General features: G+C 43.8%; 7 protein-coding genes, 3 long non-coding RNA genes, 1 other non-coding gene and 3 pseudogenes across 29 annotated transcripts; 5 read left to right on the forward strand and 9 right to left on the reverse strand.

The window, feature by feature from the left end:
• Positions 1 to 772: 772 nt before the first annotated feature.
• Positions 773 to 57,653, forward strand: KCNE1 (potassium voltage-gated channel subfamily E regulatory subunit 1). 3 transcript variants are annotated; one of them, XM_015446621.4, is made up of 3 exons: positions 773 to 961; positions 45,220 to 45,302; positions 54,653 to 57,653. In XM_015446621.4, the coding sequence occupies exon 3, from the start codon at positions 54,694 to 54,696 to the stop codon at positions 55,090 to 55,092; it is 399 nt and encodes a 132-aa protein (XP_015302107.1). In that variant the 5' UTR covers positions 773 to 961; positions 45,220 to 45,302; positions 54,653 to 54,693; the 3' UTR covers positions 55,093 to 57,653. The 3 variants fall into 3 exon arrangements, with proteins under 3 accessions (XP_015302107.1, XP_065397468.1, XP_015302105.1); XM_065541396.2 differs by lacking the exon at positions 773 to 961 and adding an exon at positions 44,362 to 44,581; XM_015446619.3 differs by lacking the exon at positions 773 to 961 and adding an exon at positions 44,362 to 44,430.
• On the forward strand, positions 47,746 to 47,873 carry LOC123572662 (small nucleolar RNA SNORA11). Its single transcript, XR_006697214.1, has one exon. It is a non-coding gene; the product is annotated as a small nucleolar RNA SNORA11 (small nucleolar RNA).
• Positions 57,654 to 79,978: 22,325 nt separating the features above from the next.
• Positions 79,979 to 89,240, forward strand: SMIM34 (small integral membrane protein 34). Its single transcript, XM_005548756.5, has 2 exons — positions 79,979 to 80,099; positions 84,186 to 89,240. Exons 1-2 carry the CDS (start codon positions 80,093 to 80,095, stop codon positions 84,596 to 84,598), a joined length of 420 nt encoding a protein of 139 aa, XP_005548813.3. The 5' UTR covers positions 79,979 to 80,092; the 3' UTR covers positions 84,599 to 89,240.
• A 13,859-nt stretch (positions 89,241 to 103,099) lies between these two features.
• Positions 103,100 to 129,153, reverse strand: SMIM11 (small integral membrane protein 11). 8 transcript variants are annotated; one of them, XR_010585388.1, is made up of 5 exons: positions 129,076 to 129,153; positions 125,123 to 125,233; positions 118,726 to 118,892; positions 116,502 to 116,643; positions 115,270 to 115,559 (listed from the first exon to the last, which is right to left on the reverse strand). XR_010585388.1 is itself a non-coding variant. In XM_005548758.4 (4 exons), the coding sequence occupies exons 2-3, from the start codon at positions 125,132 to 125,134 to the stop codon at positions 118,728 to 118,730; spliced, it is 177 nt and encodes a 58-aa protein (XP_005548815.1). In that variant the 5' UTR covers positions 125,135 to 125,233; positions 129,076 to 129,153; the 3' UTR covers positions 103,100 to 103,447; positions 118,726 to 118,727. The 8 variants fall into 8 exon arrangements, 7 of the variants coding, with proteins under 7 accessions (XP_005548815.1, XP_005548816.1, XP_015302359.1 ...); XM_005548758.4 differs by lacking the exons at positions 115,270 to 115,559; positions 116,502 to 116,643 and adding an exon at positions 103,100 to 103,447; XM_005548759.5 differs by lacking the exons at positions 115,270 to 115,559; positions 116,502 to 116,643 and adding an exon at positions 103,100 to 106,151.
• C3H21orf140 (chromosome 3 C21orf140 homolog) lies at positions 104,788 to 105,747 on the forward strand. Its single transcript, XM_005548761.5, has one exon. The coding sequence runs from the start codon at positions 104,788 to 104,790 to the stop codon at positions 105,541 to 105,543; it is 756 nt and encodes a 251-aa protein (XP_005548818.1). The 3' UTR covers positions 105,544 to 105,747.
• Positions 129,154 to 133,506: 4,353 nt separating the features above from the next.
• KCNE2 (potassium voltage-gated channel subfamily E regulatory subunit 2) lies at positions 133,507 to 432,365 on the reverse strand. 6 transcript variants are annotated; one of them, XM_074034063.1, is made up of 5 exons: positions 432,303 to 432,365; positions 381,809 to 381,948; positions 222,492 to 222,588; positions 214,096 to 214,171; positions 133,507 to 134,176 (listed from the first exon to the last, which is right to left on the reverse strand). In XM_074034063.1, exons 4-5 carry the CDS (start codon positions 214,096 to 214,098, stop codon positions 133,763 to 133,765), a joined length of 417 nt encoding a protein of 138 aa, XP_073890164.1. In that variant the 5' UTR covers positions 214,099 to 214,171; positions 222,492 to 222,588; positions 381,809 to 381,948; positions 432,303 to 432,365; the 3' UTR covers positions 133,507 to 133,762. The 6 variants fall into 6 exon arrangements, with proteins under 6 accessions (XP_073890164.1, XP_073890163.1, XP_065397470.1 ...); XM_074034062.1 differs by lacking the exons at positions 381,809 to 381,948; positions 432,303 to 432,365 and adding exons at positions 324,481 to 324,825; positions 326,815 to 326,958; XM_065541398.2 differs by lacking the exon at positions 214,096 to 214,171.
• Positions 279,222 to 324,470, reverse strand: LOC135970014 (uncharacterized). 3 transcript variants are annotated; one of them, XR_010585389.1, is made up of 2 exons: positions 317,746 to 324,470; positions 279,222 to 288,848 (listed from the first exon to the last, which is right to left on the reverse strand). It is a non-coding gene; the product is annotated as an uncharacterized lncRNA (long non-coding RNA). The 3 variants fall into 3 exon arrangements; XR_012432032.1 differs by having other exon boundaries at positions 317,710 to 324,470; XR_012432031.1 differs by having other exon boundaries at positions 314,246 to 324,470.
• MRPS6 (mitochondrial ribosomal protein S6) lies at positions 364,578 to 431,994 on the reverse strand. The gene is made up of 3 exons (XM_045389277.3): positions 431,827 to 431,994; positions 381,809 to 381,948; positions 364,578 to 365,193 (listed from the first exon to the last, which is right to left on the reverse strand). The coding sequence occupies exons 1-3, from the start codon at positions 431,869 to 431,871 to the stop codon at positions 365,001 to 365,003; spliced, it is 378 nt and encodes a 125-aa protein (XP_045245212.1). The 5' UTR covers positions 431,872 to 431,994; the 3' UTR covers positions 364,578 to 365,000.
• On the forward strand, positions 370,178 to 371,171 carry LOC102132131 (small ribosomal subunit protein uS7-like; annotated as a pseudogene).
• LOC135970013 (small ribosomal subunit protein eS4, X isoform-like) lies at positions 372,113 to 373,020 on the reverse strand (annotated as a pseudogene).
• On the reverse strand, positions 399,555 to 432,365 carry SLC5A3 (solute carrier family 5 member 3). 3 transcript variants are annotated; one of them, XM_045389275.3, is made up of 3 exons: positions 431,827 to 431,994; positions 430,926 to 431,214; positions 399,555 to 410,861 (listed from the first exon to the last, which is right to left on the reverse strand). In XM_045389275.3, exon 3 carries the CDS (start codon positions 410,527 to 410,529, stop codon positions 408,373 to 408,375), a length of 2,157 nt encoding a protein of 718 aa, XP_045245210.1. In that variant the 5' UTR covers positions 410,530 to 410,861; positions 430,926 to 431,214; positions 431,827 to 431,994; the 3' UTR covers positions 399,555 to 408,372. The 3 variants fall into 3 exon arrangements, with proteins under 3 accessions (XP_045245210.1, XP_045245211.1, XP_065397469.1); XM_045389276.3 differs by lacking the exons at positions 430,926 to 431,214; positions 431,827 to 431,994 and adding an exon at positions 432,303 to 432,365; XM_065541397.2 differs by lacking the exon at positions 430,926 to 431,214.
• A 49,160-nt stretch (positions 432,366 to 481,525) lies between these two features.
• LOC102126351 (peptidyl-prolyl cis-trans isomerase A pseudogene) lies at positions 481,526 to 482,293 on the reverse strand (annotated as a pseudogene).
• A 40,969-nt stretch (positions 482,294 to 523,262) lies between these two features.
• Positions 523,263 to 524,614, reverse strand: LOC135969809 (uncharacterized). The gene is made up of 2 exons (XR_010585216.2): positions 524,403 to 524,614; positions 523,263 to 524,226 (listed from the first exon to the last, which is right to left on the reverse strand). It is a non-coding gene; the product is annotated as an uncharacterized lncRNA (long non-coding RNA).
• Positions 524,615 to 530,553: 5,939 nt separating this feature from the next.
• LOC102126977 (uncharacterized) lies at positions 530,554 to 538,309 on the reverse strand. The gene is made up of 2 exons (XR_006696958.3): positions 537,741 to 538,309; positions 530,554 to 531,823 (listed from the first exon to the last, which is right to left on the reverse strand). It is a non-coding gene; the product is annotated as an uncharacterized lncRNA (long non-coding RNA).
• Between the last annotated feature and the right edge of the window lie 38,407 nt (positions 538,310 to 576,716).

Here is a 576,716-nt window from a genome sequence, read left to right on the forward strand (position 1 = left end):
AGCAGAGTCCCTGAGTCCTTTGATGCAAGGGTCCAGGTGAGTTCGAAGGAGAGCCGTACAAGGCCGGGCAGACAGACCCATGGTGATGGCTGTCCACGCTGTTCAAGGGAATTCTAGATTCAGGCCATGTGGCAAGGTCACCTTGAGGGACATGCTTTGCTGTAAGCGCAGCTCAAGTGTATCTGAACCCTCCTCACTTCTTCCAACTGCAGAAGCACATGGAGAAGGGGGAGAAAGGGTTTTCCGCCTCCTAAAATGAGGGCAGCGTGGTGAAGAGCCTCATCATGCCCCACCCAGGTCCCGTGTGCAGGGCAGGGCAGTGCCTGTTTAGCAGGCCAGACCTCAAACTGCTGCTCTGTAAGATGTCAGGGCCTCACACGCAGGCTCCTATCAGCTGGCTGTCTTGGCAAGAGGGCCCTGATACAGCACTGTCTTCATCAGAGAAAATCACACCCTGCATAATTTGTAACAGACAGAAATGCATTTGGCTCATGGTTCTGGAGACTGGGAAGCCCAGGATTAAGGGGCCACATCTGGCAAAGGCCTTCTTGCCACGACAGGGTGGACAGCATCACATGGTTGTGGAAGGAGGGGTTGGGGGAGAGGGAAGAGAGAGAGAGAGAGAGAGAGAGAGAACAAGAGAGAGAGAATCCATTCATAAGGGTGGAGCCCTTATGACTAAACATGTCCCATTAGGTCCCACCTCCCAACACTGTTGCTTTGGGGATTAAGTTTCCAACAGGTTTTTTTCAAACCTTAGCAACCACCAAACAGACAAACCCTTCGGCCTGTCCTGGAGGGCGTTGAGTGGCATGGCCCGGAGCTCACCCAGGGGAACCATGCTCAGGAGGAGGAGACCAGAAGTTCTGAGAAGTTCCTAAGACCACCTGAAGAGAAGGAGCCTGCTGCTAATGGTGTGGACACCGCAGTGTGCTTGAGGAGCCTTCAGAAACGAGAACGGGTAGGAAAAGGGGGTTGCACAGACCCTTTCCTCAGTTAGGCACCCTCTGCTCCCACTCTCATGCCCACCCTGACATCAGGCTAAAGGGGAGGCACTCATCCACTGACAGGCGCCAGGCTGTCCTGGGCCTGGCACACCCTGGCCTTGTACACCCACTCTCCACACCTCTGCCCCCACCCTCCCAGGGGCAGGGCAGGGCTCCCCTGCAGAGACACAGGGCAAAGAGGGAGAGAGAAGGCCTCAGGCCAGGGCATGGCCTAGTGCCTCCCAGCGCCAGGTCCTGACAGCCCGAGAGAGCTGGAATCAAGGAAGGCGATCCTGGGCCCCAGACAGACATGGGTGAGCTTCAGCCTCTGGTGGCTGCATACCAGCCAGGGCAGCAGCGCCCCCTCCTGCCTGTGTTGAGCTGTGTGGGCTGCAGGAGGACTAAGGAGAGTTTAAAGGAGGCAGGCAGTGAGGGAGGAAGTGTCCCAGGTAGAGGCTGAAGCTTTAAGGAGGATGGGAGGGGAGGCTTCACCCGGAAGGAGCTTGTGGAGCAAGGGCCTGAAGGAAACTGGGGAGAGAGCCTGAGTATCTTTGGTAACTGGGAAGAGAGCATTCCAGGCAAAGGGAAAAGAAGAGAGGCTCTCGGGTGAGTGTGCACCCACCATGTCTGGCCACATAGAGGAGGACCCTGGGGCTGGAGGGGAGGAAGGAGGGGAGAATGGAAAGTGAGGCCAGAGGTGACCTGGCCAGGACCTTCGGGGCCGTGTGGGAGAAGGTGAGGGGCTCAGCGGGTGGGTGTCATGGGTGTGAAGAGGTAAGTCCCTCGTCACCAGTCAGCAGAGCGTTCCCTGGGCTCAGCTGAAGTCCTGCTGGAGTGTGTGCCCCCTGGGCCTGAGGGGACAGGATTGGTGGGAATAAAGTTGTGAGTTTGGGGTTGTGGTGAGCAGAGCGCTAAGTGAGCCCCCAGCACTCCCACTTCCACACGAGGGGTGAACTGGCCCTGCACATGCTCTCCTTGAGTGTGGGCAGGACAACCCTCTCTGCCTACTACAGGTCAGCACTCGTACTACAATGGGACAGTGCTTCTGTGATTACATTCCTTTATAGGAGAAATTGATTTTGCAGATGTAGGTAAGATCCGGACTTGTTTGACTTTGAGTTTATCAAGAAGGAAGATTAACAGACACAGGGGCTACTTGAGAGTGGATGGTGGAAGGAGGAAGAGGATCAGAAAAAATAACTACTGAGTACTAAGTTTAGTACCTGGGTGACGAAATAATCTGTACAACAACCCCTGTGACACAAGTTTACCTATGTAACAAACCTGCACATGTACGCCTGAACATAAAATAAAAGTTAAAAAAGGGGTGGGGTGTGGTGGCTCACGCCTGTAATCCCAGCACTTTGGGAGGCCAAGGTGGGCGGATCACGAGGTCAGGAGATTGAGACCATCCTGGCTAACACGGTGAAACCCCATCTCTACTGAAAATACAAAAAACTAGCCGGGCGTGGTGGGCACCTGTAGTCCCAGCTACTTAGGAGGCTGAGGCAGGAGAACGGCGTGAACCCGGGAGGTGGAGCTTGCAGTGAGCCGAGATTGGGCCACGACAGTCCGGCCTGGGTGACAGAGTGAGACTCCATCTCAAAAAAAAAAAAAAAAAAGTTAAAAAAAAAAGAAGAAAGATTATCCTGGTGGGCCTGACTGAATCAGGTGAGCCCTGAGAGGACACTGGAGGCAACAGTGGCACCCCCTGCTGGCCTGGAGCTGCCACAAGGTGAGGGAGGGGGCCATGTGGCCAGGACTTGAGAACAGCCTCTAGAAACTGAGGATGGCCAGCAAGGAAGAGGGTACCTCCGTCCTACAACCACAAGGAAATGGATTCTTCTAACACTACATGTATTCTGGTGAGTTCTGCATTAGTTCAGATGAGACCACAGCTCTGGCTGCCACCTTGATTTCAACCTGGTGAGACCCTGAGCAGAGGACCTAGCTAACCCACACCTGCACTTCTGACCCACAGAAACCGAGATGATGAATTTGGGCTGTTCTGACCCACAGAAACCAAGGTGATGAATTTGTGTTGTTTTAAACCTCCACAAAGTAGTGTGAGAAAATACACAGTAGTTGTTTTATACCACTACATTTTTAGGTGGTTTGTTATCACAGTGGATAATTGAAACACCAATTTAAATCTTTTCTCAGCTAATTTTGTACCATTAGTGAAGCATAAACACTCCAAACCATAGTACTATAGTCAAGAAAACCACCTGCTTCTATGCGTGAGAAGAACACTTGGGTGAACACATCAATAAAAAGGGTGAAGAAGGAACTCTAGCTGTATTGCATTTTGCATCATTTATATTCACTTCTACGACTATTTTTATAATACTATCCAATGACTGTGTTCTCTCTTTTTGCATGCTTTCTATTAAAAAAATTAAAATTAAAATTAAAAAAACCCAGGCCAGGCACAGTGGCTCACACCTGTAATCCCAGCACTTTGGGAGGCCGAGGCAGGCGGATCACCTGAGGTCAGGAGTCCAAGACCTGCCTGGCCAACATGGCAAAACCCTGTCTCTACTAAAAATACACAAATTAGCCGGGTGTGATGGCGTGCACCTGTAATCCCAGCTACTCAGGAAGCTGAAACAGGAGAATTGCTTGAATCCAGGAGGCGGAGTTTGCAGTGAGCTGAGATGGTGCATTGCACTCCAGCCTGGGTGACAGAGCAAGACTCAGTCTAAATAAATAAATAAATAATAAATAAAGTAAAATAAAATAAAATCCAGCCAGTGCAGTGGCTCATGCTTGTAATCCCAGCACTTTGGAAAGCCGAGGCAGGCAGATTGCTTGAGCCCAGGAGTTTGAGACCAGCCTCGACAACATGGTGAAACCCTGCCTCTACAAAAAAAAAAAAAAAAAAAGCTAGGTGTGGTGGCACACACCTATAGTCCCAGCTACTCTGGAGGCTGAGGGCTGAAGTGGGAGAATTGCTTGAGCCCAGGAGGCAGAGGCTGTGATGAGCAGAGATTGCACCACTGCACTCCAGCCTGGACGACAGAGCAAGACCCTGTCTCAAAAAAAAGAACCCAAAAGCAACAAACCATCTTGATTGTTCTGAAGCCTTTCAAGAGCAATCACCTCATACATGTTCTTCCAGAAACACCAGCAGCATGCATGAAACAAAGTAGCTGACCTAGACCTAAGGTGATGTGTGAAGCTCCTCGTGTGCCTCTGAAGAAAGACGGTGTATAATTCCAGGTAGTGGTGTCGGTATGCACGGTATTTGCTCTAGAAAGCATTCTAAAAGCCAGAGTAGAGGTCTTTGAAATGTTTTCAGAAGCATGCCATAGTTGCTAAGTCACTGGGACCTTCTCACCTCTCATATAAACTCCATTCTTATAATGCAGGGGAGCGTTTAAGGCAAAGGCTCTGCACTAAGCTGAATGTGACCTGCTGAAAAAATCGTCTCTCTTCTCTAGGCCCTCTCCTGTGCAAGGGACATTCTGGGGTACCCCATCCCTCAGCCATCATTTAATCCCCCAGGCAAGATATTTGAGGCTGACTCGCAGGTTTGTGGTTATTTCTGTCATCATTAGAGATGTGCTTTATTTCTTTCAGAAAGAAGTCTTGATGAGCTTACGGGACCTAGCCCCTTGTTTGTTTCATTTGTCTCTTAGGAACTTCAGAATTGCGTATGAGCATTTTCCCCTCCAAGCTTTCTGGTCTCAATGACGAGCACTCCTGTCCACATAGTGACTCAAGCTACAGCCACAGAAGGTGTCCCCTGTCTCCCTGTACCCCACTTCAACCATTCTCAAGTCCTGGTCTTTCTCTCATCTATCTTTAGGACATACCCTCATGCTCCACCCCCAGAGCCATTCTCTTAATTCAGCCCCCATCATTTCTCACTTTATTATAAGCAAAGCCTCCCCCATCCCTTCTCTACGCTACTGTCAGAGCGAGCTTTTGAAAGCATCAAGTCTTCAAGCCTATGTCTGATCATCTCCAAAGACCAGTCTCAGCCTCCTAACATGCATCCATGTACCCTGGGAATTCTTTCTCACCTCCCGTAAAGACTGCAGGCATGACAGGGCGTCTGCACGTCTCTGGATGTGCCATGCTTCCCCCACCTCTATGCCTTTACATTCAATGCTTTCCTCTGACTTTCCAGCTTCGAATCATTCTTCAGGACCCTTCTTGAACATCGCGTCCTTATGGAAGCTTTGCCTGACATCGGCCCAGTCCCACCAAGCAGAACTACATGTCTCTGCTCCCGGCTCCTGCAAAGCCATTGCATTCCTCAGCACAACTTTCACCACACTGAACCGACTACAACAGTTGGCTTCCCTGCCCATGTCCCCAGCTAGTTTGCCAATAAGTTCAATGTATTTGTTTCTGATTTCTCAGCACCTAGCAGAATGCTTGGAATGAAATAGTCACTCAATAAATATTTATTGGATGTTTTGCTTATAACTCAATTCAATTCCTTTTTCTTTAACTCTTTGTAGATGCAGATCTCCCCTGGAAGTGCTAAGCCTGGTGCTATTGAGCAATGCCAGGTCTGTCTCTTAGGTAATGGAACCTAAGGCAAAGTGGGTGACACATATAAATGTTTCACAGGGGTTGTTTTCTTGGTGGAGACAATGTAATGCGTTCACATATGGAAACCTGGGCCTGGCTTTCCCCACGTGCTGCCAGGATTGTCAGGATAGGCTGGTTCTCATCCTCCATGCCCCCTGGCTGTGTTCAAATTGTGAGCTGCCTGATCTATGGGGCCAGTGGGGTTAAGCTGAAGCAAGAAACCACAGAGTGACAAGAAGACATTTCAAAGACGTGATTGGTCTAGAAACCCAGCAATTTTCCAAAAATGTGTCCCCGTGGGATCTGTAGGGCCCAATTTGAAGAGCTGGGACAGAGGGGACATTCCTGGGTTCCCAGCCTGCAATATGGAACTGCTATAGCCACACGATTCTGAATGCACAATAGCACTTCATTCCCAAGGAATTCTCTGTAGAAAACTCCAGAACAAAATAATCTCCTAACGTAGAACATGTAACATACAAGCGCTTTTACACATCACCTGACAGTAGATGTCGAAGTAATTTCAAAATAATATTCTGTTTTTAAAATCCTGTAGTTAAAAAACTTTTCCCCGCAGAGTCTACGGCCTTGCTGTGTCATATAAGCAGCACGATACACTTAGAAAGTTGCAGCAACTTGGAGGCAGGACCTTTGCTTGTCCTGGGAGGTGGGATGACTCTAGAAGATGGCCCACGCCAGGTCTTCTTTAGGATCTAGTCTGGCCTCATTTGAGCTACAGTAACGCATAAGGGTGTTTGTACTCACTTTATCTCCTTTTATTTCAAGCGAGGAGTTCAGATGTAGAAATCTGCTTGGGCCACTCAGGACACACCCGCAAGGCAATCACAGGAGGTGAGCAGCTTATAGGGATTGCAGTGAGGATAAGAGGACATTTGTTTGTAGCCTGTGTCAGCTGGGCCTGCTCAGGTCTCTAAGATCTGGGTAAGATGGCTTCAAACCCCAGTCCCAAAGCTTTGGGGATGCCCTAAGCCTGGCATCTCAGTGAAGGCATTAAGAACTAAACAAACACTAAGAACACAGATCTTCTTTCTTTCCTATTCATTTATTTATTTTGAGACAGGGTCTCGCTCTGTCACCCAGGCTGGAGTGCAATGGCGCGATCTTGGCTCACTGCAACCTGTGCCTCTTGGGTTGAAGCAATTCTCCTGCCTCAGCCTCCCAAGTAGCTAGTATTACAGGCACCCAACACCACGCCTGGCTAATCTCTTGTATTTTTAGTAGAGATGGGGTTTCACCATGCTGGCCAGGCTGGTCTGGAACTCCTGACCTCAGGTGATCCACTTGCCTCGGCCTCCCAAAGAGCTGGGATTACAGGCGTGAGCCACCACGCCTGACCACCTTGACCACCTTTTTTTTTTGGAAATCAATGAGGGAGCAACACTTTGTTACCTGGGAATTGTGGAGGCAGAGGCCGGAGGGAGAGTGTGAGGCAGGGATCAGTGGTCATCATGCCAGGCTTATATATGTATGTTATACAAACATGTTTTTAGGAAACATAATTTTCTTTGAAGGGGAAGATAGATACAATCATTAAATAAAATAAGGTTAAATAATAATTTAGTAATGTTAAATTTAAATTAGAAATATCAGTGTCTTTGGGAAACTTGAGCCCAGGAGTTCAAGACCAACCTGGGCAACATAGTGAGACCTTGTCTCTATAAAAAATAAAAATAAATTGCCTTGTCTCCTATCTGTCATCTTCCTCTTAAAACCTGGCAATTTATTTTTATTTTTTATAGAGACAAGGTCTCACTATGAATGAAAACTTCTCCAGATAAATAGATATTATAAAGAAAAAACAATCATAATTTCTGGAAATGGAAGACACACTTAGAGAAAGATAAAATGCGCTGGAAAGTGTCAACAATAGATTAGAACAAGTAGAAGAAAGAACTTCAGAGCTTGAAGACAAGACTTTTGAATGAACCCAATCAGATAAAAACGAAAATAAGAAAAAAAAAAGAATTTAAAAACTGAATAAAGCCCCCAAGAAATGTGGGATTATGTTAAACCGCCAAACCTAAGAATAACTGGTGTTCTTGAGAAAAAAAGAGAAATCTAAAAGTGTGGAACTTATTTGAGGGAACAATTGCAGAAAACTTCCCTGGCCTTGCTAGAGACCTAGACGTCAAAGAAGCTCAAAGAATACCTGGGAAATTCATTGCAAATAGATCATCACCTAGGCATGTAGTCATCAGATTATCTAAAGTCAAGATGAAGGAAAGATTCTTAAGAGCTGTGAGGCAAAAGCATCAAGTAACCTATGAAGGAAAACCTATCAGATTAACAGCAGATTTCTCAGCAGAAACCCTATAAGCAAGAAGGAAATGGGGTCCTATCTTTAACCTCCTCAAACAAAATAATTGTTAGCCAAGAATTTTGTATCCAGGAAAACCAAGTTTCATAAATGAAGGAGAGATAAAGTCTTTTTCAGACAAATAAGTGCTGAGATAATTTGCCACTCTCAAGCCAGCACCACAAAGAAATGCTAAAAGGAGTTCTAAATCTTTAAGTGAAACCTCAAAATACACCAAAATAGAATGTCCTTAACGCATAAATCTCGCAGGGCCTATAAAACAATACAAGTAGAAAAAAAAAGTTATTCAGGCAACAACTAGCACAATGAATAGAACAGTATCTCACATCTCAATACTAAAGTTGAATGTAAATGGCTTAAATGCCCCACTTAAAAGATACAGAATGGAAGAATAGATAAAAATCCACCAGCCAAGTGTTTGCTCTCTTCAGGACTCACCTAACACATAAGGACTCACATAAACTTAAGGTAAAGGAATGGAAAAAGATATTCCATGCAAATGGACACCAAAAGCAAGCAGGAGCAACTATTCTTACATCAGACAAAACAGACTTTAAAGCAACAACAGTTTAAAAAGACAAAGGGGGACATTATATAATGATAAAAGGATTGGTGCAACAGGAAAATATTACAATCCTAAATGTATATGCACCCAACACTGGAGCTCTCAAATTTCTAAAACAATTATTACCAGACCTAAGAAATTAGATAGATGGCAACATGATAATAGTGGGGGACTTCTATACTCCACTGACAGCACTAGATGGATCATCAAGACAGGAAGTCAACAAAGAAACAATGAACTTAAACTATACCCTAGAACAAATAGACTTAACAGATATTTACAGAACATTCTACCCAACAACTGCAGAATATACGTTCTTTTCTTCAGCACATGGAATATTCTCCAAGATAGACCATATGATAGGCCACAAAAAAAGTCTCAATAAATTTAAGAAAATGGAAATTATACCAAGTACCCTTTCAGACCACGTGGAATAAAACGGGAAATGAACTCCAAAAGGAATCCTCAAAACTACATAAATACATGGAAATTAAGTCATCTGCTCCTGAATGACCTTTGGGCCAATCATGAAATCAAGATGGAAATTTAAAAAGTATTTGAACTGAACCTCTGGGATACAGAAAAAGCAGTGCAGAGAGAAAGTTCATAGCATTAAATGCCAACATGAAAATGTCTGAAAAAGCACAAATAGACAATCTAAGGTCACACCTCAAGGAACTAGAGAAACAAGAACAAATTAAACCCAAACCCAGCAGAAGAAAAGAAATAACAAAGATCATAGCAGAACTAAATGAAATAGAAACAACAACAACAAAAAGATAAGTGAAACAAAAAGATTATTCTTTGGAAAGATAAACAAAATTGATAGCCCATTAGTGAGATTAACCAAGAAAAGGAGAGAGAAGATCCAAATAAGCTCAATTAGCAACAAAACAGGAGATATTACAACTGACACCACAGAAATACAAAAGATCATTCAAGGCTACTATGAACACCTTTACACACACAAACTAGAAAATCCAGAAGAAAGGATAAATTCCTGCAAATATACAACCTTCCTATATTAAATCAGGAATAAACAGAAACTCTGAACAGACCAATAACAAGTAGCAAGATAAAAACAGTAATACAAAAATTCCCAACAAAAAAAAAGTCCAGGACCAGATGGATTCACAGCTAAATTCTATCAGACATTCAAAGAAGAATTGGTACCAATCTTACTGAAACTATTCCAAAAGATAGAGAAAGAGGAACTCATCCTTAAATCACTTTTTGAAACCAGTATCATCCTAATGCCAAAACTAGGAAAGGATATAACAAAAAGAAAAACTACAGAGTGATATCCCTGATGAACATAGACGTAAAAATCCTCAACAAAATATTAGCTAACTGAATCCAACAGCATATCAAAAAAGATAATACACCATGATCAAGTAGTGTACTAAGATATAAAGATATATCATCATGTATAAAGATAAACACCATGATCAAGTGGGTTTCATACAAGGGATGCAAGGATGGTTTAACATACACAAGTCAATAAATGTGATACATCACATAAACAGAATTAAAAACTAAAATCATGTGATCATCTCAATAGATGCAAGAAAAGCATTTGACAAAATCTAGCATTGCTTTATGATTAAAACTCTCAGCAAAATCGGCATAGATAGGACATACACTAAGGGAATAAAAGCCATCTATGACAAACCCACAGCCAACATTATACTGAACAGGGAAAAGTTAAAAGCATTCCCCCTGAGAACTGGAACAAGACAAGGATGCCCACTTTCACCACTTCTATTCAACATAGTACTGGAAGTCCCAGCCAGAGCAATAAGACAAGAGAAAGAAATAAAGGGCATCTAAATCAATAAAGAGGAAGTCAAACTGCTGTTCACCAATGATAAGATTGTATACCTTGAAAACTCTAAAGACTCATCCAGAAAGCTTCTAGATCTGATAAATGAATTCAATAAAGTTTTGGGATACAAAATCAATGTACACAAATCAGTAGCACTGCTACATACCAACAATGACCAAGCTGAGAAGCAAATCAAGAACTCAATGCCTTTTACAAAAGCTGCAATAATAATAATAAAATACTTAGGAATATACCTAACCAAGGAGGTAAAAGATCTCTACAAGGAAAACTAAAAACACTGCTGAAAGAAATTATAGACAACACAGACAAATGAAAACACATCTCATGCTGATGGATGGGTAGAATCAATATTGTGCAAATGACCAAATTGCCAAAAGCAATATACAAATTCAATGCAATTCCCATCAAAAGACCATCATCATTCTTCACAGAACTAGAAAAAAAATCCCAAAATTCATATGGAACAAAAAAAGAGCCCACACAGCTGAAACAAGACTAAGCAAAAAGAACAAATCTAGAGGCATCATATTACCTGACTTCAAACTATACTATAAGGGTATAGTTATCAAAACAGCATGGTACTGGTATAAAAATAGTCACATAGACCAGTAGAACAGAATAGAGAACCCAGAAATAAAGTCAAATATTTACAGCCTATGGATCTTCGACAAAGGAAACAAAAACATAAAGTGGGGAAATGACACTCTGTTCAACAAATGGTGCTGGGATAATTGGCAAGCCACATGTAAAAGAATGAAACTGGACCTTCATCTCTCACCTTATACAAAAATCACCTCAAGATGCATCAAGGACTTAAACCTAAGACCTGAAACCATAACAATTCTAGAAGATAACGTTGGAAAAACTCTTCTAGACATTGGCTTAGGCAAAGTGTTCATGACCAAGAACCCAAAAGCAAATGTAACAAAGACAAAGATAAATATATGGGACTGAATTAAACTAAATAGCTTATGCACGGCAAAAGAAACAATCAGCAGAGTAAACAGACAACACATAGAGGGGGAGAAAATCTTCGTAAACTATGCATCTAACAAAGGACTAATATCTAGAATCTACAAGGAACTCAAATCAGCAACAAAACAAAACAAAACAAAAAATAATACCATCAAAAAGTGGGCAAAGGAAATGAATACACAATTCTCAAAAGAAGAAATATAAATGGCCAACAAACATATAAAAAATGCTTAACTAATTATCAGAGAAATGCAAATCAAAACCACAATGAGATACCACCTTACTCCTGCAAGAATGACCATAATTAAAAAATAAAAAAATAATAGATGTTGTCATAGATGTGGTGAAAAGGAACACTTACACTGCTGGTAGGAATGTAAACTACTACAACCACTATGGAAAACAGTGTGGAAATTCCTTTAAAAACTAAAAGTAAAACTATCATTTGATCCAACAGTTCCACTACTGGGTACCTACCCAGAGGAAAAGAAGTCATTATGCGAAAAAGACACTTACAAATGTATGTTTATAGCAGCAAAATTCACAATTACAAAAATATGGAACCAGCCTAAATGCCCATCAACCAATGAGTGGACAAAGAAAATGTGGCATATATACACCATGGAATGCCACTCAACCTTAAAAAGGAACAAAATAATGTCATTCACAGCAACAGCAACCTGGATGGAGTTGGAGACCATTATTCAAAGTGAAGTAACTCAAGAATAGAAAAACCAAACATTGTATGTTCTCACTTATAAGTGGGAACTAAGCTATGAGGATGCAAAGGCATAAGAATGATATAATGGAATTTGGGGACTCAGGGGGAAGGATGGGAGGGGTTTGAGGGAAAAAAAGACTACACATTGGGTACAGTGTACACTGCTTGGGTGACAGGTTCACCAAAACATCAGAAATCACCACTAAAGAACTTATCCATGTAACCAAACATGACCCATTCCCCAAAAACTATTGAAATAAAAAAAAAGACAAGAAATGTCAGTGTGAATTCATAAGTACAGGTATGTATGTGTGTGTCTGTAATTAATTTCAGTCAAAGAGCCTTGAAGTCATAACATTGTAAGAGCAATGGGCACACTTCATGCCTTGAATTTGGTATCTAAGTACCATTCTCCAGGAAAGGGGACCAGGGATCCTCATTGAACTGGCTGATTCCAAGTCAAAAGCAGTTAAAGTACAAGTTGAGCCTAGGATACCTTATTGTATCAGAAAATAAGGAAATACTCACGGACTAATGGAATCATGTCAAATGAACAGCAGAGGCAGCTTGAAGAGGGTCCCATTGGCCAAACTGAGATTAATTTAAGTATCAGAAATAGTAATGATGGCAGTTGACATTGAGTCATAAAGAAATCCATGAATCCACAGTGATACTCAAAAAAAAGAAAAAAGAAAAAAGGAACAGAGAGAGAAGAGAGAACTCTTCTTTAGGGAACACTTCCTCTAATAAATGTAGAAAAAAAAAGATATACTTTTATTGCAACCCTCAAAGAAGAAATAGATTCAGGGAAGCACCATCAGTGGATGCTAAACCTTATTGGGTGAAAGGTTGTGGAGGAACAGGATGTCAAAGTATAATTCAACAAATTACAGTATTTACTAATTTTGAGGAGGAAAATGCACCTTAACTATGAAAGATATGGTGATTGTCACCTTCCCTAAATGATCAAAGTGAGCAACGCCAGCAGGGATGGGCTGTCATCACATGTCCCGATGGGATCCATCTGTTGTATTAGGGCTCTCTAGAGGGGCAGAACTAATGGAATGAATATATGTGTGTGTGTGTGTGTGTGTGTGTGTGTGTGTGTGTGTGTGTGTGTATATATATATATGAGTTTATTAAGTATTAACTCACACCATCACAAGGTCCCACAATAAGCTATCTGCAGGCTGAGGAGCAAGGAGAGCCCATCTCTGAGAGCAAGGAGATCCAAACTGAAGAACTTGGAGTCCGATGTTTGAGGGCAGGAAGCATCCGGCACGAGAGAAAGATATAAGCTGGGAGGCTGGGACGGTGTCTCTTTTCACATTTTTCTGCCTGCTTATATTCTAGCTGCGCTAGCAGCTAATTAGATGGTGCCCATTCAGATTAAGGGTGGATCTGCCTTTCCCACCCTTCTGACTCAGAGGTTAATCTCCTTTTTCAACAACCTCACAGACACACCCAGGATCAATACTTTGTAACCTTCAATCCAATCGGGTTGACACTCAGTATTAAACATCACACTTGTGAAGGATTCTTTTCATGAGTCCAGTCCAGCCTCTCGACTCACATCCAGTTACAGGAAATACAGAGGAGAGAAGGACAAGTCAAGGAGGCCCTGATGAAGCTGTCTGACAAAGCTAGAATGAGGCATGTTCAACAAGACAGTTGAGCCAAACTCCAAAAAGTCATCGCAAATTCAAAACAAAACTAAACTTAAAACCTCTGTAGGGTCATCTGATCGGAGGGCCTCACATGAAATTGCAAAGGACGCTCTCTTCTCTTTGCTAGTTGAAACCAATCCTACATGTGCCTCTCCATACTGTTCTAGACCAGTGTTTATTATGTTTCACAGCCTCTCTTGGTCCTGATGATGGAGATCCCCACTCCTCTCCACTATGGTCATCAAGCAATTTGATGTTCTCTTGAAGGGTAGAAAGGCCCTAACAGAGACTGTTGGCTCTTGTTTAGGGGTGCTTTTTTTTTTTTTTTTTTTTTTTTTTTTAGATGGAGTCTTGCACTGTTGCCCAGGCGGGAGTACAGTGGCACAATCTCGGCTCACTGCAACCTCCGCCTCCCAGGTTCAAGCAATTTGCCTGCTTCCGCCTCCCAAGTAGCTGGGATTACAGGTTCCTGCCACCACGCCCAGCTAAGTTTTGTTTTTGTGTTTTTAACAGAGATGGGGTTTCACTATGTTGGCCAGGCTGGTCTTGGACTCCGGACCTTGTGATCTGCCTACCTCAGCCTCCCAAAGTGCAGGGATTACAGGTGTGAACCACCACGCCTGGCCATTTAGGGGTGCTTTTATATTGGAGAAGCAGCCTGGTTGCACATAAATTTAAAACAACCAAGGCAAGCACCCATATGTAATGAGAATCTCCACTTCTCCCTGTCCAAAGGCTGAGTGCACCAGAATACTTCAATCTGAGAAAGAAAGAAAACTTTTATCTAAGGAATGTGAGCCCTTTAAATCATCAGACCCAGAAAGGTACTTAAAATGTGACCACAATCAGGTCTCACTTTCCCTGGAACTAAATAATGACCTCTTGAAGCCACTTGCTATGTGGACTCTAGATGAATGCCAAGTTGTAACAATGTATAGCCAATCACTAACCAATGTTATTTCTGTAAACTAGTAAGAATTCCTGATGAACAGCTTTTGTAATTGCTTCTCTAATGATTTGTCCTTTTTTCTTTAAAAACTTGAGGCTCTTCTTTGTCCTCCGGAGCACTCCCCAAGGCAACTTGGAAGTTTGTCCATGGCTGCAGCTCTCAACCTTGGCCCAAATAAACTCTCTATATTAATTCTGCCTCTGCTTCTTCCTTTTAGGTTGACATTTCCATCTCTAGAGATTGGATACTCTCCCTCCTGACAGGTGCATGATGACTCTCTTGTATTTAGAAGTGGCCCTTCGTGTCTCTGGCATATTTCCTCCCCAAGGGTGGGGTGTTGCTGGGATGATGCTGAGGTGTGCTAGGACTTGCTGCTGTTGGGGAAATTTGAAGTAAAATCTGCCAATCTAGAAAACCCGTCCAAAAATATAGGAAATGAAAAAAAAGTGTTATTATTACGTATGCATTAAACCAGATTGCAACACATATCAAAAGCAATCCACTAAAGAAATTGCAAAGACAGAAAAAAATGTATCACCCTCTTACATAGCCAGGCAGATAGAATCTATTACATATGTGTTAATTGCACTCATCCAAAGGAAGAAGAAAACTCTCATATGCTACAACTTGTAGCCAGACTCCTAGGCAAAGCTCCCAGAGAGACAGGAGATAGGGCACCATTCATCTGAATATTCACATTTCAAAGAGATGGCTCCGAGGCCCTCGAGAAGCACATTCCTGGGAAGCCAAAGTGGCAAAGGGCTTTTTTTTTTAGCTTTCAGAAAGGTTTACGTACCTCCCAAAGAGACAGAGAAAGGATTATAAAGGAAACACTCTAAGAAAAGGGAGGTAGGGACTTCTCTTTGCCTTTTGGCACCAGGGAAAATTCCGTTTCTTTTTACTTGTACTTACCATTATACTGCCTAGGAAATTAAGGAGAAGTTGAGGGTCCACTGAGTGGCAGGGCTGCCAGAGAATGGTTTCCCAGCCCAGTGCTGGAAGAGCTCCTATCTCCCAGGCAACCTGGCCCTCCCTTTCCCTGCCACTGACTCTTCCTCCTCCTGAGCTACTGGCCAGCCCTGGAGTTGTTGTCTCATAAGCTCTCACAAATGAGATGGAGCAGGGACCCCTCTTAGGGGCCTGGGTTCTCCCCAGCACCAAACAAAGACATTTAAAAATCTTGAGTTTCTTAAAGGGAAATTCCAGGCACCTAGCTAAACCTGAGAAGTAAATGAGCAACTTGATAAGCAAGAGAGTAATAGTAGCTTAAAACAATAATCATGGAAGTGAGGGACATTTGGCTCCCTGTAAAAACTAAAGATAACATCTTTCTCTCTTTCTCTCTCTCTTTTTTTTTTTTTTTTTTGAAACAGGGTCTCACTCTGTTGCCCAGGCTGGAGTGCAGTGGTGCAATCATGACTCACTGCCACCTTGACCTGAGGGCTCAAGCAATTCTCCCATCTCAGCTCCGCCAGTAGTTGGGACCACAGGCACATGCCACTACACCCTGTTAATTTCCGTTTTTTTGTTTTGTTTTGTTTTGTTTTTTTTGGTAGAGGTAGGGTTTCATCATGTTACCCAGGCTGGTCAAACTACTAGGCTCAAGCAATCTGCCTGCCTCTGTCTCCCAAAGTATTGAGATTACAGTCGTAAGCCACCACACCCAGCCAAAGACAGCATCTTAAAGATAGCAGCAGGAGGCAGACAAATTCCCAGGCAGATCGGGGTGGGTCCCCTATGAAACCCAAGCTCCACACCAAAGACAGCCTGAAGCCTGAAAACCAGGCTGTCAGATCTGGATGGAGTCTGTGACCAGAGTGAGAACTTCTATTTTCATGTGCCTGCTCTTTCCCAATTGGTTCTTTCTGAATAATGCTTTTTAACCAATCAAGTGTTGCCTTTTCCAAGGCTACCTATAGCTGACACCTCCCCCATTCTGAGCCTATAAAAACCGGAGACTCAGCCACACATTGAGACTACCTACCTTCAGGTCCCCTCTCTGCTGAGAGCTGTTTTGTTGCTCAATAAAACTCTTCTCTGCCTTGCTCACTCTTGCTCAATTGTCAGTGTAATCTCATTCTTCATAGGCATGGGACAAGAACCCAGGACCCACCAAACACTGGGTGCAAAAGGAGCTGCTGTAACACTGTAGCCCTCCCACCCTCTGCCAGTGCTGGACATCCATCCCACGTGATGGGAAATGGCAGCAGGGCTAGGCCCTCCCAGGAGTCTCAGGCTGGATCAGGGCAGCGGGACTGAACGAGCTCTTAACATACCCCCATTTCCTGCACTGTGAGTGGCAGGGAGGAGAAAAGAACTGCGACCCTCCTGGACACCTAGACCTCAGGGCTCCTGGAGCCAGTGCTGTGACATGACGTAACACTCCCTTTGGGGCTCCATGGATGCTGGCATCTCCAAGTTTTTGGGAGCTACTGTGTTCCCCAAGTCTGGACGCCAGCGCCTGGAGCTGCTTATTCCACTGCAGCAGCTGACACACCTGGCTATGCACAGTAACTGGACCCTGCAAACTTGCCACTCCACACCTAGCTCACCTGTGGTGGCTGGTAGGGTGAGCTGAGTGCAAGCTGCTGGGACAAGTGGATGGAGCAAGCCCAGCGGCCAGCCCAGAGCTGAGTGAGGCCCAGGCAGGGGTGCAGCCAGCTGCAGAGGTCTCTGGCTGGTGAAGTGGCACCCCAAAAATGTCCTGTGCCATTAACATATATCCCAGAGTCGTTTCAGAAACCTGGACCCCCACCAATGGATCCACTAAATGGATCCACTGGCACGTAGACTTCAGATAAAGAGGAACTGAGGGCTGAATTCTGACCACCATTCTTTGTTCTAAATTTCTCCCTGGGGAGCCTGGAGGAAGTCACACCTATGAGCCAGAGCTGACATTCTTTTCTACTGATCCCAAATTTTTAGACAAAGCTTTGCCTCACCTATGACCTGTGGGTTTGGGGCTTCTGTATAGGGGAGGCAACTTATGAGAAGTTAACCAGGAAAGGGATGGTAAACAAGAGGTGTTTAATAAGATGTATTGTGCAGATTTCAGTCTGCCCTTTCTCCTCTGATGAGTAGTTAAGAGTCTTCTTCCTGGGAGAAGGAGACACCTCTACAATCCTTTACAAAAGGAAGACTTAGACCCTGTTTTAGAGCTTTCCTGCATCTGCTGGTTCTCAATAGCCTTCAGCTCAAAATAGTCATATGCCAAAGAGCATATTTAGGGTGTCATATTCTAGTACACTTAGCAAGCAACTTCCTGGACTCAGGTTTCCACATTTTTCTTTCCCCGTCTCCACTCACATCGCTCCCTCTGAAACCTAGCGTATGCACTATGGACCCCAGCCTTGGAAACACAATAGGCCGTCTTATTTTTGACCCTGAAATGCAAAAGACTGACTACCACCAGTGGAGAGTAGAAGGAGAAAGAATTCAAGCCTCAAGGCAAGTTCCTACATCTCTCCTTAGATCTGATGAGATTAGAACACAGCTTACTCTTGGACAGGGGTTCAGGAATCTGCAAATAGTTCAAGGAGTCACCAGGTCCTGGGAAACAAAACTAAAACTCTAGACACCTGGGACCCAGCCCAGACTGACTAAACCAGAGCAGGGCAGTTTTTAAAGCTTCCCAGGATCCTAAAGTGTGGCCAAGGTTGAGAGCCACCAGCCAGAGGCAGAACATGAGAGGAATTTTTTATGTGTTGCTAAGGAGTCCAGACTGGAAGCCTCTGAAGCTTTGTAGGGGAGAGGAATAGCAAGATTAATGATTTTGAAAGATCCTCTGGCAGCTGGCCATGTGGAGGGTGCATAGGAAAGGAGCAAAGAGAGGAGATGGGTTCGGAGATGGTTAGGTTAATGCAGGTGAGAGCCATCTGGGCTTGAGCTAAGGTAGGGGTCGGAGGAGTAGGAAGATGGGAATAAATCTGAGAAAGACCTGAGGCAGGAGAATGGTGTGAACCTGGGAGGTGGAGCTTGCAGTGAGCCGAGATCACGCCACTGCACTTCAGTCTGGGCAGCAGAGCGAGACTCCGTCTCAAAAAAAAAAAAAAAAAATCTGAAGTGGGGATTCAACTTCACCATCATGAAAGGTTATGCTTTCCACTTTTTTTTTTTTTTTTTTTTTTTGAGAAGGAGTTTTGCTCTTGTTGCCCAAGCTGGAGTGCAGTGGCACGATCTGGGCTCACTGCAACCTCAGCCTTCCAGGTTCAAGCGATTCTCCTGCCTCAGCCTCCCAAGTAGCTGGGATTACAGCCACCCGCCACCACGCCTGGCTAATGTTTGTATTTTTAGTAGAGATAGGGTTTCACCATGTTGGCCAGGCTGGTCTCGAACTCCTGACCTCGTGATCCACCTGCCTTGGCCTCCTGAAGTGCTGGGATTACAGGCGTGAGCCACTGTGCTTGGCCACTTTCCACTTGTCTCTGCTCTTCAGTTTCTGCTGTCTTTAAGGCAGCTTCCAGAAGAACTGGAGTTTACGTTCCCATCAAGCAGAGCAGCAGAGTCTCCTCATCTTTGAGGGCCAGAGACATCGGCTTGCATCACTCAGCAAAGGCGACTATCAGTGCTAAGTAATTCTAACAGGGCTATGTTAGGGTACAGAGTTTCTGGGCACTTTTTAAAAACAATTTTAATTTTTAATTTTTGTGGGTACATAATAGGTGTATATATTTGTGGGGAACCTGAGATGTTTTGATACAGGCCTGCAATGTGAAATAAGCTCATCATAAGAATGGGGTATCCACCCCCTTAAGCATTTATCCTTTGTGTTACAAACAATCCAAGTATACTCTTTTAGGTATTTTAAATGTACAATTAAGTGATTATTGACTATAGGCACCCTATTGTGTTCTCAAACAGTAGGTCTTATTCATTCTTTCTAATTATTTTGTGTATGCATTAACCATCCCCATCTTCCCCCACCCACCAGCCCCCCACTAGCTTTCACAGCCTCTGGTAACTATCCTTCTACCTCTATGTCCATGTGTTCAATTATTTTGATTCTTAGATCTCACAAATAAGTGAGAACACGCAATATTTGTCTTTCTGTGCCTGGCTTATTTCTCTTAATATGATGTCTTCCATGTCCATCCACGTTGTTGCAAATGACGGGATCTCTTTCTTTTTAAGGGGTGAATAGTACTCCACTGTGTGTATGTACCACATTTTCTTTATCCATTCATCTGTTGATGGACACTTAGGTTGCTGCCAAATCTTAACTACTGTAAACAGTGATACAAAAAACATGGAAGTACAGTATCTCCTCAAGATATTGATTTCCTTTATTTTGGGTATATGTCCAAAAGTAGGACTGCTGGATCATATGATGAGCACTTTTATCTATTCTCAACTTTATAAATGTTTTTCACTTAGTAAATGTTTACTAAAGTAAAAGAAAAGCAAATTTATGATAATCTGATTATCAAACAATTTCTGGTCATGGTTAATATTCTTGTGGTTAACTTAAAGTTTCTGGGAAGAAATACTGGAGATTAAACTCAGGGATTGATTTTTTTTTTTTCCCCGTTTTTGTCCCTCTTTCCTAACAGTCTTCAAAGGAGAACGACCCATTTCCCAATTTACTTGTTAGGAGTCCCTAAACTCGGAGCATCGCGTGTGAGGCTTTGGAGATGCAGGTGCCTAAGCTTGGGTTTCAGGTTAATTGTGGTCTCAGATGCTGCCATCTAACCAATCTAAGAATCCCATGTTGGGCTGGAAAATGCGTCTGCAGAGTAGGGGATGGTATTTGCTGCTCAGTTCTTAGGTATGATATGCTGTGCCCCCCTAGCGGCACTCAGAGTTTCTCTTCCTAACTGACCGTGTTGGTTCCTATTTCACCATTGCCTGAAGCCACAGGGAAATGTTTCCTGTGTTTGAGAATTCAGTAACAATGATGGCTATGTCTCTTTTTCACCTGAAAAAGCTTCACCTACTTTGACATCCTCATCTTATCAGACATTTTAACAGCATTTGCTTCAGTGAACCACCCCTTTCTTGTTGGGATTTTATCTTCCTAAGCTCTCACTAGCTGCTCCTTTCAGTCTCCTGTTCGGCTTTTTTCTCCCAAGAGACTAAATATACAAATGAACAATGGCCACATGATATATAAATAGAACTGTGACTCACAGCTTGCAGCTACCTGCCAGGAACCCAACCCCTTTATCTACAACAAACAACCCAGGAAACCAGCCTGCTATAAGTCAGACCCATAGAAAGCCAGATTGCTATCTCTAGTAACAATTCAGGAAGTTAAACAACAATATCCGTAACAATTGGTCCACAATGACCAGGACTTGATTAATAACTGACAGCTCCCCTAATTTTTGTCTTCACTTTAATTTTAGGACCAACCAGAGAAAACCAAATATGCATCCCTAGCCAATTCCATGGGACACCCTGCCCCTAATTAGCTCACCTAGGGCTTCGCTGTGCCAACAGACTCCCATCAGGGTGCACCTGAAGCCTTCACTTTCTTTCCACTGTGAAAGAAAACAAAATTGCAGGACCCTAAACTCACTATGCCAAAGCGAAAGTTAAGCTTGGGAACTGAGTCATGCAATACTGCCTTTCTTTTGTTCTCAAATAGCTGTAATTTCAAAGCTCTGTGTCATAACCTCATCCATAAGCCAAGTTCCCACAACGATAGGAGGCCACATATCTCCCCAGCTGGCCTCCTTCACAAATTGCTCACAAGGAAATTCTGTGTAAGCCCCTAAATCTTACAGGATACATATCCCCCCTATAAGCTAGCCCTGAAACTGAGTTCTGTTCAATCTCACCCTGAAAATGTCCATTACAAGCTTACCTTCACAGGTAAGAGGACAAGGACAAGACCAGAAATCATCCCTTCATCCACCCTGAGATAAATGCATCATTGAGTTTTCCCCATACTCCCTCTTTTCACGTGTTTGCTTTATCTTATGTAAAATGTAGATTTACTGAGTGTTAATCAGAACCTCACAATAATGTTACCATTTGCCTCACTGCCCACCCTCCCTCCCTTTTATCCCTCCTGTCTGTTCTTTCCCTTTTAAATACTGAATTCCCAAAACCCTCTTTGGAAAGCACAGGTCATAGATGTTCCTGTGACTTGAGTTTTTCCCAGGCACATTCTCGGCCTTGGTGAAATAAACCTCTATCAATCAAGACACCTGCCTCTGTCAGTTTTTGGTTAACATCACTATCAAAATTTCCCACTCCTGCCTTGGAGTCTCTACCAAAATGCAAGTGATGGTGGCGACTCCCTTGTTACACTACACCCTGAATAAATAGCTTTTGTTTTCCTTATGTGGTTGGCCTTTATTATTTATGTTCCTGCTCCTCTGTGAAACTCTAACCATCCCAGGACTTGATCCTCAGACCTCTCTTCTCTAACTACCCTTCCTCCAGGGTGGGAGGTCCCATTGGGTCCCATGGCATGAAGCAACATCGATATGCTCGTGACACCCAAGTGTGTATCTTTCCATTCTGACTCCTCTTTGAGCTCCAGATTCAACATACCCGGTCGCAGTTAGACTTGGATTTTGTTTTGTTGTTGTTGTTGTTGTTGTTGTTGTTTTGAAATAAGGTCTTGCTCTGTCATCATGGCTTGAGTGCAGTGGCATAATCATAGCTTGCTGCAGCCTCAACCTCCCAGGCTCAAGCCATCCTCCTACCTCAGCCTCCCAAGCAGCTGGGACTACAGGCATTTGCCACTACAGCCAGCTAATTTTAAAAATTTTTTTGTGGAGATGAGGTCCCACTATGATGCCCAGGCTGGTCTTAAATTCTTGGGCTGATGCGATCCTCTCATCTCAACCTCCCAAAGTGCTGGCATTACAGGCATGAGCCACCTCACTAGGCCTAGACTTGGATTTTGAAAGGCATCTCAACCATGACACAGTCAAAAGACAAACTTCTTGATTTAACCCGCAACTTTGCTTTGTCAGCCCGGTTTCTCCACCATGCTTTCTACCCTAGTTAATGTTGCCAGCCTTCACACAGCTGCTCTCACCAACCCTGGCTGTTGTTGATTCCTCTTCTGGCCTCTTGGACTCCACCATGTTATTCAGAGCCATTTGGTGACTTCTGACAGCTCTGCCTCAAAATGCTTCTCAGATCTGTTTCTCTCCTTCTTTCCCCTCTACAGCCAGACTGGTTCAAGCCCCATCACATCTCACGTGGACCATGTGGGTGCTCAGTGCATGCTATGGAGTGAATCAGCAGTGGGATTGTTTTCTCAATGACCTCCGATATCTGACTGTTCTCAGTGGTTCTAAAGAGTCCTGTCAGCAAATGTAATTTATCTTCAAGGAAACTTGGGGATTACATGTCATGAAAGACACGAGATTAACAAAGGGGACTGGTGAAATGCAAAGGTCATTAGTCTTCGAGTTAGAACCACTCTTAAAAGAAGCCAATGGTTTCCATTCTGCAAAGGATCTGTGGATTCATTCATCCTCAGCAACACATAGGACAAATATTGATGGCAAAATGCTTGTTAATTCTCCTAGGCTGTTATTGCACTATACAATATTAATTATGTGTTCTTATAGAGCACACACTGGTGTGTGTGTGTGTGTACATATATATGTATTTCAAAACCAGAAACAGTTATAGAGAAATGTCATGGTTCCCCTTGTAGCTGAACCCAACTGTATCACAACTTAACATTTTGCAATATGTGTTTTGGATTTTTAAATATATATACATGAAACAGTATAGGCAGAAGTAGGTCAAGTGCGGTGGCTCACACCTATAATCCCAGCGCTTGGGGAAGCCACAGCAGGTGGATCACCTGAGGTCAGGAGTTCGAGACCAGCCTAGCCAACATGGCGAAGCTCCATCTCTACAAAAAAATACAGGTGTGGTGGTGTATGCCTATATTCTGAGCCACTCAGGAGGCTGAGGCAGGAGAATCACCTGAACCCAGGAGGCAGAGGTTGCAGTGAGTCGTGATCACATGACTGCACTCCAGCCTGGGCAACAGAGTGAGACTCTGTCTAAAAAAAAAAAGAAAAGAAAAGAAAAAAGTGAGTCCCCCTCCTCAATTCCATTTTCTTTCCTCTCTTTGCAGAGATAACTGCTATCTTGAATTTGGTATTTATAATCTCAAGTGTGTTTTGATACTTAGGCTAAATTTTGTAAGGTCATAAATAAGAATATAGTTTGTTTTACAGAAGGTACACATTAAAAAGTAGTATATTTTAGTTATTATTTGACAAATTACTTTTTTAACATTCAACATTGCTTTATTTATTTTGAGATGGAGTCTTACTCTGTCACCCAGGCTGGGTGCAATGGCATGATCTCGGCTCACTGCAACCTCCGCCTCCTGGGTTCAAGCGATTCTCCTGCCTCAGCCTCCCGAGTAGCTGGGATTACAGGCACCCACCACCATGCCCAGCTAATTTTTGTGTGTGTGTGTATATATATATATATATATATATATATATATATATATATATATATATTTTTTTTTTTTTTTTTTTTTTTTTTTTTGAGACAGAGTCTTACTCTGTTGCCCACAGCTGAAGTGCAGTGGTGAGATCTTGGCTCACTGCAACCTCTGCCTCCTGGGTTCAAGCAATTCTCCTGCCTCAGCCTCCCAAGTAACTGGGATTACAGGCCCATGCCACCATGCCCGGCTAATTTTTGTATTTTTGGTAGAGATGGGGTTTCACCATGTTGGCCAGGCTGGTCTCAAACTCCTGACTGTGATCCACCTGCCTTGGCCTCCCAAAGTGCTGGGATTATAGGCATGATAATTTTTGTGTTTTTTAGTAGAGATGGGGTTTCACCATGTTGGTCAGGCTGGTCTCAAACTCCTGACCTCCGGTGATCCACCCACCCTGGCCTCCCAAAGTGCTGGGATTACAGGCATAAGCCACTGTGCCTGACCCTATTTTTTAATTTTTAAAATCAACATTGCTTTTTAGATTCATTCATGTTGATATACACAGTTCTGATTCATTCTTGTTTTTATCATTGAAGTTTACTGAATTGTACAGAAAAGTGCACAAGTGTCATTTCAATTAATTTTCATAAGTTAATACTTATTAATTTAAGGAAACAAAAATACAACCACCAATTGGATTTGAGATCAAATGTTAATAGTACCCCAGAAGCCCCCCACGTGACATTATCCAGTCAATGTCTATTCCACTTCCCCAAACGAAATAATTTCCTAAGCTCTCACAGCATCGCTGCCAGTTTACAAACTCTCTGTGAATGGAGTTGGAGCTTGCAGGCTGTGTCTGGCTTCTTCTGCTCATTTTTATACTGAAGAGACTCTGCTTTTTTTATGTAGTAGTGAGCAGTTTGCTTATTTAAACTGTTTAAAATAGATTTTATTTGCTACAACAGTTTCAGATTTTTAGAAACATTAAGAAGATGGCACAGAGAGTTTCAGTATACTTCACATCCAGTTTGCCCTATTATTGATATCTTACATTTGTGTGTTACATTTGTTACAATGAAACAAATAATGATACATTATTAACAAAAGTTCATAATTTTGTTTTTCTTAAGTCTTTACTTAATGTCTTTTCCTTCTGTTCCAGAATCCCACATTAGATTTAGTTGTCATGTCTCTTTAGGCACCTACTGTCTGTGGCAGTTTCTCCGACTTTCCTTCTTCAGATACATTGAGGGTTCCTAGGACTGCTTAGTTACTTTGTAGAGTGTCCCATTAATGGAATTTGCCTGATGTTTTTCTCATGAGAACACTGGGGTTGTAGGTTATTGGGAGGAAAATCGCAGAGGTGAAATGCTGTTTTCATCCCGTGATATCAAGCATACCTACTGTCGGCATGATTTATGAGTTAGCCTTGGTCGCCTGCCTGAGTGGCGCTTGTCAGGCTCCTCCAGTGTAAATTTCCTCTTTTTCTCCCCTGTTCTATATTGTACACTTTGGGAGGAAGTCACTATGTACAGCTCACACTGAAGGAGTGAGGAGTTTGATCCTCTCTTCTTGAAGACAGAGTATCTATGTAAAATATATGGAATTCTTCTGTATGAGAGATTTGTCTCTGCTTCCTCATTTATTAATATATTTAATCGCTTATTTATATCATGCATATTTACTTTATACTGTAGGTTATAATCCAATACTCACTTTGTTACCACAAAGTGTTCCAGCTTTGGCCACTGGGAACTCTTTCAGGTGGCATCTGTGCTCCTTTGACTAACCCCGTTGATGTTTTGTTTGGTTCTGTTTTGTTTTTGAGCACCTCCTTACTTTCTGGCACTAGCAGATGCTCTAGGCTCATCTTGGATACTTCCTGTCCCAGTCCTAGAATCAGCCATTTCTCCAAGGAGTCCTGGTTCCTTTAAGTGGAGAATAGTATTAGAAACCAAGGGCCGGGCGCGGTGGCTCACGCTTGTAATCCCAGCACTTTGGGAGGCTGAGGCGGGAGGATCATGAGGTCAGGAGATCAAGACCACGGTGAAACCCCGACTCTACTAAAAATACAAAAAATTAGCCCAGCGTGGTGGCGGGCGCCTGTAGTCCCAGCTACTCGGAGAGGCTGAGGCAGGAGAATGGCGTGAACCCAGGAGGCGGAGCTTGCAGTGAGCCGAGATCGCACCACTGCACTCCAGCCTGGGCACAGAGTGAGACTCCGTCTCAAAAACAGAAAAAAAAAAAAAGAAACCAAGATGCGGTGCTGTGCACATTTGCTGTTACTGGGATGTCATTTCTTTCAGGCCCTCTCAGGGACAGAGCAAGAATATACAAGTTTATACTAAATTATGAATATATGTGTATCTATAAATACTTCTATAGATAAACATCAGACTCTCTATTGTGCTAAATCTGAGTTCACACTACTATCTCCAACTCAAATCCGTCACCGCATGAATCATTCTTTCTCCTCCTGCTTCTTGATAAACGGCCACTCTGGTGGTGAGAAACCTGGCTTCTACCATCTGCCGTCCATTCATGTAATTGTTCCAATCCAGTATACATACATGGCAATATCAGAATTGTTAACTGGTACCCCTGTGGGAAACAATTTTATCAACTAGAGTACAGTGCTCACATGCAGTTCCCTTTGCCTTTAGTCTTATAGACTGCACTCATTTCCAAAATACTTTGGTCAATATCTCTTCCCCTCCCTGACCCATCCCTTTAGTGAGACTGTTTCCTACGTTTGTAATACAGTTAAATTCTCTGGTGATGGTCTGCATTGTCTCTTGGGATCCCCCAACCTTTTAAATGATTTTTCCAAATTTGCATTCATTAAGGTTCACGCTTTGTTCCATAGGTAATGCAACCCAATATCTTATATCCATCATTTTAATAATTCTACCGCCTTAAAATTTTACATTACAATAATCTTACTGCCCTAAAAATCCCCTGCACTTCACCTATTCATCCTCTACCCTCCACCTTAACCCTGTAACTCACTGATCACTTTACAGTATTTACAGTTTTGCATTTTCCATACTATTATATAATTGGAATCATATAATATGTAGCCTTTGCATACTGACCTCTTTCACTTAGCAGTATGCTTTTAGGATTCCTCCATATCTTTTCACAGCTCAATACTCATTTCTTTTTGTTGCAGAATTATATTCCACATTCCACTGTATAGATGTACCACAGCTTGTTTATTCATTTAGCTGTTGAACAGAATCTTAGATGCTTCCAGTTTTTGGCAATTATGAATAAATCTGCTTTAAACATTTACATGCAGATTTTTTAATGTGAACCTAAGTTTTCAAATCAATTGGATAAGTATCTAGGAGCACAACACATGAATTCTGTAGTAAGACTATATTTAGTTCTGTAAGAGGCAGCCAAACTGTCTTTCAAAGTGGCTGCACCATTCTGCATTCCCACAAGCAATGAACGAGAGTTCCCATTGCTCTGCATCTCTGCCATCATTTGGTATTGTCAGGTGTTTGGATTTTAACCATTATTATAGGTGTGTAGTGGCATCTTGCTATTGTTTTAAGTTGGAACTCTCTAATGACAAATTAATTATTTATTCATTTGTTTATTTATTTTAAAGATGAGGTCTCACTATGTTGTCCAGTCTGGAGTGCAGTGGCAATTCACAGGCACATCATAGCCTACAATAGCTTCGAACTCCTGGTTTCAAGGAGCCCTCCTGCCTCAGCCTTCTGAGCAGCTGGTGCTGCTGTGCCCAGCCATAAATTATGATGGACATCTTTTTATCTGCCATTCTATGAATCTTCCTTGGTGATGTGTCTCTTCAGATTTTTCCCCCATTTTAAAATTGCATTACTTGCTTTCTTGTTGTTTTAAGAGTTGTGTATTGTGGATGCAAGTCCTGTATCACATAGGTGGTTTGCAAATATTTTCTCCCAGTCTGTGGCTTGTCTTTTGATTCTCTTAACAGTATTTTTCACAGAACATAATATTTTAATTTTAATCAAGTGTAACATAATTTTTTTTTCATGAATCATGCTTTTTGGCATTGTATTTTAAAACTCATCACTAAATCCAAGGTTACATTGATTTTCTGCTTTTTTCTTTCTTCTGGAAGTCTTAAAGTATTGTATTTTACATTGAGATCCATGATCTATTTCAGTTAGTTTTTGTGAAAGGTGTAAGATCTGTGTCTAGATTTGTTTTCTTGCACATGGCTGTCCAATTGTTACAGCACTGTTTGTTGAAAAGACTGCCCTCACTCCGTTGAATTGTCTTCGGTTCTTTATCAAAGATAGTTGACTATAATACAGTTGTGTGAGTCCTTTTCTGGACTGTCTATCCTGTTCCACTGACCTAAGTGTGTATTCTTTCACCAGTACTGTGCTGTCTTTCTTGCTGGAGCTTTATATTAAGTCTTGAAGTCAGTAGTGTTAGCCTTCAACTCTGTTCTTCAATATTGTATTGGCTATTTTATGTCTTTTGCTTTTTCATATAAACTTTAGAATCAGTTTGTTGATATGCACAAGCTTGCTGAATTTGGGGAGATTATGTTGAATCTATAGATCAAGTTACAGCAAATTGTCTCTTAAACAGCATTGAGTCTTCTAATTCATGGACATGAAATATCTCTCCATTTATTTTCTTTTGATTTGATTTCTTTCATCAGAGTTTCATAGTTTTCTGCATATAGATCCTGTATGTGTTTTTGTAGATTTGTACCTGAGAATTAATGTCTTTCTTTGGGACTATTGTAAATGATATTGTGTTTTTAAATTTGTATTTCTTATTGTTCATTGATAGTATATAAGAAAGCTATTGGCTTTCCTATACCAACCTTGTATTCTGCAAACTTGCTATGATATAATCACTATTATGGACTGAATTTGTCCCTCCACAAATTTCATGTGTTGAAACCCTAATCTCCGGTACCCTAGAATGTGACTGTATTGGAGATAGGGACTTAAAAAAGGTAATTAAGTTAAAATGAGGCCTCTAGGGTGGACCCTAATTCAATCTGACTGGTGTCCCTCTAAGAAGATGGGACAAACACAGAGAGACACCAGGGATTTTCACACACAGAGAAAAGGCCATGTGAGGACACAGCAGAAATGTGACCATCTGCAAGAGGAGGAGAGAGACCTCAGACAAATCAAACCTGCTGACACCCCGCCCTTGAACTTCTAGCCTCCAAAACTATGAGAAAATAAATTTAAAGTAATTTAACTCACCTAGTCTGTTGTATTTTGTTATTGGCAGTTCTAGCAAACTAATAAAATCACTTACTAATTCCAAGAAATTTTAGTTAATTCTTGGGATTTTCTAAAGAGACAAACATGTCATTTATGGAAAAGACAGTTTTATTTTTTCCTTCCCAACTTGTATGTCTTTTATTTCCTTTTCTTGTTTTTAACACAAGCTAGAACTTCCTGTATAATGTTGAATAGGAGTTGTGAGAGGGGACATCTTGGTCTAATTCCTGATCTTAAGGAGAAAACATTCAGTTTCTCACCATCAAGAATGATGTTAGCTGTAGGTTTTTGTAGATGTGCTTTATGAAGCTGAATTCCTAGTTTGCTGAGAGTTTTCATCATGAATAGGTTTGGATTTTGTCATATGCTTTTTCTTCATCAATTGATATGATCATATGATTATTTGTCTTCAGCCTGTTGATGTGGTGGGTTCCATTAACCGATTCTCAAATGTTAAACCAGGCTTCCATACCTGAAATAAATCTCACTCGTTTGTGATGTATAATTCTTTATATACATTATTGTATTTGATTTGTTAATATTTTGTTGTGGATTTTTGCATCTGCATTCATTAGAGACATTAGTCTGTATTTTGTCTTTATTGTAATGTCTGCTCTTGGTATTAGGATAATGTTAACCTCATATAATGAATTAGAAAGTGTTTCCTCTGCTTCTATTTTCTGAAAGGGACTACAGGGAACTAATATCGTTTATTTTAAAGGTGTTAGAATTTACCAGGGAAGCCATGTTAGCTTGGTGATTTCTTTTTGGAAGGCTATTAATTATTGATTCAGTTTATCTACTAAATATGGGCCTATTCAGATCTATTTTTCCTTGTGTGAGTTTTGGCAGTTTGGGTCTTTCAAAGAATTGGTCCATTTCATCAAGATTCTTCAAAATTGTGGGCATAATGTTATTTTCAGTATTTTTAAATGATAATTTTGATATTCATGTAATCAGTAGTGATGACTCTCTTTCATATCTAATATTGGTAATTTGTGTCTCCTGTTTTTTGTTCTTAGCCTAACTAGAAGTTTGTCAATTTTATTGATATTTTCAAAGAACCAGCTTTTGGATTTGTCGATTTTCTTCACTTATTTCCTATTTTTAATTAATTTTCTTACTTCTTTTTTTTTTCTATTTGCTTTAGGTTTAAGTTGTTCTTCTTTCTCCAGTTTTCCATGCTGAAAGCTGATTGTTAATTTTAGAACTTTTCTCATTTCTAACATCTGCATTTAATGCTACAACTTTTCCTCTAAATACTGCTTTTGCTGCATCTCACAAATTTTGACAAGATATATTTTTATTTTCATTTAGTTTAAAATATTTTAAAATTTACCTTGAGATTTCTTCTTTGGCTTATGTATTATTAGGTGTATTGTTTAACCTCCAAGTACTTGGGGATTTTTCCTGCTATCTTTCTGTCACTGATTTCTAGTTTTCATTCCATTGTGGTCTGAGGGCAGACATAGGGTGATTTTGATTCTTCTAAATTTGCCAAGTATATTTTATGATGCAGAATGTGGTCTGTCTTGGTGAGTGTTCCATGTGAGCTTGAGAAGAATGTGTATTCTGCTGTTGTTGGATGAAGTTTTAGATGAATTAGATCCAGTTGATTGATGGTGCTACTGAATTCAACTATGTTTGCACTGATTTTTAGCGTGCTGTATCTGTTTCTGTTAAATTGTGTTGAATGGTGGATTCATCTATTTCTCCTCATAGTTCTACCAACTCTGTAATGTTTCTATTTGTTACACTTGTCTATGTACCTATTATTTCTTATCCTTTTTAGATTAATGAAGTATTTTTCTTTGTTTCATATTTTCCCATTATTAATTATTTATACATTCTGTCATTATTTTAGTTAAAACATTAGGGATTACAGAATGCTCCTTGAATTATTAGAGTCTTCATTTTGCCTTCATTTTTAAACGATATTTTCATTAGGTATAGAGTTCTAGGTGGGTGGTTATTTTCTTTCAGCACTTTAAAGACGTCATTCAATTTTCTGTAGTATTCAATCTTTCTTTTGAGAAATGAGGTACAGTATCTATCTTACTGGTGATTCCTATATATCTTTTTCCTCTCTGCCTGATTTTAAGATTTTCTCTTTATTTTTTGTTTTCAACATTTTAATATGATGCACCTAAGAAAGTTTGATTTTTCTTAAAGTAATTTTGCTTGAAATTTTAAATACTTCTTTCACCCGTGGCTTCATTTTTAAAAATCAGTTTTGGAAAATTCTCAGTACCTATCTTGTCAAATATCACTTATGCTCTGTTCACTTTCTTCTGTACTTCTCAGCCTCTAACTGCACTTGTCTTAATCTTTTTCCTTACATCTCTTATACTCTTTTTTTTTTTTTGTATTTTTCGTTATTTTTTCTCTCGTGTTTCACCCTGAATATTTTTAACTGACTTACATTCTAATTCATAAATAATTTCTTCAGCTGTGTCTAATATGTTAGTAAATCCATCTATTGAACTGATACTTTTTACAGATTCCAGTTTTATGATGAAGCTCTATTTATTCATAAATTGACTTTGGAAGTTTATATTTTTTTCTGGAAAAATGTACATCTCATTTAAATGTTCAAACTGTGTTCCTTGAGTAGCTTTTCATCTAGTAGCTCTTCTCTCCTTTTTCATTTTCATTTTTGCTAATTTTGTTTTTAAAATTTTGTTTAATCTACTTTCTTTAGTTTATTTCATATGTCTCCTTTGTTTTTTGAGTTAAACTTATTTTCTATCATTTTTCTTTTCAAAAATTCATTTAATGCTATCAATTTACCTCTAAGAACCATGTTAGCTGCATCCCAGAAACTTTCATATATAGTATTTTCTATGGCATTTAGTATTTTATGTTTCTAAAATGTTTTCTTCTCTAACCAATGGGTTAAGTAGACATGTACTTGCTTGTTGGTTTTCAGATATGTGAAGATTTATTGACCATAAATTTATTGCTGATTTATAACCTAACTGCATTTTGATCATAGAGTCAAGCGTGTATGTAAAACTAATATTTAAAATGTTGTTGAGACTTATTTCATGACCTAGTACATGACCAAACTGTAAAAAATGTTCCATGAACACTTGCTAAAAAAATGTATATTGTCTATTGGTTGGGTGTAGTGTTCTCTCTATATATATATTTAATGAACTTTGTTAATTTCATTACTGAAATATTCTATATGCTTACTATGTTGGGGCAGGCAGATCTATCAGTTGCTGAGAGAAACGTGTTAAACGTCTCCCTACAACTCAGTTCCCCTTAAGGGAATTGATAAGATAGATAAATATATCAATGTCTTATAAATCTGCCCAGATTGTTTTATATTTGTTGAGTCTGTATAGTTAATTACATACCCATAATTGTAATATCTTCCTAGCAGATTGTTTCCTTTTATTAAATTGAGTGATCTTTGTATACTATTAATCAACTGAATTTTTACTTTGTCTTATGTTAATATTGTTACCTTAGATTTCTGTGGGTTAGCCTTTGCTTAGTATTTTTTAACAACTTAATTTTCAACTTTTCAATTTGGTTTTATTTCAAATGTATATCTTGTAAGCAGCATATAATTAGATTTTATTTTGTTATTCAGTGTAGTCATTCTAGTCTTTTGTGTACTTACTCTATTTAAAGATATTATGATTATTGATGTACTGGCATATATTTTTATCATGTTACATTTTGATTTCTATTTAACAACTTTTTCTCTTAAAGTATTTTCCTTCCTATTTCTCATTGGTGTAAGAAAACATTCTACATTCCCTTTTATTTACATCAAAGAAAATAACTTTGCTGCTTTGCAACTTGTAGATTACTTATATCCTTTTTGTAATTATCTAAAATTTTAGCATACTTAGTAAACTGAATTTCATACAAAATCTCTAGTTGTTAAATATTTCTGTCTTCTTCCCAATCACATCAAGGACTCAGAAAACTGTCTTAATCTATTGAACTTTCAACCATTTAACTCATCTTATTCTTTAAAAAATTCCAAAACTAATTATTATTTTTTTGTGAATTTAATGGCTATTAAAATGTTAACATTATTTATCAGTTTCAGTGATTATTATTCTTTCAAATTTTTAATTTTATTTTTAATTGACTATCATTTAATACTGATTTTCACACATTCCCTTCTGTCCTCTTTCCTTATGGCTGAAGTACAACCATTAGTATTAATAGGATACATTTTAGCAAATGTGAATTGTCTTTATCTATGAAATTCTGAAAATCTCTTTAGTTTGCCTTTTTATTTTGAAATGGTGGCTTAACTTGTAATATTCTAAGCTTAATTTAGTGAGAAAGATTAGGCTTGTCAACAAATGGTACTGAAACAACTGATTTCTATATAAAAACATAATCCTAATCTTTCCTTTATCTTTTATAAAAAATTCAACTTGAATTGGATCATAAATTACAGGTACATTTGGTTACAAAATGCACAGATCAACCCATCATGTAGGTATTAAGCCCAGCATCCATTAGCTATTCTTTCTGATGCTGTCTCTCCCTGCTCCTTGACAGACCCCAGTATGTGTTATTCCCCATCATGTGGCCATGTGTTCTCATCATTCAGCTCCCACTTATAAATGAGAGCATGCAGTGTTTGGTTTTCTGTTCCTGCATTAGTTTGCTGAGGATAACGGCTTCCAGCTCCATCCATGTCCCTGCAAAGGACATAATCTCTTTTCTTTTTATGGCTGCATAGTATTCCATGGTGCATATGAACCACATTTTCTTTATCCAGTCTAGCATTTAGGTTGATTTCATGTCTTTGCTATTATGAATAGTGCTGCAATGAACATATGCATGTATCTTTAGAACAGAATGATTTGTATTCCTATTATATATATATAATAGAATGCTATATATACCCAGTAATGGGATTGCTGGACCTAATGGTATTTCTGCCTCTAGATCTTTGAGAAATTGCCACACTGTCCTCCATAATGGTTGAACTAATTTGTACTCCCACCAATAGTGTAAAAGCATTCATTTTTATCTGCAACCTCACCAGCATCTGTTGTTTCTTGATTTTTTAATAATAACCATTCTGATGGGAGTGAGATGGTATCTCACTGTGGTTTTCATTTGCATTTCTCTAATGATGGGTAATGTTGAGCTTTTTTTCATTTGTTTGTTGGCTGCATGAATGTCTTCTTTTGAGAAGTATCTGTTCATGTCATTTCCCCACTTTTTAATGTTACAAAATGCTTCTTTAGCTCAGCGAAGTTCATTATTACCCACCTTCTGAAGCCTACTTCTGTCATTTCAGCCATCTCAGCCTCAGCCCAGTTCTGTGCCCTTAATGGAGAGGTGTTGCAGTCATTTGGAGGAGAAGAGGCACTCTGGCTTTTTGAGTTTTCATCGTTTTTGTATTGATTCTGATCTTTGCGGGCTTATCAACCTTTGATTTTTGAGGTTGCTCACCTTCAAATGAGGTTTTCCTTGTTGATGTTACTGGTGGTGCTTTCTGTTTGTTTGTTTTTCTTTTATCGGTCAGGTCACTCTTCCATAGGGCTGCTGTGGTTTGCTCAGGGTCTGCTCCAGACTCTAGTTGCCTTGGTTTTTCCCATACCTGAAGGTATCACCAGTGAAGTCTGCAAAACAGCAAGATGGCAGCCTGCTCCTTTTTCTGTGAGCTCCATCCCAAGGATGTACTGATGTGTTGCCTGCCTGGTCTCTCCTGTAGGAGGTGTCTGGAGACCCCTATCGGGAGGTCTCACTCAGTCAGGAGAAACGGGATCAGGGGCCCACTTAAAGAAGCAGTCTAGCTGCTTTTTGGTAGAGCAGGTGTAGCGGGTGTGCTGCGTCGAGGGAACCCTTCCTCCTTCAGACCGCCTGAACTCTCCAGAGCCAGCAGGCTGGAAAGACTGAGTGCACTGGACTGCAGCGACGTTGGCCACCCCTTCCCATGGGGGTCCCCGTCCCAGGAGAGAGCAGAGTTTTGTCCACATAACCCTGGCTGAAGCTGCTGAAATTCCCACAGGGAGGCCCCACCCAGTGAGGAGGATTGGATCTGGGTCCCACTTAAAGAAGCAGTGTGGCCACGATCTGGCACAGCGCCTGTGCTAGGTTGTGGGAGACTCCTCCTCTACTGGACTGCCTGGACTCCCCGGAGCTGGAAGGCGAGAATGGCTGAGTCAACTGAACTGCAGAGATGGTGGCTGCCTCTACCCACGAGAGCTCGGTCCATCTCAGGCTGACTCCAGGCTGTCACCACTGACTGGCAGAAATTCCAGTGGGCCTTAACTTGTGAAGTGCTGTGTAAACGGGGCCTGGAGATCAATGCTGTTTGGCTCCCTGGATTCAGCAGTCTTCCTAGGGGAATATATGAGTGGATCCCCTGCCTTGCTGGGATTCCTTGGGCTGGAGTATGTAAAACTCCAGGGCCTTTGTGTGTGCCTGAGTAGCGGCTCTGCCGTGACTCTGCACAGCTCTGTGTGTCTGACCCAAGGCCCTGGTGGCACGGGCTCATGACGGGATCTCCCGATCTGCGGGTTGCAGAGATCCATGGGAGAAGCATGGTTTTCCAGGTGGTGTCGCACAGTCACTCACCACTTCCCTTTGCTGGGGTTGGGGGTTCCTTTGGCTCCGTGTCGCTCTCGGGTGGACCGTTTTCCCAGTCTGCTTTTCTTCATTCTCCATAGGTCTAGTTGTCTGCCTAGTCAGTCCGAGTGGGACTGAGAATCTGGATATTTTAGTAGAAGGTGCTGAATTCACTGGCAGTTTTCATTCCTCTCCATGAGCGCCGCGGACTGCAGCTGCATCTAATCGGCCATCTTGGCCCCTCAACCTTATTTTTCTAAAAGCTTGGTCTCTAGGCAGCAGTGAGGCGCTATGACTTTCTTTCGGGGCCCCACCCTAGTTCCTGACTTTAAGCAAGTACTTGGTTCCTGTCTGCCATCTTGGGCAGGACGTCTTGGGATTGCCCAGCAGAGGCCAAACTCCCTGCTGATTTTAGACAAAGAGCCCAGTAGGTCAGACGCTTCTGGCAGTGTCTCTTCTGCTTCTGTTAATCCAGACATCCCTTTTTAGCTTTCTATTTTTATACCTGCCTGTCATGGCTTTGTGTTCAAGAGCTGAGAGATGGATCAAAGCATGAACTCATTGAGCTGTCTTGCCCAGAATGTTCTTCCCTATCTTTCTTATTTTCAATTCACTGCCTTGTTGCAGAGGGATTTAAAGAAGCTATTTTACTTCATCACACTGACACTGAGTCAAACAGAGCGGGCATTCTTCTCATCTGAGTGACAAATGAGATAAACAAGAAATAAAGAGCTCAAAGTACTTCAGCTCAGGTTTAGTAGATGGAAGGCTAGCTGCAAACCCCCATCTCAGTTTAGTCTTTGGGTCACTCTTCTTTCCAAGAGAAATGGGACACTGAGCAATCATGGCATTTATCAAAGATAATTCCCTTGCCTCGTTACCCATTGCTTATGATTCTTTGGGCATCTTGTGATTTCTAGAAGGACAAATCAGAGGAGAAAAGGTCTGATCTTTCATGGCAACAGATTTTAATTTAGATACTGTCATTCACACTTATTCCTCCTGCTTACCTTCCTAGTCCAAATTTCCAGGCCCCAACATTCCACTAAATTCAATTAGACTGATGAAATGTTCACTTAGCTCTGTTGTGCTCAGGCACCCCCAGGTGGTACAATGTGGTTTACAATTAGTCCAGGAAGTGGGGGATCCCCCAAATCATGCATAGATGAGTAACCTGGCTAACACAGTGAAACCCCGTCTCTACTAAAAAATACAAAAAACTAGCCAGGCGAGGTGGCGGCGCCTGTAGTCCCAGCTACTCGGAGGCTGAGGCAGGAGAATGGCGTAAACCCGGCAGGCGGAGCTTGCAGTGAGCCGAGATCCGGCCACTGCACTCGAGCCTGGGCGACAGAGCGAGACTCCGTCTCAAAAAAAAAAAAAAAAAAAGAAAAGATGAGTAACCAGTTATCCACATGAGAAATACCTGTGAACCCCTTTTTATGTACCAGGCAACTTTCTGGTCACAGTAGAGAGCTGAAAGGCCAATCATTTGATAGAACCTGTTCCTTGGGAGCTTATAGCATAGAAGAGCTGATGTGGTCATCAATGGCCAACATGTGAGGTGGAAAATGAAGTAGAAAATGGACCACCCAAAGACAGATGGAAGAGGGTCTGACTAGGTTAGGAAATCAGCCTGGAAATGTGTCAGATTCCTAGAAAAAAAATTGATCCAGGCTGAGCTTTGGTGGGGGCCTCAGGGATGAAAAAAGAGGAATAGTTCTAAGAGCAATGTGGATCCCAAGGCAGTAGTCAGAGGGGCCACCTTGCTGCTGTTGGAGTCTATACATCTGTCCCAGCAGGCAGAGATCACTTCTGCCGGGAAGTCTTTGGAGATATGGGTGGGGTGGGGGGTGTGTTGGTGAGAGGAGGGGTGTTAGGCATTTCAGCTCTGCTCTGCATTGTGGGCAATTCTGGACATGCATTTGATTCATGCCCTATACCCTATCCATATAGGGACTCAGTAAATACTGAATTGAACTGACTAGACATCAAAGGCTTATTGAGAAAAAACTTAAGAAAAGGGGTCTAAGTTCAGATTAGATCATTACTTAGAATAAGGATTCAATTTGAAAATCATGGTTGTCATCAAAATATTTTATACTTAAGCATTTTTTTTGAAATTTGCTTTTCTAAAAATTTCATTTGAATATGTTTCCTCTCATCCTTCTTTGAGTCATGCCAGACACCACCTCTGTTATATCCATTTATTCATTTAATGCCCATAGAGGACCATGCCAACCCACATCCATCCAGACTTCCAGGCCTAAGGTTCTGGTTGAAATGACGCAGAAACCATGGCAATGGCTATGGACCGTCCTGTTTCTAGAAAGTGACCTTCACACACATTCCCACAAAGGCTGCCTGTGCTTGTTTTAAATTCAGGGTTACCAATGTCCTTCCATTTCAGGGACTTCAGTCACAAGAGTGCTTCTATGTTATCAGGAATTGGAGGTACACCAAAATAATATCAAATATGCAAGGAACTAAAGAGATGCTAATCTCATTCCTGCATCTCCTGGTTCTCTGACTGGGTAAAACACTCAGCATATTGTTACCTTTGCAATTTAAAAATCCACAGCATTTAAAAGGATTATACCTATGTCTGCGTAAACTAGGTTGATTGAGGTTTAAAAAAAACATAAAGGCAATGTTTATCTTTAAATGTCAAATATTGTGCGAGAAGATTTAGTGTTTTTTCCTACCCATGAATAACATTCCAGACTGTAATTAATTTATCCATGTTCCTATCAGCACAGCATTATTCTGGGACAAAAAGCAGGTGGGGAGTGACAGAGGGGGTGGGAACATTGTTATTTCTTTCGGAAAAGCTTTCTTAATTGGATTTGTGCTCTTTTCATAACAATGTGAAGGTTGTGGTTATTTGTCAACTGCAAGGGCAGTTGTAATGCCCGAACCTGTGGGTCTATAGCCAACTGCATCTCATCTTCCCTGGGTGACTTGAGGGTGCTGTGAATTAGTGCCAATGACCCCAAGACCTGGGCAGAGGCAGCCTAAATGACCACATTAATTGACAGTCTTACTATCCACCAGTCAGGCAGCATTCAGTGGCATTTTTTGGGTACAGTGCACAGTAGAGACCCATGAAATTGATGCTACGCAGTTGAGTTTGTCTAATGGAAAAAACAGTCCTTCCCCTAAATCAGGGGTTCCTAATGTGGCAGCCACCAATTGCCAACATATCAGGGGTCTAGAGAGCTCTTGAATTGTAGAACAAATGTTGCACATATGTGCATTGGGGTGGGCAGGGGCAGGATGGTGGAGGAGAACCATAGTTTTTCCTCAAATTCCCAAGAAGAATCTGAAAAAATTAATAACCATTGCTCTAAAATGATAAACAGAACATACATAGCTGACATAGCCAAAAAGCACTTGCAACACAACTAATTAGCAAGGTCAAAGCAATTCAATGAGGAAAGGAGTTCTCAGGTATGCCAAGGGAAGAAACAGCCGGGTAAGGCGCTTTGCGGAAAGTGGGTCCTGGAACAGAGTGACAAACGCTACACCTACAGAACCAGGCAGGCCGTTCAGCACAGGAGCCTGCTGAGTGTCCTTGTGGAGGAGAATGTGGAGTAGCGGGGCCTGTGGTAAACTCTGGTTTGCATTTTGTATAGGAAGCTGACAGCGTCAGCATCAGTTTCTGCCAGTTGGCTACTCTGCCAAAAGTGGGCATGATGTTTCTAGATCCCCTGAATTTTGTTGAATATGAGAGCTCTCAATTCTTAAATCTTAAAAGTGAATTCAAAATTAAAGTAAACAAATAGACCCTATGCCTAGAGGCTCAGAGTTGGTCAGGGTGCCCATTCTCAGACCTTTGCTGGGGGCTGAGGTTTGAAAAAGTCCTGGGTCCCATTCAGTGGCAGGCATCAGCCTGTGCTGTGTAAAGCTGGAAACAGAGGCTAGACCCATGAAGAAGGGTCTGGAAGGGGGAAAGGTGAGTCATGTACAACGAATGGAGGCACCTTGGTTGCCGGTCTAGAAGCTCCACTAGAGGGGCAGAGTAGTGGGGAATGAAGTTGGTGAGCTGGAACATCCTGCAGGGCTCCAAACAGGCTGTGGCTGGTTTCTTTTTGGAACCAGAGCAATCCTCTAGGAAGTCTTAGGAGAATGCCAGGAGGCTGCACGCAGCACTTGGGAGGGACGCTTCTCACATATAGCACTTATTCCCAGGCAAAGAGAGTCCTGGGAGGAAACTGACACAGGCCACCTATGACCAAGCAAATCAGACAGGGAAATGTTGGTCAAAGAAGGGGGACAGAAGAGACTGGGGAGCAACAAATGGCTCTCATAAGATATGGATGTGGTAAGCCACCGTGTGGGACGGGGACTGACCTATGGACAGCACTGGGTGAGGGGGTTGATACACCAGGTAGCTGGATGGGGTCTCTTTCGTCATTCCGTTCCCCATCACCTGTCACTGGGGGGGCAGGATGGGGACTTCAGGGCCCTTGCTCCCCTTAGACTTTCTCATGGGGGGGAAATATTTTGCCTTTATCATAACAGCACTCAGTTTATGCTCTGCTGCTGCTAAAGATTGTTTGCCTTTAGGGGTGTGTCTTGCTGAAGATCCAGAAGCCCCAGGGAAATGAGAGTTGTCCCTGAGGATAGTAGAAACCATAGGGTAAAGGACTGAAAAAACAACAAAGGGCAAGGCACAATGGCTCATGCCCATAGCCCCGACACTTTGGGAGGCCAAGGCAGGAGGATCACTGGAGGCCAGAAGTTCGAGACCAGCCTGAGACTCCCGTCTCTACAAAAAAATGTTTTTATTAGCCAAGGCATGGTGATGCACAACTGTAGTTCCAGCTACTCAGGAGGCTGAACTGGAAGAATGTCTTGAGCCAGGAGTTCGAGGTTGCAATGAGCAATGAACGCACCACTGCACTCCAGCCTGGGCAGCGAGTTAGACCTTGTCTAAGGAAAAAGAAAAATGCAACAAAAGAGGGGCCAAAGGGCAAGGAATATCCCCAGGCTAACACAGGGGCATCTGGACACCAACTGAAGGGCAGTCAGAGGGAAGAGTAAAGAACTGTGCACATGACCCTGCATACTAGATGGGTTACACTGCAGATCTGTCCTTTCTGGTAACAGGCTGAGCTTTTCTTCCTCCGTTATCCCATGAGCAGAGTTAGGAACAAAAGCAGGACATTCAGCTTTCAAGTTAAGACTTGAGATTTTCCTAAGAAAGGATGAGAAGTGGCTGGAGCTTTGGCTTTGATGTCACATGCACTGAGGTGGAAGCTCATGGAAAATGAAGATAAACCCACTGAGAGGGGCAGGGAGCCATGCTCACCACCCCTCTAGCAAAGGGACCAAGAGAAAAAGAGGAAGGAAGAAAGAGAAATAGAGACAGAAGTGACCCAAGGACTATATAGGCTATGGTTCTGTTATCATTATTTCAAGATCAATCATACCTATAAAATGGAGAGAGGCGAGAATGAAAGAGTGAAGGGAGAAGGAAGAAGAAAAAAGGGAAAAAAAGAGGAAACCGTTTCAAGTTCATCAAGGATTACAAAATACACTCTTTCTCATCTGTAATCATGTCTTATCGTTTCAAAAAGAAAATAACAACCACAGCATGATAATAATAAAATAATTCATCATATGTGGGATAGAGAGGAAGAGGAGACATAAGAACAGCATCACTTACATAAGCCTTTAGTTTCTGGCAGTGCTTCCATTCATACTGTCTTCACCATAACCAGGTGACAGGTGGGCAGGCATTGCTCCACATTCCGATGGGAATAATGCTCCCTCCAGCTGATCTGGGCTGCTCCACACATTTACCTGGTCTATAAATTGTTACTAAGAGGGTTACACATCAATGCTTGGTGGGACAAGCCTTTTGCTTCAATCCATTATCCATTTGGAGAGGTAGGCAGGAGGATACTGTATATGTACAGCATGACCTTGAGGCGAAAAATCCAGGGAATTTTCACATAAAGTTTATGTAATTTTTCTTAAATATTAAAGTACATAGAGTTTGATATGGTTTGGCTGTGTCCTCACCCAAATCTCATCTTGAATTGTAATCCAAATTGTAATCCCCACGTGTTACAGGAGGGACTTTGTGGGAAGTGATTGGATCATGGAGGCGGTTCTTCCATGCCATTCTCATGATAGTGAGTGAGTTCTCACGAGATCTGATGGTTTTATAAGGGGCTTTTCCTTCCACTTTGCTCTGCACTTCTCTGTCCTGCTGCCGTGTAAAGAAGGACATGTTTGCTTCGCTTTCGGCCATGATTGTAAGTTCCTGAGGCCTCCTCAGCCATGCTGAACTGTGAATCAATTAAACCTTTTTTCTTTATAAACTACCCAGTTTCAGGCAGTTCTTTGTGACAGTGTGAGAACAGACTAATACAGAGTTGTTGCAAAACAAAAAAGGAAGGAAAACATGAAGTAGCATAAATAAGATAATAAATCCCCGATAGGCCTACCACTAATAGACAATGTTAACATGGTGGCGTGCTTCCTTATAGACTTTTGAAATATTGCCTGGCATCTCATATTTACAATTTAGGGCCTTGGGTTTTGTGGGGGGTTTTGTTTTGTTTTCTGTTTTTGTATTTTTCACTTAGCATGATAATATAAAGATCTTCCCCGTTGGTTTTTTGTTTGTTTGTTTTGAGTCAGAGTTTCACTCTTGTCACCCAGGCTGGAGTGCAATGGCATGACCTTGGCTCACTGCAACCTCTGCCTCCTGGGTTCAAGTGATTCTCTTGCCTCAGCCTCCCAAGTACTTGGAATTACAGGTGCCCACCATCATGCCCAATTAAATTTTTGTGTTTTTAGTAGAGACAGGTTTCACCATGTTGGCCAGGCTGGTCTTGAACTACTAACCTCAGGTGACCTACCCGCCTTGGCCTCCCAAAGTGCTGGGATTACAGGTGTGAGCCACCATGCCCAGCCCCATGTTGTTATAAATTATTTGTAAACATTATTTTAAGGACTCCATATACTATTCTACTATGTAGAATAATATCATATGTACTATAATTACCTTTTTTTCTATTTTTACATGTTTAGATTCTAGTTATTGTAAGTAAAAATACAAAGAACTTTTACATGCATAAGGATTTTTTTACAGCTCTGATCCTTAGAATAAATAGATTTCAGTCTGGATTTCAGTCTGGATTTCGCCTGTAATCCCAGCACTTTGGGAGGCCTAGGCGAGTGGATCATCTGAAGTCAGGAGCTCGAGACCAGCCTGGCCAATATAGCAAAACTCCATCTTTACTAAAAATAACAAAAATTAGCGGGGCATGGTAGTGGGCGCCTGTAATCCCAGCAACTCGGGAGGCTGAGGCAGGAGAATCGCTTGAATCTGGGAGGTGGAGATTGCAGTGAGCCGAGATTGCGCCATTGCACTCCAGCTGGGGTGACAGGGCGAGACTCCGTCTCAAAAAAAAAAAAAAAAAAAAAAAAAAAAAAAAAAAGAATAAATAGATTTCACACAGTGCAATTTCATGTCATAGGCTATGAATATTTCAGGACTTTACAACGTGGCTGTGTGGGTTCATTTTGCACCCAGACTGCAGGGCAATGCTGGTTCTGCCTGGTGCACAGGATACATCGGTACACCCCTCAGAGAGCCTCCAATCACCCTCGTCCCCATGAGAACACCGAGGTCGAAGCCCAGGGAGAAGTGATCTGCCAAGGAAGACCATGGAGGCAGTGACGCTAGAGAATATCTTCTAGCCCTAGGTCAGGCACCTGCTTCTGCGACCCACCTGCAGAGTAGGAACCTGGAGCCTGGACGCCATTCCCCAGAAGGTTCATGGGATTGTCTCTTGGGGACTGCCCCTTCTCACTCTTGCCTGCCAAACCCGTGAGCTACAGCTATGAAATTTGCTGGGAAGTCACCTGGATCATTGCACGGTTTGCTCCCTGGAAAAGGACGGCACAGACTGAAAAGCCCCAAGGACGTTAGGGTGTGCGCGCCAAGGCTCGGGTGTCTCCAGCTACTGCCTGCCACTCCGGTCCCCCTCCTGTCTAGTCCACAGCTGCACCCCCAGCTCAGGGCTGCACATTCAGTAAGTAGGTGCTTCATAAATGTTTGCCGAATAGATGTGTGGCCACAGCTGAGGTGCGGGACGAGGCTGAAAAGAGTGGTGAGGGGCAGAGGTTGAGCCGTCTTTGGAGTGATTATGTTCAGAGACATTTGAAGGCTGTCACGTCCGAGGGTGGGGCGTCTCCCAGACGGCCTTTCTTCTGGCTGCAGTAGCTTCCTCCCTGGCAACCTCAAACTCCCGCAGGAAGGTAGGTAGATCTGTCGGTGGGTCGGCTTTCTCGATCCTAATGCAGACATTCTGCCGGCCTTGAGCCTCTCCAACAGGATCCAAAGCGCTTCCTCACAAGCGGAGGCGCTGGTCTGGGGTGCAGGGTGCGGAGGATCCGGCTGGGCCGGGGCTGGTCTGGGGTGGTCCCGGGGGACCCTGGGCTGGGCCGTGAGTGTAGGCGGAGTGGGGCGGGACGCCTGGCGGCTCTGGGAGGCCCCGCCTGTCCCCGCTCCTCGCGCAGCGCTCAGGCCCTTAGAAGGTGCCGCCCCGGGGCTGGGCTGTCGGTGGCCTCAGCGCTCGGCAGGCGCACGCTCAGCTCCACACCCGGCTCTCCGCATCTCAGACCCGGGTAAGTCAGGGGCTCCCACCTCTGCGGCCCTCTCCCGGGGCGCAAGTGGCCTAGTCGGGCAACTCCGGGGGCCCCTGGAACCTGCGTCTCCGGACGCGCAGCGGGCGCGCTCCAGGCTGGAAGCACCGAGACTCCCGGAGTGGGAGACGGGGTAGGATGATCAGCCTCTTCCCTCCTTTCCTTCTGCCGTTCTCATTTATTTACAACAAACGCATAGGAAAGCATCTCACCAACATAGAATAACGAAAACATTCCTCCATTATTAAGTTATGGACCTTCTTGTATAATATTTGGAAAACACTGACATGCAACTTTCAAAAGAAAAGAAAGTCAAAACCACTCACGGGGCCTGAGTCCCCATTGTTTTTCAAAGACCTTCAGCTTTTTGGGGGGACCAGCTCTTGGGCCTTGACATCTCCCTGCGGAAAGGGCATGGGACGCGGAGAACATTACTGATATCTGATCTTGATTGTGGTCATGGGAAAAGTGGGAAACTTTAGAAGAAAGTTGACTAGGTAGCAGAGACATGCGCATGTGCCCAAATCTATTGCATAATACTTTGCCCCCCGGATTTGTCCATTGCTCTATGTGAATTGACCGTTCATTTGAGTCCACATTTAGATTAAGAAGGAGGTTCCAACTCCATTAAAGAAGGATCTTGTCAATAACCATAGCTATCATTTATGGTCCAGGTGGTGGGGACTTTGCTGAGTTCACAAAGTTGCTTAAATTCAGCCGTGACTCGTATTTACAATGACCCGGCAAAACCCCTCTGCTTTCTCTGGCCAGTTTCACCCAATCATCAGGTGAGCCGAGGATCCACTGGAGGACGGCATTATCTGTATCCAGAGGAAATAGTCAAGGATATTCAGGTAGGACCTGCTTTTGACAGGTTATTGGAAAAATGAATTGTTTTGAAATAAAGCTCACTTAGAGGGCATCAGAGGGCCTCATTGCTGTCGTCTTAAATCTCTGAGGGTGAGACAGCTTCTGTGTGGTTTCGGGCTTTCTGGTAGCTGAAAGGAACACTTATTATTCATGTGTTCATGCATGGCTGCCTGCATTCACTGAATGTTTATTGCGCTCCTACCATATGCCAGACTCTGTTCTAGCTGCTTGGGATGCAGTGAAGAACAACCCACGCAAAGATCCCTGCCTGCAATAGCTTGCATTTTGGTGGGAAAGACAAACGTTGAACAATCAACATCATAATTAAGAAAACTTTATTTTATTGGAAGGTGATAAGGACTATGGAAAAGGAGGAGAGAAAAAAGGTTAAGAGTTACCGGGAGTGTGGTAAGGAGGGAAGAAAATTGTGCTCTACTATTAACGATCACTGACTGCCCAAATTTTTTTAGAAATAAGGTGGGTTGCAGATATATATATATATATATGAATACTGTAAATCTTAATATACAAAATGAATAACAAAAATACATTAATAATATAAATATAAATAATATAAAATTTAATATATAAAAACATACTATATTGCAAGAGGTTTTGCTTTGATTACTCAATAATCTATTTCCAGAGCATAGTATACTTTATCAATTCTTCACTCACTTTCCCATTGTAGTGGTATTGAATCTAATACTTTGCATTCCCACTTAATTCAGGAAAACCTTACTGAAATATTCTGGGTGCTGGAGTGGGAACAAAGGTGAGCAAGATGGTCTCTGTCCTTTGGGACCTCCTGGGAGAAAATGCCCAGACAAGTCTACAAATGATTAGAAGTTAGAATATGACCGGCACTGTAGGAGAGATATATACAAGGAGTCAAAGAAGGGGAGGGGATTCTGGATCAGGGTCAGATACAGTGTGGATATGAGCTGGCATTTGAAGGACCAGTAGAATTTTAAGAAGGGAATATGATGAGAATGCCTCACCTACAGAGAGAACAGCAAACATAAAACAAGAGGCCAGGCACAGTGACTTACACCTGTAATCCTAGCACTTTGGGAGGCCAAGGTGGGCAGATCACTTCAGCACAGTCATGCTGAGCCTGGGCAACATGGCGAAGCCCTGTCTCTACTAAATATACAAAAAGTAGCCAGGCATGGTGCCATGCACCTGTAAACCCAAACTACTCAGGAGGCTGAGGCATGAGAATCACTTAAACCCAGGAGGCGGAGGAGGTTGTAGTAAGTCAAGATCGCGCCACTGCACTCCAGCCTGAGCAATAGAGCGAGACTTGGTCTCTAAAATAATAAAATAAAATAAAATAAAATAAAATAAAATAAAATAAAGCAAGAGCTAGGAAGGCCAGGGGCTGATTCCATGCTGCGCAAAGACCTCGGATATATACTCAAGGTAGATTCCATCATTCCCACTGTTCAGGTGAGGAAACTGAGGCTCCCCGGATTTATGTCATTTGCTGAAGATGAGAGTCCTTCCTTCCCTCCTGATGTGTGACTTCAGCTGTCATTCATTATCCATCCCCAAACGCCAGCCCATGTTGATGGAGTCTCCTCACCAGCTTGCTGGCCCGACTCCCTGAGTATTCAGTGTTTATATTTCCATTCTTCACACCCCAGACTCTCTCTCTATCACCCATAGAGAGGTCTAGGAAGCTCCTCGTGAAAGCACCAGACTCAAGCCACACCCTATGTCCTGCTGGGAGGTGGCAGGAAACAATTTTCTGATCAGTGAGGAGTCTGATTCTGGGCCTCTGGACGGTTTTATCCTGATTCCTTGAGAGACCCTGGCCACCTTAGTGCCCACTGACGCTGGGGAGAGGGGAAGGATAGAAGACCAGGCAGAGCCGGCCAAGTGCCTGGAAGCATCTGGTGGCCCTGGGTGGCTTCTTTTCAGCTAGGAGGGAGATATGTTTGATATGTTTCCAGAATCTGGACATAGTGCTGTGATAAAGATGAAAACAATAGACAGTTGGTTCCAAGGACAATTGACTCAGAATTCTTGGCTCAATAAGATCATGTTCACCAAAATGAGGCTCATCCATCATTGCTTTTATGCTGATTCTGCTTCTTAAAACAAATGAGACCAAATGATGATGTTAAGACTGGATGCTCTTTTGAAGAAATGCTTAAGGAGTCCTGTCAAGCGTGATAAAAATACCCATAGTCAACCTAGGGAAGTAAGTTAAGGAGCCCTGTAGTTTATCTAGGATTGACCTGGAACCCAGATTTCTGAGCTCTGACTCCGACCTTCCTGTCTCCCCTACTCACCCCTAGAATCTATTCCTTTTAGAAGAAAGCTTGGAGTCAGCCACAAGAACCTTACCCAGTCACTTAATGCTTAAGAAAGAATGATCAGGAACTGGGAGAATTTGCTAATAATAATAAAAGAATGAGAGGGGTGCACTCAGGGCAGGGGGCTTGAAGAACGGCTCCTCTGTTTACAACACACTCAACAGGGGTCTGAGGTCACAGTGATGAGAGGCCCAAACTTGTGGCCTCCCCATGAACAAATGCCCTACTCATGTCCCCTGCAGGATCAGTGGGACAGGGCTCAATATTGGGAGGAAGGCTGCAGTATTTACTGGGGAAGCCTGCTGTCTACAGCCTGCCCAGTTTATGCACGGGCAGGCCACAATTGGTCTTAGAAATAAAGGCTTTGGAAAATTAAAAAAAGAAAGAAAGAATGAGAGTTTCCCATGATGGGAAAGCTTCTGTTCTGAAAGCTTCCAGGCTGTCATCAGTGCTGATAGGCGACACAGCCAGAGCACGTGGGAGAAGTCAGAAGAGGTGGTGTGTGCCCGGAGGAGGAGCCACCCACTGCCCTCTTCTCCCCTGGGTTCAGCTGGGGGCCTTATGGAACTTCAGGGTGCTGGAGGCCCCGTTGGTCTCCATTTGCAGGTGTCTCGCTCAGCGCAGCTGCCCAGAGCCCTGTGTCCTGAGTGATTTCCAGTAGACCAGCAGCTCTGGGTCTGAGCTTTTAAGGAAAAAAAAAAAAAAGCACTACCCTTGATTAGGGGCAGCATTCATATCTCACATCGAGGTAGCAGCAGAAATGACTAGGAATCCACCCCACTTTCTGGGCCCAATGAGACCACCGTTTGAGAATATTCAGCACAGGCCGAGCATCAGATGGATTTTGAACATCTCTGGCTCCTACCATTTCTGCCTCCCCCATTCCTTTACTGACTGTGCAAGCTACAAAAAGCTGAGGGGACAGGAACAGGGATGACTTCTGATGGCATGCTCAGGTGAGAAGCCAACCCCCATTTGGCTGGATCCAATGCTACCTGATGAAAGTGGCCTATTCCTCAGCTATTTTGAGCCTGCTTCCTCTGTACAAGGTCCTGGGAATTGCTCTTTTCTATACTAATAAAATGTGAGTCAATAGCTAAGAGATGACATTTTAGATGATTTTTGGTTGGTTGTTTTAGTTTGTATTTATTTATTTATTTATTTATTTTTATTTTTATTTTTTTTTTTGAGACGGAGTCTCGCTCTGCCGCCCAGGCTGGAGTGCAGTGGCCGGATCTCAGCTCACTGCAAGCTCCGCCTCCCGGGTTCACGCCATTCTCCTGCCTCAGCCTCCCGAGTAGTTGGGACTACAGGCGCCCGCCACCGCGCCCGGCTAGTTTTTTGTATTTTTTAGTAGAGACGGGGTTTCACCGTGTTAACCAGGATGGTCTCGATCTCCTGACCTCGTGATCCGCCCGTCTCGGCCTCCCAAAGTGCTGGGATTACAGGCTTGAGCCACCGCGCCCGGCCTGTATTTATTTTTTTAAGTTCCAGGGTACAAGTGCAGGATGTGCAGGTTTGTTACAGACATAAACACGTGCCACGATGGTTTGTGGCACCTGTCAACCCATCACCTGGGTATCTAGCCCAGCACACATTAGTTCTTTTCCCTATTGCTCTTCCCCACCCACCTTCCCCCAACAAGCCCCAGTGAGTGTTGTTCCCCTCCCTCTGTCCATGTGTTCTCATTGTTCAGCTCCCACTTAATTTAAGTGAGAATATGCGGTGTTTGGTTTTCTGCTCCTGCGTTAATTTGCTGAGGATATGTATTTCTGATAGGAGAGATTGCTTTTGGCAAGCCATCTCATCTCTAAGGAGCCCCGTTTTCTGAAAATTAAGATTGTTGGATCAGTTGCTCTCTCACTCTGTTTGAGTCCAACCATCTGAAAGTGCAGCCACAGGGCATGTAGGTGCTTCGGCATCATGTATAATAGAACTGAACCTAGAGAATCTGATATAAAATCCCAAATGACATGCAGATCCAGACTGTCATTTACACCATGCCGACTATTAAGAAGACATTGCCCAACTCATTTTGAGACTCATTGCACAAAAATACCCTGGCGACCCAGCCTGCAGGCATTGGGGGTATGGAGGACATTTAGCAAAAGCAATGCAATAAATTACATGTAAAGTTTTTAAAAATTCTTTAAAAATATAGGGTTGTTATTTGAAAGGCAGTTAATTAGCTTGACTTAAGCTCTGACAGGTGAATTGTAATTGAAGGCACCAGCGTGCGAGAGAGTGGGGACAGCTGAGGTTACACTGAAGACTGGAGAGTTTCTGCCATTTCTCTTCAGACTGTATCAGAGGCAAACGATGCCAAAAAAAAAAAAAAAAAAAAAAAAAAAGAAAATGTAAAAAACAAACAAGGTTTGAAAATTAGTCAGTGAAATCATATTTTTACATCCTTGCAAAATTCTTCCAGGTACCCAGCAGCACAAAAAGTTGATTTGTCAGTTTCCTAGGGTCCCACACCACAGCCCAGTGGTTCTCAATCTTGGCTACAAATTAGGGTCATTTGGGAGGTTTCTAAAAAGTCTCTGAAGCAGGCAGGAACCCAGACCAATGACATTAACATCTCTGGAGGTGAGATCCAGGAACCATATTTTCTAAAGGTTCTAAAGGCTCCCCCAGTGATTCCAATAGATCACCAAGCAAGGCCTCCAGACCAGAAGCATTAGCACCACGTAGGCATGTGTTAGGAATGCAGATTCCCAGGCCTGCTCCAGTTCTACTGAATCATAAACTCTGTAAGTAAAGCCCAGCAATCTGCATTTTTTTTTTGAGACGGAGTCTCACTCTGTCACCCAGGCAGGAGTGCAATGGCACAATCTTGGCTCACTGCAACCTCCGCCTCCTGGGTTCGAGTGATTCTCCTGCCTCAGCCTCCCAAGTAGCTGGAAGTACAGGTGCCCACCACCACGCCTGGCTTATTTTTGTAGTTTTAGTAGAGACGGGGTTTTACCATGTTGGCCAGGCTGGTCTCAAACTCCTGACATCAAGTGATCCACCTGCTTTGGCCTCCCAAAGTGCTGGGATTACAGGAGCAATCTGCATTTTAACAAGGTCATTCTAAAGCATTCTAAAGAACAAGGCTGAGGATGGTTTGGGCTTGGGAGTTTTTCAAAGCAGATGTTTCCAGTTGTTTCTTTGGCCATAGGAAAGTCCGTCTGGTTCTAAGTAACAAGCCTTCTCGGTGAACTCATTATTATGAATTAATTGCAGACATTACTCTTACTTTGCTATATGGATTTATCAGTTTTAAGCCAATTAACATGTGGATCTTCAAATGTTGCCTGCCACAATTCTACCCTCACATGGTCATGAAGTGGTAAAGACTCTCTAACAGTAATTGGTGGCAGAATTATTTGCCAGTTGTGATCACTCTGGGTTTTTGGAAATTACAGCTTAGTATCAGGTCCAGGTCTGTCTGTTTTCTGGGGCAGGGTTTTACGCATTTGTAAGTGGTTTCGGGTCATTTAAAAAGAAGTGGTTGAGCGTTGAGTTCGGATCTGTTACCAAACAATTCCTGCCTACCCCGATGATTAGGATGGGGCTAAATGCTAGTTTTGTACAAGAACAAGTACCTGAGTCCCTTGAGCCCAGGCAGCTTGACTCCTGACAGATCTCTGAACAGACTCAAAAGCCTAGAAACCAGGAAAGGCCACAAACAATCTTTGATTCTCATTCATGTCTGATCTCTCCACAAAGTAGGGAAGAGAGCCGCCATGGTCAGCCACAGGAAAGCCAAGTCTAAACCCTCAAAGTCCCAAATCCTTGGGCTGCAATTTCTTAACAAGGTAGAAAAACCAATAAACTCCTACCCAGGACCACTGAGTGTGCACCTGCCACATGTCACATGCTGTCAGCCACTCTACACACCTGCTCAGTGGTTCAACAGCCTGCATATGTTAGCGGTATTTCTCGCTACTTTGGAAAGAAAAAAAAAACTTGACTGAGCAATTCTAAGGAACCTATCCAGGATCGTGTGGCCGGGAAGTAGCAAAGCTAGAATCCAAACCTGGGGTAGCAATGGAATCCCCAAATCTGAGCTGTTTCCGCTCCTCACTCCTGCCTTCTGAGACTGTAGTTCAGGGTAGAAGATGACTGCCCTTCTGGAAAAGGGAGTCAGTTAAAGCTTTGGAGCCAGCTCATTGGCATTTGTTCACTGGAGTAAGCAGGTTATAAAGAGTCAAGCCCCACTGGTCAAAAGGTATTAAGTTCTGGTGGCATCTATTTGATAAACACTCAGGGGAGCTCCTGTATTGCTGTGTGCCCAGCACCGGGCTGGATGGGCAGGGCAGGCATGGGATAAGGGGCCTGGAGATCCTGACCATGATGAGGTTAGCAGGGGTCATGGTGTGCACAGTGATGACCCAGCTCCATGCATCAGAGCAGGCTTCAGGAAGGAGGTGAGAGCTGGGCTGAATTTTAAGCATGAGTAGGCATTGCTGAGAAGTTTCATGGGCCAAGAAGAAGGTGCAGTCTGAGCTGGAGATGCACAATGTGTGGAGGCTCTGGGGCCAGCAGGGACTATAGAGCATAGGGTCTGGGCACAGTGGCAACTGTGAGAGGGATGCAGAGACTCTCAAATTTAGGGCCTGTATCCAGGCAGACCAGGAGTTTCACCTTGAAGGCGGGGAGGAGCCGAGGAAGGCCTTCAAGATGGGAAGTGCTGTGATGAGATTGCCGTCATCAGTGAGAGGGATGCAGGTTTAGGGGTGACTGGTGTTGCCACTCAACTTACTGAGGAAGGGGCCAGTCTCTGACAGGACAGGGTGGGGTGTTAACTTTAAGGAGCCTGGGGATGGCCAAAGGGAGCCGTCTCCTTAACAGGTCTTTGGACACATGGCTCTGGAGCTTAAAGAGAGCCCTGGGTCATGGCCATGAAGGTGAGCCTGGAGCAGGTGCGGTCACCCCGGAACAGAGGAGAGTGGGAAGAGAAGAGAGCAGGTAACAGAACTCTGAGACACAGCCACAGTTCAGAGACGGGTAGAGGAAGAGGGACCTGGGAAAGGTACCAGATATCTTCACCTGGTGCTGGGTTCAGGGTATGTTTTACAATTAAGCCAATTCAATGAAGAAATAGCTCTGGGTCTAAGCTGGAGAGAAGCCAGGTTTCTGAGGTTATTTGTCCTACACAAGATGATGTTCGATGTCGCAGTCCCCATTCTGGCTGGGAAAGACAGAATCATCCTGGCAAGTGTTGGAATTTGTCTTTCCATAGTGATTCTGGCCATAAACTGTCTTCCCAAACACACCCACATCCGTCACCTGTAGTCACAACAGTACCCCCGAGGCCATGTTCTACTCCAGGCCATGTTCTACTTAGCTACTTTAAGCTCCTAAGAAGTGAGTAGGGGACAGGCAGGGTGGCTCATGCCTATAATCCCAGCAATTTGGGAGGCTGAGGTGGGCAGATCCTGTAAGCTCAGGAGTTCAAGACCAGCCTTGGCAACATAGGGCAGCCTCACCTCTGCAAAAAATACAAAAGTTAGCCAGGCATGGTGGTGCATACCTATAGTCCCATCTACTCTGGAGGGCGAGGTAGGAGGATCATCTGAGCCCAGGAGGTTGAGGCTGCAGTGAGCTGAGATCATGCCACTGCACTCCAGCCTGGGTGACAGAGTGAGACCCTGTCTCAACAAAACAGAAAAAGAAAGAACTGAGTGGGAGCACGTACGTGTGATAAGCTCCCAGCTGCCCCCTCCGGCTCGAGTTTGGAGTGTGACATCAACAACTTGGCCTCTGGGCTTTTGTTGCCCAGCAGGAACGGGAGGTAGAAGCCGGCATTTGCTCAAACCTAAATAAACAGACAAACAAACAAATAAATAACTGACCTGTTTTTTAGCTTACCAATGATCTCAAGGTCACCTAGATGGGGTTTCCACAGCAAACCAAACCCCTGACAGAATCTCACAGCTACTTGGAGACAATTTTTCCAATTCCCAGGCCCACTCTGAATATACAAGGACAGTGATATCAAGATTAAATGATAGGGAAAATGTCACTTTCTGCATAGCCAGCAAGTGGTGAATGGAAATAAAAGGCAATCCATGTACCATTGCTCAATCAAGAGAGGGCATCGTGTAGACCCAAGACGGCACACACCATGGACTAGAGAGCACGTCAGCTCACCTCTCTCACCTGAGGTTTTAAGATTGTGTACGTGTGTGCGTATGTGTGGGCAGGGAGGGAAAAATATAGCACAAGTTGCAACACTGGCCTCTTTGAGGGGAGCTCTCTGTGAAATCTCCCTAGACATTCCGAAGTCCACCATGTGATAGCGTGGATTTTTCATTCAGATGAATGTAACTGTTCGTAGAGAGATGCTCCGTGGTGAAACAGAACACTTATTGCATGGTATCTCCAAGGGCGCCCTGGCAGCGCCCCAGCCTGACTGGTCATGCATAAGCCCTCATGAACTAGTTGTATGAGATGCGTGATTTTTTTTAGGTGCACAGAAGGTCAAGGATGGGGATGTTTGTCTCCCCCTTGTTTATGGAGTTAGCAGCCACAGCAGTGTCCATCTCTAGGGGAGAAGGCAGAGAAAAGAAGTGGGTGTTCACAATGGGTTGTATACAACCATTGGAAGTAAAGGAATGCACACACCCAGTGCCACAAGTGAGCCACAAAAACACAGTCGTGATGAAAAGGAAGGAGACTGAATTAGTTGGATGACCAGATACCATTTAGGTAAACCAAAATGCACATGTGACCCCATATGCCACAATATGCAGCAATGCATGTTAAAGAAGCCCCTTCTGATGGTCACCTATAGGGGTGGAGATTGGGGGTGGTAGATGGAAATAGAAGGGAATCAATGTATCCATTCATCAATTAAGAGAAGGAATTGCACAGACCCAAGATGGCACGCACCATGGGCTGGGGAGCGTATCAGCTCACCCCTCTCACCTGAGATTTTAAAATTGTGTACATGTGTGTGCGTAAGTGTGGGTTTTGGCCAATGCGTACTTTTTGATTTGGGGTTGCATTTTTCCTTTAAGAGGTGTGCCTGGGAAGTTGGAGCTCCAGCAGCGGAACCTTAATGCCCAGGATGATCTTGTCTAACACCACAGCGGTGACGCCCTTTCTGACCAAGCTGTGGCAGGAGACAGTTCAGCAGGGCAGCAACATGTCGGGCCTGGCCCGCAGGTCCCCCCGCAGTGATGACGGCAAGCTGGAGGCCCTCTACGTCCTCATGGTGCTGGGGTTTTTCGGCTTCTTCACCCTGGGTATCATGCTGAGCTACATCCGCTCCAAGAAGCTGGAACACTCTAACGACCCATTCAACGTCTACATCGAGTCCGACGCCTGGCAAAAGAAGGACAAGGCCTACGTCCAGTCCCGGGTCTTGGAGAGCTATAGAGCATGCTATGTCGTTGAAAACCATCTGGCCGTAGAACAACCCAATACACAACTTCCTGAGACAAAGCCTTCCCCATGAACACCATCACTGGCTCAAACTGGACACATCCTTCCTGGCAACCTGATTTTCTAATCACATTCCTCTCATACTCTTTATTGTGGCAGATACCACTGGATTTCTCTTTGGTTATTGTAAGGCATGAGGGGTGGGTTAATGACACAGTTTCACTGTTTCTCTAAAATCACATTCTTCTGTGATAGACTGTCAGTGGTTCCCCCATATCTGTCCCTGCCTTGCTAAATTTAGCAGAATCCCTGAGGACATGGCCTCTGAGAATAGCAGCTGCATTTCCCAGACTCCCTTGCAGCTAGCAAGGTTGTGTGACTAAGCCCTGGCCAGTAGGCATGGAAGTGAAGACTGCAATGTCCAAGTAATCCTTGGAAAGAAAAGAACATACTCTTCACTTCCCTTGTCCTGCTTCCCAGTGGCTGGATGTGGAGGAGGTGGAGAGCAGCTCTGAGTCTAGGAAAGAATGGGGCACTCAAAGAGCCATACACATCTGGGCCTGGGTGATGTAAATCCTCCTTACCACCCACCAGGCCAGATGTACAGGAGAGAGAAATCCACTCCACTCTTCCTTAAGCCACTGTTATTCTGATCTCTGTTAAGATCGCAGAATCAGTGCCCTTACTGATACACCTGCCTTATAGGACTGAACCTAAAGGGATGACATTCCCATACTTGTCACAAGCACACACCAATTCTGCCCTTGTCACTTCTGTGCTCACTCCTGTGGCTCTATCTTCCTCCTTCCCGTCTGCCTCCCACTCCTCCCTTGCACCCACCCTGCACACGTCTCCCCAAAAACACACAGACACATACACTCATATACATAGATACACACACACACGCACACACCTCAATCTAGAAAGAACTTGCTTCCTACAGGCCTGAGATGGAGGAGAAAAAAATGCCTCCTTCAGAATGCATACCAAGGGGAAGGTGCTCGGTCACTGTGGGAGTGGGGAGAGGTGTCCCCACTCCCCGAGAGCCAGGGGAAGGAGCGGCTGTGGGCAGAGAGGGATACATGGCGCTGGGGTGGTAGGCCCTTTTGAGGTGATGGGCTGGTTTTGTGAGTTGAATTGTACCCCCAAAAAGACAGGTACCTTCGATGTGACCTAATTGGGAAATAGGGTCTTTGCGGATGATCTAGTTGAGGTGAGGTCATTGGGGTGCGCCCTCATCCGATATGACTGGAGTCCTTATTAGAAGAGGGAAATTCGGACACAGACGCATAGGGAGGACACCATGCCGTGACAGAGGCAGAGGGTGCGGTGACACAGCCGCAAACCAAGGAAGGCCAAGGATGGATGCACATTCCCATCCCAAGAAGCCAGGAAGAAGCCACGAAGGCTCCTCCCCAACAGGTTTCGGAGGAGGAGGCACAGCCCTGCTTGAATTCAGACTTCTGGCCTCCAGAACTATGAGTCAGTGAGTATCTGTTGTTGAAGCCACCCAGCTTGGGATACTCTGGCAGCCTACTGCCATACAGTATTGGAATACTATAGTGAGCTCATGCAGCACCTCTCACCCACCCAGAGACGGAGCTGCTCTGCTTTCCAGCGGGGCACCTGGAGGGGCCGCCGCAGCAGATAGAGAGGGACTCCGTTCTGCCACCTGCCTTGAGAGGGTCTCCAGCTGCCATCTGTAGCATCGGAGTCCTCTGCAATGTGACATCCTGAAAGCTCAGCTGCCTGGGCATTCCTGAAGAGTATGGAATATTTAAAGGAAACTTTTTTTTTTTTTAATCTGCACATAAGATAAAAGCAGCACGTGTGCATCTTTGGCCATCCTCAAATGGACAGACTTGGTCTTGTGAGGTTCTAGTCCTTGTTTCACATAATGAACACTGGCATGGCTCAGCCCCTGAGTTACCACAGTCTTTGAGATGAGTGGTTCTTTGGGTCTGAAAGTCCAGAGAGCGCTGTGATCTTTGCCCCACCCGAATAATGCATATGGACACTACATCTTGCCTACCGTGTCCAGGGTTCATGACCAGTGGCAGCCGGACTGCCTGCTGTGTCTCACGGCCCCTGTGTGAGCCAGACCCTTCTTAGGCAGTTGTATATTTCCGGACTGAGGCAGGGCAGGTTTGCAGAGAGAGACCCAGAGTGCACGTGACCTGCAGTGTGATCCCTGGCGTGCACTGACTTGGATATTCCAGGCACACGGACTGGCTTTTTATCACCACTTCATTTTCCCCACTAAGATTCCTGTGCCTTTTAAGGCAGAGGGAGATCCCTGTGGCTTTAGTCTTCCCAGGTCTTAAAGGGCCCTTGTCTTCACTCACAAACCTCTTATCTCTTCCTCCCTCCCCTTCCACTTCATTTTAAAGGGGGAGAGGGAAAAGTAACCGGGAGACAAATTGAACCACATATTTTCAGACACTTGTTACCATATTTTAAAATTCAGCTTCGCATACACAGTCTTTGCTATGCACCGTGTGCTGTTCTAAGCTCTTTAAAAATAGAATCTCAATTATTATTTTGCAAGCAATACTCTATGCATTCATTAGCTAGGACAACAATGCTTTCTGCAGTATTGAGATTTCATTAAAAAATTAAAGCCGTTTACTATGATCTGTGATGTGTGTTCTTAATATCACTATGATACTTCTGGAAGACGGTTATCAGTCTTGCAATGCTTTGATAAGGCAGCCCCATGGACTTGGGAATAAGGAAAGTAAGATTGCATATGGATAATTAAACTCTGCCATCAACACACAGCATGTCAGAACAGAGAGATGTGGGTCCCTCTGATGCCTGCAGTTAGAAAGCAAGTGAAGCCCTAGGGGGAGACAATGGCGAACTGTAGCACCCTCCTGCCTTGTAAAGGGGAGGCTGCTGTCAACTCCTGGCATTTGCAGCCAGCAGTGAATGTGGGCACAATCCAGATGGAGCAGGGAATGTGGGCACCATCCGGACGGAGCAGGGAATGTGGGCATCGTCCAGACAGAGCAGGGAATGTGGCCACCGTCTAGACAGAGCAGGGAATGTGGGCACCATCCAGACACAGCAGGGAATGTGGGCACCATCTGGGCACCATCTAGACAGAGCAGGGAATGTGGGCACCGTCTAGACACAGCGGGGAATGTGGGCACCGTCTAGACACAGCAGGGACTGTGGGCATCATCTAGATGGAGCAGGGAATGTGGGCACCATCTGGACGAACTTCTCGATGTTGTTGGAAAAGCTTTGAACTCTTATAAAGTTTGCACGTTGTCAACTAATTTACTTTTTAAAACTTGAGTGGGTCAAACAAAATATAACCTTGAGCTGGATTCTGCTCAGAGACCACTGATTAACTGCCTGTGCTTTACAGAGGAAGAATAGCCCCCAGGCAGGCCCACGCCACACCTGAGAGACCCGTAAACATACTCAGGGGTCGGGCGTGGTGGCTCACCCTTGTAATCCCAACACTTTGGGAGGCTGAGGTGGGCGGATCACCTGAGGTCAGGAGTTTGAGACCAGCCTGGCCAACATGGCGAAACCCCGTTTCTACTAAAAATACAAAAATTAGCTAGCTGTGGTGGCGGGCACCTGTAATCCCAGCTACTCGGGAGCCTGAGGTGGGAGAATCGCTTGAACCTGGGAGGCAGAGGTTGTAGTGAGCCAAGAGTGTGCCACTGCACTCCAGCCTGGGCAACAGAGCGAGACTCCATCTAAAAAAAAGAAAGGAAAGAAGGAAGGAAGGAAGGAAGGAAAGAAGGAAGGAAGGAAGGAAAGAAGGAGGGAAGGAAGGAAGGAAGGAGGGAAGGAGGGAGGGAAGGAAGGAAGGAAGGAAGGAAGGAAGGAAGGAAGGAGGGAAAGAAGGAAGGAAGGAAGGAAGGAAGGAAGGAAGGAAGGAAGGAAGGAAGGGGAACTCTGCCCAGCCATGGTGCAGGAACAGGCATGTCCTCGAGTGTGGTCCTGGGGCCAAGGGACCCAGAGGTCTCAGCCTCATGATGAAAGACTGTATCAGGCTGTCCTCACCTGACCCGGTGAGAACATCCCATTCATCTGACCCTCTCATTCAGATTCTGGATTCCATAATCTTTGCATCTCCAGGCCAGGCTGTGTGAGCACAGAATAATGCATGTGGCTGTCTTGAGAGTGTGCCCTGTCTAAAATCCACATCGGTGTATGACTTCTCTGTGGGCGCAAATGAGATGTTTACACTAGATCAGGCGAGGAGAGATAAGTAAAGGCTACCAGTGCTTGAAGACAGAAGAAATGGACATAAAGCTATCAATGGGTAGATAGGGACTGGTACTTTTCTTTTTCTTTTTCTTTTTTTTTTTTTTTTGAGGTAGGATCTGGCTCTGTTACCCAGGCTGGAGTACAGTGGTGCAATCATAGCTCAGTGCATCCTAGACCTCCCAGACTCAAGCCATCCTCCCACCTCAGCCTCCTGAGTAGCTGGGACTACAGACACAAACCACCATGCCTGGCTAATTTTTTTGTGGGGGGGACCGAGTTTTACTCTGTGGCCCAGGCTGGAGTGCAGTGGCGCAATCTCGGCTCGCTGCAACCTCTGCCTCCCAGATTCAACCAATCCTCCTGTCTCAGCCTCCCGAGTAGCTGGGATTACAGGTGCCCGCCGCCACGCCCAGCTCATTTTTGTATTTTTAGTAGAAACAGGGTTTCACCCTGCTGGCCAGGCTGGTCTCAAACCCCTGTCCTCAGGTGATCCATCTGCCTCAGCCTCCCAAAGTTCTGGGATGACAGGCCTGAGCCACCATGCCCGGCGCCCAGCTAATTTTTAAATTTTTTTGTAGAGATGGGGTCTCACTATGTTGCCCAGGCTGGTCTCCAGCGTCTGGGCTCCAACGATCCTCTCACCTTGGCCTCCCAAAGCGCTGGGGTTACAGGCATGAGCCACTGCACCCGGCTTCTGGTAAAGTCTTTGAGTAAACAGAATCATTGGACACATAAAGCCAATCTTCATACAAAAAACGAGTCAGGAGATTTAAAGCAGTTGGCCCCTCAAGCACATTGGTCTGTCTGTTTACCTGAGGTCAGTCAAGCGGTCGCCAAGTATCCCAGATATGCCCCCACAGTACTGGAATTTGTTGATCTGCTGGTGCAGTGGAAGACAGTCTGGGTGCTGCTGTCCCCTGGTGGTCATTTTGAGGATGTTGCTCAAGGCGCGGGGAACCCTGAGGACCGGGCAGCCTGAGGACCGCGCAGCCAGGCAGGTCCCTGTTGGGGCTGGGTGGGGGACTCTGAGTGCCTTTAGATGCCCTTGGGAGGTTACACTTCCATTCAGCCATCAAGTTCAGGGTGACGGGACCCATTGTGGGCACAACTATGACATGGGAGGATGGATGCTGAGAAAGGGATACATTCTTCTAGAAGTTCCTTGCAAGGCAGCTCCTCTGAACAAAGGCCCTGGAGTCACAGCTCTGAATCTCTGAGAAGTTGCTAGGACCCCCTTCTCCCTTCCTTTGGGCAGGAACCTGCTTAGCCCCCTCCCCTATTCCAGGAATAACTGTACCCTCCTTTCAGCCCCTGGAAAATAATCTCTCCCCCAGACCTAAGTCCCTTCTGGTTTCAGGCCTGCGATCACTCATGCTATGCATGGAGAAGGGATTCCACCCCCTAGGTATCCCTGGACTCAGACCTTTTTATCACCTTCTGTTCACCCCATTGGTGAGGGAAGGAGTCCCACTCTAGGGCTGGGACTCACAACACCCAAGCCTGGATAGGTGAGACCAATGGCAATGTGTCAGTCACATATACTCATAGCCCAGGGAAGGGCCACTGCAGGCCATGCAGGGCCACATGGGGTGGTGCTCAAGAGCTGAGTGAACAGCAGGGGTGGTGGACAGCAGGCTTGGTAGTAACAAGAGTGATATGATTTGGCCATGACCCCACCCACATCTCATCTTGAATTGTGATTCCCATAGTCCCCACGACTCGTGGGAAGGACCCAGTGGGAGGTGATTGAATCATGTGGGGGTTACCTCCATGCTGTTCTTGTGATAGTGAGTGAGTTCTCACGAAATCTGATGGTTTTATAAGGGGCTTTTCCCCCTTTTGCTCAGCACTTCTCCTTCCTGCCGCCATGTGAAGAAGGACATGTTTGCTTCCCCTTCCACCATGATTGTAAGTTTTCTCAGGCCTCCCCAGCCACATGGAACTGTGAATCAATTAAACTTCTTTTCTTTATAAATTACCCAGTCTTGGGTATGTCTTTATTAGCAGTGTGAGAACAGACTAATACAGAGGGTGGAGTGGCCCCTGGTTTCTGCAGGAGGTTGTTAAATAATTCCGTAGACTGGTAGGGAACTGAAGCCTGCTACTTGGGAATAAACAAGGGTGGTATCTGGTCCCTGGGATAAGAAGGGTTGCCCAACAGGGAGACTCTATTTATGGGAGCAGAGGCGGGAGGGGAGTTTGCAGTTAGGCCACTTGAGGTCCTCCACATTTTACCACATGTCAAGGCAGCACATAACATTGGTTTTGATTTTAGGCCTTATGCCACTGCTGGAGATGGCTAGGCAGGTTCTGCACTGAGTCCAGCACTGGGCTTAGGGGGGTGAGCAGGGGATGAAACCCAGCCCCGCTTCCCTAGCTGAGCCAGGGGCCCTGGAGTGGGGCAGTGGCTGCCCGGTAGGAGGAATGCCTCTCCAGTTAGCTGGAAGGATACCATCTGGGCTCTTGGGCCTCTGCAGCCAGCTTGAACTCCCACATCCTTTCCTCCTCCAGCACCTGCCTCTGAAGGTGGATGAGGTCACCACTGGGGCCTCCCCAGGAGTGGGGAGAAAGGGACAATTAGGGGAATCAGTGGAGCAATTGACGCCTTCTGATGGCCTCGCACATCCCGAAAGGGGGTGAGAACAAGGCAGCGGGAGCAGGAGGGACTCCACCTTGGATGGGATTAAAAATCTAAGCTGCTTTTCTTCCGAGGCTCAGCGAATTAGGGTAGTAAGTTGAGTGTCCCAGTTCCTGTGTTCTCATAGAGAGAAGGAATGAGAGAAGTTGCTGCTTGTCTCAGGCTTCCACAGAATGGAAGGCCAGGTTCCTGTCACGGCCCCCTCATGCCCCGGCCTGCTCATTCACTCCTCTCTCCCCACGTGGTGTCTCTCCCCTCACACCAGACAATCCTCAGACACAGGCCCCCTCATGCAGTTTCACATCAAGGAGATGAGTAGGTCCACTTCCAGTGGGTCAGGAAGGCTCCCCCAGCACCCGGGAAGGCGGGGCTCAGGGTCACTTGGCAATGAAAGGCCTGAGTTAATGTGAGGAATGGAGAGTCCACAAGCTTTGAGAGAAACCTGGGAGATGCAGAGAGAGGAACCCAGGCTTCAAGAGGACTTTCAAAACACAGCTTTCCTAGGAAAATTAAGTGGGTGATTATCTTATTTCCTGTGGCTGCCATAACCAATGACCACAAAAATCAGTGGCTGAAAACAACGGAAATGTAACCTCTTGTGGTTCTGGAGGCTGGAAGTCCAAAATCAAGGTACCAACAGGGACAGGCTCCCTCCTAGGCTCCATGCCTTCTGAGGATCCTTCCTGCCTCTCCCAACTGCAGGTGGCCCCTCACATCCCTTGGCTTGTGGCTGTATCACTGTTGCCTCCACTGCCATCTTCACGTGGCCTCCTCTCCTGTGTGTCTGTTTGCCCTTTCATGTCTCTTATAAAACATTCATCATTAGATTTAGCACCAACTCTAATCCAGATCATCTCATCTCCATCCTTACCCTCATGACATCTGCAATGACCCCATCTCCAAATAAGGCCACATGCTTGGGTGACAGGAATTTGGAAAGAAAAATGACACCACAGCCCTACTATACCTACAGTGGTTGTAGGCCAAGGGTTTGGAAGAGTGCCTTGGGCATACCAAGCTCTTGACACAAGGTCAGGATCATTTGCTATCACCAAATCAAAGCTACTATCAGAAACCCAACTGTGACGTTTCTCAAGTGAAGTTTTGGCTGCATATTCTTATCCCTGACACAAACATGCCTCATCACTTATTTTATAGTTGATCAGTCAGGCTCCAGTGAGGAAAACAGAAATTCCATCATTTATTCTAGCAGAGAAAGTAACAAGAAGAGTTGATTAAACATGTGTGTAAAAACCAAAGAACCCTAACTGGGAACATTAAGAAAACACAGAGCTGCAGACTGCAGCAAGCCACCAGCCACAGGAACAAAGGAAAAGGTGTGATCTTGCCACCTGGTCACTGCTTCACAGCCTATTGCCTTACAAATCTTTACATGGACTCCCTTAAGTGGGGAATGAGAAGCAGAATTATGTATTTAGGGATGAAGTGTAAACTAAACCACATGGGCTATTCCTTAGAGTTTAGAGACACCTCCTAAGGCTGATTGCTGAACACACACCAGATCCAAGCTTTCTGCCTACTTTGCCTTAAAGTGTTGTCTTTCTAATACCTTTGGTTTAAACAGAGAGAGAAGAGAGAAATCTCCAAAGTTTTAGCTATTAAGCAAGTCCTCAAGAGCTAGCAGGACTGAACCCCTCCCAGACAGGAATTTATGAATTGATGGAGAAGCTGAGGTCATGCACTCAAAGGCTGATGCTGCATGAGAAGCGAAATAGGAAAGGAGGAAAAGAAAGGTGCCTTAGTCCATTCCAGCTGCTGTAACAAACTACCATAGACTGAGCAGCTTATAAACAACAGACATTTATTTCTCACAGTCCTGGGGACCGGGAAGTCCAAGATCAAGGTGCTGGCAGATTCAGCGTCTGATGAGGGCTCCCTCTCTAGTCCCTGGTTCATAGATGGCCATCTTCTCGCTGTGTCCTCACATGGTGGAAGAGGGCAAGGCAGCTCTCTGGGGTCCCTTTTATAAGGGCTCTGTTCCCATCCATGAAAGCTCCACCCTCATGGCCTGATTACCTCCCACAGCCCTCACCTCCTAATCCCATCACCTTGGAGGTTGGGATCTCAGCACAGGAATCTCAAGGGAGCACACTCAGTCCACAGCAAAACGCACCACCAGATAGGGCAAAGGGAGGCAGGAGACCCTCGTGGAGTCATAGAGGAAAGGAGGCAGAAGGTGTATTTTCTTTGTACACATGTGTTCACAGGATGTGGGGAGAACTTGAAGCAGACATGGAAATTTTGTGCATTTTGATGCAGCCATGTGTTTTGATGAGGATGGCAACAGTTGACAACAATTTTTTTTTTTTTTTGAGACAGAGTCTCACTCTGTCGCTCAGGCTGGAGGGCAGCAGCATAATCTCAGCTCACTGCAGCCTCCGCCTCCTGGGTTCAAGCAATTCTCCTGCTTCAGTCTTCCAAGTAGCAGGCTCCCAAGATTACAGCTGTATGCCACAAGCCTGGCTAATTTTGGTATTTTTAGTAGAGACGGGATTTCACCACGTTGACCAGACTGGTCTCGAACTCCTGAACTCAAGTGATCTGCCTGCCTCAGCCTCCCAAAGTACTGGGATTACAGGCGTGAGCCATTGGCCTGGCCAGATGACTGTATTAGTTGAGTGAATTTCTAGGATCAAGGACTTTGGGGCCTTCTACAGTACAGCACCAAAGGATTCAATGTGTCAGCTCTCAGCCTATCCTGCCCCACAGCTCATAGAGGTCATACTTATGTGTATTTATGCCGCGAGACGCCTGGACACTAACTACGCAAACATTAGCCAATGACCATGCACGTCCCTCTGCTGAGCTGCTTTCAGTTTCTGGGGCAGAGACTGGAAAACGTCACACATTTTCAACGAGATACAGCATCACTGAGTCTCAGAGACAGGAATGAACATTCTAGACCAGGGGTTGGCCAACTATAGCCTGCAGGACAAATCAGGCCTGCCATCTGGTTTTTCATTGGTTTATTTTTGTTTTTTTCATGAAGACTTAATTTTTTAGAGTAGTTTTAGGTTCACAGAAAAATCGAATGGAAAGTACAGAGATTTCCCATAAACCCCCTTTCCCCACACATCCACAACATCCCCCAACCACAGTGGTACATTTGCTATACTCCATGAACCTACATTAACACGTCACTGTCACCCAGAGTCCATGGTTTACCTTCGTGTTCATTCTCGGTGTTGTACAGTAAGTTCTCACTTCGCGTCATCAATAGGTTCTTGCAACATGAAGCAAAATGACATATAAAGAAACTTCCCAGAACTTTGGGAGGCCGAGACGGGCGGATCACAAGGTCAGGAGATCGAGACCATCCTGGCTAACCCGGTGAAACCCCGTCTCTACTAAAAAATACAAAAAACTAGCCGGGCGAGGTGGCGGGCGCCTGTAATCCCAGCTACTCGGGAGGCTGAGGCAGGAGAATGGCATAAACCCAGGAGGCAGAGCTTGCAGTGAGCTGAGATCCGGCCACTGCACTCCAGCCTGGGTGACAGAGCAAGACTCCATCTCAAAAAAAAAAAAAAAAAGAAACTAATTTTACCATAAGCTAATTAATATAAACAAGAGTTAAGTTGCTATGGCCTGTTTCTGGTCACAAAAACATCACCAAACTTATAAAGACCTCAAACACTTCTAATACTAAATATCGAAATGAATGTTTAGTTGATTTGAATTCATCGAAAGAATTTCCTAAATGAATACATTTAGGAAAGATTAATACAAACAGGTGAAAGCTGGGCGCAGTGGCTCACGCCTGTAATCCCAGCACTTTGGGAGGCCGAGGCAGGCAGATCACCTGAGGTCAAGAGTTCGAGACCAGCCTGACCAACATGGCGAAACCCCGTCTCTACTAAAAATACAAAAATTAGCTGGGCGTGGTGGCGCGTGCCTGTAGTCCCAGCTACTCAGGAGGCTGAGGCACAAGAATCACTTGAACCCTGAGGTGGAGGTTGCAGTGAGCTGAATTTGTGCCACTGCACTTTAGCCTGGGCAACAGAGTGAGACTCTGTCTCGAAAACAAACAACAACAACAACAAAAAATACAAGCGAGAGTATTATTGACTGGCTTATTCCACTTCAGAGCCGTGGATGGCAAAGCCCATCCCAGAGGCACAGGGTCAAGGCAGACACCAGCCCTGGACAGGGTCCTCCTCCATCACAGGGCACGCTCACCCACTCCCACACTCGCTCACACTAGGACTATGCAGACATGCCAGTTCACCTACTGGGCATAGCTTTGGGATGTGGGAGGAAACTGGAGGACCCAGAGGAAACCCACACAGACCTGGGGAGAATGCACACCCTCTACAGAGACAGTGGCCTGGCTAGGAATAGACTTTTTTTCTCATCAACTTTATAGCAAAATGATGTTGAGCGAGATGGTGTCATCCAAGGACCTGCTGTATAATGACATGTATCCACCACCGTAGTAACATACAGAGCATTTTCGCTGCCCTAAAAGTCCTCTGTGCTCTACCTGGTTATCCTCCCCACACCTGTCTCAACCGCTGGCAACCACTGATGTTTTTACCATAGTTTTGTCTTTTTCAGAATGTCGCATAATTGGAGTCATACAGTATGTAGCTTTTCATATTAGCTTCTTTCACTTAGTCATAGTCATTTCAGTTTCCTCCATGTCTTTTCATGTCTTGATAGCTCATTTCTTTTTAGCACTGAATAATATTCTATTGTGTGGATGCACCACAGTTTATCCATTCACCTACTGGTAAACATCCTGTTTGCTTCCAAGTTTGGGCAATAATAAATAAAGCTTGCTATGAGCATCTGTGTGCAAGTTTTTGTGTGGACGCAAGTTTTCAACTCCTTTGGGTAAATACCTAGGAATATGATTGCTGGATCGTATGGTAAGAGGACATGTCGTTTTGTAAGGAGCTGCCAAACTGTGTTCCAAACTGGCTGCACCACTTTGCATTACCACCAGCAATGAATGGGGATACAAAACGCCACATCCTCACCAGCATTTGGGGTTGTCAGTGTTCTGGGTTTGGGCCATTCTAAAAGGCGTGTAGCCCACTGTATTCATCAGGATTCTCTAGAGGGACAGAACTAATGGAGTGAATATATATATATTCCATTATATGTGTGTGTGTGTATATATATATATACACACATAATATAAACAGGAGTTTATGAAGTATTAACTTACACGATCACAAGGTCCCACAATAGGCCGTCTGCAAGCTGCAAAGCAAGGAAGCCAGTCTGAGTTCCAAAACTGAAGAACTTGGAGTCCAGTGTTCGAAGGCAGGAAGCATCCAGCACAGGAGAAAGATGGAGGCTAGAAAGCTAGGCCAGTCTCTCCTTTTCACATTTTTCTGCCTGCTTCTATGCTGGCCGAGCTGGCAGCTGATTAGAGGGTGCCCACCCCGATGAAAGGTGGGTCTGCCTTTCCAGGCCAATGACTCAAATGTTAATCTCCTTTGGCAACACCCTCACAGACACACCCAGGAACAATACTTTGTATCCAATCAAGTTGGCACTCAGTATTAACCATCACACCCACCACCTGTTTTAGTAAATAAAGTTTTATTGGAACACAGACACACTCTTGGTTTCTATGTTAATATTATTCATGGGTGCATTCACGCTGCAAAGGCCGAGTTGGGTCCTTGTGATAGAGAACGTATGGACCACACATCCAAAAATATTTAGTACCTGTCCCTCTGCAGAAAAGAGTGTGCTGACCTCTGTTCTAGAATCATCCCGAACTTTTAGACTACGTGGCCACATGTGGCCCCTTTGGTCCTCTATGGCCTTACGGATGCACTTTCTGGGGCACCCAAGCACAGGAGCCACGGGTTCCCACGCACCGTGGGAACTCCCTCAGTCAGACTGAGGCAGGCCCTAGCTCAGCAGATGCCACGGTTCTTCGGGAGAAGTTTGTCTAAATATAAAATACCAGAATTTGTTTTTTGTTTGTTTGTTTGTTTAAAAAGCTAACCAGTAACTATTACTAAGCCCAGAATTAAGCACTTACGTGTTTGATTGCTTTCGTATGTGCATGTGTCAAATCCACATATCTGACTGTTAGTTACGCTTTCTAGCATACATAGCTCCCATTCTGTCCATAGCTCCCGGCTGCCTCATTGGCGCCCTCTATTGAGAACCCTTGGCCTAGACACCCGGGGAATCCGTCTGTGGGGGGCTCCTTGGCTGTGGCCCCATTGTTATGGCAGCTTCTTGCCACAGGGGGGCAGAGCATCCATGGGTACCACGTAGCCTTGCTGTGCAAGAATCCCGCAGGTCCCAGAGTGACTTCGGATAGTGCTTCCAGAGCCTATGGGTCTACACCAACAATGTCGCGGGGTGCTTACTCAGAGGGAGACGGAATCACTGAATTTCACAAGGCTTTTTGGGTTAAAGTCAGGACAATTTGCACACGCAGTTTACTTAGCTGTCTGATGTGAACCAGCATGTTTCTTTTTTTTCTTTTATTTTTTCTTCTAAAAAACTTTTCTTTTTAAAATTATTATTATTATTATTTTACAACCTTGTGTTGAGAGCTGACTTTCAATAGATCACAGCGAGGGAGAGCTTGTTTCTCTTATACAGGGGAACATTCCTGCAAGATGCAAATCAGGCACATCAGGCAGACAGATGGAAGTTCAAACCAATTTAATAAGATGTTTGAAGCGAGAATTGCAAACATACTCTCATAGAAACAGCTGATTACCTGAAAGAGTTAATATGTTTGTTGTAAACTCTTGACACTTAAAAAAAAATCTACCTTTTCAATAGATAATAGACATATAGTAAAAATAAACAAACCATTTTTTAAAATACTGCCTACAGGTAATGTCTCCTTTCAGAAATATTTTATGCACATACAAGAATATCTAGCTTTTATATACAAATGATGGCATACGCACACACCAATGGGCCCCGTACTTATTTTCCCCCTATTTAGCAATATATGGAAGATTGTTCTTTTGTTTTTTGAGACGAGGTCACGCTCTGTTGCCCAGGCTGGAGTGTAGTGCAGTGGGGTGATATGGCTCACTGTGACCTCAAACTCCTGGCTCAAGGCCTCCTCCCCTCTCAGCCTCTCAAGTAGCTGGGACTACAGGTGTGCACCACCATGCCTTTCTTTCTCTTTCCTTCCTTCCTCCCTTCCTTCCTTCCTTCCTTCCTTCCTTCCTTCCTTCCTTCCTTCCTTCCTTCCTTCCTTCCTTCCTCCCTCCCTCCCTCCCTCCCTCCCTCCCTCCCTTCTCTTTCTTTCTTTCTTTCTTTCTTTCTTTCTTTCTTTCTTTCTTTCTTTCTTTCTTTCTTTCTTTCTTTCTTTCTTTCTTTCTTTCTTTCTTTCTTTCTTCTTTTTTTTTTCCCAAGTCTCACTCTGCTGCCCAGGCTGGAGTGCAGTGGTACAATTTCGGCTCACTGCAACCTCTGCCTCATGGGTTAAAGTGAGTCTCCTGCCTCAGCCTCCTGAGTAGCTGGGACTACAGGCCCCTCACCGTCACCACACCCTGCTAATTTTTTTTATTTTTAGTAGAGACTGGGTTTCACCATGTTGGCCAGGCTGGTCTCGAACTCCTGACCTCAGGTGATCCACCCACCTCAGCCTCCTAAAGTGCTGGGATTACAGGTGTGAGCCACTGAGCCCAGCCATTTCCTATTTCTTTCAATGCTTGCACAGGAGCCCATTGCATGGATCTTCATACTGTTTTTAATCAGTTCTCTGTCAATGGGCATTTATGTAGTTTCCAATCTTTTGCAGTTACAAACAATGAAGACAATGGGTCAATGACTATGTCTGTGCCTATATCCTTTAAACAGGCTCATACCTAAGCCCCCCAAATTCCTAGAAGATGAATGACTGAACAGAAGGTATATATGGTATACATCTCAATAATGCCAATTATCCTTAAGCATGCCAATAATAATAACTGACCTCTATGAGCTTCACCTGTCAGACACCATTCTGACTGCCTTAGATACGTGAACTAAACTGTGGAGAAGACTTTGCAAGTAGCCCCATTTTACAAATGATCTTACTCATCTACTGGTAGTTTAATGAAATCTCTTGATAATTTTAATTTGCATGTATATGATTACGAGTGGGGATGAGCATGTTTTTATCTATTTAAAAGACATTTGTGGCAGGGCACGGTGGTTCACACCTGTAATCCAGCACTTTGGGAAGCAGAGGTGGGTGGATCACCTGAGGTCAGGAGTTCGAGACCAGCCTGGCCAGCGTGGTGAAACCCCCATCTCTACTAAAAACACAAAAATTAGCTGGGTATGGTGGCGGGTGCCTGTATTTCCAGCTACTCAGGAGGCTGAGGCAGGAGAATTGCTTGAACCCAGGAGGTGGAGGTTGCAGTGAGCCAAGATCACACAACTGCACTCCAGCCTGGGTGACGAGAGCAAGACTCTGTCTCAAAAAAAAAAAAAAAAAAAAAAAAAAAGAGACATTTGTATATCCTTTTCTGTGACTAGTTAGTTGTTCATGTCTTTTATCTTTCTGCTGAGTTGCTGGTCTGTATTTTTTTCTTTCTTTTTTTTTCTTTTTTTTTTTTTTTTTTTTTTTTTTTTTTTTTTGAGATGGAGTCCGCTTTGTCACCCAGGCTGGAGTACAGTGGCACGATCTCTGCTCACTGACCCTCCACCTCCCGGGTTCAAGCGATTCTCGAATCTCAGCCTCCCAAGTAGCTGGGATTACAGGTGTGCGCCACCATGCCTGGCTAATTTTTGTATTTTCGGTAGAGACGGGATTTCGCCACGTTGGCCAGGCTGGTCTTGAACTCCTGACTTCAAGTGATGCCCCAGCCTCGAGTCACCATGCCCAGTCAGCTGGTCTGTTTCCTAATGTTAAAGTCTTTGACTATAAAAAAATTGGACAGTTTATTGTATGTGTTACAAATGTTTACCCCATTATCATTGATCTCTCGACTTTTTGATAGCATTTTTTGCCATAAAGAAATGTCCAACTTTGTGTAGTTGGATTTATCAGTCTTGTTTTTTAATGATTTCTGACTTTTGTACCACACTTGGAAAGACTGCCACAATCTGGGATTATAGAAATAAATCTCTCATCTTTGCTCTAGTTCTTTCATGGCTTTATTTAAACATATATATATAATCTTAACTTCATCTGGAATGTATTTCGGTGTGTGTAGAGCTCCAGTTTTACTCTTTCCCAGTCTACTCAGTTGTCCCACTCATTTCTGAGGTAACTAATCTTTTCTCCATTGATTCGAAACGTCCGCTTTATTTTATACTGTTTTCCTGAATGTTTTGAGTCTATTTCTGGATTTTATTCGTTCCACTGATCTGTCTGTCTGTTTATTTATTTATTTATTTATTTTAATTTTGAGGTAGAGTCTTGCTCTGTCGCCCAGGCTGGAGTGCAGTGGTACAATCTCATCTCACTGCAACCTCTGCTTCCCAGGGTCCAGCGATTCTCCTGCCTCAGCCTGCCAAGTAGCTGGGATTACAGGCGCGTGCCATCACGCCTGGCTAATTTTTATATTTTTAATAGAGACAGGGTTTCACCATGTTTGTCAGGCTGGTCTCAAACTCCTGACCTCGTGTGATCTACCAGCCTTGGCCTCCCAAAGTGCCAGGATTACAGGTGTGAGTCACCATGCCCAGCCCCCGTCTGCCTGTTTATATGCCAGGATCAAACACTTTTAGTTTCTGTGGCTTTCCAATATGTTTTAACATCTTGTGGTGATATTTTTGTTCATTACTTTTTCCCTGGAATTTCCTTGGCTATTTTTGCACGTTCAATTTTCCATAAAAATATTAGCATCAGCTTGTCTCTGTTAATTTCAGTGAGGCAAAACCCTCAAGCTCTTTGTTTAAATAAGAAATCTAACATATTTGTTTATCCCCTGACTCCTGTGAGAGAAGAGAGAAACCAAAGAAAGTTCGCAAAGGCTTATACCTTTGAGGAAACAGAGATATCAATTTAAATACATCTGCCAGAGCCAATCAGTCTGAATTTTAGCCTTTGGGGAAATTAGGGTTGCTTTTCATGGGCATAGCATCAACCTCTGAAATCCAGGGGATTTACTTACTCCTTTGTTAAAATGACATAGGCAGGGATAGGTGTTTGTTTGTTTGTTTGTTTGTTTGTTTTGAGATAGAGTCTCACTCTTTTCACCCAGGCTGGAGTGCAATGGCACGATCTCGGCTCACTGCAACCTCTACATCCTGGGTTCAAATGATTCTCCTGCCTCAGCCTCCCGAGTATCTGGGATTACAAGCACCTGCCACCACCCAGCTAATTTTTGTACTTTTAGTAGAGAGGGGGTTTCACCACGTTGGCCAGGCTGGTCTCGAACTCCTGACCTCAGGTGATCTGCCCGCCTTGGCCTCCCAAGGTGCTGAGATTACAGGCGTGAGCCACCGCGCCCAGCCAAGAATAGGTGTGTATCATGCAGGATATCTGCCACTCTCTGCAGCTGCAGGGGGAAAAGGAACACTTTTTCCTTTTAATTTTGCTGCAACTTTGCTGTGATTTTTCAAGCCTTAAAGCTGGAACTTTATTCATTGGTACTGAGAGAAAGAAAGGTGGGTCTGAAAAGCGAAAAATATGTCATTGGAAAGGAAAAAGGAAGAACAAAATCATTAAATGGAATATTTGGCATTCAGTGTAGTCTGGAAAACAAAACAACAATAGCACAACAACATAACAAAGGAAATTTCCATTGGAATTATACTAAATTTATAGATTAATTCAGGGAGGATTGTCATCTTTATACAATGAGTCTTTCTACCCAAGATTAGGAAATATATTTGCTTTTAGTCAAATCTTCCATTTTGTCCCTCTGTCAGTTAGATTTTCTTTGTGTAAATTTTGTGCACTTATTATATTCTTGGTGTTCTATCTCTGGGGGTTCCTATTGTAAATGGACCCTTTTATTGACTTTTTATCGAGGCTTTTGCCCTCTCTGAGGTAAATGATATTTTCTGGTTCTTAAAATCTCTTTGGGGGTCAGTTTTGGTAATTTATATCTTCCTAGAAAATCATCCATTTGGTCGAGATTTTCAATCTATTTGCAGAGAGATTGAGGAGTCACTCATTTGATTTCCTCTGTGTCTACGATTATTTCATTCACAATTCTCATTTTGTATATTTGTTCTTTCTCCTTTGTTTCTTTATTAGGACAGTTAGTAATTTATTCATCTTCTTTCTTTTTTTCAAGGAACCAACAACTGGTGTTTTATTGATGTTATTTTTTCATTATTTTTCTCTCATCCTTTCCAATTGCTTTGTTTTCCTGCTTTCTTTGGGTTTGTTTTGTTATTCTTTTCTTAACATCATTAGGTGCTTAATTTCACATTTTAAAGCAGAGTTCCTGGGATGAAATTTACATACCATTGTAAGGGTATAGTCTGATAATTTTTAATTAGTTTATACAGTTGTGAACCATTACCACAATCCAGCGTAAGAACATTTGCATCAGCCCAGAAAGCAACCTCCCGCCTGCTTGTATCAATCCTTGCCCCCGTCTCCAGCCACTGGCAGCCACTGATCTGCTGTCTTTACAGTTTTGCTTTCTCTAGAAATGTCAAATAAATACAGTCCTACACCTTGTGGTCTTCTGTGTCTGGTTTCTTTCACTCAGAATAATGTTTCTAAGGTTCATGCATGTTTATTGCTGAATTATTTGTAAGAATGTTGGTTTTCCATTCACAGTTAATGGACTTTTGGATTCCTTCCAATTTGGGGCTATTACAAATAGTGCTGATATGAACATTATGTACAAGGTCCGCTGTAATATAGGATGATCTCACCTCAAGATTCTCACCTCACTTACCTCTGCAAGAGCCCTTATTCCAAATAAAGTCATATGCAGAGGTTCCAGTTGGACATATCTTTTAAGGAGACACCACTCAATCCACCGCAGCAACTAATTAAGTTCTGCACATTCCACCTTCTAAAAATCTCTTGTATCCATCGACTTCTCTCCAGACTTGCTCCCACTCCTTCTTTCAAATACTGTCATCTCCTGCCTGGATTATGCCTGCAGCTGCCTAACTTGTTTCTCTGCCTCCAGTTCTGTCCCTGTTCAATCCACACTCTGTGATGCAGCTGGAGTGATCTAAAACAGACAACTTTTGTCTTTTGCTGAGCATGTGCTGCAGACCAGCTCCATCGCTGGCCCCCATCTTAATGCTACAGCGATTGCCCACAACAGGTTCCTGACAGTCAGGCTGGTCGGAGCCATGCCCTGGGATTTTCCTGGCTGAATAGGCAGGAAAGTGCCTCTCCGCCTTCTACTGGTAGAACTGTTGAGGTGTGAATCTGAGCACCAAATGCCACAGCTTGTGTGCTTCTCTGTAGTCGGGGGAAATTAGGCCAACCTGCAGAGAGAGGCAGAGATGGAAGACAGGAGGGGGACAGAGAACCCTGGGGGACCCTCCTCCTGGCATCAAGCCCCTTGGCTAGCCCTCCCCTTCCTCTCTCTTCCTCACATGAACTGGTAAACTCTCCCTTGTTGTTAACTCTGGTTGAGATGTGGCTGTGCACTCTGGAGCATCCCGACTGTAACTATCATCCTTACAGACAAGATTCATGGGACCTGATAACCACACAGCTTTATTTCTGCCTCCACTGTTTCCTTAAATCTCTTCTGTGGGCCCCACATATACTGGAGTTTGATCTTGCCCTGCCCCTATAGTCATGTTAGGTTGGAAAATACAGTCTTAATTCAGTAATTAAGATGTGCAGTCTCATGTCATAAGCAAAATTCTGAATTTGATATAAGGTTGGTGCTCCTCCCTCTCTCAGCTAGGACCTGCTGTGGGCAGGAGAACTGCAACTGGGAGAGTGGGCAGCTCAGCTGGCATCTTTCACTGGGACTCTTCTGTTTCTACACCCATGCCCCAAACCCCCCAGATTTGTAAACTGTGGCTTCTTGCTGGGTGTGGTGGCTTACACCTGTAATCCCAGAACTTTGGGAGGCTGAGGTGGGCTGATCACCTGAGGTCAGGAGTTCAAGATCAGCCTGGCCAACATGGTGAAACCCCAACTCTACTAAAAATGCAAAAATTAGCTGGGTGTGGTGGCAGGCACCAGTAGTCCCAGCTACTCGGGAGGTTGAGGCAGGAGAATCGCTTGAATCTGGGAGATGGAGGTTGCAGTGAGCCAAGATCATACCACTGAACTCCAGATTGGGCAACAGGGCAAGACTCCAACAAGATAAAAAACAAAAACAAAAAAACAAAAAACAAACTGTAGCTTCTGAACTCCCCAGGACTGAAGCCAGAAAAAGGAGAGAGCTGAGGGAGCAGAATAGTCTTGTCTGTCTGTTCTGTGATGTAAACTAGTAGAGGCAAGTGCTTAGAGCTAATGTCTTCCCTGTGGGCACATTCTTGAAGTCTTAGAAGACCCTGAAGCATCATCTGGCCAACTGCACCAGGCCAGTGTTCAACAGCGGCCCCATGTGGCAGCTAGAAGCAACAGCGCAGAGGAGTGCTCAGATGCTAGTCCTCTCTGATGAGCTGAGGAGGCCAAGCCAACCACTCTCCTCATTCTGGACAAAGCCACTGGGAGTCCTGGCCAACCCGGGAGGCTTTAAGAGGGAGGCGAATATAGGTTGTCTCGCCAGCCAGGCAGCTGAGGATGCAAGTAATTAACTGAGAGAAGAAATGAGCTGTGACAATATTTGCCCTCTTGTGCTTGACATTCCACAAATGTCATCATTTTTATTCCTTTTTTTTTTTTTTTAACGGCAGAGGGATGAGGTGACTTGGCTGCAATCCCGCAATTAGTAAATGATCAAGTCCCGACTGGAACATGGTTCTTCCAGTTCTAAAGGCCGTGAGCTTTCCTTTGAACCTCCCTAGAGATGAGTCCCTAAATGCTAGAGAAGAGAAAAATGAAGTTAGAAGGAAGGACAAAGGTGACATATAAATTAAAGATTTTAAACATATGCGATGCCTCTTTAACCTCCAGCAGAGGGAAAGGCCTCTGGAGTCTGTGCTCTTAGCCGGGAGGGGATGCAGGGGTCCTTTATCTGGAGAAGCAGGGCAAGGAAGAGACTCAGTTGTTCTCTACCGGGGTCCTTCTCCATCATTTTTAATGTCTTTTTGCACTGCAGGGCATCGGAGCTGACCGATGAGGTCTGCCTCCTCTAGAAAATTCTCCTTGGAAAGAATGTCAAGTGTGGATATGAACATTTATTTGTTGACATTTTTTAAATGCCAATCCTGACCCCCTGAAATGCAAAGGCATTTGTTTCTTTTCTCTTTAAAATTTCTTTTGGAGTCAAGTCCACATCATTGCCACCTTTGCTCCCAATTTAGACACCTTTCTTTGAAGCTGACTGGCTCCTCAGTGGACAAAAAAAGCCATTGCCCTCTGGGAGAGTTGGGTCTTTGACGTCAAGGGTACTGCAGGATATTGGAATTCATTCTCCCAGAACTGTAGCTCACACAAATATTTACCAGGTGAGTGGCTTTGCTTGGTTGCGTTCAGAGCAATATTTGTCTAGACTGAACCAGAGGCCTAAGCAAGGAGGTATCCACAAGTCAGAAGAAAATTCTTGGCCCTCGTGCTGATACAGGTTGTTCCATTTCACTGTTATGTAAGCACTGGAGAATGACAGGAGGTGGGCGTCATCCACACAGCAGAGGGAAGCAGGCAGCTGCAGGCCCTACCCTGACCATGATCTCGACCACTCCCCGCCAAGGGACGGGAACACTCTTCATGTGATGACACCATGTGGCCAGATATAGAGTCCTTTAAAAATAATATTTGTTTTTTTCCATGAATACTTTAAACTTTGTTTTCCCACCATCTATCAGGGTTTTCTGCATTAAAGAAACAACAGGGAAGCTGGGTGTGGTGGCGCTCCCCTGTAATCCCAGCTACTCAGGAGGCTGAGGCAGGAGAATTGCTTGAACCTGGGAGGTGGAGGCTGCAGTGAGCTGAGATCACGTCACTGCGCTCCAGCCTGGGTGACTGAGCAAGACAAGAAGAGAAAAGAAAGAAAAGAGAAGAAAAGAAGAGAAGAGAAAAAGAAAACAACAACAACAAGACAACAGGGAGAGGTTTATATTGAAGCAGGCGATGCATACAAAAAAGTGCCTTTTCACAAGGCTACAGTTCTACAAAGTGTCTCAAATTGAACACACCTGTAAAACAGAATATGACTGGCACCCAGTGTCCCCCTCATGCCCTCGTCATTTACCCTTCCCTGAAAAGTATCCACTATCTTGCCTTTTAACATCAGAGATTGGTTTTGCCCAACAGGGAGAGCTTAAGGTCGTGGATGTGCCTTGGCAGTGAGAGTTTATGATTCAACCTTTGGGGAAGTGATTGAGACAGTTCACCACACAGGATCCCGGGTCTGGCGTGAAGGTGACCGGTTCACCACACAGGATCCTGGGTCTGGCGTGAAGGTCACCGGTTCACCACACAGGATCCTGGGTCTGGTGTGAAGGTGACCATTCAGGGTATGGAAGGAGAATGACTTTGGTCTGGATGACCCACCTCTGGCACCTTTGAGCTATGGGACATTGGGCCAGTCACTTCCCTGAGCCTGAGTGTCCTCTCTTTAAATGGGGATAATACTCCTGCCTCGCAGGATTCTGGGAGGTGTGGGAAGCACTTGACACAGATCTATTCGCTAACGTCAGTGCCCCTCGACACACGGACTAGGCAGGACTCTCCGTGGAGCAGAATGGCTGCTCCACAAAAGGCCATCTTTCCTTCCTTCTCACGATTGTTTTGGAGCTTATGATTCCCCACATCTCACGCTGACGTCCTGCTGAGCGGAATGTTAAATCTGTTCACTTCACAAATGACATGCTCTCCAAAGCCTCCATCTCTGGCACATCGGCTGCCTGGTGCGCTCTCCCTCGTCTACTCAGATACCTCCCCAGAGAGTGGCTCTTCCCACACGGAGCGCTAGGCTTCTCTCCTGCCTTCTCGGGACCAAGGACATAAGACCCTGCTCATCCTTCACCACCTTTACCTTGCAGATGAGAAAACTGAGGCTCACAAAGATGAGGGGGCTGGCCCAGGGTCATGCAGCAAGGTTGTGGCTGGGGCCAGAGCCCTGACTCCCAGACCTCGTCACTGCCACCTGCCCCTTATTATTGCGGGTCAGGTGCTCTCACCTCCCACCTCACCGGCAGGGTCCAAACCCCTTGCCTGTGTGGCAGAGGGGGAATGCCATGGTCCATCCCATAGCCAGAGACAGCAGGAGCCAAATGAAACTTCAACAAAGACATCTAACAAATGGATGCATTTATTATTGAATAGGTAATACACATATGGTTAAAAATATTTAAAGCATAAAAATATTTAGTGAGAGCTTTCCCTCCCACACCTGCCATATATCTACCTGGTTCTCTCCTCCACTAGGTAACTCCTCTTCTTAATTTCTTGGACATTCCGCTGGTGTTTTAAATGCTTACAGTGGCAAAATCAGATATATATGTGTGTGTGCATGTGTGTGTGTGTGTGTGTGTGTGTGTATGCTTCCTCTCAATTTTTTGATACATGATAATATGATCTCTTCTTTACCTTTTTCATTTAACAACACACCTTAGAGAGCTTTATACATCAGTACATAAATAACTTCCTCATTCTTTTTCACAGCTGTGTAATACTCATCGTATATGTATATGTATATACATCGTATATGTATACGTATATGTATATACATATATAAATATGTATATTTTTAACAGTTTTATTGAAATATAATTCATATACCATGAAATACATCCATTTAAAGTATACATTCAATTTCTTTGTATATTCACATATATTTGTGTACAGCCAGCACCACAATTTTAGAATAGTTTTATTACCCCTCCAAAAATGCTATATACCCTTAGTTATCACCCCCAATCCCTCCCGCTAGTCAGCCACTAACCTACTTTCTATCTTTGTAAATTTGCCTATTCTTGGCATTTCATATAAATGAAATCCTACAATATATAATCCTTTGTGACTGACTTCTTTTATTTAGCACAATGTTTGCAAGGTTCATCCATGTTATAGCATATATCAGTACTTCATTCCTGTTTATTGCTGAATAACATTCCGTTGTATGGATAAACAACATTTTATTTATTCATTCATCAGTTGATGGACATTTGGGTTGTTTCCATTTTTTGCTATTACAGATAATGCTGCTTTGAACATGTGGGTTCAAATTTTTGTGTGAACTTATGTTTTTATTTCTCCTGGGAAGATACCCAGGAGTGGAATTGCTGGATCATATGGCTTATTTTATAACTTACTTACCCAGTACCCCATTGATGGAAATTTCATCAAATTGTATCTTAAAAACCAACCATCACAAATGTGGCAGGTTGGACTCCTAGAGTGAGGATTAGGAAGAAATGGAGCTGGAAACAATGGCTGGATGATTGAACTTGCCAGTCTTCCAACTTTTCCTTCCCTGTTCCTAGGGAAACTTTACCCCCAGACACTTAACCTAGCACCTTCCAGTTAAGCCTACCTCAACTCCAATGCAGTCTGTGACTCTGGGAAAGAGAAGAGCCGTTTCTCACCACCTGGCGCGGGAGCCCACTGCCCACTGACCCCTCAGGGAAAGCCGGGAAAGCCCGAGGCCCCTCAGGTGTGTCACCCTGGGGGTGTCACTCCCTTCCTGTCTGGGTTTCCTCATCTGGGAGACTGTCCAGAGGAAGCTGGTGACTCTTGACCATGGAGTTTCCTGGCCCTATGATGACAGATCTCTGCCACACCTGGCCATCTACCACACCTGCAACAGGTGCAGAACGCAGGGGAATTCAATAGCCATCCAAGCTCTAAGCTGAAAGCCAGCCTCAGGGAGAGCTTCTGGCCACCTCAGCTCATGATGGGACCTGGGAGAGCTGGAGATTCCTTAATACCAGCATGTTTTAAAAAATTGTTTTGATTTAGAACTTCTTAACAAGTCAAAGCTGGGAAGTGCTTTCTGTTCTGATGCAACAGAAGACACAGCAAATCGGATCTTCTGATTAATTGCATGAGAGCAAAGTCATCCACTTACTAAATTTCTGTTTGGTGCTGCCCTGAGATTGTTGGAAGATCATATTACTTCCTGCTCTGGAAACTCAGTGCAGCCCAACTGCGGTAGGACTGATCCCTCCCTAGGAGAAGGAGTTCTCCTTTCATCATCTTCCCCTTCTGTGCATGGCAGCCGCTTGAACTTGCCCCTCCAAGAGTCAAGGACAAGACCATCCCATGGAATGTGAGTACTCAGCTACAATGCAAGGTTGGGCAGTTTGAGATTTACTTACATATTTAACATCATTAAATTACAAGTACCAAATGGCACGGAGGAAAAAGTTTCTCTCTTCTACAGGATATGTTTGTCCATTAAGATACAACCTAACTTACTTTTACCTTTGTAAAAAAGGTAAAATGTAATGTATTGCAATAATTAATATAGTGAGTTTCTTTCATGTAGAAAATGGACTGGTTTTTAAATAATTTAATGTTCTATATGTCGTCCTTAGTTGGGAATATTTTATTTGTATTTGAATATATGGCATCGTTCTATGACAATTTCCAGAAAGTTCTATGAGTTTGTACATGTGTTCTGAGTTTCAATAAGTTCTCTTGCCCTAATATAAGAATACTGTGTTCTTGTTGGGTTGATTTGCTGTTTGTTGTAATAATTACGGGAATTTTTCACCTTCCTTACTTTAATGTCTCAAACCGTTCCACCAAACAATGGCGTAAAATTTATTCTTGTGGTGGTGTTTCTTGTGAGTGACTAATTTTATGTAATTAAATCTGTTCATTTGTCCTGGGCTTTGTCACGTGTAGTTTGAAAAGTAATTTTTAAATAGTTTATTACTTCGTCTATCAGTAATAAGCCTAGTCACTCATTCTGGAAACTAACTATAATAAAAAATACTGGCCTCTCTGAGTCTTGCATTAGCAAAATGAATTAGCAACAAACATACAGCTATCAAATGGGAAGCGTTTTGGAGCACCTTTGGTCTACCCAGTGGCCTACGAGATTGATCCTATGACGTGTTTTAAAATACATTTGTGTTCATACAGAGCAAGAAATGGGGGTTTGAGCCAGTAAAGCCCCACTGGGAAACGTCTCACAGGATTGCACCCTACATCTCTAGTTTTCATTGTTTCATTTTCTCCACTGACTCTCCAAGTAGAGAAAACAGTTTTGAATTAAACAGCAATTGAGATCTTAATCTTCTGGTCTTACAAGGGCACACAACGTCTTTACCCAGGGGCACTTCACCAGGGAGACCAGAAAAGTACCAACTTGTACACTCTTTCTTTTCAAAAATAAGTACACACAGTACTAAGTGTACAAAAGGGCATACCGTGAAAAATATATCTTCTTCCCCCAGGTCTCTCGCCAAGAGGCAATTGACGATACTAATTTCTTATGCATTCTTCCAGAGATGTTCTATACATACAAAAACTACAAGCAAATGACATATAACCTCCCCCTTTTTTACAAGTGGTGTTGCATAGCATATCACCATTAGATTATTTTTTCACTTATTAACATTCAGTACCATAAAAACTCCTTATTATTTTTTATGACTGCATAGTATTCCACTGCATGAAGGTTCCAAATGCATTTCGCCATTTCTCAGTTGGTGCTATTCAAGCTGCTCCCAAGCATTCGTCATCACAAGCAGGACTGCGATGACTAACCTGCAGCATATATTGTTTCTAGATGTTCTGGAGCATCTTTAGGATAGATTCCTAGAGATAGAATTACTGGGTCAAAGGTAAGTGCATTTGTAATGCTCATAGATCTTGTCCGTGTGCCCTCCATATTGGTTGTATGAATTTACCAGCAATTATACAATTAAAATTCTCCTTGGAAAAAATGTCAAGTGTGGATGTGAACATTTATTTGTTGACATTTTTAAAATGCCAATCCTGACCCCCTGAAATGCAGAGGCACTTGTTTCTTTTCTTTTACAAGGTTTTTTCTTTTGGAGTCAAGTCCACATCATTGCCACCTTTGCTCCCAATTTAGACACCTTTCTTCTAAGCTGGACAAAAGAACAAAAAAAGCCAATTTTTTTTGTTAGTTTATTCTGAAACATCATGAATTTGCAAATCCAATAGGTGACAAAATGATTTCTAGTTATTATCTTTATTTGCATTTTTCTTACATGAGTGATATTGAGAAGCTCTTCTTATGTTGAATGTTCATTTTTTCCCTATGAACTATTTGTCCATATCTTTTGCACATTTTTCTACCGCAGTTTTAAACTTTTTCTTACAGAACTGAAGGCTATTTAGAAAATCAGTAATATAAATTGCACTCTGTCATCTGCCTCTTGGTTTTATGGTATGAAATAGCTTAAATTTTTTTATGTTGTTTTATTTGATTTATAGTTCTTCTTTTTTTCTTCTGAATTTTTGTTATGCTTAAAAGAATATGCCACTCTGAGACGATAAAGAAAAAATCTGCCATGCTGTACTCTAGTACTATGAATTGTTTCACTTTTTATGTTAAAATATTTGGTTTATCTGGGCTGTTTTTTTTTAATTTGGACCGATTTATCTGGTCATGTGGTGGAGAGATGTGGATCTAATGCTACTTTCCCCAATGCTACATATTGAATAATCCATCTTTTCCCACCGATCAGAAATGCTCCTTTATTAGCTAGTTGTCAAATTCTAATTCCTAGCTATTGATGCTGTTTTTACTCTGTTTCATTGGTCTGCTTGCCTGTGTTTTCGGCATCACACTATTTTAGCTGTCGTAGTTTTATTTTATTTATTTTTTATTTTTTAAGACGGAGTCTTGCTCAGTTGCCCAGGCTGGAGTGCAGTGGCCCAATCTTGGCTCACTGCAGCCTCTGCCTCCTGGATTCAAGCGATTCTCCTGCCTCAACCTCCCTAGTAGTTGGAACTACAGGCGTGTGCCACCATGCCCGGTTAATTTTTGTATTTTTAGTAGAGACGGAATTTCACCATTTTGGCCAGGATGGTCTCGAACTCCTGACCTCAGGTGATCTGCCTGCCTCAACCTCCCAAAGTGCTGGGATTACAGGTGTGAGCCACCGTGCCCAGTGCTGTTGTAGTTTTATAGGGAGAGTTGTACCTGGTTCTGAAGAACACCCAACCCACACACTCTGCAAAGCCCAGCAAGTCCCAGCTGGGCTGTGTGCATATAAAGCATTAATTCATTGAAAAAAATGTAAATTAGTTTTGCTGGCTGGCTGATTTAAAATTTGTGGCTAGGCTAATTCATTAATCATTCTTTTTATTCAGATTTTTTTTTTCTAATTAGCCTTGACAGTTGATTTTTCTTTTTCTTTTTCTTTCTTTCTTTTTCTGTTTTCTGTTTTTTTGGTTTTTTTTTTTAATGGGGTCCCACGCTGGAATGTAACGGTGTGAACACAGCTCACTGCAGCCTCAACCTCCTGAGCTCAAGTGATCCTCCGGCCTCAGCCTCCTGAGTAGTTGGGACCACAGGCCTGCATACCACACATGGCTAATTTTTTTTATTTCTTGTAGAAACAGGGTCTTGTCATGTTGGCCAGGCTGGTCTCAACCTCCTGGGCTCAAGCAATCTTCCCACCTTAGCCTCCCAAAGTGCTGGGATTACAGGCATGAGACATCATGCCCGGCCAACAGTTGATTTTTCTAAATGAATAGTGCATTGATTTCACAAATAAATCCTGTTGTTGTTTGCATTGCAATTATGTTTGTGGTATAAATTATTTGGGGGATAACTGACATCTTTATGATGTTGTGTCTCCTATTCAAGAACTTAGTGTTTTTCTGGGCACAGTGGCTCATGCCTGTAATCCCAGTGCTTGGGAGGCTAAGGTGAGAAGAGCTCTTGAGACCAGGAATTCAAAACCAGCCTGGTCAACATGGTGAGACCCCATCTCTACAAAAAACAAAAAAAAGAGAAAAAAGAAAAAAATAGCCTGGCATGGTGCTGCATGTCTATAGTTCCAGCTATTTGTGAGGCTGAGGTGGGAGGATCGATTGAGCCCAGGAGTTCGAGGCTGTAGTGAGCTGTGATCATGCCACTGCACTCCAGCCTGAGTGACAGAGTGAGACTCTGTCTCTCTAGCAAAAAACAAAAAGCAAAATAAACAACAAAACAACAACAACAACAACAAAAACATAGTGTTTTGGACTCCTTTGATTTTTAAAAATATATTGACATACCTGTCGTTACACTCCTGCTCGTGCCTCAGAGAAGGCCTCTTGAGCAGCGCCACATTTTCATGGACACCAGGGCTCCATTCTCCTTGGTGTGGCCAGGCAGCCCTCAGCCCAGGACGCTGGGTCTCATCTGGTCCTTTCTGTTTCTCAGGGGCCAAGTGGACTCCCCATGAAGCCTCCAACCAGACCCAGGCCAGCACCCTCCTGAGGCTCCTACTGGATGACCACACGAAGGGGAGGAATGACACCAACTCCACCAGGGCTCTGAAGGTGCCAGATGGAACTAGTGCCGCCTGGTATATCCTCACCATCATCGGCATCTACGCGGTGATTTTCGTCTTCCGGCTGGCCAGCAACATTCTCAGAAAGAATGACAAGTCCTTAGAAGATGTTTATTACTCAAATCTGACCTCTGAACTCAAAATGAAAGGACTCCAGGGCAAGGTCGCCAAGTGTTCCTCACTGACCATTAGCAACAGAGCTGTGCTGCAGCCCTGCCAGGCCCACCTGGGGGCAAAGGGCGGGAGCAGCAGGCCCCAAACCGCAACCCCAGAGACTCCCTGAGAGTCAAGGCCAGGAGGCCTTCCCCAGGATGGCCCCAGACTTCTTGGAGGGGAGCAGCTTTGGTTTTACTTGGAGCCCTTGAGTGGGGCTGCGGGTGCATCGCTGACCAGGGGTGGGGTTGCGGGTGGATCAGGCTGCTAGTTTGTGACCAGAGCCAGCCACCCAGTTCCTCCTCAGGCTTCCAGGTGCTTCGAGAAGAGAGAGCAGGGCAGCGGTTTCTAGCCAAATTCAATCTTCACTGGCAAAGCCCGTGCTCTGGGGAAGGGCACTGTTCCACTGTTCTCGGAGGAATCCGGAGACTCCTGGGGTCATACAAAGAGGTGGCTCCTTGTCATGGAAAGAAGAGTGAATTTGGAGTCGAATGTCCTGGGTTAAAATTCAACTTCTGGGGCGTCACATAAACTGAGCAGCTAGTTCCTCACTTGGAACATCTAGGGTTTGGGGACAGATGGTTTTAAAAGGCTATTTTATTTGAAAGACTCTGGCTTGAATATAGGACCAAAGTTGTTAATGTCAGAAGTTGGAAATTCTTCATTTTCATTGAAAGAATTAGGTACGTCAAAAAAAAAGCACTGGAGCTGGGTGTAGTGGCTCATGCCTGTAATCCCAGTGTTTAGGGACCCTGAGGCAGTAGGATCCCTTGAGCCTAGAAGATTGAGTGCAGCCTGGGCAACCTAGACAGACCCTGTTTTTTTGAGACGGAGTTTTGCTCTTGTTGCCAGGCTGGAGTGCAAAGGCACAATCTCAGCTCACTGCAACCTCTGCCTCCTGGATTCAAGCAATTCTCCTACCTCAGCCTCCTGAGTAGCTGGGACTACAGGCATGTGCCACCACGCCTGGCTAATTGTTTTGTATTTTTAGTAGAGACGAGGTTTCACCATTTTGGCCAGTCTGGTCTTGATCTCCTGACCTTGTGATCCACCCGTCTTGGCCTCCCAAAGTGCTGGGATGACAGGCATGATCCACCGCACCCGGGCATGTGCCTGTGGTCCCAGGTACTTGAGAGACTGAGGTGGGAGGATTGCTTGAACTTAGGAAGTTGAGGTTGCAGTAAGCTGTGATCATGCCACTGCACTCGAGCTTGGGTGACAGAGTGAGACCCTGTCTCAAAAAATAATAATAATAATAATTTTTTTAAAGAAAAAAAGCATTAATTTTGGAGTCAGAAGAACCAAACTCTAGTCTGGGTTTGATTATCAACCACTTCAGTGTCCTTTCACGCATCACTTCGCTTCTCTAGAACTCAGTTTCCGTACAGATAAAATGAGGCTAATGATGTCAGATCTGCCAACCTTACCAAGTAGATGAGATCTAATGAAACCATGCATGTGAATGAATTTTGAAAAGTAAAACAAGTATATAAATATAAACCTTGTTGTGGTGAGTGGTGATGGTGGTGACTGGTGGTGCTAGGCGATGCCAATGGTTTTGGTGGTGGCGATGGTTTATGTTGATGGCGGTGTTGGTGTTGGTGATGTTATTGGTGGTGGTTATGATGTTGATAATGGTGATTGATGTTGGCATTGAAGGTGGTGGTCATGATGCTATTCTGAAACAGGAAATGACTAACTCATTGACAATTAGTCTCTAAGCAATGGCTGTGTTGTTTTGTTCTACAAGAGAATTCCATCTGCATGTCAGTTGATGACCTGTGCTATCAATTGAATCCATGAGATTTCCCATGTGGACATTCTTAGATTTCCTTACATTACATACCATATGCTTCACTCAAATGTTTTACAAATACTTGTTACTTAGATACTTTTCTTTGTCTAAAAAAGAAATAAGATCTTGTCTAGATGACTGATTAACTTAGGGAGATTCTGATTAACAGAATTTCTACAAGTGGCTTTCAGCAGGCAAAGAGAAAATTATATTTTGTACCAATTTATATAAAGTTCATCTAGTTCAGCTTCTGGAGATGTCCCTGGGGCTAGAGATGAAATATCTTTTTCCTGTCCACAGACAGTGGTCTGCAGTTCACCCCATGAACTCATCATGGTTGGAATTAAACTCCGAGCTTTGTTTATGGAGGGTGAGATATATTTCCAAGTATTTCTTTTTCTTTTCACATTTTCCACATCATTACCACCATCATTGTCGTTGTCACCATTGTCATCATCCTACAGGTTGAAAACAGAAGCGTTAGTTTATTTATATAGTTTATATAGTCTTTATGCATATGTTTGAGATGCTTACAGGGCAGGGCAAAACAGGAGACACAAGGGTAGACAAAAATGTAATCCACAGTCATAGGAATGCAGAATGCATTCAAATCGGGCTGAATGGCCAGAACTTAGGTGAATCTGAGGATAGGAAGAGTGAATTGGCACAATCCCCCCTTGTTGGTTGGCCCTGCAGCATGCATTTCCCCCTCCTCTAATCCAGCTGCCCCGAATTTTCATTTGAGGACCCATACAGCTCTAGGGAAGTTGAAACCACCCCCAGTTCAAGAATTGGAATAAGTTTCAACATGAGAAAGCTGACTGAAAATAATTTTTTAAAAATAATAAGAATAAGTGTTTTAAGAAGTGAGAATAAGAGGCCTAGATGATCCAGTCATTGCATCCCATCTCCTGGCCTCATTGCTTGGGACCAGGATGGACACCTGACCTAAGAGACACAACCCAATAAGAATGACCAGAAGAACTTTAATGCGGAATTCTGGAACAAAAAGGCTTTCTCTTGCTCTGGATGCTGTTAAAAGCAGATCTGAACCTGGAATTGTTACGGGAATGGGATCCTGATCCAGACCCCAAGGGAGGGTTCTTGAATCTTGCACAAGAAAAAATTCAGGGCAAGTCCATAAAGTAAAGTGAAAGCAAGTTTATTAAGAAAGTAAAGAAACAAAAGACTGGCTGCTCCATAGGCAGAGCAGCAGTAGGGGCTGCCTGACTGAGTACATTGTGGTTATTTCTTGATTGTATGCTAAACAAGGGGTGGATTATTCATAGATTTTCCAGGAAAGGGCCAGGGATTTCTCAGAACCCTCAGTTCTTTTAGATTATATAGGGTCTCCTTTTAGACTGTATAGGGTAACTTCTGGACATTGCCATGGCATTTGTAAGCTGTTATGGCACTAGTAGAAGTGTCTTTTACCACGCTAATGCATTATAATTAGCATATAATGAGCAGTGAGGACAACCAGAGGTCACTTTTATCACCTCTGATAAAGATTTTGGCTGACTTCTTTATTGCATCCTGTTTTATCAGCAGGGTCTTTGTGGCCTGTATCTTGTGATGCCAGTCCTGCTGGCCTCCTGTCTCACCCTGTGACTAAGAATGCCTACCCTCCTGGAATGCCGCCCAGCAGGTCTCATCCTCATTTTACACAGCCTTTAATTAAGATGGAGTCGCTCTGGTTCGAAAACCTCTGACAGAATTGCTGGATTCATTTTGCCACCATGAAGAAATCCAACTTGAAGGCAAAAAAACCAAAAACACACACACACACAAAAAAAAACAGCATCTAGAGGGGAGCAGAATGAGGAAATTACACAGACCAGAGCCTGTACGAACTGTACCCAGAGCCTTCATTTACCACCGGAGTTTTTCAGTTTGTGAACCCATGAGTTCTTTTTATTAAGTCTGTTGGAGCTTGGCTTTTGTTCCTCACAACCAAAAATATCCTAAATGATACCATTGGATAAATGATTTCCTGAAGGAAGTGGGCCTTGGAGTCAAATTTGAAAAGAGAAGATGTGTGATGTGCTGTGTGGGAGGCTGGGATCACTTTTTTTCACCAAGATTTTTATATTTATAGGCTTTTATATTTATAGGGGAAAAAACAGATTCAGTACACTTCTTACTGTAGCTCAATGATCATTTGTAGGACTTCTCATTGTTTGACCTCTCAAAGAGCACTCAGTGAGACTCTATACTATTTAATCCTCACCGCTGACTGTCAGTAGACTGCCATGGAAACTCCAAGGATGCCTGCCCTGTTAGACATGTGGTCAGAGACTGGCTCCAAAGGTATCTCCCAAAGAGCAAAAGCCACCGTCTTCCTGTTGGTGCCCAAACACAGGTGCATGAGCTCCAAGGACGACTTCCTAGGCCACCTCTCTGCTGCCTGATCTAAACTCTCTCCCTTTCTGGGAGCTGGTCTGAGAGTCTGCCTTGGAGATGTGTTGGATGGGAACTATGGGTGTGTAGGCTCCATTGTGAGCAATACTGATGAGAAATAGTCCCAAGTAGTATGGATATTTTGCGTAAAGCCCCTGAAATCTGACATGCTCAGGGTCAGAACCATGAACCACTGTCTTGACAAACCCCATGTACGTGGACTAATAGGGAAGGTGTGGGCACCATGGCGTTAGTATTCAACCGGAGAGTGGGAAAGAGATTTGCATGTGCCACCAGCCTTGAAGGAGACAGTAACAGAACACACTGATTCTCAACATTCCAGACACCTACTGTCTTTGTCCCTGTGTAAGTTTCCCCTCAAGACTTAGGGGATCAGGTCAGATAAAGGCCTTCCTCTGAAATGGAAATTATTGAAAATCGATAAGGAAGTCATCCAGGAATGACTTCCTCCGGGGATCTGTGGTTGACGGTACCAGGGTTTGTACTAAACCAAATCAAGGTAACTAGAGCTTCCCCAGGTGATTGTAACCCACTTCCTAAATAAAACTTGCATCAACTTGGTTGCATTACAATTTGATTTTTCCTGTGTGATATACTCATCACATTTCTAAAAAATGATTTAAAGAAAGAATTTAGAGACTACATTCTTGGTATTTATGCATCTCTTCCTGGAGTCACAGGTGGGCTCTGATTCTCATAACCAATTACCTTGATTTCTACCAGAGCATAAGAATGCCAGCTTATTCTTCAAATACAGTTAGTGTTCTGTTGGCAATTACAGAAAAGAGCTCTACCTAGCCTATGCAAGTGTGTGTGTGTGTGTGATTTTGGGGAAGGCAACTGAGGTAGCTCACAGAATTAGAAGGACAGCAGCTCCTCCCAGCCTCAGGAAGGGGAGGGGTTAGTCTGCCATGAGGCCTTCACTTGGTGGCGCCAGTTGGAGAACCTTCTCACTAGGATTCTCCCAAAAGACAACTCAGCTCCCATGTCTGCCTCTTGTTTCAGATCTCAGGGTGAGGACATTGCAGTGGATCAGGGAAGAGCAGGTGTGTAGGTGGCCCAGGGAATGGAGTGATCTGATTGGCTGAGGCTGAGTCATGGGCCCCCTCCTACAGGGCATCAAAGTCTTTGAAGAAAATGCCAATTAAAAGCACTGTTGGCTGGGCACAGTGGCTCACGCCTGTAATCCCAGCACTTTGGGAGGCCAAGGTGGGCAGATCACTTGAGGTCAGGAATTCGAGACCAGTCTGACCAACATAGTGAAACCCTGTCTCTACTAAAAATGCAAAAATTAGCTGGGTATGGTGGCAGGCGCCTGTAATCCCAACCACTCAGGAGGCTGAGGCAGGAGAATCACTTGAACCTGAGAGGCGGAGGTTGCAGTGAGCCAAGATTGCGCCACTGCACTCCAGCCTGGGCGACAGAGCGAGACTCCATCTCAAAAGCAAAAACAAAAACAAAAACAAAAAGCACTGTTGCTCAGATATCACCCCCTCTGTGAAATCTTCTTGATCCCTAAGGCAGAACTGCTTGTTCCTCCAGGGCTTCTGTAGCACTTTGTAAACATTTGGATGGATCAAAGAGAGAAAATTTTATTCAACAGAATTTTTCCAAGGACGGGACATTTGTTTGCCAAGTGTTTGGTACAGGAAGTGAGACCTGCACAGTTTTGGTACAGGAAGGGCCCATGAATGTGGGCGGAACTATTCCACGGGAGACAAGGAGAAGCTGTTCTCTGGAGGGAGGGAAAGGCGAGGGAGAGGTGGTTTAGGGATCTGCAGGATGGCAGAATACATCCAGAAATGTCTTTCGTATCATTTCCCTACCACTGCCTCAAACCCTGATCTTCTACAATTTTATGAAACTCATGGGATAAACGCTTGAAATGAGTGGGCTAGAAGCCAGCAAAGGGACGCAGGGATGTGCCCAGACACATACAGGTGGAGTGGAAGCAACAGGCAGACGGGGGGTGTCAGGAACAGAAATGCTTTCCTGGGGTAACCTAGTTAGGTTTAGTTTAAGCTAATCAGGAAGTAATCAGAGTCATGGGGAGGCTGTAAAACTGAGGCAGGGACCAGATTTCACCGAATCATTGTAGAATGAGGACAAGGATGAAGGAGGGGTGGAGGTAGGTGCTTGCTGGCGGCACCTTGGTATGGTTTGGCTGTGTCCCTACTCAAATCTCATCTTGAACTGTAGTTCTCATAATCCCCACGTGTTGTGGGAGGGACCTGGTGGGAGGTAATTACCTCCATGCTGTTCTCGTGATAGTGAGTGAGTTCTCACAAGATCTGATGGTTTTATAAGGGGCTTTCCCCCCTTTGCTCTTCAATTCTCCTTCCTGCCATCATGCGAAGAAGGATATGTTTGCTTCCTTTTCCGCCATGATTGTAAGTCTCCTGAGCCTCCTCAGTCATGAGGAACTGTGAGTCGACTAAGCCTCTTTCCTTCATAAATTATAAAAAAGTCTCAGGATGTCTTTATTGACAGCATGAGAACAGACTAATACACACCCGAAAAGGAGAACACTTATCACGTAACACTGCAAATACAGGTCGGCAGTGTGTTCCCCACTGAACCAGAAGAATATGACTTTTAAGAATAAAAGGTATCTTATTGATCAATTGATCAACAATATCTTATTGATCTTGACCCACTTATTGCAAAACACACAATAAATATTTGCAACTGTTCTTTTAAAAATAGCAATACCCATTTAAAAATAATGAAATCCAGGCTTGGTGTGTACCAGGCACTAAGTGCGCTGCATGCGTCTCCCCGCTTGCCAGTTGCCCATCCCCTGCACCCCCGTGGTCCTTGCTTGCCTCTCTTTTGGCACCCAAAAACGAAGCTGGAGGCAGAAACCATACGGTCACTTGAACAGAGGAAGTTTCCTGTAAAGAAATGATTAAGCTTGGTGAGAAAGAAACTATAAAGATACAAAGAGAACTCTCAAGGGTTCCCTAGGGCTCAGTACCCAAGGAAGGACCAACTCGGCTCCCCAAGGCTAGGCTTCAGACATCTTTAGAGAAGATGTGATTGCAGCCACTGGCCAGAGAGAAGGTTCACGGGTGGCCGGGGCCACAGTTGGCCCACAGTCCCCAGGCAGCTGGTCCTCTAGTGCACAGGAGCAACAAGACTGGTAGATGGGTGACTAGAGAGAGCCAGGGTGCCGGGAACTCATTCGCTGATGGGGTGGCCGGGAGGTTGCTGTGCGCCTCGCCCATGGTACACAGGGCCCATGGCACACAGGGCCCATGGCACACCCCTCCAGGACAGAGCCCCGGCGAGGCTGTGGTGTGGCACTTGCAGGAGTCAGGGCACTGGGCATGTGCCATGGACTGAATGCTTTTGTCCTTTGTCCCCCGAAATCCACATGTTAAAGCCTTAATCCCCAATGTGATAGTATGGAGGTGAGATTTAGATGAGGTTTCGGGAGGTTTAGATGAGGTGGCAATGGCGGGGCCCCCATAATGGGATCAGTGCCCTTCCAGGAAGAGACACGAGACCCCCCATCTCTCTGCACCATGTGAGGGCACAGCACGAAGTGTCCTTCTCGTGAACCGGGAAGCAGGTCCTCACCGGGTCCTGAATCTGCCAACACCTTGATCTCAGACTTTCAGCTTCCAGAACTGTGAGAGAGAAATGTATGTTGCCTAAGCCATTTGTTCTAACAGCCCAAACTGACTAAGACACTCACCAAAGAAAAAGCAGCGCTGGACATGTGTTACAGGCAGCAAGACTGGTGCCCTCAGACTGCTGCAGCAGCGGGAGAGATTCCAGTACCGACCAAGCTCAATCCCAACTGAGAAAACGGTGACCGAGGTCTTCAAAGAGAGAACAGAAAGGGATCAAAAAGGGACTTGAGGGGAAATGAAAAACGGAACACGGGGGCCATGTGGAAATGGAAAGTTCCAGAAGGGTGAGAGGAGAACTACTGAAAATGGTTTAGCAGGGTGAGCTGGACGAGGTGCATTTTGTGGTTTGGCTGCATTGCAAAGTCTTGAGCCAAGGGTCAACCAGGGCTGGGGTCGCCTTTGGGGACGCAGCTTAGTGCAGGCGGAAGCCAGGCTACAGTTTGGTGAAGCCTCTCAGCACAGTGTTGGGGTGAGTCATTGTGCTCTGTGGAGTTCCCAGTTCACTGGCGGCTCAGTGGCAGGGCAAGTGTGGTCTGAGGGTGCACTGTCCATGTCAAGCAGGCATGGAGGGAAGCCGGGGCGCACAGCCTGCTGGGGGCAGGGCAGTGGGTGGCCTGGGGTGCCTTGGGTCCCCTCAGCAGGGTCATGGGAAACAGCCTCCAGGCTGCACAGTGGTGGACAGCAGTGCTGGCTCCCCCTGTACCTGCCCACCAGCCTTGGCCCTCCTAGGCCCTGACGGGTCATTTCCTGCTGCCCGGTGACTGCACAACAGCCCTGGCCCAGGAAACCCTATAAACTTCTTCAGCTATTTCTCCAGGAGAAGACAGAGTGCCAATGGACTACTACAGTGCAGGGCAATTGAGCAAACGTGGAGGTGAACTGGGGTCCCACGGGAGCAGGGAGGAGGGGCCAGGGACCTCTGGCCAGAAATAGGAAAGCAGTAATGGAAGGGAGGGCTCAGGAGAGGGAGTGCCTATCTCAGAGCCTTTCAGGAACCTGGCATTTAATAAATGCCTCCTATGGAGGGAAGGATTCAGGGCAGATCACTTCTAGAAGGGGTCACGGCCTCTCTAGGTTCTGCATGGGCCACAGCATATGTACAGTCCCCACAAGCTAGACTCCTCCTCCCAGGCCTGGTATGGAGGGAACATAAGTGTGTGACGGAGGAGAGTCTTCCACAGGCTATGAACTCTTTATAGAAAGAAACCAACAAACAAAACAAAACAAACAAAAAAACAGCATGCATGAGATGTTGGGGGCTTAGGACAGTATCTTACCACAGAACTGAAACATTGGTGGATAAAGCTCAGCACAGGCAGGAAAAGAGCTGTAGCTCATCCACCATCAGCATTAGCAATGTAATTAGACACAGTGGAAAATCAATGAAGTAAAACCAACCAGCAGGATTATGTTGTTGAGCCTCCAGTAAAAGCCTTAAGTGTCCAATAAAGCCATATCGTTTTGATGACATGAATTTCTGTGTTGCTTTTCTGTTTGTTCAAAATCCTGAAATTCTTTGGAGAGTATTATCAATGTCATTATTCTTTGCCAGGGAGATGCTGAGCTGTCTTCCCTGAAGCAGTGTTCTTCCTGGGTTGTTTGAAACCCTGATTGTCACGTGCCTTCTGTCCTAAGCTGCCACCAAGGCCCAGACAAGCACTGCCATGCATGTGTCTCTTTATTAATACATAGTACAGCAGGGAGCTGCCCCTCTCCCAGTCAGGCAGGGCCGCTTATCCCACACCCCCTGCCTTGCAAGCACACTTAGCGTGGAGTATATTAGGAAGTTTAATTAGCAGAAAATAAATAAAGTAGGGATCCCAGCTTGAGCCCAGGCTGTCCCCTGCTGGGGTGGGACATGTCTGAACAGTGTTGATGAGAATTTTATGAAGGACGCATCTCCTAGAGGAAAGGACATGGAGAGAAGTAAGTTTGATTCCCTCTCAGAGGAACCTGAGTGCCTAGAAGTCCAAGCAAGAATCTTGAGATGTATCTGGGGGTGGGGGTGCTTAGGTCACGAGCACACTCCTGAACCCTGGCAATGGGGCAGAGCATGGAATGTGCCAACTGGCTTAAGCCTGGAGCAGGACTTGAAGTGGCTTCCTCCAAAAGAACCTGAGTTCCGTGGAAGATGGATGAACATCTGAACGACTCAGGGCACTGCTGGGGAAATGGAAGCTGACAGGCAGTGCTTACCATTTGAGGTGCAATATGGAGAGAGGATAACCAATGTTTAACAAGCTCTATCAAATACTGGGTGTGTCAACACGTGCCAGCCCCAGGATGCTCTTAGAAACTCTATGAGGGGAGTATAATTAGAGGACTGAGGCTCAGAGAGGTTAAGAAATGTGTGTATTGTCACACAGCTAGCAAGAAGTTCAGGAAGCTAGGTCTAACAGATTCCAAGCCCCATGTGATGTTTCCATTAGGTATTTGTCCAAAAAACACTTTGCCTTCAAGGTAAGGAGTGGAAAGGCTACTCGTATGGGGGCGTGGTGTCCTCGCAGCCCACAGCTCAAGGCCAGACTGTGAGTAAGAAGACCAATGTGTGTCCCGTCTCTGCCACCTCCTATCTGTGTGGCCTCAAGACCCTCCACTAGAAGGGTGGCCGAAGTATCACTCCAGGCCTGGTGTCCTGATTCTTGAACAGCTGTCTACGGTGTGCAAGCCAGCACCTCCCCTTTTCTACTCCCTCGATAGATGGATGTAGCTAGACTCTTGCTTTGTGAGAACAGAGGCACCCAAGAGCCTCATTCTCCATCTATATAACTCAAACACTTTGTATAAGTCAGGGTGAGCTGGTTTCGTCATGAAAAACAACCACCCCAGACTGTCAGTGGCTACAGACAGAAGGAAAGCTGGCTTTCTTTCCCCCACCACATGTGTGCAGCAGGTCCTCTGGGGGCTGTGCTCTGAGATCAGGTTGCTCCCGCAGACCCTCGGGAAACATTGCCATTCTCTGCGCTGGAGGGACGAGTCCCTGAGTATCTCACCTGGACAATGAAATGCTCCAGCCTGGAAGAGGCATGCATCACGTCCGTCCACCACTCATTGGCTAGAATAAGCCCACGGCTCCTCTCAACCGTGAGGGGCAGGGACGTCCCATCCCACCGGCGCCTGGAAGGCTGACAGCCAAAAGTTGGGGGAACAGTACTCATCGCTCATCACAGAGTGGAACCAGTTCCGAGACTCTCAAACCATTTTTTGAGAGCAAGGGGAAGCCTAATCTCATTCCCTATTTTCTATCTTTTTTACTTATATAAACCCAAACCTCTCTTTATTGAAACATCTCTCTCTATATGTCTATTTTAAAACGTCTCCTCTGTATGTCTATGTGAGAAAAAAAAAAATGTGTTATATTCCTTTCAAAACCAACCCCGAGGCTCTGGGAGCACTAATGTTCTCCACCCACAGCTCCCCACCAGCCCCTGGTTCTAGGACAGGGGTTCTCACCTTGGCTTCCCCATAGAATCACCTGGAAGCTTGTAAAAATCCCATGGATGCCAGGCCTCACCCCAGGCCAATTCTGTCAGAACCATTGAGCTGCTGCCAGGCAGAAGCAGCTGCGTGAAGCTCCCAGGTGATGCCTGGATGGGCCCAGGTTGAGTGAGTCTGCTGTTCTGGGCGAGCCCTGAAGCAGCTTCCGGCTCCGGGGTTGCCTCTTTCTTTCCCAGGTGAGGGCCCAGGAGAAGCCAGAGATGGGGGTTTGGCTCAACAAACCAGGAGCTGAGGAAGGTCGAAGAGAATTGGGTGATTATCCTGACTCATGATTCCAGCTCCTTCCCAGTGATGGGAGCTGGGAATGCCGTGGGAAGTAGGTGTGGGAGGGGTGCCCGGGGGGAGGGGTGCCCGGGTGTGCTGTCACTCGTTGCCAGACCAGAGCTCGGCTGCTGAGGAAACAGGAAGTGCATCAGGAGCTGAGTTTTGCTCAAGTCCCGGATATTCACAATTCACACGGACACATGCACACATTTACACATGCATTTGCACATCCCCATAAGCATACACACAGACACACATACTTAGTTGGGCATGATGGCTCACGCCTCTCATCCCAGCACTTTGAGAGGTCGAGGCAGGTGGATCACCTGAGGTCAGGAGTTCAAGACCAGCCTGGCCAATATGGTGAAACCCAGTCTCAACTCAAAATACAAAAAATTAGCCAGGTGTGGTGGGTGCCTGTAATATCAGTGACTTAGAGGACTGAGGCAGGAGAATCGCTTGAACCCGGGAGGTGGAGGTTACAGTGAGCCAAGATCGTGCCACTGTACTCCAGCCTGGGTGACAGAGCGAGACTCCGTCTCAAAAAACAAACACACACATTCATACACACAACCTCCCACACACATACACACGCTCCCATGGGTAATACACCCCACACATACACAGGCACACACATACTTTGCCACACCTATGCACACTCCACACACACGTGCTTACATGCACAATCACACACCTTTCTAGTTTCACAAGAAAGAGAAAGGCCAGACGTTAGGGCGAATGAACCTCAGCCTTTGCCTGGTCCAGTTCTCTCATTTTCCATGTGAGGAAAAGGAGGCCTGGAGAGAGGTCAAGAAAGCTGAAGAAGACCCCTTGGTCCTGGTCAGGTCTCCTTAGTTCCATAAAGTGTTACTGAAACACCAGGGGTTTGGTCTAAGTCTTGCTGCTCGCTGCACAGAAAGTCAATCACTGGGAGGCCTAGTGTGGTGGCTCACGTCTGTAATCCCACCGCTTTGGGAGGCCAAGGCAGGTGGATCACTTGAGGTCAGGAGTTTGAGACCAGCCTGGCCAATATGGTGAAACCCCATCTCTATTAAAAAAAAAAAAAAAAAATTAGCCAGCTGTGGTGGCAGGTGCCTATAATCCCAGCTACTCAGGAGGCTAAGGCAGGAGAAGTGCTTGAATCTGGGAGGCAGAGGTTGCAGTGAGCCAAGATAGAGCCACTGTGCTCCAGCCTGGGTGACAGAGTGAGACTCTATCTAAAAAAAAAAAAAGAAAGAAAGAAAGAGAGAGAGAGACAGAGAGAGAGAAAGAAAGAAAGAAAGAACGAAAGAAAGAGAAAGAAAGAAAGAAAGAAAGAAAAAGAAAAGAAAAGAAAAGAAAACAAGCCAATCACTGAGACAATAAATATTGCCAGGGAAGAAGGTTTTAATTGAGTGATGCTGCCCAGGAGATGGAGCTCAGTCTCAAATCCATCTTCTGGACCGACTAAAATTAGGAGTTTATATAGCAGGGTAGAGATGTAACAGGAACTCGGGAGGGGTAAGGAAGCAGTCATGATGAATGCAGGGCCCGACAGCTCATTGTCTAGACAAGATGATCTGGTGAGTGTCAGTTCTCTGATACTTTTTGAGAGGACTTGGGCTCCTTTCCTGAGGAAGGAACTCAGATAAAACAAATTTAAGTTTCAAGCTTTAAGACCAGAAGGGTCAATATCCAAAACAAAAACAAAAACTGTCTATGGGATTATTGGGTTGGTTTCATTCTTTTTTTTTTTCCAGATTTTTTTTTTTCCATGAAAAAAATGTTTTTAAAAGAATCTCTTTCATAGGAAAAAAAGCAACTGGGGATCTTCTCCTGTTTGGTGAGGAGATAAGGGGCTGTGGCCCTCTCCTCCCGAGCAGCTTGTCTGGCAAATGGGGAGATGATGTTGGTCTCAATTCCAAGGATGGCAACAAGAATGAACTAAGACATGACATGTAAAGGGGTCAGGGCTACTCCCCACACTAGGTGCTCCAAAATATTCTTACTTACCCCAGGTGCTGAACAGAGTGGGGGCTTTGTGACCTCATGTGGCTGGCTCAGTTCACTGGTAGCATTATTCTGAAACCAAGTTTGGAGACTATGGGAAAGTCTGACACACACATGCTCATACACAGACGGTGGCAGCATCGTCTGCTGAGATGCACAGCAGGCATAATTTGGCTGGTTGCCTGTGGGCTTGTTCTCTGCGGGTTTGTTATCTGTGGGTCTGTTGTCTATAGGTTTGTTCTCTGTGGGTTTGTTGTCTGTGGGTGTGTTATCTATAGGTTTGTTCTCTGCGGGTTTGTTGTCTGTGGGTGTGTTATCTATAGGTTTGTTCTCTGCGGGTTTGTTGTCTGCGGGTTTGTTCTCTGTGGGTTTGTTGTCTGCGGGTTTGTTGTCTGTGGGTTTGTTATCTATAGGTTTGTTCTCTGTGGGTTTGTTGTCTGTGGGTGTGTTATCTATAGGTTTGTTCTCTGTGGGTTTGTTGTCTGTGAGTGTGTTATCTATAAATTTGTTCTCTGTGGGCTTGTAGTCTGTGGGTTTGTTCTCTGTGGGTTTGTTCTCTGTGGGTTTGTTGTCTGCGGGTTTGTTCTCTGTGGGTTTGTTGTCTGCGGGTTTGTTGTCTGTGGGTTTGTTCTCTGTGGGCTTGTTCTCTGTGGGCTTGTAGTCTGTGGGTTTGTTTTCTGTGGGCTTGTTCTCTGTCGGTTTGTTGTCTGTGGGTTTGTTGTCTGTGAGATTGTTCTCTGTGGGTTTGTTCTCTGCGGGCTTATTGTCTGTGAGATTGTTCTCTGTGGGTTTATTCTCTGTGGGTTTGTTCTCTGCGAGCTTATTGTCTGTGGGCTGGTAGTCTGTGGGTTTGTTGTCTGTGGGCTTGTAGTCCGTGAGATTGTTCTCTGTGGGTTTCTTCTCTGTGGGTTTGTTCTCTGCGGGCTTATTGTCTGTGGGCTTGTAGTCTGTGGGTTTCTTCTCTGTGGGTTTGTTCTCTGTGGGTTTGTTGTCTGTGGGTTTGTTGTCTGTGGGCTTGTAGTCTGTGGGATTGTTCTCTGTGGGTTTGTTCTCTGTGGGTTTGTTCTCTGTGGGTTTCTTCTCTGTGGGTTTGTTCTCTGTGGGTTTGTTCTCTGTGGGTTTGTTGTCTGCGGGTTTGTTGTCTGTGGGTTTGTTGTCTATAGGTTTGTTCTCTGCGGGTTTGTTCTCTGTGGGTTTGTTCTCTGTGGGTTTGTTGTCTGCGGGTTTGTTGTCTGTGGGTTTGTTGTCTGTGGGTTTGTTCTCTGTGGGTTTGTTCTCTGTGGGTTTGTTGTCTGCGGGTTTGTTGTTTGTGGGTTTGTTGTCTATGGGTTTGTTGTCTGTGGGTTTGTTGTCTGTGGGTTTGTTGTCTATAGGTTTGTTCTCTGTGGGTTTGTTCTCTGTGGGTTTGTTGTCTGTGGGTTTGTTGTCTGTGGGTTTGTTCTCTGTGGGTTTGTTCTCTGTGGGTTTGTTGTCTGCGGGTTTGTTGTTTGTGGGTTTGTTGTCTATGGGTTTGTTGTCTGTGGGTTTGTTGTCTGTGGGTTTGTTGTCTATAGGTTTGTTCTCTGTGGGTTTGTTGTCTGTGGGTTTGTTGCCTGTGGGTTTGTTGTCTGTGGGTTTTTCTCTAAGGATTTGTTGTCTGTGAGTTTGTTGTCTATGTGTCTTTTCTTTGGTCTCTGTGGGTTTGTAGTCTGTGGGTTTGTTTTCTGTGGATTTCTTCTTTGTGGGTCTGTTGTCTGCGGGTTTGTTCTCTGTGGGTTTGTTCTCTGTGTTTCCCTTCCGCCCAGCTTTTCACAGGAGAATGTCAGGCCCTCTGTGGCCTGTTGCCTGGGAGGAGATTCAAGATGCCAGGCCAAAAACCTGAGGGCTGGCCCTTTCCCTGTGTGTGGTGGGGAGGTTGTGGTACTTGTTCAAGAGAGGGATGGGACAGGGACCGTGACACTGAGGGGAGAGAAGAAGAGGCAGAGTTGTCCACAAGCCTAGGGTTAAACGGAGGCTCTTGAGGCAGGGAACTGAGGCTCATGGCTCTTGTTCTCATGAAGATGACTGGGCCACCTGGGAGAGTGACTTCGGGTTTACCTAAATGGGCTGGATCCCGGCTTTGAAATTCTTAACCTCAGCAAAGATGCCAGTGCCCACATGATGGGACCACAAAGGCTTGGGTCTGGGCACTTAGACCCAAGGGTGACCTCAAGGCCCTGCCTGTGCGCTGGCCTTGGGAAGTGGGGTGGGGTAAGAACCTCCAACCATGCCCGAGTCCAATATGACTTGATTTAAATAAATAAATGTGATGTTTCCCACAAAACTGAATTTGTGGATAAGGTTCATACCAGCCACATGTATACACACATCTATTTACAGTAGCAACTTCTCTGGGCTTTTTTTGTTTGTTTGTTTCTTTTTTTGTTGTTGTTTGTTTTTGGTGATTTGGTGTTTTTTGTTGTTTTGGTTTTCTTTTGTTTGTTTGTTTTGCTTTGTTTTTGTACTGCCAGTTTCTAAATATTCCCTCTTCTTGGATGAAGAATATGATCTATGGCAGGTGGAAAATGGCCCAACAGCCCTGCAGCAACACTCACGCATTGAGTTGAGGGACCCACCCCTGTCCTGAGAGTTCAAGTTAAGACTTTGTCTTGCAACTGAACAATCTTGATCTCCCAATTACATGAAATCAATTTAAATGAATTAAACAAATTACAGTGCCCCATGTGAGAATATCAGGTACCTGGAGAGTGGAGAAGAATTAAAAGTAAAGAAGTGCCTTCTAGGAAAGCAGATAGTAGTGACTCGGGGTGGAGGGAGAAGCTCCCGTGGGAAAGGTGTGTGGAGGGCTCCTGTCCTGCGAGGTCTCTGCAAAGGAGTCTGCCTGACCAGTCCTATGGAGACCTGTCCACACTGCCCCCTGGTGGTCACTCCATCACCTTCTGAACACTCCAAAGTCAGGGAGGTGGCCCCAGGAAGCCCACTTCTCTCTCCCAGGCCGTTGACAGCCCCTGCTGGAGCTGGCAGCGGGGAGGGGAAACCCCAGGAGGCTGGAGATTCCTGAGGAAGGGAGGAGAAGCAGCCTCAGGTGGAGGGAGGGGAGTCCTAGGAGCTGACTGCTTGGCTTGGCGGAGGCTACAGAGGAAGTGAGAGAGTATGTTAACAAGCGCAGGAAGGTTCTCTGAGTTTCTCTGGCCATCCGTGGTGCAATGCTTTGTGTGAGTCCAGGCCCCCACTTACTGGGGCAAACTACTTCTGGCTCCTTGTGCAAAAGCAGTTCCTGGCCAGACGCTAGTCTCTGCAGAGAACCCCCTGTTGGTGCCTCTTAGGCTCTGGGACCACACACCCAGTCCATGTGTCCCACCTTGTGCCCCTAAGCTGAGGCCTGGCAGGTGCTCCTGTCAGAACCGGCCTGAGTCTGGGCTCCAAGTGAACCCCAGTCAAAAGCTCCAGGATCCCATGAGTCCTCCTTTGGCTGGTTTTCTCCACACCCAGCCCCCACCGCCAGCGCTGCCCTCACTTCATGCTGCCTCTAAAATGATCTTCGAGGACGTCTGATTTTGTGCATTTTGTATCAAATTATTCTTGTCATTGTTTTCCTAATATATTGCCAGATTTACTAATAATTAACGAAGTTAAAACAATGAAATGATCTTTTTGTCTATCAGATTGATAAAGGTTAAAAATCACTGGCCGGATGCAGTGGCTTGCGCCTGTAATCCCAGCACTTTGGAAGGCTGAGGCAGGCGGATCACCTAAAGTCAGAAGTTTGAGACCTGCCTGGCCAACATGACGAAACCCCATCTCTACTAAAAACACAAAAATTAGCCAGGTGTGGTGGTGCACGCCTGTAATCCCAGCTACTTGGGAGGCTGAAGCAGAAGAATCGCTTGAACCCAGGAGGTAGAGGTTGCAGTGAGCTGAGAACATGCCACTGCACTCCAGCCTGGGTGACAGAGCAAAATTCCATCTCAAAAAAAAAAAAAAAAATTAGTATCAAGTGGTAGCTGAGAAATGGACATGAGTTTCAAAATAATAACACCAGCATCATTATTAACAATAAAACTACCGGGTACCATCTAAGATTTCATGTGTTTTTCTTTGTCCTTAGCTTATACCCTACTGGAGAATATATGATCAAAATACTGTGTTGTAGGGTCATTCGAAAGCAATTAGTCTCTGTGTGATTTTGGAACTGACACGATACGCAGCTGGGTTCATCAGTTACTGTTTGTGTTGTTTAGAGATCACTTTGTTTCATTTTCCTTTTTGATTTGCCTTTGTTTTTTGTTTTTGTATAAATTTAATGTGTACAAGTGCAGGTGTGTAGTTTTGTCAAATGGATTGGTTGCTCAGTGGTGATGTCTGGGCTTTGAGTGTAGTAGTGTACATTGTACCCATTAAGTAATTTCTCATCCCTCGCCCTCCTCCTCCTTTTTTTTTTTTTTTTTTTGTTGACAGAGTCTTGCTCTGTTACCCAGGCTGGAGTGCAGCGGTGCAATCTCAGCTCATGATTCTCGTGCCTCACCCTCCCAAGTAGCTGGGATTACAGGCATGCACCACCATGCCCAGTTAATTTTTTTGTATTTTTAGTAGAGATGGGGTTTCACCATGTTGGCCAGGCTGGTCTCGAACTCCTGACCTCAAGTGATCCACCCACTTTGGCCTCCCAAACTGCTGACATTACAGGTGTCAGCCACCATGTCCGGCTAATTTGTTTGCATTTTTAGTAGAGAAGGAGTTTCACCATGTTGGCCAGGCTTGTCTCAAATTCCTGGCCTCAAATGGTCCTCCTGCCTCAACCTCCCTTTCAAAGTCTATTATTTTACATTCTGTCCCCATGTGTACACATTATTTAGCTCCCACTTAAAAGTGAGAACATGTGGTATCTAACTTTCTGTTTCTGAATTATTTCACTTAGAATAATGGCAGCCAGTTCTGTCCATGTTGCTGCAAGAGACGTGATTTCATTCTTTTTTATGGCTGAGTAATATTTTTTAATGTAAAAATGTTGACATTTTCCAAATTGAAAACTATAAAACAAGATACATTTGGAGAAGTCTAGAGTGTTTGCTTTATTCATGTTGTTTATGCGTTAAAATATAAGCACATTGTATACATATGCATATTTACACACATATCTAAAAGATAACATATTATATATACTTTTCCATACTTCTGAACAAGTGTCTCATCTCCATAACTAAAAATTAGATGAGAGAGGCAAAGAACTCTTGTCTTAGAATTGACTTCATTGCACTATATAGCATTTCACACTGCAGTTCCAGGCCACAGAGTCCCTTGGGGTAGGGGGAGACAAAGGGTGTGGCTGACAGGGGGATCAATTCAACCACAGCAGCCATACTTCTGTTCCACATAGTTGGCATCCAAATTTGATCTGAAAAACAGTTTCCACTACTAAAAGAAAAATCCTAAGAGAAAATGACCACAAGCCAATTATCCACCCAAACCTGCTGATCCTGGCCTCCGGGAGAGGCTGTCTGGAGACCACATATTTCTTATTAACTTTACCATGATGAGATTATCTTACTGTCTGGGGTTGTCCAAACTTGAGCTCCAAGAAAACCCCTGTGTGTGTTAGGGGGAAAAATCCTCCTCCATTCAACAGTAGAGCAAAGGACCTCACCAATCATTTTGTCTACATCTTCATTTGAGGGAATCCTTCATGCCCATTTTATGAAACGTCTTTAGCTCTGATTAAAGAGGCAAGAAAATACAAAGGAAACTGAAGAGACTGTTAGATATTGAAGCAAACTGTCATTTTGCCTGAGTATATAAAATTAAAAGTGCTTTCAAGATGAGGTATTGAATTAGCTCAATAAGTGCAAGCTCTTGGTGGGCACGGTGGCTCACGCCTGTAATCCCAGCACTTTGGGAGGCTAAGGCGGGCAGATCATGAGGTCAGGAGATTGAGACCATCCTGGCTAACATGGTAAAACCCCATCTCTACTAAAAATACAAATAATTAGCCAGGCATGGTGGTGGGCGCCTATAATCCCAGCTACGTGGGAGGCTGAGGCAGGAGAATCACTTGAACCTGGGAGGTGGAGGTTGCAGTGAGCTGAGATTGCCCCACTACATTCCAGCCTGGGCAACAGAGAGAGACTCCTTCTCAGGAAAAAAAAAAAAAAAAAGTAATAATAACACCTGCAAGCTCCAGTGGAAGCTAGGTGTGCAGACTGACTTTATTTTGCTATTTGCCATACCTTCCTTCTGCCACCTGGAAAAAATCACTCTTAGTTGTGCAAATGGAAAGGCAGTTGGCACAAATTCTATGCATACACAGACACACAACATGTAAGTCCAGGACTCCCTAGGTGTGTCATGACCATACCCCTGGCGTCTGGCACAATGCCTGGTATATAGCAGGTAGGCAGTACATATTTTTGAAATGGATAAATGAATGTAAACATTTCTCCCCATCTTAAGCCAAATGGGTAGGCTCATCACTATTAAAAGATTGCTAACTTCTGTCTCAGACCTTTTGCAGAAGTGATGTCAAAGTAGCATTTTTTATGGGTAGCATCTGCAATTTCCATATTTTATGGGTCAGAAGGCAGTTGTTCTGAGTATTTATTCCATGATGCTTTGAAACCTGAAGTGTATCTGTAGGACTGGCACCGCTGTAAGAAAGCCCTTTATGAGGTCATCATCCCCACTTGCCATCTCTCCCCAGATGCAGACATGCAAGCTTTTAAAAACAGTTGAGAAGCCACCATGCCTCGCTTTGCAAGCCCTCTTTTAAGAAACGTCATTATCAGAAGTCAATTTGATGGCATCAAGAGGAAGCAATGCCTCCAGTATCTGAAAACACTGAGAACCCTGCAGTATGATGGATTTAAGACTGTATATTTTGGGGAAACCAATATCTCAGAAAGTCTAGTAACTGGGGAAGATATTAGTGATGGATATTTCATACAAACTCCAACTTGGTGTATTGTGCACGCTGCGGGTAGTCAAGGATGGGTGCCTTGGAAATATCGGATGTTCCTAAGAGATGAGCTGTGTATCAAACAAGAAGACAGCCTCTTCTCTGAGTTCTGTGATGTGGTGAGGAAGGCCTATGGAAAGTGTGTCATCGTGGTCAAAGAGAGAAGACAGCAGGAAGAGCAGAGGCCAAAGGAAGACAGAGAGGCTGAGGGCCAGTTCTATATCCCTACAGTCATTAACTTAGCAAGCATTGCGTGTTGCCCAGAGGTGGCTAAGTCCTATGGCCACGAACTACTCTCTCTGCCTTCCCCTTGTAATTATTTGAACCCTTTAGACTCAGCCTGGTCTTCTCTGAAATGGTTTATCATCAATAACAGAAAAGAGTTTTGTTTGCAGTCCATTGACAGTGTCTATTCTTACGAATGTATACTTTTCAGCAGTTTAATTAGCAAAGGAATTGAAAGGATAAACCCAAGCAAGTGGAGAACATTAACTAGCAAAGTACGGAGATGGGAAAACTACTATCTTGGGAAATTTTCCTAAGGGCGATTCCTCCGACAAGCAGTGAGGCTGCTACATGTCTGGTCTTTACTGTCAACTCTGTTGAGATGGATTCTACACCACTGCAGCCAAAGATACTTCAACAGCGACCCCACAGGGGTGCTGCGAGAACTTAACTTATTCCTAAGGATGTTGGCAAGCACTTTGAGTTTACTAGAAGTTTCACTAAAATGTATTGGTAAGATAGGGGTCTCGACTCTTATCTTGTGAAGGCTGCTTTGAAGGCTTTGTCAAGGGGAGGATTAGTCTAACCCAGCCCAAAGGAGGATGGCGGTAAGCAGGGGTGAGCACGCTGATAGGTTGTGTGGTCAAAATTTAGGTCTGAGAAAAAAAGAGAACCAGTGTGCAGTCATCCCACAAAAAGCCCAAATTAAATAGCGTGCCAACCAGTTTCCACCCACCAAAGTCACCCACAGGCATCCAGCTTGCCATGTGTGAGGTATTGTCCAGATGGTCACCAAGCAAGACTCCCTCCTGCCGATTATCCTTCCTTCCTTGTTGGCAAAGTGGTGGAGGATGAGTGAGAGGCATCCGCGGAGGGGAGACTCCATCCGGACCCTCCAAGGGGAGTAGGTGGTCCCAATTAGGACCTGGAAAGTTATGACAGTGGTGGGTTCAAGTGGGCTATGGTGGGCAAAGGGGTGGCATGCATGGGGGTCTGCAGAGACCACTTATTCAGCCAATCTCCCCACCAACTCCAAGAAGCCCAGCAGGTCATTAGACTGTGCCGTGGAATTTCATCTCGAAACCCTGTAGCTGAGCCACTTGCAGCTGGGACAACACCCCCCATGTAGGTTTGGGGCTGCTGCCGATGTCTGTTGTAAGAATTTGTCGTTGTCTTTTTCACTTTTATAGAAAAAGTCTTGACCTCCATTAAACATATCATAAAATTCACTCTTGGTTATGTATATTCGGACAGTAATTTTAGAGGTAATCATTCTGAGGCGTGTAAAAAGAATAATTTATGGCTGGGCACAATAGCTCGCACTTGTAATCCCAGCACTTTGGGAGGCCGAGGCAGGAGGACTGCTTGAGGTCACAAGTTCAAGACCAGCCTGGGCAACATAGCAAGACCTCATCTCTACAAAAATACTTAAAAATAGCTGGGCTAAGTGGCATGCATCTATCGTCCTAGCTACTTGGGAGGCTGAGGGAAGAGGATCACTTGAGCCAGAAGTTGGAGACTACAGTGACCTATGTTTGTCTACTGCACTCCAGCCTGGGTGACAAAGTGAAACTCTGTCTCTAAAAGAAAAGAAAAAAAAACCTTGTAAACTTATATGGGATGCTGATAGCGGTGGTGGGTGGTGGGGCACCCACTCAATTCAATCAATTCTGCATGAATCCAAAAAATGGCTGTAAAAAATAAGATCTTTGAAAAAAAATTATGAACATTTCTGGACTGGGCACAGTGGCTTATGCCTGTAATCCTAGCAATTTGGGAGCCCAAAGTGAAAGAATTACTTGAGCTCAGAAGTTTGAGGCCAGCAACATGGCGAAACCTCATCTCCACAAAAAATACCAAAATTCGCTGGGCATGGTGGTGCACACCTATGGTCCCAGTTGCTCAGGAGACTGAGGTGGGAGAATCACTTGAGCCCTGGGAGGCGGAGGTTGCACTGAGCAGAGATCGCGCCACTGCACTCCAACCTGGGTCAGACCCTGTCTCAAAAAGAAAAGAAAAGAAAAGAGAGAGAGAGAGAGAGAGAAAGAGAGAGAGAGAGAAAGAATTTCTACCCAGAATTTCCTGACAGCCAAGTGCAGAAGGCATCCCATTCTTTGCTTGCCTTCTTTCCCTCCTGAATCTCCCTGTATTATTCAGAAAGGCTTTGTCAGATGAAGGCGAATGTTCAGTGCTTTTCAGCAACTAAGTGGTGGACTTCCGCAGCATTTTGTCATGGTTACACAGGGAATCCTGGTAACATTTTTCCTGGAGATTAATCACACCTCAAACAGCTGACCACTCAGAACTACAAAGTTTCCACTGCTGCAGGCCTCACTTGACAGTCAACAGTGCTATATTAGTTTGTCGTGGCTGTTGAAACAAATTACCACAGGCTTGGTGACTTAAAACAACAGAAATTAAACCAGGTATAGTGGCTGTGGTTGCAGCTGCTCAGGAGGCTGAGGCAGGAGGATCGCTTGCGCCTAGAAGTTGGAGGCTACAGTGAGCTCTGATCACACCACTGCACTCCAGCCTGGGTGATAGAGGGAGACCCTGTCTCAGAAAGAAAGAGAGAGGGAGAAGGGAGAAAGGAGGGGGGCGAAGGAGGAGGGGGAGGGGAGAGAGAGAAAGAAGAAAGAGAGAAGAAGGAAAGAAAGGAAGGAGAGAAGAGGAGGAGAGGGAAGGGGGAGGGGAATGGAGGGGAGAGGAGGGGGAAGGGGAGAGGAGGGGGGAGTGGAGAGGAGGGAAGGGAAGGATAGAAGGGAGGGAGGGGAGAGAAGGGGAGGGAAGGGAGGGGAGGGGAGGGGGAGGCAGGAGAGGGGAGGGAAGTGGGCCAGGCACGGTGGCTGGGTGGCTCATGCCTGTAATCCTAGCACTTTGGGAGCCCAAGGTTGGAGAAGCACTTGAGGTCAGGAGTTGGAGACCTGCCTGGCCAACATGGTGAAACTCCATCTCTTTTTTTTTTTTTTTTTTTTTGAGACAGAGTCTTGCTCTGTCGCCCAGGCTGGAGTGCAGTGGCCGGATCTCAGCTCACTGCAAGCTCCGCCTCCCAGGTTCACACCATTCTCCTGCCTCAGCCTCCCGAGTAGCTGGGACTACAGGCGCCGCCACCACTCCCGGCTAATTTTTTGTATTTTTAGTAGAGACGGGGTTTCACTGTGTTAGCCAGGATGGTCTCGATCTCCTGACCTTGTGATCTGCCCGCTCGGCCTCCCAAAGTGCTGGGATTACAGGCGTGAGCCACCGTGCCTGGCATGAAACTCCATCTCTACTAAAAATACAAAAATTCGCCGGGTGTGGTGGTGGGCGCCTGTAATCCCAGCTATTTGGGAGACTGAGGAAGGAAAATCACTTGAACCCAGGAGGCAGAGGTTGCAGTGAACCAAGATCACACCACCACATTCCTGCCCAGGCAACAAAGCAAGACTCCATCTCAAAAAAAAAAAAAAAAAAAATAGAGAGAGAGAAAGAAAATAAAAAGCATAGGACAGGACAGACAAGACAGCCAAAGGCAAGCTGTTGGCAGGGCAGCACTCTCTCCAGAGGCTCCAGGGAGGACCTGTTTCTTGCCTCTTTCAGCTTTTGGTGGCCACTGGCATTCCTGGGCTTGTGGCCACACCACTTTCTCATCCTGTGTCAAATCCCCCTCTGCCTCCCTGTTACAAGGACACCTGAGATTGCATTTAGGGCCCACCTGAGTAATCTAAAACCATCTCCACATCTCAAAATCCTTGACTTGGTTACATATGCAGACCTTTTTCCATATAAAGAGCAACATTCATAGGTTCCAGGGAACAGAACCTTGATATCTTTGGTGGCCACTATTCAGCAAGCCACAGGTGCTAAAGGAAGTCTTGCTCCGTCAATAGAAATATTGCATTTCTCATTGGCAATTAACCTGGTGAAACAGCTCCTATTGTGTAGTATATTTGTGAGGTCTTTTTCCCTCAGGATTTCATGTACATTTTAGGATTTAAGTTCCTTGAGAGCAAACCATGGTACTCAAACTTCCCTGGTCACTTCAATGTGCTCTCATTGTGCCAGCCCATGTGTGGGTGGCCTGAGTTTTGGGAGATGAGTGGGTTTTGCCCTACATCCCATTTTATGCCACGCCTCCCGGGGTTCTGGAATAATAGGCACCAACAGCTACACTCGGTGTGTAGCACCAACAGTGCTGGGCGCAGTGGCTCACTCCTGTAATCCCAGCACTTTGGGAGGCCGAGGTGGGCGGATCATTTGAGGTAAGGGGTTTGAGACCAGCCTGACCAACATGGTGAAACCCCATCTCTACTAAAATACAAAAATTAGCCAAGTGTGATGGCGAGCACCTGTAATCTCAGCTACTCAGGGGGCTGAGGCAGGAGAATCACTTGAACCCTGGAGGTGGACGTTGCAGTGAGCCAAGATTGTGCCACTGCACTCCAGCCTGGGCGACAGAGCAAGACTCCCTCTCAAAAAAAAAAAAAAAAAAAAAAAAAAGATGTGGAAAACTGAGGCACAGAGAGAATCAACCCAGAATTCACACTTAGAGCCATTATTCATGCTGCCTCGCCACTAACACACAACTATTATAATTTAATTTAATTCTCTTAATCCTGTCAGTTGTTTTACAAATAAGGAAACTAGGCGCTGGCAAGGCACCAGGGCTGTGAGATTCTGAAGCCTGTGCTCCTCACCACCGTGAGTTAAAGCTCAGTTATTGAAGCTGAGCTTTTCCTTTTTCACCCCCATCATTTCTACGTTGCAAGGCTCACCTCTGACCTCAGATGAGACAGCAGTCGCCAAAATGGCCAACTCCCCCTGGACACCAGAAAATTTTATTTCAACATAATATTAAAGAGGAGACAGAATATCTTTTAAATACACAATATTTTGCAGCGATTAAAAAAGGAATGTGTTTAGGTTAACAGCTAAAGATAAACCAACAGGAGCTATTTTTGTTTGAAAACTAAAGCAATTTAATAAAACAGATTTAGAGTTCTATTCCTTTGAGGCCTTGTAAAACTATTAGAAAAGAGGAAAGAAGGATCAAAAGGACTACGCTTTAATGTGCAATTTTGTTACATAAGATTGTATTCATAATTAAGAAATGTTGCTTTATACTAAACCTGAAAACTTCCCATAGAAAGTAACAGAAAATTCACCGGGCTTTTGGAATTGGATGGACCTAGTTGGAATCTTGAGTTTCTAGCTTGGTAGCTATATGTTCTGGATAAGTTGCTTTACTTCCTTGAGGCTCAATCAACTCCTTAATAAAATACAGTGGGACTTTAAAAATCACATAACCTGGCCGGGTGCAGTGGCTCACACCTGTAATCCCAACACTTTAGGAGGCCAAGGTGGGCAGATCACTTGAGGTTGGGAGTGCGAGACCAGCCTGGCCAACATGGCAAAAACCCATCTCTACTAAAAATACAAAAATTAGCCTGGCATGGTGGCACATGCCTGTAATCCCAGCTACTCAGGAGGCTGAGGCAGAAGAATTGCTTGAACCCAGGAGGCAGAGGTTGCAGTGAGCCGAGATCGTGCCACTGCACTCCAGCCTGGATGACAGAGCAAGACTCTGTCTCAAACAAACAAACAAACAAACAAAACAAAACATCACATAACCTGCGCCAAGCCACTGCATCATGTCTGGCACCCACTGAGTGAGTGGTCCATGCTAAGGTCGAAGCAAACATATCCACAATTAGACCTATCATCACTGATCTCATTTCTTTTACATTCTTTGAGAAAAACTTTTGTTCCTTTTTATCACTGGCATCTAATGAGAGTAGACACATCTTAAGATACTTTGATCAGAGGAAACTTTGTTCTCTGGCATTTCCTTTAAGACCATCTGCAATATCTGCAATTGGTTAGGGAATTAATAATAAGAAGAGGTTTCTTCTGGTGGGAGTGGGACAGGACGGCTGGGGAGGACAGCCCACAGTCTCTTTGGGAGCAACCGTATTTAGAGCACTGTATTTAGTCAAGAGCGGGTGACCACAAGCAGCAACGCTGAGCTGAGCCACGTATCTCTAGACATGTCCACTAGAAGAGAGCTCCTGATGTTGGTGGCGCTATTCTCCTTCTGAGTGGTTGGCTGATGGAACATCCCATCCTCTCTGACCTTTCCCATCACTAACACCCACAGCCCCTCTCCCTCCCACGGACCAAGGTGGAGGTACATTAGGAAACAGTGCTGTCCCTAGAGGGAGCCAAGAGGTAAATTAGCAAATGGGGTTCGTTGGCCATTGGCTCAATCCAATTGGGTTGGATGGAGCCCCTGCCTGGCCAACTGGTGGCTGAGTTGCCCACCCAGGCAGTATACACCCTTCCATTTGTGATTGTGCTGCCACGTGCAAACCATCTTTACATGCTTGACCTCATTCAGTTCAGATGAACACTGTACAGTAGGGAGGGCAGTGATCATTGAGCTCATTTTACAAAGGCCAGGCTGGGGTCTAACCTGTACCTAACCACGTACATAACAGTAGTAACAGGAGGGTCAGGACCAGAATCCAAGTCTTCCTATCAGGAAGCCCTTGAGCCCATCTCTATCTGGCTCCATGTTTCAGCTAAAACTGGTGAATTATGAATAGATCACAGAGATGCCAACGAAATAGAAGCTACACCACCACCACCACCACCAAAAATAAGAAGTATCAAGGTATCAGTTCAGGGGTGAAATAATGGATCCATAGTCATTGAGAGCCCAGGATCCTATCTTTTTACTCCATTGTCCTAGACTTGGTTCAGGTCTCAGACACCTCTGAGTCCAAAGTGGCTGTGGAACAAGCCATTGCATTAGTATTCCAGCAGCCAAAAAGGAGAAAGGGAGGAAGAAGGGCCCATCCTGTCCCTTTTAAGGATCCTTCCAGCAATGCTGGCCTCTGTCACCATCATGTCACTGACGCTGACGTCTTGACGTCTTGAAGATTTTATGTCCCAGACTTCGAAGTACAAGAACTCTCGCTAGTCGTCTCTTTACTTGGCTCAGACTCGACAGCACAGCTGTGAAAAGTCCAGTCTCAGTGAGACCATGAGGGCTGGTTCCTGTCTCTGCCTCCCACCAGCTGGGTGACCTTAGGCAGGGCCTCTCTGCCTCAGTTTCCTTATCTGCGAAAAGGGGATAATGAAACCATTACCCTCCGTGGAGGCTGCTGTGAGTTCTTGGGGAGTAAGGGCTGAAGGATTTGCTGCCGCACACACTCTCTCGTGCCCCTCCTCCCGCCTACCCCCATGGCTCCTTCCCAGGCCGGGCTCCTGCTGCCTCTCCATCTACCCACCCTTTACAGCGTAGGTCTCAAAAGGAGGGTCAAGAATTGCCTGGGGATGTTCGTATTACAAATTCCTGGTCCTTCTCCCGTAGGTTCTGATGCACTGGACCTGGAATCCAGCCCAGGAGTCTGCATTTTATTTTTAGTTTTTAGTTTTTTTTGTTTTGACACAAAGTCTCACTCTTTTACCCAGGCTGGGGTGCAGTGGTGCGATCTCGGCTCACTGCAACCTCCACCTCCCAGGTTCAAGCAATTCTCCTGCCTCAGCCTCCCGAGTAGCTGGGATTACAAGCACGCACCACCACGCCCAGCAAATTTTTTTTTTTTTTTTTTAGTAGAGACAAGGTTTCACCATGTTGACCAGGCTGGTCTCAAACTCCTCACCTCAGGTGATCCTCCTGCCTCGGCCTCCCAAAGTGCTGGGATTACAGGCATGAGCCACCACACCAGGCCAGGGTCTGCATTTTAAACGGCCTCTCCTGCTTGCTCATGTTTGAGAATCCATCCTCCTTTCTCTTCTCCTGGACTCTCCGCCGTCCATCCTCTGGCGTCACTCTGACACAGATGAGGCCTGCACGGGGGAGCTCCCTCACGGTGTGATGGTGGGTGTGTTTCCGGCAGTGGCGCAGGAGCTCTCCAATGTCAGGCCTGGGTACCTGCCACCTCTGCCTGTGGGGCCCGGCACAGAGCAGGGCACTAAGCAAACCTCCAGGAACATTTGTGTACTCAGCTCAGGGTGAGGGAGGGAACTCTAAAGATCCAGGCATCTGGAAGGCTTCGGGAATGAGACATTGACAGCTATGTTTCCCTATAGACAGAATTTGAAGAAAGCTTGGACAGAGGCAACCCTTTGAAAGAATCCCAGACTCTTTGATTTATTTGGTTTCTGAGATTCCTCATGTACGTCTGGGTTATGCATGTACTTGTTAAACAGACTGTGAAATGGCTGAACCTCTTCGTCATGCCTGAGGTCATCACGAGCATAACATCATCACATGCGGCATCCCATGTGGGACGCTGTGGCTGCTGCAGTGTCTGGCACATGAAGAGCACACGGTGAGTTCTCAAGTCTGCTTCTCAAAGACCGTCCCTCTTGCTCAAAGGTATTTCTGCTGCTGACAGTCTTTCTTCCTTCCTGTTTCTAGTATGTTGTAAGCGTGAAAACCAAACAAATGTGTTCGGAATGTGTGAATGTGTGTAATATGATCAAGCAGGATGTGCATGAGGGACTCTGGGGCTCTCCGTGGGTGGAGAATGCGGATGTCGGCTTCTGGCCTTGCAACACATCTCAGGTCCTTTGTGTTTGTTCTCGGTCATGGTCCAGAGGGTTGCGGGATCGCTGTGGTCCAGGTGGGGTCCTGCTAGTGGGCTTTACCAGTCTCTACAACCAGCGGTGCATGCATCTGGCCAATAATTTAACATCAAACTACACATCTACCGACTTCATGTACCTAAGAAGTGGAATGATAGCAAGAACTCCGCCTTGAAAACCCCTAACCTCTGAGCCTTCAGAGACCGATTTGAATAATAAGTCCATCTCCTGCGTGGCCTGCCTTACTTCAGTTAAACTCCTTCTTTATTGAAAAAAAAACAAACAAAAAAACTCAGAACAGAAAAAACGAACAAAATCCCTTCAATTAGTGATTAATCATCTCCCCCTAGTGGCCGAAGAGTGTATAGGAAAAGTATCAAAGCAAAAACAAAACTCCCAAATGCTCTTCACAAAAAACCTACACCCAGCCTGGGCAGTGCAGCGTGACGCTTGTCTCAACTAAAAATAAAAAAATTAGCAGGGCCTAGTCCCAGCTCCTCGGGAGGCTGAGGTGGGAAGATAGCTTGAGCTCAGGAGTTCGAGGCTGCAGTGAGCTATGATTGTACCGTTGCACTCCAACCTGGGGGACACAGCAAGACCTCATCTCCAAAAAAACAAAAACAAACTACAGAAAAGCCGTGGGCACCGCTGGCATGATCAGTGGTTTAGTCCAGCCCTTATGTCATCTTCTACCTAATTTTCCAAGATGGCCAGATCTTCCACAAATTCCAAAGTGTAGCTTTAAATCCCAAAGCCTAGAAGAGCACTTGTGTTTAGCACATGAGTGCCTACTGGTCAGCAGATCCCCCGCCTTGGACTTCTGAGGCACACAGGTGGGCTCCCACAACTCCCCACAGGGCCAGCTCACCTGGATGCACACAGCCTCCCTCCACCCTAACAATGAAAACACTCTGAAACACTCTCACAGGGGTCTGGCACCTGTAGGAGGAAAAGAGGAGAAAGGAGGGTACGGAGGGCAGCCTATGAGGGGGCCCGGGGTCGGGGGTAGCTGGCCGAGGCACCCAGTGCTGGGGACCCCACCTCCACAGCAGATGTTTCTGCACCACCTTGTCCTCTGTGGAAGCCACTCACCTGGGAACCCCCAGCTTGAGATGGCAGGGGAGCTGTGGGTTTACAAACCACCCCCCTTTACAACATGGGGTGGAGGGTGCTGTGTAAGAGAAAGAGAAAGAGATATACAATTTGACTTATTCCAAAGGCCACGACACCTTTTTTTACAAAGGCATTTTATTTTAGTAAACAAAATACTGGTTCTTTTATTTATTTTTCTAATTTCAATTTTAATTTTTTTTTTTTTGAGACAGAGTCTTGCTTTGTTGCCCAGACTGGAGTGCAGTGGTGCAATCTAGGCTCACAGCAACCTCCACCTCCCGGGTTCAAGCAGAGAATTCCTGCCTCAGCCTCCCGAGTAGCTGGGATTACAGACGTGCACCACTACACCCGGCTAATTTTTGTATTTTTAGTAGAGATAGGGTTTTACCATGTTGGCCAGGCTGGTCTCAGACTCCCGACCTCAGGCGATCCACTTGCCTTGGCCTCCCTAAGTGCTGGGGTTTCAGGTAAGAGCCAGCATACCCTGCCAGGACTGGTTCTTTTAAAAACATGGACAAATTCACACTATTGTAAGTGTAAGGTCTAGGTTGGGAGTTTATCCTCTGACAATGTATTCAATAATTAAGTATTTCTTCTCTTTCTTCTCAGCTGGAGTCCACTCAAGCTGACATTTACATGGCAGAATCTAGAAGGGAAAACCAAAGGGATGAGTAGGAAATGTTTGATAAGAGTATACCTGAGGTTTACTGCTCAGCATAAAGACCTCTGCTCAGCCATTTAAACTTAACAAGCGGACACCACTCAAGTCGATTGCTCAAGTCTATTTATTAACGAATGTATCACAGTTTCCCTTCCATCTGAAACACCCCACCCCCCTTTTTTTACTTTTTTTGAAACAGAGTCTCTGTCGCCCAGGCTGGAGTGCAGTGGCGCAATCTTGGCTCACTGCAACCTCTGCTTCCCAGGTTCAAGTGATTCTCACGCCTCGGCCTCCTGAGTAACTGGGATTACCGGTGCGTGCCAGCATGCCCAGCTAATTTTTATATTTTTAGTATAGACAGGGTTTCGCCATGTTGGCCAGACTGGTCTCGAACTCCTGACCTCAAGTGATCCACCCGCCTCGGCCTCCCAAAGTGCTGGGATTACAGGCATGAGCCACCGCACCCAGCCTGAAAACCCTTTTAGTTTGAAGGAAGTCTCTAGTCTTTAAGAAGCTGCCAGCCTACAGAGGAAGACCAGCTCCCTGAGCTGCTTCTAAGCCATCCAGCCCTGACTTAACTGCAGGTCTCTGGTGATGCTTGTGGGAGGGACAACGCCTTTATGATCTTCCATCTCATCTTTTCTTCCTTTGATCAGTTTAGCACACAAAATGGGGATTGTCAGGAATATAAATTCAATCAGCAACATTTTAATCTAAACTGCCTTCCCTCACCCTTTTTAATTTCTCTCCTCCCCATCGTAATGCCTACTCCTAAATTTCAGTCAATAAAACACCTTAAAAAAAAAAAAGAAAGTAAGTAACTTCTTCTATCTAGCAAAAGCCTACAGTTCACTGAGGACCAGCAAGTGCGCAGATGCCGGAAGGGGTGAGTAACAGAGAGCGAAGCATCCCTGTGAGCTCACTTGCCTGTATTCGGGAAGGTAGTGCAGCTTGGGCTTGGCCGTGCTGATTGAATGCATTTGACCTGGGATCGATTTCTGGTTCTGTTCTTCACCATGTAGAGTGAGCCATTCTTTCAATCTGAACATGCCTCACAGAGTCATCAGGGCTGAATAACACGGTTGTGCATGAAATGCTTAGCAAAGTCCCCAGCACAGAATAACCACTCAGTAGGTGTTGCTACTATTCCTCATCAGTAGGCCTTTAGCCTCAACAAGCCTGACGGCACTGCAAAGGTATTCCTACTGACAGAAGCGTGGAATCTCAGAGTGGGCTGGGTTTGGGAGGCCACTTAGCCCAGTGGTTCCTACCTGTTGCTGAGAAGACAACCTAAGGATTATCTAATGGGTTTTCAAAAGAGCAGAGGCTGGGCACAGTGGCTCACGCCTGTAACCTCAGCACTTCAGGAGGCTGCGGTGAAAGTATTGCTTGAGCCCAGGAGCACAAGACCAGCCTGGGCAACACAGCAAGACCCCTTCTCTACTAAAAATTGTTTTAAAAACCTCGCCGGCATGGTGGCATGCTCTTGTAGTCCTGGCTACTTGGGAGGCTGAGGTGGGAGGGCTGCCTGAGCCCAGGAGGATGAGGCTGCAGTGAGCCGAGATTGTGCCACTGCACCTCTCTAGCCTAGCTGACAGAGTAGGATCCCATATCCTAAAAACAACAACAAAAAACCCAGATACCCAAACCTAACCAGAGCCATTATGGAATCTCTCTGGGCTGAAGCCTGGGAATCTTCATTTAAACAAACACCTGGGCAATTCTGATCATTAGCCAGGTTTGGGAACCACTGACCTAGAACCCCACCACCACCACATTTGAATCCTTTTTTTTTAAAGACAGGGTCTCGCTCTGTCACTTAGGCTGGAGTCCAGTGGTGTGATCATGGCTCACTGCAGCCTTGAACTCCTGGGCTCAAGCCATCCTCCACCTCAGTCTCCCGAGTAGCTGAGACTACAGGCATGTGCCACCACACCCAATAAGCGTGAGGCTAAGCCTTTTTTTTTTTTTTTTAAGTTTTTGTAGAGATGGGGGTCTCACTATGTTGCCCAGGCTGGTCTTGAACTCATGGGCTCAAATGATCCTCCCACCTCTGCCTCCCAAAGCACTGGGATTACAGGCATGAGTCACCACACCTTGCTGAATCCTCTGATTTTTAAAGTACAGCACTCAACCTGCAAAGTGAAGAAACGGCATCAACACACTGGAATCAAGGTAATTGTGAATTGTCATGTGTTAAATCTGTAACAGGGGCTTACCAGTAACTTTCTGGTGCTTTGATGTACTGTAACTCCCCAAGTATGTTCTAAGCCCGCCAGTGTGTACTGTGATAGGCACTGGGTGACAAAGATGACTGCACCCTCAAGCCTGGTGAGGAGGTCCTTGGGAAGAACCTAATAAGCAAGGCCAAAGGCCATGGTGGCAGAGGAATGGCCTGTAGGGGGATGGGGAGTGGAGAGAAGTGGCAAATGAGGTCTGGGTTAAGACCAGACTGGGAAGGGATTTATTTGTCATACCATGGAGTCAGACTTTATCTTAAAGATAACAGGGTTTCTTAATCTTGGAATTTCAAATGACCTTTAAGATATGGGATGCTACTCTGTCACCTAGGCTAGAGTGGGGCAGTGGCACAATCTCGGCTCACTGCAGCCTCAGCCTCCTGGGCTCAATAAATCCTCCCACCCCAGCCTCCCGAGTAGCCAGGACTACAAAAGCATGCCACCACATTGGCTAGATTTGTAAAACAATGTTTAGTAGAGAAAGGGTCTTGCTGTGTTGCCCAGGCTGGTCTTGTGCTCCTGGACGCCTCACTTCTGCAAACTTCTCCCCACACACAAATGCAGACGGTTTTAGCGTGTGTGCTTCTCTGGGAAGAAGGTCCACAGCTGTCATTAAGTCCTCAATTTTTAACCCAATACCTGTCAAGAACCACTGCCACTGCAGGTTTCGAGAAGGATGAACTCATCCTCCGTGCGCCTTGGCTCAGCAGCACTCAGATCCCAGGACCAGGATCTGCACACCTGGCCCTTTATGGAGCGGTTCTACCTTAGAACAGGTGAGAGGCCACATGCCCCCACGCAGCCCTTCACACCCGAAGGACAGGGAAGTCTCAGACCTCTCTCGTTCACTGGTCGGTCACCCCAACCCACTGGCCAGCTCCCACTCGCAAGGCCGGGTACTGTGGGCTCACCTTCAGTTATCTTTTTTCTCTGACTGCTTCTTCCTTTCAGCCTCCAGTTTTTGTTGTTTTGCTTCCAACCTTTTTCTTTGGTATATTTTCACTCCAGCAAATGCCAGGCAGAGAATTAATGTTTTTGCTGCCAAGATATACAGCAGCAGGGGCACGTGCTCAAGAACCTTCAAGAAGAAAGAAGCCATGTTAACTAAATGTTCCATCACTGACATGGGAGGTTTCTCTTATGTTCCTTCAGTCAACAAATATTTCCTCAGCACCTATTCTGCAACAGGCACGAGGATGGGGGCTGGGGTTACATGGGAGACCAGGCAGAAAAGGCCTCTATCCACATAGGACCAACAGTCAAGTTACAGCTCTGCTCTTTGCTGCTTGCTTGCGACTGGCTTCATGGAGGGGATCACCAGTCATCTACAGGCGTGATAACTCTGGTCTCTCACAGCTCAACCGTGCAACCTGCTGATCAGCCAGGCCCTTGCTTCTGAGGCAGCAGCCAGATCCAGTGAAAGGAGCTGGAGCCCGGACGCCTGGGTCACAGCTCTACTTTGCCACCGACTGACTGTGTGACCTGGGTCAGGCAATGAGCTCCTTTCTTTCTTGCTTTCTGAGCTCCTGCCCCTTCATCTGCAAAGTAAGAGTGAATCAGACCTTGCTTCTGGAAACTGCAGCTTTAGTATTCTGGGATTTTCTTTTGCTTCTAGAGACTCATTAGCAATGGCAATTGACGGTAAAATAAAACACAACAGAAGTCAAAACATTAAAACACAGCTACTTCCTAACTGCTCTTGCAACCCCATTCACTAAAATAAAGTCTAGGGAAAAACTATGGATTTGAATTACTCACTCTTTGCACTAGTAGGTTTTTGTGTGTGTGTGAAATTCTATATATTGCAATAGTACCTCAAAGCAAATATTAGTTCCATACACATGGTTAGTATGACCTGAATGATAATCATGTACTTTTTGTGTGATTAAAAATTCCCTCCCAAATAGTGAAAAGGTATGCTTTGGTTGAGCAATCATTATTTTAGAGGACCAGGTAGGATTTTATCCCAATGAAATCCTTATTTCTGCCAATCACTTATTATATGAAATACGAATGAGATTCCACTACGGGGGATACATGTGCACCTCCCTCTTATAGTCTAACCGAAGTTGATCTGAACCTAGTTAGTGTGCACAACATGTTCATAGGACCAGGGGGTGGAAAGAACTTCCAAGGGGACCTAATCGACCCGCTGTTTATATGAGCAAGGAAAGTAGAGCTCCTGGAGGTTGAGCAGTTGAGGCGTCCCACAGCTCCCTCGTGAGGAGCCAGTTGGAAGGACATTCTAACCCCAGGGCCAGTCTCCCTTCCACTGAAGCCCGATTTTCAATAAACTGCAATTCATGAAATCACAATGTATGTAGATAAATGTTCCTATGATTGTATCAAAACTCTTTATGACTCAGAACTAGATGTGGATTTCACACTTAGAAGCTGTAGCATCAGCTGCTGTAGACTGGGAACTCACGGCGTGCAAACTGCCTTACGCGGCTCTTTCCCTTCTGCCCTTAGCCACCTCCAGAAGCAGATGGCTTGTCCTGACTGTGGGGGAGCTGAGAAAATGCAGAGGCGGGGAGGCCAGCAGTCAGCGAGGCAGGGCCCGACCCAGCTCCAAATGCTCCAAAGCCCAACTCTGTAGCATCACACTGTCCTGTACTGTATATGATTCATTCCTCACACCCATCCACTTCACATTTACAATATGCAAATGCACTATGGCTCGGCTACTGAATTTTCCAGAGGCAACTGGACTCGCTACCTCTGAAATCATTTAACTGGTTATGTATGGATATTTGCAGAAGGGATATAGCATGATATGATAGAAATACAATGAAAATCATGGGAGGAGGCAGGGATGCAAATACTTAAATCGTTGCAATTTTACTAAAACAGTAAGAACACAAGAACACTCAGTAATTAGCTAATAGTTTTCAACCATGAAATTGTTTTAACAGTAAAGAATAAGCACGACACATGTACTTCAGAAAGATCACTCTGGCATCAGTATAAAAGACTGAAAAAGTTCTGAAAGTGAAACTTTTCAACTTTTTACTCTGGTAAATATAAGTAGCTTTAAACATTGACTTCATTTCCAGGCTCTTCTTCCCTCAGACCTAGGCTAATCCCATCCCTCAGTAAACCTTGAAATCCTGTTTCCTTGAAGGTTTGCATTTTAGAGGTGAAGGTTTGGTGCCATGCCTACAAACCAGCTATGAAAAGAATGTTGTTGTATAAACTTCTTTTTGTTTACTAGGATTTTCCAGGCTACCTGACGCACTGACTCACACTGGGAAAAGCTACTCTCTTCCAGCTTTCTCAGTCTCTCTGAATAAACCAATGGGGCCCTATTATTATTATTATTTTTCTCAAGACGGAGTCTTGCTCTGTCACCCAGGCTGGAGTACAATGGCACCATCTCGGCTCACTGCAACCTCCTGGGTTCAAGCAATTCTCCTGCCTCAGCCTCCCGAGTAGCTGGGATTACAGGCACGTGCCACCACGCCCGGCTAATTTTTTATACACTTAGTAGAGGCAGGGTTTCACCATGTTGGCCAGGCTGCTCTCCAACTCCCGACCTCATGATCCGCCCGCCTCGGCCTCCCAAAGTGCTGGGATTACAGGTGTGAGCCACGGCGCCTGGCCAGGGCCCTATTATTAATATAATGAAGACCACATTACTGCCCATAGCTATCTACAATCCAAATAGGAAACTTAGCTTTAGCAATTGCAGGAATGTACTCTCTCATCCAGAGGTTAGAAAATGCGTGGAAATGGAAGCATATCAGCCAATGGACGCCGGTGGGAGGTTTCAGTGTTCACTTTGTTTTACAGGCAGTGGAGAGGCACGGCAAGAGGCAGAAGTGTGGACTGAGAAGGATGCAGCACAAGGGCAGCAGGGGTCAAGAACATTCATAGGGTAAAGCGAAGGGCTCCAGAGCCCCTTCCTGCCCCCTCTTAGGCACTAACCTTCAGTGGTGTGAAACCCCTTCCTCCAATTTCCTTTGAACAAATCCCTTACATCTCTTGAAACATACAGACCTTCGGGGAGGAAAATGAATGCTGCCAGGGTAGACTGGATCTACATGAATTTTTTTTTGAGACTCCAACCAGGCTGGAGTACTGTGGCATGATCACGGCTTCTCACAGCCTTGACCTCCCAGGTTCAAGCCATCCTCCCACCTCAGCATCCCAAGTAGATGGGACTACAGGCACATGACACCAAGCCCAGCTAATTTTTTCTGATTTTTTGTAGAGATGGGGTCCCACTATGTTGCCTAGGCTGGTGTTGAACTCCTGGGCTCATGTGATCTTCCCACCTCAGCCTCCCAAAGTGCTAGGATTACAGGGGTGAGTCACCGTGCCTGGCCCAGATCTACATTAACTTTTAAAAACAAAACCCTAATACCTGTGAAACGGGAATAACTAAGTTTTTTTTTTTTTTTTTTTTTTTTTTTTTTTTTTTTTTGAGACGGAGTCTCGCTCTGTCATCCAGGCTGGGTGCAGTGGTGCGATCTCGGCTCACTGCAAGCTCCGTTTACGCCATTCTCCTGCCTCAGCCTCCCGAGTAGCTGGGACTACAGGTGCCCGCCACCACGCCCAGCTAATTTTTTGTATTTTTTAGTAGAGATGGGGTTTCACCGTGTTAGCCAGATGGTCTCAATCTCCTGACCTCGTGATCCGCCCGCCTCAGCCGGGAATAACTAAGTTTTTAAATAATGGGGCCACACTTGTTGCTAATGCACAGGTAGTATTGTAGACTGTCACTGCCGGCCATGGCCCACTGAGCCAGAGGGGGAAGGCCACCAGATGCACCGGGGGCTACCAAACCTTCCACCTTCCGCAGCTCTCTGCAATCAGGGCCATGTCTTTCTTTTTCTTTTGAGACAGGATCTCACTCTGTTGCCCAGGCTGGAGTGCAGGGGCATGATCTCGGCTCACTGCAACCTCCACTTCCCAGGCTCAAGCAATTCTCCAGCCTCAGCTTCCCTAGTAGCTGGGACTACAGGTACGCATCTCCATACCCAGCTAACCTTTGTATTTTTTTGTAGAGACAGGGTTTCGCCACGTTGTCCAGGCTGGTCTCGAACTCCTGAGCTCAAAGTGATCTGCCTGCCTCGGCCTCCCAAAGTGCTGGGATTACAGGCATGAGCCACCGCGCCCGGCCTGGGGCCATTCCTTTCTAACACTACATGAGATGGGGCTGTGTTTAAACACAAAGCTGCTCCCTGGAAGCCACGGTGCAGAAGCTGGGAAGGTTTGGGCAGATTTTGTTCCTGATGGCAGGAAAAACTGTCACAAGCAAGACTGGCCCGAGTGGTCACGTGGGTTGGTGTCACTCACAATTAAAGAGGAAAACTCCCCACGCATTGCATTTGACCAGTGTGCACCAGCACCGCCTGGAACTTGTGAGAAGTGCAAATTCTCAGGCCCCAGCCAGATCTACCCAATCAGAAACTCTGGAATCGGGCTCGAAATCCTTGCCTTAACTAGTGCTCGGGGGTGAGAAACACCGCCTTGAGGCATTAGGTTTAATGCTTTGAACCTTAGCCCTTAGTACCAGTTACTGCCTCTCTCCTCTACTGACTTAGCCACTGCGGTGGGCGAATGGCCTCCCTAAACCTCGGCCCACACTGCGTTCCGCTCCTTCCCCTCTCCATCCTCTCACTGCCTCTTCTTTCCTTCCCAACCTTTCCACCGTGAGCTCTGATCCTCAAGGCATTCTAAACAAACTCTCCTCTATGTTCCAACCCTTCACAGAACACACACTCTGCATCTTTAACTTATACCAGGTCCTGGGCCCTCGGCCCTCCTGCAGGGCCTGCCAAGCCCCTCGCCCCACAGAGCTGGGGAAGATGGGAGAGCTACCTTCCTGCCTCCCGGATCCTGCTTCCAGACCTTTCCAGTTTCTCCTTGCAATAGAAAACCACTGGATGTTTTGAAGAAAATGCTTATAATAATTGAAAAAAACACACAGAATAAGATCATATGTATGAAAACACGCCACACATATATACAGAAAAAGTGAATATACCGAGATTGTTAATAGTAGCCATTTCTAGATGGTGAGACGATGTACAACTTTTGCTTGATTTTAGACTTTGCAAAGTGACTACAATAAACATTATTTTAGTGGCTGCTCTCTTAAACAACCTCCACCTCACCTTATTGACTTCCGGGACTTACAACGACCTTCTCCTTTCTCTCGGTGAAACCTGATTGCTGACCTACTCCCTGGCTGCCCTTGAACTTCTGCTCCCGCCAGTTGAATCTAATGTTTCACAGGGGTCAGGTGTGTTTACTCGCCAACCAGTTTAAGTTGTACTTGGTGCTATGTTCCATAACTTATTTAAACATCACACTTGTGAAATATGACTGTATAAAGCAAGAGTTTTTATGAAAACTAAGTTGAATGCTTTGAAAGACTCAAGTTTGAGTTGGAAAAAAAATGCTGTTGGCAAGACAACTGTGAAAGGTGAGGGAAGAGCGTGAAATGCTGGAAAGATTCTGTGTGTGCATTGCTCGTAAGATCTTAATCCACTGTCTCAGTCAATGCAGGCTCCTAGAGCAAAGGACCACAGACGGGGTGACTTATTGAAGAGGTACTTATCACAGTTCAGAAGGCCGGAAGCCTGAGGATCAGGGTGCAGTACAGGGGGTTCTAGCGGGGCCCTCTTCCAGACTGCCGACGGTTGGCTTCTTGTTGTACCCCCAACATGGCAGAAAGAGGGTAAGAGAGCGCTCTGGAGCCCTTTTAATAAAGTCACTCCTCCAAACATTAGGGCTCCAGCCTCATCACCTAATTACCTCTTACAAGCTCCAACTCCAAATATCATCACACTGGGCACTATGGTTGCAACACATGTACTTGGAGAAACACAAATATTCAGTCCACTGCATCTACTTTAAAGGAACCAAAATGGCCCAAGCACGGTGGCTCAATCCTGTTATCCCAACACTCTGGGAGGCTCAGGCAAGAGGACGGCTTGAGTCCAGGAGTTCAAGATCAGCCTGGGCAACATAGTGGAGCCCTATCTCTACAAAAAAAAAAAGCATAAAAAAAGAAAGCACAATGCAAAATTGCAGGTAAAGCTTTAAAGGTATATAGTTTTTATAACAAAAGTGAGGAAGATTTGAAGTTAGTGAAAGTACACTCAAAGAAAAGGCCTGGCCTTCTTCCAGAAGTCCAGTGAGTAAATGTACATTTACGTTTTAACTTAAAATGAAACATAAATATTATGCTTTCACCTACTTTTTCTTTTTAATCAGTCTACTTGTATAGAACTTGAATTTTCACAATCAGAAGGAAGAAAAACACCCCAAGCCATAAATATTTAAAACTACACTCACCTTCCAGTTCATGGTAGACTGTGAATTCACTCCTGATCAACACAAACCCCCAACAGACAAGTACATGAGAGGCAGCTGGAAGGTCAAGTCCAGGGAGCTGGAAGGTCTGATCTGGGCAGGAAGAAACAGGACAGTTTGGAGTTCCTAGGGCAGACCAGCTTAGAAAGGTGTCTCTCTGACGGAGAGAGGGCATGGGAACAGAAAGCCAACTCTGCAGAGAGGTGGGCTGTGTCCTTGACAAGGCGATTGAGAGACTGGTGGGAAGTGGATGGGCTGGGCGAGGGCCCAGACAGGCCTGGCCCTTGCTGAGCAGAAAGCTCTCCTCAGCGGCTCTCTGTAGCCCCCAGCAGCACAGCACCTCTCCTGAGGCAACATGGGCTCCCATCCCATTCATCTGTGGACCTAAGAGCCCAAGTCTAAAATCCGTCCCTCCACCTGCCTCCAGACCGAAACACAAGCTCGTTTGGGAGTGAGTGTCTTTGTCAAGTCCTCTGAGTGTCAATTAAGTTCAATTTGGTTTTTCGAAGATGATCTGGGAGCAAGGGAATAAGGGATAGGGCAGAAAAACTGTCGGATGCAATTCAGATGCAGAATCCTCTCTAAAGCTTGAGGGAGACCTAGTAGAAGATGGGGAAGGAAGTGACATCAGAGAGGATGGTGAATTGTGAATTCCAGAGTTGCAGAATTGTTCTTTAGATTCTGATTTTTTAAATGACAGCACTTTGGTTCAGAGGGTTAATGACTTACCCCAGGTCATACGCCACACCGTGGCATATGGAAGGAAGAAGGCAGGGCCGGCAGCCCAAGCCTTGGGATTCCCTCCAAGGTCTTGTAGGTCACTACTCTTAGAATATGACACGTACCCCAAGAAGACTTGAGCTCTGGATGAAGAACCTACACCCTCTGGTAAGTGACTTTCCGCTGGGGCTTCAGTCCCATCTGTAGGTGAAGAAAGGTGTCAAGCAGATCGTGTTCACTGCCCCTACATTTTCTGAAATTCAGTGCTTTATAGCACAATAATCATAGCTTAACTTTTTTGTGTCAGAGACAAAAAGGTGGCTAAAGTGCTTAGACGGGTTAAGGCATTTAGCCCTCACAACTACCCCATGAGACAGCTTACTGCCTCCACTTTAGAGCGGAGGACATAAAATTTAAGTAACACATCGAGGGTCTCACGGGGGGCCTGGGATTCGAACCCATCCAGTCTGGCTCCAGGGCTTTAACCTTGGCACTATCTTGACACAGGCAGAGAGCTTTGCATTCAAAAGTCAGGGAAACACTTCTCCTGAAATGTACTTACCGTCATAATTAAGAAAAGTGGCTGAAAATGTCAGAGGCCTTTAGAACAGGGATAAGATGAACTTCAGGCAAGATGTTTTTTTAAAAACTTTCAATTACAAAGATCTCCCATCTATTCAAGATTATAATATCTTGAAAACAAGCTAGCGGTTGGCACAAGGTAGCCAAGTTTTCCCCATGACTTCTTCAAAGTCAGATAAGGTAGCGATAGGAATTTAAATCGTAGCTCTGTTTAACTGTAATGATGGTGGCTGAACATGCTCGTTACCTTCATGTGTAAATGGCCCACTTGTCTTTAAAGAGCAGCAGATTCTGACCTGCCCTAAAGAAATATGCTCCTAACATGCTATAACCTGTTGCTACAATTTTCACTTTGAGTATTTCTAATAATCTTAGTGAATAGCTATGTTGTATATTAAAATGTTAAAGGTCTTACAACTTTTATTTTTACAATTTCTGCTTTAATTGAGTTGTATACAGATATAGTAGATGAATCTGGCTGTTCCCTGAAAATTTTCTGAGACAAAACTGCATACCCAGTGAATTGATGTACGTAGAATATTGATTCCCAAAGTCAAGAACGATAAATAGGTCCAACGATCTTACAGGAGGAAATGAATGAAAAACCATCCAGCGGTCTGGCCCTCTGGAAAACATGTGCTATGTGCACTAGCAGTGTGACCTTGGACAAGTCACTTGGCCTCTCTCAGCCTCAACTTGCCCGTCTGTAAATTCTCTTGCAGATTAGACTGTAAACACTAAGCACCATGGCCAACACATAGAAAGCACTGAATGTCAGCCATTCTTGTTATGTTAACTCTCTCTCCTTCCATGACTGGACACGCCAAGCTGAAGGATATAGGCTAGTGACATCCAGGGCAAAATGCAGTCATTCCAAGACAGCAGGGCAGGGAATAAAGATCAGTAGCCTGAGGACCAGGAGAACCGGAGATCTGAGCTCTACTCTTGGTGGCACCCATGGAGTGGCATATGACCTGGGGTAAGTCATTAACCCTCTGAACCAAAGTTTTTAAAAAATCAGAATCTAAAGAACAATTCTGCAACTCTGGAATTCACAATTCACCATCCTCTCTGATATCACAGAACCTGACTGCTAAAATATACTGGCAGCTGCCTCAACTTCATACCTGGAGTGATAAAATTCAAACTCTTTAGGAAAGAAACATATTTAGAGTCAATCTGCAATAGCAGCAGAAGGGCTGTAGTGAGGTGGGAGTCAAGAGGGTGAACCACCCTGATCTGCCCTGCTCATTTCCACCCACTCCCTCTGAATTACCACTTTTCCCCACCTCCCTTCAATTACATGCCCAAGCCAGCCATGTTCATAGAGCCTTTGGCAAATGAGAAGAAAAAAGCTAAAAGTATCAGTAAGCTATTTGCTCTGCTGCCATATGTACACCTGATGCAATATTAGAAAACAGGCAGTTGGTATCTGAGGGTTGAACTGCAAAAGTCAACAAGGTGGGGACGTTTTTGAGGGGCATAAAATCTATGACGTGCGGGAAATTTTTAACTTTCCCTGGAACTATCCACGATCTTAGCTTAAAACACAAAAGTAACAAGTGGCTTAGATACAACTCCAAATATTTCTATTTCCTTCACTGCAAGAATACCCTGTCTTCCTTTGTCAGGTTTCTCTTAGAAACAAAAAAGCTATTCGCTTATTTTGATTAGACCAACTAAAGCAATATGGATAATGTGTCGTCCACAATCTATTAATACTTTTTCTTCTTGGCACACCTAACAAATTCAAGGATCAGTCTACTGCTTGCTGTCTCCTTCCAGTCACTAATCACGCTGCGCCCTCTGTCTGAACTTTCTGAAGCTGTTCTCATTCCCGGTCTCTACCCTTTTCACCCAACCCTTCATCCAGTCATAAGGAGGGGTAGGTCCAGGGAGGGGGCTGCCAGGTGAACCTTGGGCATGACTTGGCCCTCTACACGGGGGCCTTGACCTTCAAGAAGCCAGCCCTGCCCGATCTCAGCTGCCCAGACTCCACAACTCAACATTTCAGGGATCCGCCAAGAAGCGATGACAGGTGTCTGCGTCTCTCCCTGCTGGAAGTCCAGGCCCCAGAGGGCAACGTCGGTGCCTGTGCTCGCTGTGCAACCCTGGGCGAGTCGCTGAACCTCTCTGGGCCTCAGCTCCTCCTGGGTAACCCGGGGGCCAGTTCAGGGTCCTCTCCCCACTCCCTTCCCCCAACACTCAGGGAGAAACACTTGCCCTCCCCACCCACCCCCCCCATCCCCCCCCCCATCCCCCAAAGCGGAAGATGAGGGCCAGGGGCTGTCATCGCTTCCCCCACCATTCCAGAGGATTGCTCGTCCCCCTAGACCCGCCGGAGACCAACACCGTAGCCTTGAACCAATCATGGGCCCCGCCCGGGCCACGTGCCAGCCGGAACACGCTGCTCAGCGGGCTGACGGCGCCCGACGGCCGGGTCCAGCTGGGGCGCCCCGCTGTGGGTCCTGGCGGCCTTCACCTTCCGGATCCCCGCCCCGGCGCTACCGGGCGCCAGCCGACTTTTGTCTAGGAGGGAAAACTCGAGCGCAGGGCCGGCCGCGAGATCACAGCACCCCAAAGAGCTTTTGGAGTTTGGGTCACACCCTCCTAACCCGACGTCACACACTTACTGATCCCGGTGGCGGAGCCTCCCGCGCCAGGCCGCACACAAACCACGACTTCCACGGTCCTGCCGGGGAAAACTACACGTCCCGAAATGCACCACTCCGTGCGCAGGCGCAATGGGCCAGTGCAGCCGACCTGGGTGCACTACTCCGTGCTCAGGCGCAGTGGGCCTGGCAGCCGTCCTGGGGCGCGCCGCTCCGTGCGCAGGCGCAGTGAGCCCAGGCGGGCAGCCCTGGCCAGCAGCTCTCGGTCCTGTGGCTGGAGGCAGAAGTCGACGTAGGACCCGGTGGGGAGGCGCTGGGGTGTGGATCGGGTGCCTTTGTCAAAGCCTGACCGTGTGTTCTCGCTCTGAACTCACCTGAGCTGGAGGGTGGGTTGTCGCGGGACCCCTCCGCCTTCCGCTGTCTCGCATTACCTGGGTGTCTCCTCGCTGCTGTCTGCAGCCGAGGACACGTGGGTGCCCTTAAGAGGTTTCCAGACGCGGTGTTCGTCTTCTCTGACAAAGTGCATGCATTTTCCTTTGGGGTAACGGTATGGTGCCCCGGTACTAGGTTCCCACATTTCTTCAGTCAACATGCTTAGTAAACGCGTGCAGAGTTTGAGCCCACTCAGTGCTAGCGCCATGGGAGGGCACAAACTGGGCACCCAATACAAGGAACGAGAGGAATGTGCAGGGAGTTACCACCATGTGCTCTGCTCCCCTTCTAAGGATGAGGAAACTGAGGCCGGGGGGAGTAAGGTGGCTGGCAATAGAAAATGCGCGACTGGCAGTGGCAGAATTGAGAGTCGAACCCAGGCAGTGTAACTCCAAATCCCATCAGGACTCTTTGTGGTTATGTTAGAATGGTAGAGGGTGTGGAGGGAAGAAAAAACTGAGGGGTGGAGGGCTTGGTTCTGTTAAGGGAAGTGTTCCTGGAGAACGTTACAAAAATAGCTTTGTTCTAAGCACTTCGTGGCTATTGCCTAACTCTCATAACAAGGCTGTAAGGGAGGTGCTATAATGAGAACCATTTCACAAATGAGGAAATGGAGACACAAAGAGATTAAAGTAATATTTCCGTGGTTTTAAAGGCCGCAAGTACCAGAGCTGGGACTTGATCCTGGGTAATCTGGGTCTAGATTCTATCAAATCAGCCACTATCCTGGGCTCCTTTTGAAATAACATCTGAACTATGCTTTACGAAATAAGTGATATTCCGGTCATATGGAGCCAGTAGAACAGGCAGAAGGAACTTTAAAAGCAAATGGGGTAGGAAAAAACAGCAAGTTGTTTGAACTGACATTTTCAGTTGCTGGGTTGAAAGTGAAAAGCCCAGGTTGGGTGGGCGTGGATCCTAGAGTGTCAATCTTGGCAGATGGCTTCAACCACTAGAGACCCAACATGCTTGGAGAGATTCAGCATTTCTCATTCCCCAAAAGTGAAGTTGGCTGATAACCCTCTATGTTATCACCTGTACTTTCAGTGATGATAATAAAATGTACTTAATTAGGAAAACCTCGATTTTTTTTTTTTTTTTTTTTTTTTTTTGAGATGGAGTCTCACTCTGTCGCCCAGGCTAGAGTGCAGTGGTACAATCTCGGTTCATAGCAACTTCTACCTCCCAGGTTCAACCAATTCTCCTGCCTCAGCCTCCCGAGTAGCTGGGATTACAGGCACCTGCCAACACACCCAGCTAATTTTTGTATTTTTAGTAGAGATGGGGTTTCATCATGTTGGCCAGGCTGGTCTCAAACTCCTGACCTCAAGTGATCCTCCCACCTTGGCCTCCCGAAGTGCTGGGATTATAGGCATGAGCTACTGCACCCCGCCTGAAAAACCTCGATTTTGCTCTCCATGTGTTTACCTGTGTCAAAGGTAAAGAAAGCCAGTCACTAGTTAAAGCAGTAAGGATTGACTGAAATCATCAGCTATTGCCAGAGGGAAGAGGCCCAGCTCAACTTCCCTTTGTGCAAAGGTAACTGAGTGGGGATGGGGCTTGAGCAGAGTCAAGGAAGTGGAAATGCATAAAAAGTGGGAAGGGGTTGGTCAGTGTGATCTGTGTTTGTTAATTGGCTCATATCTAGAGGAGAAGCAAACTTCTGCCTATGATGGGGGGCAGTAAGTTAGAGCAAGGCACCCATCCAGCAAAGAGAGTTTGAATGTTTGCATTTCAAAGAGACAGTACAGTTCTGAATGGTAGAAGATTTGCATCTCAAGGGAGAGAGAAAGGATTTATAATTGAAACTTTCTAAAGTAACTGCTTTAAGAGAGGGATCCGGGGACTATCAGCCTGTCACCAGGTTTTGGTTGGAACAAATGGTAAATTCTTCAGGCGGCGTTCACTTTTCTCGGGCAGGCACTTTAGCTTTCAGCTCTTAGAACCTATGCTAGCGTTTAAGTCTCTTAGTGTGTGCGAAGGTGGGCAAAATCATTTGTGCCAAGAGTCTGTAGTTTTTATAGCGCACTGTTGGGCTGTAGTCAGGAAGAGGGCTCAGAGGAGCCTGAAAATTTGGTTAAGGAGAGGGTCTTTGTCACCTGATGGAAACCTCGGTTTTCTGTCTAGATGCAGAGCAGAGGGCTGGGATTTAAAGCCTGATGGCTGCTCTGGCCTCTCTGAGATGGATGTTTCTGGGTGGGACAGCATTTCTGGGTTTCTGATCTGAGGAGGGAGGTCACTCTTCCTACATCTGCTCTTGGAATATGGATAGTTTTCTCTAAAACTGCACTCAATGCTTCAGGTGGCATAATTGCAAATCTGTTAGGAAGTAGATACCTTGTGTATATCTCACTCTGTAATTTTAAAGAGACAAACCTTGTGGTTAGAATAAGGAGTTCTATAAGCATTCTCTGAAGAAGAGCCTCTTTTTCTAAATTTTGTCCTAGCACCCTGAGGCTTGAGGCCTTGCCCATCATTGCTGTGCCTTGGCTGGGGTGTAGGGAGAAGAACAGGGTAGACTAGGAGGCATGAAGCTATGGGATGCTGAGGCCCCACATCTCTCTGCTGCCGTTGACCTGCTACTCTCCACTGCTCTGAGAGAGAAGATCTTGACCTGCGTTAGACATGTCCTCCTGTCCTTGTGCTGGCTGGCTGTGTCCCCTTTGCATTGATCTCTGTTAGGACCTTGTCATATTGTACTATGATGTTTAGCGTCTGTCGCCCAGGCTGGAGTGCAGTGGTACAATCTCCGCTCACTACAACCTTCCCTTCCCAGGTTCAAGCGATTCTCATGCCTCTGTCTCCCCAGTATCTGGGGTTACAGGCACCCGCCACCACACCCGGCTAATTTTTATATTTTTAGTGGAGACGGAGTTTCACCATGTTGGCCAGGCTGGTCTTGAACTCTTGACCTCAGGTGATCCGCCCACCTCGGCCTCCCAAAGTGCTGGGATTACAGACGTGAGCCCCCGAGCCCAGCCTTGTTCATCCTTATGCTCCTGGGGTCTAGGCCAGTGAACCAAGTAGGTCAATGTTGCCTGACCGAATTAGTGAATGAAATCGTCTCCTCTCAGTGGACTACAGTTTTTTCATCTGTAAGTGAAGTGGTCTCCGCCAACAGTAGAATGGTCAGCCCTGACATTCTATGATATCCGGCCCCACATGGTGTAAAATATTAAGTAGTTCCTGTCTAGGTCTTCAGAAGGTATCAGCAATTTAGACCCTTTCTGTATCCTTTAGTTTCTTAAACACAAATGCAAATAAGTAATTGTAAATAGAGGAAAACTAAATTGAGTTAAAAGAATACATTTATAAAGCAACAATTGTAACTTTTTTTTCTTAATGAGAACTTTTTAAGATTAGTTTTCTGCAAAACTTTAAATGTTAGTTTTAAAATGTGTTCTTGTTATGCTGGGTAGTTCTTAAATATTCGACTTCTCTGGTATGGATTGTTTGTCCTTTGAAATGTTTGTTCAGGTTTGAGACCAGCCTGGGCAACATAGTGAGACCCTGCCTTTACAAAAAAAGATACAAAAATTAGCTGGGTGTGGTGGCACATGTGCTTGTAGTCCCAGCTACTAGGGAGGCTGAGGTGGGAGGATCACTTGAGCCTGGGAGATTGAGGCTGCAGTGAGCTGAGATTGCACCACTGCACTCCAGCCTGGGTGACAGAGCGAGACCCTGTCTCAAAAGAGAAAGAAAAAAAGAGGAATGTTCGTTCTGTCTTAAGACTTCTAAATAGGTTAAAGGCCAGGAAAACAATAAATATAAAGTAACCTTATGGTTTGCTTATTCATCTCTTCTGACTCCACACTCATGAATTAATGTTATAGATAAATGCTCCTATGTCTCTCTGGTAAGCAAGTGATAGCTTTTGAGCCTCAGCTTCTACATAATACATCTGGGTTATTTATAAATTGAATTTGTCACACACGAATGATGTTTCATGAGAAAGAAGATTCAATGATTTGTAAATCTCTCCTTTCTATCCCCACGGCCACTGCCCAGACACTTTACTTCAAATTTGGCTTTATTTTCACCACTGACATTGATTAAAATGACATTTACTTGCCCAGAAAGCCAAAGAGGCCTTCAGCACAAACTATTGCTCCAACAAGCAAGCATCAATCACTGAGATTGAAATGTCATCTATCTTTATTGGCCAACCACATAATCTCCATGAAAATTCTCAACAGAGAGCAAGGAACTCACTTTCTTCTAAGCAATGACAATTTGGATTAGCCTCGTGGCACTGGCATCTCTTCGTGTCTGGATGTCAGATGTTGGCTTGGTGCCTTTCTCCCTTATCGGGGGACATTTTGAACCCAGTCGCACCAGTATTCTCATGGATGGTGGCCTTCGATTCTTCTAGATTCAAGATTTGGCTCTTGTACTTTTCCTGCCAGTCCTCTACAATGTACTGGTGGTAGGGGTCATTGGAGTGTTCCTGTCTCTTGGATTTCACGGTGCTCACCAGGATGGCCACGATAATGAAAGAGAACATTCCAATAATCACCATGAGGTACAGGATGACATAGTAGAAGTTCTCAGCATCAACTTTGGCTTGGAGGGCCTCCTGCTCAGCTGTCGTGTTCCGGCGCCAATTGTCCATATAAGTAATAAAAATCCTTTGGAAGGCGTCTTCCAGCGTCTGTGTGAAATTGGATAAAGTAGACATGCTTCCCTCCTGCTGCAATTTAAATAATACAATAGGTGAACAAACTTAAGAAAACAGATCTTTTCTGGATTTGGCTATGTAAAGGTGGGAGGGAGATGCCAGGGGAGAAGTAATAGTATTTCTTCATCACCCGGCTGGTGATTGAATGCATATTTTGTTAGTCTTTAAACTGATTGTATACATTTTCACTTTTTTTTTTTTTACAATGCATGATTATTGTACAATAAAAATGTTAAAGGCAGACAAAATTATATATATACACTTTGATATCTACATATGCATGTAAATAAATGTATGTATACATATGAAAATGGAGAAAATATTAGAAGTACATAGATCAGAATGTTAACAGCGGGTGGTGTGCTTAAAGATATATTTTCTTCTTTATGCTTTTCTCATATTCCAAATTTTCATCAGCAATCTTGCATTACTTTTGTTTTTTAAAAAACTGGTAACCTCACCAAGGTGGGTGGATCACGAGGTCAGGAGATGGAGACTAGCCTGGCTAACATGGTGAAACCCCGTTTCTACTAAAAGTACAAAGAAAAAAGAAATTAGCCAGGAGTGCTGGCGGGTGCCTGTGGTCCCAGCTGCTCAGGAGGCTGAGGCAGGAGAATGGTGTGAACGCGGGAGGCAGAGCTTGCAGTGAGCCGAGATCGCGCCACTGCACTCCAGTCTGGGTGACAGAGCAAGACTCCATCTCAAAAAAAAAAAAAAAAATTGGTAACCTCACAAGAGCTAGAATAATGCCGCCACATTCATAAGCACTCAACAAACGTCAGTTGAATGAACCAATGACTCATTTATGTTCTCTGTTTTTAGAGAATTGTGGGGCATTATGAGATAACATGGAGGGAAAAGATTGCAGGGGGCATTGACGGACTCTCCAATTTGTTCCATCCCCTATGTCTAGGTGGCACATTGTCCCAAGTATCCTAAAGGGAGGGGTGTGTACATCCATATTTGAAAGAAGCATTTTAGGTAAGTGATGCCAAGAAACAATCTGAGAGATTATTCCTATGTTTCAAATCCATCTCTGCTTTTCATTCCCACTGGCACTGCCCAGCCGCCAGCATCTCTCACCTGGATAATACAATGCCAACAATGTAATACAACACAACCCTCCCCAGAGCCATCTCTTTGGGGTTATATGTGACCCTCTCTGCCTTGAATAGCCATCAATGTGCCTTTTTTTTTTTTTTTTTTTTTTTCCGGAATCTCGCTTTTGCCCAGGCTGGAGTGCAGTGGCATAATCTCTTCTCATTGCAACCTCTGCCTCCTGGGTTCAAGCAGTTCTCCTGCCTCAGCCTCCCGAGTAGCTGGGACTACAGGCACGTTCCACCACGCCTGGCTAAGTTTTGTGTTTTTGGTAGAGATGGGGTTTTACCATGTTGGCCAGGCTGGTCTCAAACTCCTGTCCTCAGGTGATCCACTCACCTTGGCCTCCCAAAGTGCTGGAATTACAGGCATCAGCCACCGTGCCCGGCCAGTGTGCGTTTTTGAAGAGGCAAATTATAGTGTCATTTGTTTGCTTGTAAAATGATGCGATGGTTGTTCTTAAAATCAAGTCCTAATTCCTTAACAGCATTTACCCCATTGGCTGAGCAGGCTCCCGACCACCTCCTCAGTTACCCTTTGCTCACTACAGTTCGGTCACACGTGACATCTTCCCTCCCTGTCAGTAAGCTCTCTTGCCTCAGGACATTAGCACATCCTGTTCTCTCAACCTAGAACACCTTTGCCTTTCTCTTCCACCTGCGACGGTGCCACTGCACTCCAGCCTGGGTGACAGAGCAAGACTCTGTCTCAAAATAAATAAATAAATAAAATAAAATAAAATAAAATAAAATAAAATCTTTTGCCTTGCAATCGTTTGCCTTGATGTTTGCCTTGATGTCTAAAGCCCCACAATTCTCTAAAAACAGAGATGTATAAAAAAGCACACGTATATAATTCTCTGAAAACAGAGAATATAAATGAGTAATTGCTCCATTTAACTAACATTTGTTGAGTGCTTGTTATAAATACGGCATTATTCTAGCTGGTGTGAGGTTACCAATCTTTGTAACCTCCTCATTGTTTAGTTTCCAGCTAGTTGTCCCTTCTGAGAATACTTCCCTGGCTTTACTCTAAATCTCTTCCCACCACCAGCACCGTTTTCCTCCAACAGCATCTCCTTTTTCTTCAAAAGCACACGTCACATATGCAGTAACTAAATGTGTGTGTATATATTTATATTACTTTTGTTTAAAAAAGATTGGTAACCTCACAACAGCTAGAATCATGCCATATTTATAACAAGCACTCAACAAATGTTAGTTAAATGGAGCAATTACTCATTTATATTCTCTGTTTTCAGAGAATTATGTACGTGAGCTTTTTTATACATCTCTGTTTTTAGAGAATTGTGGGCTTTAGACATCAAGGCAAATGATTGCAAGGCAAAAGATTTTATTTTATTTTATTATTTTATTTTTCTTTTGAGACAGAGTCTTGCTCTGTCACCCAGGCTGGAGTGCAGTGGCATGATCTCAGCTCACTGCAACCTCTGCCTCCCAGGTTCAAGTGATTCTCCTGTCTCAGCCTCTCAAGTAGCTGGGACTGCAGGCACTTGCCACCATGCCCAGCTAATTTTTTGTATTTTTAGTAGTGATGGGGTTTCACCGTGTTAGCCAGAATGGTCTCGATCTCCTGACCTCGTGATCCACCTACCTTGGCCTCCCAAAGTGCTGGGATTACAGGTGTGAGCCACCGCGCCCAGCCAAGTTTTTTTGTACATACATATATATGGTGTGTGTGTGTGTGTGTGTGTGATTATTGGTTTAGGGTCTCATCTTTCCAACTCGGCTTTCATGTCTGCCAACTTTGTCTAGCTCGGTATAGCAGATTTCTGACACATAGAAGGCACTCAGTGGACATTTGATGCATGAATTAAAGTGCCAGGTACTATGCTAGGCGATGAAACTTCAGAGATGACAGGAACTCTGTGAAAGGCTCGGTTGAATGGGAGAGACCAAATTAAAGACGATGCAATGTGCAAAGAGTTGTAACAGGTATGGACAGAAAGATAAGGGGGCTCAGAAAATGGAGCTGAACACGGCTCACAGATGGGGCAAGTGGGTTTCAACGCAGCTGGAAGGAGCACAGGCAGGAGGTAAACCTGTGACTGGCCACTAGTAAAAGCCCCAACATCCCAGCAGTGGGTTTGCTGCCGTTCTAAAGACCTGCCGTCTCTAGCATGCGACTTTTCTTTCCTTCACGAAAAGACAAGTTTCAGATCTCCCCATCTGGGAAAGGAATTTCAATAAACTGAATAAACAAACCTATTAATCAAATAAACTTGCAGGCATTTCCCCCACAGAACATCCCTCCCCAGGATCTTCCTCATTGAGAATTACCGTCACCAAGATAATATACTCTTCTCTGTCTGATGTTTTAAGTTCTATTACTTAGAGAGCTCTCAGATCTTTCTCTCCCTCTTCTGGTCACACAGACTAGTGGGCTGGAAGGAAACTTAACAAATATAGATAAGATTGTCCCAGGGGATATACCAAGCACATTTCCTAAGCAATGTAACAGACATGTGCTTTTTCCCCTTTTCAATGATATAGTCTGCTGTGAAAGTTAGCTGAGCCGGCTTTAATCCACTCAAGACTTTGCCAGTGGCTCTTTTACCCTTTTATTTTCATTTTATTTTTTATTAACTCTTTTTTAAAATAAAAAAGTAGTGATGAGGTCTCACTATGTTGTCAAACTCCCAGCCTCAAGTGATCCCCCTGCCTCAGCCTCCCAAGGTGCTGGGATTACAGGTTTGAGTCACCGTGCCACGCCTTTTTTTTTAAGAGACAGGGTCTGGTTCTGTGGGTATAGTTCTTTTTCTCTCGTAGGAACCCCGCCAGCTGTTACCAATCCACAGTACTTTCCCTGACCTCCCCAGGTCTAGGCAAAGGCCCTTTTTCTGTGCCCCTTCTGCAAACGACCATGTTGGTTTTGTTTTCGTTTTTCAATTACCCATGTATTGTGTGTTTATTCATGTGATCCTCAAAACCACTCTATAAACTCCTACCTTCAGGATATTTATTGAGATTAAGTAACTGAGTCCCAATGACAGGAGAGCTTGAGCCCCTGGAAGGCAGGGATTGCTTTACTCATCTCTGAATCCCAGGACCGTACGCAGCGATGGGTACGTAGCAAATCTTTACTAAAAGTTTGTTGAATGAATGTATGAATGAATGACAGTTCCTCTCTCTGTGGAATTCAATTCAAAACTACCAGAACAGTGATTCTTGATTTATTCTTAAGGGGTGTGGGAATTGGGGGTGGGGGAGGAGCGGTGCCAAAGATCCCTCGAAAAGTAAAATAAAATGATGTGACTTTATTTTTCCCCAAGAAAGTATACATATGCACATAGGAAACTCTACATTCAATTTCAGGGGACTCCTGGGCCCCCTAAGGCCCATCCAAGAATCTCTGCCACAAAAGGTCTTTGAGATGAGGGACTTCAGTGCTGGATTCCACTGGAGTCATTTGGGTTTGTTTCCAGGTGCAGGCATGGCAGCGTTCACCAGCCTTTTAGAGCTAACTGGCCCCAACTGCCCGTTATTTGTTCAAGCCTTCTAATGTGAACAAAGGCCCCATTGCTAAGCAGGTCAGGAGGTGTTTTTTGATAAGACTTAATCACAGGGATGAAAGGGCCTATGGGGATTAAATACCTGAGTGCTGACCCCTGGCCAGGCCAAATAAACAGAATCCAAAAGGGATTTGGCTTTTGCATACGGATGCATGAGATGGGGCTGAGTGGCCCACGCCTGCTCCATGACCACAGGGAAGAAACAAATCACAGTGTGTGAAAACAGTTCCATTGAAGGACATTATACCAAGACATTCAAATTATAAGTGGGTTGATTTCAATTTTTTATTCCCAGAATTACTGTTTAACTGATAGACATCAACCATATTTGGAGGCGCAGTGGTTCACACCTGTAATCCCAGCACTTCAGGAGGCTGAGGCGGGAGGATCGCTTGAATCCAGGAATTTGAGATCAGCCTGGACAACACAGTGAGATACCACTTCTACAAAAAATAAAAAATTAGCTGGATGTGGTGGCACACTCCTATAGTCCCAGCTACTCAGGAGGCTGAGGTGGGAGGATAGCTTGAACCTGGGAGGTCAAGGCTGCAGTGAGCCATGATCACACCACTGCACTCAGCAGTGACAGTGAGACTCTGTCTCAAAAATCAAAACAAAACAAGCCATATTTGGTATACATACTTATCCTACCCCTAAGTAGAGTATCATAATAGGCATTTACTTTAGTAATGGTAAGACAGCTATTATTTATGTTCTCTGGAATTATATGAAATGGCCATTTATATACAAGTTAGAAATGGTCAAATATGGGCAATTAATGTATATCAACCTAGGAGGACCTCCATTTCCAGTGAATGCTTCTTGCTGAGTCCTAGCACAGGCTGGGCCCTGGAGATCATTTAGGCTGGTTTGCTCTCTGATAGGTGGAATAACTATAGCCTAGAGAGCTTAAGTCACCTGTCCAAGATCACAGGCCTCTCAAGTTGGCTGCAGTGCCTGGACTAGAACTCACATCACCCAAACCAGGGGCCAGCACTGACTGTCCTAGCAGAGGTCACACATTCCAATAACTCTGTTTTCATTGCTGTGACCAGTTGGCTCAACTGGATACAAGACATAAGATCAAGACCACGGTTTGAGCTTACACATGTCATTAGTGGTGCCCTGTCTCTAGGCTACAGAATGATCCCCTAATTCCAGCCACTCCTGTCACGAATGTGTGTTATTCATGACAAGGGCAATCAGGACACTATTAGGAAAGTAACATTCATTTGACCCCAAAGTCCAAAGTTTTCTTTTCTTTTTTTTTTTTTGAGATGGAGTCTTGATGTGTCGCCCAGGCTGGAGTGCAGTGGCACGATCTGGTCTCACTGCAAGCTCCACCTCCCGGGTTCATTCTCCTGCCTCAACTTCCCAAGTAGCTGGGACTACAGGTGCCAGCCAACACGCCCGGCTAATTTTTTTGTATTTTTAGTAGAGATGGGTTTCACCATGTCAGCCAGGCTGCTTTCGATCTCCTGACCTCAGGTGATCCGCCCACCTTGGCCTCCCAAAGTGCTGGGATCACAGGCGTGAGCCACTGTGCCTGGCCCCAAAGTTTTCTTTTCTTGAAACATGGTAGATCGCTCGCATCACCCGGGCCTACAAAAGGCAGCAAAGTCTTTCATTTTCGTATTAAGAAGAGAAAACGATATGATTACCTGCATTTACCATGAATCCTCCATTTAAAAAAACTCTCAAAATTTTCGTTCTAAGGCAATTAACAAAGACATGAGTATGGAAAACACAAGAAAGAAAGAAGGAAGAGTGGATGAGGAGCCAGGCCATATACCAGGAAAATAATTCCTTTTATCATTTTCTGGAAAAGGCAAATAGATAACTTTGTTACTTAATTCCTCAAAACATAAAGAGCGCATGCTAAGACTTACCTATGCAGTGTGTGGGCAGGATGAAATTTCTTTCCAAAGCCAGGCTGTTCTGAACCTTCTTGCTGGTGTCAGCGAGCTCTCTTGTGGGTTGCACACAAGCCTCAGCCTGCTGGGCACCTTCACCTTACGACCATCTAAGCCCTTGCAACTGCAGTCTGCAATCCTAGGCTTTTATGAACCCACATGTTTAATCTAATCGTATGTGGAAAGTTAAATACTAACTGGCAGCTGGAATTCACCTTGGTGCCTCATGGAGGGGGTGCCTCAGGGACTCTGGCTTTGGGCAGAGTGGCACAAGTCCTTGCTCTGGGACCCTTCCTGCCAGCTCCAGCCAGGGAAGGACCTGGGCACAGTGAGCATCTCTCCCCAGAAGAAGTCTTCCTCTTAGGGTAGGCTTGGGGGACAACAGCATTCCCTGCCAGAACACGTGGGAAGGGCCGGGTGTGGTGGCTCATGCCTGTAATCCCAGCACTTTGGGAGGCTGAGGCGGGAGAAGAACCTGAGATCAGGAGTTCGAGACCAGCCTTGCCAACATGGTGAAACCTCATCTCTACTTAAAAAATGCTACTCTGTCCCTGCTACTCTGGAGGCTGAGGCAGGAGAATCACTTGAACCCAGAAGGCAGAGGTTGCAGTGAGCTGAGATCACACCATGGCACTACAGCCTGTGTGACAGAGTGACACTCTGTCTCAAAAAAAAAAAAAGAGGAAGGAGAAGGAGAAAGAAGAAAGGAGGAAGAAGAAGAAGAAGAAGAAGAAGAAGAAGAAGAAGAAAGAAGAAAGAAGAAAGAAGAAAGAAGAAAGAAGGAAGAAGGAAGAAGGAAGAAGAAGAAGGAAGGAGGAAGGAGGAGGAGGACGAGGAGGAGGAGGAGGAGGAGGAGGAGGAGGAGAAGGACAGGGCCCCAGGGAGAGGAGTCGAGAACAGCCATCTCTGGGTGGTTGGTGTGGGTTGAGGAGGTCAGTATAATTCCAGGCAAGTGCCATGTTCTGAAGGTACTAAATACGCTAAATTCTGTGTAAATACTCCTCCATGGGACCATTTCCAAATGACTTTATAACAACATTGTTGTCTTGTAAAAGAGAAACGAGCCGCAAGGGTACTAAAGTACTACATGGAGGAGACGGAAGTAAGTCCAACAAAGAGGTTTTGAGGTTTTCGTTTTTGTTTGCTGCTGTTGTCGTTGTTTTGAAACAGAGTCTTACTCTGTCTCACTCTGTCACCCAGGCTAGAGTGCAGTGGCACCATCACAGCTCACTGCAGCTTTGAACTCTTGGGCTTGAGGGATCCTCCTGCCTCAGCCTCCCAAGTAATGGGACTACAAGTGTGTACTACGCCTGGCTAATTTTTATTTTTTGTAGAAATAGGGCCTTGCTCTCTTGCCCAGGCTAGTCTCAAACTCTTGACCACAAGGGATCCTCCAGCCTCAGCCTCCTAAGGCACTGGGATTACAGGTGTGAGCCATGGTGCCTGGCCCCCAGCAAAGTATTTAAAGACCTAGCAAGAGCTAAGCAGACTCTATTTACCAAAAGATCCTTTACTATCATGGATTTGGGAGAACTGAGTCTTTATATTGGCTGTCATTTAGGAGTGCTAATGATTAACCTCAGGTAACCATTGCCACAACCCGATGTAGAAGGTACTATGAACTTAGCCAAGGGAATCAGGGCACAAGAGGTCCGATGACATGGAGATGAAGCCATTTGGATTTGAATCCAATTTAAATGGCAGCCATGGAAGTTACATTCACTCACTCAAAATCACTTCAAGGTCATGTGGGTGGTCATTACTCTGTAACTTGTCTCATGGTTTTGTAAGAGGAAGGTTCCCTTTGTTTTAAAATTGGAGTTTCATATTAAATGGTGCTCTGAACCATGTGGCTTGAAGCACACTGGGTGGCAAGAGGAAGATGGCTAAGATTTAAAATGATCTACAAATCATTGCAGAGTTAGCGTTATTACGTGTATTTTAAAGAAATAGAAGGATCCCTTTAACTCCGCACAAGCTTCTCATTAACACCATTTGTCCTCATGAGTTGCCTTCACTGAACAAGATAGGCAAACTCAGCCAGGAGGAACACTTGGATGGTGCAATTCAGTTCACCATGCCTCTGCAGAAACGGAAGCAAAACGTTCTAGTAAGAATTCCGCTAGGAGATGGTGCCACCTGCTGGTGGGAACAGGGAACTGAGGTCAATCTTCTAACTCAGCCCTTGTGGTTTAACTTCACTCTTGAATTCCCCAGTGCCCAGGAGAGGAGAATCAAAGCAGCGTGTTTGACTACGCGCTGGTAATTACAGGCATGTAATTATAAATATATTTATTTCCCATAAGGAGAATATTTTTAAAAATCTTTGTTTTTTTCATACGAAATGTGATGTTCCCTTAAAAATGAATTAAAATAAAATTAAATTGTATGAATGAAATAAAAAGTAACTTATCTTCCCAGAAATCAATTTTAAGGGACAGCTCTGCTGTTTTGCTTGAATGAGTTCTCCCAGCGTGGAGCAGTCTTTGACCTCACATGGCACGTACTATCATGTTAACAACGTGTGGGTGATCACGAGAAACAGAAATACAATCTGTAAATTGAAATGCAACAAAATTCATTTCTTGTTTTAATAAAAGCAAATGTAGAATGTTTTACCCATTCAATGAAAAACTAAGTGGGAAAAACACTTTAAGAAAACATTTTTAAACAGAAATCACCGGCCGGGCATAGTGGCTGATGCTTGTAATCCCAGCACTTTGGGAGGCTGAGGCGGGTGGATTACCGGAAGTCAGGAGTTCGAGACCAGCCTGGCAAAAATGGTGAACCCTCGTCTCTATTAAAAATACAAAAATTAGCTGGGCCTGGTGGCAGGCGTCTGTAATCCCAGCTACTTGGGAGGCTGAGGCAGGAGAATCACTTGAACCCGGGAGGCGGAGGTTGCAGTAAGCTGAGATCATGCCATTGCACTCCAGCCTGGGCAACAGAGCAAGACTCTGTCTAAAACAAACAACAACCAGAAATCACCAAATAAGGTGGTAGAAATATATCTGCTGTGGCATAAATGTTTGTGTCCCCCCAAAATTCATATAGGGAAATCCTAACTCCCAATGTGATATTACTAAAAGGTAGGACTTTTGGGAAGTGGTTAGGCCAAGAGGATGGAGACCCGGTGAATGTGAGTAATGCCCTTTTAAAAGAGACTGCAGGGAAGTTTGCTTCTCCTTCCATCATGTGAGGTCACAGCTAGAAAGCGCCGTCTATGAACCGAAGAGGGAGACCTCACCAGACACCGCCTCTGCCAGTGCCTCGATCTTGGACTTCCCAGCCTCCAAAATGTGAGCAATACCTTTTTGTTGTTTATAAGTCATCCAGTTTATAATTTTTACTATGACTGCCCCAATGACTAATATCCAAATATATCTATAATCACAATATCCTTAAATAAAATAAGCACCTATTAAAAGAAGTATTATTAAATTAAATAACAAAATAAAATCTAGCTATATGCTCTTAAAAGATAAACATCTAGGCCTGGGGCGGTGGCTCACTCCTATAATCCCAGCACTTTGGGAAGCTGAGACAAGAGTTCGAGACCAGCCTGGCCAACATGGTGAAACCTCATCTCTACTAAAAATATAAAAATCAGCCAGGCATGGTGGCACACCCAGCTACTTGGAAGGCTGAGGCATAAGAATCACTTGAACCTGGGAGGCAGAGGTTGCAGTGAGCCAAGATCACGCTGCTGCACTCCAGCCTGGGTGAAACAGCGAGACTCTCTCTCAAAAAATAAAATACAAAATAAAGCACATCCAAAATAAAAGCAAATGAAAACTTGAAAATAAAGTGATGAAAAAACATACCAAGCTAAGGCTAAAATGCAGAAATCTAAGAAAAAGTGAAATTTCAGGTGATCCATAGGATATGAAATATCACTATAATTTAATAAAAGAAACAACCTGCGAGGAAGATAGTAAAATCATGGGCTTATACGTAGACTCAAAATATCCAAAGCAAAACAGGCAGGTTTACAAGAAATTGAGGCATCCACAATGGTAGGAATTAGGTTTCAGAAACTGATACATTTTTTTAAAAAGCAAACATATAGACTATTTGAGTAATAGAATTAATTACCTTTATAAAATGAATAGATAGAGACAACCCACACCTAACCAATAAATGATGTGCATTCTTTACAAGTGTCCATAAAACGGTTTTAAAAACTCACCATGTGCTGGGTCCAAAAGAAGTCCAACCACATTTTTAAATATCAGCTTTATATAGACTGGGTTCTATTACCACAATGCTGTTAAATTATCAATCAACAAAAATATAGTCTGTACACCTTAATATATCTGAAAACCAAAAAATAAGTGCATCACACTTAACATATGGATAAAGAGGAAAACACACAAATAATACGATACTAAATTACAAAGGAACTGCAATATATATGAAAACTTCTGGGATGTAGACAATGTGAACATTAGAGGCAAATTTATACAGTAAATGAATTCATTAAAAGGAAAAGAGGCTGGGCATGGTGGCTCATACCTGTAATCAGCCAGGTATGATTACCTGCTTGAAACTCTCCACTGGGTTCCTTTCACCTTGAAGATAAAATCCAGACTGCTTAGTGCAGCTGGCCAGGCCATGGGAAAGCTGGCCGCTGGTCCCTTCTGCGAGCTCACTTTCTTCTCACATAGTCTCATCCTGCTTCTCTGCTTTTTGTTTTGTTTTTGTCTTTGGATCTGTATTAGCTTCCCATTGCTGTTATAACAAATGCCCACAAACTTAAGTGACTTAAACAACACATATTTATAATATTATCTTAAAGTTCTGGGGTCAGAAGTCCAAAGTGGATTTCACTGGGCTAACATCAAGATGGCAGCAGAGTTTCTTTTGGATGCTCTGGGGGTTGAGGCTGGGGGGTGGTGTGAATCCATTTCTTTACCTTTTGCAGCTTCCAGAGGCCACCTACATTCTTTGGCTCTTGGCCCTCTCCGTGGCATCCTGGCATCCCTCCAGCCTCTGCTTGCTTGCCTGCTTGCTTGCTTTTTCTTTCTTTCTTTCTTTCTTTCTTTCTTTCTTTCTTTCTTTCTTTCTTTCTTTCTTTCTTTCTTTCTTTCTTTCTTTCTTTCTTTCTTTCTTTCCTTTTCTTTCTCTTTCTTTCTCTTTCTTTCTTCCTTCCTTCCTTCTCTTTCTTTTTCTTTCTTTCTTTCTCTCTCTCTTTCCCTCTCTCTCTCCCTTCCTTCCTTCCTTCCTTCCTTTCTTTTTCTTTCCTCTTTCTTTTTTTTTTTCAGAGTCTCATTCTGTCACCCAGGCTGGAGTGCAGTGGCACAATCTCAACTAACTACAACCTCCACCTCCTGGGTTCAAGTGATCCTCCTGCCTCAGCCTCCCTAGTAGCTTGGAACTACAGGTGCCCGCCACCATGCCAGGCTAATTTTTGTGTATTTTTAGTAGAGATGGGGTTTCACTATGTTGGCCAGGCTGGTCTCCAACTCCTGACCTCAAATGATCTGCCTGCCTCAACCTCCCAAAACACTGGGATTCCAGGCGTGAGCCACCGCACCCGGCCCAGCCTCTTCTTTTGCGATCACATCTTCTCCCACTCTCTGAGCCCCCTGCCTGCTTCTTATAAGGAGCCTCGTGATTGCATTTGTCCCACCTGGATAATCCGAGATCATCTTCCCATCTCAAGATCCTTAACTTAATAATCACACTTGCAAAGTCCATTTTACCAGGTAAGGTAACATATTCACAGCTTCCAGAGATTCGGACAGGGACCTCTTCATGGTGCAGTTATACAGACTGCCTCAGCACCTTTGCATACGCTACTCTCTCTGCCTCTTAATGCTTTTCCCCCTGATCTTGGCACAGCTTCTTCCTTTTTCACGTCAAATGATACCTCCTCAGACAGGCTTTCTCCTGCCTGTGCAATATACAATACTGACTCCCACACTGTCATCGGCTACCCCGTTTTATTTTCCTGATAGCGCTTTTTATTATTTGAATTGTGTGGGGATGCCACGGCAGGGCAGGGCTTAATCCAGGCGGTAGCAGTCACTTAGTCTATAGTTTGAATGGAGCCTGTGCATAGCCTCACAGCTGTGCATGGCGTCTTTGAATTATGAAGTTATCCTGTTTTACTGATTGTTTTTTTCTTTCCTGTCTCTAACAGAACTTGAGCTCCATGACAACAGGGACCTTACCTGTATTGCTCATTCTGTGTCTGGCTGGAAAAAAGCTCTCACTGTATCCCAAAAGAATGGTGATAATTCTAGATTCTGGCTGTGATGAAATAAACAATGCCACTGATGTACAAGGTACCAAGATTATCATTCCAATGAAGAATATTCTGGAAAAGAAACTTTTCACCTTTTCAAAACCATGAACAATACGTGACGTTTCTAGTGGAGCTCACGGAATAGGAAGCTTTCCTTGATGCTCTTGATGTGAGCACAGTGGTTTTGTGAAAAGCTGGAAATGGCGGCCTTGAGAATCTCTGGTAATTTCATTTAGCTGTGCACTGAGCTTCTACTTTCTCTATGCCTGGTTCAGAATATTAGAAGAGATGGCAATGATTCTGGAGTGGATTACACCACTTGACTGAGGAACCACTGGAATTTTCTTCTTCTCTAAGCTACACACAAGCATGACCACTTCCAATGAACAGGCTTCACCAAGAACTCTCCAAACATGTGGGGTTTCTTGAGTTTGTCAACGAAACAAGCAACTTTGTAGGATGCTTCTGAAATGCTGCTGCTGTGATAGGGCTAACCACGTTTTGATAAAGTTTATTCTCTTCTGATGGAGCCTTCACCCAAGGGACTTTCCCAGCCTTGCTGGCTTCATGCTTCTGGGATTGAGAAGCTTGTCACCAAGCATCAACAGGCCTATTTTGCAACAGAAAGCCAGAGAACGCCTCAGCTTCCTTGTGTTCTATTTGCTGTGACATTACTCAACTTCAGCAAGACCCAAAGTTAACAAAGACGGCTGGCATAAGCCTAATGGCAGGGTATGTTCTGTGATTTGTTAGTGGAAAATGAATGTAACACAGAGATCATGTGCGCTGTGAGGCCCCCTGTAGCCTCCAGCACCCTTTCTTCCTGGAGCATGAATCTGGAGGGAAATGGTGCCGTATTCAGTTTGTTTTACGAAGGTTATTTTCAAAGAGGAAGATGATCAAAACAAACAGAAAAGAACCCCCAGCGTGCAGGCCACAGGTGTGTGGGGGTTGAAACTGGATGGGAAGGAGAGGGGGGAAGTCTCGAATTCAAGGGGGCTTCATTTTTCCCAGGAACTATAAAAGGCCAATGGGCTCTTGTAGGAAGAAAGGAGATCAGCACAGGTGGGAGCAGAGAAAGGGCTCTCACAGCAAACTTTGCCGGCTTTCCAATTTTTCTGTAGATCAGGCCCCTTTTGGTTCTTTGCTTAGAACCATCAAGCTTCCTCTTCAGGCATCCAGCGCAGCCCTTTCCATATATGTGGTGGTTTTTTGTTTTGTTTTAATAGAGAAAAATGTTTATAAGCATTGTACACATTGTACACTGGAAATCTGCCAAGAGAGTAGGTTTTAGGTGCTCTTACACATACCCCCCACCACACACACACACAAGAACAAGGACACGTTAATGGTGCATGTAATAAGTTAACGGTGTGTTAATTTGCTTGTCTGTGGTAATCCATATATGTACGTCAAAACATCTTGTTGCATATAATAAATGCAGACAATAAAAAAAGAAAATCTTGGCTGGGTGTGATGGCTCTTGCCTGTAATCCCAGCATTTTGGGAGGCCAAGGAGGGAGGATCACAGGCCAGGAGTTCGAGACCAGACTGGGTAACATAGCAAGACCCCATCTCTACAAGAAAATTTTAAAAAGAAAATCTTTAAAAAGTTAAAAGAGAAATATTGAAGAACAGTGAAAACATGTGTGATAGAAATTATTTTAGTTCTATTTTAAAACTTTTATTTGTTTGTAAATAAAAATACTTGATGTTTACATTCCATCTTTATTAAATGTTGTATCTTTTTCTGACAGATGTGTATGTATTAGTTCACTTTTACACTGCTATAAAGACATACCCGAGACTGGGTAATTTATAAAGAAAGCAGGCTAAACCTCTTAAACTTTGGCTCATGGTTCTGCAGGCTGTACAGGAAGCATGATGCTGGCATCTGCTCAGCTTCTGGGGAGGCCTCAGGAAACTTACAATCATGGCGGAAGACAAAGAGGGAGCCAACACTTCTCATGGCCAGAGCAAAAGGAAGAGGTGGGGGGGGGCGGTGCCACACTTTTTTTAAAAAAATATTTTAAGTTCTAGGGTACATGTGCACAACGTGCAGGTTTGTTACATATGTATACATGTGCCATGTTGGTGTGCTGCACCCATTAACTCATCATTTACATTAGGTATATCTCCTAATGCTATCCCTCCCCTCCCCCCTCCCACAAAAAGAACCAGCTCTCACGAGAGCTCTCACTATCACGAGAACAGCACCAAGGGGATGATGGTGCTAAACTATTCATGAGAAATCCACCCCCATGATCCAATCACCTCTCACCAGGCCCCACCTCCAACATTAGGGATCACAATTCGACATGTGATTTGTTGGGGACAGAGATCCAAACCATAAAGACATATTTTTTGACAACATCTCCTTATTGTCACAGCCCTTTATTTGGGCAGATTTTGAAGTGGGTTTTCCCTGGAACTTTTGTTTCTAATTCAAAGACAGAAACCCAGGATGGAGAGTGTTCAGGGCAGGAAAAGCGCCCCCAGCTTCTCCCTGGGAACACACACCCCTCACCATGAATTCCCACCTTCTGCTTTCCCAATGCTCTCAGGTTTGGACTCAACGGGGGATGTCCGCCAAAGTCAAGCACCTTCTCCCTTAAGAAATCTTTTCAAAGGATTCCATGTCCTTGAAAATTTAGAACAAACCCATGGTTCCTTGCCTTGTCTTAAAGGAAACTCATCTCCAGGCCTCTCCTGGATTGGCTGAAATCCCAGAAAGCCACCCAAAGTGGGGTGGCTTTCAGAATTTGCTTCCAATTAGCAACCTCACGGAGATAGCACAGCTTGACTGAGTATTCAGAAAGGGCGTGGCCCAGGAGAGCCTGCTGTCCACATCTGGAGAACCCCTGCCAACCACAGTCTCGTTTATTCTCTTTCAAGCCTCACTAGACAGCGTGTTTACCATAGGGGTCCCTTTTGCTAGGGCCAGAGAAAGAAAAATCTAAATCCCAGGCTGTGGTGTTCAAAATGGCCACACTGTGTCCCCACTGTGCTGCCGAGTGTGCCTGGTTCCTAGGCAGCAGCAAAGTCCAGAGGTGTCACCTCTGCAGTGACAATGAAAACCAGCCTCACATGCTCTGGGCAGGTGGCGCTCCCTCCGCTGCCTGCAGCGGCTGCCAACAGCCCAGAGAAAGGCTTTGGAATTTGCTTTTCTTTTTTTCCAATTTTTTTTCCAAATTTTAGAGAACGCAGGATACAACCATTTTGTACATTTCTCTCTTTTTAAGTTATTTTTTCAAAGAATTATAGATTCACAGGAAATTGCAAAGATGTTGTGTGTACCCTTCACCCAGCTTCTTCCAATAGTAACATGGAACACAGCTATAGTGTAATATCAAAAGTAGGAAACTGATGCTGATACAATCCTTGCAGCTACATAGACCACAGACCATATTCACATTTCACCATTTTTTCCATGCACTCATTTGTGTGTGTGTGTGTAATTTGATGCATTTTTTTTTTTTTTTTTTTTGAGATGGAGTCTCTGTTGCCCAGGCTGGAGTGCAGTGGCGTGATATTGGCTCATGCAACCTCCACCTTCCAGGTTCAAGTGATTCTCTTGCCCCAGCCTCCCAAGTATCTGGGATTACAGGTGCCTGCCACCACTCCAAGATAATTTTGTATTTTTAGTAGAGATGGAGTTTTACCATGTTGGTCAGACTGGTCTTGAACTCCTGACCTCAGGTGCTCCACCTGCCTCAGCCTCCCAAAGTGCTGGGATTACAAGTGTAATCCACCCAGTGATGCAATTTGTGTGTGTGTGTGTGCCAGGGACAAAGTCTTGCTCTGTCACCCATGCTGGAGTGCAGTGACATGATCACAGCTCACTGTAACCTCAAACTCCGGGGCTCAAGCAATACTCCTGCCTCAGGCCCCCAAGTAGGTGGGACTACAGACAGATACCACCATACGCAGTTAATTTTCTTGTGATTGTTATTTTTTTATAGAGATGGGATCTTGCCAGGTTGCCCAACTCCTGGTCTCAAGTGATCCTCTCTCCTAGGCCTCCCAAAGTGCTGGGATTATAGGTGTGAGCCTCCACACCCAGCCTTGATATAATTTAATCTGATGTATAGATTTGGGAAACTACCACCACAACCAAGGAACAAAATTGCTGTATCACCCTTAAGAAACTCCCTAGTGCCACACCCTTAATAACTGAACCCTTTCTCCAATCCCTAGGCCATGGTAACCACTAATCAGGTATCCTCTATGTATCTGTTATTTTGAGAACGTTAGAGAAATAAGAACAGACAGCAGGCAACCTTTTGAGATCAAGTTTTCCTCACTTTATATAATGCTCTTGACATCCATCCGAGTTGTGTATATCAAGAGCTAATTTTGTTTTATTGCTAACTAGTATTCCCTCATATGAATATTTAACCATTAAATATCTGTTACTCTGGGTTATTTTCAGTTTTTGCTATTGCAAATAGAGATGCTATGAAAGTTCATGTACAGGTTTTGGTGTGAACATACATTTTCATTTCTTTGGGCAATCTCTCGGTTACATAGCAGGTGCATGACTAATTTTATAAGAAACTGCCAAATGAGTTTTCAGAGTTGCTAGACCATTTTACATCCCTACCAGCAATGAATGAAGATCCAGCTGCTCCAAATCCTCACCCACAAAGCTGTGCTGTTTGTATTCCTTGGTCATGAACTCTTATGATTCAAGAATGTTAGAATTAGCCAGGCATGGTGGCTCACCCCTGTAATCCCAGGATTTCAAGAGGCAGAAGTGGGAGGATCGCTTGAGTCCAGGTTTGAGACCAGCCTGGGCAACACAGTGAGACTCCCATCTCTACATATAAAAATAAAAATTAACCAGGTGTGGTGGCGCATGCTTGTGGTCCCAGCTACTCAGGAGGCTGAGTGGGGAGGATCACTTGAGCCCAGGAGGTCAAGGCTGCAGTGAGCTGTGCTTGCGCCACTGCACTCCAGCCTGGGCAACAGAGTGAGACAATGTCTCAAAAAAGTACAAAACAGCTATATGGGGCCTTAAAGATGATCTAGTCCAGCCTGTTGATTCCACAGAAAAAGGAACCAAAATTCTATAAGCATCAATTCCTTCTTTGAAAATTCTTAGTATTTAGGCTGGGTGTGGTGGCTGACACCTGTAATCCCAGCACTTTGGGAGGCTGAGGTGGGCGGATTGCCTGAGCTCAGAAGTTCGAGACCAGCCTGGCCAATATGGTGAAACCCTATCTCTACTAAAAATACAACACTTAGCCTGCTGTGGTGGTGCATACTGCAGTCCCAGCTACTGGGGAGGCTGAGGCAGGAGAATCGCTTGAACCCAAAAGGTGGAGGTCGCAATGAGCCGAGATCGTGCAACTGCACTCCGACCTGGGCAACAGAGCGAGACTCTGTCTCAAAACCAAACCAAATCAAAACAAATTATTAGTATTTTTCACTACCTTCCCTGTTTGCCCAGTCTCAGAAAGAACTGTCTCCTCTTCATAACATCTCTGGAAACTTGTCAAAGTTTGGGCAGGAACTTAGGTCCTTGTTGAAGCCTCTGGGAAAGGTCTTGCCCAGGAAACTTGACCTTGTGCTCTGCTTCCGTTAGAGAGCTCAGGCTCCAGCAGCAATTTCAGATTCTCATGTGTCTCGACTCTTCAAGCCTGCATTATCTACTCTCAGGAAATTACTGACGGCAGCAAAGTTCAAAAGCAATCTGAACCTACAGCCCAGCCAGCACTTTCAGGTTCACCCTGCCCATCAGTAATGTCAGCAGCCATTGCTACCGGCTCAGCTACTCCCATTTATTGAGCAACTCCTGGGTGCCAGGCAATGTGCAAGAAACCTTATTTACTTATGTATTTATTTATTTATTGTAAGTAATAGCTTCTTTAAAAAAACAACGTATATTTTAGGTTCAGGGGTACATGTGCAGGGGTTGTTACATACATAAACTTGTGTCATGGGGGTTTGTTGTAATGATTATTTTGTCACCCAGGTACTAAGCCTAGTATCCAATAGTTATCTTTCCTGCTCCTCTCCCTCCTCCCACCCTCCACCCTCAAGTATTCTCCCATGTCTGTTGCTCCCCTCTTTGTGTCCATTAGTTCTCATCATTTAGCTCCCATTTATACGTGAGAACACACAGTATTGGGTTTTCGGTTCCTGTGTTAGTTTGCTAAGGATAATAGCCTCCAGCTCCATCCACGTTCCTGCAAAGGACGTGATCTTGTTCTTTTCTATGGCTGTGTAGTATTTCATGTCGTAAGAAACTTTATATACCATGGCTCTGGTTTTATGCCAACCCTGCAAGGTAGTTACAAAGAACCTCATCTGACAGCTGAGAAAAAAAAAAGGCTGCGAAAACTCACACTCTGAATGAAAAGTTTTGGACAAGAGGACCCAGGTTCTTTTGTACAACTCCTCACAATTCAAAATGCAGAAAACATTGCTTTTGGTGATATAAATAGCCTTTGCTGCCTTTTTTTTTTTTTTTTTTTTTTTTTTTTTTTTGAGACGGGGTCTCACTCTGTCACCCAGGCTGATGCAGTCACGGCTCACTGCAGCCTTGACCTCCTGGGCTCAACAGATCCTCCCATCTCAGGCCGGCACGCGCCACCACGCCTAATTTTTGTATTTTTTGTAGAGATGGGGTGTCGCCATGTCGTCCAGGCTGGTCTCCAACCTCCAACTCCTGGGCTCAAGCGATCCTCCTGCCTCGGCCTCCCAAAATGCTGAGATTACAGGCATGTACCACCGCGCCTGGCCTTCTGCTGCTTGCTAAACTTAAAAGCGCGGTGGGATTCTCTCTTCCTGGGTTCTGTACCTGAAATTTGGGTAGCTGCCGCCAGGTGGCGCCAAAGCAGAGCTTTATTAATCCAGGGGACCGGCTACACTTTCCCACAGCCCTTAACTGATTTGACATCACGGTGCTTGTGGAACTAACCATGACATTTCTAGCACAGTAAGCTCTTTATTAAAATAGCAGACATCCTTGCTTCCTTGAAAATCATTAACTATTAACATCTGCACATCTTTCTGGAAAGGATACACTTTACAGCAACCAGTAAAGAAATACAACATCTAGATATAACGTAAAACCTTTCTTATTAAACGTTTTAAACTGCTGCTTATGCTAACTTCACCTTTTCTGAATACAGATGTTCTTGGGAAATGGATGTGTTCAGACCCTTACAGCATTTGAAGTGATTAAAAGCCATGCATTTCTTTGCAGTTCTCTGTGCAGATGAAGTTAAAATGTATCAGTAGCTTTGTTTAATGCCAGGTTTGTTCGAGAATGTTTTGAGAACCTAAGCCCTTTTGTTTTGATTGCCAATGCCCGATTTCTCATAACCCATTAATTTCCCTCTATTTCTTTCTACATGGATAGATTATTTTCTTTTTCTTCATTCTCCCATAAAAGGAGAAAAAGAACTGCTCATATATGCTTCATGTCCCAGTGACCTCTTGTGGTTGTTTTTCCTAGTTTGGATAGTTCCTATACAGGAGTTTTTCTTCCTCATTCTCTTTTCTTTGAATTTTAAGTAGGGTGACCAAGTTGCAGTAGTTTGCCTGAGAACTTTTCCATCCTGTGTCCTGAGAATCCCCTTAGTCCCAGGCAAAGCAGGATGGCTTGTGGCCCTAGCTTTTGGTTAGAGTAAAAGTTAGCCTACACTGAATTTAAGATTCAGATTCAACTTCAACCACTGTAACAGGCTTCATTATCAGTCACAGACCTATTTTTCATTCATTCCTTCAGCAAATCCACTCTGCCATCCCAAATCCATCTCAGTGACTCTTAACAAGTCCACCTTTCACTGCAGGTTTTTGTTTGTTTGTTTGTCTGTCTGTTTGTTTTTTAAGATGGAGTCTCACCCTGTCTCCCAGGCGAGAGTGCAGTGGCGCGATCTTGGCTCACTGCAACCTCTACCTTCTGGGTTCAAGCGACTCTCTGTCTCAACCTCCTGAGTAGCTGGGATTACAGGAGTGCACCACAACGCCCAGCTAATTTTTGTATTTTTAGTAAAGGCAGGCTTTCACCATGCTGGCCAGGCTGGTCGCGAACTCCTGGCCTCAAGTGATCTACCTGCCTTGACCTCCCAAAGTGCTAGGATTACAGGTGTGAGCCACCTTTTCCTTGGGGCTACCACTGCCCTCACTCTGGAGCCTTAAAAGCTTCTGCTGCAAGCTCAAGACAGCTCCTGGGGGAAGTAGAAGAGGGGACCAGTAGAATGTCATGATGTCACATGGGGTCTTAGCTCAGATAGGGACAGCAGTGTCCAAGAGTTTTTAAAATCTACCTCAAACTTCAAAATTCCTCGTTACCCTTCTGGGAATAAAATCTCCCCAAATTTGTTTTCCATGAGGTTTATATTTATATTTATAGAAGCTAGCATTTAGGAGGGATTCATAATTCAGAAGCGGTCTTAATTTTGCATCAGACCTCAAAATTGAAGCCGAGGAGGTAGCGGTGACTAGGGTTGGGGGAGAGGAATTCGCCTGAGAGATTGTCCTCTATTCCCAAATAAGTTCTGTCTCTCTTTCCCAGCCAGACTCTCTATAAAAGGGAAAACTGGACAACAGGCAGTGGGAAAGAGAGCACGGCCTGGCAACTTTCTGTGAAACACGTACACCATGCTGTTTACAAATTCCTGTAGCCAGCCCCGGAATCCAAATGTAGACAACTCTGTTTACGTAACGAAAATAGACACTCCTGCCATGTGATTAAGGTGGCTACTGGGAGTTGGGCCCCTGTGAGGAGACAGTTGCTGCAGCTGGGGCCAGAGGGGAGCACGGGACACAGGATCCCCTGGGACCTGGGGCAGGTATGAAGTTTTTTAAAGATGAGTTTTCTGGTCCGGAAATCTCCCAGGATAGGCACATTTAAGATGCAAGGGGGAGCTGACAGAAGTCACAGGCTGGCCCTTTCTTTGCTGCCCATCCCAGAGGATGGAATCCTTCATCAAAGGGGAACTAGTCCAGCCAGCCACAGCATCACCCCTCCCAGCAGGGGACAATAAGGGGTCCGAGACAGCCAGCTCCTTTCTTAGCATGGGGTTTGGAATGAGGCCCCCTCCTGCCCACCAGAAGACTTCCAGCATATGGTTCTCATCAGCCACCCACTGTCTGGGTCAGTAAAGAGGCTCGAATGTTCCAGGGCCAGGAGATGCACAGCCCAATAAAACATTCCCTCCGAACCCTGATCCTGAACCCACCATTGCCTTCACACCTCTGAACCCCCGGTCTTGTGACTCAGATGGTCTTCATCCAAGAGCCTCATCTTCAAAATGCAGCTCAAATGGCATTTCCTCTCCAAATGTTCTCCAACCCCTTCCCATCCAGAAGAAGCCATTATTCCCTCCTCTGGGCATTGTGGTCACCCGTCTCTAGGTCAGTCCACTCCACTCGTAGTCACCTCCAACCCTGCAGTCAGGGCTTAGGTTTCATGATCTTTCCACCAGCCTTGGCCCTGGTATAGTATTTACCACAGGCAACTCCACTGTTACATGGCTTATCTCTCTGAGTCATTGGAAGACAATGTTCAGCGGCCAAGTATCTAGTCCAAAAGACAAGAGCAGGAGCTGTGGTGCAGTGCTCAAAATTTGGGATGCTTAATTAATCCCATCGATTCCCTGCATCCTGAAGAAGGAGGCCAACATTCTTATCCTGGCTTCTGAGGCCAGGCATGGCCACCTGGCACCCGCCCTAGCTCATGCTATGCTGGGCTTCTCCTAGCTGTCTGCACTCCGCGCCTCTTGGATTTCTCAGTTGTTAGAAGGATCCCTGTGCCTTGGGGGGCTTGTACCCTGTTTCCTCCCCTGAGCCTGTTTTCCTGCCCCTTCATTTCCACTCCCTGCTACATCTACTCACTGTTCAGGTCTCTACTTAAATCCCCCTCCTTAGGGACAACTTCCTGGGTAGCGTCTCCCTCTCAGTTAGATGAAGCCCCCCCTCCTTATATGTTTGCACCACATGCCAGGGGCTGCTGCTCTATGTGACTTGTATGCAGGCGGCAGGGACAGGGTCGAATCCGGGGAGCCCAGCCTCGACTCCCTGTGCCTCACTATCAGCACCCAACCATTTGCTACTTTCCTGCTTGACTCCTAGAGGACAAGAACTCCATCTTTTCCTCCACGGTCTTCCCAGGGCCTAGGAATGAATGAACAAATAAATAAACCAATGACTCGACCGAAGAGGCCCTAGAAGAACCCAGCAGGGAGAGCCTCGAGCAACCAACCAGCACTGATGTCACCTTGAGGCAAGACCAAGCTGGGACTCAAAGGTGGTCCACTACAAAAGGGGCTTCCGGGCAACAAAGGGTGACTGTTCTCTCCCCACACCAGCGGGATCTTTCAAGGCAATTGGGTCAGAGGAGAAAAGGCCACAGAAAAACCCCACGGTTTTAAGCTGAGTGCTGTTTTCTCTTGTTCCTTGGAAAAAATAAAAGTGTTTGTCACTGAGTTCCTCAGGGGTATGTGGGGGGCTGCACATGTAGCAGAAGGAAGGAAAGTTCCTGACGGAATCTTCGATCTTAGGCAGACTCAAGGAGAAAGAGGCCCCACTGAAGTCACACTTGGATGCCAAGCTCACGGTGCAAGGGAGGGCACTGTGGCTGCCAGGCCTAGCCCGGCACACACAGAGGTTATTCACAGCACCGTGGCCACAGCCGGCTCCCACCCGCCCGCCCTGCACACCCCCGGTAGCAAACAGAACGCTCTGTCTTGGTTCCTGAGTCAAGCCTGCACAGAATTAACTGCAATAATTGGCAGGTGGGCCTCTGGCTGCTGGGTTTTAATTCACCAGGGGCCCATGAAAAAAAACTGGCTGTTCCGCAGCAGCGGTATTTAGCTTGGGATCCGAGAAGTTTCAGCTTTCCCTGTCAAGAAATGAGCTGTGTGGCTGCAGCTGCCCTCGGCCAGCAAGAGCTCCAGAACAGCCTTGGAGAAAGAGGCCCCCTCCTGCCAATCATTGGTTCCTTCCTGGGGAAAGAAGAGGAGATAGCCCTTTTCCTTGACCTGCTGTCCCTCTTGGGAGCACAAGATAATGGAGAAGAAAGGAAGTAGTCTTTCTGGGAGGATTTATTTTTCTGGATGGAAGGGGGTGATCGTCACCTCCAGAAACTGTCCAGGTCATGAATTCCCTTGTAATCATTCCCATGAACACGTGTGATAACAGGGATGCTTATCCCAATCCTTAGCTGAGCCACCGTTTTAACAGGAGCTGCTGCCCATGCTGCAGGAGTTAGCCATGGCCACTGCTGCTCCTGCTGTGTGCCCACTGCAGGCATCACTAATCAACAATGGTTATCTTTTCCACTGAGGCTTAGACTCAGAATCCTTCTCAACCCTGTGGTCCAGGAAGGCATAACAAATTGATAGAAGCTGTCATGGGAGCTGAACAGGATTGGCCACTTCAATTTAGTAATTCACAAGAGGCCTAAATATCGTTATAATATCGTCAGAAAGTTATAATATCATCAGAAAGCTTCTGGCTGGACACAGGGACTCATGCTTGTAATCCCAGCACTTTGGGAGGCCAAGGCGGGAGGATCACTTGAGGCCAGGAGTTTGAGGCTTCAGTAAGCCATGTGCATCACTGTGCTCCAGCCTGGGTGAGAAGGTAAGACCCCGTCTCCTTAAAAAAAAAAAAAAAAAGTTCCTCGAAGATAAGAGTGAAGTGATGCTGCCCTACTTCAGGACTGTGGCTTTGATGCCAATTCCTGCCCAAAGCTGAATGTTCAGGATAGAGTTCAAATGGTGTTTCCACCCCCTCCCCATCCAGAAGCCTCCTCTGGTCATTGTGGTCACCCCTCTGGGTCGGTCCACTCCAGTCACAGTCACCTCTGATCCTGGAGTCAGGGCTTAGGTTTCTGACGATGACCGCTGGACGGGATTTCATTGGAGACCCAGGCACGGTGGCCCAGGGCTGGGACAGCCACTGCCAGGGACTCATCCTTTCTACTCACCCCATCCCGCCCTTGAAACTTGTCCTTCAATTGGAGTTTTTGCCCGCATTTGGCTACCGCAGGGACAGAGTCAGCCACCACCCCAAAGTCAGTTCTGAGAGACAGCTGCCCCCTCCGCAGTGGCTTCCAGCCAATGCCTCCTCATCTCTCCGGCTCAGCAGGCTGAGTCTGGGCTCTTTATTGTTGGAAGCTAATGGGAAGTGATGGCATGAGAGGACTGCAGCCTCCAGGGCTGGGAAATGGTGAACAAGTGGCTTCCCTGGGGTCAGGCCCACATTCTCCAGAGAGGAGAAGGCCCTACATTCAGGCGCCAGGTAACACCAGCTATTCCTTCATGGGCGATGGTCCTTGCAACCTCGGGCGTCCTTCCAACCGGCTTTAGGAGGATGTCTCCTTCTAGATTCCCTTACCCACGCTGTTTTTCCATATGTTAGAGACAAATGCTGGACGCGATTATAATAGTACCACCCTCTTTTCAGCCCGAGGCCAGGAAGGAGCACCCTGTGCCATCCAAGTTGGGTGCTGTGCCCTGAACTCTAACCTATGGTCCTAAGAAGGAAGGAAGCCTTGGCAGCTCCCTCCTTCCCTCCCACCTCGCTGCATGCTGGGAGGGCTAAGTGCTTGAGTTTCTGAGTCAGACTCTCTGGGATTTGGGCTGTCCCTTGAGCTAAGTCTGTTTCCTCACCTGCAAAATAGGAATAATGATATTATCTCCTGGGATCGCTGGGCAAACCAAAACAAATAGTCCACACAAAATGCCCAGCACATGCTGAACACTTACTGCATGCAGGCTATTCTTAATATGAGGTCAATATTTCAGCGATAGCATCCTCTGTATGGATTTTTTTTTAATAGTGATAAAGTACACACAACTTAACGTTTCCTTTTTTTTTTTTTTTTTTTTTTTTTTTTAAGATATGGAGTCTCCCTTTGTCGTCCAGGCTGGAGTGCAGTGACACAGTCACAGCTCACTGCAGGCTTCTACTCCTGGGCTCAAGCCATCCTCCCAGCTCAGCCTCCTGAGTAGTTGGAGCTACAAGTGTGCACCAACACACACCAAATTTACTACCTTGAAGTGTGCAATTCAGTAGCTTGAGTACCTTCACAATGCTGTGCAACCATCTGCTATCTAGTCCCAGAATTTTTTCACCACCCTTTAAGTCACTCCCTATTTCTCCCCTGCCCCTTTCTTCTGGCTACACTAACCTGCTTTCTGTGTCTACGGATTTGCCTATTTGGGACATTTCATATAAATAGAATCATATCGTATGTGGGCTTTTGTGTCTGGTTTCTTTCACTTAGCATAGTATTTTCAAGATTCCTCCATCTGTAACATACATTGATACTTCACTCCCTTTTATGGTTAAATAATAGGTTATTGTATGGATAGGATATACCACATTTTGTTTATTCATCTGTTGATGGACATTTGGGTTCCTTCCAACTTTTGGCTATTGTGAATGGAGATACTATAAACATTTGTGCACATGTTTTTATTTGAACACCTGTTTTCATTGTAGGGGTTTACACCTGGGCTGGAATTGTTGGGGCATATGGGAATTCTGTGTTTAAATTACTGGGACACCACCAAACTCTTTTCCATAGTGACCATTTTACTTTCCCACCAGCAATGTTTCCATATCCTCGCCAACACTTGTTATTTTCCCTTCCTTCCTTCCTTCCTCCCTCCCTCCCTCCCTCCCTCCCTCCCTCCCTCCCTCTCTCTCTCTCTCTCTCTTTCCTTTCTTTCTTTCTTTCTTTCTTTCTTTCTTTCTTTCTTTCTTTCTTTCTTTCTTTCTTTCTTTCTTTCTTTCTTTCTTTCTTCCTTCCTTCCTTCCTTCCTTCTTTCTTTCTTTCTTTCTTTCTCTTTCTCTCTTTCTCTCTCTCTCTTTCTTTCTTTCTTTCTTTCTTTCTTTCTTTCTTTCTTTCTTTCTTTCTTTCTTTCTTTCTTTCTTTCTTTCTTTCTCTCTCTCTCTCTCTCTCTCTCTCTCTCTCTCTCTCTCTCTCTCTCTTTCTTTCTTTGACAAAGTCTCACTCTGTCACCCAGGCTGGAGTGCAGTGGCATGATCTTAGCTCACTGCAACTTCTACCTCCTGAGTTTAAGCTATTCTTCTGCCTCAACCTCCCGAGTAGCTTGGATTATAGGCACCCGCCACCATGCCCAACTAATTTTTGTATTTTTAGTAGAGATGGGGTTTCACCATGTTGGCCAGGCTGGTCTTGAACTCCTGACCTCAAGTGATCCACCCGCCTTGGCCTCCCAAAGTGTTGGGATTACAGGCGTGAGCCACTGCACCCGGACATTTTCCTTTCCAAAAAATAATTGTGGCCATCATCGTGTCATTGTGGGTGTGAAGTGTTATCATACTGTTGTGGTTTGGATGTGTGTTTCCCTAGTGACTAATGACATGGTGCATCTTTTTCATGTGCTTGTTGGCCATTTGTTTATCTTCCTTGGAGAAATGTCTATTCACGTCTTATGCTCATTTTCTAATGAGCATTTTCTCTTTTTGTTGTTTCTCCGATGTGTTTTAGGTCATTTGCTAGCCAAGGGGTCTGGAAAAAGTAAAAAAAAAAAAAAAAAAAAAAAAAAGGCATGAAAGTGTGGGGTAGGGGAAGGTTGCAAATTCCAACTCACAGTACAACCTGGATGTGCAGGAAATAAAGTCAAGTCCCTTTATTTTGTCTAAAACTTGTTTGTCTTCTTTCTGGGTCTTGCTGGTTATTAGGAAAAAGAATTTTTAGTCCTATCTGCTTTATAACTTAGATCCTAAATTTAAACAGCTCTCGCAGTTATGTTCAGACTTTCTAGGAAAAACAAAACAAACACAAGTTATAAGTCACTGAGGTTTTTCTTCCCTGGCCTGAAGGTGGTCACAGCCTCTGAAAGTGTGGGGTGGTGGTGGGTTTGCAACCAAGGCAGAGAGGACACCTGAGCCTCTGTGGTGCGGGGACTTCCGCCGCCTCCTCCTCCTCCTTCTCCTGGGCCATGTCCTGTCTTCTGATTGCATCTTGCCACACTGCAGATGGTGTTCCAGAGGCTGTGGCTGTGTACTCAGTCTTTACTTGGCTCTGTCAGAGGCCTCCTGTTCCCCAGGACTCTGCCTCCCCTTAGAGGGACTCTGGCTGTGACTTCCCCTGGGCTCTCCTTGCCAAGATCCCACCCCAACCCCAGCCAGATCCTCAATTCCCCTGGGTCCTATGTTCACCACACGTAAACCAAGGGCAGCTCAGGAAGGTGAAAGCCCGGGGGTCTACCTGCAAGCCACCCTGTACCTCCTCTGTGTTTGTGTGGAGGAGCTAACCCCAGGGCCGCTGTAGCATCCTCCCAGAGCCCCAGAGAGGGAGCAAACAGAGGGACAGATGACCGAAGCCTCTGACGGCTCAGATGAAGGAGAATTCAGGAGGTGGTAATTAAACCACCTTGAAGGGTGAGGGAAGCAGGTGAGGTGGGGGTGTGATCTCTGCCTCTGAGTCTCTTCAGCATCCCACAGCAGTCAATTGTTCGGGCTGCCTGGGATAGGTGGAAGCCCTGGGAGGTTGAAGCCAATACCTCAGGGGCAATTTCTCTCTGAATTAGAGGAAACATTCAAATGGCTGCCTTGAGCCCATCTCTGTCATTGACCATGAAATCCCCCAACTTACTGCCGAAATCTACAGGGTCCACATTTGCAACCCCTCCTGCCAGTCCTGCAGGCTCACAAGAAGGTATATTCCCCTCCCTAGCTCTTTGAAGCTAATTCTCCCACCTTTGCTCATAATTCCCTATCCCTCCATGTTCAAGAACTGGACTTTAATCCCAGGAAGAGCGCAAAGCAGAGAAGATGCCCTGCTCTGATCTGCAGAGAAGTGGCTGGTCACTTGGTTTGTTGCTGCTGGCTCTGAAAAGCAGAAATGTCTGTGACGTCCGCTGCCTGATGAATGTTCATGCCCTGATCTGCCTGTCCGTGGCCTGCAAAATCGTGGGCATGTAAGGACCTCTGTGATGAGGGGGAGAGGGACCAAATCTCCATTCCAGGGAGCACCCCCGTGGAGGTAAAAGAGGCTTGAAAAACAAGTAAAAAGACAATGCTCAAGAAGACACCATTTAAGTCTGAGAAGAAGACTTCTTGGAGCTAAAAGAAAACCTCCTTTTTTTTTTTATTTTAAAAAACTCAGAAAATGGACTGAAGAGAGGAGGATCACTGTTGGGTAGTGAATTTGAGGTTTAGAAGATCAAGTTCACGACATTAAATAGCATTTCTCTTCCACAAAGAGGTGGAACCCAGGAGGGAACAGTAAGAGACTTAAAGGACAAAACGAGAGGCATGACATTCAAATAGTAAACGTTCCAGAAGGAAAGAGAGAAAGAAAGAGAGAACAGATGGAAGAGAAATGCTATTTAAAAAATAACAGGAAAATTTCCCTGACCAGCTAGAAGACTTTAGATTGCATATTGAAAGGCCCAAGTCTCAGACAGGGTTATTTTTTAAATCACACACACCTAGACAGAACTTGGTGAAATCTCAGAATTCTAAGGGAGAGCAAAGGGTTGGAAGGGAAGGACAACTTGTTCTGATTACATCGTTGTGTTGTTCTGATGTGTACTGTGAAAATGAGTGCTCACTATTTTAAAAATGTTTAAGAAGAAATGTCATCAAAATGCCTTTCCATGATTTTCTGCTGCCGATGGCCCTCTCAGCACAGCATCTGCAGAAACTCACCACCCTGGGCCCAGTGCCTCCCATCCTGGTCCTCTGGCTCTGCTTCCTACACCAGGGCCCAACGCCTTCAGACCGAGCACCTTCAGAGCAGCCAGCGCCTCCTGGAGCCTGGAACTGTGCTTGGTGTTGAAATGCAAACGTGAACAAGGCTTGATTCCTGCCTTCAAGGAGTGCAAGGGTCCTCAACCAGGCCAAGTGTCTGGGCTTTGCTCTTTTTGTTCTTTACTGATTCTCAGAGGCATTGATGGAACCAGAAAAATTCATGCACTTTTCCGCCATCAGCCTATCTGCCCCTCCTCAGCTGTGAGGAAGGTGGCCTGACATTTTAAACTGTGGCTTCCATGGTGACTCCCAGATGCCATTTCCTGTGACGCAGCTGAGGTTCTTCTGCAACATGGTGGGGTCACTTGGCCTCCCCTAACCCAACCCATGTCCCTTCCTCTCTCCGTGTGCCCGCCCTCCACATATCTGTGCCCCACACCGTCACCAGCCACAATGTAAGTGGGGATTTCTTTATTCCGAGGAACATGTTCTATATTTGAATGCTGACTCACCTCTGGGGCTTGCTTTCCAAAAACAAGGGAAAACAGGCCCCAAAGGCGAGCTACCTTGAAGCAGGGTCACCCAGGTGGGACAAGGGAGTGCTTGAGGTTAAGAACCAAAGAAAAAGGAGTGAAAAGAGGGAACTCCCTGGATGGGAGGGTTTCCTCCCTTCTTCTCTGGTGTTTTTCTGGAAAGGGAAGAGAGTTGGAGACAGAGAAAGTCGTAAGAGAAGCCAGTGGGAGACGTGGCAGGCAGGAGGAGGGAGGCAACCCCGTGGAAAGAACTGCCACCCCAGAAACTGACCTGCAGCGCCAGGACCTGCCAGGGAACAGCGCGGGAGGGTTGCAGGTGATGCTCAGTAGATGCTGAAATGCCACCACATGGGACAAAGTAGAGTTTCCCATCACCATATGTGGCTGAGAGCCAATGAATCTATGTGTCTGCAGGTGCTTGGCTGGACATGACGGTAACCTTCCTGGGCGCTCAGTGACTGAGTGACATCGGATACACCTTTAGCACAGCGTAATAAACACACACTCCCTGTTGCTTGCCATCTGCCCCCAGGCCCCCTCACCACTCCAAAGCCCACCTCCCTGATTGCCCCTCTACCTCTCTGGTCAGAAACTGGCCAAGGCCTGTGGCTTGGGACTCTTCCTAACTCCAAAGCTTCCTCCCAATTCCAGAGGCTGAGAAACAAGACCATAGGCTACTGCTCCTTCCTGCCCCCTGAGATACACAGCTGAGTTGGAGCAAAGACCCCAGAGGCCCAAAGGAGGAAATGTCAAGGAACCCCAGGGCAGCTCGAGGCCACGTTGCCAGCACTGGCCAAGGTCTCAGCCAGAGAGTGTAAAGAAGCGGGCTTTCCACAGAGAGTGTCTTCAAGGATTTGCACTCCTGCCCAACTAGCAAAAGCCCCAAAGTGCCGGCCCAGGGAGGGGAGGGGCAGCTTCTGTTTAGTCTGGCAGTGACCAAAAGGGCCTGCAAGAATCAGGAAGCTGCCTGGTATGGATTTCAAGGCCCCTGAGTCCTCGTGTTTATCTTTAGGCTCAGTTCCAGGAGCTCAGCAATGTGTCCATTTCAAAATAATAATTACGATCGCCTGTCTTCTGTATGATGCAGACTTTGGAATCCATGTCAAAGTACAGTAGAACAAAACACCCTAAGCGAAAGCAGTTTCACCTGATGACTCTAGTGCACAAAGGAGGAATTTATCATCATTATTAGAATGCATGTGAGTCCCAAACACCTCACTTAGAACAGGATGTGAACACGTTGTAGTTGAAGGAGATAATTATGGAAATGTCAGAGCAGAATATTTTACAAAATTGGGTGTTTCAGCTGGATCTGGTCATCAGACAATGGAAGGACCAGCATTCAGATATTTGATTACCTCCTGACGCTGAGGACTAGCTGAATATATTTGGTTCCGGAAATGTCCCAATGAAGCAAGAGAAAAATGGGAGAACTGTGGCTGAGGCCAAGCCATTCTCACAGCTGCAGAAACGAAAGACAAGTCCCAGATCACCCTCCACCCCATCCCCAGGCCCCACGTGCCTTTGGGAGACTGCATGAAGCAGAATTTAACAACAGCCTGAGCCAGGCCCGGTGGCTCACGCCTGTAATCAATCCTGGGAGCCCGAGGTGGGTGGATCACTTGAGGTCAGGAGTTAGAGACCAGCCTGGCCAACATGGTGAAACCCCATCTGTACTAAAAATACAAAAATTAGCTGGGCATGGTGGCACGTTCCTGTAGTCCCAGCTACTCGGGAGGCCGAGGCAGGAGAATCGCTTGAACCCAGAAGGCGGAGGTTGCAGTGAACCAAGATTGTACCACTGCACTCCAGCCCGGGCGACAAAGTGAGACTCTGTCTCAAAAACAAACAAACAAAAACACAACAGCCTGGCCAGTGAGCATAAGGCATTTGCAAAACCTCCAGGAAGACCCCTTTTGTTGGCCCATGCTACCCCTAAGGCACACCATCTCTGTCTCACTAACAATGAAAAACACCAAAGCAACCTTTCTGACCATTGGCACTGGGCACCCAGGCCCCGGGGCACCCGGGCACCTAACTATCTGCTTTCCTGCCTCCTTACGAACAAACACCAACCTCCCAGCCTCACACTGACATTTCTGGCAGAATCAGCCTTATTATTCCACCTGAACCAACAAGAAACAAAGCCAGTCAAGACATTTGCCTATTGGCAATGCAAAGCTTTGAATGCCATCGGTCATGTGGAAAATGTTGAGCCGAGCCTGGCAGAGTCACCCAAGGCCTTCATGCAGACAACAAAAGGCTGCTGGGCGCTTTGGAGCCCACGTGGAGGAGGAACTGCTCATCACAAAGCCAGGCACCGGCCTCCCCGATGGCCCTAATGAGGACCAGGTGACCACGATGAATGCGACCATGCTGTGTTTGTCAAGTCTGAGATTACTGCAAAGCCTGGAATGAATGAGTCTACAAACAAGCACATCTATCTGCCCAGAAGCTGGAAAGAATAGGATGTGGAGAAGGCGGGGCTGGGGTTGGAGGTGTCATCAATTACTTGTGGTTCTCAGAGAGCCAAGGAATATGCTTGGAAGGACAACTTCTGAGAGCCTGGAGAAATCTTTGGTCAGCACCCCCAGTCTTCTGGATCATATCAGTGTCTTTCAGATCATCCAAGCCAGGCCAAATGGAGGCAATATTGTGCAGTGGGCAAAATTGTCTCTGCCTTTTCTCTGTCCGTCCCCTAACTCTTGCACGTCTTCCTTCTGGTCTGCCTCATACACACACACACCCAGCACAAACACACATACACACATGCACCAACGAGAACAGTTTAGGGTCTTCCCTTCTCTCCTGCCAAAACCTGTTCTTAGGAAATGATCTGATCACAGGTCAAATGTTAATATATTTATATTATAATGGGAATAAATGCCATCAGATAGTGTTGGAATTCTCACTGGGAAAACTGAAGAATGAGCTGGGAGCAGGAGGCAAGAGTCAGGCTGATGTATCCAACAATGCTTTGGAGGAGGGCACTGGAAGAGTCGCTTAACTTGTTGGGAGTGCCTTGGGCATTGGGCTCCTTGTCTTGGCCTCAGTTTCCTCATTGGCGTAAGGAGGGGCATGACTTAGGTGACTGCAGTGTTCCTCCACTGGTACATAAAGAGTGAAATTTATCTAAGAATTCTCAGAATGCATTTGACTCTCAAACATCTCAGTAAGAATAGGATGCAGACCAGGTGTGGTGGCTCATACCTCTAATCCTACCACTTTGGGAGGCTGAGGAGGGAGGATTGCTTGAGGCCCGGAGTTCGAGACCAGCCTGGACAATATAGCGAGACCCCCCACCTCTACAAAAATTTTAAAAATTAGCTGGGCATTGTGGTGTGTGCCTGTAGTCTCAGCTACTTGGGAGGCTGAGGCCAGAGGATCATGTGAACCTAGGAGTTTGAGGCTACAGTGAGCTATGTATGATTGCATCACTGCGCTCCAGCCTGGGTGACAGAGCAAGACCCTGTCTCAAAAAAAAAAAAAAAAAAAAAAGGATGTGAAAGAGATAATTAGGGAAATGACTAGACGATCATGTTTGCAAAATTGGGTGTTCAGAGAATGCACCTTCCTGCTTCTTGACCAGTCTGTGGGCAGCAGGGCAGCAGGAGCTTCCCATGAGCTCCTGGGAAGTAACTGGGCATGTTCTTGGAGATATGGAGATTCCTTCGCTAGCCTGCTTCTCAGGCCCCAAGCGATATTGCTCTGCAGAGAGTCCAGCATTGGAGATAGGATGGGCCCTAGGGGAAAGGCCATTGTTTACAAACAGTTGCTCTCATGGTGCCCTTGGGAGCATTTTAGGGTCATATAGGTGGTTTAGTAGCATAGATGCTGGGGGGTTCTCCATGTCCCTAGGGAGACCTCCGGAAAAGGAGACTTCCCTGCCCAAATTCTTCAAGCACCCATTCAAGTCCTAACCCCTCCAGAAGGCATGCCCAGTCTCCTTAGCTCAGGTGCCCCCTGCTTTCTTCTTCTAGAGCTTTTTGCTGTGCCTGGCTCAGGTTTACCCGGGTGTACTCCCCTGCAGAGGCAACATTCACACTGCAGTTGAGATAACTGACCTGGATGAAGGATGCCCCCTGCAACAGTGGGAGCCAGTGGCCCTGCCTTCTTTAAATTGTCCCCAAGCAATAGTGCACATATCACAGGGCTCGACACTGCAGACATTTTCGGTTTACTCATGGTCTTACTCCTGTCCCCAACAGCTCCTCAGGCCCGTCACAGCAGGAGGCTCAGCTCCCTCGCCTGCAACTTCTCTCTTTGAGCCTCGCACACCCCATTGACTTGACCACAGAAGAAGTCTGGGCCACAGATGACCATTCCTTGTTATTCATAAGCTTTGTGGGTTTTTTTTTTTTTTTTTTTTTTTCATCTGAGAGGTATTTGGGTGTCTGGGAAAGAGTTTTTAAAGCAACTTTTTATAGCTAATGAAGAATTTTTAAATATCACTTAGAACAAAGATCTCTTTGAAGCCCAGTCCCCAGAACATTGTCACAATGGACTCCCTGTTTACTGGCTACAAATTGTTTACTTTCCTACAAATTGAATGCAGAGAGAGGGCTTTGGGGCCATAGGGCTGCATAGAACTCAGCCTCGAAAAGAATTCAAGGAACCTCAGGCCCATTCCACATGCTCCACCTCAACTATGCGCTGAGGAATGTTGTTGTGCTTGGCATGGCTCCCCGTCAGCTCCGATCTGGCCCCGGTGCACAGTGGGCGCGAACGGGTCTCTCATTGTAACTGGAGTTTAGGTTCTAGGCTGAAGGAAATTAACTGAACCATTCAATACTTTTGATCTATAGGGAAGACTGATGCGTTAGTATGGGATGGAAGGAGGGAGTGCAGGAAGGAGAGAGACATGCTCTGTCCTCCTAGCCTCATGTGGGTGTTCTTACCCTTAAACATCCCCGGCCCCAGGCCTGGCTTCTGAGAGGGGACCTAATGAGACCTGATGGCCACCTTAGTCCCATTTTTCTCCTTAACTCATCCTACTTGCTGTCTCAAAGGGGCTGAGTTGTATCTCTGAACCCCACCCCTCCCAATTTATATGTTGAAGCTCTAACCTCAAGTAACTCAGCATGTGACTATATTTAGAGATAAGGCCTTTCTTATTAGAGAAAGAGGTGATTAGGTTAAAATGAGGTCTTTAGGGTGTGCCCTAATCCAATCTGACTGGTGTCCTTATAAGAGGAAAATTGGACATGCAGAGAGACACCTGGGATGCACACAGACGGCCACCTGCCAGCCAAGGAGAGAGGCCTCAGCGGAAACCAGTCCTTCCAACAGTTGATCCTGGACTTCTAGCCTCCAAGACTATTAGGCAATCAGTGCCTGTTGTTGAAGCCACTCCGTCTGTGATACTTTGTTATGGCGGTCGGAGCAGACTAAGACACTGCATAAGATCAGATATTCTGACTCTCTCTCTCCAAGCTTCAGTTTCCTGGTCTATAAAGTATGAGTATTATCTCTAATTCCCAGGCTCTTGTAAGGGTTAAGAGTGACAGGGCACATGGCACAGGATCTGTGCACAGAGCAGGCACAGGCTAAATAATTCTGATGGCTAAAATTGCCATTATTCCTATTAGAGACCAATGGCTGTTCATATGTTACTTACAGATCTGTACCAAATGCCATCCCCAAGGCTCTCCATTGATTCAATGAGTAAGTACCAAAGAATTTAGTGTTTTGGATAGCCCTGGAGATTCCACACTCTCTCTGGGCACTATGTCACACAACTCTGGAGGGCACACTCACAGGTGTGTTGCCCCTAAACCAATTCCCTCTTCATGACTTTACATCCTCACAAATTTTAAAGCAAGTCAGTGGCTGTGCGCGGTGGCTCACGCTTGTAATCCCAACACTTTGGGAGGTCGAGGTGGGTGGATCACGAGGTCAAGAGATCGAGACCATCCTGGCCAACATGGTGAAACCCCATCTCTACTAAGAATACAAAAATTGGCTCGTCATGGTGGCGTGCGCCTGTAGTCCCAGCTACTCGGAAGACTGAGGCAGGAGAATTGCTTGAACCGGGGAGGTGGAGGTTGCAGTGAGCCGAAATCGTGCCACTGTACTCCAGCCTGGAGACTGAGCGAGACTCCGTCTCAAAAATAAATAAATAAATAAAGCAAGTCAGTATGTCATGTCCAGCCATGGACAAGACAAAGCTTTGCTGAAAGTCTATATAAGTTATAGCCACCAGGCTACTTACCTTCATGTCAAGCTCTAATAAATTGGTCACGTGTGATTTCATCCTTATATAATCTGTTTTCTTTCCCCAAAGAAATTATTTGTATTTAAGAATTGGTTACTCTGTCCTCCCTCGTACCTGTACCATGTAACATACTAGAGGTCTAGAGCAGGGAGGCTTACACATTGAGCCTTCTCCTATGCAGCAGGGTTTCCAGGGACACTGTGACCACGCGTTGATGACAGGTTACGCCCCTCACCCACAGTCCTGGCCCTTAAGCTACATTTAGTCTGTTTGGCTTAGAAAATACTGGACATCGGCCATCTCTGAACTTAAACCTCCAATCTGGGAGAACCTTAAAGCTCTCCCAACCACAGTGGCTTGGATCCTGGCCAAATACCATTACTGTACCTTACTAACAATAAGTGAAAGGCACCCTCTTCACCCTCCATTTTTGACAGCCACAGATTCCTTGCCGAGTTTCTCCTTTTGGATGAAACTTTTTGTAAATGCTCAGGTCCTGCAAAGTTGTCTCACCACAGTAGCGATTTCAGATTTCTTGTCTCTGTTTAAGTGAGATGAGGCACAAACAAACACGCAGTCAATGGTAACACCGTAGATAAGTGTTCGGTATTATGCTTGATGATTGATATGGTTTGAGCTTGTGTCCCCGCCCAAATCGACTGTCAAATTGTAATCCTCAGTATTGGAAGGGAGGCCTGGTGGGAGGTGATTGGATCCTGGGGGTAAATTTCTCCCTTTCTGTTCTCATGATAGTGAGTGAGACTTAATGAGATCCAGTTGTTTAAAAATGTGTGGTATCTCCCACTTCACCTTATTCCTCTTGCTCCAGCCATGTAGGACATTCCTGCTTCCCCTTTGCCTTCCGCCATGATTGTAAGTTTCCTAAGGCCTCCCCAGCTGTGCTTCCTGTACAGCCTGCAGAATTGTGAGCCAATTAAATCTCCTTTCTTTATAAATTACCCAGTCTCAGGTAGTTCTTTATAGCAATGCAAGAACAGACCAATACAGACTCTTTCTCAATTTTTAATATATTCTCTCATTCCTGGTCACTCACTACACCCACAGAATTGTAAAGAAGGCTGTTGTCATGAAAAATGGACTGTCTTCATTTTCTCCAGCTATCATCATCTGTCTTTGGTGATGACTTCCCTTCATGTCTGGCATCTTCTCCTTCTACTTGGCCTCAGGAAAGCAGCATCCCTGCCTCCACAGGGCCCACTCTGTACCTGAACTCTGGTCTGGCATCTGCCTTCATGTCAAGGGAACTTCCTCTCCCTTCCCACACATAGACTCTCACATTACAAAACTGTCTTCGTGAGCCTACTGTGCCTCCCCAGTGGACTCTCACACCTCCTCCCCAGTGGGTTCCTACAGCCAAGATTCCTGATCACAGGGTCTCTACCCAGCACCACATCTCATAGCCACTCTTCACTCCTGAATGTCTGCAGTCTGGCTCCTGTCCCATCACCCCAGCAAATAAAATTCTTCATTCCAAGGCCAAAGACTGAGCCCCTAGGCAAATCCTTACTCCAGGGAGGGAGGCAGGAGAAACACAAGGCTATGAGCAGGGAGATTAGAAGCTGTGCCTGGCTGAGATGCTGTGTTTTGGGGGCAAATCACAGAATCACACACAATGAATTTCCAGACAGTCAAAATGGCACCTGGAAGTCAACAGCCTGTTGCTAGAGGTGTCACCTCCTTCCCCTCTCTGTGCACCATGACTTCTGCCAGCCCATATCACCCCACCCTGTCCTGTACAACTCATTTCCCATCTCCTCCAAGTTTTCCTTACCCTTCCCCAAGTCTAAGTGAGCCCCAACTTTCTGAGTCCATCAGAGATCCCCACAGCCCACTCTGCACTGCCCCTCAGCTCTGCACCGCTGATAAGCATGTAAACCAAAAGCATCTGAGACAGATGCTCAATCCATTTAGAAAGTTTATTTTGCCAAGGTTAAGGACGTGCCTGTGACCAGCCGTAGGAGGTCCTGACGACAATGTGTCTAAGGTGGTTGGGATACAGCTTGGTTTTAAACATTTTAGGGAGACATGAGACATAAATCAATACATGTCAGGTGTACATTGGTTTGGTCTAGAAAGGTGGGACAACTCAAAATGGTAGCTTCCAGGCCATAGGTAGATTCAAAGATTTTCTGATTGGCAATCAGTTGAAAGAGTTATTATCAATAGAAAGGAATGTCTGGGTTGTGATAAGGGGTTGGAGACCAAGGTTTTATCATGCAGATGAAGCCTCCAAGTAGCAAGCTTTAGAGAGAATAGATTCTAAATGTTTCTTATCAGACTTAAAGAGTCTGTTCTATCAGTAATTCCAAAAAGGAGGAGGGGATAATGAGGCATGTCCAGCTCCCCCTTCCCATCATGGCCTGAACTAGTTTCTCAGGTTAACTTTGGAATGCCCTTCCTGAGAGGAGGTGTCCATTCAGATAGACGGGAGCTTAGAATTTTATTTATTTTTGGTTTACAAGCACCACTGCATACTTATGGCTGGCTGTCACTGCTGTCCTTTCAGCAACCCTACAGGATGGGTACAGTTCTCTTGCCATCCCCGTTCCCATTTCACAGGCAAGAAAACAAAGTCTCAGCGATGACAAACTATACTTGCCCAGGGTCTCCCTTTTAAAAAGTAACAGAGCCAAAACCCAATTGCAAGGAGTCCAGCTCCACCAGCCATGTTCTACCTCCTGTCTGTATGTCTGACTACATGCCCTTGGTGAGAGGAGGCTCCTCCTGCCCAGAGTAACCCTGGACCAGTGGAGCATGTCCTCTCTCATGGAGGCCCAGGCAGTTCTGAAGAAGACCAGGACCTTTATGGCTGAGACCCCTTAACCTCTTCCTCCCTGTCCTGAGTTCTGTTCCCTCCCAGCTTCCCCCACCAGCCCCCGCCACCCCTGCCCAAAGCCAGCTAGGGTGCATTCTACTTCTCCTGCTGATGTCACCATTGGAGAGGGACTTGACTTACTAGGTTGGTGCAAAAGTAATTGCAGTTTTGGATCATGCATTTTAAATCATTATAACCAGGCTCAAATACATCCTTATTAATCAAAATAGGAACCAATACAATAAACACATTTTTGCCAATGAGAAATAGGTTTATTTATTCCTGTGGTGTAAAAATCCATGCTTCAGGATTTGAGGAACTCTTGGAAAGCATTTCCTGCATTCTGCTCATTGTGGAACTGTTTTCCCTGCAAAAAGTTGTCAAGATGCCTGAAGAAGTAGTAGTCGGTTAGTGAGAGGTCAGGTCAATACGGCAGACGAAGCAAAACTTTGTAGCCCAGTTCGTTCAACTTTTGAACCATTGGTTGTGTGATGTGTGGAGAAGAATTGGGCCCTTTCTGTTGACCAATGCCAGCTGAAGGGTTGTAGTTTTTAGTGTGTCTTACCAATTTGCTGAGCCTACTTCTCAGATATAATGGTTTTGCCAGGATCCAGGATCTGCAGAGGATCAGACCGGCAGCAGATCACCAACCAAACAATGACCATGACCTTTCTTTGGTGCAAGTTTGGCTTTGGGAAGTGCTTTGGAGCTACTTCTCAGTTCAACCACTGAGCTGGTCATCGCTGGTTGTCATATAAAATCCACTTTTCATCGCACATCACAATCTGATTGAGAAATGGTTTATTATTGTTACATAGAATAAGAGAAGATGACACTTCAAGAGGACGACATTTTTAATTTTCACTCAGCTCATGAGGCATCCCCTTATCGAGCTTTTTCACCTTTCCAACTTGCTTCGAATGTCAGACAACTATAGAATGGTCGATGTTGAGTTCTTCGGCAACTTCTCATGTAGTTGTAAGAGGATCAGCTTCCATGATTGCTCTCAATTGGTCATTGTCAGCTTCCGATGGCCGGCCACTCCACTCCTCATGTTCAAGGCCCTCATGTCCTTGGCAAAACTTCTTGAAGCACCACTGCTCTGTACATTCCTTAGCAGTTCCTGGGCCAGGTGCATTGCTGATGTTGCCAGTTTTTCCCACTGCTTTATGACCCGTTTTGAGCTCGAATAAGAAAATCACTCAAATTTGCTTTTTGTCTAACATCATTCCCATAGTCTAAAATAAACATAAACAGCAAGTAATGCCATTGGCAAAAAAAAAAGTGAGAAATGCCATTAAAATGATGTATAACATAACTACACTTATTTAAGAATATATTCCAATATTAAACAGCAAGTTCCAATAATGCAAAAACCGCAATTCCTTTTGCACTCACCTAACAGCTTCCAAGAAGCAGAAGAAAGGAGCAGTGATCCAAGTTGATTGCCCAGGTCCAGTCCTGGACCCCACACTTATTCTCTATGTGGTTTTGGGCAACTTACTGAACCTTTCTGTGCCTCGGATGCTGTGTCTATAAAATGGAGATGATAATGGTACCTTCCTCTTACGGAGCTTCTGAGGATGAAGAGGGATTTTGTAAGCACAGAACAAGCATCGCCGTCATTATTTGCATTCATTTAGTCCTAAGGAAATATCCTTTCTCTTAGAGGTAACATTTTAGTATGAGGCTCTTAAAAGTGGAAAACGCTAGTTTAGGAGCCAAAGAAGTATATCTCTAACAGTAGAATCGCAGGCACTGTGGAAGGCCAAGAGTCCTTCCTTGCATTCTCCACATCATATCCCCCAGGCAGCTGCCCACATGTGCTGGCCACACTGAGGAGCCCAAGGAATAGCCTCATGAGCTGGTTTTCACAAAGTGTCCAATCACCTCTCACCAACACTGAACTCAAGGTTTTAATTCATTAGATATGCAGTGGGGGTTCATATGCTGTTTAAATTAGCTCGGTGAAAGATTTACCTCTGCAATGGGGACCATCATCTCAGAAATGCAACAAAAGAGAGGCTGGGCCGCTGGCCTCAGGCCTACAGAACGAGAGGGGAATTGCATGGTGGGAGAACGAACAGCTCTGGGGGTTTTGCCGTGCACAGTTGGAGCTGTTACCAGCCCAGATCATGGCGCCTTGTTTATTGATTTCACAGGCTCACAGACCATAATATGATGAATATCACTTTTCCACTGGGGCGAAAGTCACACAGCCAAAGAAGCGAGGCAATCATCCAGAAAACAGAATTGTTTTTGTCTGAATGTGCCATTGGAGACACTGAAAAACAAACTCTTCAGGTAATTACCGAACTTCAGCAAAGTGAGGCTCTTGCGTGAATTATCTGCATAATTGCCTTTGCTCTTCAGTTAGTCCATGAAGACGTGACCTCAGCAAATCACCCACTCACCTAAGCCAGCACATTCGAAGTTGGGCAACAATAGTAATGATAATGCCGATTTAAGAAAGGAAGAACCAGGCTTTGCTGAGCAGCTGGCTGCCGCAACTGCTTGGTGTTTAAGGACTTGTATTTAAGGACAATTCCTCTGGCAGTCGGTTTGATGAATGCTTTTTATGCTAGTTGTCTACAGTAATGCTGGAAGTTGTAATTCCCACCTTGAGGATCGTCTTGGTCCCCCAGCCAAGCTTGTCATCTTGGATGCCTTTCCATGGTCTCCTGTACGCTCACTCCTGGGGGTATCTGCAGCAGGCCTGTTCCTGAGGGAAGCTTTCTGGGCTGTTTTGACCAAACTGGACACCATCTTATAAAATCAGCACACTTGCATGGAGACACCCTTCCTGTCCCTGCCCTCTGCTGGCCAGGCAGAGTTAACCTCCTTGGGCGTCCAGACCAGTCAAGCACATCTCTGCCTCTCCTAAACCCCTCACCATGGTCAGGATCCCAATAAGAAACACGTGGCATGGCAAAATGAGATCACTCAATGATGGAATAATTACAAAAATAGGAGAGAGTGTAGTAAAACTACCTGGGGTGGTGCAGGATACTAGGGTTAGCAGTGTTGGTACTGTTATGGACCCATACTGAAGAGACAAGGAATGTAAAGTACCCAAACATGGTATGGGAGGGTTACACAGAGCAGGCCACCTTGAGAGGAGTAGTGAGGGACACAGCCAACCTAAACCACTTTGCAGGAAGGGACCAGCCCTTGACACCTCCTGCCTGCCTCTGATCTCATGTTGGGCACCCCACTAGCTGAACCCAACCAGAAGGCAGAGTCTCCATGATCCCATACGTGCATCCATACAGGGCAGGCTCCCAGGGCAGAGAACAGGGCACCAAGCAGATGTAGGAGGGTAGAGAGAAGATACGCAGCAAGCACAGAAATAAAAATTCAACTATAAAAAGGATCCCAGCTGACAAATTCAGAATTAAATTTTCTTGGATGTTGTAGCCAGTACACCCTACATCCTAAGAACTAATTGATATAACACCTAGAGCTTGCTTCCTTGACTAGGCTGAGATCATACTTTTACTTTGAATCTGATAAATTATCATTACCTTAGTGATACAGTTTGGATTTGTGTTCCCGCCCAAATTTCATATCAAATTGTAATCCCTAATATTGGAGGAGGGGCCTGGTAGGAGGTGATGGGATCATGGGGGTAGATTTCCCCCTTGCTGTTCTTGTGATAATGAGTGAGTTCTCACAAGCTCTGGTTGTTTAAAAGTGTGTGGCACCACCCCCTTTGCCCTCTTCCTCCTGCTCCAGCCATGTAAGACGTGCCTGCTTCCCCTTCAACTTACCACCGTGATTGTAAGTTTCCTGAGGCCTCCCAGCCATGCTTCCTGTACAACCTGCAGAACTGTGAGCCAATTAAATGTCTTTTCTTTATAAATTACCCAGTTTCAGGTAGTTCTTTATGGCAATGCAAGAACAGACTAATACACCTAGGAAGGTACGGGAATTTCTGTCTTATATAGTCACTGCAAGTTCAGGATCAGAAAAGCATAAAAATTAGTAAAAATATAATGAAAAAATCAGGTCCATAATACTAGTACCTTTATAATTGTTTTAAATGTAACTGTAATGAAGTTTCATTATCGTTGTGATAATATCCAAATGGTTTGAAGCATCTAAATGAATCCAATGTATTAGACTTGTTAGTTTGAGTGATTAGAAAAATTTTATTAAAGAAGTTTGCAATTAATGTTTAAATACTGAGGAATTTTTAAATTTGTAAATTCATAAGTTTTATTAGTTGGGTGTATTTAAAATTTTTTTGTACTTTAAGTTCTAGGGTATATGTGCACAACGTGCAGGTTTGTTACATATGTATACATGTGCCATGTTGGTGTGCTGCACCCGTTAACTCATCATTTACATTAGGTATATCTCCTAATGCTATCCCTCCTCCCTCCCCTGACCCCCAACAGGCCCCGGTGTGTGATGTTCCCCACCCTGTGTCTAAGTGTTCTCATTGTTCAATTCCCACCTATGAGTGAGAACATGCGGTGTTTGTTTTTCTGTCCTTGTGATAGTTTGCTCAGAATGATGGTTTCCAGCTTCATCCATGTCCCTACAAAGGACATGAACTCATCTTTTTTTCTGGCTGCATAGTATTCCATGGCGTATATGGCCACATTTTCTTAATCTAGTCTATCATTGATGGACATTTGGGTTGGTCTTTGCTATTGTGAATAGTGCCACAATAAACATATGTGTGCATGTGTCTTTATGGCAGCATGATTTATAATCCTTTGGGTATATGCCCAGTAATGGGATGGCTGGGTCAAATGATATTTCTAGTTCTAGATCCTTGAGGAATTGCCACACTGTCTTCCACAATGGTTGAACTAGTTTACAGTCCCACCAACAGTATAAAAGCATTCCTATTTCAGTGCGTTTAAATTTTTAGAACAATATTTAATAGGCTTATGGGATTAATAAGTTATGTATTAAATTAAGTACACATAGTATTGAGTATTGGTCAAGGCCCTTAGATGTCCACAAGGGCATGTTTATGTTACTATGGACCTAATGACATAAGGTTCAACCCAAGCATCATCATGTCTGTGAAGATTTCATTGTTCCCTGTGGGGATTTCTCATCTCTCAATTCTTTAGCTGCTTAGGCCCTTTTTGGGGGTCTCTGCTGCAGAAATAAGTTTTTGCTCTTTGTTATTTAGGGTGTTTATGCCTTGACTCCCAAGGCTGTTAAGTCTTTGGAAAATAAGCACTTCCCCTGAAACAGTCTTCACTTCTTTTCCATTTTCCATTTCTCCAGGCTCAATATCAGACACATATTAAGGACTCGTGTATGACACGAGCCCATCTTTTCCTGTTAACAGAATTCATCAATGTTTTAAAAAACTCATTTTTAAAAGTTTGATGCATTCCTACTGTGTGTCCAATGCTACAACGGGCCCTGGGGACACAGCAGTGAAGGAAGCAAGGTCTCTGCCCCTTAGCAGGTCACAGCCTCTGCAATATCTTGCAGAACTACAATTCTGAGCAGCTTGTCCTTAGTGAGATGTGCACACGTGACAGTAAGTGCTACGGGACTTAAGAAGGAAGCCATTACTGAGTGACAGTGGCAGAGTGGCAGGGTAGACTTTAGGGAATCAAGAGGGTGGAAGTGGAGGATGTACTCTTATTCCACATAATAAGAGAGGCAGACATTGATTTCTGTTCTGGCTATGTCACATGTGAGCCACCATCCATTAGGGGTAACTGCTGAGAATAGAACCCTACAGAGGTGATGTGGGGAGATTAGAGCAGAGTGAAGACACTCTTAGAATTTCGGAGTGTCCCCGGTTGAGGATGGATTCATGAGTCACATCAAAATAATATTGAGTATTTAAAGTAGTATTTTAAATTCTAGACATTAGTTCTACACATTCCTTTCTGCTTGCCAACTTCTCCTATTCTATAAATTAGGGCATTGCAAAGTTAGGACTTTTCAATCTGATACAGCCAAGGTGGGGGTGATATGGAGATATACGAAGGGGAGGATGGAAAGCAGGAATAGGAAGGACAGAAGTGCCGGAAGAGTGTGGGGAATCTTTCTTAGGAAAAACGACTTCTGAGGATTCCTGAAAGGCAGCAAGCCTCGGAGGGTGTCTCTATGCCAGTCATGAGTACTAGAGAAGCAAAAGCTGGGGGACACATGTCCAGGTGGACAATTCGATAACGTTTCAACTTCCCTGCACCCACATCAGTGCTGAGAGTAGCCAGATATCTCCCAGGTGCCCAAAGTTGCACCGAAGCAAGAGAGCATGCCAGCTCTGAGAGGCGCTCAGGGCCCAGGGAGGCTGCTGCATTGACCTACATTGCTGAGAACAGGGACCTGACAAGAATGACAGAAGCCTCAGGGTGCACCAGGGTGCATGGAAGACAATGAATGGTAACCTGGTGCCAGCCTCCTGCTCCCCAACCACCAGAAGTCATCAGCATTCCAGGGGAAGGGAGAACAGGGCAGGGAGGAAGACTCTGAGATGACTCTGGGTTCACTGACATTTTAGTTTTCACCATCTAGCACAGTAAGAGCTTGTAACAGAATGTAAAATCAGTTATTTTAAAAATTAAAAATAATGAGCATTTCTGAGTTCATGACCTGAGATTTGTGCCATATATTTAAGACTAAAAGGAAAAAGTAGAGACATTGAAACAGACACAAGAAGGTAAGACAAAAGCCAGGAGAGGGATATGGATGTCACAGAAGTCAGAGGAGGAAAGAAATTTCTGAAGTGTGGGTGGCGGTCTGGGATGCCAAATGCCACAGGGCCAGGGATGAGCCAGTGTCTGTGTCATTAGAAATGAGGCAGCAGGCTTTCAAGGGACAGAGGCCATAAATACTAACAGTCAATGCTTCTCTAGTCTCTACCAGCTGCCTCTGTCTGCAACTTGTCATGCATCTTGAACTCGAGGAGATATGGGGGCATGCACTTTTTTTCAGGGAACCTGCCACTCTTGCTCACAGATTATTTAGCCCTTTTTTGAGCCTGATACAGGCTCATGATGAGCAAATGTGACCAGACACAGAACATACATTTATAAGCATAGATGAAGAGGATCCAGCCCAGTTTCATGGTCCCAGAGAACTTCTAGTCATCATGGTCCATCAAGACCAGTATGGGAAGCTGCCTAAATGCAACGCTTTAAAATGGAAGGTGCAACGGGAGGTCAAGTAAGCCTAGGACAATCATTAACTGATTCCACACTGTAACCAGATTTGGTCATTGTGCTGACCAGACCAACGACTACACCCAGGTCGAATGTCAGAGAGACACCCACTGACTATCTGTATAACATTGGAAAAATCACTTCCCTCAGTCTTCTCCTTTGTAAAGGAGCCATTCTGCATTCTCAGAGACTTCTTCTGTTCTCCCATCTTCAGGGCTTGGGAGCTGTCTGTTGGTGTATTATTATTGAGTCCAAGGTACTACAACCATTGATTCCCAGACCATAAATGTTTTCCAGTTGGTGTGGGTTTGGTAAAATGAAAATTCCTATGCACTGCCTGGGGAATGTGATTCTGGAGGAAAATTTGGCAGTAAGTGCCAAAAGCCTTAATGGTATCATACCTCTGACTCAGTAAACCCCTTTCTAGACATTTATCTAGGACAGGGGTGTCCGATCTTTGGGCTTCCCTGGGCCACATTGGAAGAAGAAGAATTGTTCTGGGCCATGCATAAAATACACTAACACTAATGATAACTGATGAGCTAAAAAAAAAAAAAAAATCGAAAAAAAACCCTCATAATGTTTTAAGAAAGTTTACAAATTTGTGTTGGGCTGCATTCAAAGCCATCCTGGGCTGTATATGGCCTGTGGGCCATGGATTAGACAAGTTTGAGCTAGGAAATAATCATGGACATATGAAAATATATGACAAGGGTGGATGTTTATTGCTATGCTGTAGACAGTAAGAGAAAACTGGAAACAACCTGAATGTCCAACAATGGGAGATAATTACAAAAATTATGATACATTCATACAACAGAATACTATGCATAAAATTATACTGTAGATGACTATTTAATGACATGGGTAAATGTGTACAGTATTATGATGCAGGACAGGGGTTACAATGAGATCTGATCTATGGAACATCATTTGTTCCATTTATATGAATAAAAGAAAGGAAAGGTTTGGCCTAAATGTTAACAATGCTGTCCTCTAGATGTTGAGGTTAGAGGTAATTTTAATTTTGTTCTTTGTGCTTCTCTATGTTTTCTGCAATGAATGTGAACTATGTCTGTAATCAAGGTTTTAAATATATGTTTTTATATAGGGCATTTTGCACACAGCCTCTTTTTATATTCTGATGTCCATTAATCCTTCAAAAATATATCAGTAAATGTTCAAGACCAGCCTGGCCAATGTGGCGAAACCCCTTCACTACAAAAAATACAAAAATTAGCCAGGCGTGGTGGCATGCACCTATAGTCCCAGCTCCTTGGGAAGCTGAGGCAGAGAATCACTTGAACCCGGGAGGCAGAGGTTGCAGTGAGCCGAGATTGCACGCTGCACTCCAGCCTGGGTGACAGAGACCCTGTCTGAAAAAAAAAAAAAAATATATATATATATATACACACACACACACACACACACGTACATATACATACATGTATGTATGTTTGAGTAAATGCTTCATCAACAAAGGGTATTTTGTCTCTCTCTGGCTCTGAATCTTTTGGAATGTGGTTTATTTGATGTTGGGGAACTTTAGGTGAGTTCTGTCCAGATAGTTGGGATGTTTTTGGTAGAGAATGGTGAGAGTAGCTGAAGGTCGTTGCATTTGATTGCAGGACAGTGGGAAATGAGTTTAGTGGTAGTTCATACTCTTCTTCTCTTCACCTGTAATGCAAACAGTCTACAATCAAGTTTATAATAATAATTATCAGCTATACAAACAGAAGCCAGAGTGGGTCTCTGTCCAGGAAGGTTGTGTAGCTGATGATGTCTTTGTAAATAAAATTAAGAAGTGCTGTTTCTACATGCCAACCATGGAAATAGTTCTCCTCTCTAGTGGAGTGTTGGCTTTTTGCATCCCAAGATGTTAAAACGTAATTGTTATAGAAGAAAAAAAACAGAGGTGAACACTTTGTAACTGCCTTCTACTTTCTAAGACCCGATTAATTAAAAAATAATGAGCAACTACTCTGCCAGTGACCTTGTACTAAAAATCCTGGAAAATATAAAGACATGTTGTTCCAGTTATCTCATGCTAGGTAAGAAAAAATTTCAAAACTCAGTGGTCTACAACAATGATTTTATTATGCTCTGCACTCTGTGGATCACAATTTGAATAGGACTCAGCAGTGATCATCTGTCTGTGATCTGTGATGGTCTTGATCATCAAGACTTGATCCATGATGGTGTTGAAGCTGGACTCACCTGTAGGCTTTTCACCTCTGGACTGGGTTGACTGAAGGCCTGCATTTGGCTGGGACTGGTGGCCAGAGCACCTACACATGGCCTCTCTGCATGGCTTGGGCTTCCTCACAACATGGAGGTTGGATTCCAAGAGGGGACATCTGAGAGGAAGTGTCTAGGAGAAGCAGCAGAAGTTGCATGGCCTTGCCTCTTCTAGCTTCAGAAATCATGCAGCATCTCTTTGCCTGCATTCTATTGGTAACAAGCAAATCACTAATTCTAGTTCAGATTCAAGGGGAGAAGAATTTGACTCCATCTCTTGATGGCAGGGTGGTATTTCTTGATGGCTCCTCATTGCAGAGGATCACGCAGGATGTGGGATGTGTTTTATGTGTCTTTGGTGCAAGGCCTTCTTGACAGTAACAGTTGCTCCTGAGCTTCTTGTGGCTGTTAAGGTGTGGTTATATTGGCCAGGCATTACCAGAGCTTCTAATTTTTCAGGAGAAGCCTGCAAAAATCTTGATTTTTATCTGAAATCTCTCTTTTTATAATGTTGGCAATTGTATTCATTCATTTTGCGTTGTTCTGAGGGACTACCTAAGGCTGGGTAATTTATAAAGAAAAGAGATTATTTGGCTCACAGTTTTGCAGGCTGTACAAGCATGGTGCCAGCTTCTGCTTTAGTCAAAGACTTCAGGAAGATTCCATTGATGGCAGAAGCCAAAGGAGAGCATGCCTGTCACATGGTGAGAGAGGGAGCAAGAAGACAGCAGGGAAGGTGACAGGCTCTTCTAGCAACCAGATCTCCTGTGATCTCATGAGCAAGAACTCTCATTACCTTGGAAAGGGGACCCACCTTATTCATGAGGGATCTGCGCCTATGACCCTCACACCTCTTACACTGGGGATCACATTTCAAACGTGAGGTCTGACGGGGACAAACATCCAAACCACATCAGCAAGTAACTCCAAACATTCTAAGAATGCTTCCAAGCTATTGTCCAATGTCACTTCTTCCATAAACTTTCCTCTTAATTCCTTATTAGAGAACCTATCCTTTCTTTAAGTGGTGGCACTTTTCTTTACCCTATTAAAAAAAAGTTTGCAACTTTTGGTATGGAATGTGAAGGAGAGAAGGCGAGAAATAGTGTCACTTAGAGAGGGAGTCAATGCCGGAAGCAAGGTGAGGATGACATTGATGGTTCTGGGAAAGAAGCAAGGGAAGGACCAGGGTTTTAGAAGAAAGAGCATGACAGGGCAGGGAAAGGTCATTCCTGACTAGCAGAGCGGCTGTGTCTGCTTCTCTGAAGGGAACGGAGGGAGGAGAAAAAGAGTGCACAGGAGGGTCTGTCCAATAGGAAACAACACTGTTGAGCACAGATTATGAGCCAGGCATTATCCTGGGTGCTCGTCTAAGCACTGGGGACATCAGTACACGCATCATGATCCCTCATGGTGCTTCTCAGCTTCTAGTGGGTTGCATTATCTTCTAGTGGGCCCAGGTATCTGCTGAGAATAAGATGGGAGGTGATAACTGCCCAGAGGGCCCAGGGGAGCCCTGGGGACAGGAGTTACTGCCATGAGCAGTGAACTAGGAGCTCTCTGGAGTTGATGATCAGTTGTGCAGAAATCCCAGCCTTGCAAACAGGCACCCATGAGCAAAGTCCTTCTGAGACTTGGAAGGAAGGACCTATTAACAGTGAAGGTGCTCCTGAGCTGAGAATTAGGGCAGAGGAAGGCCAATGGAGTGAGCTGTGGGTGGCCTTTAAGCGGCGGGGCTGCAGGAGAGCTCAGGGTGGGGACAGCCCCTCTGGGGCACCAGTTTCTCACAGGACGTGTAGGGGAACAGCTGTGATACAGCCCAGAGGCTGTGCCCATCTGCAAGCCGTGCCAAGGGCCAGTGTTGTGCCTGCACTCTGGCAGGCTGGAGGACAGGTCGGCCTTGTCACGAGATCATGTGGACCCATCCCTCTGAGAAAAATGTTAGCTCCACAGGCAGTCAAATCACATGTTAAGAATGTGGTGGAGGCCGGGAATGGTGGCTCACGATTGTAATCCCAGCATTTTGGGAGGCCGAGGTGGGCAGATCATGAGGTTATGAGATCGAGACCATCCTGGCTAAGATGGTGAAACCCCATCTCTAACAAAAATACAAAAAAAAAAAAAAATTAGCCGGGCACGGTGGTGGGTGCCCATAGCCCCAGCTACTTGGGAGGCTGAGGCGGGAGAATGGTGTGAACCCTGGAGGCGGAGTTTGCAGTGAGCCGAGATGGCACCACTGCACTCCAGCCTGGGCGACAGAGTGAGACTCCATCTCAAAAAAAAAAAAAAAAAAAAAAAAAAGAATGTGGTAGAAAACTGATAGTGCTAACGAACTCTTCATTTAAAAGGACAAATAAAATATTCATGTGACTTTTATATTTGGTCCAGTTATTAAGGACCAGAAGGAAAAGTAACAGCTGCAATTCAACCACACAGAATGTATGCTTTCATATTGTGTAGCCGTATAACAAGCAAAGATTTTTCTCAAGGAATTTATTTTCAATGTTGGTTGTTTTTAAAAGGGATGAGCACTTACAACCAGACTGTAACAGGACCTGCAAAGATTCACAAGGAAGAATATTAAATGTATCAGCAAATGAACAAAAAAAGGGGGCTAAACATGCATTAAAATTCAAAACCAAGAGAAACATTTTTCTGAGCCTACAGATACTGGATAATCGAATTAGACCCATTTCTGTGGGATTCCTTATGTAAGAGTATTCAAAAAGTTGTTTAGTTTTTGTGAAATGAGGCATACCTTCCCAAATTTCATTTCCAAACTTAAATTTGAACCTGGAATAGAATTCAATTCCTCACTCCCCATGCTATGCATCTATTGGAAGAAAATTTGAAACAAGTTTTCTATTGTACAGCAAAATCAATGCCAATTCATCCTGATGTTTCTAATCAACATGTCTTATTTTCTTCTCTGTTCCCATAACTTTTAATTATTTGTGGTACTTTCCCAACAAACCCTTCTGTTCTTCTCTTTAGTGTCTCCTTCTGGCTTACAATTTATAGATGTGGAAGTCATTCGAGGCTGGCTATCACTGATCATCAATTACTAAGCAGTTTTTTGGGTCTTCAAGACTCCGTGACATTTTAAAATGCAGAGCCCTGTCTTGTGGGCTTAGTAGTCCAGGTAGAGTCTTTTAAAGAAAAGGTTATATTCTTAATTAAAAGAGAAACATGGAGCCATACAATTTCTTTATTTGGACTTGGAGAAAACAAATCATTGTGTTGGTGCCACTGTCCCTGCTAAAACAATTTCCACAAATGCTGGAGGCCTCAAATATTTGATTGTTGTCCAATAATTTGACATTGGCACCTTCCCACCTGGGCTTTCAGCTTCAGACTGCCTCTTGTCCAGCTCTGCCATTTCCCATTCTTGATCTCTTTGGGGTTGCTTAAAATATATGGGCATATTTTCAGTTTCAAAAATATTGAAAACACTTCCAATAAGTTTTTATAATTACTGAGGCTTGAGTTTTGGAGAGAAAACTTCTCAAATGGATCCCAGACCAGAGACATTCTGGAGAGACCAGCTGGTGTTCACACACCTGAAATGCTGGGGCCAGAATTGGGGCTGATGCTTTAATCCCAAACTGGAAGCTTCCTGCTTGCCTTCTTCTCTCCCTTAATCAGAATGACACAAATTCAAAGGGATAGAAGCCCAAGAACTAAGGAGCCAGGCAATCTTCACTGCTCAATTTAGACAATTATGTGTTTGAATCAAAAGACAGCAGAGAGACACAACAAACACTCAGGGTGAGTTAATCCATTACATATCAGTGACTGGGTTGAAATCTCTTTTGCCCTCTGGTTGTAGTAGATCCAGGTGATTTGAGTTGGTAATATACTTTTCCATGACAATTTTTCACAGTGCTGAGTAGAGAAATGTAATTTTGTGGTCTCTCAAACTATTCCGCACCATTAGTTTTTGGCAAATGGGGAAATGCCTCCCCACAGCAGTCACGCCTGTCTCCCACTGGACTGAGTTTGCACAACGAAACAGAAAACCCCCAAACACGTGCGATGCAGCAGGCCCTTAGGTTTCATTCCGGCTTCAATCTTTCTCCATCGGAACTCCAAAAATGTCAAGGAGTGTTGTGAAATCTTCCAAACAAAACTGATTTTAATTCACTCTAGTCAAAAACAAACACACAGCACTGGGTGGGAGGGCAGTGAGGGAAAGGTTGTAAAATAATTGTCTTCCATTGTAGGTGATCAGACACCCCCAAATTTAGGGATGCTGTCTGGGAACTATCACCTGAAGATGTATTTACCCTCCTAGGATAAGTCAGGATTGGGAAATGTATTCATGACTGAAAGGAGAGGCAGATAGAACCTGGCAAGGCGACGAGGAGGGCTGTGCAGTGGATGTCCTGTTGGAAATGATTTTAGGATAAGATGGCAACAGGTGGAGACGGCAGATAGGGTTTAAAGAAGGGAACATTCTCCAAAGATAAAACCATGGGGCTGGAGGTTATGGGAAGAGAGAGTTAAAGGATGTTTGCATCTCCTCTCTTGACTCAGGACACTGAAGGACTTTAAGAAGGAGTAAGTTTTGTCAGCCACCTCAAAATGTAGAAAAATGGAGCCATCCCTTCCCTGTATCCATTCTCCTTTACTTTCTTTTGCATTCACAGTCAGAGTTGACATGATTTCCTACAAAAAGTTTTAAGAAGAAATGGCTTCATGCATAGAATATAATTTCAGAGAGATCTACTGGGAAACAAAGCCATTTTTCTAAATTTTTTGAGACAGGGTCTCACTCTGTTGCCCAGGCTGTAGTGCAGTGGCGCAATCACAGCTCACTGCAGCCTCTGCCTCCCAGGCTCAAGCAATCCTCTCATGTTAGCCTCCTGAGTAGCTGGGACTACAGGTGCTCACCACAATGCCCTACTAATTTTTGTATTTCTTGTAGAGATGGGGTTTTGTTATGTTGCCCAGGCTGGTTTTGAACTTCCAAGCTCAAGTGACCCTCCTACCTTGGCTTCTCCCAGAGGGCTGGGATTTCAGGCATGAGCCACCATGCCTGGGTGGAAACAAAGCCATTTCATCAAAGAAGACAAGGACAATATAATTAGTTATAATTTTCTTGAGCAATGCTCCTTCTGTTTCACCTTTGAAAGCATCTCTTGGGCTCTGGTTGGTGATGGTTGTGGGCGGAACAGGTATCTCACCAACATATGCCCATAAAGCAGCTGCAGTCCATTTTGACTGACTGGTACCAGTCATTAAATATTTTTTTGTATTTGCTATTGATGCCTTTACAGTCTCTGTGAGAGTAGTAAGGTTTAAACAAAACAAAGAACATTTGAGCCCAGGAGACTGAGCTTCGATCCCTGTTTCACTACTAACGGGAGAACATAGCTTCAGTTTCCTTTCCTCTCCTTTCCTCTTTCCCACAATGATATACAACATCTCACATAACTCAGACACACCATCAACCAATCACTTCTCTAGAACGGAGTGCCAATAGCCTTTTTCATTCATCGGTTACTTCTCAAGCAGGTGAAAAGGAAACCAGCTGATAAACAGTAACCCAGTGGGGAATGTGTCTCCAGAGCCTACCTCTAAGTCAAACTTTGTAAACCCACCTTAGCACTGAAATTGGCAAGCCATTGCTACTCCCTTATAAAATATGCAGTGTCATTCATAAGGAGATCGTGTAGCTCCCTCTTATGTCTGTTGAGGTATCAGTTTCTAACCAGGTATCCAGTTCCCCTCTGTATCTGTTCCTTTGGAGTCTGATAAGCATGGCTCATGAATTATGTACTTCTCCCTCCCAGGGAAGACACCTCCACCTCCAAGCCCAGAGAAAAATCCACTACCTGAGATAAGCCTGTCTTTCTGTGTTCTCAGGTTAGGTTCTTCCATATTACCAAAGAGAAGTTTAAAAGTTGAATTTCATAGCCATTTAGATATTTTAGGGTGATCTCTCCATATGAGGTTCATGAGTTTGGATTTGTGTAAGAAACCCTCTACATTTTTAGATCTAAAAACTTATAAATGCAGGATCGAAACTCGGCCTCCTGGGCTGTCTTTACATTTTGAAGGACATTGCTGCTAAAGGAGCACTGAACTTGATCTCTGTTCCTCCAAAATTAGAACTAAGGGGTAGAGTCTACAGGAATAGATTTCTTCTAAAAAATAAGGAAGAATTTTTCTTAATAGGTTCAGCTGCCTAAAAATGGAACTCCCTGCTTCAGGACAGTGGGGCCAGTTACTGGCCCTGAAAAAAAGACACCTGTAACAGTACTTCAAGAAGGTGGAGGCATCCATGGAGGAGGTGAAAAGAGAGGTTCAACACAGAATAGCCGATAGGGTTCTCTCTAACTCAAAAGCCAGTGAGGACTCTCAACATTGAGGAGTCAGTTTATGATGCCGGGAAGTGGCTGGCCCTCTGGAAGACAGTGGATGCAAAATAATCCTTTCCTTCACTTGTTCAAGTCTTCCTTTGCTTCCTTCATAGAGTTTTTTTTCTTTTTTAACTTTTATTTTAGAATCAGTGGGTACATGTGCAGATTCATTACAAAGATATATTCCGTGATGCTGAGATTTGGAGTATGAATGATATCCTGCAGTAGAGTTTTATAGTTTATGATTTTATTTTTATAAATACTAGGGTTTTTGTTTGGTTTGGTTTCTGCCTTCTGAAATTTAGAAGTTACCATAAAATTTTAAAAATAACTTCCATATTCCTACAATTTAGAATTAACAAGTGCTAACTTTTTGCCATATCTCCTTCTTGCCAATTTTTAGGAAGAAAAAAGGAAGAAAGGAAAGAAGGAATGGGGGAAAGGAGGGGAGGAGGGAGGGGAGGGAAGGGAAGAGGAGGAGTGAGGCAAGGAGAGATACCAGCTCATGTCCCCTAAACCACCAGCACCCACTCTTCTCTGCATCTCCCCAGAAACTAAAATGGTCATGTATCCATTGCATTCCTTAAGAATAACTTTTTTCTAGATACATATGCATTAATTAAAACACACATTGTATGATTTTGTTTTTAAAAATATCCACATCTGTAAATATCCTATCAATTTGCATCTTGCTTTTTATATTCTACCTTGTTTTTAAAATCTATTCAGGCTGGTATAAACTTCATATTTACTGTCAATTGTTATATGGTATTTCATCACAAGAAAACATTACGTTTTACTTACTCCTTTCTATATTAAGGGATCATTGTTTTCCCTGCTATTACCAAAAATGCTGCAACAGACACCATCATGTATAGGACCCTAATGGAAATATGTAGAAGCTTGTTCAATGTGTATCCCAAAGCATAATTCCCAGGACATAGGGTAGGCACATTTTCCATTTTCCTAGATGCTCTCAAATTTCTCTCCAATATGCCTTTACCAATTTACATTTCCAGCAACAATTTATGAGAGTACCATTTCCCCTAGAACCTTGCCAACAGTTGAGATCATTTGATAACTTGATTTTACCAATACCATGGGTGGGATATGGCCTCTCTCTGTTCTTCTTCTTTCCCTTTCCTGACCTTGAGCATCTTTTTGTTTTTTATTGGCTATTCACATTTACTCTTCTGGCAGCTAATTTATTTTTTCCTACTTTTATTTTTCTTATTCTGTGTTTCATGTACAAATTCCTAGTCTATTTAATGTGGTTGCAAGCATCTTTTTTAAACTTTTGCCAACAGAAGTTTTTTTACACTTTCTGTACAGAATTTTAAAGTTTGAAGTGGTTGAATTTATCTCTTTTTCTTTATTCTTTGGGCTTTGTGAGCTCTTTTTTTTTTAAAAAAAGTTTTCTCTATTTTAAGATCATGTAGATACGGTCCTTTATTTTCTTTATTCATTTTGAAGTATGTTTTTTACATTTTGGTCTACTGATGTAAGGTGTAGTGTATTTTCCTATGTGTAAGATGTATGGTATGAGGTAGGGACTCAGTTGCATTTATGTTGCCGCTTCTCCCCCAGTCCCCTACCCCCAACCCCATAAGATTTTTATGAGAGAGTTTCTGCCACTCAAAGAGCTGGCCTGTTCTCATCTTAGCTTAATGGTCTTTGGAATACATTTCCTGTGGGCCAGAAGGTGACTAAGTGATATAGTTCCAATTGCTGCATATTGCAGTAAACTTGAGTTTAAACATGGATAATAGACAATAGTCCTGACACGCCACTTAAGTAGTACAGTCCTCTCTTCTTGGCTTGTACAGACCTCTCTTAGCTGTAGTCAATGTAGGTGTTACGGGCTGAAATGTGTCATCTAAAATTAATATATTAAAGCCCTAAACCACAGTACCTCAGATTTTAATGAAAGATGGGGCCTTTAAAAAGGTAATTAGGTTAAAACGAGTCAATTAGGGTGGTCACTAATCCATTCTGACTGGTATCCTTATAAGAAGAGGAAATTTAGATATACAAACACCAGGGATTTGTATGTGCAGAGGAAGGACCATGTGAGGACACAGCAAGAAGACGGTCGTCTGCCAGCCAAGGAGAGAGGGCTCAGGAGAAACCAACCCAGCCAGTACCTTGATCTTGGACTTCCAGTTTCCAGAGCTGTGAGAGAATAAATGCCTATTGTTGTAGCTGTCTACTCTGCAATATTTTGTTAGGGCAGCCCGAGCAACCTAATACAATAGGATAATCCCCAACAAAGATAGACAAAGATGCTTGGAGTCAGATACAGTTAGATTTAACCCTCCTAACATGAATGTTCCACTTAGCACAGTGGGGAATATGTGTAAAATTCATACTACAAGCTCACCTGAACAGAGAAAGGCAACCAAAGAACTATATGAGGTCCAGTGAAAGGGTTCATTTATTTCTCAGTAAGTTGGTCTTTTTTTCAAGTTAGCAGGCAGGATCTGACCCATACCCAATAGGCTGTACTGACTTCCTACTGTCATTGTAACAAATTACCACAAATGTGACTTAAAACAACACAAATATATTGTCTTACAGTTCTGGAAGTTGAAAATCCTGAAATCAAGGGGTTTTTTGTTTCTTTGTTTTGTTTTTCTTTCTTTCTTTTTTTTTTTTCTTTTTTTGGAGACAGAGTCTCGCTCTGTCACCCAGGCTGGAGTGCCTTAGTGCAATCTCGGCTTACTGCAACCTCTGCCTCCCAGGTTCAAGTGATTTCCTGCCTCAACCTCCTGTAGCTGGGATTACAGGCAACTGCCACCATGCCCAGCTAATTTTTGTATTTCTAGCAGAGACGGGATTTCGCCATATTGCCCAGGTTGGTCTTGAACTCCTGACCTCAAGTGATCTGCCCGCCTCGGCCTCCCAAAGTGCTGGGATTACAGGCATGAGCCACTGTGCCCAGCCTTGAAATCAAGGTATTCACAGGGCTGTCTTCCTTTTAGAGGCTCCAGAAGAGAGTCCATTTCTTTGCTGTTTCTAGCCCATCGAGGATGAGTGGAGTCCTTGGCTTATGGCCTTTTCCTCTGCCTTAAGAGTACATCACTCCAACCTCTACTTACAGGGTCTCATCCCCTTCTCTGACTCTCCTTCTTCCATCTTTTAAGGATGTCTGTGATTACATTGGGATTCCCTAGTTAATCCTGCATCATCTCCCATGTCAAGATTCTACATCACATCTGCAAAGTCCCTTTGGCCATGTAAGGTAACACACTCACAGGTTCCAGGGATTCAAATATGGAGTTCTTTGGGGGCCATTATTCTGTCTACCGCAGTTGCAAAACAGTTCAGTGAAATAATTTTAAAAGAAAATAATCCGATTATGTTCAAAAGCAGAGAATCTGAAAAGAATGGAAGCATTGAAAGCCTTCTTGCTTTTTAACTCAACAGAAGAGCTTTTAAATTGGTTTTTAAAAAGCTGTCTATTAGTACCAGAAGTTTTTCAACCTAGCTTCTAAGTCCTTGTTAAACTTAAAAGGTGTTGTTTTGGTTAATGTTTGGTTTGAGCCCTCTGCGGAAGAGCTTTTTCCACATTCAGTTGGATTCCATCTGCCAATGTGCAAATGGGCCTGTTTCCAGTTAGTGCTGCCCCAAGGAAGATGTGTCCCAAACTACTGAAAATGCCTCCTACCCCCAATTTCTCTCCCACAGCTTACGCAACAACTGACAGGAAGGCCCCAAGTCGGAAGGGCAACGCTATAGGGGACATAAGGAAACAAAAGCTCCTGTGGCCCAGCAAGATTCAGTTCCTTCACTGCTTCTGTTGTTGACCCTCTCAGGCAGCGTGGGCAGCAAGTTCTCACCACCAAAGACCTCCAGTGTCATGTGGATAAAGTGACTGCCATGAACTGACAGCACTAAATTACAACCTGCCTAGAGCATTGAAGACGCATGGGTGGGAAGCCGCCGGCAGGCACGCTGAGATGAACACACCTGTGCATTTGCCAGAAACCATACTGGGAGCTTCAGACAGAGACAGAGCTCCACCAAGTGCAGCTGAGTGATGGAGAAGGGAGGGCTAATTGTTCTGGAAGGCTGTTGCATTCTCAGGGGACACATGTTAGAACAATTTGCTCCCCGGGCTATCAAGAGGCCATGTTTATCGGCAGCTACTGCTTATGATGTGCTTCCAGAATGGCAAGCTGCCTTGATCATCTGTGTGTGTTTCTACAACAGATGTGAACTCTGAATGTATACAGGCATCTGACTGTGCATGTGTGTGCTGGTATGTGTGTGTCACTGTATGCCTGTTCACCTGTTTAAATCTGTGTGTTTTCTCATGTGTATGCTAGTGTGTGTCTACAGGTAGGTCCTTATTTTGCAAAGATTCCAGAGATGGGATCTTCCAGCTGCCCTTCCAGCCTCTCCAGCCTCTCTTTGTTGACTCCCAGAGGTGCAGGTTTTGGTCCAACACCAGCCTTCCCAGCAAACCACTCCTGCAGTGCTTGGGGAGGCAGGAAACGCCAAAGGCATGAATTCCTTTCTTCCTGCCCTCTGGCCCCTCCGCAGTGGGCATGCCCAGGTTTTCAGGAGTAGGTCCTTCTTCCATTCCACGCCCTCTAAGCCCCAAGAAGCCATTGCTCCTGCCTCCATCCTGGGGCCTAAGGTCTTTTCTCCAGCCAGGCAGGAACACACAGTGGGCCAGGTGCCTGCCTAGGCCTTGTGTGTGACTTGAACTTGATTGTTTTTCTCAGCATGTAACAGCTACTCCAAAGAGGTAGCCAAGGTACCATCTCATTCCATTCTGCAAAATCCTTTATTTAAAATTAATAAGCTATATTTTTTAGAGCAGTTCTAGGTTCACAGCAAAATTGAGTGGCAACTTTAAGAATTCCCATACACCCCCTGCCTCCTCCATACAATATCAATATCTCCACCAAAGTCATCTATTTGCTACAATCAATGGCCATACAATGACACATCACTATCACCCAAAGTTCATAGTTTACATCAGGGTTCACTCTTGATGGTGTACATTCTACCGGTTTGGACAAATGCATAATGACATGGATCCACCTTATAACTTCATACAGAACAGTTTCACTGCCCTGCAAATCCTCTGTGCTCCACCTATTCCTCCCTCCCCACTAACCCCTGGCAATTACCGGTCTCTTTTCAGGCTCCGTAGTTCTACCTCTTCCAGAATGTCATGTAGTTGGAGTCGTACAGGATGTAGGCTTTTCATATTGGCTTCTTACACTTAGCAATATACATTTAAGGTTCCTCCATGTCTTTTCATGACTTGAAAGCTCATTTCTTTTTATCCCTGGATAATACTCCATTGTCTGGATGTACCACAGTTTATTTATCCATTCACCTACCAAAGGACATTTTGGTTGCTTCCAAGTTTTGGCAATGATGAATAAAACTGCTATAAACATCTGTGTGCAGATTTCCGTGCAGACATAAGTTTTCAGTCCCTTTTGGTAAATACCAAGGAGCACAATTGCTGGATTGTACGACAAGAGTATGTTTAGTTTTGTAAGAAAATGCTAAACTGTGCAGATTCCTTTTCAATTTGGCATTTCTGCCTCACTTTATTTTTCACAAAGCTACGTATTAATATGCAGTAATAGTAGTAATAGTAGGCGCTTGAAATCCTCATGGGATAGCACTCTTGATTCTTCCAGAATTCCCCAACTCAAGAATGTGGAAAATTTGTACAGGCTCCTGGCGCCTTCCCGAATCATATTTCCATCGGGAGTTAAGTGCTTCCTGAGCATCTCGTACACCACAATCTAGCTGCCTAGCTGCCTCTTCAACTCGCACAAAACATCTAGCTCTTGCTTGAGAACTGCTTTTCACATACATGAAAATTCTAAGTTTTATAATTTCAAGAGAGTTTTAGTGGTCAAGGAGAGGAGATCTGCACCCCACACTGGGATGAGGATGGAGGATGGTAAATGATTTGCTCCCAATACAAGCTTCATGGTGTAATTAGTTCATATCAGTGCCTCAGCCAAATGAGGGATTCCGAATCACACAGGGAAATTCAAAACTTCAAATTATAGGTCCACAAATTCTATACAGCACCTTTTAAAAAAGAGCTTATGAAGTTAGTTCATATTATTAACCTAATCTAATCGGAGAAACATGTCATTAGCCTATCCTACACATTGCATAGTGGCATAGTTACAATAAACAATAAGAATACTGAGAACAGTATATATTAAAAAAAACACTGATTCATTCATTAAAAAAAAGTATTGAAGAAACATTTCTGATTCTATTGGTTTCTCCATTCAGAGATGAGGAACCAGAAATTGGAAGCGGTTGGTTACCTACTGGTGTCCCTGGGAATACTATGCCACCACTCCCAAAGAGGCCACTCAAAATACTATAGATGATATTTAAATAAAATAATTTTTTAAAGCACAGTTGAACTGGCATCAAAACAAGTCATACCTAGGAGGTCAGAAACTTTGAGAGAGCATTAATCTAGAGAGAAGAGCTAATGCTGAAGGCATTGGTCACCAAGTGGGGCATGGGCCATATCTTACTGGCCTGGCCCAGGTTTCTGCAGGCACCAGGGATTGAGGAGATGGCTGGGAGACCCCTCGCATAAGGCTAAGACCACTAAAGAGCAGTACCTTCAGGAACTGAACCAGAGACCAAGTACTTGCCCCTCCTTGCCTGTCAAGAAACGAACTTGCCTGTCTCCACCTTAGGAAGTGGCAGGAAAGAAATGTGTCACCTGACAATTTCTAATAGCAAACCAAACTTTACACTACTTGGGGAGCTCTAAAGCCAACAACTTGTATAAAGGAGCATCCCCAGGCATTCAAAAGAAACTAACGCACTGCCTTATGGATACTAAGACTCAAAAAATTATCATAGATAAAGTTCCAAGGAATTAGAGGTCAGGATCAAAATTCACTAAACTCATGAAGAAACAAGCCATCATGAATAAAATAAGTTATCATGAATGAAAATCCACAGAAATTATAAACTGCAGAATCAGCCACTGAAGATCACAGATATTGGAAAAATCAACACAGAATATGAAATAAATTTTCATATGAAAATGTTTCAGGAAATAAATGAGGTGATTGAATAAATGATGAAGATATAAGAGACTATCAAAATATGCAGACTTGATAAGGAGCCAACAAGTACTACGAGAAACAAAAAATAGACATGAACGTGGCACAGAGAGACAGAGGTAGAAAATATATATGTAGCTAAGAGGCACGGAGGATAAAGTGAGACGGTCTAACACGTTACCAGATCTGAGTATCATGAATTGGTAATAGAAACAATGTAGAAAAGGCAATATTTAAGAAGATGATAACCGTGAATTTTACAGAATCGATGAAAGGTATCAACCCTCAGATTCAGAAAGCCCAAAGAGCACCAAATTAGATAAGTACAAAGAAATCCTCACTTAGAGACATCACTCGTGAGACTGTAGGATGGGGGTCAGCAGATCCTGCCACCTCGATGAAGTTTTATGGGAACACAGTCATGCTGTTTGTTTAGGTGTTGTTTATGACTGTTTTCATACCACAATGGCAGAGTTAAGAAGTTGCAACAGAGACCGTATGACCTGCAAAGCTAAAAATATTTATTATATGGCCTTTTACCGAAAATGTTTGCCTATTCCAGTTGTAGAATATCAAAGAGGAGCTATTGATTATTCCAATCATATGACAACTTAGCAGCAGAGTTGGAATTTCATCTTGACCAATGATTCTCAAAGTTGGTCCTGGAATAAAGACCAGCAGCATCAGCAGCACCTGGGAACTTGTTAAAGACGTAACTTCTTAATCCCAGAACTTTGGGAGGCCAAGAGAGGCGGATCACTTGAGCCCAGGAGTTGGAGACCAGCCTGGGCAACATGACGAGACCCCGTCACTACAAAAAAATACAAAAATTAACCAGGCATGGTGGCACACGCTTGTAGTTCCCACTACTAGGGAGGCTGAGGTTGGGAGGATTGCTTGAGCCCAGGAGGTCAAGGCTGCAGTGAGCTGTGATTGCGCCACTGCACTCCAGCCTAGGTGACAGAGCCAGACTCTGTCTCAAAATAAATAAATCACTTCTTGAGCCCCATATGCCTCTGGAAAGATTCTGACGTGCATGAAAGTTTGGGAACTAATGCTCTTGACTAGTTTGTTAGACCAGAGGTTCTCAACCTTCTAATGATTTTTTTTTTTTTTGAGACAGAATCTCACTGTCACCCAGGCTGGAGTGCAGTGGTGCAATCTCGGCTCACTGCAAGCTCCGCCTCCCGGGTTCACACCATTCTCCTGCCTCAGCCTCCCCTGTAGTTGGGACTACAGGCGCCCGCCACCGCACCCGGCTAATTTTTTGTATTTTTAGTAGAGACGGGGTTTCACCGTGTTAGGCAGGATGGTCTCGATCTCCTGACCTCGTGATCTGCCTGCCTCGGCCTCCCAAAGTGCTGGGATTACAGGCGTGAGCCACCGCGCCTGGCCCCTAATGATTTTAAGAGTTCTCCATTAGAATCACCTGGGTAGCTTTGATAACACTACCATTGCCTGGCCTTGCCTCCAAAGACTCCCAGCTAATAGGGCTGGAAGGGGCCTGGGCATTGGTATTTTTAAAAAGCTTCCCAAGTGATTCCTATCTTCATTCATGTAAGAACCACTGCACTACAGGTACTTGCCTTCCTTATTTTATCACTGGTGAAACAAATATGGAGAAAACCTGACAAATTCCCAAAACTCTGTATTGTATGCTATTTTTGATTATGCAGACTAAATGAGAACAGTTTAGGGGTGGGGAGGACTATTTTGCTGAGTTAGTGGAATCACCTAAATAAGTCAAAGTCAAATAAGTCCAAATAAATCCCTCCTTTCCTTTCATCTCCCTCATCTCCCTCCTGGAAGAGGAGCTACTGGGCAGTGAAATAACCAAATGTGAAGCCATCTGAATGGATAGGGAAGCATGCTTCATGAACAATCCATCTTATTGTAAACAATTGTCAGATAACATAGGGTTTTGGTAATGCCCACCTACATGAGCAAAGGATTAAGGAACTGAGAAAGCTAAGATTTGGCCAGGCGCAGTGACTCACACCTATAATCCTAGCACTTTGGGAGGCCAAGGCAGGAGGAACACTTGAGCCCAGGAGTTCGAGACCAGCCTGGGCAATGGGGCAAAACCCCGTCTCTACTAAAAATACAAAAGAAATTAGCCAGGAGTGGTGGTGAGCGCCTGTAGTCCCAGCTACTCAGAAGACTGAGGCGGAAGGATGGCTTGAGCCTGGGAGGTTGAGGCTGTAGTGAGCTGTGATCATGCCACTGAACACCAGCCTGGGCAACAGAATAAGACCCTGCCTCAAAAAAAGAGCTATGGTTTGATGGGTTAGGAAACCTCAGCCCAAAGAGTCTTCTGCCGTGTAGGTGCACAGGATGAGGGCAGTGGGGGGCAGACTGCTTATGCTAAAGTTCTCACGGATGTGGAGGACTAGCAGGGGAAGGCAGGCACCCTCCTGTCTATTCACCCCTGATGACACTGACCTCTGCAGAAGGACACATCTCTTGCGGGCACAATATCTACGAAGGCCTGCCCTGCCCCAACCCACCCTCACTGCAGGGTCACTGCCCTCCTGACAGGCAACCTGAGACCAGGTGAAACCCAGTCATCATTGTCTTCTTGGCTTTTAGGTAAACGGAGCTATTGGATCAAGTACTTCCTTGAGAGAGAATAGTAACCCTCAGGGAAAGAGAAAGAAGGGACTGAAAACACTGCTGCTTCTTGAACTGGAAATACGGGACCTGAGTCACCTCAGGATCTTGTTAATCTCCTGACTGGTTCAGTAGGACTGGGTGGGGCCTGAGACTGCATATCTAGCAAGCTCCCAGGTGAAGGTGATGCTGCTGGTCCTCGGACCACACTTTGAGTTGCGAGAATCTAAAGTATGCTCCCCAGGCCAGGACCCTCAGGAAATTTGTCTCCACAAACTTCCTGCAGCCTCTAGCTGCTGACCACAAGAGCATGCCACAGTGGACGCCAAACTGTGCCCAATGCTGGTTCTCTGTAGTTTCCACAAGTGTCCGGATCAATTGCCCTTCCCAAGCTTGGTAAAATTCCACTGGTGTAAACAGGAATGCTGGGAGTTCATCAAGTTTTTCACCTAAAATTTCAAAACTGCATAATGTTGAACCACCATAAAAACGAGTGGTTGCTATAATAGAAAAGCCCACAAAATGGCCACAGTAATTTGCATCTTCATAGTTTCTAGGCAAGAAGTCTTCAACTTGAGTTGAGGGAGAAGTAAAATAAACAGCTGGGGTTCTTTTACCACTTACCAGGATACTTATACACTTACAAGACTGATGCCGGAAACCACATTTTCTTCTGCTCTGAGTTTTCACCCATTCCCTGGGAGCTAAAGTTGGTGGCCATCATGGCACTGTCAGTGTTTGTTTAAAGCTCACCGCACACTTGTGGGGACCAGATCTGGTTCCTTGTGGAAACCTTGGATGAGACAATTGTGAAAAATGTCATGAGCAAAGCTTGGACAGGAAGGGGAATGAGGGGGCTGGAAAACACCAGAACTGGAAGACAGACAGACCCCTAGGTTCAGAGGAAGCCGTGGATCTCTGCTTGGGGAACTCCATACCAGAAGGCCAGGGAGTCAGAGAACAGATAGTCGATCTGAATCCGAATTTTAGCCTAAGGCAGAGTTCAGGATGGCAGTAAGGGGAGCAGGGGTCACGCAGGATGATCACTCACTGGGTTGGGGTAAGAAAAATATCTGGCGTGGGGAGCAGGGTGAGGAGAGAGAGCTGGTCAGGCAGCAGCTGGGATTGGATCACTGATTCTAGGAGGCAGGGGGATAGCTACCAGGTGACCTGTGACCTGTCCTTGAGAAACTAGGTTCTCACCTTGGCAGCTCCACCAGAAGTCCATTCTCCCTGGGGCTTAAAGAAGTCCAGAACACCATGGCCGTGGACCTGGAGTTCCCTTAGCCCATCTCTCCAGCACTGCTATGTCCTCTTGGCATCTGACAAAGCCCTCATGGGGAGGAAGACAGGTGCACAGGTTTACACTGGGGGTCTGTCTCATTGGGTTAGACCAGGCAACAGGACATTGTGGAGATGTGGCCACTGGGGACCAGGAATTCACTTCCAGAAGTTCATTCCCTGAGAGGTGGGATACAAACTGACAAGGTTCATGCTGTCACCCTGGCTGGGCACTGGAATAGTTCAGGGGAGTGTTTAAATAAATCATGATGCCCTGGCCCTATGCCCAGAGATTCTGACTTAATTAGTCTGGGAAGGGTCTCTGGATGATCCTAAGGTCCAACCGAGACTGGGTTAGAGGAGCATGAGGAGGTGAAACAGGCAACCATTCCTATGCCTGTCACCCTCCCTCCCCTCTCTTTTTATGGGAAAGCCATCCTATGACTGTGTAGTGTTTGGCAGTCTTTGAGTTTTTATCCATAGATGAGGAATAATAAGCCTTGGGTTTTTTACTTTTTCCACTAAATACTTTTGGATGCTAATTTTTTAAAGTCTTTTGGCTTATTTGGAAATGATAATCACTTGTGCTATACAAAGTGCTGTTCTCCAAGGGAGAGGTCGGGGATGACAGGAGATGACAAGAGTGGGGAGAAGAAACGCTGAATGCCCACTCAGGGACGGGCGTTGTCACCTGCTCACAGTCGTGCGGACGGAGGCTCTGGTCCTGCCCTCTTCCTTGAAAGTGGATGTCTTCCTGGGGACTGAGTCATTTGGTAAAGCCACAGGAAATTTAAATAAAATATGTAAAGTGCTCAGCCTCATACTTAGAACACAATAAATGCTCATAAATCATGGTTGTTTATTTCCAGGGCCCTTCGTATGTCAATCCAGCCTGCCACTCTGTTTTCCTACCAGAGGAAGGTAAGGGAACGCTGTTAGCAGCTTCGAGACGAACATTGAATAAGTTGTGAGGAAAATGTAAAAAGAGTCAGGAGATACAAATCTTTAGATTTTAAGAAGATTCGGGCTAAAAACAGATGAACAGTTAGAAGAACCTTAATTAGTTACAGGAAAGTGTCATGATTCTGGAATGACAGGCTTCTCTGGTTCCTGTCAGGGACACCAGAAGCACAATGACAGGAATTTGGAGGAGAGGTGGAATTACACCACTTTCCAAAAGAAATTTAACAACCAAAAAAAAAAAAGGGGGAGGAGGAAAGATTTGTAGTCAGCATTTTGGTGTGACTTTGTCACGTTCAGTCGTCGGTTTAATCTGGGCTATAATTTCTGTGAGGGCAGGAACATTATCTTAGGTATCTTTGTACATACAATGTCCGCCACATGGGAGAGAACCAGTAAGTGTTGAATCAGTGCAGGAGACATTACTGGGTATTTTTCCTTCACCTTACCTATCCATTTAAGCATTATTCAAATTTTAATTCAGCATGGGTAAGTCAGTGGATAGCTTTTTAAAATTAATATTGCTTTCAATTGACAAATCATAACTGTATACATTTGTGGGGTACAATGTGATGTTTTGATATATGTGTACAATGCAAAATGATTAAATCAAGCTAATTAACACCTGTATCATCTCACTGTTCATTTTTTGTGGTGAGACATTTGAAATGGACTATCTTGAATATTTTGAAATATACAATATATTATCATTGACGATAGTTGCCCTGCTGTGCAATAATCCCAAACACTTATTCCTTCTATCTAACAGAAACTTTGTACCCTTTGACTAACATCTCCCCATTCCCCTCAGCCACCCTTTCCCCCAGCCTCTGGTAACCACCATTCTACTCTCTACTTCTATGTGTTTGACTTTTTTAGATTCTACATATGAGTGAGATCATGTGGTATTTGTCTTTCTGTGCCTGGCTTACTTCACTTAGCATAACGTCCTCCAAGTTTATCCATGCTGTTGCAAATAAAAGAATTTTCTTCCACTTGTTGGGCCTCAATCAAAAGGACTTGGGCTCCCGACGAGTGGTGCCAGGGAGTGGGAGGCCAAGGCGAGTAGATCACGAGGTCAGGAGTTCAAGACCAGCCTGATCAAGATGGTGAAAACCCATCTCTACTAAAAATACAAAATTTAGCTGGGCATGGTGGCACGTGCCTGTAATCCCAGCTACTTGGGAGGCTGAGGCAGAGCATTGCTTAAACCCAGGAGGCGGAGGTTGCAGTGAGCCGAGATCGCACCACTGCACTCCAGCCTGAGCCACAGAGCGAGACTCCATCTCAAAAAAAAAAAATAAAAGAAAGAAAGAATTTTCTTCTTTTTTAAGGCTGAATCATATTTTATTGTGTATGTATGCCACATTTCCTTTTTCCATTCATTCACTGATGGACACTTACTTTGATTTCATTTCGTGGTCATTGTGAATAATAAACATAGAAGTGCAGATATTTCTCTGACAAACTGATATAAACCCAGAAGTGGGATTGCTGGATCATAGGGTAGCTCTATTTTTAATATTTTGAGGAATCTCCATATTGTTTTCCATCATGGCTGTGCTAATTTACTTTCCCACTGACAGTGTGTAAGGGTTCCCTCTTCTCCACATCCTTGTCAACACTTATTTTTCATCTTTTTGATAATAGCCATTCTAACAGGTGTAAGGTGATGTCTCATTGTGGCTTAATTTGAATTTCCCCAATAATTAGTGATGCTGAGCATTTTTTTTTTTATGAACCTGTTGGCTATTAGTATGTCTTTTTATGAGAAATGTCTGTCTAGATCTTTTGCTTATTTTAAAAATCAGGCTAACTGTTTTTCTTGCTATTGAGTTGCTTGGGTTTCTTACATATTTTGGATATTCACCCCTTATCAGATGTATGGTTTACAAGTATCTTCTCCCACTCTATGGGTTGTCTCTTCACTGTGTTAATTGTTTCCAGCGATGACTGTTTTAGAATGAAAACTTCTTGTACCTAGTTTGAAGCCCAACTATTAAATTCCTGGAATTGCTAAGAAACTTTGTTATTGTCGATGACTCTACAGTCACCTGGTGTGGAGATGCTAGGAAGACATGTGGTCATGCGTTTGGAAGAGTTTTATAAACTAAATAAAGCATCATCACTCGTCTCCCATAGAATATGCACTGATAATTAAAGGAGACTTTTAAAAAATCTTTAATGAGAGCAAGATGATTGAATATACTTCATTATTTTTGCAGGTCTTAGTTTCATTATTTGTGAAACAACAAAATGCTGGTTTTAGAGACATGGTTTTACTGGATGGCCTGACTAAAAAAGTTACTGTCTAAATACAAGAGATCCATGCACATATCTGTACGTACTTGCTGGATCAGAACACTCATTATCCAATCCTTTATACTAACCACCATGAAGGTTTTCTTGAAATTGGACTAATTTCTTTTTCCCTGACTCAGTAAAATTTTCTTTCAATCTAGTCAGAGGACAGTGACATTTTAATATTTTTAACAAATACATTAAAAACGCTCTAAAATTCTTTCTCCGGAAGCTTTTTGAGCAGACTAAAAATGGTTTCCCATTTGAAAAATACGCAGATGATGAATTTTTATAGTAACACGTCATTTTCAACAACAATACAGCAAAGTAGTAAAGATATTTCTAAGCATTTTGTTTCCAAAATGCTGTCTCCGTAGGGTGATTTACTCTTGAAAATCAGTAATGTTCTTACTCAAAGTTAAAATACCCCCTTTTTCTTTATAGATCATGTCTATTTATTACTTCAAAAATATCTGCCACCTCACTGACAGCCACATGCCACAGACAGTGTCTGTGATGTGCAATGCTAGTCGTAGTAAAATAAACTAGATACCTCATCTCTAAGTTGGGCAACTCTTTCAAGTATTTTACAACAGATAACTAGCAAAGTTCTGCGTGATACAAAATATCTTCACCATTACTTCCCCTTCTGTTACAGAATACTCTAAAATGTCTTGCATATGTTAAAGTTTTTTGTGTTTATTTCATTGGTTCATTTTGTTTTGAAAGTTAGCCTCTTCACTGTTGTCCTCTAAAACTTTGTACCCTCTGGGGATAACTTCTTCATAATGATAGCTTGCCTGTGAAAGACATGGGAAATGAAAGTCACTTTGGACCTGTCTCTGTAGGATTATACTGGGATTCCTTTTATACTCTGGTCAAATTGGCTGCCAAATCTATGGTTGCACTAATACTGTTCTCTCATAAACCATTGTTCTTGTTACAAAAGTCACTTTGCATTAAAACTATCTTCTCCAGTCCGTCTTTCTTTTAGAGGTTCACAAGGAAGGTAGTCCCGGATGTGTTCCATTACTGAGTGAAATTAGCAAATTCCATAAGATGTTCCTAACATATTCCACATGTTAGAAACATCCGTACATCAATCCAACTATGGAGTAAACCTCCCACACTGTCTCATTTCTCCTAGTATTTATTTCTTCAACTCTTTAGTGATGTTTTCAAGGCATCTTCCAGCTGCATTTGCCGACACAAGAATACATCTTAGTTTACTCATCAGTTTGCATTCTACACATTAATTTGCAGCTGTTGCCACTACAACAGAAATAACAAGTGTTGGCTGGGCGTGGTGGCTCATGCCTGTAATCCCAACACTTTGGGAGGCCGAGGCGGGCAGATCACCTGAGGTCAGGAGTTGGAGACCAGTCTGGCCAACCAACATTGTGAAAACCCATCCCTACTAAAAATACAAAAATTAGCCGGGTGTGGTGGTGTGTGCCTGTAATCCCAGCTATTCAAGAGGCTGAGGTGGGAGATTCGCTTGAACCCATGAGGCGGAGGCTGTGGTGAGCCAAGATGGTGCCAGTGCACTCCAGCCTAGGCAACAGAGCAAGACTCCTTCTCAAAAAAAACAAAAACAAAAACAAACAAACAAACAAAAAAAACACAAGCATTTCCTTCATAGCATATAGCTTTTCACCTTTTACTATTAAGTAAGAAACAGTGATCATCAAATTTATTGTGATTGGGGTAAAGTGCTGGATTGAGAATGATTAATGAATGGCTCTAAACATTCAAAGAATTATAAAAGTTTACTTTCACATTCTAGATAACACATTTTTCAATGTTTTGCAAATAATGTTCACTTCACACCAGCTTTAATTGACAGCACAAGTTGCAATATGTATTTAGCTTGAGTTTCATTGTTAATGGTAGAGAATGTAAATTCATATTTCAAGCAGGTTTGGGTTTTTTTTTTTTTTTTTTTTTTTGGTCATTTTAATTCTTGTGTGTGTGTGACTTTTTGTCAGAACAGATTCTATTCATATGGTTCTGCCTCATAATGTGGCCAAAAAGAGTGTGCATCAGTATTATCTGCAGCAAGCAGTTTCTCTACAGGTTTATTGAAAGCTATTCATCCACTTCATGGAGGTTGGTTTTGTTAAAAACAAGATGAACCCACTTACCCAAGCTCACAGATTTTGCAATTTGTCAAAAGGCTCTGAATGCAAGTGAATGATTACAGGGGCTGCTGTCATCCCCTGCACACAGTGGCACATTCTCCCCTCAAGGCAACTCATGTGTTGGATGAAACATGAGACTAGTGATATGAGGACCAAATGTAAGCAGCAGTATCATTCCATATACTGAGTGTCAGCCACACTGAAGTTCTTTCTTATTATTTTAGATTTTTAAAAAAGATCTTTTACTACACCTTTCTTCATAGCAATGGATTATCTTGAGCACATGAGGTTTGTCTACCCTGTTTCGGAGACCACCATTCCTAACTCAGCTCCCTCCCTGATAAATAAATAGCAACATATGAATTATTTATTCCACAAATATGGGCTTGTTAGCTATTCCCCAAATCTATTTCTTCTCCTTCTTAACACTCAGGAACTACATTTCCTGGTCTTCCTTATGGCTTATGTGGCTATGAGACTGAATTCCAGCCAATGGAATGTGCCCCTTCTAGACCCAGGCCATGAAACCTCCCATGCCATCTTCCTCCTCATCCTCTGTATTACTACATCTGCTGTCAATGTCTAAAGCAAAGTTGGAAGCCATATTTTGAAGACGACAGAGTCTCCATTTGTTTGGGCCCCTGAATGACTCTGTGGAGCAGAGCACTATTCCCACCCCTATCATCAGTTGAACTTTACATGAGTGAAAAATAAATTTGCATTATGTTAAGTCACTAATATGTTGGGAGTCTATCTGTTACAGAAGCCAGTTACTTTAATTAATACACTTCTTATGTTTAAGATGTTTTGATAGATGTTATGAGGGCTGCAAAAATAAACAGAAATAATCTTGACCTCAAGAATATAACACACATATGCAAATAATCATATTATGAATCTGTCCAGAGCACAAGCACCATGTGAGTGGCCCAAATTAAGCACAATGTCAGTTTAAACAAAGAGAACAATTGTTCCAGTTACTGTGGTAAGAAAATGTTTCATAAAGGCCTTTGTGATGGCCTTTGGAGGAGACAGAAGATTTCAGTAGACAAAGCTAAGAAGGGATTTTCTCAGAGAAGATAGGTATTAATCTCCTCTTTGACCTGGAACCTTGAATACCCAAGCTAAGGTGTTTGCAATTGATCCTGCAGGCAATGAAGAGCCAAGAAGACATTTTGAGCCAGGGAAGATGTAGTCCCAATGGTACATTAGAGAGAGAAAAGAAAGTAGACTAGAGGAAGCACAGAAGACCTGTGTGTTTATGAGATTGATTTGGAAGCAACCACAGTGGTCAGCCTCGTGTTAATAGTTAAAAGCTCAAGCTGCGGGTCGGCTGACCTGCTTGTGAATCCTAGCTCTTCCATTTGTCAACTATACAGACCTTGGATAAGCTACTTTACTAAGCCTCAGTTTCCCCATGTGCAAAAGGTGGATAATAATAGGAAGTACTTCCTAAGATTAATATGAGCAGTAAGATAATGCATCTAAAGTATGCAGCACAGTGCCCGGCCAAGAACAAACACTGTATAAACAATTGTCATTATCATTGGTATTCCCAATGTGAGATAATGGGGACCTGAGCTAAGTTTGTCAGTGGTCATGGAAAAGAGGGCTGAATGCAGAGACATGCAAGGAAGGCAGATGAATCAAAAATAACTCCAAAGTTTGGTCTCAGTTGCTTAGAACCTTCTCCCATTGGAAAGATGGACTGGTTTTGTAAGGCAAAACACAACTGCATTTTTAGACAAGCCAAGTTTGAGGTATGAAGGGAAAGCTAGAGGCATTTGCAGACAAAGTGGAAGAAGGCAGTAGAGAGGGAGAATTTGAAGAAGTGGAATGAATTGTTGGAGAAAGATCCCAAATGAGAAAGGAGCAGATGAGACCAATACATAGGTTAGGGTCTTGTCTGAAAGGAAATGAAGACACATATTCCTCTTTCCTTCTTCTGAGATAAAAGAGAAAGAAAATAAAAAGGGAAGGAAATATCTAGAAAAACTATGATATATGAAACAGAAAAGTTGAAGTAGCTAGTGGAACCTGACCTTGGCTTTTTCTGAAGAACTAGTGGTGTGGTCCTCTGCTTGTGGTAGACATGGGGGCAGAGATCTTAGCACAGGAAGCAACCACCACTTAACACTCGCCATCTTCACTCTTCACCGAAGACCCATGCCTGTAAGACCCTGGGCTCAGTGCTCTGCAGAGAGCATTTTTAAAGGACACTGTTTTTAATGGGAGTTGTTGAATGACCAACTGCTTCTGGCTTACAAGGATGGCAAACACTCACTGTCCTCGAAAGACTAGATTTAAGTTAAAGATCCAAATTGGCTTTCTTTGCTCTGAGGTTGATGGACAGAATTAACCCCAAGGGCATGGCCCATCAGAGTGTTTGCCAACTGACACCAGGTTGTAATTTGATCTCAATGATCCCAGGGATGCTACTAAGGGACTAAAGGCTGGTTTTCACAACTGGTGCTGAAAAAAATTTAAATTTAAATTTAAATTAAAAAAGATGGTGGGCTGGTGAGCACACCCATAGGGCAAGCCCCTGCCTCCCTGCACCAGCACACCTGAGCCAACACCAAAAGGCCCATCATTGACTTTTAATATTCTAGGCTGCTCCGATGCACCCTTGCATTTGATTTCATCTTTGGACAATGTGATTGAGAAGAGAGGAAGGTGCCTGTGGGATAGATACCCTTAGAGACGGTCCTGCCTGGCTGCCAGAGTTAAGTTTCAGCCAAAGTTGAGCTTGAGCAACTCAACTTGGAAGCTCCTAGGTTGAAGACCTCCAGCCGGGAGGAACAGCACTCCACCAGAAGACGCAGGTCACATGAGAACCTTCCTAATGAAGTGAAGCTTTGTTTATTTTTCCCTGGTGGAGGTAATTGCATGTGACATTTCTCTGAATCATTTATTTATATTTTTTTTCTTCTTTTTCAGCATAAGAAATTAAACAGATGGGAAAATCATACTTAAAGAGTTTTCTTATTACTCCTGGCAGTCTTTGGCTTTGGGCAACGGGTCAGCATCTTTCCCTGGCTAGAAATAATGCCTGGAAGTGTTTATGCCACCTTCAGCTTCACAGAGGGCAAGCAGGGACTGCATTTTCCCCATTCGTTCCCTTCATCAAAGTCTTTGTCCAAGTCATAGTACAAAGATGTGTTCTTGAGGCCCTGGACCCCACTCAGAAGCTTTTTTGTTTAATTTGATTCTTCTTGTTGACATTAGGAGTGCATTTAAACATGTCTCTGTCCCCATCTTGTAGCTGGAATCCAGAGTTCCTTGTTAGGAGGTTGGACATGGATGTAAACGTCCCTGATGGTGAACACAGCTGGGAACATGTGCAACTGAGGAGAGGACAGATGGGACGTGGGGGTGCACTAAGGGAGGGCAGTTCCTTCTGCCTTTATGGAGGAGATGCCAGATGGTACAGCACATTGTACCCATATCTTTATAGGTGCAAGCCCCAGGAAGATGCATCTAGGGGCTGTCTAGGGAATCAGGAGCCTACTGTGACTCCCAAGAGGATCAGGTTCTCCAAAGCTCAAACCAGACCTGAACCCCCAGGATATGCCACCCTTGAATATTTGTTCTCTGCTGCTAGGGTAGAGTTTACATTCAGAAGACAGAGTTAAGAAAGGTGACAAAACAGGAAGAAGAATGGGATGTGACTTGGGCATGGAGACTTTGGGAGTTCCAGGTATTGATTGAAGTTCAGGTGGCACCAGGATTGAGAATGGGGTCCAAGGAGACACCCCAGCTCCCTACCCCACATCCTGCTTCGTATTTGTGAAACTGGGGTTCTCTGTTCATGTCATCATCTTCTGTCCCCACTGAGAAGGAAAGCAACACCACAGCAGTACATTGTTCCCTGGGGCACTCTTTCTGTCACCCCCTAATATTTGACCAGAATTCCCTTATCATCCCAGACCGGGTACAGTTGTCCCTTTTTACACACTCCCACAGTACCCAATACTTAATTCACATTGCATTGTAATATACCTGCTTGAGTCTTTCTTCATCACTAGACTATACACTCTGAAATCAGCAATTGTCTTTTGCTGGGCTTAGCACATCTGACTCATGAGAGAAGAGAGTTGAGACCTCCAAGTCCCACATAGGCATATGACATGGCAGACAGGAAAGCTCAGGTTGCTGTGTCCTCTGCCATCCTCCTAACCCTGGAGGTTCCAAGTGTCTGATTGGAAGACAGACACAATACTTTCAGCATGGCACACCCCACTGGCTCTCACACCTGTCTTTTCTTTGCAGTTGCTCCCTTGGACAATTTGAAGCCCTCTCTCCTCCAAGGGCTCTCAATGGGTCAGAACCATTTTAGTGATTTGTGTGCTTCATTCATCACAATGACTGGAGGATGTCCTACTGATAATTATTTGGTGGGGGCAAAGAAGGCTCGACATCTTGCAATGCTTAGGACAATCCCCTGCAGAGAAGAGTCATCCACATAATGCCTGATGTTCAAATGTTTCACCAGGGCTTCATGTAGGTAAAATCTTTGTTGTGTTTTCCATATAAACACAAAGCATTTCTTGGAAGGTTTTTAAATATGGTGAATTTTCCAGGAATGTGACTATCATGTCAACAGAGGGAGGGTTAAAGTCAGGAAACAACAGGTGCTGGAGAGGATGTGGAGAAATAGGAACATTTTTACACTGTTGGTGGGATTGTAAACTAGTTCAACCATTATGGAAAACAGTATGGCGATTCCTCAAGGATCTAGAACTAGATGTACCATATGACCCAGCCATCCCATTACTGGGTATATACCCAAAGGATTATAAATTATGCTGCTATAAAGACACATGCACACATATGTTTATTGCGGCACTATTCACAATAGCAAAGACTTGGAATCAACCCAAATGTCCATCAGTGACAGATTGGATTAAGAAAATGTGGCACATATACACCATGGAATACTATGCAGCCATAAAAAAGGATGAGTTTGTGTCCTTTGTAGGGACATGGATGCAGCTGGAAACCATCATTCTTAGCAAACTATCACAAGAACAGAAAACCAAACACCGCATGTTCTCACTCATAGGTGGGAACTGAACAATGAGATCACTTGGACTCGGGAAGGGGAACATCACACACCAGGGCCTATCATGGGGAGGGGGGAGGGGGGAGGGGGGAGGGATTGCATTGGGAGTTATACCTGATGTAAATGACGAGTTGATGGGTGCAGGACACCAACAAGGCACAAGTATACATATATAACAAACCTGCACGTTAGGCACATGTACCCTACAACTTAAAGTATAATAATAATAAATAAATTTTAAAAAAACCAAAAAACAAAAAAACAGAGGGAGGGTTGTATTTTGTTTGCTAAGAGTCATTCACCATTTGGGACACCATGTTACTGACAGCAGTGCCCCTTGTACAGTGTTTGAGTGGCAACATAGCTCACTTGAGCAGGCTGCATTTCTATCTGTTTCTTTCTCAGGGAGGTGGCATAGTGGCCCAGGTATCAACTTGGGTATTATATTTCCTACTTTATTCCTGCCTGAGCATTTACCTATGGAGACACATACTGTTTTATTATAAATAAGTTTCCATTTATTTTTAAGTCAGAGCATTATGTCCACCTTTTAAAAATAATATGTGTAGAGAGGTTATATGATTAATTAGAACCTCTCTATGACTAATTACAACAGAATTATAATTCTGTTCTGGGTTGAATTGTGTCTTCCAAAAAAGATGTGCTGAAGTTCTAACTCCCAGGGCCTCAGAACATATTTATTTGGACATTGGGTCTTTACTGAGACAATCAAGTCAAAATGAGGCCATTAGGATAGGCCTTAATGCAAGATGAAGGGTGTCCTTATTAAAAAGGGAAATTTGGACATAGAAACACACATAGAAGGAGGATGGTGTAAAAGACAAAGGGAGGAAACAGCCATCTACAAGCCAAGGAGAAAGGCCTGGAATAGACTCTCACAGCCTCAGAAGGAACCAATCTTGATGACACTTACGACAAGATTTATGGCCTCCAGAACTTTGAGACGATGCATTTCTGTTGTTTAAGCCAGCAGTCCCCAACCTTTTTGGCACCAGGGACTAGTTTCGTGGAAGATAATCTTTCCATGGGATGGGGTTGGGCAGGGGATGGTTTGGGGATGAAACAGTTCCACCTCAGATCATCAGGCATTAGTTACAATCTCATAAGGAGCGTGCAACCGAGATCCCTCACATGCGCAGTTCACAATAGCGTTTGCGCTTCTATGAGAATATAATGCCGCTGCTGAGTGGACAGGAAACAGAGCTCAGGTGGTAATGCCCGCTTGCCCACCACCTACTGCCTGCTGTATGGCCCAGTTCCTAATAGGCCATGCACCAGTACCAGTCCATGGCCCAGGGGCTGGAGACCCCTGGTTTAAGCCACCCCAGTCTGTGATACTTTGTTATGGCTGCCCAAGCAAACTAATACAATTTCATTCCAGAAAAGTAAGGAGGTGTGAAATGTGTTATACAAAGAGGATATTGGGTATGATGTGGTTGAGAACAATTCCTCTATTCAGACTGTCAAGCAGGGCTGCAGAAAATGGCCCCAAACAGCAATAATAATACAAAAATCAGGCTTGGTTTGGCAAAGGGCAACACCGTAATGGGTAATTTCAGTGTCAGAAGTAATCAAAGTATTAAATATCTAGCAAAAGAAAAGAAAAGTAAGCCTCCAACTATGGAGACTTCCTGAACTTGAGAGGGATTGACCACAAAGCTATTAAAGTTTAAAAAGAAAGAAAGAAAATCTATTTCATACTTGGAGAAAGCTCTTAAAACTCTTCTTGCTGTGGACAAATAGCCCCACTTAATGTGTGTATGGATTTTCACTGTTCCTGAAGCATTTCATGTACTTTGTTCCATTAAACTGTTTCAACAGTCCCAAGAGGTACGCAGAGCAGATGAAACTATTCTCATTTTATATCTGAGAAATCTGTGGCTGTTAGAGTAATTTGCTCAGGGTCAAATAAACATGACATTTTTCTTTATTAACTAAAATTATTTTGGCTGCAAGAAATAGCCACCAATACCAATGTGAGTAACTTACACATAAAATAATTTGATACCTCAGATACTCCCAGCCAAGGAAGCCATGAGCAACTGGCCTTGGGAGGACTGGAGCCACAGTTCTTCCAGGGCTTTCTTTATCCATGCAGCTGCTATGTAGATGACTCCACAGCCCACCTCCAAGATCTAACTCCCTGATTGAATTTCAGATTTCCAGATGAGAATCTGACTGATCATTCAGGCATCTGACCCTGTGCCAACCAATTGTGCCCAGGCCAGGGAGGTCATCCAGTATCAGCAAGGCCTATAGGGTTTTGATCTTATGGTTTAGGGGGAAGTTTCTAGAGAGAGGAAAATCCTTATGTAGCTGAACAAGTCCAGAGAAAATCCATCCTTTTGGGCACTCAGCACACTCTAACCTTCCTGTGCATCCAGATATGCCCCCGGGTAACACAGTGCAGAACAAACAGGTACAAGCACACACCCACTTGCCGAGAGAAACAACTATAGGTATATCCAGCTAACAGTCCATCGATGGGGGAACAGTGCATCTAACATCACTCCTTCTCTTCCTGGGCTCACAGATTAGCTCTATTTCCTAGTCTCTGGGGGAACTAGATGTGGCCTGTGACCGAGTTCTAGCCAGTGGGATATGAGCAAAAGTGTTGGGCATCACTTCCAAGTCTTATCTGCTTTGCTCTTTCCCCTTCGCTGACTTGATGCATATTAATATAGTGACCTTGGCAGATTCTGTATATTATGGGAAAAAACAACAACAACAACAACAACATTGAAGGAGCCTGGGTCCCTGAGTCAATTCTTGGAGGAGAGGCACCAGCAGATCAGGAACATATTTGGAATTTAGGAGAGCAAGAAATAAATTTCTACGGTGTTTGAGCCCTAACACATTCTTGGGTTTGGTTTTATGGCAGCTAGTGTTGCCTTACGCAATGCAGAGGATGATGCTCAAGACACATCTTTCAGAATGTTACCAAACTCCAGTTTGTGTTTGTTCCTTGCCCCTCATTCCATCACAGTCACTTCTCCCTCCTACAACCCCTACAGACTCCATCACCATCATTATAAATCATATAAAGAAATAGGGAGACAGAAAGAAGAAATCATCCTAGATATGAATCAAGAGACCGAGTTGCACACCTGACTTGGTAACTCTACATCTTTTGCTCATGGGAATTCCTTTTTCTCTGGGAACCACAGAAATGGGCTGCTGGCAGCTATGTTTATCCTGCATGAAATTGCCTCCTGAGGGCTGACTGGTATAGGAACAAATTCCTGACCTAAAAGGGCCAATCAACTTCTCTCTTTCAGGAATCTGAAATTTGAATGACAGAAAGAGATGATGAGATGAGGACCAACCACATTAATAGCAAAGTTCCAGAGGAAGGGTCTATTAACTCCTGAGGTTGACATCACTGGAACAGCATAGTTACTGTCTTTCTCGAGTGGACTCATTCAACTCTTCCCTGAATGAAATGATTTGCCAAGCAACCTTCTAATAAATTTCTGTTAATGCTGCAACTTTTTGAGTTTTTTAAAATTGAAACCAGAAGAACTCTATCTAATGAAGAAAATCGTTCCAGAGGAAGGGATTTGTTGATCTTCACAGTACCCAAAGGAGGTGCTCTTCAACCATTCGCTCATTCATTCATTCATCCATGTATTTAGAAAATATTTATTGGGCTCCTACCATATGCCAGGCACATTGTGCTAGATGTTGAGGATTCAATGATGAATCTGGTCTCTGCTCTCCTGATGCTTGCAGCCTGGGAGAAAAGGGGACATTGGTTGGATAATCTGTCTCGTGAACATGCAGATTTTGAGAGAAAGATTCAGGTCTATGAAAGAGCATAGCAAAGGATGGAATCTAGACTTGTGGACACGAAGAAACAACACTTGCACTAACTATTGAATACCTAGTAGGCATTAACTCCTAGGAGAAATCAATGCTTTACCCAAATCTTTACAAAACTCTGTGATGGGAGCTTAAATAGAAGTACATAGGGAGTACCATGTGGCCCAACAGAAGTATTTTAATTTCTCTGAAAGCAATGGAAAAGGTGTCTCATAGTAGATGAGATTTTAGTTGAGGACAAAAAGGTTTTCAAAGAAGAAAATGGTGGAAGGACATTCCAAGCAGAGGGGAAAAAGCATATGCAGAGGCATGAAGGTATCAAAGTGTCAGAACAAATAGTTCCGTGTGGCCATAGGATTCAGGTGAAGGATATTTGTGAGGGAGAATTTCAGTAAGGAAGCTCGAGGGCCAGATTATGAAGGGCCTCATCTAGGTCATGCTAAAGCAGTACGATTTTATCCTGTGGGCAGTGGGGAGCCCAAGGAAGATGAACACAGGGAAGTGTACAGTAAGATTTGTGCTTTGGAAAGTTCATTCTAGGTTTCCTGAAGAACGGATTCAACCTGGGAGAGAATGGAAGATGACAGGACAATTAGGAGCTATGAACTGCCTCTGCTGTGTTAACAGCTGTTATCTGCTAAATGATCCACTAGAGGCCTGAGGTCTACTATAATCTCAGCATTCATGGGAAAAGAAACAGTTTGAAGTGTCTCCCCAAGCCTTCCTCTCCTACCTCATTCATCGCCACCATCTTGGTTGGCCCAAACTGCCTCAGGTGTGGCGTGTTGTGTGGCTCTTAACTGGTCTCTCTTGCTGTAATCCGCCCTTTTAATCTCTCTTCACGTTGCCAGCTGGTTATGCTCCTGGGACCTCTCAGCTGATCACATTCCTTCAACTCAGGGAGCTATCTGCTGCCTAAGGGTCAAGCCATAGTCCTCTCTTCCCCCACCAGCCTCTCACCCTTTGCTCACTAACACTGACTCTCCTTTACCTACATTGTCTTTAATTCTCACCTCACCCCCAAAGGAAACATTATTGTCCTTATTTTTTAGTCTCAGATAGGCTAAGTCACAGGTCACAGACAAAAGGCTACAGGCTGGTAAATTGTGGAATCACATTTTGAATTTAGACCTGGCTGACTCTGAGGCCCATGTCCTTTCTATTTGGGAATGCTAACACTGAACTCATGTTTTCCAGAGAAACAGAACCAGCAGGATACAATAATTGGCTCGTGTGATTATGGAGGCTAAGAAGTACCAGCATCTACTGTCAGCAGGTTGGAGATCTGGGAAAGCCTATTGTGTGATTCAGTGTGAATCCAAAATCCTGAGAACCAGGAGAGCTGATGGTATAAATCCCAGTACAAGGGTCAAAAAAGATGAGATATGTTATCTACGCTAAAGCAGACAGGCAGGAAGCAAAAGAGACCAAATTCCTGCCTCCTCTTCCTTTTGCTCTATTGAGGCCCTCAGCAGATGAGATATGAGATGGTGCCCACCGACAATGGGGAGTGCCATCTACTTTATGGAGTCCATCAATTCAAATGCTGCTCTTATCTGAAAACACCCTCACGGACACACACAGAAATGATTCTTAATCTGGGTATCCTGAGGCCTGTCAAATTTATCCATAAAGTTATCCATCACAACTCCACCCCTTGTCAACTTGGGCACCCATACATATCTCCTTAAACCATACTTAATCTCCAAATAAAGGTAATAATGAAGTCATAATTCCACCTAACATGATACAATCATCCTGCATACAACGAAAAATACACTGACTCCTTCCCCGGAAGATGAAGTAAAGTCCTTGAGTGATGTTTACTCTTTCCCTTGATACCTCTAATTTAAACACTGCAGTTTAAAATTCACAATACTTAAATACTATGACAAAAATCACTGGATCTTATGTGGCATGGTAAGGGAACAAGAGAGGAAAGAAAACAAAGATATACACACATGCACACACATACACACACACACACATTCATAGCAGAATGAGGAGGAAATATTTGTGACAGTTAAGTCCATTTCTGTAACTAGTTACATTATTGTAGCTGGTATTAATAACCACTTTCTTCCATTACCCATTCTGTTTTCCCTTTGCCTTCAGCAAGCACCTCAGTTGGTTATCATTCTTTACCCAGTGGGGCAACCCAAACATTCCTTCCCCAAAGGTCTGGGTCATTACCAGCCCAGCCTGGATTGACTGTTGTCATTTTCCATTGACCTTAATCACAGGACATAGTAATACTAAGAGATACCAGAAGGTATCTCCTATAATTCAGACATACTCTTCCTTACCTTCATTGTGGAGATATAGTACAATTTCCCGTTGGTAATCAGGACCAATCACCCCGCCAATACCACAGCTCCCTTCCTTGCCTGTGGTTTTTGAGGCATGAGGAGCCCAAAGTGGTTAGATAGCAGTCTTGACTTTCTGTTCAATGGAATCATCGCTGTGTCTCTTGGTAGAAGCATTCCTTCCTCCAGAAATAAGACCTCTAGCCCAGCAGAGCATAAGGTCATAAGAATAAGAAGCAAAATTTTGCTAGTGGGTAATAGTGAGTCACTCCAGTTTCCTTGGACCCAAGAATCCTGGCTATCAGAGAAGTAGCACCATGTATTGGAGGATGATACAAAGCATAGAGAGCCTTCTGGAGAACCTTGCTCTAACTCTGCAAGGTATTACCACCTAGCTGACACTAACTGCATCTGCAAAAAGCCATTCCACTGTTCTATCAAGTTAGCTGCTTCAGGATGGTGGATAACATGGTAGGAAGAGTGAATTCCATAAGCATGGGCACATTGCCACACATCTTTTGCTGTGAACTAAGTTTCTTAATCAGAAGCAATGCTGTGTAGAATATCATGGTGCTGAATAAGGCAGTCTGTAAGTCCATGGATGGTAGTATTGGCAAAAGAGCTGCATACAGGCAAAACACATTTATATCCAAAATAAGTATCTATTCCAGTAAGAACAAAATGTTTACCCTTCCATCACAGAAGCAGTCCAATGTAATCAATCTGCCATCAGGTACTTGGCTGATCACCCCAGGGGATGATGCCATATCAAGGGCTCAGTGTTGGTCTCTACTGCCAGCAGATGAGGCACTCAGCAGTGGCCATAGCCAGGTCAGCCTTGGCAAATGGGAGTCTATGTTGCCAAACCCATGCACAATCTCCACCCTTGCCAACATGGCCACTTTGCTCAGGAATTCACTGGGAAATGACAGAGGTGGCTGGAAAAAGGATGGCAGGTATTCATAGAACAAGTCATCCTACCCATTATTAAGTCCTATTCTGCTAAGGTCACCCTTTGGTGAGCATTCATATGGATACAAATATAATCGCTTTTTTCACCTATTTATAGAGGTATGTCCAACATACCTCTTCCAAATATTTGTCACTAACATTCTAATCTTGTTTCTTCTAAGTTCCTGACCATCCAGTCAGGATGACCCCAGCCTATGAATCAGTATATAATTGCATGTCTGGCCATTTCTCTGTCCAAGTAAAGTGAACCACCAGAAGTGTGGCTCAGATTTCTGCCCACTGAAAGGATTTCCCTTTGCCACTGTCCTTCAGGGATGGCCCAGAGAGGGCCTGTAGAGCTGCAGCCATCCACTTTCAGGTGGTGCCTGGATGTTGTGCAGAACCATCTGTAAACCAGGCCTGGGTCCTCTCTTCCCCTCTCAACTGATTCCCTACATGAAGCCATAGGGAAACTCCCATGAAGCTGGGAGAGAAGGCATAACAGGGGTGGAACCACAGACATTTGGGTCGCTTTTTCATGTAACTTACTTGTGTTTCCAGGGCCCACCTGGGACCAATCATATATACCACTTCATTTGATCATGGAGTGTTGCTTTACATGCCTGACTTTATGACTTGATGGGTCAGACAATACCCAAACCATGACGGGAAGCTCTGGTTTCATGGTAACTTGGTGGCCCACGGTTACATGTTCAGTCTCTATTTAAAGGCCCAGTAGCAGGCCAAGAGCTGTCTCTCAAAAGGAGAGTAGTTACCTTCAGATAATGGCAGGGCCTTGCTCCAAAATTTTAAAGCCCTGTGCTGCAATTTGCCTACGGGGCCTGCCAAAAGCTCCAAACAGCATCCCCATCTGACGCTGACACTTCAAACGCCATTGGATATCTGCTGGATCATATAGCCTGAGTAGCAGAGCAGCAGTCACAGCATCTGGGATCTAGTGCAGAGTGTTTTCTTTTTCTAGGTCCCACTCAAAACTAGCAACTTTTTAGGTCACTTGGTAAACGGCCACTATCTGGTTAAGTGTATCATAATCCACTGTCATTCTCTATGATCTGTTTTCTGCACAAGCCAAATAGGAAAGTTGAATGGAGATACAGTGGGAATCACTACCCCTGCATCTTTCAAGTCCTTCATGGTGGTACTAATCTCTGCAATCCCTCCAGGAAAGCAGTATTGCCTTTAATTTATTATTTTTCTAGGTAGAGAACATTCTAATGGCTCTCAGCCTTTCCTACCATAATAGTTCTCACTCAACATGTTCAGGGAACCATTGTAAGGATTCTGCCAGCTGGCAGAATTCACCAGTGGTGAATTCTGGAACTCAGGGAATAACCACAGGATGGGTTAAGAGGTCTACTGAACCCACTGGAAGATGGACCTGAGCTAAAACTCCATTGATCATTCAACCTTGATCATCCATAGAGAAATTTGGGGTCTCTCCATTCAGAGCCAGTGATATGGTTTAGCTGTGTCCTCATCCAAATCTCATATTGAATTGTAGCTCCCATAATTCCCACGTGTTGTGGGAGGGACCTGGTGTAAGGTAATTGAATCATGGGGCAGGTCTTTCCCATGTTGTTTTTGTGATAGTGAATAAGTCTTAGGAGATCTGATGGTTTTATTCAGGGGAGTTCCCCTGCACATGCTCTCTTGTCTGCCACCATGTAAGATATGACGTTGTTCCTCCTTCCCTTTCTGCCATGATTGTGAGGCCTCCCCAGCATGTGGAACTGTGAGTCAGTTAAACCTCTTTCCTTTACAAATTACCCAGCCTTGGGCATGTTTTTATTAGCAGAGAGAGAACAGACTAATGTAGTAAACTGGTACCAGTAGAGTGGGGTGCTGCTATAAAGATACCTGAACATGTGGAAGCAACTTTGAAACTGCTAACAGGCAGAGGTTGGAACAGTTTGGAGGGCTCAGAAGAAGATAGGAAAATGTCAGAAAGTTTGGAACTTCCTAGAGACTTGTTGAATGGCTTTGACCAAAATGCTGATAGTGATATGGACAATAAAGTCCAGGCTGAGGTGGTCTCAGATGAAGATGAAGAACTTGCTGGGAACTGGAGGAAAGATCACTCTTGCTATGCAGAGACTGGCAGCATTTTGCCCCTGCCCCAGGGATCTGTGGAACTTTGAACTGGAGAGAGATGATTTAGGGTATCTGACAGAAGAAATTTCCAAGCGGCAAAGCATTCAAGAGGAAGCAGAGCATAAGAGTGTGGAAAAGTTTGCAGCCTGACAGTGCATAGAAAAGAAAAAAAACACTTTCTGGGGAGAAATTCAAGCCTGCTGCAGAAATTTGCATAAGTAACAAGGAGCCAAATGTTAATCATGAAGACAATAGGGAAAATATCCCCAGGGCATGTCAAAGACCTTCATGGCAGCCCCTCCCATCACAGATCTAAAGCCTAGGAGGAAAAAATGATTTCCTGGGACGGTCCAGGGCCCCCCTGCTGTGTGCAGCCTATGGACTTGGTGCCCTGCATCCCAGCTGCTCCAGCCATGGTTAAAAGGGGCCAAGGTACAGCTCAGGCCATGCCTTCAGAGGGTGCAAGCCCCAAGCCTTGGTAGCTTCCATATGGTATTGAGCCTGTGGGTGCACAGAAGTCAAGAATTGAGGTTTGGGAACCTTTGCTTAGATTTCAGAGGATGTATGGAAATGCCTGGATGTCCAGGCAGAAGTTTGCTGCAGGGGTAGGGCCCTCAAGGAGAACCTCTGCTAGGGCAGTGCAGAAGGGAAATGTGGGGTCAGAGCCCCCACACAGAGTCCCCACTGGGGTAGTACCTAGTGGAGCTGTGAGAAGAGGCCCACTGTCCTACAGACCCCAGAATGGTAGATCCACTGACAGCTTGCATCGTGCCCCAGAAAAGCCACAGACCCTTAACACCAGTACATGAAAGCTGCCAGGAGGGGAGTTGTACCCTGCAAAGCCACAGCGGTGGAGTTGCCCAAGACCTTGGGAGCCCACATTTTGCATCAGCATAACCTGGATGTGAGACATGAAGTCAAAGGAGATCATTTTGAAACTTCAATGTTTAATGATTGCCCTGTTGGATTTCAGACTTGCATGGTGCCTGTAGCCTTTTCGTTTTGGCCAATTTCTCCCATTTGAAATAGGTATATTTACCGAATGCCTGTACCTCCATTATATCTGGGAAGTACCTAACTTGCTTTTTATTTTACAGGCTAATACGTAGAAAGGACTTGCCTTGTCTCAGATGAGACGTTGGACTGTGGACTTTTGAGTTAATGCTGAAATGAGTTAAGACTCTGCGGACTGTTGGGAAGGCATGATTGGTTTTGAAATGTGAGGACATGAGATTTGGAAGGGGCCAGGGGCACAACTGTATAATTTGGCTGTGTCCCCACTCAAATCTCATACTGAAATGTAGCTCCCATAAATCCCATGTGCCATGGGAGGGACCTGGTGGGAGGTAATTGAATCATGGGGGTGGGTCTTTCCCATGTTGTTCTCACGATAGTGAATAGGTCTCACAAGACCTGATGGTTTTATAAAAGGGAGCTCCCTGGCGCATGCCCTCTTACCTGCTGCCATGTAAGACATTACTTTTCTCCTCCTTCCCTTTCTGCCATGATTGTGAGGCCTCCCCAGCATGTGGAAGTTTGAGTCAATTAAACCTCTTTCCTTTATAAATTACCTAGCCTCTGGTATGTCTTTATTAGCAGCATGAGAATAGATTAATACAGTCAGTGTCCAGCAGTCCCCAAAAGGTCTGATTATTTCCTTTTCCCTAATATACCCTGTTAAGGCTGTGTGTTCCTCTGGGGAAAGCTGGGAAAAAGATTAACAGTATAAATTTTCTATAGTATAATGAGGGCTCTTCCTTGAGCGGGCCCAGTCTCACTCAAGGGGTTCTGAGTCTGTAAAAGGCTCAAGTCTGGGAATTGATTGAGGGGTCATGAGTCTGTTTTTATGATTCAAATTAGACTTTTGTTCACTTGACCTATAACTTTTCTGCTTATACAGATCAAGTAAGAATTTAGTAGGCTTCCTATCTATTTCACTTCTATGAACACTGATCAATTAGCTAATGCCAGAGTCTGTAGGAGTAGACTGTTTTGACTGCTGCTTTGACTCTGCTGTACATTACAGTAACCCTGCCCACCTTACCTTTGACTGTTTAGTGCCACTACCTGGTCCCTGCCACCCAGGAATCTATTTATTCCCATTGTGTTTGGGTTTTCCAATTCAGTAACTGTGGTTCTCATTGTGAGGTCTGGTCTACAGAAAAGAGCAATCACAGAGGTCTTCAAGAATGTTGTGGCTCCTCTCACAAATTTACTCCTCACAGTACTGGTGAAATGTATGTCTTCTACAGCCTCCCAGTGTGGATGAGTAGATCCTAAATGACAAAACCGCTCTAATATTCCAATCTCCCTAAGCCTTTGATTCCCTCCCTCTACATTAAACTAAAGTAGGTAGGTCATTTCCAATTTGCTCACAGTGGGACACCTTTGGATCTATGTTTCAACCAATAAACCAACCAAACAAACTGTTAGAGCCATTTCTAACTCCATGAACTGCAATATTAGATGCAAAATCTCTGCTTAGTGAGCCCATGTCAATAAATTCAACCTGATCCAACTTTATGTTCCTTCTATGATTATCCCACACTTTTAGTATACAGCCCTACACATGTTCCACAGACTTCTGCCTACAGTAATTTAAAAACTCAAGCAGTTCTTCTAATTATAATTACTCTCCTGGGTCACACATGGTTCACCTTTAGGAGCCTGTTAGAACTTAAGTCAAGTTATAGGTCTGGAAGCAAAGAGGGATGGTGGGAGTGGGTCCTGAAGAGAATCAGCATTGTCTTCCAAGGCAACTGCCTCAAGTGAAGTCATTACAATTTCCTCAGGCAATGCAGGGTTAATTCTCCTGAGACCCAAGTGGACAGGCTGATACCACCGAGATGATGGTGCCATTACCTGAGAGTGGGAAGGCCATGGTCACTGGGGTTGAGAAGGCCACTTCTGCTGGGGGTAAGGAGGTCAATTCCACTGGAGATAGGGAGACGTCTGCCACCTGCAAAGCAAAATAATCAGAATTTAGGGGCTCAGTGTCCCCAGCTTCATCAGGGTCTTCCCACACCTCCCTATCCCAATTTACAGGATCCCATTCTTTCCTAATCAATGCCCTCACTTTTACCCTGTGAGGCTGGGAGCTCAATTTGTCTTGTAATTCAGCCAGCTGAAAGATAAGATTCTGTGTTTGATTTTCAGCATTTCAGCTCTGTGGCTACACATGATGAGGGTCTTTTTTAGGGCATACCAAGAAGCTCTTGAGTCATTTATGTAGCACTTGTACTGGGAGTCCCTGTTCAGCACTTCAAGTCCCTGAGCTCAGCTCATTAGGAACAACCAACCAATTCACTATATTTGTTCATTTTCCAGAAATATTTGAAAGTATTATATACAGATTCACCTATATCCTTGCTTTTCATAGGTAGTTAAGTGTATTCTATGCAGGTATTTTGTGCATTTCTATAAACAGTTTATATCATGGACTGTCATTGTTCTCTTTACTACTGGAAATAGCATAATTAGTGTCTTTAAATTTAATCAGATTAGAGATTCAATTTCAGAAACCCAAGAACTTATTTTAGAAAATTCATATTTAAAATTCTGGCTCTCTAGAACTACTCTCAGTATCAAAATCTCTATTAGGGTTCTCCACAGAAACAGAACTCTCATGTAGGTCCTCTGGAAAACTCCAATATGGATTTTGATACTGATGTACATATATAGACTTATTATGAGGAGTTAGCTCACATGATTGTGGACATTGAGAAGTCCCAGCATTCGCTGTCTGCAAACTGAAGACCCAGGAAAGCCTCTAGTATGATTCCATTTGACTCCAAAGGCCAGAGAACGAGGGGGAGCTAAAGGTGTAAATCCCAGTCAGAGGGTCAGAGAAGATGAGAGAAGCTGTCCCAGGTCAAGTAGGCAGGCAGGAAGCCAAAAGAAGCAAATTCCTCCCCTCCCTTTTGTTTTCTTAAGGCCCTCAAGGGATTGGATGATGCCCATCCACATTGGGAGGGCAATTCTCTTTATTGAGTGCACTGATTCCAATGCTAATTTCATCCAGAAACATCCTCTGGACTCCGCTAGGAACAATGTTTAATCTGGGCACGCTGTGGCCAGTCAAGTTGACACATAATTAACCATCACAGCCAAGTAGCCATGTTTAATTAGGCCATGTTTTCTGAACTATGCACCCCCTCTGCATCCTAATATCTCAAGGGTTGAGCCAAAGTATTGCTCAAAGAATATCAACAAGTGCTAATACTGCTTTTTCCCCCAAAATCAAAGTAAATAATCAAATTTTAAAAATTTTTACATATGCGCCCTTTACAATTTTTAAAATGTCTTTGGTCCCTGTGACCAGTTGTCTAAACTAGAATTTAGTATAGGACACTGACTCTGCACTATTTATATAGTTATTTTAATTGACTGTCTCCTAAATAAGTTTGAAATTTACTGAAAAGACCACATGGTTAGTGGGAAAAGTGGGAAATTAGGCCATTGACTATTGACATACACAAAGCCCTGAAAGCCTGACTCAGTACAGTAGTGGTGTGCTAAGCACTGGGGAGACTTGAATGACTTTTGAGCTGAGAAGAAGCCCAATTACAGCTGTGCCATAGGAATACTTCTTTGACCACAGGGGCCAGGAAAGATAACAGCAAAACTTCTCAAAATGTGGTCTTCTACCAACTAGATCAGAACCCCCCAGGATCATTTTAAATGGGAACACCCAAGACCTCCAGTCAGAATTTCTGGGTGTAGGACCCAGGAATCTATATTTTAACAGTCTCCCAGATTTTAATGTACATTTTAATGTACATTGAAATTTATGAATCAGCAGATTAGATAGAGGAGAAGTGGGAGATATGAAAACCAGTTCGGTGGCTGCAGAGATTCTGCCAAAGAGAGGTGATGAGTGAATAAACTAGAGGGACTTGATCTAGAATGAAACAAGTAATAACACATGAAGGAAAAGCCAGCAATGGACAAGCAGCCAAGGGCTTCTGACCAGGGTGACCGAAGGATGGTGGGGCCATTAGCAGAAACAAGGAGGGTAGGAGAACAAGTTAGGAGGGTAGGAGAAACATATGAATTTGGTCAAAGATAATATATATGTTTGGATTTGGCCACTGTAAAAGTGAGGTGCTGGCAGGACGTCCTAGCAGGCACATGGGATGCTCTGTCATGAGCAGATATCTGCATGGTATTGTACATCTATGGTCGACTCACATGCCTAGAAACCGAGAGACATAATGAAGCTCGGGCCATGGGGCAGGTCTTCTCGGAGTCCATTAACTTTCTCTGCTTGTGGCCAGAGATGACACCCATTGCCCGACAGCTATCTGCAGATTAGTCCATTAGTCACACAAAGGTGATGAGAACTGAGGAGAGGAAGATGAACTACCTGAAAACCAGCTTATGGTTCCCACCCCACCGGGTCTACCTGACAACAACATTTTCCAAAAGGTATCACAGTATTATTACTCTTGAGCTCTGGTTGGGATCTCTGTGCATGTCCTCATTGCAATAGTGCACCAGCAGTTCACTTTCAAAGGCAGCTTCAAAATCCTCACAGCTGTGTTTTAAACCCAGCCAATTAGATTTCACTGGAAAGTCAGTCAGGGCCAAAACCTGGGAGTAATTTCAAGGACACCTTTTAAGACCAAAAGGCAGCCTTTCAGAATTGACAGTTTCTGTAGATCCAAGTTACACAGAGCCTTTCATCTGCACATTAGCAGATGCAGGACTGGGAGGATGGACTGGAAGGACTTATCTGAAACTGGAATCATCAGGTTTCCTGAAACACACACATTTTCTTGTTTAGCTTCCCATCCACCAAGGAGGTCATCTGGGGAATATCACTGCCGGAAATATACCTAGAGGTTTTCAATTAAAATAAATTGCCTCAATCTTTGCAAATTATACAAGAACTGGCAGTGTCATACCAAGGCTACAAACTCACTCTCAGGCAAGCTCCAGGGTGACAAACTTCAGAAACCACAGATGGGGAATGAAATCCCTTCGATGCTCACAGCCTGCCCTCTGTGACCTTCTGAATGGAGTCACAGTGCCTGGTCCTCAAAAGCCCCAGGAAGCTGTCAGCAGAAGCTGTGGAAAATCCAGCCTGGTGATCAGTCCTCAGGCCTGCTTTAGTCTCCGGTTGACCCAAGGTCTTCCTGCCTGTCTCAGAGGACTCCTGGGGCCAGCTTAGGGATAGGTGGCATCACACATCCTTTCTGTAATCCACCAAGCCTAACTCATCTCAAGGACGGTAAGTAACCCTCAAGCACCTCCCAGGTCCAAACCCTCCCTGGCCTCTGATCTTTATTTCCATCAGACTCTCCTGGGCACGCAGAACAAGCAACACATTTATGTTGCTTCCCACTCTAGACCATAAACTCACTTGTATTTTTCCTTTCTGGAATTCCCCTGCTAGCTCTACAGCCCCAAGAGAGGAATTGTCCAGAGTTTGGATGAGTGACACTTGTATTGCTTACAAACTTTTCAAGATGTGAATATTTAAGATGATTCAGGACTATGCATGGTGACACATGCCTATGTCACTATATTAGTCTGCTAGGGCTGCCATAATGACGTACCACAGACTGGGTGGCTTAAACAACAGCTTTTTTGTTTTTTGGGGTTTTTTTGGGTTTTTTTGGTTTGTTTGTTTTTGAGATGGAGTCTTGCTCTGTCGCCCAGGCTGGAATGCAGTGGCACGATCTAGGCGCACTGCAACTTCTGCCTCCATGGTTCAAGCGATTCTCCTGCCTCAGCCTCCCAAGTAGCTGGGATTACAGGCACGCACCACCACGCCCAGCTGATTTTTGTATTTTTAGTAGAGATGGAGTTTCATCATGCTGGCCAGGCTGGTCTCGATTATCTGACCTCATGATCTGCCCACCTCGGCCTCCCAAAGTGCTGGGATTACAGGTGTGAGCCACTGTGCCAGGCCAAACAACAGTTTTGTTTTGTTTTAAATACAATTCTAGAGGCTGGAAGTCCCAGATCAAGGTGTCAGCAGGGTTGGTTTCCTTCTGAGGCCTCTTTCCTTTGCTTACAGATGGCCACCTGCTTCTGGTATTAATATTTTCACATGCTCATCCCTCTGTGAGTCTGTACCCTAATTTTTTTTATAAGAACACCAGTTAGATTGGATTAAGGCCCGTCCTAACAGCCTCGTTTAACTGTGGTTACCTCTTTAAAGACCCTATCTCCGAATTCAGTCCCCTTCTGAGGTCCTGGAGGTTAGGAATTCAAACATATGAATTTGTAAGGACACAGTTCAGCTCACGACAGCCACAGAGCATGCACCCAGTGGAAGTCCAAGCCCTCCTGTGCCTCGCCTCAGAGCCAGACTACCCACTGCCATATTCCTCATGAGTTGGAGTGAGTTAGGGAAGACAGAAAGTTCAGTTAAGTCAGCTGTTTCTGGTTCACAGCTCTGGTAGAAAGTTCACTGGGAAGAAGTGTTGGCAATTAATAACTGGCAGGCTCGGGTCCTCACCTGTTTAGACCCCCATCTCCCTTGTCGGTGGGCATCACCTAGTGCCTTTTACTGATCAGCTACCCTGCCTCAAAGCCGTGGCCCCCCAGCCTTCAGAGAAGAATCTCACAAAGCATTCACACACACTCCAGGTGACAGAAATTGCTGTGCCTGCAGTGCTCTAGTTACGTGTGGGACCCAAGCACTCGTTCCAGGCCTGCTTGGAGCACGTGTGATCTCATCGGACAGAGGAGGCCGCGTGGAGGGCCCCATGCGGAGACGGGCCCAGGCACCGACCAGAGCCTGCTGGAGGCTGCGTGCAGCTGTTTGAAGAGAATTAGTTTGACCCTCACAATGGAAGAGGCAGAACAGTTCAGGAAACCTACTCTAAAAGGGCAAAGATACCTACATCTGTGTCAAAGAGAAGCACTGCTATTGGTGAGAAAACACTGCAAGATGGAACAAGGTGTGGTACCGTTTAGAGGAGGGTCAGACCCGAGGCCCGGGTGAGAAACGCTTGGGGGAAGGTGGTCGTTGAGCTGAGTCTGGAAGGCTGTGGGTAAATGGGAGGGGATCCCAGAAGTGGGGGGCACAGCCTGTACAATGACCAGATTTCAGGCCTGTTCTGACCCAAGCAAAGGCAAAGACCGGGTGCTGCTTGAAAGCATCCCCAGAGCTACACGCCCCAGAAAGAGCAGGAGCTGAAGGCAGTTGCCTGTGGCCAAAATAGCGCCTGCAGACAGCGGGAGAGGCCAGCCTGTTCTCGGACTCAGCACCCCTTCTGTATCGGAACCAGAAACTGGCTCTCCACTGTCAGCATGATTGCTTTCCAGGAATCTCCTGTTTTGTAAAGTATTTTTGCCAAGATGTGATGTTTTGCAAGCCCTGCAGCCCATCTCCCTCCTCCTCCGTCAAACTGATGAAACCATTCATCTTCCAGCCCCAGGCAGCCTTACCCCACCCCAGCCTCACTCCCCAACTCACCCCAAAGTCTGGCTAAGACCCAGGAGTCTCAGAGGCAGAAGACAAGCCCGTCTGTCTGAACCAGAACTGGCGACACGGAGGGGCTGTGGTATCCTCACTGCCCAGCGAAGACAACTGCCTGTTGGCAGACACTCCCAAGGGGCCTAAAAATCTCCAAGACAGTCCCTGCATTTGGCAAGAGACAGGGTCGGATCATTTATGAGTGTATTTTGACATGAATTAAGGGCAAGGGGCCGTTTCTGAAATATTTGCTAGAGAGCTGTATTTTAAACTCATTGCACGGCTGACTCCTGCTCCACATAAACTAATCAATACAGTAAATATTTATTCAAATTCCCATTTACGAGGCCAAAGGGAAAACAGGTTAACTACAGAGGAAGTGCTTCATGCATGTTGACACCTGTACCCAGAAATCATTTATCCCAGCCTTGCAAGGAAACAGTAAATTTCACCAGCCCACTACTGTGCATCAATCCAGACAGAAACTTCTTAAGGCTGGATGATATGTTATTAATATTGATCAAGCTATGGGACAAGCATTGTTCTAAAAATTGTGCATGTATTAATGTACATAACCCAAAAGAGACTTCCATTTTACCGCAAAAACATCAAAATCCTACATTAAAAATGTAATAGATTTTAAGAACATTTTTAAATTCAAAACCACCCCGGGACTCTTTATGTCAGCATCCTGGGTAGTACCTCGTGGTAGTATTGCCCCACCGTGAATACTGATGTGATAACGAACTGTACCTTTAATATCTTAAGACTTTAATCCTAAGGACTAAACCCAGATTGTTCTATCTCAGCGTTCCTGGGAGCCCTGTGAAAGCTAAAAGCTAATTTGGGATTTAGTCTACATATTGTAAAGAATTCCCAGTCGCTGTTTGAGCCCTTGGTGAGCAGCCGTGCCAAGAAATTACCCCAGACCTTTCTGGTAACCTAGCCAGGGCCCAGGAGAGAGAGAGAGGAGAGAGAGAGTGGACAGGTCACTTTGTCTCCACTCTAGCTTAGCCAGGGCTAGGATCATAACCCCACTAGCAGCAAGCGTACAGCTTTGGGAGAAATAGGAAAGTAATCCAGTCAGAAAACACTGTAGGAATTGAGAGGGCAAAATAGCTGCCACAAGACCTAAATGATGTCGGAATGCTTTTCAGAAAGTCTACTCTGTTCCCTACTTCTGGTGCAGTGGGGGAGACGTGTAAGATTGCAAAGTCATACTCCTTCGGGGATGACTGCCCTCAGCCCATGCCCTTGACAGGTGAATGCAAACTATTATGTAGTTGGACATATTTACTTTACATGCATTTGTGTATGAGTATGTGTCATGCCCATGGGGTTTCCTCCTCTGTAGATTAGGGAGGGTTGAAAGTTTCCCCTCTCTTGTCCTTGAAGGAATATGTGACTCTAATAGTGAGGCTTTCAGTCACCCTGTCTAACCTTTGTCAGCAAAGGGAAAATTGAAACCTCCAATAGAGCCCCGTGACCAGCCAATTTTTTCACCTTAGCCTAGGACATCACTAACCATGAACAGCAACACAGGTTAGGCAGTTGCCATTTTTCAGAGAAGCTTGCAGGAGGGTGGAAGCCGATCCAAAATGTTTGCTGGCGGGGCGGGGACACAGAATGCAATTATATGGAGAACATGAATTTATTCACATTACAACTCAGAGATTCAAAGAAACTATTCTTTACTGTCTCTATAGCTTCATCTGATATTTCTCGTGAGAGGCTAGCCTGCTGGGCAGTAGGAGCTACTAAGACTGGCCAACTGACAATAGTTCAGGTTTTTTTCCAGTTTAAACTGCCTCCTTTCAATTTAAATGTTGAGTCCGTTTATTCCAAGTTCAATTCCCTTTAGGATAGCTCATATTTTAATAGTGTATATAGGACTGCTCAGATTTCCTCCTGTGGTTGCTTTGTTACTTTCCAATATGGCAGCCAGTGTCGGAGGAAAGATGGAATTTTCATGATTTTGAAGTGGGAGGGAGAGTCATCTCTGAACCCCCCCTTCTGGAAAGCTCCCCTAGCCAGATTTCCTTATCAACTCTGCCGGACCCTTTGAGGGCACCCAGGCACTTCTGTTGGTCCATTCCCTACTGGTGTCGAAGGCATCTAAAGAGGCTAATCTCTGGTTTTCCCTCTGCCTGACCCAGTGATCTCATATGTATTGCCCAGGCTGGTGCAGGGACAGGCTATGAAACAATCTCCTGCTAGAGTCCTAAATGGTGTTTCTCAGTTTACCCAACAGTCCCCCACCACCATCAACTCTGGGAGTGTGAAAAGGAGAGGGGATATTAGGGCTGGGGCTTGGTCTCTTGCCTCCCTTTTTACTGTCAGCCCTCTGCCAATCCTTCTGCACCTATGGAAGTGGCCAAAAGCTGGGGTCCTCCAAGAGGTCTGAAGCACCCCACCCTTTTTTTTTTCATTTTTATTTTGAGACAGAGTCTTGCTCTGTCATCCAGGCTAGAGTACAATGGTGTGATCTCTGCTCACTGCAACTTCTGCCTTCTGGGTTCAAGTGATTCTCCCGTCTCAGCCTCCCAAATAGCGGGATTACAAGCACCTGCCACCATGGCTGGCTAATTTTGTTTGGTTGGTTGGTTGGTTGGTTGGTTGGTTTTTTTTGTATTTTTAGTAAAGACGCAGTTTAGCCATGTTGGCCAGGCTAGTCTCGAACTCCTGACCTCAAGTGATCCGCCCACCTCGGCCTCCTAAAGTGCTAGGATTACAGGCGTGAGCCACCATGCTCAGCCTGAAGCCCCTTTTTATATACCTATGAAGGAATGTCACTAATCTTGATGTTTTGGTCTTCTCATGGCTATCTGGATGTTTTTGGTGGCCCCATGGGATACAAGTTTGTGATCAAGATCCCTGATCCTGACCCAATTGTCTTCCTTCTTGTTTCTTCTTTGCACTCACAATTGCAGGTCCACATAGGGTGGCCTTCAAGCTCTTCTCATAGATCATAGCCTTCCCCTGCCCAGGAGCAACAAGCCTCAAAGCCTACTTGCCACAGGCTGAAGTCTGTCTCTTCCATAATTATGGAAACATTTTAGAATATCAGTCTTCCACTTCTGGGTTTTAAAATTTAATAAATTTTGAAAGTCCTCTTCCTCTCTGCAAAATCTGGATTTCAGGACTATTGTCTTCCTTCAAAAATTCTATTTTGGATGTCATAAACTTCCTTTCTCTGTGCATCCTGACATAACAATTCCGATTATTTCCCAACCTCCCTGAGGGGCAACAGATGGCTCAAACTGCATAGGGAGAACTGGGGGGAAGTTCTGCCCACAAAAATGCCAAGGGGAAAAGCACATGAGTAGTTTGCAAAAACAAAAAGCAAACAACCAAAAAACAAAAAATCCTATCCCCATTTCATAAATCGATTACTGAGACTCAGTCAAATGCCTGTCCTCAGCCTTATTTGCTTCTGTTCTCAGAACTACACGAAAACTTTAGTGGATGAGAATGGGTTCACCAAAGGCCCAAAGCCTGCCCCACCTGGTGTCTCCATGGGATGATTACTCATCCCTGTCTCTGCTACTTCTCAAACCGTCTAGTCAGACCCTACAACCGTCATATGACCCCACCACAACGAGAACCGGGTACTTATGACTATGACAGGAACTTGAGGGACAATATGATGTCTTTTCAATGTCAGAAATGACAGATGGGGCTTGACTTAACAGTTGTACAAAGTTACCAACTTATGGCTGATCTCTTTTGCCACATGATGAAAAGGTGTTCAGACAAACTGCCATAACCGTTTTAAAGACTCTGCAAAGGAGAGAACACAGGCCAAGTGTGGTGGCTCATGCCTGTAATCCCAGCACTTTGGGAGGTCAAGGTGGGTGGATCCCCTAAGGTCAGGAGTTCGAGACCAGCCTGACCAACATGGTGAAATCTCATCTCTACTAAAAATACAAAAATTAGCTGGGCATGGTGGCGGGCACCTGTAATGCCAGCTACTTGGGAGACTGAGGCAGGAAAATTGCTTGAACCCAGGAGGCAGAGGTTGCAGAGAGCTGAGATCACACCATTGCACTCCAGCCTGGGTGACAAGAGCGAAACTCTGTCTCAAAATAAAAAGGAGGGAACACAGCCATGTGGATTTCTCAATGCCCTTTGTATGGACGATGCCGTCAGGAAAACTCAGGGAAAACCAAAGAGAACAGAGCCAAAGAGTACAATGCACTTGGATCTTCTTCATTCACCAACTTCTCTAGAAGCCACTTCAAAGAGACAGAACTATTGTTATTTTTTGTGTTGTCCTGTACTCATGTGGCAACTTAGCTTTCAAAGGACTGTCACACCTACTAGTTCCTTTTATCCTCTCAAAGCCCCATGAGGTGGGTACAACTACAATCATCTCCTTTGACAGATGTGTCAGCCTCTAGGGCACACCATGGTGGTGTGAGATGCTCCAAAGAAATCCGGGTGACTCCCAAAGTGAGTTCTTTACACTGTGTCGCAAACAGGCAATTGGATCTAAATCTTCATAGAAAGATGGAAAGTTGAGTGATGTTGCTGAATGGTTTAGAGTGAGACAACAGGCGTCTATAGATTTGTGCTGGACCTATAGGTTCTCATCCTGGTTTGGCCACTCGATGGCCATGCAAGTTTGAGAAAGTCATTGAACCTCTTCAGACTTAGTTTCCTTGATTGAAAAACAGGAATAAAAATAATATCTGCCCTGCTCTCTGTGCAGGATGGCCAAATGCATCAAAATTAAGCACCTGTGGGTGCTGTATTTATGGAAGAATTTTTGGACACAATCGACCTTCAGAGAGGTGGGGCGATAACTACAACAGGCCCAGGCTTCTGTCTTTTCTAGTCAACATTTTATATATCAATCCTGGCTTTCTGCTTCCTTATCTCAGGAAAGAAAGAGGAAAAGCATTTGTGTAATCAATATAAATTAGTCCTTTTATTCTTGCTTACAGATGACTGGAGGAAGAACATAGCATAAGTATGGTGAAGGATGTGGCTATTGGGGTCCTTGGTCTGTATGTTAGAAGAGCACTTTACAAGCACTTTTATACATTTTCTGGCAACCAAGTCAGCAAGCAGAACAAATAGCATCACCTGGATACAAAGACTGAAGAATGGAGCTGAGGACTAGTGTGAACTGAGTCTCTCCTCCTCCCCCTGTGCAAGGTTTGGGGTTGAAACTTGAGCACTTGAGACAAAAGATTTGAGCAACTCGAATGAATGCATTCTTTCTGAAATGCAGCCACAGTCACCATCACTAATCCTTGAGCACCTAGTATTTACGGAGCGTCGTGTCGATTTACAAATAGATGCTCATCTCCTGTTAGTGGCTCAGTATTGTGCTAGGGCCCAAAAGCTATGTTCAAGTGCAGTATTGGTGGCTTCCCATGGTGTATGAGTGTCTTTGCAGAAACCCCCCAAATATATGAAATAGTAATAAATGGTTTGGGCCAGAACTGAAACCAGCGTAGGGCATGTCACTCACTATAAGGAACGTAATGAAATAACGAGAGATTGGATCAATCATTTAAAATGAATTAATGGGAAACATACTATGAAGGGCTAGGTTTTATGGTTCAAGGATAAAGGGGTTTGGATGGAAAACAGACCAATTAAAGTGACTATCATTAGAGGAAGTGTCATGGAGAAGGAGAGACTTAACTGGATATTAATAGATCAGTAAACATTTTATGTCAAGGTAAAAGGTGAAGCTATGCTTGATAGGAGGAAAAAAAGAACAAAATCCCAAAGAGGGTATATATAAGGCATGCATAGTACAGCGGTGTGCTGGTAAACATTCAGCAACCCTCTGTTGGTGGATGAGGGACTTGATTAGTAACATTTGCCAATTTCCAAGGCATAAACACTCCCAGTATGGCTAATCTCAAGTGACCAGCATGACATCACGGAATGGGTAGTTGGAAGGGATGGGCATTAGCAAACCATTATAGAGTATTTCCACCATTAAGATACAACCACCATGAATGATCTTAGGAGTACAGATAATGGTGAAACCATTTGGAAGCTATGAGTTTTGAGTATGCATTAACTTTTTAAACCTAATTTATTTAATTGTAAGTTTATATAATTTACTATATAATGACAACAGTGTTTACCCATGGCTCACAAGCTTCCTGAACATCTCAGCGCAGGCTCTTGGGAGCCTGTATGAGAGAGTTCCTGCACATGATTATGGCCCAGATCCGAAACAGGAAAGCCATCCCACGGGAATGATTCATGCAGGAGGTTTGAGGGAAATAACATTCGCTTCATAGAGCCAGATCATAAAGACCAAGAAAGACGAGGAACCTGGTGTAGAGGGAATGGAGTAGGACTGAGAGCCCCCAAGCGTGGAGCTGCCATGATGTTTCAGGAAGCTGGAGAGGGGTGCAGGAGACAGACTGGGGAAGGAGAGTGCATTGAAAGGCGGGGCGGGAAGAGGAGCTTAAAATTGGGGCGACAGATTGGGTGGAGATGGGGAGACTAATATGAGGGATATTTTAAAGTAAACCCAGCACAATATGTCACCCAGATTTGGGGATTCAGAGAAGGGCCCATTAAAGGTGCAGGAGGTAAGTCTGATTGGCTGAGAGGGGAGTTGCTGCTGAGAGAAGGAGCTGACCTGAACATCCTGGGAAGGATGATGAGTTCTCAAACCTGCTGCATGGGAGGCAATGGCCCGGGAGATGCAGCAGGGGAAAGGTCTACAGCAGTGACATTGTGGACAACTGTCAGGGGATACGAGGCTGGAGCCTGTGGGAGAGGAATGTGATTGGAAATGTCCATTTTGGGGTTTCAGTCCACAGCTGGCAGAAGAAGCCTTGAGATGAATGAGCTCTCTGGAGAAAGACATACAGAAAAGAAGCATTAAGCTTGGCACACACTGGCATCTGAAGGTGGGAGGAGAAAGAAAAGCCACAAATGATTCCAGATAAGAAGTCCCCAGAGCCGGGTGCGGTGGCTCACGCCTGTAATCCCAGCACTTTGGGAGGCCAAGGTGGGCGGATCATGAGGTCAGGAGATCGAGACCATCCTGGCTAACAAGGTGAAACCCCGTCTCTACTAACAATACAAAAAATTAGCCGGGCGTGGTGACGGGTGCCTGTAGTCCCAGCTACTTGGGAGGCTGAGGCAGGAGAATGGCATGAATCCAGGAGGCAGAGCTTGGAGTGAGCTGAGATTGTGCCACTGTACTTCAGCCTGGCATCACAGAGCAAGACTCCATCTCAAAAAAATTAAAAAAAAAAAAAAAAAAAAAAGAAGTCCCCAGAGGGTAGGAGAACGAGAGAAAAAGGTCTCAGAGACCAAGATGGGGCCATTTCCCAAAGGGAAGTGTATGTCCAATGCATTAGGGTTGCTGGCTAAGCTAAAATAGTGAAAAATAAGTTCTCCTTTCTCAGACAGGGATGTTAGCTAGGTTAAAACAGAGAAAAATAAGTCACTTCTCAGAAAGAAAGAGTGACAGTAATGGAATTTAATTCCACCTCATGAAGAGAAACCAAGTCCACTACTTGGGGCAGAAGCTGTTCTCCTGGCCTGGGTTACCTGGAAGGTGCCTCAATGTTGTACCTCACTGTGCTATGGAGGCACAGGCTCTTTGTTCCAAGGAGGGGCGCCCAGTCAGTAAAAACGTGTGTTGGGAAATCTCGCCGCGCTAAACATGTTCCAGAAACTTCTCAATAGTCAACAATTTAAAAGCCTGAGATCATAGAAGTTAAAACTCTAATAAGCAACTAAAAGGAGAGTACAACATATGCAGCCTTAGAGACATTTCCTTCTACCCTAGGAATATAAAATTGCAATTTGTGAAATAATCTGGCAGTGACCTTGATTGCAGTTGTTTCCTTTCAGAAGATTCTCCATGAAACCTAAAAACACAAGTCTCATTCCTTTAGAGGAAATCTTTTTTAAATGTCCAAAAATAATAGAGTATAAATACAGCAGTCCTCTTGAAGGAATGTGCTGTATACGTCCATTGTCCATTACAAACGCCAGAGGTACCACATGAGGTCTTTAGGGATTACTATATAAATAATGAACACTCTTAAAAATGCAAAATCCAATTCAATAGTGCTTTCATTGCTCTTATTTTGGATTATGTCTATTGAGAGAGAAAACAGATTTCAAGCCAAATAGAGAGAAAGATAATACCCCATATATTGTGTTTAATTTAACATATTTTATAACAGAAATAACAAAGACAAGGCTTACTCTACAGCTTTACTTTTTAAGATTTAGTGATTCCAGTAATGCTTTTGCTTTGTGAAATGCTGAAAATAAAGCAAGAATATTTACATTCTTGTTTTATTTTATACAATGCTTCTCATCATTTCCCTGTTTGTGTAGTCTTATGTATGTTCTTTCTTTTGTTCCTAACCCTTTACAAGGACAACCCAAAAAAAATAAACCTATGTTTTTTTCATTTTTGTTCTTGAATGATAGAATGTTTCTTAACTCTTTATGATATATATTAAAACCACCCACATATTGCTGCACCAGGCTTTAATTAGGGGGAGAGTTTTTTCCCGATTGCATCTCCTTAGCTACATGGATTGTGCTACAATCAGGAGAACAACAGGAGAAATGAAGAGAAATGACAAAATTGTTTGTTGACAGGGCTTTGGGGAAGAAGACACACTCAACTTTGCTGGTGGCACCATAAATTGAAAAAAGAAATCATTTCAAGAGTAATTTTGCAATATGTGACAAGTCATAAAAATTATCCTACTCTTTGACCCAGTAGGGTTCTTGGAGAAACATGTCCCAAGGAATAATTCCAAGGAAACAAAAATATTTGTAAGAAGATGTGTTGAGCCCTTCCATATATTAAAATGAATAATTGGAAACAGCCCAGGTACCCAACTGTGAGGAAACGGCTTAGGCAGACTGTGCTCTATTAATATAATGGAATATTAAGTGGTCACTAGGAATGACAATTATAGAGATGATTATGCAATCTGAGAAGTATCATGCAAAATCATTTTAAATGGAAAGAGGAGAAAACATAGCAATGCACAGAGCAAAAGGCAACATTTCCTGCCTCCATAGGAGGGTGTGTGATATAAAGAACTGGGGATGTAGCAGTTCAGTTACTGGATTCCTCAGCTTTTATTTCACCTGCCTTTTAGATGGGCCTGTTTGACCTCCATTGCTTAGCTTATAAATCCTACTATTCTCAATCTGTAGGCAGCACACTCTCCTGAGAAGGGAGAGGCAATACTAGAAGGTAGAGGCAAGCATAGTTTAAAAAAAATACAATGATTTGCCCAATTGTTTTCGTGTGTGTGTGTGTGTGTGTGCGCGCGTGTGTTTGTGTGTGTGTGATTATGTATAGTTGAATTTGAAGCTCAAATAATATTTTTAAAGAATGTGAGCTTTGTATGTTTATCAAAAGCAAGGCTTTAAAAGGTTGAGAAAAAGTTCCCTCTTTTAATTTGTCCTAGGTATTTATGAAACTATTTAATGCCGTGTAAATTGGATCTGCAGATATTCCCTTGAAATTGCCCATATTGAAGCAGTCTAGCCTTCCACAATGATCTTGAGGTGCAAGGAACACACAAAAGAATTGCCTATCCAACAATTTGCTAAGGAAGAGAGTTTATATGAGATAAACAGGCTGCTGGTCTGTCTCGCTGAGGTGGCAATATGGTCATACACTCAAAGACAAATTTTTAAAGGGAATTTTAAAATGTTATTAAGGGCAGTGAACTAAATGGAGGACCAAATATTCTCTGAGTGTATGACTAAACAGTCTCATTGTTTTGTTACATACTTAAATGGAACTTCTGCCATATCTGTGTACAATGAGTCCTCCTACATCCAGGCACTGGGACTCAACCCACCACCTCCTCTGAGTCCTGCTTCATCAGGGTTCCATCTGTCGCCAGCTCCTCCACTGCCATCTCCAGTGGCTTCTTACTCCATTGTCCTTAATCTAAATGAAACTTACACTGTATCTTTCCTTTTCCCTTCAGACAGTGGTGTGCCAGTACATGTTTAACAACCAGTTCTCTGGAAAGAAGAGCTCTGACTTACAGCCCTTGCCAATTGCCGTGGTGTAAATACTCTTATCATGGTTGATTTCAAACTACCAACATGACATTACTGAATACAGAGGAGAAGAGGTGCGTAATCAATAGCACAAGCATCATGTAGTATTTACACACAGGGACAATAAAGTATAGATAATAGTAACATGAAATAAAATCATTAGAAAATGAAGAGTTTTGAATATTCATTATCATTTTAAAAAAAATGTATTTGGGCCAGGCGCGGTGGCTCACGCCTGTAATCCCAGCACTTTGGGAGGCCGAGGCGGGTGGATCATGAGGTCAGGAGATCGAGACCATCTTGGTTAACACGGTGAAACCCCGTCTCTACTAAAACTACAAAAAATTAGCCGGGCGTCATGGCGGGTGCCTGTAGTCCCAGCTACTCGGGAGGCTGAGGCAGGAGAATGGCGTGAACCTGGGAGGCGGAGCTTGCAGTGAGCTGAGATCACGCCACTGCACTCCAGCCTGGGCGACAGAGCGAAACTCCGTCTCAAAAAAAAAAAAAAAAAAGTATTTAACTGTAAGCTTATAAAATTTAATTTTAATCTAATCAAAATTTAATTGTAATGAATTACAAAATTTAATTTAATAATAGCTCATGAAATTCCTGAAAAGTTAATAATCAGTTCTTGCAATCCAGCCCTAGCACATAGCTCTAACACACCAGCCCATCTCTCCATCAAAATTTGGATCATAAAACTATTGTGTCAAAGGATTTCATGGTCATTTGACACTACCCTCTTTGAAGCTTTCTCCTCCTATGGTTTAGGGCAGCACGCTGTGGTGGTTTTCCTTTGACACTTCCAGTAAGCCGTCTTCATCTCCTGCCTTGGTTCCATCTCTCTCCTTTAACCCCCTTTGCATATTTGTGTGCACCCGATTTTCATTCTTTTTATTTGCTGAGCCAGGGTCTCACTCTGTCACACAGGCTGGAGTGTGGTGCCATCCCAGCTCATTGCCACCTCCAACTCCTGGGCTCAAGCAGTCCTGCTGCCTCAGCCTCCTGCATATTCTCATTCTCCACCTGGGTCTCTTCCCTGAGTGATCTTATTCACATCCACCAGTGACATATTAATGACTCCAACATTAATATGCATCTGCAGCCAAAATCCTGACTTGTCTCCAGGTGCAAAACGGCCCATGGGTGTCACCACCTGGATCTTTATTTTTGTGCTTTCTTTCACACCTCTTTACCCAAACTTGATATTTCTCCTGCATTCCTTATCTAGGTCAAAGAACGTTTCCACTCATTCATTAATTCAGTCATAAATTCTGATTGCATATTTAATATCAGCCAGGCACAGTTTTAGCCACGTATTCATGAAATACGATAGAGAGTAAAGTCACCAAAGGCCTCAAGAAGACAGTCAGCAAAACAAACGAGCAAACAAAGACCAGATATATCTTATAATGTCAATGACAATAAACATGGTGAAAGGCAAGGCATTTTAAAGTCATCCTCGGTTCCTTTCTCCTTTACTCCCTACATCTGCATGGATACTAAGACCTATCCCTTGACGGTCTCAATATCCCTTGAAAGGAACCTTTCCTGCCTCTCCAAATTGGCATTGCCTTAAGTTGGGCATTAGCACCTGTGACTTCCCACCTCTGACCTGGCCTTCCTGTTACAGGTTCTTGCCTGATCCATCCTCCATATTTTCTCTGGTGCTTTTCAAAATTATCCCCTCCCCTTGTTAAATACCTCATGGGTTCCTTTAAGCACTGTAGGATAAATTCCTTGACATACTATACAAGGAAACTAATTTCACCAGTTATTTGCCATGTGTGAAATGCTCAGTGAACATGTGTTGTACACACACAGGCACATGTGCACATAGTGCACACACAGAGAGTTTATTTACATGTATACACATATATACTATATATGTGACTATTTGGAATATAGATGTGAATATATACTATATGTGACTTTATGGAATATAGACGTATGTATATTCCTTATAAATTATAAATATATTCCTTATAGAATAGACGTATGTATTCCATATAGTCACAGAACGATGCCATTATCCTTCTGACAACTTGGTGAATCCACATCATTTTTCACTTTGTACAGGAGCTAGAACTTTCCATAATCTGGCCTGACCTTTCTCCCTGAAGTTTCCTCTCCTGCCCCGCCCCCAGTTCACCTAAAATCCCATCTCAGTGTCCTACTTTTCCATCTGACATCATTTTCACACCTTGGAGCCTTTGCTTATGTTGTCTCTTCTTCCAGGCATGCGTTTGCTTCACTTTCTCTGTCCAGTAAGACTCAACCATCCAGACGCTTCTTCTTAGGGAATGCTTCTTCCCTCCAGCCCTCACTGCCATCCTTTTGCCCCAGGAAATCTCTCCCTCCTTGCCACTGCCACAACCCTTTGCTCGTAATACCTTTTTGTTGAGCACCTACAATGTGCTAGGCACTATTCCAGAGACTGGGAATGAGTGATGAATAAAGTTAAGTCCCTGCCCTTGTGGAGTTGGTATTCTACTGGAAAGAAATGGAATATAAACACATAATTTCAAATAGCAACACATACTGAAACAAAATTAAAATAAAGCAATGGGTAATCAGATGGAGGGGGTGAGTCCAGATGTATCAGTCTGCTCAAGCTTCCGTAACAAAATACCACAGACCAGGTGGCCTAAACAGCAGAAATGTATTGTCTCACAGTTCTGGAGGCTGGAAATCAAGATTAAGGTGTTGCCAGGGTTGGTCTCTTCCGAGGTCTCTCTCCTTGGCTTGCAGACGGCCGCCTTCTCACTGTATCCTCACATGGTCTTTTTCCTCTGTGTGTTCACACCCCTGGTGTCTCTTCATGTGTTCAAATTTCCTCTTCTTGTAAGGATACCAGTCAGATGGGACAAGGGCCCACCCCAACCATCTCATTTTAACTTAATTGCCTTATTCAAGGCTCTATCTCCAAATATATTTATAGTCTCAGGTGCTGTGGATTCAGGTTTCAACATATAAATTTGAGGGAGACCCACAATTCAGCTCCTGACAGCCAGGAAGCTGTCCTTCCTCCCCAGGTGGGGACAATCACAGCACACTATCAAGAGGTAGCATAGCCATTTGTGTCCACACTCATCTCCCACATGAATCACTGTGCAGTGAGTGTAAGGATCATGTCTTACTTCCCTTTGGCCTATATCACCTACCATATATGCAGTAAGTGTTTATTGAATAAATGCATAAACCAATTGGCTTTTAGAGACAATTCGTTTTGGGCTCAGAATCCAATCAGTTGTCCATATTTCAAATTTAAAAAAAATCATCTGATAGCTTAGTACAAAATCCTAGTGACACAATAGTGTGCCTAATTTTAAAGCTATTCATATCCAAGCCACCTGAATGGCTCACACTTTTCCCATTCGTTTTTCCAGTGGGCATTGTACCACATCCAGCCATCTGACAAGGAGAGTAAATTGCATCTGATTTTCCAATTTTGAAAGCTTGAGGATTATTTCTGGCTTGGAAGCAGTTCAGTCCCAGGAATATCAATGCCAGCATCTGTACTAAAGTTAATTTGTTTCTCCATCTGTGCCATTTGTGAATCTACCCATTTGAACTCTTGGGAAAGGGAGGTAGCTGGGTGAACCCTGCAGTCAGAGAAGACAGTAAGCAGGTGGCTTCCTCTCAGGGAATGCACAGAGCAGCACCAGAGGGAGGAACCCAACTGTGAGGCATCAAATCGTTCCTGACACTCTCACAGAATACATGCAGCAGATGGAGAGGGAAAGGGATTGAGAATTTTCATCCTCCTACCTTGAAAGTAGAGTGGCGACTTAGGCAGATCACAGGCACGATCACATTTCACATTATATGTGGCTCCTTAATTAACATTACTTTTTGTTTCAGTGGGAAAATAGCACATATCACCTTTTATCACTAGTTCAAGAAAAAATATTATTTTAGGTCCTAGTTCTACGTTCTTAATTCCGGTATCCTTACCCTTTATAGATTTGCTCCCAGTGAATTCAGATTTGTGTGTGTGTGCGTGCATATATATTTTATTACTTAAACAGCCTACCATTTTGTCTAAAACATTTTAAGCAACTTATAAAACCACTTAAAATATAGTAAGATTGTATGACTTAAAATTGGATAAAATTTTTGCATATGGCCTTTACTTGAAATGAGATAGACTTTTTGTACTACGTCTTTCTCACTGAGATTTGCTAAAACATAATTAAATCCTTCTGTATACGTATCTGATGCTCGGAAGAAAATAATGCTGCTAACAGAAGCCCAGCATAGTATCTCTGGAAATAGGGAAGATTATGTTCCATGTTTCAGGCACATTTTTGCACAACAAATGAAAGGGAATTGTCTTGTGTGAGGAGCAGTCATGAAGTTCCAAATGCTTTAGTTTCTCAACCTTGGTGTCAAGACCTCTCAATTCATGCACATGTACAGTCCAGCATGTCTCCAATTACTGTTATGATGGGCAGGGAGGTGGGGTGGAAGACTGAGAGGTTAGAACATTCTCTAAAAGGAAAGCTACTCCAGTTTTATTTCATATTGGACTGTTAGGGAGTCGTGGGAAGTGGGGAGTAGTTGGAAAAGAAGAGAAACAAGAGGGAATTTCACAACAATGAAACACTGAACCATAACACCAAATACTGAGGACCATGGATGGTAGACTTGTGGCAGGATATGATGTAGGAGTTAAGAAAATAGGTCTGCCTTCAAAGTGGCCGGGTTCTAGCATCAGCCCTGCTGTTTGCTAGCTGTGTGACCTTGCCAAAAGTCACACACTTAACCTCTTTGGATCCAACTATACAAAGTGTTTCTTATTCTTCACTTCCTTTTTGAAGTGAAAGAGTCAGGCTAGAAGAGCTCTTAAGAATGTTCCTATCTTCGTCTGTTCAGTGTTGCTATAAAGGAATTCCTGAGATTAGGTAAATTATAAAGAAAGGTTTATTTAGCTCATGGTTCTGCAGGCTGTGCAAGAAGCATGGCACCCCCATCTGCTCTACTTCTGGCAAGGGCCTCAGGCTGCTTCCACTCATAGCAGAAGAGAAAGTGAAGCCTGTTGTACAGAGATCACATGGCCAGAGGGCAAGCAACGGGGAAGGTACCAGGCATGTTTCAATAGCCAGCTCTTGAGGAAACTAACAGAGAAATAACTCACTTACCCCCAAGGGAGGGTATTGACCTGTTCACAAGGAATCCACTTCCATGATCCAAACACCTCCCATTATCCAACACTGGGGGTCAAATTTTAACATCAGGTTTGAAGGGGACAAGTATCCACACCATAGCAATTCCCTTTCAGTTTTCAGCAGCATAACATAACAAAGAGGTGCTCAAGAAGCTGGTGGAGAAGTGCTGCCCTCCCGGGAGCTGGCTGGGGAAAAGTTTATTCTGTTTACTTCTGTTTATCCTGTTACCCAGTGTGGGCCCTGGGAGGATTAAGCCGAGGCCTGGGCCTCCAGGGGCCTATCTAGATTCTCCATTAGCTTGTCAAGCTTTGCCCTGAATAGCCCATTACTAAAAATGTTGATGAAAAAAAGACTGTGTACATCTTTTTGGAATACCTGACTCTCTCCCTTTAGTGTTTTACAAACTGTCTTAGTCCTTTTGGGTTACTATAACAAAGTGTCATGGACTGCGTAGCTTATAAACAACAGACATTTATTTTGCACAGTTCTGGAGGCTGGAAGTCTAAGATCTGTGTCTTGTCCTAGGGAGGGCTGTCTTCCAGGTTGCAAACTGCCAACCCCTCCTTGTGTCCATATGGAAGAAGGGGAAAGAGCACCCTCTAGAGTCTCTTCTCATAAGGGCACTAATTCCATTCACGAGGGTGCACCCTCATGACCTAATCACTCCCCCAAAAGCCCCACCTCCAAAGATCATTACACTGAGAGTTAGGGCTTCAACACAAATATTTGGGGAGACACAAACATTCCGTCTATAGCACAAACCCACCATCCTAAATTTGTGGCATCGTATTTGCTCTTGGGAAAAGCAGACAGATATGGCCCTAAAGTGTGATGTGTTTGAATCCCTTTAGAATGAGCCAGCAGCCATGAAGCAAAAGGCCCTCATCAATCTTTGTATTTTTCTTTCTAATTTTCTATAAACTATTGTTTTCAACCCATTATTAAAAGTTTCCTTCATCTCACACCAGTTAGAATGGCAATCATTAAAAAGTCAGGAAACAACAGGTGCTGGAGAGGATGTGGAGAAATAGGAACACTTTTACACTGTTGGTGGGATTGTAAACTAGTTCAACCATTATGGAAAACAGTATGGCGATTCCTCAAGGATCTAGATCTAGAAGTACCATATGACCCAGCCATCCCATTACTGGGTATATACCCAAAGGATTATAAATCATGCTGCTATAAAGACACATGCACACGTATGTTTATTGCAGCACTATTCACAATAGGAAACACTTGGAATCAACCCAAATGTCCATCAGTGACAGATTGGATTAAGAAAATGTGGCACATATACACCATGGAATATTATGCAGCCATAAAAAAGGATGAATTTGTGTCCTTTGTAGGGACATGGATGCAGCTGGAAACCATCATTCTCAGCAAACTATCGCAAGAACAGAAAACGAAACACCGCATGTTCTCACTCATAGGTGGGAACTGAACAATGAGATCACTTGGACTCGGGAAGGGGAACATCACACACCGGGGCCTATCACGGGGAGGGGGGAGGGATTGCATTGGGAGTTATACCTGATGTAAATGACGAGTTGATGGGTGCTGACGAGTTGATGGGTGCAGCACACCAACATGGCACAAGTATACATATGTAACAAACCTGCACGTTATGCACATGTACCCTAGAACTTAAAGTATAATAAAAATAAATAAATAAATAAATAAATAAATAAATAAATAAATAAAAAGTTTCCTTCATCTATGAACTCTCTAGGCCCACATGAAAACTTGAAAACAAGCCAATTAAACAATTGCAGCTAGGAACAAGTAAGCACATTTTATTTTACCTCCTGGAAAAGGAGCCCAGCCCAAAAGATCTCAGCTCCAGCAGGCAGCTGGAGACAAAGAAGGACTTCCTACCAGTAGCTGCTGAGTATCCATGGAGTTCCCCCATGACACTCAACCTGGGGGCTCCAGAAATCCAGAGAGGACAGGAAATGAGAGCAGACTTGCATCTCCTTGGAGGGTGTGGTTGGGGGTTTCCCCAGGAGAATGCCTGAAACCACGAATGCATAGACCTTAATGGATTAACAAGAGGACTTCCAACAGGACCCAGAAGAGGACCTAGCTAGGTGGCCAACACACACATTTCTGTGGATTCCCTCTCCACTCAGCCCTTTGCTCAGCTCTCTGAGATTTGAGGATACGGATGTAAACATCATTCTGAAAAAGGTACCTCTCTCCCCACCTGCCACCAGTCCATGACCTTAACATGGTAAGACTCACCAGACTGCATCATGAGTCTTTTGGATTTTCCAAGATATGGGTTTTCACTTTGTTTCACAATGCTTTGGGCAGTTTTTGAGTTTTTTCAGATATTTATGTTTCTCCTTGTCTAGAGTGGACATGGGTGAGGCTCAGCGGGTTTTTCCTGGTGGCAGTGACCATCAACTTCTTGAAAGCAGCAACCATTCCATTTTTAAATTTATGGATTCAACCAATATTTATTGAGGATGTATCAGGCACTGATCCGGCTGCTGAATTTCTAGTTCTGAGCAAAACAGATAGGGCCTCGACCCTTAAGGAACTTAGAGTCTGGTGGAAGGGACAGGTGTTAAATTTGCAATTGCAACAATAAATATAAAAGTACACACCGTGGTTGTACTGACAGACCAACAACTGGGCAGGAGTAGAGGGTTAGTGTGTGGGAAAGAAGAACCGTGGAGGTTGGAAAAGAAGCACAGGGTGCTAGTAAAGAGTATAATGGAGGCCTCAGTTAGGTTAGGAGGGGGTCAGGAAAGGCCTTGCAGAGGAAATAGCCTGAATGATGAAGGAGCCTTAGCCAGGGAATGATTTGGGGACTGATGGGGTCTGACTGAGCCCAGTAAGAAGTGGAGACGAGGGCATGCAAGGAGCTGGAAGGTAAAGAGGGGTAGATCCACAGGGTCTTCAGGAAGTGCGAACACTTCCGTTTTAAGCCAAGTGCAGTAGGAAGCCATTGATGGGTTTGGGGCAGGGTTGTAGGCTGATTTGGTTTCTACTTAGAGGAGATCACTCTAGCTGCAGAAGTGGAGGCCACAAATGGATGTGAAGAGACAGGTAGGAGGCTAATGGTGGGGGACTCTAGGTGAGAACTGTTGGTGCTGGACCTGGTGGGGGCAGTCGAGATGGAGAGAAGTAGACAGATTGCAGACATACTGAGGAGGAGCCAACAGGCTCTAGTTGTGATGCACGAGATAGTGCTGCAGGAGCAACTAAAACAGGTGGACAGTGACTTTGCTTTTGTAAGGGGAATACACTGGAGGGTCAGGTTTGAGAACAAGGTGAGGAGATCCACCTTGGAAGTGTTAATGTTGAGGAGTTTGGGAGAGCAGCAAACAGAGCTGGCAAGGAGGCAGTTAGATATTAATGTCCTGAAGCCCAGAGGAGAGTCAAGGCTGCCTTCTCCGTGATGCCTGGCAGGGCTCTGCATCCACTAGATACGCCCAATGCATGGCTGTTGATCTAAAGCAATCACAGAACCCTAAATGCTCACCTTAGTCTGCCACTTACCCTGGGGCTCCCAGGAACCCTCATCTCAGGAAGACTTAACAGTCACTGTCGCCACATTTTGGAAATGTTAAAGTCCAATCACAATCACTCCAGATAATTGCCCAGAAGGTACCAAAAGAGTTAAATGCATAGTAAGTATTAAAATTATTTATCCTCAGCTTCCTCTCATCTTAAAGTTTGTATACTCAAGTCCCAATATAATAAAATCTGGATTAAGCTGTTGTAGAGCTTAATGGAGCCAAGTGACTATGCCAAGTCTCGGTTAATACATTTTAAATGAAAACACATCAGCAAGATTTAGAACAAGGGTCAGGAATCATAAAATAAATACCACAAAAATAATTCTCCATTGTGAAATGACGGGTGTCATGCCCCTGGGAGTCTAAAATCTCTTCTGAATTAAACAATCTTTTCACTTGGAGACAATTAGCAAACTGTTGGCAGGCTATGCTCTTACCTTGAGAGAGGGAAAGAGAAAGAAATTCAGAAAGTGAAGCCAGAACCTTGTCTACCTCTGTTTCCAAGGTTGGCTCTAAACACTGTCAAAATGTTATTGCTCTGGTTCGAGGAAAGAGACTGACAGACCAACAACTGGGCAGGAGTAAAGGTTAGAGCCTGGGAGAGAAGAGCCAAGTTGTGCAAACATTTAGAGCCTTCTAGAAGCTGAATGAACTTCTATCTCTGGGGATACCTTTGTTTTCTGAGGGCCACAGGTGGTATAGTAAACTAATACTGTTTGCCATCCATCCCTCTAACACCAGTCTCATCTTGAATCCTGCCAGAGAACCTGGTGCTCCTCTCAGGGAAGCAACTGAACTACAGACATTCTTTGCTCTGGTGATAGTGAAGGATGGGTCTCATCACCTTCGGGGGCTTATTTTGCCAGTGCCCGCAGTCTTTTCCAAACCTCTACAGGCACTTTGTGTTCCCAGCTAATGCTGGAGCAGTGCCCACTCCTGAAAGGCTGAGCCATGGGTCTTCTTTTCAGCTGCAGTGAGCTCTGTGCCCTCACAGGCAATGCCCTTCAGTCAGGCAAAGGCAGGGGCCGGACGCCATGTTTAAACTCAGACCTGCCTCAGAGTCTGTCCAAACGCGGAGGGCTCCTCCTTGGGAGGCCTTGCGATCTGCCTGTTTATCAAAGGGACACATCCCAGCAGGAGGATTTCCTGTTGGTGCCACTATCCTGGGTCTTGCTGAGTTTTAGCCTCTATGCTCAGCCTGTCATGCCAGTGCCCGCACATGGTGACTAAAATGCCCCTTTCACATTTCCAAACACTCCCCTAAAAGAGGTGGTCCCTGGTAATAACCACTATCAGGGGAAACCCCAGAACAGAGGGAGTCAGGGACCCAGGGCTGTGTCTTTCTTCTACCTCAGTCACACCCAGGTCTGGGACAATCAACAGGAACCAATGCACCACTGTGTTACCAGCCATGGAACCTGGAAGCTATTCCTAGCCTCTGCCCCCCAAATTTATCCTGAGCATGTCCCCCACGGGTGGTTCAGATGGCATGGTGAAATCCGGGGCTTTCTCCTACAAGTCTGTAAGCTGCCTGCCTTCCGTGTCGCCCACCCTACCCAGCTCAGTCTCGGGTGGGCTGAGAGGGGTCGGCCATGTTGCCATCTTCCCTACCTCTCATGGCTTCAGTGACAGCATCTGTCGTGGTTTCTTCTCCTCACATGATAATCGGAGACACCTGTTCCTTTACAGTAGAACCCAGAAAGAGCCGTTATTAATAAATGCCCCAATGGGCTTTTACATTTCTTGAGTGTGAGGATGTGAGGGTGAATGAACAGTTTAATTATGTGAGCAGGGGGCCAGGAGTGGGTGCTGACATGACTGGTAGCTCTGTTATTCTCAACAGACATACTGCTGCCACCCGACCAAGGCTAGAGTAAACACAGCCACATATCTGAACTGAATTTTGACAAGACCCTGTTTCCAGACTCTTCTATGTCAAAAGCAGCTGTATCTACCACAAAATGGAGGTTTTGTCCTTGAAAAACTTAATAATTTCAAAGAGAGAAGGGCTGGCCAGTTTGTGAATGGTATAAACACAGTGGTCTCAAAACCACAGGTGATCCCAGGTGGTCAAGATGAAGGAAGAAAGAGGACACTTTTCTGAGGGCTCACGCAACCAAGCATGTGTGAAATTCAGAGTTAACTGACAGGAGCACATGAGTGGCCCAGCATGGGTGATTCCCAACCTCACAGTGGGGCAAATGGACCACAGCAAGAGGTCTCCAGGCCAAAACATGAGTATCATTTACCCTAATTAAATCTACTCTGCAGGGGGCCTGAGGCATGGCTATCATGCGTTGTGAGAACCTTTGGACAGCCAAGCAACTTGTAGCCACTAAGTCTGGCTCAGAGAAAATAAACAGCAATCGACATCTTGGCCTAGATTATAAATTTAAATTTTTAGGGAAGTTATTTTCCAAGGTTGGATCAGTGTTTCGCTTCATTATTTTTTATATATATATAAAATATATATATAAAAAATATATATATATATTATTTTTTTCCCATCTTCATGCACATTGCTACTACTGGCTTCTGGCCAGGTCTACTCTGCCAAGAGTAGAAAAACTATGAGAAATGCTTTTTTTTTTTTTTTTTTTTTTTTTTTAAAACATTTCTAAACTGACTAGAAACAGAAGGTGCAAGGAATCTAGAGAGTGGTTGGCAAGAGGAGAAAAAAAGAGAGATGTATGATTTGGAGGCCAGAGTAGAGAGAGATTGCAGAGGAAGAATATCTAGCACTTAAAAATGAATCTTACTGGGATGGGATGAAAGATGGAAAAGGAACCAAAAAAGGAAAGCCCACAGTTCAAATCCAGAGTCTGGAAGAATGCTGGAAGCCTCAGTAGATCTGGGGAGTCCATATCAGCTTGGTGCTTTCAGTGATTCCATCCAAGCTCATGTTCAAATTCAAAGGAACACCATGGACAGGGCTTATATCCAGAATTTCACCAGCTCAGAGTTTTCTCGAGGGTCTGCTTCCCACCTTCCAAACTCTTTACTCTTTTTTAATCTCACAGAATTTCATTTTGCTGTCTTTCTACCTAGAATCTTCTATCTGTCTCACCTCTGTGAATGAGCAACACTCTCAGGTAGCCTGGCCATCTCTGATTTGTCATCATCTCAAAACCCATTTTCTATGATCCACTCTCCAACCCATCCCATACGTTGCAGCCCACTCCACGCTCTGCAGTTTTGACAAGTGAAACCCAAGTTTTCATCTGAAAAAAGGTTAGAATGTGCCACACATGAGGCTAACTCAAGTTTCCAGTTGTCTGGGTCAAAAGGGGACAAAAGGAAGAGACAGGAGTCAGGAAGGGAACTTGGGGAGAATACAAGCTTATTTTTGTACATGGTAAGTGCAAACCGGAAGTTGAATCTGGAGCTCAAGAGCTAAGAGAAGGAATAAATTTTGGGAGTCAGCATAAAGGTAAAAGATAAATCTATGAAGGTGCTTTGTGTGAGCAATTTCCATGGCCACCTATAAATTCATCTACATTTAGACTCATCCTTATATTTTTGCCTCTTATATCTGTATTCAAGATGAATCCCCCACCTATAGTAGTAAGTCCATTCCTTCCCACCTCCTTGGGAACATCATTCCAACAAGTAACTCCTTTGTTGTATCTTCAACTGTCTTTTACCACCAGCTCTTAATATTCAGCCTACAAACATGTCCAAATCTCTCTTATCTTTAAAATAACAACAAATTAATTAAGAAAAAAGAAAAAAATTCCCTCCTCTGACCCTGACTGTCTCCAGCCACTGCCTTGTTTTCATGTTTTTTGCTTTCCTAAGAAGAAAAGAGATTTGCCTGGAAGAGGAATAGATACTCACTGCCTTTACTTCCTCATTTCCCATCAATTGCTCTCTTGCTAAGGTCACCAGTGATCTCCATGTCTGCAAATCCAGTGGATTTATTTCAGTCCTCATCTTATTGGACACTTCTAGATATAACATTGTTGTTCCTTGAAATTCTCTGTTCCTTTTATCTTCATGGCTCCTCTTTCCTGGTTCTCCTTATTCTTCTTTGATCTCTTCTCATTGGCCTTCTTTGAAGAGCTCTTCCTCTACTACCACTACGTTGGTATTCCCCAAAGTTTTAATCTTGGGCCATATTTCCTGTCCTTCTGCATGTTCCCCATGGGCAATCTCTGTGATAGATTTCTAATTTAGTTCCATTATCACTAGAGAACACATTCCATATTATTTCATGTCTTTTAAATTATTGAGACTTGTTTTATGCTTTAGCGTATGATCTTAATGAATGTCCATATGAAAATTAAAAGAATGAGTGTTCTGTTTTTGTCATGGGGAGCTTCCTATAAATGTCAGTTATATCACATTGTTCACATATTGTTCTAATCTTACATATACCTATTGATTTTCCTGTCCTATCAGTTAGAGAAAGGAGTGTTGATATGTTCAACTACAACTGTGAATTTGTCCATTTATCCTTTCAGTTATGTTAGTTTTTGCCTCATGTATTTTGAAGCTCTGTTATTGATGAATATACATTGAAAATTGTTTTGTATTTCTTATAAACTGATCACTTTATCTTTAAGAACTCTCCTTTTTCATCCCTGTAATAGTCCTTGTTCTGAGTCTACTTTGTCTAATATTAATATGGACAATTCTGCTTTCTTTGGATTAGTGTTAATAGAGTATGTATTTTACATCCATTAACTTTTAATCTATCTGTGTCTTTGTATAGTTTTTTGTAGGCAGCGTATAACGGGGTCTTACTATCCAATCTGATGGTCTGCCTTTTAATTGGGATATTTAGACCGTTTGCATGTAATTTAATTATCCATATAGTAGTATTCCAGTTTGCCATCTTTCTGTTTGTTTCCTATATGTCCTCTCTATTTTTCACTCTACTTTCCCCTGTTTTACTTTCTTCTTTTGAATTAATTGAGAATTTTTTATGATTCATTTTATCTCCATTACTGGTGAGCAACTAAAAAGGTAGAAGTAAAATCTGGTGAGTGTGGTGACATGAAAGTCAATATAAAAGAATATTTAAAAAAAAATTGAAGTAATCAACACTATGTTACATGCCTCTGAGACCTTGAATAAATATAGACATAAAAATGATTGTAGAGTTTTGCAACATAGAGGTCAATCTGGTGACCTCAGCAGAAACAACCTCAGTGAACTGGTGGGGTTATAAACCCAGTATAAATGGGATGAGGACAGAATAAAAGATGAGGATGAGAAACAGGTACCATGGGCAACTCAAAAAGTTTTTCTATTAAAGGGAGGAAAGAGAATGTGATGGTGATTCATAAAGTATATGACATCAACAGGAATTATTTGTTAAGACAGGAAATATTAGAACATATTTGAGTGCTGGTGAAAACGATGCTGTAAAGAGAAGAAGACTGATAGATTGATGTTAGAGGAGCTAGAGGGAGCAAGTACCTTATCAAAAGAAGAAACGGTAGGTTCTAGAACACACGTGGAGGGGGTAAACTTTGGTAGGAAAAGAGTCATATTGTCATTTGTGGAAAAAAAAGCAGCAAATATGTGGGGCAAACATAAGATTGGCTGGTGATTTTTTTCTGTGAAAAGAGGAAGGAATTTCTATGTTACCTCATGTTCTCAAAGATGTGAAAGTAGACATTATCAGCAGAGGATGTCCGTATGTAAAAAGTGCTATAACAAAGGAGTTCTAGATCACAATGTATGGACATAGAGGTTAGTTCCGGATGAGGGAATCAGACAGATCTTTTTAGAAGTGGCATTATTTGGCCGGGCGCGGTGGCTCAAGCCTGTAATCCCAGCACTTTGGGAGGCCGAGACGGGCGGATCACGAGGTCAGGAGATCAAGACCATCCGGGCTAACACGGTGAAACCCCGTCTCTACTAAAAAATACAAAAAACTAGCCGGGCGAGGTGGCGGGCGCCTGTAGTCCCAGCTACTCGGGAGGCTGAGGCAGGAGAATGGCGTAAACCCGGGAGGCGGAGCTTGCAGTGAGCTGAGATCCGGCCACTGTACTCCAGCCTGGGTGACAGAGCGAGACTCCGTCTCAAAAAAAAAAAAAAAAAAAAAAAAAGTGGCATTATTTGAGCCTGGTTTTGAAAAATGGGTGGAATGTAAATAGACATTCATTTGTTGGCAAATATCCACAGAAATATTATAACCACCCATGAGCTATGCCATGAGCCAGACAGGGTCACTGCCCTCAGGAGCCACTAGACAAAACTTGGAAGGGGTTCCCAGGCAGAGGAAAGAATAGGAGAAGGAAAATAATGGATGAGAAATAAGGGAAATGGGCAAGTGATAACCAAAGTGTGGAAGACCATAGGTGGAAGATTAAGGAATTACTGAAGATTTTTGAGCTGTGAAGCACTACTAATCAGAGTTATCTGTTATGGGGAGGCCAGGAAGCCAGGTAGCAGAGGGCAGGGTCCCACATTCATAAACAGTCTTAAATTGAAGCTTTTGACATTATTTCCAAATGAGCTCATATATCCAGTCATAGCAACACATTGATAGAATTGAGGGATGTTTATTCAGCAGATTTTAAACTTATGCCCTAATATTTGTCTACATAACCTATAATATCTATGAAACCCTACTTTTTATAAACCCTATCATTTTTGTGGGTGGCACAATTATATTCAACTTGGATTTTCATGTTTAAAACATTGATTTGTTAAATGGAAATATTTAAAATATTCCACCATTTGAGGGACTTGGAAACTGTCTGTGTGTGTGATATATAGCAGAATTCTTAAAAGAATGGAAGTGATAAAGATGCAACCACTGAGAGGTTCTGCTTGGAATCACAGCATCATTACCTTTCATGAACTGAAAATAGCTTTCTTCTTTCTGTAGTCTTTTATGGTATGCTAAGAAGCATCAGCTGATCAAACAGATGGTAAATTATTATAGTTCTTTTATTAATGTCAACTCTGGTCTCATCATATTAGCAATGGTCGCATATTGCAACTCATTCTGCTTTTGCAGGCACTCTGTACCAATTAATAGAATTTAATTCCAGTCCATTGACATTTTTAAAAGGGTTTCAAAGTAAACAATTTGATACAATTTAATTACAATGCTTTGAAATTCAGCTAAGATTAATGGAGTTAAAGAAGAACATACATAAAATTCTTGACAGACACAAAGTGATTACTAAATGAAACTATCATGAGAATACAAAAGATACTTATTTGAATTTCAATTAGCACTGAGAAATGAACCCTGTATGCAAACAAAATTAGAACACACATTAAGCAATGCTGAGGGTAGAAACTGATGTCTCCAGAACACACGAATCCATATCCTTCACTGTCTGCCTTCTCCACAGACCCAGGCTAAAACATTGATAGAGTCATTAAGTATCTACACAGCATTATATGAAAAGAATTACAAAAGTACAAATGTTTACTGATCAAGAAAATTTCTCTTGCTATTCGTCTATTAAAATTTTATATCTTTAGTTAAATATTACCCTGTTTTTTCTTCTTTGTTAGAATCCAAATACTTTTGGGCAGGAATTTGCCTGACCCTGAAGAGCCACATTCAAATCTTGATGAGAACAAAACATATCACTCAGGGCTCCTGGACTTGCAGCTGCTTATAGTAACTATGTGGATTTTAACTTGGCTGCCTTTGGGGAGAGAAGACATATAAATTTCATTGGGAAAGGCTAGGTTTCTAGCTATAAATGTGGGAAGATGGATGTGTGCATGCGTGCTGTGGGACTAAGAAGTGGAATACTGTGGGCATCTGTTGTTGTGTCTGTCCCGCACCCCATTTCCTTTGTGGGACCTTCTCCTCTTCCATACCAGTCATGTGATTATGGACAGAGAGACAATCTCAGCAACCCAACACCATCTGTCAGCACAGAACAGGGCAACCAACACAGTCCCTGATGATCAAAGTACCAATTATTCTAACTACAAGGGCTGGTGCAAGTGTAATTCCTTTTCTGGCATTTTTCAATTGAAGCTGGGATAAAATCATTTTAGAAATCAGAAGATCCCAGGATGAAATGCAGAATGTAGGGGAATAAGGTACAGTAACTTTGGAAGTGAGTGGAGTCTGTAAGACTGAAGGTTAAGGAACTGTACATAAGCCCAGCACTGTACTCTAGCTGATAAAGTTGTTTCCCATGAGGGTACAGTTAACAGCTCTGAAATCATTATATATATACTGAAACTGAACAATTAAGTAAATAGATGGCAGATGGTAAGAGCCAGGTTTCTTACTGTTAGAGTGGGAGGTTACAGACAGGAAAGGGAAAGAGTCTAGAATGATCTATGTAGTAATAGATTGGAGTTGGAGACATGAGTATGAACTCATATTTGGCTTAATATAGATACAGGTAGTTGCATACAAAAATATTTAAGATATGTGTAAATACACAAGTTAGTATACCACACATACATATATCCTTACTCTGTCAGTTGAGGGGGTCTAGATTCAATGACCACTCAGTTGCAATGAGCACACCTACCACCTAGATCTTGGTTTATAATAGCATTCTCCAATAAAAGGAACCAGGCCTCCTTAGAGAAATGGCTGCTTCTAGGACTGGAGCAGGAAATAAACATACAAAATAATCCTGGGACATCTTGTAGGGCCAAAAAGTATGAAAGTGCTCAAGAAAAAAAGCAAGAACAAAACCCCCACATTTCTATGTCAAAGGGACACAGGAACTAACTGAAAGAGCTCTCAATGGCCAAAGGTGGGACAATTTGAGCAACAAAATTTAGAAAGTAGTATTGGATGATAACCCAATGTATAAAATAAATATCAGTGAGATCATACTCATATAAATAAATGCCCAGATAAATACATGGGGGAGAATGAGTAAATCTCTTATGCAGAAGAATTCCAAATAATCTCTGTAGGGTAGAGTACACTTCAAGAAGGTAAACAGCTCTCCATTCCTTAAGTGTAGGCTGTACATAATGACTTCCTTCCAAAGAGTGCAAAATGGAAAGGGGAGAAAAAGAGTAACTTTACAGTGTGGAAATATGAAAAAAACACTGCCTCAGCCATGTGGTCAAGGTTAAAATCAGCAGTGATAAATCATGTTGATAGTCTGTACATCTGATAGGATGTGATGAGAATGGTATTTCACTTCTGTGGTCTTCCTCCCCAAATCCAATAACCTTAGTCTAATCATGAGAACAACATCAGACAAATCCCAGCTGAGAAACAGGCTACAAGATACCTGACCAGTACTCCTTAAAACTGTCAAGGTCGTCACAAACAAAGAAAATCTGAGAAACTCTCACAACCAAGAGGAGCCTAAGAAGTCATGATAATTAAATGCAGTGCGGCATCCAGGATGGAATCCTGGGACAGAAAAGAGACATTAGGGAAAAACTAAGGAAATCTGAACAAAGGATCGACTTTAATGAAAAATAATGCCTTTATATCTGTTCATTAATTGTGACAAATGTATCATACTAATGTTAATTAGTGAACATGTAAAATATTAATAAGAGGGAATGTGGGGCACATAGGAACTCTAGGCTATCTTCACAACAATTCCACAAATCTCAAATCCACAAATGTCAAATCTCCACTATTCTAAAATTAAAAGTTTATTTTAAAAAATGACCCAATATCAGCAGAGCCAGTTCTCTCTCCAGTTACACTGGCAGCTCCCTGGTGTGGGAAGTGGGGAGGAGAGGTCTGAGCCCTCCCCAGCTGGCCATGACCGACCTGACTACTCCCCCACTCTTCTTGGCCCCTGTTGTTTCTAGACTTCCTGTTCAAGGTCCCCCAGATCTGCTCCTTGGATCCACCTGGGTTCCCCTTCTTCCAACACTCTTTGGCACAAGACCCAGCTAGGACTCCCCCTGTCCTTCACATCATTTTCTCCAGGTGTCCCAGGCAAGATGTTCATGGTTAACGTGAGCCCTCACTCAATGCCGGTAAATACTTAGAAATATTGTGTTGTAACTCTGCTTCTGCCCATTTTAGTAGGAGGAGCTATTTTTCTACATAAGACATTGAGAGGGATTTACCAAGAAAGAAGATCTAAAGTTTTCTCAGACTCTGAAGAACTAGAACATTCTCAGGCTCTAAAGTTCCAATATACCCTTGCCCTTCCCCCAAGGCAATGCACAAGGATCCTTTCTTATAAACAGCTGCAAATCATGCATTTGGCCCATAAAATTTGTTCTGGCCCTAGCCTCATGCCTTAGAGTTTCCCTCTCCCTATTTCCTAGCTCTACTGCCACCACTTCTCTCTGCAACCTGAAGGATCAACTTAGTACTATGAAGACTCCAGTTAGATAGGCTCTTCAACAGGGCCACAGCCATGGGTTTGCATCAGCTGCTGCTGTGTGCAAGTTGTTGCACCAGTATGCATCAGTCAAGAGGAGTGTGTAGAAATCAGAAAAAAAAATGGAAATTTCGTAAACTTTATTCTGGAAAAACAGCCAAGACATCTGGAAAAGCACTAAGGAAAGGATGCATAAAGGAAAAGGGATTCAATAGGATATGTTTTGTTTCCTGTGGCTGCTGTAATAATTTATGATAAATTTAGTGACTTAAAACAACTGAAGTTTATTTTCTCATGATTCTGGAGGGTAGACTTCTGAAATCAAGGTGTCAGCAGGGCTGTGCTCCCTGCAGAGGCTCTAGGGGAAGAGACTTCCTTGCCTTTCCCATCTTCCAGAGGCTGCAGGCATTCCTTGGCTTGTGGCCACATCACTCCAACCTCTACCACCATCTCCACATGGCTATACCCTCTTCTCTGTGTTTCTGTCTTCTCATTTTCTATCTCTTATAAGAGCATTTGTCATTAGATTTAAGACCCATCTGGGTAATCCAGGATGATCTTATCTCAACCTGCCTGACTTTACTTAGTTATATTAATAAAGACTCTTTTTCCAAATAAGGTAGCATTCAAAGAATCCAGGACATTCACATATATTTTGGGGGACCACCATTCAAACCACTTATATTAGTCTGTTCTCATCCTCTTAATAAAGACATACCCAAGACTGGGTAATTTATAAAGAAAAAGAGGTTTAATGGACTCACAGTTTCACATGGCTGGGGAGGCCTCACAGTCATGGCGGAAGGTGAAGGAGGAGCAAAGTCACATCTGACATGGTAGCAGGTAAGAAAGCATGTACAGGGAAACTGCCCTTTTATAGAACTATCAGATCTCCTGAGACTTATTCACTATCATGAGAACAGCATGGGAAAAATCCACCCCCATGACTCAATTACCTCCCACTGGGTCCCTCCCACAACACGTGGGGATTATGGGAGCTACAATTCAAGATAAGATTTGGGTGGGGACACAGTCAAACCACATCACCACTCCATGGAACTGAAAAGAAAACGGTTAATATAATTGCCCCTCTTAAGCATGAGAAAAACCAAACACCCCCAAGTGTGGTTGTTTGATGGTGAATGGGTATTTTGACACATTGGGCACAAGCAGGGGCATGATACATTTGTGCTTCATTGGATTTCAACCTTGTCCACTTGAACAAAATGCAGAAGCCCAGGCTTCACTCCAGACCAACTGAATACAAATCTCTAGAGGATGGGGGGCCTGGGTATCAATATTTTTCAAAGCTTCCCCGGTGATTCTAATTGTAGCTAGGGCTAAGAACCACTGGGCCAGGTGAGACAGGAAGAGTTGTAGATCCCATTGTTTTTGTTGTGAAGCTCCCAACCCACCCTGGGAGCAAGTGGAACACAGCCCTGTCCCCCTTCAAGCCCGCTGACCCAAGCAGGCATTTCTCAGCATTCAGCCGCTAGAGATGTGTGCTAGGGACCTGCCTCTCCAGACCTGGGTGGAGTTGACCTTCTCAGCTTCTCTTTTGCCAGTGTCTGTGTGGTCTCCCAGACCCACGTGCACACACAGGCGCACACACACACACACACACACACACACACACATATTGTTCTCTTACCATAAGTGATTCCTCCTTCTTTCTCTATTTGAGATCTTCCTCCCCAAATGGGGATATTCCAGCCAATGTTAGGAATCCCTACTAAGAACAGCGTTGTTTTCCTGAAGATTCTCCCCCAGATGGAAACCACATCTTTACCTCATCAAACTGTTTCTTTTCTAATTAGTGTACATGAAGTGCTAGATCCAATGAGAAAGACAGGAGTCAGCTCATTCGAGTTCTCAGATTTATATTGAAAGGAAAATTAGATCTGCATTGATCTAAAACAAATACATACTCTTGGTCAGATAATGAAAAATGCACCAAATGGCTTTTTAAATGGAGCACAAATATGCTCCGATTGTTCTTTTTGTTTGTGTTTTGTTTTGTTTTTGAGATGGAGTCTCGCTCTGTCGCCCAGGCTGGAGTGCAGTGGTGCAATCTTGGCTCCCTGCAAATTCCACCTCCCAAATTCAAGCAATTCTCCTGCCTCAGACGCCCGAGTAGCTGGGACTACAGGCACTTGCCACCACGCCTGGCTAATTTTTTTTGTATTTTTAGTAGAGAAGGGGTTTCACCGTGTTGGCCAGGATGGTCTTGATCTCTTGACCTCGTGATCCGCCTGCCTCAGCCTCCCAAAGTGCTGGGATTACAGGCGTGAGCCACCGTGCCTGGCAGCTTCGATTGTTTTTAATGACACTCTCTTTACTCAAGTGACATCAAAGGAAGCACCAGTTAACCAGAAGTGAAGCCAAACTGGCTTGCCTTTGAAAGGGAACAAGTAACTCACTATCGTGTAATCACCACTTAGTTAGGTCCATTGTCATTTTGGCTCAAAGTGACTCCTCAGGCTTCATGCCAATTAGTCTGAAGACTACAGGAAAACCTGAGGGAGCAATGCCCAGGCATTAAGAATGGGGAAAAGATGACTGGATGCTTCTCAAGGTTGTCACTCTGACTTAGCAAAAAGGAAAAGGGAAGACAAAGTAAGAAACACCCCCATTAATGCTGATCTTGGTTGGTAAAAGAACAGGAAGAAGAGGAAAGGCCATATCAGAGTTGCACTGGGTGATGATGTGAGAACATAACATTCCCAGAGAAAAGCATCAAATAAAGAACATTATACTCATTTCTCTGGATCACTGCATACCCAAAGGCAATAAAAGGATCAAGAGTCAATTTATAAGAGAAAATTCACAAATACTAAACCATTATGTGACGGTCATTAGTTCTACCTTCCGGGTTTTTCTGTGTCTTCTCTTGGTCCCATGAGAGAATCAAAGGTCCCTTGCTCTTGAAGTAGGATATGGCCATGTGACTTGCTTTGGCCAATGAAATGGCAGAAGGAGTAACATGTGTAACTTCCAGCCAGACTGTTTAATAACCTATACATGATTTGCTACTCTCCCTTGTCTACTGCCTCAGTGTCCAGCAGCATTTCAGATGGTGGCTGCCCCACCAGCCTGGCCCCTAGAATGAGGACAGGAACAGGTCAACTCACAGTGGGAATCTAGCACAAGCAAGAAATAAACCTTTGTCATTTTAAGTCACTACACTCTGTCACCCAGTTTGGAGTGCATTGGCATGATCTCCGCTCACTGCAACCTCTACCTCCCAGGTTCAAGCAATTCTCCTGCCTCAGTCTCCTGAGGAGCTGGGACTACAGGCGTGTACCACTACACCCAGCTAATTTTTGTATTTTTAGTAGAAATGGGGTTTCACCATGTTTGCCAGGCCAATCTCGAACTCCTGACCTCAGGTGATCCTCCTGCCTCAGCCTCCCAAACTGCTGGGATTACAGGCATGAGCCACCATGCCCAGCCGTCACTACAACTTTTGAGATGTTATTACCACATCTTAATCCAATGTAATTAGATTTGTTTATATGACATGAAAGAAAATGTTCAACTTCATAAAATTCAAGTACCTGTGAAATTAGCCAAAAAGGAATTAAATGATCAAGAAACCAATGCTAAGAATGCTGGGTATAAAAAAATACCTTGTTGATAGTTATTTGATTTGATAATTTCTGGAGCATGATCTGGTATTATCTAAAAAGAGTAAAAAAAATTCACATCCTTTAGCCCAAATCCCCTCCTATGAATTTATTTTATGGAAATAATTCAAAAGAATTGTTGAAAGTTAATTATACAGAATTGTTTACAGAAACTCTGTTCATAATGGTCAAAACTAAAAACATCAAAATGCCCATCAATTAGGCAAGATTAAGTAAATGGTAGCAATTAAATTATTTAATAATGAAGTGACTAAAACCTGTGCAACAGTACATATGACATAAATTCAGTGAAAAAAGTAACCCACCTCTGCCCACTAATTACAACCATAGAGATATTTAGTTCCTGCAGAGTAAGTACATCTTTTCTCTTGAATACAAGTCCAACTGGGTAGGAATTTTCTGGATCTTGTGCTCCACCATTCTGAGTATCTGGAATAATACTTGGGACATGGAAAACATTCTTTTATATATTTGTTGAGTTACTGAATTAATTAACCAAGTAATTACTCTTCATAAAAATTAATCTTCATAAAACCCCTCAAAATCAAACACAATGTTATTATCCTCAATTTATAACTAGAAAAAAATGTGGTTTTCAGAGGGTTTTGTTTTTGTGTGTGTGCATATTTTTCAATGACATCGTTTAAGAATTTTTAAAGAACCCCCTCTGAGGGGAGCCTAACTCCTCAGCTGTCCTTCTCCAGACGGTCTCTCCTGAGAAATATTTCTTCTGTGGTACCCAAGAGGCAGGGTGAGGCTCAGAGGTACACAGAGGCTTAGAAGCCAGGCAGGGGCAGGAGGGTGCTATGCCAGGGCTCTCTTTCTTTTGTCTGAGTTTAGGTCCTGGCTCCAGCAGTTCTTTCAACTCCTCTGAGCTCAAACATAAGTATGTCTTGGGAGAGACCTCAAAAGTAAAAGAACCTGTAAACAATACAGAGAGTTACACCAGCCTTGGAGACTCAGTTTCCTCATCTACCTGCGTCCTAGGGCAATTATAAGAATTCAAAGGAGAATGTACATGGAAGTGCTGTGTATAATTTAGAGTTTTCAGTAAAGATTTATTTTTTGGTGAGGGAATCACGGTACTGGGGTGGCAAGAGCATGAGGTAAAACTTATTGGGTGGCTGTGGCTCCCACAAGCCTGGATGATCTGTCTCCTCATCCAAGTTCAGAATGGAGGAGGGAGACAGGGCCTTCAATGGCCAGGCCAGTTGTCTACACCCTGGTGGTTGGTCCAAACTCACTTTCCTTCCTGCCACCCTCAGACATCAAGCAAAACATACACATTCTGTGCACACCCAGGAACCACCAGAGGGGCTGGTGAAAACCTGCAGATTGGCCAAGGCTTAGTCCATCCAGCACCTCAGGTGACACCTAAAGGAGGAGATGGGTCCGAGCTGCTCCTTGCATTTGTTATCTATTGCAGTGTAACCAATCATCCCAAAGCTTAGCAGCTGAACGCACAAACGTTTGCCATGTCAAAATTACTGCCAGCTTTGCTGGCAAAATTACACACACAGCTTTGCTGAGTGCCTCTGGCTCAAGGTCACTCATGAGGTTGCAGTAAAGCTGTCAGTCAGGGCTGCAGTTTCATCTGAAGGCTTGACTGGGGTCAGACAGATTCATCTTCAAGCTCACTCATTCTGTTTTTGGCAGATCTCACTCACTCACTGTGTAGGTCTCTCCACAGGGTTACCTTACAACATGGTGGCTGGACTCCCCAAGGACGAGTGATTCAGTAGAAAATGAGTACCCAAGATGGAAGGCACTGTCTTTCCTCAGCCTCCCAAGTAGCTGGGACTACAGGCACGTGCCACCATGCCCAGATAATTTTTGTATTTTTAGTGGAGACGGGGTTTCACCATGTTGGCCAGGATGGTCTTGATCTCTTGACCTCATAATCCGCCCACTTCAGCCTCCCAAAGTACTGGGATTACAGGCATGAGCCACCACACCCAGCCAGCACTGTCTTTTTATAAGTCCATTTTGGCAGTGGCATTCCATCATTTTTGCCCCATTCCATGTGTTAGAAGCAAGTCACTAAGTCCAGCTGACATTGAAGGAGAAGGAATTACACAGCACCTAAATACCAAGACCTGGGGATCACTGGGGGCCATTTTGGAGGCTACCTACCACTCTCCTCCCCAATATTCACTTGGTAAATGAAGCAGTGCTGATATCTCAACCAGAGGCCACACCACCTACCAGGGCTCAAAAACACACTACAGATCCAGTCCTGTGACCTGAATGCCCCACATTGGGTTAGGAAGTTGGCAAAATCATATCAGATCTACACACAAGAAGAATCACCTAGGAATCTGCATTCCAGGCACATCCCACCTCTAACACTCACTCACTCAAAACAGAATGATGAATTTGTTAAGAAAACATACAGAATAGTGGTTAACAGTGTGTATTCGGGCACCAGACTACCTGTATTTGAATCTGACTTTGCTGTTTCATTATTGTGTGACCTTAGCCAAGTTACTTAACCTCTTCTCTCAGCCTTGGTTTCCTCATCTGTAAATGGGAACTTATTTCATAGGATTGTGCTGAGGATTGAAGAAAACAATAGGTAATGCATTTAGAATAGTGTCTGGCACATAGAAAACTCTCAATACATGTCCATATTCTGATCATGCTGTTTGTTGTTGGAAATTAAAACAGAAAATCTATCCTGAAAGGCGGATAGGGGCTGATTATTTGCCCAAAATTGCCTCTCGGTAGTCATGAACTTTTGAATATGGTGTTCAAATATTTTTCAAAACAAAAAAGACTTTTTCCAAAGATGGCTAAGTTCCATTCACTGCATGTTAACGCTCAGCCATCACAGCTTTGCTTGGGCCGTCACGGGCCATGGAAGTGCAGGGACACAATAGTTTGTTTTGTGTGTGTCTCTCTTAATCTGCAAAACAGATGCAGCTTAGACAGGCTTTCCTCCAAGCCATCTTCAGGAGGAATGATGCTCCACCACTCTGGCACATGGTTCTGCATTCCCAGTGGATGGGATCTCTATAAATCAAGCAACTGATTCCAACCCCAAAACCTGCAGCACTGGGGTTCTTGGCAGAAAGCTCCTATTTTGTTAGCTCATGACTTTTTGACTAATTGTTGAGTCCTGTAAGATCCACATTGTATGAAGTAAGATTGGGTATGACTTAAGAAAGGATTATTTTAAATAAGACTTTTCATTCACTCTGAACTCCCTTGGTGAGTTCAAAAGCAAGAAGAGCAGGTTATGGCCAATTCTTCATGGTGGACTCCAAGCCAAAGTAGGACATCAAAACCCAGAGTGGTTAGGAACTGGAACAGACAAGAAGCGTAGACAGTCTCACAGCCCTCTGCCTGCCTGGGCTCCCCTGAAAGCACCAAGAACCCGGGAACCACCTCAGCCTGGCCCCTCACCCCTCAGAGGTAGCAAGCCTGACACCCAGCTCCCCTGCAGCTACAAGTCACAGGGGCAACATGGCACCCAAAGTTTTGCCTCTTCATCTTTCAAGAAGCATGTTCATGCCACTGGTTCTCATTCTCTCTGGTGACCACTCTCTCTCTCTCTGTGATGCCTGCTTCCCAGATTTGGGTGTCTGAAAAACAGCTGGACACCTCAAAAAAATATCAGCACTGTCTAAGTAAGCTTGGCAAAGTCACAGCACCTCCCTGAACTCCAGTTTTCTTCTCTGTCGAATGAGGAGGAAAGATGAGCAGCAGGTGACCTCTGTGGACTCCTTCAGCTCCATGTTCTCTGATTCTATACATGGATGATGGTAAATTAAAAGCAAAAGCTCCCTGAATCCCATTGATAATTCAAGAGCAGAATATCCTTGCAGGAAAACTGGGGCCAGGCCTCAAATCCTGTTTGAATTCATCCTCCCTTCCTCCTCCCACCACACAAGATGAAACAGAGCCCTTGAGTCTTTTTCTCCAGCACCGAGAAGAATAAGCCCAGAGAGTGTTTAGAAGACTGCAGCAGCAGGGGAGGTTGCTTGTCACCAAAAAATAAATGAGTAAATAAACTAAAACCGTGTGTTTATGGGTGTGTGTGCACGCAGGTGCGTGAGTGTGCATGTAGCCAAATCCACCTTTTCAACAATTGTTGACACTAAGGATAAAAGGTCTTTACTTGGGATCAGAAAAGAAAATTACTATAAAGGACATTTTTGGGACATTGGTCAAATATGAACTTGGATTGCATATTACAGATTAGTACTGTGTTAGTGTTGAAATTTCTGAATGTAATAATTGTGTTGTGATCATGAAAATGAGTGTTCTTCATCTTAGTGTTTAGAGAATGAAGGATCATGGTGTTTGCAACTTATTCTCAAATGGTTCAGTAAATTATAGTAATAAGTTTCCATATGGAAAGAGCTAGAGACTCATGTGGCAGTGTTCACCATTGGTAAGTGTAGGTCAGGAGCAGGCAGATGTCCATTGCACTATTCTTGCAACTTTTCAGCAGGCTTGAAAATTTTCAAACTAAAAAGTTTAAAATAAAATGAAATCGGAAATGCAAAAGCAAAATGTCTAGGGATTTTTAAAACATCTTCATTTAGGATTAAAGGCAGCAGATGCAGATAGGTAAGAGCCTCTGGCTCTAATTAAGTTCACCAACTGTCTTGGGTTTCAGTGCATCATAACAAGGGCCAAAAAGCTGAGCCCGTCAGCCTGGCACAGCTGAGTTTCACTAGAGAGGACCCAGTGAAGGGGACCTGATCTGCCCTCCTGGAGCCCGTGATCAGCAGGGAGAGAAAGACAGGCCATGGGCCATTACCTGCAGTGATTAAAGGTCACCCGAATGCAGTAGATCACCAAGATGAGTGGCTCCTCATCCCCAGAGTTGGGGGGGCTTGCTTCCCAGGGGCGTCCAATCTGACTTCCTCAAGTTCCAAACAGAGCTGCCACTAGGGCAAACCTCCTTCATCTCTTTCCAGTAAGCATCAGCATTTTTCCTTTCTTAACCTCTGGATTCAGTCACTAGTAAGGATGAGGTCAACCTTGGGATCCCCCAAAGCTGAGATGGACTGGGATGCCCCAGGAGGCAGGAGCACTGGCCCCTTGGCCACCTGTGCCACATGGCCCAAGTCAACACCTCTGCTGACCACACCAGATCTCCAAGGATGTCAAGGAAATCCAAGCCTTTGGTCCCATTATGAGGAATTAGACAACCACAGGTACTTAGACTGCCATTGCTTGCTCTCAAATCACTGTAATTGTCCTCATAAGGAAACATCATTACAGTCTGCAGAAGAGTGGGACTCTGCTGCCACACTGCATAGGAAGAGGGTATCCCTGGTCATCTCGGATGGGGTCAGGGGAGCTGCTCACAAAAGGAGGACGTGGAGGATAAAGCACTCCCTGCCTGGCTCTTTCCAAACATTTTGTTCCTTGTACCAAAGCAGCAGCACTAGTTAGCCCCTGAGGCTCTAGAATCTTCTGCCCCATCTGCAGTTCATTTTCTTCTTCACTTCCCCCAATTTTCAGGTTTCCCGTGAATTCCCTTTGGTCTAAAATATCCAAGAAAGAGCCAAGCCCAGGCTCTACTTCACAATTTTTGTGTGCTTCTTGTCCAGAAGTGGCCTCACACCTGGAAGCACCAAGGTGGCCTCTGAAGGCTCCCAAAATCCCAGCCCCTCTCTCCTCGGCAAGAGAGGACCAAGTGGTTTCCCCAGGAGACCACAAGAAGGAGACAGCTTTCTCCACCAAGCTTGGAGCAGGAATGCCTATGTACCCAACCATGTGCCCAGCACAAATGCTTGGTAAAGAGATAACTTCAGAAGGCATAAAGGAGGAAAGCCAGCAACCATGGGACCTAGTCATGGCACCAAGAAAAATCGCTTCCACCGTGTCCTCTCCCATTTTCTGACTACATATAAATTCCCAACATAAATCAGCACTTTGGGTTTATTACTGGATCCATCCCAGATTTCAGACTCATACCCCTTCCATTTTGAGATCCAAAATGTCCTTTACTGGACCCCATTCCTGGCCTTCTTTCTGCCTTCCTCCTCTCCCTTCCTTGTCAGGACAGTGGTGTCCCACTGACATGCTAAGCTGTGGCAGCCAGTGACCCAGCTGGTACGTAGCACTTCCCTGACCTGGTCCTACCATCATGCTTGGACCACACACCTTTTTTCCTTGCCTCTATCTAGCTTGTCTGGGCTGGAGCCTCAACACCCACCCCCAGCTCATTCCACTGGTGAACCCCAATCCCCACCCTCGCCTTATCCCTATCCTTGAAGGAAAAGTGTGTCCTTGACCACATGGGTTCTTCCTGCCGTCTATAAAAGTGAGAGGATGCGAGGCACACTTCTTCCCTAGGCCTTTGCTGCATGTACTCTGCACACAGCACTCACCATCATTTAACATGCTCCACCTTCCACCCACCCCAGAGGATGGGCATGAGGCTTACAGGAGAAAATGTTCTTAAAAGCACCTTGACCTGTGGAAAAATATTAATGGAGGTTTGCTAATATTATTTTTATAATTGATCTTAGCCAAAAGGCTGAGAAGCAATCAATATTATTTTCAAATGGACTTTCTTTTTTAGGGCAGTGTTAGGTTCACAGCAAACTTGAGTGGAAGGTGCCAAGAATTCCTATATATTCCCTGCCCCGACACAGGCACAGACTCCCCAACTGTAGACATCCCACACCAGAGTGGGACATTTGCTACAATCAGTGAAGCTACGCTAACACATCACTATCACCCAATGTCCAGGTTTACATCAGGGTTCCCTCTTGGTGTCGTACATTCTGAGGGTTTGAACAAATGCATGACATGGATCCACCATTGTACTGTCATACAAAGTAGTTCCACTGCCCTACAAAGCCTCTGTGCTCCACCTATTCACCCCTCCTTTCCCAGCCAACCTCTGGCAACCACTCATCTTTTTACTGTTCCCATAGTTTTGCCTCATCCAGAATGTCATATAGTTGGAATCATACAGGAGAGTCATGCATTTATTAATGACAGACAAACATTGTGAGAAATCAGCCATTAGGTGATGTAGTTGTGTGAACATCATACAGTGTACTTACACAAACCTAGAGGCATAACCTATACCACACCTAGGCTGTATGGTACATAGCCTATCGCTCCTAGGCTCCAAACCTGTACAACATATTACAGCAGGGAATACTGCCCGCAATTGTCACACCATGGGATTTGTGTATCTAAACATAGAAAGGGTACAGTAAATATATAGTATTATAGTCTTATGGGATCACCATTATGTATGCGGTCGGTCATCAACCGAAACATTGCTATACAGTGCATGACTGTAGATAGCCTTTTCAGATTGGTTTCTTTCACGTGGCACCATGCATTTCAGGTTCTTCCATGTCGTTTCACGGTACGGTTTGGTAGCTGATTTCTTTTTAGCACTGAGTCATATTTCATGGCCAGGATGTATAGTTTGTTTATCCATTCCCCTGCTGAAGGGCATCTTGGTTGCTTCCAAGTCTCAGCTATTATGAACAAAACTGCTATAAACTGTGTGCAGGTTTTTGCATGGACATAAGTTTTCAGTTTATTTATGTAAATACCACAGAGCACGATAGCTAGATCATGTGGTAAGAGGTAGTGTTCTCATTAATTCCATTTTCAACCAAAGGTTCCATTTTCCTCAGCTCCCAGCACCACAGGGACTTAAAAAGCCCAGTGCTGGGGTCGCTGCCCTCAGTATCTACAATTGCTTGACTTTTTTTTTTTTTTTTGAGATGGAGTCTTGCCCTGTCACCCAGGCTAAAGTATAGTGGCACCATCTCGGCTCACTGCAACCTCCACCTCCCAGGTTCAAGTGATTCTCCTGCCTCAGCCTCCAGAGTAGTTGGGATGACAGGCGCCCACCACCACAACGGGCTAATTTATGTATTTTTAGTAGGGACGAGGTTTCACCATGTTGGCCAGGCTGGTCTCAAACTGCTGACCTTGTGATCCATCCGCTTTGGCCTCCCAGAGTTCTGGGATTACAGGCGTGAGCCACTGTGCCCGGCCTACAATTGCTTGACTTTTAAAAAGCTTTTTATTTGAGATAACTATAGATTCATATGCAGTTGTAGGAAATAGTTCAGGAAGACCCCTTCCCCCAGCTTCTCTCAACAACTGCACCCTCTTGCACAACTATAGTGCAATGTCACCCTGGAGAAATTGACACTAGTATGGATGGACCACAGGCTGTTTAACTATTCACTCACCCCAGGACATTGAGATTGTTTCCGGGTTCTGGTTCTTACAAGTAGAGCTGCTTGGAATATTTTTGTAAAGGTGTTTTTGTGTTTTTGTGTTAAACGTAGGGTTTCATTTCTCTAGGATAAATGTTCACGGGTGCAAATGCTGAGTCATATGGCAAGCACATGTTTAGTTCTGTAAGAAACTGTCAAACTATTCCAGAGGGACTGTACCATTTACATCCCTGTCAGCAAGGTGTGAGTGATCCAGTTTCTCCATATCATTGCCTGCACCAGATGTTATCACTAACCATTCAGATAGGTGTGCAGTGATATCTCATTGTGGTTTAAATTTGCATTTCCCTAATGGCTAACGATGTTGGGTACCTTTTCATGTGCTTCTGCATATTCTCTTCAACGAAAAGTTTTGTTCATGTCTTTCCCCAATTTTCTAATTGGATTTTGGGGGTTTTTCACTGCTGAGTCTTGAGAATTCTTTATACAATCTATACAAGTCTTTTGTCTAATATGTAGTGATATGGTTTGGATGTTTGTCCCCTCCAAATCTTATGTTGAAATGTAATCGATGGGGCATGGCGGCTCACGCCTGTAAGCTTTTTCAAAGCTTCCCCAGTGATTCTAATGTGTAGCCAGGGCTAAGAACCACTGGGCCAGGTGAGACAGGAAGAGTTGTAGACCCCATTGTTTCTGGGCTCTCTTCCACTTGCTCCCAGGGTGGATTGGGAGCTTCACAACAAAAACTTTGGGAAGCCAAGGCAGGCGGATCACTTGAGGTTAGGAGTTTGAGACCAGCCTGGTCAACATGGTGAAACCCCGTCTTTACTAAAAAAAAAATACAAAAAATTAGCTCGATGTGGTGGCACACACCTGTAATTCCAGCTACTCGGAAGGCTGAGGCAGGAGAATTGCTTGAACCCAGGAGGCAGAGATTGCAGTGAGCTGAGAATGCACCACCGCACTTCAGCCTGGGTAGCAGAGCAAGACTCTTTCTCAAAAAAAAAAAAAAAAAAAAAAAAGGAAAGGAAAGGAAAGGGGAGGGGAGGGGAGGGGAGGGGAGGGGAGGGGAGAGGAGGGGAAGGGAGGGGGTCCCCAGAGTTAAAGATGGGGCCTGGTGGGATCGTTTGGGTCCTGGAAGCAGATCCCTCATAAATGACTTGATGCCCTCCCCATAGTAATGAATGAGTTCTCATTCTATTGGTTCCTGTGAGCATTGATTGTTTAAAAAAGTCTAGTACCTCCTCCTCTCTCTCTCTTGCTCCTTCTCTTGCCATGTGACACGCCTACTCCCCCTTTGCCTTCTGCCATGATTGGAAGCTTCCTGAGGCCTCTCAGAAGCAAATGCCAGCACCGTGCTTCTTGTACAGTCTGCAGAACCATGAGCCAAAGTAAATCTCTTTTCTTTACGAATTACCCAGCCTTAGGTATTCCTTTATAGCTATGCAAAACAGACTAACATATGTGGTTTGCAAATATTTTTTCTCAGGAGATAGTTTGTCTTTTCATTCTCTTCATGGGATCGTTCTCAGAGCAAATGTTTTTAAATTTTTTTGAATTTTAAGGAGGTAAAATTTATCAATTTTTTCTTTTATGGATCATGCTTTTGGTATCAAGTCTAGGAACATGTCATCGATCACTACATCCCCATAACTTCCTCTTATAGTTCCCTAAAATTTTATATTTTAAACTTAAGTTCATGATATATTTGGAGTTAATTTTTGTCTAATGTGTGAGATTTAGGTCAAGATCCATTTTTTTGCAGAGGGGTATAAATTGCTCCAGCATGATTGTTGAAAAGGCCATCTTTCCTTCTCTGAGGAGCTTTTTTATCTTTGCCAAAAGTCAGCCGAGTGCAGAGGCTCATGCCTGTAATCCCAGTTACTCAGGAGGCTGAGACACGAGAATCGCTTGAACCCAGTGGGGCAAAGTTTGCAATAAGCTGAGATCATGCCACTGCACTGCAACCTGGGCGACAGAATGAGACTCTGAAATAGAATTTTTTTTCTTTTTTTTTTTTTCCCCTGAGACGGAATCTCGCCCTGTTGCCCAGGCTGGAATGCAGTGGTGCGATCTCGGCTCACTGCAACCTCCGCCTCCAGGGTTCAAATGAGTCTCCTGCCTCAGCCTCCCCAGTAGCTGGGATTACAGGTAAACACCACCACACCTGGCTAATTTTTGTATCTTTAGTAGAGATGGGGTTTCACCATGTTGGTCAGGCTGGTCTTGAACTCCTGACCTTGTGATCTGCCCATCTTGGCCTCCCAAAGTGCTGGGATTACAGGCATGAGCTACCGGCTGATAAAAAAAAAGTCAATTTGACATATTTGTGTGGGTCTTCACTTAACTTTTTCTCATCTGTTTTCCCTTAAGAAACTCCTCTGCCTGACAGAATGCCAGTGGAGTCTCAGAGACTCGGGATAGATACGTAGTCACTGATTCAAGTAGCCTGGGCCAAAATTCTCACCCAGTTGCAAAGCAACAGGTCTGTGGAAAATGGCATTCTAACTTAAGCAAAGCAAGAGCTGAAGATAGTTTGGGGAAGGGAAAGGGTCAATCAGCCCTCAATTAGATTTTCTAAAAGTGGAAACCAGCAGTATAGGTCACTTTCCAAGAAGGTGGTAAAATGTGAATAAGTTTCTCTGCCCCAAAACACTGAGTGATTCTGAAGTCCTGAGGGTCAAGAGGAGGACAGTGTCACCAGGGTGTAATCAGATGGGTGTGAGACAATCCATTCCCAACCAGCAGCGAGGGCGAGGGTTGGGGATCATCCTTTTACTGAGTGTCTTGCAGCTCAATGTGGTATTTCTTTTCAGACAGGCTTATTCTTTATTTTTAGCTTAATCATAACTTTTATTTTTGGTTCAGGGGTACATGTGCAGTTTTGTTACATAGGCAAACTGTGTGTCACAGGGGTTGGTGGAGAGATTATTTCATCACTCAGGTAATAAGCATGGTACCCAATGGATATTTTTTCTGATCCTCTCCCTCCTCCCACCCTCCACCCTCAAGTAGGCCCCAGTGTCTATTGTTCCCCTCTTTGTGTCCACGTGTTCTCACTGTTTACCTCCCACATATAGGTGAGAACGTGCAGTACTGGGTTTTCTGTTCCTGCATTAGTTTGCTGAGGATAATGGCCTCTAGCTCCATCCATGTTGCTGCAAAGGACATGGTCTCATTCTTTTTATGGCTGTGTAATATTCCATGGTGTATATGTACCACATTTTCTTTATCCAGTCTACCATTGATGGGCATTTAGGTTGATTCCATGTCTTTGCTATTGTGAATAGTGCTGCAATGAACATACACATGCACGTGTCTTTATGATAGAATGATTTACGTTCCTTCGGGTATATACCCAGTAATGGGATGGCCAGTCAAATGGTAATTCTGGTTTCAGGTTCTTTGAAGAACCACCACACCACTTTCCACAGTGGTTGAACTAATTTACACTCCCAACAGCACTGTATAAGCATTTTCTTTTCTCCACAACCTCACCAGCATCTGTTATTTTCTGACTTTTTAATAGTAGCCATTCTACTGGTGCGAGATGGTATCTCATTATGGTTTTGATTCGCATTTCTCTAATGATCAGCGACATTGAGCTCTCTCTCATATGCTTGTGGACCGCATGTATCTCTTCTTTTGAAAAGTGTTTGTTCGTGTTATTTTCCCACTGTTTAATAGGGCTGTTTGTTTTTTGCTTGTAAATTTGTCTAAGTTCCATATAGATGCTGGCTATTAGACTTTTGTCAGATGCATAGTTTGCAAATATTTTCTCCCAGTCTGTAGGTTGTCTGTTTATTCTGTTGATAGCTTTTTTTGCTGTGCAGAAGCTATTAAATTTAATTGGGTCCTGTTTGTCAATTTTTGTTTTTGTTGCAATTGCTTTTGGTGTCTTTGTCATGAAATCTTTGCCAGTTTCTATGTCCAGAATGATATTTCTTAGATTATCTTCTAGGGCTTTTATAGTTTTAGGTTTTTACAGTTAAGTCTTTAATCCATCTTGAGTCAATTTTTGTATATGGTGTAAGGAAGGGATCCAGTTTCAACCTTCTGCATATGATTAGCCGGTTCTCTCAGTACCATTTATTGAATAGGGAGTCTTCATTGCTTGTTTTTGTCAACTTTGTCAAAGATTAGATTGTTGTGGATGTGTGGCCTTATTTCTGGGGTCTCTGTTCTGTTCCATTGGTCTATGTGTCTGTTTTTGTACCAGTACCATGCTGTTTAGGTTACTATAGCCTTGTAATATAATTTGAAGTTGGGTAACATGATGCATCCAGCTTTGTTCTTTTTGCTTAGGATTCCCTTGGCTATTTTCTTTTTTGGTTTCAAATGAATTCTTAAATTGTTTTTTCATATTCTGTGAAGAATGTCATTAGTAGTTTGATAGGAGCACAGATAGGCTTTTTTTTTTTTAATTGAGACAGAGTCTTGCTGTGTTGCCCAGGCTGAAGTGCAGTGGCACAATCTTGGCTCACTGCAACCTCCACCTCCTGAGTTCAAACAATTCTCCTGCCTCAGCCTCCCGAGTAGCTGGGACTACAGGCACCTGCCACCATACCCGGCTAACTTTTTGGATTTTTAGTAGAGATGGGGTTTCACCATGTTTGACAGGATGGTCTCAATCTCCTGACCTCATGATCCGCCTGCTTCAGCCTCCCAAAATGCTGGGATTACAGGTATGAGCCACCATGCCTGGCCCAGATAGGCTTTTAAAAACTTTTTCTGGTTCTTCTGGAAGTGTTAGGATGGAGTGCCCTCTTAAGAACCTCATCTGAAACTGGAGGAACCCAGTAGATTTGGTTCTGAGCTGAACCCAAAGCTCTTCTCTTCTGTTTCCCCAGCCTCTCCCTCATCCTACCAAGTCTGCCATTCACAACCCATTTCACCGTAAAGCTCCACAGGGTGGGGAAGGTGGAGGGAGGCCAAACATTATAACCAGAAGCCTTGGAATGTGAGTTCATTTCATTCCAGGTCTGCATTAGAGAGGACGCACCCACCAGCACAAAGCATTACCCCTGCACTTCAGGCAAAAGCTAAAAATCACAGTTTAATATCTTTGTTTTTAATGCCAGAATGTCAAAAAATTAAGACAAATTTCTCCAAAAGCAGAATATTGGCTCTCCACAATCCCCTACTCAGGCCAAATCTCCAAACCACTTTAAAGAAATCCTGGGCTTTTCTCTGAGTGCCTCCGCATCTCCTAGAAACAAAGGCTGTTCAAGACCATGCACCTGAAGCAGCTTCAGAAGCTTCTTCCTGCCTCTTCCTGGACCCAGAGCAGCAGAATACCTGGCAACCAGTGTTCTTGGGGCAAAAGCTTCTAGAACATCACAGAGCAAAAAGAATACATGACAAAGCCATCAGTGCTTTCGATCCCCATCCTCCCCAAGTTGTGTTCAACAGAACATCGCAGGGTGACCTCTTGTCACAAAGCAATCTCTTCTTGCTATTCACAAGCTAGGAGGGCAATCATAACTAGATTGCCACAAACACACCACAGTTAATAAGTGACATAAATAACCATATAAATGTCAAGCTGTGAATCTGAAACTTGACAGGACATTTCAAATCCAACACAGCTTGGCACCAAAGAGCATTCTCTGAATTCACACATAATCTGCTTTGTGAAGCTCTTTTGAGAAAGAGCTATTGACCCAGTAAGCATGTTATTCTCTACCGGAGATTATAGTCATTCCAAGTCAATTAACTGCATTCCAGAGAAAACAGGAGGAACTTAAAATACAAGATTTGAAGGTTGGAAGTGAGACAGAAAAGACAGGAAGGGGTCTTGTAAATTGTGGTTATTAATATGTTGACATTGTCCTGGAGCTCTGAACAGCAGACAACATCAAGCCATTTGTTTTTGTTTTTGTTTTAAAATCCATGTCGTTGCTAGAATTTTCACATGACCAGGTTGGTGGAGGCTGCCCAGGCTGATTGTAGGGCTTTTGTTACACTAGATGGCACCAACTTGGAGATTGAGTCCCATCACATATGAAGCCATTCTTGGTTATAGAGTCCATGTCTCTGATTCTCCAAGACTTCTCCTTCTTGCTTTATATTTTAAATGCAGGTAAAATTTATGCAACTTAAAATTAGCCATTTTAAAGTGTCCAATTCAGTGGCATTTAGTTCATTCACAATGTTGCACAACTACCACCTCTATCTAGTTCCAAAACATCTTTGGTACCCCGAAAGAAAACTGTCCCATCAAGCAGTCAATCCCCATTCTCCCCTCCTCCCAGCCCCTGGCAATCACAAATTGACTTTCTGTCTCTGGATTGAGCTCTTCCGAATGTTTCATATAATGAAATCATACAACACGTGACCTTTTGTGTCTGGCTTCCCTCACTTAGCATAATGATTTCAAGGTTCATCCATGTTGTAGCATGTATCTGTATCTAATGCCTTGTTATGGCTGAATAATATTCCACTATATGGATTATCCCACATGCTGCTTATCCTTCCACTGGTGGACATTTGGATTGTTTCACGTTTTGGCTATTGTGAATACTGCTGTTATGAATATTCATATACAATTTCTTATTTGAATACATTTTCAATTATGTGGGGTATATACCTAGGAGTGGAATAGCTGAATATGATAATTTCAGCTGGAATATGATAATTTTCATATTCCAATATCAGTGGAATATGATAATTTCATGGCTAACTTTTTGAAGAATTGCAAAACCTTTTTTCCCCTTCTTGTTTACAGTTATGTGTTCACTTAAAACTATGTCTTGAGCTGGGCATGGTGGTTCATGTCTGTAATCCCATTACTTTGGAAGGACAAGACAGGTGGATCACTTGAGCCCAGGAGTTCAAGACAAGCCTGGGCAACATGAAGAAACCCTGTTTCTACAGAAAATTCAAAAATTAGCCAGGCAGGGTGGTGTGCACCTGTAGTCCCAGCTACTTGAAAGGCTGAGGTGGGAGGCTCACCTGAGCCCTGGAGGTTGAGGCTGCAGGTGAGCCATGATCATCACACCACTGCACCAGCCTGGGTGATAGAGTGAGACCCTGTCTGGAAAAAAATGTTGTGTGGTACACACAACTTTAGTATTATTTCTGAGGGTCTCAGAAATAATACTATACTTCTCAGAGCAAGGGATAAGACAGAGAGGAGGCTAGCCAGTGGCTCACTTGGCTATCCTAACACCAGAAGTTTCCCATGAAATCAATCTTCTGAAGAACTCAGGTGGAGTTCCTACAGGCCTGGTCTACTCCACACCTGTATTAGTCCATTTTCACACTGCTATAAATGAATACCCAAGACTGAGTAATTTATAAAGGAAAGAGGTTTAATTGATTCACAGTTCTGCATGGCTGGGGAGGCCTCAGGAAACTTACAATCATGTCGAAGGGGAAGCAGGCATGTCTACCAAGTGGCAGGCAAGAGACAGCATGTGAAGGAGGAACTGCGAAACACTTAACACCACCAGATCTCGTAAGAACTCATTCACTATCACAAGAATAGCATGGGGGATCCACCCCCAAGGTCCAATTACCCCCCACCAGGTCCTTCCCTTGACTCGTGGGGATTATGGGGATTACAATTCGAGATGAGATTTGGGTGGGGACACAGCCAAACGGTATCAACACCCCACATCCCCCGCTCCCAGTGAGAACTAGGGGTGAGTGATCACAAGGAGAGGAGGAAGGCCAGAACTGATGAGGCAGTGGCCTCCACAGGAAAGTACATACACCCCATGGAAGCAACAGACCACTCTCTGTGGGGATGCTAAAGGAAGCCATTAGAACCTCTATTTCTGTTTATTTTATCTAGAAAGTAGAAAAAAGTGAGCTTCACAGAGTGTGATAGGTTGAATGTCGTTCCCCTAAAAAGCATATGATGGAATCCCAACCCCCAGTACCTCAGAGTGTGACCTAATTTGGAGATAAAGTCTTTACAGAGATGATCAAATGAGATCGGTAGGGTGAGACCTAATTCAACATAACTGATGTCCTTACAAAAAGGAGAAATTTGGACCACACACATGGGCACACACACACAGAGCTAGACCATGGAAGATGAAGGCAGAGGTGGGGGAGCCATGTGCACAAGTACCATAGATTGCCAGCAACCCCCAGAAGCTGGGGAGTGGGACCTGGAACAGATCCTCCCTCCCAGCCTCAGGAGGAACCCCCGCAGTGGACACCCATGATCTCAGACTTCTGGTCTCCAGAAGTAGGAGAGACTATGTTTCTGTTGTTTACACCACCCAGTTTGTGGTACTTTGACAGACCAGTCCTTGCAAGCTAATATACTATATTTTATATAAAGGTGCTTGTGGGGCCTCTCACTTAGTCCCTCACATGCAGGACTTGAAGCCTCTTAGGGAGTAGAACAGCCACACCCAGAGGGACAGACAAGCCCCCTCCTGGTCAGAGTGGCCACAGCAATCTACCTGCAGGCAGGTAAGTGGATTTATAGATCAGACCATCTCATAGTAATGTAATCAATTCTCTTGCAATGAATGGGTAGATTTAGTAGATTACTATTTTAAAAGTTGATTGGGGACTATACTGACCTGGCCACCACAGAAAGCAAAAAGAAAAGGCAGTGCTGACTTCTCTCCTCACCCTGAGACAGGGGAAGCTTCTCTGAGGCCATACAAGGCAGTTTGGGAGGCCGAGGTGGGGGTATCGTTTGGGCCCAGAAGTTTGAGACCAGCCTGGGTAACACGGTGAGACCCTGTCTCTACAAAAATAAAAATAAAAATTAGTCAGGCATGGTGGCACACACCTGTGGTCCCAGCTACTGAGGAGGCTGAGGTGGGAGGATCGCTTGAGCCCAGGTTGAGGCTGCAGTGAGCTGTGATTGTGCCACTGCATTCCAGCCTGGGTGACAGAGCCAGACCCTATCTCAAATAAATAAATAAATAAAAATGTATGGAGCTGTTCAGATCTGACAAGAAGCCAGTCAAAAGAAGACAGAAATTCACAAGAAGACTACTTCAAATGCGTGTCTATAACCCTTATTGCTTTTTGTGTTTTGTTTGTTTGTTTGTTTGTTTTGAGATGGAGTCTCGCTCTGTCACCCAGGCTGGAGTGCAGTGGTGCAATCTGGGCTCACTGTAAGCTCCGCCTCCCCGGTTCACGCCATTCTCCTGCCTCAGCCTCCCGAGTAGCTGGGACTTCAGGCGCCCGCCACTACACCTGGCTCACTTTTTGTATTTTTAGGAGAGACGGGGTTTCACGGTGTTAGCCAGGATGGTCTCGATCCCCTGACCTCGTTATCCGCCCACCTTGGCCTCCCAAAGTGCTGGGATTACAGGCATGAGCCAGGCCCCATAACCTTTATCGTTAACAATGAGCCTTAAATCTAAATTATATTATGCCTTCAGGTACTAACGAATGGTAATACAAAGCTGTCACAATTAATGACACTCAAAATATTGTTTATTTCATCTTGTTCATCCTTTTAGTTTCAATTGTATGTATGTCTTATGATTTACATAATATATAGTTGATAAGTAAACCTATGTGCCCCCTAACATTTTTTTGAGGTGGAGTCTCACTCTGTCACCCAGGCTGCAGTGCAGTGGTGCGATCTCGGCTGGCTGCAAGCTCCGCCTCCCAGGTTCATGCCATTCTCTTGCCTCAGCCTCCCAAGTAGCTGGGACTACAAGTACCCACCACCACGCCCAGCTAATTTTTTGTATTTTTAGTAGAGACAGGGTTTCACCATGTTAGCCAGGATGGTCTCGATTTCCTGACCTTGTGATCCGCCCACCTCAACCTCCCAAAGTGCTAGGATTACAGGCGTGAGCCACTGTGCCCAGCCCTGCCCCCCATTTTACTAAATGTGTCACATAGTGAGATAGGTTTGTAGACCACTGATTTAGGGCGTGGGCTGCAGATAGATAAGTGACACTAGCCAACCAAAAACAGGGGGTGCTGGAGTCCTTATATCTCCTTATATCTCCTTATATCTGATCTTCAGCCAGAGACAGATACTGTGGAGGCATTCTAGACAAGAAAATGCCTCCAGGGATGAAGTGATGTGATCATGAGGTCTGAGAAAAAACTTCTGAGGCAGAGGAACCAACGCTGACATTTACAGAAGGTGCTGGGAGAGCCAACCGATATGCCAGGTGACATGGAGCAGCCCAGAGCTGGAGACGAATGTGCCTCGTGAACAGGTGCGTGACATAGCTGTATGGACCCATGCACTCAGGGGAGGAGGAAGGAGCTACTTCTCAACTTTGCAAGGGCACAAAGATTTCTACCAGGAAAAGAACGCACCAGAATGGCGTCCCCTGCCGGTTGCAGTGAAAGGGAGCTCAGATGTTGGAAATGAATAAGTGAAGGTGACTTTTTAATGTGTATGAAGGTTGGTGAGGAGTGAGTGGACATTCTTCTAGCAAGTGCAGCCTCACAGGCTCTGGCAAGTCTCAGCAAGAGAGGAACCTTGAAGTGCAAGACTTTAAGCATCCAGGGTCGGGGTGGAGGAGAGGGATAGCTGCTCCTAGCTTTGATTTTGCATGGTGTCCTGGAGAAGACATCCTTCGCCACCCTCTCCTGCTGCTCAGCTAGGTCTGAGTTTGGGAGAGCGACAATGGTGCTTACTGCTCTCCTGACCAACCTACAAGCTACAAGCTCAGGAGATGAAATTTCCCTCGGGAAGCTTCTCCTCTGCTCTTACGGAGGCATCCTTCTTGGAGGAGCCTCGGGGGTCTCAGAGGCACCTGGTCCAGCCTTGTCCCTTCATGGCGGGACCTGGATCAGGCAGCTCACAGAGGTGGAGCAACACGACTGTGCACCTGGTTGCTTCTCCAGGCCCAGTCCCATCTGGGTTGATTTTGAAAGAAATATTTACACTAAAGGGCTTAAGCAGAGGGAAGATTTCACTGCCTCTTATCTCTCATAGTTTAGAAAAACAACCAACATTTCATGAATACATGACCCTGTGGTGCCTGTGTTTATGGCTCGCTTCTCTGGGGAGTCTCCTCTTCTCAGAGCCCTATCCTGGCTTCCTCTGTACCACTCACTTCCTCTTGGACTCCCAGGGAAAAATAGGATTCCCATGGACATGCCACAACCCTGATAAGATTCCCTGAGTATTCCAAGTTACCCACACTTGAGGCTGACATTGCTCTATGCCCCAGCTATGTAATGGCCGCTCCCAGTTCTTGTCCTCCAGCCAAAACATCATGAGTCAGCTCCAAGGAGACCTGGAGACCCTCCCAACCACACAACCCCTATATGCAGAACAACCAGCCCAAAGCCATGTGCCCAGGCTGCTCATACTCATGCCCAGCCCTGCAAAGGCCCTGCTCTCCTATCCATCGCCCCAGCCCACCTTTGCATGCATGCACTCCCCAGAAGACCTCAAGGCAAAGGGTCTCCAGCTCCACACCCCACCACTGGGTCTTCCTTTCAGGCTGTAGCAGACTTCTCTTATGCCCAAGCACTCATCCTTCTCCAAGGAACCAAGTGGAAACCTAGAGTGGGAATTCCATACCCATCCATCCTCTGCCATCCCACCCTCTGCCATCTTCCTCCTGACTCAATCTGCCATCCCTCTCTCCCGCCTGCCTCCCATGTTGCTCTCCACATTCTTGCTCCATGATCATGAACTCTCTACCTTTGCATCTCAGCCATCTCACCAAATGTTCCCTCCAACTCTTGGCTTAACTTAGTGATTCCCAGCCCTGGTTCACATCAGAATCCCCTGAGGAAATGTTTAAAAAGATACTCCTGCCCAGACAGGGCTGGCTACCTAATTTCTAAAGCCAAGTACAAGATGAATATGCAGAGTCTCTTATTCAACAAACATTAAGGATTTCCAAGATGGCAGCAGCAGAGCATTAAAACAAGCACAGGGCCCGTCTGAGTTCCACTGCCCAGGTCCAAGGCCATGGAACAGCCCTGTGCCCAGGTACTTGCCCTAAACCTTCAGATTTAATTAGCCTGGGTAAGGTCCTGGAATGTGCATTTTAAAAGCTCACAAGGAGATGCTGAGGAGACCGAGCTGCCCCAGGCTGACCAAGAGATACTGCATCTGTCGCAGCCCTCTCAAATGGAAACTTTTGGAACCAGAAGTTGGGCTCCTGTATTCCTGGCTCCATAGAGTCTCTTCCAGACTTTTTCTCTGTGTGGTCTGGAAATTCCAGTCCTGCAAATTATCTGCTCAACCAGGTCTAGGGTCAATCCTGGATTTTCACTGCCCTTGTCTAGGACATTTCTGGACTTCCCTTAGCACCTTTCCTCATCTAACCAATATTTAGCAAATGATTCACAACTTTCTCCAACCCCATTCAAGGATGCTGGGCCTCAGCATCCCTGTGTAAGGCCCAGCCAAAGTCCTGGCCCTTCAGCCCCTTGTACCCCCGTGATCAGTGACCACCTCCCTTCTTCCACCTTAGCACCCACTCCCATGCTCACTGCTGGGATCTGGCCAAGACTCAGAGCTCCTTCACTCCTAAATCTCAAACCCAAGTTCCCCACTCTCTGACCACAGATCCTGTCCTAACCTCTCTCCCATGCCCACTGAGCCTTCAGTCCAGTGACCATCCCCCAGATATTCCTTATCTACTACTTTTACTTGCTTCACCTTCCATTTTATCCTGCTTACATTCAACGGTCCAATCTTTCAATTACTCTCCTCCAAATACAGATGCTGTTCGACTTACGGTGGGGTTACATTCTGATAAGCCCATCCTAAGTTGATGATATCGTAAGTCAAAAATGCATTTAATACAGCTAACCGGCTAAACATCCTAGGTTAGCTGAGCCTACCTTCAATGTACGCAAAACACATTAGCCTATAGTCAGGCAACATCATGTCACACAACACCTATTTTATAACAAAGTGATGGGTATCTTGTAATTTATTGAATACTGCACTGAAAGTGAAAAACAGAATAGCTGTATGGGGACTAGAAGTACAGTTTCTACTGAATGTGTATCACTTTTGCACCATTGCAAAGTCAAAACCTCATAAGTGGAACCATTGTAAGTCAAGACCGTCTGTACTAGACATTCCCTTCCTCTCTGTCCTTACCTCTCACCTATCTAGCAAAATTCCAGTCTTGGGTGAACATCAGCATCCACCTTCTCTACACCTGCTATCGGCCAGCAGATCGCCACTGGAGGGACATCCCAGAACTGCACAGCCACCCGTCTTGGCTATGCCCTCAGGACTGCCTGGTCATCGGAGCCACAAAGGGCTCCTTCGGTCAATACAGGCTCTTACTTTGCACAATTTATCCTTCAAACCTTCTCCAATCTCACCATGCCTAAAACCACTCCTTCCTTCCTTCGCATTCAGCAAATAACCTTGTCTTCTACTGTACTGAGAAAAGAGAACCAACTGTCCCACCAAATCTACACACGGATGTCCCCGAGTTTGCACCCAACTCTCCCTCCTCCTGCTGACAGGGCCAGCTCCTTCACAGATGCCCTCTGCACCCTGTGCCTCTTGCCTTCTCGAGGGCCTGGTGCTACCAGTTCCTCTCTAGCTTGTTCCTTCCATCTCCTCCATCAGCATTTAAACCCCCTAGCTGCAGCCGGGCACAGTGGCTCATGCCTGTAATCCCAGTACTTTAGAAGGCTGAGGCGGGCGGATCACCTGAGGTCAGGAGTTCAAGACCAGCCTGGCCAATATGGGAAAAACCCATCTCTTACTGAAAATACAAAAATTAGCCTCGCATGGTGGTGCATGCCTGTAATCCCAGCTACTTGGGAGGCTGAGGCAGGAGAATCACTTGAACCCGGGAGACGGAGGTTGCAGTGAGCTGAGATCGGGCCATTGCTCTCCACCTGGGCAACAGAGCAAGACTCCATCTCAAAAAAATAAATAAATAGATAAAAATCCCCGTAGCTGCAATCTTTGAAAAAGGAAAGGGAAAAGAAAAAGAAAAGAGAGAGGGGAGAGAAGGGAAGGAGAGACCAGAAGACCCCCCTCTTCCTCCAGCTCCTATCCTCTCTCACTGTCTTTTTTTGGCAGGGTCTTGCACTATTGCCCAGGTGGGAGTACAATTGTGCGATCACAGCTTACTGCAACTTCAACCTCCTGGGCTCAGATGATCCTCACGCCTGAGGTTCCCAAGTATCTGAGATTACAGGTGCATGCCACCAAGCCTGGCTAATTTTTGTTTTTTGAATCTTTGATAGAGACGGGGTCTCACCGTGTTGCCCAGGCTAGTCTCGAATTCCTAGGCTCAAGTGATCCACCCACCCATTGGGAGAATGTGTTGGCATTACAGGCATTAGACACTGCACCCAGCCTCTCTTACTCTTGCCTTTGCGGCCTCCCTGTGTCTCCCTCACCTCCCACTGACCCCAGACCCCATTCCCATAGACTTTCACTACACCACTTTTAGGAAACAATTCTTAATAAGGTCTCCAAGTCTCCAATCATCTCTGTTTAAAACAGAATGGCTACATTTGGGGCCTCATCTTACTGGGCCTCTCAGCATCACAGAAATGGGTTGACCACTCCCTTATTTCTCAAATACTTTCTCCCCTTGGCTTCTTCACACCGTTTTCTCTTCCTGTTTCTCTGGCTTCACTCCTCGGTCTCTTTATGGGTTCTTCCTCCAAGCTATAACTATTATATGGTGGAGGTTTTGAGGCTCCATGCTAGGCACTGTTCTTGTCGCCCTCTACTCTCTATTCCTGGTTGATCCCAACTGTCTCTATTTCTGCAAATATCATGTAAGTGCAGACTCATTTTCTCTCCAAAGACATGAAATATCAATGGCTATTTCCCTCTCCCATTCCATAAGCATCCTGGGCTGATAGTGGACCCTAGGCTCCCCACGTCTTGCTGCTCTGCCGCCCCTGGGATATTGCATTCATCTGCACCGTCAAGATAACTCACCACTACGTCTGTATTACAGCCTTTGGGAAGAGGAAAAGTGGCAGGGAACAGACAGACCCTTGCCCTTTGAGGACACACCCCAGAAGTTGTATACATCACTTCTGCCAACATCTCATTGGCCAGAACTTGGGCAAATGGACACACTGAGCTCCAAGGGACACCTGGGAACTGTAAGATTTATTTTGGATGGTCACATACCCCTTTAAACTCCTCTTAGAATAAAAAAGGGGAAAGCCAATATGGAGAGAAAACTACAAGAATCGGCCATAGGGCTCAGCAAAATTTACCAATTTCTTTTGTCAAATAAAAACCTTTTTTCTAAACCTAACACCTGTTGCCATTATTTCATAAAAGGACACTTTTAATGCCACAATTGGGGAAGACATCCTCTCAGAATAGAGAACAGTCTTTTAAGTGAAATGAATGTAGACGTATGGAAGAAACCACTGTCTCATCCTTGTTTATCTCATTCCTCTTGAAACTGGTGCAGCCGCCAAGCCTTGGTCTCCTGACCTGAACTGGGAGCCATGTTTGAGGAGCGGCTGTTAAGAGTGTTGCCAATGTCATCTTCAGCTCCCTAAGCCAATCTGATTTAGGGGGTGACTACGAGAGCTCCCAGTGTTATTGACTCCCAGGCTCTTCCTGGTACTAATATAGAAATCCATGCCTCCATCCTCTCAGGTCCCTTCCCATTTCCAAATTCCCAGGGTTGACCAGGTCCTGTGCAGTTGGGACGCACTGCTGTGGCTGCACTCCCCATCCCACTTTGGGCCTTTACATGACATCAGGGGTCTCCAGGAAGTTCGGCCACAGGGCTGCTGCTGCCTCCCGAGAGTATTCCAGACAGGGTAGTCTCCCCAGCAGAGATGATGGTCTCTTTGTGGCCAACCTTGAAGGGTCACACCTTTGTCACTGGCATTTCTTCTTCCTGCTTCACATCCTTCCAGGGAGGATGCGTCCTCAGGAGACCACCCCTGAGGCTCCCTGAGAAACACTGGGTAGTGCCCCCTCTTTCAGTGGCCGTATTAATCAAGGGAGGACTCAGCGTCTTGTCACTTTCAGGTGAGTTTCTCCCGAGACAGACACCTTTGGCCCTCTCTTTGCACTGAGAGTCATCCTCACTCCCACCCTCAGACCTCAGACCTCTCCTCATTTCTCTAGGAGGCCTGGGGAACTTCTGCAAAAACGACTGTTGGCCTGCCCCACGTGCCAGAGTGCCCGCAGCAGCCACACAAATCAGGCTGTGGATTAGAAGGAGTTAAAGAGCCAGGAACTCTGCTCCCCCAGCTCCGGGAAGTGGAGGAGGCCTGCTTTGCACGCCCTGTCTGCTCCTCCACTTACAGGGTATATTCTGGGGGGTCACAAGCTCTTGTTTGTGTTGTTGGAAAGGAAGCTTTGGACAAGCTGGTTTTCTGCCCTACTTTTCTTGTGTTCTACCTTTTAAAAATGAAATGTTTCTCTCCCCCATGGAGCCCTTCACTGCATATTCACAAATCCTAAAATTTAAGATTTTTTTTTCAAGTATCTTCTCCACATTTTTTTGGTTTTAGTTAGACATTGCTAGATTTGAGTCCTAGAGTTTTGGTACAGGACGGAGCTTAGAGGTCATCAGATCCAATGGCTTCATTTTATGGCTGAGGAAACTGAGGTCCAAAGATGTTAAATGGCCACCCGAGGTCACATGGTGGCCAGTCCCGGTGTCCACGTCATGTGACAACTCCACGGGTACATTGCAGGGGCCTGGCCATGGGGGATGAGACGTTGGACCCTGGCAAGCCTGCGGCAGCCTCCACTTTCCTGCCGCCGCTGAGTCTCTGCCCTCCATGCCAAGTGGAGTTAAGAAACAGAGACAGACTGCACAGGAAATTCTCACGGGAGGACTTTTCAAGATCTGTTAAGAAAATGTTCTCTTGTTTACAGCTGAGTGCATCCTAGATGCAATGCCAACAGCATTCACTCTGTTTTGTTTATTTTAACCAAGAAGGGAAATTAGTGGCAAAAGAATATTTTGATAATGAATGGAAAGTTAGTCATGACATTTTTGAGGGGGGAATACGCAAATAAACTTTAAAAAATGAGAGCTGTCTCAATGGACAACAGAGGGGATTCATGGATCTCTGCCAATTTCAAGAGATATTTGGGGTGTCTAGAGTTTTCTGTTTCTTCCATGCACGCAGTATAAGCCTTTGGGGTGGGGGAGGTGTGTGTGTGTGTGTGTGTGTTCTCCTAAAGCAATCCTAGTTAATGGAAAGATTTTCAAATATTTGGAAACGGATCTCAGAACTTTACAGAACACAACCGTATCTATTTCAAAACAACCTGGGAGTATTTGGTGTCCACTTTGGCCTGGTAAATTTCCATTGCGGGCAGCGCTGCACAATTTTTTCATTCCAGCTCAACTCACTTCAAGTGGCGTGATTTGATTAAGCATTTCTTCACTTTTAATGGCATGCCAACGCTCCAGGGCATCATTTTTTGGGTGGCCCCAAGTGGGCTGGGGTGGGGGCGGGAAGACATGTGAAAAAGGTTTGTGCCTGACCTTGTCCTCCAATGTAAGTCCACCTGGTGCCTGGCAAGCCTTCTCATATTAGGAACAGGCCTGGCTTTGCTGATTGTGATTTTTCTATGGTGAGAGCCAAGGAGCATCCAGTGGGGAACCAGTACCTGAGGAGCTCAATGAAAGGTGCAGGGGACAAGTCTCACACTGCACTTGGCTGAAGTCCCTGCACCACCCAGGAAGTTCTATTCCTGGGCTGCCCACTGGCAAACTCTATTACCACAGTATTTTAGAAAAAGTTTCGTTTAATAATATCAAAAGATCTTGACCTTTGAGCACAGTCTATTCCTCTGTAAAACCAGATAACAATATGACTTCACTGCTGAGGTTGAGGGGGTGTTAGAAATATTATAGTCCTGGAACATGGTGAAACTCCACAAATGGTATTTACAGATGGTGCCTTTGATTGTCATGGTATCCATTATCACCATCCTCCTTCCTCAAAGAACCCCCATTTTGTTCAGATATCTGCTCCACTCTCATGCAGCTGTGTGCCCAGGGCAGGGCCTCAGGGAACAGCCTGAAAGTGCCCTCCATTCCTCTATTCCCAGTAGCCAGTGATTTTCTCAAGATAAGCCTAAGGCACAGTGATGGCCATTACCATGTGAATAGAACCTGCAGTGGGGGTACAGTGAGGGCTGGCAATGTCTTCTCTTCTGAGAAGAAGCCACAGGAAGAGTGTCCTTCACTCCTCAGGATGTTATTTTTCGAGCTGATGCTGTCATCTTGAAGCCAGCTACAAGGATGGGGCCAATACCAAGCATGACAGAGCAGAGAGAAGGAAAGAGATACCACCATCAAGGTGAAGTAGCTATTAAATGATTCCAAAGCCCATTATTTCTGAGCTTCTCAGTAGCCCCCAAAAGCAGTATCCCAGGCCACTTAAAGTTCCCAGACAGGGAGACACTGTAAGCCAAGCACACTCCACGTGACCAGTCTTCTCCGAATCTTCTCTGGCTGGAAATACTCTTTGCCTCCCAAGTAGTGAGTCAACTGCCTCTTCACTCCCCCACACGGGTGAGCCTTCCCTTTACTCCACAGCAGCGAGTCGTGCTTCCCCACAAACAAGAGGCTGAAGGGGGGATGAGTGCAGGGCGGGAGGTTCTTCTGGTTTTTCTCAGAAGAGTGAGAGCTGAAAGGAAGGGGAAACTTCAGCTGAGGAGAAAGGACTGGCTCACGACAGGAGGGCCACAAGGACACTTCAGCTCGAAGATCTGCAAAAGAGCAATGGATCTGTGCATTTTAGATTCTGCTCTGGGGCGTACAAAGAAGCCATGGGGCCTCATGGGGCTTTGGCAATATTGCTACTCCACCCACTGGGAAGCTTTGGCTACAAATAACAGAAACCCCTGCTTGAACCAGCATCATCAATAATAGAATGCATTCTCTTATATAATACAAATGCTCTGTAGGGGAGTTTTGGAGACAGTTGAATAAGTGGTTTAAGAATGTCATCAATGATCCAGTTGTTTCCATCTCTGCTTTTGGTGTGGGCTTCATTCTCCATCTGGTATCAAGACCACGGTGTGAATTCTAAGCATTTCATTAATGATCTCCCCCAAGAAAACAAGTGGCTTTGCATTCTGAGCCACTCAAGTACTACTGACTACAGATGGATGGGCTTTGAGGGAGGACAAAATCCAAGCTCCCAATATCCAAAGTGACATTTAGATCTAAAGAGACATGCTATAGGCTATGAAAAGACAGTCTGCTTGCCCTGAAGTCACCAACAACAAAAAGGAGGCTCCATATCACAGTGGCTTCCTTGAAACTGGAAAACAGTATGCTTCACACTGCTTCAATTCAGCCTCTATCCTAAATCACTAGGCAAGTGGCCACATTTGAGGGGGATCCAATAGCAAGAAGCTTTAGAAACAATCCAGGCAGCAGTAAAGGAAGCTGTACCCAGAGTCCCTATCTCATTCGGATTCTACAAAATCTCTGCTGTCCATTAACAGACTTTTCTAATGGGTTGGACAAAGAGACTCCCCCAGTATTTCTAAGCCTCTTAGGACTTGAGGGCATCCTCCCCCTAGTAAAAGGCAACTCCGAACTTGTAGCTGACTCACAGGTGAGAAGTAAAAAGATAAAACTTGACTGTATGTCATATACCTTTTTCAAAAAGAACTATCAAGAAATGGCCAAAAAACTGAGGAGAATATTTGCAACATTTATGACAGAGGTTTGATATCCTTATTTTATCATGAACTCTTACAGACCAATCTCTAAAATATGAACACACATATAAAGTGTATACAACTCATAGCACATAAAAAACATTAAAATGCTACCACTCGTGAGTAACAAAAAAAGGAAAGCTTAAAAAATAGATGCATTTTTTCTTTTTTCTTTTTCTGCTTTGTTCACTTATTTGCTTCATCATAAAATAGTGATGAATGCCACACAGAGATGGGAGGTGGCACTGGGACTGTTATGCGCTGCTAATGGCACTAGAAATCCATGCAACCTTTCTAGAGGTCAATTTAGCAAAATAGAGCAAAAAGACTTAAAAATGTACATCACCTTTAAAATCGTGGTTCCAGAGCCAAAAATGTATCCTGAGGAAAGAAATGGAGAATTACCTGAGGTGGTACCATACACTCAAAATTATTCAACCTAGTGTTATTTTTTTATATTAAAAAGTTAGAAATTAGGGCAGGTGCGGTGACTCGTGCCTGTAATCCCAGCACTTTGGGAGGCCGAGGCAGGTGGATTCCCTGAGGTCAGGAGTTTGAGACCAGCCTGGCCAATATAGTGAAACCCTGTCTCTACTAAAAATACAAAAACTAACCGGTCATGGTGGTAGGCGTTTGTAATCCCAGCCACTCAGGAGGCTGAGGCAGGAGAATCACTTGAACCCAGGAGGCAGAGGTTGCAGTAAGCCAAGATCGCACCACTGTACTCCAGCCTGGGTGACAGAGTGAGACTCCATCTCAAAATAAAGAAAAAAATAAAATGCTAGAAATTACTAAAACATCTAATAATATTTTAATTAGCTAAATGAATGATGATACATGCATTCCATAACATAATACGCAACAACACAGAAGAATGTTTTACCATAGGGACAATGTTAAGTTAAAAGAGAGTTACAAATCATTAAGATCAGTATACATTTTGGTAACTATTTGTATGGTGCATCTTCCTATCTTTACTTCCAAACTGTCTGCATGCTTATCATTAAAGCATATCTCTTGTAAGCAGCAAATAGTTGGTGCAATATATGCTTTTAATTATATTTAAAAATCCACAAACTGGAATGCACACTTAGAGCTGCCTGTATGCACCAGTATGGACACAGAGGGTGCTAAAATATTAAAAACAGGGCTAGGTGCAGTGGCTCATGCCTGTAATCCCAGCACTTTGGGAAGGCCAAGGTGGGCAGATCACCTGAGGTCGGGAGTTTGAGACCAGCCTGACCAACATGGAGAAACCCCATCTCTACTAAAAATACAAAATTAGCCAGGAGTGGTGGTGCATGCCTGTGAACCCGGTGACTTGGGAGGCTGAGGCAGGAAAATTGCTTGAATCCAGGAGGCAGAGGTTGTGATGAGCTGAGATCGCACCATTGCACTCCAGCCTGGGCAACAAGAGTGAAACTCCGTCTCAAAAAAATAAAATATTAAAAACATTTCATAATAAATGATAGTCACTTCCCAAGCCACTCCCCAGCCCTCCTAACTCCCCCACCACCCAGGACTTCCCAGACCTTCCCATGGTCTAGAACCTAATGGGGCAATACCTAGTACAGCAAAAGCCAGCCTCCCAGACTCCTGTCCACCTGCTTGGTCGGTGTCCATGCTGAACCAGCTGTTAAAGACTCTGTCATTCCTATGTGTAGGGTGTACACATACGCATATGCACCCAGAATAAAAAAACAAAAGGCCATGTTTTGCTGTACTGGGTGTTGACCTATTAGTTTCTGAACCATAAGGAGGTCTGGGAGGTCCTAGAGAGGCGCTGGGTAGCTGGGGAATTAGGAGAGCTGGGAAGTGGCTCAGGGAAATGACTTGAACATAGTGTTTGTCTCAGCACTGGAATTATTTGTATTAACTGGGGTGTCAGTTATCCCACATACAAAGTAGTTTTATTTAATTAGCATTATTTAATTACTCACATATCAGTAGCTTTATTAACTACTTTGTGTGTTTTCATATTTCCCCCCTTTTTAACACTGAAAATGTCTTACTTATCAAAAAACAACAATATGTGTTAAGAAATAAAGAGTTCGGTGAATCCATGAATAGATTGTTTTTTCATCCACTGTCCCCTATGCCCCCCAGCCAGCCTCTGGCCCATGCCTGGTCTCCATTTGGAATACCAACACCACTCAAGCAACCATATTCCTCAAAATCAAGCAGCATCTGATCTTGATATCGATAATCAGATTTTCGTTCTTGACAGCCAGTGCAGCTTTGGGAGGAAGGGTGTCAGACAGCAATATCCCTGCATGCTTTGGGAATGCCAGGCAGGCAGAAAGGACAAATCTGGAGGCTCCTTAGTCCTGCTCACTGGGCGGGTCTTCTACCGTTTCTGGGAATACAAATTGCTGCAGCTTTTTTGGAAAGCACTCCAAACTTGTCCATCAAAAGCTGAAAGGTGCATACCTTTGGTCCAGCATTTAACCTACAAATCTGCTCACACACTTAACGAAAAGATGTCTGCACAAGTATGCTCCCGAAATTGTTGTCATAAATAGCACACATATGGGAAAGAAACCCTACATCTATGAATGTACAGGAAATCCACTACAGCTGCTGAGAACACGAGGGAAAGCTACATGTGCTGGTATGGAAAAATATCCAAAATGCATTGATGAATTTTTTTTAAATCTGCAGAACATGTATACTATGATTTCATTTGGTTTTTTTTAAAAAAAGAAGAAATCCGTATCTACAAATATAACATTTCTGGAAAGGTTTGTGAGAAGCTGTTAGCAGTGAGGACTTATGGGACTAGGAGGGGGACGCTAGGGAGGCTGGTTAGGGCTCTTTTTCTTTCCACTTTACAGCCTTTTGTAGTGTTTTAGCTTTTTGGCATGAGTAACAATAATTTTTAAAAATCTGCTGCCTGACGTTTTAGCCCAGGCCTAGGCAAAACACTAGCTATAGCCCACTGAGCCAGCAAGTGGATAATTTACGTGTCAGGGGACTTGCCCACGGAATGACTTCCATCCTAGCAGTCAAGGTCACCTCGGGGCAAGGCCTCTCAAACTTTTCCACAGAAGTACCCCCTATGACAAAATAGAACAAACATGTAGCCTCAAGGGATGAAGGCAACTGGCCCAAACCTCTGTCGCAAACAAAATTTCTTTAGTGTTCAGACTATCTTAAGAATTAAGGCAAATTTCAAATTTTTACTCAATAATAGAGTCATATTTAATTTATTGTAAAAAAATAATTTTCTCTTCAAATCTTACTTATGGATGTCTGGACATTATGTTGGTAAATCCCTCAATCCTATTTCACACATTAAAATTCTGGATAAAACTTAACAAGAAAAAAATATATTCATAGCCTCCAAGGCGTGAAAAGTGAAAGTGATAATAGGAGCTCAAGATGAGGGACGTATGGAAAAGCAGGACTTGACATAGGCTGGGAGGTGCAGATTTAATGCCCACATGAGAAATGAGCCTGGGCAGAATCTAGTGTGCGCACAGGAAGAGCTGTGCCAAAGAGCTAAAATTCATAGGATTTTAGGTTTCATAAACTGCTGCTTCTAACTTAAAATAAGAAACACGGATAAGAAAAATTCTCACCAGGATGATAAGTCAAAAGGAAGCTTGGAACTTGGGGAAGAAAAAGAGATACTAGAAATTGGAATCCAGGCCAGCACTGTTGGGATAGTGACTTACTACTACCTGCCTAGCACGATAGCCTCAGGCCACAAATCAATGTAAAAAGTAGTTCAGAACTCAAGAAATCCACAAGGACCATGTTAGAGAAAAATGCAAACCTATTCTGTAGAGGGGATCCCCAAACCCAGGGAACAGGGGCTTACCATAAAAATATGAGCCACACTAAAGATAAGCAGAACTAACAAACTGCTTGAGGAAATGAATCACCATGAGGGAAAATCCACAGATCCAATAAATAGGAATAATTGCATGTCAAGAACCAAAGATAACAGGACAGTATGTTTAAATTTAACATGTTTTAATATGTTTAGATAAAGGAAGAAATTTAATATGTTTAAATAAATAAAGGAAGATTTTTAATATGTTTAAACAGATAAAGGGAGAAACATGAACAGAATGAAAATAAAACAGGCATATTGTCAAAGGACCAAACAGAAGTCTGAGACAGAAAACATATATATTTTCTATAGGAAAGTGCAACTGATGTACTGAATAGGATATCTGCCATAAATAAGGACAGTATCAGGAAACTGGAAGATGGCTGGGTGCAGTGGTTCATGCCTGTAATCTCAGCACTTTGGGAGGCTGAAGCAAGAGGATTGCTTGAAGTCAAGAGTTTGAGACCAGCCTAGCCAATATGGTGAAACCCCATCTCTACTAAAAATACAAAAATTAGCCAGTCGTGGTGGTGCGTGCCTGTAATTCCAGCTATTAGGGAGGCTGAGACACAAGAATCACTTGAACCTGGGAAGTGGAGGTTGCAGTGAACTGAGATTAGGCCACTGCACTCCAGCTTGGGCAACTAAGCAAGACTCTCTCCAACAACAACAAAAAAGGAAACTGGAAGGTTAGACAAAATTACCCAACATGCCTCAAAAAACAAAGACATGGAAAATATGAGAGAGAGGAAACATGAACATTTAAATGAGAAGAAACAACGTATGTCTAAGAGAAGGTCCAATAAGAAAAGAAGGAATTGGGCAATATTCAAAGAGTTAATGACTGAGAAACTCTTGAATATTGAAGTAAGATATGAACCCTCAGTTTAAAAAAATATAACAAAACCTAAGAAGGGTAGTTCAAATAACTACATGCCGAAATACATCATAGGAAACTACAGAATACCATAGGTAAAGAGAGACAGACACTAAAGCTGAACAAGGCACGTGTGAAAATATTACCAAGGTTGAAAGAGAACTAAGTTACATAATAAATGAGAAAAAAAAAAAAAACAGAGACCATCTTGTCAAGTGACCACAAAACCTCAAAATTTTCGAAAAACAAAAATAGAACAAAAAACTTTTTAATGACAATGTAGAAATAACATCAAAAATTAAAAAAACAAAAAGCCATTACTATGTGGATAATTTTAAATACTCTTTTAAACAACTGTTGAGTCAAAGAAAAAATTGCAAACATTAATACAAAATAACAGAAGGTGGTAATAAGGAAGATACTGCCATCAGTACCTATAGCAATACAGCTAAAGCAGTACTTGGTGAAAACGCAGAGCCTTATATAACTGTATTAATAAGCATTAAAAAATGTAAAAAGTGAATGAAACAACATAATAAATAAGTCATAAAAAAGCAACCACATTAACTGAAGGATAGGATGGCTGAATGAATAAGTTAACTGTGACAAAGTTAGAATAGGATGATTATAAAACAGAACGGGCATGGTGGCTCACGCCTGTAATCCCAGTACTTCGGGAGGCCAAGGCAGGTGGATCACTTGAGGCCAGGAGTTTGTGAGCAGCCGGGCTAACATAGCAAAACCCCATTTTTACTTAAAAAAATACAAAAAATTAGTCGGGTATGGTGGCATGTACCTGTAGTCCCAGCTACTTGGAGGCTGAGGCACAGGAATTGCTTGAACTGGGGAGGCAGAGGTTGCAGTGAGATCACGTCACTAGACTCCAGCCTAGGCAACAGAATTAAACTAAAAAAAAAAAAAAAAATTATAAAACGAAGACTATAGAACTAACTGATAAATAATACAACAGCTGTTTCATTGAAAAACAAAATAACAATGCAATATATAAACTTCTGGGTAACAAAATCAAGAAAAAGGAAGAAAGTCAATATAAAAAATGAGATTAAATAAATTCAAACAACCAGAGAAATTATGGAAATTAAATAAATTATACAGAATTACTTTTTTCAATATAATAAAAATAAATTTTCAAATATATGGATAAAAAGGACAATGTTCTAGAATTGAGCTGTTCAATACAGTAGCCACTAGCCAAATGTGAAAACTGAACACCTAAAATGTAATTAGTCTAAACTGAGATGTGTTATAAGCACAGAATGCACACTAAATTTTGAAGATTTAATAAAACAGAAAAGTTTTTCATTAAAAATTTCAATTGATTACATGTTGAAATTATAATATGTTAGGTATATTTGGTTAAATAAAACATTATTTAAAATAATTTCACTTGCTTTTTAAGAACTTTTAAAATATGGCTACCAGAAAAATGTAAAATTATACAGCTGGTCCTTAACTTACAATGGTGTGAAAGCAATACACAATCGGTAGATAAAATGCTTTGAGTATACCCATACGACCGTTCTGTTTTTCACTTTCGGTACAGTATTCAATAAATTACATAAAATATTTAACACCTTATTATAAAATAGGCTTTGTATTAGATGATTTTACACGACTGTAGGCTAATGTTAGTGTTCTGAGCACATTTAAGGTAGGCCGGGCTGTTATAACATTCAGTAGGTCAGGTATATTAAACTCATTTTGACTTAGGATATTTTCCATTTACAACAGCTTTATTATGTTGCCCCTGTTTATATAGGCAACTTAAGTTGCCTCTGCCTATATATAGCTTTATGTTTATATTGTGTAATATAAACATGTACTGTACAACTTATACTGTACAATGTTGTGAAAGAAAATATAACTTGTTAAAACACACTAGAAGAACAAGAAGATCTAATAAACTAATACCATAGAGAAACAAAGAAATTTGCCCAAAAGCTTCTCCCTGCCACCCTCTGCCAATAAAAGCTCCAAACCATGTTCGTTTCTCATTAAAGAGCAGTAGGTCCAATGGTATTTAAACTGTGCCAGGGCACTTTTATGAGAAAAATGTTCAAATGGTCTTTCTGAAATAACCACAATAGAAAGCCTAACAAGGACTGCACGCAAAAACTCATAAATTAATTTCACTTATAGATACTGAAGCAACAAACCAACGAACCAACAACAACAAATACTAAATATAAAAGACTGATAAACAGGATACTTGACCTTCTTGTACTCTACATACTTGTGGAATACCGTAAGTCAGAAAGATCAACAATCTGTAATAACAGCCAGGTAAATGAGAAATAATCATATTCTAAAGAGTGTAGAGAATCACGGAAACAACAAGGACTAGGTAAAGAAAAATTCCAGAAGAGGAAGAGCTCATCCTAGATGAGCTGAACGTCACCAGTTGGATGTGAACTAATAATCAGCTTGTCTCAAACAGAGGAACTCTACATGGGAAGAGAAGCCAGCAAAGCTTTCAGTTAATGCAATGCAATGGATTAGAAATTACAAGAGCCCAAAACACAAAGCAATTTTTTCCCATGAGACATTTGCTAAGTTCTGAGGTGTCCAGAGGGGAACGGGGTCAGAAAGGCAGAGTGAAATATTCTTCAGTCTTGTAGGTGTTTAGGAAATGAAATCTCATCAGAGGGAGAAACCTGCAAAATACATGGCCAGTCTTCCCCTCAAGACATTTGCCAAATTTTAACCTTCTTGGGATGATTGTTTAGCTCAAAACCTCCAAAAGACAGAACTTTCCAGGCAAATCAGGGGTAAAAATCATCTACTAAAGTAGAATCCAGCCTTAAGCCCACTTAGTCCCTGATTGGATTGAAACAATCCTCTTTTCATCTTATCCGCCTAAAAGAAGGAAAAAGCAACCCTCACTGGTAGAGATATCATCTGCAGACTTTATGATTCTGAAAAAATATGAAAAATGAACCAGGCACGGTGGTTCATGCCTGTAATTCCAACACTGTGGGAGGCCAAGGTGGGCAGATCACCTGAGGTCAGGAGATTGAGACTAGTCTGGCCAACGGGGTGAAACCCTGTCTCTACTAAAAATACAAAAAGTAGCAGGGCGTGGTGGCAGGTGCTTGCAGTCCCAGCTACTCAGGAGGCTGAGGCAGGAGAATTGCTTGAACCTGGGAGGCAGAGGTTGCAGTGAGTCAAGATCACACCATTGCACTCAGACTGGGTGACAAGAGTGAAACTCCATCTCAAAAATATATATACATGAAGAATGTGTTAAAGAAAACAATTAGAATCCATGAATGTTACAATATAATCAAGTAGACATTCCACAGCTAAAAATACAATGGCTGAAATTAATAACTTGTTGGTTTTGAAAGAAAAATAAAGCAAAAGACAGGATTAGTAAACTGAAAAACAATCTAAAGCACAGATAGAAAAATGAATGGAAATAACAAAATAAAACATAAGTGAAATTTGGGACACAGTCAAAAGAGCTAATAAATGCATAATTGGAGTCAAGAAAGAGAGGATAGAGAGGTAAGGGCAGGACAATATTTGAAGAGATAATAGCCAAGAAGCTTCTAACACTGATGAAAGATGTCAACCCATTGATCCAGAGTCTCAGTGATCCACAGGGAAGATAAATAAAGAGAAAATCACACCAAGACATATCTGAGTTAAACAGCTGAAGACCAAAGATGAAGAAGAAAACCTTAAAGGCAGCTAGAAAAAGTAGTCCAGGCACAATGGCACACATCTGTAATCCCAGCCTTTGGGAGGCCAAGGTGGAAGGATTGCCTAAGCCCAGAATTCAAGACCAGTCTGGGCAACTGATATGGTTTGGCTGTGTCCCCACCCAAATATCACCTTGAATTGTAATAATCCCCACATGTCAAGGGCAGGACCAGGTGGAGATACTTGAATCATGGGGGCAGTATTTTATTTACCCCCATACTATTCTTGTGGTAGTGAATAAGTCTCATGAGATCTGATGATTTTATAAATGGGAGGTCTCCTGCACAACCCCTCTTGCCTGCTGCCGTGTAAGACGTCCTTTTGCTCCTCATTCAGCTTCTGCCATGATTGTGAGACCTCCCCAGCCATGTGGAAGTATGAGTCAATTACACCTCTTTCCTTCATAAATTACCCAGTCTCTGGTATGTCTTTATAGCAGCATGTGAACAGACTAATACAGAAACATAGCAAGACCCAACCTATACAAACAACAACAACAACAACAACAAAACTTTTTTTAATGAGCCTGTGGTCCCAGCTACTACTCAGGAGGCTGAGGGGAGAAGACTGCTTGAGCCCAGGAGGTTGAGGCTGTAGTGAGCCATGATTGCACCACTGCACTCCAGCCTGGGTGATAGAGCAAGACCTTGTCTCAAAAAAAAAAAAGTGTATTCACTTGAAGAGATCAATAGTTAAGACTGATGGTTGACTTTTTCAACAGAAAGCATGAAAGCCAGAAGACAATGGAATTATATCTTTAAAGTGTTAAAATAAAATATCAAGTTAGGATGCTATATCCAGCTAAAGGTTCTTTAGATCTGAAGGCAAAATAAAAATAAATGCAGCGGGGGAAAAGCTGAGAAAACTCATCCTCAGTGGAGAAGCACTACATGAAATACTATAGAACAATTTTTTTCAAGCTGAAGAAAAATGTTTCCAGACAGAAGCACAGAACTTGAGGAATAAACACACAGCACTGAAAATAATAAACATGTAGGAAAAGATTAAAAAATATTTTCTGTTTGAAGCAAAAAAGACAATAATGTCTTATGAGCTTTATGATACATGTCAAGATAAAATTATACAACAACAATACCCCAAGTGCATCAGTCTGTTCTCGAACTGCTTTAAAGAAATACCAGAGACTGGATAATTTATAAACAAAAGAGGATTAATTGGCTCATGGTTCTGCAGGCTGTATGGGAAGAGTGACAGCATCAGCTTCTGAGGAGACCTCAGGAAACTTACAATCATGGCAGAAAGTGAAGGGGAAGCAGACACGTCTTACATGACCAGAGCAGGAGGAAGAGAGAGAGAGGGTGAAGGTGTCACACACTTTTACACAACCAAATCCGGTGAGAACTCACTCACTATACAGTACCAAGGGGGGATGGTGCTAAACCATTCATGAGAACTCTGCCCCCATGATCCAATCACCTCCCACCAGATCTCACCTTCAACACTAGGAATTACAATTCAGCATGAGATTTGGGTGGGGTCACCAAGTGTGGGAGGGAGTAATGGACTTAACCTGTCATAAGGTTATTGCATTATTATTAAGAAGTAAAAGTAACAACTTAAGGTAGAAAGTAATAAGTGAAGGATACATAATGAAATCTTTAGGGCAATCATACGAAGTATAATTAAAAAGCTAATAAATCAGAACATAGAATAGAAAAATACATGATTAATCCTCAACCATGATGGATGCTTTGTTCTTTCTTCCTTTCATTTTGTTGATTTATATTTTGAATGATGTTATTAGATGCATGTAAGTTTCAGTTCTTAGGTATTCTTGTCAAATTGATCATTTTATTATAACAAAGCGTCTCTTTTTCTCTCTAGTAATACTTCTTCCCCTAATGTATAGTTTTCTGATATTAACGTAGCCATACAAAATTTGTTTGGGTCAATATTGCATGGTACAACTTTTTTCATCCTTTCATTTTCATCCTAACTTTGTCCTTATATTTAGTATGTATTCACTGTAAACAGTATACATATGGGTCTCAATTCTTTTCATTTAATCCAACAACCTTTCCTTTTAATTGGATTGTTTTGTATTTATATTTACTTACTGATACAAGTGCATTAAGTCCTGCTATGTTGGTATTTATTTTCTATTTATCTCATCTTTTCTACTCCTTTGTTTCTTGTTTTCTGCCTTTTTCAGGATGGATCATGTATTTTTCTATTCGATTTTTCTCATCTATTAGCTTTTTATTTTACTTTTTATATTCAAATTCTTATGTATATATTGCATATATAAACGCATGCATGTATATGTATAAATTCATATATTTGTATACTTCATATCTCTATACTTTGTGTAAAAGATTTGTGCACTTTTATAAATAAAATGTTAGCAAATATATCAGCCAACAGAATTCATCAGCAAGTGAAACAATAATGTTCACCTTGACCAAATGGGCCTTATTCCAGGAATAGAAAGATGGTTCAGTGTTAAAAAATCCAATTCAAATGATAATAATTCTAAGGAGAAAATCATGTAATCACCTCTGTACATGTGCAAACAGAACTCAACAAAGTTTAAAAATCCATTCTCGATTTTTCATAGTCAATAACATAGGAACCCCTAAATATTGTGTGTGTGTGTGCACGTGTGTGTGTGTGTGTGTGTGTCTCAACCTCAAAAACAAAAAGTATGCTTAATCAAGAAATACTAAAAGCTTTTACCCTTAAGTCAGGAATGAGATAAGCATTTTCTCACTATCATGCTGTTATTTAATTTTGTACTTGAGATATTAGCCAACACAATTAGAAAGAGAACAAAATCAAAAATATAAAAAATGGATAGAAGGAAGTAAAACTATCACTACTTGCAGGCGATTTGGTTTTATACTTTGAAAAAACAAGAGAAATAAGTGAAAACAACTATGGAATCATGAAGAAAATTCAATAGGATAGTAGGATATGTAAAATTAATAGAAATCAATAGCTTTTGTTTATATGATACAAACAAATTCAGTTAGACAATATAATGGGAGAAAAGACTTCATTTACAAAAGCACTAACAAAGATAAAATATTTAAAAATAAGTTTAAAAGAAACATGGAAACTGACATTAAGAAACCTTTTAAACACTCAGAACAACAAAAAGACTTGAATAAATAAAAATCCCTATCATGTTCCCAGACAGGAAGACTTAGCTTCATAGGGATGTCAATTTCCCTTAACTTACAAACATTAACATATAACTGTTATCCCAGTAAAATTCTAAAAGAAGTTTTTTGTTTGTTTGTTTGTTTTGTTTTTGAGATGGAGTCTGGCTCTGTCACCCAGGCTGGAGTGCAGTGGCCGGATCTCAGCTCACTGCAAGCTCCGCCTCCCGGGTTTACGCCATTCTCCTGCCTCAGCCTCCCGAGTAGCTGGGACTACAGGCGCCCGCCACCTCGCCCGGCTAGTTTTTTGTATTCTTTAGTAGAGACGGTGTTTCACCATGTTAGCCAGGATGGTCTCGATCTCCTGACCTTGTGATCCGCCCGTCTCGGCCTCCCAAAGTGCTGGGATTACAGGCTTGAGCCACCGCGCCCGGCCAAAAGAAGTTTTTATCTCTACAAAGTGATTCTAAATTTTACATGGAAAAATAAGAATAGACCAGCTATTTCTGATAAAATAAATGAGGAATAGTTATACTATATATTAAATATATTTAAAATCTTCAACAATTAAAACATTATAGTAGTGGCATATTACTTATCAGATGGACACATGGCACAGAATTGAAATCCTGAAAAACATCCAAATCATGCAATGATTTTGTTTAGGATTAAGGTGGCACCTCAACTATATGGGGAAAAGACAGATTATTCAATAAATGGTGTTGATAACCACCACTTTTGGATTTTGAATATGGGTTTCACATTTATAGTGGAATAAATTCTGACTGTGTCAAAGATTTAAATGTAAAAAGAAAAAACATAATACTCAAATAAAAATGGGAGAATGAGGAAGGCCTTGCTAACTACAACTCAAAATCTAGAAGCCACGAAATAAATGGTGAATAATTTCAACTGCACGAAAACCAAAAGCTTTTGCATGGCAAAAAGCAATTGAAAAAAAAAAAACACACACACTAAGAAAAATCAGTAATAAATGACAAAATGAGAAAGATGTGTAAGTCACATCACAAAGGATTAATTTCCCTAGTATATAATAAGGTTCTGCAAATTGATGAGTCAAAAGGAAACAAACCAATAGAAAAATGGGCATAGATATGGAGAGCTCACAGGAAATATACAATGGTTCTTAAACATGTAAAACTAGGCTCAATTTCAATCACAATGAGAAACATACAAATTAAAACCATACTGGTTTTTTAAAAATGTATTGAATGGCAAAAAATCCAAAAGTTTAAAAGCCAAGTTTGTTGGTAAGCTTTGAAACACAGGCACTCTCTCTGATATGTTGCTGCTGAGAGCATAAATTGACATACCCCCTGTAGAGGGTAATTTGGCAACATCTGTCCACATTAGAGGTGCACTTACCCTTTAACTCAGCAGTTCCACTTCTAGGAATTTACCTTATGCATAAACATAATTGTGTGCTGAACAAAGAATTGCAGTTATCCACAGCAGCATTGTTTGAAAGCAAGTACTGCAAACAATTTAAATGTCCGTTTATAGGGGATCGTTTGGGCATATTTTAGAGAGCAAGCATTAGTAAAGAAGAGTGAGGAAATAGTTTATGTACTGTGATGAAAAGATCTCTAAGATGCACTGTCAACTGAAAACAGCAAGGTAAGGAACACTGCACTGTGTATAACCAATCAAGTAGAAAAAGAGTTGGGAGCGGGGGAAGAATATATATTCCATTCGCTTGTATGTGCAAAAATCCCACAAAACTCAAGAAGGAGAAACAACAAATTAATAACAGTGGCTATGTCTTTAGGGTCGGGGATAAGAATTGGGCAGATGGGGGCCGGGCACAGTGGCTCATGCCTGTAATCCCAGCACTTTGGGAGGCTAAGGAGGGTGGATCACCTGAGGTCAGGAGTTCCAGACCAGCCTGGCCAATATGGCGAAACCCCATCTCTACTAAAAACACAAAAATTAGCCAGGTGTGGTGGCACGTGCCTGTAATCCCAGCTACTTGCGAGGCTGAGGCAAGAGAATTGCTGGAACCTGGGAGGCAGAAGTTGCAGTGAGCCAGGATTGTGCCACTGCACTCCAACCTGGGTGACAGACTGAGACTGTCTCAAAAATAAAAAATTAAAATTAAAATAAAAAAAAAAAAACAAGAAAGAAAGAATTGAGCAGATGGGAAAGGACACTTTTCACTGTGTAACATCTCATACTTGTTGATTTTTTTAACCATACAATGCATTACTTATCCAAAAAGTTAAATAAATAAAACGTTCAGCTATGTGAAGGAAGCATAGGACAATATCCCTCTCTTTCCCTCTCCTTACCCCAGAGCAGCCTGGCTCCCGCAGAGCTGAGGAATTGAGCACGTGAGGTTGTCTTGGTTTCACAGAGCCTGGGGTGGGCATAGCTGAGTCCCTGAAGGTTACACAACTTGCTCAGGCCTGTCCAGTGAAGTCAAGGGCAGTTCCAGAGCTGGAAATACAGGGCTGCGAGGTAGCCTCTGGTCTTCCCCCGTGGGCAGGCAGGTGCCCAGGGGCAGGGCCCTTCTAGATGGCCCCCAAAGGAGCCCACCATTGCTGCATTCTAGAGCGGCGGAAAGGGAGCCTGGGGCCAGCCAGCCAGCTCTGCAAAGGATTCTGGGTGACAAGGCATTGTGGGATTTTCTGAACTGACTTCATGTCATTTCTCTATCCCAGATCACCCTCCTCGCCTGGTGAGAGTTGAGAGGTCTCAAGCAGGATTACAAAACTGCGAAGGGTCAGAGACTGGGAAAGGAAACTGGCCTCTCCAGCAGGAAGCAGCTGCCCTAGGCCCTGGCCCCAGGATCTTGACCAGCCTATTAAAGACATGAGGCTGAGGCCTGGACGTTGGATTCCATTTTTTAATTTCCCTGGGGGAAACATTCCATATAGCAACCAGCAGGGTCATTTACTTCTTCAGGAGGCCTTTTATCACCCTGTGGCTGAAGGACCATCTGCAGCAGCCCCTGCTGTGCGTTGGCAACACTGACCAGCATGTGTGCGGCTGCCAGGGGCTGCTGGCCACCTGGGCCTGGGTAGGAAAAGGACTTAATTAACCACGAAGAGCTCCCTGAGTATGCAACTCAGAATCACTCAGTCTGTTCACAAACAATTAAAGCACCTACCATGATCCCAGCACAGTCCTGGGTGTCCCTGGGGTTCCCAAAACTCCAGGCTTCCTCATGTTTCTAGGCCCTCCACACAATGCAGCAAGTGACACAAAGAGTCTTGCATTGGTCACTAAATGCCTTTTGCAGATAAATTTTATTCACAGCAAGTCTGTGGCCTCCCCAAAGCTAAGGATCCGTGTTACATCGCTGGATATTCACAGAGCTCCTAGCGCAGCCAAGAACACACAGCTAGCCTTCCAATAAATGCTTGTTAGTTCCCTGCTAGGATTCAAGCTAAAACTGGAGTTGCCTTACAGTCAGGTAAGACCCAAGGCAGAGCTTCAGCCGTGCCCCCCAGCTGTCAGGAACACTCACTGCAAAAGTCGGCCCTTTAGGTCACCTTCAAGGCCCTACAAACTCTACCAGGACCTGCCCCCCCATCAGCCTCTGACTCTGTCACTCACACCCCTCCAGGGACAGTGCCAGCCTTCCCATTCCTCCAACAGGAAAGGCCACCATCTCCCCTCGGACCCACTGCACTTGCTGGCTGTCCACTTCTGGAATGTTCTTCCCTAGAAATCCATGGAGCTCACCCCCTCATCTCCCTGTCAGGTCTCTGCTCAAAGAGCACCTTCTCCATGAGGCCTCCTCATCACCCTATTCTAAAGCACTCTCCCCCCCACGTTCCCCCATCCCCCTTTCCGGCTTTATTTTTCTCTATATCACTTACCACTGCCTAAAAGTAGGAAAAAAAAAAAAAAAGATTTTTCCTATTTATTTTATCACCAGTCTCCTCCAATCTAAGCTTTCTAAGAGCAGAGCTTTTTGTGTTTTGTTCAGCTGTGTATACCTCCAGGCACAGAACAGTGCCTGCTATTTAGTAGGTGCTCAATAAATATTTACTGAATACATTAATATATGTATTGTTAATGGATTAATTTAGCTGGGGCTCTTTCTTGAAGTTAATCGAACTAAAACAACATAGATTTTACATTGCTTGTGCACATGGATGAAAAATATTTCCCTATATTTCTTTGCTGTTTCATAGATGTAGTTTTATTTTATTTGGGTCTCATCAATGACCTTACTTGATTAGATGGGGCAGAAACGGTTATGACCTTGATTTTACAGAGGCGAAAACTAAGACTCCAAAGAGTGAGATTTCGCCAGGACCTTCAGCTGGTCACTAGCAGAACCGGGGCATCCAGGTTTGAGGTCCCAAGTGCTGGGCTCTGTTTACTAAACCTCAGGGCTTTGGACTTAACCTTAGGGCTTCTCCATTCCGTGGATTCTTGCTGAAGCGTCCTACTTTGTTTTAAGAAGAACCTGTATTTCCCCCTTTCTTTCTCTTCCCTCCTACCGGATAGCTTAGGGCCCCCAGTTCCCCACCCCTGCCGGATGCAGATGGCAGAAGCAGCCATTGCGGTGCACCAGGTTGCATTCTAAATTTTTGGACTGCGTTCACCAGGTTCTTTCACATTTGCAAGGAGCAGAAACAGGCCTGGATCCTCTGAAATAATAGGGAGGTATTGCTATAATTCACGCAGAGTTAAGAAAGATAGGATTTCCTAACACAGCCCAACCTCGCGGAAAAGCTGTGGCCCTAGCTCCGGGGACTGGAACGCAGGCTCGGGGCGCCTCCCCCTTCCCTGCCTGGCTAAGTCCTGTCCTCCATCTCGCCTCCATCCCCTCCTCCCCCGCGCTGGCAGAATGCGCAACGTGTCCCTCCTCGGTGGCCCTGGAATTTTCTGTGCGTCTCTGAATCATGGCACCCGTTTTGCTCCATTGGTTTTGACTGCTGTTCTTGGTCTCCTTCGTACACCTTTGCGAACTCATCACCCTTTGCTCTCTAGGACCCACCGGCCACTTCTAAAAGGGCACCACAGTTCACAGGTGGATTGATCTAGAAAGGTGCCTCCCTTCATTTTCCCCCACAATTTCTGGGTTGAAAGCCTGGTGGAGGCAGGGGGACAATTACAGGCAGGATTTATAACTTGGGTGGGCAAGCGTGGGGTTGGAGGACTGTGGCCTCTCTCTGTCTCTCTCTTTTCTTTCTTTCTTTCTCTCTCTCTCTCTCTCTCTCTCTCTGTCACACACACACACACACACACACACACACACACACACACACACACACGGAGGGAGGGAGAATGTCACCATTTGTCCCCCAGCTCCATTCCCTACTCTGCAATGATACAGGCATCGCCTGCTTTCTTTGATTTGCTTCAAGAGCTTTTGGTGCGGAGAGGTGGGAGAACGAGGGAGACCCCAACTTGTCGCGCGGCGACTCGTGGCAAAACGCCTGGACCCCGGGCGGTTTCGCTCTGCTCTTCCCCAGCTGGTGGCCGCTTGGCGGCCCCAGGCTGCAGCATTCCGAGCGCGCGATCCCACCAGGGGCCGCCACCGAGGGCAGCGCCAAGCGCATGGAATTTTCCACCGCTCAGCCGAGCTTGCAGAATTGCGTCTCATTGGCCGAGCGGAGGTGTCTGTCCCCGCGTGGGTGCGGAGATGAGATTAGCCAGGGAGCCCTCCTCAGTGGGCTTTGCAGGGCTCTGATTAATCAGGTCAGCGGGGCCAGGGAGGGGAGTGGAGGGCGGGTGGGAGCCTGTTTTCTAACCCAGCTCTGCTGCAGCCTTTGGACGTCCCCTCGCTGCACGGAAAGTGCGCCAGGGAGCAGGGAACAGTCGACAGCAGACCTTAGAATTTACCTCTTCATTGTAAAATCCCCCCAGAAACGACAGCAAAATAAGATTATCAAGCTAAACCCTGCCCCCTCCCCCACCTCCTCTTAATCTCCCCCATCCCCCAGTTAAGCCGGAGTTGAAACCAGGACCTTACTCTCTCCTGTCCCTGGCATTTAACCCCTTAAATTCTCTTTCTGCAGTGACTTTCACAAATCCCAATTGTGACAGTGATTCTGGACCAAGTCAGTACTCCCCCACCCCCAGGGTCGAACAAAAGAAATGCAGAAGGTGGCAGGAAATTAGAACTAAGGGGATTGGACCTTATTGTGAGGGCTGAAATGGCCACCTTGCAGTTAAAATATGCAGCAAGACAGAAGACGCCTGGCTCAGCAGCGTGTTCAAATAGCGTGTTGGCTTAATGGAATTTATGTGTGAGCCAGTCGTGTTGATTTTTGATTTAAAATAGCCCCCTTGTTTTATTTGCTCCTGGAGTGACTGCATTAGGAAGCTCCTTTCTGAAAGCTATGGTTAAATCTGCCACAAAGGCAGTCCTGGCCCTCACAAGATGTTTGATGAGTGAATGAATGCTGTTCCTGGCAGTCAGGGCCCTTGAATGAAGGTAGTACGAACTCCAGCTCCTCATCCTGGTTCGGTCATACATTTTTTTTTTTTTTTTTTTGAGATGGAGTCTTGCTCTGTTGCCCAGGCTGGAGTGCCGTGGCACCATCTCAGCTCACTGCAACCTCCACCTCCTGAGGTCAAGCGATTCTAATGCCTCAGCCTCCTGAGTAGCTGGGACTACAAGCCTTCACCACCATGCCTGGCTAATTTTTGTATTTTTTGTAGAGATGGAGTTTCACCATGTTGGCCAGGCTGATCTCAAACTCCTGACCTCAGGTGATCGGCCTGCCTCGGCCTCCCAAAGTACTGGGATTACAGGCATGAACCACCGATGCCAGGCCCATCATATACTTCTCCTGTGACTTTAGACAACTTATAATTTATGTTGAGCCTCAGACTCCTCACTTTTTAAATGAGGCTCAAAAGGTAAATGGAGAATTACCCTATGAGCCAGCAATTCCACTCCTAGTCATATACCCAAAAGAATTAAAAACAAGTACCCAAAACAGATACTTGTGTACAAATGTTCAAGGCAGAATTATTCACAAGAGCCAAAAGTGGAAACAATCCAAGTGTCCATCAATGAATGAATAAAGAAAATGGAATATTACCCAGCCATAAAAAAGGAAGGAAATTCTGACACTTGCTACAACATGGATGAATCTGGAAAACATGCTAAGTGATAAAAACAGAGACAAAAGGCCCCATACAATATGTGATGAAATATTGTGATTCCATTTGTGTGACATATCCAGAACAGGTAAATCCACAGAGACAGAACACAGCTAGTGGTTGCCAGGGGCTGGGGGTAGGGAGAATAGGAAGTCACTGCTTAATGGGCATGGGGTTTCCCTTGGGGGTGATGAAAACGTTTTAGAACTAGATAGAGGAGGTGGTCGCACAACATCGTGAAGGTACTAAGTGCCACTGGATTGTGCATGCTTTAAAATTGTTACTTTTATGTTATGTGAATTGCATCTCAATAAAAAACTTTTTAATGGGGCTAATAATAAAAATACCTGCCCAGCCTGGGGTGGTGGCGGGCGCCTGTAATCCCAGCTACTGGGGAGGCTGAGGCCGGAGAATCACTTGAACCCGGGAGGCGGAGGTTGCAGTGAGCTGTGATCACACCACTGCATTCCAACCTGGGAGACAGAACGACATTCTGTCTCTAAATAAATAAAATAAATAAAAAATCTGCCCAAGCAGTAAATGTGATAATCTACGGAGAGATGTTTGAGCAACTTAAAAACCCTATTTGCTGATTCTCTCTACCTTATTTCTAGAGCGGATCATTAGGGCATCACTTTTTCAAACATACAGCTGAAACTCAGGCAACCTGAGGTACACCCAGCACCAACTGGAGCGTCAACCAGGAACGGAACCATGTACTGTCCTGTCCTGAGGTCCCTTGGCTAGGAAGCTGCAGCCATGTGGATCCATGTAAACAAGAGGCTTCCTGCTGTTAATCTAAACTCCAGGGCCAGAGCCCTGCACAGCAGTCAGTCCTGCAGGCAGAAGAGCCTTGAGGCACCATGAAAACCACTTAAAATTTTTTTTTTTTTTCTCCCAAGACAGGGCCTTGCTGTGACCTAGTGAGTGCAGTGGAGTGCAGTGCAGTGCTGCAATCATGGCTCACGAGGCTCAAGCAATCCTCCCACGTCAGCCTCCCGAGTAGCTGGGACTGCAGCTGTAAACCACCACCACACCTGGCTCCCCTGAAAACTCTGAATGGGAGGATTGGGCGCTTCAACTAAACCCAAAATACAACTTAAAGGAAAACAATTCAATACAGGTTTCTCAGAGGGAAGAACCACAGAACTGGTGCTAAGGTAGGCTGCTCATGCCAAGAGCCAGGCTCCTGGGCTGGAATCTGCCCCAGCTCCACCGCCTTCCACATGGGGCACCACGGCCAGGGCCGATTTTCTTATCTAACAAATAGAGCTTATTGAAGCACCTACCGCAGTCAGGATTAGGCTAATGATCACATGGGCCAGAAAACAGGGTAAGTGCTTAACAAACGTTAGCTGGTGTTGTTGAGGAAAAGGTGATGGATGAAAAGAAGCATTGAGTGGTTTTATTCTTTGGGGGACCTGGTGGGGCGGGGAAGACCGGAACCCCTTAGAGCAGCTAACCCAGCTGGGCTGCAGCCTTTAGACGTCCCCTTGCTACACAGAAAGTGGCCTGCTAACCCAGCTCAGCTTAGATCACTTAAAGGAGCAAGGGGCTGTGAAGTCATTTAAAGCAACATGAAGCACTGTAGGCAGGATGTGGGCAGGGGAAACTCTGGGTCATAGGACTGCGACAAGAAGGAAGAGAGAAGCTCAAAAGGGATATTCTGAAACTAAAGCAAGGAGTAGCTGGTAGGTATTGGGAGCAGGTCAGGAGTGGGGATGACTCGTATTTCAGGGGTCTCACCAGACACAGGAAGGGCCTTCTTTTGTTGTAACAGGGAAAAGGGAGCTCTGAAATGTCGTCCCCTGCCATGGGAGCACTTGGGAAGTCCAGCTCTCAAAGCAGAATTCACCAGGCCAGCAGCTCCTTCCGAGGAACACCACGAATGCTGTAGACTCCAAACAGGGACCCTCCATGCAGGCAGCGCTGACCTGCTCAGCCAGCTCCCACCTGAACTGAAAGCCTCATCATGAGCATGAAGCGTTCTGCAAATCAGCAAAGACCGACAGCCTTTAGCAGCTAAAGAGAGGCCTGCAAGCTGCAGAAGTGAATAGGAATTAGGACATTGTGTGGTTTTCTGCGGTGAAAACCGTACTCGTCCTTTGTAATATCAACCACTGTCCTCATCATCCTCCTACCCTCCCCGTTCCTGGAGCCTCCCAACACACTACTGCTACAGCGTGGGAACTGAGCGGAGCCCCAGTTGGAAGGGCTGCAATGCAGCTCCCTGTGTGGTCAGCCTGTGTCCTGAAATCCAGTTCCCACCAGCCTCAGAGCAAGGAGCCCAGTGAACTAGCACTCCGGACAGTCCCAGAGGAAGGGTGCCTTGGGCCTTGCTGAAATGTATCTTCTGACTGTCTTCAGTCTTCCATACACACATTTTATTAGCTGTTCACAGTAGGTGAATACTGGTATTCTATGAAGGACAATACAAGAAAGGAAAGGTATCCTCTACTAGAAATAATTTGAAGCCATAGTTCTACATGATTTTTTAATGTCTATAGTATTTTCTCCCCCTCTCAACAAACACACACACACACACACACAATCCTCTGCCCACTCCCACCTCCACCCCTCCAACATTGAGACAGGGAAAATACTTTAAGTTGATGGCAGGAAACTCGCAGTTAAATGGATTAAGATTCAGAGATCAGAGTCAGAACTGACTTCAGGTGCATCCTAATTTTTTTTTTTTCCAGAGATGGGGTGACTTCGTTTTTTCTGTTACCTGGGCTGGAGTGCAGTGGCAGAGTCATAGCAGTCACCAAGCCCACGCCTGAGCTCAAGTCATCCTCCCACCTCAGCCTCTTGAGTAGCTGGAACTACAGACACATACTACCATGCCTGGCTAATTTTTAAAAATTTAGAGAAGTCGGGGGGTCTCACTGTGTTGCTTAGGCTGGTCTTGCTGAACTCCTGGCTTCAAGCAATTATCCCATCTCAGCCTCTATTTTCTTAAAATACAAGTGATACATGTTTATTGTAGAAATTTTCGAAATTACAATTATGCAGAAGAAAAAATAAGGAAAAATTTAAGCATCCCAGTCTTGCCATTCAGAAACTACTATTAAATTTCTAAGTTCCAATTTACATACATACACACACACACATACACACAGAGGATCGAGGAGGGGATCCCCGCCTCCCACCCCAGCTCATTTGAAGGTGAAGGTGGAGAAAGTCTGGGAGGTTGAAGCTCGGTGCATGGATGCATGGACCAGATAAGACTAGCAACAGGGAAGAAAGCACGACTGCTGGCATGGCCTCTGGTACCCAGGCTGCCCCTGAGCCACAGCTCAGCCCCATGGAAGGTTGTTTATCCTCCTGATTCTTTGCAGAAAGTGGCACAGCCGGACCCCTCGCAGGACCAAGGCATGTGCGGGACAGGTGGGAATGCTGGCCAGATGGTGTCTCCTTCCAGGGCACCAGCAGGGACTGGATTGTCCTCAGACACCTTAGTAGGCCATAGATACCATGAAGCCAGGGAGAGAATTTGAGGGTTCATGCTCCTGACACATGAGAAACACCCCTAAGGCCCTTCAGAAATAACTAGGGAGATAGAGGAAGAAGGTGCTGTTGTTCCACAAATGAAATCCACCAGCCAGGGGAATTTGAGTAGTGACAATGAGTGTGACTTCATTTTTTCCAAAGAGTGTTGAAGCTTGCGAAAATTAATATTTCTATATATATATGTTCTTAAATATAAAATCAGATCATACCATAATTCAATTAGGAAGCTGTTTGCTTAAGAAGATCTCATGAGCTTTTTTCCCCCTGTAGATTAAGAGATAGTGATATAATAATGGATTTCAAACTGTGTTCTATGGTTTTACCAAATTCTGGAGACCTGTGAAGGTGTTTTCGGGCCCCTACAGAGGGGAGAGTACATTTTGCAAATGGAAGGAAGAGATGATGAGCCCCTACTCCCAAGTCCACCTAAAGAGCACTACTTTTTTTACTTTTTATTTAAGTCACAAAAAAAAATTATTGGAGAAACAAGCCGCAATAACAAACAATTTAGAAAATAAAATAAAATTCCCAAAGAATTCTTCAAATCATCAGATATTTGGTCAATATTCAGAGTAGGATCCAGAGTTCACACGTTACATTTGGTTGACAAGTCTGTAGGTTTCTTTTTGTAAGTCACATTTTTTTGTTGTTGTTATAGCCATTTTCAGGGACCTTAATGACTTTATTACTTTATTATCTTTTTTTTTTTTTTTTTTTTTTTTTGGAGACAGAGTCTTGCTCTGTCACCAGGCTGTAGTGCAGTGCTATGTTCCCTGCTCTCTGCAACCACCTCCTGTCAGGTTGTTTAAGCTACTCTTATGCCTCAGCCTCCAGAGCAGCTGGGACCACAGGTGTGCGCCACCATGCCCAGCTCATTTTTGCATTTTTAGTAGAGACCGGGTTTCACCATGTTGGCCAGGCTGGTCTGGAACTCCCAACCTCAAGTGATCCGCTCGCCTCAGCCTCCCAAAGTGGAAGAGCTCTACTTTTAAACAGTTCTATATACTGGAATTCTAGAAAGACTGATTATGAAAAAGGGGAGGTGTCCTCTGCTAGAAATAATTTGAAACCACAGTTCTGCATGATTTTTAATGCTGCATAGCATTTCATTGTGTGGATAAATGATAATTTATTCATCAAGCCCCTATTTTTGGACATATACGTTGTGTGCAAGTGAGGAATTGTGTTCACCTGCAAATGTCAAACTACTGAAAGACTGACTTGGACAAATTAGATTTATATATATATATAATTAAAAGTCTGGAAGGAGGCTGCACTGACATTGGTTGTTGGGTAATGGTCATCTCCAACAGGCCATCGGGACTCCAGAGCAGGACAAAGCGGGAGAGGCGTGCAGAAGTATAGGTCAGAGGATGCTGGTAACTGACTGGATTCCCCTGATAAAGCATTTTCCTGCCTGGTATCTCCCAGTGACTTCTGTTTACATCTCATTAGCCACCCTTACCTGCAAAGCATCCAGAACATGTGGATTGCATTGCCCCCATCCCACCACAAAACTGGGGTTCTGTTAGTAAGGAAGAAGAAAAGATTAGAAAAACAAACCTTTGTCATGAAAATCCTTTTCCCCATATCCTTGGAGCTACATCACAAGCTAATTTTTTCCTTAAGATCAAGTCACAGAAAGGAAATTGTTCCTTTAAAGAGTTGTTGGTCAAAGGATATGTAATTGTAATTACATACGAGGAAGAAGTTTAAGAGCTCTGTCCTGCAGCATGGTGATTACAGTTCATGACAATATATTGTATTCTTGAAAAATGCAAAGAAAGTGGATATTAAGTGTTTTCACACACACACACACAAAACCTCTGTGAGGCAATTGGCTAAATTTAACCATTCCGCAATGTACAAATACTTCAAAGCATCATGTTGTACATGAAAACTACATACCATTTTATCTGTCAACTTAAAAAAAAAGGCTGTGCATTTGTTCTCAGATTTCTCTAACAATTTGCCCCTTAGAAACATTATACTAAGAAACATTGTACTTATATACTTATAGTCCCACCAGCAGTGTCTAACAAAAAAACTATCTATTAACAAAGATATTGGGATAATCTTTTTATTTTGGATCTTTGCTAATTTAATAAGGAAAATGTTTATCACTTTTTTCTTAATTGTTTAAAAAATTTCCAAAACATGTAATAGTCCTGATTCAATTCCTATCAGTGGGATGTGTATGCCCTGGAGTAGTGCTTCTTAAATTTTCACAGGTATGCAAATCACCTGGGATCTCATTAAAATGCAGGTTCTGATGCAGCGGGGTCTGGGGTCTGGGGTCTGGGGTCTGCTAAGAATCCCATTTCTTACAAGTTCCCAGATGACACAGGTGCTGCTGGCTCGCAGACCACACTTTGGGCGGGGAGTTCCTAGACGCTCCCCAGGTGCAATTTTGTTATAAGCAGAGTTATGTCTGATTGTTGAGTGAGAACTGCTCTCTTCCCTGAAGATAACCAGCTTGCACACCCGAGGGCCAAACCAACAAACACTGTCAGAGTGGATTCAGGGCAAACCAAATCTCTTCTCTTATGATACTGCAGAGTGAACAACTTAGCTCTGCACCATTCAACACAAGATTTCTGAGTGAGCTTGGAGGCCCTGCAAAAGGTGACAGCTGCCTTAAACAGGTTAAAGTTTGGGGAGAGGCGAAGAAAGCCAAATACCTCCAAAGCGAAGATCCAAACAGAGGTGAGAGCCTGGAGGAGCCCAGGAGGCAGAAACAATGATCCCTGATGGTGGGCACCTGGGGAAAGTGTCATGCTGTCAAGGCCTTGCAGGACCCTCTGTTAAAATACTAATCTGGGTTCAGTTCTTTTTATTCTCACCCACATCAAATCCTGGCTCATGACCCAGCTTCACACTTTCTGACCTTAGGGATTTGAGCTGGCTGAAAAGATTCTTCCTAGCTTTGGTAAAAACTAAATTCCTGGACAAGATTATGCCAAAGGCCTGGGAGATGAGAGGAGAAGGGGAAGGAAGGGAGGAAGAATCCAGAGCCAGGCAATCTAAGGAGCAGCTGTGGGGACTCAGAGAGTCTGGGGAACACCCAGAGTGGGAACCCAGGCACCCAACCCAGGCAACCTGCCCTGACCAGGATGCCTGTCTGTATTAGTCCATTTTCACACTGCTGACACAGACACACCCAAGACGGGGTAATTTATAAAGAAAAAGAGCTTTAATGGACTCACAGTTCTACGTGGCTGGGGAGGCCTCACAATCATGGCAGAAAATGAAAGGCACATCTTACATGGCGGCAGACAAGAAAGAATGAGAGCCAAGCAAAAGGGAAAACTCCTTATCAAACCATCAGATCTCGTGAGACTTATTCACTACTACAAGAACAGTGTGGGGGAACCTGTCCCCATGATTCAGTTATCTCCCACCAGGTCCCTCCCACAATAAGTGGGAATTATGGGAGCTGCAATTCAAGATATTTGGGTGGAGACACAGCCAAACCATATCACTAGACGCAGGCCATATCACATAGACACAGCCCATCCACAGGGTCTAAAGGACCTAGTACCAAGGCGGTGTAAGGGTGAGAGACAGGGAGGGGATGTCTGCAGGGATTGTTTCAGTTCACACTGTATACCTGGAAGTCCGATTTATCTGATCTTAAGGTAGCCATTCCAGTCTTCTATGCTTCCATGCTTAGGGTTTGCAGAATATATCACATCCTTTACCGTCTTGAGCCCATCCATGTCCTTATCTTTAAAGTGTGTCTCTTTGTAAACCTTTTTGTCATAATTAGACTGGGCCATGGGCTACAAAAAAATAAAAATAATAACATTTATTTGGTAGAAGAGGGATGTGGCATTTACAGGGCTGAGAAAGTCCCCAAGAGTCATGAGTCTTTAACATCACTGGCGTAAACTAAGCGTCTTCTTAATCAATGAGAAACCAAGATACAGGTGAGAAAGAATTACAGCGCAGATTCGAAGTTGAGGTCATGGGGACAGCAGCTTCTGTGGCTCCTGGATACCCTGCGTGCCCAACCACGGGACTCATGTGAGAGCTTTTCAACTGGGAAGAGGGTTTGAGAGTGTGTGTGTGTTTGTGTCCACCTACCAGGTGGGCTTAGCCCCTGCACTGCCCGTTTCCCTAACAACAGGGCCACCAACCACGAAACCCCTCCCAGGGGCATGAACACTCTCCTGTGGCCTTTTGTCCACACCTACAAATGTCACATCACCACCCACAGTGAGAGACAGAGACCAAGAAATCCCTGCAAACATAGCTAAGAAATAGCTTTCATTCCCTGAGTTCAGTCGTTTTCAATCCAGCTGCACCTACCTGGGAAGATTTTTTAAGTGCCAATGCCCAGGTCACATCCCCAGGTGACTCTGCTTCTTTGATCTGATGGTGGAGTGAGGTATCTGTATTTTATTTTATTTTTTTGAGACTAACTCTCACTCTGTCGCCCAGGCTGGAGTGCAATGGCACAATCTTGGCTCACTGCAACCTCCACCTCCTGGGTTCAAGCAATTCTCCCACCTCAGCCTCCTGAGTAGCTGGGATTACAGGCACCTGCCATCATGCCTGGCTAATTTTGGTGTTTTTGTGGAGACAGGGTTTCACCATGTTGGCCAGGCTGGTCTCGAACTCCTGACCTCAGGTGATCCTCCCACCTCGGCCTCCCAAAGTGCTGGGATTACAGGCATAAGCCACCATGCCCAGCCAGTATCTGTATTTTTGGAAGCAATTTCCACTTAAGTCAATATTTCTAAAGCCTGCCTAAGTATACTGAATGTGCAAACAAACCCCTTTTGCACGCTGAGAATATCCCAGAGGGGACCCAAGTAGAAAGCCACCCGTTTTAAACAGTCAGGTCTATGTTATTCTGTGGCATGGCCAATGACACCGGGGCTGGCTGCCTGCTGAGGACAACTCATGGAATGGAATGTGACCAGGCAGTCAGCACCCATCAAAGGCACCAGCCCACTGGGGAATGGCATCTGACACTTCTGGTCCTGAGACTGCAATGGAGAGACCCATAGCCACAGAACACCCCACGGGAGCCCTGCTTGCCCCATGGGAAATAATTAGCCCTGAATTGCCCCATTACTTGATATCTATCTCCAAGGTCAATGTGAATGAATAGGTCTCTTTGCTTGATTTCTTCCCCCAGAGCAAATGTTTCAATGATCTCCACACTCCTCAATTCAGAGTCCATTGTCCAGCACGTTTGAGCCCCTCTATGAAAACAGGTTCCTATGTGGGTATAATGTAAATAAAACCATTGCCATCTGAAATGGTGTTTCTTGTTCAACCCTGCTTGCAAAAGCTTCCTCAACCGGCAGAGATAAAAAGCAGTGCTTTTCAAAGTACAAAAACTACCCATTATCCCATTAGAAAGATGCTGGTTAGCGAGATGCCGGTGGAAGCTTCTGGCTTCAGGCACAACTATTGAGTTTGAAGCTCACTTTTTAAATGAAAAAAAAAAAATGCTCTTTTCTTCTTTGGGACTCACAGCAACTAGTTCATAGTGTGAAGCCACAAAACTAGACCTTTTAAAAATGATATTGTCCTAAGACTAGGAGGTTGGAAGAGACAAGAAGGTTTTCATTTAAAGAATGAGAGTTTTTTCTGGCCCTTTGGCCAGACTGAATCCCATCCACTTGTCCAATCCAAGATCCTCTTCCTGGATTCACAATCTCCAGATGGGAACTTGCTAGATTTCATTCATTAAAACCAAGGCTCCCGCTTGCAGGCACAAGTTCCCATCTGCTGCCACATCTTTGCAGTATCAGCTCAGCCTTTCCTCTTCTGGCACCAGTTTATGGGCTCCTGTACAACCAGAGGTAGGTGTATGACAGGGGTTTTGTGCCTCGAGTGAAAAACTTACCCTAGACAAGCATGCCATTCCACATCCATTTTCTGCAGACATTTCAACACAAAAATGATTGAGGTGGGAGGTGGAAGCATGGGGGAAGACTGTTGGATTATGCAGGGATCTTGTGGCTGCCAAAACCCAAAGCATACTTCCCTGCTGCTTATAAACAGCAGTAGAAGGTCACAGCCACCTCTGTCTGAACTTCTGTCTGCTTGATAAGAGCAGTTGAAGATGTATAAACATTGCTTCTTCCATCTTCCACTCACTTTCAATGAAATACTACTTGAATACAATCAGGACGACACATCTTCAATATTTAACAGCTCGACTATGGCCCTGGCCTGCCAGAGTGGATATTGTGAAGACCAGAGCAGGTGGGGGAGAACATTGCATTTCTTCTGAACCCCGAAGCGGGGGTGGCTTCGCAAAACAGAAAGCCTTGCAAGTAAACAGACTGAGTAATCACCTAGGATAAGTGGCACCAGTCTTAACACATTGCATGGCCTTAGATTTGACACCAGCCAACAAAGATAATGAAATTTCTGCCTTCTCTTATACAGACATTCTACTGGCCACATATCCTTGTCCCACTCAGCATGCAATTGTTTGGAGGATAATTTTGCCCTTGAGGATCCATTCTCTGGGTTCGCTGTCTCCAGGTGGGAACATGTGAGGTTTCTTAGCACTTTGCTACAATATTTTCTGTAGTTGGAACTTACAGTATGGAATTTGAAGAACAGAATAATAGTAGTAGCTCCTCTGCACACCCAGATACTCAGAGGCAGATTTTTCTGCATGAAGGGGGACTTGCTATCATGATCTTGGACATTAAGGACACTTTAAAAGTAAGCTAGCACTGCCCTCCATGGCTGGCTGCTCTGTGGACATCCTGGGGAAGAAGCACATACTAAGAAATGATTAGACCTGGATTCTGACCTTCGTCCTGAAGTGTGTGGTCTGTGTGTGTGTGTGCGTGTGTGCATGCACGAGCATATGTGTGGCTATGTGTGCATGTACACACATGCGTGTTCATTCTCTGGTCTTGTTCTCCCTCATCTGTCAAATAGCAATGATATTACCTGACCCATCTACTTCACAGGATTGCCTGGTAGATCAAAAAAGAAATGGATGTATTAGGGTTTGTATTAGTCCAATCTCACACTGCTATAAAGAACCACCTGAGACTGGGTAATTTATAAAGGACAGAGGTTTAATTGACTCACAGTTCTGCATGGCTGGGGAGGCCTCAGGAAACTTACAATCATAGAGGAAGGCGAAGGAGAAGCAAGGCACCTTCTTCACAAGGCCACAAGGCAGCAGGAAGGAGAAGTGCAGAGCAAAGCGGGAAGAGCCCCTTATAAAACCATCAGATCTCGTGAGAACTCACTCACTCTCATGAGAAGAGCACAGTGGAAACTGCTCCCATGATGCAATTACCTCCACCTGGTCCCTCCCCGACACAAGGGGATTATGAGGATTATGGGATTTACAATTCAAGATGAGATTCGAATGAGGACACAAAGCCTAACCATATCAGGGTTCTTCCAATGAGACAGGATGCGTATAGAGAGATCTATTAGAAGGAATTGGCTCACGGAATTACAGAGGCTGCTAAGTCCCCAAATCTACAGGGTGAGTCAGTAAGCGAAAGCCAAGAGAACCGATGGTGCACTTCCAGTCTGGGTCCAAAGGCCTGAGAACCATGAGAGCTGATGTTATAAACTTCAATCTGAAGCCTGGCAGGTTGAAAACATAGGAAGAGCTGATGTTTGTATTCAAGTCCAAAGGCAGGAAAAAGTTGATGTCCTAGTTTGAATGCAGTCAAGCAGACGAAATTTCCTCCTACTGAGGGAGGGTTGGCCTTTTTGTTCCATTCAGGCTTTCAATGGATTGGATGAGGCCTGGCCACATCAGGGAGGTCCATCTGCTTTACTCAGTCTACTAATTTAAATGTTAATCTCAACCAAAACACCCTCACAAAAACACTCAGAATAATGTTTGACCAAATATCTGGGTACCCCTGGGCCCAGTCAAGTTGACACATAAAATCAAATCATCACAATGGACTCAGAGGCAGCACTGAGTACTGGAAAAAACACCATTTCTGGAGGTCAACAGCCCAAGGTCAAGTTCCAGTTTTCTTACTTCCTAGTTGTGTGATCTGCAGGTTACTCAAACTTTCTGAAGCTGCCTCAGTTGCCTCATCAGTAGAATAAGGATGACAGAAGAATCAGTGTCTGACACATAGCAGGTACCAAAGCATTGGCTGTTTTGGATGCAGAAAGTACTTTTCAATGGTTCCATTTGCCCTTTATTTACATCATTATTTTAGACAAAAGGGGCTGTCAGACACAGAAAATATACAGGAAGAAAAAAGGAGGCATTACTATCAACAAAGAAAAATAATGAACCAGCAAGTGATGTAGACCTTATTTATACAACCTACTCTTAAGTTAGTAGACCAGGATCTGTGGACCTTGGAGAGATGTCAGAACTGCTAGACTGTGTGGCTCAGCTCCTCAACGTGAAACTCCTTCTTTACTTTCCCGGGGGCCCGTGGATGCATATTTGCCTTGGAACCTAATGGTGGGGTGGCTGTGGCCCTTGCAGAATGTGGGCATGTTTCACATTATATGCATGCGTGCTAGAGGGGAGTGAAACCGAGTCCATTTGGGACCTGACACTGTCATCCACCAAAAAAGGAAAAAATATTTTCCCATCTAGAATCAAAGTAGAAAACCACTCTCACAGTTGGTTTAGGTTTTAAAGGCACACCAATGGTTGAAAAATGGCTTGTGGGTCCAGACAAGACTTGAGCCAAGCAACACTTCATTACAGTGCTGGTTCCCCTTCCAAAGTCCTGCTGCAGCACGTGGGCGGTGTGAGCATCCCTCTGGCAGCTGAACTGCACCCAGAGAAGGGAATCGTGGCTAGAGGAGACCTAGATGGTACAGCAAGAAACAGAGGCTGGGCTGGCCAGACGAGACTGCTGGGGGCCAGTGTATAGCTCTCACAGAGTGTGAGATATTTGGGGTTTGGCAAACCCGAAGAAGCAGGCTGCCAAGTCCCACAGCTCCCTCTCCCCCTGGTGTATTTCAAAGGAAATTAAATCCACATGTTTCTGATTTGCTGACACTTCAGGCTCATCCAAAGGTGGTTTTGCAAGAGTGGTTTGGACATGAGGAGCCCAGAGAAACCCTAATTATTATTGTTATTTTTCATTTTGAAATGCAGACCTGTACACTTACATAATCCACGCCATTCCTACAAAATCAGACCCCAGTTTTGCCTTGCCAAAACTTTTTGTCCCAGGCCCACCGGTGACAGGTCATTGAAGTCAACTAGAGAAGAGAAACGATGACTTTAACATCCAACCTAGAAATCTGCCTTGAAAATAGCACCTAAGAAATGCCAAGGCTGGCATTCAAAAGCAAAAGCACTGTATGGATTGGGTCTATGGATCTCATAATTTCCTTAGACTCTGGGCCAAGGGGCAAAAACCTAAATTCAAGATGCTAGGTCCTGGATGTGGGGTCTGAGGTGCAAGGATATGGAGCTCAGAACCTCAAGAGGAAGGAGCCATGACAAAAGTGTTCTCTAGAATGTTCTAAAATGACCAGCCGTATCTGCGAATGAAACTCTGACAAGCTGCGACCAAAATTCTGCTTCAGGGACAGATAATCTAATTATACACTTAGAAATAATTTAGCACTTTTGGATGTGACCTGTGACCTCCCCAAGCCCAGCCACATGCAAACAATTGGCCAGAGAGGTCAGGGACCAAAGAGCCCCTGTCTTCTGACCCAGGAGTGAACTGTTTCCATTCCTCCCATCCCTCTCCCATTTAAAGCTTTTCCATTCACTTCAAGCGGCCTCCTCTCCTGCCATGAGTGAGTTCTCCCGACAGAAGCGGTGGCTTTGTCCTGGTGCATGGCAGTGTGCTCTACACACTCAATAAACGAGCATTGAAGGCTGAGAAAACGAATTGGAAAACAACCTCCCCCAGTCACTCTCTGCTCCTAGGTTGGACTTTTCAAGCTCCTGCTCCCCTGGTCCTCAAACCTTCGCATTTGTTCTCCATTTCTCCTGCCCTTTTAAAATCCAGGTAGCAGCCCAGCGTTGTGCCTTGCACCTATACTCCCAGCACTTTTGGGAGGCTGAGGTGGGTGGATCCCTTGAGCCCAGGAGTTTGAGACCAGCCTGGACAACATGATGAAACCCTGTCTCTACAAAAAATACAAAAATTAGCCAGGCACAGTGGTGTGTGCCTGTGGTTCCAGCTACCTGGGAGGCTGAGATAGGAGAACCGCTTGAGCCTATGAAGGTCAAGGTTACAGTGAGTCATGACTGCATCATTGCACTCCAGCCTCTGGGCAACAGAATGAGATCCTGTCTCAAAACTAAGAAAACAAAATTTAGGTAGCCCTTTCTTTTCAGGTCTCAGCTGAGATGTCCCATCCTAGGAAGGCTGCTTCTTTTTAGCCTGGCTTGGGATGCCTGCCCTCCACCCATATTGAGCTTCCCTTCCTTCCAGGTATGTGTACATAGATACATATTCATGTTTAGCTAATGAAGTACAAGGTCACCTGCACAGGCTGCCTGCCCACCGGACTGCTGGCCCCTTGAGCCCAGGAACCAGGGCCATCTCTGTCACCCTCTTCTCAGAGCTTGGCACCGAGGAGGTGGGAAATTGGTACTGGTCCTCTAACCGGCTTTGCTCCCTAACCCTGCAACCAGCCTTCGCTATCAAGATGGCTCAGTTCTGTGAACTGTACAAACCTTGAGTCATTAGAGTCTCATCAGACGCTTCGAGACTAGTGCTCACGTGAGTTAGTTTGCTAGGGCCACCGTGACAAAGTGCCAAAGGCAGGGTGGCTTAAACAACAGATGTTTATTGCTGAACAGTTCTGGAGGCCAGAAGTATGAGATTAAGGTGTTGGCAGGGTTTGTTCTGAGGGCTCTGGGAGATAATCTGTTCCAGGCCCCTCCGTTAACTTCTGGGGGTCGCTGGCAATCCTCAGGTTCCTTGGCTTATACAAACATTGCCCCAGACTCTGCCTTCCACCTTCATATCGTGCCCTCCCTGCGACTGTGTCCAAAATTCCCCCCATTTTAAAAGCCACCAGTCATCCTGGATTAGGGCTCACCCTAATGGCCTCATCTTAACTGGATCATCTGCAAAGACCCCACTTCCAAATAAGGTCCCATTTGCAGATACTGGGGGTCAGGACTTCAACATCTTTGTTGAGGGAGACAAAATTCAACCTGTAACTCCTCAACCTTTAATACCACTCCTCCAGTAAAGAAAAAAAAATTTTAAACCAGCTTCAAATTCTCATTGAAATAAAGTAACCATTTAATTTATTGCCCAAACTGGAACATTTTTTGAGAATAAAAGAGAGTGCTACTGATAATTTTGTAGGGAAAACGGGCCGCCGAGTCTGGGCCACATGGCCACCCTCTGTGGCTACATTCATTTCTCAGCCCTTCCCATGCTAGGATGTGGTTTTATCTTCACTGCAAATCCCTCTTTGTTTGTGTTCCCCAGCAGGTCCAGTGTGTTTTATACACAGTCGCAGCGAAACCAAGGGATTAGCTGTATTCCGGCTGTAGTTAATTCACTGTTTCCAGCTAAATGCAAGCACAATCTCAGCAATTAATGTGGCCAGATCAAATCAGGTTCTCTTTACACCTGTTCCCCTGCTTAATTAGGTTCTCATTTCCCAGGGGGGACTCAAAGGCACTGAGAACCGTTATCTCAACCCTGGATTAGGAAGGCAGCATCAGATCCCCAGACATCACCATCATGCACAGGCGATGTCCCTGAGACAGCTCCAGCCCTTGCGTGTCTTAGAAATGTGTCTTGACAACTGTGATGCCCCCAGCATGGCCGAGGGAACGATTCCCTTTTTTGTTAGAGACTTCCTTTCATGTCCTCCCAAGGGAAGGATGTGTTCCCAGCGGTGCTGCTTTCTGAGGTAATTGTTGGACAGGAGTCAGCCAGTTAAGCCTGCCCACCTAATTAACAGAGTCTGTCAGGATTTATCAAAATAATGAGATAGGGAACAAAGATACTGCTTCACCCCCAACCCACCCGCCTGATATTTTGGCCTCTTTTCTTCCTTTTGGAAGATGACCCAATATTAATGAGAAATGAGTCACTTATTGTTGGGGTGCAAATAGAGAGATAAATGACATCAGTAATTAAGTCTCAAGCCCTCTTTGGTATAATGGAGCCATTTGTCAGGCAATATTATTCAATTAATTAATTCCATTAGGGCTACCACACTTCTCCAAACCCAGCCATTCAACTGTCAGCTCCGATCATTTGTATGATACAAAAATAGAATGGTTAATAAATGCATCATGAAACCCAAAAGAAAGTATTTTCGCCGTCACAAGAAAGCTCACTAGAAGTGCGTGATTTGTGAACGTGGGAAGCGCTCATGGCCAGCCGCAAACCTCCTCCCATCGCGGACTGAAATGTATCTGGTTATTTCTCAGTTCAAATCTCTAGGAAGAAAAAGGGAGTTGGTCCAGCTCAGCTCATCTTCTTGTGCCCTATCAGTAACCAGGGAGAGGAAAGGAGTCGGGTGACATGAAATGGAACTGCGTAAGGGACAAGGGCAGGCAAATACAGTGGGAGGGAAGGTTTTCAGAACAGCAGCTCCCAGCCCATGTGCTCCCCATAGGTCTGCTTTCTTTCCTGTCTTGCCAAGTAGAGGAGAATCCTAACCTTGGTCTATGCCCATCCACCTCTTATTACTCACAACTCATGTTACTTTTGTCTCCACTGATGCCCATATTAATTAATAAATACACCTTCATTCTCTCTAATTACATTACTCTTTCTGTTCTCCTTTTCAACCCTTGCCAATTGGTCTCAGAATTCTTTACCTCCCTCCTAGTGGCAAATTTGCCTTCAGAATAAAGAAAGGTAACAGTCCAGAACCACAGTTAAGGAAAGTCTGCCTAAATGAATGAGTATCATCATATTCTAGAGAAAAGCCAGAAACGCCTTATGAATCCTGACATATCCCAATTTACCTCTTAATCCATCTCCAAATCAACCTTTTCCTTTGACCAGCAATATCAGCATACATAAAACACCATCTCCGTGTTTCACTTATTGTTCTGTTCTGCTCTGATTAGGTACTAATACTCCAGGAGCACTGCGATCTGCTCATTTTCATTGTGACGCAGCAGTATTTCAGCCAAGTTCGGAATTAAATATGCCTTTATGTGCTGGCATAAAAAGCTATCTACCATTCCTAGGAAAACAGCTTCTATTCCAAACAGCTGACTTCCAAAGTCCAGAACATAATCTATTTGTAAGCTGTGTGGCTGCCTACACAGTTCCAGCCCCTTTTCTCTCACCTCCCAGCTAATTAAGTAATCTTTTGTTTCCTGAGCCCATTCTGTGGACACGAGTGTAAATCAATCAACAGTGAAGGCCTCCAAAGCCTGCAAGCCAGGATGAGCAGGAACATTGCCAAGGGCAATGGTTCCCAAACTTCAGCCAGCATCAGAGTCGCCTGGAAGATCTGTCACAACAGATTGCCAAAGATCTGGGGTGCAACCCAAGAACTGGCATTTCTAACCTTCCTCCTAGTGGAAAATTTGCCTTCAGAAAAAGATGGCCCAATCCAGGGAAGAACCAGGCCTAGGGTATATGGAATAGAGGTACAGGGAGGTAACTAGATGTTCAGAATCCTCAGCAGCCAGCCACATAACCTAGCTGGTCCAAAACCCACCCTCCCCTGGGACGGATCATGACAGAGTAAACAGCCCTCCTTGGTCTCCTCTGCCTTAATCTGTAGGCAGAGATTACACCCTAGCTGAGATCAACAATTGCCTTGGAATAGGTCAACATCATGTGCCATTTTATCATTAAACCTACAAATGGTACAGACAACTCACAAGATTTGGGGATTTCTGAATGTTTGTGAAAATATTTTGTTTTCTTTGCTGCTTCTTGTTGATGTCACACATACCCAAAGACATTCCACGAGTTTAATAAGGCTTGGACATCTTCTCCCACTGTTCTTCGTGGAAGACTCAGATTCTTTTCATAGATGGATGGGGACCTTGACGGTTTTAATTCTGTGCACCATGATTGCAAGGGTCATCTGGTCCAGCATTTCCCAAACTTCTCTTGAGTCCCATTCACAGAGATATGCAATCCAACCAATCCCTTAGCAGTTTGTGTTCGTGTCTTCACGTCGGTGTGTCGTTTTAGTGTCTTGGCCTGGGTTCCCCTCAGAAGGCACAGCCTGCAACAAGGGCTTTGTAAAGGAAGATTGGTTTGGAGAGTGATCTCAGCAGACAGGAGTCGGGGCCTGAGGGTGTGAAGCAGGGAAGAAGGGAAAGAAGGTGGTGACCTGATCCATCTCATCTGGGAGGATCCTCTGAATTTGCAGCCTAGGGGAAGAAAAAAGGGAGCACTGATTTACAGACTCCCATCCCCTTTTGGCCAAGAGTTTCCTCATAGAGTGTTGACTGCCTTATACTTCCAGGTTGCACAAGCCTCAATACCAGGATACTGTATCAGAGAGGCCCAGGGCAGAAAGGGAGACACACAGTGCCGCTGAAACAAGGCACCTGCTGGTTATACCTGTTTTAAGCTGGCTGCCCCAGCAATGGCTGGTGTGGAAGATGGGTCAGAAGGTGAGAGATATACACAGCAGATGTCCAGTATAGTGTGTATGCAAAAGTAGAAAATGATAGTCAAAATATTTTCTATTTCATCAACATAAATTTCATGTTAGCTATAATCTTTAATCAATATATTTAAACTTTTAATCAAATGTGGAGATTAACATCAAGTTTCAAGAGTGTGTGGCTAAAACCCATAAATCTTACGATGTACCTACATGCCTCATTTCTAGAACCTTCTACCATTTCTATGTCCACAAGATCCAGGAAACAGTGACTACACAATACATTTTAAGATAACCATTTCTGGGCCACCAGACACAAGGAGGACGTCAATAAAAGAGTTATTTTGTGTCAGTTGTTGGGTGCTCAGATTAAAATAAAAATTGAAATTAACCAGGAATTGAGGCATCAAAAATTGCTTTCATGACCTCATGTCTGAAATTCTTATATTTTGTGCTTAAAATATCAGCTAGCTGCTATTTGTAATCACTTCTTTACAACCATTTGTTCTCTATAAATGAAAACCAAAATTAGACATAACAGTCCCTGTCTTTTTTTTTTTTCTGTAACACTGGGTTTCTGAGGTCCAGGGGCAGACTTCGACGAGACAAAGGCCATCTTCAGATAAAGTGAAGATTATCATGAGGCAATTTACTGAATTATTAACATGAATTTCAACATCTGTGTTGCTAATGCTTCTAGACTTTAACAAATGAACCATTCAGGATATGGGCCAAAGAACATATAGCTAAGAATAAAGACCATTTGAAACCGCACAGGAGTTAGCATCTTTGGGGGCTCAGCACACAGTGAAATTGACTGAGGCCAAATCACGAGCATGCTCAGTTGAGCAGTCCCTACTGCCGCGCATGCGTACATGGGACGCACTCAGGGGCTCTGGAATCATTCTGAGATGAAGCAGGGAGGTATTTAAATATTTCGTAAAAAAATGTTTTATCATTTGAAATTTTCAAAAATGTGCAAAAGTACAGAAAGTAGTATAATGAGCCCTCAAATACCTCACCCAGCTCAAACAACTATCATGGCTAATCTTCAATACTTTTAAAAAAAAATTTAATCAGGCATCCGTTTTGCTCCTAAAGACAGGAAACCCGGGAAGATTTTCATGACCCTCTGAGGGTTTGTGACCTGCTGTCTCTTTGGTTCACTGACCTTATTCAATCCTCTCTTTATACAAGGGAATGCTATGCTTCTCCCATTCTCTGGCTATTTCTCATGCTCGTAGCAAATTAAGTGGACTCTGTCTATGATTTCAGCAACGGTGACATATAATCCCAGTGTTAAATGATGGAATTTTCCAATGCACAAGCAGCAGAAAGTGAACAGAGGAAACACTGCCATGAGCAGAGGCTCCTCAACACAGTATCTCCGACTGTGCTACAAAGCCACCCAGCGTGTGGATGAAAAGTGAAAAAAAATCTGACAATTGAGTGATTATTCTCTCTCTACAAGCAATCCTACTATTTCTAACCCCTCCATGGGCTGCACTGGCAGCATGCAGACATTGCCTAGGTCTTCCTGCAGGGGCCGGCGAGCCCGTTGTTTTCCAACAGACCAAGATCTGACACCAGGATTGCAGTCATCAGAACCTTTCCCCCACCTCCCCCGACACCGAAACGAAGAGGGAGCTGAGCAGGGCAGCTACTCACCTTGTCTCATTTGTTCACAAAGAATCCAAAGCCAGCAACATGGATCAGCTTCTTGCTTTTTGTCCAACTACTTGCCTACAACTCTAGAAAAACAACAGAGGTCTGCCAAGAATCTGCAGTCCCTTCAATCTCAAAATAATGACTAGCCTATCCAGTGTTTCCATCCAAGGAATTGTTGGTTCCTACACAAGAAAACCCTTTGGGGGGTGAGAGTCAGGAGTCCAAGAAAGGCATGTGGTTATTTTAGCCCCTTTCTGGACCCCATCTGCACTTTGGAAAGAAAGGAAAATCTATTTTTGACATTGGCTATTCAGCTTTTAAATAACATCAGCCGTTAAGGCATATCTAATTTAAATGCTGATTCAAAGTTTTGCTTAACATTAAGGCGACTTTTTGGTCTCCTTCTGCTTCCTCCTGCCTCAAGCACAAACACAGCTTCACATTCACATTCTGTTTTCTTGGCAAATATGAGCTACAGTTTTGGAATACGTTAGAGAATTAATGCCTCCATTGTCATATGACAACTTCCATCTTTTTAAAAATAATAATATACCACAGTGATCAAGTGGAAAGCTTCATTTTTTCATTCAGATTACAGCACTTGTAAGACTGACCACTGCATTCAATACAATTTGTCATTGAAGAAGGAATTATGTGGTCATGAGATATGAGAGGAAAATGAAACACAGCAGGGTTGGGGAAGGGAGAGCATTAGGATAAATAGCTAATGCATGTGGGGCTTAATACTTAGGTGATGGGTTGATACATGCAACAAACCACCATTGGCACATGTTTACCTATGTAAGGAATCTGCATGCCCTGTACATGTATCCCTGAACTTAAAAATTCAGTTAAATTAAATTTTTAAAAAAGAAAAAGAAAATGAAACACAACAGGGTCAGGGGGAAAGAATGGAAAGGACATGGTAGTTTTGGAATATTACGTTAGGCACAGGAGTCGTTATACATCAACCTTGAGACTAAAAAGGCAGGGAACAAACATGAAGTTCACTGGGACTTTGCAAAAACTAAGAAGCATTGTAGTGTCAGTGACAACGACACATCTGCATCCAGCCTCCAGAGTGGCTTCCCCTCACCGCTCCTTGCTTGAAGAGAAAGCCAAGAATTTGTATTTCATTGTTTTAAAGAGAAAAAACAAACAAACTAGACTTCTAATAGCCATGAAAGCATTTGCAATCCAGAGTTCAGCTTGTCATTTAGTTAAAACAGAAAGCCGCGCTATTTTACCAAAATGATTCCTAACATGAAAGGATGGAGTTGTTTTTGCCTTTAACTCATTTCAAAGGCAAAGAAAATTGCTCTTCTTCAAAGCCTTTGGTTGGAATTGTTCATCCAAAATAAAATAAAATTAGAAAAACAAAGCAGCTCGCCCTGCCCTCATCCCTGCTTAGTAAACACCCATCTTCTCCCAGCTGGAACCTTTGGTGGACGCTTGGTTGTGCCACTACCTGATCTTCTAGCTGTCGATGGACACTTCTTACCCCTGATAGCTACCCTGACCTATCAATTGAGGCCCCTGAAGGACTTTAAGTAGGTGTTTAACTGGTGGTGTTGAGTAACTGCATTTAAGAATTATAAGACTTTAGTTGTACTATTGAATTAATCTCTTTTTATGAAAATAAGAGAGATAAGAGCAAAAGAAAATAAAAGCCACAGTGGATGGTTAAGTATCAGACTTCATTAGACATGGAAATAGTAATAAAAATATTAAACTACAAGGAAACTTGAGTTAGAATCCCCATAGGGGGACGAACTGTACTAGTATGCTGCCGTCTGTCCATTATAGGACTTCAAGGCTCATATCCCGTGAAACCCCTCAGTCCTGGGCAAACCTAGGGACAGGTGATCGCCCTACAGGCTGCCAGTGACTCTTAGAGACAAACATCCAAGTGTTGACTTAGTTGGAAATCAGAAGGCTCATCACAAATGCTCATGTACATCCTGTACCCGCCTCACTGTGAGGCTCCATCTCAGCCTCCTGTTTATTTCCTTCCTTGCACTTAAAATAACATGAACATTGTCCTGTTTATTCCTTTATTGTCTGTTCTCCTTACTCAGTGTGAGCTCCATGTGGGCAGGGGAGTCAGCCTGTTTCCCACTGAAGCCCTAGAACATTCCCCAGCAGACAAAAGATGTCCAAAAAACATGTCATAAGTGCAGAACTCTCCCTACCAAATTACTGAATTGGACAGAATTACTATATTCTATGGATTTTAAGAGGCACAGTTTTTCACAGGCTAATATCGCTGAGATCCAGATGCATCTTAATCAGTAGCATCTTTCAAAAACCATTGGCCAAGTGCATCCACCCAGCTGTAGCTGTTCACATTGTCACCACTTTGATTGAGATCTGTGCATTTGTTAGTTTAACCTCAGAGTTTAACTGCTGTGTAGGAATCTCCCCAAAGAAATTTCACTATGATTCAGCACTGAAATAACAAGCTATTTTGTAGTCAGAAAGGTACAGAAACCAAGCAGTAGGATGCAAAGGTGGTATTAGTGAACGACATTTATCACAGAAGGAATGATCATGAGTCCATATTTTCTTGCAAAGAAACAACCAACGGCACCAGAAACCTCGCAAAGGAAGATACCCACCAGTTGGACATGCTGCGTTACTTTCTATTGCCGAGTTATTTGTTTCATTGCCAAATCTCTAGAAGAGATGAAGATTAATTTAAAAGGAATCTGATGCCATTGATTCATATGTCATTCAGGACTGTCATTAAAGGCATCTGTCACAGTGTGTTGGCAGTGTTTTTCCTCTCCTATTGGTATATAAAATAATGGCTGGTCTTACCATCAAGGCATTGTAGACTGGACTTGATGAAATAGGATACTGTAGGTTTTCCCAATCTTTTATTCAGGTCTATATAACAGACTGCCCAGAGACCATCAAGGAGATTGCTGGCACATGGCAGGGTCAGTAGCGTAGCAACTTAATCGGTCTCTACAACTTTCCCAGAACCTTCTGGTGACTGAGTTTTCTATGGGCCCCTACTCCTGGTGAGGGATGAGACAAAGGGCCTCTAGCTCTAATACCAACTATAATTTTCGAGTCCCCATACATTTCCCGTGTTGCCCCCTCATGCCAAGCACTCTGTTGAGCTAGCCTAGTCCTGCCTCTCACCCTGGACTCCCTGCAATGCTGAATGATGGCCATTTGCAAGGCCTCATTATTATCTCAGCACTGCCCACCAAGTCCTGTCATATGTTAGTGTATGATAAATCTCAAACACTAATTCCAATGTGTACCTCATTGGCAGTTATCTACCATCTTTGATGATAGTAGCTGCATAATTCTGGAGAAGGGATTTGTGTATCTAATTGTGTTGCTTCAACAAGACAGAAGCAGGAGAAATGCTCAGAAATGGTGCAGGTAGAACCACACGAGACAAAACCTGGTCAGTAACCCAAACAGAAGCGTACAGTTAGGAGAGTCATTAGAGAGAGTGCAGCCCACAGTTATCAACAGTGATCACGTGTTAGGTTAAACAAAATGTGCCCATTTTTCTTAAAGTTTTTAGAGCCTCTCAATGCATTTTTGTATGTTGAAATCATTTCATAGTTTGTTCATTCATTTATTTTTTTGTTCGCCAGATAACTGAGTGCCCACACTATGCCAATTTACTCCGCTAGGCATGAGGCATAGAAGAATGAACAAAAAAGATACAATTCCTACACAGCATATAGCATACAGCAGGCTTTTTACTTGGGGCACATAGACCCTCCCTCCCAGTGGTTCATAATTAGAACGCAGAGGTCTAAGGAATTTAGATGGGAAGAAATTACAACATTGTCTTCACTAACCTCTCACTGCTAGAAATCATTGATTTCTTCTCTGTCACTTGTTTCACCTTTTTGAGAATTTTATATAAAGTGTATCATTCAGTAGGTACAATGTTTGAGATTGGCTCCTTTTACTCAGCACGATACCTTTGAGATTCATCCAAGTTGTTAGGTGTGTCAATAGTTCATCCCTTTTTATTGCTAAATTGAGTAGTATTCCATTGTAGAAACGTACCACAGGTTACTTACCCATCGACCCACTGAAAGACATTGGGTTGTTTTCTGTTATTAGTGATAATGAATACAGCTGCTATAGACATTCATGCATAGGATTTGTTTGAATACAAGTTTTCAGTTGACTTGGGATTTCTGGGTCATATGTTAATTGTGTGTAGCTTTATAAGAAACTGCAAAGTAGGGCCAGCCACAATAGCTCACACCTGTAATCCCAGCACTTTGGAAGATTGAGGCAGGAGGACAGCTTGAGGCCAGGAGTTCAAGACCAGCCCAGGCAACCTGGATCCTGTCTCTCCAAAAAATACTAAAAATTAGCCAAGCGTGGTATGGTGCCCACCTGTAGTCCTAGCTACTCAGAAGGCTGAAGCGGGACAATTCTAGAGTGGCTGTACAATCTTGCATTCCCATTGGCAGTGTATGAGAAATCCAATTGCTTTGCATTATTGTGAGCACTTAGTATTGTCAATATTTTTTACTTTTGCCATTCAATAGGTGTGTCTCATTCCATAGGTTATATCTCATCAGGGTTTTAGCTGGCATTTCCCTAAAAGTCAATATTATTGACTATCGCTTTGTATACTTATGTATTAACGGATATTTGCTAATATTTTGTTGAGAATTGTTGCATATATGTTCATGAGGGGTATTGTTTTGTACTTTTTGTACCATCTGTCTGGTTCCAGTACCAGGGTAATGTTGGCCTTATAAAATGAGTTAAAAAGTGTTCCCTCCTATTCTATTTTCTGGAAGAGATTATGTACAATTCATTTTATTTTTAGAAAATATTTGGTAGAACTTATCATATTTCTTTTTTAAATATTTGGTAGCATATGCTATATGGTGTGTGCTAGAATCTTGGCCTGAAGAATCCTTTTATAGAAGGTTTTAAAATACAAGCTCAATTTTTAAAATACTAATAGTGCTATTTAAGTTATCTACATGTCATCTTGAGTGAATTTTGGTAATTTGTGTCTTTTGCAGAATTCATCCATTTTATCTAAATGGTCAAATTTATGAGTAGGGTGTGTAGTGATAACCCTTTTTTCATTCCTGATATCAGTAAGTTGTGTTCTCTCTTTCCCTCTGTCAGTCTCACCAGAGGTTTATTGAACTCCTCATTATTTTTCTCTATTGTTTTTGAAATTGTTTTCATTTTTTAAATTTATATAGTTTTATTACTTCCTTTCTTTTGCTTATTTTGAGTTTATTTTGCTCTTCTTTCTCTAATTTCTTGTGGAAGCAGCTTAGATTATTGGTTTGATACCTTTCTCTTTTCTAATACAAATGCATTGTAATGATGAAATTTCCATCTAACCACTGCTTTAACTGCATCCCACAAATTTTGATATATTTTTATATTCATTTAGTTCAAAATATTTTCTAACTTCCCTGAGACTTCCTCTTTGACCTGTAGATTACGTACAAGTGTGTTGTTTAATTTCTAAGGGTTCGTAAATTTTCTTATCATTCTGTTTTTTATACTTTATATGATTTAAATTCTTTAAATGTGTGACAAATTTGTTTTACGGCCCCAGATATGGTTTACCTTGGTGAAAGTTCCATGTGAAATTGAGAAAAATGTGTATTCTGCTGTTATTGAGTGGAGTATTCTATAAATGTCAATTAGAAACAATTGTTTATCATTTAGTTCCATTTTCTATAATATACACTTGCTGACTTTCTGTTTACTAAGTTCTATTGATCACTGAGAGAGGAATGTTGAAGTTTCCAACTATAATTATGAATCTGTGTACTTCTTATCTCAGTTCTGTGAGGTTTTGCTTCATGTATTTTCAAGCTTTGCTGTTTGGTATATACAGATTTAGGATTGTTGTGTCTTCTTGATGAAATGTATTAGGTATTGCCCCTTTTTATCCCTGGTAATTTTCTTTGCTCTGAAGTCTTACTTTGTCTGATATTACTATAGCCACTCTACCTTCATTCTGATTAATAATATACATCTTTTGAATATATATTTCTTCACTTTTAGCCCACTTATGTCATTATACTTGAAGTGAGTACAATTAACACACTTGTATTACTTATATACTTGTAGACAGTATATAATTGAGTCATGTTTTAAAATCCATTCTAAATATCTATCTTTTAATTAGTATGTTTGATCCATTTACATTTAATGTAATTACTGATGTTTTTATTTAAGCCTATTATTTTATTGTTTGTTTTCTGTTTGTCTCTGTATTTTTAGTTTCTGTGTTTTCCCTTTGTTTGCTTTCTTTTTGTTTCCTTAAATATTTTTTAGTTATTTATTTTACCTATTGCATTTTTGTTGACTGTCCCTTTGTGTAATTTTTAAGTAGTTGCTCTAGGGATTAAAATATATATTCTTAACTTTTTACAGTCAGTGTATATTTTACCACTTCAAGTGATATATTACCACCATATATGGGTTTCTTTACCCACCCTCATTTATGTTGTGGTTGTCTTATTTGTTATATCAAAATACATTGAAAACTCCACTAGACGATGTTATCATTTTTGCTTTCTGCCATCAAATACATTTTAAAGAATTCAAGAGAAGAAGAACAGTCTATTATGTTTGCCCAGGTATCTACCATTTTTGTTGCTCTTCATATCTTTTTGATATTCCAACTTTCCTTCTGATGTCATTTCCCATCTGCCTGAAGAACATCCTGTAACAATAGTGCTGGCGATAATGAAGCCTTCATTTTTCTTCACCTGGGAATGTGTTTATTTTATCTTCATTCCTGAAGGATATTTTTACTGAATATAGAATTGTAGTTTGACAGTTCTTTTCTTCTAGCACTTAAAAAATGTTCCATTTCTTTCTGTAAAATCTGTAGCTATTTGAATTATGTTGTCCTATAAGAAATGTGCTGTTTTTCTCTGGCTACTGTAAATATATTTTTCTTTAGTTTGCAGCAGTTAATAAGAATGTGTTTGGGCATGGATTTCTTTGGGTTTATTCTATTTGAGATTTCCTGGGATTCTTGAATCTGTAAGTTTCTGTTTTTCCCCAAATTTGAGAAATTTTCAGCCTTTTTTTGTTTGTTTGTTGTTGTTGTTGTTTTTGAGATGGAGTCTCACTGTGTTGCCCAGGCTGGAATGTAATGGCACGATCTTTGCCCACTGTAACCACTGCCTCCTAGGTTCAAGCAATTCTCCCTGCCTCAGCCTCCCAAGCAGCTGGGATTACAGGCATCCGCCATGACACCTGGCTAATTTTTGTATTTTTTAGTAGAGGCAGGGTTTTGCCATGTTGGCCAGGTTGGCCTTGAACTCCTGACCTCAGGTGATCCACCCACCTCAGCCTGCCTCCCAAAGTGCTGGGATTACAGGTGTGAAACACCATGCCTGACCTCAGCCATTATTTCTTTGAATTTTTTAATGTACCACATTTTTTCTCATTTCTTTCTACCAATCCTATTATAAGAGTGTTAGACTTTTGGTATTTCCACATGGGTTCATAAAGCTTGGTTCTCCTTTATTTTTCTATCTGTTTTCTCCGTATTGTTCAGGTTTCATAATTTCTATTGGTCTATATTGAAATTCACTCACTCTTCTTTGTTGTCTTCATTCTGCCATTGAGTCCATCCAGTGATGTCTTTATTTCAGTTACAGTATTTTTCACTTCTGAAATCCCCTTTTGATTCTTCCTTACATCTTCTATCTCTTTTCTAAGACTTTTTTTCATTTATTCCAAGAATGTCTACCCTTACATGTTGAAGTATTTTTATAATAGCTGCTTTAAATTCTGTGTCATCTCAGCATTGGCATGTTGATCATCTTTTTCCATACTAGTTGAAATTTTATTAATTCTTCATATGTGTTGAGTAATTATTGATTGTATCCAGGATATTTTGATGATTATAAGATCTAGGTCTTATCTAAATCCTATAGAGAATATTGTTTTGTTTTGCTTGTTTTAAAGTAGGGAATCGATCTGGCTGAGTTCAGTCACAAGTCCCACTGGTCTTCTATGGATCATGGTTCCAATATCAGTTCTGTTTTCCAATACTTCAGATCTATCCTTTGTACATGTACACGATCCAGTGACCAGTCTGAGACCTGGGCAGTGGTTTATTTTGTAGTTCAGTTATCTTAGTCTATGTATGTTATTTAGGGTAAGTTCTATTCTTGTGTATCCCAGGGGTAAGTCTAGAAGTTCATAAACAACTTTATAGGGTTGCTTTTCCCAGGTCTTCCCACTTTCCAATACTTTCCTGTTCCCAGGAGCTCAATATTTCAGTTATCTGGTCAGAAAGCGGGGGCTCTACTTAGCCTGTTCTGCTATATATTTCCCACAACTGTATCTGTGTCCAGGGAAAAGCAGTAGGATAACAGAGTGGAAAAATAAAAAGCATTGGGGGTTTTCTTCACTCTCTTGGGACAGCAGCTCCTCTGATCACAGGAAAGATTCTCCTGCCTCAGAGTTTTGGGCTCCTGTGAGCTCTTGTGCCCCTGTTACCACAGGATTGCCTGGGCGCTGGGACACAAGAGAATGAAGAAAAGAAAAAGCAAAACAAAACAGGGGATTTCTTCACTCCTTCTAAGTATTAGGAGACTTCCTTTCTGCTCCCTCCTTCAAGCCACACTAGAGGGCTCCGCCTGGGCTCTCTGTCTGCACCAGTGCCCACTTCTGGGTTTTCAGACTGCACTGAATCCAGACCAGGTGATTCTGGAGGGGGGAAAAATGGTAACTCACCACCAGTTCAGTGGTACTTGAGTTCTGTCTTCTTTACCAATTTGCTGGCTACCCTTTGCTTTTCAGGGTCTTTAAGTAGCTATTTCATACATTCTTGTATAGGTTTTATAGCAACATTCACCGGGAATCAGGGTGGAGTGTGCTTACTCCATCTTGCCCTGAACTAGAACCCAATGTGTTTTATTTTATGCATTTAAAACATAACTCTGGCAAAAGATCCATAGACTTCATCAGCTGCCTAGGATAGTCCATGGCACAGAAAGAATGCTTAGCCAAAAGTAAGGAAGAGACATATCGACAATTACTTGCAAACCAGTACATGCTCAGGAGAAGTAGCAAGGATCTTTGGAAGCTCTTGAAGAGAGCTTGAAGAACACCTAGGCTAGTTTGGGTTTGGGAAGGCTTCCCAGTGAGCAGGGGAGGAAAAGTGTTCTCAGCAGGCAGAAAGTCAGGCTCACAAGCCAGAGCATAGAAAATGTGAGTCATGGTCTGGGTGTGGTGGCTCGCCCCTGTAATCCCAGCACTTTGGGAGGTCAAGGTGGGCAAAACACCTGAGGTCAGGAGTTCAAGACCAGCCTGGCCAACATGGTAAAACCCCGTTCCTACTAAAAATAAAAAAAAATTAGCTGGGCATGGTGGTACATACCTGTAATCCCAGCTACTCAGGAGGCTGAGGTACAAGAATCGCTTGAACCCAGGAGGCAGAATAGCCTGGGTGGCAGAGTGAGACTGCATCTCAAAAACAAAAAAAAAAAAAAAAAGGAAAAGAAAAAAGAAAGTGTGGGTCATTGCAAGAAGTTCAGAATGGCCAGAATGTGAATTTCTATGGGTTCTTGAGGCCATGTAAAGAAGAGAATCACACTGTTCTATCAGATAGCATTGGTGAACTGTTACATTCAATGAAATTCTAAATGCACTGGAAGCTGTCATCTTGATGGTATCCTTCATCAGACCCAATTCCAGACTTCCGTCTCAGTTCTATACATAGACTCTGCTATGTAGGCATTTAACATGTGAATAAGGAATCCATTCATTTTGCATGCTTGGCAACAAACTGTTGTGGGTACATATACCATTGGATAGTTATTTTAAATTGCTATTTCAGAGATCAAAAATTCAATGAGGAGACAAAGCAAAATACCAAAATGAAGAATGCAAAAGAATGGAATAGCCAAAGGAAAAGATGTTTAATTCCACCTTTTTGTTATTATTATAAACTAGAACACCTGCAAATAACTGACATAGTGCATTTCTCTGTGCTTTTGAAAAATTCAAATTTGTCAGAGCTTAAGGCAGAGCACAAGAATAAAAACAATGAAATGGAGAAAACATGTTTAGAAATAAAAAAGAAACTAAATTCCCAAGAAGGTAAATCCAGCATGCTATAATACAATTCAAATCCCCATAGAGAAACACACAGAGGCCTGTTGTGAAAAATTCAGTGGTCTTGCCACAGAGACTATGAGCTGAAACTGACCACAGGCATAGAGCTCATCTCTTCACCATGAAATAGAAGAAAATATAAAGACCATGTATCCACACCACTATAGAATTGCTTACAAAAAAAAAAAAAAAAAAAAAAAATGACTGACTAAGGATAAACTGAAAATAGGCAATAGAGATAGTAATAGTTCTTAATTTAGCATAAGAAAAAATTTGGGCTGGGCACAGTAGCTCATGCCTGTAATCCCAACATTTCGGGAGGCCAAGGTAGATGGATATCTTGAGACCAGGAGTTCAAGACCAGGCTGGGTAACATAGTGAAACCTTCTTTCTACAAAAAGTTTAAAAATTAGCTGGGTGTGGAGGGTGTGCTCCTGTAGTCTCAGCTACTCAGGAAGCTGAGGTGGGAGAATCGCTTGAGCCTGAGAGACAGAGGTTGCAGTGAGCTGAGATTATACCACTGCACTACAGCCTGGGCAACAGAGTGAGACTCCATGTAAAAATAAATAAAAGAAAAAGAAAAAAATGTGATGCCATTCTAGGCATCACAATTTGCTTGAAAATCAAAATGGTGAAAGAGAATACATTTGGGAAAGCTTCAATCAGGCACTCAACCTTTACTGGGCACCTACTATAAGCCAAGCCTACACTAAGCTCTCGGAGTGTGTTATAGACTGAATTGTGTCTCCCCAAAATTCATTATGTTGAAGCTCTAACCCCTGGTACCTAAGAATGTGACTATATTTGGGGACAAGGTCTCTAAAAAGGCAATTATGGTTAAATGAGGTTGTTATGGTGGACCCTAATCCAATCTGATTGGTGTTTTATAAGAAGAAACTTGGCTGGGCGCAGTGGCTCACACTTGTAGTCCCAGCACTTTCGGAGGCCAAAGTAGGTGGATCATTTGAAGTCAGGAGTTTGAGACCACCCTGGTCAACACAGTGAAACCTTGTCTCTAAAAAAAATACAAAAAATTAGCCAGGCATGGTGGCATGCACCTGTAGCCCCAGCTACTTGGGAGGCTGAAGCAGGGAAATCGCTTGAACCTGGGGGGAGGAGGTTGCAGTGAGCTGAGATTGCACCACTGCACTCCAGCCTGGGCAACAGAGCAAGAAGAAGAAGAAGAAGGAGAAGAAGAAGAAGGAGAAAAGAAGAAGAAGAAAAGAAGAAGAAGAAAAGAAGAAGAAGAAAAGAAGAAGAAGAAGAAGAAGAAGAAGAAGAAGAAGAAGAAGAAGAAGAAGAAGAAGAAGAAGAAGAAGAAGGAGGAGGAGGAGGAGGAGGAGGAGGAGGAGGAGGAGGAGGAGGAGGAGGAGGAGGAGGAGGAGGAGGAGAGGAGGAAAGGGAAGGAGGAGGAGGAGGAGGAGGAGGAGGAGAGGAGGAGGAGGAGGAGGAGGAGGAGGAGGAGGAGAGGAGGAGGAGGAGGAGGAGGAGGAGGAGGAGGAGGAGAGGAGGAAAGGGAAGGAGGAGGAGGAGAAGAAAGGAGAAAGAAGAAGAGACACCTTGGACACAGCAGAAAGAGACATTAGGAGTGCAGCATTCAGAGGAAAGACCACACGAGGACACGTCAAGAAGACATGGCCGGGTGTGGTGGCTCACGTCTGTAATTACAGCACTTTGGGAGGCCGAGGCAGGCACACCATGAAGTCAGGAGATCAAGACCATCCTGGCCAACATGGCAAAACCTGATCTCTACTAAAATACAAAAAAAATTAGCTGGGCATGGTGTCGCGCACCTATAGTCCCAGCTACTCGGGAGGCTGAGGCAGGGGAATCACTTGAACCCAGGAGGCAGAGTTTGCAGTGAGCAAAAGATCACACCACTGCACACTGCACTCCAGCCTGGAGACATAACGAGACTCCGTCTCAAAGGTAAATAAATAAATAAGAAGGCAGCCATCTGCAAGCCAGGCAGAGAGGCCTCAGGAGAAACCAAACCCGCCAACACCTTCATCTGGACTGTCAGTGCCCAGGACTGTGAGAAAATAAATGTCTGTTGTTTAAGTCCCCACAGTCTGTGTGTGGTATCCTGTTATGGTAGCCTGAGCAGACTAAAACAGGTGCAAAGGTGGATGGAACTCACAGGCTTGTGAGGAAGTTGACCTGGAGACAAGCAGTGACAATAACCAGAACAGGCGGCAGAGTAATGAGCAAGCGGGGGTCCTTTAAGCAGCAGAGAGAACTGAGTCCAACAAATAACCAAGAGGGTCAAAGGATAAAGTTAACTTCAAAACTGTCTGTACTGCTACTCCCTCTAGAAGCTAAATTCATCCTGGGATCCATCAGATTGGAAACGCCATCTGGGGTCAGACTCAGAATCTGAAGCTGCACACTTACCAAAGTAGCATCCCCAACAAGGGATCTGGGATCCTGTTGCCATCCAGATGTAAACCATCCCTGAGCAATGAGCATGAAAAATGCAGAGTTCCATCCATCCTCTAGCCTTAACCCATCTCCTGATGGTACCCATAAACAAGCTGATCTGAATGATCAGCGAGAAACTGTCTCAGAACATGGAGCAAAAATTCAGTGAAGTGAAAATCATAAATAAAAATATAAGAGACAGGAATACAGCTTCAAGAATATTGGCTACTGGGAGAATATTGACTATTAAGTATTGAATACCAGGTGTTCCTGAAAAAAGGGTGGGGGAAGATATGGAGAAACAAACTTAAACAAATAGAAGAAAATGCTCCTTAATTGAATAAAAACCAATTTGGGGACCAGAATGTAAACTATAAGTACCAAGCAAGTGTAATAATAATAATTTGAAAAGCAAAAAAGAGAATCCCACTTGGACATAATCTGGTGAAATTCCCAAAATCCAGCCACCAGAGAAAGAGAATGAAACACAAGAATTCTGTTATAGGCCAGTTGTGATGGCTCATGACTGTAATCCCAGCACTTCAGGAGGCAGAGGATCATCTGAGTCCAGGAGTTTGAGACCAGCCTGGGCAACATAGTGAGACCTTGTCTCTACCAAAAAATAAAGACAAATTAGTCAGGCATGGTAGCCAGTGTCTGTAGTCCTAGCTACTCAGGAGGTTGAGGCGGGAGGATCACCTGAGTCCAGGAGGTCAAGGCTGCAGTAAGCCATGATTGTGCCACTGCACTCCACCTTAATCAACAGAGCAAGACCTTGTCAAAAAAAGAAAAAGGAATTCTATTACCTAACTGAGCTCAAAAGCAAACAGAAAGCCCAGAAATAAAGGATAACACAGAACAGTGAGCCGTAGCTAAAGTCTCATAAACAGTCCAAGGCCCATCAAAGTCAAATATAGGTTTAGCCAGCTGAGCTGGGGTTCTGGGTCCACACAGGAAGACCAGGCCAGACTGGGAACCGGAAGAAGCCACTGGCATAAAGATAGGAGTTACTCAGAGTGACTTTGCTCCTGAAACCGAACTAGAACTCTACCCACAGGCCCAGGAAGCTTGCCTCAGACCCAACCTGAACCTTGGGGGATAGCAAAAGAACTACCTGCAAGAACAACCCCCAAGTAATTAGAATTAATGAATATATTATGGTTTTCTCCTGTCCCTGAAATCAGAACTGCCCCCACATTCATTATGGGGTGCAGATGCAAAACTGCGTGTGCCCAAATCTTTTACCTAATTACCAAGTAGAACTGCACCCACTGGAGACAGTGGCATGGACTGTGCTCCCAACTCCCACACTTGGAGGAATGTTTGTTGGAAAACATCAAAACCACACTGCAGCTGATTCTTGTCACCATTACTGCACCCTGCTGTGCTGCCCGAGGTCAAGTGCATTCTGCAGGAAGCAGCACCCTTCTGAAAATGCCACCGTGGTGCCAGCTACATGGTGGACCTTGCAGATTTGAGAAACTGTCAGAAGGCAGACCGTAAGATAGTGAGGAAGGCCAGGCTTTGGAGACACAAGAGCTGGGGGGATTTTCAAAAAGGATTGTGCTTCTTCAAACCCCAGTTTCCTCATCTGAAAACGGGTGTGATCACAACTACTTTTGAAGGTTATCATGCATTAGATAGAATAATAACTATAACAAACAAATGAGTATTATGATGATGATGACATTTTTGGTATAAATCAATTACTAGATTTGAAGTTTTAAAAATACCCCCAGTGGTTTGTTTTTATTTTTAGTTTCAATATGTTGCTGGAATTCCTGACAAAATTTGTAATTTATAGACAAAAGCTCAGTGCTTTGGGATGAGAAGAGGGGTCACCTGATGATGAGACAGCCAGGTGAGAGAGGGTCCCTGGAGAAACTCCAACTAGCCTCCCCACTGAGGTGCAGCCTCAGGAAGTTCACAACATTTGCAGCTGGGAGAGTCTGAGCTTGGCCCCTCCTCTTCCTGCATAGAGCCTGGAATTTGAGTGGTGGCAGGGAAGCACTCTAGCAAGGACCCTGGCCTAGTAAGAGTCCCTGTTTCCCCCTTTGCTTCCTTTTCACTCAATAAGATCCTGTCTTACTCACCATTCAAATAATCTGTGAGCCTGAATTTTTGAAGAACCCCACCTTTAACTGAACTAAAGAAAAGTCCTGCAACATTTTTGGCGCCCAATGTGGGGCTAGAGAAGCAGTGAGTGAAATGGGGACTCAAAACCTCTCATTGTTGCTTCTAAGCCTTTTCCACGCCCCCCACCCCTTCTTCCCTGTCATTCCTGGGCCTTTTCATGGCCTTTTCCTTCCTTTTCAGGACCTACCACTGAGCAACAGCTCCCTACCCTGCCAGGGCTGGAAAGTATGGCCCTAAGGTCCCACACAGCCGGCTGGCTGGTTCCCAGCCACATGCCACTGCCATAGCCTTCCCTTTCCATGGTCAAGGGGTTTAACCCTATTGGACAGTAATTAAGCTTAAACTTGTCTTCCTGGTGGAGGAACCACTTGCATAAGAATAAGAGGTTCTTCCCCAGGCATTTTTAAACTGTTTTTGTTTTTGTTTTTTTTCTTTCCCCTTATCTACCTGGTCAACAAGTTAACCTTTAAAGGTTTTTTTCTTTTAGAAGACACTTTACTAGTCCAGGTTCCCTGCGACTACAACTGTTTGTATTTTCTGTAAAGTTTTAATTGTGAAAAAGGATTTGTGGGGCTAGTCTTGGGCTAAGGTCAATCCGGTGTGCTTTACATGTCTGTATGGTTTATGTTGCAAGTCTCCATCTTGCTTTACATCCTGGGGGCATAGGTGGTAATTCCTTGGCGAGGCTTTGGCAATCCTGCCTGAGGGGATCAGCCCACTCAGGTTTGATACCTGCATGTTTTCCTAGCCCTGTCTCTTAAAGGTCCCCACCCAGCAACTGGGTTCTCTTCTGCCTGTCTGTGTGTGTACTGTGTGTGATGCCTGGAAAAAGAGTTCTTGGATCTAAAATGTTTTAAAGGGAAGTTAAAAACTGTGGTATCTTTCAGTTCACGTGACTTTAATCATTAAGAAATAAAAACAGCCCTAAAGATTATTGGTAAAATACAGGTCAGATGCAAGGTTTGCTAACTGTTTTGAGGTTACAAAATGCTTTCGGGGTTTTGAGAACTATTCGACTTGTCAGCTTCACAACTGGTAGGGACTGGGGACATATGGAACTAACTACACCCTTAATTATGCTGGAGTCAAACCTTGGCTGCACTTAGCACACAAATAAAGCAACTTACTAAATTTACCTTAAAGTTAAAAATTGCTAGGAGTTAATTGAAACTACTAGAAATAGATTTACATGCAAGGTGTGTAAGAACAGTAAAATGTGTTTTTTTGGTAAAAAGTTATAAGAAGACATGGAAATGTAAACCTTTACCTAGGATTTAAAGACTGTTTTGACTTAAATAAGGAAGAAACTGAAGGTTCGAAGAAGTGGTGGAAGAATTGTGGAAATTAATCTTGCATAAGAGGATCTCTATGCAAATATATTAGCTAAATTCAAAAGAGTATCATATGTGTAAAAAGTAAAGTAAAGGTTCCTCTTCAAAAACTTTCCTCCCGATCTAATTAGGAAAAAATAGTAACTTCTCTTAAAAGCAAAATTTAGGCCAGGAGCAGTGGCTTACACCTGTAATCCCAGCACTTTGGGAGGCTGAGGCGGGTGGATCATGAGATCAGGAGATTGAGGCCATCCTGGCTAACACGGTGAAACCCCGTCTCTACTAAAAACATACAAAAAATTAGCCGGGCAAGGTGGTGGGCGCCTGTAGTCCCAGCTACTACTCGGGAGGCTGAGGGAGAATGGCATGAACCCGGGAGGCGGAGCTTGTAGTGAGCTGAGATCATGCCACCGCACTCCAGCCTGGGTGACAGAGCGAGACTCCATCTCAAAAAAAAAAAAAAAAAAGCAAAATTTATTCAAAGACCTATGCTAACATTCTTAAATAGCTGCTAGCCATAATAAAAAAATCAATATACTTTATGTTCTTAGGTCTCACAATTTAGACTAAATATTTGCGTGGCATGCTTATACTGGTGCAAGCAAGCATTAGGTCATAGCCTGTCCCTATTCCTTATTTAAAGGTGTTTTTACCTTTCTCAGCATTCCACAACTTACTTCCTCCTTTCTTTGTTCTCCTCTGCCTTTGCGTCTTTCAAAAAGTTCTAAGTTGCTAGCCAATCAGGACAAATATAAAACGTAAGGTCCCGTTGCAGCCAATGAAAACCAGACATAGCAGTAGGGTGGACGTGTCAGGTTACAAATGACCCTGTCTCCTTTGTTTGATATACTCTCCTGGCAAAATTGCTGGCAAGTGTACCCTTTCTGCAAAAAATATAAAAATAGTCTTGCTGAGAAAATTAAATTTATGTTCAAGTGCTATTTCTTTATGGCACCAGGGAACAAACATTTCCAACATATGGTTTTTCTGTAAATTGAGCATTGAAATAAAAACACAACAAGGAATTCTTAAAATTCTAATCTGCTATTTGGCAAAATTTATAAAGGTTTATAAAAGCTTTTTGTTTCTTTAAATTTCTAAGTCATCATTTTGGCAAAATAAATAACTTATGGTAATCTGGAACTCTATTTCATAATAGCAAATGTTTTAAACCTTGAACATTTACTAGCCTTCCCAAAATCAAACTTCAGTTTGAAAATTGTCTGTCCTGACATCTGGCTTTTTGAATACTTCAGATGTCCCCTGGAGTGTCCAGAAAAGAGAGGTAAACAGGATTATTTGACATGTTTAGGTGCATGGGATTGCCAAAATGATGCTCAATCTTTTTTAGGTTATATCCTGGAAAATAATGCTAATATATGTTCCAAAATTGTATGGGATTTCTAAAATTCTAATGTCTCAGTATGTGCTATCAATCACAATTAAGGTTTTTATGTTATTGTAAACCACGGAGATAACCAAACTTCTTTGTCAATTGTGTTTCTAACTGTAACTACTCTGGACATTTTGCTATTCATAGACAATTGTTGTCTTAATCCTTTTCAAAAGATGGTTTATAACAGGCTACAAGACTCTGACAGGTGCTTTCAGATACAATTTCTGATTGTATTTGAGACGATCAGATTTCTGATAACTTTGGAGATTGTGACTTTGGAATAAAGGAAAATGTACAGGACTCATAAAAAGCAGAAATGTTCACAGATATCAAGCAAAACTGGAGTTAACTAAATGAGCTGAGCTCAGAAGCTGAGGCAAACTTTTTGACTTTTTCTTGGAATATTGCTGATCCTTGTTTTGTTTTTCATAGTCAAGGAAACTTGTTTTGAACTATTTATGGCCTTTAGTAATTGAGTAATGTATACTCCTATGAACAAAAATGTGGAGCATGTTTGTTTCTCTCTGCCTAGTTCCTGTAGAATTTGGAAACTATCTGCGAGTATTCTTATGGCAATGTAGTTATTTGCATCAATGCAATAGGAATCCATTTTTCTTTTGCAACAGGACACAATTGGAGAAAGCGATTATTTTACCAAGGCTTTGACTGGAAGGGTATGCTTCCCTTTAAGGAGTCAATCTCAATCTGCAGAGCTGATAAAAGCCCCATGGGGGAAACTGGCCTCATACCCTCATCTATGCAGTTTCTGTACAGGGTTCCTGACCTGTGGTCAGTAAAGAATGTCACTTTCTAACAGGTCTAGGAGCTCCAAGTTTATCTTGGGACCTTAAGAGGAGAGAATTACCCAACTCACAGGTGTTTGAGGATACAAACCCACAGTTGGGCTCAGCTTTAAAAGGTCTTATCTGAGACTTCTTGTGGAACAAACTTCCATCAAAGCCAATCCAAAAGGCCTATGTAGAAATAATTATTCTTGCTGCACTTTACCCAAATAATCAAGCCAAGAATAGACTAAACTTTTTTTGCAAACCTTTCAATCCTATGATAATTTGATTTTTTTAACAAACATGAGGACTGGAGAGAGAGAAATCATGTTTCCAAACTTATATTTGTCATTAAATTCTAAACTCACTAGTTGTTTTTATGTTTTTGCCTACGTTTTAGACTAACCCTGCTTCTCCAACCAGCAATCTCCAGCTGCAGCTCAGAATGAACAAGAGGGATGGGTAATGTAAAAATCTGGATCAATATTCTAGTTCTGAGTAATCATCCTGCAAATCCTGCCAGGTGATGGGAATAAATAGGATGCCCATCACCCAGAGGCTTTTTGGGGGGAAAGTAAAGCCAAGGGAGCTAACCAAAGCCAAGTGGCATGCACCCAAATCCCAGAAAGCATAACTATAGCTACCAGTTATCTGGGTGTGTCGCAGGACATCCTTTCCTCTCTCTTGTTGGAGGACTCAGTTCCACATCTTCACCTTAGCATTCAGCTTATGATAAGAAGTCCATGCAACCGCCCAGAGACATATTTTTATCCCAAACTCAATTCCAAGCTTTGGGTCAAAGTCCTACGAAAGAAAACTGGATCTGAGAGATCCAGATGCAGACAAAAACAGAAGTTAAAAGGCACAGCACAGGTGAGGGTGCCTGATTCCTGCCGATTAAGCCAAGGCCAAGTTTCCTATTTCATGGATAAAGGCCACATTAATATCCATGGCATAAATGAGGTCCAGGGAACTCCAAGGTTACTGACAGTAGGTGGGAAAGAGACATAGGCGAGAGCAGATAGTTTCTATTCTCTAGGCCCTCCCTGCTTCATGGGTGCAAGTCGCTTTGGCACTCACGGCAGGACCTGCCAAGGTCACGAGGACTTGGGGAATGCAAGGATGGAAGGGGAGAGAGGATGCTCTTCCCCTTCTCCCTCAAGTACCCCGGGTATCTGTTAGGAAGAGAAGGGAATCAGGGATACCTGCTCCCCTCTTTCTAGATGAGTTGCCATTCATCTTCAGTCTGTACCCCTTCAGAATGCATTCTGAACCCCTGGGACTCGTTTGAAAAAAATGCCTTCTTTTTTTCCTTTCTTTTCCTCTGTCCTCTGTTCACTGATAGGTAATTGTGTCTCTGTACTACAGGACACTCCCCTCAGATGCATCCTCCAAACTGGAAAGAGTGAATTTCCCAAACCTTAAACTGGCTGGCTTAGGACTGGGTTCAGGAGAAGGAAACCCGGAAGCCCAACATGCTGGCAAAAGGGTAAAGTTTTCTTAACCAGTTGGGCTTTGGGCCTCCCTCTCCCTGTGCAAACTGGTAAAAGGCCTTGGAATTTCTGAGCTGTCCTTACCCCTCCACTTGTTTCGTACTGGTACATGTTTTTTAATAACCCCATTTGTCTCTTCTTGCCTTCAGGCCATCAAACTCCAAGCGGTCATGCAACTGGAGCCTCTGACAATAGCCCCTTCTGCCAGGCACCCTTACATAGGCCTCTGAGGGAGCTCCGATTGCCGTTTCCCCAAAACGGCACCCCCTGTCAGCAGGAAGCAGATCAGTCTTCGTCCTTATCCTAAACCTAAGAGCAATTAGATGTACTTCTTTTTTTTTTTCTTTTTTTTTCTTTTTTTTTTTTGAGATGGAGTCTCGCTGCATTGTCCAGGCTGGAGTGCAGTGGCACGGTCTCAGCTCACCGCAACCTCCGCCTCCCAGGTTCAAGCAATTATCCTGCCTCAGCCTCCCAAGTAGCTGGGATTACAGGCATGTGCCACCATGCCCAGCTAATTTTTGTATGTTTAGTAGAGACAGGGTTTCACCATGTTGACCAGGATGGTCTCTATCTCTTGACCTTGTGATCCACCTGCCTTGGCCTCCCAAAGTGCTGGGATTACAGACGTGACCCACCGTGCCTGGCCATCTGCTTCCCTTTTTTTTTTTTTTTTTTTAAAAAAAAACTACGTTACAGATTAGATATGGCTGCCTCTCTTTTATTTGTACAAATTGAAACAGAAGCAATAGGGTGTGATCGAAGCCTTTCCCCTAAATTGTAGGACTTTCAGGCAAGGCACGTGCCCTCCCCTGTGATTCCATTTTCCTTACTAGAAATACAAGCATCAGCCCCTTATTTAAATACCTACTCAGCCCAGCTCTGTCGTAAGAAAACACAGTAGAAAATGGTGGCCAGGTGTGGTGGCTCACGCCTGTAATCCAAGCACTTTGGGAGGTCAAGGCAGGCGGATCACCTGAGGTCAGGAGTTCGAGACCATATTGACCAACCTGGCAAAACCCTGTCTCTACTAAAAATATAAAAATTAGCCGGGCGTGGTGGTGGACACCTGTAGTCCCAACTACTCGGGAGGCTGAAGCAGGAGAACTGCTTGAACCCGGGAGGCCGAGGTTGCAGTGAGCCAAGATCCTGCCACTGCACTCCAGCCTGGGAGACAGAGTGAGACTCTATCTCAAAAAAATAATAATAATAAAAATAAAAATAAAGAAAATGGTAAGAAATGTAGATTCAGACCTAAGAATGAAAACTTTAAATGTAATAAGGCTTCGTGTAAAATACAACCAGATCTTTTACAAGCCTGTTTGAGCAAGTAAGGAACACACTTGATTCCAAAGACGGAGGTTTTCCTTGTCATCTTTCCAGAGCAAGAAAGCAAAGACCAGGGTGATGAAGAAGTAACTGGGAGCCACAGTGGCTGTAACCAAAGCTAGAATTAAACGATGTTTTCCGTTGGTTTGAATAGAAAGGCGGAAGTGCAAAATGAATAGTGTACTCAGTTTCTTTTCAGAAGCCCAAGCGACCGTGCTCTGCGGCACATGGCGGCCTTGGAGAGAACTATGAGCAATGGAGGAAATGGACTTCGCGTGTGATGCCAGGGGTTGGCCATACTTTGAATCTTGTATCCGCTTCTGTTGCATTGACAGCATTCACATGGAGAGTCCTTTCAAACCTAAAATGTAATTCTGTTGGTCACAGGCACAAAATCATCATGCTACATCTTTTTTTTTCCACAATCAACTAGGGGGGCAGAGCGGGGGAATATTCTTTTATGTGTTTCTTCCCCTATGCAATTCAAAATGCAAGGCAGTAGAATAATAAAATTAAATGCGCCATAATGGAAAAAACCAATTCCACTATAAAAAAGCTTTATTGCTCCATCTGAGAGAGAAGAAAGGGAGCTGGATAGCGTGTACCTCTTCTCTTTCAAAACCAAACTGTAATCAAAGGCAAACAGGCTCAAAACACAACAGATAAAACTGGAATTTGCAGCTGTGATCGAGAGACACAGTGAAGCAGCCCTCACACAAAGCGCGCAGCACACGGCGTTTTGTTTTATTCAGAAGATGCCTCTGAGAAGCTCAGGCCCCTTGAGTGGGGGCCCCAAGCCCTCCGCAGTAGAGACCAGCAGGCAGCTGAGTTTTGGACAGATTAGCAACCCCAGGGTGGGAGACAGGAGTGGAGTTAAACCATCTGCAGATCGTGGACCACCAGCAAAATAAGCCCTCCAGGCACACAGGCTGCAGGCACCGCTGTTGCGTTCTATGGCTTGGGCAGGTGCGTCAGCCGCCTCCAACTTTCAGCAGCGGCGGGCGGGTGAGGCAGGGGAGGCCACTTCCTCCCTTTTTTCTTCCCGAGAAAATCCTAACAGGGGGCGTCCCTGCCCTACAAGCGGGTGTCTGAGGCTGCCCTCCCTGTGCCTTTGGGCTTGGGCAGGGTAGGCTGCGACCTCACTCAGGCACTCAGACCTCCTGTTGATGTCACCAGATAATTTTCACGGTGGATGGATGGGTCTCTCATGGCCTCCTCCCTTCATGACTCTCATCCTAGAAATCGTATGGCTTGGTCCAAAATGTTGGCCCTGGCCTGGCGAGGTGCCTCAGGTCTGTACTCCCAGCACTTTGGAAGGCCAAGGTGGGCGGGATGGCTTGATCCCAGGAGTTCAAGACCAACCTGGACAATGTGGTGAAACCCCGTTTCTACAAAAAAATTTTAAAATCAGTCAGGCGTGATGGCAGGTGCCTGTAGTCCCAGCTGCTTGGGAGGCTGAGGTGGGAGGATCACTTGAACCCAGGAGGTTGAGGTTGCAGTGAGCCATGAACGTGCCACTGCACTCCAGGCTGGGCAACAGAGTGCGTCCTTGTCTCAAAAAACCAAACAAAAACCAACTCTGTCCTAGACCCTCATTCCCCGTATAGATCTGTAACATGCACCCCCACCCCCCACTACTTCCCCCCATTCTGTTTAAAAGAGACTTTCGCTGACACCCTTTTCCCTCCCGGGGCCCCTCCACCCTCTGGCCATGGCTGAGGCCTGGTTCTGCCCCAAGCACTCCACTTCCCTCCAGGCAGCCCAGAGCAGCTGCTACTGTTGCCACCCCAGGGCCTGTCACCGTCAGGGAGGAGCTCAGCACCCCCACAGGTGGCTCCTTTGGCTCCCAGCCACTCTCTGCCTTAACTCCTCTGCTCCAATGAGCTTCCCACCCCGCTTCAGCCACCTTCTCCCGCAGCTGCACCAGAACTTGTCTCTCCCTGAATTCCTTCCCCTCTGAAATGTGATTCTCCAGTTTGCCCCTGGCATCCACCAGGGCTCTTGTTTCAGAACCCCAGTCACAACAGGAGCCAGAATTCCCTCCTTCCAGGCTGGGCGCAGTGGCTCACACCTGTAATCCCAGGACTTTGGGAGGCCCAGGTGGGTGCATCACCTGTGGTCAGGAGTTTGAGACCAGCCTGACCAACATGACAAAACCCCGTCTCTACTAAAAATACAAAGATTAGCCAGGCGTGGTGACATGTGCCTGTAATCCCAGCTACTCAGGAGGCTGAGACATAAGAATCGCTTGAACTCAGGAGGTGGAAGTTGCAGTGAGCTGAGATCGTGCCACTGCACTCCAGCCTGGGCAGCAGAGCGAGATTCTGTCTCGAAAAACAACAAAGAAGAATTCCCTCTTTCCCACCCTGGCTTCCCAGGGTGGCTTCACCCACAACCCACCAGGCAGACCTTGCTTAGCTAGCTGTTAAGGTTGGAAAAAAATCCAATTAGCTCTTGCTCACCAAGGGGTTAACTAGTCATGGGTCACCTGAGGACTGATGCATCTTCCTGCTTCAAGGAATGACCATATATTCATCTCAGGCAGAGGAGAATCAACGTCACACTCTTAAATTTATTGCCCTAATGTCTCCTCTCCTTCCTGTCAAAGTATTAAGTTTCAAAATCTAAACACGTGACTCTCACACAAATATAAAATGAACACTGAACTTGTTAATGAGCAAGCCAATAGGATAGTAAAGAGGAATCAAAGAGTACTTGTGGAATCCCTCAGCATTTAAGAACAAAACAGAATGCGAGAAGGACTGCTAGGTTAGATACAAAACCAGACCAGGCACAGTGGCTCACACCTGTAATCCCAGCACTTTGGGAGGCTGAGGTGGGTAGATCACTTGAGCCTAGGAGTTTAAGACCAACCTGGGAAGCAAGGCAAAATGCTGTCTCTACCAAAAAAAAAAAAAAAAAATTAGCTGGATGTAGGTGGCGAGCAGCCTTGGGTCCTAGCTACTTGGGATGCTGAGTGCGGACGATCACTTGAGCCTGGGAGGTGGAGGCTGGAGTTAACTGTGATTGCACCACTGCACTCCAGCCTGGGTGATACAGCAAAGCCATGACTCACACACACACACACACACACACACACACACACACACAAACTGGTTAATGTCCTACGCAGGAATAAGACCACAACCTTTCTGGTTATCTTTTCTAGGAAACAGAAATTAACAAGTTAACGTGTGACTTCACTGTGTTTAGGCTTATCATCTAGTAAACAGTAAAGTTAACCACAGGTATACTCTCCCTCAAAATAAAGTAACTCCTGGGTCAGCCTGTCAAACAACGTCCCAGCACAACATCGAGAGGACATGCCCCTTTCTGCTTTGCCTTAGTTCTAAGTTTTGGATAATTTTTCTTAACAATTCCTCAAGAGAGAAAATTCTTAATTAGTTATCTCAAAATCCCCAAATATTCCTTCAAGAAGAAGGAGAAGGAGAAGAAGAAGAAAACCATAAGTGCATCACTCACACCCCATTGGGTTCTTTTTATTTTATTTATTTATTTGTTTGTTTTTGAGATGGGAGTCTTACTCTGTTGCCCAGGCTGGAGTGCAGTGGCGCAATCTCGGCTCACTGCAAGCTCTGCCTCCCGGGTTCACTCCATTCTCCTGCCTCAGCCTTCCAAGTAGCTGGGACTACAGGCACCCGCCACCACGCCCGGCTTTTTTTTTTGTTTTTTTTTTTTTTTTGTACTTTTAGTAGAGACGGGGTTTCACCATGTTAGCAAGAAAGGTCTCAATCTCCTGACCGTGTAATCTGCCTGCCTCAGCCTCCCAAAGTGCTGGGATTACAGGAGTGAGCCACGGCGCCCAGGCCCCATCGGGTTCCTGATGACCAAAAAGTAACTGTTGCCCGATAGGATCTCAGACATGGCCCGACAGTAGGAATGGTATTTTGGCAGCTCTCCAATCACAGAGATGGCCACCGGCTCTCCCAGGACTGGGCCTGGCCAAAAATAGAGACACTGAGTTCCAGGACAGGTCATTCAGGAATGGATTAGGTATGTTTACACCTTCGTCAATATATCATAGGTCTGGAACTTGAAGGAACCTTCTGGCCAGCCTGCCTCAGGAAAATACCCCTTGATCTTCTATGACAGATGAGGCCTCCTCTTTTGAGTCCTCCTAGACTGAGGGAGCCCAGTGTTCATCAATAGCCAGTGTGTCATCAGCCTCCCTGGCAGGGATCGCTCTTAAGCTCTCCCTTTATGAATTTAGGGTCATTTCTTCTTGTTCTGTCCTCTATGAAAATGGCTAACAATTGGTCAGTGTCCTCACCTAAAACCTCTTGACTAACTTAAAGACCATTTTTAAGCCATCATTTTCTGTTAGGCTAAATAATCCAAACTGTTATCATCTTAATTCTATTATTAGTTATGCTTTGCTGAGAACTTTTCAGTTCAGGTCTCTCCTAAGAACAGAAAGAACATAATAAGGCCCCAGAGACAATGACTTCGTAAACCAGGTTGACGATCTTCCAAATCAAATTAGCTTTCTCTAAATAAAAGCCTGGCATTTCTCTCACGTTTACAACCTAGGGAAGTTTGCTGTGATCACCATTTAGGTTGTTTCTTATATTATTTTGCTAGTCCTGTCTTTCTTGATTGTCACTGGAAATTTTTCTAATAGGCGTTTTAACACAGGGTCCTTGGTTTTAAAAATTCGGAATTGGAGTTAAAAAGAAGAAAATAAAGTCCTTATCATCACACTCAGAGATAACAACAGCTCATATGTTGGTGCTCAGCATTGAAGTCTTTTTTTCCCAGATAATTTTCTTTTCTTTTGAGTTTTGCTCTTGCTGCCCAGGCTGGAGTGCAGTGGCGTGATCTCGGCTCACTACAACCTCCGACTCTTTGGGTTCAAGCAATTCTTAAGCCTCAGTCTCCTGAATAGCTGGGATTACAGGTGTGTGCCACCACGCCTGGCTAATTTTTGTATTTTTAGTAGAGACAGGGCTTCACCATGTTGGCCAGGCTGGTCACAAACTCTTGATCTCAGGTGATCACCCGCCTCAGCCTCCCAAAGTGCTGGAATTAGAGGCGTGAACCACACCGCGCCCTGCCAATTTTCTTTTAAGAAGAGAACAGGCTGTACTGACATGCTCTGTAACCTACTTTTTCACATGGTAACATGGAACATGGGTGGACAACTAGTGCCCCACACCCTCCCCCAGCTCAGGGTGGCCTCACCCCTCACAGCATCTGACTGTCACCATTGTCACAAACCCAGTTCAACACAAAAGCAGCTCCTACGTCAGAACCAGTCCTCGCAGCGGTTCCGATAGGCCTAGGAGGCAAAATGAAATGGATCTACCCACACTGATTCATTTACCCTGAAGAGAATCAGCTCAGCAAGTGGGAGAAACACAGCCACAAGCACAAAACAGTGCTCAGACAGGAAGGCTTGGGTTGAGATGTATATATACATTTTAATTTCTCAATTGAGAAGTACAAATTGTGTATATGTATGGTGCATAGCCTGATGTTCTGATATATGCGTATATCGTGGAATGGCTAAATCAAGCTATTTAACGCATACATAACTTCCCATACTTTTTATGGTGAGAACACTTAACATTTACTCTCTTAGCAATTTTCAATATACAATATATTATTATTGACTCTAGTCACCATGCTGTATGACAGATCTCTTGAGCTTCGTCCTCCCGTCTAACTAAAGTTTTGTGTACTTTGACCAATATCTCCCCATTCTCCCCATTGACATAATTTTGAGCATGGAAACATCATTAGATTGGCACCAATTTGGAAGAAAACCAGCCAGCGTGAGGGTCATCTGCAAGGAAGGCCTGGGTTGGCCCTAAGCACGCCATTCCGGGCCACCAAACTGCTCCTTCGGTTACCACACTGGTGCCCACATTACAGACCTGATGTAGACAGCTTGGTAAACCCACCGTGGGGCACACGGCACCCCAAGGAAGTTCCCTTTGTGGGGCAAAGCAGGAGGCAGGGGAGTCCCAGGGGCGTGGGGGGCGCTTTCGGGACAAAGCTTGGCTTCTCTTCGTTAACCGTTATTTCATTAAAGAGACGGAGAGGAAATGACAGGAATTGCAGCTAACTCTTCTGAGTTTGTTTTGTTTTGTTTGTTTGAGATGGAGTCTCGCTCTGTCACCCAGGCTGGAGTGCAATGGCGAGATCTCGGCTCACTGCAACCTCCTTCATCTCCCAGGTTCAAACGATTCTCCTGCCTCAGCTTCCCGAGTAGCTGGGATTACAGGTGCATGCCACCACGCCCGGTTAATTTTTGTATTTTTAGTAGAGAGGGGTTTCAACATGTTGCCCAGGCTGGATTCAAACTCCTGACCTCAAGTAATCCACCTGTCTTAGCCTCCCAAAGTTACAGGCGTGAGCCACTGCACCTGGCCTCTTTTGAGTTTTTTCCAGGAAAAATCAACAGTTTCTTGCTGGTGGGAATGACCATCAAACTGCATGACCAATTTGTTGATGCAGCAGGGTGGGGGAAATTTGTGGGGCGAAGCCCCCAGCGGATCCGAGGGGACCGGACCTTGGGCACAGCAGATGGGAGCACCCCTCCCCCGACCCCCACCTCAGTGAGACGCAACATCAGGAACATTCACCAGAGCGGGGCTGGAGGGTGCAGTCACAGACACAGGACAGCGGAAGTGGTTCAAACATTCGTGGAATATTTCTTCTGATTCCTCCATTTTTTCAGTAAAATAGGGAACAAAGCCAATCAGCAGAGGTAAAATGAGGGCCCAAAGGTGCTGGAAGGTTGAGAAGGGAAAGAAGGACCTAGTTCCCTGGGAAGGTAGAGGTCTGGGGAGCCGTGTTCCCCCAGGAGCACCACAGGCCCCTGTGTGGCTGTGGTCATGAGACCAGTCAGCAGAGATGCTCTTTTCCCCAGGCACATCCAGCCCATAGGTGCAGGCTGTGGTCGAGTCTGAATATCAAGAGAGGCCCAGAGAGTTGATTGCAGCAGTAGACTTGAAATGTAAGGAGGGTGGGAGGGCAGTGAGGGCATGAGGAGAGAGAATGGATAGCCACTGGGATGAGTGGGGGCCCTGTGGGGTTGAGGGAATGGGGTTGGAGTCAGGGTATAAGAGGGAATGAGCAAGGAGGAAGAGCGGGATGTTTGAAATTAGGACTCCGGATAATGCCATTTCTGGCCATGACAGGGCCTGAGGTGTAACCCGGGAGTGGCTGACTAATGGTGGATGGATGGCAGGGTGGTAGGGAGAAGACTGGGTAGCCAGGAGGCCAAGCTTTTGGAAAGGATCACCTAAGTCACCCAGGGTCATGTGAGATTGGATTGGAGACAGTAACGGTGGCTGGGAGCTGAAGCCTTCAAGGAACACAGGAGGTGGCCTGGGGAACCACAGATGACTGAACCCCCGACGGTTTAGCCCAATGGCATAAGATTCATGTCTAAGGGTTTAGAAGGGCAAGGGAGCAATGGTCTGGATGGAACAAAGAGGACTGGAGACGCCTGCTCTACCTCTTGGCATCGCGGGAGAGAAAAGAGCCACTCCTGAGAGGGCTATGGGGGAAGCAGGGGCTTTAAGGGGCCCCAGTTTCCATTGGAGCAACAAGCAGGAAATGTTTACAGAAGAGGTGGTGACCAGAGACCACTGATGACTGTGACTTCCAGGGGCACTGAGAACAGGTTTCAGGATTGGAGAGGAAGTTGAGTCAAAGGAAGGAATGTATGAAGCTGAGTGGAGACTGGGTCGCTAAGGGTGAGGGATCGTCTGGAGGGCTTGGGATTCTCACGGTGACTGTCATCAACAAGAATAAAGGGCATCGTAATATTAGTCCCAAAGTTCTCAAGGTAGTTAGTAGAGCCAGGCTCTGAGGGTCAGGAGGTGGGAAGCAGGCGTCTGTTAGAGGGAAGCAGAAGTGCAAGGGGAAGCATGGAGAATTCATGGTGGTGGTCTTTTTTTTTGGGGGGGGGCGGGGACAGAGTATTGCTCTCCTCACCCAGGCTGGAGTGCAATGGCACAATCTCAGCTCACTGCAACCTCCGCCTCCCGGGTATAAGCAATTATCCTGCCTCAGCCTCCTGAGTAGCTGAGATTACAGGCTCCTGCCACCACACCCGGCTAAGTTTTGTACTTTTTAGTAGAGACAGGGTTTCTCCATGTTGGCCAGGCTGGTCTAGAACTCCTGACCTCAGGAGATCAGCCCGCCTCCCAAAGTGCTGGGATTACAGGCGTGAGCCACCGCACCCGGCCTCATGGTAGTGGTCTTAAACCCTCTCTGAACTGCACTTGTATAGTAAGCATTGCTTTTCTGTTTTCTTAGGTCAGAAAAATGACAAACAATCCAGGAAGGAAATCAGCAAATTATTATGTTTATAAAATATTATAAACAGGCAATTAACAGGGAGAAAAACTCAGAATGACCGTTCCATGAAAGTTCATGCTTATTAATAATAGAGAAAATTGGGCCAGGCGCGGTGGCTCAAGCCTGTAATCCCAGCACTTTGGGAGGCCGAGACGGGCGGATCACAAGGTCAGGAGATCGAGACCATCCTGGCTAACACGGTGAAACCCCGTCTCTACTAAAAAATACAAAAACCTAGCCGGGCGAGGTGGCGGGCGTCTGTAGTCCCAGCTACTCGGGAGGCTGAGGCAGGAGAATGGCGTGAACCCGGGAGGCGGAGCTTGCAGTGAGCTGAGATCCGGCCACTGCACTCCAGTCTGGGCGACAAAGCGAGGCTCTGTCTCAACAACAACAACAACAAAAAAAAAAAAAAAAAATAGAGAAAATATAACTTTAAAGAGACACTTGTTGACACTTATTAGACTGGCAAGGCTTTAAAAAACATAATACCACATAGTGGGAGGTACTTGAAAACAGAAATCTTAAATCTTGCTGATAGGTGTGTAAACCGATGCAATGGCTTTGGAGAGAAATTTGTTAATAACGGAGGTGAAAATGAAAATACCTAACAAACCAGTTCTTCCCTTCTCTAGCCAGCAGTTCTTCTCAGTTCGCACACTCACATATATGCTCCGGGAGATAGCTAACTAGCAGTAAGTCCATGGCAGCATTGCTTGAAACTGTCAAATTGGAAATGCCCACGAATAGACAAGTGGACAAATTGGGATATAGTCACACATGGCATACTATATGACAGGAGAAATCAGTGAACTAGGCCAACAAGTATCCACATGATAGATCTCAAAATGAGTGAAGGAATGAAAAAAACAAAGCCTATTACTGAAGCTTGCATACCACGAATAAAAATCCACAAAACAATAATGAGTTGTAGCTGCATATATATGTATCAAAAATATAAAATACGGATATAAATGATACACACTGACTGTTTGGGTCTGTGTCCCTGCCCAAATCTCATGCTGAATTGTAATCTCCAGTGTTGGAGGAGGGGCCTGGTGGGAGGTGATTGGATCATGGGGGCAGTTTCTTGTGGTTTAACACCATCCCCCTAATTGTTGTCATGGCAATAGTGTTACCGTGAGATCTGGTTGTTTAAAAGTGTATATAGTCCCTCCCTGCTTTCTCTCTTCCTTCTGCTCCAGCCATGTAAGACATACCTCCTTCCACTTCTCCTTCTGCCATGATTGTAAGTTTCCTGAGGCCTCCCCCAAAAGCTGAGCAAATGCCGGCACCACACTTCCCATACAGCCTGCAGATCCATAAGCCAATTAAACCTCTTTTCTTTATAAATTACCCAGTCTCGGGTATTTCTTCACAGCAGTGCAAGAACAGACTATTACACTGACTTTAGACATGGCTACCTCTTGAGGGAAGGAACAGGATAAGAAGGGGTACAAAGAATTTCAACTATACCTAATATTTTCTTTAAAATAAAAGCTCTGAAAGATATACAGCAAAAATACAGTATCTATTAAATCTGAGTGGTAAGTTCCACAAATTTGTTACATTAACTTGTTATTTTTAGGTATGTTTGGATTTTTACAAACATAGGTTTCTATTTTCTCAATCCATGTGCCAGTTTGAGGAAAGGAAAGGGAGTATGAATAGCGCTACAAGGTGGGGACACTCACTGTTACAGCGTCATGCTTACCAGAACAGAGCTTTAACCCCAAAACCATTTCTTTATGGCTAGGCAGTTAACAGAGATTTCTTTAGCATTTTACTTAGCCACATTTATAAATAACTTCTTCATATTATTTTTAGATCTGGTAAGGTATATGGAAGAGGAACAAGCTTTTAAAACATGTTTTAACTGCTAACTTTATAAAATCAGCACCTTTAAAATCCCTTCTGATTTTGCTTTGTGAATGACCCTTTGCTGGTGTTTTAAAAGTAATTAAAATGTATTGTATTTGGAGAGTATTCGAAAACTCCTGAGCTGTCATGGTGCCTGCAGAGGGGAGTTGCTATATTTACTAATTATCCCTTTCCACGGCCTCACTAAACCCCATCCAATCTGCCTGTTCCTGAGGCTGGAAGGTAACAGGAGCACCGCATCCAGGCTCTCCTAGTACAGTCTGGCCCTTTCTGGCCACATCACCAAACTCTCTGCCAAGGTACTTTTCTAAGGGCTCCTTTCAAAGAGAAGTCCCCTGGCTCACGCAGATGTCACAGTTGCCTAGTAGATGGGAGATGGTGGAGAATGAAAGTTTGTGTGCATGAGAAGAGGAGGCAGGATGGTGAGAGACAAGCAGACTAAGAAAAATAGTGGGAATCAAACTCCCCTTTATTGCGGATAAAAGTTGGAGATTTACAGACAGATGTCAAAGAGACCCTTAGCAGGAAACAAAGCAAAATTCCAGCATCAAATACAGTTAATTCTTGTTATGTGCAGTAGTTAACGTTCTTTCAAGTTGCCATCAACACTGACTTAGAGAACCCTGAAGCGGGAAATACAGGGTTAGGTTAGCCTCTGGTCACAACGCGTATGTCAACCCATCAATACATGAGCTTGTTTTATGTGTGTTTCGTTTTAAAGACGTTTACTACATACTGTTGATTAACATTGAACTCAAGGCCAATGGCACTAGAACTCATGGCTGAACAAGCTTATCTAACATGTATCTTCTCCAAAAGGCACATCACAGCCTTCTTGCGCTTAGAACACAGTCCTGCAGCACTACACTTGGCCATTTTAAACAGCAAAAGCACCACAAAAAAGCACACAAATGCAAAAAACATGACACTAAATAGTGAAAAAGACGCTTGTTTACAGTATGAGAGCTGGAACAAGAAGGCAGAGTGTTGCTTTGTTCGACTTGACTTGTCAAGCAACTCAAATTTTTTGCTACTCTACACATATCCATTGAATGACTGCAAAAGTACCATGGGTATTCATTTTGGGGACACAAATAAATTTTAGCAGGTAAGCAGACTCGCAAATACAGAATCTGCCAATAATGAGCATCCACGATATCGATTAACAGAGCCCAACACCTCCGCCAAAGTGTAATATCTGGTCTTTCACAAAGAGGTGCTTAACATTTTGGGATCCGATTGGACAAAGGATGCTACATCCAACTCACATCATTTAGCTCAATGCAAGCTTTATGGAAACTATGGAGTCTCCCATTTATTTGGAATAGAGAGGTCAAGAGTCCATCTTGCATAATCCTTACTTCAGGCATTGTCTGGTGAACAATGCCTCCTTGTCTCTTCCACTCACAATGGAATCGTCTCAAGGCGAATTGCTTTCTCTGAGAAATGTGAGGATGCTGGTGTTCTGGAAGTAAGGGTTCAGATGCCACGCCCAGACACCAAGGCTGCTCCCCTTCAGCAGCCCAGCGGACCTGAATACCTCGGAGATGAAGTCTGGTTCCATGAGTCTTTTGTTAATCTCACTGGGTTGTGGTGGCGCTAGGAATGTGCAGGATTATCCAGGTATTACTGTTGTCACTTTAAACTTAAGAGGTCAATTTTGGGGGTTGTGGTGTAGCTCTCGAAAAACTACTTTACTACCAGTATGGACTTTTAGTTTCGACATGGTTTTCCTCCTGCGACTAACAGAATGTGTCTTGCCTGTATTTGGCTGTAAGCCCGTGTCGCTTAAAGCTTCATTTTCAGAGAACAAAAAGAATGCTGGCAATTTGAGCCCAGCAAATGACTGTGCTGACCTCTGGGACTCCTTTGCTGTTTTCTTGTGATTAAAGACAGGCCTATTCTGTTTAGAATGAGAGTAATAGTCGGCCCCACAGAATCCACTGGCAGGTTATGAAAACAACAGCTATGCTTATCAGAAGATGAAAAGAAGTGTGCAAAGAATAAGCCTCTAAGAAATTATTTTAACCCTTCCCCACCTCCATATCCTACCAACTACCAAGTTCCTAAATCATTGATGGAATAACTCCTCAGCAAACCAGGCAGTAAAACTCAGTCCGGTCATTAGAGACTAGGACAGGCTCTTTGCGACCATCTGCTTCACTGGCCACGTTTTCCATGTGAGAACACTTAGGCCAGGAAAAGAAACTGAACATGGTCAAGACTGGTGGGTGGAGAGTTCTCTGAGCAGGTCTCCAACCCAGTCCTATGATCATTCCACTACTGACTTTTTTTTCAAGGTGACCAAGAATCCCACAAATTGCCTTGGAAACTTCCCACCATCAACACCACACGTGTCTGTTCCCAGGTGCAGAAAACAGGCCAAGCTGGCAGGTAGCGTCACAAGGCCATTACAGGTGCAGTCATCTCTCTGCTGAGACCTCCTAACGCAAATGGCAGTAGCCCAGACCACAGCAGAGAGAGAATAATTTGTACTTTTCACACGCTCCTACGCACATTTCAAAGCACATGCCGTTCAGGAAGGGGTCGCCTAGCAAGCACTCGCGCTCTCTAATCCAACACTGCCCACCTTCTTGTAGACATCTGCACCCCTTGCCTCAGCCCTCTTTGTACTTCTCCATGGCGAATCTGTGGAATTATTTCCTTCCTCACAAAGATGCAGGCAGCATGGGGTTTCTCAATTAGGAGGCACGTCGTATAGCAAGTTAACATGCACAAGACTCATTCTTGGCTCTTTGTAAAGATCTTTCAAGAAACACTAGGCAACCTGACTTCCCAGTCTTACCTCCAGCCACTAGCCCTGCAGCTCTGACATTTCCACCATCCTTCCCACCATCACACTGTACTTGCCCTCCTGCCAGGGGCTCCCAAAGCCCACCATGCCGTCTCGCCACCTCTCCACCTGGCCCCACTCTCATTCCAGGCACTAGTCAATCTAGTTCTCCACCCCCCGGCCCGTTTCCTAGCACTTGGTTTAAACATGTGTTATGATATTTATTATGGGTGTGTTTTAAACAGCTGAACAGTCCAACCCCCACATCTGTGAGAGCCCTGAGGCCAGGAACACTGCCCCTCTGATCTTTGTGTCCTGCCCAGAGCAGCACCTGCCGTGTGTGTACTCTCAAAAGACACCCCCGGAACAATGTGGAGAGAAATGAGCAGTGGGAATTACAGAGCAGGGAGAATCATGAGAAAAGGATGCCTGGTCTCCCATTTTCTCCTCATGTTCTCAGGGTTTCCGTTTGAAGACCTGAGATTTAAAACACTCCCAAGGAGCTCCAGCTCCCCACGCTCCCCTTATCTGGCAGCGAGGAAGCCTGGGGTCTGGCTCCAGGTGCAAGGTTGGAAGGGCCCAGAGAAGCAGGTCATCCACAGCCAGCCCCTCGCAGCGTGATCAGGACTGCAGGGACTGGCCACGTCTACCTCCAGGAGCCTGTAAGGCCAAAATCGGCTCTGGAAAGAGAGACATGACTCCCAACCCCAACTCCTCCTTGTGTGGCCTTGGGGATGTTATCTGTTATCCTGTAAGCCTCAGGTGTCTTATTCATAAAACAGAAGAATATTTGGCTCAGGGAGCTGTCGGGAGGGTAAAGGAATATCCACATTGAGCTCCTGCTGAAAGCACTGTGGGATCCCTCAGGTGGGTGGGGGTACACCAGGGCTCTTCCAGATTCAACTAAAAGCTTGGAAGAGCGGCTCATGTTTTCCATACTCTCTAATCTTTTAACCAAAGACTTCACCTCCATCAACAGACATTTGGTCTTTCAGCAAAAGTCTACTGGGCTCCACGGTCCTTTGCTGACACTCCATGGTACAGCGTCTGTCTCCGTACAGACACGTCGTGAACGATCCACGTGAATGGTTCCACCGTGGTGAATGTCACGGAGCAGCTTCTAAGGTACGCCTCGGACTAGCTTCTTGGGCCCCTGGCTCCGTCTCATTTCCCACCTCTCCGGGCCACCTTCAATAAACAATCCCCTGGCTTGTCACAGGCCTCAACTGTGGCCATTATCTTTGGACCTGGGACTGCAGACGCTCAGAAGCTCCACTTTGGTAGACTGGAGCCAGCGTACTTTCCTCCAGCCGGGGGCAGGGCCCACGGGCAAAAATGAGCCCTTCCAGAAATGCTGGAAGAGGGAAGGGCTGACTCTGAGTGCTGACAGCATCATGAGGATAAATATCACCTATGTCATCAATCCTGAGCACCGCATCTTAAATGCTGATGCTCCTCTTAAATTCCTTTCAGAAGTCTAAGTTTGCTGTCCTAAAATGCAGCCGGTCAAGCCAAGAGTATTGGTGGGATCAAACCAAGTACTTCTGGAAGACTGAGCCCGTCCAAAGAGGCCCATGAATAGTCAAGGCTGCAAATCCCAGGAAAATGCACTTTCCGAGGACGCCAGCCCCCAGGGAGCATCCTGGAGCTGGTGCTTCACCCGAGGCTGGCCTTTGGCCTTTGGTGCATCATTTCCCATTGGCAACCTTCTATCCCTTTGCGCTCGACTCCTCACAGGCCTCTAGTCTCCCAGATATGGCCCCCCAATTCCTTGTCACATCACACAACTGGCTCCTCACCCTTCAGAGCTCAGCTTGCACGTCCCCTCCCCACTCCATCATCTGCACTGCCCCCAGCACCTCCTGTGCCACTAAGTACACCATACATACTTTGTCTACCTCCATGCCAACTCTCAGCTCCATGAGGCCAGGGCCTTTGTCCACTGCTCTGCCGCCAGCACTTTGCCCATCATCGTCCCCTGAAGGACCAGAGCCTCAGACCACCACCAGCCTGGGCAGGGAGACCGGATGCTCTACTCTTGACAAATAAGTGGCCTGGAAACCACCCACCCGCGCACGCTGCTCCAACACTAGGCATCCCGACAGGCCAGCGGCTGCCAGAGGGTGAGGGCCCCTCAGCTGCTGAGGGCCCCTCAGCTGCTGAGGATCCAGCTATGCACCAACCGCTCCCAGGGGAAAGACGGTGGCTTTGTTTTGGAGCTTCCAAGGAGGGGAACTGGTTGCTGCTCGGCTGCCCTACTTTGCCAGCCTCCTTCCTAATGCTTTCTAAACTGTGCCACAGGGTTCTGAACACTTGCATGGCCTGGAATACCCAATGGCGTCAATCGTCTTGTCAGGCACTGGCAAGTGCAGGAAAAGAAAGTGCCATTGCTACACTCGGGCCACGAGGTCAAACGCCACTGAGTGGTGACAATTCACCCCAGACACCCAAGTGCCTTGTTGAACCTGAGAGGGCAAAGACAACCTTACTGTTACAGGAAGGAAAAAAACAGACGGCATCAGGATCCCCAGTTCCAGATTCCACCTATCACTGGCAGTGGTGGGGTCAAGGGCAAATCTGAGTGGGGGTTTCCTGGTCCAAACAACAGGTATAACAATGCTGCCTTCCTGGGGCTGCTGAAAGGAGTAACTGAGGGAACAGACAAAAGTGTGCAGCACGGCACGCGGCGTGCATTTAATAAACTCCAAGCAAAATGGACCTCGGATCGCACCGGGTCAAAGCACATCGGGACGCAAAGTGTCTGCTAGAGAGTTGGTGCTCTCGTGAGCCCTGGCCGAGGGCCTGCGCTTTCAGGAAATTCTGAATAAAACAGGAAGTAGCTTATTTTCCCAGATAATCCTTTACCCCTTTTATTTCCAGTCTACAGTTCTTAATGAGCCTCTTCACTGAATTATTGCTCTTCCAAGAGACTTTTTATAACTTTTTGCCTCTGGAGGAAGTTAAGCTGGATACCACCTGAGTTCTTAATAAGCAAGGTGACAACACTGGTGACCCAGTGCAGACACAGGCAGCTGCTATAGAGGGAGGAGGCGCTGGGCCAGAGCTGGGAGACCAGGCCCTTCTGGCGCTTTGGGCATCTCTTGCACATCTCTCCATCGTCCAGTCTTGCCATGGTTAAAAATGAGGCAGAGGCCAGAACTCTCAGCTCCTTCGTGCTTTTCAGAGATTCCTAGAACTGGCACTTCCCCCAACATTTTATGCACAGAAGTTCCATCATCTGTGATGGTGCCAGACACCTTGTGCAGGGCACCCCTGTGAAGGAGGAAGGGCTGGTCAAGTCTTTCCAATCAGCCCCTAGGAGACTGAGGATGAGATGCAGGTGACTGTTTTGGGAAACAGCCTCATCCCCACCCATCCTGGAAGCCATGCCACTGCCAGGAGACTACTTCCTACAAGAGGCCTGCCCTGGGCTGAGGGACAGTGGAGGAGGCAGGTGCTAGTGGCAAAGGAATGACAGGGAGCAGCATGAAGGCTGAACTGCGCCAGAACACACATCCCACCACAAAGAGCAGCACCCACCACGACGACGAGTGAGGTGTGCGGGGAAAAGTCACCGATTGTGTAGCGAACCCAGTAAGGAACAGAGAGACACACCCCTCCTCCCCTGCCCCACCCAGGCTCTGGTAGTGGGTACTGGGTAATGTCTCCCCGACACTGCCAGCTAGACCAGAGCTGCAGAGCCCTGGAAGTGCACCGCGCTGTGGTAAGTAAAGGGACAAAACACCTCCTGTATTCCTACAATCAAGTTTATTACTCAAAGCAAAAGTTGTCCATATAATACACTGGTCATCAATTTTTATTTCCACATGGTTATACAGGCTGAATGACTAGCTCATGATCCCAGGAGGTATTGTAAGTTTTGCTCTTCAAAAAATGGTGTTACTGTTGTAAGGGGAAAAGTCCTCACTGACAAAGAAATGACACTAATGAAAACAAAATCAAGAATGATCCACTGGTACTGCAGGTTACAGAGAAGCTGTCAATAAGCAGTTCCCCACCTCTCACAAGCAAAGGGGATCAAGGGCTAAAAATACCTTAGAAAAATCAAACAGCACCTGCAACACATGTTTATATAAAGGCCAAACTTGCAAACTCTTCCTTCTCATCCATGCTGCTCAAATGTGAAGGGATACGGCTAAAATCTGGCAAATCTTTTCACTTCCTCCTCTTCTTTGTGGAATATAATTTTTCTTCAGGTGGGACTGGGACAATCCCTTCACATTCTTTTAGTTCCTGGGTCAGAGGGTGTTTGACGATATTCCCTCTAATCACATCTATGTCTCGAGACAAGTGCTCCACCACGCTTTCAACAGTTGTGGTGGGTGCATAAAAATCCACCAAGAAATACCTGCAATAAAATAAAAACTTGTGAGTGTCTGCATTTGAATCGTAACAATTCTACTATTTTGGTCAATGTTTCCACTGTACTCTTCACTACAGACATCAACTACACACAAACACATACCTTTGTCACAATAGAAACTACCAGCTGACCAGCTAAACAGAATTGCAGTGTTACGCCCAATCTCCCTTTTTCTATGGTCTTTCCCATTACACTCTTGTGAAAATATGAATCCAAACCAGCTTTATGGCAGCAAAAATACACTGTGACACTACAGATGGTGTGAAGTACTAGAAAGTATGGGGGAAACTTATAATCCATGGACGAGACTGAATTTTCCAAACTATTAATGAATGTTGTGTGTGTGTGAAAACATCTATTAGCTATTCTTCTAACTTTTTAAAGGATTTTCCCTGTGAACTAACACACCTAAGAGAACCATGAGCCCACAAATATGGGAAAAGATTAAGAAAGGCATGGGACTGGTCTATAACTATGTTCAACATGGACAAGGAACAAAAAGAAAATTACTGGAAGTAAGAAAAAGAATTTACCACTCATCACTCAAACCAGACTAATGTCGATGGGCATCCTGCACGGCTCACTGGTCTTCAAAGATTGACAAGGTCCTCAGCAGCCTGCTGGATGACAGTGCAAGGAAAGAGCCCATCCCTACCCACTCCCTGCTCCTCGCAGACCTAAAAGGTTAAACCTCCCTTGTACTATTTGGTTTGGACCATTATGTGACTAAAGATAAGTTTTCAGCGCAGTATTTCACAATCCTGCAATGTTCTAGCTGGTTAAAACTATGATCTTTTTGGCATCATTTGCCTTGTCTAGCCATACATGTGGTTCTCAGGACTCCCAGGCACATTCCCCTCCCAGGCCTTTGCACTCACTGGTCCTTCTGTTGGAAATGTTCTCTGCCCAACTTCCATGTAGCTCATCCCTTGCTTCTAAGCATGTCTCTGTCCAAATGTCACTCTCTCAGAGAGGCGCTCTGTGTGCCCACTCTCCTAAAGCAGCACCCTCCTAGCTCCACCAAGGCCCATCACTCTCCACTGCCCTCACTCAAGGCTTTGTTTTGTTCCACAGAGCACGTTCTCACCACTGGCACAGTGTGCATTTGCTTACTGTCTGCCTCAGTCCACTAAAGCACAATTGCCATAGGAAGAAAGGCTCTGGTGTTATCCCTAGCACCCCGAATGAACACGGAGCAGGTCCAGAGTAAATCTTTGACCATGGTGGTAGCATGAAATGTGGAACTCTCACAGGAAGCTGGAAAGATCAAGTTGAAAAGGAACAAATTCAGCAAGGAAGGAACTTATGAGAAAAGGGATGGCACCTTGTGCAATTCCAGACAAAGGCAAAGAGGTTCAAAACTTGTAAGAAAATTTACCAAGTGACTCTTAAGTCAAGCTTAGTGGAATAATTATTCAAGTAAACATATAATTAAATAAAAGGAGAGAAAAATATATATCAACCAAAAACACTAATCAAAAGAAAGCTCAAATGGCTATACTAACATCAGACAAAGCAGACTTCAGAGCAAAGAAGATTACCAGGGATAAAAAGAGACAATACATAATGACGAGTTCACCAAGAAGATATAATAATCTTAAATATACATGCACCAGATAACAGAGCTTCAACATATAAGAACAGCAGAACTGAACAGAGAAATGGACACGTCCAGAATCACAGCTGAAGCCTTTTAACATTCCCCTTTCAGTAATCAATAGAACTACTTATACAGAAAATCACCAAGGATACAGAAAAAGTGAACACCAACATTAACCGACTGGAATTAACTGACATTTATAGAACCCTTTACCCAACAATCGCAGGATAGACATTCCTCCTAAGTGTACACAGAACATTTATCAAAGTCAACTATACTCTGGGCCATATAACATAAAGGGATTCAAGTTATACACAAAAATCTTGGAAAAATGCCTAAATACTTGGAAACTAAACAGATATCTAAATAAGCTGGACAAACAGGTAGAAGAGAAATCAAAAGGGAAATTACAAAGTACTTTGAATTGAATGAAAAAAATGCCACAAATCAAAATTGGGGGGATGCCATGAAAGCAATACTTGTCAGGAAATTCATATATACTAAATGCCTAGGTAAGAAAAGAAAAAAGGCCTCAAATCAATAGTCTCAGCTTCTACTTTAAGAAACTGGGAAAAGAGCAAATTAAATCAGTAAGATGACAGAAGAGAGGGAGAGAGGAGAAATCCCTAACGCAGAAAAAAGAAAACCAGAGAACATCAATGAAACCAAACACTAGTTCATGGAGAAGATGAGTAAAACTGACATGCCTCTATAGCCAGACTGGTGAGTAAAAAGAGGTAAGGTAAATTATCAGCACTGGGAATGAGAAAGGTGAAACGACTACGGATTTCATAAATATTAAAATAATAGGAAATATTATTAAAAGTTTTTGCAAGGTCGGGTGCCGGGGCTCACACCTGTAATCCCAGCACTTTGGGAGGCCTAGATAGGCAGATCAGTTGACACCAGGAGTCTGAGAAAAGCCTGAGCAACATGGTGAAACCTCATCTCCACGAAAACTACAAAAATTAGCTAGGCATGGTGGTGTGTGCCTGTAGTCCCAGGTACTGGGGAGGCTGAAGTGGGAGGATGACTTGAACCCCGGAGGTCCAGGCTGCAGTGAGCCGTGATTGTATCACTGCATTCCAGCCTGGGTGACATAGCGAGACCCTGTCTCAAAAAAAAGCATTAAATTTAACAACTCAAGATGAAATGATCAAATTCCTTGAAAAACACAGACTACCAAACCTCACTCAAGAAGATACAGATAAGCTGAATGGCCCTATATGTTATTAAAGAAATATGTGTAGTTTAAACCCTTAAGCCCTATAGCTTATTAAAGAAATACATGAAGTTTAGCAGCTTCCCACAAAGAATACTACAGGCCCCAAACGACTTCACTGGTGAACCACACCAAACATTTAAGGCAAAAATACCAATTCTGATACAAATTCATCGAGAAAAAAGGAAGACACATCTCAATTTGTTCTATGAAGCCAGCATTACCCTATACCCAAACCAAAGACATTACAAGAAATCAGACGAATGTCCCTCAAGAATACACATTTTAAAATTCAAAACAAAATTTTAGCAAACTGACTACTATCATATATTAAAAAATACAACATACCATGACCAAGCAAGCTTTATCCCAAGAATGCAAGATTGGCTTAACATCTTGTTAACTGGCTTAACAAGACTGAAAAAAAAATGTAATTCAAACTAAAACATATTAACAAACTAAAAAAGAAAACATCATATGATCATTTCAACAAACACAAATGAAAGCATTTAACAAAATCCATAGCCATTCCTGATTTAAAAAAAAAAAAAAAAAAAAAAATCAGCAAACTAGGGATAGAAGTGACCTCCCTCAAACTTATAAAGAGCATCTTTGAAAAATCTACAGCTGATATTTCACCAACTGGTGAACATCTAAATGCTCTTCCCGTAAGACTGGGAACAAACCAGAAAGCCCACTGTCACTTCTATTCAACACTGAACTGGAGGTTCTAGCCAGTGCAATAAGGCAAGAAAAAGAATAGGTACCCAGACTTATAAGGAAAGAGTGAGACTGTCTTATTTGCATATGACATGACTGTGTTTTAAGAAAGTATTAAAAAATCTATTAAAAAAATTAAAACTAATGAGTTTAGCAGGATTGCAAGATACAAAAATCAATGTTATTTCTATATGCTAGCAACAAATAATCAGACCTTGAATTAAATGTTCAATACTTACAGAGAAATCAGACAAAAGGTATACAAAACTACAAAATGTTGCTGAAAGAAACAAAACCTATTAGGTGTATCTTGTTCATGGGTACGAAGATTCAAAATTTAGATGTCAACCCTCTCCAAGTTAAACAAAAATTGAGATCTATTATTTATTTTATTCAAATAAAATCTATTGAGATTCAGTAGAACCTCAATCAAAACCCTAGAAAATTGATTAGAAAGTTCATAATGGACCTAAAACAGTCAAAACAACTCGGACAGAGAATGTAAGTTGAAGGACTAACACCACCTGATTTCAAGACTTATTATAAAGCTATGGCCATCAAGACAGTATGATATTCATGTATGAATACACAGAGAGATCAAACGACTAGAACAGAGAGTACAGACATAGAGATTTACAACAAATGGTGCTAAAATAATCCAGTATCCATAAGCAAAAAAAGGGAACTTTATTCCCTACTTGTACCATTTAAAAAATTAACTCAAAATGGAACACAGATTTAAATGTAAAATATAAAGCTACAAAATTAGAAGCTTTTGTAAATTTGGATTAAGCAAAGTTTCCTTAGACACAACACCAAAACCAAAATCTATAATAGAAAAAAATTGATAAATTAGACTTCACCAAAATTAAAAACTGGCTGTTTGAATAAAAAGATAAACCACTAAGATCTGTGAATTACAAGTCTGATAAAGGACTTGTATCTAGAATACAAATAACTCAAAACTTAATTAAAAAAAAATTTTGAACAATGGTCATAAGATTTGAACAGACATTTCACAGAAGACGTATGATGGCAAAGCAGCACATGAAAAGATGCCTAAAACCATTAGTTGTGAGAGAAATGCAAATTAAAACCACAAAGAGATACCTACTAAAGTGCTGTAAAATTAAAAAGGCTGACCACACCAAGTGTAGGCAGGGATGTGAAAAAACTGGCACTCCATGGGCGTGGTGGCTCATGCCTGTATAATCCCAGCACTTTGGGAGGCCGAGGTGGGTGGATCACCTGAGGTCAGGAGTTCGAGACCAGCCTGGCCAACATGGTGAAACCCCATGTCTACTAAAAATACAAAAATTAGCTAGGCATGGTGGCGGGCACCTGTAATTCCAGCTACTCGGGAGGCTGAAGCAGGGGAATTGCTTGAACCTGGGAGGCAGAGGTTGCAGTAAGTAGAGATCACACCACTGCACTCCAGCCTGGGCAGCAGAGCAAGATTCCGTCTCAAAAAAAAAAAAAAAAAAAAAAAAACTGGCACTCCAGGGTGGCACAAGGTCCATACTGAGCAACAGAGACATGCGGGCTGTGCCCTCAGGACGACCGAGTGGGAGACAGCAGCACCAGTGGTGGCAGAGACCCCTGACACCAAGCTCTCTGGGAAGTGGATGATGTGCAGATCAACGATGCAGCACAAATGATGATGTGCAGATCAGTGACATTTCCCTGCAGGATTACATTGCAGTGAAGGAGAAGTATACCAAGTACCTGCCTCACAGTGCAGGGCCTTATGCTGCCACATGCTTCTGGCAAAGCTCAGTGCCCCACTGTGGAGCTCCTCACTAACTCCATGATGATGCACGGCCACAAGAGCAAGAAGCTCATGACTGTGCACATCATCAAGCGTGCCTTCAATTTCATCCACCTGCTCACAGGCGAGAACCCTCTGCAGGCCCTGGTGAACACCATCATCAATGGTGGGCCCCAGGAGGACTCCACATGCATCGGGTGAGCAGGCACTGTGAGATGACAGGCTGTGGACGTGTCCCCACTGCACCATGTGAATCAGGCCACCTGGTTACTGTGCACAGGCACTCATGAGGCTGCCTTCCAGAAGATCAAGACCATTGCTGAGTGCCTGGCAGATGAACTCATCAATGCCACCAAGGGCTCCTCCAACTCCTATGCCATCAAGAAGAAGGATGAGCTGGAGCATGTGGCCAAGTCCAACTGCTGATTTTCCTGGCTGCTGCCCAATAAACCAGTCTGTCCTTTAGGGTAGCCCTACCCCACCACAAAAAAAAAAAAAAAAAAAAAAAAAAGAGAGAAAAGAAAAGAAAAACCGGCTCTCATATACATGGCTGGTGGGAATGCAAATGACAATGATTTTGAAAAAACAGTTTGGCATTTTTCTAAACATACACCTACCATTATGATCTAGCCATTCCACTCCTAGGTATTTACCCCAAAGAAATTAAAGCATGTGTCCACACAACAACTTGTACACAAATGTTCACAGCAGCTGTACCTATAACAACCCCAAAGTGGAAAAAAAAAAAAAAATTCACCACACACAATGCCATACTACTCAGCAATGAAGAGGAGTAAACTTGATACACACTACTGATCTCAAAACAATTACGATGAGGGAAAGAAACTAGAGTAAAAGGGGACCATACCATCCAATTCTATCTATGTAAGTCTAAAAAAAAAAGATGTTCCTCAACTTAAAATACATGCATCTCGATAAACCCATCATAAGTTGAAAATATTTTATGTTGAAAACGCATTTAATACACCTAACCTAACATCACTTAGCCAAATGCCCAGAACACTTACATTAGCCTACAGTTGTGTAAAATCATCTAACACAAACCGTATTTTACATTACGTGTTGAATAGCTTATGTAATTTTATGGAATATTTACTAAGACTGAAAAACAGAATGGTTGTTTGAGTACTCCAGTATGGCTGCTACTGTATCTGCCATCACTTCCGCACCATCATAAAGTTGAAAAACATCTACAGTGAAAGAAAGCAGATCAGTGGCTGCTTGGGATGAAGGACAAGTAGAGGGAGGAATCAAAGGGGGAGGAGGAAATTTTAGGGTTGGCAAATATGTTTATTATCTTGACTGTGGTGACTTGTGGATGTATACATATGTGAAACTTTATTAAATATACACTTTAAATATATGCAGTTTATTATATGCTAATTATCTCTATAAAGCTGTTGATTTAAAAATGGCAGTTAAGAAGCTGAATGGGCAGTACTTGGTGAATAAGCTGATGTGGGATGGGGGCAACAGGGAGCAATTACAGCTGATGAAGACTCCCAGAGTTCCTTAAGCGATGACATAAAAATGGTACAAATGAATCCACTATCCCACAAACTTTTTTTTTTTTTTAAATCCTGCCACAATATTTTTAATTACGTACAAAGGTCTGACACGGCACCCAGGGACCCATTTCACCCACTGCTCTGTTTGGCCGCCCGTCTTTTGTCTCTCTCTTCAGCAATGGTGAGGCGGATACCCTTTCCTCGGGGAAGAGAAATCCATGGTTTGTTGCCCTTGCCAATAACAAAAATGTTGGAAAGTCGAGTGGCAAAGCTGTTGCCATTGGCATCTTTCACGTGAACCACGTCAAAAGATCCAGGGTGCCTCTCTCTGTTGGTGATCACACCAATTCTTCCCAGGTTAGCACCTCCAGTCACCATGCACAGGTTACCAGTGTAACTTGATGAAATCAGTAATCTTGCCAGTCTCCAAATCAATCTGAATGGTATCATTCACCTTGATGAGGGGATCGGGGTAGCGGATGGTGCGGGCATCATGAGTCACCAGATGAGGGATTCCTTTTGTGCTCACAAAGATCTTTCTCACTTTGCATAACTTGTACTTGGCCTCCTCAGGTGTAATACAATGTACAGCAAAGCGACCCTTGGTGTCATAGATCAGATGGAAATTCTCTCCCGTCTTGTCAATGCTCATGACATCCATGAATCCAGCAGGGTAGGTTATATCAGTTCAGACCTTGCCATCGATCTTAATGAACCGCTGCATGAAAATCTTCTTTACTTCATCTCCTGTCAGGGCATACTTAAGTCTGTTCCTTAGGAAGATGATGAGGGGGAGACACTCTCTCAACTTGTGGGGACCGGTGGATGGATAAGGAGCAAACATACCGGTCAATTTATCCAGCATCCAATGCTTTGGAGCTGCTACCCGCTTCAGATGCTTCTTGGGACCATGAGCCATGGCTGCGTTAGGCAAGGAAAGAGGACCTCCGTCTTCCGGTGCGCGTAGAAATTGGCTCCCACAAACTTCTTGAAGCAGTGACTTGCCCATTTGCTCAGACAAGACTGCCACTTGGGCTCACTCTGAAAACTACACATAATCCTGGCCACATTTTCCAAGGTTTAATTCCACCTGCTTATTTCTACTCCATATATAAGCAGGTAATAGGGTTGCAATGACCCAACTTATGAATTACTTGTTTATTCAAGATTTAATTATTGATTACTTACTTTGAGTTAGGCTCTGGAACAGAGCTTAAAATAGTGTGATCAACCTCAAATCACCTCCTCCTTGCAACCCTCAGCCTTTTAGCCAGTCACTCCCCCTGCCCTGCAAAAATTCCATTTGGCCACCTGGTGGGCAGTATAGGGAACTCTCACCCCAACACTTTTTTCCTTCCCATTTATCCATTTGCTCTTTCACTCAGTATTCATCAAAATGTCCTCCAATCTACCACAGACAAGTTATAACCTCACCCTGTCTGCCAACATTCCCACCACACTGAAGTCTATAACAAGTAGTTTTTCTCTGAGCTCCCTCCTCTTCCTCGGCCTTGTCCAGTTTCCCTAGAAGGTGTCCTCTCTTGCTTCATTCCACTTGAAGCCCTGTGCTTAGAGTAATGTGCTGCTGAAATGCCATGCATCAGGAGGGAAGCAAGAGCCTGACATGCTCTGGCCATCAAGTAACCCAGACACCACCACTGCCGAGTGCTCCATGTCCCTCCCTCCAGAGAGTTCACAGGTTAAGCCTGCCCTTCCTTAAAGTCAAGTATTCAACTTATTCAAATAGCACCTCTGGGGCTGTCTTGGTCTTACTTATGATATTGCTCATAGCAAGCACTGCTTTCCTCCATTTTCCATTCAACTGCTTCACAGGGTTAGAGGCTTGTGAGCTAGCCTAGGAGTCTCAACGTGTTCTAAGAGAAAGTATGTTTACAGATGCCAACAACCAACTCAACTGTCCACTAATCAGTTCTCATCCAGCCCTCTGGAAGTGTTCTCTGTATACCCAGCACTCACTCAAAAATCCTAAGAAATACACCCAAAGCTTTTGGATTCTATTTTGTGATAAGGGTAAAACGAATACCCAAGGATGGAAACTGGAAGCCAGATATATCAGAAACTTCATATTTCCGAACTTAACAAAGAAGTGTCTTTCATAAGACTCTCTAATTTTCAAAGTGCTTTCACAGCTTTCAGACAGCTTTTGAGGAAGAGCATGAAAGAGAAGTGGCAGCTCCACTCCATGTGGCAATTGAGGAAAGGGAAGAAGAGAAAGTGGTGCCGAGTGTTGGTTGGGGTCCAACAGTCCTCTCCCCAGCAACAATACTCCTCTAGGAGTCTTCAAAGTGGTTTCCTACACGTTGCCTCCTTTGAGTCTTACGATTTAATGTAGTTAAGAAGAGAGACTCAAAAAGGTTAAGTAATTAGCCCAAGGTCACTCAGTTATGAAGTGGTCACTGCCAGAATTCAAACAGAGCAGGTCTTTTGACTCCAAGACACAAGAAACCACAGATAGCTTTGGGACCAAATGGGTTACAGAATCACAGAATGGAAGTGCTGGAAAGGACCATAAAGACAACGCAGTCCAAACCTTTCACATGAGCAAACTGAAGCCCAGAGGGGAAGTGATAGGCCCCAGGTCACAAAGTGAGAGTCCAGACCCCACAGCTCCCCACTCTGTATACTATATCTCCTGCTACCTAGTACCCACATGATAGAGGATTCTCAAGGATAAAGAGAAATCCTAGATAAAGACCTGGAAGTCCTAACACTGGGCTTTCCTAGCTTCGGGAGGCTCCCTCTTGCTACCAAAACCCCTCTTGCCTTCACCCTCTTAACTGTTCTGACTTCCTGCCACCAGGCATGACAACGCTCCTCCAGCAACCAACCAAATGAGCACAAGCCGGTATGCACAGCTGGTGACCAGCGTCTCATGCGTGTCGTCCTGCTGATCCGCACCCGGGGCTGATGTGGGCAAAGACTGCTTCCACTCCCACGGCTCCCTATTACACCGTGGAAGTTTCCACAGAAAGAAAAATGCCACCGAAATAGCGAAGGTGAGAAGTGACTCCGAGACAGGCAGACCTTACTGTATTCGCCACTCTCCAAAGTTGAACCTCTTACCAACCCCCTCCTGACCTCTTCTCCCAGGGAACCAAGCTGTCCCTCCCAGGCCACGAGACAACTGACCAGAAGTCCATGACAAAGACAATCTCTGCCTGCTTCAGTGACCCAAGTACACAGACAAATGGTCCATTATGGCTTTCTCATACAGGAACGACCTTGACCAATTCCTGGTTGTTTCCGGTATATATCCTTTTCTTCTTACCTATTTATCTGGGCAAACTTAACTTGTTAATGAGCATCTACTATAGCAAACCTCAGGAGGCTAAAGGGATGAGGCACACATGGTCTCATCCTCCTGGAATATGCAGCCCAGCTGGGCAGAGAGCCTGTTAAGAGCGGCTTCCACTGCAGTCCTGTGGGAGACTGTGGCAATGACATGGCGGTTACGGACCCGACTCACTGCTGGGCTTTGCTGACTACAGATGACCTAAGGACTGAGAATGAGATTTTTTACAGCTATGACAACACTAAGTACAGTCTCGCATTTCTATTTTTACACATGAAGAAAGTAAGGCCTAGAAACAACCTGTGTGTAGTAGTGGGGCTGGGCGGCTTTTGATGCCTGCGAGGATCCCTTTCTCATGACAGCACAAGTCCACAAGAGACCTACAAAAATGCAAGTTAGGCTGAAAAAATGGCCTTGGAACTCCCTTGATACCTGCTCCCTACATCCTCATGAAGGTTGCCATGGAGAAACCATTCTAACAACCAGAGGAGCTGCTGTTCAAGGGAAGGTGACCAGAAAAGGGGCTCAGTGTCTCCAGGGGAGTTAGAGCCCTCTGTCCCAACTTCCTCCTGACCCTGGGAAAAGAGAGAATCAAGAGGACTCCGCAGCCACAATGAACTATCAGCGTCTGCTTCTTCCCCAGCCAAACTAGGCAGAATCAAAACACAAGACCAGAAGTCCTAACGCACGTGGACTCACAATCAACTCCTCACTCAAGGTACAAACGTTTGGATTTGACTGCATTGCAACTGCCTAGACATGCCCCAAAACTGACATTCTTACTGAACAAAAGCTCTTCAAATAGCTAGTTTTCCATTTTCCACTTCTACTTTTGGTGACTGAATCAATAAACAGACAGATCATTTTGGGAAAATAGTCTAAAATCGAATTACGTTACACATTCCCAGCACCTTCGACCATGTGCTACATGGCACAAGTGACACTGTTCCACATACCAGGTAGCCAGGATCCATGCAAGCACCAGCATCACCTTGAACACAAAGCCAAGCAGTGTTTACATTTTAAAGGTTTGTTTTCCCATGTGTGGTGCTAATTATAGAATCACTTCTATAAAGTTGCTACCAGCTTCACAAAAGCATCTCTCTTTTCTATAGAAAAGCATGTAACTTTAATGGACACTAACTCTGCAGAAGTGGAAGTGAGGAGATGACTGATGCCAGGCAAGAAGGAACCAAGAAAGGTTCAGTACACTGATGCATTTCTCACTGCAGACACCAGAGGTTCGGAAGCTGGAGCAACAGTGAACTTCTTCCTATGTAGAACTTCCCACATGATCTTCAAGGTGATAATGTGCCCTCCTTTGTATTTCTTAAGACACTCACATGCTCCAAAACTCTGTACTACATGGCCCAAACCCTCTAGAGATCTGCAAACACTAGAGGAAATGGCTTCCCCAAGACAGACTGCGCCCAATACTGGAAAACAATGCCATCAAAAACACTCCATTCACAGCAGCATGGCTGTAAGTCAGCAGCTCTCATGTCCCTTCTGCCCCTCCCCTGGAGAGGACTAGCCCCTCCACCATTCAGTCACCCATGCAGACTGCCTGGAGCTGCCAGCCCTTCCCCTACTCCCCTAGTTGTTCAGGGGGAGAAAATGTGTTTTCTTATAGTGCCCTTAAATGTAAAGGTTGTATTTTCTTTATTCACTTTCGTCTTAACCCTGTATTTACAAGTTTTCCATAAAAAGAGCTTGCTCGAATTTGAGTTACATTCTTTGTCTCTCTCACCCTCCCCTTCTCCCTAGCAGACAAGTGGAAATTTCCACCAAAGCACTCAGTGGCTCACAGTGGGTGCGGGGACGGGGGAGGGGGAGGGGAGGGCTTTGCAGCCCTGAAGCATCCTTGAGCCTTTTTGAAGATAGGAAACAGATCTGTCTAAATGCCAGTTCCTAGACCATCTCAGTTAAACCTTGTTGGATTCAGGCTTCACCGAGGCCGTGAATTATTCACCTTCAAGCTGAGGTACCCTCTGCATGGAAAAGCCCCATTTCTTTTTATATCTGTTGGGTCTCATATGTTTTCAAAACCACTAACACTAAACCTGCTGCAGAATCCTTACAAATCTTGGGGCACTGCCACTAAAAAGAAACCTCCAAGGCCACAGCAGCCCTGTCTGAAAACCTGGTGTGGAGTACCTACACACGAGAACGGGGTCAGAATGCTGGCAGGAAGGCACGAGAACATGGAAATGTTAGCTAACGGGAAAGCTATAGAGGAGAATCAATCTCCTCTAGAGAGGGTGCCAGCGCTCTTCGAGTAAGCTGCAGACACATTTGGGAAGCAAGTCAGTAAAATTCCACTGATTCACCATGGAGCTGGTTATTTTTATCATTCTGCTTACTCGTAAATAGAAGGGCATCTTATATGTAGGCCAGCAAATCCCTGCTATAAGCACCTATCCAAATGTTAATGCAGATGAGAACAGGCAAAGAAGGGGCAAAACAGGCAAAAAAGGGGCAAAACAGGCAAGAAAAACACCTTCTACTTAAGAGTTCTCATACACAGGCATTTGGAAGCCGGCCCAACCTCGCTGCTGTAAAATCAGACCCGGCAGAAACAGAGCAGAGGCATCCTTTTACAAGGCACACAAGCCCAACGCTGAAATACGGACCGCACTTTCTTGTCTAGTTTCCTCGCAGCCTCAGCTCAGCCCCATCTAGTGGAAAGAGAACCGCAAGCTCCGTGCAGCCCTGGAGTGAGTGACGTGGTTCTGGCAAAGGGTGACTGTTACTATGATTCAGTAAGATACCTGCCCCTTTTTAGCATGGGTCTAAATGAGCCTCTCCTGCCACTGCTCCCTTCTAGCATAAAGGACATCTTTGCCTTTCAGACACCCAGGAACACAGTAAGAATTTTCCACACCAACACCTTGTCTGTCCCGCAGAGCAGATGAGGGTGTCAGGGTGAGCATGTGCAGACACAAAGAGACCCCAGCAAATCCAGAGCCGGGAGTGACTCCCAGGCCTCTGAGCCGCCCAGTTCCAGGTCGTGCGCCGATGGTTTATTTAGTGTTAATAAGTTAGAGGCCTGAGATATTGTCCCAATCCCTGATAAGGGTGATCCAAACCAGGCCCCATTCTGCTGCCGGGGGGAACCTTGAATTGCATTTTCAAAAACAAGTTTAAAATGGTCCTCAGCTGAACACAAACGACTCCTCCTGTTCTACTGACCTTCAGAGATTATGAATTAAGACAATTTCTGTGGACTAGTCTGGGAACTTAACCATCAAGTTGTTCCACTGGGAAAATAAGTTCTCAGTTATAAACAACAGACTTACAAATTTCTGGAACATAACCTGTTTCTAAAGTGGAGTCTGACCAAATTAATATTTGAAATATAATGACTATATTTTTATTTTCGGCATAAACTGGAAATAGTCTTAATATAATAATAAACATCAGGTACCATTTCTAAAGTATACCCTCCTCCTCTGGCCAGATTTCCCAGATAACCCTAAAGCCACAGGTTCTCCCTTACCTACTCTTGTCTTCCAGCCTACAGGGCATGTATGTGATAAGGGGGTTGATTTGTGGGGGGAGCGGGGATTGGACATGGGAGAATAGTAGAGGCAATTGCCCAATATACAGTGAAGTCATTGGAACAGAGGTGCCTACCTGCCAGCCCCAGTCCTAGCTTTACTCCCTGCTGTGCTGGGCACTTTCACACACACTCCATCAGCTGGTGCCTAGGTTAGCATTATGCAGTCAACTCTCTGATGAGACTGAAAACTCCCTGAGACCAGGAACCACGACAACTGTGAGAATCCACCTGAGACCTGTGGACACCACTAGGACATACCATTTCTCCCCACAAAACGTAAAAGCAACAAACACATGATACCAACTGTACCATGATAGAATGTGGATTCTCAGAAACATCTAGGCTCACTCCATTAGCCAGCCAAAAGCTGGCTCTCACACACCACTGTCAGGATTCAAATCAGAGTCTTGCCGTAATTTCAGATACATGTCATGGCCTCCAGGGCTGTTCAAAAAGAGTCAAAACTTCTAATGCTAAACATGTAACCAGTAAGACCACTGTTTATTTCTCAACCACTTCAGAAAAGCGAGCCTCCCAGTACATAATCCACTTACTACACGTTTCTAACACTTTCTGTGGCTGTGGATTAATGCACATAAAGGATTTGCCAAATGAACAAAATGCCTGGTACTGACATGGCTAGTGATTATGGGGTCACTGTCTGAAGCCAAGAGAATATCAGACTAACCTTAAGCTCCACACTGCAGACATGTAAACATACCACCCAATTCCAAATCTTTATCCAGGTGACTCCAAACTACACTTGCCTCTCATATCCTCATTTCCCAAAAGTCACTGTGGAGAATATTCATGAGTATTATAGAAACAAAAGGTAGCATAATCAAATACAGTGAATAAATAAACGGATCTTACTGAAGGGCTCCTCATCATTTATGTGCCAACGTGCACTATGAATCTCTAGAAGGAATTAGATCATGTAAGGCTTCCCACATCTAATTGATCACACACACCCTACTTCTCTTTTTGATGGAGCATCTCTATAAAATTAGTGTTTCAGAGACCACACTTTAAAAAACATTACCTTAAACAAATAAATACCAGACACTGATTTATCCCAGAAAATAGGCTTATAGCATGAACCTCCCCCACTGCAGCTGGGCACCACCTTTCTGTGTCTATATATAATACACATATGTAATACAGAACACTGCTTCTCCTTTGCTGAGGAGTCTGAAAGTAAAATAACCGGAAATAAAATCTTTAAATGTCAATGAACTAAGCGACTGCAACGTATTCCTCAGCGAGGCACATGCACCTTTGCGGGGGGGGGAACCCAGAAGTAGGGCTAGTGTTCTCAGCAGTTCTGGCTTGGTCCCAGTGGGCTCTTCCAGGACCTGAATTTATTTCACCCATAAAGAGAAATGGCTACCCACCCCCAACCCCCACCATTGCACACAGAGGTCTGAAAATGAACTGAGTGAACACAGCGGTTCCTGAGCCTGGTCCTCAGACAAGTGACGTCAGCATTACCCAGACTACGTGTTAGTGGAGATCCTGGGACGCTAGTCATGCCAGCTCTCAACGAAGTCAAATCCTCTACTTGAAAAAAGGGCAGAAACCCCTGGAAGTACCACACTGAGTGAAGAAACTGACTTCTCTCTCCATTCACTGCCTTCCATCCAACAACTGTGGACAGATTTTATATGCTCCTCTTTAAACAAAAAAGGCAAAAAGATCCATAACTGTGCTGTTAAAACCACACCCATTTGTGATTACGTTTAAAAGAAACAGACAGACAGACACACATGCTCTCCATCCCTCATTGTTGTTATGATTGTGGAAGAAGCCTAGCCACTGTGCATTCCTGTTGCCTAGCAACGCCTCAGGCATTCTCTTCAGAGGTGTTCTCAAGAAGCTGAACACTAGCACAAAACAAGGTGAAGCAATCAAAAGAGGAAATCTGCAGCACGGCAGAAGGTTTAAATGCAGTAAAAAAGCCTCCACGTGAGACGCGACTCCATTCAGGCCCTATCACACGTACTATATCTGCACAAGACAGCTAGATTCACGTGACTAAAAGCAGCATTCTTGCCGCAGAGCACATCTGCAGAGACTGTCTGGTGGGTCCTTGTGGCAATGCATATGGGAGACCCATTACCTCAGTTCTGTGCCCAAAGAAGCCGGAAACAGAGAAACTAGGTGACCTCCTCAAGGCCACAGAGTTGCTGAGCGCCAGAGGGAGCTGACTCTTCTACTCTTGGACTTTTCCCATTGCACTAAAACCTGATTCCCATCTTCTCTAACACCCACTCCTAGGAAATCCTACAACATGAGAAGATTCAAATCTATTCTACAAATTGTTCTCAAAGAACTTCTACAAAGATAGTTATCACTACAGAATCGAATCTGTGGCATATATTTGAGGAAGCTGCTGTACACAGCAGGAGACAAAATTCCAAACTGTGAACACTTGGAGTAGGTATAACCATTCTTCTCTTGTGGATTAGGCTTGGGTTACATACGTTAGTCAAAAGCAGCACATTCTGTCATCTGCAACCCATATGTTTAAAACAGATACACTTACGTATGTGGACAGCACTGCTCACTAAAGTATTTTAAAGGCAAAAGTTAAATAAATGTCAGGGAAAACAGTGCTAAGGTTAACAGGAAAAGGTTCCACAAGCGAGACTTGGTAAGCCCTCTGTTCCTAGGAGGGCCTAGTTTTGAACTCAGATCATGCTCCATGAAGGGCCAGCATATCGCATCCCATCTGCAACACAACACTGCTAGAGTGTGTGCACAAAGGACACCCAGGCGCAATGGGGGTCTGAATGTGAAATTTTGAGAACTTCTAATAGTAACTGAACAGTACTCTTTACTGAGCCTATCGAAAACGTTTTCCAAGCACTTCAGGAAGAAACTTACCCGCCTCTGTTGTGCTGCTGATTGTGGGCAGACATCCTATAAGGAAGCGCTTTTTCACCCAGGTTTTCCAAGTCCCTCACTATTGCTCCTCTGTCCATCAGGGCCTCTATCGTACGTTTCAAAGCAGCAGCAGTCTCTGGCTGTTTTTGTTTGTGTTTTTAAAGAAAAGAAAAAAAAATCACAATTAATGTAAGAGCTAGAATAATTAAGTCTGCTCAGTTCCAATCATAACAGCTCTACTGGTAGGGATCGTTGGGTAAAAGCAACAGAAGCTGGTTTTGGTTAATTTAAAATAAAACAGAGAATTTATTGTAAGGATATGAGATAGCTCACAGATACGAAGGAATATCTGAAGAACCAGGCTTCGGAGAGTTCAGGGACCAGGGCAGCTCCAGGGATCTGGGAGGCAGGAACTAATGAGTGGCTTCTTCAGAGCACCTCGGCCAGGCTGAATCAGTGCCAATCACTGTCAGTCCTTGTATCCCATGACTCAAAATTCAAATTCCAGGAGAAGAGCATCTTGTTGGCAGGACACTTGAACTGCCCATCCCACCAAAACTGTAGCCAGGGGAAACGGTGTTGTCTCCCAAAGAAAAATTGGGAGATTGTAACCAAAAGGGGGAAAGGATGATTAAGACCCAATCTCTGCCCTCATGGAGCTTACAATCTAATAAAGGACAGATCACGAAATACACATGTATGGAGAGCAGAGGGCAGAACACACGAAATAGCATGGAGACCAGAGGGTTCACGGAAGGAAGAAACATTCAGCTTGGAGAAGGGTTTCACTAAGGAAAAAACTTTCCCTGAAAGGCGCCTGGAAAATGATGACCAGAGGTACAAAGAATGAATGAACCAGCAACTGAGCCCCAGTGATGGGGTTCTGTGAGTAATTTAGGCCAGTTATTAAAAAAAAAAAAAAAAAAAAAAAAAAAGGCTTGAACAATATAGAATCTCATCACCGAGAGATAGACTGGATGGTGAATTAAACTTTCTGGTGAATTTCTTTCCAGATATCTTTCTATGCATATGTATACACAAGGAATTTTTGGAAGAAAAGATACTTTATAAGGATAAGCCTGAAAACTGCAACGAATACAATGTGGAGAACGAAGGCAAGATGTGGCAAAGAAGAGCACCACAATCTGGTGCCTGGGAGAGTGGAACTGTCATTACAGCTAAAAGGAGAGCTGGAGAAGCTGGTGAGGACAGTAAAAGATTAATCTGATTTAGGACACACTGAATCTCAGATGCCATGGCTCCCCTAGGTTGACCTCTCCAGATGTAAATCTTAAGCTCAAAGCAGGTGGATGAGAAATACACATTTCACAGTCACCTGCACAGATGGCTCTCTGAAGCCCGAGAAGGAGGTGAGATCATTAGAAAGGGTGGAGGGGGAGAGGAAAGGAGATCACCAGTGGAACCTTGCAGAGCACAAACATTTAGGGGCTAACAAGACGACTCAAAGTCAAGAGAAGCAAATAGAAAACGTATCGTCAAACAGGACAAGGAAAATCGGGAGACTGCTCGTCCAGAATGACAACGGGGTAGAGGACAGAGATCAAGAAAAAGCTGCAGTGTGGTAGCTACACAGGCATTTAGCAAGATGGGGCCAGAAAGCAGGCTGCCAAGGTTCCCATGGTAGAGGTGTGAGACCAATGGTGAGGAGGAGAAAACGCCAGGGCTCCAGGGACAAGAAACTTGAGCAACGTGTTTTAGGAGAAAACACATGGGCAATTTGGTAGTCAAAAAGGAGTGGACCATGCAAGAGGATAAAATGTAGGGTTTCTAAAATAACAACGACAGCTATGATTTACTGGATAACTACTCTATGGTCTAGTGTCTTATTGTTACGTATTTTATCTTCTCACACACACACACACACACACACACTCACACACACACAAAGCCAAGAAGGTTTACAGATTTGGGACTGGATCTCTAGAGAGATGCTGACAGGGCAGCTAGTAAGTGGAAATGCCTGCTGCAAGGATAAGGAAAGCTGTGGAAACCCTTGGGGAGCAAGCCAGAGGCGCACCTTGGCAAAGACAAGGTGCACGTCTCCTCAAAGACCTACGTGAAGAGGTGCAAGCAGGGAGATTTTAAAGTGCAGGAGGAGACTTAAGAAAAGGCTACCTTCCAGGGGTTCATTTGGGGATCAAACGAAGAGAAAACTGCAGAACAAGTTTAAGTGTGCATTCTGGCAACCAAACAAAATCCACTATATTTTTAAAATGTTCTTTCTAACAAGTGCTGCTAAAATGGTATGAAATGTGCTAAGTATTGGCTTAAGGCTTAGAAAAAAACATTCTTTACTTTCTTTTCATATTGAAGTCCATTAGGGATTTTAAAAATTCCTACTGAATCATTGTTTATATATTTAACCATCTTAAAACAGAAATTTCCTGAAGACAATAAAAATTGAGGTCAAAATCTCTTCCCATTAACACTAGGTAAAAAGTCTAAGGCAATTTACCCTTACGATTGTATCAAACACATTCCTAGACAGTTCTAATCATATGAAGACTACATTCTTCTCACATTTCATTATGGTTCACAAAGACATCACCATACATCTGCAGAGGACTCATTATTAACAGCAGCACAGTATTTCATTTCACTGAAAATGCTGTTTCTTGACCTGGCATTACATCAATTAACTTATGATAAGGTAAAGGAACAGTCTATCCAAGTAAAGAGCGGGGTCTCAGCTTTGTTACCTGCACTGAAAAAAAAAAAAAAGAAAGAAAAAAACCTTTGATTGATTAGTTTTCTGATTAGCTACCCAAATAAATTTTAATTCCAGTTTTGCCTGATTAAAAAGGAATATATCTCAATATCTTTTTAAGTTCCAACTGAAGTGTTTACAGTATAAAACTCATTACCCTCTTCTGAAGTAAGAGCTCATAAAGTAAAAACATTTTCTTCTTACATCTGTCTCAAAAAGGGGAAAGGCTACCTAACAAGAATGTAACAGGAAAATAAAAATTAAAAACTTGTTTTGCCTTTGGTATGTCAAGGTCAAACTGTAGACTACTGGAATGGCCACATTCATCTCACTTTAATTTCAAAACACCCAGAAGTCTAAAAAGAAAGGTAGAAGGAGGAGCAAAAATAATGCCCCATAGACCTTACCTCACAATAAGGCAGGGTTGGCAAACCAGGGCTCTTGGGCCAAATCTGGCTTGCTACCTGTATTTGCAAATAAAGTTGGACTGGAACACAGACAACTCATACATCTGCATACTGTCTATGGCTACTTCTGTGCTAAAGGTAGATCTGTAATTACAAGAGACTATATGGCCCCAGAGCCTAAACTATTTACTATCTGGCCAACCCCTGTTCTACATTGTGATGGGCTGAGGGAAGCTGGCAGGGCCTTAATCCACTCACCCTAAACTGCACCACAAATAAAACCATGAGCCTGGGCTACTGACTGACGTATAGAGGGTGTATTCCTCATGGGATGTGTCATCAGGTAGACACATCGGGTACCACCTAACAAACACCATCAATTTGGCTGTTCAACTCACTGTAGGGTTCGGAACTGATTCCATTAATCCACTATTCCATCCACCAAGCTCCTAATGTCTTTATCAACCCAGGTTGCCAACTTGAATGTTCCTCATTTAGTGAAACCTACAGATGTATTAAAATAAAATTCTTACGCTTAGAGGGGAAAAATTTCTGCTCAATCCAGCACAATGTTCAACTTATAAAAGCATATAGTTTACAGGAAGCAAATTATCTTGCTGCCAGAATTCTCATTTATAAGGTCTCTGAACCACTCAATTCCAACTACTCTAAGAGAAGTTGTGCAGGCTTCTGAGGGGCTTCTCTCACCCACCTGAAAGCAACTCCTTCAACTCTTTCCTTCAACCTACCAATGCGTCAACGAAATACACTTTTGGCAAGGAGACTGAGGGCTGAAAACATTCATTTGAAAAAAAAATACAGAAAAGTATGAATGAATGGGAATGGGAACTAGGAAAACTAGGACTACGACTCTAGTCCTAGCTCATTCACTAATGAGTTATACAAACTCAGTTATACAAACTCATTAGTGAATGAGTTATTAAATTTTATCAATTTTAAACTTGTACCTCAGTTTCCTCATCTGCTAAATTAGTAGTTCTCAATTTTCCTGTTGCTACAAGTTTCACATGAATAAATGACATTCATATTGCAATTCTCAACATCTGCTGCAGGCATACAAAGTTTGATGAAAGTCTATGCCCCCCCATTCTGATATCTTCATCACCTGAAATGCACCCCCATCCCCCAGTTCTCCTGATGTCATTCTTTTTTACTTCTAACAGCACTACAGCGATCTAAAAATATTCTTTCACCAACTAGAACGGAAGCTACAGAAGAGCAAGGACTTTTGTCTATCTTGTACATGACTGTATTCCCAAAGTCTAAAATGGTCCACACATCATGGAACAGGTGCTAGAAATAGCTGTGCCAACTGTACCTCCTTAAGAGGGTCTCTTGCTTACTTACTCCTATCTTTTCTCAAGGAACTCTAAGTTTCCTTCTATCTCTAATATAACTTGAAGCCACTTTTCATATTCAACAAAGCTCACTGCCAAGGTGGTAACTGTACCACTGAGGCAAAATTACAATACTAATGTTTTCCCATTTACTTCACGCAGTACCAAAATGCTGTTCACACCAGTACTGTATTTCAAAAATACCTACAATTCATCTAGAAGTGAAATTAAACATTAAATATTTTATACATTTCAAATATCAAATTCCAGTACACATACAAATATAAATGTTAAAATTACATTATTATAATTATTTGTTGATTAGGTAAGATAAAGTACTATCCCAAAATTTAACTAAATAGTATAATACTTTAAAAAAAAAGGTAATTAATCCCAGAAAAAATTAAAGCTAATTTTTTATATTAATTACTAAAACTAATGGTTAGCCTACAAAAGACGACTTAGAGAAAAACCCAACAGCTAACTTCAAATATCTGCAGGGCTATTATGCAAAAGGTAGATTTGTTTTATTTTGATTGGATCCCAAGAGTGGAATAGAATCAAAGGGTAAAAAATAGAGAAACCAAGCCGTATTTTGTAAACAAGAACACATTTCCAAAAATACATGGCTGCATGAAAATGAAGTGGGCTGCCTTATGAAGTAGTGACCTTCCCATCATTTGAAGTACACAAATAGATACAGGATGGCTGTCGGAGTAACATCTGCATGGGTGGGAGGGTGAACTCAACAACTTCTTAAAGCCCCTACCAAGACTAAATACTACTCTAGTAGTCTGAAGGACATTCTGCAGTGAAGCCAGTTTTGAAAACTGCAATTGCATAGTGATGAAGAATACATGTACTCCTAGTAAAAGTTAATGCTGCTGACTAGATTTATGCTAATGTACTAGTTGTTCTACTATACAGTGACCCTGGAGCAATACAGGTTGAAACTGTGTAGGTCCACTTACAAGACTTACAAGCAAATTTTATTCAATAAATATATTAGAAAAATTTTTGAAGAGTCACAACATTTTGGGAAAATAACTTCCTTTTTCTCTAGCTTACTTTATTGAAACACAGTATATAATACACATAACATACGAAATAACATTGGTAAGGCTTCCAGGTCAACAGTAGGCTATTGGTAAAGTTTCTGGGGAGTCAAAAGTTTACACACAGATTTTCAACTATGCACACCCCTACACTGTTCAGAGGTCTAACTGTACATAAAGTGTAATAAGAAAATAACAAAGTATAATGCAGAGAAAAACTATTTTAATAAACCAATGCTGTGTGCTCTGCAAAAACAAAAATACCCCAAAATTTAAAATTTAAAAAAATAATGTTGAAAAAAAAATACTGCAGATTAATCAGTCAGGCTTTTCAAGTGGTCATTTAATTGTTAGGCTATAGTATAGAATTTTAAGAATTGCTTAAGTATGTATTAACTAAAAAGCACTCATGAATATGGTATTTATATAATTATCTTTCTAAGAAACAGTTACATGCAGGAAAACATCAAGCATCTTTATGGGGAAGTCATTTTAAAATAACTTAAATGGCACAAGTCAGGTGTACAGAGGAGATACATACATCCTGACACCTGCATGTGGAGTAAAAGGGCAAAGTGAATGATTTCTTATGGGCAGACCAAATTCTGTGGGTATCAGAAATGTAGGGTGAAACTTAGGAAACTGCCATTTTGGTTCAACTTAACATTTATCTGGAAACATTCCTCTCAAAGTGTCTTCCTCAAGACAAGTATGTCCAACCTGCTCGCTGGGAAGCCCATCTCCAAAAGAGTAGCTGCAGGGAAATGGAACACCAAGTCTCTGTCCCTAAAAGGTCTGCGATACAGATAGGAAGACATATACTTGTAAGTTACTCATAAAAGGCAGACTGAAACACAGGCAATACTGATGTGAAAAGCAATGATGCCACAAGAACTCAGAAGAAGGAATTACTACTACTAACTGGTTGGTTAAAGAAAGTAGTTTTCAGCCAGACCCTGAAAAATGGAAACCCTGTCAGGAGGGGAAAGAGGGCTACTTTGGGTGCTCTCAGAGTGGGTCTGAACTAACAGCAGACAAAAGAAAGGAAGGGAGAAAATTCTGACGAAATTTATATTTGGGATAGAATCAACATGGGTACTAAATTTAGTATAGGTTAGAAGCCACTGTTTTATTCCACCTATGGCACTATTTTGCCTAGAACAGTAAGATTTCAGTTTCTTCAAACACTCACCTACACTGTTGGTAAAAAATGTAAACTTTCTGGAAGGCAAGTTGGCAACGTATATTAACTTAAAATGTGTATACCTTTAACCCCACAGCGACTTTAGTGTGGGGGATCAGTCAGAGTGGTGGGAAAAACTATAGGGAAAGGACCCAAACCTTCTGAAAGGTTGGAAGGTTCTGCAGAGCCCAAGGGGAGAACAGCTGAAGGCAGCAGTTCTATAACCCTGAGGCAGAGGCCAAGGAGTAGGTACAAGGCAGTGTAGGGGAATTTTATCTCAAACAGGCTTATTTATGTTGACCGGGAACTGACCTTTGATCGTCGCCCACATGACGTTCTCTGAAAGGGGAGCAACAAGTGTTAATTACCTACAGGTTGTGTTTGCTCTAGGTTTTCAGCCTTGTGTGGGCACTGAACAAAACCAAGCAGCTCCAGCTTCTTGGGGCTGCTCTGGCCACTAAAGCCAGGCAGTCAACTAGCTGCTCTTACATTGCATACCTGTGTCTGAGTACTCATTTCATCCATAGGCCAGGGTCTGCGGGACAGACCCGGCATTCTAGGAATTTAAGAAAACTACCATACCAATGTACCAGACTTAGCTATGAAAAATGCTCTTCATAAAGTTATTACGATAGTGAATGAATGGAAATCTAACTGTCCAATAGGAGACTGGTTCAATAAATGATTTCCACTGATTGAATAAGTACTATACAACCATTTAAAAAATCCACCAAGATCTGAGAAATCACCACTAAAGAACTTATCAATGTAACTAAACACTACCTGTTCCCAAAAACACCTACAGAAATTTAAAAAAAAAAAAAAAACATGGATGATTGGGAGGCTGCAGCGGGCAGATCACTTGAGCCCAGGAGTTCGAGACCAGCCTGAGCAATATGGTTAAATTCCATCTCCACGAAACACACACACACAAAAAAAAAATTAGCTGGGCATGGTGGGACACACCTGTAATCCCAGCTACTCAGGGACCTAAGATAGGAGGATTGCTTGAGACCAGGGAAGATGAGGCTGCAGTGAGCCATGACTGTGGCACCACACTCTATCCTGGGTAACAGAGTGAAACCCTTTCGGGGTTGGGGTGGGGAATGATCCTCACATACTGGCATAAACACATTTTTAATAAAATAAAATCAGCATGGAGAGTACATCCATATATTTTCCAAAAGAAAAAAGGACTATGTAGACAAACATGGAAAAAGTATGGATGACTATGCAAGGTATTAGTCTTCCCTAGATAGTAAAACAAGTGGAGTATTCCTTTTTTTTTTTTTTTACACTCTGATTTCCTTTATGATGAGCAACTAAAAAGGTGTTTCAGAGACAAACTTCTTTTGAAACAAATTCAATTTTTCCTTAAAAGAATTTCTTCTCCTAAGTCTATCCCAACCACTATCTTGCCACGGATGCCATAATTTGTAAATCCTGTCTTCAAGTCCCAGATCTACACTTGAACACTGAAAACTCATTCACTGACTCCATGTCCATCCAGGCTTTTAATAATATAGTAATAATCAGAGAGGTATAAATACGTGGCTTCCAGAGGTTACTGAAAGAGCCTTGCAAGCTGGTACTTCCAGCATCATTAATTATTACAACTGGTTACTCTGTCTCTTGGGGAATGAGAGGAAAAACTGTGATCCAGAAGTACTGGTCCCAGAATCAGAGCGCACCAAAAAGACGTGACAGGACAAGACCAAGTCTGGCCCTGACACCACAGTGGCCAATGAAGCCAAGGGATGTGGAAACAGGAGCCTGCCCATTCTACGGCCATGTGGCCAGGAATAAGGCTCTTGAGACCTGGGAAATCCAACATTAAGAAGTATTCTTTGGGCTACATGATGAAAACAAAAAGAACTCAGCGAAGAATGGAGGTTAAAAAGAAAACAGGAGCAAGAAGCCAATGACTGGTCCAGTAACTGATCTGAGTTCAGCACAGATTAATCCTGGGCCAAAACGAAGGACCCAAGAACAAGGCAGAGGCATCGTTATCTTCTCAGTGAGATAATGCATGGCTGAATTTGCAAAGGTAAAAAGCAGATGACTGAGCAGTAAAGCAACTTGAGCTGCAAGGTAGGCAAAATGCCCTTAAGTCATAAACTACACTTACCCATCCAAGGGGCGCCTGCACCAAGTGCATGCTAAGCCATCAATATCAGCATCACAATCAAAAGGCTATGAGCGAATACATTTTAAAAAAACGAACGCACTGGGCAAGAGGGAAGACATAATTATAGGAGATCCAACCTTGTGTGAACTTACTAGTTGTCAGCTATGTATTAGTCATGTGCCTTGGTTAACATTAATCTCTGTAGTTCAATGATAATATACCTTTGTTCTTTAATCAACTAATCTCTGAGGTTTCAAATCAAAGAGTATCATTCAAATGTCACTCATTTAAGGACAAATTTGGGGGCTCACTTGCATATAATCAATCATTCCTTTCATGATTTTGGGTAAGTCAAAGGATTAGAGGAGAAATCACCAAGGAATTCCTCAGCACTGGAATCACCTGGGCGCTTTAAAAATAAAGATGCCTGCATCTTACCCTCAGATATTTCAATTCAATTGGCTTACGGATTCAAAAATCCTGGACACTAAGATTTTTTTTAAAGCTCCCCAGGTGCAAACAAAAGTGAGAACCACACTCCGGTAGGAAGCTAGCTGGCTTCTCATCCTCCCAAAGATGAATGACTCTGGCTGAATTGCAGTTTGTAAAAGATTTTAAAGCAACGATCTTCTCCAACACTAATTTAAGGAACATAGAAGTTTCACTCTTTCTCACCAACAATATTGGACTCTTGTCTGAATGTGAAATGGAGAAATGACAACCCCAGTATTTGTGGTAAATACTACTGCATCAGCTAGAAACAAGCCAAAATGAAGGTACTCTGCTTGCTATTCTGAGGACATTTTAAAGTCCATGATCCTCTTGCTGAGAGGTTTCCATTTCTATACTCCCCATCCCCCTTCAGATGCACTCACAGATAAAAGATAAACGGGAAGATTGGCAGGAGTCCTGGTTACTATGACAGCAAGTAAAGGAAAGGAAATGCCTAAGCTTGTGAAATGGATAGTGGGAACAGGAATCAGGTAGGCATTACTGAGCCACCTGCCTTGTTGATTGCGCACCTTCATGCACAATTCAGTTCCCTGCCTTCGCCTTATATTTCAACCTCTTCACAGGGTAGAAGGGAGACAGCACTAGTATGACAAGAAAACCAGGGGAGGGAGCAGTCAACCAAAGATTTAGATGGTAGAGACAAAAGGTTTATAAGAAAATGAATCTTCTACATACCCATGTAAAGTTTAGCAAAAATATCACCTGGTGAACTGGGTTAAGAGAAGTTCTTAAAATCATACATTCATAGAATGACAAACATGGACTTTGACAAGAAAGTCAGATTTGCATAATTTGCTAAACAGACCAAAAGCATGTCCATAAACTAGGCCAACTGCAGTGTTGCTCAAATTCAAGTGGTGGGAGGAAGGCGCCTAATGAACTGCTCTACTCTGCAGAGCAGGGAAGAGAAAGGGCACAAACACAAAGGAATTACAGGAATAAAAACATGCATCAGCTACTTTTTCAGATGCCACATATGAGGGAGATCATGTGTTGTCTTTCTGTGTCTGGCTTATTTCACTTCACATAATGTCCTCCAGGCTCATCCATGTTGTTGCACAGGATTTCGTTTTTTATGGCTGAAGAGTATTCTATTGTGTATGTATACCTTACTTTCTTTATCCATTCATCCACTGATGGACACTTAGGTTGATTCACATCTCAGCTATTGTGAATAGTGTTGCACGAACACAGGAATACAGATACCTCTTCGATGCCGATTTTATTCTGTTTATCCAGTAGTAAGACTGCTGGATCATACGGTCAATCTATTTTTAATATTTTGAGAAATCTCCATATTGTTTGCGACAATGGTTGCACTAATTTATTTCCAACAACAGTGTGCAAGTTTCTTTTCTCCATATCCTCGTCAACATTTGTATTTTGTCTTTTTCATAATAGCCATCCTGACAGGTATGAGGTGATATCTCAATGTGGTTTGTTTTTGCTTTTGATAGAGACGGGGTTTCACCATGCTGGCCAGCCTGGTCTCGAACTCCTGACATCAAGTGATCCACCCACCTCAGCCTCCCAAAGTGCTGGGATTATAGGCATGAGCCACCATGCCCAGCCTCAATGTGGTTTTGTGTTTCTCTGAATTATGCTAAATGAAGTAAGACAGGCAAAGAAAGACAAATACTGTACAATCTCACTCATGCCATTTTAAAAAGTTGGTCTCATAGAAGTAGAGAGTAGAATGGTGGTTACCAGAGGCTTAGGTGGTTATGGGGAGGGGGGACTGGGAGCTGACAGTCAAATGATATATAATCACAGATGGAGGAATAGTTTTTAAAGTGTCCAGAATAGACAAATATAGACAGAAAGTAGATGAGTAATTGTCTGGGCCAGGGGATAGTGGGAAGAGAATAGGTGTGGGGAGGGAGAATTGGGGAGTGACGACTAATGATTATGAATGTTCTAAAACTGACTGTGGTGATGGTTGCACAACTCTGAACAAACTAAAAACCACTGGATTGTACACTTCAAATGGGGGAATTGTAAGATATATGAAGTTTATCTCAATGAAACTGTTTTTTCAAAAAGATCCAGCTACTTTCTATAAATGTGCCTTTCTTCTGTAACCCCGTAGGTATCTCTCTCATTCCACATACATCTTGCAAGTGTAATTATTTAGGAGTCTGTCCCCATGCTTAAACCTCTTCAAGGCTGCTTCTTACTCATGGTTATTAGATGCTGGAGGTCCAAAGAACCTGGCTTACAATACATGTTCAATAAATGTTTGATGACTATATAAGTCAAAGAATAAATAGAAAATTGAGAAATAAAAGTTGCTAACTGTACTTAATACAACTAGAAAGGAAGAAAGGATTATACTGAGTCATAAAATTTAAAAGATCTTCACTGCAAAGAGGAAAACAGAATATTTTTTGAAAGACTGAGATGCATAATGAAGTTAATACACATCCCACTAGTCAAAAGGAGAGATGCAGTGTAAAAGAACTAGAAATAATAAGACAAAAGACAGAAACAAAGGTTAAGGCACAGGCAGAAACACTTAACAGTATATCCAAACTTCTAAAAATTCTTGGGATTAAAATACAAAACCCAATGGGTGTTCAACTCCTGAAGCACATGGGGAACAATACAGCAACAAAAAAACCTCAACTCTGAAAAGCCATGGAAAACTGGAAACGGAGTCAGCAAGCCCTATGAAGAGACAACAGGACTTTACAGGGGGCCTACCTTAGGGTGTGCCAGTGAGATTCCAAATTAGACTTGGAAAGGGGGCAAGCCCTAGGGAATGGTGGCTCTCATTTTGTTGCACTATTAGCAGTGTCTCTCCTCAATTACTGAAACATGGAGGCCACATATGAAAAGGAACCTCAACTGCCTCTAAGTTATCCAGAGGAAAAAACAGAAGAGCAAGATGGCGAAGGGTCTGAAATCTATGCCCTGTGCTGTACACCCAGTGAAGAACATGCTGTCTGATTTTGAGACTTCGGAGCACATTTATTTTCAACATTTCTCTTCAAATAAAAGTGGGGGAGGGGACAACACTTCAGAGGCAGAACTTGGGAGTAAAAGCCAGAGACAGATTTAAGGTCAATCAGAAAATCCCTTAAAGTTTAGAACTTTCTGAAAGTGGAATGAGTCTCCTTGGCGGGAAGGGGGTAGTGGTGCTGGTTATGTTCTATTTCCTATGGGTGGTGTGGTGACATAGGTATTTGCTTCACAATTACAAGTGATTCTCGTTACTCATGGAATCCATATATGCCAATTTGCCTACTTGATAGAATTTATTTGTAGCCCCCAAATCAATACTCCCAGCAATACCGCAGTCATCTGTAGATATGCACACGTGCAGAGTGTGGTGCAAAATTACAGTTGCTTATTGTACACATTCCCAGCTGAGGTAGAAAAAGGCAATGTCCTGCCCTCGTTTCAGCTCACATATCATAAACAAGTGTCCTTTTGCCGTCTATTTAGTAGCATGTTTTCTGCATGTGTGCTTTCTGGGGGTCATTTTGTTTTTTAAAATGGCTCCCAAGTGTAGTGCTGAAGGGCTGTCTAGTGTTCCTAAGCTTAAGGATGTGATGTGCCTTAGGGAAAAAAATTTATGCTAGATAAGCTTCATGTAGGCACGAGTTCTAGCGCTATGGGTCTTGAGCACAAAATTATCATTGTTATCAATGTTATCGACAATTAGTAACTATGGTGTCTTTAAACAGAAACATACATAAATCAAGGTCATGTACTGATTGACAAAAATGACACGACCATACACTGGAAGGAATCTAATGCAAGGGCCAATGATTCCGAATTCACTCATGCAGCCCTCGAGGTAAATTTACAGAACTACCACAAATAAACTGTGTTTATTACACTGTACATGTGTCATTTTATAGAGTATGTTAAAACAATAAAATAGCTTTGATGGGTGGTATTCACACATTGTATAAAAGAATCACCTATACAGTCTTATTTTTTTTTTTTTTAATGAGACAAGATCTCACGCTGTTGCCTAGGCTGGAGTACAGTGGCACAACAGTAGCTCATTGTAGCCTCAACCTCCCAGGCTCAAGCAATCCTTCCGCCTCGGCCTCTTCAGTAGCCAGCCTCTTGAGCAGCTGGGACTACAGGTGTGCATCAGCACATGTGGCTAACTTTTGTGTATTTTGTAGATAAGGGGTTTTGCTATGTTGCCCAGGCTGGTCTCGAACTCCTGGGCTCAAGTGATCCACCAGCCTCAGCCTCCCAAAAGTGCTGAGATTGCAGGCAGGAGCCACTGTGCCCAGCCAACTACACAGTTTTTAAGGCCCCTTTGAAATGTGAACAATTTTCATCATTTTGCACTTAGAAATAAGCAGAATTTTAAAACTCCAACTGTGCTTCTGGTAGTCAACATGTTATCTCAGGGAAGCGCAGAAATGGGCAATAGGCTCTGCAATTTCAACCTTTGAAAGGTTAAAGAATGAGTACCAGAATTTCCAGGCAAGACAGAGGATTCAACACAAGCACCTAATTAGCTCCCACCTGAAAACCTACTAGAACTACTGTAAAGAGATTTTTTTCAGCTTTATGGAGGTATGATTGTCAAATAAAAATGATACATATTCAAAGTAAACAATGGGATGTTTTGATGCACCTATTGTGCAGGATTTTTTTTTTTTTTTCCAGGTACAACCTTACAGGAATACGAGAAGAAACAGCAGCAATAATATTTTGGAAGAAAGGAAGCAGAAGTAGAAAATCAACAATGGGAAAAACTAAGAATCAACCAAACCAACACCGGGCACCTCTGGGAAGTGGGGGTGAAGTGACACTAAAATAAATACAATTGGTCAAAAGTTGAAGGACTAGCTGGATCCTGAGATGCATATTTGAAGGTTTATACTCTGGGGCAGATAGAAGAGGGCTCTGCACTGGAGGGCACAGGCACAGCTCTAAATGGCGGTACTGTACCAAGAAGAGATTAAGGAAAAAATGCACGCTGTGAATGCTGGGGCCCCTGTGTTCCTTCCCCACTTGGCTCTCACAATCATGCCAAAAGGCCTTTTACCCTTCAGTTTAAAACTCAAAACATTCTGTGGAAAGCCTGACTTATTCTAAAGATATCACAGGACTTAACCCAACACACGGCCAGGCCGTTGCAGGCCCAAGCGTGATGTCAGCATGCTCCACCCTATTAAAAATAAGCAGATCAGCATATATCGGAGAAAAGCCTTTAACATGGAAGATTAACACAGAAAAAAACTATCTTGAAGTAAATAACGTGGGAATGGAAGATGACAGTACCTTCAGAGATGAGAAGACACAAGATATAAGACAAGAATAAGAGACTACAAAAAAAGATTTGGGGAACAAAAGAGCTCTTAAAATTGAAAAACTTGACAGAAATTTTCTTCTTTTTCAACAGAAGGGTTGGAAGATAAAGTTTAGAAACTGCCCTAGAAAGAGCAAAAAGAGATGAAAATTAAGAGCAAAGGCATGAAACCAAGTGCACCAGTCAAGGAGGTCCAAGAGCTAAACAAAAGGGGCTCTAAGCAGAAGAGAGCAGGGAGAATCACAGTCCCCAAGCGGAGCTGCCGTTCTGAAAGAACCCTGCCAGGGCCAGCACTGTCCAAGAAAAGCTTCTGTCAAGGCACCTAACTGAAACTTCAGAGCACGGAGGCTAGAGGCTAGAAAATTCCTATGGTCTTATGATTTCAAATTTCGGAAGGTAGAATTCTACATTCAGCCAAACTTGTAAACAAATATGAGGTAGAATAAAGACTCTATCCATGCAAAAATTAATTCTAAGGTGTTACAGGATTCAACAAAATGAGCTGCATCAGTATCATCAGATTTCTCACTGCTGCAGAAGAGAAATACAAACACCGAGGGAAGGCTAAGAAGAAACCACTGGAGTTGGTTTAGAACTGGAGGCATCTGTAGATATGCACAGTTAGCGACAGGAACATGCTCTGAGAAATGTGTCGTTAGGCAGTTTTGTTTTGTACGATCATAAAGTGTACTTCCACACACCTAGATGGTGTGCCCTACTACACACCTAAGCTATGTGGTGTAGCCTACCGTTCCTAAACTACAAACCCACGCAGTTACTGCAGGGAATACCGTAGGCAACTGCACAACAACGGTAAGTACTTGAGCATCTAAGCACAGAAAAGGTACAGTCAAAATATGGTATAAAAGATAAAAAATGGTACACCCATAAAGGGCACTTACCATGAATGGAGCTGGCAAGACTGAAGTTGCTTTGGGTGAGTGAGTGGTTAGTGAGCGTGAAAGCTTAAGACATTACCGTCCACTTTCATATCCCTGGCAGCAGCGTTTGTTTACACCAGCACCACCACCAACAGGAGTAACATGTTATGGTACGTTACAAGGTCACTAGGCTATAGAAACTTTTCAGCTCCATTATTTTGTAGGACCACCATCATATATGTCATCCACTGTTGACTGAAACACCCGGTCTCTACTAAAAAAACAAAAAATTAGCCGGGTGTGGTGGCAGGCACCTGTAGTCCCAGTTACTCGGGAGGCGGAGGCAGGAGAATGGCATGAACCCAGGAGGCGGAGCTTGCAGTGAGCCGAGATTGTGCCACTGCACTCCCGCCTGGGAGACAGAGCCAGACTCCATCTCAAAAAATAAAAATAAAAAATAAAAAAATAAAGAATAAAAATAATTTTAAAAAGACATGTGACTCTATGCGTATTTCCTAGTTCTGTACGCTGAAAGGGGCCAGAAGTCATGAGACCCCTACAGCAGTGAGTACTCCAAGCCACTCTTACTAAATGCCCAATCCCCAGACTGAGGCAAGGAAATGACACGGTGCACCCAGGACATCTTACTGCACTGGAAAATGCAAAGCACTCAAGAATTGAGGGAAACATCACAAAGGACAAAGAAACTATAAAGAAACCAGCTAAATCTGGAAACATCTAAGCAAAATAATCATGAATAATAACTCACTGAACAAAATAATCCAGGAGTTCATACTGACAAATGGACGGGAAAAGGGGAAGCTCTTGAGTTCAGTATCCTCCCCATCAAAAAAAGGCTGGAAAATAGCCATCATAGTAACAACTTAGGCAGGATTCCTAGATAAATGAATGCTAAAACTAGGGGTTCAAGTTTGATGAGAAATAGGTTAGTTACATGGTTTTTAAGTATCCCCCCACTAATTACGTATTACCAAAGGGAAAAAATAGTAACATGGGAGAAACCTGGTGGACACCACCTTAACCAAGTATCAAAGTTACTATCAACGATAATGGGACAACACATCCAATGCCTCCTAATGTGAAGCTTTAGGGGTGTAGCATCACTTTTGTATTTCTGCCAAAAATGCATACTGTGAATCTAATCAAGAGGGAACAGATAAACCCAAACTGAAAAGGGACAGTCACAAAATGATTGGCCTGTATTACTTTAAAAATGTCAATACAGGCTGGGCATGGTGGCTCGCGCCTGTAATTCCAGCACTTTGGGAAGCCGAGGAGGGTGGGATCACCTGAGAGGTCAGGAGTTCAAGACCAGCCTGGCCAACATGGCAAAACCACATCTCTACTAAAACTACAAAAATTAGCCAGGTGTGGTGGCGAGAGCCTGTAATCCCAGCTACTCAAGAGGCTGAGGCACGAGAATTGCTCAGAGACAGAGGCTGCAGTGAGCCAAGATCACACCACTGTATTCTAGCCTGGGTGACAGAGCAAGTCACATTTCCCGCCCCACCCCCACCAAAAAAAAAAAGTCAGTACTGTGAAAGACAAAAGCCAGTAAGTGATCCAGATTGAAGGGGGCAAAAGACATAAAAGCTAAATGCAATGAACTGGCTTCTGAAAGGGGGGGAAAACCTGCTATAAAGACATTACAGGAATATTTGAATAGTCTTTTGATTCAAAATCACTGTTTCTGTCCAGAGTTTGATAATTATGAGTGACTGTTCTTAAGAAATATACACACAAAGTACTCAGGGAGTAAAGGGGAACGATGTCTGCAAATAGTATCTCAAATGGTTCAGAAAAAATATTTCTGCTTCAGAAGAATGGCAAAGCCAATGTGGCAGGCAGTATGTTAACCCCTGGTGAGCCTGGATGAAGTCAAGTCCTAAATTCCTCATTCCATTCTTAACAACTTTCCTGTAACTTGAAATTTCAAAATTAGAAGTGAAAAAATTAAGAATATTTTAATTTACTCTATGTTTTACATATAATCCTATTCTCAGTCAATACCTGTGAGTCAGTGTTTACAAAGATTTAAAATGTCAAAAATTAGTAGAGGGAAACTCACTGGAAACCATTCATGGGCGAAGGGCAAAAGAAACTGAGGTACAAACTCTTTTCCAACTCTGAGACCCAGAACACTACATTGTGGAGGTGTTCATACTGAAAATACTTAGTCACAGAAATATAAATTTTTCATTTTATTCAAAGTTGGTACAGAATTGCTAACATTTCCATAAAATAATTACTATACTTCAGTTACAGGACAAAATACCACAGAAAGGAATGTACTTTGCAAGAAATGTAGTTCATCTTAAGTTTCCAAATACTTCTGAAGGCTAATGCAGCAGCTGGCAAAATAACACACAGTACACAAGGAACAGTGTATTTTACAGAGTCAGTAATGAAAACTGACAGCTCTTTAGCAGATATGCTTTTTTTTCATTTTTTAAACAATAACACTTTCAAAAACACATGAAACCAAGATCATACATGTTTACAATTTTAAAAAATCAGATTGTACACAGTAGGTTAGAATAGACAAGTTAGAATTGTCATGATTTTAACAATCTTAAATCCACAATTTCAACTGTACTCCTTTCAATATAGAAATAACCTGCTTTATACCAAATTCTACTTTCTGTTTGCAACTAAAACACTGTACAATGAGATGGATCCAATTAGTCAAATCTTAAAAAAGCTGTGAACAACAGAGGGTAAACTGGAAATCCACTTACAATTCAAAAAACTCACTAATAACAAAATTAATGTTCATCAACTTCATTTATAATCACATTTGGTCAACAATGTCTAACAAAAATGACACATGTACACAACACGCACCCCCAGTGTACTAACTGGTCTCTTACAAAAAATCTGAACAAAACATCATAAGCAGGACACTGGGAAGAACATTTTTTCAATGTAGACATCTTTTAAAAATGCATTAATACTTACATATCAAAATTACTAGATAAAAGCAGCAGCACTCTGCTGACATTTGGCTTAAAAATAAATGAATGAATGAAGCAATTTCACAGGTATTATTAGAAAAAGAATTGGTTTTCTTCTTGAAGAAGACTACTAACTTTTGCACAGCAACTATTTTTGATATCCATCTTATCAAAAAGAAAAAAAAAGCACTGAGAAGTGTAACACAGTTCATACGTGATTGCCAACATGGGTCTGGACAAAAGAAAATGGAATGTCCAAGCAAAGAATGGGTAAATCCCTGCTCTACTTCTGAACTCTGCTGGCAATCTAGAAACTGAAGCAGTAACAGTGGGGGAAAGCAAGGGAACAAATTCCATACCATCATCTGACACTAACGGAGTATGGCATTATTTAAAAAAAATAAAGCTTTTGCATTTTAATAACCCCACAGAAAAGTCTATGAGCAAAAGACTTGATCTGTTTGCCACTCAAAAGTTAGAGATCTCACAGTGAAATTAGAAAACTCTAATTATACATATTTACACTGCTAGGACTACTTTTCACCTAGGCTAATTAAAGCAGTTCTCCATGAAATTATAAATGAAAGGCATTTCTGCCAAAGAAATCTCCAGAAGCATTCTTTTGTACACTTCTAACAAACTATCTTAAATTTAAAAACATGTAAAGGTACAGAACACATAGTATGTAGGATTAACAGGTTGTAACAGCTTTGCATTATCACATGTTGCTAAGCCAAGGATGTTACTCAAACTTCTTTTTCCTGCATTTCTGGTACTCTTCTTCCCCTCATCCCCCCAGGCCTGAGGTTTGATATTCTCAAATAATGTGGTAGGCTCATACCTGGCTAGCTTTTTGCTGGCAAGAATAATCTCTCCCTCAAAGTGTTCAGGTTAACTCTTCTAAAACATCTCATATTAGTCCACACCAGATATAGTCTTCCTTATAGATATATTAGAGTTGACCAAGTCTTTCCCTAAAGAGATAATTATATAAGAGTAGGAACAAAGGTAGTCACTTCTCTCCCACTCTGAGAATTACATCTTTTAACACATGGGCAAAATTTAAGACAAAGACATTCATTCATTCTTGATAAACAAGCTACTCAGAGGTGAAGTGAGGAGGTGGAAAAGGGCAATGCTGAGTAGAAGAATATACGTTCTCTTTTGCACACACATTAACAGATTTCATCTCATCTAGACTAGAAGAGGGTTAATGGGACAAGTGAAAGAATCCTCTCCATCCCACTGTGAAAAGCAAAGTAGCACCTCTAGCAAATCTGCTTCAGAATTAGTTTGATGCTCAGAACACTCAGATAAAATTATCCTTTATTAAAATGAAGCACAGTCAAGTATAGGAAAAAAATAAAGGTAACTTCATCTCTCACATACAAAAGTACACAAAAAAATCAAAGACGAGTAGTATTTGCCCTGTTAAAAGTATGACTTTCTGCATGTTTGGGGGGGGCACTGTTGATAAGAGGTAATATTTCTTAAAAGATTTAAGTTTTTTTTACAAAAAACTCCAATGACACTACAGCTTAAAGCAGAAATGTGTCACCTGTTTCACCCACCAAAAACCTAGACATCCATCCTGTGTCTCCAGTTTCAGGTTGCAGTAAAAAGTCCTCAAACCCCATTTTAGCTAGTAACCCCCAAATATAATTTTGGCATTCTTGACATTTATATTCTCTCCCTCTATCAATGTGGTACAAACTTACTGAGATCATTCCTTTGGATCCCTTACAATTAGGACCAGTTTAGATACTGCATTGTCTTGGGCTTATCAATACTGTAGTCCTCATAGCAACTCTGAGACAAATACCTGGTGGCCTTTATGACTGGCACTTACGGGATACAGAGAATACTATTAGTCTTGTGCTTTCTATGTGTGGATACACTAATGTGTGAACATGATTTTGTGCTTTCTATGGACTTTAGCTTTCTATCATGGAATATAAACTGTTGTCACGTACCTGTTCTCAGATATACCTATCAACCTACAATGGAAAAACAACAAAATTAAGATCACAGAACATAAGTAACTTTAAATTTTTAATTATGGATATAAAAGAAACAACATTTAGGCTGCAACACAAATACAGAACTACTTGGTTTCATTGAAACTAAATAAAGGCTGCAAGTAAAGTATGTAAATATAATGCATGTGTGTGTGTTTTTTTTTACTTCCTTCACTAGTTATGACAAAATTTAAAAGGAATAACAAATACAAATTTTCTGTTAAGAACGGAAAGGTGCAAACAAGCAGAGTCAATACTGGTAACCAGAAGGCACTAATCCAAACACGTAAATTTCATAAGCTGGTTATATTATGGAATACTACATATACTGGCCTTTGCCAGTTTGGGATTTCTACAATAGCAATAAGCCTCGTTTCTATTTCCAATTATAACAACAAAAAGATGAGTTACTAGTGAACATTCCACTTACAAAAGTCTAAGCTACGTTGATAAATTGAAAACTTATCTAGACTACTCTGTCCAAGAGCAATAAAAAGTAAACACTTTTATCCTTTTATCCAGCAGCACTAGGAAACAGGGTGAATTTACTAAGATAAATTAGGTTGGGGATAGCTACTGCCAACTTGTGCTGTTGTCAAATTCACTGTAATAAGTATTCCTCTTATTAATAGAGCTCTGAATGTAAACAACCTAGAAGTGAGGGGTAGAGCTTCAGTATCATGGGCAACAATTATGTTACAGTGCTTTTCGGTGGTACGGAGCAAAACCACTGTTCCTACACTACTAAGAATCTGAGACCACTGTGTTTTGTCTTGATTTGCTTGCTCTTCAGCTGCTTACTTTATTCTAGCATCCTTTCTCTTCAAGCAGGCTGTGAACCCAGGTAACCAAATTTAAGAGTCATTACATAAAGTAAGGTTATTGGTTTACGTCAACAGCCTCAGACTATGAATGGTACTGCCCAAAAAGTAAAGTGTACAAGATTAGCAATCATACAGATACACCAAACAGTTTTTGTTTATTTCTGAATGAAAGACTGTATGCCAATGGTTAGGGTTGTTGGTTACCAGATAAATTAGGTGCTTACCCCAAAACAAAAAAACTAATCCCTCTTTTTATAAAGAAGTTTAGATGGAAACAGAAACACAAATTACATCAATTCTCACAACATTCCTTTAAAGGTGAATCAGTAATTTAAAGCCTTATTCTCAGCATCGGAGAGAGAGAAGTTTAAATAAAAAAATTATAAGTAGCTGAACAGCTAAAGTACTCCAACAGAGGACAGTCTGACAAAAACATTCCATTTTAAGTGACCTTGAGAGAAGAAAAAGATTTGCAGTCCTAAGTTAACCAAGTCTAGCAATCGAAAGATTACTTTTTCACAGTCCAGCCCCATCCCTTCCAGTACAAAAGGGTTCCTCTGTATGCCAACTAATCCCAAATTTTTACTTTTACTGAAAAAAAAAAACTTTTTTTGGCATCAAAACAAACTCCATTGTTTCTCTGCACTCTGACACCATCATTTCAAAGGGGCTCACATAAATGATCACTACTGCTCTCTCCCTAATTTTTGAAAAAGGAATTCTGAGAATAAAATAGTGCTTTTATTATTAGCCAACACAAAGTGTGAGAAAATCATTCTCGAGAATTAACATTTTAAGCTAACAGAAATTCAGTATACCTAAAGCATAATTATATTTAATGAATCATTATTTGGATCTAAAAGTCCTCAATCCTGGGGCAAAATGGCACTTTCACACATCATGCGAATATGCCTTAAAGTGAACTAAGCTGACAAATCAAAATTTGAATTTGCTAAGTGCTGAAAAGACTAGGTGTAGAACTGACACAGTAATGTGAAGGAAGACAAAGAGAAAGACCAGTCTCTCTGAATGGTAAGAGGGCATATACACATATAGAAATATATCCCATTTGTAAAGAAGTCTGCTCAGGCTATTATCAACAATGAAATGCCTTCAACAACCTAGCACCTGGCTAATGCAAAATCTTACAAATACTGAAGGTTAAAGCATTTTTCTACTAAATTATCTCTACTGTATTAACAAACTTTGTACTTTATAATGCTCAAACATCAAATCAGGGTTTAACAAGCTGAATCTTATTTATTAGTGCCATAATTTATATGGGGAGGAGTTTAAAGTAGCTGAGAATCAAGGTGCTTCAAGCTCTAGAATCCAATGAAAATGATTCTACATATGCAGATTTTAAACTAATATTTGTTGTCTTTTACCAACGGGCTAATGTCTGTGTCACCCAGGTACTTATCTCACTTAATCATTTTTCTGATTTCTTAGGAAAATTTTGTCCTGGCAAGTCTCTGTGGTCACATAATTTAACAGGAATAGTGTTGTGTACATCTCTCTACTCAAACCTAGGAAATAGTGAGGTGTCACCACCAGCGACCCATGTGATCCCCTTCCAGTCATCATGCCTCTGATGAAAATGAGCCAGGGGAATCAACATAAGGCAACCCTGTAAGCTTTAACACTGCCAAGCAGGAACAGGGAAGACCTAACCTTTGAGTAGCAAATAACTGAGTAGCCAGTAAGCCACTTTATTTGGTGATAAAGAATGAAAATAACCTATAGGCTACACCAAATGATATTCAAAGTCAGAGGGGAAGATCCATATGCCCACTATAGAGAAATAAGCCATGGACTGCGAATACAGACACACTCAATTGGCCCTCACAAGACTGAACCCCTTGCTTAGCCTCAGGTTACAGAAGTGCATAACAACTCCCTCAACTCAGTTCTTAAAATGTGAAGTTTCAGAGTGATAGGTCCCAGCTAATTTCTTGAGGTACCATCCCTAAAAGCTACGGCTACATGACCCTGGCCAGCCTCTTTGTGCCAAAGACAATAGATCCTTTGAGCCAAGTGAAAAGGAAGCCCTAGGAGATAAGATCTATTGAATTTAGGCCAAAGGACACAGCACCACTGCTATTGCTTGATGCTTCTCTTATCTAAAGACAAAGCATAATTACCCCCGGGAAAGAATAGCTGGTGAAGAAGAAAGTGGCTCAAGTGTTTACTCTCTGGGGGTGGCAGAACAGAATATTCTTAAAGATTACCAGGGAAATTAGAGGTCCCACAAAATACGCAATAATCATCCTGCACACCAATGTAATACGCCCTTCTCATCAGATCTTGGGACGAAAACTGCCTGAGAAGACAAAAGTCTAAGAACTGGGGATACCATTAACACCTGGTAAGACATTTATTTTTCTCTACCTTCCAAGACCAGTGTCCTCACCTCATTTTGACTTTTAGCTATTCTAGTCAATATCAATCTTCAATTCTGAACCTTAGCTTGAGCTAATATAAAAATATACACATGTTAATGTCTAAAGACCAATGTCATCATTTAGGACCCATTTAATCAGTGTAAAGTATGAACACTTTGCTAGCTTAAGACAGTCCATGTATCATTCCAGGAACAATCATTCTAATGAAATATAGACTGGAAACTGGTCCCTGAATGAAGTTGCAATCAGCAATTCACAAACTTACTCGAGCACATTATCTATTACTGGGAAGCAATAAGAAAGACAAGCTTCAGGGACTTTAGTCTAAATAAAGTGATGTTTATACTGGCAAGAATAAACAACTCTAATGAATATGCTAATAGTCATTCCTTATTTACAGACTTTAGTACTCTAAACTTGACCTACTGCTATATACACACAGACACAAGATGATGTACCTTATGTATCTTACTAAGAGCAGAAAGAAGGTAGAGGGACCCTAATTCTCCAAACTATTAGGACTCAATGTTAAATAAAGGGAGGAAAAAAAAATCACAAACACCTCCTATTCATTTACGCTGGATATGGAAGAGACAGAAAGGCTGCCCAGCCAATATGTCAATTATCACCGAATTAAAAAGCAGTGTCGTTCAAAGAAAATTTTAGTTCTTACAACTTAATGTTAATTTGAAAAATCCAGGATCTTATTACTTTCCCAAACACCGTAAGGTTGTCCCAAAGGAAGAACAGTTCCTTTGAGAAAACAGGACAAAACATTGACAAACCATTTGTCCAGACACATCTAAACAAACCATAAGACCAGATTTGGAGACCTGGTTTCTGTTCTTCCCAAATAAGACTTCATAACCTTGAACATGTCGCAGCCTCAACCTCCAAACAAGAAAAGGATGATCTCTATTTGGCCCCCAAATTATAAACCTCAAGAATAAAACTGACAAAATTCTACAAGGCACTCTAGCAGTCTAAGCTCTTCAGATATACATGCTATTCATACATAAATTATTTTTTCATTTACAGACTCAGTCCATCAGAAAGCCTCCTGATCATGGGAAGACACTACGCTACCTGATGATCTCTAAAATTAACTTTGGACTAATCAAGTCCATCATAATGAAACTAGTTTATAGACTACAAAAAAATTAAAAACAAGACTGAGTTCAAAATCTACAAAAGTATTTATGAAAGTAATTTCCCTAAATACAAGTCTAGTAAAATCATGCAATCTAAAAAGTATCAGAGATTAAAGAAAGTCAAAGAAAGTACATACATAATTTGCTTCCTTCATCTTTCATGGAGGACAAAGGACAGTGTTGAGCACACAAAGACACAGAAGTACATAATCTGCAGAGCTTTTCTCTAACATCTTTTGTACCCTGTACCCACCCACTAGCTGCAAGTGGGTGCCAAGCCATGTCAGGTTAGAGTCCTATAATTACACAGTCCTGTAATACCCTCCACAAGACACACTACTAACCCCAAAAGTTCTTGTTTGGCACCTCTCAAACATGCTATCCATCCTACAGAAAGACTATATTGACAACCTAACAACAGCAAAGTACGCACTGAGTTTTCTGTTACTGATGGCCAGCTTGCATTGAAATATCCTCATGCTCTAAGTCACTATAACAAAAACACAGAGGTTGTGTACAGATGGCAAGTCTTTTGAGGAAAAGAAAAATCAGGGAAAAACTCGGCAAAGATGCAATAAGATATGAGAATTAAATTTTCCCTCTAAAAATTCAACCTTGATATATCATGATCTAATCAAGTAGAGCAATCCAGCACACAAAGGCAGCGTCAATTTTTCTTTAGGTTTCCGGACATATCTTCCAACTAGATCCACTTAGGAAGGCATTTGGCTAATAATTTTTCCAAATAACAAGAACAAAGCTAGAAAATTAGCAGAATATATGAGTAATCATCTGATTAGCATAAGTTAATTAAACACTGCTTAGGGGCTGGTCCTTTCCAAACTGTATGAACAACCTTAATATGATCAATAAATATGGGGATCATCAGCAACATTTACTTCATTTTCTCCCCCATAGTCATTTAACAATACAATCATGACATGTAACTTTACAGGCAGACTTGTTGGTCATTTCAGTATGGTTCACTTAAACTTGAAAGTAGAAAGAAAAAAAAGGAACTGGAACAAAGTTTTTCCCTAACATTCCATACTGGTGGTACAAAAATACCTACAGGAAAACATTCTTTCTTTTGGCAATCAGAATCCGTAGGCTCATGCTAACAAAATGAACCTGGCAAACAAACTTGTCCTGAAACAAGTATCACACAAGCACATTCGATTTTCAGTACATAACTAATTGTACAATGTCTAAGAAATAAGTTTTTCTTAATGGTAGGAGGGCTTACAGAGACAGAAAAAAAATTTAGAAATGAGCAAATCTTCTACTTCAGGGTAAGAAGGTCTGCCAAGACTTGGCAGTGCAGACAGTATACCTTAATTCATGGTAACGTAACATATATTCTGCTCTAAGTGCTCTGTGAGAATAATTGGTCTCTCCTTACTTTGGTATGCAAAATTTAAAACCACATTTGCACAATTCAGTCTGTTAGGTTTTGCTTCACTTAAGTTGAAGATTTACTTTCATCCATCTCCGGGAAAATAAAGTCTTGTAAATAGACGATTTTCTGCTAAGTAAAATTTGGCTAAAACCTACAGCGTAAACAATGCCTGAGAGATGCAACAGTTACATAACTTTTTTTCCCCAAAGACCAGTCAGTATTGTCTTAAGTTAGTGTCTCACCATATCCTTAAGTTCATAAGGAGAAATAAACAAACATGAAAATTCCAAGCGAACACACAGCAAAAAGTCCAATATTTAGTATTATTTTAACTTGCCGAGTCTCTTCTAGCATCTGTAAACAAACAGCCTCCTCCTCCATCAGGTCTCTGAGACTCCTCTTGCTGAGGCTCTTACTTTTAAAGCCACAAAACCAGTCTATGAACTTCCAGTACCGACCTCCATCCTCCGTTTCTTTTTTTCTCTCTTTCTCACCCATGAGAGCTGCTTGCCCGTTGGAGTAAGCGTCAACTGGTGTTTCTGCCTCTGAATGACCTAAAGATGCCACTGGGTTGCCCTCCTCTCTGCAGGTTACCAACAGATTAACATCTTCAGGCTGAAGGCCCTTAATGCTGTCTTCAGATTTCCCGTTGGGAATGATGTGGTTGATAGTCTCATTATTCTCACTGCATCTCAGAATGCTCTTTTCTTGCATTTTGTATGGTTCCTCTTTCGGGGAGCAGCTCTCCTTCACCACCAGGTTCTTCTTAGACCAAAAGGTGGTGGTACGAATCTGTTCCTTTGTGGGAGGTGGCGTGAGAAGGCTCACAATTACAGTAATGAGTCCCGTGACCCAAAACAATCCTGTGGCCACATACATATAATGGATGTCTTTGATGAAGCCTGGCCTGTTATCAGGTTGGTCACATTCTGGGGCACGGTAGGCAAAGGCCAGTATCAAACGCACTGCTCCAAGAACAAAGCCAGCCATTCCACCATAGAAAGCCCCTTGTTCATTGCAGCGCTTCCAGAAAATTGCCAGCAGGAACAAGGCTGCCACTGGGGGTGTCAGGTAATCTGCTACCTCCTGAATATAAAGGTACATCTGGCCTCCTTGCATCTCCACGATGATTGGCACCCATGCTATGCTGATCACCACCATAAATGCCACAAATATCCTCCCCACAATCATTAACTCCCGGGAGCTCGCGCTCTTGCGGATAAGTTTGTACACATCAAGGGTGAATATGGTACTGGCACTGTTAAAGATAGAGTCCAAGTCACTCATCAGAGCTGCAATCATCACTGCCATCATTAAGCCCCGAAGGCCCACAGGGACCAGCTTCATCACCAGGCGTGGGTAAGCAATATTGGAGCAACCAGCTCTGCTTCCACACACTAGCATGCAGTGCTCTGGGTTGATGCAAGCTATGTCATCAGTAAACAGTATCCTGGAAATCATTCCTGGGACAACTATGATAAACATTGGCAGGAGCTTTAAGAAGCCAGCCATAAGAGTAGAGCCTTTGGCATGAGCAATGTTTTTGGCTGCAAGGACCCTCTGCACGATGACTTGGTCAGCACACCAGTACCATACTGAGGCTGGGGTCTGCCCAAGAATGAATCCAGGCCAAGGAACATCTTCATCTGTTGGATTCCGCAGCATTTTCAGGGCTTCTTTCTTAGGGTAGACATTACAAGAATTTGTGTTGGAAAGGTTGTATGTCAATAAGATGGAAGTGACATCGGGTGAGGCCAACATGTACCTTCTCTTAACTTCCTCAAACCCTCCAATCTCCATTATGCTAATAATCATAAGTGTAAGTGCCCCAATGATCATGAGCAGAGCCTGTAGAGTGTCTGTGTAGATCACTGCAACAAGGCCTCCGGTGACAGTCAGCAAAGCAGTCATGCCAATAAGCAGGATGACAGACACATAAAGATTCCAACCCAAAGACTCCTGGATAAAGAGGGCACCCGAATACAGATCCACTGAGAGCTTGGTGAAAATATAGAGAATCAGAGACAAGGCTGCAAAATAGACCTGAATCCTATGGCCACCAAATCGCTTGGACAAGTATTCAGGCATGGTATATACCCCTGACCGGATGTAAATTGGGATGAAAACCCATCCCAGAAGTTGTAAAAGCAGTAAGGCATTGAATTCCCATGCGCCCACTGCAAATCCACTTGCAGCTCCAGATCCTGCCAGCCCAATGAAGTGCTCACTCCCAATATTGCTCACAAACAGAGAGGCACCAATTGCTACCCAGGTCATAGAGCGCCCCGCCAAGAAGTATCCACTCACGGTGCTTCTATTAGATTTCCACATGGCAAAAAAACCAATGCACATGACCAGGATAAAATACAGGGCCACTATGGCAATGTCTGCTGTGTCCAGTACAGCTCTCATTCTGGTAACTTGTGAATAATAGCGTCCAATGACAGAAGTGTCCAACTTTATTTATTTTTAGTAACCCCAGCCAAGTCTGTAAACCATACGTGAACTGGACTACACAGAGCAACACAGCAGGTCAAAGTCTTTGTCCTTTGGTTTGCTGTCTTGATGGTGGTGGTTGTGATAAACTTTGAAGAAGACAGTTTAAATTTTCCGCTTCTTAATTGGGATTGAGAACTTAGCTCGTACTCTTAATCCACTCTCCACAAGACCATCAGCATTTACTCAGGTGCTGGAGGAGAAATTCTGAGTTGCAGCTAAGTCTAGTGAAGCCTACTGTACCAACCCTGCAAGGCAGCAAAGACAAAAGACAAAGATTGAATTAGAGGAGGGTCTCACCACGTGATGAGGAAACTTTCAGTCTAGCAAACATGGCGCAACAAGACATTCTTTATCAAAAGAAAAAAATGTTAAATACACTTCAGTTCCACAGGAAAGAGCAATCTATATGATCACAGCTGATACTTATGTCAGTGAGAATATTAATCATTTTGAACTAAGGACAAAAATTAATCAACTTCGTAACTAAGTGGCCTAACTTCAGCAGCTAACTGCCTACCACAGCATTGCCCTTTCTTGTCTTACTGTGGCAGTCTCAGATTGGAACAGGTACTAAGATCTTAAAGCACCCTAAAGGGAAGAAAACACTAATTAATAATAAGGGCACAAAAATGAAATCTTAAAATACTATGAATCCTAAGAGAGTATGGGGCTAACTTTATGGCCAGTTAGGGTCCTGGATGGAACCTGGTGGTGTTTACTAGATGTTATCATCTACCCTCAGAAAATTTAAATATAGAAAACCAAGTACTGCCCAGTCTCTGGAAATGTATTGTTATAAAGCTTCTTAAACTCCAGTAAATGGATATAGTAGTCATACAGTAACCTAGAACTTGTGAGACGTCCCCTGCCCTAATGGGAAACAAGATATTCCACACAAAACTAGAAATATCCAACTTACAAAACAACTCAAAAATTGTATTATTTCTGCTAGTTAGAAGACGCTGCAAGAAAATAAAAAGAAAACTTTAAAAGAGGTAATTTCCTTCTCTTCCTTTTCATCAGGCAATATTTCTAAAAGAACCTCTGAGAGGATAACAGCACTGACTAAAGGTATGATTTTATTGAATATTTTTTCCTTTTAATGCTTTTTGTTGAAGGGCATAGGGAAGCAGAGAAAAGAGCGAAGAGGAGAAAAGTTTTCTGAAGACTAAAAAACGATTTATTATTATCTCCGCCAAACCTCAACAAAACAGACATTTGTTGACCATTAGATAAATCTTCAGTAGGACCATCAGGAATTTCTCAGTTCTGGATTAAGATAATCACTCTGCAAAACAGACATTTAAATTTACCTAAAATTAAACGTATTAATTTGATGTCTTTTCTCCTGAAAAAGAGACAAATACTGAATTTTCAAAGTTAATTGTAATTGCAGCTGACAGATCAATACGAAAAAACATTTTTATTCAACCTAATGCCTTCCACACATTAACTTCTAAGTGATTTCTCCTTTTGCAGTAAAGCAACCTCAGAGCAAAATGTTTTTCCATGCTTTTTCTCATGAATCTAGGCATTTTCCTTTTAAGTCCTATAAATGATACTAAAGCTCCCTCTTCTCAAAACTGTTCACAGCAGACCACAGTATTAGAAACTTTACAACACACTTCTCACTGACAAAAGGAGCTAAACATAATGCCTAGAGACCACTGTCCTACAAAATTAGGTTCTTAGGTCTAATGCAGAAAAAGCTGTCTGGATAGAAATGTCTCAATCCCATCTGCATGCCTTTTTAAAGCATTAAGCACTACAATAATTATGCTATGAAAAGTGATTTAAATGCTTTCTAAGTGTCAATGGCTGGCATAAATAAGATTGCCAGAGAAAAGCAAAAAAACAAAAAAAATCTTAAAAGTTGAGATTTGTATCACTTCATACCTGCCAAATACTGAAGATAATCATATTTCCATGACCACCTTCCCCACCCCCAAAAGTTTTCAAGTTTTTAAACAAATGCTTTGACATTATGTAGGAGGAATCATGTAAATTTTAAATAAAATCTAATCAGATGACTAGCAAACATTATTTAAAAGGGTACCTTTAAATGTTTCTGCGTAAGGGAAGCTTGTCAATTACAATGAAAACTGCTGTGTCAATTACAAGGAAAACTGCTGTTGGTAGTTATGAAACCCTGCCTCCAGGGCTCTCTGCTACCCAATAGCCATCCACGTCATCCTCAGGCCACTTGTTTCAATTTTCAGAAGGCTACCTGGCTAATCAGGTATCACTCTTCCCAATGGCAGTAGCAACCATGCTTTCCAAAGAAGGGAAAGAAAAACATTGGGTATTTGTGGTTTTATCTGGGGGGGAAATAGGGTGGGTTATGCGTCATAGTAGCTGCTGCAGCTTATTTGTTCAGAGAACAAAGTGCTCAAAAAGAAAACAAGCACTTCCTCAATCACTGGGAAGCACTGTTACTATCAGTAACATTGTTTTTCACTGTCAAATCTGATTTACGCAAGGTAGATATAGAAGCTATATTCTGCTGTCTGATGAATGCTCAAACTACATGAAGTTCTCATGCTAGCCCTAACTCCTAACTTCTCTAGTAAAGTTGCTCTGCCCACAGGAGAGGTAGCAGAGAATAGCCTAACACTAGCTCAAGGCTGAATTCTCAAATCTCGGCCTAGGCTTCCTCAGATCCTTCAAAGCCACTGCAGACAGTTCCCTTCTCACTGGATACCATACCAGTCTGTGGGTAGGTTTCTAGATTTTTCCAACTTAAAATACATGCAGAGACCAGCACCTGGTAAAGACTGGAAAAGGAAAAACAAAACCAAAAACAGGTCAATTTAGTTTGTAGGAATATATAAAATACTATAATGCAATACAGCTATATTTTACACTCTAGTCATAGTCACAGCCTTGAATTTCAGTCTTTCAAGAGATAAACTGTACATTCCTTAAAAATGGTTCTGAATATACAGTATGTTATATATATATATGTTTTTCTTCCTTTTAAAGAAAAAATACAATGAGCACTGTCCAGGGTTCCCTTATTTTTACAATATACATGGAAGAATCTTCAGCTAACATGAGGCTTTTTAACTTGTATTTTTATATTTATATATGCCTATTGTCACAGTTCACCATTCAGGCAAACCTCTCAAGTAAAAATTATAAGACAATAAAATAGGTACAGTTATGAAAAGCTTGTAAGTGGGTTCCTTGGTAGTCCATTTTTTTTCTTAAAAAGCTTCTGTAATGGGACTATACTTGTAGAATGCAAAAAGAAACAGTTCCCTAGTGGTGATGAGCAGATTGAGCCAAACATTGAACACACAGGTGCTTTGAAACAGAGCAGATTCCCCTTCTTCCCAAAAGAGAAGGCAGCCTTCTCAGAAAGTAGTATTTTATTGTTTTGCAAAGAATTAGAATGCAGTTTTAGTTCTATTCCATGTATCTGGATTAATTAAATTGCAACTGAAGAATTAATCCAAATAGAGAAGTGTAAATGTAAATATTTGCTGCATTTGACCAAATAGACCAAATAGAGACAAAAAGGTAAGACCAAATTTAAATAACCACTTCCTTCAGGTGATATAACCACATTGACCAAAATGTAGTTATCATGACCAGATCTCTCCTGTACTATCTGGGTGACCATATCATTTATTTTCCAAACCAGAAAATTATTCTGGAACTATCTGTAAACTGCAGGATATATGGGCACACTATCAAAAAAATAATAAATAATAAAAACTAATAAAATTTAAAATCACCTGCCATAAAAACCAAAAAAGGAACAAGAAAAATTATCTCCTATACTCAGTCAGGGCTTCAAGTCATAATAAGTTCAATGACACAGGCAGGCCTGCAAAGAGTAGAATGCAATAATATTAAATGTGACCAAACAACCACCTCTTTAGCTTTGGAGTCAATTTACAAACCACACACTCAAGGTACAATCTGAGACGCCTAGCCCAGCACTCTGTCAATGGTAAGCGTGGTAAGTCCTGCTCATCCTCTGATCCAAACGAAAAATATTCACTTAGCTAATAATTTAGGGTTATAGAACACACAGACACCTCTGAAAACCTAATTACCTGAATTACAATCACTTTTGTGTAACCTACCAAAAACAAAAAACATGGGCATACCCAAGCTTGTTTTCTCCCCACCCCAACAGACAAGACAGATTTCATGATTCTGTAAGAAGGGAGGTGGGTGTAGGTACCACATCTATGTAGGTGGCATGGTACAGAAGAAAACAGCACAGCTTTTAAGGGGTGGGATCCATGCTCCGTCACTTCCTAACTGTAGGATCTCAGGCAACAACTTCATCCCTATGAGCCTCAACTGTCTAGCTTTTAAAATGAAACCAACTTGCTCCTTATGATTTATAAGGAGTAAGTAACACAGAAAGCTAGTATTGCCCAGTGCAATGGGGAGGGTGGCTCAGTAAATGTCAGTTTACTCCCTACAACCTGAATATACTAGAAGTAATATTAGTTCCTTTCAAATTAAACTGTCAACTATGTGCAAGGCATATTAGGATCTTTCCAAGTTATTTATATATAGAAGAACTAGACAAAATAATGCATTAAAGACACAGCTCTAACATTTTAGACTCCCAACTGTCTCATCAACTATTAGCTCCTACTTAAATCACTTCAAGTAAAACACAAAAAGAAAAAATTTATATAAAATTCTTAAGACTTTTCATACAAGCTTTCACTTTTGTCACCTTGACTCAAGGTCTAGGAAAGCAAATTCCAGCTGTGGAAGAGACTCCCAATGCTTGGTGCAAAGTGTATGTGTACTCACACAGGACTGTCCTCAACCCTTGCTTACTTTAAAAATGTGGAGCTAGGGTATTGTAGCGGTTCATCAGTAACACAGAGCAAAACAGGTTTTCCTAATACAACTGGCCTGAACTCCAGCCAGTTTTAAATTGTAAGTGGAGCTAAAGACAACACCACAGATTAAGTATCCATAATCCAAAAATCAAAAATCTGAAATGCTCCTCCCAAATCCAAAACTTTTCGAGCACTGACAAGATGCTCAAAGGAAACGCTCACTGGAGCATTTGGGGTTTGGGATGTTCAGATTTGGGATGCTCAGCCACCAAGTAATATGCAATATCCCACAATCCAAACACTTCTGGTCCCAAGCATTTAAGATAAGGGATATTCAACCTGTACCATAATGCTTTAATCCTACCTAAAATATAAAGAATTGCCCTTAAATCTTTTTGACAAAACATTTCTATTAAACTTGCACCCTCAAGTTTTTAAAAGTTAATAATTATACAAAGCTCTGACTGGACTCAATTGGTGCTGAAGCTGTATTCTGATGCGTGAAGTTGAGGCAGAGTAGAGAGGGACTGCGGCCCTCCTCCCAACCCTCTACCACCAGAACAGCTCTACTTTTATCAGTTTCTCCCGGGACAGGAGTGGGGAGAATGGATAATTTCCCAAGTAAACCATTTCCTCAAATAAAATCTTATTCACCTAGAAAAGTTCATAAACCACCAGATTTACTTCACCCATACACACTCCACCCAAGATATATTCATTTTAACCCGATTCTACCAACAAGTTTGGCTCATCATGAATTTTTTTAAAGAAATCTCAGAGAAATAAGACCTTATAGATATGACAGTCAATGAGGGAAGAACAACTATGAAACTACTACTGGTTTTAACTTTTATGTGAAAGATACTAGATCACATATAGGAGCCAACTCCCAACAACCCATTTTCTTAAAGATAAATGAAAACATGAAATAACAGGCCAGGCATGGTGACTCACACCTGTAATCCCAGCACTTTGGGAGGCCAAGGTGGGTGAATCACTTGAGGCCAGGAGTTCGAGACCTGCCTGGCCAACATGGCAAAACCCCATCTCTACAAAAAACACAAAAATCAGCCAGGTGTGGTAGCACGTGCCTGTAATCCCAGCTACTCAGGAGGCTGTGGCGAGAGGATCGCTTGAACCCAGAGAGGCGGAGGTTGCAGTGAGCCGAGATCACGCCTCTGCGCTCCAGCCTGGGCGACAGAGCGAATCTGTCTCAAAAAGAAAAGAAAATATGAAATAACAGAGCAGTAATGCCTATTACTATGTAATCTCGACCAAAACATTTGTGTAACTCAATGAGAATTCAAGAGGCTCAACACTATCTGCTTGTAAAAGACTGTTTATCAAAGATAAGTGAACTATAAATAATGGAAATTAAAAAAAAAAAAAAAAAACTTACACTAACCTAAGTCCTAACACCATCTAGGTACTATGTCTAGTTTTATGTGCATTGCTTTAATCCTTTTAACAATCATGAGATAAGTACAATTATTATGACCATTTTACAGATGAGAAAACTGAAGCCATGAGGTAGTATATTTCACTCCAGGCCACAGTTGTTTGTGTTAAAGCCAGGATGTGCACTCCCATCTGTATGTCTAAATAGCTTTTGCCCTTAATCACTATGCAATACTACCTTCAATGAAAAGGACATTACTGACAGGAAGAAACATTAACGATATTGATAAAAGATCATGCATGTTTAAAAAGTTGTGCTTGAAAATACCCAAGATGGGTATATAACAACTGTTAACAAAGTAAGACTGCAAACAGCACGTAAGATAAAAACCAGTTGAAATCTTTGTGTGATCATATGAATGGATGTGTATGGAGAAAACAAAGAGATTAAAAACAAAAAGAAGTCCCAGGCATAGGCTTCATATACTGCAAAGCCCGGATGAGTCAGCTGTAAGACCAGACCCATCTATGTTCTCACCATCCAAGTTCAAGGCTTTTTGCCTTCATTCTTTTTATCAGTGTTAGTCATTCCACCAGAGGGGGAAAAATAGTAAGTCTTAAGGCGTATTCTATACTTGACCCAGTCATCACAGGCCATAGGATTCTATCTTAGCCAATCTTTATCTATCAACTCCCAAAACTTTAAAACATTAAGCTGAAAGAATTAGCTATACAATCTACAGATGCGAGGGTTCTCACAGTAAAATCTATGGACAACTGCTCTTAATGGATGAAGTGTTGTAGCTGCCTGTTGTTCAGGGTTATGAATAATTTGCTTTTGCCCAAAAAAACCTGTTCTACTCTCAATCCTCCCCATATCAGAATAGCAACTTCATCCTCACTACTGCTCAGTCCAAAAATTTTAGTCATCCTTGACTGCTCACTTTCTCCCTCAACCCACATGCAATCAATCCATCAGCAAAGCCTGTTGGCTCTACTTAAGATACATCCAGAATCAAAGACAACTACTAGCACCTTGGTTCAAATCACCAATCCATCTCACCCAGATCACTGTCCTGGCCTCTTGTCTCCATGCTTCTGCCCTTGGCCCACTACAGGGCACAAGCACAGCAAGCAGTCAACCCTTTCATCACAATGGACCAAACTAGCCTCTGGGACTGGCTATTTCCTATGCAGGCAACACTTTGTAACCCCAGATTTCCACAAGACTTGTCTCCTCTTTTACGTCTTTGCACAAACTAACTTCCCTGACCATCTTAATGCCTCCTCTCCAACTTTGTATTTATCCACAGTACTCCACACCTAACATGCTATAAAACTTAAACGTTTCTTCTGTCTCCTCACTACCATGTATGTAAACTCCATGAGGGTAGAATTTTCTGTGTTGTTCCCTGATGTGTCCTAGTGTCCAGAACACCATCTTACATATTACAGGTGCTCAAATGTTAAATAAACAAATCAAATATTAACAACTAAGTTCTTCACCATCAAGACTGCTAAACTTCCAATATCCTATATTACCGTAGACAGTGAGTTTTTTAAGCGACAAGAGATGCAGATTAAAGAGGCCTAAAGGGAAAAAGAGTCTCCTCCCTCCCCCATCAGTGATCTGCAATCTCAAATAGCTCCAGTTGAGGGTATGTGGAATGACAAGGCAAACTGGACTAGGCAAATACATTCACTCAGATAAAAATCTAAGTGGACCATGACATAGTAAAAACCTGTATCTAAAGCCACCATCTCCCTCAACCTACCGCCTACCACCAGACTGGTCCACTTCCCTTCACTGTGCTAACTCCACTGTGTAATGTGTTTCGAGTTTTACTGCTGCAATTGTCAACATCCACCTCCTAGTGTGCAGTGATATGTGCAGACCTTTCCTGTGCGTGTCTGTCTGGCAATTGTTTCCACACAGCTGAAAGAGCAGGTCAGTGCCGGCAAGCAACAATTCCCTTCAGCTCACCCAACAGAAACCCAAGCACCCTGATATGAACTCATGAAGAACTCCCTCTTCCACCTCTCCATTACAGTTGGGTTCAGTTCCCACAAAACTAAAGAAGTTATCTTAGTAACTAGCATTTACCAAACACCATGTGCCAACCACTATTTTCACACTACATGTTTGAGCTCATCTAATCCTCACAAAAACCCCAAGAGGCAGACATGATGATTCCCAATTTACAAATGAGAAAACTGAGGACATCTGAGAGGATCACTAAGGGAGTTCATGAACATCCTTTCTGAAATAAAGATGAAGAATGCATCCTTTTACAACACTTTTCAGGAAGACATACACACACACTAAACCTACAAATAAACACAAGTCAGATAAAATCCAGCTAACTGATGCAAAAGGACTAATGTAATGAGAAAAATCACCACGGGTAAGCCCTGAAGTAATGCACCCAGGCTATGAGTACAGGGATGCTACAACCTTCAGGAGAAAGGCTGCTGGAAGACTTCAAAATGGATGGATGAGGCTGATAATATCTGTACCCACACCAAGAATTAATCTTTTCTCTAAAATGCAAACATGTGTCCCTCTTGATGTGATCTATCCCTCCCAAGACCACTTAAGTGCTCTTACAAAACAAAACAAAAGCTGAATCTAATCAAATTTCTACCTATGGGTCTAGAGAAATTACCTGGAATAGAAGAATGTATATATAAACAGCGTAAGTGACCAGCCAAATCCAGAAAGGTAAAGAGTGGGGGAAGCTGTTACAGAGTAAGAGACTTAAGGTCATCAAGTAAACATAACTTGTGGACCTTGTTTAGATTCAGAGTCAACCAAAACTGCAGAGAGACACTTTAGACAATTCAGGGAATTTGAACACGAACATTAGGTGTTAAGGAATTGTAGTTAGGTGTGACAAAGGCACTACAGTTGTTTAAAAGTCCTTATTTCTTACATACTAATTACTTACAGGTGAAATGATATACCTAGGTTTGCTTTAAAGTACTCCTGTAATAACTGATTCAGTCACCAACAGATGCTAAAACCAATGGAAGATTGTTGGAGAACAAAATATTCAGTCTCAAGTTTGTTACTCCATAGATCACTTAATACAAAAGGGAAATAGGGTACATTTACAATGGCGCATTCTGGTGAATGTCACCTAACCAAATGACTGCTTAACAAAGTGGTATGCCTCCCGATGTGATGCACTGACATCTCTATAGAATATTCATTCATGTCAACAATGTCTAATTTAACTCTAATCATGAAAACCAACTACGGTCAACTCCAAAGTGAGGGATTCTGTAAAACAGTAGGCCTGGACTCCAAAACTCCTCAAAGTGCCACTGTTATTAATCACAAAGGCTTTGGAACTGTTCAAGGAGACTAAACAAGTAAATACATGATCCTTGATTGAATACTGAATTAAAACACTAAAAACTATTACTGGAAAAATGGCATAAATTTCAATATGAATTGAATATTTGGTGGTAGTATCATATCAATGTCAATTTCGAATGTGATGGCTATGTTGTGGTTAGGAAGAAGGCCCTTATTCCTAAGAAAGGTATGTCAAGATGTCTGCAACTCTCAAAATAATGCAGATTAAAAAAAGATAACGCATATTCTAACAATTAGTGATCTATGCAAAAATCATACAAGTGTTAAATGAACTGTTCTTACAGTTTCAAATTTTTTTAGTCATGTTAGCCAAGGGAAATTAATGGAAAAAAATTTTAAGATAAAGAAAATAGAGGTGAGGAGACTGAAAATTAACAGTTGAAGCTGAGCAATGGGTACAATACAAAGTTTCATTAAACTACTGTATTTACCGTTACGTATGTCCAAGTCTGTGTTTTAATTCTTCGGTTTTTCCATTTGTAAAATGGAAATCACTCTACCTAACCTTAAGATGGCTAAGAATTCAAAAGAATTGTATATATGTGTGTGTGTATAATATCCATATATGTGTGTACATATATCTTAAATACATACACACACCTACATAACCCCTGCACCCCTACTTCAATCAACTGCTAAGGTTAGGTATTATTATCAACTCATCCGGCCTCCCTCAAAGGCTAGCAACTTTAAGGTTTATAGAGGTAAAACATCCTAACAGGTCAACTTTGTGTTTTTTTCTGTTCTCCACCTACTTGGTTCCAATTTTACGTTTCTAGAAAAAAACTGTTTCTAGAAGGAAATAGTTTCTACTCATCTTTCCATGTGAGTAAGGCAGAAAACCTAAGCACAAGCATGTTCCTGGTAGACCAGATTATAATTCTCCAGGCCAAGTTATAAACAGAAGATTCAGAAATTGGGGTATTTCCTCTGAAAGATACTTTTTAGTTGGAAAACTTTAAAACCTTCTAATTTTCTCTAACGTTTGGAGAATATAACACTCAAGAAGTAAGAAGTAAGACCACAAATAGGGTAACTTTAACAGTATTTGGATGGACTGGTAGAAATTATGCCCTGAATTAAACCTAAGAAATAAAAACAGAAACATGGTATTCTAGATTATAAAGGCAGCTGGATTTTCCTCTTATATTGCAAACATAGGACAAGTAAAGGGATATAAAAATCCAGGGACATAGGGTCACAACTGTTTTCTTTGGATGCCAGTTGATAGGAAATCTTGAAATTATCAATAGTTGGCCAGGTGCGGTGGCTCACGCCTGTAATCCCAGCACTTTGGGAGGCCGAGGCGGGCGGATCACAAGGTCAGGAGATCGAGACCACAGTGAAACCCCGTCTCTACTAAAAATACAAAAAATTAGCCAGGCGCGGTTGCAGGCGCCTGTAGTCCCAGCTACTTGGGAGGCTGAGGCAGGAGAATGGCGGGAACCCAGGAGGCGGAGCTTGCAGTGAGCCGAGATCACGCCACTGCCCTCCAGCCAGGGGGACAGAGCGAGACTCCATCGCAAAAAAAAAAAAAAAAAATGAAATTATCAGTAGTTTCCAATGAGTCCATCCTAATCAGATAAAATACTTAAGAAAATGACATTAGGAAAAATGTTTTCTTCAATCTTCTTACACACACAAAATTTGCAAAAACTCCTGGCCCTTACTTAGTCCACACATGAGAATGGCATTCCCACGAGACCAATAATGCTACCAAAGTCTGCAAGACAGACTCCCTAATGGAAACTTGGTGTCTTAAAGCTTCAAGATACTATACTTCATGCAACTGTTTTCTCATATGACTATTAACAAAACAGAAGGCAAGCAGTACACCAACAGAAGAAAGGCAATCAAAACAACCCATGACTGGGTCATTTGCTTACTTAACAGCGTCAAGCAGTTAAAAAACAAAACCACACACTTCAGTGCCATACACCTTTCCTACAACATGCCTGACAGAGCCTACTCTCAAATTTAGCTTTTCAACTGAGCAACAGAAATTCACCTTAAATCTGAATCAAAACCAGACTGAACAGATATTTTATAATCAGAATTCATACATAGGGCATCTGAGCACAAAATGAAAAGGGAGCAGATATCTGGAACTTATACTGATTCTGCACCTTTCTAATGGCAGCAAAGACGACACACGGATTTGCAGGAGCATCTTCCCAGCAGCTGAAATGCAACCACAACACTGCACTTCTGATCACCACAATGAGAATTTTCTCAAACTGGATTATATCCACAGCAACCTGGCTACTATAACTGCACTTGGTTTCTTCAGCTGACAAAATTAAAGCACTTAACCACCAGGGTAGGTGTTACAGAGAAATTTTTAAAAACTGAAGTCTAAACAAAGACAAAACCAGGAATTCTCGATTCTGGGACAGAAGCAGAAAAATGCCAGTTTATGAGGATTGAGGGCTGCAATAAAGAAAGTTTTGCTAAGTCTGTGCTTTCACTTGCAATTTCACTTGCAATTTCATCTACACCAACCTCTATTGAGGTATGCCCAAAGTGGATAGAAATTCCCTTACCTGGGACTGTAATCATAGTAAAAATGATTGGAAGGGAAAGCAAAACAAGTCAATTATACCATGGGCCAAAAGGTAAGTAAGAACAACCTGGGATCTGAGTTCGTTTTATTTGCAATTTGATGTTATCTATCTGGAGTGGGAGTGAAAGAAACAAAAGACAAAAAAAAGTAAAGTTAGTCAAGGTAATAACTTGGCTTCTATTTCATGGAAACACAAAGCCTGGTCAAAAATAAAAATGTCATCACGTCCCTGCTCTATACTCTTTACTAAGAGAGCACCTGAATTTTTTTCATGGTAATACTATTTTCCAAGGATCACGGGTAAACTATTTTTAATTCCACAGATATACTCTGAGCAAAAAAAAAATATTTTCTAGACAAAGCAATCTTTGCATGCCAATAGTATTTCAAACACCTAAGAGGTTAATACAATGCGTACAAATCATATTGTACTAATACATGCCTAAAATAAGCAATCACTCAGACACTGAAAGAAAAAGTGGACTGCGAATATCACTCCCTGACAGATTACACGGTGCAGCTCTGAAGCCTACATGTACATTTTAGCCTAAATGGACATATACAACCCAACAATCCTTAACTATAGATACTTTTAAGAATTGAATGTGCCTGCCATCACTGAAATTAGTCCTATTGTAAACCAGTGACCAATTAACAAGGTGAGCTTTGTCAACATAGATGCTAAGAGGTTTACAGGCTACCTACAGCTAATTACCTGAATATCTAGATTACAAAATGAGAGCCAACCTAACCCACAGATACATTACATTTGATCCATGGTACCTACGTATTCTTCAATTAGTTGGCAACATCTTAAAAACAAAACAAAACAAAACAAAACCACACACACAGATTTCCTATAAAATCTGGATTTCTGGCTGGTAGTAGGAAGAGAGAAAAAAAGCTGGCAAAACCAGTCCCATACCCCTCATGGCAATAATAGATGGGAGCAGAGTAGTAAGTACCAATACCACTAAGTCAAACATTTACTGAGCAAGAACTGTATTTCAGGTTTGATCTAGTTTGGGATTCTGATGAAATAAACTTAGATATAACAATAACTTTTATCTTTTGGAGTTTCATTAATAAACTGGGAATAATGAAAAACCAGGCAATGAAGTTCACAGCAACTTGCCTAAGATCTTAAAGCTACTTTAATGACAGAACTACACTTAACTACCTCCAAGGTCACATAACCACTTTTATCTTCAAATGCCCTCCCAAATGAATTACTTCCATTTTACGAAGAAGGAACTGGGGATCCAAAAGGTTAAAGTCCTTAGGAAGTAGGTGCTAGAATCCAAAACCCAGTCCCAGCTGCCTCTAAAGCTCCTTCTAGTCTCCCAATGCCAGTCTTTTGTTTATCCTATGGTAACACATCCAGTATCTTCATTTCAGATCTTACAAGGTTTTTCTACTCATTTATAATAGAAAACAAAAAAATCAGCTATTTTCTATAAAGCAGAAGCCTTCATACCCAAAGCCATATCCAGTCATAAAACCATATATACGTACCTTAAGTATTTCATTATTTTATTTAACACACAAACATACATTCATTTGCCAACCTCAATATGGGGGTCATGACAAGCACTTGGAGAATGGAATCGATGACTTGGAGTTCCCTGATGATTTGAGTTCCTTCTGCTTGATCTAAGTGACATCTATAAATGGCATTATCTACAATTTCCAGTTTCAGCTTCATTAAAGTGGAAAGTTTTAACAGATCCTTGTAAAACACTCCACATACAGAATCCTCCTATTATTTTTCCTCCCAAACTTTGAGTCATTCAGCCATATCTAATTCTACAGCCATTATTTTAATGACTCACCTTTTATCAAGTCTTCCCAAAGAATCCAACTTGGTTTTCAGGAAACAAAGGTTCGCACTCATTTCATCAGCTCACATGATATTTGAATTATTTTATAGAAACAAGATTATCTGTCATAAAATAGTCTTGGAAATCAACACAACTTCTGGCAAACATACAACTCACCCAGCGTGAGCAAAGTGCACTGACTTGTAAGCAAACTATTAGCCTGAGGTCAACATGCTGTATCATAGCAAATAACTATTTTAGAGAGATGAGAGTAGTAAACCCTCAAGGCAGCTTAGTGAGTATCTACCATATACGCAAAACATAGCAGAACAGAAATGAAAGACTCAACTCTCAAGAATTTGTAATCTAGCAAAGGGGGTAAAACACATTCACCAATTAATTATAATACAAAGTAGAAAGTGATCCATGTGATAGGAGACATGTGATGAGACTCATGCAACCAAAGCAAAGATTAGTCTATACTCCTAATGGTGCAGGCCCTTGACATTTGTTTAATGTACCAAATGAGTTAAAATGAACTTGGAAGAACATGAGACTGGTTTTTCATGGCAGTGGTGGGGTATTGTTGAAAGGGAGGGCGTTCCAAACAGTAAAACAGCAAGATGCCAGCACCAAAGAAAATAAAATGCAATGGTATAAGAATCTGCACAACTTTGTTTACTGGGCATATAAAATAATTTGGAAAAAGAACTGGAAGATGAGGTTAAAAAAAATAAGTTGGGAGTCATATCTGAGGCAGCCTCAGATGCGACTTCATGCTGCATGTATTTGAAAATGAGAAGTATGCAGTAATTCAGCAACAAGGTTGATACAATCAATTAGTGTGGGAATCAGAAAGCCATCACTTAACAATGCTTTCTACCATTTCCTTGTTAAAAGTGCACCTATTTAGGTGTTTTAAAGTATCTCAGGGACATATATTTGCACTACAAGTGTATTTACAGGTATTAGCTATCCTCCCCTCAGTAGTATGTCAGGAGACCAGCTAAGAAACTGCAAGAGTCTAAGGAAGAAACAACCATGAGCAGTTCAACTAGGGCAGAGAAGACTATATGTGATTGAGACTGCAGGAAAAGAAAGAACTGGATTTGTTCAGGCCCAGATGACAGAAGACAGAGAAGCGATAAACAGAAATCAGCAATAACAGAGGCAACTTTGGGGATAGGCAATACATTTAAGTTTTTAACCACACTGAGTTTGCAGTGCCAAGGGGATACCCAGGAGGCCATAACCAGCACAGAAGACAAAAGGAAATGCCAGAGTTGTCAGCTTGTTAAAAAAGGCAGCAAATCATCCACATGAAGGTTAAAGGAATTGTACATAAAGAGAACAGGGCCTGTAATCCCAGCACTTTGGGAGGCCAAAGCAGATGGATCACGAGGTCAGACTGAGACCATTTTGGCCAACATGGTGAAACCCTGTCTCTACTTAAACAAACAAAAAAAAAATACAAAAATTAGCTGGGTCTGGTGGCACGTGCCTGTAAATCCCAGCTACTCAGGAGGCTGAGACACGAGAATTGCTTGAACCCAGGAGGCAGAGGTTGCAGTGAGCCAAGATCGCGCCACTGCACTCCAGCCTGGCAACAGAGGAAGACTCCGTCTGGAAAAAAAAAAAAGAAGAGGAGGAGGAAGGGAGAAATCAGGGGAGTAACATCAGAAAACAGCACCATAAGAAGCCAAGAAAAATGTTGCACCTAGAAAATTGTGTCTATACACTCTAAATCAGGGGCTGCCACATTTCTTCTGTAAAGGACCAGAAAATAAATATAAACAAAATACAGGGTCATGTTCCAATGTAACTTTACTTATGGACTCTGAAAAGTGAAAGTTTTATGAAATTCAAATGTCATAAAGTATTGCTGTTTTTTTCCCCACCTATTTAAGTGTAAAATCTTTTCCTACTTCACAAGCCATAAAAATACAGGTGACAGATGAGATCTGGCCTGAAAGCCACAGGCTGCCAACCCCTGCTCTAATTTCAGAGCAACAAAAAGGATAAGAGGTTGAATTAACTGTCACTTTCCAAACCCAAGGGCAGTTCTTCCTTTAGACAAATTGATAACTTACCATTCATTAATTTGACTAATTCCTTAAATAAGGATTCCCCTAAGAGGTAACCACATATGTTGATAACACGTGTCTTAAAAATACTGCCTTCCACTAAAAACAGATAAACTCATGAGTATATTGGAAATTCTAACCAAAGCTAAGAACATGAAACAGGAAAAGTTTGATAATTAAATAGCAACAGCTTTTTATAACATGAGCAATCACACAGTATTTTATCATCTGTTCTCTACCCTTCCTTCCACCTTGATGTTAAACCCCATTCTGGTATTCCAGGTTTCTTTTAGATGAGTTAAACATGCAGTAGTACAAACACAGCAAGACACTAGATGAAAAATATTACTTCAGAATTTCCCAGTCATTGCTTTTGAACTCTTAATTTTCTTGAAACTGATTTTATAATCTAAAAGGTTGGAAGATTCGATAACAGTCTGCATACAATACTAGATATAACCTAGATTTTTAAAATCTAGAAACATCAGTATTGAATGTATGAGTCATGAATTAAGAAAAAAAATTAGTGCAGAATGTCAACTTCTGACAAGCAGTCTTCACATATACAAACCATATCTGGTGCGGAAGGACTCCTTACCCCCAAGCCATTCCTTGTACCTTAGCTGTAGCTCAGGGGCAGGAACAGGACTCCTTCCTTCTTCAATAGCTTGCTGCGGCAATAAGCTGTAACCCAAGAAAATTTAATACCAAATCAAAGTATAACATTGTTCACAGGGTCAAGTCTTCCAATACTGGGTAACTATTTTAAGTTGCCTGGTTTCAAGCAGATAAAACACAAAGAGATTATTAAAGATACAAGGCTAAGCTGTTTAGGGAGGGCCCATGGGAAGAAAAAAAAGACTTGACCACTTGACAGCTAGATGTTTCGGGTTGAACTGATGTCTCCCACCAACACACAGCAGAAACTTCACTACTTCCTAGTTGGCAAATGGTTGCCAAGCAAGCTAAGCAAGCCACAAGGACCTAGGGTTGACCTGACTAATACATGAGTTTATTAGCACCCTCCATCTCCAAAAGGTATCTAAAATACAGGCGCTTCATAGGCATTACTTTCAGAACATCCTAACTTGAATAGAACTCTACAACAAATACAAAACTTTTGCCAGGTGTTCTAATCAAAAAAGGCTTGCTAGTTTAGAGAAAAACTCTTCATCACCCTACCAGAAAACCAATTGTTTTCTACATTTTAGGAACTGATTATTATACTTTTCCATATTTAAATTAAACCAAGTCAGAACTTAAATTCAGATTACATAAAACTCCCTACCCTACAAAGTACTATTTCAATGAGCTATCTTAATATAAAATATTATATTTTTGTACATGCAATCATTTAGCAAGTGAACTAGTTATTAAGCCATTAACCTTTAATTCTTCACGTAAAAATTCCTGACCACCAATGAGAAGATTTCAGGAAAAGTATTATCCCAGGGCTTTCATAATCTAAATATGCCAACTGTGAACACCTTCAGGGCAAAGGGCATGAGAAGTAATTGGTGTTCATAAAGTAAATAACTAAAGAATACATATGTATTGCACAGCTTTCCTCAAATTTCTTCTTCCTGTATACCGAAGGCATAAAAAGTGTCTACAAAGTTTTGTTTTCTCCTAAACTCCTCTACATTACACAGTATGTGGCTTTACCATTCATGTATTGGCACTTCAGCCTTTTACCTAACTGAAACACCAACCTTTAAAATCTAATTATCAAGTGAAACCAAAGGGCTTCAACCATTTTCCCACTCTCAAGAAAACTCTCTCACCAAATGTATGACCCCTTCTCCTCATCTACCTCAAAGTTCTCATTGCAGGAGGGCAGGGTAGAGGTGGATCTAGACCTCACCATCTCACAGGCAATCCATTTCTTTTTCCATTGTCAGAGAAGGTCTTCCTCACACTGAAGTGAGGCTATCTGGGACTGCAGCCTTGGTCTCTCCTTTGTGGCTATGTCCTTTCACATTACAGCCTTTGAATACTGTGTTTTCCAGAAATTAATAAAACTCTCTTGAAGGTATCTGGTATGGGTGTAACAGGACTTTTGAAATCTTTTTATTCTGGAGACTCTTCCATAAATATGGTCTAAGACTGTTAAACAACTAGTTTTTCAAATTGCTTGTCACCTTTAAAGGCCTAGTTTCACAACATCCATCACTTTACTGTCATATTTCAGAATTTAACCACACTTTTACCTACTTCTCACGCTAAAGTAGGGATAAAACAGCAATAATTTTTATGTACACACATTTTTAAAAAATCAAGCTAAATGGTACCTGCAAATAAATTTCTTCTTAGAAAGACTAGTATCATTCATAAATGCCCAAACTTGGAAGTACAAAAGTAGATGCTCATAATCAACTCCCACTTACAAACTGAGAAAAACATAGTATTGGAATTTCTGGGTGACTAATTGTACAATTTTATAGTTCAATAGGACTTATTCCACATAATACACTCTGAAATCTTTCAATGGGGGTTCCCACAATTGACTTTGCTACAATGCAGATACTGTGAGAACCAACACATGATCTGTATTTTAAATTTTAAAATTTAGTAAGCTCAATTTAAAGGAGTCAAGCTAGGGTCAAAAAAAAGTAATGAGGACAGGGAGGAGTGAATGCTCTCCAAACAGACTAAGAATGCTCTCCAGGCTGAGTACCACAGAGAAGAAACAGGAGAGCAGCTCTGGGAGTCCAAAGGCTGGAAAAACTATAGTTTCTTAACTTCCATATCCGCTGTTAAAGTTGCCTAACACAGCATTTTCCTCAATTCCAAGATGCATAAATGATCTGGAGGAGGAAAGGAAAATATATCATATTAAAGGGGTAAAGAGGTACATTTAAGAATCTAAAAACGTGAAATATGCAACTTAGAACTGAGGAGCTTCAGTAATACCGTTCTTGCAACAGAAGCCCAAAGTGCCTCAGGTTAAAACTGTGCTTTCTCCAGGGCCTGCTACCGGTGTGCAAACTCAGAGTCACATTTTTCATTTCATAAGCCTAGAGTTAACATTTTAAATCCGTTTCCCCCCAAATAGTCCTCCTATTTTAGAATCCTATTTTCCTACACTGAAAGCAAGCAAACTGGTCTAAAACCTGGAAGTCTTTGTTTGTGACACATTTACAAGCTACAGATAGGTTTTTGAACAAATAAGTGAGAAACTGTTGTTTAATATTACTTTATTTAGGTCAAGGATCTCAACATAACTTCACCATTGTACATAAGTCACCATTGTTACAGCCTTCTATCTACTGCCATGGGGCCTCTTTCTCCAAGAGGCAGTTCACCTTTATTACCTACTTTATAGGGTTTTTTTTTTGTTTTTTTTTTGCCCCCTTCCCTCATGCGGAAGATTTACGAGGAAGGTTATTAATTATTTTAACCAAATTACACTCGGTTGATCTGAACTAGAGTAAAAAATGGGTGCTCCACATCCAAAGGCTATGTTATTACAGGACATAAAAAAGTATGGTAAAAGACATACATTTAACTTATACTTGCAGCTATGTTAACCAAGATAACTGGCAACTATGGCAAAAACAAAGGGTAGTGCAAGTCTTCATTTCAAAGGTTTCAAAGGGTTACAGAATGCGCAAATATTATGCCTACAGGTTGCCTCTTTCAGTATCACCTGCTACCTCCCCAAGACAAGGAAAGTAAACAAACGGAATTTCAGTAACAAATTTCCCAGGTTCTACACTTCCTAAAACACATAGGTTAAAGGGAGGGCTTAAACAACTTCCACCTAATTAAAAATCTTCCCTTTTAATAATATTTTGTTTTCACTGCTCCTATCCTTTCCGAGTTACAAATCCCGGTAAGGGAGGAGGAGGGCCAAGAGGGATATTCAAGAGGCTGAACAATACAATCTTAACTTCTTCCAAATCCATGAAGAACAAGCTGGGGGACACAATGGCATGCCTGACCAGGCTGTCTGGACCTGATAGAGAGGCACTCGAGTCCTTTCCCAGTTAACAGTATGCAAAGCACACTTCCTAACAATCTCCCGACGCTCCGTGATTGTTAGTTTATCAATTGAGCTTAAGTTCAATCAAACTTGGTAATACTCCTCGCAATTGACCCAAAGCCTGATTCAAACGTAAAAATCCGTCCACCCCTCTAGCGCTGTAGGAAGCTGTGCTTCCAAAGTTCGGACGTGGTACAATGATTTTTGTTTATTACACCTGGTGGAGGAAAAACACAAAACCATACACCAAACTACGTTACCGAATTCCGAATTCACGGGAGAATGGGGATTTCGGCGACGACTTGAGGAGTACATGACCCAGGACAGAGGACGAAGTGAGCTGCCTCCGGGCCGCGGGCCCCTGTCCTTGGCCACGCCGTCACCTGAAGGGAACGAGCTGCTGGTTCGCTTAGCATCCCTCCAAACGTGAAATCATCTACCTCAAGATCAATCAAAAGCAGGGGGAATAAAGTGTCTTCTGGAGGCGCAAGAGAGGCCACAACTTGGATGAATGAAACTGGGCTAAGGGCACCGGGAGCGGGATTTTCGCTGAAGTCAGAAAAAGAAAAGTCAAAGATTTTTTTTAACATGAGAGCGACTGCAAGAGACGGGGATACAGACAACTGCACAAACACGCTTTGGAGGAACGCTTTATTGGGCGCGGACGTTCCGGGCGGCCGGCGGGCGCTAGAGTGGAGGCGGGCGGCGGAGGCCGGCAGGCGGCGGAGCGGGACGCAGCAGGCGGCGGCGGGGCCGGCGACGAGGCAGCTTCACGACTGGCGGGGACGGGCCGGAGCCGGGCTGGGCGCTCGCGCGTGTCCTCCCGCGGACCTTCCACTGGACTCCCGAGGGCCGGCGCCTGGATCGGGGTCGGGGCCCGCTCGGGCCGCCCCGCCCCCGCCCGGCCGCTTGCGAGGCACACCCTCCCGGACCGCGCACACGCGCAGGCACACCCCCGCCTCCCGCGCGCACGCGGCCGAGCCCGACCGGCCCACGCGCGCCCCCTCCCCGCGGACGCCAGCCGCCCGCCCGCCGCCCTGGCCTCCTCGGAGGAGTGCAGGAAGGCCCGGGGTCCCGCGGCCAGGGCGCGCGGGGGACGGCGGCCTAGCGGCAGCGGGGGCGCCCGCGCGGGAAGACCGGCTCTGAGGGAAGGTCACTTACCCGCTGCATGGCTTTCAGGATTAAAGCCAGCTCGTAGCGGGGCATGCCTGGAGGATCGGCGAGTACGGCTCAGAAGCGAGCTGGTTCCCGGGACGCGAAGGGGCGGGACGACGGAGACAGTGGGGACCTAAAGACTGCCGGGCCGGACGGCTCCCAGGCGGCGAAAGCACGCTCCGGCCGCGCGAGCCCAGGCTTAAAGGCGCTGGCAGCTGCGCAGACGCCGCGCCACGCCCCCTCGGCGCGCCCCGCCCCGCCCGCGCGCCCAGCCGCCGCCCCGCCCCCTCTACGCCCGCGGGCAGCCGCCACGCCCCCTCCGCAGCCCCGCACCCGCCGCGCCGCCCCCGCCCCGACCCCAGCCCAGCCCGCCTGCCGCGGCTAGGGGCGGCGCTGCAGACTCGGCCCAGAGCCGCTCGCGGCGGCCGCACGCCCCCTCGCGACCCTGCCTCCCCCTACCCGCCTCCCGCCATGCCTGCTACCTAGCTCTCGAACCGGCTGGAACTTTCTATGCCTTCCTTCTCCCGGGCGGCGGGAGAGTGAGTGCCCGCCAGTGCGCGTGCGCTGCGGTGCGGTCTCGTCCGTGCGCGCGCCCCTCGCCCGCGACTCCCCGGCACTAGGGACCTTCCCGGCGGAAGGCGGGGTCGCGGCCGGCCCGGGGGCTCTGCGGCCAACGGCTGCTCGCGGGGGTTCTGGAACGTTCCTGCTCGGGGTCGGTAGAGGGGTGACGCTTGCGCCCCCAGTCACAACCCTCAGGTCTGGCACGGCTGACCAGGCCCCCTACCCGGCGAGGGGCGCGCTGGCACAGGCCGTGGGCCGCGGCGCGCGGGCTCGGGTCTGATTCAGCCCCTTCGCGCTGCGTGACCTTGGGCCGGCTGCCTGTGCTGAAAGTGGGGACCCGATGCTTTGAGTGAGTTGATGCACGTAAACCTCCGAGGACGGTGCCTGGTACACACAGGCGCGATATGGGCGTTTGTGGTGTGCGCCTGATCTGTCCCCACGTGTTGTAGCCGAGGGCAGGCGAACACCTTAACCCTATCTCATTTCTTTAAATGTTTGCTCAGCTCTCACTTAAAGGCTAGGCTGAGTGCTTGGGAGACCCTTTAGCAACTATCTGCGGTGGGCGGGGGCCGTGCCTTCTGCACTTCCCATCCCTTTACACACACACGGTTCTCCGCCCTCCAGCCAGTGGCTCTGCAAATGCAGTTTTATCCAGCGGCCTTTCTTAGAGATTAAGTACCCTGCAGCTGAGGCCGCTGCCCCTTGCTTGCCCCATTAAAAGCTCTGTAAGTGGAGTGTTTGTCAGCTTAAAGTGCTTTAATGTTAATAGGTAAAGTTTAGTGAACACTTACTCTGCACTAGGTCCCATGCCAAGGCTGGTGGATGTGTCTCCTAAAATTCTCACAACAGCCCTGAGGTGACAAAGATTCTTTGCTTGGCCAAACTTTAGTCAGGCTTCTGAATCTTCTGCTAGGCCCATCTGTGCACTTCCTTGTAAAATCCAATTCTAGCACAGAACCTCCATCCCCTCGTAGCAGATCAGGTTCCTCATCTTTCTCTATCCCCCAGTCATGTCTTTTCACTCTGGCCTGAGTTCTACAAGAATCCTTTAGGGCCGGGCGCGGTGGCTCAAGCCTGTAATCCCAGCACTTTGGGAGGCCGAGACGGGCGGATCACGAGGTCAGGAGATCAAGACCATCCTGGCTAACACGGTGAAACCCCGTCTCTACTAAAAAATACAAAAAACTAGCCGGGCGAGGTGGCGGGCGCCTGTAGTCCCAGCTACTCGGGAGGCTGAGGCAGGAGAATGGCGTGAACCCGGAAGGCGGAGCTTGCAGTGAGCCGAGATCCCGCCACTGCACTCCAGCCCGGGCGACAGAGCGAGACTCCGTCTCACAAAAAAAAAAAAAAAAAGAATCCTTTAGATCGGTTTAGCCAGAATCCCTCTTACCCCGATGGTTCTTCTTAGTAATTTTACATGGCCATAAATTCCTACTTGCCCATGCTGCATTCAGAGTTGAGCCCACTCTCTCTCTCTCCCCTCTGCAAGACCGAGTTTCCCTGATCCCTGTACCCATCGCGTTGGTCCTGAATAAAGTCTTCCTTACCATGCTTTAGTAAGCATCATTGAGTAATTTTTTTAAAAAGAGGCAAGCACTGTTAACCCCATTTTAGGGATTAGGAAATACAGGCACAAAAAGTTTTGTAACTAGTCCAAGGTCGTAGTGTAATAGAAACAAAGTACTTTTAGCCATCACTCTACCCTTCTCGCCTCTGGTTCTCCTACCACACAGATGAAAATTCTGGTTGTTATTCAGTGGATTAACCATGTAGTCCACGTAAGCCAAGAATAGAGTACCTTTTGTCACCTTACCCAGAGGTTACCATTTCACATCCCATGCGTCTTTTGTGGCATATGGGAGGTAGGAGATGAACCCAAGTTTTCTGAGATAACTGGATTTTAACATTTTCTGTTCTTAGACTTGTCTACAACCCATGTTCTTCCAAAGAGAAGCCACACAGGTAATCGAAATTGCCTGGCTAAGTGTCAATTAACTTCACGTTTGGTTTAAACAAGCAGCATACTATAAATAACAGCAGGAAACAAGGAATTTCTGGACCTTCAGAAGTGAGTTACAGGCTGGGCGCAGTGGCCCACACCTGTAATCATAGTACTTTGAGAGGCTGAGGTGGGTGGATTCCAGCCTGGGCAACATAGTGAAACCCTGTCTCTTCTAAAAATACAAAAATCAGCTGGGTGCGGTGGCATGTGCCTGTAGTCCCAGCTACTTGGGAGGCTGAGGCAGAAGAATCGCTTGAACCCAGGAGGCGGAGGTTTCAGTGAGTGGAAATCACACCACTGCACTCCAGCCTGGGCGACAGAGCGAGACTCCGTTAAAAAAAAAAAAAAAAAGTCACAGATTTTCTAGAATGGTTCCACTTCCACTGTCCCCCCTGTTGTCAGTTACATCCCCCAATTTAGTAATGAGAAAATACAGACCCTGTAGTAATATGCCAAGTCAAACACTGAGGCAGCGCAATGATCTGACTTCAACTCAGAGCATTTCCTCTTGGAAGCTTCCTAGTTTTCCCCTAATGCCCAGGGATGAGTGAAGACCTGGCATCTTCTCTACCCCTCCTTCTAACTTAACAAGTGGTATAAGGAAATTAACCTGACTGCATAATACCTCACCACAGAGTCAGCATCCCCAATTCCTCCCAATCTGGTAGCCACCCACGGACTCATTCCATTTCTTAAAGGTAGAGAGAGGGCAGCTACTGTGATTTTCCCCCTTCAACCTTTTTTTGAAAAGCACAGAAGCTGCCGGGCACGGTGGCTCACGCCTATAATCCCAGCACTGTAGGAGGCAGAGGCGGGCGGATCACCTGAAGTCGGGAGTTGGAGACCAACCTGACCAACATGGAGAAACCCCGTCTCTACTAAAAATACAAAATTATCCTGGCGTGATGGCACGTGCCTGTAATCCCAGCTACTAGGGAGGCTGAGGCAGGAGAATTGCTTGAACCCGGGAGGCAGAGGTTGCAGTGAGCCACGATCGTGCCATTGCACTGCAGCCTGGGTAACAAGAGCAAAACTAAGTCTCAAATAAATAAATTAATTAAAAGCACAGAAGCAGAATGCTCGTGGCTTCATTTAAAAAAAAAAATTTTTTTTTTAATCACAAGGAATGCTGTTGCAAATTTAGTGTCTTCCTACTGTAACTACAAACTTAAATTCACCAAAACAATTTTTAACTTTATACTATGTATAGTCAGTGTAGTAAAAGTATAACATATTACTGCAGCATTTGATGTATTAATTTAAAAATGACTCTAACTCTTAGATTCTCCAAAGCATTTATTATGGTATGTGTTTAAGATTTGATTAACCGAAAGTTTGATTAATTTTCAAGTAAGTTTTTTTGAGGGGGAATAGGAAAGAAGAATAGGAAAAGAAGTTGAAATCCAGCCCTATTTGTGAAAAAGGAACCTCAAGATACACCCTGGGTCAGTTTAATCACCTTTACCTTCTTATTTTATATTGCTGTATAATGAGACTTGACCTTGAGCTTTCTAATCGTTAATCCTCAAAGATGGCCATTATTTTTATTACTGAGTCTAACATTTTGAGCATTAACTATGAACCAGAACCTATTTTAAATTATTTGTATGTATTAACTCTCAGTTCTCACCACAAAGATATGTATTATAACTGCCCCCATTTTACATGTAGGGAAAAGGAGACTTCATAAACATCTTCAGCAACTTGCCCCAAATTATGCAGAAGTCAGAGCCTGCACGCTTAACTCCAATACCATACAGCATTATGTTTACTAGCCAGTGCAAACTGAGCAACTATCTGTCGATCAACCAGCTTTTATTGTAGTCCTACTCTGTCCTCTCCCCTGGGTGACTGCAGTCTCCCACTCCTAGAACCCACATAACGCCCTCCCTTGAGTGGCCAGATTCTCCCCTTGCACAGACTTCTTCCTTCCGCCATGAAGCATATATAGGTCTCTTCTAGCTAGGGGGGAAAAAAAGCCTTATCATAACCCTGTTACCCTCTCGAGCTGTCATTATTTTCTTCTTTTCACAGCCCCAGACCCACTGCATCTTCTAGCCTTTGCACTCTCTGTTCCCTCATACCAGTCGTCACCACTGGCCTTCCATTTGCCCACCAAGTAGCAGTTTCCCGGGCATCATTGTCAGGGACCTCTCTGCAGTCCTGAGGGTCTCTTCTTGGCTATCCGTGATCCTATACTCTTGGGGTTTTCCTTTGCCTCCTTGGTCCCTGTGTCTGGCTCCTTTTTCCCCTCCTGTCCCTGAATGTGGCTGTTCTGCAAGCAAGAAGGTGTCTCAGCAGCAAGGATTTAAGGCAAGACTTGCCCATAACATGAGTTCCCGTGATCCAAGTGCATTGGAGTTTGGCTGTGAACAGCTTTAAACTGATCTTTCCTGCCAGAATCCCGGTTTACTGTAACAGTACAGGGGGGCAGTGGAAAGTGTATAAATGAGTGATCTCCTTGTCTGTAGATAAGGAAGCTGACACGAAAACAAGGTCCATTATTTATCCCAAGCCATAGAGCCCTGGGGTGGCACAATTCGAAGAAAAAACTTTTGCTTACCATATTCTCCTTCCTAGGCATGCACTGCGTGCTATGATGCCAGTTTTACTGTTGCTAATGGATTAATCCACTGTGAGTGTGATAACTCCTGTATTCTGAAAGGTGAGTTCTTTTTTTTTTTTTTTTTTTTTTTTGAGACAGTCACCCTAGTAGCTGGGATTATAGGCACCCACCACCATGCCCGGCTAATTTTTCTATTTTTAATGGAGACAGGGTTTCGCCATTTTGGCCAGGCTGGTCTTGAACTCCTGACCTCAAGTGATCCACCTGCCTGCCTCAGCCTCCCAAAGTGTTGGAATTACAGTCATGAGCCACTGCGTCTGGCCCTAAAAGGTGAGTTCTAACAGTCATTGGGAAGAGATAAGATAAACACAAATCATCATTCTGCTTGGGAAACCTTGTGTCTCTAAATACGGCCCCCAGAAGGTGGCGAAATGTGCCTGTTTCCAATTAATGGAGACAATGATCCCACGATAGCACCAAATCATCTGTTGAGCTGTCAGTCATCACTCTCATCAGCCTGTCATCTTCTCCTAGATAAAAGTGAGCCTCCATTCATGGTAAAGTATACTCCAACTCCCCAGTTTTGCATCACTAAGTCCTGGGATTGTTCCCTAACTAACTCCTAGAACCTGGGTCTGTAAAACCCCATTTCTTTGTCTGGCTGTCCTGCGTGTTATCTGTGTTCCTCAGCCGATAGCCCGAATGCAAGTCACATTTCAAATGTATTTCGTTTGTAACTGTTTTATCAGTGAAACCGCTGGTATTTCCTGATCCCCCTACATTCACCCTCAACAACCCTTTCAGACCTTCTTGGCCATCCCATTTGCTTTGATTCTTCTTTTTCTTCTCGGTAAGCCCCCAGGTGCTACATAGGCTAATTCGTATCTCTCTAACTCTGTCAGCTTGCGCATGCTATTGCTTGTGTTCCTTGCACAATGGAATACTGTATAGAACTTCTTAGGGCGGACGTTTGGAGGGCTCTTTAAACATTTTCTTTCTTTTAATCCTCCAATTTCATGATTATTTTTCTAACTTTCATCAGCTGAGGGGGGTGCGGTTCAACTTGGGCTCTACTTATATGAAAAAAGGTAAAGGAAAGATTGCTAAATCTCATGTTCTCTTATTTCCAGCCCCACCTCACCCTACCCTACCCAAAAAAAAAAAAAAAAAAAAAAAAAAAAAAAAAAAAAAGCTTATGGCATGTTTTTGGGAGATATTCTCCTTACTACTTTTTTTTTTTTTTTTTTTTTAACTCTTATGACTTTAAAAAGACAAAATACTGCTTGCATCACTACTTGCTGGAAGAGTTAGTTTTTTCTAATAACAAGATTGTAGTGTGTCCCCCAACAGGCCCACAAGTGTTCTTAATGTTAAATGTCAATAAAGTTGGAGGTATTAAACAGCCTTTTGTTCTTTCTCCACGAGTGCAAAATCAGAAGAGCACACGTGGAAGCGTTTCAGATTTAGTAAAGGGAATAAAGGCCAGGTGCCAGAGGCTGCTGTGTTGGGAGGAAACCGTCTCTGCAGGGGTCTCCAGGAGTTGGGCCTCCCAAGCCAGGTGCTAAACAAAGGGCCTCTCGGGAGGACCCCGCAAAATCAACTGGGGAGCAGTCCTCAGGGCCAGGCGGGGAGAGCTGGGTGAGCCAGGCTGCTCAGCACGAAGGAGTTTTAAGGCTGGAGGTGAAAGGACAGGAGATGAGACCCAAATGGCTTCAAAGGGAGCAAGCGTGCATGCTTTGGAACGCAGAGGAGGGCGTTGTGGTGGCCGCAGAGAGGAGCAGTGGAGTCCAGAATCCACAGGGCTTGACAACTGCTGAGATATGTGAGGGGCAGCTCAACGGCCAGTGTCAACTGCGTTCTTGGGTTTCTTCTCCAGAAACATTCTTGACCAACTAACCTTTGTTCTGGCCACATGCACCTTTGGTATTTCCTCAGCTCCTAAGGTAAGGCTTCTGTTACACTTCAGTTCATTAGCATTTCTTCTCGGATGTTTTATTTTCATCAGTCTTCATAGCAACATGATCATCTTCTGAGGACCTGAGGTGGTAACTCTTATTTCTCTAATAGTCTCTTAATTCGGGGCTTTCACCAAGAGGAGGAGGTCCGTCCCAAAACCTGCATTGGGTCCCCATGTAAGTGTCATGACGCCGCCAGGCAACACTTCCTGGTAAGACAGTCAGCATGCAGGTGTCATCTCAAAGTCCAGCCCTCTGTGAGGCTCACGCCACCCCCTGTTGCTGGGACTGACTGGACGTGGTTCTGTTGATCCACATGGGAGGATGCCCTCGTGATCATCAGCCAAGGTTGAACCCAGATAAAGAAAACAGAAAACAACCCATTTTTAAAAAATTTTAAATGAACAGACATTTCCTCCAAGAAGATGGCCAATAAGCACATGAAAAGATCTTCAACATCATTAGTTATTAAGAAAATGCAAATTAAAACTGGAATGAAATACCACTGCATACCTATTAGAATAGCTAAAATTAAAAAGACTCCAAAGACCAAGTTCTGGTGGGAAGATGGAGCAACTGAAACACACACTGCTGATGGGAATGTACATTGTGTGATCATTTCAGTAATGTCTTACAGTGTTATACACAGACCTACCATGTGACCAGCCATTATACTCCTAGGTATTTACCTAAGATGAATGAAAGCATGTGCCCACACAAAGACTTGTACACAAATGCGCACAGCAGGTTTGTTTGTAATAATCAATAACTGAAACAACTCAAATAACCATCAACAGGTGAATGGAAAAACAAATTGTGATATACCTATACAATGAAATTCTGCTCAGCAATAAGGAGTGAACTGTTGATATATTCAACAATGCAAATGAATCTCAAAATAATTATGCTGAGCGAACGAAGCCAGACAGAAAAGAGTACATACTAAATGGTTCCATTTATATACGATTCTAGAAAATGCAAACTTAAAGTGACATAAAATGAATCAATGGCTGCTTGAGGTCAGAATGAAGCAGAGATTATAAAGTGGCATAAGGAAACTGAGGGCGTGATGGATATATTTATTATGTTGATTAGGGCAATGGTTTCTTGGATATATACACACACATATCAAATTGTATACATTAAATATGTATGGTTTATTATACATCAGTTATACCTCAAAACTGTAAAAATATAAGTCATTCACATCATTATGCTCAGAGGAAAGTCATTTTGGTTTGTCTGATGTACGTCTATCTTCATCTTTCTCTGTTTCCCCTTCCCCAAATTCCTGTATAAAAGGATCAAGATCACATCCTCTTCTGGTATTCAAGCCAATTAAGCCAAAACAAACTAAAAGTCCCATTAAGTTCTACAGGAGATGCAAGAAGTATAAGAAATAGTTTACAGGAGATGCAAAGACGTGTAAGAAATCTAGGTAGCAAGAGAAGATATAAATGTGTTTACAGTTAAATGGTCTTAAGATTGAAGTATCTGTTCTGAAAAATAGAAAACATATAAAAAGAGTGTGATTAACTGTCTAATGAAGATTAAGGGCAAAAATTTCCAGAGAGGGATTACTTTGAACTGGGATGGTTCAGGAATGTTTCATGTATGATGTGGGATTTAAGCTGGAATGTGAAGAATGGATAACATTTTATAAATAAGAGGAAAGAGAACGCGCACAAGATGTTTTGGTGGGGTCAGAGGGTGGTGACATGGAGTGAATAAGTTTGACAGGAGGAAAGATTTCAGTAAGAGAATCACGGGACTCAACTCTACAAAGTGGGACCAAAGTGGGAGGGACTTAAGTGCCAGGCAGTGTCTAAACTCCCAGCCTTGATTTCATCTTCACATGAGGAAGAACTTGGGAGATAGTCAGCCTTTCATCACCAGAATCATTCAGCAGAGTGTGTGCACATGTGAGGGATGTGGAAAGGAGCTAACTCTTGAATAGACAAGTCCTTCCCAATTCTGAGCCACTGGTCACAGATTCATGGGCTTCAAAAGCATCTTTGCAGGTAGCACAGGACATTTGTTTCATAGCATCTTGGTTCCTCTTGGAAGTGGTGCCTGACTCTCATACCAGAGTCAACAGAGCCAAATTTCCCCCTTTTCTATCCTACATTTAGTCAGGGAAGGGAAGACATTCAACTGCAGCCAATCAGACTCTTCCCCCATGATTTTGAATCCTGAGTGGACAACACAGTGACATGAGGAACAGTTAGAGTGACTCAACATGTTGGCCAGACCCTTCCTGCTCCATCCCTGTGGCTTCCAATCTTCCTGGTTACCAGCTCTTCAGAGTGCTGTTGGTTCCTGGCCAGTCCCCTAGTCTCTAGTCCATTCTGTGATTCCCAACTATCATTTCAATAAATTTCATTTTTGCTTTACACAGAGTCTGTAGCTTATAGCAAGAACCCTGACAGAACTCTTTGGGTCATAGCACTTCAGTTCTCCGCATAACCTATTGGTATTAGTTCAGACCACTGGGGCTGTATGGCACAAGTCTACTCCCTCTGCCACATGAGCTCCTATGTCTGAAGACAGTTTTATGGTCTATCCTGAGCCCTCCCTTCTCTGGGCTAAATGTTCCCTTGTTCCTTTGGGTACTCCTCATCTCACATGGGCTAAGTTGTTTCCGCAGCCTGGGTGGCTTTTTCCAAGAGTGCGCAACTGCCCACATTTAGACCTTTTGTGATTCAATAAAAGTCACTCCTTTTTTGTTTTCCCTTGCAAAGACTATATTATAGCCAGGGTACTGGTTCAGCTACTGAAACAAAAGTCAAAGTAACAGTGACTTAAACAAGACTTCTCTCATAGAAAGATCTGAATGTAACCAGGACTGGGGACCCAGGCTTTTTCCAGCTTGCTGTCTATTTATAAGACATGGCTTAAATCTCATGGTTCATTATGGCTGTTCTGCTCCCAGCACCATGTTCACATTTCAGGAGCAGTACGGCAAAATAGAAGAAAGACTTCAGTGATTCCCTTTAAAGAAGTGGCCCAGAAGTTGAACCCATCACTTACACTGGTATTCCAGGGATCAGAACTTAGTCCTTCCTGTGGTCCTGCCTTCCCTCGAAGAAAGGCTGGGAAATGTAGCTTTATGTGGCACAGTACGGTAAACTAGCAGTCTCTGCCATAGACCGTATAATGTAATTTGGATATCGCCCTGTAAATTATTCTAAGTATAATAAGATGTTATGCAAGTCACAAATGGTTAATTGCCCATAACTTTCTAACACTCAGTCATTGTTGGGTATTTTGCAGTGATTATCAGGCTAGAGTTACTGAAAGACTTGAGTTTTAGGTAAATTTGATTTTGTGGGCTTACCAGGGCACATGCCTTGGATCAGTCCCTGTACTCTCAAACCCAAAGGTCAGATCTGCACTGGAATTTTCCACTAATTGAGACAACCAAGTAGCTATCTCTTTTGAAAACAAAACTCACAAGATTGCTTTACACAATGAGTTTAATATATTTTCAGGTATATTAGGTAGAATTCTTTGGGTTACAAATAGTAGAAACTGACTCTAGATGAATTACTGTAAGTGTACCAGATGTCTCCCAGGACTCAAGGCAATATGCAGCTGACAGTCTCAGGAACTGACTAGAACCAAGATGATCTCCACATTTTGTTTCTGTTTCTCTGTCCATCAGCTTTCTTCTCTGTCTGAAAGGACCCTTTTTCTCTGCTCTCCAATCTGTGCAATAGATGATAGCCATTCCCAGGTCCTTGGTCTACATATAATCCCTCTAACTACCAAGGGATAATCCGAGGCTCTCCTTCAATTGGCACTTGATTAGCCTAAACTGGTTCATTGGTCCACCCTTGGGCCAATCAGCCAGGTCTAAAGAGTAGATCAAATCATATCACTGTGCCTGCTAATAACTATCTGTGAACCCCACAAATTTAGGAGGTTATAGGTAAGGAGAAACAGTTTGCAGCAAAGGGGAGGCTAGACAGGCAACCCAGTGGGTATCATGGGTGTCTCCACCATTCATGCATGTGTTGAGAGTTGTCGTAATTTTAGAAATGTAGCTGTGAGCTCTGTGACACAGAGACACATGGAAACATAAGGGGGTTGGAGAAGAAACCGTGTCTTCCTCGGGCTTTTTTGGTCATAAGTAATAGAAACCCATCCAAAGGTTCTGCTATGGTTTGAATGTGTCCTTTGAAAAATTCATGGGTTGCCAATGTGATAAAAGGTGGGGCCTTTAAGAGATGATTAGACCACGAGGGCTCCTCCATCTATAATGGGATTAGGTGCCCTTTTAAAAGGGCTTGATGGAGTGAATACACCTTGCTTGCCCTTCTGCCTTCCACCACGTGAAGACACAGCATTCTTCCTTCCAGAGGTTGCAGCACTCAAAAGCACCATCTTGAATGCAGAGACCAAACCCTCACCAGACAACTGAACCTTCCAGCATCTTGATCTTGGACTTCCCAAGCCTCCAGAACTATGAGACAATAAATTTCTGTTCTTTATTCAATTTCATAAGACATTTTTAGTGCATTTGAAATTCAAATATATCTGATTCTCTAAAACACTTCAAACACCTGACATGGCAAACTCATAAACCTGAAAAGATCTTTGTAAGCCTTTAAGCAATTATTGAAATTTAATAAATCTAGGGAATGAGGTTCCCTTCAGCTTCATGGTGGGTAAGTATCAACTGTTTTCTAGTGTTAATTCTCTCCTGTTTTCCTTTTAGTGAAAATCCTTAAGCTTTAACTGGATGCATGACCACACAACCACAGACTACATTTCCCAGGTTCCTTTGCAGCTGGCTGTCACCATGTGACTATGTTTGGGCCAATGGAATATGAGCAGATATGATGTGTGCTACAATGAGCGCATTTCCTTAAAGACACTTGCTATAAACTTTCTTCTTTCCCACTTCCTGTTGATGTAGTAGTGAGCCACCATCAACCATGCTTATGAAGATAACACCCTAGGCCAAGGGAGAACCAAAGGAGAGAAGGAACCATTTCCTTAGAAGACCTTAAATCACAAGGCCGCTTGGCCTCCAACTCTGGACCATTCACTACTGACTGTTAACAAAAAATGAAATAAACCTCTATCATCTTTCAGCCATTATACTTTGCGGTTAGATTGTACCCCAGTAATACAACTTCCAAAGACTATCCACAAATTCAATTAATTATATCCTCTTAAATGTTTCAAATTAAAATTGCAAGTGTAATATGCCAGGCTGTCTACTATGTTAGCTTTTCTTCCATGTTCCAATCTCTTTAAATAACCAAAAGATTATAGTGATGATTAAAAACTTTTTCCTAACCTTACCACAAAAAGAGTGTGTCTTCCTCCATTTTTTTTGCTGCTATAACAGAATACCACAGACTGAGTAATTTATAATGAATAGAAATTTATTTCTGTCAGTTCTGGAGACTGGGAAGTCCAAGATCAAGAAGATAACACCTGGCAAGGGCCTTCTTGCTATGTTATCCCATGGCAAAAAGTGGAAGGGCAAGAGAGAGGCCAAGAGGGGGCCAAACTCATCCTTTTATAAGGAACCCACTCCCACAATAATAGCATTAATCCGTTCACAAGGGCAGAATCAAAACCAGAGTATTGTCATATTTTATTGATTCTCATATTGAATCACCCTCTCATTAGGCCCCATCTCACAACACTGTTGCATTGGGGATTAAGTTTCCAACACATGTTTTTTGGGAGAGACAGTTTAAAGCAGAATGCTATATTTTGTTGAATCTAAGATGTAAGATTCGACTTTTTTTTAGGATATCACTAAGGTAGAAGAAATACAAATATTTATAATTTTTGGAAATTTTCAACTTTTATTCTAGATCACCATTTATAATCATATGGTGCCATTGATTTTTTTTTTTTTTTTTTTTTTTTTTTTTTTTTTTTTTTTTTTTAAGACAGAGTTTCACTCTTGTGCCCCGGCCAGAGTGAAGGGCCACAGCCTCAGCTCAATGCAGCCTCCGTGCCCCATCCCCCAGGTTCAAGCTATTCTTCTGCCTCAGCCTCCTGAGTAGCTGGAATTATAGGATGCCCACCACCACGCCCGGCTAATTTTTGTATTTTTAGTAGAGACAGGGTTTTGCCATGTTGGCCAGGCTGCTCTCAAACTCCTGACCTCAGGCGATCTACCTACTTTGGCCTCCCAAAGTGCTGAGATTACAGGAGTGAGCCACTGTGCACTGTGCCTGATGCCATTGATTGTAAAATGCATTCCAATTCCCAAGATGTTAAAATGTAATACACAGTGCACCTTAGAATCAATAAAATATGACAATATTCTGGTTTTAATTCTGCTCCTCATTGATTCTACACTGCTCTCTGCATTTTCCCAGGGTTGCAAATTCACTTACCCAACTAAGGGGAAGAGAGTTGCTGTCTCCAGTTAACTGAGTCTACTGGTGGCAGATTCAGGACCTTGACTCAGTTACAAATTCAAGTTCTTGGTAGAGAAGTAAACACCAGATCTGGACACAGGTGCTTTGTACTTCCGGAATGATTTTGCCTGAGCAGCCATGAATACTAGAGTTGGAATAGTAGGGTTGGAACTTGTCTGCTGTATCAAGAGAGTCCCTCTGTGCCCACATCTTTGCCCTGGGATTTAGTTTCATAACAGTGTATCATGTGTTTTCTGGGTGGCTTTCAAATTTCACCTTATGTCAATTTTAACTGAAACCTCTGTCAACTTTTTATCACCTGATTTGAGTGGGCAGACCCTACAAATACATGCACACTCTCAGCCATACATACACACACCAGGCTAAGCTCTTTGCTGAAAGATTAAGATTTGTTGAACGAGTGCTCTTTGCAACACTCTTTATATTTTTGCAACACTCTTTATATTTTTGCCTATCTCATTGACCATCATTTTGTAATTATTACATTAAAGAAGTAAAAACAAGGATTTATCAAAGGTCTCAAGAGTGCATCCTAGAATCCAGGAACAGAACGTACATCCAGGCTCCTGGGGAACTAGACAAGACATCCTTGGTTTCTCTGGGACTACATGTATCTTGTCTCTGCTCTGCTCATGAAGTGTCTGACATCAGCCTCCTCATGCCATCTTGTCTCTCTGGAGACAAGCACTCTCTGCCTCTACATGCCCACCATGGAAGATGGCTAGCCCATAGCCCAGGTGTCCTGAGGACACGCATGCCAAGTTCAAGTGACAACAGATACCACCATCTCCAATCAGGAGGAGGAATCTCACTTGACATTCATCTTCAGATCCATCTGAATCCACGAGAGTACCGTGATGGCATACAAATGCTTGCTTCCCAGAGAAGAACTATCCAAGAGAATTGTGGGCAGAGCGGGTCTCGCCAAAGGTGGCTGGTTGGCAGCAGTACAGCTTGGTGGTCAAGAGCATGGAGCCAAAACCAGACTGCCTGTGTCCAATGACTGTGTGCCCTTGAACAAATAACTGAACTTCTGTGTGGTTCAGTTTCCTCACCTGTAACATAGTCAGACCTAAGGCATAGGGTCGTGTCCGAGATACCACACGCAATACACAAAAAGTACAGGGCAGCCTGTGGTGTGGGAAGTGCTTAATAGCGGTTTGCCATTATTGCTATGAAGTCCGGATGCTTTAAAAGAAAAATTGATTCAGATCACCAAGCTCTGTTTGACTCTTATTCCCCAGATGTCCCTCTTTCCACAGCTGGGGAAACCTGACTCCACTTGAAGGCTCAGTGGCACTCCAGGAGCTGAGAAAAAGCAGATCCTAATGAGCAGAAGGGATGTAAGGAGCTCTAATTTGGCTCAACACACTGCTCCATCAGTGTTAACCTGTAGCACATAATGGGTTTGCAGTGCCGTGAGGCTTCAGTAGAATGTAAGCTCCAGAGAACAGGGCGTTGGTCTAATCATGGTAAGGTCCTGGCCCCTGATACAACGCCCTGACACATAGAGGGTGATGAATAAATATTTGCTGGCAGAATAAGGTAGGGATTTCCTCTAGATCAAACTTGTCCAACCCACGGCCCATAGGTCAAATGCAGCCCAGGATGGCTTTGGATGTGGCCCAGGATGGCCCAGTATGGCTTTGAATGCAGCCCAACACAAATTCGTAAACTTTCTTAAAATCTATGAGTTTATTTTGCAATTTTTAAAAAAGCTCATCAGCTATTGTTAGTGTTAGCGTACTTTATGTGTGGCCCAAGACAATTCTTCTTTCAGTATGGCCCAGGGAAGCCAAAAGATTGGACACCCCTGCTCTAGATGGTGGGCTGTCCCTGCTTAGCTGGGGATATCAACCTCTGCACCCCCTGTGAGGGTGGTCCCTGAAGCCTTTGCCTAGGCTGAGTCCGCAGGGAGGAAGACAAGAGGAAAAAGGGGGTCCAGCTGGAGGCTTGAGGAGCCTCAGCCTTGGAGCCATGGGTTCCATTTGAGACATAGGTCTCTGCCATTGCTGCTCCCCCCACATCCTCTCTCCCTGGAGGTGCCTTCAGCATGATCCCCCTCAGAGGGCCTGAAATACAAACAGCCTAGGAGGAATAGAAGACAGCAGTAATCTTCCAGTCTAGAGCAGGGCAGGGATGGGTGTCCTTCTCCTTTTCTGAGTCCACAGCTGTGCAAAACAGTAACACTGCAACACCACTGGTGTTTTTCTCCCTCCTCAAGTGGAAAATATTTATCCTGCCTAGAGCAGCTACAACACACACTGGTGTCCCATATCTGTGCCCAGGTCCCTATCTTACCACGCCATCCAGTCCCAGTCTCCCTTCCTGTCCTCTTGTTAGCAGAACTCCCAGGTACCAGGAAGCTTACCCCACCTCAGCCAGTGTGCCCCTCTGTGCCATCTTCTCAGTTTCCCTGAGGGGATACCTGTGATGCCATCGCTCCAACCTTGACGGTATTATTTCCTTGAGGCCTGGAAGTCTCTTGGCCTGCCCTGCTTAGCCGGAGCATCCCACAAGAGGATGCATACCTCACTCCCATGAGCCCCACCCCAGGATTTTCGTAGCTACTGTCAGGGACAAGTTGTAGGAAATGGGCCTCAAATGCTTTCCAGAAGCTTCCTTGCTCACTGCATGTAAAGCTTTAAAGCCCTCATTTAATCGTCTTCTTTCCACATTTTAAAAGTCAACACCCCTGAGATGGGGCGGTGGTTCGCACCTGTAATCCCAGTACTTTGGGAGGCTGAGGCAGATAGATCACTTGAGGCCAGGAGTTACAGACCAGCCAGGCCAACATGGCAAAACCCCGTCTCTACTAAAAATACAAAAATTAGCCAGGTGTGGTGGCTCATGTCCGTCATCCCAGTTACTCAGGAGGCTGAGGCATGAGAATTGCTTGAACCCGGGAGGCAGAGGTTGCAGAAATCTCGCCACTGCACTCCAGCCTGGGTGACAAACTGAGACTCTGTCTCAAAAAAAAAAAAAAAAAAAACACACAAAAATGAAAACAGACCCCAGGGAGGGGGTCTGGTTCCGCCCAGGAGGCTGTGCCCACAAGCATCTGGCTAGTCTCTGCAAAACCTCCCCAGATCAATGGATAAGCCAAGAGGAGGAATCGAGTCAGAGGGAGCGGGAAGGCCAGGCTGGGGACAGGACAGGGACAGCCCATGCTTGAGGGACAATCGAGAAGAGGAGGTACCTGTCAAATTAGGCTTCAGGGTTTTAAAAGATTGTTATTTGTATTTTGCTATTATAAGATTACTATAACCTCACTACAGAAAATTTGGGAAACAAAAAAATGCCCATAATCCAAGCTGAGCCACTGTTGACACTTTAGAGGTTTCTTTCTAAACTTCTTATGGATATGTGTTATTTAATCAGACCATACATATAATTTTATATTCCATTTTTTCATTGATATCTAATCATGAGCTTGTCCCTGTTTTTAACTAACATTCAGAACTGTTATTTAGACTTGCTATGTTATATTCTACTCCAGGAAATGCCGGTGTCCATTTAATCTTTCCCCTGCTCTTCGATGTTTCAGTTGACACTTTTTCACTCTTCATTTGTGTAGCAAATCCCTAGATGAACATCTTTGTTCACTGGCTTTTTCTGCATTTAGGAATGCTTCCTTTGCTTGGCCTTCCAAAGCGGAATTTCTCAAAACATTGATGGCTCCTTGGGTCCATTGCCAAATGTTTTTTTCCAAATAGGGCATCAGCAGTGCTGAGCAGGCCTTGGGTTAAAATCAGAGCTGGTGTCCAGGCTCGGTGGCTCATGCCTGTAATCCCAGCACTTTGGGAGGCCCAGGCAGGAGGATCACCTGAGATCAGGAGTTCAAGACCAGCCTGGCCAACATGGTGAAACCCCGTCTCTACTAAACATACAAAAAAAATTTAGCCGTACATGGTGGTGCATACCTGTAATCCCAGCTACTCAGGAGGCTGAGTCCGGAGAATTGCTTAAACCTGGGAGGTGGAGGTTGCAATGAGCTGAGATCACACACTTGGGCAACAGAGCAAGACTGCATCTCAAAAATAAAAATAAAATAAAATAAATCAAAACTATGGGAAACTGAGGCCAGAACAGCAAGGATCCTGTGTTCTCAGTACCTGAAACACTGCAGTAAAATTTCTCCGGAGCTAGGCTAGGAGGTCAGAAGATCTAGGAAGAGGATCTAGGGATGACTGGAAATGCCTGAATCGTGTGGAATCAGTGCCAAAAGAAAGTGAGTAGTGAGTCTAGACATGTAATTGCCCACGTGCATATGGTGCCTCCAGCTGTACCACCCTGAACAGCTGATTGCTCAAGTGCTATACGGTAAAGACCAAGAGGTGGAAAATTACAGGCAAAGTACAGGTGAAGGCCAGGACCCCAGGGACATATTTTTTAAAGAAGCTCTGGCCGGGCGCGGTGCTCACTCCTGTAATCCCAGCACTTTGGTAGGCCAAGGTGGGTAGATTGCCTGAGGTGAGGAGTTCAGGACCAGTCTGGCCAACACAGTGAAACCCCGTCTCTATTAAAAATACAAAAAAACTAGCCGGACCTGGTGACATGTGCCTGTAATCCCAGCTACTCGGAAGGCTGAGGCAGGGGAATTGCTTGAACCAGGGAGGTGGAGGTTGCGGTGAGCTGAGATCACACCACTGCCCTCCAGCCTGGGCAACAGAGTGAGACTCCGTCTGAAAAAAAAAAAGAAGAAGAAGAAGAAGAAGCTCTAATCTCCTGGGAGGTGTTATGGAAAGTTACTCAAAGGCAGAAACTGCCTCATCCCAGTGGTTTCTGAAAGCCACCCCACCCTGCACTTTGCCTAGGGAACCATATAAAAAGGGAGTTCCAGCATCCACTCCCTTCTTGGTTCCAAGCTGCCTCCCTCAGCCCATTCCTCCCACCTCATTCTATCTTGGATTTTATTTTTTCAGCTTCCAACCTGAGCATTCTTTCACTATTGAAGGTGAAAATGACATGGTCCTCTTGCAGCTGCCATTGACTCCCCCAAACCATAACTGGTTCCACTGCCACCAGCTGGCCAGCTTTGGGTCACCTCTACTGATTCCTTCCATCTGCCCCCAAGACCACTGTTGTGCCCACCCCACAGGGCTCCCTCTCTGAGTGCTCTCCTCCTACTGTCTGGTTTCCAGCACTGCCCAGACCTTGCTGATGTCCAGACCTTCTTGCAGCCCAGACCTGTCTCCTGGGCCCCAGGCCCAGGTTTTGACTGATCATTAGACATTTCTACCTGGGTGTTCCAGGAGTCGGCTGAACCCAGTATCTTGCCTTTAGGCTGCGCCACCTCCAGTCTAATGTCCTGTGAATGGCCCCACCACACACAGAGGCCTTGTGCCAGAAATCGGAAAACCTCCTAGAGGTGACCTTATTTCTTACTTCCATCCAGTAGGTCACCAAGGAGCTCTCAAATCCATTCCTTCCTTGCCACCCACCTCACTCCACAGCCCTCAAATGCATTCCCACACGTACCTTTTTACCTGCCTCACTGACCCGGGTCTTCCCTCTTCTACTCCCGGGTTCCCAGAGTGGTCCTTCTCAAACAGCACATCAATCAGATCACATCTCTGTTTACGTAAAACTCTAACTGCCTCCTGGAATGAGGGGTACTGGGGATAACATTCCAAATTCATTGATTCACTCATTCAGGAAATATTTACTGAGGGCCTTCCATCTGACAGGCACCACGCTAGCACTGGGAATCTGCTGGAAAATAGAGCAGACATGGGGAAGTGATATCCACTGATATTCAGAGTCATCTATGAAGGACTGCCCCATGTACATCGAGTTTGATCCCTCACATCCCAGCCATATTCTCCACCGTGAAACTCACGACCCCGCAGCTCGCGAAGCGTGGTGCTTCCCCACCCAGAACAAGTTGCTTCTCCAGCCCTGTTTATGCTTCCCCATTCTTTCTTTGGATAATCACTATTTGCTCTTCCCAACTCAACTGTATGCTCAGCTCCTCTCGAAAACTTTGCCAACACCCTTCCCCAGGCCCCTTCAGATCTACCTGCCCTTCCCCTATGCCACCAGCACCTGTGTTTACCTCCATAATTGTATTGACCACACAGTGTAGTGACAGTATTTACTTGCCTATATTCCCTTTCCCACCCACTTCCTACACACACACACACACACACACACACACACACACACACACACACACACACATTTATGAGCCCCTTAAGATAAGGGCCTGGGTGTTTTTATCACCAGTGCCTAAAAATGACTGGCATATGGTCTGCATTTGGTAAATAAACCATATGAAAATAACATAGATCATTCTTATTGTTGAGTTAATAAAATATTTGTTGACTACATTTATTTATATAGTTCATTATAAATGCAAGTTAATGTCTTGGTCACCTTGGATATATTTAATAAACTTTTGAGAGTAGCATGAAGTTCACTGGGCCAGTGCTTCCTAAACAGATTTTTATTGAATGCCTACTATGTGCCAGGCATCATTTTGGCACAGAGAATATGGCAGTGAAAAAAGTAAAGTCCCTCTACTCTTAAGGCTTGTATTCGAGTGGGAAAAGGCTGACTATAAACACATAAAAAAAATGGAAATCTCAGAGAGTGACAAATGCTATGAAGGAAACATCATAACGGGAGGAGGAGGCATTCTTGAAGGTGGGAGAACAGCCTCCACATTAGCTGGGGTGATTTGGGAAGCCTCCCCCCTTTTTTTTTTTTAATATGGAGTCTTACTCTGTCACCCAGGCTGGAGTGCAGTGACACGATCCCAGCTCACCACAACTTCTGCCTCCTGGGTTCAAGCAATTCTCCTGCCTCAGCCTCCCAAGTAGCTGGGATTACAGGTGCCCACCACCACGCCCAGCTAATTTTTGCAATCTTATTAGAAATGTTTTTATTAGAAATGGGATTTCACCAAGTTGACCAGGCCAATCTCGAATCCCTAACATCAAGTGACCCACCCACTTCGGCCTCCCGAAGTGCTGGGTTTACAGGCCTGAGCCACTGCACCTGGCCTGGGAAGACCCCCCTTAACCCCAACTTCCTCATCAGTGAGTTGGGAATGATGACAGTACTGAGGTGCTTGGAGACTTAGGAGGATGACATGAGAAAATATGAATACAACACCAACACTTAATAAAAATTGTCCTTATTGCAGGGTTTTTGTTCTGTTTTGTTTTGTTTTTGAGACAGAGTCACGCTCTGTTGCCAGGCTGGAGTGCAGTGACATGATCTCAGCTCTCTGCTACCTCCACCTTCTGGGTTCAAGCTATTCTCCTGCCTCAGCCTCCCAAATAGCTGGTACTACAGGTGCGTGCCACCATGCCCAGCTAATTTTTTGTGTTTTTAGCAGAGTCGGGGTTTCACCGTATTAGCAAGGATGGTCTCGATCTCCTGACCTCGTGATCCGCCCGCCTTGGCCTCCCAAAGTGCTGGGATTACAGGCATGAGCCACCACGCCCAGCCTATTGAAGGGTTTTAAGCAAGGAAGAAAGATGATCTAATTCACACTCTTTTTTGGGGGGAGGGGAAGGGGGATGGGTTTTGAGACAGAATCTCACTCTGTTGGCCAGGCTGGAGTGCAGTGATGCAATCTTGGCTCGCTGCAACCTCTGCCTCCTGGGTTCAAGCGATTCTCCTGCCTCAGCTTCCCGAGTAGCTAGGATTGCAGGCACACACCACCACGCCTGGCTAATTTTGCATAATTTTAGTAGAGATGGGGTTTCACCATGTTGCCCAGGCTGGTCTCAAACTCCTGTCTCGAACTCCTGTCAAGCAATCCACCCGCTAAGCCTCCCAAAGTGCTGGGATTACAGGTGTGAGCCACTGTGCCCGGCCCCTAATTTACACTCTTAAAGGAGCATGCCAACTGCAGATGGAGAATGAATGGCAGGGGTGGTAGGAGAGGGCGGCCACCCCGGAGGCTGTGGCGATGGAAAGAAAGATGAAGCTTCTAACTTTCTGTTTCTAGAAGCTGATCTAGTCAAGTATCAGAGATTTACTGACATGTGCCCCTGGAAAGGCCAACTTTAGAAGATGATCTCTTGGTTATGAAGAGCACATTTGTGCCTGATGGAATATGTGAAAACATGCCTGTATTTCCTGCCACACACATGTCCTGCATCACACCGTGATCATCACACCTGGGCCATTGTTCACATCTGCTTCTAAAATGACTAGTACCCCTGTGTGTCTGTCTTTCTACTGCACCTGGGCTGTCTTCTTGGGGTTTCATTTTCATCACTAAGTCTATTAAATTCCTCCTTAAGGTTTCATGAGTATTTCCCCTGCAGTTTCCCAGAGTCCTACAAGCTGCTCAGCCATTGTTATCTTTTGAGACTTTTAAAAGCTTTGATTAACTTAGTAAATAACAACACATACAAATTTTTTTTTTTTGAGACAGGGTCTGACTTTGTCACTCAGACTGGAGTACAGTGGTGCAATCTAGGCTCACTGCAACCTCGACCTCCTGGGCTCACGCAATCCTCCCACCTCAGCCCCCCACCACCCCTCACAAGTAGCTGAAACAACAGGCATGCACCACCATGCTCAGTTAATTTTTGTTTTATTTTTAGTAGAGATGGAGTTTTGCCATGTTGCCCAGGCTGGTCTTGAACTCCCAGACATAAGCAATCTGCCTGCTTCAGCCTCCCAAAGGGCTAAGATTACAGGCGTGAGCCAATGCACCTGGCCTAAACACATACAATTCTAAACACTCAGAAATGCACACATTCTTATAAACATGATCTACTCAGCACCTGTTCATGGTGAAGATTTTGAATGTTATTGGAGTGAGCTTTTCATGTGATCATCAAATGTTGGTCCACTCAGTGGCTGGACTGAAACACGAAAGCTCCCAACAGCTCTGCCTTAGGAAACACAATAATGTATGTTTGTTAAATGAATGAGTGATTGAACAAATTCTTAAAACTTATGGCAACCCCAAAACTGGAAGTAGGAAAGAAATGTTCAGGGAACATTCTAGATGAAGCTGCTCAATACCATCTCCATTGTGATCTTGGGGAGCTTGGCTCAAAATTCTAGGTTTGGTCATCTCTGCTTCCTTCCCTGCCCTCTTTCCTCTCTTCCTCCTTTCTTTCTTCTTCTCTTGTTTGTTTATTTTTAGTTATACCAACATACAGATAGCCCCCTCAACAAATACTCAGTCCCCTTTCTAGAAGTAATCAGTTTTTAGATTGGATATATGCCTCTGAAATTAATTCTATGTACTTCTATGCATGAATGACTGTGCTGTGTATGTAAACATGTATAGCAATGTTTTGGTATATATGTATTGTGTTGTGTGCATCATTCTGCAAACTGTTTTATTTTCTCAATGGTAACAGTACAGCTTCAAAAACTCTCCAAGTCACTATGTATAAATCTACTTCATGTTTAAAGACTGCTACTCAGCATTTCATAATTTACTGTACCTAGTATATGTAGCCATTCTCTTTTTTCTTTTTATAATTGTGTGTGTGCGTATGTTTGTGTGTGTGTGTGTGTGTGTGTGAAAACAAATATAGAACAGGGAAAAAAATGTATCTCTCAATGGTTTATCCCAAAGTGGACATCCATATAATCCTATTGGAGAAATAAAATATTACCAGCATTCCAGAAACCCCTTCTGTATTCGGATCACCACACCATCCCTCTCTGATTAAAGTAGCCACTACCCTGATTTTTATGGAAGTCATTTCCCTGATTTTTTAAAAGATACTTTTACCACCAAAACTTGTATTCTTAAATATTATAGTTTAGTTTTGCTTTTTGAATTTCATATAAATGGAGTCTTTCAGTACACCTTCTTTTGTGCTTGGTTTCTTTCAGTCAAAATTATTTTTGGAGATTTCTCCATGATTTCTCCATGTTGCTCCATGCAGCCAAGGTTCATTTGTTTTCATTGCTACTGTATTTGATTCAGCAAATACACCACAATTTATTTATCCATCCTACTGTTAAGGACAATTGGGCTGTGTAAAGTTTGAAGTTGCTGGGAACAGCTCTGCTTTGACCATTCTTGTACATGTTTCTTGGTGCATGCCCATATACATGCATTTCTATTGGGCGTATATCTAGGAGTGGAATTGTTGGGTCATAATATACTCATATCTTCTACCTTAATAGAGAATGCTAAACTGTTTTTTCAAAGTGGCTGTAGCAATTTATTCTCTTACCAGCCATGTATGAGAATTCCCTTGGCTTTACATCCTCACCAACAGTTATTACTATCAGTCTTTTTAATTGTAACCATTATGATGGATGCGTAGTTGAATCTCATTGAACCTATAAGTTTTCTGATTTCTGATTTATAGGTTTATTAATCTGGATAGCCTGTTTTATGAAGTACCCATCCCGGTGTCTTGTCCCCTTTTTTGCTGGGTTATCTTATTCTTATTGGCTTGTAAGAGGGGTGTGTGTGTGTGTGTGCGCGCGCGCGCGCGTGTGTGTGAATTCTGAATAGTTGCTTACCTTTTCATCTCTTACTGTTATCTTTTCATGAACAAAAATTCTTAATTTTAGTGAAACGTAATTTATTGCTTTTTTAATAGTTAATATATTTTGAGCCCTGTTTAAGAAGTCTTTCTGTACACTAGAGTAGGAAGATATTATACTACACTATCAACTAGAAGTTTTATTTTACCTTTCACATTTAGATCTGCAATTCACCTGAAATTGAATTTTATGTGTGGTGTGAGATAAGGATCAAGTTTAATTTTTTTCCATATGAATATCCAGTTGTCCCAGCACTATTTATTAAAGAAAACTTTGTGAAATATCAAGTGTCAAAATATGCGTCAGTCTGTTTCTAGATTTTTCCCTTCTGTTTGATTGATCCATTTATCTACCAATGCACATAGATATATATACATTATGTAAATGGCTGTGGTTTTATGATAATCTGATATCCAGTAGAGCAAACCCTTCCATCTTGTTATTCTTCTAAAGAGTGTTTTGCTATTTTGGGCCCTTTGAATTTTTATACCTGTATGTTCTTTTGGATATTTTACATATTATGATATCATCTATGAATAATGAGTTTTATACTTTCCTTCCCACTTCATATATCTTTCATTTCATTTTATTACTTTTCTTCATTTGTCTAGGAGATTCAATACAATGTTTAATAGGAATGAGAGTGGACATCTGTATCTTATTCTCATTTTCAAAGAGAAACCTGTCAACATTTCACCATATGTTTGCCATAGGTTTCTTTCCCCCTAGATAACCTTTATAAGATTAAGAAAGTTCTCTTCCATTAAGAATATTTTTTGTGAATGACAAATTTCATCAAAAGCTTTTTCTGCATCTCTGGGATAGTAATAGTTTTCTTTATTTTGTTAATATACTGAATTGCATTGATTAATTTTCTAAAGGTATTCTTGGAACAAATTTTATTTGGTCATGATATTATCTTTTACATAGCTAGATTTGGTTGGCTGGTGTTGTTTGGGATTTTTGCTTGTATGTGCTAGAGTCTGATTGTCTTGAATTTTCCTCTCTTGTAATATCTTTGGCAAGGTTACGCTTTCTTCATATGGCAGGTTCTGGATAATTTATTTTTTTTCTATTTTCTGGGGTATAAGACTGGTGTTATTTCTTCCCTAAATGTTTATTGTACTTTGTTACTGAAGACTTCAGGGCCTAGTTTTTTGTTTTTTGTTTTCTTTTTTTTTTGAGAGGTTTTAATAATTAATTTAATTTCTCTACCAATTATTCAGATAGTCTGTTTTTCTTAAATCTATTTTGATAAGTATTAGTTTTTCAAGGAATGTCCCATTTCATTTTTGCATAAAGTTTCATGATCTCTGCACTCCAGCCTGGGCAACAGAGCGAGACTCTGTCTCAAAAAATAATAATAAATAATTAAATTGTGTGGTTAGGCGTGGTGACTCACGCCTGTAATCCCAGCACTTTGGGAAGCCAAGGCAGGTGGATCACTTGAGGTCAGGAGTTCAAGACCAGCCTGCCCAACATGGTGAAATCCTGTCTCTACTAAAAATACAAAAATTAGCTGGGCGTGGTGGTGCATTCCTGTAATCCCAGCTACTTGGGAGGCTGAGGTAGGAGAATTGCCTGAACCCAGGAGGTGGAGGTTGCAGTGAGCCGAGATCATGCCACTGCACTCCAGCCTGGGCAACAGAGCGAGACTCTGTCTCAAAAAAAAAAAAAAAAATAGAGTGTTAATAGATGTACATAGTAAAAGTGAAACTATGAAGTTACAGTGTATTTATAAAAACTGTAGAGAAGGAAACAAGAAAATGAAATTAAAATAGAGAAGAAAACTACTTTTAGCAGGACCTAAGAAAAACCCCACCTTTTGCTACAAAGTCTGATGAATATTGTCCAGATACAGTGCAACATGCACTAACTTGAAGACAACTCCAGGAGCCCCGATACAATTCTACGGTGAACAAGTCTAGTGCAATGGGACAGGTAAACCGATTTGGAGAGCCACTGGAAATAGAAAAACATAAAGACGTTGGGAATACTGCAGAAAACATGAGGAAACTTTCAAAAATTCCTGGGTTTCATCCTTATTTATTTTTCTGAAGATTTTACATTCAACTTGCTATGCACATGGAGAATATCTCTCAGAAAAAAAATTCTAAAGTACATCAAAGTGACTTCAATGAGGGTACTGAATAGCAAAATGAACACTTCTGAAATTCAATGTACAAATAACTTTTAAAAATTCTCCAAAATTGCAAACCAAAGAAATAGACATTTTAAGACTAAGATATGAGACATGAGGCATAATCTAAGAGAGTCAGCCACTTAAGTGAGTTTCAGTAGACAATAATGTCACTTGGAAGAGAAGCCATAACGCAAAAAATAATAATAGAAAGTTTCCTTTCACTAAAGGAAACATCAAAAGGACCCACCAAACACTAGGCAGGAATACTAAAGAAGACAGCCAATAAAACATGTCGTGGTGAAATTCCTCAATCTTGAAGATGAAGAGAAAGTTCTATACACTTCCAAACAAAAACAAAGGACTACGTATTGAGAACAACATTGACCAAACTTCCCAGTCAAACTGTGATTCATGTGTGATTGTAAAAGGGAGACAGGTTTGGACACATAAAGATGAAGATCACATGTTTCTTCTGAAGAAGTTACTTAAACTTCTGAAAAGTTCTGAAGTTACTGAAGTTAAAGTTCTGAAGTTAAACTTCTTCTTCTGAAGAAGATTACATATAAAGATGAAGACCCCATGTTTCTTCTGAAGAAGTTACTTAAAGAGTAATCCAATAGAAATGCATCAGAGTAAGAATAACCAGAAAGGGAAGGTTTTGTGTATTCTAAATATAATATTAGGTTGGTGCAAAAGTAATGGCAAAAACCATTATTTTAATGGCAAAAACTGCACTTACTTTTGCACCAACCTGATAGCTAACATTTATTGAGCATTTACTATGGATCAAGCATGTGATAATCAAAGGAAAAGACTTGGAATACAGGAAAGTAGAACATTCATTATTTTTTACCCTTTCTAAGAGTAACCAAATAATAAAAGAAGAAACAGAATGAAGACATCAAGGAAAAAAGTCTAGTGTGTAATTGTAGTAATAATAGCCAACATTTATTGTGGATTTACTCTGATTCAAGTACTATTCTGAACAACTCTAGATATAGTATCTCATTTAATCACTCCAATATCACCTTGGAGTAGGTACTATTTTTATCCCTATTACACAGATTAGAAAACTTAGATATAAGAATAATTTGGCCAGATGCAGTGGCCCATGTCTGTAATCCCAGCACTTTGGGAGGCTGAGGTGGGTGGATCACCTGAGGTGAGGAGTTTGAGACCAGCCTGGCCAATATGACAAAACCCCATCTCTATTGAAAGTACAAAAATTAGCCGGGTGGTGGTGTGTGCCTGTACTCCCAGCTACTTGGGAGGCTGAGGCAGGAGAATTGCTTGAACCTAGGAGGCGGAGGTTGCAGTGAGCTGAGATCGCACCACTGCACTCCAGCCTGGGCCACACAGCAAGACTCTGTCTCAAAACAAACAAACAAACAAAGAAAAACAATAGGAAGACCAGTGTGGCTGGAGTGAAGATAATCCAAAGAAAACAGTGAGAAGTAAAATGGGAGTGGTGCCCAGGAACCAGATCACCTAAGGTCTGCAGACCCCGTGTGATAAGAAACTATAGCAAGGATCACTTGGTCTTCAGTTAGGAGACAAGATTATAGGGAGGTAAGAAGGAAAGAATCAAGACTGGTTAAGAGCCTACTGTGGTATTCCACGGAGGTTGCCATGAGCCGAAATTGTGCCATTGCACTCCAGCCTGGGCAACAAAACTGAAAATCCGTCTAAAAAAAAAAAAAAAAAAAAAAAAAAAAGAGCCTAGTGTGGTATTCCAGAAGTGTGGTGGTGCTCTGGGCCAGGACAGTATTCGTGAGGAACTGGAGATGTACTTTGAAGGTAGAACCAACAGGATTGAATTTGGGAAGCATGAGAGAAAGAGAGGATTCAAGTTTGATTTTAAAGTTTTCGACCTGAGTAACTGGATGCATAGGTGCCATTCACAAAGATGGAGAATGCTGGAGGAAGATCAAGTCTGGGGACAGAATCAAGAGTTTGATTTTGAACATGTTATGTTTGAGATGCCTATTGGACATCCAAGTGAACATATCAAGTTGACAGGTGGAATTTAGGAGAGAGGTTAACACTGGAGATATAAATTTGAGAATTATCTGCAAAGGGCGGTGGTCAAGGCCATGGGACCAGATGAGATCACCCAAGGTGTCAGATAACTGAAAAGAGAACCAGTGTGAGGACTCAGTGTTGGGCACCCCAATATTTAGGGGTGACAAACAGGAGGACAACCAAGCAAAAGAGAATGAGAGGGAGCCTCCAAGAGGTAAAAGAATACTGAGATTATGCGATATCACAGAAGCTACAGAAGTGGCTTTAAGAAACCAATACAAAAACCTCATTGACAGAGTAGTTGTACCATTTAATTTAAAATTGTTTAAACGAGGCTTAAAATAGAAGACATAATGTTTTTAAAAATCCTAAACAGTCTGAGAGGTAGTTTGAGGTAGTAGTTAAGAGCTTGGGAAAAATAAGATAATGCTTATAAAACAAACATGATACATGGTACTTAACATTCAACAAGTAATAATTACAGATTCTTTTCATCATCATCATCATCAACAAAATCTAGATTGTAGAGAGGTGACTAGGAGAATGAAAGCATGTTAAGTTTCTTGTGTTGCAGAGATGATAGAAGGGAAGGAGGGTTACATATGCTGTTTCAACCTTGATGTCAATAGAGAAATGTAGATTAAAATAGATTTGTTAAAAATTTAATAATATCTGATAGAATATATTGTCTTTTATTTAAAAAATACTTCATATTAAAAATTCAGATATAGTCATATACTGTAAAATTCACCTTTTAAAGTTTACGATTTAATACATTTTAATATATTCACCAAGTTGTACAAGCATTATCATTATCTCATTTTAATCGCCACGGAAAGAACCTCCACACCCATTAGCAGTCATCTCCCATTTTCTTCTCTCCCCACGCCCAGGTCCTGGCAGCCACAAATCTTTCTGTATCTATGGATTTGCCTCTTCTAGACATTTTATATACAATAGTTCCCCTGTTATCCACGCTTTCTATTTTCTGTGGTTTCAGTTACCCATGGTCAATCATGATCAGAAAATATTAAGTAGAAAATTCCAGAAGTACAGAATTCATATACTTTACATTGCATACCATTCTGAGTAGCATGATTAAATTTTGCGCTGTCACCCCTGGGACGTGAATCATCCTTGGTCCGGCATATCCATACTGCATACACTACCTGCTTGTTAGTGACTTAGTAGCCATCTTGGTTATCAGATTGAAAAACATCGTGTACATAGGGTTAGGTACTATGTGTAGTTCCAGGCATCCAGTGGGGGTCTTGGAATGCAGAAAGGGGGCGAGGGGTTACTATAAATGGAATCATACAGTATGTGGCTGCTGATGTCTGGCTCCTTTAATTTAGCACAATGTTTTTAAGGTGCATTCCTGTTGTATCATGAATCAGTATTTCATTCCTTTTTATGGCTGAAAAATGTTCCATTAGATAGGTACACCACCTTTTGTTTGTCAGTTCACTAGCTGATGAACATTTGGATTGTTTTTATTTTCTAGCTATTATGAATAATGTAGCTATGAACATTCACATACAAGGTTTCTTGTGGGCAAATGTCATTTCTTTTGAGTGTGTCCCTAGCAGTGGAACAACTGAGTCATATGAAAACTCTATGTTTAACTTTTTGAGGAACCGTCAAACTCTTTTCTAAAGCAGCTGCACAGTTTTCTATTCCTACTAGTAATGTATGGAGGGTTCAGCTTCTCCATATCTTTGGCAACACTTGTTATTGACTGTCTTTGATTATAGCCATTCTAGTGAATGTGACGTGATATCTCACTGTGGTTTTAACTTCCATTTCCCTATGACTAATGATATTGAGCATCTATTCATGTGCTCATTAGCCATTTGTATATCTTTACTGGAAAAATATGTATTCCACTATCGTGTCCACTTTTAAACTGGGTTGTCTTTTTATTGTTAAGTTGTAATAGTCCTTTATATTGTAAGGGGAAGGAGAAAACGCTTCCCCCATCACCCTCTGAAGGTCTGCTGAAAATAAACTGACAAAGGCAGATTAATAGAAGAAAAATGCATACAGATGTATTTTAACACAGCACAGTGGAATTGCAGGAGAATAATTACCCAGTAACCCAAAGGGATACAAATGCTTATATATCCTTCTTCATAGGGAAAAAAGACACAGGGAAATGTGGATGATTTGAGGGATAGTAAATGACTTTTAGGAGAAATGAATGGGCCTAATGCTCAGGCAATGGTTAGTAAATAGTTTTCTTTGGAAATTTAATGGGACAGAGAGCAGACAGTGGTTTGGGACAAAGTTCGTCTGTTGTTTAATTTTCAGTCTCTTCCTCCTTGTTATGAGTTTTAATCTTCTCTCGTTAAATTTCAGGGAAGGCAATTGTGTTTCTCTTCAGTAGGTTCAGTTTCTAGGTAGATAAGGGAACGTCAGTGAACAACTACATTCTGTGCTTTGACAGAGACAGAGGATTAATGAGGTGCAGGGACCAGGGAGGTCAGAGAGACCTTGAGGCTGCTCCATGTCAAAGTGCCCTGTTTGGGGGTAATGTTTTCTGAGCCCCAACAATATATTTTGGATACTAGACCCTTATCAGATATGTGATTCAACAATATTTTCTCCCACTCTGTGACTTGTCTTTTTCCTTTCTTGATCGTGTACTTTGAAGCACAAATTTTTAAAATTTTAATGAGGTCCAATGTATCTATTTTTTCTTTGATTGCTTATGCTTTTAGTGTCATAGCCAAGAAACTTGCTTAATTAAAGGTAATGATGATTTACATCTATGCTGTCTCCTAAGAGTCTTACAGCAAAGTCTTTGATCCATTTTGAGTTAAATTTTGTATATGGTGTAAGGTAAGGGGTCCAATTTCTTCTTTTGTGCATGTGGATATCCAGTTATCTCAGCACCATTTGTTGAAAAGACTATTTTCCCCCCCATTGAATGTCTTGGCACTATTGTTGAAAATCAATTGACTATAAATGTATGGGTTTATTTACAGACTCTTAGTTCTATTCCATTGTCTATGTCTATCCTTAGGTCAGAACCGCACAGTCTTGATTACTGTAGCTTATGTTTTCAAATTGGGAAATGTGAGTCCTCCAACTTTGTTATTCTTTTTCAGGATTGTTTTAGCTATTATGGATCCCTTGCATTTATATAGGAATTTTAGAATCAGCTTCTCAATTTCTAAAACAAAACAAAACGAAACAAAACCCAGCATCTGGAATTTTTATACCGATTTCAATTTGGAGAAAATTGTCATCTTCCAGTCCATGAACACAGAAATGTCTTTCCATTTATGTAGATCTTCTTTAATTTCTTTCACCAATGTTTGATAGTTTTCAGTTAAAAGTCTTACACTTCTTTCATTAAATTTATTCCTAAACATGTTTGGATGCTAAGTGGAATTGTTTTCTTAATTTCATTTTTGTGTTGTTCACTGCTAGCTTACAGAAATAAAATTGATTTTCGTATATTGATCTTGTGTTTTGTGGATTCCTTAGGATTTTCTGTATATGAGACATTTTTCCCCATATAAGCCATAGTTGCCTTCAGTTTTTTGGGGGTTTTTAAAAAACATATTTAACAGAGCTGATTTAAGTATTTGTATAGAAAACCCAATGTCTGTGCCCTCTTGGGGACAGTTTCTATTGAGGGTCTTTTTCCCTGCATATGAGACAGACTCTCTTGTTTCTTGGCATGTTTCATAATTTTTGGTAAAAACTAGACATTTAAAACGATATAACATAGCAACTCCAGAAATCAGATTTTGCCCTGGGTTTGTTGTTGTTACTGTTTAATTGGTATTGTTTGGTCGGAGGGTTGATGACGTTCCTGAAATAATTCCATAAAGGGTATATTCTTTGTTTTGCGTGGCCAGTGAAGTCTCTGACCAGTTAGCTTAGTGGCCATTTAGTGATTCAGCAAAGATTTCCTTAGATGGCCAGAACCAATAAGACTCTCAGTCTTTGCCAAGAACTTCTGTGTGTGTTTCCTTCAGCATCCAGCCAAGCACCTTACAGCTCCATCTTAGCCTTCACTTCCTGCTTGAGCAGAGGCTCAAGGCTGGCCAGAGGTGAGAGTTAGGGTCTTCCTGGATATTTCCTGGGCACACACAAGCACTGGGTGTCCACACAGTCCTACACATTTGTATGGCTTTCTATATTCCCAGGAATATTGTTAGAACTTTTTAAAGCCCACACTCCCTCCAAGGACATCCCATTCCTCTGCTTTTTCTTGTACATTTTTTGGTGAGCCCATTTTCTATCCCACTTGTTATCCACTACCTCAGTCAGCTGTGAGGTTCAATAATTGACCCTACTCTCAAGGCTGCTTTTATTTGTGCTGGATGAGCTCTAAGTCAGCTTAAATAAAACCAGCCTTGCAAGTAGTGTGACCAGAGAGGTCAAATAATGACAATTCTCTGAGAATGGGCCTTGAGGAGCTCTACGTCCTTCCAGTGACTGCTGGGCTTTGCCTGTGGTCACAGGTTGTTTTGCAGGCTGTTGGATTTCAAGGCTAATGTGGTGCTGGGGAGGGTGGAGATGGGAATATGGCAAGTTAAAGTGCCACAAAGCTCCCTGTTCTCACCAAGATTCTGCTGTTTTCTTAAATAAATGTTTCCCAGATTGCTGCAAGCCTTTGTTTAATTTCCAAAGTTCTGAAAACGTTGATTCTGACATTTTTTGATAACATTCTTATTGCTTTTATGGAGGAGGGACTTTTCGGAGATCCTTATTTGTCATTTTGGCTGATGTCCTAGAATACAATTTTAATAGAAACTTTCAACCCTCTAGAAGTGCACCGTGTAGTATAGCAGCCACTACTAGTACATGTGGCTTTCAAACCCTTGAAATGTGGCTGGTGTGAGCTAAGATATGCTCTAAGTGTAAAACACACACTGGCTTTCAAAATACAAAATATATATGTATCCATATATAAAATATATATATTATATATCCATATATAATATATACATATAATATATATCCATATATAATATATACATAATATATATATCCGTATATAATATATACATATAATATATATATCCATATATAATATATACATATATATAGCCATAATAATTTTTACTCTGAATATGTTTTGAAATGATAATATTCTGGTTATATTAGATCCAGTAAAATGTATGGTTAAAATTAATCTGGGACCTGACGCAGTAGCTCACACTGTATCCTAGCACTTTGGGAAGCTGAGGTAGGATTGCTTGAGCCCAGGAATTCGAGACCAGCCTAGGAAACATAGTGAGACCCTGTCTCTATAAAATAAACAATGAATTTTTTAAAACTAATTTTGCTTCTTTAAACCTTTTTTAATGTGTGTGGTAAGCAGGATTCTAAGATGATCCCCAATGAGTCATGCCTTCATGGCTGCTAGAAAAGTTTAAATCACAAACGTGGCCGTGATATATTTCTACTGGACAGGGTTGATCCAGGGGGAAAAAAATACAAAGGAAACTATTAATCTGCTAAAATGAAACAAAATTAAATCCATTAAAAATTAGAAAGAAACAACAAGCAAGAATAAGAAACAGAAAATATCAAACATGATCATAGGAATGAGATTAAACATATTGTTTGTTAGATTCCATACAGTGGAATGCTTGAAGATGTCAACACGATGAGCATTGTGTTAGACTGATTCCTGGGGGAACATCTGAGTTGGAGGTTTGCAGGCTGGCGTTTTACTGGGAAAGGCCTTCAGGTACAATAAATACCTGAGGGAATGAGGGCACCAAGAGGGGACAGAAAGAGAAATCAAACTGAGATGCACGTGGAACGGGGCGGGGGGGGGGTCTCAGCTGATCCCACAGGAAACACAGGAAACTCTGGAGCTGAGGAGCTTTTCAGAGGGAAGACTGAGCCTCTGTACTCCACATTGGCCAAATCTTGGATGTGAATTGTCCTCTGGAGAGAAGGTGTAACCTGGCCAATGGCAAATCCTGAGAAAGGGCTTAGCTGTGACCCATCGCCAGTCAGCTTCCTGATAGCCGGGGAATGAGTGCCTTCACTCTGAAGCAGCATCTTGCAGCACACCACGTCATCTGCTACAGAAGTTGTCTGCCATATAGTAAGTGAAGAGAAGCAGATTGTAGACACTATATGGTAAGCATTAAAATATAGGTTGATATATAGGCATTAGAAAGGCCAGAAAAGGAGCACATGAAATCATTAATGAAGGTTCTCTTGGGGAGGATGAGGGGAAGGTTAGTGGTGGCTGAGATGGAGAAGAATATATCACATCAGGTGTTCAAATATTTTATATTGATCACATATTACCGGGAAAATAAATTACTGAAACTAATGTGAGGTTTCCAGTATGGGCATGCCTACGGTGATCAACTGTGGGTTCAGGATTGAAAACCTCAGAATTAGAATTGCTTTCTGAATTTTGCCTTCAATGTTTCCCTAGACTCTACAAATAGACAACAACCCCGGGCAGTTCTGACATTAATGAGAATTATGCCGCCATCACTAAATTCCTCCTGGGCCCGATGGCATCTGCCTCATTGTACAAACTTCATCTTTTTGAAGTCACATATCTACTTATTTTATCTGGTTGAGTTATTCCAGTAACTTTCTTGGCACCGGAAAAAGAGATAGCAAATATTAATTCTGCTCTTTTTATCATGTCAACGGAGTTTCTTCTCAACACTTGGTTTTCTCAGTCACCTAAACAAAAATAGCAGTTAGGGCCTCCTTTCATCCTGAAAGAGTCATGGGGAATTTTCCAGGGAAAGGAAGGCATGGCATCTGCCACCCCCTTGTTGGGAGAGGATTTGTTTTAATTGTCCCATAATCTGGGATGTCAACTACTCAGCAATCAGTGTAATAACAGAAACTAACCAATCAGAATGGACACGAGCCCTTGGGGAGGTTGGAAGGTATCCAGGCAGTGGGTATTTGACAACCAGTGTGAAAGTAGTTCAATATTTTAACAGGTCAAGATGTACCTGCCAAACACCAGTGCAAATGCAGGCACATGGTGGGTGAGGGAATGGGTTGATGAAGCTCATTGAGTGAACGAATGGCTCCAAATTGGCCTAAAACTCCACCATACTTAACCTCTGGAACATGTCGGCTGGATAGGAAAGCATGCCACGAATTCATTTGGTTCTGACTCGCCCACTTCTTCCCATGACCCAGCCTGAGTCACCGGCATCTGTAGGTTTATCACAGCACTCCACTCCAGGAAAGACAAAGGTACACAAAACAGAGGAACAGCCATCTCCCCGTGATTGAAAGTCCGTGTGTGTTCCAGTCTTCTCCAGAACACCGAGAGTGGGAGGCAGGAAAAGGATGGTGGGTTTTTTATTACACTTTGAAATGCCACCAGACTTGTGGTAAATTGAAACATTGTTTTAAGGAATTATAGGTATTTCCAGGCAGGAGAAATATGAGCTCCATTTGATCACAGTAATGTTGACTTTAACTAGGCTTCCTTGGGCAGAAATCTAAAATCAACATGGACAAATGGATGCTCTAAAACATCTAACTGTGGGCAGGGTACTGAAGATTTGTTCATGCCTCTGCTTTTTTATTTAAATGTGAAAAATTACACAAGTCACATTTTTCTATCTCATTTGACCTCTGCCCTTAGTCCCCCCTCACAGCCTAAATCAGGTGATGAGACTCTCCAAGGTCCAAACTCTCTACTAGGTCCAACCTCCCCGCTGGTTACAACCTTCCCACTGGGTACCAGTCTCCCAGCATGCAGCAAACTCCCTACTGGGTACCAAGCTCCCCACTGGGTACAACCTCCCCCTGGGTGCCACCTCCCCACTGGTACCAATCTCCCCAGGAGGGTACAACCACCCCCATGGGGAAAACCTTCCTCTGAAACCAGTCTCTCCAATGGGTACAACCTTCCTCCTGGGGAAAACCTTCCCCCTGGCACCAATTTTCCTAGTGGGTACAACCTCCCCCTGGGTGCCACCTCCCCACTGGTACCAATCTCCCCAGGAGAGTACAACCTCCTCCCTAGGGAAAACCTTCCTCTGAAACCAGTCTCTCCAATGGGTACAACCTTCCCCTGGGGAAAACCTTCCCCCTGGTATCAGTCTCTCCAGTGGGTACAACCTTCCCCCTGGTATCAATCTTTCCAGTGGGTACAACCTTCCCCCTGGGGAAAACCTTCCCCCTGGTATCAATCTTTCCAATGGGTACAACCTTCCCCCTGGTATCAATCTTTCCAATGGGTACAACCTTCCCCCTGGTATCAATCTTTCCAATGGGTACAACCTTCCCCCTGGTATCAATCTTTCCAATGGGTACAACCTTCCCCCTGGTATCAATCTTTCCATTGGGTACAACCTTCCCCCTGGGGAAAACCTTCCCCCTGGTATCAGTCTCTCCAGTGGGTACAACCTTCCCCCTGGTATCAGTCTCTCCAATGGGTACAACCTTCCTCCTGGGTAAAACTTTCCCCCTGCTACCAATATTTCCAATGGGTACAACCTCCCCACTGGATACAACCTCCCCAGTGGGTGCCAATCTCCCCAGTAAGTACTAATTTTCCCACTGGGTACCGTCATCCTCCCCGGATACCAACCTCCCTGCTGAGCACACCCTCCCCCTTGGGCGCAGCCTCCCCACTGGGTACCATCCTCCTTCCTAACAACCTCCTCACCGAGTCCCCACCTCGTCAGTGGGACTTCCACCTCCACATTAGTACAACCACCTCTCTGCATACCACCCACCTTGCTGGGTGCTAATCTCACTGGGTACCATTTTCTGCTAAAGACGAGTACTCTCATGTTGCCTGAATGAGTGTTACCCTCCCAACCAACAGCAAGAATCACCCGTATCTATAAGCCCCTTGATAGTTGACAAAGCACCTTCATTCTCGTGTTCCCCTTTGACCTTTGATCCTCACCACTGCCTGGGATTCATATTCATACTCTTATCATTTTACTGAAATGCCCTGTTCTTTTCATGATGCTATGCTGCACCATGGTACCCACGGGGTGTTGACATCTGTGCAAACTGGCTCAACCTGAGAGGACAAGCCCATGCCCATACCCCCTGCTGCTGTCATATCCCGGAACCACAGGGTTCAGGGTCTCTGGGTGCCTAGCTTGGAAGGCGATGGGGAAATGTAGGTGCTTGAAAGAAGTTGCACTGCTGTTTCTCTACCTACCTTCCAAGTATGGTGACAAGAGAAAGCGATGACGTAGTTCAAGCATGTATTGTCATGCCTGGCACAACAAATGTCTGGGGCTGGTATGAGTCCAATACAGAAGGACACCTGGGAGAAAAGCCTCCTTTACACCCAGGGCAGCACTTTCATGCCAAGGTGGGTTAACTGAGTAGTTCCACCTCTTGCTTGGTATGAAGGCTGAGGGCTTGTCTAAATAATTTCTTTTGCAAAGTAATGCACTGAGCCTCCCATGCTGTCTCCATGTCTGTGCAAACTCTTTCTAAACCTGCAGAGGACCAGGCATGTGCCTATACCGCATGCTGTGCCCACATTCCAGAGCTCTTACATCTGCACACTAGGGAGAGGACTTGTACCACCATGTGCAAAGAGGGCTCCCAGGCCAACATCCGGCCAGGCCTAGCATGGGAGCCCGTTCAGTCACTGCGAAAGACGCTGTCATTGAGCTCGACTTCAGGACTCACAAATGGATGGGTCTGGCCCCACTGATCTTGTACAAGACAACTGTCCTTGGCTTCAAAGGACCACTGGGGTCTTTAGTTTCCAGCACTCTCAGTGTGGCTAGTGGTCCACGAGAGTACATCAGGATTTCCATACAGACTCAGTAGTTTCAGATGATGTCCACAATATAACACAGCTCATATGGAAGGAGGTGTGCTTGGTGAGCTATGCAAGGTATTACTACACAGGTATTATAAACGGAAGGAGATGAGAGGAGCTGATACGCCATTTTGTTTTGAGAGCTCTATGAACAAGTTTGAGAAGTTTGAGGGGTAAGGGGGGACAAACCAGCTGATTTCCAGATTCCAGACCCTCTTTCAGGGGTCAAAGCTTGGCTCACCAAAATAGCATCTGGAAAACAACCATCTCTTCGTTCTTGAGCTTAACCTCAGAAGACTTCTGGAATCTAGTAGGATCCGAATTGGAAGGGGACCTGGTAAATTTTCTTTAGGTGAAAAAAAAAGCGAAAATAACAAAACAGTTCCCTGCTACACCCCCACCCCGGAACCCCTACCCCATTGCCCATCAAAAAAAAAAAAAAAAAGTAGCAGAAAAACAAAACAAAACAGATCCAAGGAGATTTTCCTCTTTCTCCCTGCTTCCTTTTCTTTGAGTGTTTTATCAACTACTGCAGTGGGTGGCATCTGAGCTACTGGTGTTTTTCTACTTAGAGGAGGAAAAAAATTCCATTCACTGAAGAATAATATGGTTGACTGCCCCACACGGCAGAGGCATGCAGCACACTGCAGACTTGTTTCCTGTGTCGCTCTCAGGACTCTGAGGTCTAGACTCACTGGCTCCTGTTCCCTGGGTTGTCCAGGTCCTTTCCCACAGGGAAAGGACAGTGCACGCTGAGGGGAAACACAGGGACACGGGAGGGAAGAAGAGGATGAGAGCGGTGTATCAGGTGAACCATTTCTTGCTCAAGAAAGAAAATAAAGAAAAACTAATCTAGGCATAAACTTGTGCTAGAGCTCATGCTAAGACTCTGGAAGTATAGTCAGGGTCTAGAATCATCCAGAACACGCCCACGGACTGACTCCCACCAGTCCCTTACCCTTTGGGGTGAATGACCCTAACCTTCCTGTTTTGTCTGTGTGCATGTTTTTTGTTGTTGTCGTTTTGTTTCTTTGTTTTTTATTTTTTGAGACAGAGTGTCACTCTGTCGCCCAGGCTGGAGTGCAGTGGCACGATCTCGGCTCACCACAAGCTCCGCCTTGCAGGTTCACACCATTCTCCTGCCTCAGCCTCCTGAGTAGCTGGGACTACAGGCACCCACCACCACATCCGGCTAATTTTTTGTATTTTTAGGAGAGATGAGGCTTCACCGTGTTAGGCAGGATGGTCTCGATCTCCTGACCCCATGATCGCCCACCTTGGCCTCCCAAAGTACTAGGATTACAGGCATGAGCCACGGCACCTGGCCGTGTGCATGTGTTTTTTAAGATGGTCAGGTCTCATACTGTTAAGTATAAAATGATAAAACCAATTGAGAAAACTGAAAGTTTCTTATACAGTTAAACACATACCTACTGTATGCCTCTGAAATTCCATTCCTAGGTATATTTACCCAAGAGAAATGAAAGCATATGTCCACACAAGTACTTGCATAAGAATGTTCCTAGCAGCTCTATTCAGAATAGTTCCAGACACCAAATAACCCCCATGTATCAACAGGTGCATGGATAAACAAATTGTGTTTAAAATTATATTAGTTTCCTATTGTCACTGTAACAAATTACCACAAAATTAGTGACTTAAAACAGGCTAGGCATAGTGGCTCATGTCTGTAATTCCAGCACTTTGGGAGGCTGAGACAGGTGGATTACCTGAGGTCAGGAGTTCGAGACCAGCCTGGCCTGATGAAACCCTGTCCTTACTAAAAATACAAAAATTAGCTGAGCATGGTGGTGGGCACCTGTAAACCCAGCTACTCAGGAGACTGAGGCAGAGAATCCCTTGAACTGGGAGGCAGAGGTTGCAGTGAGCTGAGATCGTGCCACTGCACTCCATCCAGCCTGGGAGGCTCTGTCTCCAACAACAACAGCAGCAACAAAAACAGTACAAATTTATTCTTTTTCAGTTCTAGAGGTCAGAAGTCTAAATTCAATTTCACTGGGCTAAAGTCAAGGTGTTGGCAGGGCCAGTTCCCTCTGGAGGCTCTAGGAAAGAATCTATTTCCTGGCCTTTCCGTCTTCTGGTGGCCCCCTACGCTCCTCCAGTCTCTGCCTCTGTGGCCACATTGTCTACTCTTCTTCTGTAGTCAGTCTTCCTTGGCCTCCCTCTTACTTGTGATGACATCTAGGGCCCGCCTGAATCATCTGAGCTAATCCTTCATCTCGAGATCTTTAATTCAGTCGACGTCTGCAAAATCTCTTTGGCAGCATAACATTCACAGGTTCCAGGATTAAGACCTGTATATCTTTGGAGCCATCATTCAGGAATATACTGACTAGGAATAAAAAGGAATGAGCTGTGATACACACAACATAGATGAAGCTCAAAATAGAATGTGGAGCCAAAGAAGCCAGACCGAAAAAAAAAAAAAAAAAAAGAGGCCAGCCATATGATTTCACTGAGATGAAGTTCTAGAACAGGTAAAACTAATCTATGTTGATAGAGATCAGAACACCGGTTATCTAGGGGCAGGTGATCTACTGGAAGGGAACACAGAGAACTTTCTGGGGTGATGGGAATACTCTCTATCTTGATGATCTTGATGGGAGGGTTGATTACAGGGGTGTATACATTTATCAAAACTCAGGGAACTGTGTGCATTTCATTATATGTAAATTTTTCTCCGTTGGGGGAAAAGTAAGTAACAAGAAACAAAACAGAGAGAGAGAGAGAAAAGGGGAGGGAGGAGAAGGAGAAGGTAGTGGTGGAGGGAGGCGGGGGAAAAAAAAAGCAAAGCTCAATCTATTTGAGGAACACACTGCACATTGTACATTTTCCTCTCTTATTACGGAAGGAGCTTTGACACAGAGGAGGGAAGGACTGGACTCTAACCTGCTTGAGGTCAGCTATTCCCCAGCCCCTTCCAGCACTTAAGGCACCTAAACCCATTAGCCCACCTTAGATAAATGTAAAAACAAGACACCCAAGGGGAAACTTGAAATGTATTGAACACTTCCTTCCTCCCACTAGAAGTGAGAAAATCATCATGTTTTTAATTTATCAACTGTTTCCACTTTTCACACTCCCTTCTAGAATCCACACATATTCCTGTGTATTTTTTAGAGTGTTGTTATCATGGCAGAGGGATCACTTATCTTCTGCCTTTTTCATTTAACATCAGACAGACACATTTTCCCATTTTGCTAGGGAGGCTTCATAAACAACCCTTTTGACCATTGGATGGTATTTCACCAAGTTGATTGATCTGTTATCCTTTACTTAGCTTTTTCTGTCATATGGACACTTAGGCTATTTCCTTTTATTTCCCCCATGGAAAAATAATACAGTGACAACTATGTGCACACACATGCTTTTGTTCTTTTTTAAAAAAAAAAATTATTTAAGACATGAATACTGAAATAAGAAATAAATAAGGGGAAAGGGAAGTAGCAAAGAAACCCCTATCATAGAATTTAGAGTTCAAGACACCTCCAGAATACCTGTTCTAAAACCCTAATTGTATAGAAGAGGAAACTGAGACCAGGGCGTGTTTGAATTCACACCCCCAAGGTCACAGTGTGGCTAAGTCACAGACCTGCAACTCAACTGAGGACTTCTGAGTGAGGGCAGTGCTCTGTAATCCAAACAAAATAAGCACAAGCCCCGCCGTCTGCCTCACCTGCACAGCCAACGCCAACAGGAACAAATTACTGCTGTCTAACCTTGTCATAAAACTGTGTCACCCAGCTCAGTTGTGAGAGAAATCACTTCAACTAAAAAGAACAGTTGGTCAAGCCCGTAATGCTAGCATGAGATTCGATTTTAAGCCATCCTTTAGCTCAGCTGCAAAGATAAATACCTCCTCTGGAAATTGGAGAGGAAATTTCATTCTTTGCATTTGTGTGTTTGGGAGATGCTCTGGGTACATGTGAGTGAAAATGAAAGGTTGTTGACTCTCAACTATCTTCATGAATAGCAGGAAACCTTGTCATGGATCATCCAAAGCAGAAACTAATCCAAATATAATTTGCAATGTGCTTTACATAATTTTCTGGCAGCAGACTCACCTTCTTATCTATGTTTACCATAAAATTTGAGTTTTTAGAGTATTCATCTATTGAAACGACTTGATCTATGTAACATACTGGAAGAAGGACTGCTATGTACAATGGGCCTGTTTTGTGCCAGGCCATAAACTAGACACTTTACATATGCTCCCTTGTGGATTGTTATCCTCAATAAGTAGGAATCTGAGGCTCGGATAGATTAAGGAACTTCCCCAAGATCACCCAGTGAGAGTTATAAAGTCAAAATTCCATTCCAACACTGTCTAAACCCCACTCATTTTCAATTCTACCAGGAAGATCAGATCAAACTTTATTCAACTTTTTTTTTTTTTTTTTTTTTTTTTTGAGACAGAGTCTCACTCTGTCACCCAGGCTGGAGTGCAATGGTGCGATCTCAGCTCACTGCAACCTCCCCCTCCCAGGTTCAAGCAATTCTCCTGCCTCAGCCTCCCAAGTAGCTGGGATTACAGGTACCCACCACCACAACCGGCTAATTTTTGTATTTTTAGTAGAGACAGGGTTTCACCACATTGGTCACACTGGTCTTTAACTCCTAACTTCAGGTGATCCACCTGCCTTGGCCTCCCAAAGTGTTGTGATTACAGGCGTGAACCACTGTGCCTGACAAATATTTATTTACGTCCCATCTATGTGTGGAATCCTGTTTGCTAGGTAACACAGGTATAAAAGTAAATAAGAGAAACATCTCCCTTCAGTAGTGCACAACCTAGCAGATGAAGATAGAAACAATCACATGTAGAAGGTACTACAAAAGTACTTGATAAATAAAAGAATGAAGAATTAGAGAGAGGTTTGTAAGGCAGGTTACATCTGTATGGTCAGTCAATGACAGACTGCTTAAAATGCCAATCGACACGGTCATATTCTTGATTGTTTCTTATAGGATGTAAATGTCATGCAAATATTCAATTCTACCCTAACTCTGAGACAAAAAGTATTTTGATTCCCCTTTCCCACTGGGGTCAAGATTAAACAAGGTGAGTTTCCTGAAATCTAAGCAATAAACTAGATACTGTTCCACTTCTTTCCTATGATGAAATATAATACTCTAAGTATAATAAGTTGTTTAAGTAATGTAATTAAATTCATGGTTTCTGAATGATGCTAATTGTGGTTGTAAGTAACCAAAAAAAATTCCAATTCAAAAAAATTTGGCAATAGAAAAAATTATCTGTCTTAAAAAAAAAAATCTACAGAAAGGAAATCCTCAGGCTGATTATATCAGCTGCTTAACGACATCACCAAAGACCCAGGTTCTTTGCATCTTCCCCCGCTTCCATCCTCAGATGTCCGATTAGTTGCCCTCATGGTTGTACCATGCTGCCATAATTCCAGGCGTCACATGCTGGGGCAGAAGCTTGCGCTGTGCTGACCACTTCATTCTTCCACCTCAGCATGCACGAAAACTACATTTCCCAGGTTCGCTTGCTGTTAGTTGAGGGCATATGACTGGGCCTGGCCAATGAGATGTACACCAAAGGGATGAGCCTACCTCCCTGTGAATGACCCACCCTCTTCCTTCTTCCGTAAGGCATATATCCAGCAGCATCATAAGGTGAAAGGAACCTGGGTCCCTGAATCTGCACTTGAGAAGAGCTGCTGACCCTCTGAACAATAAATAAACATGTATGAGTTTAGGCCACGAAAATCTTGGGGGTGTTTGTTACAGCAGAATTGCCAATATCCGGCAGAAGGAGAGAGGGGTTACCTTCCCTCAGTGGTGGATTCCTGACCCTGGGGCTTAGCCAGCAAGGAAAAGTGGGTGCATAGGAGGGGCAGTCAGAATGTCTGCGGAACCCCGCTTCCACCTGGGCTATGTGTGTCTGCCTCCCAATCTTCTGTTTACCTTGTCAGCCCTCCCATTCTGGCCAGTGGACCACTTTGTTTTTACTTCTCAAGCCTCCCAGTGGACCTGCTCTGCCTGCCTTTAAGCTGGCCTTATGCTCAGGCTCCCAGAGAGCTGTCCGGCAGGAACCAGCTTGGTTTCCTGCAGCCAAACCTCCAGACCCACCTGTGCACCCCGGTACTCTACTCTGGATCCTATAGACTTGCCCTTTTTGGACACCTCACTCGCTGACAGATTCTTCCCTTTTATTTATTTATTTATTTTATTTTATTTTTTTTTTTTTTATTTTTTTTTTTTTTGAGACGGAGTCTCACTCTGTCACCCAGACTGGAGTGCAGTGGTGCAGTCTAGGCTCATCGCAACCTCCGCCTCCCGGGTTCAAGCGATTCTCCTGCCTCAGTCTCCCGAGTAGCTGGGATTGCATCTTCCCTTTCTTAAACAGTCATGTGCCGCATAACGACGTTTCAGTCAACACCGGGCTGTGTATACCACAGCCCCCATGACACCTTAATGGAGCTGAAAAATTCCTATTGCCCAGTGACATGCTAGCCATTGTAATGTTGTAGCACAATCACTTAATGTGCTTATAAATTTAGTTTAGCCATACAGTGTTTATAAAGTCTGTAACAGTGTTTATAAAGAAGTGGGCAGTAATGCCCTTCACATTCACTCACCACTCACTCAGAGTCACCTACAGCGAACTCCAGTCCTCTAAGCTCCATTCATGGCAAGTGCCCTATACAGATGCACCTTTTTTTTTTTTATCTTTTACACCCTATTTTTAACCTTTTTTTTTTTTTTTTTTTTTTTGAGACGGAGTCTCGCTCTGTCACCCAGGCTGGAGTGCAGTGGCCGGATCTCAGCTCACTGCAAGCTCCGCCTCCCAGGTTCACGCCATTCTCCTGGCTCAGCCTCCCGAGTAGCTGGGACTACAGGCGCCCGCCACCTCGCCTGGCTAGTTTTTTTGTATTTTTTAGTAGAGACGGGGTTTCACCGTGTTAACCAGGATGGTCTCGATCTCCCGACCTCGTGATCTGCCCGTCTCGGCCTCCCAAAGTGCTGGGATTACAGGCTTGAGTATTTTTAACCTTTTATACCCTATTTTTACTGTACTTTTTCTATGTTTCGCTATGTTTAGATACACAAATACTTACCATTAGGTTACAATTGCCTGCAGTGTTCAGTATGGTACCATGTTGGGCAAGTTTGTAGCCTAGGAACAGTAGGATCTACCGTACAGCCTAGGTGTGTAGTGGCTTATACCATCTAGGTTTGTGTAAATACATTCTATGATGGTCGCACAATGACAGAATCACCTAACAACGCATTTCTCGGGACATGCCTTCACTGTTGGCCAGGCATGGTGGCTCATGCCTGTAATCCCAGCACTTTGGAGGCTGAGGCAGGCAGTTCACTTGAGGTCAGGAGTTCAAGACCAGCATGGTCCACATGGTGAAACCCCATCTGTACTAAAAATACAAAAATTAGCCAGGCGTGGTCATGGGTGCCTGTAATCCTAGTTATTTGGGAGGCTGAGGCATGAGAATCACTTGAACCTGGGAGGCTGAGGTTTCAATGAGCCGAGATCATGCCACTGCACTCCAGCCTAGGTGACAGAGTGGGATGCTGTCTCAAAAAAGAAAAAAAAAAAGAAAAAAGAAAAAACAACAAATATCTCTCTTATTAAGTGACACGTGACTGTATTTTCAGAAAATGTTTTCCTCTCCAATGGGTTCCCATCAGCATTTAAATCTAATCAAATCCTTATATGAAAAATAAAATCTCATCAGGGAAATGTGAATCAAAACCACAATAATATATCACCTCACACTGTCAAGATGGCTATTGTCAAAAACAGTGGTCCTCAGCCTTTTTGGCAGCAGGGACCAGTTTCCTGGAAGACAATCTTTCCACGGACCAGGGTGGGGGATGGTTTGGGGATGATTCAAGCACATTCCATTTATGGTGCTCTCTATTTCTATTATTATTACATTTAATATATAATGAAATAATTATACAACTCACTATAACGTAGAATCAGTGAGAGCCCTGAGCTTGTTTTCCTGCTAGATGGTCTCATCTGGGGGTGATGGGAGACAGTGACGGCTCATCAGGCATTAGATTCTCATAACGAGTGCACCATCTAAGTCCCTCGCGTGTGCAATTCACAGGAGGGTTCGCCCTCCTAGGAGAGTCTGAGGCCTCTGCTGATCTGACAGGAGGCAGAGCTGAGGCAGGAATGTGAGCAATAGCGAGTGGCTGTAAACACAGATAAAGCTTCACTTGCTTGCCTGCTGCTTACCTCCTACTATGCAGCCCAGTTCCTAACAGGCCATGGACTGGTACTGGTCTCTTTCAGAGAAAAGGGAACTCTTGTATACTTGGTAGAGTGTAAATTAGTACAGTTACTATGGACAAATTCCTCAAAAAACTAAAAACAGAACTACTGTATGACCCAGCAATCCCACTTCTAGGGATATATCCAAAAGAAATGAAATCAATATCTTGAAGATACATATGCACCGCCATGTTTATTGCAGTATTATTCACAATAACCAAGATACGAAATTAAACTAAGTATCCATCAACAGATGAGTAGATAAAGAAAATATGATACATACATGTCACATACACATACACTGGAATATTATTCAGCCTTAAAAAGAGAAGGAAATCCCTATATTTTGAACAACATAGATAAGTCTGGAAGTCATTACACTAAGTAATATAAGCCAGACACAGAAAGATAAATATGACATGATCTCACTTACGTCTAAAAAAAGTGGAACTCATTGCCGGCATGTCCACGCCTGTAATCCCAGCACTTGAGGAGGTCGAGGATCACCTGAGGCCAGGAGTTCAACACCAGCCTGAACAACATGGTGAAACCCGGTCTCTACTAAAAATACAAAAATTAGCTGGACGTGGTGGCTTGCGCCTGTAATCCCAGCTATTGGGGAGGCTGAGACAGGAGAGTCTCTTGAAACTGGGAGGCGGAGGTTGCAGTGAGCTGACATCGTGCCACTGCGCTCCAGCCTGGGTGACAGAGGGAGACTCCATCTCAAAAAAAAAAAAAAATGTGAGTCACAAAAGCAGAGAGTAGCATGGTGGTTGTCAGGGGCTGAGGGGGCAGTGGGAGAAATGGAGAAATATTGGTCAAAGGGTACAAAGTTCCAGTTATAGAGCAATGCATTCTGGGGAGCTAATGTGCAGCATAGTGACTATAGTGAGTAATACTGTATTGAATATGCTAAATTTGCTAAGAGAGTTGATCGTTAAGTGTTCTCACCACATACAAACAGACACAAATTGTAACTATGTAAAGTGATGGGTATGTTAATCAGTTACTTAAAATAGATAGGTAGGTAGATAATGGATAGATAGATAGATATAGATAAATAGAAGATCGATAGATTAGATAGATAGATAGATAGATAGATAGATAGATAGATAGATAGATAGATAGATAGATACAGGGCTGGGCATGGTGGCTCACACCTGTAATCCTAGCACTTTGGGAGGCGGAGGTGGACAGATTGCCTGAGCTCAGGAGTTTGAGACCAGCCTGGGCAACACAGTGAAACCCCGTCTCTACTAAAATACAAAAAATTAGCTGGGCAAGGTGGTGTGTGCCTGTAATCCCCACCTGCTCGAGAGGCTGAGGCATAAGAATTGCTTGAACCTAGGAGGTGGAGGAGGTTGCAATGAGCTGACATCACGCCACTGCAGTCCAGCCTGGGCAACAGAGTGAGACTCTGTCTCAAAAAAAAAAAAAAAAAAAAAGAGGTAGATAGATAGATGAGATAGGTGATAGATAGATAGATGGATCATTTGATAAATCATTCGATAGATCTCATTGACACCTTCTAGCTACTGTAGTCTCCTTCCTCTCCCTGTGCAGCCAGGCTTGGGGAAAGACTTGCCTAGACCCAGTCTCCATTTCTCCCCTGTCATGAGCTTCACCGCCCTCTCCAGGCTGAGCCTCCCTCACTGCTAGACTAAGCTACTTTCACCATGGTTTCTTATGACTTCCTTGTTGCTACATCTGTGGACACTTTCTCTTCCTGTGTTAGTTTTGTAGGACTGCTATAACAGATTATCACAAACCAGGTAGCTTAAAACAGCAGAAACAGATTGTCTCACAGTTTGGAGGCCAGAAGTCTAAAATCATGGTGTTGACAGGGCCACACTCCCTCTGAAGGCTCTTGGGAGGGAGTCTTCTCTGCCTCTTCCTAGTCCTGGTGGTTGCCCTCCTTCCTTGGCTTTACTTGGGTTACGGTGGCATTACGCCAAACTCTGCCTCTGTCTTCACATGGTCTTCTTTATGTCTCTGTGTCCAAATTTCCCTCATCTTATAAGATTAGGGCCCATCCTAATCTAGCATGACCTCATCTTTACTTGATTATATCTGCAAATTCATGACCTCTAAATGAGGTCACAGGTACCAGAGATTAGGACGTCCACATTTTGTTTTGGGGGACACATTTTAAACCCATAACACTTTTATATCTAACTTGACCTGGCAAACTCTTCTCTCTTTGTGACACCATCTGTTCCTGGTCTTCCGTAGACCCCCCTGAAATCTTTTTCCCTCATTCCTTCTTGGGCTTCTCTCCTTCTGTCCATCCTTCTGCCATTAGTGTCTTCTGGGACTTTTCCTAGGCCCCCTCCTTTTCTCTCTTAGCTGGAAAATTCCAACCATCTATGGTTTCAGTCGCCATTTCCAGACTGACTCACACAGAAATGTTCACAAGACATACTCAGCTAAAAGATCCACACTGAAAACTCATCATCTTCATCCCAAACTTGCTTCTGCTGCCGTCTTCCCCATGTCCATGAATGGCACCACCACCCATGAGGTCACTTGCATTGCCTCCACCCCATCACTGAGCTTCTCTCCCCTTCATTCCCCACTGCCAATCAACCGTCAGGGCCTGTCCCTTCTAATCCATTCTAATCCCTTCTAATCCCTCTCCCTATTGCCATAGTCCTAGTTTAGATCATCACTGTCTTGCTCCCAGACTAGGAGAAAAGCTTTCTCATGGTCTCCCTGTCCCAAGCTGTGTGGAAACTCAGATCTTATCTCTCACTTCCATATTAAATACTTCAACTGTCCCTACAACCCTCAGAATAAAGTCCAAGCCCTTGAACTTGACTTACAAGACCCTTTACCATCCGGCCCTGCCTACTTCCCCAGTCTGATCTCTCCATATTCCACCTTCACATGTTAATACTCCAGCCAAACCAAGCCACCGACACTTGGTCTCCCGGTCTTTGCTTATGGTTTTCTGCTCCTGGAATATTATTTCCAGCTCCCCTGGCTGCCCAAATCACTCTTATATTTTATATTCATTTATTCAACAAGCATATCTTGAGTGCCTGCTATGTGTCATGAACTATCCCAGGCACGGAGGACGCAGTAGAAAACAAAACAGAAAAATATCTCACCTCATGAGCTTACATTTTGGTTGAGAGAGACAGACACGAAATATCAGTAAGTAAACACAGGGAGCGCATCAGATAGCGACAGTGCTTTAAAAAAGATAAAACAGGAGGGCAGGGGGTTAATTAACTAAGCAGGGCGTGAGAGTCCTCACTGAGGAGATGGCATTTAAGCTTGGCTTGAATACCACTCCCTCCCGGAAGCCTCCTGGAAATTTTCCAAGACCAGGGCAAGTGTCATCTTTATAAACTTCTATGAAGCTTGTATTCACCCATCACAGCACTTACCACACTTTAAAGGACTTTTGTGTTTACGTGTGTCAACTGTAAACTTTGTGAGGACAGAGACCGAGTCTGTTATTGATTGTATATCGACAGCCCCTTGTAGATATATGTTTCTTTTTTTTTTTTTTTTTTGTTACTTAGTTTTTATTTCATAATCATGAACTTAACTCTGCAATCCAGCTAGGCATGGGAGAGAACAAGGAAAACATGGAACCCAAAGGGAACTGCAGCGAGAGCACAAAGATTCTAGGATACTGCGAGCAAATGGGGTGGAGGGGTGCTCTCCTGAGCTACAGAAGGAATGGTCTGGTGGGTAAGATAAAACACAAGTCAAACTTATTCGAGTTGTCCACAGTCAGCAATGGTGATCTTCTTGCTGGTCTTGCCATTCCTGGACCCAAAGCGCTCCATGGCCTCCACAATATTCATGCTTTCTTTCACTTTGCCAAAGACCACATGCTTGCCATCCAACCACTCAGTCTTGGCAGTGCAGATGAAAAACTGGGAACCATTTGTGTTGGGTCCAGCATTTGCCATGGACAAGATGCCAGGACCTGTATGCTTTAGGATGAAGTTCTCATCTTCAAATTTCTCCCCATAGATGGACTTGCCACCAGTGCCATTATGGCGTGTGAAGTCACCACCCTGACACATAAACCCTGGAATAATTCTGTGAAAGCAGGAACCCTTATAACCAAATGCTTTCTCTCCAGTGCTCAGAGCACGAAAATTTTCTGCTGTCTTTGGAACCTTGTCTGCAAACAGCTCGAAGGAGACGCGGCCCAAAGGCTCGCCGTCGACGGCAATGTCGAAGAACACGGTAGGGTTGACCATGGCTAGTAGTACAGGACTTTCCTCGGCGGCAGCGTCTGCAAAGCCGATATATGTTTCTTGAACAACTGAATGCCTTAACAACTTACATTATTTACAAGTTATTTTATATAAAAAAATTTATGTAGTATTTATGGTAATGTCCTGTGTTACAAATAACTTTCTCACCCACTGTCTAGTGTGAGAGATGCAGGTCTTATTGTCACCTTTTAACAGACACTCAGAAGAGTTCAGTTTCTTGCCCAGGGTGTCACAATAAGGGCTAAACCCAGCTCAATCACAGCTCTCACATCTTCAGACCCAGAGTGCTTTCTAGAAAAGCCCCCTGCCTTCCTGCATGTTCTGAGAAAACACAAACCACTAACCTCAGGGTATTAGCCATCCTCAGCCAATTTTCACTGTTCCTCCCTGAGTTATCATATTCTCATCTCCCCAGAAAACTTCCACCAAATGCTAAATCCAACGTGTAAATCCAAAGGTAAAACCTTCTGGAATTCCTTGATGGAGCCATTGCACAGGCTGGCCTGTGTTCTCACACTAGCTTTCAGAACATTTCTTGCCCTCCTGCAAGTCCACATTTAGCAGACTCACTCAGACAACTACGGAGAGGGTTTTGATTGAATTCCTTTCCTATCTGACACTTTTGAGCTAAGATTGTCTTTTCCATGTGTTAATTTTAAAATGTGGGTTTCATAAAAGCTGCAGGCAGAACAGCAGATGGGAGTCAGTTAGCAATCATTAATATCCTCTATTCATTGCCTGCTCCATTTGACAAAGTGTCACTCCACTTGGGCAACAGGGGCCAAAAAGGGAGCGGGGCACAAAACTTCACTGTTGAAGAAAAGCTCTCCTATGCGGCGAAGAGCTGGCCCCATCAGAGTGCCTGGGTCCTGCAGAATTTGGAGAAGTGAGCCTCAGCTACCCTCCCTGAGCGAGGTGAAGTTTGTTGCAGGAGTAACGGGACAGCTCTTGGTAGTTTTCCACTTGCTACTCATGAGTTCTCACCCTCTTTGGCTCTTTGTCACTTGGTCCCATGAAAACACCCACTGCAGGACGCTTGCTCATGCCACCCACCCACCAAATGGCATGTGGCAAAGAGGGTCAGAAGTTCACACACTCTTCCTCTTTGTTTTCTTGTGTTTCTTTCTGCATAAGCACCTCTCAACAGGCCAAATGGTTGTTGTTGCCACATAGATTTTTGTATTGATGGTTTCCTGCCATCCCCTCGTTCTCAAGAGTGGGTGGGGGAAGAACAGGGGAGAGTTAACTATTTTGATGAAGAGCAGTTTATAGGATGAATAGGCACAGACAGCAGAAGTAAGCCTGGATGCTTTGAAATGAGCTGCTTTGTACTGAAGAGTTTGCTTCTGCCCTGCAATACTTCTTTGCAGCTGAATAGATACTGAAGAGAGTAAACACACTTATCTCTCTCAAGAAAAAAAAAAAAAAATGTATTCCCTGGAAGCTGGAAAATTCTCCTATAGGTATAAACATTTAGGAAAACAGTGATAAGCCCCCTAATTCTAAAAACTAGGAATAACCAATTAGGTCATCTGTCCTCATCTCTGTCACTTCTCTCTAAGGCTTGTGGTGTTCAAATTCTGCTACCCTTAACTTTCTAGAAGGAGGGAGACACACTTCAATTCCTTTCCACTCTTCCAATTCGGATGGTTCAAACATCAGGACTTCTTAAAAAAAAATGACTTTAATCATGATAAAAACATATTACTTGCAACACAGAACAAACAGAAGAGAAAAATATTTTCTGTGATAGTTTTCTCTTTTGGTTTCTGAAAAGTGAGCAAAATTTTTAATTAAAAAAACCCATAAAATTGTCTTAGGACACTCTCGACCCAGATGAGAGAAGAGAGTCATTAAAATAAATTACAGAATGGGAAATGGCACCATTACCATTCTCCACTATTTTTTTTAGAAGCATCTTTTGCCAAAAACCTTTTTGACATCTAATAAAAGCAAAATGTTTTAAGTTAGGAGTGGCTTTTCCGAGCGATATCCCTTTGCCTCAATGGTTACTAACCAAAATAAATGAATAAGATAAATCTGAATAAAAGCAAGAACGAAACCAAACTGAATTAACTTCTTCTCAGCCAGAAGTTAATTTTAAAGCATTAAGCTGAACCATCATTCCTGATGATTGTGGAATGAAGTATTTGGAAGTATACGTTTCATCAACAACTGGGAGACATGGAGTGTGGTTAGGAGAATACCTTGGAATTACACAGTGCTGGGTTCAAACCTGAATTGAGTCATTTCCTAGTTGTGTCCTCTTGAGCAAGTTACCTAGCTTATCTAAACCTGAGTTTCTTCATCCATAAACTGGGAATAATAATAACTGTTTCATTCATCACAAGGTCGTGACAAGGATTAAAAGATAATACAAAGTGCTTAGAGATACAAAAGGTGTAGTAGGGTGTCTGGTGCCTTTTAAGAAAAGCTATTATTACCATATGGAATATTCAGAAAAACTACTAACTGCTGCACAATGCACACGACTTTTTCCTCCTGTGTGCAAGGACTTGAAACTAAAGAATAGAGTTTGGGATCTTCCCACATGGAAGCATGTTCATCATGGTCTCAAAACCAGATTGAACAATATTTGGTAAGTCAGTTTACAAAACTTTCACAGTAGCAGGTCACATGGGATGGTTCTCAGGGTCCCGGGAGAGGGACTGGATTGTGTTGTCCTCAAAATTTATATGTTGAAGCCTCAACCCCCACAGTGAGATTGTATTTGGAGATAGGGCATTTAGGAGATAATTAAGGTTAAATGAGGTCAGAAGGGTGGGGCCCTAACCCAATAGAATTGGTTGCCTTATAAGAGGAGGAAGAGAAATTCCTCTCTCTTTCCCTCACTCCCAACTCCCACCCCAGCCCTGCTATATGCACAAACTAAGGAAAAGCCATGTGAGGACATAGCAAGAAGGTGGCCATCTGCAAGCCAGGAAGAGAGCCCTTACTTGGAAGCCAGTCAGCTGACACCTTCACCTTCCTGCCTCCAGAACTGTGAAAAATGCACGTCTGTTGGTTTAGCCACACAATCTATAGTATCTTGTTACGGCAATCTGAGTTGATTAATACAAAAGAAAAGCTATCACCAATTGTACCCCACAACCAAAAATAGAAAACATGCCTTACTGAGCAGAGAATGCTTCCTCTCTAGGATATCCCTGTCCTACTCTTGAGAGTTGGCCAAATGTACATAAAATTGATGGCTTTATCTGATTTTGAAAGAGAAATACATCAAATCCCATTTTTTTTAAGTAAAGTAACTTTGACGGGGAAAAAAAGTTCACCTCCCAATGGAGAGCAAAATTTGTACAGTAGTCTGTTGGGGAATACATTTTGTTGCACGATTCAAACCTGTAGCCAGGATTGAGTAAGAAAGCAACTTCAATGATTTTGGAAGAAACTGCCCTAAAACCGGAAGGCTTAGTTCCCTTCTGAAATACATTTCTACAAGTGGTTCACCAGTTTAAAGAGAGATGCTACCACCAGTTATTGAAGTGATAGTTTCCTCAGGGAAATGGGCACTACCCAAGAGAGACAAAAATGTAGACAGAGAATGAGTAAATCCTCAAGTGAAATCCCATAACGAAGTAACATTATGTTATAAAGGTATTGATATTTGTTATTGTCTGTTTGTCACACTGAAGAGAGCAAGTGGAGACAGTTTTTCAAAAGGGGAGTAATCATTTGGGTGAAATGCTGCTGAAGTTTGGGTAAACCAGGGACTCAGAACTGGTCATTGGGTTTGACAACAAAGGAGTCACTGGTGACCTTGATGAGTGCACTTTCAGAACAGTGAGGACAGGCCAGGTGCGTGGCTATAAAGGGAAGCACAGCAGTGAGGAGGGAGCAGGGAGGGGCTCAGGCTCAAGGGAGAAGGTTGTTGTGTTGTTAAGATGAAGAGGTTAGAGCTCAATTGCATAGAGAATGATCCAGAAGAAAGGTACAGTTGGATGTCATGATATAGGAGAGAGAGAAGTGGTTTTCCAGAGTGGCAAGAGGATACGGCCCCAGTGCCCTGGTGAGGTGCTCTCCTCTGCAAGGAGCAGGTCCAGTTCATCCCTGGGAACAGGAAGGAAGGCAGGGCCAAGGGGCAGAGATTCAGTTCTGGGAGAATAAATCAGTTCTCCTCCAATTGCTTCTATTTTCTCACTACAGTCAATGAGAAGCAACATCATCAGATGGGAATGAGGAAGGGAAGGAGTTCTAAGGAGAGATGAGAACATTTGAAACAGCCATCTCAGAGGTAAGAAATTTTCCTACTAGGACCCTTGGTCAGCCTCTGGCCAGCCTAAAAAATGGGCCCTTTGGGTTGGATGTCCATTTTGGGTGCAACCAGCCGAGTCAAGGGTTGGCCTTGGAACATGCATTACAGCCTGTTCGCTCTGCATAACTGCCTAGTTCTCCTTAGCCAGCAAGGGGCTATATGTTGAGTGGGGTAGTTTTCCTAAAATGATCTGTGGCCATAGACCCCTAGAAGGGGCAGAGAGAGGGAGTACCAGTCTGAGAGTAGGCCTGGCCAGATCCACTTAGCATCAGATGACCCTGATTTTTCACATGATAATGAAGTCCAGCAGCTGTATAATATTCAGTGTCCAAGACACAGTGCTGCCAAATCATGCCCTAGTTTTGTTTTTGCTTTTTGAGACAGGATCTCACTCTGTCACCAAGGCTGGAGTGCAGTGGCACAATCTCGGCTCACCGCAACCTCTGCCTTCCTGGTTCAAGCAATTCTCCTACCTCAGCCTCCTGAGTAGCTGGGATTAGAGGCTCCCACCACCACGTCCAGGTATTTTTGTGTTTTTAGTAGAGATAAGGTTTCACCATGTTGCCCAGGCTGGTCTCAAACTCCTGACCTCAAGTGATCCTCCTGCCTCGGCCTCCCAAAGTGCTGGGATTACCAGGCGCAAGCCACGACACGCTGCCTGTGCCCTAGTTTTAAAACTTCATGTACATAACTGTGCACCCTCTATCTGTACTGGAAGGCAATTTCAGTTTCGCTCTACCATCTAGTCAGTTGTTGGTATGTGTCAGGTACTGAGCTAACTAGCTCTTAAAATATATCAACTTAGCCTTAAAACAACCCAGTGGTACTGTTGTTGATCCCATCTTACAAATGAAGCATCTGAAGTTGAGAAATGTGAGGCAGTCTGTCCAAGGACACATAGCTCAACATATCGGTAGGTCTGTCAGACCTCAAAGTCCATACTCTCAACCACTAGTGTAGACTGAAAATACCTCTGATTCAGTTAGATGTTGGGTTGGACTGCAAGTAACAGACACTCCCAAAATATTAACTTACACAAATTAGGGGCTTTGCTTTTCTCGTGTAAAGGGCTGCCGTGGTAAGCCATTCAGGATTGGTATAGCAGCTGCACAACCCTGTCTACAACTGATGTTTCTTCGAGCTATTTGATTCCCTGCTTAGTTTGTGCCTTCATGCTCACAGTCACCATGTGACTACAAAAGGGCAACTCTACCTCCAGCATTGTATCAGCATTCCAGGGAGAAGAAATGGAACAACAGATGAAAAAACGTGCATGCCAATTTATTCCCCAATCCCAACATTTTTTTTTCTGTCTTCTTTTAAAGAGTTTTCCTGGAAGCCCCACACGGTAACATCTGCTTACTTCTCATTAGCCAGAATTGCCAAAGATCTCCCCTGGCTACAAGGAGTCTGAGAAATATGCAATCTTAGCTGAGCTTATTGCCACCCTAAAGAAAATTGACACTCTGCCACCCCTCCCTTTTTTTCCTACAACCCCCTTGACAAAATTGCTGAAGCAATACAGACTTTTTAAGACTACAAGAGCCACGTGATTAATATTCCTGGAATGTTTTCATGAGTATAAAATGCGGTTGTCACAGAGAAGCTTCTACTTACCATCTTAAGGCAAACACCAAACTTCTTCAGAACAACTGATTCCCCCTACAAGGAGAAATATCCAAGGCCTTCATCCACCAGAACAGTCAAATTATTGAAATTTATCAGGACTTGCTCAGTGGCTCATGCCTGTAATCCCAGCACTTTGGGAGGCCAAGGCAGGTGGATCACTTGAGGTCAGGAGTTCAAGACCAGCCTGGCCAACATGGCAAAACCCCATCTCTACTAAAAATACAAAAATTAGCTGGATGCGGTGGTGCGTGCCTATAGTCCCAGCTACTCGGGAGGCTGAGGCAGGAGAATCGCTTGAACCTGGGGTGGGTGGAAGTTGCAGTGAGCTGAGATCATGTCACCGCACTCTGTCCTGGGTGACAAGAGTGAAACTGTCTCAAAAAGAAAAAAAGAAGGCCGGGTGCAGTGGCTCATCCCTGTAATCCCAGGACTTTGGGAGGCCAAGGCGGGTGGATCACCTGAGGTCAGGAGTTCGAGACCAGCCTGGCCAACATGGTGAAACCCTGTCTCTACTAAAAATATAAAATTAGCCGGGCGTGGTGGCGGGTACCTGTAATCCCAGTTACTCAGGAGGCTGAGGCAGCAGAATCGCTTGAACCCAGCAGGCGGAGGTTGCAGTGAACCAAGATCACACCACTGCACTCCGGTCTGGGTGACAGAGCAAGACTCTGTCTCAAGAAAAAAAAAAAAAGAAAAGAAAAAGAAAAAAGACTTTTTTCCAAAGAGCACAGCATGGAAGGGGTGGAGGAAGAGGAGCTTTGCACTAGAGAAGTCTGACGGGCACTATCTCAGCCAGGTCATCAAGGTCAACATCAACAGTGATGAATCTTGTAGGTGATATGTATCCTTGACATGATTTACTGAAAACGACACTTCACGTCTCTGGTCTTCCCATAACTCCATAACCCCAGTGTAATCAACAGAAAAACATCAGACAAATCTCAACTCCTCATTCTAACAAATAGGTGACCAGTGTTCCTCGGAACTGTCAAGGTCACCAAAGACCAAGAAAGTCTGAGAAACTGTTACAACCAAGAGGAGCCTAAAGAGGCATGATTAAATGTAATGTAGTATCCCCAGTGGGATCCTAGAACAGAAAACAGTACATAAAGGACATTAGGAAAACCTGAAGAAAATACGAATGAAGTGTGGACTTTAGTTAATAATATTATATCTGGCTCATTAATTGTGACAAATGTACTGTATTTACATAAGTTGTTAAAAACAGGAAACAGTGGACGTGAGGCCTATGGGAACTCTCTGTACTATGCTTGCAATTTTTCTATAAATCGAAAACTGCTTTGAAATTTAAATTTTTATTTTTTATTTTATATTTTTATTCTTTTTTTTAAAAGGCCAGATCATGCCATTAAGTAAGTGACATTCCAGATTGATTACTGTCTGTATTTGCGGGGGAGGCAGTATAGAAAATGGAAAACAAAGCTATTTACAGTTCTCAACATGAGCTGTGTTTCCATAACAAATGTATTTTATAGATAGATTGTTATTCTAATAATAAATACTATATTTTCTTGCCTATATTAGGTCATTATATCCTCTTAAGAGTATAGCTTAGTACAACTCTCCATAGGCAGAGGCTCTTCCTTGAGAAGAACCCATATGAGTTCACGAAGAGTCTCCAACTCAGTTTCGCAAGAACATCCTAGAGGAGAATTAACAAAAGGTGTGGGCCTCTTAGTGGCTGTCAAAGGCCATCCAGTTCCATTTCTAACCCCTGCCAGGACCACAGCACTGCCCCAGGTAGTCAAGCATGGTGGTTTCTGATAAAGTTCTGCCTGTGACTTTTCTGTGTTTTTTTTTTTAACTTTCAATTTTAAATTTTTAAATTTTTTATAATTTATTTATTATTACTATTTTTTGGAGACAAGGTCTTCCTCTGTCACCCAGCCTGGAGTACAGTGGCATAATCACAGCTCACGGCAGCCTCCAATTCCTGGGCTCAAGGGATCCTCCCACCTCAGCCTCCCAAGTATCTGGGGCCACAGGCACGTGCCACTACACCCAGTGATTTATCTGTGTTTTAAAGGTCATGGATCATCACCGTCAAGCAACAAAATGGTTCAGATGAAAAGATGCCATAAAGTAGGTGCGTGAGGTGACGGCCGGAGTTCCCCTAGTTCAATGACTCCCACCTTCGTCAGCCAGGAGTTGGTCCTGATGTATTCCTTATAGACCACTGAGCCAGTCAGATCCAGTACTTCTTCCCCTGTGCTGGCCAGTGGGGTTGATCCAGGCATATGGTGTTTTCTTGGCTTCCAGGTGAGTTTGGCTAAGCGGGGCTTGGCAGGAGATTAAGAGTGGGAAGAAGGGAAAAGCCAGAGGATCTCTCCCCTTCTCTCTCCACCTCACCAGGCATCTCAGCCACTCCTGCAAATCCCACCTGACTCCAGTTCTTCCCAGACATGCCCGCCGTGGGTACTGAGTAACCCAGCTCCTGGCTCTGGCAACCTCCCCTCCTTTTGACTCCCAAGCCTAGAAACACAGTGGCTTCCTGCTGATAGCAACTTCTGGGTTCCTCCACTGCCCTTTGTTTGGCCTCTCAGAGTTTTTATCACCCACTGAACCAATTCTTCATAGTAAATGAAACGCCTTTGCAAAATTATGACCGAGACAGGGAAAGAGATCTAACTTAATCAGTTCCATCTTGCTTCTAACCTCCAAGCTGTCCTTGTTCATTCTTGGGTGTAGACTGAACGAACTTTGGGAGAAACTCAGTTTATAGTTTAAAACAAAGATAACAGCGCTTTCTCAAAGCAGACCTCCTCCTTGTGTGGGGACTAGACTGCCTTTGTAGGACTAACCTTAGCCACAAGATTAGAAAATATGGTTTAGGAGTCATGTAGCTGGAGATTACAAGATTCTCACCCTCCCTAAACCACTCCAAAGATCAGTGCTTGAGATATTTTGCAGACCCTGCACTTGTTGGATCAGCTGGCTCCACCCAGATGGATAAACTGGCTCATCTGATCATGTGGCCCTTGCCCAGGAACTGACTCAGTGAAAGACGACAGCTTTGACTCCCTATGATTTCATCTCTGACCAATCAGCACTCCTGGCTCATTGGCCTCCCGCACCCCAACTCACCAAGTTGTCCTTAAAAGCTCTGCTCCCCGAATGCTTGGGGAGACTGATTTGAGTAATATAAAAACTCTGGTCTCCCACGTATCCAGCTCTGCGTGAATCACTCTTTCTCTATTGCAATTCTCCTGTCTTAATAAATAGGCTCTGTCTAGGCAGCTGGCAAGGGGAACCCCTTGGGCAGTTACATAAATACCGTCTGTTGGCCAGAGCGGTGGTTCATGCCTGTAACCTCAACACTTTGGGAGGCCGAGGTGGAAGGATCACTTGAGCCCAGGAGTTCAAGACCAGGCTGGGCAACATAGCGAGATTCTCCTTAAAATAAATAAATAAATAAATAAATAAATAAATAAATAAAAATTAGCCACGTTTGGTGGTGCATGTCTGTAATCCCAGCTACTGTGGAGGCTAAGGCAGGAGGAGTGCCTGAACCCAGGACTTTAAGGCTGCAGTGAGCTGTGATGTGCCACTGCACTCCAACCTGGAGGACAGAGGAAGACCCTATCTCTAAATAAATAAATTAAATTACATACCCTCTGTTTTTCCTGAGACAGGGCAGAGTGCTTTTTAATACCCTCTTTTAAAATACTTAAAGTAGATTTCAATTTCCTTGTTAAACCCTGCATGTCTTTTATTATTTATTTATTTATTTATTTATTTTTGAGACAGAGTCTTGCTCTGTCTCCCAGGCTGGAGTGCAATGTCACAATCTCGGCTCACTGCAACCTCCACCTCCTGGGTTCAAGCGATTCTCCTGCCTCAGTCTCCCAAGTAGCTGGGATTACAGGCACCCACCACCATGCCCAGCTAATTTTTGTATTTTTGTAGAGATGGGGTTTCACCATTTTGCCAGGCTGGTCTTGAACTCCTGACCTCAGGTGATCTGCCCACCACGGCCTCCCAAAGTGCTGAGATTACAGGTGTGAGCCACCACACCCTGCCTCTGCAATGTCTTAAGACCAGATTTTTTTTCATTCCCCTACACACACACACACACACACAATTTTGAAAGCACTTTGCTTTTGTCTTCCTGATTTCATGTCATAGCAGTTAATGCTTCTTAGAAACATGGGAGTTGAACAAGGTGGACCCTACCACTATGATTGAGCCAGGAAGTTGTAAGAGGACCTGGGAGAATGATCTAGAGGCATAGCTGGACTCTAAATGAACTTCTGGCCCAACAACCACAGCAAAATCAATAGATGTATCTTCTCTAAAACTAAGAAAATGTTGGCTACACACTTTTAAACTCTCTATGGTCATAAAATTCCCCTACACACACACACACACACATTTTGAAAGCACTTTCAAAAGGGAAGCAACATTTTCCTTTGGTTACTACGATGCCTCGGTGGGGTCACACTGGTGTTTCTAGATTTACCAGGCAGACTAAAAAGAGACTCCGTTAAGGATAAAAGATTCCATTGTTCATAAGAAGAAACATGTTGACTTTGGTTTAGCACTGGCATCTTCATGGGGTCCTATCGACTTTATATTGTCCCTGGATGGAACAGTTTCGGGGAGTTTAGAGAAGTGTTTTGTAGTGATTTAGGAATATTTGGAATATTTAGGAATATTTGGTTAATGGTCCATTTGTCACTTGGCATGTGGCTCATTTGTTCTCATTCCTGTCTAATGTAACAGACTTCGCCTAAGTTAACCGGATAACCATAAAGTTTGAAACTAAGAAGTTTAATTTGTCCTAAAATAAGCAATTTAGATCCACCCAAATTTGTGAGAAGACGAACAAAGCTCTATTCAACTCTTGCTGTGTAGATCTAATGTCAGTGTCCTTAGGCAGCAAATGTCATTCTAGATTCGTGTACAATGTAAATTCTGAAAACCACATACTTTGAAGACCAGGACACTCAGACTCTCTTAGGTGATAATGTATGCATGAATTCACATGTGAATACACAAGTACATATGAATCCTGTTCTGTAAGATGCTGAACAGTAAGTTCCACTGAACTGCTTTCTTATCACTCAAAAACTGTTTGGCTTCAGAGAAATGAGGTATTCAACAAAATGATTTTATTGCTTTTCTTTTGCTTTTATCAACATGTTGCAATCACATGTAATTGAAGGACAAATTCTTCCCCAGAAGATACAGAGAAACAACTTCTTAGAAATACTATTCTTGGCAGATAACGAGCCATAATTGCAAAAGGATGAGATACACGTATCAATCCGCAAAAGCAAAGGCTTAAAGTAGTCCCTGTCTTTTGTGGTTCAAACTTTCACTACCACAGACACACAATTAAATAAGTTCACATAGATGTGAGCAAAAGAAACTAATCTTATTGTCCTTCACAATTAGCTTTAATGGCTTTAAAATATATGAAGGGGGCCAGGTGCGGTGGCTCAAGCCTATAATCCTAACACTTTGGGAGGCTGAGGTAAGCAGATCACTTGAGGTTAGGGGTTCAAGACCCGCCTAGCCAACATGGTGAAATCCCGTCTCTACTAAAAATACAAAAATTAGCTGGGCATGGTGGCTCATGGCTGTAATCCCAGCTACTCAGGAGGCTGAGACAAGAGAACGGCTTGAACCCAGGAGGCAGAGGTTGCAGTGAGCCAAGATAACGCCATTACACTCCAGCCTGGGAGGCAGAGCAAGACTCCATCTCAAAAACAAACAAACAATAACAACAACAAGTTTATGTATGTATATATGGAGGGTTTTTTACATCTAATGGCTCACAAACTTTGGGGTATATCAGGATTTCCTGGAGCTTGGTACAATGACAATTCTTGGCTCTAGCTGCCACATATTTGGTAGGTGATTTGGTCAGAAATTTGTAATTGAAACACGTCCCCTGATTCTGATGTTGGAGGGTCTCCAGACCATGCTTTGAGAAATGCTAGGTGACATACTACTCAGGAGAAGACACAGCCCCAACCCTAAAATATAATATGTTTTTACCTTAAAGCCAATTGTATTTTTAATTGGACAGGTGCCACCAGTTCTACAGTAGTTGGATTCACTGCTTGAGGGCAGACATCCTAGCACAGGGAAAAAAATGTTTCTTTTGTTTGTCTGTTTGTTCGTTTGTTTTTGTTTTTGAGATGGAGTCTTGCTCTGTCACCAAGGCTAGAGTGCAGTGGCTCGATCTTGGCTCACTGAAACCAAGATCGGATCAATTGATTCCCCTGCCTCAGCCTCCTGAGTAGCTGGGATTACAGGCACCCACCACCACACCCGCCTAATTTTTGTATTTTTAGTAGAGACCGGAGTTTCACCATGTTGGCCAGGCTGGTCTCGAACTCCTGACCTCAGGTGGTCCACCCGCCTTGGCCTCCCAAAGTGCTGGGATTACAGGTGTGAGCCACCGTGCCCAGCCAAGAAAAATGTTTCTTACTTGGTCAATACACAGAAGCCCCTCAATACCTTTGCTTGTGTGAAACTCTTGGGGGACATCTGAGCACCTCTTGCACTTTTATTCCGGGTGCTCTTTTCCAAGGAGGGAAAGGTCATTTGAAGAACAAATCACTTGCCTTTCTCAGCCAGGGTCCCTGCAGAGATCCAGCCAGTGTTTTTCAGAGCCTGGCATTCTGCCCAGGGCTGAGAGGCACCTTTTGACTTGGTGCTCTGGACAAGATTTGACAATCTGGGCCAAATCTGGAATGGGTTTCTGAAAGCCAATATTGAAGCACTTGTGATTGAGACCTGCCAAATAATGTGTCAGGAATGTCCAGTTCCTTTCCCATGCAGAGTGGCAGTGTTTAATGAAAAAACACAGCTCTGAAAAATGAGATGTTTTGTGCATTATCCATATTCATTAAAACTGGAACCCAACCCCGGAAAACACAGATGACCTCCGTCATCAACATCTCACCTTTTTTCCTGTGGTTACTTAATAGAAATGTCACAGAAGCTATTCTATAAGGACATGTCATGTGGCAGCATCTGCAGGCCACTGTCCCCTTTCTTCTTGTCCAGCCTGATGCTAGGCAGTGGGAGGGGAGGTATGGGGGTGGTGAATTAAACAAAATCTTTAAAAACAAGACTCTGGCTCTGACTTCCACTGCACAGATTACCAAGCGGATAGGCATTTTATTTTGCTAAATGAAAGGGCTAGTTTATATCTTCCCTGGATCATTTTCTAACCTAACTGCAGTGGAAACATTCTCAGAAAGAAAGACTTTCTTGTTTGTTTGCCCTTTATATAGCCACTGGTCATCCCACTTGGAGAATTTGGGCAGTGACCTGCTGCTTCTGCTTGGGGCCAGACCAGCAAACTCCTCTATGAGTTGGCCAACACAGCGTTTCATCAGATGATCGCAGCCAGCTCAGAAGCCATCAGTGGCACCGTGTTGAAAGGTAGACCATATTTTCAAGCCCATCTTTCATGGATGGAAATGGCTTATCTCACTGGCTCCTCTAAACAGGGAACCACATCTGACTCAAATTGTCTACATTCCATAAGTTGGTCTTTTTGGTTGTTTGGGGTTTTGTTTTTTTCTGTCAAGCACGTAGCAGGAATTTTCCTCTGGAAGGAAGCCATGAAAAGATGGCTTCCTCAAAACGGTAGGAAATCCCTATGTGATGTTTTAATGTGTCAACTTAACTGGGCTAAGGGATGCCCAGATAGCTGGTAAAAGATTATTCCTGGGTGTGTCTATGAGGGTGTTTCTGGAAAAGCTTAGCATTTGAATTGGTCAGCTGGGCAAACAAGATAGCCCCCAGCAGTGTGGGCAGGCCTCATCCCATCCACTGCCGGCCTGAATAGAACACAATAGCAGAAGAAGGGTGAATCTATTTTCTCATCTTCAACTGGGACATTCATTTTCTCCTGCCCTTGAACTTTGCAGCTCCTGGTTCTCGAGCCTTTAGAGTCTGGAACTGACACCAGCATCTTCCCACCACCTCCATTCCCAGGACTGAATTACACCACCAGCTCTCCTGGGTCTCCAGCTTTCAGATAGTAGATCAGATTTTGGGACTTCTCAGCCTCCATAATCATGTGAGCCAATTCTCACGATTGATTGATTGACAGAGAGAGAGAGAGAGAGAGAGAATGGATAGACAGATAAATAGTTGATGGATGACAGATGATAGATTGATAGTTAATAAATAGATGATTAATAGATAGATGCTAGATAGATAATAAATAGATGGCAGACAGTTTATAGATGAGAGATGACAGTTGATAAATAGATAGATGATAGGTAGATAGATAGATAGGAGAGAGAGAGAGAGATGACAGGTAGATAGATCCTATTAGTTCTGTTTCTCTGGAAACCCCTGACTAATACACCCTGCAAGTGGTTCCTAGTAAGATCTTCTCTTGCAACCAAACCCCACAGTTTGCTTCTCACAAAATAAAGATAAGGCGGTGGAGCTTGGCCAGCGTCTGCCTCTCCTGAGATCTGACAAAGCCCGAGTGCTAATTTTCCCCCTTTCCTCACTTTCTCCTTCCTCCCCTGGCAGCGGTTGTGTGGCAGAAGCAGACTTACACTGCAAAGCGTTTGAATCTCAGTTCTTCTTCTAAACCAGTTAGCAAGTTTCTAAGCCATTCTGGGCCTCCTTTCCTCAGCTGATGAAACAGTCATGGAGAATACTTCAAAGCATTTGGGGGTGAATTCAGTGAGACGAGGAACACGAAGGGACCTGAAAGGATGGCGGCTCTCCCTTTTGGTTGTGTCTTTTTTCTTTGACAAGGGGAACGACTCGAGGATGGGAAGGAAGTGGCATTGTTCACATGGAACTCAGAAAATCTCTTCATTAGTGAAATTTGAGGCTGTTCTCATTCTAACCACAGTTGTCGTGATGCTGAAGTCACTTCTCTCAGAGGTCTGCCTCTCCCACTCTGAGCGCTGCACAGACCTTCCAGACAGCGGCTTTCAGGACAATGACAATGAAACCATTTCCTGCGTAGCGAAACACACTCATGGTTCTCACTCAAGTGATCTAATCTCACAGGGACATTCTTTATATACATTTTGAATGTAAATAAAAAGTAACCTTTAAAATCGTCATGTTAGGGTTTCACGGATGGGACTTTAAGCAGTCCATGATACCCCTGGAAACTGCCTGAATGTTCATGGTTCCTGGGTATATAATAAAGTTTCAAAGACAGCCTCTACAGATGCACTGTTCAGTCAATACATAATGTCAGCCACATAGTTAATTTAAAGTTCTCTGGTAGCCACATTTAAAATTAACGAAATTAGGCTGGGCATGGTATAATCCCAACACTCTGGGAGGCCGAGGTGGGAGGATCGCTTGAGCCCGGGAGTTCAAGACCAGCCTGGGCAACATGGCGAAACTCCATCTCTACAAAAAATACACACAAAAAATAAACTTGGCCAGGTTTGGTGGCACACACCTGTAGTCCCGGCTACCTAGGAGGCTGAGGTGGGAGGATCACTTTAGCCCAGGAGGTTGTGGCTGCAGTGAGCCGTGATCATGCCACTGTACTTCAGCCTAGGCCACACAGTAAGATCCAGTCTCAAAAAAAAAAAAAATACTTTAAATAATATATTCAATTTAAGCCAAAATATCAAAAATATATTCAATATAAGAGATTTGCTTTTTTTTTTTTTTTTTTTTTTACTAAATTCACAATCTAGTGTGTATTTTACACTCATAGCACATCTCAATTCCAGCTAGCCCCATTTCAGCTGCATGTGGCTAGTGGCTACTATGCTGAAGAGTGCACATTTATAGCTTTTGTCAGCTTTTGATAACAAGTAGCATCGTGACATTATAGAGGATAGTGAGAGATCATAGTGCCAATCACAGTTCAAAAGTCCCCTTAGGAGCTCACAAAAAGCTTTCAGGTAAATTATCTCACTGGATTCTCACTTTTAAAAACTCACAAAGTGGACATGGCAGATGTCATTTCCTCACATGAGAACTGAAAAATACTAAAGCTTAAAAAAATGAAATAGGTCGGGTGCAGTGGCTCACACCTGTGATCCCAGTACTTTGGGAACCTGAGGCGGGAGGATCTCTTGAGCTCAGGAGTTGGAGAGCAGCCTGGGCAACATAGCAAGACCTCATCTCTACTAAAAATAAAAATTAAAAAATCAGCTGGGCACGGTCTTCACGTCTATAGTCCCAGATACTCAAGAGGCTGAGGTGAGAGGATTGTATGAGCTCAGGAGTTCGAGACCAGCCTGGGCAACATAAAGAGACTCCTGTCTTTATAACAAATTATAAAATTAGCCAGGCCTGGTGATGTGCAGCTATAGTCCCAGCTACATGGGAGGCTGAGGTGGGAGGGTCACTTAGCCCAGGAGTTCAAGACTGCAGTGAGCTGTGATCACACCACTGCACTCCAGCCTGGGCAACAGAGCAAGACCTTGTCTCAAATACATAAATAAATAAATAATTGGCCTCAAGTCCAACAGCTGGAAGTTGAAGAGCTAGAAACGTCAATTGGGCCTTCGAACTCCAAATCCCCAGTTCTAGCTAAGAAAGGGATGGCCACATCCCACTGTCATCACAAGGCTGTGGAAGCAGCTCTCGTTTACATCCTCTGCCAGGTAATAAGGCCCAAAAGGGCAGGAATTGATCTACATTTTGTTCCTTGCTGCATTCCCAGCACCTAATAGTGCCTGGCACAGAGCAGGCACATGATTCCTCCTTGATGAATTAAATTCAACTGAATGAGGAAGAACGGTACAGAGCAGACACCCTCATAATCAGAATCCAAGTCACTCCATCTCCAGGACCTTTTGGTGAAGCCAAAATCACAAAAGCCACCTTCACACAGAGGTGGCCTTTGTCCATCCTTTGACACTCTCTCCTTTCCCACCAGACACAAAAATATCTGCGCATCTTTTTCAGAGTAAACAACCTTAGCCGTGCCTCTGTGTTAATGCTCACTTTGCATTTTTAAGTGGAAATTTACATGTCCAGTGCAAAATAGATCTTGCAAGTAGACTCAGTCTGGAGCAATCTGGATGCCAACCTCTGCCCCTCCTTCCACCCACCCAAGGCCACCTGGAGGGGCCCATGGACCACCCCAAGAGGCTGTGAAGCTACATTAGTACGAGAGAAACATCACATTGCCCCTCCACTTTGCCAGCTGTGTTGGGTTGAATCATGCAGATCTGGAAGAGTAGTCAAGTCTGACTAGCGAGCTCGGAGGATGGCTTGAGGCTCGGTGGAAGCACAGCCCATTCCCAGCCACCCCTGGCACAATCTGCTGCTGGCCCCTGGCTCACTTCTACACCCCTAACAGCAGCAACCTCCTGCACTGAAGGTATCTTTGCCTCCCTGTGTGGCAGCTCTGGCATCCCACATCTGGGTTGCTTTGCCAGGGTTTAGTGGAAACCTGGGCCAGGTGCTGAGAGCTTCTATCTTCCCAGTGGTGTTAGGATGTGGGGGCAAGGCAGAGATCCAGGACCAGCACATCCTTCCCATGCCCTCAGCTGCTGCTTTCTGCCAGCTTACCACTGGGCACCCAAGAGGAATGTAGAGCAGGGGGCAGGAGCAAAAGCTCATTCTGAACTTTTTTATGAGTTCCTCAAATCTGACTGGCAAACATTTCACAGCCCAGGACCCCACATTTACCCTTACCAAAGCAAACTAGAGTCTGAGTCCCGTGCTATTTCTGTCAAATGTACCTTGTTTTTGTAAGTTTCTCCATGAATTAGTTTTTCCAGAGGACACCCAAAATTGCCACCCATATTTTGGTTGGAGGAAAAACATCCTTTGTTAAATGAACGAACTAAGTGCAGTGGAAAATTCAAGATTAATCCAATTAATAATCAAGGACCTCCTGCTGCTGCAGGTCAAAGCTCTGGGCACTGGAGATACTAAGGTGACACTAAGAGGCCATAGAATCACTTGGACAGTTTACAATTTAGTGGTAAGGGGTGAGGACAAGGGGAGAGAGAATAAATCAGAAAACACCAATATGTAAGAGATTCTAATAATCATAAATGCTCTGAAAACATTAAAATAAGTTATGGGGGATACAGTCGTTTCAGCCTAAGAAAGACCACTTAGAAGGGTGATCTTCCTTTGGAAGCAGTGACATTGAGTCCGTAGGATGAGCGATAAGAAGCAGCCAGCTACACGAAGAGCTGGGGAAGAGTGTGTTGGCAGAAGGAAAACTGGGAGGCCTGGCACAGAGGCTCACACCTGTAATCCCAGCACTTTGGGAGGCCAAGACTGGTGGATCACCTGAGATCAGGAGTTCAAGACCAGCCTGGCCAACATGGTGAAACCCCATCTCTACCAAAAATACAAAAATTAGCTGGGTGAAGTGGCACATGCCTGTCGTCCCAGCTACTCGGGAGGCTGAGGCAGGAGAATCGCCTGAACACTGGAGGTGGAGGTTCCAGTGAGCTGAGAGCCTCCACTGGACTCCAGCCTGGGTGACAGAGCAAGACTCTATCTCAAAAAGAAAGAAAAAAAGAAAAGCAGAATAGTAACTGGGAAGGCCCTGAGGCAGGAGCGGGTTTGTTGCATGGGGAGAGGTCCGTGTGGCTGGAGCAGAGTGACAAGGGGCAGTGGTGAAGGATGACATTGCAGGGTCGTTAGGGACCAGATAGGATGGGGACAAGTATAGATTTTACTCCAAGCATCAAGTGTCTCCTTGGAGTGCTCCAAGCAGGGGAGTAAAACCCCTTAGATTTTCTAAGGTCTGCCCTCGTTGCGGCTGGGAATGGGCAGTGGAAGGGACTGGAAGGAAAGCAGAGAGTCATAGAGGCCACCCCAGAGATCTCAATCTAGAGAAGGAACAAAATACCTAGAACTCCAGTCAGGGTGACATATATTACAACAGAGCTTTAAACTAATGGCCAAGAGAGCCACCAGTTGAGAAAAAGTTATTCCAGCTGAGGAGACGGGAGGGGACTCTTGGGGGTGCCGCTCAGGCCTGGGCCTAGGCTTTGGGTACAACCATCTTAAATTTAGTCTGCAATTAATTTACTTTTTTCAGTCACCACTTGAGGTTACTCTGATGCCAAATCACCATTCTCAATCTGCCCATCCCCACAGAGGACACAGTTAATGTCTTCTAGAACCTTATACTCTGGCCACAGGGCACAGAGCCAAGCTTTCAATAGGAGCAAAGTATTACTTTCCATGTGGGTAACAGCAGCAGGAAGGCATCTGATTTCTTTGACTTGAGGAGTTCAGAAGATGCTGGGAACCACAGAGAGGGAAGCCTTATTTCCTTGTTAAATACTAAGAGGTGTGTCTCTGGGTGGAACCCACCTTGGCAAACCTGTGAAGCTCTCCTGGTTTCAGGGATCAGAGTAGTTCAGAACTGCAAAGGATCTCACCTGTCATCCAGTCTAGCATCTCCCAAGTCCAACGGTGGTCCTGAAACAGGAAGTGATGGAAATGCAATCTCCAGTCTTCCCAGGCCTCATGAGCCAGAATTTGCATTTTCACAAGATCTCCAAGTGATGTGCATGCATATTATAGTTTGAGAAGCACAGCTCTGAAGATTCTCACCTTCAATGGGTAATAGATTCACCAGCATAGATTTAAAAAAAAAAAAAAAAAAAAAAAAAAAAAAAAAAAACAACGCTATAAGAGATGTCTGGGCCCTGTTCTAGGGATTCAGTTTTAATTGGTCTGGGGTTAGCCTAGGCAGTTTTATGTAATTGTTTTCTGTTTTGTTTGAAGTCCCTGATCATGCAGGGACATTAATCAGACAATCTCTTATGTAATCCAAGGTTCTTATTTTTACTGATATGAAGCTCTGGCTCAATAAATTGAAAAGATTCACATCTTATTCCAATGTAGGCATCTTGGCAAAAGTGGGCCCAAGATTCTGCATTTCTAACAAGCTCTCAGGTGAGGCCAATGCTGGTCCTCAAATCATACTGAGAATAACAGGTGTAATGGTTAATTTTATGTGTTGATGTGACTGGGTCATGGGGTGCCCAGATATTTGGTCAAACACCATTCTGAGTGTGAGGTTTGTTTTGGATAAGATTAACATTTAGATCCATAGACTTTGAGTAGATCGCCCTACATTACGTGGGTGGGTCTCCTTCAAATAGTTGAAGGTCTGAATAAAAAACAAAAAGACTGGCCTCGCCTGAGCAAGAGAGGATTCTCCAGCAGATGGCCTTTGGACTTCATCTGCAATGTTGGCTCCTCCTGGTTCTCCTGCAGACTGCCTTTGAACTAGAACTAGAACTAAAGCATTGCTTCTCCTGGGTCTCCAGGCTGCCAGCCTACCCTGCAGATTTTTGACTTGTCAGCTTCCATAATCTCACAAGCCAATTCCATATAATAATTATCTTTCTATAAACATATACACATTCTATTTGCTATGTTTCTCTGGAGAAGTCTAATACAACAGGGTTACAAAGGTTGCTCTGCTGAGATTCCAATTTTTGCCAAGATGGAGAAGTCACACAAACCATTATACGTCTCGCCCAGAGTCAACCTAATTGAGGTAGGAAACACAAAATTCAGAAACTAAAGGGAAAACTGTGAGAACACTGAAAGAGAAACTGTTGTGTGTGTGTGGTGGTAGGAGTGGTAAGGGTTGCAGCCTGGGATGAGCCAGCTGGTGCTGCTCTAGGAGGATACAGTAGAAAAAGCAACTTGAGTTCCACTCTTCTCTTCCATCATTGCCTTGGGACAATCACTATCTTTCCTCAGCCTTTAGAAATTGGCAGTTGTGGCCCAGACTGCTGACACAAGAGTGAAATCAGGGCAGCCCAGAAGTCCCATTCCAGTGAAACCTTATAGAACGTAAGTGAAGGCTGAGTAGCCTCTGCATTCCCTGCCCTCCCAGTCCCAGAGTTGGGGATGATAAACTGTGCATGCTTATTCCTGTTGCTGCTTCTGCCTGAGGATCTGAAGAGGAAGCTCTGGCCTCAGGTATTGCTTGGTGCGTGATACCAAATGGGGGCATCTTATTTGGGGTTCTCTCCCAGGCTTGCCCATTCTCTCTCTTTGTTCACCCAAACGTAGCAATATAAAACAAGAACAGGGAGAAAATACAAGATATGGAAATTATATAATGGGAATAAAGAGCGCAGTAAATTGTCTTCATGGTTGAATGGATACAGCTAAAGAATGAATTAGTGAATTGGAAAATCAGATTGAAGAACTCTCCAGAAAGCAAGCAGGGGAAAATTCAAATGTAGAAAATATAAAAGAAAAGTTAAGAGACTTAAAGAATGAAAGTAAAACTACCAGCATCCAGACAATAGGAGTCACAGAATAGAAAAAAAAAAAATAGAAATAAAGAGAAGAAAATAGATGAAGAATTCAAGGAGATACATTTCCAAGCATTAAAGATGATTATATTCAAATTTTTTAAAAGAGTGCATAGAACATCAAAAGGAAAGAGAAGAAAATTCCACATCTAAGCACACTAGAATCAAATTTAGGAATACCATGCAGAATCATGGAAATAATTAATTAATTAATTTGGAAATACCAAACACAAAGAGAAAATTTTGAAAACTCTCAGAAGGAGCATAACACCTACAAAGGAAAAATAACTTTTTTCCTTTGTGAACATCATACTTTTTTAAAGTCACTTTAAAAGTGAACTTCATGCTTTTTAACCACAACAGTGAATGCAAAAACATAATGAAGTGTGAGCTGTAAAGTGCTGAAGGGCTGGGAGTCATGGTGCATGCCTGTAATCCCAGTACTTTGGGAGGCCAAGGCAGGTGGATAGCTTAGTCTTAGGAGTTAGAGACCAGCCTGGGCAACATGGAGAAGCCCCACCTCTACCAAAAATACAAAAATTAGCTGGGAATAGTAGCACCGCAAGTCCCAGCTACTTGAAAGACTGAAGTGGGTGGGAGGGTTGCTTGAGCCCAGGAAGTTGAGAGTGAAGTAAGTTGTAATCATGCCACTGCACTCCAGCCTGGGACACAGAGTGAGACCTTGTCTCTAAAAACTATTAATAAATAAATAAAATACTGAGGAAAGTACTTTGAACTTAAAATTCCATTTCTGGCAAGATTGTCATTCAAATGTAGTGTGTAATAAAAATATTCTCAGGCATACAAGGCTTGAAGAAGTTTGTCATGCTATAATCTACATTTAAAAACACTTGAAGAAGTTATACTCAAATAAGAGAAATAAATGCATCAAAAGCTGCAAGAAATATGTGAAATAAGGTTGGGTGCAGTGGCTCATGCCTGGTAATCCCAGCACTTTGGGAAGCTGAGGTAGGTGGATCACCTGAGGTCAGGATTTTGAGACCAACCTGGCCAACATGGCAAAACGTTGTCTCTACTAAAAATACAAAAAACAGCTGGGCATGGTATTGGGCACCTGTAATCCCAGCTGCTCAGGAGGCTAAGGCAGGAGACTCGCTTGAACCCAGGAGGCAGAGGTTGCAGTGAGCCGAGATTGAGAGCCACTGCACTCCAGCCTGGGCAAAAGAGCAAGACTCCATCTCAAAAAAAAAAAAAAAAAAAAACAGTATGTGAAATAAGGGGGAACATAGATCTTAAAAATTTTTTGTTTGTGGATATTAACATGAGAGATGGGATGAACTCAAAGGATTTGAAGGCATGCTAAAGCTATTTTGCTAAAGATAAGCTATAGATATAAAATTTTCTAAATAACAGCAGCAGAAATGTTTAGTTTTTAACTTTTTTGGACAGGGTCTTGCTCTGTCTTCCAGGCTGCAGTGCAGTGGTGCAATCACTGCTCACTGCAGCCTCTACCTTCTGGGCTCAAGCAATCCTCCCAGCTCAACTTCCCGAGTAGCTGGGATTGCAGGCACACACCACGACATCTGGCTAATTTTCTTTATGTTTTGTAAAGATGGGGTCTCCCTATGTGGCCCAACCTGGTCTCAAACTCCTGGGCTCAAGTGATCCTTCCACCTTTCCTCCCAATGTGCTGGGATTATAGGCAAGAGCCACTGCACTGGCCAATTTTTAATTTTTAATTTAAATTTAAATTAAGAAGGCAGAAAAAAGTGTAAATACATTTAAAAATCTGGCCGGGAATGGCGGCTCACACCTGTAATCTGAGCACTTTGGGAGGCTGAGGCAGCCAGATCAACTAAGGTCAGGAGTTCGACACCAGCCTGGGCAACATGGCAAAACGCTGTCTCTATTAAAAATACAAAAAGTTAGCTGAGCATGGTGGTGCGTGCCTGTAATACCAGCTACTCAGGAGGCTGAGGCAGGAGAATCGCTTGAATCCGGGGAGCGGAGGTTGCAGTGAGCCAAGATCACGCCACTGCACTCCAGCCTGGGTGACAGTGCGAGACTGTGTCTCAAAAAATAAATAAATAAAACAATAAAAATAAAACAATACAAATGGTCTAAATTTGCCAACTAAAAGTCAGAAATTATCAGATTGGATTTAAAAAACAAAATCCACCTACATACTATTTATAAAAGGTATATCTAAAGTATAAAAACATGAAAATGTTGACATTAAAAGAATGAAGAAAGATAACATATGTCAATATAGGATAAATATACTTTAAAAGAAAACACATACTTAGGGTTAGAGAGGATCACTGGATGCAGAGAAAAGGGTTCGTTCTCGGAGAAGACATGACAAAGCTAAACATGAATGCATCTAATGAACAAACCTCAAAATACAAAAAATATTGATAGAAATACATGGGGAATGCTGGATACATGATAATGCTAAATGTGAATGCATCTAATTAACCTTAAAATATATAAAACAAAAAATGGATAGAAATACACGGAGAAATGGACAAATCCACTATCGTCGAGAGAGATTTCAATTATTGAAAGGTCTCTATTATTGATGGATCCGGCAAACAAAACAGCCACACAAATAACAAGCTTGAGCTAACGATCATATATAGAATCCTGCATTCAACAATTAGAGAATGCTGTTTTATCATACATGCATGAAACATGTATCTTTTTAAAACTTCTAATAATTAATAGAGATTTTAGCTGGTTTCCCAGACACCCACATAAAGACGACATCTCCCAGCCTCACCGGCCGCTAGGTAGGGCTATGTTACTAAGAGCCAACTAATGGGATGTGAGTGGCAGTGATGTGTACAACTTCTGAATCAGGCCCTTAAAGGGCATCCTACTACCTGGATCAACAAATGATTGTGAGCCACCGTGAGTCCTGTAAAAGGCAGCAACACCCTATAGATGGCAAAGCAATATGGCAGAGGGAGCCTGGGGCCCTGACACTAAGGGCTGCTAGAGTGCTTATTCTCAGTCTCATAAGAAGGAAAGGGAATTCTACCTTGTTTAAGTCTCCTCTTGAAATGGAACAAGTTCCTTTTAGCTTTGTCTCTTTCAGGATCCCTAACACAGAGTATGTGTGGAACTGTCTACACACCAGACTGACCCCAGAAACAGAAGGCATGGATAAGGAGGAAGGATGAAAAACCGGCTTTTGCCTTGCAGCAAAGACCTTAACTTGCTGCTGGAGAATGTGAAGGGAGACCTGAAATGATCAGAATCTTCTGCCAGTCACTAGGCAGCCCCTGGTAGGAGGATGTCCTGGCTGCCCCTGTGACCTCAGAGGAGGAAGGGCAGAGAAACAAAGAGGAGCCAGGGGAGGAAACACAGGCTCTACTCTCATGAGGGCAGAATAGCAACTGGCACGGGGGAGCGGCCGTTACCTCGAGGAGACAGGCTTGTTGTGCCAAAACCATATTTATTTTAAATGGAATTGGAGGGAGGAGCACTCCTCCCTCCTTTGTAAAAATAACTAGTTTCTGAAGGCAAAAGGAAAACGGGGAGGCAGGTGGCAGGCTGAGGCCACAATGATAAAAACATATCCTCTCATCACAAATCAGTGAAGATGAGCAACACAAGACCAAGGGGAGGGGAGCTGAAGATGGGGGATGACCCAGAGTGAAAGAACTTCTGCGGTGACCTCTGCAGAGTCACAGGTCCACCGTTTCAGGGTGTAGCCAACGCTTAAGGACTCCTCCAGAGAAGCCCAGTGTTCCACGAGATCACACAGGAGTATGTGCCAGGAGTTCTAGATCCATATGGAGTGGAAAAGTACCAGGGTTAGATGGTTGTGCCATGGTTTCTTTCCAACTATTTCCTCAGCAGGTGGGCACGCACCACCCACAGCAGGGAAGGGGAGAGGCTGGAGATAAGCATGCCTGAGGTCTAAGGGCGTGGGCCTGCACAGCCGAGACCCAGCTCCCTACTGCTTCTCTTCTGGAAGCCTCTCCTACCAGCTAGATCTTTCTCTACCTTGTCCTCTGCTGTTTTGCCCCCTGAGGGCACCCAATGCTGCCATGCCCCAAACTCCTTCCAGAGCCTTCTTTCAGAGACCTCCCTGGGCACCATCTCCCTACCCCAGACAGGCACACCAGTTCTGCTGCATGTCTGGCAAAACAGCCATGGAAAGTCTAGAGCAGCACCACCTTCCCAGGGCTACTTACATCTAAAATAGGGCTCCAGATAACACAGGTGAAGCTGGGTGCAGTGGTTCACTCCTATGATGCCAGCACTTTGGGAGGCCAAGACAGGAGGATTACTTAAGCCCAGAAGTTTGAGACCAGCCTGGCCAATAAGGCAAGACCCCACATCTACAAAATAAAAATTAAAAAATTAGCCTTGTGTGGTGGCATAACCCTGTGGTCCCAGCCACTCGAGAGGCTGAGACAGGAGGATCACTCAGCCCAGGAGGTCAAGGCTGCAGTGAACCATGTTCATGCCACTGCACTGCAGCCTGGGCAACGGAGAGACCCTGTCTCAAAAAAATAAAAAATGAAAGAGAGAGAGAGAGAGTGAGAGAACACAAGTGATATAGTTTGGGGACACAAGTGATATGTGTCCCTACCCAAATCTCATCTTGAATTGTAGCTCCCATAATTCCCACGTTGTGGGAGGGACCTAGTTGGAGATAATTGAATCGCGGGGGCGGTTTCTCCCATACTGTTCTCATGGCAGTGAATAAGTCTCATGAGAACTGATGGTTTTACAGGAGGAAACCCCTTCCGCTTCATTCTCATTCTCTCTTGCCTGCCACCATGTAAGACGTGCCTTTTGCCTTCTGCCACGTGAGACTGAGTCCATTAAACCTCTTTTTCTTTATAAATTACCCAGTCTCAGGTATGTCTTTATCAGCAACATAAAAACAGACTAATACAAGTGAGCCTCCAAGTCAGTACCTCAACCCCAGGTAAAGCATCCAAAGCCCCCTGTGGAACTTTAGAAACTACAGAGTTTGCACTTCCGCTCCACATCCCAGTAAACAGAAGACCCAGGAAAGGGGCAGAGAGGAAGGCACTGGGAATGTGCGGTAAGGGTTTCTGCTGCCTGCCAAGGCTGAGAACCAGAACCCCAAGGCAAGATCCAAGAGACGTTTTGGAGCTCCAAGTTCACTAAATTGCAAGGTATAAAAAATTAAAACAAGGCCGGGCATGGTGGCTCACACCTGTAATCCCAGCACTTTGGGAGGCCGAGGTGGGCAGATCACGAGGTCCGGAGATCAAGACATCCTGGCTAACATGGTGAAATCCTGTCTCTACTAAAAATACAAAAAATCAGCTGGGCGTGGTGGCGGGCGCCTGTAGTCCCAGATGCTCGGGAGGCTGAGGCAGGAGAATGGCGTGAACCCAGGAGGTGGAGCTTGCAGTGAGCCGAGATCGCGCCACTGCACTCCAGCCTGGGTGACAGAGCGAGACTCTGTCTCAAAAAAAAAAAAAGTTAAAACAAGAGCACAAGCATACCAAGACAAACATAAGGATTTGGCTTGTTCTTCTCTCCAGCCATCTCCCAGGTCTTCCTCCTCCTCCCTCTGCCCATCTGGACATGGAGTCCAGGTTCTCAGTTTGGAAAAGGGAATGAGGGAAGAGAAAATGAGAATGGAAGAGGCATAGCTGATGCCCTTCAGAGCCATCAGCACCTGCACCTTTCTGCTTCTCCCTCCTCCCCAGAGACTGGTAGTAAATGTCTATTTTTAAAAAGCAACAGCTATTAATAATTTCTCTACCAATTCAGGTAATGTTTAATCCCTTATTGTCAACCACAGTGGTTTGTGGACAAAGGACTTCTGATTTATTATAGTCATTACTTCCTTACTGTCAATTTTCTAAAAAAGTATTTTCATTTTATTTTTATTAGGGAAGTGCAGACTCTTTAATTCCTTGGCAAACCCAAACTCAATCAATATATTTATTGTACTAAGTCTTCTAAAACCCAACAAATTACCGTCCCTCCTGTTAAGGGCCTTAAGGAGTTTGCTAATAAGTATTCCCTGTTTAAGGACATGATCCTGAACAAGCACACAGAAGTCATCAACCTCAAATGTAATTTTCATGGAGTTACCTCCTGAAGCTGGCTGCGGCCTCCATCATGTCTCAAATTAAATTACAATCACAATTCCCATGAAGGCTCTCCACCATCAGCCTCCCCTGGCCTGACAGCCTTCTTTTAGTGCTCCATTCCCCCAGTGGATATCTTCTCATTCCCTTTGCCTAGAATCTCCTTCCACTCTCTCTGCTACCTGGCAAGCTCTCAACTGTCTCTTAAGGCTGGCAATCAGTATCCTTTCTCTACTTCTAGGAAGTCTTTCAAATCCTCTCTAGCAGGATTGGCATATTTTTCCTCTGAGCCTGCTTCTACCAGACCTCAGTCATCCTGTTCTATACAGTCTGTGCCTCCATGCTCCAGACTTTGAACTTCTCAAGTGCAAGAGATGAGACTTGGTCATCTCTGTATCCCCAGTGTCTTGCATAAAATCTGCCCATGGAAGGTGGCCCATAAATTCTGGATTAATTGAACGAATGTATAAAAGTAGCAAGCCCATCTGCAGTCCTCTATACAACACTCACTCTCTCCTCCATCTTTCCCAATGTTTATCCTTTTTCCAGAGTAATCTGAAAACCACACACCTACCATGAGGGCAGGAGGCATATCTGTTCTGTTCCCTGCTGTATCCCCAGTGTCTAGAACCCTGCCTGAGATATTGTAGGTGCTCAGTAGACATTTGTTGACCATATGAATGAATTCTTCAAACTTATCGTTCAAAACCGACCTCCTCTACCCAGCTCTCACCATTCCCAGAGGACTGTCCTCCATCTACTCTCCTCCTCCTTTCTGAGGGAAAATTGCTTTCTGTAAATCTCTATTCATCACAGCATCCTGTCTTTTTTTCTCCCCCCCCTTTTTGATTTTTTTGAGACAAAGTCTCACTATGTTGTCCAGGCTGGAGTGCAGTGGTGCAATCTCAGCTCACTGCAACCTCTGCCTCCCGGGCTCAAGCAGTTCTTATGTTTCAGCCTCCCAAGTAGCTGGGACTACAGGCACACACCACCACACCTGGCTAATTTTTGTATTTTTAGCAGAGACAGGGCTTCACTATGTTGGCCAGGTTGGTCTCGAACTCCTGAACTCAAATGATCCACCCGCCTTGGCCTCCCAAAAAAATATATAAAACTTTGGGATTACGGGCGTGAGGCGCCACGCCCAGCCTCAACCTGTCATTATCAAGAATTTTGGTGCAAATATACCAGTTTGGGGCTACATAAATTCTTACCAATTTGATATAATCCAGAAATCAACCATGTACCATGTATTCATTTTTTCCCTATGTGCAAAAAAAAAAAAAAAAAAAAAAAATCTGTCCTGTAAACCTTATGGGCCTATTTAACAATCAGATTTAGGTAACTATTCAGGTAGGCAGAACAGAGTATCCTGCTCTGTTCAACACTGTGGTCGATAGAGAATTGCAAACTGCAATTTACATCATTCATCCATCCCTAAGTTTCCAAGAATGAGAACACAGTAAAATGTGCTTCATGGTAAAAATCTACTGAGTAGAATCTAAACTTTCTTTGATGGTTTCTGGATCTACATAGCCCCGGGATTACTCTGAACATCAATATCTTTTTATGAAAGTTATACAGAAGCATGTCAGTCAAGAAGCCTGTTTGCAAGAGTCTTGTGTGTGTTGGCTGGGCTACCCACCCCACACACTCCAGGTCGCTCGGTGCTGCAGTGCCCACCCATGAAGGATTTCATGTAATCAACCCCAGTGACCCCTCCTAACTGGCCTATTTGCTGATAAAACCAGCTGCTGAACTACCCCTCCAACTCTCCCACTTCCAAACTCCATCTCCTCCAAATTCCAGTGGGAATGACAATTGTTTTATTCCATCTTAGTCTTTTAATTCTCTTCTTCTTCTATTTACTTTTCTGAAGCTCAGAGCTATAAAGGACTTTGGGTACACCCAACCAGACATTGCTATATAAGACTACATATATATATATACACACACATTAAAAGTTAGAGGGCCATCATACCACAGGATAAAACAGCAATAAAAACTTTATACTTAGAGCTTAGGTTAATCCTTTTAAAAGCACCTGCCTTGGTTGGGTGCGGTGGCTCACCCCTGTAATCTCAGCACTTTGAGAGGCCAAGGCGGGCGGATCACCTGAGGTCAGGAGTTCGAGACCAGCCTGGCCAACATGGCAAAACCCAATTTATACTAAAAATAACAAAAATTAGCTGGGCGTGGTGGCAGGAGCCTGTAATCCTAGTGATTCAGGAGGCTGAGGCAGGAGAACTGCTTGAACCCAGGAGGAGGAGGAGGTTGCAGTGAGCCAAGATCGCGCCACTGCACTCCAACCTGGGCAACAAGAGTGAACTGTGTCTCAAAAAAAAAAAAGCACCTGCGTTTTGAGGACTGTATCAGGACTCAGGCATCAAAAGCTGATTTGACCATCTGTGCTGGAGAGACAGGTAAAAAATTAGAAGCTCAATCTAACCAGGCCTTGCAGTTAGGCTTAGAGTTCATGACTGAGGTGTCATAACATGATGTATACACCATGTTATGGTGGCTATCATGAAATTTCTAATAATAACATCTATTATAACAATAATAAGGCTACCATTTTGTGAAATAGGCATTAGTATCCCAGTTTTGCTGACAAGAAAACTGAGGCTGGGATAGGCTGTATATCGCCAGGACTGAGAGATAATAAGGGAGATTGCTTGTCCTCAGACCCATCTGTGTGATGCCAAATCTCATTCTCTTAACCACTCTGCTCATTCCCAGCCCTGCCCTGTAAACACACACACACCCTAACATAGAGACTATTTGGAATTATCCTGGCCGCCCAGCATCTGAATTCCCTTCCTGGGTTCAGGGAATCCTCTATTTATGTACGAATCTTGTAGGAGGCAGGGCGTGGAGGCTCCTGGCACAGAAGCTGAGCCCTTTGACTCCTGCCTTTTCCAGCCTCCCTTGCTGCTGGGGCTCAGGCACATGACGTCGGTCCAGCCAATTAGATGCGCCTTCCTGGATTCTAGCTCAGGAACTGGTGGGGTGAGAAGGGGGCTCACGCGAAGCCCTTCTAGCAGCACAGGCAGCCTGTTCTGTGTGCTTGTTCAGGACCATGGGGGCAATTTCTCATGGTTTAGCACATCTCCTCGGTGCTGTTGTCGTGACAGTGAGTGAGTTCTCATGAGATCTGCTTGTTTAAAAGTGTGTGGCACCTCCGCTGCACCTTCCTCCTGCTCCAGCCATGTGGAGTGCCTCACTCACCCTTGGCCTTCCACTATGATTGGAAGCTTCCTGAAGCCTCCTCAGAAGCAGAAGCCACTATGCTTCCTGTACAGCCTGCAGAATTGTGAGCCAGTTAAACCTCTTTTCTTTATAAATTACCCAGTCTCAGGTATTTCTTTATAGCAGTGTGAGAACGAACTAATAAAAACATGTTCATGAAAAGACCTAAGGGAGAGCTGGTAAATGTCCCTTATGAATAGTCCTTAGCCGAATCACCCATCCCAATCATTCCAAAGAGGATCCTAGTCTTTCTTGGTTTTAGATGCAATACGCAAATCCTCTCATCCAAGTTTGGACAGTAGACGCCATCTTTTCCCCAGAAAAATCGTCCATTAGAGGACCACAGACTCCCTGCTTCCCAGAAACTCCAATGCTCTTGGGCTGCACCCTCCCTGTGCCCTCCCCTATGCCCTTGTCAATCCAGCAGCCTCTGCAGAGGGTTTCTCTGCAAGGACATCAGATGCGTGTCCTCTCTAAAGAAGCTGCCTCCACCCAGGGGCCGAGTCAGACTGGGAAATGAGAACTGAGTGTGAATCCAGAAGAACTGTGTTCAGTCTCCCTCGGAGGCTTTCTGACTGTGGGATCGTAGACAAGTCACGGAGGGCTCTTTTCCCAGCTCTAAAAGGGGAGTGGCATCTGCCCAGCCCTGCAAGGGAGCAGGAACCAGATGGGACACCGCATGGGGAGGCATCCAGAGACAGCATGGAGCTCTACAGACGTGTGCAGCCTCCCCACTCCCATCCTGTCCTGCCCGCCGAGGTCCCACCCATCCTGTAGGGCCATCTTCCTGTGGGGGAGCTGGGGAGCAGGCAAGGGATGAAGGCCTGGGCTGTGTCCACAGAAAGCTCGCCTGGCTCTGCTGTGGGAAAGATCCATGAGGCCAGAGCTATGAGCCCTTTCAACCAAGGTTTGAGGTGTGCAGGTGGGAGCCCTGCCCTGATGTGCCATGAGCCAGAGGCGCTTTGAGCCACGGGTGGAGGACAGGAGCTCAAAATGGAATGAAGGGTCCAGCTTGGCACCATCCTCGGGTTAATTTTTGTGAAATGCTGCACACCAAGGCTGTGGGGAGAATTTTTGTTGAGAGAGGAGAGTTTAGACGAGGAGGTTCTGTTGGCCCCAGTGAAGAGAAAGCAACAAGAGCTTTCTATTTTCTGATAGAGGGGGTGGGCTGGGTGCAGTGGCTCACACCTGTAATTGCAACACTTTGGGAGGCTAAGGTGGGAGGATCGCTTGAGCTCAGAAGTTCAAGACCAGCCTAGACAACATGGTAAAACCCCGTCCCTACAAAAAATACAAAAATTAGACAGGGTGGTGGCACATACTTGTAATCCCAGCTACTCAGGATACTGGAGTGGGAGAATCACTTGAACCCAGGAGGTGGAGTTTGGAGCGAGCTGTAGTCACACCATGGTACTCCAGCCTGGGTGACAGAGCGAGACCCTGTCTCAATAAAAAATTAATTAATTGACTAATGAATAGATGGGGTGTGGCTGAGGGTAATGGATGAGACGAAGGTATCAGTGGGTGACAGAGATCAGATAAAAACCAAATCCCCCCATTCTACATGAGGACCATGCCACTTTGGAGCACCCCAAGCTCAGGGACATTTTGAGTTGGTGGCCCTTTGCACTTAACTGTCACCTGCCACCAAAAAGTTCACTTCTCCCTCAAATTTTAATCAAGGCCCTCCTCAGACGTCATCACGTTCACGATGCCTTCCCAGAACCCCTGCAACAGGTGAAGCTTCGTGAGCACGCTCCCCCACCCCGCCATATCACTGGTTCTACCTCCTGAGAGGACCATACACAAAGCCTAAAGACCCAAGTTCCAACTCCAGCTAACAGCGTGATTTTTGTACAAGTTACTCCATCTTTTTGAATACAGGGACAAAAATTCTCTCCAGACCTTTCTCTCAAGATTGCTAGTTGTGAAGCCGGAATGGCTAATAAGCAGAAAAATGCTTTGGCCGCTCTGAATAGCCACAGGCAATTGTCAAGTTTTATTGAGACCAGTTCTGTTCTGAGGGCCCAGGGACAAGTCCCTGCTTACCTTTGCACTTCTCCTAATTCTGAACACCTGACCTGGTCGACATCCTGGGCACCTTGACCTCAGAGCGGAAAGCCCCAGAAGGCAGGGAGCCCCAGAAGCAGGGAGCATGTACACCTGCTGCAATGGGGTGAACTGCGGCCCATGCCACCCAAATTCATCTTTGGAAGTTCTAACCCTCAGTACCTCTGAATGTGGCTTTATGTGGAAACAGGGTGATTGCAGAGAAAAGTTAAGAAGAGATGGTATAGGAGTAGGGTGGGCCCCCAATCCAGTCTGACTGGTGTCCTTATAAAGAGGGAAAATGTGGACACAGACACACATGGGGACAGCACCCCAGGTGAAGGTGAAGACAGAGATCTGGGCGATGCTTCTAGAAGCCAAGGAACGCCCAGGATGGCCAGCACCTCCAGCGGAAGCCAGGGAGGGCCTGGGACAGCACCTCCCTCATAGCCTCAGAGGAACCCGCCCTGTTGCCACCTCCATCTGGGACACGTGGCTCCACCCTGAGGAGCTCCGAACACAGCCCTACCGGGTGTGAGGTGTGGAGTGTGGTGTGTGGTGTGTGAGTACATGGTGTGAGGAGGGTGTGGAGTATGATGTGTGTGTGGCATGTGTGTGTGGTGTAGTGTGAATGTGTAGTGTCTGGTGTGTGCATGGTGTTGTGTGGATGGTGTGGTGTGGTATGTGTAGTGTGTGGTGTGTGTGGTGTGATGCGGGTGGTATGTGTGTGGTGTGGTGTGTGTGGTGTGGTGTGTGTGGTGTGATGTGGGTGGTGTGTGTGGTGTGGTGTGTGGTGGTGTGTGTGTGGTGTGGTGTGTGTGCTGTGATGTGGGTGGTGTGGTGTGTGGTGTGGTGTGTGTGTGGTGTGGTATGTGTGTGGTGTGGTGTGTGTGTGGTGTGGTGTATGTGGTGTGGTGTGTGTGTGGTGTGATGTGTATGTGGTGTTGTGTGGTGTGTGTGGTGTGGTGTGTATGTGTAGTGTGTGGTGTGTGGGTGTGGTGTATAGTGTGGTGTGTGTGGTGTGTATGTGGTGTGGTGTGGCGTGTGTGGTGTGGTGTGTGTGTGGTGTGTATGTGTAGTGTGTGGTGTGCGGGTGTAGTGTGGTATAGTGTGGTGTGTGTTTGGTGTGTATGTGGTATGGTGTGGCATGTGTGGTATGGTGTGTGTGGTGTGTATGTGTAGTGTGTGGTGTGTGGGTGTGGTGTGGTATAGTGTGGTGTGTGTGTGGTGTGGTGTGGTGTGGTGTGTGTGGGTGTGCTGTGGTATAGTGTGTGTGGGTGTGGTGTGGTATAGTGTGTGTGTGGTGTGTATGTGTGGTGTGTGGTGTGTGGGTGTGGTGTGTGTGGTGTGTATGTATAGTGTGTGGTGTGTGGGTATGGTGTGGTATAGTGTGGTGTGTGTGTGGTGTGTATGTGGTGTGGTGTGGCGTGTGTGGTGTGTATGTGTAGTGTGTGGTGTGTGTGTGGTGTGTATGTGTAGTGTGTGATGTGTATGTGGTGTGGTGTGGTATAGTGTGGTGTGTGTGGTGTGGTGTGGCGTGTGTGGTGTGGCGTGTGTGTGGTGTGTATGTGTAGTGTGTGGTGTGTATGTGGTGTGGTGTGGTATAGTGTGGTGTGTGTGTGGTGTGTGTGGTGTGGTGTGGCGTGTGTGGTGTGGCGTGTGTGGTGTGTATGTGTAGTGTGTGGTGTGTGGGTGTGGTGTGGCGTGTGTGTGGTGTGTCTGTGTAGTGTGTGGTGTGTGGGTGTGGTGTGGTGTGTGTGTGGTGTGTCTGTGTAGTGTGTGGTGTGTGGGTGTGGTGTGGTGTGTGTGTGGTGTGGTGTGTGTGTGGTGTGTCTGTGTAGTGTGTGGTGTGTGGGTGTGGTGTGGTATAGTGTGGTGTGTATGTGTAGTGTGTGGTGTGTGGGTGTGGTGTGGTATGTGTGGTGTATGTGGTGTGTGTGGTGTGTGTATGTGGCGTGTGTGGTGTGGCATGTGTGTGGTGTGGTATAGTGTGGTGTGTGTGTGGTGTGGTGTGGCGTGTGTGGTGTGTGGTGTGTATGTGGTGTGTGGCGTGTGTGGTGTGGTGTGTGTGGTGTGTATGTGTGGTGTGTGGTGTGTGGTGTGGTGTGTATGTGTGGTGTGTGTGGTGTGGTGTGTGGCGTGTGTGGTGTGGTGTATGTGGTGTGTATGTGTGGTGTGTGGTGTGTGTGGTGTGGTGTGTGGTGTGTATGTGTGGTGTGTGGTGTGTATGTGTGGTGTGTGGTATGTGGTGTGGTCTGTATGTGTAGTGCGTGGTGTGTGTGGTGTGGAGTGTGGTGTGTGTGGTGTGGTGTGTGGCGTGTGTGGTGTGGTGTATGTGGTGTGTATGTGTGGTGTGTGGTATGTGGTGTGGTGTGTATGTGTAGTGCGTGGTGTGTGTGGTGTGGTGTGTGGTGTGTGTGGTGTGTATGTGTGGTGTGTGGTGTGTGTGGTGTGGTGTGTGGCGTGTGTGGTGTGGTGTATGTGGTGTGTATGTGTGGTGTGTGGTATGTGGTATGGTGTGTGGTGTGTGTGGTGTGGTGTGTATTGGGGGCAGCATGGTGAGGAGCAGAGGCGGCCCTGAGACACACAGCTCCTGCTCCCTCCCCCATTCCTCACAGGCCCCATCAAACCCAACTACTTGGCTTTGCCTTCCCGTCAGCCTGGAGCAGGCTGGAGGAGGAGAGGAGAAGAGAACAAAAGGACGAAAGTACGAATCCTTCCTAGGTTCTTCTCCACGTCCTTTTCCTCCCCTTCCTGCTCCCCCAATCCAGTGCCAAATGTCAACCGGGAGCACCGAGGTGACGTGACACTTTCTGGACTGGCAGTTCCCTTCTGGGCCATGCAGCACAAATACACATCTCCTGCATTTGGCTGAAAACAAAGTTGGAAAGACCTGACTACATTAAAAAAAAAAAAAAAGAAGAAAAGAAAAGGTAAAAACAGATGACACTGTCCCTCCCACTATTTATGCCCCTCCCCAGATTGCTGTCTCCAAATACAAAATGCAGCATGGAATCCCGGCTGGAGCTCCAGCACAGCCTCGGAGACCAGAACAGAAGTTACCTGAAAATGAAGGGCACGCCTGTTTCAGATCTGAGCTGGCACTAGGATGTATCCTCCGCCTCTGGAATCTGGAGCCCGCACAGACTCCACAGGCAGGGCAGAGGCCAAAAGTCAGGCCTGGAGGCTGATTCCTAAGCAGACGGCCCAGCTCTCAGCAGAACACCTAGGGAAGGGCTGCGAAAATTATGCAGCCTCACGTGCCACGCCAGTCTGGCTCATGCACCTGCATATTTTGGGCCTTCCCTCAGCTGATGGGGACTGCTTGCATGGAATGACCTGGCGCCCCTGGGCCAGGGACAACTTTGTTTTTCAAAACATTGTTTCCTGTAACAGCTTGTGAAGAACTGAAAACCACAGATGGAATGCCCCCAGACACCAGAAACTCTGCACACCATCTCCCAGTCAAAGATGATGATTCTTGTGACATCATTATCTCCTCCACCTCTTCCTGTGGCAGGTACCTGTCCCCTAAGTGGTTCAGGCCAGGCCTGCACTTCCAGAATGGTGTTCTTCAAAGGACATCCCCCCATGAAGGGCAAGAGGGTTACTTGGTCATCCAAGGCAACTGTGGTAAATGGCAAGGTGACTCCAGGCTGTCCCAGTGATAAAAATGCTGCCACATGAAAGAGGGTGCCCGGGTAGAGACACCTAATCCATCACAGTGATGCGGAGACATGGCTCCCCTGGGGTTTTATCCCATGTAAGAGGAGAAGGAACAGGGATGGGTGCCCCAGGTCACACAGCAGACTGAGGGATCCTTTGACTCCACATGTTTTTCCAGCACACCAGAATATTGAGAATAAATGACACATTTACTGAGACATGCATTCGAGGTGGTTGTATGCAAATGAAGTTATTGTGGCTTACATGTGTGAGCTATTATGAGTTCAAGGCCGTGTGTCTGAATATAAGCTGGGATGCCTTTTCTTCTCGCCTGGGAGACAATAGAATGTTCCATGAGGATCAAAGAGCCGTGAGGGCCAGGCCAATGTGGGAGGAGTATGGAGAGAGGTGTCTGGGAAAAGAGAAAATCGGCAGTACCAGCAGGCCCATTAGGATAGAGTAAGGAGTTGCCAGAAGATGTGGGCTGGGAGCGGACAGATCCGCAGACGCAACTCCTCAGCCAGCAGCACCAGGCAAGAGGTGGCGAGGAAGAGGGAATTGATTCAGATCAAGTATAGGAACCATGGGAACTGTCCCCCAGGCTGGCCAGAGCCATCCTCTGCTTCCATGACTGCCTGAGAGAGTCCAGTCACTGCACACTCGTGTCTTCACTGCAGGATCAACACTGTGGCTCTGGAAGACCTGACTGAATGAGTATCCTGGTGACCCCCCAGGAGAAGTCACTGAGGGGATCAGAGTGGGTGACCCACTGTCTGCACCCAGGGCCTCTGACCAAAACAGGAAAGACGGAGAGCAAGCAGTCGGCTGGCCTGGGACACTCAGGCCAGATGCAGGAGGACCTGTTGCATTTAATAAAAATGAGTGTTCAATCATTATCTGGGAGAAATTGGAAGCCCCATACATCGCTGGTGGGAATGCAAAATGATGCGGGTGCAGCCACCGTGGAAAACAGTTCGGTGGTTCATCAAGTTAAACACAGAATTACCTCTTGACCCAGCAATTCCACTCCTAGTTATATACCCAAAAGAATTGAAAGCAGATGTTCAAACAAAAATGTATGCAGAACGTTCATCACAGTTCATAGCAGCACTATTCATCATAGCCAGAAGATGGAAACAACCCAAATGTTCATCAATAAATGAATAAACAAAAAAAATGGCATACCCACACAACTGAACACTATTCAGCCATAAGAAGAAATGCAATACTGATCCATGCTACTACATGGGTGAACCCAAGAGCATTATGCTGAGTGAAAGAAACCAGACACAAAAGGCTACATGTGGTATGACTCCACTATATGAAATAGCCAAAATAGGGCCAGGAGTGATGGCTCAAGCCTGTAATCCCAGAACTTTGGGAAGCTGAGGCGGGCGGATCACTTGAGGCCAGGAGTTTGAGACCAGCCTGGGCAACATGGTGAAATCCTGTCTCTACTAAAAAAAAAAAAGAAAGAAAGAAAGAAAGAAAAAAGATTAGTTGTGCATGGTGGCAGGCACCTGTAATCCCTGCTATTCAGGAGGCTAAAGCAGGAGAATCATTTGAACCTGGGAGGTGGAGGTTATAGTGAGCCGAGATCGCGCCACTGCACCCCAGCCTGGGTGACAGAGCGAGACACTCCATCTTAAAAAAGAGAAGAGAGGAGGGGAGGGGAGGGGAGAGGAGGGGAGGAGAGGAGAGAAGAGATTCAAAATAGGCAAATCTATACAGATGGACACAGATTCATGGTAGCCAGGAACGAGAGAAGGGTGAAGAGCCAGGGAGAGGCTGCTAATGAGTATAGATATTCTATTTGGGATGATGAGCAAATTTTGGAACTAGAATGTACTTAAAGCCACTGAATTGGACACTTTGAAATGGTTAAATTGGTAGACAGTCCCCCGCCCCACCACCCGCCGAAAAAGATATCCAGCAATTTTCCTCCTTCCTAAGTTCACAAACTTTTATTTGAAAAGAAACTTGATCCACAACAGATTAAAATCCAAGTTGTGAGCTTTTAGTCATTCTCTGATGTCAGATTTGCCTCATCTGGAAGCAACACTATGTTTGGAGACTGTGCTCTAAGAAGCTGGTCCCAAAGGAGGAGGACAACGTCTGGCCAGCCTCGTCCAAGTCGCTGTCCAGTAATACCCCTTAGCTTTGCAGAGGACTTGCAAGACCTTGAAGACCTCACTTTTCACTTCTCATCCTCGCTTCTACATTGTGACGACAGACAGGGCCGTGGTTATTGATACAGAAGAAGAAGCTGAGGTTCTTGGGGATGAGGGCCAGTCGAAGGTCATCACAGCCTGAGGGAAGCAGCACCTAGACTCTGTGCAGTGCTGCTTTCCCCCACAAGCACCTCCCTGGTTTTGACATATCGTCTCAGGCTGAAAGCCTCAGAATATCTGGCAGAGAACCACTGTGAAGCTCCACAGTGGGTTGCCTGAGCGCAGTAGTGACATCAGAGAGAAGTATTCTTTCTCCAGTTCTGCCCCTAGGGAAGCAGCTGGCCTGCCTGAAGGCAGCAGGGAGCGGTGAGGAAATGAAGTAAAACTCAGGGTCTTAAAACCAACACTAGAGTTTTTTTTTCTTTTTATTTATTTCCGCAAGATTAGTCACCCAGCCACGTCCTTTTAAAAAAATCGCAAGGGCCAGGCGCAGTGGCTCACGCCTGTAATCCCAGCACTTGGGAGGCCAAGGCAGGTGAATCACCTGAGGTCCGGAGTTTGAGACCAGCCTGGCCAACATGGTGAAACCCGTCTCTATTAAAAGCACAAAAATTAGCCGGGCGTGGTGGCGGACACCTGTAGTCCCAGCTGCTGCGGAGGCAGGAGAATGGCATGAACCCAGGAGGCAGAGCTTGCAGTGAGCCGAGATCGTGCCTCGGCAGCAAGAGCGAAACTCCGTCTAGGGGGAAAAAAAAGTCAGGCAGCGGCCCTGTGGCTATAAATGCTAAATATATCAGATGATCCACAGATTCCTGTCTCCAGCTCAGTTGTCTTCTGAGTTTCAAATACCTCCATCTATGTCTACTTGGATGTAGAATGTGTGTTAGGTTTTTCAAACATAAAGTATTCTAAATGCCACTTTTGCTCTCCCTCCCCACCTGATACCTATCCTATCCCTGTGGTTTTCAAACATCAGTATCTCCATCTCAGAATTTAAATAACCAATCAGGCAAGGTGCGTGGCTCACGCCTATAATCCTAGCACTTTGGGAGGCTGAGGCAGGTGGATCACCTGAGGTCAGGAGTTTGAGACCAGCCCGGCCAACATGGTGAAACCCCATCTCTACTAAAAATACAAAAATTAGCCGGGTATGGTGGCGCACGCCTGTAATCCCAGCTACTCGGGAGGCTGAGGCACGAGAATCACTTCAGAATGCACCAGAAACTCTGCACACCATTTCTCAGTCAAAGATGATGATTCTTGTGACATTATTGTCTCCTCAACCTCTTCCTCTGGGCAGGTACCCGTCCCCAAAGGCAACTGGGTTCAGGCCTGCATTTTCAGAATGAATGGCGCAAGGAGGCAGAAGTTGCAGTGAACAGAGATCGTGTCACTGCATTTCAGCTTGAGTGACAGAGCGAAACTCCATCTCAAAAATTTAAAAAAAAAAAAAATTAATGAAAAACAGTATCTCCACATGATTCAGTAATTCCATTTCTGGGTATACATCCAAAAGACTTAGAAGCAGGGTCGCAAAGAGATAATTGTATACCCATATTTATAGCAGTATTATTCACTACAGCAACCCAAGTGTCCATCCACAGGTGAACAGATAAGCTAAATGTAGTCTATGCGTACAATGGAATATTACACAGTGTTAAGAAGGAAGGAAAATCTGACACATGCTACAACATGGATGAATATTAAGGACATTATGCAAAGTGAAATAAGTCCGTCACAAAAGGACACACACTGTGTGATTCCACTTAGATGAGATACCCCGAGTACTAACCTTTACAGAGACAGAAAGAAGAATGGTGGTTGCCACGAAGGAGAGGTAAGAGGAAATGCGGATTGTTGAAATGGCAGAGAGTTTTAATTTCGCAAGATTCAGAAAGTTCTGGAGATGGGTTGAACAATAACATGAATGCATTTAACACTACTGAAGTGTATACTTAAAATGGTGAAGGTAGGACATTCTATATTTTTTATTTTTGTATTTTAGATTTTGTATTTTGCCACAGTCTTTTTCAAAAATCCAATTCCCTCCTAGTTCTCTGTGCCCCTCTGTGATCGGGCCCCGCCTCCGTCTCTGGCCTCATTTTCTACGCCGCCTCCCCTACTCCCTCAGTTCCAGCCCTTTGGCTTTCTGGCTGACACCCGTTAAAGCGTTTAACACCCCCTAAGGCATTTCCACCTGGAATCTTCTTCCTCCAGAGAGTCTCATGACTTACCCTTCCACTTCCACAGGGTCTGCTCAAGGAGACCTTCCCTCACCACCCTTTCTAGAATGGCAGTCACCCTGACTTTGTTCCTTTTTGCCACACTTCCTAACTTGACATCAGGTTGTTTATTTAGAGACAGGGTCTCGCTCTGTGGCCCAGGCTGGAGTGCAGTGGTGTGATCACAGCTCACTGCAGCCTCAACCTCCCAGGCTCAAGTGATTCGCCTGCCTCAGCCTCCTGAGGACTCTGGTCCCGAGGGACCAGAGATTCATGCCATCACCCCCAGCTAATCTTTTGAATTTTTGTAGAGACAGGGTCTTGCTATGTTGCCCAGGCTCATCCTGAACTCCTGAGTTAAAGCAATCCTCCCACCACCACCTCCCAAAGTGCTAGGATTATAGGAGTGAGCCACCACACCCAGCCGACATTATACGTGCAATTGTCTGCTTGTTTATTCTTTCTTCTTGTGAGAGCAGGAGTTTTTGTCTGCTTAGCTTACCACATAACTCCTGGCATACAGTAGGTGCTCAATAAGTGCACTGTATGTGCAATGAACTGCTGAGAGAATGTGAGCCCTGCAATACAATCTCACATAGAAAGACAAGGGTGGGGGTCCCCAGGGACTTCAAATCATCTTTCTCACTGCTCAGTAAATGCAACTTTTTCCCTGGACAATAAAGAATGGAATTGTATATGTACAATACTGAGAGTGCTTAGAGAAAATAGTGACAAAATTCATAGCAGCCCGCACACAGCAAAGCTCAGTGTTCATGGAATGCAGATCTTTAGTACTGGCATGATTTTAAAATTCAAACATAAGCTGTTTTTCCATGTTCTTTAACCACAAATAAGGCTGCTGGTCTGGGGTCAGGACACGGTGGAATCAGGAGGACTCCTGGGTCACTAGTGCCACCACTGACTTGCAGTGTGACCTTGGAGAAGCCAGTGTTCCCTCACTGGGCCTCCGTTTTCTTTCCAGTCCTATATAAGGACCAGGTTGCTTCCCGTGGGTCCCTTCTGACTTGAACATTTTTGCAATTTCGGAAAGTTGTAGTTCACTCATTCTTCAAGATTTCTGAGAGTTGAAGTTCATCTGAAACTGCTCCTTAGTAAGGCTCCTTTTTTTGTCCTTCCCTCAGTCGGCAACGCAATACAGAAAAACAGTTCTACCCAGGAGTAAAACCACAATGATTCATGTCATGTCAAACCCAAACGCAATGGGGAGGGGAGGGAATAGGGATATTTACTCATTCTTGGAATAAGAAGGAGTTTGAACTCAAAACTGCATTATTCACGGTAACATCATTCATCGTGACAAGCTGCTGTGTTTTTTCATGGGGTTGTAAGATGTAATTGCTCAGGCATTCAGATGGCATTAGAACGAGGGAGAGTCATCCTATCAATAAAAACAGAACAAACTCTGTCTTTGGGGAGGCCAAGAGTGAGGCTTAAGGAAAGGGCACAGCAAGGGAGACTGAGGCTGGGGCATTAAGCACCGGGGCTGGGGGTGGGGTGGGTGCTGCAGTTCCCCGCCCCCAGCGCGCCCTTCCTACAAGCCTGCCCTGCACTCACCGTCAGCTGAAATGAAGCAGGAAGTGGAGCAGGGGATCTGTGGGCCCCACAAGCTCAGAGGAAGGAGGGCAGCAGGAACTTTCAGTGCGTGGCTATAGGAAATTTACCAAGTGGAACAGGAGACTCCAAAGAGTTCATGTGCTTTTCCAAAGAAGGGTCCAAAGGCACTTAGGCCAAAAATAGATGAATAGATGAGTGAGTGAGTGAGTGAGTGAGTGAGTGTACGTGTGTGTCAGTTCTGGTAATCTACAAAGACAAGACTAGCTCTCCCCAACTTAATCCTCCCACCCACCCCCACACCCCCTTCCATTCTTGCATGTCTGAGCCTGTCTGCCTGGCAAAGGGAGAGGTGAACTCAGCAGCCTCTAGGTAGAATTAGGAAGAGAAAATTAGGCTAACAAGTTTGGCCACCCCTGCTCCCCCCAAAAAAACTGCTATCATCAAAGGCGAAGGGCCATTACATTGAGAGTCTACTCTGGCCTCTGTGACCAGAATTTGTTCTTGTGGAATGTTGTTTTCACCAAGATATAAAAAGCTGTGACCCCAACCACGTAGGTGCCCACCACTGCCACTGCTCATCCACCCCACCCCACTGTCACTCATGCACAGATGGCCCTGTGGTCTCGTTTCCTGAGAACCTCAGCGGATGCAGAATCACTCCAGCCCTCTGAAAACTCCTTAGCGTCTTAGCATTGTGAGCAAGAGTGGCATTAGTCATTTGAGGAAGTGGTGGTGACCAGCAGGAGACAACCTTCATTGAAAGCAAAAATGAGGTGATTTCACACAGTTCTGCAGCAGAGGCCTCTCCCTGAATGCAAAGGTCATCATGACAGGAGACAAACACATGGCAATTCCACTGGGTGATAGTGAGCAGGTGTGCCCTCTGGGTATGCCCAGAAATAACTGGAGTTGGACATACTCAACGACAACCAGACATCCAAGAAAACAGGATGCCATGAGTAGGGCTAGCAGACAAAAGAAACACTCACAGGGGTTTTAGATATTCAACTCACTAGACACAGACTAAAACAATTCTAGCTACTCTATTCAAAGAAATAGTCAACAAGTTTGCAAATTCGAACCAGGAACTGGAAACTATAAGAAGTGTCACACAGTCACATAGTTGATATAAAAAAAGAATTCAGAATAACTTCCAGAGGTGAAAAGTACAATAACTAAAAATTAAAGAGCATATAAGTGGCTTTAACCACACTTTGAATCCAGCTGAAGAATTCATATACCAAAATTAAAGCAGAAGAAACATTGACATTACAGTATAAGAAGACAGAAAGATTAAAAACCAGAAGAGAGCGTAATAGAGTATACAGTGAGTCAACCTAACATGCATTTCATGGCGGTATCAAAAGAAGTAAAAGGAGGGAAGGCCCAGAAGAAAATATTTTAATAGGACAGGCGTGGTGGCTCACACCTGTAATCCCAGCACTTTGGGAGGCCAAGGCAGGTGGATTGCCTGAGTTCAGGAGTTCGAGACCAGCCTGGCCAACATGGTGAAACCCCATCTCTACTAAAAATACAAAAATTAGCTGGGTATGGTGGCAGGCGCCTGTAATCCCAGCTACTTGGGAGGCTGAGGCAGGTGAACCTCACTTGAACCCGGGAGGCAGAGATTGAAGTAAGCCAAGATCGTGCCATTGTACTCCAGCCTGGGCAACAAGAGTGAAACTCCATCTCGCCGGGTGCGGTGGCTCAAGCCTGTAATCCCAGCACTTTGGGAGGCCGAGATGGGTGGATCACGAGGTCAGGAGATCGAGACCATCCTGGCTAACACGGTGAAACCCCGTCTCTACTAAAAATACAAAAAAAAAACTAGCCGGGCGAGGTGGCGGGCGCCTGTAGTCCCAGCTACTCGGGAGGCTGAGGCAGGAGAATGGCGTGAACCCGGGAGGCGGAGCTTGCAGTGAGCTGAGATCCGGCCACTGCACTCCAGCCTGGGCGACAGAGCGAGACTCCGTCTCAAAAAAAAAAAAAAAAAAAAAAGAGTGAAACTCCATCTCAAAAAATATATATATTTTAATATTTTCATATATAATGATGGAAGAAGGAAGGAGGGCAGGAGGAAGGAAAAAAGGAAGAGGGAGGAAGGGAGGATGGGATGAAGGGAGGAAGAGAAGGAAGGGAGGGAGGGAGGAAGGAAAGGAAGGAGGAGGATGGGGTGGGAGGGAAGGAGGGAGGAAGGAAGAAAACTTTTAAAACAGCCTTAGGAAGAAAGAGATTGCCTTTAAAGAGGCCATAAATAAACAGTCAGCTGACTTTTTTTAAAGCCACAGTGGAATCCAAAAGAAAAGCCTAGATCCTCTAGCCATGGAAAATATCCCTCAAGAGTGAAGATGAAATATAGACATTTGGGACAAGAAAAAAAACCTACAAATAAAACCCCAAGAGCATTCACCACTAGCAGATAATCATCTTTTAAAAGGAAAAGGAGTGTGGTACCCAGAGCTGTGTGGAATGTTGGAGCTGACATTTTACTTGGAGCTTCCAACAGGGAAATCGCTCCTTGATGACCCATGTAGATCAATGATCATGGACATCAGTGTGAACCAGATGGACCCCACACATGTTTTGGCACCTCAGAAGCCCCTGGGATGTGTGTGTGTATATATATATATACCTCCAGGGAAAACATGGAACCCCTAAAATGACATGGGAAAACAGGGGCTCGAAGCAGGAGCTAAATTCAGCTAGAGAATAATAAAGTTATGCATCTCGTGGTGCACAGACTACTGAAGGCAGGCTTTGCAGAGAGCTTGGAGACCTCTAGAGCTGCATCTTAGCCACCCTCCTGAGTTACTAAGGGAGTCAAAGGACATAAGTCCTCTTAAAGCACCTCAGAGGCAAGGAAAGCCATACAGATTTGAGGCAATGATCATACTTGAAATCACTCCCTTGAAGTGACCTAAAGAGTATCAGTAGGGCTCAAGCAATTAAACAATTGTCAAATGCATCAAGCATCTGTGATATGAATTCACAGGCACATCTGAGCAAGAGACCAACAGTAATTCTTCATGTTGTGACTAGATCTTGGGAGAACCCTTGGAATTCCCTGGGAGAGCTCCTATCTAGGACTGGCCCACTCTCCTGGCTTCTCCTGCCAGGAGCCAAGTTCAGAGACTGAGGGACTGAGTTCCTTCTCCCTAGCTTCTCCCTTGTAATTCCCAACAACTCTGACCGCTGGCAGCTCTCCCCTAGAGGCTGGAGGGCTACTGATGATTCCAGGGAAGTGGCTGCTTGCACCAATCCTAACCCCTGATAACGCTAAAGATGCTGGGGAGGAATCTCATTCCCAGGATCATAAAACTTGGTGAAGAGGAGGGGTTTGAAAAAGATTAATAACCTGCTAAGGATGTGACCAGACTGACTTCTTGAAAACAAGGGACTGGTGTGTGTCTTCTCTTCCCATGTAACATCCCAACTGCCTGGTGAACAACCAGCTCAAGGAAAAGAAAAAGGAGATTTGCTGCTGTTGCTAGCACTAGGGATCCAAATACATTAAGGCCCTTGATGGGGGAGTTAAGCCTGCCACCGTCCAGCGTCATGGGGTAACCAAGCACTATCTGCTCTCTAAGTGGTAAACATAATTTTCCCACGTGGAAGACACTAATCCACATCATGCTGAAAGCAAAGTTATAAAGTGAGGCCGTCCCACCCCACCACCGCCCCCACCCCATCTCGGTCATGAGCATCCAGGTGCCTTTTCTTTTTAGAGACAGAGTGTCATTCTGTCACCCAGGCTGGAGTACAGTAGTGTGATCATAGCTCACTGCAGCCTCGAACTCCTGACTCAAGCCATCCTCCCACCTGCCTCCTGAGTAGCTGGAACCACAGGCACACACCATCATGCTTGGCTCAGGGGCTGTTTATTGAAGCTTCTTCCACCCAGCTCTGAGCCTTGCTCCTGAAGTCATCCTTCGACCAGGGCTGCTGGCACCTCAAGCCACTCTGGCCCCTGAACACCCCCCAGTCACATTAGTCCTGGCTCTCTCATTCTTCATGATGTCCATCAGGCGGAGACCAGCCAATGGGAGGTCAGACCCACCCTCCTCCAAACTCAGCAACATGTGTGGGCTTTTACTATGTGCCTCTTCACAAATCTTTTTTCATTTTTGTGTCCCTTAGGATAGGAATTCCTAGCTCTACTTAACAGATGAGTGTGGGGCCAGGCATGGTGGCTCACGTCTGTAATCTCAGCACTTTGGGAGGCCAAGGTGGGAGAATCACCTGAGGTCAGGAGTTCAAGACCAGCCAGGCCAACAGAGTGAAACCCCATCTCTACTAAAAATACAAAAATTAGCCAGGCGTGGTGGCAGGCGCCTGTAATTCCAGCTACTTGGGAGGATGAGGCAGGAGAATCGCTCGTACCCGGGAGGCAGAGGTTGCAGTGAGCCGAGATCATGCCACTGCACTCCAGCCTGGGCGACAGAGCAAGACTCCATCTAAAAAAGAAAGATGAGTGTGGTGGGCAGAATAAAGTCCCCCAAAGATGTGCACCGCCTGACCCCTGGGACCTGTGAATGTTTCCCTCTGTGGCAAAAGAGACTTTGCAGACGAGACTAAGTCAAAGATCTTGAGATAAAGATATTATTCTGGATTATCATCGTAGCCTCTAAATGCAACCACAAGTGTTCTTATAGGAAGGAGGCAGAAGGAGATTTGACAGGAGAGAAGGCAATGAAACAAGGTGTTGCTCTGCTGGCTTTGAAGATGGGGGAAGGGGTCAACACTTAAGGAATGCAAGGAATGCAGCATTAGAAGCTGGCAAAGGCAAGGAAATGGGTTCTCCCAGAGCCTCCATGGGGATCTTGGTCCTACCAACATCTTGATTTTAGCCCAGTGAAATTGATTTCGGACTCCTGACCTCCAGAATGCTAAGAGAATAAATGTGTGTTGTTTTAAGTCAGCAAGTTTGTGGTGCTATATCACAGAGGCAATAGGAAAGTAATAAAATGAGTAAACAGAGACGCTTAATGCCTTGCTTCAAGTCACCCAGCAAGTCGGTGGAGCTGGAATTCACACTCTGGCTTTTGGATTCTAAGCCTCATATTCTTTCTGTTACACCATGCTGCTTCTGAGACTGCAGCAATTGAGAGTGTAATAATCAGGGAACAGATAAATTAGGTAAACTGTGTGTGTGTGTGTGTGTGTGTATGTGTGTGTATGTGTGTGTTAGCAGGATTAGACAATAGGGTATGAAAGAGAACATGTCATTGACTTGTATTTATCTCTCAAACTATCCAAAGGAAAATTGACAAACACCAAATACAAATTATAAAAAGGTGCCATTAAGCTCAACATTTTGCCTCTGTTTTTTCCGGTCTTCATATTGCAAAATAGTGATGCTCTTGTTCTGTCCACATGTTCACCTAAAGTACTGGTCTTACAGAAAGTCTTGAAAGAAAACAAATGGGCCAGGTGTGGTTCTCACATCTGTAATTCCAGCACTTTGGGAGACCAAGGAGGGTAGATCACTTGAGATTAGGAGTTCGAGACCAGCCTGGCCAACATGGTGAAACCCCGTCTCTACTAAAAATATAAAAATTAGCTGGGCATGATGGCACACGCCTATAGTCCTAGTTACTTAGGAGGCTGAGACAGGAGAATTGCTTGAACCCAGCGGATGGAGGTTGCAGTGAGCTGAGATCGCACCACTGCACTCCAGCCTGGGAGACAGAGTGAGACTCCGTCTCTCACAACAACAACAAAAAAAGACTGTTCCTTGTGAGCCCTATCAAATAACAGAAAGTGTATAGAATAGATACAAGCCGGGACTTGGGTCCTGAAGGTCAGAGTTCAATGTTTGCATTTCCTAAAGGAAATCTAGGGCAAGCACATCTCTAATGGACAGTGGTCGCTTTCGTGCCAGTGATACGCCTTGAGCTCTTGTTCACTTGGTACATGTTGGATTTTCTCCTTCATTTTTAACTCCTTAGGAATCCCTAGAATGGTAAACTGGGAAGTCATCTCATTTAACTTAACAAGGAATCTGGGGCCCAGAAAGGTTAGGGGTGGCTCAGATGCTACTGGTTATGACCACAATCTGATGGGTCATCGTTACTTGAAGGGGTGAGCGGACCTTCGCTTAACTTCCTTAAGGCTCTCAATGGAAGAACCGCAAGTGTCTGCCCCTTTGTCATTTTCTGAAAAAGCAATTTATTGTGAAATCCTCCCTGTGGCTGAGCTATTCAGTACTTTTTTTTACCTACGAAAACTCCACTCTGGTTAGTTGCTGCTTGGACATGATGCCATAGCATTATCTGAGAGGTCACAACACATTTTATGTCCTTGGTCAGAAATAGAAAAACAGAAGCACAAGACCCCTAGCCAGAAGATGACAGCATGCCGGAGCTTAGTGTCGCCAAGCTTTCCTTTCTATTTTTGGAAGCTTTAACTTATTAGGCAAACGTATCACCCAACAAACACTGGGAAATGTAGGTTGGAAAGGTCCCGCTAGTTGATTAAATTCCCTCATTCTCTTCCAAGGCTCCCCACAAAACTGAAAGCCCCTTATCAGCTCTCATAAGAACAATAGAAGGAAACAAGCACTTTCTAAGCCTTTGATCCTACTCCTGCCTAACCTCCTAATTCAGTCTTTACCCTTGGTTTTAAAGCCACCAACACCTCTCCTGCTCCCAGAACTTTTCTCTAGCTGGGACTCCCATCTGCTGCTTTAATTAGAAGATGTGGGTGAACAGCTGTTTGGGAATCAATGTGGAATCAAGGTAGAATGTTATTGATGCCCAGGTAGCCATCCTCCACCTAAACAGGGTCCTGCCAACATCATTGTACTGCCCGGCTTGCTACAGCACAGTGACAAGATGTGCTGGTGGTATCTTTCAGTGGAGATTGTACCTTGCATTGGACAAGTCCTCACAGGTGCCAAACTCATGTCAGACAATAAAGCAGGACTTTAAATAGCATGGCAGTGGCAATCTAGAGCTATCATAAACTCTAATTATCTGAATCAGGGGACTTTGCTTATTTTGTCAATAACATCTACTGGCAGAGAACTCCCAGGCCAGGGAAGCAGTGGGACTCCCCACAGGGAAGGGGAGCCACCGCCCTACTAAACATGCATGGTTTATCTTCACAGTGGACAGTTTGGTGGCCTTAGACATCATCTTCTACAACCACATCTACATCCTTCCTTTCTGTTTCAAGTTGTTCTCTTGAGAAACTGTTCAAATTTTGAGGAACTGAAAACGTACTGCCTTAAATCCAACTCATGCCGAGATTTCCAGGTTTGCTTTGAGGAATCCACTGGACTGATGGTGACTTGTTTAAAATTCTTCAGCTCTTCTACTATGTCCAATTCAACAAATAGTTACTGAGTGATTGCCATAGCAAGTCTCTTCTGAGCTGGGAGACTTCAGGTTTTCTCGGACCTCATGGAGCTCCCAGTCTATCTGGGAAGACAAAGTTAGGAAATAATGAGCATTGCAAAGTGTATTATAAATAGCAAGGAGATGTTAGTCTAGAGGGCCAGCTGCTGCTGTTGCCACTGAAACAAATTGAAGCCAGAAAGAGAACCAGAGGAAATGCAGGAAATGTGCCTGAAAAAAAAAATAATAATAGCATGGTGGCCACCCACAATGGTGATCAAGTTTTTTTCCAAGTTCTAATGAAACATCCATTCATTTTTATTTTGTGAGATTGAAGCAGTAATAGCTGGGTATACAAAGAATTTCCTGTAGATTAATATGAAGCTGGAAGGAGTTGATAGACTTCAGCAGTGATTTGGGCTATTAATCCAAGCCAGTCATTCATTAACCCTCAGGAAGTTTTCTGTGCCAAAGTCATTATTATTATTATAAACTAAACCCCAAGCCCCAAATGGGTGTATGGCTACTTTTCTCTCCAGGATCCTGAGTGTTTGAGTCAGTCAGGGAGCCTGAATCATTTCCTGAATTCCCTTCTGGTTCATGGGGAGTTAGACTTTGTACAATGCACTTGCTGCCAAGGGAACCCAGCAAAGAGCCTTTTTGAGAGGTAACTATCGCTCTTGCCTTTCTTCATGAGGTCCTAAGTGGCTATGGCAGGTGGCTGGTTGTCTCCCAACTTTTGTTCTTCTATACTTCTGTAGTATAAATTTTAGCCAGCAACATGGCTGCCTGGCCAAAGACTACATTTCCCAGTCTCCCTTGCAGTAGCCATGGTCATGTGACTAGGTGAAGCCCACAGAAGTGATGAGGGTCACATCTTGATCTTGCCCTCAAAAAATTGGTAGTATCATCGACCCCCCATGCCCAGTCCCTTTCCCCCTTTCCACTGCCGGAAGGAGAGGACGAGAACCAGGGTATCTCCTTAGACACAGAGATGGAAAGCACGTATTAAGGATGTGGAGCTGCCCCAGCAGACCTGATCTGCTGACCTCCAGACTGTGACATGGAAACAGATCAACTTCTCTCAGTAAGTCACTGTACTTTGGAGCCTCTTTGTTACAGCAGCTAAGACTGTACTCCTACAAACACAGTGCCTACCAAGCAAACCCTGTGGCCCCAGCTCAGGGACCTTTCCATATTGCATGTTGATGCATCAAGGCAGTGGCTTTTTTTTTTTTTTTTTTTTTTTTTTTTTTTTTAAACATCTCAGGCTGGAGTTCAGTGGCACAATCTTGGCTCACTGCAACCTCTGCTTCCCAGGTTCAAGTGATCCTCCCACCTCAGTCTCCCGAGTAGCTGGGACTACAGGCAAATGCCAACCATGCCTGGCTAATTTTTTTGTATTTTTCTAGAGATGGGGTTTCATCATGTTGCCCAGGCTGGTCTTGAACTCCTGAGTTCAAGTGATCTAACTGCTTCGGCTTCCCAAAATGCTGGGATTACAGGCATGAGCCACCATGCCCTGCCCACAGTGGCTTTTTAAATACATTGTCTCATTTAATTATCCCAGTAGTCCTATGTGGTTGGTATTATTGCGGTACCATTTTAAAGATCAGAAAACCAAGGCAGAAATAGATCAAAAAACTTGCTCAAGGTTCCACAAGCAAGTAGGCAGGAGAGTGAAGATTCCAACCAGCCTTGTAACTCCCTGTTGCCTCTTCCCTGCCTATAAGATGACTAGGTCACATCAACATTCCATTTGAGGTCCAGGTAAATACATACCCTGGGTTAAACAAATTCCAGAAAATAGTCTAACTTGGCTCTGTGTGGGTGTAACCCACTAATCTGGCTTTTCTAAAGGCAACAATGATCGGTCACCCTCAAAAGCTCTACCTGGTGGTTCAATAGTTCAGCAGCTCCACATTGACTGAATTCCTATTGTGTTCCCAGGCATTAAGTTTGACACTGGGGACATCAAAATGGGTAACACATGGCCCTGGATCTCAAGGAACCTGCCGCCTGATGGAAAATAAGAGAGAGAGACACACTTAAATGGATGATTTCAGCATAATGAATGTGACAAGAGATAAGATAAGGGAATGCATCTCGTATCACCGCTTTTCCAAGGCTTCTCCAGGGGTAAAAAATTACCCAGTGGGTATTTGAAGGAGAAAGTAAATAAAAGAAAATCTACAGAGACCTGTGCTATTTGGTAATATGTGTTATTTTATCTAATCCTTACCACAAAACTAAGAGGGGTGTAATTTTATCTCTGTTTTACAAATGGGGAAAGTGAAGGCCAACAGGACCTAAGTTCCCAAGTTCCTACACTCCACAGGAGATGCAGTGTTGAAATCTAGGTTAGCCTGAGTCCAGAGACCACATTTTAGCTACTGTTCCCAAAATAAAGAAGCTGATCCTCTCTCTTGGGAAATTTTTCTTTTCTTGAGTCTTTTGACTGGAACACAAAACACCTGGAATTATGAAAACAGCTAAGAGAAAGGACTAGTTCTTTACAACACGGCGCTTTCTGTCAGTCTCAGGGAAAATGTCTTTTGTCAGCATGGAAAGAAAAGCAAGATTGTAGGCAATTACTGTTTCTTTTTTCTGGGAGCTGCTTCTCCCCAAAGCTGATGGTATTGATTCTCGGGGGTTCGATCACAGTTTCTGGCCCCCTCGAGGTCTGGCTAATCAGCCCCCCATCCTTCCTGCTAAGTCAAGGGCCCAAGGGATGGGCATCTGTCCAAGTAAGGCCAGCCCGAGCTCATCTAGGATTCGACATGTGACTGCTGGGAGAAGAGAGAAGGTCCTTTTGCCCCTCTGGGCATGAAGCCAGGAGGCCTGGAGGTGAGGCAGCGTGTTCAGTCATAGAAGCAATCAACCAATCATTCAATCAATTTTCCTGAAGTCCTAAGCTGGGTTAGGTTCAGTTTCTTTTACTTGCCAATGAAACCATCCTAATACTGTGGGGAAGGTCTGAGTACAAAAAGCAAGTTTACAATGTAATTTCAATACTTACATTCCTTATGTTTATTTCTGATTTTATATGTCATATACTTTATATATATAATATTTTCAAATATATATACAATATATATTAAATAGATAATATAGTCATATACAAAATATATAATATATTCATATATAAAATACATATGATTTTACATGTAGAATACTATATATTTGTGTATTTATTATATTTATTATATTTATTATGTATTATATTTTTACCTATTTCTTATATTTGTTATTTCAATGCATAGAGTTTCAACTGGGCATGATGAATTCTGCCTGCAATCCCAGCACTTTGGGAGGCTAGGATGGGAGTATCTCTTGAGCCCAGGAGTTCAAAACCTTGGGCAACATGAGAAAGACCCTCGTCTCTACAAAAAAAAATTAAAAATTGGCCACGATGGCATGCACCTGTAATCCCAGGTACTTGAGAGGATCCTTTGAGGCCAGGAGTTTGAGGCTGCAGTGAACTATGATTGCACCACCGCACTCCAGTCTGGGCAACAGAGTAAGACCCTGTCTCAAAAAAAAAAAAAAATTAAGAGTTTTCGAAGTTCTGAGAATTTCAGGCACCCCACCATTTTCAAATGAAACCACACAGACACATGATAAGGTTAAATATTTGGAATCACCATCTTTTTATGTGGCTCCCACAGCAGAGGTTGTTCATGCATTTCATAACTAAGGTCTGGTCCTCATTTTTATTTGTAAGTGACAGAGGATGCAGACGGTAACTTCTGGTTTAGTCACCAGTCCCACTCTACGAGATGTCAGCTGCACATACTTAAGAGTTGTTAAATTTATGTTTCCTCCTGAATTGCCATCTTTGTCTAACAAAACCCATGCTATGATAAGCTACTTCCATTTTTCCTTCTTCTAAAAGGTATTACTCAAAATGGATTTCCCCAGAATTTCACAGTTTTCTAGAATCTGTGACCAAAAGTGGGACTATTTTCCATCTCTATACTGGAGGCCTGGCCTGAAATGTAGGCAGGTTTAGGGGTACCTACATGGGGTGTCATCAGGGCTTTGGGGTTCTTGCCTCACTCCAAGGCCTTAACACCTGCTTCCTGAGGTCTAAGAGTCCTTCCCCATGGAACAATCTCAATTAGAGATGCCTTCAGAATGTAATTCTGCCTGGGAGAGGTGACACATGGATAAATCCACAGTAAGAAACAAATAGGTGAGAGCCGATTCTAATTCTGCAGAGAGAAAGGGTGAAGTGAGAAAAGGTGGACAGAGGCTGCCTGATCCTGGGAGAAGCAGCCCACGAATGGGGAGTGAGGAGGAGGGATTCTGAAGGAGGAGACTGAAAGTATAGGACCTGCCCCCACAGCTCAGCCTGGCCAGCCATGGGATAATCCTGCCTGGGGCTTCCACTAGCCACATGACCTCAGGCAATGCCTTAACTTCTCAGTATCCTCATCTGGAAGTGGAGACAATCATACCTACATCACAGGGTGTTGTATTCCTAAAATCCCTCAAATCTATGGAGTGCGCAACACAATGCATGAGGTTTGCTATCAGTGGACAGAAATTTAATCCCTAAGGATGTCAGGTAAATATTTGTTGAATGTTAGTGAATGGATGAATGAATAATCAGCCCTCCCTCCATTCAGTCAACCAATTAGTAACCTCTTATCCCACATCTGCTTTGAAAACCACCACATTCAACATTCATTCAAGAGATTATTTATTAAATGCATACTATGTGCCTGGAAGTCAGAACCCACTCCGTAATTTTCCAGGTCCAGCATAAAATGAAAGAGGAGGGTCTTGTCCAAAATTTACTAAGGATTTCAAAATAGAGACAGCAGCGCATGCAGCTGGCCACACCATCAGCATTTTAGGAGCCAGGGACACAACGGTGACAAAATAAACAAGCACTCTTACCCTTGTGGAGTTTACATTCTAGCAAGAAGAGATAGACAATAAACCAAATTGTTTTGTTTATGCAAGATGTATAAACGAATATATTAAATATATATATATATAGAATGTTAGAGGGTGATTAGTCCTGGGGGGGGGCGGAAATGGATGAGGAAAATGGGCGAGGGAGTGGAGTAGGGGTGTTATTTGATTTTAATGAGGATGGTCAGAAAGACTCAACTGAGAAGGGGAATCTGAGTGAGAACTGAAAGAGACAAGGGATGAGCTGAGCAGGTATCTGGGGAAAAGGCTTCCCGACAAAGGGAACAGCAAGTGCAAAGGCTTTGCCAGGAGCATGCTCGCTGTGTCCAAGGAAGAGCACGGGGCTTGGAGCAGCACCAGATGAAGTCAAAGAGGTAGAAGGTCTGAAGGACTCCATCCAAGGCTCCTGCGATTGTGCAAGTGACACACAGGGTGGCCTGACACAGAGTGAGACAGAGAGGTGGTGAGAAGTGAGGAGATTCTGGATGTCTTTGGAAGGCAGGGTCAAAGGATTTGCCGACACACTGGATATGGCATGTGAGCAATAGAGAGGGGTCAAGAAAGCTCCAAAGTTGGGGGACTGAATAAAGCCCAAAGAAGAATAAAGCTGCCATTGCTGAGAGGAAGAGGTGGTGAGGAGGAGCAGCTTTGGGGGCATCACAGAAGCTCAGTTTGGGACACTCATCTTAGCGGTTCAAATAGAGGTACCGAGTAGACAGAAATAGGCATTTCGTTGTTGGGGATGGGGACGTTCAAGCCGGAGGTACAAATGTGGGTGTCATCAACAGCAATGCAGGACATAAAAGGTGTCAACCTAAATAATGACGGAGAGAGACAGGATCTCCACAAAAAGAGCTTATTTGGGAATTGCAGAGGATTGCAACCTGGGAAACATGTGCTGGGATGAATCATAGGCATATCTAAAGAGATTGGGGCTAAAGAAAACTTCTACAGACCAAAAAACGGAGAATTCCACATAAGCTATTTGGAAACAAAGACCATTGATTACAGGAGTTGGCGACGTCGCATTGGTAGAGGCTGCCATTGCTGGGCAAGTGTCCTTAAGCCAATGACTTACCTCGAATCTTGCGTACGTGAGGAGTTCCTGGCATAGTCCCTATCATAGGCATATGTGCAGGGATTCCTGGTGAGAAGTCCTGTTACAGGCATGCGGGTAGGCTCGCTCTTCATGGTCTCCGCCTCCATTTTGTTAGGGTTTGACGGAAGTCACTCCATTCTGATATTGATAACCCCCACAAAGGAAAGGACTCCCGGGAGCTCCAGTTCACCTGGAGAGATGAGCAGGCAGTCACAGATGAGTGCAGGCAAAGAGCTGAAAGAGGGCATCAGAAAATGGACTCCGAATGTAGGGAGTGATATGAGCCAGACATGGAGGAATGGAGCCAGACTGACCAAGAAGAAGCCACAGAAAGACCTGAGCCTGAGCAGCGACCCCAGGGCATCTCGTGGAATTTGCCTGTCCATTCTACCTGCAGAATAACTACCAAATCAACCTGTTTCTCTCCAACGCCACTCCCAGCAGCCCAGGTTCTTCTGCTGTTGCTGAGATGACCACAGGTGGGCTCCCTTCTGCTCTCACTCCCTCCTGAGGCGTCCTCGTCACAGGAGCACCTGTTCTTAGAATGTAAATCATATCTAATCACTCCCTTGTTTAAAACCCACCCTGGGCTTCCACAGGTTTTGCATTTCAGCTAAGGAAAATCACGTGAAAACTTTTCAAGGCAGTGGGGCTCCAACAGGCTGTTGAAAATCCATCAGAGGGCAACAATAAGCCTCGTTACTCCAGGCAAAAGGAATCAGGGAAATCAGTGTTTCTCAAGCTTCTTTTGGCCAAAACCCACAATAATAAATATGTTTTATACCCACACGCTGTAACAATCATTACCCTAACTATACAAATTCACTTTTTAAAAATGCTATTCTGTTGTATATCATTTCATTACAATTTTTGTAATGCTGGCCACAATAAACTCCATTGATTTCACCAGCCATTAATGCGTTGCAATCTGTGTTGTGTTGGTAGTAAAAGGCAAGGAATTAGGATGACCTGTAGTGGAATCAGTGACTTAGCCAGGTGAATCAGTCTAGCTAATAACAGCTCATATTCATTTGAACAAGTCCTATGTGCCAAGCATTTTGCCATTACTTAGGTACAATATTACATTTATTCCTCAAAATAAACCCTTAGTGTTAGGCAATGTTATTCTTATTTTACAGTTGAAGTCTTCTGAGATTTAAGAAAATTAAAGTCCTTTGGACATGATCACCAGGTAAGAAGTAGAATTTGAGTTAAGCAGTCTGATTCCAGATCCTCAGCTCTGGTCCCACACCAGGGACTAGAGGGGAAAAAGATGAGACATCAGTCTGGAACCGGGCATCTAAAGATCTTATATACCCATCTAAAGGGCATTGATTCTTTTTATTTTTAGTTGATATGCAATAATTGTACATGTTTATGGGACACAGAGTGATATTTGGATACATGTGTACAATGTATAATGATCAAATCAGGGTAATTAGCATATCCATCACCTTGAACATTCATCATTTTTTTGTGTTGTGAACAATCAAAATCCTCTCTTTTAGGCTGAGCACAGTGGCTCATGCCTATAATTCTAGCACTTTGGGAGGCCAAGGTGGGTGGATCACGAGGTCAGGAGATCAAGACCATCCTGGCCAGCATGGTGAAACCCAATCTCTATTAAAATACAAAAAATTAGCCAGGCGTGGTGATGCATGCCGGTAGTCTCAGCTACTCAGGAGGCTGAGGCAGGGGAATTGCTTGAACCCGGGAGGTGGAGATTGCAGTGAGCCAAGATCATGCCACTGCACTCCAGCCTGGGCAATAAAGCGAGACACTGTCTTAAAACATGTATATAATAATAATCGCTACAGAGCTGCAGAGGCACAAGAGGCTGAGGCACAAGAATTGCTTAAACTCAGGAGGCAGAAGTTGCAGTAAGCTGAGATCACTCCCCTTCACTCCAGCCTGGGTGACAGGGTAAGACTCTGTCTCAAAAAAAAAAAAAAAAAAAAAAAATTCTCTCTTCCAGCTTTTTGAACATGTACATTTAATTATTGTTAACTACATTCACCCTAAAGTGCTATAGAACACTAGAATTATCCCTCCCATCTTGCCGTAACTTGTATCCATTAGCCAATCTTTCCTTTCCTCCTCTAGAGGACTAGAATATTTATGTAAGAAATCATCCAATCACCTTTTATTATTATTATGAATATTTCAAACATAGCAAGTAACAGGATTAACTCACAGGTATCTACCACTTGATTCTATCATTTCATCATATTTGCTTTATATTGTTTCCTTTTTTAACCTATGTCATATTTAAATTAGCTTTCTGTAGACAGTTTATATTTGAGTCTTTTTTATACAATCTGACTATCTCTTTTTTTAGCAGTATGTTTAGATCATTTACATTTAATGTAATTATTGGTATGGTCGAATTTATATCTATTATTTTATTATGTGGTTTCTGTTTGTCCTCTATGTGTTTTGGTTCTGTTTCATTGTTCCTACCTTCTTTTGAATTACTTAAAGTTTTTAGTATTTCATTTTAATGTATCTATTGGCTCTTTTGGCAATATCTCTTTGTGTATGTGTGTGTGTAGTGACTGTTCTAGATATTGCAATATGCATTCCTAGTCTTTTACAGTCTACTTCAAGTTACTATTTTACCAATTCAAAGTAAAATGTAGGAGCCTGACAAACATATACATACTTTTACCCCCCCTTTATGTTATAGCTGTTATGTTTATATCTATATACATTGAGAACCTCACCAACGTTACGATTTTTGCCTTCAACAGCTGTAAATATTTAAAGAATTTAAATGGATAAAAATAGGGTATTTTATTTAGCCCAATATTTACCATTTCTGTTGCTCTTCCTTCATTCCTGAGGGTATCATTTACCTTCAGCCTGTAAGTCTCTCTTTGGTATTTATTTTAGAGCAGGTTTAATATCAAAGAATTCTCTCACTTTTTCTTAATCTGTGAATGTCTTTATTTTACCATCATTCTGGAAGGATATTTTTTTCTGAATATAGCATTCTGGGTTAAAAGCTCCTTTCTTTAAGCACTTTAAAAATGTTATTCTACTGTCTTCTGGCCTCCATGGTTTTTGGTGAGAAATACTCAGTCATATGAATCATTGTTCCCCTATATATAATGTGTTACTTATTTCTGGCTGCTTTCAAGATTTTTCCATTATACCTGGTTTTCAACAGTGTGTGATGCATCTGGACATGATTTCCTTTTAGTTTATTCCATTTGAGACTTGCCGAGCTTCTTACATCTACAAATTTATGTTTTGCCCAAATGTAAGACATTTTCAGCCGTTAATTCTTCAAATATATGTTTTTTCCTAATCCAATCTCCTTTCTCTTTCCTTTTGGTGCTACAAGAACAAGAATGTCAGACCTTTTGGTCTTATATCACAGGCCACTGAGAGTCTATTAATTTTTTTCAATCATTTTTTCTCTCTGTCCTTTAGACCAGATAATTTTTATAGATACATCTTCAAGTTTACTGACTCCTCTGCCATCTCCATTCGCTATTAAGCCCATTCAATGAATTTTGTTTTCAGATATTATAATTTTCACTTTCAAAAGTTGTATTGTATTTTTATAATAGTTTCTATTTCTTTGCCAAACACTTTTTTCTTTCCATCTTAAGGTGTTTACCTTTACCTCGTGGGCTTGGTTACAACAGCTAAAGTACTTGTCTGATAACTTCAGCATCTGGGCCATCTCAGGAGTAACATAATCTATTGCCTTTTCCTTTGAAAAATAGTCACATTTTCCTGGTTCTTTATGTGTCAAGTAAGTTTGGATTGTATCTCGTACATTTCTAATATTACTCCGTGAAATTCTAGATTCTCCTTGTAAAACTTCTAGAGAATGTTGGTTTCGTTTTGTTTAGCAGGCCATCAACCCTGCTGTGTTGAGATCACAGGTTCTGTCTTGCCTTCTGTTTGCAGGGTTCTAGTGTCAGGTCAGTTGTGAAAACCTTTGCAGTAGTGCTTATAGGTCTGTCCTGGGTATATGCAACTTCAGGCTGAACCCAAGATTTGTGTTGGTCCATACACAGAGCTAAGGAATCCCTCTTCTCCAGCATTTCCCCTACTCCAGGAGCCCCCAGTCCCTGGGCCATGGACCGGTACAGGTCCATGGCCTGTTAGGAACCAGGCAGCACAGCAGAAGGTGAGCTGTGGGCAAGCAAGCAAAGCTTCGTCTGTATTTACAGCCACTCCCCATCGCTCGCGTTACTGCCTGATCCCCGCCACCTGTCAGATCGGCAGAGCCATCAGATTCTTACAGGGGCACAAACCCTGTTGTGAACTGCGCATGCGAGGGATCTAGGTTGTGTGCTCCTTATGAGAATCTAATGCCTGATGATCTGTCACTGTCCCCCGTCACCCCCAGATGGAACCGTCTAGTTACAGGAAAACAAGCTCAGCACTCCCACTGATTCTACCTTATGGTGAGTTGCATAATTATTTCATTATATGTTACAATGTAATAACAATAGAAATAAAAGGGCACAATAAATGTAATGCACTTGAATCATCCTGAAACATCCCCCTACCCAGGTTCATGGACAAATTGTCTTCCATGAAACTGGTCCCTGGTGCCAAAAAGGTTGGGGACTGCTGCCCTGTTATCTAGTTCCCAGGGATCCATTTTCTCAGTCCTCTGGCCAGAAATACAGGGTTTTTCTCAGGATTTTAGGTCCACAACTAGGCTGCCCTCAGATCAAAGTTGGGAAATAGAAGGGGGGAAATGAGAAATTCAGTTCTGAACAGTTCATTCTTCAAGTTTTGACTCCTTTCCTCAGACTGCATGCTATGACTTTTCCAAGTCTTAAGAATTTTCTGCTTTTAAAAGTTTTAGTTATAATCAGTGGGAGAGAGAGAGAGACTTAGAGGTTAGACCCCTTCTGGATCAGGACAGGAAGCTGATCTTTTATGTAAGGTTGTTTTAAGCACTACAGATACCATTGAGGCCCCTAATATGTCCCTCCCCCATCCCCTTTTCCTCCTTCCAACTGCAGAAAAACCTACAGCCTGAATTTAGGGTCTGTTGCTCCCATGTATTTTATGTTTTTTAAGAAGATAATATCCATGAATATGGTATAGTATCATTTTATAAGTTTTTAAGCTTTACATAAATAACTTCATGATATAAATATCTACAGCGCAATCAAAATCTGTATATTTTCTGTATCTGCTTAGAAAAAATGTATATTCTCTAACTCTTTTGGCAGGTGGAGGCTGTTGTTGTTTGAGACGAAGTCTCGCTCCGTTGCCCAGGCCGGAGTACAGCGGCACAGTCTCGGCTCACTGCAACCTCCACCTCCCAGGTTCAAGCTATTCTCATGCCTCAGCCTCCTGAGTACCTGAGATTACAGGTGCCCACCACTACACCCAGCTAATTTTTGTATTTTTAGTAGAGCTGGAGTTTCGCCATGTTGGCTAGGCTGGTCTGGAACTCCTGACCTCAAGTGACCTGCCTGCCTTGGCCTCCCAAAGTGCTGGGATTACAGACATGAGCCACTGCACTTGGCCTATTCTCTGATTGTTGAGTGTAAAATTACACATACAATTATTGTTCAAGCTTCTTACATTGTTCATATGTTCCATAATCATAATAATTTTCTGTCTTCTTGGTTTATCAATTATTATGAGAGGTATGTTAAAACCTCTCACTACAAGTATGGATTTGTCTATTTTTCCTTCTAATTTTGTAAATTTTTGCTACATATGTTTTAAGGTGATCTTGCTAGGTACAATGGAGGTGAATGTATCTTAATGAACTGTTCCTTTTACCATATGTAGTGACTATTTTTCTCTTTAAAGTACTTTTATACATGTATAAAAACGTCCATTTTGTCTGTTATTACTATGGCTGAACTAACTTTCCTTTGATTAGTATACCCCTGGTGTGTATTTTCGAACTTTCTGCATCACTCGTGTAAACAAGAGGCATACTAGAATACTAGATTGCATGTGCGTGTGTGTGTGTGTGTGTGTGTTTAACCTATTGTAACAATCTCTTTTTTTTTTTGAGATGGGGTCTCACTGTGGTGCGCAGGCTGGCCTCAAGCTCCTAGACTCAAGCAGTCCTCCCACACCATCCTCCCAAGTAGCTGGGACTTCAGGCCATGAGCCACCATGCCTAGCTTCTGTCTTTTAACTGAATAATTTATTCTATTTGTGTGGATTATGATTACTCATATGTTTAGGTTTATTGCCACTGCTTTATTTTATACTTCCTACTTACTCTGTCTTTTCTTTGTTTCTTTTCTCTTTCTCTTGGATTGTTTGAGTTTTACTGATTCCCCCTTTATCCTCTAAACTATACATATACATTTTTTTAATTCCCACTCAAGAGTAATCAGTCTTACTGATTTTTAAGATTTAAGTCTTAAATCAATTATAAAAAATGTTTAGCCACTTTCACTTTGACTGCTGCCTCTTCCCTATTTTTTTTTTTTTTTTTTTTTTTTTTGAGACAGAGTCTCATCTGTCATCCAGGCTGAAGTGCAATGGCACGATCTCAATTCACTGCAACCTCCACCTCCCAGGTTCAAGTGATTCTCCTGCCTCAGCCTCCTGAGTAGCTGGGATTATAGGCTCCCACCACCACACTCAGCTAATTTTTGTATTTTTTTTTTAAGTAGAGGTGGGGTTTCACCATGTTGCCCAGGCTGATCTTGAACACTTGACCTCAAGTGATCCACCTGCCTTGGCCTCCCAAAGTGCTGGGATTATAGGCATGAGTCACCATGCCTGGCCCCATTATCTATCTTCTTACCTTCTGGAAACCCCATTATATGTATATTAGAATTTCTCATTCTATCCTACTTGTCTCTTAATCTCTCTTTCATATTTTCCAACTCTTAATCTCTCTAAACTGCTTTTTATGAAATTTCCTCTACTGTATCTTCCAATTCCCTAATTCTCCTTCAGCTGTCTCTAATCTGTCCATTGAGTTTTTAGTTTTAATGACTATATACTTTTCATTTTTATTAATATTATTAGATTATTTTTCAAATCTGCCTCCTCCTTTTAATAGTCTTTTTTTTTTTTTTTTTTTTTTTTTTTTTTTTTTTTTTTGAGACAGAGTCTCGCTCTGTCACCCAGGCTGGAGTGCAGGGGCCGGATCTCAGCTCACTGCAAGCTCCGCCTCCCGGGTTCACGCCATTCTCCTGCCTCAGCCTCCCGAGCAGCTGGGACTACAGGCGCCCGCCACCTTGCCCTGCTAGTTTTTTGTATTTTTAGTAGAGACGGGGTTTCACCATGTTAGCCAGGATGGTCTCGATCTCCTGACCTCGTGATCCGCCCGTCTCGGCCTCCCAAAGTGCTGACATTACAGAATAGTCTTATTCTCTTTATCAATTTTCAATTCGTTTTGAAGTCTTTAATCATTTTAAATATACTTATTTTATAGTATATTTGATAGTTCTATTGTCTTAAGTTCTTGAAATATAATCCGTCAGTTGCTTGGTCTGCTGACTCTTGCTCATGATAAATTGATTCCTCATATGTTTTGTAATTGGATTGTGAACTTATATTTAGTAGGACTCTCTTTGTAGCAATCTCAAACTGCCTGGATTGAGGGAATATTCCTCCAGAGAATATTTTTTTATTGCTTCTGACAGACATTGCAGGGATACCACTTGTATATTAATGTATAATATAGAAGTGATGCCACTTCTATATTAATGTTTTATCTTAAGAATTCCCAAACCAAATGGGTTATATGCATTTCAACCTTGAACCTACTTGAAGAATTTACAGTATGTTATGTACTGAATGTTTATGTCCCTCCAAAATTCACATGTTGAAGCCCTAACCCCCAATATATTGTATTTGAAAATGGGGCTTTGGGGAAGTAATTAAGGTTACATGAGGCCATGAAGGTGGGCCTTTCATGATGGGATTAATGCCCTTATAAAAGAGACACCAGGGAGCTTGCTCACTTGCTATCTCTCCTGACATTCCCACAAAGAAGATATCATGTGAACACATAGCAAGATGGTGGCCACCTAGAAGAATAACCCTCTTCTACACCAGGAAAAATGCTCACTAGGAACCAAATTGGCTGGTACCTTGATTTTGAACTTCCCAACCACCAGAACTGTGAGAAACAAATTTCTGTTATTTAAGCTACCTAGTCTATGTTATTTTGTTATGGCAGCCTGAAGAGACTAATATATAGTAGCATCCAAAAAAATCACAAACCTAGATATGAACACAATGGAAGTTGTGTAAAAGCTCTACCATTCAATATTGGAAGATTCAATATTATAAATATATAAGCTCTCTACAATCTGGCATATCTATAGTTTCTGTGTAATTCTGATAAAAATTCCAGCGGTTTATTGTGAGTGTGCATGGAAATTGACAAGCTGATTCTAAATTTTATATGAAAATGTTAAGGGGCAAAAAGAACCAAGACAATCTTGAAGAAGAACAAAGTTGGAAGACTTTCCCTATTTGATATCAAGACTCATTATAAAATGAAGTAATAGTATACAATAAGATAATGTCACAAGGATAAACAAATAGACCAGTGGAACAGAATCCAAGATCCAGAAACTGACCTATAGATATATGGTCAGTTGATTTACAGCAAGGGTGACAATGTAACACAATAAGAGGAATAATATTATTTTCAATAAATAGCGTGGGGTCAGTTGGCTATCTAGATGTAAAAAAATTAATATCAACCTCTATTTTTTTTAAAAACTATATATACAAAAAAAGAATTCAAGATGGATTATAGTTCTAAATTTGAAAAATATAAAAATAAAGCTTCTAAAAAATCACAGGAAAATATATGATTTTGGACAAAGCAAATATTTCTTAAGCAGGTCGCACAGAGTAATAACTATAAGGAAAAAAAAAGAGATTTAAACTTTAATAAAATCAAGGACATCTGCTTATCAAAAACATCATTAAGAGAATGAAGCCAGGTGTGGTGGCTTATGCCTATAATCCCAGCACTTTGGGAGGCCGAGGTGGCTGGATCACCTGAGGTGAGGAGTTTGAGAACAGTCTGGCCAACATGGTGAAACCCCATCTCTACTAAAAATACAAAAAATTAGCCAGGCATGGTGGTGGGCACTGGAAATCCCAGTTATTCAGGAGGCTGAAGCAGGAGAATTGCTTGAACCCAGGAGACAGAGGTTGCAGTGAGCCGAGATCTCGCCATTGCACTCCAGCCTGGGCAACAGAGTGAGACTCCATCTCAAAAAAGGAAGGAAAAAGAAAAGAGTGAAAAGGCAAGCTAAAGAATGGGCGAAGATATTTGCAATATATTTATGGTCACAATGATTTATATTTCCAATACAAATCTATAAATCAAGTATCAACTATAAATCAGTAAGAGAAGTACAGATGACCCATTAGAAAAAATGAGCAAAATACTTGAATAGACACTTCATAAAAGCAGGTATTAAATTGCCGCAATAATTATGAGAAAGTACGCTCTCATTCATCATCCTAGAAATGCAAATTCAAGGCCGGGCGTGGTGGCTCACGCCTGTAATCCCAGTGCTTTGGGAGGCCGAGGTGGGCAGATCACAGTCTCGATTAAGAGATGGAGACCATCCTGGCCAACATGGTGAAACCCCATCTCTACTAAAAATACAAAAATTAGCTGGGTGTGGTAGCACACACCTGTAGTCCCAGCTACTCGGGAGGCTGAGGCAGGAGAACCACTTGAACCTAGGAGGCAGAGGTTGCGGTGAGCCGAGATCGTGCCACTGCACTCCAGCCTGGCAACAGAGTGAGACTCCATCTCAAGAAAAAAAAAAAAAGAAAGAAAGAAATGCAAATCCAACGAGAGTGATTAAAATAAGCCTGAGGAAAAGACAATACAAATTGTTGGGGAGGATGTGGAGCAATTAGAATGCTCCTACACTGTTGTCATTGCTGTTGGACTTTTTTTTCTTTTTTCTTTTTTTTGATACAGGGTCTCGCTTTGTTGCCTGGGCTGGAATGCACTAGTGTGATCACAGCTCACTGCAGCCTCCATTTCCTGGACTCAAGTGATCCTTCTATCACAGCTTCCTGAGTAGTTGGAACTACAGGTGCACACCACCATGCCCAGCTAATATTTTAATTTTTTGTAGAGATGGAGTCTCACTATATTGCCCAGGCTGGTCTCAAACTCCTGGCCTCAAGCAATCCTCCTGCCTTGGCTTCCCAAAGTGTTGGAATTACAGGCATGAGCCACAGTGCCTGGCCCATATGCTGTTATTTAAAATGAACAACCACTCTGAAAATCTGTTTAGCAGTATTCTCCAAATCTGAGTTTATACATACCTAAATTCAATAATTTGTATCTTAAATATTTGTCCAACATAAATATCTTATGTTCACCAAAAACTCACATACCAGAATGTTCTAAGCAGCACTTTTCACCAACATCCAAAAACTGAGAATCACACAAATGTCCTGGACGAACTTTCAAACCCAAGTGCCCTGGTTCCCAAAACCAGCGTGTACACCCCCATCCCCAGGGAATACACCACATCAGTCATGCACTTGAAGCTCTGACTTCCAGTTTCCTCTTCATTGGGCCCCTACAGATTTGCTTTACTTTCTTATGAGCTCAGTTTTGCATGAAAGAGGCTGCATGTGACTGTTCATTCAGAATGTCAGGAGGTTTTGCAGCAGAAGTATTACGAGGTTACATAGTTCCCGATATACCTCATCATCTTTCCATGGCCCCGTCTAGCTGTGAAGATTCTTCCTGGCCCTGGTTTTGCAGACTAAAGATACTATTTTGTTGTAAAGTGGAGAGAGCAGAGAGGAAAAGAGGAGATACTTTTACTTAACACCCAAGGATCGGGGGAGCATGGTTGGGGTAGTGTCTCTCCCCTAGTTCATCTGCTGAGAGGCTGCAGTGAACCCTGTCCACATCCCACTGGAGAACCACATCCCACTGGAGAACCTGCCTGGCTGGAAATCAACACCCTGGCTGTCCTAAGGGCTCATCTCTGGTTCGATGAGGTTGACAACTATTTCTGGAGCCTCCCATCACTCAGCTGAGCAGCTGTCCCCCTCCCTCAGTTCTCTGGGTGGCTCTGGGCAGGGCTGGAATCCAGCTGCCAGGCACCCCTGACTGTGCTGAAAGAGTTGAGCCTGGAGAGTCCCTCTCACCTTCTGCTTTGCCCCTGGATCCTGTATGGATGCCCTTGAAGGTCACACCTCTCTCTGATAGAGAACCCAGTTTAATCACCAGGTGCTGCTTGGACTTCTTGTGTCCTAATTTTCAAATATCCCACAAGGCCCCAAGCCACATGTTAACAGGCAGGGAAAACAGTAGCTCCTCTTGAGTGCTGCTCATGGCCCCAGAGGCCAGGATGCCCAGTTTTCTGCTGACCACTTCTTTGTGGTTGAGTAAAAAGGCTTTCACATTTCGGGATAGAACTGAGGTTCCTTAGGATCTACTGTCATCTTCAACCTGTGAGTAAAGAACAAGGGCTGGTGAACAGGGAGACGCTCAGGTCATAATAACTAAAAGAGGTAACAGTGATGAAGTGTCCTACATGCCAGGCACGGTACACAGGGCTTTACATGGTTAGCTCATTTAATTCTCAAAACAACCTGAAAGATGGAGATATAGACAGACATACATATGTATATATGTGTATATATACACATATATTATAAATAAATATCTATTATAAATAATGTATAATTATATATTATATATAACCCCATTTGTGATTATCATAATCTTATATAATTATATATACACATTATAAACAAATACATAATTATATGTTATATATATATTTTTTTATATATATATATTAAAAATTCCCATTTTTTTGATGAGCAACTGAGTCTGCAAGAGGTATGTGACTTGCTCCAAGTGACACAGTTAAGTGACAAAGCCAGGACCGAGCCCCGGAAAATCTGGCTCACATCCTTGACCGTGGTTCTAGATGTGATCTTCTGTCACTGATCCCAGACTCTACGTCACCTCTAGTGCATGCCAGGCACTGCCCCTGGCAGACCCTTTCCACCCTTCCTGCCTTGCTGTCTCAGTGGACCCTGCAGTGGGGGTGTCAGCGAGACAGGTTCACAGAACGCCTCTTTGGCAGGATCTCCAAGAGCCCCTCCTCATTTCCCTCTTCCACCAACGTGTCCCTCTCCCTGCCCTTGTAGCTGGGGTCTCCTGCGTGCCTGGGCCTTTCTGTCTCCTTCCTATTTACTTTGCCTGGCAACTACTATAACTATTCTTACCTGGCTCTGACCCACGCAAACCTAGACCAATCCCCCTATTCCCCTCTCCGCCTCCTAAAGAGTAGGGTGCCCAGCTGGACCATAACCCAGCTGCCTCAGGCCAGGGTCGAGGGCCATCCACTTGGCTCTTCCTTCACTGGGAACGCCAGACCAGGAATGGCCCCCCTTTCCTTAAGGAGGAATGGTTTCTCTGAGCGGAAATGGTACATGTTCCGCAGGCACTAACCATCTTCAGTGGTTGTGGTTTAAAACTCAGAATAAGAAAGCCACCTTCAAAGAAGGCATGCCACACGTTTCCTGTTTAGGAGCTCAGGCTAGACTAGATGAGTGGCTCACACCTGTAGTCCCAACACTGGGAAGCTGAGGCGAGTGGACGGCCTTCAGCCTAGGAGTTTGAAACCAGCCTGGGTAACACAGTAAAACCCCATCTCTACCAAAAAAAAAAAAAATTAGCCGGGTGTGGTGGCACTCACCTGACTCACCTGTACTCCCAACTACTCAGGAAGCTGAGGTGGGAGGATCACTCGAGTCCAGGAGACTGAGGCTGCAGTGAGCCATGATCATACTACTGCACTATGGCGTGGGCAACAGAGTGAGACTGTGTCTCAAAAAAAAAAAAAAAAAAAAAAAAAAGAGCTCGGCCTTAATCGGGCATCAGATTTAGTTCTTGCTTAATGGCCCAGAGCAGCATAAAGCATGAAGCATGACAGAGATGTCAAAAGCAGGCCTGGCAGAGTCATCCTCCCGGGCTCCTACGGGACATCCTTCACCCTGGCCAGGCCTCAAATTCAGTTCCAGGTCTTGACCACCACCAAAGCCCTGCAGTCGGCCAAAGGTTCCTGCCAGCCAGTTTTGTTCAGATATCTACTTTTTTTTCCCCCTAAACAACCCCCGAAAAATAAACAGACTGACTCTTCAGTTAAGGAGGGACCATCAGTCCACTGCAAGGGCCCGACGCCAAGGGCTAATTTTAAGAAAGGAGGGAAACACATATCACAATATGCGATATGTGTGATATGTGCCCCAGACCAAACACCCCTGGGACAGGAGTGTGAACAGCACCTAGAACCACCCTACCCTGGAGGTTCACCTCTGTGCGGCTTTTGGCCATCCATCCGGAGCCACCCTGATTCTCCACAGGGAGAGCGGGGAATTACAGTTCCCGTCCCTGCTGGGCGGAACCAGGTAACATCTTAAAGGCCCTTCCTACTGGGACTCACTCCATCCTGGTAATATCTGACATTGAATAAACACCATGGCCAGCCATGGAGATGCGTGATCATACTCAGGCACCCCAGCAACCCAGCCAGACTGTTCTCATGAACACCCTTTTCAGAAATGGGGACAGTCACGTGCCAAGATGCCAAAGAGGGGTGGGGGAAGAGAAAGGGTTTGGGTCCAGGTCTGTCTAACTGAAAGGCTGCGTCTGGCACTTCCCCAGCTCACGAAGCCTGCTGCCTCTTGACAGGAAGTCAAAGGCACAGGCAGATGGGGCTCTGGTGGAGCCCTGCCCAGAAAATGGCCACTTCCGGAACAAAACTGCCACAGCAACAGGCCTTGTCAACAGCAGCCTCCAACCGTTAACCACAGGGCCGTCTCACCTCTAGAAATCAGCTCCCTCTTGTCCACGCATCCCTACACACAAACACTAACTCCATCACCCAGGAGACCGCGGAACAAAGGCAACGAGAGAGAGAGACAGAATGGGGCATAAATAAGGGGCTGGACGGGCAGACAGGAAAGAAACACTTCAAGGCAGAGCACACCAGGATGTATTAGAAAGGAATATTTGACATGCAGGCTTTTAGATGAAGCCTACACTCCTTATGTGGGGAGTATACACAAATGAGTCTGTATTTTCAAATACGTCACATGCACCGCCTTGTAACCCAAAACAGTATTTGTGCTTCAGGGGCTGCACTGCGCTGTTTTGTACACAGAATCACCTGGCACAGCTCCTGTCCCTGAGATGCAAATTACTGTTCTCATGTGGCGGGGAAGGGGTTGAGAGGAGGCGAGGGGGAGGGGAGCAAGTGTGCTCTGCAGGCCACACTCAGGCACTGACATCGCCGGGCATGATAGGCGCCGCCAGCACTGTTGCTTAGCAACCCAATACCCTTCGAGAAAATCCAGCAGCCTCACTGGCTTGCAGAAGCAGGCAGAGCTGGTTCAGCATGGCATTGGGCATGGAAAGATAATCATAGGGGTTTTTTTCCAGTTATTAATAATCATTCTTCCTGATTTCCCATACAGATCACCATACCTGAGGGGACGCAAAGTCACCCACTACACTGGGGCTGGAAAAAGCCCAGGGTTTTTCAATTGCCTCCCAATCGGCTTCGGAGAGTAGTGGAATTTTACTGGCTGGCCCCATGACGCTCCTTCCAGCCCCGGCCCTCACCACAACACAAAGGCAGAGCTCCACGGTGTGACTCACCAGCATACCTTCAGACCGTTGTTTGTCAGCCCATGTCATGAGTCATGGTTTCTTCAGCTTTCTTTTTTCTCAAAACTGAAACACTTGACATTTTAGAATAGGGTTGGGGGGAGGCTTTTCATTTTTTTTTGAGCCACTCTGTGGCTTTGTGTGCAAGTGTAGGGGAATGTGGGAAGAGGTGAGTAATGGATGCAAGAACAGGTAAACATGAGCAAGGTTCTCCATGCTGTCAGCCACCTGGGAAGCCACCAGCGCTCGAGGAAGTTGTCATTTGTGTCGTGGAGGAATGGAAATGCTCCTGGGCTATATATCTTGGGAGAGACAAGGTGCTGGACAGCTTTCCGCCCTCCATCCGTTGCATCCCAGCAGTGTCATGCTCCCTCTATTCCCACACACAAAGAGGTCGGCTTCGTTTTGTGCCGCGTGATAACAGCACCACGTAAGGCTTTAAGAAAAATCCTGCAGGAGTTACAAGAAACAAAATACACTGCGATGTAAGATGAGAAAACAGAAGTGGACTTGCCACACGGAAACTGTGCTGGGCCGGACGGTTGGTTGGTGGGTCCCTGGCTTTGGATTCTGATTCTGACATAAATCGGGTGGGTGATGAGCTTCTGCTTATTTGCATGGCTCAGCACAACTTTCCTCCTCTCCATGAAGCCCTCAACCTCCAAATTTATCCACTTAGACAGCACAGTCTTTCCCCTAGAGTGTGAACCCCTCAAAGTTGGCATCATTTTATAAATCTCCTTATGGTATCAACCGAGCGCATATCAAATACGTACTAGATGTTCACTCATGCTGCCCGTCTGTATGGAGAGACGGAGAAACGAAAATTAACTAACTAAATCCAATTCACGTTTTGGAATCCTTATTTGTTCCCATGCTTTACAGGATAGATTCAATATGCCCTGTCAAGTCCCAGGAAAGTAGTGAAGACGTAGGAATGGATACAACGGAAAACATTCTGAATGTTACACAATTCGAAATGCCATGATGTTATAAAGCATTCTTAGAAAAGGTAATAGTTGACCGGGCATGGTGGCTCACTCCTATAATCCCAGCACTTTGGGAGGCCGAGGTGGGGGGATCACCTGAGGTCAGGAATTCAAGACCAGCCTGGCCAAAAGGGTGAAACTCCATCTCTACTAAAAATACAAAAATTCCCCGGGCGTGGTGGCAGGCACCTGTAATCCCAGCTACTCGGGAGGCTGAGGCAGGAGAATTGCTTGAACCTGGGAGGTGGAGGTTGCAGTGAGCTGAGATCGCGCCACTGTACTCCAGCCTAGGTGACAGAGTGAAACTCTGTCTCAAAAAATTTAAAAAGAAAGAAAGAAAGAAAAGGTAATAACTATCAGAAGCCTCCCCACAGTCAGGAATGAGGACCAATTCTATACATAGGTAAATTAGGGAAGGGGAAAGTTAGAACTAATACAAAATACTTCCCCTGTCAGATTGAGGTAGTGTCTGAAATTTCCACAATATTTGCTTCTTTAGATTAAGATATTGAAGACCCATGTCAAAATATAAATGTTCTCTAGCCACAGCAATGTATTAATCCATTATTAACCTCAAGTGCATTTGCTGAATTTATTAAATCCGCTCCCAGAGTGTAAGAGACCTAGGGATTGAGACTTGAAGCACGTAATTATGTTTTTACTTTTTATTATGGAAATGTCCAAACGTGTACAAAACTTGAAGTAATAGTATAATCAAACCCTATGTGCTCATCAGCTAGCTTCAACAATTATCATCCTATCACCAACCCTGTCTTATCTACTTCCCCCCAAAACACACACACTGGATTATTTTGAAACAAATCCAAAACTTCACAGCATTTCATTCATACATATTGCAGTATATAACTCTAAAATATAAAGACTGACTTTTTTTTTTTTGGAGACAGGACTCACTATATTGTTCAGGCTGGTCTCAAAGTCCTGATCTCAAGCAATCCTCCCATGTAGCTGGAATTACAGTCCTGAGCCACCGCACCAAGCTAAAAACATCAAGACTTTTAAAAAACATAACCACAATACCAGTATCACACCTGAAAAAAAAAAGTTTCTTTATTTTTTTTCTTTATTTTTATTTTTATTTTTTTTTCGAGACAGAGTCTCGCTCTGTTGCCCAGGCTAGAGTGCAATGGCACGATCTTGGCTCACTGCAACCTCCACCTCCCAGGTTCCAGCAATTCTCCTGCCTCAGCCTCCCAAATAGCTGGAACTACAGGCATGCGCCAACGTGCCCAGCTAATTTTTGTTATTTTTAGTAGAGACAGGATTTCACCCTGTTGGCCAGGCTGGTCTCAAACTCCCGACCTCAGGCGATCCAAAGTGCTGGGATTACAGGCGTGAGCCACCACACCCGGCCAACAGTTTCTTAATATCAGCAAATATCTGGTCAGTAGTCAATATTCAAATATCCTTGTTAAAACAGTTCAGGGGTTGTTTTTAAAGTAATGAATTTGAATTATTAGAGCAGTTTTAGGTTCACAGCAAAATTGAGCAGAAAGTACTCTTCCTATATGCCCCCTGCACCCAGACACGCACCACCTCCCCCCCCACCAGAGGACAACCTTTGTCACAATCAGTGAACCTACACTGACACATCATTATCACCCAACGTCTGTAGTTTACATTGGAGTTCATTCTTGGTGTTGTATACCCTATGGTTTGGACAAATGTATCATGATATGGATCCACCATTACAGAACCATACAGAATAGTTTGATGACCCCCCAAATTCTCCATGCTCTGCCTGTTGATCTTGCCCTCCCTCCAACCCCTGTCAACCACTGATCTCCATCGTTTTGCCTTTTCCAAAATGCCATATAGTTGGAATCATACATAACCTTTTCAGACTGATTTCTTTCACTTTGTAATCAGCACTTACATTTCCTTCATGTCTTTTCATGGCTTGACAGTTCATTTCCTTTTAGTACTGAATAATATTCCACTGTCTGGATGTACCACAGTGTGTTTATCCATTCGCCTACTGGAGGACATCTTTGTTGCTTCCAAGTTTTGACAACTATGAGTAAAGCAGTTATAAAATCTTGTGTAGGTTTCTGTGTGGATATGTTTTCAACTCATTTGGGTAAATACCAAGGAGTATAATTGCTGGATCATGTGGTAAGAGTATGTTAGTTTTGTAAGAAACTGCCAAAGTGTCTTCCAAAGTGTCTGTATCATTTTGCATTCTCAGCAGCAAAGAATGAGAGTTCTTGTTCCACTTCCTCGCCAGCATTTGGTGTTGTCAGTGTTTGAATTTTGGCCTTTGTGATAGGTATGTAGCTGTATCTTTTGTCATTTTTATTTGCAATTCCCTAACAATAAACGATGTTGAACATCTTTTCATATGCTTATTTGCTATCCGTGTATCTTCTTTGGTGAGGTGTCTGTTCAAATCTTTTGCCCATTTTTAAATTGAACTGCTCGTTTTCACTTTTTCTCTTTTTTTTTTTTTCCTGAGACAGGGTCTTGCTCTATTGCCCAGGCTGGAGTGCAGTGGTGTGATGTCAGCTCATTGCAGTCTCCACCTCCTGGGCTCAAACAATTCTCCCACCTCAGCCTCCTGAGTAGCTGGGACTACAGGTGCACACCACCATGATTTGGAGTTTTTTTGTTTGTTTGTTTATTTGTTTGGTAGAGATGGGGTTTCGCCACATTGCCTAGGCTGGTCTCAAATGCCTGGACTCAAGTGATCCACCTGCCTCGGCCTCCCAATGTGATGGGATTACAGGTGTAAGCCACTGCACCTGGCCTGGACTGTTCCTTTTCTTATTGTTGAGTTTTAACAGTACAGTTCTGAGGTTAAAGTGGTCAGATTCAGAACATGGCCAGAGCTGGTCCTAAGAGTATGCCCAAGGAAAGACAGGATGCGAATTTCACCTGTTTCACTGTTTTGCTTTCTGTTTCACAGTTGTTGAGAGCAGTCCATGCATGAGGTAGGACATAGATGTGGAATTCAAAACATGAATTTATCTTCCTATCAGCCAATGACGCACAACAGCTTCCCCTAGTTGTTATAGAATAACAAAGAGCTGGGTTTTCTTAACCTGGCAGTAGCAGGACTTGATTATTTAATCCCATTGTCAGCTCTACCTGATCATGGATAAGCTAGATATCCTTGTCTGAGCCTCAGTTTCCTTGTAAAATGGAGGTAATAAAAGGACCTACCTCATACAGCTCGTAAGAGAATTAAAGAGGATAATGAATGTAAAGCACTTAGGAAAGTTCTTGGCACGGTACACTCATAATGAAAAGAAACTATTGTATTGTTAGTTCCCAGTCTCCCTGGAAACCAAAGCTGTGGGCAAGCTGATGCTTGATGAAGATCCTAATGGCCAATCATTGCCTCTCCTCTGCTTGACAAAACACTGAATTCGAAATGTTTCAAGCTAGTGTTCTCAATAAGTTTCAGACCACCTGCATTCAAATCATAGCAAGCAATGATTTAAAATGTGGATCACTGGCTCGGGGTGGTGGCTCATGCCTGTAATCCCAGCACTTTGGGAGGCCAAGGCAGGTGGATCGTTTGAGGTCAGGAGTTCAAGACCAGCTTGGCCAACATGGTGAGACCAAGTCTTTACTAAAAATACAAAAATTAGCCAGGCATGGTGGCGCACACCTATAATCCCAGCTACTCCAGAGGCTGAGGCAGGAGAATTGCTTGAACCCAGGAGGCGGAGATTACAGTGAGCCAAAATCATGCCACTGCACTCCAGCTTAGGCAACTCCATCTTAAAAAAAAAAAAAAAAAAAAAAAATGTGGATTACTAAGACCTGGGCAATTCTTACGAACACTGACATTTGAAAACTTTGGCCTTAAGCTTGCCTTACTGGTTGTGGAATGCCTTACTCAACCAGAGAGAAACTGTGGTGCCCGAAAGTGTAGCAGAGGGGGCCCAGAACCTGGGATCATGAGGCTAGCAGTGGACCACGGCCACTTGTGGAATGGAATTAATGAGAACTCCCTCATGGGGCCACAGCTAAATATATTCCATTAATTGATTAATGTACAATGTCACTTGTGTTATTATTCCAATTCCAAGAACCTAAATATAGAATTCCTACTTGGTGCTTCCAAAAGAAGACCATGTGGCCTAGTGATTTCCACAACAAAGGACATCGCTCATGAGCGTCTCATCCATTCATTCATTACCAAATATTTGTTGAGTATCTATTCTTTGCCAGGCGCCATGCTGGCAAGAAAACAGGGAACAAAGTAGCCACATCCCCTACCCTCTTGAGTAGAGGGCTCTGAAATATCCACAAAGAAGGGATGGGAGGAATTTAAAACAAAGCTTACAAAATCCAAAAACTAGAAAAGGACCTTCATGGGTACAAGCTCCAATTCCTTCAATAGAACTAGTGAGGAGACACAGAGAAGGAGATGAAGCAACTCCACGCCCAACTCAAGTCGGCAGCTAGGAAGGCACCTGCCCCTTAGTTCTCAGAATTCTTTTTACCCTGTTTGTTTTGCAAAGAAGCAAAACAAATAGGGAGTTGCTCTTTCTCTGTGTCATTGGAATGTTCTCTCGAGTTGACAGCAGCAAAATTGTTCCCACTTAATGCAGTCCTATTACATTTTCATTTTTATCTTCATTTAACAGCATGATAGAAAACAGTATACAGAGTGGAATCTCATTTTTGTAAAAAAATATATATATATGTGGTGTTTGTGTGTACATAGAAAAATGACTGTATCATCAAGGAAAGATTATCAATAGGCAGCCCCTAGGAGCTAGGATTATGGGAGCTTTCAATTTTCTTATCTTCTTGGAACTTTCTCAGAATTTTCTAAATCTCCAGTGAACACGAATTACAGCACTTCTGTAAGAAATTAAAAGGTTGTTTCAAAAATCATGTTTGTTTTTTTTATTTTGAAGTCAGTGTGTTTTGCCTTTTTGACGCTAAATCCAGTCTCATAAGAGGTTTCAAGAATCTTCTTATCCAGATTACATCCAAAAGTTAAACTCAGGAGAGACGCGGCACAAAATAGTGACCTGTTGCCAGAACTCCTCTAACATACAGTAATTTTTGTGGGGGACGGAGCCTCACTCTGTCACCAGGCTGGAGTGCTGTGGCGTGATCTCGGCTCACTGCAACCTCCGACTACCTGGTTCAAGATATTCACCTGCCTCAGCCTCCAGAGTAGCTGGGATTACAGGCACGCACCACCACACCCGGCTAATTTTGTGTGTGTGTGTGTGTGTGTGTGTGTGTATTTTTAGTACAGACGGGGTTTCACCATATTGGCCAGGATTGTCTCTATCTCTTGACCTTGTGATCCGCCCGCCTTGGCCTCCCAAAGTGGTGGGATTGTGGGCGTGAGCCACCGCGCCCGGCCTCCTCCAAGATATTCTTAGGTGTATCCAGGTGAAGAAGACTAGCTGTGGTTGGGAATGGAATCAACTAATCTACAAATATTTCCAGACCCCTAACAAGTACAGCAATTGCATTGTGCCCTGTGTCAGGAGGTCAAAGGCATGATCCTGGTCTCCAAGAAACTTGCAATTTGACTGAGCCACAAAGACATAAACATATACAAAGTAGATTAACAACATGTGCCCAGAAGCGTGATCTCGAGACACACGCCGTGTGCTGGAGTGGCAAAGGGAGTTTGTTTAGGAAGCCATGAGAGCCAAGAAGTGGACAGAAGGTGAAGGAGGCTCCTAGGGTCTGAGCCTGAAGGCAGTGGGGAGCCACTGCGGGTTTTTTCAGCAGGGCAGTGACGTGATAAGATCTGTATTTCGGGAATATTAGGTCAGCGGAATGTACAATCCTACAGGAGCAGGAAGAGACTAAAGAGAGAGAGGAAAACAATTGTAATAAAGGCCCAGTGGAAAGAACACTGGGTGTCAGGTCCAGCTCAGACACCATGCAGGCCACTCCGAATATACCACTTCTGCCTGGCACCAGCTGCCCCCGCTGACAAGTGAGAGAGTTAGGCTAGAATCTTTAAGGTCCTTGTCAGCTGCTAAAATTCTTTAGTTCCATGATACAGGTAGGAATGCTAAAGGCCTGAACTAGTGCGCTGACAATGATGAGGGCAGAAAGGATTTTATTCCAGCAAATGCCTCACGGAGGGAGCTGCTAAATCATCTTCAACACAGACACCCACACAATGAAGTCATGTTTTTTTCTTTTACTCTTATTTTAACCCCATGGGAGGCTTTGCAGCATCTTCTTTTTACTGTTTTTTTAATTGAGATGTAGTTTAGACACTATAAAATTTATCCTCTGAAAGTATACAATTTAGTGTTCTTAGTATAGTCACAAAGTTGTGCCACCATCACCTTTAATTCCAGAATATTCATTACCCTAAAAAGAAATCAACTAACTAAGGCTCGTGCCTTACCCATTAGCAGTCACTTCCCTTTTCCCTCCCCTAGACCCTGGCAACCACTCATCTGCTTTCTGTCTCTATGGGTTTGTCTATTTGCTGACATGCCATACAATCGGAATCATACAAGTAGACTTTTGTGTCATCTGACTTCTGTTACTCAACATCACTTTTCTTTTCTTTTTTTTTTTTTTTTTTTTTTTGAGTCATAGTTTTGCTCTTGTCACCCAGGCTGGAGTGCCATGTCAAGATCTTGGCTCACTGTAACCTCCACCTCCTGGGTTCAAGTGATTCTCCTGCCTCAGCCTCCTAAAGGATCTGGGATCACAGGCATGTTGGCAAGGCTGGTCTTGAACTCCTGACCTCAGGTGATCCACCCACCTTGGCCTCCCAAAGTACTGGGATTACAGGCCAGCATCATCTTTTCAAGGTGGTAGCATGTGTCAGTACTTCATTCCTTTTTATGGCTGCATAATATTCCATTTTATGGATATACCACCTGTTGTTTACTCAAGCATCCGTTGATAAACGTGTGAGTGGTTTCCACTTTTTTTCCAGTGCAGTGAATCTTATTATCTGGTTTACCAGTGGAAAGCTGTCACATAAGTTTCCATTATTTGAATTGTTTAAAAAGTGGAACTTGGGGGTGAAGGGGAGTGTGGTCACTTCTGGACAGAACAATCCCGTCTTCATCTGCATTAATATTCATTCTGGTAAGTCTTACCAGAGATACTACTGGGGTAACTGAAACATTTGTACCTCCAAAAGAGCGTGTGACTTTAAGTGAAAATTGTTGAGCACCAAAGGCCATTCCACGGATTTTAAAATGCCACGGGATTAGGGGTAATCTTTAGCTTTTATGTTCTGCCAGCGAGAGGGCATTGAGTTTGTAGATTCCCAGGCATGACAGAAGCCAAGTCTCAGCTTCCGTGGGACTCACTTTTCATTCTGTAAACAACATACTCAGGCCTGTGCATATCAGAGTTTCAGCTTTACTTCTTTTCCCACAGTCCAAGCTGTTAATTTCCTCACTGTATTTTTATGAGTTATAAAAACATGAAATATCACAGAACTGTGATTACAACATGACTCTAGATGTCCTTGTCTTTTCCTAAATCAAACTAAGTTAAGAATCAGGCCAACAAAACAATTATCCAGTTGACATGAGACCTCTGAGTTCAGACTTTTCTAAATGGAAGAGGAGGGGGGGAAAATCCAACTCAGCTGTATGTTGTCTTCTTCTAGATGTTTAACTTTTTTTTTTTTTTTTTTTTGAGACAGAGTCGTGCTCTGTCACCCAGGCCGGAGTGCAGTGGTGTGATCTCGGCTCACTGCAAACTCCACCCCCCGGGTTCAAGCGATTCTCCTGCCTTAGCCTCCTGAGTAGCTGGGATTATAGGTGCAAGCCACCATGCCTGGCTAATTTTTGTATTTTTAGTACAGACAGGGTTTCGCTATGTTGGCCAGGCTGGTCTCGAACTCCTGACCTCAGGTGATCCACCCATCTTGGCCTCCCAAAGTGCTGGGATTACAGGCATGAGCCACCGCGCCTGGCCTATAATTTTAAAATTATCATATATACCAGCAAAAAGAGTAGAGAGTCTTAATTGAAAGCTTTATCACACACACAAAAAAATTACTAAGTACCTACTATGTGCCAGAAACAGTAATGAGTTCCAAGGTCTCTTGTGATGTAATTGAAAAGATTTAACCATTAAAACCATGAGAATTTGCCAGGGACTGTGGGGAAGAGGGAATGGAAAGTGGCCGTTAATGGGTATGAAGTTTCTTTGGGGCTGAAGAAAATGTTCCGGAACTAATGGTGACGGTTGTACAATCTTGTGAATATACTGAAAACCACTGAAATGTACGCTTTAAAAGGGTACAGAAATTTTATGGTATGTAGCATACCATAAAATTGAAAATAATTTTGAATAATTTGAAAAGTGAAATAATAATGACGCATCACAGTATCGTTAAAAGTAAAACTTCAGCCAAATTAAATCTAAACGAGTTTAATTGAGCAATGAACAATGCACAAATCGGGCAGCCCCCAGGATCACGGCCAATTCAGAGAGACTCCAGGGATGACTCGGGTCTGAACAAATTTATAGACAGAAAAAAAAAAGGAAGTGATGTACAGAAATCGGAGGTGAGATTCCAAAACAGCTGGATCGGTTACAGCACCGCGTTTGCCTTATTTGAACGCAGTGTGAACACTCAGCAGTGTATGTATGAGTGGTTGAAGTAAGGCTGCTGGGATTGGCCAAGACTCAGCAATTGTTACAGCTGCATACTCCTAAATTAGGGTTTCAATCTCGTCATACTCCTAAATTAGGGTTTCAATCTGTTTCAAAGTTACGTTGCAGTTTGACCACAAGGACTCAAATATGGAAGTAGGAAGTCCGGGGCCAGGCACGGTGGCTCATGCCTGTAATCCCAGCACTTTGGGAGGGTGAGGTGGGCAGTTCACTTGAAGTCAGGAGTTTGTGACCAGCCTGGCCAACATGGTGAAAGCCCGTCTCTACTAAAAATATAAAAATTCAAAAAATTAGCTGAGCGTGGTGGTGGGCGCCTATAATCCCAGCTACTCAGGAGGCTGAGGCAGGAGAATCTCTTGAACCCAGGAGGCGAAGGCTGCAGTGAGCCAAGATCGTGCCACTGCACTCCAGCCTGAGCGACAAAGCTAGACTTCATCTCAAAAAAAAAAAAAAAAAAAAACGAAGTAAGAAGTCCTTTTCAGGCCATATCCATATTTAGTTTGCTTTAGCAGTATTTTTTAAAGAGTTAAAAAACATGCCTGGGGGTAAGGTAGAGGAGAAATTCTCTTTCAAAACAGTTTTGCTACTGAGCAAAAACTAGAGTCAATTTCCCTGTCCTGTCACCACTACCCGGATTGGCTGCAGCCCTCCCCTAGCTGTTCCCACTGTAGGCCTTTGGCATCCCCAAACCCCCAGCTTTCTCTGGTTCAATGGACACCCCAGTCCACACACTGCAGTGGAAACCGTCTTAACTGCTTTGCCCCCAAGGATGTATGTTTCGAGAGAACGCTGCCTGGCTTACAACGTGGTTTGGAAATACGCTGCTGGCTGTGTTTTATGCGTTTTATCAAGTGTTTTTAACTTTGTACTAGCTGGAACCATGAAGGGCACAGTTTTAGAAGGTTGAAGTTAAATAATAATTTCACACCAGAAAATGTTCAGCAGGAGCCACCAAGCAGCAAGCTGCCGGGCAATGGTCAATATTCTTGAACCCCGGAGGCAGCCGCACAGCCAGAGTTTGCACAGTGGCCACTGGTAGTTTGGGGTTGGGTAATATAGCAGTTAAGCCTAGGGTCTTTGGAGGCAAGCTAACTGATTGGCCATATAGTCTCGGGCAAGATCATTCACCTCTCTAAACCTCAGTTTCCTCATCTGTAAAATGGGGATGATTTTATCTATAGGTATCCTATAGGTTTTGGGAGGATTGCATGAGTAAATGAGCATGAAGTGCTTAGGCAGTGCTAAGTAGACGCTGCTGTTAGAATTATTATGACTTCCTGAGCTGTTGTTTTCTTACTGTCCTTAAGAAAGGAAGGAAGGTGTTTGCCACATCTAACAACCTTCAAGGATGCTGGCAACTTCCTCGCTGGGTCTATTTTGATTGTCATCACACTTAGACATGTCACATTCTAAACTAAGACATTTCAGCTAAGGGGCATGGGTCCAGGGACATTCTGGGGGAACTTAGTTGAGATTCCAGGGTGAAACCAATAAACCAGGTCTTCACATTCTGCTACTGTTCATTGACTTTAGGCTTTAAGCAATCTAAGCCCCATTTCCAGGTTCTCAGAGACCCGTGCCAGATAGCTCAGAATCACATGAGGAGCTGGTTTAAATAGGAAATTCCTGGCCCCACCCAGGACTACTTCACCAAGCCTCTTGGGAAAGAATCTGCATTTCGACAGGCTCCTCGTTGCCTCTTCTGTGAGCTGGAGAGTGAGAACTGCAGCACTTGGGACAAACACAGTGGCTCACGCCCGTAATCCCAGAACTTTGGGAAGTTGAGGTGGGAGAATTGTTTGAGCCCAGGAGCTCAAGACCAGCCTGGACAACATGGCAAGACCCCAACTCTGCAAGAAATTAAAAAATTAACTGGATGTGGTGGTGCACGCCTATGGTCCCAGATACTTGGAAGGTTGAGGTGGGAGGATTACTTGAGTCTGGGAGGTTGAGGCTGCAGTAAGCTTTGATCACACCACCGTACTCCAGCTTGGGTGACAGAGCAGACCCTGCCTGACTCAAAAAAAAAAAAAAAAAAAAAAAAGTGGCGGGGAGCAAAAAGAACTGCAGCACTTGGACTTGAGAAACTGACCTTTACAGCCCAAGGGCATAAAACTAAGTGCCAGGCTCATGACAAGCGCTGAAGTCTCTTTTTTCTTTATGAATAGAAAAAAAAAAAAGACTAAATAAAATTGAAAAATAAACTTTCAAAGGCTAACCAAAAATCATGAATGAATAAATGAAGGAGCCACACATATCTGTTTCTTCTTTGCGGCTCCTCACCGTATTGTCCCTGAAGGGGAAAGCATTAATATTTATTGAGGGGATTCTTCCTCAGTACAAAAGTAACATGAGATTGATGCTTAAAACTCTGAAAACACAGAGAAACACTAAAGAAAAGACAAACAGGCTGGGTGTGGTGGCTCACGCCTGTAATCCCAGCACTTTGGAGGCCGAAGCAGGCAGATCACTTAAGGTCAGGAGTTCGAGACTAACCTGACCAACATGGTGAAATCCCGTCTTTACCTAAAATACAAAAATTATCTGGGTGTGGCAGCAGGCACCTGTAATCCCAGTTACTTGGGAGGCTGAGGCAGGAGAATCCCTTGAACCGGGAGGTAGAGGTTGCAGTGAGTCAAGATCGTGCCACTGCACTCTAGCCTGGGCGACAGACCGAGACTCCTCTGAAAAGAAAAGAAAAGAAAAGAAAAGAAAAGAAAAGAAAAGAAAAGAAAAGAGAAAAGGAAAGAAGAGAAAAGAAAAGGAAAAAAAGAAAAGAAAAGTGTGAAATGAGGGGGATCATATATAATTGTTAGCTCCAGGGACACTTTAGAATAATGTGTTTAAAACTGTTTTGTCTGGAGACTTAATGTACAGCATGGTGACTATAGTTAATAACAATGTATAATACACTTGAAATTTGCTATCAGAAAAGATCTTAAGTATTCTCACCATACACACACATCCAAAAGTAACTATGGGAGGTTATGAATATGTTCATTAACTTGATTGTGGTAAGCATCTTGCAATGTTTATGTATATCAAGTCATTACATTCTGTACCTTAAATATATTCAATTTTACTTGTCATTTATGTCTCAACAAAGCAGAGGGCAATACAAATTTTTTTTAATTTAGCATGCAAAAATTTTTTTAAAACAATTTCAAAACTGAGTCCACAGTGTTGATTTTACTTGTACAAAATATTTCTGCAAAATTTATCCTATCACTTGGTTCATTCCAGTCCCGCCCTAGAAACCTGTCACACTTTCAGTTTAGGACCTACAGACCCATTGCAACCGGCCAGTTGTCTCTGCTGCCATGAGGGGAGGTCCCAAGTCATCAAAGGCGATACTGTCCCTAAGGTCAGCTGTAACCTTACATTGGAGTGTCTTCTTGTTATTACGAAACATAACTAAGGCTAGAGGGCGGAGGCTCACGCCTGTAATCCCAACACTTTGGGAGGCCAATGCAAGTGGATCATCCGAGGCCAAGAGTTCAAGACCAGTCTGGCCAACACGGTGAAACCCCCGTCTCTACTAAAACTACAAAAATTAGCTGGGTGTGGGCCTGTAATCCCAGCTACTCGGGAGGCTGAGGCACCACAATTGGATGAATCCAGGAGGTGGAGGTTGCAGTGAGCCGAGATCACGCCACTTTACTCCAGCCTGGGCAACAAAGCGAGACTCTGTCTCAAAAAAAAAAAAAAAAGACAAACAGAAATCATTGCTCAGAAGCCACCGCTGTCAATAATTTTTGAGGTTATTTCTGGCCTTTTGTATAATGCATATAAATACACAATTATTTAACAAAAACCTCATTTATGCACAGGCTACTCCTTTTTGAATTTGAGCCTGCTTAAAAAAAAAAAAAAAAAAAAAAAAAAAAAAAAAACCTTAGCAAGGCATTATGAATATTGTCTCAGGTCAACAAATTCTTTGTCACCAGAGTTTTAAACAGCAGCATAGCGTTCCACCGTAGATATGCTGGGATATTTAATCCCTGTTCTATCACTGAAATTCAAACTCAACAATTAATTAAAAATAAAATAAGGGGGGGGACAGTGGCTCACGCCTGTAATCCCAGCATTTTGGGAGGCCAAGGTGGGTGGATCACCTGAAGTCAGGAATTAGAGACCAGCCTGGCCAACATGGTGAAATCCCAACTTTACTAAAAATACAAAAAATAGCTGGGTGTGGTGGTGCATGCCTGTAATCCTGGCTACTCAGGAAGCTGAGGCAGGAGAATCGTTTGAACCTGGGAGGCGGAGGTTGCAGTGAACTGAGATCGTGCCACGGCACCCCAGCTTGGGTGACAGAGTGAGACTCCGTCGCGAAAAAATAAAATAAAATAAAATAAAATAAAATAAAACATGGCAGATTCTAATTCCTTTGGTGGACATCTGTCATTTTTTAAGCTCTACAGTTGACTTCAATCAGTAACCAGGATTGATGGCTACCATGAAAGACTACTTCTAGAATATTCTCAGGAAACCTTTAGAATTGGAACACAAATAAGGAAAATTTCCAGGCCCTGAGGACATCAGCAAATCTGGATTATGTAAACCCCATTAATTCCAGGGTGAGCAGCGCTGTCACACATCACAAGAGGAAAGACTACTACTCCTTTTGTCCTTGTCACAAGTGGACTGACTTGATCCAATGCCCCTAAGATGCTGCCAACTTCATTTCTGATGAACAACCACTTTGAGAACGGTACCATGAGGCTCTGCCAACTGGAACGGCTTGTTTTTATCATTTTTTTCTCTCTCTCTTTCATTTAATTGCCAAGCTATGACTGGAGTTTGCTGTGTCTCTGGGGCTCAGGTGTACAAGGAATTCCTACAAATTAAAAGATATATTCGAGAAAGCTCAGAGTTTATGAAATTATATGCCACTTAGCTTGATGTTAGTCTAATGCCCATCTCAGTGTCTTCTTGAATGTATAACAAAGAAAAGGTGATTTTTGAAAGTTAGAATTTGTTCAGGCCAAGCATGGTGGCTCACGTTTATAATCCCAGCACTTTGGGAGGCTGAGGCAGGCAGATCTCTTGAGCTCACGAGTTCAAGACCAGCCTGGCCAACATGATGAAACCTCATCTCTAAAAAAATACAAAAATTAGCCGAGTGTGGTGATGTGCACCTGTGGTCCCAGGTAATTGAGAGAGGCTGAGGTGGGAGGATGGCTCGAACCCATGTGGCAGAGGTTGCAGTGAGCTGAGATTGAGCCACTGCAGTCCATCCTGGGCAATAGCCTTGTCTCAAAAAAAAAAAAAAAAAAAAGTTAAAATTGATTCAAAGGGAGTTGGTGACAGCTCCTTATAGGGTCAGCCTTGGTTGCCTCTCTATTCCCTACAATTTCTATCATGATCTCACATAAGCCACACATGTTTGTTTAAAGAGGTCATGCCTGCATGAATGAATGAATAAATGAAGGAATGAACTAGGAGATGGCTTTCTATCCCATTTCAAGCCATACAATATAGATGATCTGAATTACTCTGCTGTCCTGCAGGTTTGGCCTTGGTTTCCAAAGACCACTCCAGTAATAACCCCCTGATTGCTTAAAAACTCAAAATAGCCAGTGCTTTTATCCAGCCCTACAATTCTAGCCACAGAACCATAAGCCCATAGAAATATGCTACCAGCCCAGTCTCCCCCAAGGAGGTGTCCCGCAAAATGAAAAGCATGGCATTCTTTACCACGTTCGGGTCGAGGGGCCATCTCCAAGGTCACACTCATTCATTTGCTACAGACACTGTGGCTGCCTTTAAACCCTGGGCTAGAAAAAGCCTCCTTTATTCTCCAGTCACCTCGTCTACGCTTTTCCCAGCCTCTCCGTGGGGTCAGCGGTGGCCACTTCCTTGTACCAAACTGCACTGCCCCAAACAGAACGCCAGCCTGATTTACCAGGATCCACAAAGCAAGTGTTCCTTTCTGTGTGTTTTTTATGGATAAGAAGAAACAAAATGATTCCTCTGTCACCAAGCTTTGACAACAGTTTTTGGGGTGGTGCATCCCGCTATGGGGTCCAGGAAGATCATATTCTCTCTGGGGCATTTCAAAATCGGACTCCGCCACTCGCTGTCCCACGTTCCGGGAGCACTTCCCCACATCTGAATGTGTTTCCTTGCCCCAACTTTTACTTTCACTTTTGCTCCAGCTAAATAATTATATAAAGAACAAAAATGTATAATTTCTCTTTATTCTTTTACCATATAATTTCATTTTTCGTGCTGAACTCCTACAAAGCCTTAGCCGTTCTCACATTTTTGTTTGGACCCAACATAAATGCTCTTTTTTATAAAATAAATCGTGTTCTATGCTTGCTTGCTTGCCAATGTGCCCTGATTGCTGATTGTTCTAAAATCACTAGTCTGTCTTCCCTTGTAAACTCTCAGATGAAGACACCCACTTCTGACTCACTTAGCTGTGGTCCCCTGCAGCCAGGTGCCTCCAAAATGGGGCTGGCATTGACAATAACCATTTCCCAGCTTTTAGAAAGAGATGACGAAGCTCTGTTGTAGTGTCTGAGCCACAACACAAGAAGGTAATGAAATAAAGCATTAACATTCCAAAACGGAAAGCTGGGGGCAGTAGCTCACACCTGTAATCTCAGCACTTTGGGAGGCCAAGGCGGGCAGATCACTTGAGACCAGGAGTTCGAGATCAGCCTGGCCAACATGGTGAAACTCCATCTCTACTCAAAATACAAAAAAATTAGTCGGGGTAGTGGGGCACGTCTGTAGTTCTAGCTACTCCATAAGCTAAGACAGGAGAATCACTTGAACCCAGGAAGCGGTGGTCGCAGTGAGCTGAGATCATGCCTCTGTACTCACTCTAGCCTGAGGGACAAAGCGAAACTCCATCTCAAAAAAAAAAAAAAAAATCCATAATGAAGAATGATCCATGTTTACATTCATCTTGCCTCTACTGAAAGACAAAATACTGCATTTAGAGGGGACTGCATCTTGGAGATGAGAGTAACAGCTCTAGTTTGTGGTCATCTCGTCCATCTGACTCCGTGCCCACACTGTGTTAAATGTTTTGCAGGTGTTACATAATTTACATGATATCTACCATCACTATCTCCATTTTCCAGGTGAGGAAATGAGGCACGGAAGTTAGGTGACTTGCCCAAGGCACACAGCTGGTGAAGGGAAGGGCTGTGATTCCAACCCAGGCCCTGGGGCTGCAGAACCTGATCTGCAGGAACAACAGGATCATAACCAGATCCCAGTGACCCAGGCCCCCCAGGCCCCAAGGTTCGGTTGCAGCTGGAATTGCAGAGTACTTCATGACATCAAAACAGGGCACCGAGCAGGTCCAGTTTACTCTTAATGCATTCATTACTCATCTCAATTTATAGGCTGTTTTGATTCAAATCAATGAACAGAAGAATGTTCTGCTGTTTATCATTTGTTCATTCCTACTGTCATTACCGTCTTCCCCAATAAGGCACCCATTTAGTGGCATAACTTCTCCCTGAACTGCTCCAGCCCCAAAAGAAAAAGGACTTTGATAACAGAGTTACGGATCTGCTCCAATCCAGCAGCACTTTTCTGTGAAGCCTGTGGAGCAGATATGAAAACCTGGGCGAGAAGACCCCAACCCGGGTTGCTATGGGAAGTCTGAGGGGCTGGGTGGGCAGGGGCTGTGGAGCTGAAACATTAGAAGGGGTTTGTTTCTAGGGTTTCTAAGGCTAGAAACTCCTAGAAGGTTTGCAGCCAGGGGACAAGAAATTGTAGCTATCTGGGCTTGCAAACACCAGGAGCCTGGATTAGAGCATTTGGCAAGGGACCCTTTCATTCGCAGACCTCACAATACTCCGATTCTTTCTTGCATGGTAGCGAGCACAACACCGAGGTTTCGAGAACGAAAGCTCTAGAAGGAAATTCATCCCGACGTCAGAGGCTTCTTCACAATGCGAGGAGATGGCGCCCCCTAGTGTTGGGATGATCCTTCAGCACCTGGACCAGGCTGAGAGCCGTGACCTTGAGCGCTAAGCAGGTGGTGGCTTTAAGATGGGCTTGACCTGCAGTGGGGAGAGGCCTGGACCCCACGGTAGATGACCAGTTCCCACGGCTTGGGGTCCTCCGTCTGTCACCTTCCAGATCCAGGAGGTCTATACTACAGACCCTCCCAAAGCAGCTTTCTCTAAAGAGGCAAAAAACCACCAAGCTGTTTTTAGATATGCTAGATGCTGTTTTTCTCTAGCAGATGCACCAAATCCTAATGATAAACAGTTTAAAATGATTCAGTAACCTGGAATCCCATCGTCCATTTCTGTCAACACTTTTTTTGGTTGAAAGCCTGATCAGTTCCAGCCCAGCGACCTCGGCAGATTGGCATGACTCCCCTAAAGCCCCCTTTAGTGGGGTAAATGCTAGAGACCCTTGCTGAAAGCTGTCAAGGGCACTTTCCCATCCTTTGGGTTTAAACAGAAAGACCAGCTACATGTAAAGACCCATGACTCCAAGACAACAAGTGGCTCTGGTCTGCTAGAAAGGATTCATGCACAGTTTTTTAAAATGAACTCAGAAAAGAAAAGAACAGAAAGAAAGACAAAATTGAAGTGGAATTCACCCCAAGATAAATAAATACTTGAATAATGCAAACATTTCTCAAGTCCTTCTGGTGTAACAAAATGTATAGGGGCCAGACATGGTGGCTCACGTCTGTAGTCCAGCTACTCTGAAGGCTGAGGCAGGAGGATCGCTTGAACCCAGGGAGGTCGAGGCTGCGAGTGAGCTGTGATGGTGCCACTGCACTCCAGTCTGAGGGACAGAGCAAGACCCTGACTCAAAAAAAGAAATGCAAAGGGAAATTGTTACCACTCTTTGCCCTAAACAAACACCATCCTTATCTGCATTCTGCAGAGCTAAAGAAAATTCCCCCAGGTTGGAGGAGTCTATGTTAAAGCTAAGCTTTGGAAGAAAGTTAAGAGGTAATCTGATCCAATTCCTCAGTCTTTCATGGATCTCCTTAACTTGAGGCAATTGCCTTCATGTCAGAAGCTGTGTTATCAGAAACCACAGCAGATGAAGGGGAGATACATCCATTAATAAGTGACAGGATCATGTCACCCTTGTTTTTCTGATTATAATAGTGACATGTGCTCATTGTAGAAAAATACAGAATGTGGTTTGTAATTTTTCCTCATGTCATTAAGCATTTTTTATGTCATTAAATACTTTTTGAAAATCTCTCTTTTTTTTTTTTTTAGACAGGGTCTCACTATGTTGCCCAAGCTGATCTAGAACTCCTGGGCTCAAGTGATCCTCCTTCCTCGACCTCCCAAAGCACTGAGATTATAGGTTTAAGACTATAGTCCTGTACCCAGCCCTGAAAAATCTCATTTTAGTGGCTACATAATATGCCATTTAAAAAGCCATTTTCTTATGTTCAGACATGTGTTTCTAGTTTTTTGCCATTTTAAAACTGAGTGTGGTGAGCATTTTCCACACTAACATTAGTTCAGATTTCTGACTAGTATAGATTGGAAGAGTTCTTTCTGAGTTAAAGGAAAAGTCACTTTTGGCTGGGTATGGTGGCTCACGCCTTTAATCCCAGCACTTTAGAAGGTGGAGGCGGGAATATCGCTTAAGCCCAGGAGTTCAAAACCAGCCTGAGCAACATAGCAAGACCCTCATCTCTACAAAAAGATAATGGAATTAGCTGGGGGCATGGTGGTGCATGCCTATAGTCCCAGCTAGTAGGGAGGCTGAGGTGGGAGGATTGCTTGAGCCTGGGAGGTTGAGGCTATAGTGAGCCATTATTTTGCCACTGCACTTCAGCCTGAGTGACAAAGTGAGACCCTGTCACACACAAAAAACATTCTTTTAAGTCACTTTTTTTTTTTTTTTTTTGAGATAGAGTCTCACTCTGTCGCCCAGGCGGGAGTACAGTGGTGCAAACTAGGCTCACTGCAACTTCCGCCCCCCAGGTTCAAATGATTCTTCTGTCTCAGCCTCCTGAGTAACTGGGATTACAGGCATTCACCACCATGCCTGGCAAATTTTTGTATTTTTAGTAGAGACAAGGTTCCACCCTGTTGGCCAGGCTGGTCTCAAACTCCTGACCTCAGATAATCCGTCTCAGACCGCAGATGGCCTCCCAAAGTGCTGAGATTACGGGCATGAGCCTTTAAGTCACTTTTTAAGCCTTTGAGTCACTTTTTTAAAAGCATGTACAGTGAGGGTCTGATGCTGCCACACTGCTCATTTCTACCACTGCAAATGGTTTCTTTGTAGAGAAAATAAAACAGTGAGCAATATTTATTTTGAATTGAAGGTCAGTGTAAACAAAAACATCCAGCTTAGACGTCTGAGTTTTGCCCTGTGGCCTTGGGCAAGTGCTTTTGACTCCGTTGGCCTCAAGTACTAAAATATTAAAATAACTCATTTTTAAATGATTTGAGTTTGTGCAGACAGGAAGTGCTATAACTGCAGAGTGCTAAGTCTCTTCCCTTCTTTTGTTTTTGAGACAGGGTCTCACTGTGTCACCCAGGCTGGAGCGCAGTGGTGCGATCTCGGCTCACCGCAACCTCTGCCCCTCAGGGTTCAAGTGATTCTCCCACCTCAGCCTCCCAAGTAGCTGGGACCACACGCGTATGCCCAGCTAATTTTTTTTTTTATTGTTTATTTTTTGTAGAGACAGGGTTTCACCATGTTGCCCAGGCTGATCTTGAACTCCTGAGCTCAAGCCCATAAGCCCACCTCAGCCTCCCAAAGTACCTAGATTGCAGGTGTGAGCCACCGTGCCCGGTCTCTTCCCTTCTGTAGGACACAATTCTTGTCCCTTTCCAAATGCTGTGTCCTTGCATAGCAGAGGGTGTGGCAGTGTCACAGCTGGGAATTTTCTGCCCGCTCCCTCCACACCGGAATTCGCACATGGCGCCCTGGCCTGACTTCGCAGTGATTTGCCTACAGGCGCCCAAAAATCCAAGCGCAGGCAGGAGGGAGGTGTGGCTACAGGGGTATCAGGCTTCAGGGCTTCTGTGTTTCTCCCCTTGCCCACACCACTAAAATACACCGGCTTCAAAATCCCATTCCAGAAACACATCCTGAATGATTCACTTATTCAAATTCAACCACAGAGATGGAAAGAGATTGGACTTGGTGCAGGTGCCTGGGTTTGACATGCAAATTGCCATTTCCTAGACAAGCTACCTAAGCAGGACCCAAAACCTTTTCACCATCTGTAAAATGGGGGAATACCAAGCCCACCTACATCTTGAGTCATCCTAAAACTCAAAATAAAAATGAAACCATATATGGGCAACCACTTAAATCCTAAAACTGAAATGACCATAAACTACTATTTTGGAGATGTGCAAGTGGCTGGAAATTATTCTAGATATGAAAAAAGTGTGTCTAAAGATGTTTAGAAGATTCAGAATTGTTTAAAATGTCAAAAAGTTGGGGGCAGGGTGCCAAGGGTGGTGGCTCACACCTGTAATCTCAGCACTTTGAGAGGAAGCCAGGCGTTCGAGATCATCCTGGGGTAAACACAAAATACATAGAGGGCATTTCTCTGCTGCTGTGCAACCTTACAGTTTACTTATAATTAATTTTCTTTTTTTCTTTTTTCTCCTTATAATTAATTTTCCATGCAGCTTTTCAATTTTCTCTCACCACGTTGTTCCAGTTTTGGAAATGTATTTCAAGATTTTTCTAGATATAAAAAAAAGATGCTTAGAAGATTCAGAATTGTTTAAAATGCAAAAAAAAAAAAAAAAAAAGGGGGGGTGCCAAGTGAGGTGGCTCACACCTATAATCCCAGCACTCTGGGAGGCCGAGGCAGGAGAATCACTTGAGCTCAGGAGTTCAAGACCAGCCTGGGCAACATGGTGAAAACCTGTGTCTACAAAATACAAAATTAGCTGGGCGTGACTGTGTGCATATGTAGTCCCAGCTATTCAGGAGGCTGAGGTGGGAGGATTGCTTGAGCCTGGGAGGCTGAGGCTGTAGTGAGCCATGATTGTGCCACTGCACTTTAGCCTGGGCAACAGAGTAAGACCCTGTCTCAAAAAATAAGCAAATAAATAAAATAAAATAGAAAAAAAAAAACATAAAAAACGGAAACCATCTCAATTATATTCAGAGTCTAGAGTTTCCCAAGTATATTTGACCCTAGAACTTTTTATTTGTATTACATCTGTTAACACCCACACTTCAGAAAACACAGGTTTTGCAGTTTAATTTCTCATAGAATATAAAGTTTATAAAGGTAGGCACTGTGTCTTGTATCCTGTTCTAGCTTCAGGGACTAGAACAGCTGGCTGCACATAATAGCTGCTCACTAAATTGTGTTAAATAATGTGCTGAATACTTTTCATTAGGCTTATTTGAAAATAGTCTCTGAAAGTTTGCAAAGTAGAGTGAAACAAGGATTTTCATGTGCTGCTACAGAAACTATAAATCGATTAAAACTTTTGAAAAGCAGCTCGGCCTCATGCATCAGAGGCTGTTAAAGTACTCACATTCTCTCACCAAGTTGTGTAAATTCTGGAAATCTATTTGGAAATTTTCCTAAATATGAAAAAAAAAAAAAATGACCGGGCGTGGTGGTGTGCACCTGTAGTCCCAGCTACTTGGGAGGCTGAGGTAGGAGGACCGCTTTAGTCCAGGAGCTCTCAGCTGTGGTGCACTATGCCGGTCAGGTGTCTATACTAAATTCAGCATCAATATGGTGACCTCCAAGGAGCAGGGGACCACAAGGTTGCCTAAGGGGGGTGAACCAGCCAAGCCAGAAACAGAGTAGGTCAAAACTACCATTTTTAGGCCGGGCATGGTAGCGCATGCCTGTAATCCCAGCACTTTGGGAGGCCCAGGCGGGCAGATCACCTGAGGTCAAGAGTTCAAGACCAGCCTGGCCAACATGGCAAAACCTCATCTCTACTAAAAATACAAAAACTAGCTGGGTGTGGTGGCACACACTTGTAATCCCAGCTACTCTAGAGGCTGAGGTAGGAGAATAGCTTGAACCGCGGAGGCAGAGGTTGCAGTGAGTTGAAATTGGGCCACTGCACTCCAGCGGGGGAGACAGAATGAGACTCCGTCTCAAAAAATAAATAAATCAATAAATGAAAATAAAAATAAAATAAAACTCCCCTGCCGATCATTAGTGGGAATCATGCCTGTGAAGAGCCACTGTATTCCAGAGCAACATAGCTGACACCATCTCTCAAAGAAAAAAAAAAAAAGAAGGCTGAGCGCGGTGGCTCATGCCTGTAATCCCAGCACTTCGGGAGGCCAAGGCGGGTGGATCACCTGAGGTCAGGAGTTCGAGACCAACCTGGCCAATATGGTGAAACCCCGTCTCTACTAAAAATACAAAAAAATTAGCCGGGTGTGGTGGCACACGCCTGTAATCCCAGCTACTTGGGAGGCTGAGGCAGAAGAATTGTTTGAACCCAGGAGGCAGAGTTTGCAGTGAGCTGAGATCACACCATTGCACTCCAGCCTGGGCAACAAGAGCGAAAGTCCATCTCAAAAAAAAAAAAAAGAAAGAAAGAAAGAAAAGAAATTTATGTCTAAATATGCTTAGGAGATTCGGTATTGTTTAAAATGGCAAAAAAAAAAAAAAAAGGAAACCATTTGAATTATGTTCAAAAATCATAGAATAATCAAGTTGCAGAATATTCACTGGATGGACTACCTGCAGCCATTAAAATGATACTTAGAAACTTTTATAATTTGGAAATAGGCTTATATTATAAGCATGAATGCATAACTCATATGTAATTTTGCATCCTTTTCTTTCTTGCATTAAAGAAAAAGGCAAAATACCAAGTTGTATAAAGATTGTTAATCTGTATGTATAACAAAAGCAAACAAAATAAAGAACTAACATAACCAGGTGTGGTGGCATGCACTTGTAATCCCAGCTACTTGAGAAGCTGAGGTGGGAAGACTGCTTGAGCCCAGGAGTTGGAGACAAGCCTGGGCAACATAGTGAGACCCTCATCTCTAAAAAAAAAAAAAAAATTTTATTAGCCAGGCTTGGTAGCATGTGTCTGTAGGCCCAACTACTGGGGAGGCTAATGTGGAAGGATTGCTTGAACCTAGGAGGTCAAGGTTGCAGTGAGTCGTGATCACACAACTGCACTCCAGCCTCGGTGACAGAGCAAGGCATTGTCTCAAAAAAAAAAAAAAAGACCAAATTAATGAGTACTACTCTGTCAGGCAATTGTTCTAAGCACTTTACATATATACTTTTTTATTTCTCCTAATGACCTATAGGCAGATACTATTATAATACCCAGTTTATAGATAAGAAAACTGAAGCACAGAGAAGTTATATAACTGGGCCAAGGAACTGATTGGGATTCAGGCCAGGGTAGTTCAGGCCACAGCCTAAACAAATGTTGAGAAACAAGACACCAAAATACTTACAACAATTGCCTCTGAGTGGAAGAAAAGAGGACAATTACATCTTTATCTTTCTCTACATTTTAAAAAGTTTTTAGGGAGTTGGGTGTGGTGGCTCACACCTCTAATCCCAGCACTTTGGGAAGCCAAGGCAGGCGGATCACTTGAGGTCAGGAGTTCGAGACCAGCCTGGCCAACATGGCAAAACCCCATCTCTACTAAAAAGAGAAAAATTAGCCAGATGTGGTTGTGTACACCTGCAGTCCCAGCTACTCGGGAGGCTGAGGCAGGAGAACCACTTGAACCCAGGAGGCAGAGGTTGTAGTG

The sequence above is a fragment of the Macaca fascicularis genome, chromosome 3 (genome assembly GCF_037993035.2).
Source record: "Macaca fascicularis isolate 582-1 chromosome 3, T2T-MFA8v1.1".
Classification (NCBI taxonomy): Eukaryota; Metazoa; Chordata; class Mammalia; order Primates; family Cercopithecidae; genus Macaca; species Macaca fascicularis.

Excerpts from the sequence above, each read along its gene's own strand:
- KCNE1 (XM_015446621.4), top strand. The coding sequence starts at position 54,694 with ATGCCCAGGATGATCTTGTCTAACACCACAGCGGTGACGCCCTTTCTG.
- C3H21orf140 (XM_005548761.5), top strand. The coding sequence starts at position 104,788 with ATGCCTCGCTTTGCAAGCCCTCTTTTAAGAAACGTCATTATCAGAAGT.
- KCNE2 (XM_045389278.3), bottom strand. Across the intron at positions 214,172-222,491 it reads CATGGCCTTCCCACTCTCAG|GCTGCAAGCATCAGGAGAGC; the intron begins GTAATGGCACCA and ends CTTTTCTCCCAG. Across the intron at positions 134,177-214,095 it reads CACAATGTGCCTGGCATATG|CAGGAGGGAAGCATGTCTAC; the intron begins GTAGGAGCCCAA and ends TTTAAATTGCAG.
- SLC5A3 (XM_045389276.3), bottom strand. The coding sequence starts at position 410,529 with ATGAGAGCTGTACTGGACACAGCAGACATTGCCATAGTGGCCCTGTAT.
- MRPS6 (XM_045389277.3), bottom strand. The coding sequence starts at position 431,871 with ATGCCCCGCTACGAGCTGGCTTTAATCCTGAAAGCCATGCAGCGG. Across the intron at positions 381,949-431,826 it reads TCCTGAAAGCCATGCAGCGG|CCAGAGACTGCTGCTGCTTT; the intron begins GTAAGTGACCTT and ends AAACAAAAACAG. Across the intron at positions 365,194-381,808 it reads CAGCAGCACAACAGAGGCGG|GTATTTCTTGGTGGATTTTT; the intron begins GTAAGTTTCTTC and ends ATTTTATTGCAG.